Source organism: Macaca nemestrina, chromosome 2 (assembly GCF_043159975.1).
Source record: "Macaca nemestrina isolate mMacNem1 chromosome 2, mMacNem.hap1, whole genome shotgun sequence".
NCBI classification, from domain to species: domain Eukaryota; kingdom Metazoa; phylum Chordata; class Mammalia; order Primates; family Cercopithecidae; genus Macaca; species Macaca nemestrina.
The window spans coordinates 100,543,314-101,036,897 of NC_092126.1; the positions used below are offsets into that span (position 1 = coordinate 100,543,314).

General features: G+C 44.2%; 1 protein-coding gene, 1 non-coding gene and 1 pseudogene across 3 annotated transcripts; 1 reads left to right on the top strand and 2 right to left on the bottom strand.

The window, feature by feature from the left end:
• Nucleotides 1-78,888: 78,888 nt before the first annotated feature.
• On the top strand, nt 78,889-466,861 carry LOC105480186 (integrin subunit alpha 9). 2 transcript variants are annotated; one of them, XM_071091443.1, is made up of 28 exons: nt 78,889-79,088; nt 97,848-97,975; nt 100,253-100,359; nt 114,625-114,748; nt 127,614-127,681; nt 136,333-136,462; nt 139,171-139,256; nt 141,676-141,744; nt 146,752-146,889; nt 150,526-150,631; nt 152,596-152,690; nt 157,624-157,714; nt 160,147-160,192; nt 166,971-167,125; nt 176,794-176,954; nt 265,040-265,189; nt 287,045-287,121; nt 317,165-317,315; nt 373,499-373,585; nt 378,042-378,121; nt 382,859-382,948; nt 385,076-385,184; nt 391,598-391,705; nt 418,280-418,405; nt 420,759-420,878; nt 425,519-425,620; nt 444,066-444,185; nt 462,217-466,861. In XM_071091443.1, exons 1-28 carry the CDS (start codon nt 78,904-78,906, stop codon nt 462,313-462,315), a joined length of 3,108 nt encoding a protein of 1,035 aa, XP_070947544.1. In that variant the 5' UTR covers nt 78,889-78,903; the 3' UTR covers nt 462,316-466,861. The 2 variants fall into 2 exon arrangements, with proteins under 2 accessions (XP_070947544.1, XP_070947545.1); XM_071091444.1 differs by lacking the exons at nt 78,889-79,088; nt 97,848-97,975; nt 100,253-100,359; nt 127,614-127,681 and having other exon boundaries at nt 114,655-114,748.
• Nucleotides 207,900-207,962, bottom strand: LOC112426453 (U7 small nuclear RNA). The gene has a single exon (XR_003017784.1). It is a non-coding gene; the product is annotated as a U7 small nuclear RNA (small nuclear RNA).
• LOC105480591 (NADH dehydrogenase [ubiquinone] 1 alpha subcomplex assembly factor 4 pseudogene) lies at nt 428,720-431,258 on the bottom strand (annotated as a pseudogene).
• Nucleotides 466,862-493,584: the final 26,723 nt, after the last annotated feature.

A 493,584-nucleotide genomic window follows, 5' to 3' on the forward strand; every position in this document is an offset into this window, starting at 1 on the left:
TTCTCTCTGGAATAGACCATACTTGAATTATTTTTTAACTTACTGAAAGAGAAATTTCTGTACACTGAGAGATGGGTACTATTCACAGGGCTTCACACACCCTTCATATTCTGGGAAATACAATACTCAATATCTAGGTATTATCCAATCTCTGCCTCAAGGTAGAATCTCAGTTTTCCAGCCAATCTGGACCTTAGCTCTCCTGATATATCTTACATTGTGATAGAGTGGGGAGCTCTGGGGGACAGATAAGCAAGGGGTCGGCCCATAACCCATAGCTGACTCCTTTACTATTCCAGTAACAGAAGAGGGTCTTCTCAGCACGCAACCACCCCACTCTCCAAGCCTCGGTTTTAAAATCATGGTTTACTTAAATTGGCAACATTTTGTCCCACCAAAGGGTTTCTGACAACAGATATGACTTCTTATCTTTATCTTTTTCTAGGGTAGAAATGGTGGACTCTCAGTGAAATCCATATGCAACTTTCACTCTTTAACCCTTGTATAGAGACACACATGTCTAAAAGAGGAAGGATCAAACAGAGCAGCAAACTTTTTCTATAAAGGCCAGAAAGTACATATTATAGGCTATATAGTTCTGTTGCAACCTTTCAACTCTCAACTCTCATTGTAGTGCAAAAGCAGCCATAGATAATGCATGAAAGCATAGCTTTGTTCCAACAAAACTTTATAAAAGCAGGTCTCAGGCTGGATTTGACTTGCAGGCTGTAGTGTGCCAACCCCTTAGAAAGCAAACAAGCTGGACTTTAAATGTTTATTTAGGGGGCAGGGGTGGTAATCATTTAATATATAGGAGTTGCTCATTTTTCTTCAGTACAGCTATGCAGCCCTTGTTTCAGAAAGGGGTGCAGTAAACTCACTTCACCTTGATTAAGAATAATGGGGACATTCTTTCGATGTTACTTGTTCCAGTGAGCGCATAAATCCAGACACAGGTTCAGAAACTAAGGCTGTCTCCAGGACCTCATGACTGCAGCACACAAAAAGATTGATGCAGTAAATATATTGCCAAAAAATAAGCATTTCACTTTGAAAGGTTTTAGATGTTCAGATATTTAGCAAGAATTTTTGGCAAAAAATTCACTTGAAGTTACTAGAATTCATAGACACTTTGTTCAGGTCAGGTGCATGTACGACCTTAGTGTTGACAATTGTTGAAAATTGTTGAATTAGGTGTTCCTGATTAAAGGAGTGGAACATTATTTCTAATTTTCTGACATATAAGTGTTGACTTTTTTTCTTTCAAAAATCCATTGGCCACAAAACTCATTCTGTAGAGTAAGTAACACACATAGGCTATTAGAGTGCTCATTCATTTTACCTGCTGAATGCCCAGAAAATGGACGTGGCTCAGTTGGAGCTTCCTTATCCTCTGCAGCATACTGGGGCTACAAAGGAGTAAGCTAAAATACTGTACCCAGACTGAATCTTTTCCTCATGTCTGAAACAGCAAACAGGGAAGACTTACTGCCTTTTTTTTTTTTTTTTTCCTGATTCTGAAAGAAATTTAGTCTAATTTTAGACTAAATTTGGAGAGTTCACATGGAGCGTTTCGGCCACTTTACGTCCTAGTTCTTCCCATGAAGTCACCAGCAGTCGCCAGCTTGACCACCCAGTAGATAAGGCACCAAAGCAAGTGGCCCCCAAGATGCCCACTTCCCTGCATGCCATTCATGCCAAGCTCCCTTTCAAAAGTGCCCTCATTTCTGCTTCAAAAGTGAAGTGGTACCCTTAAGGGAGGAAGCCTATATTTTTTTCCCTAAGCTAACTTTGGAATAAAACGTCACTTTCTTACAGCAAGCGACTGAACCTGCATTTCGGTTCCAATTTTGGTGGCCCATGTGGGCTGCCCACCTGGGCTACTGAGGCTGTCTCTGAGGGAAGATAAACTAGAATGGCGGAGGTGGCTACTGTACCATGTGTAGTGGCTGGAAGGCTCCCACTTTATCTTTTTTTTTTTCTCCTTTCTTTCTCACACCCTACTTGTAAAATCTGGCTCCTAGGTGGAGGCCTACCAGGCTATATCTTCCTTTCTCTTCTTTTCTGCCTGCTTTACATCTGCTGTTACTAAGTTGCTGGTGCTGAGATAGGATTCCTTATTTGTGGTCTAACTAGAATGTAAACATTGGAAACTCATTTGAAACTGAAGAAAAAAGTATAAGAGTTTTTTTTTTTTTTTAAATTCATTCTGTGATTTAAAAAACCAAAACCATACCACCATAGAGACTGCTTTACCCAAATTTTAGTTCATAGCTTTTGTTGGATTATATATTGGAGCTAAGAAAGTTTAGCCATGTAAACAAGTTCCAGTTTCACCAAAGAATAGTGTGGATCCAGCCATCTTTTATAAAGTGGTGAGTGTATATATATAGAGAGAGAGCAAGACTCCATCTCAAAAAAAGAATATATATATGTATATGAATGAGACTGATGTTATTAGTTCAATGAAAACAGCTAAATCTTCTGAGCTATCAACAAAATGCCATGTGTTTTCTTAAACACTTCATAAGAACAGGCTTTAACAATGGTTAGTAGGGAAGTAACTTTAAGTTGCATAATATCTCCGTTTTCAGAAGTAATCTAAATTGCTAAAAATGGGAAAACTGGATACATATAAATGAGATAATGCTTATAAGTAAACTTTTTGTATAATTTAAAATGTTAAAATCATTTTGGTTCTTATTTGATGTGTGGATCATTTTCATGAAGAGAAAGGGTTATTATATGAGAAACATGTTCCAGAAATTGTAGAACAGTTCTCCTCTATAAAATGCTAATATCCGATAGGCAGTTCAGAATTTCTTGCTTCCTAGGTTTACATAAAATGTGCCAAAGAAGATGTGTTCTTATTGAGAAAAAGAATAATTTTATCTAATTCTAAAGTTATTTAAAAGTTAATTCAAATTATGAACTTGAAAAGGCTATTGCATCCACATAACTTTCTGCATTGCTTTTAAAGTCCTTGTGCTGTTAAGTTACATGGCTTTGGGCCGGGTGTGGTGGCTCACGCCTGTAATCCCAGCACTTTGGGAGGCCAAGGTGGGCAGATCACTTGCGGTCAGGAGTTCGAGACCAGCCTGGTGAAACCCTGTTTCTATAAAAATACAAAAATTATCTGGGCTTGGTGGCACATGCTTGTAATCCCAGCCACTTGGGAGGCTAAGGCGAGAGGATTGCATGAACCTGGGAGGCGGCGGTTACAGTGAGCCGAGATGGTGCCATTGTACTCCAGCCTAAGTGACAGAGTGAGACTCCATCTAAAAAAAAAAAAAAAAAATACACGGCTTTGACTCTTGGGTCTAAAAAGGGCACGTGATAATGCAGTGTCTACCCTTAATTCTTGTGAGTGGTTAAAATTCTTTGTAAGTTCAACAGTAACTGCTCTAGGACCTTCTGGGAAGAGCAGTGGCACCTGTCCCGTGTTGTAGCTCAGTAGCTGAGGCTTTGCTTTTTTTCTTAACCCCCCCCCCCCCTCAGACGGCGTCTCACTCTGTCTCCCAGGCTGGAGAGCAGTGGCGCAATCTCAGCTCACTGCAAGCTCCGCCTCCCTGGTTCATGCCATTCTCTTGTCTCAGCCTCCTGAGTAGCTGGGACTACAGGCGCCCGCCGCCACGCCCAGCTAATTTTTGTATTTTTAGTAGAGGCGGGGTTTCCCCGTGTTAGCCAGTATGGTCTTGATCGCCTGACCTCGTGATCCGCCTGCCTTGGCCTCCCAAAGTGCTGGGATTACAGGCGTGAGCCACCGTGCCCAGCCAAAGCTTTGCTCTTTTACAGTGGAGGCTTGGATTCAACTTCTGGCTTAGGGAATGAGTCTTTTCTGCTTTGTTATTTCTGTGACCGTTTGCCGTTTATTAATACTTTTTCCCTCCATGGACAGCTTCTGATTTCCTATCTTAAAATTTTCCATTCTCTGAGCTATATTTTGGGGCAATTCTAGGTAAAAACCATTTGCCATCCCTTTGAAACTACCTTGTGCACCTGTGGTTGCCATACCCTCAAGGCTTATTGATGTCACATAGGAGGTTACCTTTAATTTAAAAAAAATGCCAGTACATACATTTTCAAAAGCCAGAAATATCAGCTGTTTGTCCTGGCTAAAATCTGATAATAATAGATTTTTTTTTTTTTTTTTTTTTTTTTGATACAGGGTCTCACTCTGTCACCCAGGCTGGACTGCAGTGGCATAATCATGGCACACCACAGCCTCAACCTCCTGGGCTCACATGATCCTCCCACCTCAGCCTCCTGAGTAGCCAGGACTACAGATGCCCACCACCATGCCTGGCTAATTTTTGTATTTTTTGTAGAGACGGAGATTTGCCATGTTGGCCAGGCTGCTCTCGAACTCCTGACCTCAGGTGATCTGCCCACCTCAGCCTCCCAAAGTGCTGGGATTACAGGTGTGAGCCAACACGCCCTGCCGAGGTTTTAAAAATATTTTTCTTTTGAGAGTTCCACAGTTAGAAATGAATTTACACTGGTGTTTGCGTTTTATATGTATGGATAATGTCTTAAGGCCCCTGCTTTCCCTCTAAAAACTTCTTAGTCAACAGAATTCTGTCTGATTCTTCATTTACTCTTGTCTGGCCCTCATTCCTCTTGTATCTAACCTTTTATCACCCCCTACCAGATCTGCTTCTGTATGTCTGTGTATGTCTATTCATTATGTGTCATGTGCAATGTTTCACTACCAAAACTTATGAAAGGGTTCTAGTTAATGGGCTGAAAAATAATAAGTGCTTAACTCAAATATATTGTCAGAAAAATAGCAACTTTAATGCTCATGTGACTTTAATCTTTGGTAAATACAGTTTAAAGATTATCAATAAAGTCTTCAAAATGTAGACATTTGGTCTAAATTAGGCAGGTCAGATACTGTTTGCTAGATGCTTTACGGTCATAAATTGCTTCCATGACTTAATTATTTGACTTGTCTCTTATGGCCATGAGATTCTAAAAAAAGCCTAGGGACATACAGAGTTAGCCCCTCAGCCTAGGCTGGGAAGGTTCACACCTTGCCTGCAGCTCTGTCCTTGTCCTGGACTCTACAATCTGATGTATGGTTAAATTTGCTTACTTACCAGGTTTTTCACCAAAAATAAAAGTTGCTGAGAGTTGACATTGTAACATCTAATTGAGGCTACTGGAGAAACAGTTTTACATGCAAGGTGTATAAGGAAAGTCAAATGTGTTTTTGATAAAATGTTATAAGAAGGCATGGAAATATGGTTTTCGTTAAAGGGAATGTAGTTTTGTTTAGTTCAGAAGTTTTTAAGGATTGTCCTAACCTAGAAGAGTAATAGGACAAAACTGAAGGTTTAAACAAGTTTTAAAATATTTGTGAAAGATTGATCTTGTAAAAGAAGTTCTCTGAGTATGAGCCAGTTGGCTAAAATTTGAAGGGGATTATTCAGTTTTTCTGTAAATTAAACATTAAAATAAAAGCACAGTGATGTAGTGCCAGAATCTTGGCCCATCTGTCTGGATAGCAGGGTTTTCTTAGAGCATTGATCTGTTCTTTCACAGAAAATTGCAAAAGGGTTATAAAACATTTATGGAAATTTTACCTTATGGTCAAATTAAGTAAGATTGGATAGATTTATTTATGAGGTTTTATCAAGAATTGGATTTAACATTAGTAGTACACTAATGCAAAGGTGAACTTTGCTTTCTTTTTTCAACAAGATTTCTGTGAAAGATAATGAAAGATTTTTGTTTGCTTTTTAAATAAGTGACAGGGGAAAGAAAAGAGATTCAGTTGGTCTCACGCTGTATTTATTGGGTCTTGTTTAGAAGGCTGAATCTCTCCTTTATCAACAAGTAAAGATTTTTGCCTTTAAAAATTTTTCGAATTATCATTTTGGCTAAATAAATGACTTATAGTGGACCTGGGATTCTATTTTATAATATTAAATGTTTAAACCTCTGATATTTGGCAAGCATCTTAAAGTCAAATTCTAAATTAAACGCTTTAAAAAATCTAGTTAACTCTTTTAGATATTAGGTACCCTGTAGTCCAAAAGAGACATATTTGTCTTATTTGGTGTGTTAAAACCATACAGGAAAAAATGTCAAATGTAAAATGGTGTTTGACTTTCTTCATGTTATATTCATGTAAATATGTTATTAGCATGTATTCCAAAATTGTATAAGATTCCTATAATTCTGGTATGTCTCAGTATATGTTGTCAGTAAATATGATTATGTTAAATTATTTTTTAATACATAAAGAAAAGAAGTTTAATTGGCTGATGGTTTTGCAGGCTGTACAGGTATCAGCTTCTGGAGAGGCCTCAAGAAGCTTACAATCATGACAGAAAGTGAAGTGGGAGCAGGCACTTCACATGGCAAAAACAAAAGGAAGTGAGAGAGAGTGGAGGGGGAGGTGTCTCCCACTTTTAATCGACCAGATCTCACGAGAACTCACTCACTATCATGACAACAGCACCAAGGAGATGGTGTTAAACCATGCATGAGAAATCTGCCCACTCGACCCAGTCACCTCCCACCATGTCCCACCTCCAACACTGGAGATTACAATTCAACATAGGATTTGGGTGAGGACAAATATCCAAACTATATCATTCCACCCCTGGTCCCTCCCAAATCTCATGTCTTTTTCACATTTCAAAATAAAATTATTCCTTCTCAATAGTCCCCCCAAAGTCTTAACTCATTCTAGCAGTAACTCAAAAGTCCCAAGTCCAATGCAGAGTCTCATCTGAGACTCATCTCCTTCCCACTATGAGCCTGTAAAATCAAAACAAGTTATTTACTTCCAAGATACAAGGTGGGGTAGAGGCATTGGGTAAACATTCCCATTCCCAAAGGGAGAAATCAGCCAATAGAAAGGGGCTCCAGACCCCATGCAGGTTAAAAACCCAGCAGGGAAATCATTGAGTCTTAAGGTGCCAAGATAATCTCCTTTGACTCCATGTCCCATATCCAGGGCACATTGGTGCAAGGGGTGGGCTCCCAAGGCTTTGGGCAGCTCCACCCTTATGGCTTTGCAGGGTTCAGCCCTGTTGCTGCTCTCACAGGTTGTTGAGTGCTTGCAGCTTTTCCAGGTGCAGAGTGTAAGCTACCAATGGATCTACTACTTTGGGACCTGGAGGATGGTGGCCCCCTTTCCCACAGATCCACTAGGCAGTGCCCCAGTGAGAACTCTGTGTGGGGCTTCCAACCCCACATTTGCCCTCTGCACTACCCTAGGTAGAGGTTCTCTGTGGGGGCCCCCTGCAGCAGGCTTCTGCCTGGGCACCCAAGCTTTCTCTTGCATTCTTTGAAATCTAGGTGGAGGGTGCCAAGCCTCATTCACCTTGCACTGTGCACCTGCAGGCTTAATACACATGGAAGCCACCAAGGCTTACAGTGCGCTTGTGCTCTCTGAAGCAGTGGCATGAATAGTATCTGAAGCCCTTTAAGCCAAGGCTGGAACTGGAGCTTCCCAGATGCAAGGAGTAGTGTCCCAATGCTGCACAGGGTAATGGGGCTCTGGGCCTGACCCACAAGAAGCCATTCTTCCCTCCTAGGCTTCCAGGCCTCTGAAGAGAGGGGCTGCAGCAAAGTTTTCTGACGTGCCTTCAAGGCCGTTGACCCTTTGTCTTAGCTAGTGTCACTTGGCTCCCTTTTAGTTGTGCAAATTTCTCTAGCAAGTGGTTGCTTCATGGCCTGCTTGAATTATTCTCCCCCAAAAGGCTTTTTCTTTCTCTGCCACATGGCCAGGATACAAATTTTCCAAACTTTTACACTCTGCTTCCCTTTTAAATATAAATTCCAAGTTTAAGTCATACCTTTGCTCCTCTATCTGAGCATAGGCTGTTTGAAGCAGCCAGGCCATATCTTAAAGGCTTTGCTGCTTAGAAATTTCTCCTGCCAGATACCCTAGGTCTTCACTCTTTAGTTTAGACTTCCACAGATCCCTAGGCCATGAACAGAATGCAGCCAAGCTCTTCACTAAGGTTACAAGATGTATGACCTCTGCTCCAGTTCCCAATAAGTTCCTCATTTTCAGCTGAGACCTCAGTAGCCTGGATTTCACTGTCCATATCACTATCAGCATTTTGGTCACAGCCCTTTAACCAGTCTCTAAGAAGTTCCAAACTTTCCCTCATCTTTCTGTCTTCTGAGCACTCCAAACTCTTCCAACCTCTGCCCATTACCCAGTCCCAAAGCTGTTTCCCCATCTTTGGTATCTTTATAACAATGCCCCACCCCTCAGTACCAATTTTCTGTTTTAGGCCACCCTTGCACTGCTGTAAAGAGATACCTGAAGCTGGGTGATTTATAAAGAAAAAAGATTTAGTTGGCTCATAATTCTGTAGGTTTTACAGGAAGCATAAGTCCAGCATCAGCTTCTGAGGAGGAAACTTACAATCATGGCAGAAGGTGAAGTGGAAGAAGGCGCTTCACATGGCGAAAGCAGGATCGAGCAAGAGAGAGCTATTCTGTCAAATTATTGTGTCCCGCAGAGATGACCAGACTTTAACTGTGACTGTTTTGAGACTTGTCTTCCATAATTGTTATTTTACTTTAATGTTTTTCACAGGCAGTGTTATAATCAGCTCTAGCACTCTGACAGATGCTCTTGAATGCAGGTTTCTGGTAACTTTGGAGATTTTGACATTAGAATAGAGGGGAAAACTTTCAGCGTTCCCATAGAGAGCTAATGTGTTCATGAATATTGAGCAGAACATAAGTTAATTACATAGACTGAACTGATGGAAGACTGAAATAATATTTTTAAGACTTATTTAAAACATCGCTAATTCGTTTGTTTTTCAGAGTCTGGAAAATCTTTTTTCTTTCTGCAGTTTGGACTAGATGATCAATTCTTTCCAGGCTACAGATCCCCAAGCTAATGTTTTCAAATTTTTCTTCCATTTTTAAAATCTGGGCTCAATGAATTACTACTATGTTATTCCTTGTAACATAGGCAAGAAAAACATGTCAGACAGCTAACCACCTTCCTCCTCTGTAACTAAAGGTGCTTTGAGTCCAACATCTGGATAAAATGTGCCCAACGTTAACCTTTGTTTTTCTTCTGTTTTCATAGAAATGGCTCTTACTGAAAATCTGCCTTCATCACATACAGAGGCCTAGCCCATCTGCAGTGCCACCTCCTGGATGGGACACAGCTAATTAAACCGATCTATTCTCAAGAACTAGACAGGGCTTATGACCACTATCATGAGTAGTCATAGCTCTTCCTGTAACTTGGTAAATATATATTTAGCCAACCTGTCATCATATCCATTACAGTTGGCTTAGTTATTAAGACTAAATGCTGCATATTCATCCCAAATAATTCAGGAGATGTCTTGATAACCGTGTGTATTAGTCAGTTCTCACACTGCTATAAAAACATACCTGAGACTGGGTAATTTATAAAGAAAAGGGGTTTAATCAGCTCATGGTTCTGTGGGCTGTACAGGCTTCTGCTTTTGGGGAAGCCTCAGAAAACTTACAGTCATAGGAGAAGGCGAAGGGAAAGTAGGCACATCTTCATATGGGCTACAGGGGAGAGGGAGAGAGAGAAGGGAGAAGTTCTACACACTTTCAAAGAACCAGATCTCACGAAAACTCACTGTCATGAGAACAGCAAGGGGAGAAGTCCACCCTCATGATCCAGCCCCTCCTCCAACATTGAGGATTACAATTCAACATGAGATTTGGGTTGGGACACAGAGCCAAAGTATATCACCGTCCAAGACATGAACCAACAAATCAAAGCTATGTCTGATCCAACATTGTTGCTAGATCATCCTGATTCAGGTCAGGACTATTTTGGTGGCAGAAGCTACTTTGTGACTTTGGTCCTTGTGCAGAAATAAGCAGACTTCCACGTTGTGGATTTTACTGTTGTTGCACCCTCTCTGAAAGAATGCAAGGCGGGCTTTCCCAGATACTTTCTAGATCTTGCACCATAATGCTCCAACAAATATCATCATCATGAGTAAGTCCAGGTACTCATGAATATTTCCAACCCCAAGTAGATTAGTTCCATTCTGGTGCTCAGTGGCTGTGTCTCCATTTGCAGTAAGTACTTAGCCAGAATGAATACAGTGCCCGAATCCCATAGAAATGGAATGGAACTTGGCAGCGAGGAGTTGTAACAGAGTACATCCATTTTTCTAAGAGATAAAATGAATAATTAAAAAATTTTTTTCTATTCTCTTTCCCCCTTTTCCCCACTTTCTACTTAGCTCTTTGGAAATGCAATTATAACCTTTTACCTCCCTTTCACCAGACACTCCCTACAGGGCAAGTGCATCTAACTTTGTCCTAAGAAACTCTGCTATGAAGCTCTCTCCAGCCAGGAGGTTGTCTTAAGAGACAACAGTTAATTTACATCCCAAAATATGCCCACTACAAAACTCTGTCCCACCTGGAGCATTTTGGCCACCTTTACAATATAGTTCTGCCCACAAAGGCACCAGTGGTCACCAGCTCGGCTACCCACTAGATAAGGCACCAAAGCAAGTTATGTGGAACCCCAGCTGCTCACTTCCTCTCCTGTGTGCCATTCATGCAAAGCCCCCTTTTAAAAGCACACACTTTCTGCTCCAAAAGTGAAGTGGTACCCCTAAGGCAGGAAGTCTGCATGTGTTCTCCTAAGTTAGCATTGGAATAAAAGTCACTTTCTTTATACCAGACCTCACTCTTGTTAGTTGGACTCTGCAAGCAGCTGCATTTTGGTTACACTTTGGTACATTCAGTAATAGCGTTTTGTTTCTTTTCTTTTCTTTATTGACATGGTTTCACTGTCCTCCAGGCTAGAGTGCAGTGATGCAATCATGGCCCACGGTAGCCTCAATCTTCTGGATTCATGTGATCCTCCCACTTCAGCCTCCTGAGTAGCTGAAACTACAGGTATGTACCACCCACCTGGCTAACTTTTTAAATGTTTTTGAAGAAACAGGGTCTATGTTGCCCAGGCTGGTCTTGAACTCCTGAGCTCAAGCAATCCTCCCACCTCAGCCTCCCAAACTATTGGGATTACAGGCATGAGCCTGGCCCATAGAGTATTTTTCTAATATGTGAGTGGATGATGGAACAACAGGCTGTGTGCATGTACACAAATGTATATGTCTATTTATACTGGGTCATTAAAATTTCTTTGAAACCATCTTTAATTGCATAATATTTTATTCTATGAATATACCGTTGTTTAACTCATTTCTCTGCTGTTGAACATCTTGGTTACGTGCAGTCACTTTCATTCAGTACTCCATGATGTTCTTACTTTTCTGTAGTGTAGAAGCACTTGAAAAAACAATCAGGACCAACCTGTCTTTCCATAAGTAGCCTTTGGTGCCAAACGAGTGGATACATTACAGATTATCATGTGCCAGGTTTGGTGCCATATCCCCTAACATTCTAAATCACAATGCATGGGTCAACATTCTGAGTTGGTATGCTCTTAGAACATCACCTTTCAAAACTGGGCTCTGCTCAACTTGATGCGTCAAAGATGACTGGAAATAGCAATGACTAAAGCATACTTTCTGTGGCCAGAGTAGGTGGGTGATAGGTGAGGGTATGGGAAAGGCAGCAGCAGCATGCCTTCCATCCTTGAGCCGCTTGTTTCTGTTATAACAATCAATTTTCTCTCACCTTAATTTGGGATCCTCTTTGGTTAGGTGGTTGTTGTTGTTATGTTCTTTAGATATGTTCAAACTCCAAGCGTGTGAACATTGTCTTAATGACACTTTGCAAACAATGCCACCATTAAAAAATTTAAAGATTTTCCTCCAGATTAGCCTAAAATGCAGATATGGTTTTATTCCTTATAATTTTACAGTGGCTTACTCCCCTGCTTCTGGAAGACTTCTTGGTTGCCCCACAACCAGATCAGGCACTCTTTCCCCTTTAAACAGGAGTATTCAGTGTGTTTCCTATCTCTGTTCCTGTTTCTCTTCCACTACTGTTATGTTGGGAGTGGGTGGGACAGATAATTTGTCTTTCAAATTCACAGGTCTCCAAGAGAAGTTGAATCAAGATCTGGCATTGATCATGAGATCCTGGACATAATGTCAATTCAATCATTGGACAAGTCTTTTGGGGTGTCTTGGGGAAGAGGATGAGTATATTTTTCCCAGCAGCCAGGAAGGAAATGAATATTTATGATCCAGTGTGCAGATCATGGTAGACTGGATTCTTGTTTTCAATTCTTCACTCTCTTCCTGTGTTTGGATTTTGCAGCCACATACTTTGTTATATGACTTTGCAGTATCTCCTGTTAGAATAGATGGAGTCCATTTCTCTCCTGGCATTGGGTTTGGCTGTGTGAGTTTTGGGTGGATAGAACGTATGCCATATCTGAGTAGATGTTTTGAGAGTCCTTGCATAGTTCAGCCATTGCTTTTTTTTTTTTTTTTTTGAGATGGAGTCTTGCCCTGTCACCCAGGCTGGAGTGCAGTGGTGCGATCTCGGCTCACTGCAAGCTCCGCCTCGCAGTTTCACACCATTCTCCTGCCTCAGCCTCCCGAGTAGCTGGGACTACAGGCGCCTGCCACCCCGCCCGGCTAATTTTTTGTATTTTTAGTGGAGACGGGGTTTCATCATGTTAGCCACGATGGTCTCAATCTCCTGACCTCGTGATCCACCCTCCTCAGCCTCACAAAGTGCTGGGATTATGGGCTTGAGCCACAACGCCCGGCCTGCCTTTGCTCTTTTATCTCCGCCATGAGACTGAGGTATAGGTTGCTCCTTCAGCCTGTGCCCTGGAAGAATGAAGACACATGGAGCAGACATGTAACATGAGTGAGAAATGGACACTTACTATTGTAAGCCACTGAGATTTGGGTGTAATTCCTTACTGTAGAATAATAACACTGTAGAATAATAACCTTGTGAAGGATGGCTACTATGTTGTATAAATAAACACACAAACCAAAACAACAACAACAGCAAAAACAAATTTCAGGATAATGTCTTGAGTTTTTAAAAGTGTGACGATAATATGCCTTGCTATGAATTTCTTTAGGTTTATCCTGTTAAGAGTTTGCTCAGCCTTTTTAACCTGTAGGTTTTAATCTTTTGCCAGATTTGGGTTATTTTCAGTCATTATTTCTTTAGGTGTTTTTTCAGCCATACCCTGCTTCTGAGATTCCAATGACACAGTGTTAGAACCTTTTTTTTTTTTTGTAGTCCCACAAGTCTCTGAGGCACCGATCATTTATTTTTTCAGCCTATTTTCTCTGTGTTGTTCAGGTTGTGCAATTTATTGTTCTGTCTTCCAGTTCACTGATTCTTTCCTTTGGAACCCTCCATTCTGCTATTGAACCCATCAATTGAGGGTTTTGTTTTTTTTTTTTTTTTGGTCTGGTATTGTATATTTTAGTTCTAAAATTCCCACTTGGCTCTCTATATCTTCCATTTCTTTGATGAGAATTGTTTGTTTCAAGCATGTTTGTAAATGCTCATTGAAGTGTCGGTAGGATAGCTGTTTTTAAAATCTTTGCCAGATGTTTTTAACATCTCTGTCATCTTGGTGTTGGCATCTACTGATTGTCTGTTTCCACTCAAGTAGAGATTTTCCTGGTTCTTGGTGTGTCTAGTGACTTTCAACTGAAACATGAACCTTTTGGATATTATGAGACTCTGGATATTCTGTTTTAGCTGGCCCTTTTTGACACACTTTGGCTGGGGCAGGACACCTAGTTGGGGGCACACTATTACTGCCAGGTGAGGGCAGAAGTCTAGGTTCTCCACTTGGCCCTCATTAACATCCAGAGTCGGGGAGGGTCTCCTTATTACTGTTGGGTGGAGATGTAGAGTTAGGTTTCCCCAGCAGGCCTCCACTGATACCCAGTAGGCTTCCACTGATGCCCAGTAGGCCTCCACTGATTACATATATGTATACACACATACACACACACATGCATACACACACACACAGACACACACACCCCTCTTTTCTTAATCCCAAATATGGTAGTACAGGATAACATTAAGGTTGTTTGACCTAAGGGCAGGATTTAGTAAGTGTGTGAAAGAAATCTCAGAAGCATCCCCACAACTGGGGTTAGCATCCAGGATAAAGTTGTTTTACCCTTCACAGGGGTGGAAGTCCAGACTTTCCATGTGGTCTCCACTGATGTGGGGACATGATATGGTGGGAAGGTCTCACTGCCACCCACCAGGGATGCTCCCTAGTTGGCCTTCTCTGACATCACCCTGGACAGAGTGTGCTTCCTTTACAGCTTGGCAGATGTTAGAGGTCTAGGCTCCCCACTCTGTATTTGCTGGCACAAGTCAGGGTGAGCCTGCGGTATTTTCTGTGGTGTTTGGCTGGAGTAGACAGTTGTCTGAAAGCTTCCTGTCTTGCTAGGCTGCCTCTTTCCTGGTTTCTTGGCTAGAGAGAGGAGTCTTTTTTTGGAGATTTTTTTTTTTTTTTTTAGACTGAATTCAGCATTTCCAGGTAGCTGGCTTCTTCAGCTCCAAGTCTGGGATCTATGAAGCGAAGAGAAAACCCAGGGAACTCACTACTGTGGCATTCCTTAGGTCCCACGGTCTCTAGCCGGTCTGCCTTTGCTTCATCTTTTACAGTGTTATATTTGTTTTATATATAATGTCCAGTGTTTCTAGTTGCATTCTGTGGGAGGAACAGGGAGAAGTATGTCTATCTTCCCAGAAGCAGAAGTTTCCTCCAATACAATGTGATTTTATTTATGTAAATTTGAAAAGTTATATGTATTGTCACAGGTATACATACTTTTAATAAATGTATGCATATATAACCTGGAAGAATATATAGTTAATTCACCACAGGGTTTATAACTGATCTTCCCTGATCACTACCACCCAGTCTCTGTTTCTTCACACTTCTTTAGTTTTTCTTATGGCCTCTAGTATTGCCTGCCCTCGTGTTGTATGTTTATTTGTTTATTGTCTTTTTCCTCATACTAGAATGAAAACTCCAAGAGGCAGGAACATTATCCATCCTGCTCACTGTTCATCCTTAACACCTAGAATATGTAGTAAGCACTCAATAAGCGTGTACTGAGTGAATAAATTAATGAAAAAGTGAATAAGAAAGGGGATAAAATGTGTCAGTACTTTCTTTGTAATTAAAAACAAAACATTTTGAAAAGACTGAGACTATCACCTCTTTCTCCAATGAGAAGGCACATGGAAATGCGAGGGAGTATGAGAAACACAGTTCTGGGCAGAATATGGACTCTTATTTTATAAGCCAATTAATCACAAAGATTGCTATTTTAAAGAACCAATTACTTGTAACACAACTCACAACTGATCAAGACACACCAGTGGGAATGAGTAGAGCTGGAAAGAAGCTCTCTATTGTTTTCATTCCTACTTTATTATTATTGTTTTTATAAATTTTTTTGAAAACTTTTATCTTAGGTTCAGAGGTACAGCTTTGTTATATAGATAAACTCATGTCACAGGGGTTTGTTGTAGAGATTATTTTATCACCCAGGTACTAAGCCTAGTACTCGATAGTTATTTTTTCTGATCCTCTCCAGATGCTGGCAAGGTTGTGGAGCAAAGGGAACACTTATACACTGTTGACAGGAGTGTAAATGAGTTCTACCATTGTGGAAGGCAGTGTGGTGATTCCTCAAAGAGCTAAAAACAGAACTACTGTTTGACCCAGCAATCCCATTACTGGGTATATACCCAAAGGAATATAAATCATTCTACCATAAAGACATATGCACACGAATGTTTACTGAAGCACTATTCGCAATACCAAAGACATGGAATCAACCTAAATGCTCATCAATGACAGATTGCATAAAGAAAATGTGGTACAGATACACCATGGAACACTATGCAGCTGTAAAAAAGAATGAGATCATGTCTTTTGCAGAAAAATGGATGGAACTGGAGGCCATTTTCCTTAGCGAACAACTACAGGAACAGAAAACCAAATATCACACGTTCTCACATACAAGTGGCAGCTACATGATGAGAACTCATGAACACAAAAAGGGGAACAACAGACCCTGGGGCATTCCTTCTTTTCTAGATAAGTTTTTCTTTTGGGATTTGAGCCTCTTTGATTTGAAATTTAGCATAGGCCCAGAAGAAGACTCTGCCCTCTGAGTTTAATTTTTCCTAATCTCCTGGGGAGGCAGCATTGGCTACTAGTTAAGAGTGCAGCCCCTGGGGCCAGTGCTGTGGAGCGAATGTGTCTCCCAAAATTTATGTGTTGGAAACTTAATCCCCAGCGCAACAGTGGTGGGTAGTGAGGCCTTTGGGGAGGTGTTTAGATCCTAAGGGCTCCGCCCTCATAAATGGATTAATGCCACTATAAAAAGGGCTTGTGGGAATGGATTTTCTCTCTCTTGCCCTTCTGCCTTCCACCATGTGAGGACACAATAAGAAGTTCCACCCCAGATGCTGGCATCTTGATCTTGGACTCCCCAGGCTTCAGAACTGTGAGAAATAAATTTCTGTTCTTTATTTATTACTCAGTCTCTGATATTCTGTCATAGCAGCACAAAACAGACTAAGAAAGCCAGTCTGCCAGTGCTCCAGTTCTGGCTTGACTGTTTACTCACTAGGCAAGGGACCTAATCTGTAAGCCTCATTTTTCCCATCTATAAAATGGGAATAATAATAGCATCTACCTCTAAGGGTGGCTGTAGATTGAATTAGTACTTATAAGGTACTCAGATTGGTGTCTGAAACACAGTAAGAGCTCAGTTAAAATTGGCTATTGCCAGCCTGTTAATAGCTTGTAAGATTGAAATTGTTAATTATTAACTATTAACATGCAAGAGTGCCAGGTAAAATGCAAGTTGAACAAAACTAAAGCCAGGCACTTTTGTGGTTGGCCACAATAGGCAAGATGCTGATGACTGTGGTCACCAACTGCCCAGAACAAACCCCTGCCAATGCCAGGAAGACCTTACAGAGAAGAGCCTAAGCCAAAAGAGGTGCCCACATTCTGCCTGGACGTTGGCAAAGGGATGACTCATTAACAAAGACAAGCAAAGACCGCAGGGAGGGGCTTCACCAATCTGGCTGTCCTTTCCAGCCCTTGTTCTTTTCTCACACGCTGTCCTGCCTTGAGAGCAAGATTTCCTTCCTTTCCCTCTCTGATCTCGGAGGCACCCCACTCTAAGTGGTCTATTTCATCTCTCTGTGCCCTCACCCTGCAGGGATCCTTGAGGAGCTGTGTCAGGCTGAACTCTGGTGTTTGCAAAGCTAATGGTCACTTGGAGCAGCCAGGGCTTCTCTGGGGCAGGCCCGAAGGAAAGCTCAGGAGGGGGCCCCTGCTTTAACCTTGGCTCTCAGTCTGTTGGAGAAGACTCAGGATTTCCTGAACCTGAAGCCAGAATTGCCATCAGGTGCTCTATTAGTTCTATTTGTGCTCTATTAGTCTATTAGTGACCACCTTACTCCATTACCCTGGGATAATCCAGGCTTGTTTTTGCTCTACCCTAGGTCTGTGAGGTGAACAGCTGTCCAGCAATCCTACTGCCAGTATTCAATGAGAATACACATGCTCACTTTATTCCTACCTATGTCAACCGTAGCAAGCTTTGCAGTCTTAACCATTGGGTCTAACCTTCTTGGCCTTTTCCTTTGACCTCAACTCTGCTTAGTCTCGAACTTGCCCTTCATTCCTGACCTTTGATTATATTCTCTCAGAGTTAACCCTAATTCTGGCCTCCAGGCCTCCCTAACTATTACTCACAACCAACCCTTGGACAAAGCCTGATCCCAGCTGTCCCAAGGAATCATCCTGTTTGGTCCAGACCTGATCCCTGGATCCTGCCCCATCACAGGCTCTTGAGGCTGGTTGGGGAGGGAATGGAGCTGGTTCTTGGGGCCTGGTTATATGCTTGAGGCTGACACTGTCATATATAATGAACCTAAGCCCACATGGCACTGTCCACCCCAGCCATGGCTGAATCAGAGGTGAGGCCAAGAGTTTGTGAGTGGAGCACCAGATGAGTCTGCTAGAAACTTTCAGACCCCTGTAGGTGGGAAGTTAGACTTGAGCTTCTTATATAAACCCAGGAGGCACTGAAGACTGTCTGTCCATTAAACCAGAAGTAAAAAAACCAAAAACCAAAACCCCAAACCCTCTGTTATCCGGTCTGGGAAAGCAGAAGCTGCACTTTGCCCAGGTCAGTGGAAAGAAGAAGAGTTGCCTGTGAGCAGTTCGAGGCTGAGCCCGTACTATGTGAGTGTGTGAAGTCATGCAGGAACTCCAAGCAAGGAATGGAACGTAAACACTGCCCTGAAGCCCACAGGATCCCAGCAAAAGCCGATGGGAAGCTAAAAGATGCCTGCATATCCCAGGGTGCTGAAACTCCCATGGAGAATCACCCTGGTGAAGACCAGCTAGTGGGAAAGATTCCAAGCCATGAGAGGAAACGAATTCGTGAGAGGGAGCAGCCACGGACACACAAACGGGATTGCACCCCCAAGAAGGAGAGATGATAAAACAATCTGAAAGAAACCTTAACATAGGTGCACAGAAGAAAGTGCAGGTGTCATGAGAGCCAAGAGGAGGAGCACCTAACTGATCACCAAGAGAGTGACACCTGGTCTTAGGCTTAGAGGAGGAGTAGAAGAGAGCCAGTGAAGTCCGGAAAGGCTTCCAAGGCAAAAGGACCAGCAAAAGGCAAGAAATAGTCCAGTTTGTGTGAACATGAGTCCACAGCAAGTGACAGCCACTGACAAAGAAAGTGTGAGGCAAGTGCAGGAGATGAGGCTAGAGGCAGATAGGGGCCAGAAGTTGAAAGCCATGTACATCTTGCTAATTTCTTTCCTTCTTTCCTTCCTTCCTTCCTTCCTTCCTTCCTTCCTTCCTTCTTCCTCCTTTCCTTTCCTTTCTTTTTTGGTAAGACATGGAGTCTTGCTATGTTGCCCAGGCTGGCCTTGAACTCCTGAGCTCAAGTGATCCTCCTGCCTCAGCCTTGATCTTTCTGCCCCAGCCACCTGAGTAGCTGGGATCACAGGTGCAGACCCCTGTGTCTGGCTTAATTTCTTAGACCTCATCCTAAACTGTAACAAGAAACAACTCCAAAAGAGTCTTCGATGTTTTTCAGCTGAAAGCCGTTTATCTCCTTCCTTGAAAGTTTAGGGCCAGTTTTGCAACCAGACTCTTGCAACAGCAGCTTTTGCCAGTATGGACTCTGAAAAATGAAATGTATGTGGGGTGTTCCATTGCTTAAGGTGAATGCAATGCACAAAGTAATCTGGGTCTCTCAGAGGAAGGGAAAAGAAGCTGCTGTCTGAAGTCAAGTTTGTTTATTAGAGCTGTGTGCACCCTGCTGCTCGCTCTTTGGGCCCAGGAGAATGACGTTACAGCCAGCTGGCCTTTGCCACCAAGCCCGACAGTCTAAACAGCTTCACAGGCAAGGACTTGGACCAGCCCCCAGGCCCCTTGGCCCACTGCTCAGTTCTTACTTAGCAGATCCACACATGGATCCCAGGCACAAGTTGGGAAGTCTGTTCCACGTCCAGCTGAAGGTGTGAATGACTGCAGTCAAGCCAACTAAATGATTGGAGACTGATCTTAAGGGAGGGAGAGTATTATCTCTGCCTTTCAAGGATGTGTCGGCTCCCCCTTTCTCCCTCTGCCCGGTTTTGGATTGTGGAATGATGGCTAAGTAGCAGGTGCCAAACCCAGCCTCACTTCCGCCCGCTGACTTTCCAAGCATTTCTTAGGAGGTTCATGACTGGACCCACCCCTGGGCGCTACCACAGGGAGGGGGATCTTGGGCGAATCTCTGAAATGGGACTTTTGCCCGTGGTGTGTAATATGTGAAAAAACCAGAGATGGAAGGATATGGAGAATGCTTTGAAGCCCAGGCAGTCCGTCAGTTCTCCCAGAATGCCTGGCAGGGATGCAGCTGGCTGCCTTCCTGTGCCCGTGGCAGACATAACTATCAACACATGTCTCAGTGATCTATTGCCACAATCAACGCATAACAAGCCACCCAGAATTCAGTGGCTTATAACAAGTGTCTGTTTAGCCCAAGAGAGTCTTTGGATCAGTGATTCAGGCTGGATGACTGGTCTTGGCTAGGCTTCCTCATGTGACCTGCAGGGTGGCGCGGGCTGTCAGTTGGGGGTCACCTGTCTGGGGCTTAGCTGGGGAGCCTTGGCCGTGCAGGGAAAACTTTCTGGAAAACTCTGGATCCTTCCAGAGGCTGGCTGGGCATGTTCTCATGGCAAAGGTGGACGTGCAAGAGCAGAAGTGGCAACCTGCTGGCATTTTTGAAGCTTCTACCATGTCACAACATTGGCCAAACTCAGAATGAAGGGGGAGATTCACACCATCTCTCGATGGGAGGAGCCCAAAAGTCACATTATAAGGGTGTGAATACAGTGAGGGGTGAAGATTTGGGGCACTTAAAGCAATCAGTTTACCAAAACACTTTTCAACACAGTCCTCCATGGCTGCTGCCCATCGATTGAGTTCAGACACCACATAAAAGCTGTTCGCCATTACAACTCTAAATATGCAATTTTCAAGCTAGGTTTTGTGTAGCCCTTCAGTTCCAAAGGAGTGCTTCAGGGAACTCTGCAGGGACTGGGGTGATGGAAGGAGGGGGAGGATGAAAGGCACAGTGCTGGGTTCTCCTGCTCACTTAGAGCTAATCCACTCTTTCTTGTTTTATTTATTTACATATCTCAAAGCCTCAGTCTTTTAGACCCTGGAACCAGAAACTGGCTCACTGTCACTCTGCCACATTCTATTGGTCAAAGTAATCAATTACTCACCTAAATTCAAATGTGGCTGGCTAGTTTTTGTATTTTTTGTAGAGACAGGTTTTCACCTTGTTGGCCAGGCTGGTCTCAAACTCTACCTCCTTTTCCTGGAAGGTTCACTTTGAGAGGAGTTAACCATCGTATAAGCAGTCTGACTGCTCACAGACTGCCATACTTGTAAGAAAACTCAAGCTAGCCACGTGGAGAGAGATGTCTGGTCAGTCCTGAGAGGTTGTAGCTCTCTCAGCCTAGGAAGTATAAAGCCTTCCCAAGACCCAGTCCCAGCCATCATCTGACCAAACTATATGAGAAATCCCAAGTGACAATCACTCAGCTGAGCCCAGTCAATCCACAGGGGCATGACAGATATTAATAAGGTATTATAAAAATTTTTATTGAGATGTAATTCACATACCATACAGTTTCCCAATTTAAAGTATACAATTCAATTGTTTTTAGTATAATCATAGTTTTACAATCATCACTACAATCTAATTTTAGAAAACTGTCATCACCACCAAAGAAATCCTGCAACCTCTAGCAGTCACTTCTCATTTCCCTCCTTCCCTAACCCCTTCACCCTGGCGCAACCATTAATCTACTTTCTATCTATGTAGATTTGCCTATTCTGGACAATAGGGAGTGTTTTCCCCATTGCTTTCCTAGAAATGGAATCAATCATATGTGGCCTTTTGTGACTGACTTTTTAAAGTAACGCCATGTTTTCAAGGGTCATCCGTGTTGTAGCATGTATAAGAACTTCATTTCTTTTAACTGTCAGTAATATTCCTTTGTATGGACAGACCACATTTTATCCATCCATTCTTCAATTGATGGACATATGATTGCTTCCGCTTTTTGGCTATTTGTGAATAATGCTCCTGTGAACATTGCTATACAAGCTTTTATGTGAACATATGTTTTCAGTTCTCTTGGGCATATATCTAGGCTATCAACTTCTTTTTTAAACTTTTATTTTAGGTTCAGAGGTACATGTGCAGGTTTGTTACATAGGTGAACTCATGTCACAGGGGTTTGTTGTACAGATTATTTCATCACCCAGGTATTAAGCCCAGTACCCAATAGTCAACCATGTCTTTGTGATTGCGAATAGCATACAATAAACATTCGTGTGCATGTGTCTTTATGGTAGAATGATTTATATTCCTCTGGGTATATACCTAATAATGGGATTGCTGGGTTGGATGGAAGTTCTGCCTTTAGCTCTTGGAGGAATTGCCACACTGCTGTCCACAATGGTTGAGCTAATTTGCACTCCTACCAACAGTGTATAAGTGTTCCCTTTTCTCTGCAACCGCACCAGCATCTGTTATTTTTTAACTTTTTAATAATAGCCATTTTGATTGGTAAGTGATAGTACCTCATTGTGGTTTTGATTTGCATTTCTCTAATGATCAGTGATAGTGAGCTTTTTTTTTTATGCTTGTTTTGTTGGCCACATGTATGTCTTCTTTTGAAAAGTGTCTGTTTATGTCCTTTGCCCATCCTTTAATGGGGTTGTTTGTTTTTCTCTTGTATATTTGTTTAAGTTCCTTATAGATGCTGGATATTAGACCTTTGTCCAATGCATAGTTTGCAAATATTTTCTCCCATTCTGTAGGTTGTCTGTTTATTCTGTTGATAGTTTCTTTTGCTGTGCAGAAGTTCTTTACTTTAATTAGATCCCATTTGTCAATTTTTGTTTTTGTAGAGATTGCTTTTTGGTATCTTGTCATGAAATCTTTGCCTGTGCCTATGTCCAGGATGGTATTGACCAGGTTGTCTTCTGGGTTTTTATAGTTTTGAGTTTTACATTTAAGTCTTTAATCCATCTTGAGTTGGTTGTTGTATATGATGTAAGGAAGGAATCTAGCTTCAGTCTTCTGCATATGACCAGCCCGTTATCCAAGTACCATTGATTGAACAGGGAGTCTTTTCCCCATTGCTTGTTTTTGTTAGCTTTGTCAAAGATCAGAAGGTTATAGGTGTGCAGCCTTATTTCTGGGCTCTCTATTCTGTTCCATTGGTTTATGTGTCCATATTTCTACCAGTACTATGGTTTTTGTCGTTGTCGTTGTTGTTACTGTAGCCCTGTAGCATAGTTTGAAATCGGGTAACATGATGCTTCCAGCTTTGTTCTTTTTGCTTAGGATTGCCTGGCCTATTTGGACTCTTTTTGGGTTCCCTGTGAAATTTAAAATAGTTTTTTCTAGTTCTCATTGGTAGTTTGATAAAAATAGTAGCATTCAATCTGTAAATAAATTCTTTGGGCAGTGTGGTCATTTTAATGATATTGAATCTTTCTATCTATGAGCATGGGCTCTTTTTCCGTTTGTTTGTGTCTTCTCTGATTTCTTTGAGCAGTGTTTTGAAATTTTCACTGTAGAGATCTTTCATCTCCCTGGTTAGCTGTATTCATAGGTATTTTATTCTTTTTGTGGCAGTTGTGAATGGGATTGCCTTCCTGATTTGACTCTTGGCTTGGCTGTTGTTGATGTGTAGGAAAGCTAGTGATTTTTGTACATTGATTTTGTATCCTGAAACTTTGCTGAAGTTGTTTATCAGTTGAAGGAGCTTTGGGGCTGAGACTGTAGGGTTTTCTAGACATAGAATCATGTCCTCTGCAAACAGGGAGGGTTTGACTACTTCCTCTTTTCCTGTTTGGACGCCCTTCATTTCTTTCTCTTGCCTGATTACTCTGGCTAGGACTTCCAATACCATGTTGAATAGGAGTGGTGAGAGAGAAGATTTGCTCTACAAATTTCAGCTGGAAGTTAAACTCTTGAAGTGATGTCAAGGTCAAGACATAGATGGCGAGGTCACGAACGAGGTGTCAAGGCAGCCCTAGGCACTCCCTACAGAGCCAGTAATGGACAGACAGCCAGGGAGCAGGGACACAGGGAGGAGACATCAGATGCACTTTGAGGATGAAATAGCTATTGCCTTTTCCCAATTCACATTACAGGGGCAACCTGAAACATATCAGAGACACAGCCTCCTTGTGCACCCTGGGCATCTCTTTTAAGAAGAAAGGAGGAGGAGAAAGGAGCATTTATGGAGCATCTGCTCCTTTTGGGCTCAGCATAAATAACTCTTCTTATACAGGCTAATTTAAGCCCTCCCAGGATGGAGGTATTGTCATCGTCATTTTACTAATTAGGATTCACCTTTAACCACATTCAATAGCTGTTTTAAAAGTTGAGGCAGGGAGTCGTGGCTCACACCTGTAATGTCTGCACTTTGGGAGGCCAAGGTGGGAGGATGGCTTGAATCCAGGAGTTCAAGACCAGCCTGGGCAACATGATGAGACCCCATCTCCACCGCCACCAAAAACAAACAAACAAGCAAACAAAAAAAACCACCCAAAAAACAACAACAAAAAGAAAGAAAGAAAGAAATTAGCCAGGCATGGTGGCATGAGCCTGTAGTTCCTGCTACTCTGGAGGCTGAGGTGGGAGGATCACTTGAGCCTGAGAGGTCAAGGTTGCAGTGAGCCATGATCCCACCACTGCACTCCAGCCTGGGTAACAGAGCAAGACCCTGTCTCCAAAAAAAAAAAAAAAAAAAAAAAAGTTGAAACTGAGTTTTGTTGAGCCATAGTAAGTATAGATGCTTCAAAAAAATGCCTAAAGATCAGAAAACATCAGGTGCATTGTGATCTTGTGATAATATACAACTGGATTCTTTCCTTGGGAGAATGGGATATGTTAGAGTTGCTTAACTATGGTTGGGGTGTGGAGAAGAGGAGGAGGTAGTTGGGAGAGAGAGGGCAAAAGAGTGCAAGCATGAGCAGCCAGGAGGAAGAAAGAGCTTTTGCTTTGAAGACAACTGATAAGATGGTCATTGAAACATGTTTGAGCATCAGAAGTGTGGCCCTGGCTGACTGCCACTTTATACCAGGCACTCTGCATGCCTTATTTTCTTGATCTTTCACAAGAGCCATAGGCAAGGAACCTGGGTCATCCCAGAGGTCAATAAGTGTGCCAAAAGCTACATGGCCAATAACTGGAAAGGTAGGATTTGAGTCCTAGACTTAGTGATTCCAAAAGTTTCCACTGCGCCCTCTCAAATTCATGCCAAATCACAAGCAAAATCTCTCCAGTTCTCCACCCCTAAACTTTCTTTTTCTTTCTTGATTTAAGGGAAAATCTTATGCCTCTGAGACTCCAATTCCCCTGCAGCTCTTTCCAGGTGGTGTGTCAGGGAGAGGAAAAGGGGTTGCGTTTTTATTCCCATCCCTCTTGGATCAAAGCAACTCTTTCATGGCGCCAATGTCCACCTTGCAGTTTCCAGGCTGCTGTTTCCTCCTTTCCTAAAATCTCTGAGCTCTGCAACTCTTGGCATCTGCATTCCTACACAGTGTACAGACACCTCTTGGTTTATTGCATTTTGCTTTACTGCATTTTGCAGATACTGTGTTTTTTACAAATTGAAAGTTTGTGGGAACCTTGCATTGAGCAAGTCTATTGGTGTCATATTTCCAACATCATGTGCTCTGTCACATTTTGGTATGTCTCACAATATTTCAAACTTTTCATTATTACTATTATATCTTTTATCATCATCTATAATCAGTGATTCTTGATGTTACTATTGTAATTATTTTAGGCTTCCACGAACTGCACCCATATAAGAAAGCAAACTGAATTGATAAATGTTGTGTGTGTGCTAACAGCTCCACCGACCTGTGGTTCCCCAGTCTCTCTCCCTCTCCTCAGGCCTCCCTATTCCTTGACATGCAAGCAGTGTTGAAATTAGGCCAATTAATAACCCCACAGTGGCCTGCAAGTGAAAGGAAGAGTTGCATGCCTCTCACTTTGAATCAAAAGCTAGAAATGATTAAGCTTAGTGAGGAGGGCATGTAAAAAAACTGAGATAGGCTGAAAGCGAGGCCTCTTGTGCCAAATAGCCAAGTAGTAAATGCAAAGGAAAAGTTCTTGAAGGAAATTAAAAGTGCTACTCCAGTGAACACATGAATGATAAGAAAGTAAAACAGCTTTATTGCTGAAATGGAGGAAGTTTTAGTGGTCTGGATGAAAGATCAAACCAGCCACAACATTCCCTTAAACCAAAGCCTAATCCAGAGCAAGGCTCTAACTTGCCTCAATTCTATGAAGGCTGAGAGGAGTAAGGAAGCCGCAAGAGAAAAGCTGGAATCTAGCACTGGTTGGTTTATGAGGTTTAAGGACAGAATCCATCTCTACAACATAAAAGTGCAAGGTGAAGCAGAAAGTAGGAGCAGAATGTAGGAGCTGCAGCAAGTTATCCAGAAGAGCTAGCTAAGATCATTGATGAAGGTGGCTGCACTAAACAACAGATTTTCAATGTAGATGAAATAGCCTTCTATTTGAAGAAGATGCCATCTAGGACTTTCATAGCTAGAGAGGAGAAATCAACGCAGAGCTTCGAAGCTTTAAAACACAGGCTGACTCTCTCGTTAGGGGCTGGTGCAGCCTGTGACTCTCAGTTGAAACCAATGCTCATTTACCATTCCAAAAATCCTAGGGCCCTTCAGAATTACCCTAACTCTATTCTGTGCTCTAGAAATGAAACAAGGCCTGGATGGCAGCACATCTGTTTACAGCATGGTTTACTGAATATGTGAAACCCATTGTTGAGACCTACTGCTCAGAAAAAAAAGATTCCTTTCAAATACTGACAATGTACCTGGTCACTCAAGAGCTCTGATAGAGATGTACAAAGTCATTAAGTTGTTTTATGCCTGCTAACACAACATCCATTTTGCAACCCCTGAATCAAGGAGTAATGTTGACTTTCAAGTCTCAATAGTTAAGGAATATATTTCATAAGGCTATAGTGGCCATAGATAGTAATTCCCCTGAATGATCTGGGCAAAGTAAATTGAAAACCTTTTGGACAGTATTCACCATTCTAGATACCATTAAGAACATTTGTGGTTCATGGGAAGAGGTCAAAATATCAACATTAACAGGAGTTTGGAAGAAGTTGATTCTAGCCCTCACGAATTACTTGGAAGGGTTTAAGACTTCAGTGGAGGAAGTAGCTGCAGATGTAGTAGAAATAGCAAGAGAACTAGAATTAGAAGTGGGGCCTGAAGACATGACTGGATTGCTGGAATCTCATGACAAATTTTAAATGGATAGGGAGTTGCTTCTTATGGATGAACAAAGAAGTGGTTTCTTGAGCTAGAATTTCCTTCTGGTAAAGATGCTGTGAGCATTGTTGAAATAACAACAGTTTAGAATGTTACATAAACTTAGTTGGGAAAGCAGCAGCAGGGTTGGAGAAGATTGACTCCAATTTTGAAAGAAGTTCTATGGTGAGTAAAAGGCTGTCAGAGAGCATTACATGCTACGGAGAAATCTTTTGTGAAAGGAAGAGTTGATCGATGTGGCAAACTTCACTGGTGTCTTATTTTAAGAAATTGCCACAGCCACCCCAGCCTTCACAGCCACCACCATGATCAGTCAGCAGCCATCAACATCAAGGCAAGACCCCTCACCAGCAAAAACACTGACTAGCTGAAGGTGCAGATAACTGTTAGTGTTTCTTAGCAATAGAGTATTTTTAAATTAAGGTATGCACATTGCTGTTTTTAGACATAGTGCTACTGCACACTTAATAGTCTATAGTAAAGTATGAACACAACTTTTATATGCACTGGGAAACTAAAACATTTGTGTGACTCACTTTATTGTGATATTCACCTTAATGGAGTGGTCTGGAATAGAACCAGCAATGTCTCCAAGGTATGTCTGTAATTTTTGTGCCTCCTGTTCTCCAACTGACTACTTCCCTCTTTTGGCATGACTCAACATTTTTCAACACCGAAGGACAAATTTAAGATATATCGTTCCTACTCCTGTCCTTCCACCAGCCTCGTCCCTATTGCTTGTTTCCTCACACTTCTCCTTGGCCATCCCAGATTCCATAGCCCAGCATTACTGTCACACATCTTCAGCTGCCATGCCTGTCTCCCTCCATTGAACTCGTCTGGCAAAACCCTTACCCCGGTTCCATCCAACCTCCACTCACTCCTTGCCTGGCAGCTGGAGGAGACTGGAGAATCTGCTGGATTGTGCTCACTTGCCCACTTGAGATTCACAACCACTAACTTCAAATGGGGCCCTTCATGTGGCCCTGAAACTTCCCATGTTCCCTTGTCCCTGCACTCTCACAGCACATACATGATGCGTGTCTTTCCTCACACCTCCGGTACCTCCTCCTCATTCCTTACTCCTCTGAAGTCCAAGGTTCCTACTGCACTGAGAAGATAGAGGCAATTGGAGAAGAAGAAGGTTATTTCCCCACCACTTCTTCAAACTTATTTTTATTTTATTTATTTATTTTTTTTGAGATGGAGTCTTGCTCTGTCACCAGGCTGGAGTGCAGTGGCACCATCTTGGCTCACTGCAAGCTCCGCCTCCCGGGTTCACGTCATTCTCCTGCCTCAGCCTCCCGGGTAGCTGGGACTATAGGCGTGTGCCACCACACCCAGCTAATTTTTTATATTTTAGTAGAGACAGGGTTTCACCATGTTGGCCAGGATGGTCTCGATCTCCTAACCTTGTGATCCGCCCGCCTCGGCCTCCCAAAGTGCTGGGATTACGGCGTAAGCCACCGCGCCTGGCCTTCAAACTTATTTTCATTGGTCCCATAAACTGTACCATCCCTTCTCTTTCTGTAGTTGAATCCAATGCTCTTATCTGAAGCCAACGCCTCACTTTTCTAGGGAGCCTGCATCCTCTCACCTATAAACATGCTATAATTGCTCCCACTCAAACACGAAACAAAATGAACAATAACACATTTCTGTCTTGTCCCCACATACCTTTCAACACCCACTTCATCGATTTACTTTGTATTAGGCCTTTCTTGAAAGAGTTGCCTGCACTGTCTGTCCCCAGACTCTTTCTTGCCACCTTTTTTTCTGAACCACTTAGGTCAGGGATTCACTCCACAATTACACTAAGATGACTCTTTTCCAGGTCACCAGCGACCTCCGTCTTGCCATATCCAATGATTGGTTTTCAGTGTTCATCTTGCTCAAACTCTCATCAGCATGTGACAATTTGCCACTCCCTCCTCTTGGCTTCTGGGTGTTCTTTCTCACCTCTCCCCACTGGCCGCTACTTTCGCAGTCTCCTTTGCTGCCACCTCTCATTCCCCAGCCTGTGTAAAGTGCCCCGAGGATCACTGCTGAAGCCTCTCGCCGGACTCACTCCCTAGGTGAACTCATTCAGTCTCACGGCTTCAGAGACCATCGAAGGGCTGACAACTCCCAGCTATGCATCTCCAGCTCAGAGTTCGCCACCAAACTCCAGCCGTGTCTAGGTAACTGCTGACTTCACGTCTCCACTTGAATGTTTTATCAGTCAGCTCAAGTTGCCATAACAAAAAACCGTGATGAACAACAGAAACTTATTTTCTCACAGTTCTGGAGGCTAGAAGTCCATGATCAGGTTTTAGGCAGTCTTGCTTTCTTCCGAGGCCTCTTTTTCTGACTTGCTCATGGCCACTTCCATGTGTCTGTGAGGCCTTTTCTTTCATATTGGATTAGGACCCCACCCTCATGACCTTTTTTTTTTTTTTTTTTTTTTTTTTTTTTTTTTTTTTTGAGACAGGGTTTAGCTCTGTCACCCTGGCTGGACTGCAGTGGCATGATATAATCACAGCTTACTGCAACCTTGAACTCCTGGGTTCAAGTGATCCTCCTGCCTTAGTCTTCTGAGTAGTGAGGACTACAGGTGCATACCACCACACCCAGTTACATTTTAAATTTTTTTGTAGAAATGGAGTCTCTTTATGTTGCCCAGGCTGGTCTTAAACTCCTGGCATCAAGCAATCCTCCTGCCTTGGTCTCCCAAAGTGCTGAGATTATAGGCATGAGCCACTGTACTTGGCCCTAATTTAATCTTAATTACCTTGATAAGGCCCTGTCTCCAAATACAGTCACATTGGGAGCTAGGACCTCAACATAAAACTTTGGTGAGGGTACAATTCAGTCTGTAACAGATGTCCAGTGGGCACCTCGTCTTCTTGGTGAATGGCAGTTCCATCCTTCCAGGTGCTCAGGCTGAAATCCTATACTCCCCTCTTTCTCGCTCGCTGCACATTTCAGTCCACCAGCAAATCCTGCTGTCTCTGCTTTAAAAATGCACGTGGATTCTAACTGCTTCTTTCTGCTTTCACTGCCATCACCCTGATCCAAACCATCATCATTTTAAAACTATATTAAGAAAATGGCCTCTTGTGGTCGGGTGCGGTGGCTCACACCTGTAATCCCAGCACTTTGGGAGGCCAAGGCAGGCAGATCATGAGGTCAGGAGATCGAGACCATCCTGGCTAATGCGGCACGAGGTCAGGAGATCGAGACCATCCTGGCTAACGCGGTGAAACCCTGTCTCTACTAAAAATACAAAAAAATTAGCCAGGCGTGGTGGCAGGTGCCTGTAGTCCCAGCTACTCGGGAGGCTGAGGCAGGAGAATGGTGTGAACCCAGGAGGCAGAGCTTGCAGTGAGCTGAGATTGCTCCACTGCACTCCAGCCTGGGCAACAGAGCGAGACTCCATCTCAAATAATAATAATAATAATAATAATATAAAAAAAGGAAAATGGCCTATTGCACTGTCTCCTGTTTCTGCCTTTGGCCTTTAAAATCTTTTATCAATGTGCCGGTAAGAGTAATCTTTCTAAAACTGAAGTCAGGCCATGTCACTTTCTGTTCATACCCCTGCCACAGGAGACCCCGTCTCATTCTTTTAGTGGCCAGAAAAGCCCTGTGGGACACTTCTCTGATTGCTGGTATTCTGCTTCTTGCTCCCACTACTCAGCCACACTATTCTCCTTGCAGTACCTTGAGGCACGTTCTTACCTCAGGGCCTTTGCATTTGCTGTTCCCTCCAGCTGAAATGCTCTTGCACTGGATATTATGTGTTGTGCTTCTAACATCTTTGTCAGATGTCTGCTCAAATATGACATTTTCATCCGGGCATGGTGGCTCATGCCTGTAATCCCAGCACTTTGGGAGGCCAAGGTGGGTGGATCACCTGAGATCAGAAGTTTGAGACCAGCCTGGCAAACATCTCTACTAGCCCATCTCTACTAAAAATACAAAAATTAGCCAGGCATGGTGGCGGGTACCTGTGATCCAAGCTACTCGGGAGGCTAAGGCAGAAGAATCATTTGAACCTGGGAGGCAGAGGTTGCAGTGAGCTGAGATCATGCCACTGCACTCCAGCCTGGGCAACAGAGTGAGACTCCATCTCAAAAAAAAAAAAAAAAAAAAAAAAAAAAAAAAGACATTTTCAGAGAGGTCCTCTTTGACTATCTTACAAAAAATAGTGCTCTCACTCTTGCTGTGCAAACTCGATTTCCTGTACCCTACTCTATGTATTTTTGAAGCAGTCATCACCATGTGATATACTCTTTCTACATTATTTTCTTGGGCATTTGCCTATTGTCACCCTTTCTCCCTACTACCATGTGACTCCATGAGGACAAACACTTAATCTGTTATGTTCACTGGGGCATCTCCAGAACTTGCCTGAAACCCAGTAGGTATTCAATAAGTTCTAGAGGGATGAATGAATGACTCCTCTCACTGTAAGGGAGTTTGGGATATGTAGTCTTTATCTGGGCACATTTCTACCTGTTCTCTTTGTAGGGGAGAAAGGGATGAGGATGTTGGATAAGCAGCTCAGTATGTTCCCCAACATGTAAGGGAGTCATGTGGAGTTCTGCACTCTCCTTCTTGGTACGCATCCTCAGAAAGCATCCTTTGCAGAAGCAGGAAGTGCTTGCGCTTGCTGTGAGTCTTTGTGGACAGAGGCAGGATCATGCTGGCTAGAATCTAGTGGACAAGGTAAGGAAATGTAAGCATTGAGGAGGGGTACGCATTTGTTGTATGAGGTTCGAGGAGGTCCTGCCTCAACGAAGAGGGTCACACAGACTCCTAGGAAGACTGGACTCTGTGCACTGGAGCTAGTGGGTCTCTGGAGATATGAGGATCACAGGCCTGATTTCCAGAGTGTGGCATGGAACGGTGCTGGGTGTGTATCTTAGTCTATTTTGTGCTGCTATAACATAATAACTGAGATTAGGTAATTTATAATAAACAGAAATTTATTTTTTATGGTCCTGGAGTCTAAGTCCAGAATCAAGGGGTTGGCATCTCATGAGGGCTTCTTGCTGCATCATTACATGGCAGAAGGTGACAGGGCAAAGAGATAAAATGCACACAAGAGAGGGAAGAACAAATGTGTTCCTCTACAGTGAACTCATTCCCACGATAATTAACGTACTTCCACAATCATGGCATTAATTCATTCATGAAGTCAGAGTCATCATGGCCTAATTACGTCTCCACAGACCCATCTCTTAGTACTGTTACAATGGCAATTAAATTTCAACATGAGTTTTGGAGGGAACATTCAAATATAGCAGCATGCCATTCTTCATGTTCACCTCTGAGCATACTCCCACCCTTTCTGTTTCCATCCTTGAGGCTTTGCCTTTCGTCCCCAAGACTGGCCTCAGGCCATACTCTATTGTACCAATGCCAAAAATTGAGGTTTAAAGTCTCATTGAGTAATTCTTAACCAAAGATATATTGTAAACCAATAGTCACTGAATTCTACTTGCTCACCTGTGGATATTAGTTGGGTATGTAAGTTAGTGCTTGCTGCTTAAAATAGCAGCTGTTTATGAGCTCACAATTCTGTGGGTTTGCAATTTGGACTGGGATCAGTGGGGTGGTTCTTCTGCTCTCAGTTGGGCTCACACATTCAACTGCAGCCAACTTCTGTGTTGGCTGAGGCTGGCTGGTCTAGGTCCAGGATGGCTTATCTCTACTTTGTGTGGTTCCTCATAGTTGGCAGGCTAGCACAGGCTTGTTTTCATGGCAGCCCCACAGGGCTCTGAGGGAGCAAATAAGAGCATGCATGGCTTATTGAGGCCTAAGCTCAGATCCCAAACTCCATCACATCTATTACATTCTGTTGGTCAAAGCAAGTTGTCACGAGGGCTAGTGTATGAACCACACAACTATCAGTGAGAAAGGAGAGAGATATTTCTTCATCCAGGGGCCTGTTTTTTGTAGGCCCTCGGTCTGCTCCTCTCTTTCCCAGCAGTAGTGGGTTCTGTGGAGAACTCTGATTTCTGCCCTTGGACTAGACAGCTGTGTCTGTGAGTTCTGTGACCGTTTTTTCAGACAGGCTTCATAGAAGCTCTCAGAGACATGTTTTTGCTTAAAAGCCTTTTGATTTTCCTGGTCAGTTGTCATAGTTGGAGCTTTTTGGCAAGGCTTCAGCCATTCATATCTAATCCTGTACACTGATTAATGGAGGTGGTTTCACTTTTATTGTCCCTCTGTGGCAGCCTGTCTCCCCAGTGGCTGGGACAGAAGCTGCTCACAGGTTTGTGGCTATTGATGGGCAGGGCCAGAGACATGCTGTGCTCATTCTAGGACGTGGTGGGGATGGACGTCCTATTGGCCAACAGTTTTAACTTTTCCTAACTGCCTCCCAAAGTATCATTTCCCTCATATTTATAAATTATATGATAAGACTCACTTTTGCTATCATCAGTTTGTCCCGCTACTGGACCATCAGCATACAAACATGCTATCATTTCTCCTATCTTAAAATGTTGATCTTCTCTTGACTCCATGTCTCTTTTCCCACTACTCTTCAGCGATGAACTCTTAAAAAATATAACTATACTCACTATCCCAATATGTGGGCTTCCATTTCCCCTTAAAGCCTCTCTGATCAGGACTCCTCCTCGCCTCCTCTGAAACTGCTCTTGGCAAGGTCAGTTGCTAAGGCCAATGGTCATTCTCTGTCCCTATCTGATTCTGCACAGGTAGTCATTTTCTCCTTGAGAAACTTTCCACTCACTTGGCCCTCTCCTTTCTTCTTGCTGGCTGGTTCATCCTAATTTCCTGACCACTGAATATTGGAGGGCCCTAAGGTTCAGGCTCCAGGGCTTTCCTCTTTCTTATGTATGTCTCCTTAGTGATCTCATCCTGCCTCATGGGTTTAAACACCAGCTGTATGCCAGTGACTCTAATAATTATGTCTCCAATTCAGACCCTTTCTGGCCCTCAGACTCATAAATCCAACTGATTGTTCAACATCTCTGATTGGATGGATGCGTAACTGGCATCCTGAGTTTAGCATGTTCAAGTCTGAATCCTGGTGTGCCCCCAACCTCCTCCTCTCACTGTTGCCCCCATGTCAGTTAAAGGCAAGGTCATCTTGTAGGTTCTTGCCTGCAGTCCTCTCTCTCTCTCTCTCTCTCTCTGTGTGTGTGTGTGTGCGTGCACACACACACGTATATATATATAACTTTTTTCTTACACAAAAGTTGGCATACTATATGCATTGTTCTGCATCTTGCTTGTCTCACTTAACAATATATTCTGGCAGTCACTTCAGTTCAGAGAGATCTTCCTCATTCTTTTTACAGCTGCATCAGTATTTCATTGTATAAATGTACTATAATGTATTCAACCAACTAGAATAATACTTTAATACTTGATGAACATTTGAATTGTTTCCAGTCTTTTGATATTACAAATAAGGCTGCAATTAATGTCCTTGTATATATGTTGTTTTGTCCTTTGAAAGGATGCCTTCAAGGCAGGTTTCTGGAATTGTGGTTGGAGGAAGCTGTCAAAGGAATCTGAGCAGTTGCACAAGTTTTGTGTCCCAATGCAGCTGCAAGGGAGGGCATATTCACCAATGCTCAATTTAGATATGGTGAAAAGGAAAAGGAGAAGGAAGAATCTTCCAGAGCATAGGGCCAAGGGCCTAAAAACAATAATCAGGGAGCACCCCCCCGCCACTCCCCCACAGCCCACCACCCAGGGAGCAGACCTGGACCTAATCATGAAAAAGTTCCCATCTCTAGGGTGGGAAAGCCTTGCAATAGCTGCTCATCAGGATTTCCAAATTGCTAGAGTACTGCCTGTTCTGTTTTTATTATTCCCTTTTGGAACTGGCCTCTTGGCTCTGTTGAGTTCAACTATATCTTTATTGATTTTTCTATCTGCTGTGTGTAATAGAGGGGTATTGAAATCTCCAACTATAATAGTGGATTCATCTATTTTTCCTTGCAGTTCTATCAGTTTCTGCCGTATGTATTTTGATGCTCTGTTGTTAGTTGCATACACATTAAGAATTGTTATGGCTGCTTGGAGGATTGACCGTCTTATTATTATGTAACGGTCCTCTTTATTCTTGATAATTTTCATTGCTTTGAAGTCTGCTATGTCTGAAATTAATATAACTACTCCAGCTGTTTTTTAAAATTTTCCATTTTGTGGGTACATAGTAGGTGTATATATTTATAGGGTACATGAGATATTTTGATACAGGCATACCATGTATAATAATCACATAAGGGTAAATATATCCATCACCTCAAGCATTTATTCTGTCTTTGTGTTACAAACAATCCAATTATATTCTTTTAGTTATTTAAAATAAAAATATACAGTACATTATTGTTGACTGTAGTCACCCTGTTGTGCTATCAGATAGTAGCTTATTCTTTCTATCTAATTGTATTTTGTACCCATTAACCATCCCCTCTCCTCTCTCTCCCACTATCCTTCCCAGCCTCTGGTAACCGTCATTCTACTTTCTATCTCTATGAATTGGATTGTTTTAATTTTTAGCTCCTACAAATAAGTCAGAACATGTGAAGTTTGTCTTCTGTGCCTGGCCTACTTAACATAATGACCTCCAGTTCTATCCATGTTGCTACAAATGACAGGGTCCCCTTCTTTTATTATGGCCGAATAGTACTCCATTATGTATAAGTACCACATCTTCCTTATCCATTTGTCTGCTGATGAACACTTAGGTTGCTTCCAAATCTCAGCTATTGTGAATAGTGCTGCAATAAATGGGAATGCAAATATCTCTTTGATACACTGATTTCCTCATATTTTGGGTGTATACCTAGCAGGGGGATTGCTGGATTATATGATAGTTCTACTTTTAGTATTTTGGGGAACCTCCAAACAGTTCTCCATAGTGGTTGTACTAGTTTACATTCCCGTCATCAGTGTGTGGTGGTTCCCTTTTCTTTACATGCTCACCAGCATTCATGATTGCCTAGCTTTTGCATAAAAGCCATTTTAGCTGGAATGAGATGATATCTTGTCATAATTTTGATTTGCATTTCTCTGATGATCAGTGATACTGAGCACCTTTTCATATGTCTATTTGCCATTTGTATGTCTTCCTTTGAGAAATGCCTGTTCAGATCTTTTGGCCATTTTTAATTGGATTATTAGATTTTTTTTCTATAGAGTTGTTTGAGCTCCTCATATATTCTGGTTATTAATCCCTTGTCAAATGGATAGTTTGTATATATTTTGTCCTATTCTGTGGGTTGTCTTTTCACTTTGTGGACTGTTTGCTTCATTCTGCAGACGCTTTTTAACTTGATGTGATCCCATTTGTCCATGTTTTACTTTGCTTGCCTGTGCTTGTGGAGTATTACCTAAGAAATCTTTGTCCAGCCCAATGTCTTGGGGAGTTTCCTCAATGTTTCCTTTCTACACTTTCATAGTTTGAGGTTTTTTATATATACACATGCGTGCACGTATTGTATATATAATACACAATACACACACACACACACACACACACACACACATATACTGTTTTATTTTATTTTTGAGACGGACTCTCATTCTGTCACCCAGGCTGGAGTGCATGGCATGATCTTGGTTCATTGCAACCTCTGCCTCCCAGGTTCAAGCGATTCTGCTGCCTCAACTTTCCAAGTAGCTGGGATTACAGATGCGTGCCACCACGCCCAGCTAGTTTTTGTATTTTTAGTAGAGACAGCGTTTCACCATGTTTCCCAGGCTGCTCTCAAACTCCTGGCCTCAAATGATCTGCCTGCCTTGGCCTCCCAAAGTACTGGAATTACAGGCATGAGACATCATGCCCAGCCTGAGGTCTTAGATTTAAGTCTTCACTCTATTTTAATTTTATTTTTGTATACGGTGAGAGATAGGGGTCTAGTTTTCTTCTGCATATGGATATCCAGTTTTCCCAGCACCATTTATTGAAGAGACTGTGTTTTCCCCAATGTAAGTTCTTGGCACTTTTGTAAAAAATGAGTTCACTGCAGATGTAGATTTGTTGCTGGCTGGTTCATCCTCATTTCCCTGACCACTGAACATTGGAGGGCCCTAAGGTTCAGGCTCCAGGCCTTTCCTCTTTCTTATGTATGTCTCCTTGGTGATCTCATCCTGCCTGTTGGTTCCATTGGTCTATGTGTCTGTTTTTATGCCAGTACTATGCTGTGCTATATACTCTGTACTATAATTTGAAGTCAGGTAATGTGATTCCTCCAGTTTTGTTCTTTTTGCTCAATAAAGCTTGGCTATTCTGGATCTTTTGTGGTTCCATATAATTTTAGCATTTTTTTCTCCTAATTTTAATTTTTTAAAAAAATTTTGTATAGATGGGGTCTCACCATCTTGCCCAGGCTGGTCTCAAACTCTTGACCTCAGGCGATCCTCCTACGTTGGCTTCCTAAAGTACTGGGATTATAGGCGTGTCCAGCCTGTTTTTTCTATTTCTGTGAAAAATGTCATTGGCATTTTGATAGGGATTACATTGAATTTACAGACTGCTTTGGGCAATATGAACATTTTCACAATATTGATTCTTTTAGTTCATGAACATGAAATATCTTTCCATTTTTTGGTGTCTTCCTCAATCTCTTTCATCAGTGTTTCATAGTTTTCATTGTAGAGGTCATTCACTTCTTTGGTTAAGTTAATTCCTAGGTATTTAATTTTATTTGTAGCTATTATAAGTGGGATTACTTTCTTGATTTCTTTTTCAGATTATCTGCTGTTGGCATATAGAAATGCTACTGATTTTTGTATGTTGATTTTGTATCCTGCAACTTTACTGAATTTGTTTATCAGTTCTAATAGTTTTTTGGTGGATTCTTTATGTTTTTCCAAATATAAGATCATATCATCTATGAACAATGATAACTTGACTTCTTCCTTTCCTTTTTTTTTTTTTTTTTTTTTTGAGACAGAATCTTGCTCTGTCACCTAGGCTGGAGTGCAGTGGCATGATCTCGGCTCACTGCAATTTCTGCCTCTCTGCTTCAAGCGATTCTCCCGCCTCAGCCACCCGAGTAGCTGGTATTTCAGGCTTCCACCACCATGCCCAGCTAATTTTTGTATTTTCAGTAGAGACAGGTTTTCACCATGTTGGCCAGGCTGGTCTCAAACTCCTGACATCAAGTGATCTGCCTGCCTCAGCCTCCCAAAGTGCTGGGATTGCAGGTGTGAGCCACCATGCCTGGCCTTCCTTTCCAATTTGGATGCCCTTTCTTTCTCTTTTCTAATTGCCCTAGCTAGGATTTCCAGAACTATGTTGAACAGCAGTGGTGAAAGTGGGCATTCTTGTGTTGTGTTCCAGATCTTAGAAGAAAGGCTTTCCATTTTTCCCCATTCTGTGTGATACCAGCTGTGGATCTGTCATATATAGCTTTTATTGTGTTGAGGTACGTTCCTTCTGTGCCTAGTTTTTTGAGGGATTTTGTCATGAAGGAATATTGAATTTTATAAAGTGCTTTTTCAGCATCAGTTGAAACAATCATATGGGTTTTTTCCTTCTTTTTTTGATATAATGTATTTCATTAATTTATTTGCATATCTTGTACCATCCTTGCCCATTTGGTCATGATGAATGATCAATGATGAATTTAATATGTTGTTGAATTCAGTTTGTTGATATTTTGTTGAAGAGTTTTCCATCATTGTTCATTGGGGATATTAGCTTGTCATTTTCTTTTTTTGATGTGTCTTTGTCTGGTTTTGGTATCAGGGTAATACTGGCTTCATAGAATGAGTTCGTAAGTATTCCCTTCTCTATTTTTCAGAATAGTTTGAGTCGAATTGGTATTAGTTTTCTTTAAATATTTGATAAACTTCAGTAGGGAAGCCATTGGGTCCCTGGCTGGAAGACTTTTTAAATTTTCTTCTTAATTTCTTCATTGACCCACTGGTCATTCAAGAGCATATTGTTTAATTTTCATGTGTTTGTATAGTTTCCAAAATAACTCTTGTTATTATTTCTAGTTTTATTACATTGTGGTCTGGGAAGATTCTTTTTTTTTTAATTTTAAAGACGTGTTTTGTGGTCCAGTATATGGTCTATCCTTGAGAATAATTGATGTACTGAGGAGAAGAATGAGCATTCTGCACCCATTGGAGGAAATGTTTTGTAAATATGCATTAGGTCCATTTGGTCTATAGTGCAGATGAAGTCCGATATTTCCTTGGTGATTTTCTGTCTGATGATCTGTACAGTGCTGAAAGTGGGGTGTTGAAGTCTCCAGCTATTATTGTAGTGAGGTGTATTTCTCTCTTTAGCTTTAATATTTGCTGTATATACCTGGACGCTCCAGTGTTGGGTGCATACATGCTTGCAATTGTTATATCCTCTTGCTGAATTGACTCCTTTATTATTATATAATGACCTTCCCTGTCTCTTTTTATAGTTTTTGTGTTGACATCTTTTTTTTTTTTTTTTTTTAGATTAGGTCTCACTCTGTCACCTAGGGTGGAGTGCAGTGGTACTGTCTTGGCTCACTGCAACCTCTGCCTCCTGGGTTCAAGCAATTCTCCTGTCTCAGCCTCCCAAGTAGCTGGGACTACAGGAATGTGCCACCATGCCTGGCCAATTTTTGTATTTTTAATAGAGATGAGGTTTTGTCATGTTGGCCAGGCTGGTCTCAAACTCCTGACCTTGGGTGATCCACCCACTTTGGCTACCCAAAATGCTTGGGATCACAGTCATGATCCACTGTGCCTGGCCAGTGTTTGTCTTGAAATCTATGTTGTCTGATATAAGTGTAGCTACTCCTGCTGTCTTTTTGTTTCCATTGGTGTGGAGTATCTTTTTCCATCCTTTTATTTTCAGTCTATGTGAGTCTTTATAGGTGAAATGTGTTTCTTGTAAGCAATAGATTTTTTTTTTTTAATTCATTCAGTTACTCTCTCTTTTGATTGGAGAGTTTAGTCCATTTATATTCAATGTGATTATTGACAGGTGAGGGCTTACTCCTGCCATTTTGTTATTTGTTTTCTGGTTGTTTTGTGGTCTTCTCCTCCTTCTTTCCTTGATTTTGTCTTCCTTTAAGTGAAGGTGACTTTCTCTGGTGATATGTTTAATTTCTTGCTTTTGTATCTGTGGTATGTTTTTTGAGTTGATACCAAGAGGTTTGCAAATAATATCTTATAACCTATTATTTTAAACTGATGACAACTTAACACTGATTGCATAAACAAGGAAACAAACTAACAAACAAGCAAAGAGAAAACTAATGAAAACTCAGCAGTTTATCTTCATCCCTCTACTTCAACCCTCTACTTGTTGTTTCTATTTATATCTTATTGTGCTGTCTAGGTCTTGAAAAGTTATTGTAGTTATTACTTTTGATTGGCTCATTGTTTAGTCTTTCTACTCAGGATATAAGTAGTTTACCCATCACAATTACAGTGTTATAATATTCTTTTCTTTTCTTTTTTTTTTTTTTTTTTTGTTTTTTGAGATGGAGTCTTGCTCTGTTGCCCAGGCTGGAATGTAATGGATGATCTTGGTTCACTGCAACTTCCATCTCCCAGATTCAAGCAATTCTCCTGCCTCAGCCTCCCAAGTAGCTAAGACTACAGGCATGTGCCACCACATCTGGCCAATTTTTGGAATTTTAGTAGAGTCAGTATTTCACCATGTTGGCCAGGTTGGTCTCAAACTCCTGACCTCAAGTGATTCACCTGCCTTGGCCTCCCAAAGTGCTAGGATTACAGGTGTGAGCCACCACACCCGGCCTATTCTGTGCTTTTCTATGTAGTTACTATTCCCAGTGAGTTTTGTACCTTCAGATGATTTCTTATTGCTTATTAACATTCTTTTCTTTCAGATTGAAGAACTCCCTTTAGCATTTCTTATAGAACAGCTCTGGTGTTGATGAAATCCCTCAGTTTTTGTTTGTCTGGGATATTATTTCTCCTTTATGTTTGAGGGATACTTTCACTGGATACACTATTTTGGGAGAAAAGTTTTTTCCATCAGCACTTTAAATATGTCATGTCACTCTCTTCTGGCCTGTAAGATTTCCACTGAGAAGTCCGCTGCCAGACATATTGGAGCTCCATTGTATGTTTTTTTTTTTTTTTTTTTTTTTTTTTGAGACAGAGTCTTGCTCTGTCGCCCCGGCTGGAGTGCAGTGGCACAATCTTGGCTCACTGCAAGCTCCGCCTCCCAGGTTCATGCCATTCTCCTGCCTCAGCCTCCCGAGTAGCTGGGACTACAGGCGCCTGCCACCACGCCTGATTAATTTTTTGTATTTTTAGTAGAGACGGTTAGTGTTAGCCAGGATGATCTTGATCTCCTGACCTCGTGATCTGCCCACCTCAGCCTCCCAAAGTGCTGGGATTACAAGTGTGAGCCACCACACCCGGCCTTGTTTTTTTGAGATGGAGTTTCACTCTGTCACCCAGGCCAGAGTGAGGTGGCATCATCTCAGCTCATAGCAACCTCTGCCCCCAGGGTTCAAATGATTCTCCTGTCTCAGGCTCCTGAGTAGCTGGAATTACAGGCGCCCACCACCACTGCCAGCTAATTTTTGTGTTTTTAGTGGAGACAGGGTTTCACCATGTTGGCCAGGCTGGTCTAGAACTCCTGACCTCAAGTGATCCACCTGCCTCAGCCTCCCAAAATTCTGGGATTACAGGCATGAGCCACAGTGCCCAGCCTCCATTGTATGTTATTTCTTTTTTATTTATTGCTACTTTTAAGATCCTTTCTTTCTCCTTGACCTTTTGGAGTTTGATTATTAAATGTCTTGAGGTAGCCTTATTTGGATTAAATCTGCCTGGTGTTGTGTAACGTTCTCATACTTGAATATTGGTATCTTTCTCTAGGTTTGGGAAGTTCTCTGTTATTATCCCTTTGAATAAACTTTCTATTCTTATCTCTCCCTCTCTACTGCCTCTTTAAGGCCAATAAATCTTAGATTTGCCTTTTGGAGGCTCTTTTCTAGATCTTCTAAGCATGCTTCATTCTTTTTTATTATTTTTTACTTTGTCTCCTATGACCGTGCATTTTTAAATAGCCTGTCTTCAAGCTCATTAATTCTTTCTTCTGCTTGATCAATTCTGCTGTTAAGAGACTCTGATAGACTGGTTACTGTGGCTCATATCTGTAATCCTGGCATTTTGGGAAGCTGAGGCAGGTAGATCACTTGAGTTTACAAGTTCAAGATCAGCCTGGGCAACATGGTGAAACCCTGTCTCCACCAAAAATACAAAAAGTTAACCAAGCATAGTGGTGTGTGCCTCTGGTCCAACTACTCAGGAGGCTGAAGTGGGAGGGTCACTTGATCCCAGGAGGTAAAGGTTGCAGTGAGCCAAGATTGCACCACTGCACTCCAACCTGGGTGACAGAATGAGACCCCATCTCAAAACAAAACAAAACAAAAGAAGAGAGAGAGACTCTGCTATATTATTCTTCAGCATGTTCCTTGCACTTTTCAACTCTAGAATTTCTGCTTGATTCTTTTTAATTACTTCAATTTCTTTGTTAACTTTATCTGATAGGATTTTGAATTCCTTTCCTGTGTTATTTTGAATTTCATTGAGTTTCCTCAAAACAGCAATTTTGAATGCTCTGTCTGAAAGGTCACATATTTCTGTCTCTTCTTGATTGGTCACTGGTGACTTATTTAGCTCAATTGGTGAAGTAATGTTTTCTTGGATGGTCTTGATGCTATGGAGTTTGTTGGTATCTGGGCATTGAAGAGTTGGGTATTTATCGTAGTCTTCGAAGTCGAGGCTTGTTTGTACTAATCCTTCTTCAGAAGACTTTCCAGGCATTCAGAGGGACTTGGGTGTTGTGATCTAAATTTTTGATCACAGCAGCCATATCTGCATGAGGGGACACCCCAAGCCCAGTAATGCTGTGAATTTGCAGACTTGTGGAGGTACTGCCTTAGTGTTCTTAGACAGCATCTTGGAAAATTCACTGGATTACCAGGCAGAGACTCTTGTTCTCTTCCATTACTTTCTCCCAAACAAATGGAGTCTCTCTCTGCTGAGCTGCCTGGAGCTGGGGGTGGGGTGACATACGTACCCCTATGGTTACAAACACTGGGACTATGCTGGTCAGGCCTGAAGCCAGCATGGCAATGGGTCTCAACCAAGGCCCTCAGTAACCTCTGCCTGGCTACCACCTATGTTTGTGCAAGGCCCTAAGGGATCTACCATTAGCAGGTGGCAAAGCCAGCCAGGCTTGTGTTCTTCTCTGCAGGGTAGCACATTCCTCCTGTTCCCAGGTGGGTCCAGAGATGTCTCCTGGGAGCCGGGGCCTGGAGTTCTATTCTACTGTGACTGAGCTTGTACCCAGGCTACAAGATGATATCCCACTCTTCCCTCCCCTTTCTACAAGTAGAGGAGTCTCTTCTCATAGCCACCATTGTCCCAGGTGAGTACTGCCTGGCTACTGCTGTTCACTCAAGACCCAAAGGCTCTTCAGTCAGCTTGCAGTGAATGCTTCTGGACATAGCACTCTCCTTTCAGGGCAGTGGGCTCCCCTTTGGTCCAGAGCAGGTCTAGAAATATCGTCCAAGAGCCAAGGCCTGGAATCAGGAAACCTACAAGCCTACTTGGTGCTCTACCAAACTGTGGCCAAGCTGGTACCTAAGCCACAAACGAGGTCCCTTTTATTCTTTTTTTTTTTTTTTTTTTTTTTTTTTGAGACGGAGTCTTGCTCTGTCACCCAGGCTGGAGTGCAGTGGCCGGCTCTCAGGTCCCTTTTATTCTTACCTCTCCTTTTCTCAAGCAGAAGGAACCTCTCCCCATAGCCGCTATAGTTTCAAATGTGCTGGGTTACACCTGAAGCCAGCACATCTCTGAGTCTCACCTAAGTCCCATGGTGAGTACTGCCTGGCTACCACTGCTGATTTTTCAGAGCCCAAGGGCTTTTTATTCAGCGGGTGATGAGAGTTGCCAGGACTGGGTCCTTCCCTTCAAGGCAGTGGGTTTCCTTTTGGTCCAGGGAGTATCTAGGAATATCATCCAGGAGGTAGGGCCTGGAATGGGAGCCTCAGAACTCTGCCTGTTCCCTGTCCTACTGTGGCTACACTGGCATCCACACTGCAAGGCAAAGTCGTCTTTATTCTTCTCTCTTTGCTCCTAAAGTAGAAGGAAGGAGTCTTTTCCCGGGCTGCCAGCTATGCTACTTGTGGTTGAGGGAGGGTTGGCATAAGCACTCCCTTGGACACCCTTAGCTAGTGTTTCACTAGGTCATATGGCCCCCATGTGCTCTGGCTCCAAGCCCAAGACAGCACCAGGATGTGCCTAGAAATTGCAGTGCTTGTGGTGTAGACTGCCTCTCCAGTTTATTTAGAACCACAGAGCACTTTAGCCCATGGTGGCAAGACTTGCTAGAACCCAAGTTCTGAGTGCTGGGATGGGTGATTCCCCTCTGGCTGGGGCTGGTCTAAACGCTTCCTCTGTTGTCGCCGCCTGAGTTCTGCCTGCTGTTGTTTTCTGTTGTGACAGGCAAGCACTGATTTCCACTGCAAAGTCCCACAATCACTGTGCTGTTCCTGCCTCAAGTGCACAGATTATCTCTCCATGCCTCATGGCTGGAGCTGGAGAATGGGAGATGAATGGCATAGCCAACACAAGACTGTCTTTTCAACTGTCTTCAGTGTCTCTTTCAGTGATATGAAGTTAAAATCAGGTATTGTAATCACTCACCTGATTTTTGGTTCTTACGGAGGTGCATCGTATGTGGATAGTTGTTCAATTTGATATTCTTGTGTTGAGGATAATTGGTGGAGGCGTCTATTTGGCCATCTTGCCCCACCTCCTTGCTATTATTATTTTGAACAAACTGTTATCTGTCAGATCAATTCAGAATAAGAAAAACAGGTCGAGCGCAGTGGCTCAGGCCTGTAATCCCAGCACTTTGGGAGGCTGAGGTGGGTGGATCACGAGGTCAGGAGTTCGAGACCAGCCTGGCCAATATGGTGAAACCTTGTCTCTACTAAAAATACAAAAATTAGCCAGGCGTGGTGGCATGCACCTGTAGTCCCAGCTACCTGGGAGGCTGCGGCAGAAGAATTGCTTGAACCTGGGAGGCGGAGGTTGCAGTGAGCCGAGATTGCACCATTGCACTGCAGCCTGGGCAACAGAGCAAGACTCTGTCTCAAAAAAAAAAAAAAAAAAAAAGAGAAAAGAGAAAGAAAAAGAAAACTTTATATTTTACCTTCACTTGTTCCTTCTCTAATGCCCTTCCTTTCTTTATGTAGATCTGAATTTCTGACCTATATAATTTTCTTCTGTCAGAAGAGCTTCTTTTAAAATTTCTTGCAAGGTAAGTCTACTGGTAACAAATTCTCTCAATTTTTGTTTGGGAATGTCTTTGAGTCTGTATTTGTCTTTCTTTTTTCTTTTTTTGGACTTAAAATCCAAGTATAAATGTTCTTCAGTCATTTAGTAAATTTCAAAGCCAAGTCACTAAAGACAGAGGCTAGCAATTTTCTTTCATCATTCACCAATAACAGACTATGTGTGGGGACAGTGGCCTTCATCAGCAGGTACCCTTTTTTGGTGAATGAATCTGATCATTCAGATGTGGAGAGAATGAAGTGTCTTCTTCGGTTTCAGACCCGGAATGCTCTTGATCTCCCTTTTGGGGTTCTGTGTCTCCCATCAGTTCTTGCAGAAACTTGAATTTAGATTTTAAAAAGATGCCATACAAAATACAGTGGATGCCCCCCTCATCACACACCATCAGCAGCAGGACAATCAACAGTGTGGCCATGAACATAGCAGATTAGCCCAATATTGTGCTATCTTGAGGGGAGGAGGGTAGTTGACTTAGGGCACCTGGCATGTACTGTGGAGGGAATGGGTGAGTAGGCAGATGGTATGTCCCAGGCTTCAGTGGGGGTGCCTGGCATGGCAGGGCACCTCTTGTCCTTCACTTTTAAAAAAAAAGATTAAAAAATATATACATAGATGTACATATTTTGGGGATATATGTGATAATTTAATACATTCATACAATTTGTAATGATCAAATAAGTCTAATTAAGACATTTGTAATCCTAAATATTTGTATTTTCTTATGCTAGAAACATTTATTCTCTTCTAGCAATTTTTTAAAAACATTAAACATTTTTTTATAGATGGTGTCTCACTCTGTCACCCAGGTTAGAGTGCAATGGTGTAACACATCTCACTGCAGTCTCAAACTCCCAGGTTCAAGTGATCCTCCCATCTAGCCTCCTGAGTAGCTGAGACTACAGGTGCATACCACCATGCCGGGCTACTTTTTACAATTTTTTTTTTGTAGACACAGAGTTTCACTATGTTTCCCAGGCTGGTCTCAAACTCCCAGGCTCAAGCAATCCTTCTGCCTTGGCCTCCCGAAATGTTGGGATTACAGATGTGAGCCACCACACCTGGCCTTTTCTAGCTATTTTGAAATATACAATAGATTATTGTAAACTATAGTCACCATAATTATCTATTAAACATTGGGTCTTATTTCTCCTATCAAAGTGTGTATTTGTACCTATTGATCAATCTCTCTCTGTGCCCCCTCTCTCCTTCCCAGGCTCTGGTAACTACCAATCTATTCTCTATCTTCATGAAATACACTTTTTAAGCTCCCACATATGAGTGAGGGCATGCGATGTTTGTCTGGTTCTGATGCTTATTCTATTTCCACAAACTGTATTTTTGCCTTTTAGTATGGCTTGTCATGTTTGTTTGTTTGTTTGTTTGTTTTTTGAAACCCAGATCTCATGTCTTGCATGTTGGGTTCAGGCAACTTGTCTTTTTAGTTTGTAGGTCTCTGGATCAAGTAAATCATAACCAAACCTGATGTGGAGACAAATTATCCTTCATGGACTTTGAGTTGGATATGGTTGTTTTTCTCCACTTAGGAGATGGTGTGCATATTTTGTCAGAATATTTGGTGATCCAGAAGGGTGGACTGTGGTGTTAGTAGGTCTGTCCACAGATTATTTTTATCTCTCTGTCAACCAGACACTTGGTAAGTTGTACCTCCTTCATCACTTGTGATTGGTGGGGCCACATTACCAGTTTTATTTTATTTTTTACTTTTTTTTTTTTTTGACAGAGTCTCACTTTGTCGCCCAGGCTGGAGTGCAGTGACACGATCTCAGTTCACTGCAACATCTGCCTCCCAGGTTCAAGCAATTCTTGTGCCTCAGCCTCCCAAGTAGCTAGGATTACAGATGTACACCAGCACACCTGGCTAATTTTTGTATTTTTAATAGAGATCAGGTTTCACCATGTTGGCTGGGCTTGCCTCGAACTCCTTACCTTAGGTCATCTGCCCGCCTCGGCCTCCCAAAGTGCTGAAATTACAGCAGTGAGCCACTGTGCCTGGCCACGTGACCAGTTTTAGACAATGAGTTTTGAGAACTTACAATATGTATAACTTTAGGGCTGAACTTTTGCTTGATGAGATGAGACCTTCTAGAATTCTTTTTTTCTGTCTCCCATGATAACTAGCTATGTTTCTTCAGCTGATTGCTAAATGAATGCATGTGGAGCAATGTCCCAGCTGACCTGAAATGAACATGTGGTTTCAGTGAGAAATACACCTCTGTCATTTAAGCCATCATTGTCTGTGAGTTACTTGTTATCTTAGCATAATACAGCCTAACCTGACTGTTAACACAGCTTAACCTTACATCTTCTTTAGGTCTTAACTTACCTGTAGTGTTTTCCTCAAGGCCTTAAGATTGCACCCATACCCACCCCATCACTCTATCCCTTTCTCTACTTTATATTCCTCTACAACACCTATCTTAATATAACATCACGTAGTTTGCTCATTTATTTTATTATTCATCTCCTCCTGCCACCAGAATGTAAGCCCATGAAGGCAGCGATGGTCTGAGTTTGAGTTCCACTGAAAGTTGATCCTTGAGACAGGGGATATGGGGTTGGCTGTTCATTTGGGAGATGATCCTGAAGGGTATAAGAAAGGGAACTGGGGGAAAAAACCATAGAAAGTAAAATCAATAAAGGAGGCATTAGTAAACTTATTAGTGCTGTGGACAATTCTTTGGAGATCCTCTGAGAAGCCCTGTTGAGCTGAAATTCTCATACATTTCCTACCTAGAGATAGAAAAACTGGAGTATTGTCCCCAACTCCTGCCCATTGTTGAATGTAGGGAGGCTTAAATCTCTGGTACATTCAGACTGACTTGTGCATGGGCTGAGCAAGCTTGCCCCGTGCAGAGAAAGCCTTCTGGCCAAGAAGCAGAGGTAGACATAGTTCCTGTGCATAGGAACTGTCCAACACAGTTGCAGGTGTGTCAAGGGGACATGCAGTGGGGGCATCAACAGAATCTACCATAGAGATTTTCGCTTTTTATTTCCTGATGTGGCCCCAGCTCCTAAATACTGTTTGACAATTTCTAAATAGTGAACGAATGAATGAATGAGTACCCTATAGTGGGCGTTCACTGGATGTGTCCCCAGCATCCATTTCCCTTTTGGAATTAGCCCTTTCCCTTTTTTCCCTTGGGATGCCACCTCTCCCCATTTCTCAGCCTGCAGCTTTGGTTGGGATTGAACCGACATCTAGTTACTGGGTGTGGACTACCTCCCCATCCCCTACTCCTCTGATTTGACTGGCTTCCATATTTCAGGGAATTTTCAAGATTTCTTATTCTTAAGGAAACTCCTTCCAGCTTCCTAACATTGTCATGGATCAAAACCACATTTATCTCATTTCTAGAGACCTGTGTTGGGAGGGGCTTTGGGCTCAGGTCCTCCAATCTGAACAGAATCTGTAGGCAATATTTGCATCTGTAGAAGAATCTCTTGGTATTTGAAGGCCCCATGTGTGCAGACCATATATGCTATATGTTGCCACAAAAGTTTGGTTTGCCACTTTGATGCTTGCATTTTCTTTGGAAAAGCAGCAGGGAGTCCACCTGCTGAGGGGACATTATAACCATTTTTAGAAATGAAAATCTGAACATTCTCTCCCCTGTTAAAAACCTTTCAGGGGCTCCTGTTGCCCTTCAGATGAAGCTTCAACTTGCTTTACAGGCCCCCGCCAAGTTCCATTTCCCATCATTTGTTCACCTCCTCTCTTGCTGTCTCTATTGCAGCCTCAGGTAATTTTTTCCCCTAGTTCTACAAAAGGGCCCTGCTCTCCTACCCTTGAACTTCCTGTTTTTTCTGAACAGAATGTTCACCTTTCTCTCCCTGCTTCCTTTCCTCTGATTCTGATTCATCCTTCTGGTCTTGGATTAAAGGTTCCTTTCTCAGGAGGCTCAGACACCTCTGGGGTCCTGACTCACATCCACAGAACCTCACCTCTGATTCCAGTTGCAGCCATGGCTGCTGCACTTGAGTGGACCACTCTCAGTCATGCTATCCGCTCTGCAGAAGGTTCTGATGGAATCTGCCCCCACATCCGCACTTGTGACCTTGTCGATGGGTCCTTATTTGCCTGTTCCTCCTTCTCTCGCCCTCCTGAGTGTCTTGCTTCCTGGGATCAGATCCCAGATAAAGCATCTATACCTGATTCCTTGTCTTAGGCTCTACTTTCAGGGAGTGGGAGGAACTCAAGCTAAGCCATTTATAATCTCGATTAGAGCCCTATGATTTTCCAGGGGGCAAAATTCCTCATTTTAGATCTGGAAAGAAGATCTCAGTGAACCCTACCCCAGGTAGCAACTATCTGGTAGGAGGTGTGCAATTTCATTTGGATCCTAGGAAAAATCCAAGCTTTCATCCTCATTTCTGGACATCCTAGGGCCTCTTCTAATCTGTTATGTTGAGGCAGCTCAGAGTAGTGGGAAGATGATGGAATTTGGAATGGGTCTTCAGATTCTGGCTTAGTTATACTCCTGCTGTGTAGTCTAGCAGAAGTCATTTAAAATTTCTGAGGCCATTTCTTTGTTTGCCAAAAGGAGATAAGCCAACAGATGCTCTTGTGACTCAAAGGATCTCCACCAGGACAGGATGCTGCACAGAAGAGTGGTTACTTAGGCAGCCTGGGCATGCATTTCTTCATCATGTAAATGAAGGGCTTGCCTTAGGAGACTGCTAGGGTACCTCCTGCTGTAACATTCTAAAGAGACAGTTCTTTTCAAACTTGATGGTGGGATACAGGCAGTATCTGTCTTGCTTGCCATAGAATACTGGTACGTAACATGTCCAGGAGCCAGGCTGCTTGGGTTGAATCCAGTTCTCATAGCTGCATGAGCTTAGACAGGTTTCCAAAACTCACTGTATCTTAATTCCCTCATCTCTTAAGTGGAGGTGATAAGAGAGCTTACCATAGGACTGTTGAGAGGATTATGCAAGGTCACACATGCACAGCACTTATTTGATGTGGTGGATTCAAGATGGTGCAAATTCTTTGCTACTCCTCCCCTTGAGAGTTAGAGTCTAGCTGCCCTCTCCTTGAGTTGGACCAACCTGGGTGGCTTGACTGGTGAGTAGGGTAAAGCAGAAATGACATTCTGGGACTTCTGAAGCTGAGTCCTAAGAAACCTCACAGCTTTCACCCAGGTGTCTTGGCACATGGTCTCTGGGAGCCCTACCCCACCACATAAGAAGTCTGACTCACCTAAGAGCACCATGTGGGAAAGGCCCTGTGTAGGTGCCATGATCAGCAGTCCCAGCTGAACCCAGTCATTTAGCCATTCCCTCCAACGTACCGGACATGTGAATGAGGCTGGCTTAGGCCCTCCAAAAAAGCCCAGCCACCAGCTGGCTACCACTAAGTAACCTCAGCTGATGCCACATGAAACAGAACTGAATTGCCCAGCCAAGCCCTGTCCACATTACTGCCCACGGAAGTGTAAGATATCATAAAGTAGGACTGAGGTGGGAGGATTGCTTGAGCCCAGAAGTTCTAGTCTAGCCTGAGCAATGCAGCAAGAATTTCTCTCTAAAAATAAATAAATAATAATAAATAAAATTGAAGTAGTTGTAAACCACTAAGTTCTGGGGCAGTTTGTTATGCGGCAATAGATAACTGAAACACTTGGCATATAATAAATGCTTAATAGATACAGGTCAGAGAATTTTGATGTCAAATTTCGTTACCCAGGATCAATACGTAAAAGTATACAAGTTTGAGAGATTACTCTCCTGATCCCACCTTCTATGACCTCCTCTGTCTCTACCCCTGAGATTCTCCTAGCAATGCTGGGACTTATTTTTCCATCTGGTGCACAATATGCCTTCATCTGCTAAAAACTTCATAAGTCCTTATTAACCATCTGCCTTCTGCATAAAGGACACCACACCAAACAGCCCCTGGACTACTTTTTTTTTTTTTTTTTTTTTTTTTGAGACAGGGTCTTGCTTTGTCACCCAGGCTGGAGTGCAGTGGTGTGATCACAGCTCACTGCAGTCTTGACCTCCTGGGCTCAAGTAATCCTCCCACCTCAGCCTCCTGTGTAGCTGGAACCATAGGCATGTGCCACCATGCCTAGCTAATTGTTTAATTTTTTGTAGAGGTTAGTTCTCACTGTGTTGCCCAAGCTGGTCTTGAATTCATGGGCTCAAGCAATCTTCTTGCCTTGGCCTCCCAAAGTGCTGGAATTATAGGTGTGAGCCGCCACACCTGGCCCAAACATTTTTAATTCTACCTCTGTCATCATCTCCATGTATAACCTTGGACCTACCTTCTGGCCCCATTTCTCCATTTTTACTTTTATTTTATTTATTTAGTTTTTCAAAATGGGGTCTCAACCTGTTGCCCAGGCTGGAGGGCGGTGGCATGATCTCAGCTCACTGCAACCCCCGCCTCCCAGATTTAAGCGATTCTCCTGCCTTAGCCTCCTGAGTAGCTGGGATTACAGGCATGCACCACCACACCTGGCTAATTTTTGTATTTTTGGTAGAGATGGGGTTTCGCTATGTTGGCCAGGCTGGTCTTGAACTCCTGGCCTCAAGTGATCTGCCCGCCTTGGCCTCCCAAAGTGTTGGGATCACAGATGTGAGCCACCGTGCCCAGCCTCCATTTTAAAATAAAGGTAGAAGTGGACACTTTCCAGGGGCACATCCTGTTTCTGGTGTAGGTACATAGCATGTTTCCCCTACTTCACCCTCTGCTCCTTTGCAACCTTCAACTTTTTGATATTTCTTTTCTTTCTTCATACATTGTTTTTATCTCTTTTCCCCCATTGTGTAAACTTTCTCCCCATTGGTAAGCCCAATGTCACTTGCATGAAGAAAAACCCTTCCTTGACCTCATATAATCCTCCAATGACCGTCTGATTTATCCTCATTTCTTACTTCCACCATGCTGCTCTTTAACTGGCAAACTCTTTTTAATTTTTTTTGAATTATACTTTAAGTTCTAGGATACATGTGCACAATGTGCAGGTTTGTTACATACGTATACATGTGCCATGTTGGTTTACAGCACACATCAACTTGTCATTTACATTAGGTATTTCTCCTAATGCTATCCCTCCCCCAGCTCCTCACCCCTCACAGGCCCCAGTATGTAATGTTCCCCGCCCTGTGTCCATGTGTTGTTATTGTTCAATTCCCACTTATGAGTGAGAACAGGTAGTGTTTGGTTTTCTGTCCTTGTGATAGTTTGCTGAGAATGATAGTTTCCAGCTTCATCCATGTCCCTGCAAAAGACATGAACTCATCCTTTTTTATGGCTGCATAGTATTCCATGGTGTATATATGCCACATTTTCTTCATCTGGTCTATCATTGATGGGCATTTGGGTTGGTTCCAAGTCTTTGCTATTGTGAATAGTGCCACAATAAACATACCTGTCCTTGTGTCTTTATAGCAGCATGATTTATAATCCTTTGGGTATATACCCAGTAATGGGATTGCTGAGTCAAATGGTATTTCTACTTCTAGATCCTTGAGGAATCACCACACTGTCTTCCACAAGAATTGAACTAATTTACACTCCCACCAACAGTATAAAAGCATTCCCATTTCTCCAGATCCTCTCCAGCATCTGTTGTTTCCTGACTTTTTAATGATCGCCATTCTAACTGGCATGAGATGGTATCTCATTGTGGTTTTGATTTGCATTTCTCTGATGACCAGTGATGATGAGCATTTTTCATGTCTGTTGGCTGCATCAATGTCTTGTTTGAGAAGTGTCTGTTCATATCCTTTGCCCACTTTTGGATGGGGTTGTTTGTTTTTTTCTTGTACATTTGTTTAAGTTCTTAAGATTCTGGATATTAGCCCTTTGTCAGATGGGTAGATTGCAAAAATTTTCTCCCATTCTGTAGATTGTCTGTTCACTCTGATGATAGTTTCTTCTGCTGTGCAGAAGTTCTTTAGTTTAATTAGATCCCATTTGTCAGTTTTGGCTTTTGTTGCCATTGCTTTTGGTGTTTTAGTCATGAAGTCTTTGCCCATGGCTATCTCCTGAATGGTATTTCCTAGGTTTTCTTCTAGGGTTTTTATGGTTGTAGGTCTTACATTTAAGTCTTTAATCCCTCTTGAGTTAATTTTTGCATAAGGTGTAAGGAAAGGATCCAGTTTCAGCTTTCTACATATGACTAGCCAAGTTTCCCAACACCATTGGTTAAATAGGGAATCCTTTCCCCATTGCTTGTTTTTGTCAGGTTTGTCAAAGATCAGATGATTGTAGATGTGTGGTGTTATTTCTGAGGTCTCTGTTCTGTTCAGTTGGTCTATATATCTGTTTTGGTACCAGTACCATGCTGTTTTGGTTACTGTAGCCTTGTAGTGCAGTTTGAAGTCAGGTAGCATGATGCCTCCAGCTTTATTCTTTTTGCTTAGGATTGTCTTGGCTATGCGGGCTCTTTTTTGATTCCATATGAACTTTAAAGTAGTTTTTTCCAGTTCTGTGAAGAAAGTCAATGATAGCTTGATGGGGATGGCATTGAATCTATAAATTACCTTGGGAAGTATGGCCATTTTCACAATATTGATTCTTCCTATCCATGAGCATGGAATGTTCTTCCATTTGTTTGGGTCCTCTTTTATTTCACTGAGCAGTGATTTGTAGTACTCCTTGAAGAGACCCTCCACATCCCTTGTGAGTTGGATTCCTAGGTATTTTATTCTCTTTGTAGCAATTGTGAATGGAAGTTCACTCATGATTTGGCTCTCTGTTTGTCTGTTACTGGTATATAGGAATGCTTGTGATTTTTGAACACTGATTTTGTATCCTGAGACTTTGCTGAAGTTGCTTATCAGCTTAAGGAGATTTGGGGCTGAGACGAAGACGAAGGGGTTTTCTAAATATACAATCATTTCATCTGCAAACAGAGACAATTTAACTTCCTCTTTTTCTAATTGAATACCCTTTATTTCTTTCTCCTGCTTGATTGCCCTGGCCATGACTTCCAACACTACGTTGAATAGGAATGGTGAGAGAGGACATCCTTGTCTTGTGCCGGTTTTCACAGGGAATGCTTCCAGTTTTTGCCCACTCAGTATGATATTGGCTGTGGGTTTGTCATAAATAGCTCTTACTATTTTGAGATATGTTCCATCAATACCTAGTTTTTTGAGTTTTTAGCAGGAAGGGCTGCTGAATTTTATCAAAGGTCTTTTCTGCATCTATTGAGATAATCATGTGATTTTTGTCGTTGGTTTTGTTTATGTGATGGATTACGTTTACTGATTTGCATATGTTGAACCAGGCTTGCATCCAAGGGATGAAGCGGACTTGATTGTGGTGGATAAGCCTTTTGAGTGCGTCTGGATTCGGTTTGCCAGTATTTTATTGAGGATTTTCACATCAATGTTCATCAGGGATGTTAGCATAAAATTCTCTTTTTTTTTTGTTGTGTCTCTGCTAGGCTTTGGTATCAGGATGATGCTGGCCTTACAAAATGAGTTAGGGAGAATTCCCTCTTTTTCTATTTATTGGAATAGCTGCGGAAGGAATGTACCAGCTCCTTGTTGTACCTCTGGTAGAATTCGACTGTGAATCTGTCTGGTCCTGGATGTTTTTTGGTTGGTAGGCTGTTAATTATTGCCTCAATTTCAGAACCTGTTATTGGTCTATTCAGAGATTCAACTTCTTCCTGGTTTAGTCTTGGGAGGGTGTATGTGTCCAAGAATTTGTCCATGTCTTCTAGATTTTCTAGTTTATTTGCATAGAGGTGTTTGTAGTTTTCTCTGATGATAGTTTGTATTTCTGTGGGGTCAGTGGTGATATCCCCTTTATTATTTTTTATTGTGTCTATTTGATTTTTCTCTTTTTTCTTCTTCATTGGTCTTGCTAGTGGTCTATTTTGTTTATCTTTTCAAAGAACCAGCTCCTGGATTCATTGATTTTTTTGAAGGGTTTTTTGTGTCTCTATCTCCTTCAGTTCTGCTCTGATCTTAGTTATTTCTTGCCTTCTGCTAGCTTTTGAATTTGTTTGCTCTTGCTTCTCTAGTTCTTTTAATTGTGATGTTAGGGTGTCGATTTTAGATCTTTCCTGCTTTCTCTTGTGGGCATTTAGTGCTATAAATTTCCCTCTACACACTGCTTTAAATGTGTCCCAGAGATTCTGGTACACTTCGTTATTTACCCAGTAGTCATTCAAGAGCGGGTTGTTCAGTTTCCATGTAGTTGTGAGGTTTTGAGTGAGTTTCTTATTCCTGAGTTCTAATTTGATTGCACTGTGGTCTGAGAGACAGTTTGTTGCGATTTCTGTTTTTCTGCGTTTACTGAGGAGTGTTTTACTTCCAATTATGTGGTCAAATTTAGAATAAATGTGATGTGGTTCTGAGAAGAACGTTATTCTGTTGATTTGGGGTGGAGAGTTCTGTAGATGTCTATTAGGTTCACTTGGTGCGGGGTTGAGTTCAAGTCCTGGATATCCTTGTTAACCTTCTGTCTCATTGATCTGTCTAATATTGACAGCGGGGTGTTAAAATCTCCCATTATTATTGTGCGGGAATCTAAGTCTCTTTGTAGGTCCCTGAAGACTTGCTTTACGAATCCAGGTGCCCCTGTATTGGGTGCATTTTTATTTAGGATAGTCAGCTCTTCTTGTTGAATTGATCCTTTTACCATTATGTAATGGTCTTCTTTGTCTCTTTTGATCTTTGTTGGTTTAAAGTCTGTTTTATTAGAGACTAGGATTGCAACCCCTGCTTTTTTTTTTGTTTTGTTTTCCATTTGCGTGGTAGATCTTCCTCCATACGTTTATTGTGAGCCTATGTGTGTCTTTGCATGTGAAATGGGTCTTCTGAATACAGCACACTAATTGGTCTTGACTTTTTATTCAATTTGCCAGTCTTTGTCTTTTAATTGGGGCACTTAGCCCATTTACATTTAAGGTTAATATTGTTATGTGTGAATGTATGAACTTGATCCTGTCATTATGATGTTAGCTGGTTATTTTGCCCATTAATTGATGCAGTTTCCTCATAGCATCAATGGTCTTTATGATTTGGCATGTTTTTGCAGTGGCTAGTACCCGGTTGCCCCTTTCCATGTTTAGTTCTTCCTTCAGTAGCTCTTGTGAGGCAGGCCTGGTGGTGACAAAATCTCTCATCTTGTCTGTATAGGATTTTATTTCTCCTTCACTTATGAAGCTTAGTGTGGCTGGATATGAAATTCTGGGTTGAAAATTCTTTTCTTTAAGAATGTTGAATATTGGCCTCCACTCTTTTCTGGCTTGTAGGGTTTCTGCCGAGAGATCTGCTGTTAGTCTGATGGGCTTCCCTTTGTGGGTAACCCGACCTTTCTCTCTGGCTGCCCTTAACATTTTTTCCTTCATTTCAACCTTGGTGAATCTGACAATTATGTGTCTTCAGGTTGCTCTTCTTGAGGAGTATCTATGGGTGTTCTCTGTATTTCCTGAATTTGAATGTTGGCCTGCCTTGCTAGGCTGGGGAAGTTCTCCTGGATAATATCCTGAAGAGTGTTTTCCAATTTGGTTTCATTCTCCCTGTCACTTTCAGGAACACTGATTAAATGTAGATTTGGTATTTTCACATAGTCCTATATTTCTTGGAGGCTTTGTTCATTTCTTTTCACTCTTTTTTCTCTAATCTTGTCTTCTTGCTTTATTTCATCAGTTTGATCTTCAATCACTGATATCCTTTCTTCCACTTGATTGAATCAGCTGTTGAAGCTTGTGCATGCATCATGAAGTTCTCATGCTGTGATTTTCAGCTCCATCAAGTCATTTAAGGTCTTCTTTACACTGTTTCTTCTAGTTAGCCATTTGTCTAACCTTTTTTCAAGGTTCTTAGCTTCCTTGCAATGGGTTAGAACATGCTCCTTTAGCTTGGAGAAGTTTGTTACTACTGACTTTCTGAAGCCTACTTCTGTCAACCTGTCAAACTTGTTCTCTGTCCAGTTTTGTTCCGTTGCTGCTGAGGAGCTGTGATCCTTTGGAGGAGAAGAGGTGCTTTGGTTTTTGGAATTTTCAGCTTTTCTGTCTCGTTTCTCTCCATCTTTGTGGTTTTATCTACCTTTGGTCTTTGATGTTGGTGACCTACAGATGGGGTTTTGGTGTGGATGTGCTTTTTGTTGATGTTGATGCTATTTCTTTCCATTTGTTAGTTTTCCTTCTAAGAGTTGGGCCCCTTAGCTGCAGGTCTGTTGGAGTTTGCTGGAGGTCTACTCCACACCCTGTTTGCCTGGGTATCACCAACGGAGGCTGTAGAACAGCACATATTGCTGATCTTGCTGCCTGATCCTTCCTTTGGAAGCTTCATCCCAGAGGGGCCCCCTGCCTGTATGAGGTGTCTGTCAGCCCCTACTGGGAGATGTCTCCCAGTCAGGCTACACAGGGGTCAGGGACCCACTTGAGGAAGCAGTCTGTCTGTTCTTACAGCTCGAATGCCATGCTGGGAGAACTACTGCTCTCTTCAGAGCTGTCAGACAGGGATATCTAGGTCTGCCGAAGCTGTCTGCTGCCTTTTGTTCTGATATGCCCTGCCCACAGAGGTGGAATCTAGAGAGGCAGTAGGCCTTGCTGAGATGTGGTGGGCTGTGCCCAGTTCGAGCTTCCTGTCCTCTTTGATTACACTGTGAGCACAAAACCACCTACTTAAGCCTCGGCAATGGCGACACCCCTCCCCCTGCCGAGCTGCAGCATTGCAGGTGGATCTCATACTGCTGCACTAGCAGTGAGCAAGGCTCTGTGGGTGTGGGACCCGCCAAGCCAGGCATGGGAGGGAATTTCCTGGTTCTGCCAGTTGTGAAGACCATGGGAAAAGCGCAGTATTTGAGCAGAAGTGTACTGTTCCTCCAGGTACAGACTGTCACAACTTCCCTTGGCTAGGAAAGGGAAATCCCCCAACCCTTTGTGGTTCCCGGGTGAGGTGATGCCCCACCCTGCTTCGGCTTGCCCTCTGTAGGCTGCACCCACTGTCAAACCAGTCCCAATGAGATGAACCAGGTACCTCAGTTGGAAATGCAGAAATCACCCATCTTCTGCCTCAGTCTTGCTGGGAGCTGCAGACCAGACCTGTTCCTATTCTGCCATCTTGGAAGCCTCCCTAACTGTCAAACTCTTAACCCTTCAGGGCTCAGCTCAGATGTTGCCACTTCAAGGAAGTCTTTTTTTTTTTTTTTTTTTTTGGAGACAAGGTCTCACTCTGTCGCCCACACTTGAGTGCAGTGGCCCAATCTCAGCTCACTGAAACCTCCGCCTCCCTCCCAAGCTCAAGCGATTCTCCTGCCTCAGTCTCCCGAGTAGCTGGGATTACAGCCGTGCACCACCACGCCCTGCTAATTTTTGTATTTTTAGTAAAGACGGGGGTTCACCATGTCGGCCAGGGTGGTCTCAAACTCCTGACCTCAAATGATCCACCTGCCTCGGCTTCCCAAAATACTGGCATTACAGATGTGAGCCATCGCGCCCAGCCCAAGGAAGTCTTTAGAGACCTCCTCCCACCCTACACAGCACCCTTCCTCTGTAGTCTTACAGCACTCTTACTGACCCTCTCCCCCATTTCAACCCCTTTCATACTGTGATTAACTGGTTAATCATCAGCTTCCCTTGCTAGACTGCCCTCTGCAAGGGCATGCCACATTCATTACAATAGATCAAGCAGTTAGCCCTCTTGGGTACTGGCACATCGATCTCTGCAGCTCTCCTTCCTCATTGGCTGACAACAACAAAAACAACAACAACAACATCTTCTGATACTAACACCACACCATTGGTTAAAGCTTTCTATATGCTAGGAATTGTTCTATTCACATTACTTGAATCTTGCCAATAACTCTATGAGTAGGTATCCTTATCCCCATCCTATGGTTGAGGAAACAATCTTGGAGAGGTTAAGCAAGTTGTTTTGTTTTGTTTTGTTTTGTTTTACTACTGGTCAATATTGGAGCTGAGGTTCAAACCCAGGAAGCTGACTCCTGGGTCAATGAAGCCCTTTTGGGAAGCACTTCACCTCTGGTATTGGCTTTGGGCTTTGATATACATTGTGCTTTATTGTTTTTTTTAACAATCAATGAGCTTTGCATAGGCAATTTGCCCTGATTCCCTATGCTCTCCTTCCTAAATGTGATTGTTGGTTTCTTGGTGGCCTAGAAGTGCCTCCAGCTCCCCACATGGATGTCCTGGGTTCAAAATGCATCTTCTTTGTTATACCAAACACACTCTCTCTCCTTATCACCTTTGCTCATGAAAGACACCCACAGCACCCTACAGTGAAAAATCAGCACTGTAGGGGAGAGGTATGTTCCAAGCAGTCGTTATGACATCATAGCAGATCATGCATTCCTGAAGTTTCGGCTCTCATGGCTTCATAGATTGAGAGCTGAGGCTCCTGATGGGATTCACCCCATCTGAATTAGAGAGCTGTGATGGAATAGGGCAAAAGGAGACATTCCATTACAAAGTCAAACCATGGTAAACAACCACAGCCAAAGGAGATAGAAGAAAGAAAGAAAGGAAAGGAAAGACAAAAAACAATTATATACAGAAGGAGGATGGCAAGTTGCTGGAAGACAAACAGTTCTCCTACATCTTAAAATTCTAGAACGAAGATGTGACTAAGTTTCTTGAGTCTTTTATAGGAACTTTAGACTAGTATTTCCTGAGTTCAGCGTCCATAGGCAACTGAATGGCTGTTAGGCGGGCAAGCACACCGCCAACTTTAGGTACATGTTTCAAAAGACTCATCAAATTTTTAGAAATAAAGAAAGCATAATATCTTAAACTTATTAATCATTTTCATATCAGTAATGGGGAATATTATTTGAAGTTAATCCTTTACAGTTCTATAGCTGGGTCTATTGGATATATCTGTTTCACAACAAGTCATTCTGAAGTGGTTTGCATACTTTTAATTTGTGTAGATCCTAATTCATAATTACAGGTGGTTACAAATGACAGCAAGTGTTTGGTGGCTATCTAAAATTATTCTGAGTATTTAGATAGAAGAGGACCCTAACATTATGTTGTGATTTCATACAAAACACTTAGCTAGATGCTAAGTTGACAAACATACTTTATTCAGAGTATTGGATGTTTCAGCTCTGGAGATAGCAGCAAATGGATTCTGTTGTGGTTTGAACTACATCAACTTCCTTAGGCTGGAGTTACGTTTCCCAGAATCCCCTTCTCTGAGTGGTCTCAAGTTAGAATTGGTCCAGAGAATAATTTGCACAACATTTGCAAGGTAGAAGTGAAGCAGCCACCATTACTCTCTGAAGATTGTCAGGGTTGGATGTGACAGACAGATGCAGAGGGTGCTAGTGGGTTCCATTTATTCTTGCTGTCCTCCACTCTGTGGCCTGGTATTCCTCCCAGCTGATGACTTTGTTGACCTGCAGTGGTCTTGGCCCATCACAAGATGCATGGGGACTGTAATTAATTTATCATTGCATCTCCAGTGTATGGTGCAGATCCTGTCTTATCAGTATCTTAATTGTTCATTGAGTAAACACATGTACGTGGTTTTATATGCATTGATTTTTGGCTACTCAGCATTGGGAAATAATAATACAATTTTCTGGAGAATCATCCCTGTCCCACATTTAGTCAATGTATGTTGGGTAAGGTTTATTTCACGCCTAGCTCCACTGACCACATGAGTTCAGCCAGGCCAATCAAGTTATTACATTCCCTTGGCTACAGTGATTGGCTTGGGGATGGAACACTACTCAGCCTAAGCCAATAAGATGTGTTGAGTCTTTTGCTGTGACTGTCACAACAGAGGCACATGATCTTTTCTGCTGGACCTGAACCTGGGAGGATATAGGCCTGACTCTGTTGGCAGTCATTCTGGTGCCACACTGAGCCTGAGAATGAAGCCAACATTGTGAACAGCAAAGTAATGAGAAGAAACAAGACTGGGTTCTGATAATATTTGAGCCCCTGGATTGAGCAGTGCCTGAAGTCAATATCCCCTGGATTTCAATTATATGAACCAATAACCACCCTCCCCCTTATTTCTTCCCCTCAAACCACTATGGAGTGGGATTTCTGTGCTGTGGAGCATAAAATCTCCACTCACACTGCATAGTTTTCAATTTCCCTTTAGGAGCAAAACGCCTTTTTCAAATGAATGTTCACACAGCACCCCATTACACAGCAAGGTTAATAGCAGAGCTCATGAGGACCAGGCCCTGCTCTCCTGCCCTCATCCCCCAAGTTCTGAAGCCGTTCCTGATGCCTCTGTGGAACGCTGGTCTTGGCAGAACACAGTTAGAAAACCATTAATTTAACCCATGTCTCTTATTTTAAAGGTAAGAAAACTGGAGTTCAGAAAAGGGAGGGGACTGACTCAATCCCAGCTGCTGGCAGATCGGGGACTGCAAACCAGCCTTCCATTGCTCCACGCAGGTGTCTCTTCTCACGTGGAATCACAGCATCGGATGGACTGAAAAGAGGAAGAGGCTGCAATGGAGCAGCACACCTGGTGTGCGGGGATGCCTGGAAAACAGAATTAGGAGAGCCCTGGGTCAGCATTGCTCTGGCACTGGCTGGGCTGGGGGCTATCCTGATTCTAGAATTATCTTGGTTCTTGGGATAGAAATGTCCCTAAAGTGGAGAAGTTCAGTTCAATCCAACATCCTTATATTGCAATGAGGATAAAGACCACAGACCCTATGGCCTGTATGACCCAGCTGCCCGTTTCTAGGAACCTGTTCCTACAAAAATGACAACATGCGTGTGCAAACAGCAGCAATGACAAACATACCCTGGGATGCTTTCCCTGTGTGGTTTGTTGTAGTAAGATAGTGGCCACAGCTTATATATCATCAACACAGGACTGGCTAAATGATGGCACTTGATTCTGCAGAATCTTTTGCTGTAGTCAAAAAGAACAAGTTAGATCTGTACGTATGAACATGGAAAGGTATCCATGACTTATATTAAGTAGAAAAATTGCAGAATGATATTTATAGTATAACTTCATTCTTACAAAAACCGTTTTCCAAAACTGTGTGTGTAAAAGGGCTGGAAGGACACATCCACGGTCTTCATAGTGGTTACATCTGGGGAGGAGAGTTGGGGCTTGAGGCAGACTTTGGCCATTCAATTTGGATGGGGGCCAGAGACCCCCTCTCAGATCTGAGAATGCTGTACTTACTTTCCAGCCTCCTTTGTAGCACAGGCCATGACAAAGACTCTGTTAAATCACCTTGGGTGGGAGGGGACAGGGTGTTTCCTCTATCTGGCAGGGGGGCTGCAAGGTCAAATTCCTGACAGAAGCGGTGCTGTTTCCTGCTGTAGCGTGCAGTGGTTATGTACTGTAGTGCGTAACGGTGGCAGAGGCACCTTCAAACACACCAGCACACTGGTCAACTTTGGGGTCTTACTCTTAGAAGCCGGGCCTGGAGCTTCCCTCTCACATTCTGTGAACCACCCCATATCCTTCTAGTAAACTCTTCTGCTTCATGGTTTAGAGTCAGCTGAGTTAGAGGGACTTCTGATTATTTTATACATGTCATCTGATACACAAATATATGCACACATTTTTTAACCAAACATATTTAAGAGAATACAGATGATCTAGCCTAAAGGAGCATGTAGTGCATAGAGGTGTGTGCCCCTGCCCTGCTTGGTATTTTATTTTATATTTTGAGGTGGAGTCTTGCTTTGTTGCCCAGGCTGGAGTGCAGTGGTGGGCTCTCGGCTCACTGCAACTGCCTCCTGGGTTCAAGTGATTCTCCTGTCTCAGTCTCCCAAGTAGCTGGGATTATAGGTGCATGCCACCATGCCCGGCTAATTTTTGTATTTTTAGTAGAGACGGGATTTCGCCATGTTGGCTAGGCTGGTCTCGAACTCCTGACCTCAGGTGATCCACCCACCTCGGCCTCCCAAAGTGCTAGGATTACAAGTGTGAGCTGCCATGCCTGGCTCCCTGCCCTGTTTTGAACCAGGGTTTTATTAAAGAGGTGGAGGTGCTGATCATTAAACAGCAACTACAGTGAACTTGGTTTGCAGTGAGACGTTTGCTCAGAAATGTTCTTTTTAAATAAGCAACTTCCTGACCTGCAAGTTAGTCTTAGGCATGGCTCCCTCACCGGGAAAGTTGTGTCCTGTGCAGGCTGCTTTTCCCACTGTCCCTGTACATCCGCCTGGGCCTTCTTCCTCTTGGTTCTTGGGTAGACTGACTCTGTCCTCTGAAAGCCTGGTCCTCTGAGGAGACTGAAGTTTGCATGTCACACAGAGCCAAGAGATCTGGCCCTGGATGAAACTAGGGGACAGCTCCCAACAGCTGCTCAATTAGTGAGTTTCCTTTGTACTTCAACTTGGGTAAGCTGGGCTAATTAATAAATGGACTTGAGAATGACAAACCTTCATGGCCAAGGTCCAGAATGTCATGTTGGTGGAAGATGGCAAAAGTCTGGTGAGAGGGATGTCAGAAGTAAAAGGACTAGGTACCAGGAAATGAGGAATCAGAATAGCATTGTCCACAACTACTGGAGGTCCTTGTTGATTTATTTCTTTGCTTTTCCAATGACCTTTTGATATTTGAATTTCACACATCCCTGTCTTAGTTTGCATCCTCCAGAAGCAGTGGCTGAGACAAGGATTCAAGTGCAAGTGGCTTGATTGAGAAACAGTCATTCAGGGATCACCATTCAGGGACTGGAGAAGTAAGACAGGGAAGGAGGGAAGCCAATGGAGAGTGTATTATTGAACAAGTTACCACTGTGGGCAATTGGAGCTCAATGCCTCTGGGGAACTCTGGGAGCCAGTGTAGAATATACAGCTCAGAGTTTTTTCACTGGAGCAAAGGGAGTCACTGGTTGAGGGTTGCTGCAGGGAAGTGTTCATTCTCTAGCATTTCTGGCCTGCCATGTGTGTGGGCAGAGAGGGTCCAGTGATCAGGAAGCCTTCCGACAAAGAGTCATGGATGCTGGCTGTTGGAAGTCAGGTCACATGCACAGAAATATCACATGCTGGTGGCATCTGCGTGGGGCATCCGCAGCATCCGCTACAAGTTTCTTTCCTTCTTTGCACAGCTCATGAAATTTGCCTGCCTTCTAATCAGTGCACAGAGACTGCAAGGTAAGCAAAGAGTTTCACTTGATCTTAGGTGATCATAGATGACCGATCTCATTTACATTCTGTTTAAGTATCCATGTTTATAGTCAAAATATATCAAATTGCATAATATCCATACCACACACAGAATAAGATAACATACCTGGTTTTTTAAAAATAACTTCAGCGGCAAAATACATACTATTTTAACAGCATCCGAATTTGAGGGAGGTAAAAATATATTCCCTCTTATATAGTGAGATGGATGGAAACCAGAACAGAAAGCCCTGAACCCTTGGGGCTGCCCATGTAAACATTGTGAGGGCCTACGCTGCACTGAGGGAGTAGCTACTTGGTGTTGCCTATGGTCATTTGCCACCTTTTGTGATGAGCCTCCAATTGGGACACCTGGCCATGAGGTCCTAGTTATCAGGAAGCTAACCTGTTAGTCACTAAATTCATTTTCCTAGGGAAAAATGAGTGTTGATGCATGATGTATTGCAGTTATTTGAAAACATGCCTTAAGTTTTACATCATCTGTATCTTAATCCCCTTGGGCTCCCACAACAAATTGCTATAGACTAGGTAGCTTAGAAACAGCGGAAATTTATAACTCACAGTTCTGGAGGCTGGGAAGTCCAAGATCAAGGTGCTGACAGATTCAGTGTCTGGTGAAGGCTCACTTTCTTGTTCGTAAATGGTGCCTTCACGCTGTATCTTCATGTGGTGGAAGGGGCAAATAAACTCCCTTGAACTTCTTTCATCAGGGCACTAATCCCATTTACGAGTGGGTGGACTTAAGTGAGGAGTGATTCAGGCAGCCAACAAGACTATCAAATACCCACCACAATAGGTTGTTTTAAAGATGAGGAAACAGCTTTGAAGAGGTAGAGAAAAGCCCCATGTTCCATGACTGGTCAAGAGCAGAGCTAGGATTTGAACACAAATCTTCTGATGGCCCAGCTCCTGCTGTGTTCTTTCCTTCTGCTCTGTCACCTCTGGTATGGGTCATGTCTGCTTTTGCTCACATACTTTGTAGAGGACAGAGCTATTAGAGAATAGGAGGTTTGGAGGAAGAGGGGAAGGAAAGGAGAGCCAGTGGGGGCTGTTGGAACAGGGACCCAACCCAGGGAGCCAGACTTGGTGGAGGCTGCCTCAGGACAACCAAGGACACTGAATCCACTCACTCTCCACTCTCCCTCCTCTCTGTTTATTGGTTTGAGGAGAGGTCTACATTAAAGAGCTGGAGGTTGATGAATTGTTGTCATGATTGTGGGAAGGAATGGATGCTCACAGGCGCAGACGGAAAAACAAAATGAATTGGCCTATCTAGATACTTCCCACGAAATGCTTTCAGTTCTACATTAATTCTAAGTTTATCTCTTAAGCATATTTGGAATATGGAGATAATCTTAGAATGGCACAATCTAGAATGTAATTTAGATAAGCTAAGAACCAAAAGAGAGGACCACATTGCCTTGTCTCTCAGGCCTGTGTGGGTCCGATTTAATGACTCCTGATGATATGAAGTTGAATTGGGCAGCAGATTGGACACATAGCTATAGTGCCAGCTATTCATGTTTAAAATGTCTTTTTAGACCAGGTGCGGTGGCTCACGCCTGTAGTCCCAGCACTTTAAGATGCTGAAGTGGGTGGATTGCTTGAGCCTAGGACTTCGGGACCAGCCTGGGCAACATGGCGAAACCCTGTCTCTACAAACAAACAAACAAAAAACAACAACAACAAACAAACGAAAAGCAAAAAACAAAACAAAACAAAACAAAAACAAAAACACCAAACCAAAAACCAAAAAAACAAGCTGGGTGTGGTGGCACATATCTGTAGTCCCAATTACTCTGGAGACTGAGTTTGGAGGTTCTCTTGAGCCCTGGAAATGGAGGTTGCAGTGAGCCGAGATCATGTCACTGCAGTTCAGCCTGGGCAACAGAGTGATACCCTATCTCAAAAAACACAAGTAAAAATAAAATGTCTTTAAATACAGTCATGCACCACATAATAACATTTTGGTCAGTGATGGATCATAAGGTGCTGGTCCCATAGATCATAACGGAGCTGAAAATTCCTATTGCCTAGTGATGTAGCTGTCATAATGTTGTAGCATAACGTATTACTAAAGTGTTTGTGGTGATGCTGGTGTATGAGGCTGGGCAAGGTGGCTCTGTCTGTAATTCCAGCACTTTGGGAGGCTGAGGAGGGAAGGTTGCTTGAGGCCAGGAGTTGGAGACCAGCCTGGGCAACACAATGAGACCCTGTCTCTACAAAATAACAAAAAAATCCAACTTACTATGTTGCCACATATAAAAGCATAGTATATACAATTATGTGCTGAACATAATACTTGATAATGATAATAAATGACTATGTTATTGGCTTATGTGTTTACTATACTATGCTTTTTATTGATATTTTAGAGTGTACTTCTACTTATTAAAAAAAGTTAGCTGTAGAACAGCCTCGGGCAGGTCCTCCAGGAGGTGTTCCAGAAGAAGACACTGTTATCATCAGAGATGACAGCTCCATGTGTGTTACTGCTCTGAAGACTGTCCGTGGGACAAGATGGGGAGGTGGAAGACTGATATTGATGGCCCTGAGCCTATGTTGGCCTACGCTAATGTGTGTGTTTATGTCTTCATTTTTAACAAAAAGTTTAAAAAGTCAAAATAAATTTTAATAGAAAAAAACTTGCAGAATAAGTCTATAAAGAAAGAAAATATTTTTACAGCTATACAACATGTTTGTGTTTTAAGCTGTTATTATGAAAGAGCCAAAAAGTTAGAAAAATTTAAACATTTGAAAAATAAAAAAGTTATAGTAAGCTTAGTTTATTGCTGAAGAAAGAAAATTAAAAAAAAATAAATTTAGTGTAGCCTAAGTTTGCAGTGTTTATAAAGTCTACATTAGTGTACACAGACATCCTAGGCCTTCATGTTCACGTACTCACTCACTGAGTGAAGAGCAATCTTCCAGGCCCACAAGCTCCATTCATGGTAAGTGCCCCACACTGGTGTACCATTTTTAATCTTTTATAGTATATATTTTACTGTGCCTTTTCTTTGTTTAGATACACAAGTGCTTACCTTTGTGTTACAGTTGCCTACAGTATTGAGTACAGTAATGTGCTGTGCAGGTTTGTAGCTTAGGAGCAACAGGCTACACCATGTAGCCTGGGTGTGTAGTAGTCTACACCATTGAGGTTTGTGTAAGTATGTTCCATGAGGTTTGCACAACAATATTGCCTAATAACACATTTCTTTTTTTTTTTTTTTTTTTTTTCCTTTAGAGACGGAATCTTACTCTGTCACCCAGGCTGGAGTGCAGTGGCGTGATCTCAGCTCACTGCAACCTCTGCCTCCCAGGTTCAGGTGATTCTCCTGCCTCAGCCTCTCAAGCAGCTGGGATTACAGGTGCCTGCCACCATGCCTGGTGAATTTTTGTATTTTTAGTAGAGGTGGGGTTTTGCCATATTGGCCAGGCTGGTCTCAAACTCCTGACCTCAGGTGATCCACCTGCCTCAGCTTCCCAAAGTGCTGAGATTACAGGCCTGAGCCACTGCGCCTGGCCCTAACAATACATTTCTCAGAATGTATTCCCATCACTACATGACACGTGACTGTATAACTTCTATTGGATTCAACTGACCCCCCATCTGGCTGTTACTTTGGTGTACTTATTTCCATTTAATCTGTCCTCCTGACTATGAGGTGGGTACTATTATTAGATGAGATATGGAGCCCGTGTAAGGTGTAGCAACTAACCCTATGTCTGGCAGCTGTTAAGTGGCAGATCAAGGTTTGGAGTCAGGTCTTAAGTCTGAGACCATACCTAGGTCAATTTTTCCACACAGAGCCATCCCACAGTAGGCAGGGTTTCCTTGTGTCCTGACTTAGAAAGGCAGCTGTGGCAATGCAGATCTGTTATGTGGCTCTACCTACCATCCCCATCAGCTCACCACCAAGGCGAAGAGGTATGTATTTGTTATCTATTACTGGGTCATAAATTACCCCCAAATTTGTACTGGTTTTCTATTGCTATGTAACAAATTACCTCAAAGCATAATGGCTTAAAACAATATCAATTATACCACAGTCTTTGTTAGTCAGGAATTCAGAAGTGGCTCCTCTGGGTGCTTCTGGCTCAGGGTCTCTCATAAATGGCATTTAAGCTATTGGCTGAGGCTGAAGATTTGACTGGACCTGTAGGGTCTGCCTCTGAGGTGGCTCCTGACATGGCTCGCAAATTGGTGCTTGTGGTTAGCAGGAGGCTTTACTTCCTCTCCACATGGGCCTCTCCACAGGCTGCTTGAGTGTCCTCACGACATGGTGGCTGGTGTGGCTTTCCCGGGATTGAGCAACCTGAGACAGTAAAGTGGAAGGGGAAGGGGCAATGCCTTTCGTGGCCTATCACAGCAGTCCCACAATATCCTATTTGTTAGAAGGGAGACACTAAGATCAGCTCCTGTTTGAGGGAAGGGGAATTAGTCTCCGCCTCTTGGAGGAAGGAGTGTCAAGAGAACGTGTGGATATATTTTAAAACCACCACAGGGTGACATTTCCTGCCACTTGCGTACACATCCCAGCATAGTGGTGGGGCTCCCCTTACCCCTTTTTTCCCCACCAGGGCTGTGAGTATTCTGTGTGGTTTCCCTTGTGTGAGACCCTGTGTGTGGATCCCACAGGCAGATGAGGTCAGAAGAGGATTCTGGGAAAAGAAAAGTCAACCTATGATTAGAGATCATGGACAGTGGGCTGAGTCCGTCAGGGGACTCTGAGAGGGAGGCGGGGCAGGAAGGCAGTCCATTCTTAACATACTAATGTAGCCACTTTGCTGTTTTGAGGCACAAAATAAAATAAGGTCACAGCTTTTAATGTCTCAGTAAAAATTCAAGCCCTCCCCTTATCACCTTGAGAAATGCCTCAGGCTTTCCTCCAAGGAAAGACCCCAAGATGCTTAGTCATATCTGAAATGTCAGTCCCTGTCCTTTCCACCTTGCCTTTGAAGTCAGAACTTCCATCCAAGGCCAGAGGATGCCCCAATGTCATGTGCACTCTATCTACCCCACTGGCATCCCAGGCAGTGTGATCAGGGCTTAGTGTCCTGCTTCTGCCACCTCCACAACTGCTGGCACAGACCTTTTCACAGTTGCAGCAGACCCTGGGACATGTCAAGGAAGGACCCATCTTCGACTCCCCGTTGCCCTCAGGAGATGTGGCCAGCTTCCAGCATCACTACTCAGACACATGCACCCAGCCCTTGCCCAGGGTGCAAGCCTGCCTTCAGGGAGGATGGCTGCACCCAGCCTGGCTCTCTCAGCTCCTGTGCTCAGAATCACTCTTGCCTCCTCAACCCCAACTTCCTGTAGGAGCTAGTTCACCTGTTTTTTATGTCAGGGACCTTGGGGCCTTCCCTGTCACTGAATTTGATTCGGAGTCATCCCAATCTCACAACGTATTATTTATTCCCCCCGTCATTTCTTTGAATAAAATTGATGCACCCAGAAGGTATAACATGTGTATCTTGCAGCTTCAAGTACAAGAGGTCCTAGGCTTCAACTTAAAAACTTTCTAGGGGAAGGCATAAGAAGGCTCTTCTTGTGTGAGTGTGTTAAGCAGCAGAAAGGGTCCCAAAACGTGTTTAGCGTTTACCCTTCCCTAAAGACATTTGCTTAGAGTTTGGGGTACACTGAGGCTGCCTAAAAGAAGACAGGGAAGAAGCTAGAACTGCCCTTCCATTTCCTACAAAGCTTCATCTCCTGCTCCACTCCTCCACTCATAACTCTCCTTACATAGTTTTTAGTCACACTCCACTATGACAGACAACTTCTGATACATTCAGTTCCAGGTACTCATTTTTTTGTGAATGTTCCATTACATCTGAATGATATTGAAGTGAACCTCTCTTGCCTGCATGTGTGTGCATGCACACACACACATGCACACACGCACACGTGCACACACGCACACGTGCACATGCACACACACATGCACACAAGGTCAACACCTTAAAATCCCACTGCATTTAAACCATGAGTGGGTGGGACCTTGAGGAAATCACCAAAGAAGATGTTTCAGGGTCTCCATCTGATGGCCCACATCTGGGAAGCCCTGGAGAGACGTGGATTTGACTATTTACAAAAGCTAAGGTAGAGAGGGCGCTGAAAAAGGAGCTGGCCAGCCGGCCGCTGATGTGACAGTGAGGTCACTGGTGCTTGGGTCGTGACTCATCTCTCCAGCCCTTCACAGGGCACCTGAAGCACCTGAAGGTTTGAAGGCTTGAACACTTAGACAAAGGAAGGCTCTACAATGGCCCACTGAAACATGCAGTCGCCTTGAGAAAAGTGTTTTGAGTTTTTCTTTTACTCCAAATAAAAATAGCCATTTAAAAAGAGTGGAATAAATGACATAATAATAATGGCAGTAAATTGCTAACGTTTACCAGTTGCTTCCCTCATGCTGCGATGTGCAGAGTGGCTCATTACATTTAATCCTCATAACAAACCTTTGGGTATGATTCTCTGTAACAAATGGGGAAACAGAGGCTTAGAGAGCTTAAATAACTTCTCAGGGCCACATATCTGATGCTGTGGACTGAATGCATGTATCCTCCAAAATTCTTATGTTGAAGCCCTAACCCACAATTTTCCTGTATTTGGAATAAGAAAGTAATTGAGGTCATAAGGGTGGTGTTCTGATCTGATAAAATTAGCATCCTCTCTCTTGCTCTCGCTCTCCCCTACCTCCCCCTCTCTGCAAGCACAAAGAGGTCATGTGAGTCCATAGAAAGAAGGTGACCATCTGCAACCCAAAGGAAGAGCCCTCACCAGACACCAACCCTGCTGCACTTGATCTTGGACTTTCAGTCTCCAGAGCTGTGAGAAAATAAATTTATGTTATTTAAGCCACCCAGTCTGAGGTATTTTTTTATGGCAGCCCTAGTAGACTAATATATCCGACAAGCCACTACATTGGGATTACGAGCACCAGAGCCCTCACTGTTACTCATCACCCTAAACTGCCTCCAACAAATATCATCATTTTCATATTTTTATGTTTTGATAAGCAATAGGCTAGTTTTAATATTTCAATTGAAGTGAGAAGTATTTTTAAAACTTGGCATTATGTTGTACAGCTCTATTCTAACATTGATGGTTGTTGCTTCAAGCCGTTTCACTAAATTTAGATCTCTGGGAAAAGAGTGTGTTTGAGCATGGAAACAGGTTGGAAATATTGCACCCAATAATAACAGTTTAACTTTTGGCTTGTGAAATACTTCAGTGGGAAAGTATTTGCTCAAATCTCTGCCTGCTATTATAGTTGAAGGCTTGGCGATAGTATTTGCCCTTCCTCTGAACTTTCTGGATTTCAAAACCATGTGGAAGTATAGCTTGTCTTATGTATGAAAAACAAGGCAACTTTTGAAGAATTGCCATTAAGAGGTGCATTTAGCTGTGTCAATCATTTAGAGAACGATTATCTGGTATGTGAATGATCCAAACCCTTTTTATTTTTTTCTCCCTCCTTTGAAAATACTGTGAGGAGCCATCTGGCTATTGACCACTTCTTCCTTCCACATGGTGGCTGGTCTACCTACCTCAGTTGGCAAAGTCCCCTCAACAGAGGCCAGGGTCAGAGGGCAGGGCTTGTGGATAGATGGGAATGAGGGCTGCCCTTGGCTTCTCTTTCTTTCTCTGTTGTGTGAAGGTCAAGTTGTCTCCTCATTTGGAGATCAGATAGCTTTGTGTGCACAGCTCTTGATCCACTTCCCCATTTCTAACTTTGATTAGTGACTTTGGCTTTACGGAGGTAGCATCGTCTGCATCCACTGCTGGGTGTAGACATCCACTGTCTCTCTGTAGACAATTCAAGCAGTACTAAAGGAGCGATAGATAGATAATAGATAGATAGATAGGCAAGAATAGCCCATAATCTCAACCATAATCATTATTAACATTTAGGGTAAACTTCCAAATCTCTTTCTTTGTGCATATGTACATACAGATGCATAGAAATTTACATATACCAGATTATAGTAGGCATGTCCTTAAGGAACTTGAGTTATTACCCTTCATATGCTGCAGGGATTGTTCCTTGTCAGTGTATAAAGTTGCATGCCAACCTTTTGTAACAGGCTGTGTAAGGTGCTGATTCAACCAAATAGTGGATTGTATAGGCTGGATTGTGCATTGTTAAGAACCAAGCAGCTAAGTTCTTTAGGGCTAACTCCAAAGGAAACCTGACAGTTGGCATTAGATGCCACGTGCCCCAAGAGTGAGAGAGGATCAACTGACTTTATGGGCCTTGCTTTTTTGGAGGGATTAGAACTACAGAGATCACTTTTGGGGGGAATGCAGTGTTCATGGCCTGGTTATGTAATATATGGTATATTGTCTTCTAATATATGGTGTGTGATGCTGTCTTCTCTACTAAACTGAAAAAACGTGACTGCAGAAACACCTTTGGCCCTAAGAGTTTTGGACAAGGATTGTGAACCCATCATATGGTCCGTCCTCATTTCACATGGTTCTATGGTAACTGAGATAAAATCTCAGCCTGCATCCTCCCAACTGGATCACTGTGAGGTTTACATAAGATAAAGTGATCTAGAACATGCTCAGTGCAACGCAAGACGCATAGTGAGTGAGCCTTCCTTGCTGCTAGCAGTTCTGTCACCTTACAGCAGCATCTGCTCTGCTCGCGTGTCTGTACCCATCAGGTCTCTACAAACCAGGCTCTCATAATCACTGGGGAGTGTCTAAACCTCCATTTAGGGTCCTCCTAGGGTACACTCACACAGACCCCAGAAATGCAAGCAGTCCCTTGGGGGAGACAAGGAAGATGTTAGAGATTTATGGTTGGGAAGATTTGTCAGGGAGAAATTAGTATTTCTCATCGGAGACCATGGGAAGGGCACTCCAGAAAAAAGAGCACAGGAAAAAGTATGGCTCAAGACAGGGTCCGGAAATACTCACCTGGAGGAACTATGTGTATTTGTTATGAAAAATTATATTCTAAACCTAAAGATTGCTAAGCCAATTAGCTTGTATTAAGAGCCTTAGAAATCTACCTAGCTTTTGACCTAGTAGTTAAGCATTTGGGAAATAATGAGAGGCAGATAAAAATCTACAAATGTATAAGCAAAAAGAACAAAAAAGGTATTAGAGAAAGGAAGGATTAAAAAGATCAATTAATCTTAAGAGTTTTTCCTTTTTCTTTTCTTTCTAGAGACAAGGTCTCTCTCTGTCACCCAGGCTACAGCATAGTGGTGGAACCATAGCTCACTGCAGCCTCCATCTCCTGGGGTCAAGTGATCCTCCCATCTCAGCCTCCCAAGTAGTTAGGACTACAGGTGATACCACCATGTCTGGTCATTTTTTCCCCCCTAGAGATGAGGTCTCATTATGTTGCCCAGGATGGTCTCAAACTCTGGCCTCAAGCAATCTTCCCATCTTGGCTTCCCAAAGGTTGAGATTACAGGCATGAGCAACTGTGTCTGGCCTCCAAGACTTTTTTGAGGCTTCTGAAAAACTAGTGTTGTTTTCACCCTGACATTTAATCATTCCAATATTCCTCTCTGCAGTGGGGCAGGAGGGAGTAGAGCAGTATAACCATCACTTCTTTTGCATTGTTACAGTAGCTGTAACAATTTAACAAAGTATGTATGTAACTGTTTAACTGTTTAACAAAGTAACTGTGGAGAGCAATTTTGCACAGACTATAGAAAAGGCCAATGATAGGTGAGCTGATAGAGCATGCTGTTCAGTCTGCAGCCACTAAGGCTAGTGGAAAATCTTCAGATTTCTTCTTGAAGTGAGAGCATGAAGGAATGGAGGGCATTTGGTTGCCATTTCAGTTGGGAAAGTGGACAAGGGGTTCAGTTTTTCAAAAGGCTCCATCCCATAAAGCAAATCTGCATTTTGTATGTCCAGGTTTGAAATATTATGCCTCTCCCCTCCAGCTAGTGACCCTGGAGACACGCACTTCAGGTCAAGTCTCTGTAAAACAGCTTATTCTGGCAACTAGGAAATTGAGCTCACTCTTGAGGTCAGATTACACAAATAACTAATACATGTTTAGAGTTTTATGATTAGGAAATGCTGTCCTGAGAAGCTCATCAATAGGTTTATTAGTTATTAGTATCCTTGTTTTATTGATTTACTAAAGTTACACAGCTGTTGAGGCCTGGGAGTTAAATTCTCTTCACCAGATGCCAAATCCTACGTTTTCCTTACCACATCATGGCGCCACAGGCTAAGGAATATAGTGCAGGGCTCTGAATCTCTCTCCTGTAGAACGGTGCTTCCCAAATCTGGCTACTCGACAAATCTCCCAAGAGGCGTTTGAAATGCAGATTCCTGGGCCTTGCCCCTAGATTCTGACCCAAAGTGTTGTTGGTAAATCTGTATTTTTAAATAGTTGCCTGGGAATCTAATATACAGTCAAGATTGAGAGCTACTGTTTAATTAAATAAAAGACCAATGCCTAGGGTTTGGTTTATAAAGTTGGAAATCAGTGTGTTTTAGATCAGTGGTTTCCTACCTTCTAAAACCTACCTTACCTTTAAAGGATCTGTTGAAATCTAGAGATCCTTCCCTAAGAAACACACAAACACACACATACACACTTCTATATACAATTCTAGAGGGCTATATTAGTTTCCTGCTTCTGCTATAACAAATGGTCACAAGTATAGTGGCTTAAAACAACAACATTTATTATCTTACAGTTCTGGGTGTCAGAAATGGGACAGGGGTCTCACTGGATTAAACTCAAGGTGTTGCCTTTCTAGAGGCTCTAGGAGATAATCCATTTTTTCATCTCTTCCATCTTCTAGAAGCTGCCTGTATTACTTGGCTCATGGGTCCCTTCTTTCATCTCCAAAGTCAACAGTGTGGTATCTCTCTGACCCCACTTCCACTGCACATCTCTTTCTCTGGCTACAGCCAAAGAAGGATTCTCTGCTTCTAAGGATTGACATAATTAGAGTGGGCCCAGCCAGATAATCCTGGAAAATCTTTCCATCTCAAGACCCTAAACCTTAATCACATCGCAAAGTCCTTTTTTTGCCATACAAGGTGACGTATTCACAGGTTCCAGGGATTAGGAGGGGGAACATTAGTCTACCGACCACAGGGGATCTTAGGACCTCTGAAGCAACATGGAAAATGAATGAACTCTAGGTTAGGAGCATCTGTTCTAGATTCCATTCATTCTAGATGTTAAATCGGCAAGGAATTCTGTTTGCCTGCAAATAGCAGAATCCTTAAAAGCAGTGGCTGTTATAAATTAGGTGTTTACTTTTTCTCTGGTAGTAAGAAGTCCCCAGGAAGGCAGTCCACGTCAGGTGCAGCAGTTCTAGGATGTGACGGCTGAAGTCTCTGCAATTCTCCCGACCTTTCCTTTGAGGTGGCCCTCAAGACAGCTGCTGCATCTCCAGCCATGACCTCTGTGCTTCATGCAAGAGGGGCAAGGGCACAGGACGAAAGCTGTAAGTCAGCTCTGAGTTGGCTCTCCTTTAGGAAACCACCTGAGACGCCTACCACCCAAATCACATGCTCGTATCTCATTGGCCAGACACTGCACATGGCTACTCTGTCTGCAAAAGAGACTGGAAAACATAGTTTTATTTATTTTTAAAGCTAGGCATATTAACACTCCACTAACTGTGGGCTTTGTTAGTAAGGAAAATGGGAAGTATAAATATTGGGAAGATACTAGTGATCTCTACCGCAGATGAAAACTTCAGCGAGGCACAGTGGCTCATGGCTGTAATTCCCGCACTTTGGGAGGCCAAGGCAGGTGGATCACTTGAGCTCAGGAGTTTGACATCAGCCTGGGCAACATGGCAAAACCTCGTTTCTACCAAAAATACAAAAATTAACCGGGCATGGTGGTACGTGCCTGTGGTCCCAGCTACTTGGGAGGCTGAGGTGGGAGGATTGCTGGAGCCTGGAAGGTTGAGGCTGCAGTGAACTGTGATTGCACCACTGCACTCCAACCTGGGAGACAGGAGCGAGACACTGTCTCAAAAATCAACAACAAAACCAAACCAAAACAAAAACCAAAAGAAAACCTTGTGTTTTGTGTCCCGCAATGAGAATTGATCATTTTTCACTCTCACACAACCAAAATACAAAGGAAGTTAAAAGTCTCCTTCAAAATCTCCCCCATAGTGCCTTGTTCTCTTACTAAGCTTGCTTTTCTTTAAGCAGTTCATTCTTTTTTTTCATTTTTCTTGAGACGGATTCTCACTCTGTCGCCCAGGCTGGAGTGCAGTGGCACGATCTCGGCTCACTGTAACCTCTGCTTCACAGGTTCAAGCAGTTCTCCTGCCTCAGCCTCCCAAGTAGCTGGGATTACAGGCATGCGCCATCCTGCCCAGCTAATTTTTGTATTTTTAGTAGATATGGGGTTTCACCATGTTGGCCATGGTTGGCCAGGCTGGTCTCGAACTCCTGACCTCAGGTGATCTGCCCGCCTGGCCTTCCAAAGTGCTGGGATTAAAGGCATGAGCCACCACACCCGGCCATTCTTTTTTTTTTTTTTTTTTTTTTTTTTTAAATCAGATGGAATCTCGCTCAGTCACGCAGGTTGGAGTGCAGTGCAGTGGCACACTCCCGGCTCACTGCAAGCTCCACCTCTCAGGTTCAAGCTATTCTCCTGCCTCTAGCCTCCCAAGTAACTGGAATTACAGGCATGTGCCACCACGCTCGGCTAAATTTTTGCATTTTTAGTAGAAACAAGGTTTCATTATGTTGGCCAGGTGGTCTTGAACTCCTGACCTCAAGTAATTCACCCACCTCGGCCTCCCAAAGTGCTGTGATTACAGGAGTGAGCCAACACACCCGGCCAGTTCATTCTTTCAACAATGTTTAAGCATCTACCTAAGCCTGGCACTGACCTGGGCGTTGGGGGCTACAAAGATATCTAAGATTTTTTTTCTCCTTAGAGAGCTGTACCGTCTATAGAGAGGGAAAGAGAGCCCCCAAAATGATGAACATATTCTAAGTGTCGAGATAGAGGCATGTGGACACTCTTTGGCAGCTCAGAGAAGAAAGGAGCAGAGGAAATGGCACAGAAAGGGTGAGGCGAGAACTGGACTGGAAGTCTAGGATGGATAGGATTTTGCCAGTTGAAAATCCTAGGTAGACACATTTCAGGAAGAAAGAAGTGTTGGAGAAGGCACACGTGTGTGTGAAAACCCCTGCTGGACACATTCAGGGGACAGCTAGAAGTTGTGTGTGGATACATTGTAGGGTTTGTGGGAAGTGAGTCAGGAAAGGGGCATAAAATGGGGCTGGAAACAGATGGAGCCTCCATTTGAAGTTATGCTAAGGAGACCTGGCTCCATCCTATAGGCAGGAGTAGCTGGTGGGGGGCAACAGGAAGTTTTTAACCATTGTCCAAATTCTGTTGTAGAATTAAAAAGTGGAAAGAAGAGAACACAGGCAGGGAAACCACAAGAGTGTGGTCAGACTTCAACATGATAGCAGTCAATTCAGTAGGAATCTTGAATTTGAGCAGTCAGGTTCATAGAGACAGAAGGTAGAAAGGTGGTTGCCAGAGGCTGGTGGTGGGGATGGGGGTAGGGTTGGGGGAAAGAGGAGTTATTGTTTAGGGTATAAAGTTTGTTTTCCAAGATGAAGAGTTCTGAAGTTGGATGGTGGTGATGGTTGCATAACATGCATATACTTAATCCCCCAAACGGCACAGTTAAAAATGGTTAAGATGGTAGACTTTCTCTTATGCATATTTACAATTACACACACACACCCTTGAGTGCACGCAGACCCTGCTGGATTCCAACCCACAGAGCTTCTGATTTAGCAGAGCTGAGTGGGACCTGAGGATTTGCTTTTTCTGACAAGTTCCTAGATGACGTTGATGCTGCTGGTCCAGACACCACACTTAGGGAATCACTGGTGTATGAGACCAAGTGACTAGAATATGGAGGGGTGCTCTGCTCGCTTCCACGTGGCTACTATTGTTATGAACAACAGCGGGCGTTTACTGAGCACTGCTCCTACAGCTTATCTCACAACTGGGTGAAGGAGCAGAGGATGCGCAGGGCTAGAATCTGGAGTCTAAACTTGTCTTTCACCGGGGTTGCTTTGGATCTTACTGGTTGTGAGACAGGGAGGGAAAGAGAGACAAAAACAGGGAGACAGGCCCACTAGGGCCGGCAGAGCCTGTAGTGGCGGAGGGCAGCAGCTTTATCTCCGGGAACCCGAGCGCCCCGTGCGCGGCGGGGAGGGGGCAGCTCCGGGCGCCTCGGCGGGTCCCCGAGGCTGACTCCCGCCCGGGAAGTGCGCGCAGGGCTCGCAGCCCGCAGGGGGCGCTGCCGCGCCGTCCAGCCGCTGCCGCCCGGGCCGCCCACCCTGCGGGCGCGCCCCTCCGCAGTCCAGCGCCGCCCGGCCCGGGACCCGCTCGCGCAGACTTCTCGGGCGGACTGAGGACGCCCACCGCTCGGGGCCGTCCCTGTGCTCGCCTTCAGCGCCCGCTCAGCTCGCCGTCCGCGCCCCGGTGCCGGGCCCGACGCCCGCATCCCGCCCGTGTCCAGGCGCAGAGCTCCCGCCCCGGGGAGCTTCCCGGCCGTCGGCTGACCCCGCGGCCCGCGCGCTCGGCGCCCTGCTCGCCGGGCAGAGGGGAAGGCGGCGGCGGCCGGCTAGGGATGGGCGGCCCGGCTGCGCCGAGGGGCGCCGGGGGGCTCCGCGCGCTGCTGCTGGCGCTGGTGGTCGCGGGGATCCCCGCGGGCGCCTACAACCTCGACCCGCAGCGTCCGGTGCACTTCCAGGGCCCCGCCGACTCGTTCTTCGGCTACGCGGTTCTGGAGCATTTCCACGACAACACGCGCTGGTGAGTGCCCGCCCAGCTCCGCGACCCTGGCCCGCGCGGCCACCGCCCTGGTCCCCAGGCCAGCGCCGCCGCCGCCTTTCCGGCCTCCTCCATGCCGCCGTCCCGAGGGGGCGATTTAAATGTCTCTGTTGCGCGCGGCTCGGCCGCCGGGGGGAAGGCGGGAGAAGGGAGGACGCCGTCCAGGGCCCTCTGAGGTCGGGGTCGGCGCCTGGAGGCGGACGGGGGCGTCCGGGCCCCTCCCCGGGGTCCCAGCCCGGAGCGTGCGGGGAGAGCCGCTAGAGTTGTCTCTCCGCCGCCCAGCCAGACTCGGCTTCGCTCTCTGGATCGCAAAGTAACTTGGCTCCTCTGCCTCCGAGTGGCCGCCGCTGGCCCGGTGAGCTTCCTGAACCTCGCAGGGCCTGGAGGAGTCGGGGCACTGGAGCTGCACCTCTCCCCGATTTTGGGGAACCCCTGAGGAAGTAGTATAGCCTCTACAGCGCCGCTGCGCGGGGTGGGGCTCCCCAGGGACAGGGTGTCTGGGATCCCTTAGGGCGCACGGGAGCCCAGAGCCACCCCCTCCCACCCCGCCCCTACAAGACCCTGGGTGGAAGTGAAGCGGAGAAGCTCCTGGGATATAGGGAAGAGGAGGGTGAGGGAGCACCTACGAGTGACACCGCCAGTGGGTCAGGTAGGTGTTTCTTGCGGCAGCCTGAGTCTCATCTCATACGGGCCATTCGACCTGGAGACCTTCACCAGAAGCCTTAAGAGAGAGACGTGTTTCTATAGAGGCCAAGGGGTCCAGCTGTCTCCTGAGTACGAAGAGGTGGGCCTGAAGAAGGGGGCGGCCCTCCCCCATGAAGCACCATAAGCTGAGTGGTACAGAGCTTGTGCCCAACGCCAGCAGAGAAGCACTAAGGGGAGGTTGGTGCCCTCACTGGCCACTTCCTCTGGACCCGAGGGAATGAACAGCCACATAGTGGTCACTTCTTGATAGGAGAGAGAGTTAGGCTGCAGGAAGTTCTCCCGTTCAAGGTCATGCCTCAGTGGGGGCCCAGGTGACAGCCAGGCTGGGGTTGATTTTATTGTGTAGTCACCAGCCTGAGCGTCCTTAGGGGTGGCAGGCAGGGAGGTCGAGGTCACTGTTGCCGGTGCATGAAGTTATGCAGGAGAGTCACTGCTCTGTATTGGACAGAGGCTGATGGAAAAGGGTGATTTGTGGATCGCAATACTAAAGCATTCCCGGAAAAGGGGACTCCGAGACCATCCCACTAAGAATAATGTTGTTCAGGAGATCAGCCTCCAAGAGAACCAGATTTCAAAGCCCTCACATAGCTCTCGCCCAGCTCCACATCCCCCTCTCTCACTCCAGTTGCTGGGTTTAAGACCGCGTGTCTGTTCTTACACTTGTCCAATTCCCCTTTTAAAGCAGAGCAGGCTGAACATTTTTCTGTGTCTTGCAGACTCAGGGTCTGAGGTTGAAGAACACATCCCAGATCCCCACACTAGGCACCAAGCACATGGGAAGCGCTGTCAAAAATGGGAGGGCTACTGCTGACAGGGGGCTGCTGAGAAAGGGCCGGCAGCTGAGCAGGCAGCCAAGCCAGCCAGAGCATTGTATGTGATCTGCAGGCTGAGGTTGGCTCAAGTGCCTTAGAGCTCTTTGACAGCTAGAGGGAGAGAGGCCAGGCCTCTGTCACTGTGGATTTGCATGGGCCACAGGTCAAAGCCACCCTGCCTGGGAAAGGAATGGGTAGAGACGAGAGCAGATCTGACAGAGAAAAGGTGTTCAGCCTACTTTGATTTAAAAAGGGGATAAAGAAAAGCTGTTGTGAGCAGATTTGGCCAGTGTAGGAAAAGACATTGTGGCCTTCAACTTGTTACCCAGGGTAAATGGTAGGGAGGGGATGTGGAGCTGGGCAATAATGCTGTGCATATCCTTGTTGCCAGTTGAGATGTGGGACTGGTATTTCAGGGGTCCATGGGAACCCATGTAGCTGGGCTGCTGGGCTCAAAAGTGCCCTCTCTTGTTGTGATACAAGCTGGCTGCTTTTTTGTGTTGGAGTGCTTGTTCCTGTAGCTGTTCAGGCACCAACTTTACTGAAATCTTCTAAAAATAATGCTTCGTTTTACTCCCCCACCCACCACATTGACTTAATTTTTTCTTAGATTTTGTTGTCGCCTTGATTTCTGTTCTCATGCTGTTGTTTTCAAGTGTTTTCCTCCCCATCCTTTTTTTCTCTTTCCTTTTTTTCCCAATATTCTTTGTCTTAGACCTTGAATGTATTTTTTGCTGTATGTATGTTCGAATGTATTTTTTATCCAGGCTTGGTAAACTAAGGCCTTTGAAGTAAGTGACTTCCAGCATCTTCTTTCTCCTTCTTCTTTCCTCTACAGGCCAGACTTATTGTGCAAGGCTGCTGAAACTTAACCCAAAGGGTTCTTGCTTGCATAGACCCCTATTAATGCCCTGTTCCCAATTTGATAATTTTATGTCAATTTTCTTAAAGTTAGTCACCCTGAATTTATAAGATCAGGTCCTGTGAATTCTGAATCTGTCCTCAGTCTGTACCTTAACTTCAACTCTGGGGTGGGTTGATTGACTTGGTGACTGGTTATTGGTCGCTTACTACTAAGAAGTGCCTAAGCCCTGAATCTTCTAGCCCTGCTTGAGGGACATGTCAGTCATTTTCAATTATTTGTGATTGCAAACAGCAGCAGGGGTAAACAACCTTTAACAAAACCCTTGAGGACAATCTTAATTATTTCCTTTGAATAAATTCCTGGACTTAGAATTGGTGGGTCAGAGAGGATGGAAGCTTCAAGGCATTCTTTATGTATTACCAAAGTGCCAGTAAAGTGTGTGTACTTTAGAAAAATACATTAATTTATTAAGACACTGGAGGCTTGGAGTAGTTTTGCAAAGGGCTGCTCTAGTGCAGTGAAAGAGTATAGAACCTACATGGGGGTGACTTAAAAGGATCACAAATACTCGTCAAAATGAGTGAGGAAGGTAAAATATAGACATGAAAGGGAAAAGTAGTATAGCAGAACTTTGAAAGGAAAAGAAGATATGTTAATTAAGCCTTGTATCTTATGTCTCTCTTCTCAAATAAATTATTCTTTGTTACTTAATTCAATATTTTGCAGTCTAAGATGTTTGCTTCATGCTAATTAACCACCTGTTTTACAGGTGAAAAAATGTGTTGTCTCTAGGGAAAGGGAGGGAGAAGAATGTGCTGCAAGTGGTAGGGGGAGAGCCCAGACCCCAAAGTCAGCATGGACTCTGCAGGCAGCAGAGCAGAGTGTTCCCATGTTGAGGGACCCGCGGGTGTATATCTCAAAGCATGTGAATGTGCTCTATTGGTGGAACTAGCACTTCTCTAATCCCATAACTGAGCATTTCTCTCAATTATTTTGTAGACCAAAATTGTCACTAATGGAAGGATCCTAGATCCCTGTATAAGTGTGGGGGTGATCTTGCTTTTCCCAGCCCTGGTGATTGAACCCAGCTCTGTAGCCATATCACACTGAGCACAGAGCCCCAGACCCAGCTTCTCTCAGTATACCTGCTTGAGTGGTCCTGCTGTCACTGTGCTCTGGGCAGTAAGAACTGTCCCCATGGCTATATGGACTAGAATATCCTGGACAGTGTTCCAGATGACGTTTGTATCAGTTGGGATACAAACATGCAAGTTACTCAATTTTCTTTTTTTCTAATAACACCCAGAGTGTGTCTGCCGGTCCAGAGCCAGCTTCCTCTCCTATAGCTCCCACTGCCTGAGTCTTCTGGCATCCTTTGAACAACAACAGTAAGTGCCAGGGAACATGGACAAAGCCGATTTCTGTCCCCTTCCTTTAGACATGGACCAGTTCCTCAGCTGCAGGGCTGACAACTGTAACACCCTGTGATATAAATAAATGCGGCCTGGCTGGCGTGCAGCCTCCAGAGCGGACGTCTTTCACACTCCGCCCCGTCCCCTCCTCCTTCTCTGCCCCAGACGCCCCGGAGTCCAAAGTGGTTGGGTGCACTGGCTTCCTTTCTGGAGACGTGCTTCCTGCTCCCTCTCCTGGGACGCATCAAGACGGCTGCGCTTAGGCACAGAGCGAGTGCTCGGAAATAGATGTGCTGGGCTTTTTGCTTTGTTAAGGTTGTCAGAGTGTTGTTCAGTGAGGAATAGGAGGCAATTCTAAGCCAAGGAGAACCTGACATCCTCAATTTGCATGAAGGTTGAGAATTAAAAGAACAAGCTAGACAGTTCTGGTGAGCTGTCTGATGTAGTCAACCACTAGCCAGATATATTGCTATGTAAATTAACTAAAAATAAAATTTAAAATTCAGCTTCTCAGTTGCACTTGCCACATTTCAAGTACTCAGTAGCCACATGGGGCTAGTAGCTACTGTATTGGACACAACACAGAGAAAACATTTTCATCATCATGGAAAGTTCTACTGGGCAGTATGGGTTTAGAGCAATGATGTAAGTCTTAAAGGGCTAGACAAGGATCAAAAGGAGAGGTAAGAAAAAGAAAAAGAACAAAAGCAACCCATAGCATATGTGAGTACTAAAACTGAAACGGATGCTTACATCTAACTAAAAATTATTGTCTACTGAAGAGGTTGAATTGTCTTTCCACTCATAAAACACCGCAGGGCCTGATCTGTATTTAGGGCTGGGGGTTCAAGAATGAAAACTTTTTGCTCACAATCTGACAGGTAGGTGAGAAAATTGTGGGGTTCTAGTTGTGTGTCTCAAATGAAATTTAAGATATAGGCTCTGGTGGGGGAGAGGCTTGCCCTCAGGCAGGCGTGGGTTATTCAGAGGGGCAGAAGAGAAACTCCTGTGTAGGGAAAACATTTAGAAGGGGAGGCCTGGGATCATAGGCCCTGCTGCCCCCGACCCTGCCAGTCTTGCTGAGGAAACACCCAGAAATGGTGGTGGGAGCCCTGCCTTCTCATAACCTCAGTGGTGAGCATCTTTGCAGAGTTCCTCTGTCCTGTGCCAGACTCTAGGGGAAGGTGTAGGTCCGCTTCCTCGTTGGAATTTTTCTGGGGAAATGGCATTTTCAGACCTTGTTCCTGGTCCTCACTCACCCTGCAGAGCCTGCTTTCTCAAGCTCTCAAGAAGGGACAGCACATATATGAGGCCTGAGTTCCAAGGGGATGCAAAAAGCATCTTCTCGGGGTTTCTGGGAAATTTCTCTGAAGATCTGGAGAAGCTGGCAAGGGTGCTGTTTTCTGAGCTAGTGCTGAATGCTGGCTGGGGGCAGAGGCAGCTGTCTTACCCAGTGGAGAACCTTCCAGGGCAAGAAGACAGTCTTGTCTCAACCTGTCATTAATGGCCCTGAGTGTGAGAGTGTGAAGGGCCGGGCCCCAGCCAGCTCTGATTCCCTGGTGACATGCTGCTGTTCAGGAAATGGTCTCCTGATAACTTCTATTGTGATTTGTCCAGGGAAAATGTTGTTTTTGCATTTGTTAAAAGCAGCCATGGTATTCTCTGAAATTCCTTGCTTTCAAAGGGTTGCATGTAATTTTAAGAACCAAAATGAGTTTCATCAGATAGTATCTGCTGGGTATCTACAAGAGGTCAGATGCTTTCACAGGCGTAGTCTTTGTGACATCCTGGTGAGTGGTTTCCAGTTTGCTATTTGGGGAACTGAGGCTTACAGAGTTACACGCCTTGTTCAAGGCCCACCCCAGCCTGAGAGATCAATGCACATTCACTGGGGGCTTGTGTCAGTTTGCATCCCCTAGGAAGCAGATGCTAGGACAGAGATAGGAGTGTGAGAGAATTGTTGGGGCTGAGTATTGCCTGTGAAATAGAAATGGGGCAGTTGGATGGGGCAGAGAGAGCCTCTGACTCTATGCAGATCTGATTAAAGTCTCAGTCAACTCAACAGGGACCACTGGGAAGAAATGGCTGTCCTCTGCCAGGGTCAGGCATTGGCTGGAGCTGTCTGGAAAGAGCACAGCCTCAGCTGGAATCCTGCAGCAGATCCCAGGAAAGCTGCAGCTGGAGGCTGTCACTGACAGTCCCCCTTGCAGCTGAACAGCATGAAGTGACCCACGCCTCGATTGATGCCCTGGAGCCCGCCACGCATGAATCACTGTGTTGGGAGGGTGTGAGGTGTGCTCCTTGGCCTGTAGTGTGGCTGGGAGTCATCTGTCTTTGTTCATACCTCTGTAATCAGTGTGTGGAGTGTTAGGATTGACAGTAGGGCCATTGGAACTGGCCCAGAAACAGAATCCCGAGCAATCTTGCCACCAGCTGACTGATAAGGTGCTTCTTTCTGATGTCGGAGAAGTCACAGGTGATGGATTTCAGAAGAAAGGAGCTCTGCTTTACACTGAGCCACCGAGTTCTCTGAACTGCAAATCCTTTTAGCCAAGTGGATTTGGTGATCAACCAAAGCAGAATAAAATGTTTTATCCCAACCTTCCTTTTTGCCAGAGGGAGTCCTAGAAAGCCAATGTAAGTGCAAGATTGGGAAAAATCTACAGTCTTTGAAACCACAGGCTCACTTGGTCCATTAATGTCTGCTCTGAGCAAAAAGGACTTCTGTGTTGAGTTTAAATTAGCAACGGAAGCAACAATAACACCACCAGCAGCAACAGTGTATCTTTGAATATTTAGTAGATGTCAAGTGCTATCTACATAGGTACTCACATTAGCTTATTTAATACTCCCAACAGTCCTTTCAGCTGGTAGCCATTTGGGCTGCCATAACAAACTGTTATAGGTTGGGTTGCTCATAAATGACAGAATTTATTTCTCACAGATCTAGAGCCTTGGAAGTCCAAGATCAAGGCCCTAGCAGATTTGCTGTCTGGTGAGTGCCTGTTTCTTGGTTCATAGACAGTGGTGTCCTCACTCTAAGCTCACACGATGAAAGGGGTGAGGGAGCTCTCTGGGGCCACATTTATAAGGGCACTAATTCATTCATAGGTTATATCCTCATGACATAATCACCTCCCAAGGTCCCCACCTCCAAATAACATTACCTTGGGGTGAAGATTTCAACGTATACATTTTGAGGGAACACAAGCATTCAGTCTGTAGCAGCTGGCTATCATTTTATCCCCATTCATGGAGGGGAAGCTGAGGCACAGAGGCATCATTGCCCAAGTTACATGGCTAATGAGTTGTTGAGCACAGGCCTGTGCCTTTGTCCACCCAGGCTGACTGCCTCTCAGGAAGTCAAGAATCTGAGTTTGGGGGGAAGTCCCCAACCCAGGGAGCTCAGACATCTGTCTTGTGAATTTCTGTTCTGTCTGCTTTCCTGGACAAGTGATTGAATTGCAATAGTAGTAGCTTCTCTGCAGCTCCCTTTGGGGATGCTTATTCATGACCCACTGGCTACTCTTGGGGGGATGCAAGGGTTCTGTTTTCTGGAGGTGTTTGATCACTGAGCGAACAGGGACCCAATGATTCTGCCAGGGACATTTGAAGGGCCTCCTCTCACACCAAGTCTGTCTGACACTAAGACAGAAGTGTCCTAGGAAAGATGGAGTACTCTGCAGTATTCCATGTATCCCCCTAACCTCCTGGGGCTGCTTTGTTACTATCCCCCCATCCACTCTGAGTTCTACTGGCTCCCACCACTTATTTAGGAAGCTCTGAATTGGGGAAGGTAGCCATGGTGGCCAGTGTTTCAGAATCACTCCTGGGTTTGTAACTTTATTAAAGAGTCAAACTTGCTGCACCGGTGGCCAACAATATGTGAGAGGATGATTTGTATCCCCGAATATTTGAACATTTAATAAAAGGCATGAACGGGTACAAAAAATTAGAAAGAATGAGTAAGAATGAGTAAGAACTAGTATTTGATAGCACAACAAGATGACTATAGTCAACAATAATTTGACCGTACATTTAAAAATAACTAAAAGAGTACAATTGGATCACTTGTAACATAAAGGATAAACGCATCAGGTGATGGATACCCCATTTACCCTGCTGTGGTTATTACGTATTACATGCCTGTAACAAAATATCTCATGTACCTCATAAATATGTACCTACTATGGGCCCAAATCTTTTTATTTTTATTTTTTGACGGAGTCTTCACTCTGTCAACCAGGCTGGAGTGCAGTGGCACGAGCTTGGCTCACTGCAAGCTCCGCCTCCCGGGTTCACGCCATTCTCCTGCCTCAGCCTCCCGCGTAGCTGGGACTGCAGGCACCTGCCATCATGCCTGGCTAATTTTTTTTTTTGTATTTTTAGTAGAGATGGGGTTTTGCTGTGTTAACCAGGATGGTCTTGAGCTCCTGACCTTGTGATCCACACGCTTCGGCCTCCCAAAGTGCTAGGATTACAGGCATGAGCCACCACGCCCAACCTATGTGCCCAAATTTTCTTAAAAAATAAAAAAGTATGAAACAAATTTCCTCCATCTTAGCTGATCTCTTGGTGTGTTAAGGTCACCTGGGAGATGCCCTTTCCTGCCCCATCCTATCTAGTGTCAAAGTGCTGTGATATATGCGGACCCCAGAGTAAACTTGGTGTTGTGCAGTACACACCAGTAGGCAGCACTGCAGAGGGTCTTGGCACGTCTTTTGCACCAGGATGGGTCCTAGAGGGTGGATGTTCCAGATAAAACTGAGTGGTGGTCTTCCTGTCTCTACCTTCATTGAGTCCCTGGTTCCACAGCAACAACCAGATCCACGATTTTTATGCCATAAAAGGGGGCACCGCTGAGATACACAAGTGCCTGGTGGCCAAGAGAGTGGGCTCCAGCATTAGCCCTGCCCCCAGCCTGCCTTACTCAGCCCTCTGCTTAGGAGCTGTGTGATCTTGGCCAATTACTTCAGCTGTCTGAACCTACTTCAGCTGTCTGAACCTCAGTTTCCTTTTCTGCAAAGAGTAATAAGGGTACATCCCTCATTAGGTTGGTGGGGGCATTAAATGAGATAATATCTGCAAAGCCCAGAGCACAACACAGCATACAGTAAGCCCTTGATAGATGTCAGTAGTTATCTCTCTTGTTACTTGATCTGATTTATGAAACAAATGGTCTTTTTCATCCTGACTTGAGATGCTGAGTTTTCTTTCAGTGTTTTTGTTGATTCATTCATTTATTCACCAAACTTTGAGTGTTGACACTCAACACTGAAATGAATGAGATATTCTAACATAGACACACTCTTCATTATGTGTGGCCTCTAACATTTTCGTTATGCTCTACATAAATCTGCATTTTTGTGCATTCATTTACACCCCGTCTGCTTCCAAAAAGGATCTGAGATGGCTACTTTAAATGGAGATCTTTGGGATTGTAAATCCTAGAATTTTGCCTGCCTCTTTCTTCTCTGTGCTCTTGGAAAGCCAAGGAGCAGATGGGAGGCCACCCTTGTTATGGGGAGCTCCAGCTCCCACCCCAGGCTCCAGATAAGTCTAGGAGGTAGGTCTACAGTTCCAAGGTGGGGTACTTTTTAAAAAAATGTAAATGTATTGCCATATTTCTCTTGAAAAGAATTATCACAAGAAACCAACAAGAAGATATCAAGGCTTTTTCTTAGATCTGCCAGAAGTCTGTAATTCGCTCTACCCCTTGGACTTTAGTGTTCACTTGATGCTTTCAGATGTGGAAGGAAAACCTCAGTCCTTTTCCCTTACCTCCTTCTCCAGCTGCCTCCCCTCAGTGTGTCTGTCAAGACCTGAGCCCCAGGCCAGGGCAGCAGCCTCTGACCCTTCACTCCCTGAATCACAAGCTGGGGACCAATGTCACTCCAAGGTGGGACCCTGCCCCCGTGCCTCTGCTTTTCCCAGCCAGGCCTGGACTCCAACTATTTCATTCTCTAACTTAGCATTATGTGGTATGGATTGTGCCCCTCTCCCTCCATTTATTTACTCTAACCTAGGCTCTCCAGGATAAAAATTATTATTGCCAGGCTTTTATGAATACTTCCTATATGCCAGAAGCACTGTGTTCATAGTCCTCTTTATGCAGAGGGGGCTACCACTGCTGAAGCACAGAGAAGCCAAGTCACTTGTCCAAGGTTACCCAGCAAGTAAGTAAATTACAGAGTTGTGCTTTGAACCAAGGTGGGACTGATTTAATGCTAAACTGACTGTTCTCAGGGTTAGCCATGCTGCCCTCCCTACCTCTACCTCCATCAAGGCCCTGTCCAAGGTATCAGGTTTCTAAGGAAAAAAGAGAAGGGCCCTGAAAGGAAAAGGGCTTCTTTAGAGAGCATTTATATCTGCTCTTGGCCTTGCAGATAAAATACCATAATCTACTCTTGCAAGTCAGGCCATCCTGGGGTGCATGGTCCCCCAAACACTTTTATCTGCCTTTTCCTTTTGTGCCTCATCACTGCCTTGGGAGGGAGATCATGCATTTGTTATTATCCTTGTTTTAGAGAAAAGGAAAGGAAGGGTCAGAGTGGCCAGGGGACTTGTCCAAGGTCACATAGCTGTAGCTGGCACACTCCTGGGTGTGACTTCAGGTACACTCTTCAGGGCTTATTCTACCACTCCACCATGCCTGTCCCATCTCAGGGCCCCCAGTAAAAGTCTGTGGTCCTGGTTGGTGGTGAGATTCCTTTGAGGGAGGGAAAGGAGACCAGGTAGCTAGAGGAGCCATAGCAATATTTGTCAGCTGCATAGTTGGATAATTGGTTTGGACTTAGCAGAAATTAGTGGGTGATGCAGTTACCACGGTCCAGATTCCTTCAGAAGTGGCATGCCTTAGCTTGATGATGTATCTGTTTTCTATCACCACAATATTGCTGCATAACAAACCACCCCAAAACTTAGTGGTTTAAATCAACCACCACTTGAAGCTTATTCTGCGGTTGGCAACTTAGGTTGGATTCAGCTGGGTGGTTCTTCTGTTCTCTGCAGGACTCACCCATGCATCTGTGGTCAACTTCTGGGTTGGCTGACTGGCTGGCTGGCAAAGGATGGCTTCAGCTGGAAGGACTTATTTGTGCTCCATGTGTCTTTCATCCTCTTGCAGCTAGCCTGGGCTTGTACACATGGTGGTTGGGTAGGGTACCAATAGAACAATCAGAAGCTTGCATGATTTCTTGAAGCCTAAGCTCAGAAGTCGAACCATGCCCCTTCTGCCACATTCTGTTGGCCAATGTAAGCCACAGGGCCAGCCTACATCAAGAGGAGGCAGAAACACATTTCATATCTTGACAAGAGAAGCTGCAAAGTCACACTGAAAAGAGCAGGGATACAGGAAGGGTAGGGAATTGTGGCCACTTTTGTAATATATTATTGGTGGTGAAAGCATCTTGGCCATCCCTGAATTACTGTGACAGTCTGAATAAATTCCTGCCCAGCACACCAGAAAAGGGACCAAGGTTCTATTAACCTAAATAGCAAACACAGAGAGAAGCTCTCTAAAGGAAAATGTTTACTCAGGAATAGGGCATTGCAGTGGGAATGCATGTGTCGCAGTAATCTGTGTGCATATTCAGGGAGGTAAAGGAAAACAAAGGCTTTTAAAGGAAAAATGAGGATTACTTAATTGTTTTGAGATAATTATCCTTGGATACAGTGATCAGTAACAAGGGTGGCACCAGTTTGAGGTTGGACAGAGAGTTGGTAGGTAGATTTCCTCACAGAAGGTTTGTGTGTGTGTGTGTGTGTGTGTGTGTATGGTTGTGATGGCCTTTGTGCAAGATTGTGTTTTTGCAGATTTTTTTGTGCTAGTTCTTGTTATCAGTTATTTATGCATGAAAACCTTTCCTTCATGGCTTCCCACAGCTCTATTTATCAGGGTTTTTTTTTGAACACAAGTGACTCCATTTTGATTCTGACAACGTTTGCAATTCTAAGGATCTGTGAGCTCTTGGGTGCTGCCAGGAGTTGGAGCTGGGATGAGTTTGGTGTCAAGGTGTTTGGCCTACTACTGCCCAGCAGTCTAACATTTCTTTGAACACCTACTTTGTAGCAGGCACTTTGCTGAGTGCTTTATAAACAGTCTTTTGCTTAAACCTTACAAGAAACCTTCTTAGGTACACGTTTATTCCTCCTGTTTTACAGAAGAGGAAAACTGAGGCTCGGAGTAGTTAAGACACTTGTCTAAGAGACACGGCTTGTCAGCAGTAGAGGCAGGATTTAAACCCTGTGTTACTGCCTGTGCTTCTTACACTTTATCACCATGCATAACTTTCCCACAAAGCTTAGAAGCCAGGTAGAACTACTGACTTAAAACCCTAGAAAGCAGTCAGTATCCACTGCTTAAACACCAGGAGCCTCAGTTTCCCCAAATATAAGAAGAGCTTATGAGGCCTTTCAGGTCCCATGGCTCCATTGGGCAAGCATTGGTCCCTAGTGAGTCCCCTCTCTCTGGAAATGAAGAGTTTGGTGTGGTCAGAGGTGGCTATCCCGACACCAGCTCTTCCTTTACTCAAGCCTGGGCTGCTTTCTGCCCAGTAAGGGATGTGGATAATTCCTGGGGTTTCCCCGTGGTGGACACACAGTGAAGAATTTGACTCATGTAACCAAAACGTAGGCCCCTGGGGAAGCTTTGGCTTTGGGATCAAATGCCCAAAAGCAAACCTAATGGGTTTAAAGTTTTTAATCCCCAGTTGCTGTCCTCGATCTGGCTATAATTTCGCCTGTGGAATTGCTGCTGTGGCATTTGTGGGGAGGGAGGGAATCTTTGAGACACTGTCAGTTCTCAGTCCTGCCCAAGGAGGCAGCTGTGGTTCAGTCCTTCTCTGTCACCCGCTCTCCAGAGAATTTACCTGCAGATTACCCTCAAAACGTGAGACAGGTTCAGAGCGAGGTGGGCGACTGGAATGGAGCCTTCACAGACAGCTTGACCACACACAGGGAGCTCAGAAAGCGGCTTTGTTGGAAAAATGCAGGGCACTTAAACTGCCACACCAGGAGGGAGTTTGGAGAGGCTGGAAAGACCATGCCATTGGACACAGACACTCTGGGTTCAAATCCCAGCTCTGCCACTTACTGGCGGTGTGACCCAGCATCTCCAAGTGGAAAACACATGAGAGGCTGCCTGACAGGTTGGCCATGAGCAAGAAAGCACCCTTATGAACATAACCAGTGTTGGTGGATGAACCGATGCACCCACACTTCCAAAGCACTGCTTATTAAGAGAGGCAAACTTCTGGTTAACACCATGACAGCAGTGTCAGTGCTTTGGAAAAGCAAGGTGATTGAAATTCAGGTTTTGAGTCACCTGAGCCTGATGGGGAGGAGAAAGTCTTCTTTTCACTTCCAAACCGCAGCATGCCCTTTGACATGACGGAGCTTTCATATCACAGTTCTCACTTCAGAGCTGCCCTCAAAGGCTCACTGGGGCTTTCTCAGGTGGAGATTACATATGTGAGCAGCTGGCACCAGAGGGGGCACTGGGTACCTGTTGGTTCCCTTTTCCTTCTTTCAGGCTGATGTAGGGTGGGTAGAATAGGGCATGGGTGATGTATTTGACTACTGGGGTGCATGCTACAGCTTGGCATTTAACATGAATAACCATCTTAACCTCCTCTGGCCACTTGCTTCCCTATCTGTAAAATGGGGATAATATTAGTACCTCCCGTAGGGTTGCTGTGAAGACTAAATTTGATCCTGCCCATAATGAGCTTTACCCAGCAGCTGCACACTCTATGTGCCTGCTACATGCTGGTTGCCCTAATTAGAAATTTAGAGTCTTGCATTGATGAGAGGACTTTAAAAGGCCCATGAGGCCAGCACAGTGGCTCAGGCCTGTAATCCCAGCACTTTGGGAGGCTGAGGCAGGTGGATCACCTGAGGTCAGGAGTTCAAGACCAGCCTGACCAATAGAGTGAAACCCTGTCTTTACTGAAAATACAAAAATTAGCCGGACCTGTTGGTGTGTGCCTGTAGTACCCAGCTATTAGGGAGGCTGAGACGGGAGAATCACTTGAACCTTGGAGGTGGAGGTTGCAGTGAGCAGAGATTGCCCCACTGTACTCCAGACTGGGTAAGAGAGTGAGACACCGTCTCAAAAAAAAAAAAAAAAAAAAAAAAAAAAAAAAAAAAAAGGGCCTTTGAAGTTTGTGGCATCTTTAACTGGGGATGGGATAGAAGAAGAGCCTTGCTTCTGAAGGGCAGTCTCTTCTACTGGCTCCAAATGAACATAGTTATTTTTACTCAGTTTGGGTGGTTACATAGTACTTCTTAAACTGTTAATCACCTGAGAGCTTGTTAAAATGCACTGATTTAATGGGCTGGGGCCTAAGATTCTGCATTTCCGACAAGTGCCAGGTGTTCCCCATGCTGCTGGTCTGAGGACCACACTTGAAGTAGCAAGCAAAGCAGAGAAGTAGCTTGATGCTTTGTTGATGGCAGCCTGTTGGTGGGGACGCTCAGGCCCTTTTATGTGGTAACTGTAGTGGAAAGGAACATTGGCTTCTCGAGAGTACCAGGAGAGTTGGGGCGATGTTTGAAGTGGCTAGGATGCCTTTTTATAACTCTGCAGATGGCATCTTTTCAGTGGCTTGTTCTGAACTCTGGGCCACGGTAATCTCTTTATCCCTTGGGATCAGCCTGGTAAACAGCCAGCTGAATTAACTTCAGAAAAGACTCACTCATGGGCTGGCCTGCGGTGCAGTCTTGCTGGACGGTGGCCTAGGTACAGAGCAGTGCTGCCTGTGGAGGAAGCCACGATGTTCTGTACACACATAGATACAAACACATTCCCGTGTGCCACCCCGTGAGTGTCGTGCATGTGTGTGTGCATGCCCCCTTATCTCTAGCCTCATTTTCCATTGCACAGGATTTGGGAAAAACCTTTCGTCTGACCAGCTGATCAGAAGTTTTGAACTGAAAGGTTGTTATCAGGGTTTGAATCAGCCATTGTTGTTAGAACCATTGAGTACCTTGGGCTTGGAAAGAAATAATAATTCAGCAGGTTCCTTTCCACTTTAGATTTTGGTGTAAACTTTGTCCCTCTCAGTCTTGGCTCTAGGCTGGAGGAAGCACTGCCTGGGAATTAAGCTCTCCAGGGTCCCCTCCTGCTTAGATAGCCTATGAATCTGTGTCTATGAATTGGGAGCAATGGCATTATCTGAAATTTCCAGGGTTCCAATGCCAGTTTGGGGGACCCAGTGGAGGGAGGACCTGTTGTTTCTTGCAGCCATTTCCCTTCCCTTGGACATGATGAATTCTCACTCTTGTTAATTTTTTTGTGATTTTTGTAAAATAAATTACAAGTGGCGACTAGTCACTGTGCTGATGTAAATTTGGAGTTGGTGGTAATTTTTGAACGCAGCTTTGTGGCCCTGGGGTTTTTGAGTGGAAGAGGTATTTTATGCTCCCCAAGGCTTAGAACCTGACCTGTGGAAAGGCTGAGGATGTTTCAGCAGTTTAGACAGGGCAAACTGCTAATTCTTCTCACCTGTGAAAACAACTGGTCTTATAGAGTGCAATCCTTGACTTACCCCAGTTGCTCTAAAGCTCAGCCCCCAGAGCAAGGGGGAAAATTGATCCCTTAATGTGGCTTTCTTCTCACTGGAGTTTTGTTTTGTATGTCATTGTGCATTTGAGTTAGAGCAGACAGGCACCAGCCAAACTGCTCTTGTGTGGGTGAGGGAGGCGATGTGGTGTGTTTGGGAAAGTGCTTGCTTTGATTTCCAGAGGGCTGTAGGTTCCAGCCCTACTTCTGCTTGGGAATTCTGCAGTTGTGCCCAGCAAACACCTGGGGAGGAGCATCCCAGGGCATTATTGAGGGGCCACAGGACAGCCTGGGTTCCTGCACCATTGGGAGCCTTGCTTCTCTCACTCCCCGGTGGGGCATCTTCCTCATGGAATCAGATACAGACCCTCCAAGACTGACCTGGAAGGAGACACTCCAGTGAGGGTGGGTCTCCCTGGCTCTTTGTTCTCTCTGATTCTTCAGGTTCTAGGTGTTGAACTCAGGGCAGTGGGAATTAGGATGGGGCTCACACACAGCCCATGAACCTTGACACCATGTCTCTGAGCCAGGTTAGTGACGATGTCCCTTGTGATATCTGCCAGCCTTTGCTGGAGTCCCCTCTGAGGGCCTCAGACTTCTGTTGTATGATGTGGAGGCCTTGTTTGTCTGCCCCTTTGCCTAGCCGGAATGTTGCAGCAGGAGCAGCAGCATTCTAAGACCAGGGTGCAGTGAATGACTGAGATCCCAAGATGAAGGTGGCTTTCAGGGCAGAGGGAGGGGAGTCTGGGTCAGCTTTCCACATCCCCAGGGAAGCTGTGCAGGCTCATCCTAACTTCTGCTCAACACCTTTTCCACAAATACATAATATATAACGCACTCTATTTCAAGGCATGTGGGAGATGATTTATTTCATGATACGAAACCCTTGCGAGGTGAATTCCCTCTCCTTTCTAGGCTGCTGGAGATACAGAACAACGCCCGTTCTCACTGAGCAGTGGCTTGGCATTTTCTACTCTTTGAACATCAGTGTGGATTTTGTTTAAAGTCTCATTGTTCAAGACATTTTCCAAATGGCTTGTAGCTCAGCACAAATCGTGCCTCATTAGTATTGTTTGGTATTCTTTGCTATAGATCTTCTGCTGACTACTTTCCAGAAACAATGCACAAAACTGTAGGTCAGAATTATTTTTGTAACATCTGGAGGGGGTCTTACTGCCATTTCCCCCATGTTCTGCACTCACACAGGCCCACACCTGCCTCTTCTGTCTTCTGGGTAGGTCTTGCCCCTGCTCTCCTGTAGCCGGGGGATGCTCCTGCTGGGGATGGCCCAACCTCGGCAGCTTTTCAGTTCAAGATGGAGGATGCAGCGGTTCATTCTTGCTCCTGTTTTGCAGTGGGAGAGAGGATACAGTTTGTAATTCCATACTGCTGCTGTTTTTTTTCCTGTTTACCTCTAAATGCCCATGCTGTGTGTGTGGTGGGGAATAGGAGGAGGAGGGGAGACAGAAGAGAAATAGCATCTCTAAATTTTCTATTTGTTATTGAAATGTAACACATCCAGGAAAGTGTCCATATCATATACAGCTATCACAAATTTGTATAATGTCACTGAGGTTGAATGACAACATTATCAGCACCCCCAGCAATCCCCCTTCCTAATTATGACCTCGCTTTCTCCTCTCCAGAGGTAACCATTATCCTACCTTCTAACACTATAGTTAAATTTCATCTGCTTTTGAACTTTAGATAAATGGAATCAGATAGTGAGTATGCTATTGTATCTGGCATCTTTTGTTCAGTATTGTATTTGTGAAATTCATGTCTGTGGTTGCAGTTGAATGCTATTCATTTGTTTTCATTGCTGCATAGAATTCTTTTTTTTTTTTTTGAGACAGAGTCTCACTCTGTTGCCCAGGCTGGAGTTCAGTGGCATGGTCTCAGCTCACTGCAATCTCTGCCTCCTGGGTTCAAGTGATTCTCCTGCCTCAGCCTCTCAAGTAGGTGGTGTTACAGGCACCTGTCACCACGTCCAGCTAATTTTTTGTATTTTAGTACAGACAGGGTTTCACCATGTTGCCCAGACTGGTCTTGAACTCCTAAACTCAGGCAATCTGCCCACCTCGGCCTCCCAGTGCTGCATAGAATTCTGTTGTATTGCTGTACCATGATTTACCTACCTATCCACTCTAGCACTGATGGGCCTTTGGGTTTCTTCTTGTTTTGTTTTGTTTTGTTTTGATATTGTTTTTTTTTGTTTTTTTTTTTTTGAGACGGAGTCTCGCTCTGTCGCCCAGGCTGGAGTGCAGTGGCCGGATCTCAGCTCACTGCAAGCTCCGCCTCCCGGGTTCGGGCCATTCTCCTGTCTCAGCCTCCTGAGTAGCTGGGACTACCGGCGCCCGCCACCTCGCCCGACTAGTTTTTTTTTGTATTTTTTAGTAGAGACGGGGTTTCACCGTGTTAGCCAGGATGGTCTCGATCTCCTGACCTAGTGATCCGCCCGTCTCGGCCTCCCAAAGTGCTGGGATTACAGGCTTGAGCCACCGCGCCCGGCCTTTGTTTTGATATTGTGTATGCAGCTTCAAACATTTTGCATGTCTCCTGGTAGAAATGTATGCATCTCTATTAGGTATAGTCCTAGAAATGGGTCAAAGGGTAGGTGCATGTTCAGCTTTATTAGGAACTGTTGATTAGTTTTCCCAGTGGCTTTAACAGCTTATACTCCCACCAGCAGTTTATGAGTGTTCTAGTTACTCTATATCCTTGTCAGCACTTGGCATTTTCAGTCTCTTTGGTTTGAGCCTTCTGGTTGATATGAACTTGAATTTCTCTGATAACTAACATAGTTGAGCACCTTTTCATGCATTTATTGGCCATTTGGCTTCTTTTGTGAAGTATCTATGCTTGTCTTTGGCCTATTCTATTGACTTGTCTGTATTTTTCTTATTCATCAACGAGGAGTTTTTAAAATAGATTTTGGATAGGAACCTTTTGTTGGTTGTACGTGTTCCCACCCATCCATCACAGTCTCCTGGGTAGCTGGGACTAAAAGCGTGCACTGCCATGTCTGGCCGGTTTTTTTTTTTTTTTTTTTCTGTATTTTTCGTGAAGATGGGATTTGCCATGTCACCCAGGCTGGTCTGGAATTCCTGGGCTCAAGCGATCCACCCACCTCAACCTCTCAAAATGCTGGGATTACAGGCATGAGTCACCACACTCAGCCTCCTTAAGCTTTAATGTGCCTGGGGAAGATCTAACAGGTTTCACTTTAGGACCTCTCCCCCAAGCCTACACAGAAAAGTATAATAATATGATTTTCAAAGCGAGCGCTCAGAGAGCCCACCCGTGGTTGGGTGAATACTTAGCCATCTGCCTCCTATTTTCTTACTCTAGGTTGTGACAGAATGCCTTTTTCTCTTGCTGCAGGGTCCTTGTGGGTGCACCAAAGGCAGATTCCAAATACAGCCCTTCAGTGAAGTCTCCTGGGGCTGTGTTTAAGTGCCGTGTTCACACCAACCCTGACCGGAGATGCACCGAACTGGACATGGCTCGAGGTGGGTGACCATTACTGCTGTGATGGAAATAGGTTCTGTACCCTTACACCTTGCTCATCTTCTTCCCAGGATGGCCTGATCATTCACCCACCCATCCATCCTTCCCTCCTTCCCTCCCTCCCTCTCTCCAACAAACATGTATTGAGTACGTAATAGTTATTAAGCACTGGGATACACCAATGAACAAAACAAACAAGGATCCTGCCATCCCGAGCCCCATAAATTAGTGGGCAAAAGAGATATTAAGACAAGTAATTGAGAGAGAAAAGACCAGAGGGAAGGTGAGTATTTGATTTGATCTAGATTGGAGGTTCAAGAAAGGTCTGGGACCTTTCGACATGATTGGAAGGATGCATAGTCATTAGCTGGGCAAGTGCAGGAAGCACAACCTCCAAACAGAGGTGCCATTTGGAAGCACAGAGTGAGGTTGTGCAGCTGGAGAGGGAGGCAGGAGAGTGGAGCACAGGAGGGCAGCAAGGCAGCCTGGGGCCAGGCCATGTGGGAAGGTGCCGGAATTTTATTCTGTATTTGAGTGGTGAGGCCACTGAAATCAATTTTGGGTATTACATTTTAACCAGGGAAAGATATGATCAGATGGATGTTTTTAAAAGCTCACTTTGGGCTGGGCATGGTGGCTCACACCTGTAATCCCATCACTTTGGGAGGCTGAGGTGGGCAGATTGTTTGAGCCCAGAAGTTCAAGACAAGCCTGGGCAACATGGTGAAAGTCCATCCTTACTAAAAATATAAATATTAGCTGAATGTGGTGATGCATGCCTGTAGACCCAGCTACTCAGGAGGCTGAGGTAGGAGGATCACTTGAGCCCAGGAGGTCGAGGGTGCAGTTAGCTGAGATTGTGCCACTGCACTCCAGCTTGGGTGACAGAGCTGAGACTCTGTCTCCAAAAAGATAAAAAAATAAAAAGTGAAAGCTCACTTTGATCTAGCAGAAAATACAAGATCTTTGGAATCAGATGGTTCTGACTGGGTTCAAAGCCCAGCTGGGACTGATTGGGAATGTCCTATAGCTTCTTGGGCCTCAGTTCCCCCATCTTCAAAATCAGGACTGAGATACCTACCTCACGAGAATGGTCTTGAGAAGATTAAGTGAGACAACACGGGTGAGTACACAGAACTGTGCTTGGCACATCAGTACAAAGGAGCTATTTTGTTATAATCATCACTGCAAGCATTTCTTTCTCCGAAGTCTTTTTGCATCAAGATTTTCTAATTTTTTTTGTTTGTTTGTTTTTTGCTTTTTGTGTTTGTTTGTTTTGGAGACAGAGTCTTGCTCTGTCGCCCAGGCTAGAGTGCAGTGGCGCAAACTCGGCTCACTGCAACCTCTGCCTCCCAGGTTCAAGCAATTCTCCTGCCTCAGCCTCCCGAGTAGCTGGGATTACAGGTGTATGTTACCACCCTCGGCTAATTTTTGTGTTTTTAGTAGAGATGGGGTTTTGCCATGTTGGCCAGGCTGGTGTTGAACTTCTGGCCTCAAGTGAACCGCCCACCTCGGCCTCCCAAAGTGCTGGGATTACAGGCGTGAGCCACCGTGCCCGCCAAGATCTTCTAATTATTTTTTAAATAAAGAGTTATTGTGATTTTCTTTAGCAGAAAAAGAGGCTTGTGAACTGTTTGTTACTGGTGCATAACAAATTAAGGAGCTTGCTTCATAACATAAATCAAGGCCCTGCCTCTTTCCTTGAGAAAGCCTTGCCATGTGGTTGGGCACAGTGGCTCATGCCTATAACACCAGCACTTTGGGAGGTTGGGGTGGGCAGATCACTTGAGGTTAGGAGTTTGAGACCAGCCTGGGCAACATGGTGAAAACCCATCTCTACTAAAAATATGAACATTAGTGGGATGTGGTGGCGCACACCTAGTGGGATGTGGTGGCACACACCTGTAATCCCAGCTACTTGGGAGGCTGAGGCAGGACAGTCACCTCTGCCTGGGAGGCAGAGGTTGCAGTGAGCTGAGATTGTGCCACTGAACTCCAGCCTGGACGACAGAAAGAGACTGTCTCAAAAAAAAACAAAAACAAAAAAACTAAAAAAAAAAAAACAAAACGAAAAGTAAAAGAAAAAGAAAGCCTTGCTATGTGAAAAAACAGTTGTCTGGATCAAACTATAGTACATAGTGATGGAGTTGATTTACATTTTGTGGAAAGTTCCTTATTTCCTCATGGGTAATAAACATGGGGCTTGGATCACCCTTTGAAAAGCAGCCAGCAGAACATCACTCCTCAACCCAAGTCTGGCTCTTCTCCTTTTTCTCCAGGGAAGAATCGGGGCACGTCCTGCGGAAAGACCTGCCGGGAAGACCGCGATGATGAGTGGATGGGGGTGAGCCTGGCCCGGCAGCCGAAGGCTGATGGCCGCGTGTTGGTAAGTTCCTCCTGGGGGTGCCATGGGAAGGGGGTGGCACTCTGAGAATGAGTGATCTGTTAGGAAGGCTGGAGGGCATGGTGACAAGTGCATGGCTTTGAGGTTGCTTATTCTGGACTACTGCTTAGACAAATGGCTTATCTTCTTATTTTCTTTATCTGTCAAATGTGAATAATGTCTGTCTCAAGGTGTGGCTATTGAAAAATAAAACATATGTGAAAAGTGCTTTGTACATCTCATTCATTACATAGGTATTTGTGTGTGTGTGTGTGTCTTAAATTGAGGTATAATTTACAGTACACAAATCTTAAAATTACAGTCTTGATTTTCACAATTGTACACACCTGTGTAACCCTATGCCCACCGAAATACAGAATATTTCCATCATCCCAAAAGTCTCCTGTGTCTCTTTCCAGCCAACTCCTCCCACCCGAGACAACCACTGCTGTGATTTGTATTATATATTACTTTTGCTTTTTCTAGAATTTCATATAAATAGAATCCTACAGTGTGTGCTCTTTTATATAAGGCTTCTTTCACTCAAAATAATGTTTTCTGAAATTAACCCCTGTTGTATGTATCAGTAGTTCATTCCCATTTATCTCTACGTAATATTACATTTTATGAAATAAACGTTATTTTTAACTAGTCATTTATTGGACCTCCAAAGCACCTATGATGTATTCTGATCCGTGGGTGCTTTGAGGGAGATAAAAAGTGAAGTCTTTGCCTTTGAGACTCCTGAGATCCTGGAGTTATGCTGTGCAGTAAGGTAGCCACCAGCCCTGTGTACTTATTTAAACTCAAATGTATCCAAATTAAACTAGAAATTCAGTTTTCTAGTCATATTAGCCACATTTAAATGGCTCAATAATCACAAATGGTTACTGGCTACTCTATTGGAAAGCACAGAGAGAGAATATTTTCATCATCACAGCAAGTTTTATCAGACTCAACACAAAAGGAATTTCTAACTGCTGCAGAGATTTTGTTTTTGTCAGTTTTTCCTTTAAACTTTTCTATGCGGTATAATACTGAAGCACTTAACACACCCAGCTGTGAGTGTACAGCCTGGTGGGGTTTTTTTCACTCATGTACACTTATGCATCCCCATTGCCAGTACCCCAGAAAGACCCCTGCACCCTTTCCCAGTCAGTTCCTCTGCCCCTGGTGAGTGAGCCACTATTCTGACTTCATAGGCTTTCTCTTGCCCTTGACTTCTATCAGAAACTGTATGAAGATTTTTATTATAAAAGCGTAAGCCCAAGAAGGGAAAGTAATACTAGCTATCGCTTATGGAGGGCTTCCTTTGGGTCACATGCTGCAAAGCTGAGGGTTTCATGTGTATTTTATCCCAGGGGAAACAGGTTTTCCTTAAGGAACTAGGCAAAGTGTTTTTGTCGCCTCTCTAAGGAGCCCACTTTTGTGTTAAACTTCTTCATGGCATAAGCTGTTAATCCGAATTCCATCCTCAGCACAATTAAGCATCTCCCCCTTGTTGGGCCCCTCAGGAGAGGAGGAAGCAGCTGGATGCTGTCGCCAGCATCATGGGGGCCTCCCTCCTGGAAGCCATTGTAGGTCCTGCAGAGGCTCCCTGAGCCCGCTGTTTGCCTTGGTTTCCAGTCCTTTCATCACTGTGGTGGCCGGCCCTGGACCCTCTCCAAATTTCCACATTCCTCCAGGCATGGTGGCCTGACCCTGACTGGACAAATGGGCCCCAGAGGGGCTGAACCCTTGTCTACCATTCTGGGGAAAGAAAGGGAAGAAGCTGACTCATCTATAAATCAAAGGGTAGCCCAAGGTCCTGATTCAGAACAAAGAGGAGGTGGTGGCCCCATGACAGCACAACACAAAATGCTCTTAAGGGCATCGAGCCTAGAGTCAGAGTTTGCGCCTGTGAAAATATTTCCTCTCTGCAAGGAAGGATAACCTCTCTGTGGCTGAGGGCTTGTTTCCAGAGGGGCAAGACAGAATTCTGTATTACCACAGATCAGTATCACAACGGATTCGTTTCTGGGGACAGTGAACAGCAATGAGGATCACAAGGAAGATTTAGCAAAGGGAGCCAAGAAGGCAGCACTGGAGCATTTGTGGATAATGGTGCCATGGATAGTCCTGTCTAATTAATTGCATGCAGGGCTATTTTTTAAATGTTTTATGAAATAATTACATCATCCATTCAATAAGCCACTGTATATGTGTGCTAGGCAAAGAGGAGCATCAGACACCATCTGCTTTCCTGTGCCTTTTGTTTGTTTTTCTAATTGTGATCAAACACATAACATAAAACTTACCACCTTAACCATTTTGAGTGTATAGTAGTGGTAACTGTATGGCACATTGTTGTACAACAAGCCATTAAACTTTATCTTGCAAAACATACATCCATTGAACAACAACTCTCCTTTTTCTCCTTCCCCTGGTTCCTGGCAACAACTATTGTATTTCTTTTTTTTTTTTTTTTTTTTTTGAGACGGAGTCTCGCTCTGTCGCCCAGCCCAGGCTGGAGTGCAGTGGCGCGATCTCGGCTCACTGCAAGCTCCGCCTCCCGGGTTCACGCCATTCTCCTGTCTCAGCCTCCCGAGTAGCTGGGACTACAGGCGCCCACAACCGCGCCCGGCTAATTTTTTGTAATTTTTTTAGTAGAGACGGGGTTTCACCGTGGTCTCGATCTCCTGACCTTGTGATCCGCCTGCCTCGGCCTCCCAAAGTGCTGGGATTACAGGCGTGAGCCACCGCGCCCGGCCAACTATTGTATTTCTGTTAAGAGTTTGACTACTTTAGATTTCATGTAAGTGGAGTCATGTGGTGTTCGTTCTTTGGTGATGAGCTTATTTCATTTAGCATAATGTCCTCAAGATTCATCCATGTTGTAACGTGTGACTGGATCTCCTTCCTTTTTTTTTTTTTTTTTTTTGAGACAGAGTCTTGCTCTGTCGCCCAGGCTGGAGTGCAGCTGCTGGATCTCAGCTCACTGCAAGCTCCACCTCCCCGGTTTACGCCATTCTCCTGCCTCAGCCTCCTGACTAGCTGGGACTAGAGGCGCCCGCCACCTCGCCCGGCTAGTTTTTTGTATTTTTTTTAGTAGAGACGGAGTTTCACCGTGTTAGCCAGGATGGTCTTGATCTCCTGACCTTGTGATCCGCCCGTCTCGGCCTCCCAAAGTGCTGGGATTACAGGCTTGAGCCACTGCACCCGGCCGGATCTCCTTCCTTTTTAAAGGCAGAATAATATTTCATTGTGTGAATTCACCACGTTTTCTTTATTCATCTGTTGATGGACATTTAGGTTGGTTCTATCTCCTGGCTGCTATGATGAATGCTCCTATAAATGTGTACTAATATCTCTTTGAGATCTTGTTTTCAATTCTTTTGGGTATACACCCAGAAGTGGGGTTACTGGATCATATGGTACTTCTATTTTTAATTTTTGAGAAGCCTCCATACTATTTTCCCAAGTGGCTGCAGCATTTTAAATTCTCACCAGCAGTGCACAAGGGTTTCAATGGCTCCACATCCTTGCCAACATTTATTGTTTTCTGTTTTTTTTTTTTTTTTTTTTTTAAATAGTGGCCCTCCTAATGGGTGTGAGATAATATTTTATTGTGATTTTGGTTTGCATTTCCCTGGTGATTAGTAACACTGAGCATTGTTTCATCTGCTCGTTGGTCATTTTATATCTTTTTTGGAGAAATGTTTAGGTCTTTTGCCCAATTTTAAATTGGATTGTTTCGTTTTTATTGTTGTCGAGTTATCCTCATGGCTTTTTGCACATGGGCAGTCTTGCTAGGAAAGGCTTGTCCTAAGTCCCCTCTGCCCCTGTCCCACTCTGTCCTCGGCACTCCTCTTTTTTTCCCTGTATAGGCTCTGCCTCCTCCATGAAGCCTGTTAAGGGTTTTCTGGAACAAGCTGAGCATCTTTTGTGTCATTAGGATCTCAACATCATCTCGTTACTTATATTGTGTGTATAATTTATTTTGTGGCCATATGTCCCCTTTTGTGGAAGCCACTTGGGGATAGAGACCAGATCTACCAGTTTCATTCTCAGCATCTGGAGGACATCTCTCTAAGGAACGGGATCTGAAAGTGTGTTTGAATAATACAGGGACTGAGGGTCAATGTTAAAACAATTGGAAACCAAATTAGTTGCCTTCTTTTCTTGGTGGCTGATTCTAAGTGGCTGATGGAAACACCAGGAAAAATTCTATAAAATGTTCATTGGGAATGACAGGCCAAAACAAGATACAGCAAGCAAGTGGCTGCCTAGTCCATATTTACGTTTGGAGGCCTCAAAGCCTTTTGCTTTTTCTTTAATGTTTCAATCCTACCTGTCAGAGCTTTCTGGGAGGCAAGTATTTACTTTTAAATTAAAAATAGGAGGGATGTGTGTTGTTCAGATGCCTTTTGAGAACTTGAGAGGTGCCTGGGAGGCAAGAGACCAGTATCCCCAAGGAGCACAATATTGGATTCCAAGGTTGGATTTGAAGAGGGAGAGGTGGACTGGCTTTTTTGAAAGTGGTGTCTGGTGCTGATAGAAAAGCTAAGAACAAATGGAGAATTTGAAAGCTGCAATGGGGCTTGAAATGTCTCAGTGACCAATGGCATTATGTGGACCATGGACCCAGCAACCAGCTCTGGCAAGAACCAGATTGTCAGCCTGGCCTGGCAGGTTGACCTTAGCTTAGTGTCTGCCCATCTCAGGTCCATGGACACTGTTGCATCTTCCAGGTTTTCCCCAGAAACAAATGATACTGCATGCAAAGATAGCATCAGGATTAGAGGCAAGCCCCTTCCCTTCTCACTGTCTCAGCCTGAGCTCCCCATGTGCAGATGACATTTTAAAAAATGAGCGGGGAGGGGAATCACTTCTTGAAATAACCACTGAACAAGCTCTGTATAGGCATTGACTGCTGCTCTGAGACTTTGGAGGGCAATCAAAATGTTCAACTCTAATGTCGCCCCTTTTCATCAGACTTGCCAAGGCTCAGATAACGAATAATTTAAGCTTCTAGATTCTGTGCAGGAGCAGTATTCTCTGGTTCTCTTTGTCATTTCCTTTCTAAATATCAGGGCTGTCCTTATCTGTTTGGTGCTTCCCATCTCTCCATTTTTTTTTCAAAGTCACAGGGTACATTTTTGCATTTACTTCTGTTGCTCTGTTTCCTGATTTTTTTTTTTAAAGTGAACTTTTTATTGAGCTGTAATACACATGCAGAAAAAGGTATAAATCATCAATGTACACCTCAATTAATTTTCATTAGGTGAACATCCTCAGAATAACATTTTCACACTCAGCAGCTCCTTCCCAATGCCCCTCCTGGCCACTTCCTCTTTCTCCTCAGTTGGGGAGCTTCTTGGGGGAGTCTCATGGCATCACAGCCTCACTGTGATCTTGCTCCCCACCACACACCTTTCTCAGCAGCCAGGCCCAGTTGTGGCCATGCACTGTGGACCTGGATGCGTGACAAAGGCTTTGGCCATCTCTATGGCAGGTGGGAATGTAGGAGTGTTGGCAGGATGTACCTTTGTGGCCGAGGCACCCAGAAAGTGCCAGTACCCACCTCTAGGAGGGATGTGTTTTTTCCATACAACAAGAAAGGCCTTTGAAAAAAAGTGTTTATTTTCTTTCTTTTTTTCCTGTTTTGGGAGGAAAAAAAATCTTTATAACTAGAAATGTGTCAGATTCTAAGATTTGGAGTGGGACAAGGTCCTCCTCCCCCTTTCTTATGATTAATTGAAATCTGAGTTTGAGCAATTCTTGCTGTTTTCAGAGAATGCTCTCCTTCTTCTGTTCTTCTTCTCTGCTTGGTCCCCATTCCTCCCTCACAGCCGAACTCATTTGGAGAGATTGATGGAATTACTAATGCTTTGGAGACAGTCCCTAGGAATTTTTTTAAAATGCAGTGGTCAGATTGACATGTGTGTATATATAATGATAATCAAGGCTAAACACAGTCTTCCTTTTCTGTAATTTATATTCAGAGACACTTTGCATTGTTTTCCTACATGAATCCTTCCTTTGACAGTTTGATCTCTGACCTCCCAGAATGCTTTAATTTTAGTTTAGTATGAAATGCACTATTTGGATCTTCTAGGAATTCTCCAAGATCACCCCTTAAATAGTTTACGGCACTTAAAAAATGAGACAATACACCAGACATTAAATACAGCAAAGCCTTCCTATAAGTGTCAGTGTGCAGCTGGCTGTCAGACAGCACTGTGATAAACATCCACCTCTTTTCACAGCCCCTCCAACTCAGAAATACAATAAAACATGGTCAACCCTTGAAGCCAAGGGCTTTGCTAAGTCCAAAAACTTAGCAAAACCAAAACATAACTGATTTATCCACAAATTAGATAACAATAAGTGATTCAAGTTTGCGAGCCATAAGAATTAAGTCAGAATTTTAAAAATCAATTATTTAGCAGTATGGAGTGATTATTTACTTAGTGATATATTTTTTGTAATTCTTTGCCTCTTATCATTTCAGTCTATTTAGAAACCTGCTATTTCAGCACAAAACAGTATCAAGTAGAGGAATGAATGTGGTTTGCAGCAGAAAAAATAAAAATAGATTGTTTTCTATAGCTTAATGCCATATGACAAGAAGCAGAATGTGGGCAAGCTCAGGTTTTGAGAGTCGTTCTGAGTGTGTCCTCGTTAGCCATTGGGCAGAGAGTGGCCTTGTCAAGGGCCTTGGTGGCAGTGGCTTGAAGGATGAAGAGCAGAGAACTTAGAAGGCTGTGATCTTATCATAGAATGACGTCAGGGAGAACCAAGCCCCGAGAGCCCCCTCACTCACTCAGTGACCTGGGACATTCCATTCGACCCCTGAGTGGTTATTTCAGGTGTCCTGGGACCTGTGGCAGTGGGGCTGTAAAGAGGATAAAGTCACCAGGCCTGCCCCAGTGGGTGGGTTTTGATGGCCTCTCAGGTAGGAATGAGAAGTTTTAAGATGGAAAATCCTTCATAGTGAAACAAGGAAGACTCAGCATTCATGGATTCCAGTGCTGTTTGCAGCACTTACTAGCTCTGCCACTTGGGCAAAGCACTCTCTGATATGCAGTGCTCTTGTACAGCAAATGGGAATTCTAAAGACACCTCTGCTCACCTTCCAGGGTTGCAAAAGAGGTCAGAGGTAGGCCATAACAATACTCAATGTTATCAGTTACGAAAACTGCATTTGAGGGAGGCAAACCAAGATGTTAAAAACTGATTATTTTCAAAAGCAAAATATATATATATATAAAATACTTTAAGTTCTAGGGTACATGTGCACAATGTGCAGGTTTGTTACATATGTATACATGTGCCATGTTGGTGTGCTGCACCCATTAACTCGTCATTTACATTAGGTATATCTCCTAATGCTATCCCTCCCCCCTCCCTCCTCCCCACAATAGGCCCTGGTGTGTGACGTTCCCGTTCCTGTGTCCAAGTGATCTGATTGTTCAATTCCCACCTATGAGTGAGAACATGCAGTGTTTGGTTTTCTGTTCTTGCGATAGTTTGCTGAGAATGATGGTTTCCAGCTTCATCCATGTCCCTACAAAGGACATGAACTCATCCTTTTTTATGGCTGCATAGTATTTCATGGTGTATATGTGCCACATTTTCTTAATCCAGTCTGTCAGTGATGGACATTTGGGTGGATTCCAAGTCTTTGCTATTGTGAATAGTGCCACAATAAACATATGTGTGCATGGGTCTTTATAGCAGCATGATTTATAATCCTTTGGGTATATCCCCAGTAGTGGGATGGCTGGGTCAAATGGTATTTCTAGTTCTAGATCTTTGAGGAATCGCCACACTGTTTTCCATAATGGTTGAACTAGTTTACAGTCCCACCAACAGTGTAAAAGTGTTCCTATTTCTCCACATCCTCTCCAGCACCTGTTGTTTCCTGACTTTTTAATGATTGCCATTCTAACTGGTGTGAGATGGTATCTCATTGTGGTTTTGATTTGCATTTCTCTGATGGCAAGTGATGATGAGCATTTTTTCATGTGTCTGTTGGCTGTATAAATGTCTTCTTTTGAGAAGTTTCTGTTCATATCCTTTGCCCACTTTTTGATGGGGTTGTTTGTTTTTTTCTTGTGAATTGGTTTGAGTTCTTTGCAAGTTCTGGATATTGGCCCTTTGTCAGATGAATAGATTGCAAAAATTTTCTCCCATTCTGTAGGTTGCCTGTTCACTCTGATGATAGTTTGTTTTGCTGTACAGAAGCTCTTTAGTTTAATGAGATCCCATTTGTCAATTTTGGCTTTTGTTGCTGTTGCTTTTGGTGTTTTAGACATGAAGTCCTTTCCCATGCCTATGTCCTGAATGGTATTACCTAGGTTTTCTTCTAGGGTTTTTATGGTTTTAGGTCTAACATTTAAGTCTCTAATCCGTCTTGAATTAATTTTCGTATAAGGAGTAAGGAAAGGTTCCAGTTTCAGCTTTCTACTTCAGCCAATTTTCCCAGCACCATTTATTAAATAGGGAATCCTTTCCCCATTTCTTGTTTTTGTCAGGTTTGTCAAAGATCAGATGGCTGTAGATGTGTGGTATTATTTCTGAGGGCTCTGTTCTGTTCCATTGGTCTATATCTCTGTTTTGGTACCAGTACCATGCTGTTTTGGTTGCGGTAGCCTTGTAGTATGGTTTGAAGTCAGGTAGCATGATGCCTCCAGTTTTGTTCTTTTTGCTTAGGATTGTCTTGGCAATGGGGCTCTTTTTAGGTTCCATATGAACTTTAAAGCAGTTTTTTCCAATTCTGTGAAGAAAGTCATTGGTAGCTTGATGGGGATGGCATTGAATCTATAAATTACCTTGGGCAGGATGGCCATTTTCGTGATATTGATTCTTCCTATCCATGAGCATGGTATGTTCTTCCATTTGTTTGTGTCCTCTTTTATTTCACTGAGCAGTGATTTGTAGTTCTCCTTGAAGAGTTCCTTCACATCCCTTGTAAGTTGGATTCCTAGGTATTTTATTCTCTTTGAAGCAATTGTGAATGGAAGTTCATTCATGATTTGGCTCTCTGTTTGTTACTGGTGTATAAGAATGCTTGTGATTTTCGCACATTGATTTTGTATCCTGAGACTTTGCTGAAGTTGCTTATCAGCTTAAGGAGATTTTGGGCTGAGATGATGGGGTTTTCTAAATATACAATCATGTCATCTGCAAACAGGGACAATTTGACTTCTTCTTTTCCTAATTGAATACCCTTTATTTCTTTCTCTTGCCTGATTGCCCTAGCCAGAACTTTCAACACTATGTTGAATAGGAGTAGTGAGAGAGGACATCCCTGTCTTGTGCCAGTTTTCAAAGGAAATGCTTCCAGTTTTTGCCCATTCAGTATGATATTGGCTGTGGGTTTGTCATAAATAGCTCTTATTATTTTGAGATACATTCCATCAATGCTGAATTTATTGAGCGTTTTTAGCATGAAGGGCTGTTGAATTTTGTCAAAGGCCTTTTCTGCATCTATTGAGATAATCATTGGTTTTTGTCTTTGGTTCTGTTTATATGCTGGGTTACATTTATTGATTTGCATTTGTTGAACCAGCCTTGCATCCCAGGGATGAAGCCCACTTGATCATGGTGGATAAGCTTTTTGATGTGCTGCTGGATTCAGTTTGCCAGTGTTTTATTGAGGATTTTGCATCGATGTTCATCAGGGATATTGGTCTAAAATTCTCTTTTTTTGTTGTGTCTCTGCCAGGCTTTGGTATCGGGATGATGTTGGCCTCATAAAATGAGTTAGGGAGGATTCCCTCTTTTTCTATTGATTGGAATAGTTTCAGAAGGAATGGTGCCAGCTCCTCCTTGTACCAGAGGGTAGAATTCGGCTGTGAATCCGTGGTCCTGGACTTTTTTTGGTTGGTAGGCTATTAATAATTGCCTCAATTTCAGAGGCTGCTATTGGTCTATTCAGGGATTCAACTTCTTCCTGGTTTAGTCTTGGCAGAGTGTAAGTGTCCAGGAAATTATCCATTTCTTCTAGATTTTCTAGTTTATTTGCGTAGAGGTGTTTATAGCATTCTCTGATGGTAGTTTGTATTTCTGTGGGGTCAGTGGTGATATCCCCTTTATCATTTTTTATTGCGTCTATTTGATTCTTCTCTCTTTTCTTCTTTATTAGTCTTGCTAGCAGTCTATCAATTTTGTTGATGTTTTCCAAAAACCAGCTCTTGGATTCATTAATTTTTTGAAGGGTTTTTTGTGTCTCTGTCTTCTTCAGTTCTGCTCTGATCTTAGTTATTTCTTGTCTTCTGCTAGCTTTTGAATGTGTTTGCTCTTGCTTCTCTAGTTCTTTTAATTGTGATGTTAGGGTGTCAATTTTAGATCTTTCCTGCTTTCTCTTGTGGGCATTTAGTGCTATAAATTTCCCTCTACACACTGCTTTAAATGTGTGCCAGAGATTCTGGTATATTGTATCTTTGTTCTCATTGGTTTCAAAAAACATCTTTATTTCTACCTTGGTTTTGTTATGTACCCAGTAGTCATTCAGGAGCAGATTGTTCAGTTTCCATGTAGTTGAGCGGTTTTGATTGAGTTTCTTAGTCCTGAGTTCTAGTTTGATTGCACTGTGGTCTGAGAGACAGTTTGTTTTAATTTCTGTTCTTTTACGTTTGCTGAGCAGTGCTTTACTTCCCACTCTGTGGTCAATTTTGGAATAAGTGCGATGTGGTGCTGAGAAGAATGTATATTCTATTGATTTGGGGTGGAGAGTTCTGTAGATGTCTATTAGGTCTGCTTGGTGCAGAGTTGAGTTCAATCCCTGGATATCCTTGTTAACTTTCTGTCTCGTTGGTCTGTCTAATGTTGACAGTGGGGTGTTAAAGTCTCCCATTATTATTGTATGGGAGTCTAAGTCTTGTTGTAAGTCTCTAAGGATTTGCTTTATGAATCTGGGTGCTCCTGTATTGGGTGCATATATATTTAGGATAGTTAGCTCTTCTTGTTGAATTGATCCCTTTACCATTATGTAATGGCCTTCTTTATCTCTTGATCTTTGTTGGTTTAAAGACTGTTTTATCAGAGACTAGGATTGCAACCCCTGCCTTTTTTTGTTTTCCATTTGCTTGGTAGATCTTCCTCCATCCATTTATTTTGAGCCTGTGTGTGTCTCTGCATGTGAGATGGGTCTCCTGAATACAGCAAACTGATGGGTCTTGACTCTTTATCCAATTTGCCAGTCTGTGTCTTTTAATTGGACCATTTAGTCCATTTACATTTAAGGTTAATATTGTTATGTGTGAACTTGATCCTGTCATTATGATATTAACTGGTTATTTTGCTTGTTAGTTGATGCAGTTTCTTCCTAGCATCGATGGTCTTTACATTTTGGCATGTTTTTGCAATGTCTGGTACTGGTTGTTCCTTTCCATGTTTAGTGCTTCCTTCAGGATCTCTCGTAGGGCAGGCCTGGTGGTAACAAAATCTCTAAGCATTTGCTTGTCTGTAAAGGATTTTATTTCTCCTTCACTTATGAAACTTAGTTTGGCTGGATATGAAATTCTGGGTTTAAAATTCTTTTCTTTAAGAATGTTGAATATTGGCCCCACTCTCATCTGGCTTGCAGAGTTTCTGCCGAGAGATCTGCTTTTAGTCTGATGGGCTTCCCTTTGTGGGTAACCTGACCTTTCTCTCTGGCTGCCGTTAACATTTTTTCTTCATTTCAACTTTGGTGAATCTGACAATTATGTGTCTTGGAGTTGCTCTTCTCGAGGAGTATCTTTGTGGCGTTCTTTGCATTTCCTGAATTTGAATGTTGGCCTGCCTTGCTAGGTTGGGGAAGTTCTCCTGGATGATATCCTGCAGAGTGTTTTCCAGCTTGGTTCCATTCTCCCGTCACTTTCAGGCACACCAATCAGACGTAGATTTGGTCTTTTCACATAATCCCATACTTCTTGGAGGCTTTGTTCATTTCTTTTTACTCTTTTTTCTCTAAACTTCTCTTCTCGCTTCATTTCATTCATTTGATCTTCAATCGCTGATACTCTTTCTTCCACATGATTGAGTCAGTTACTGAAGCTTGTGCATTTGTCACGTAGTTCTTGTGTCATAGTTTTCGTCTCTATCATTTCGTTTATGGACTTCTCTGCATTGGTTATTCCAGTTATTCATTCATCCATTCTTTTTTCAAGGTTTTTAGTTTCTTTGCGCTGGGTACATAGTTCCTCCTTTAGCTGTGAGAAGTTTGATTGACTGAAGCCTTCTTAACTCGTCAAAGTCATTCTCCGTCCAGCTTTGTTCCGTTGCTGGTGATGAGCTGCGTTCCTTTGGAGGGGGAGATGCACTCTGATTTTTTGAATTTCCAGCTTTTCTGCACTGCTTTTCCCCCATCTTTGTGGTTTTATCTGCCTTTGGTCTTTAATGATGATGACTTACTGATGGGGTTTTGGTGTGGGTGTCCTTTCTGTTTGTTAGTTTTCCTTCTAACAGTCAGGACCCTCAGCTGCAGGTCTGTTGGAGTTTGCCAGAGGTCTACTCCAGACCCTGTTTGTCTGGGTATCAGCAGCGAAGGCCGCAGAAGATAGAATATTGCTGAACAGAAAGTGTTGCTGTCTGATTCTTGCTCTGGAAGCTTTGTCTCAGAGGTGTACCCAGCCATGCAAGGTGTGAGGTGTCAGTCTGCACCTAGTGGGGGATGTCTCCCAGTTAGGCTACTCAGGGGTCAGGGACCCACTTGAGCAGGCAGTCTGTCCGTTCTCAGATCTCAACCTCCGTGCTGGGTGAACCACTGCTCTCTTCAAAGCTGTCAGACAGGAACATTTACCTCAAAAGCAATATTTTAAGAAAATGCATTCACTGGCCAGGGTGAAGTGAACTGAGATTAGAAGTAAGTAGTGAATGTCCAGGAGAAGTGGACCGGGCTGGGCAGAGTAGAGTGTGTGCCTCTGAGTAAGCAGGTCGGCTCTTCATCAGTGCTGCGGTGACATCCGGATGTGCAGAGACATGCATGGGAACTGGGGCCACTGTCATGTCCAAGCAGCAGGTAGGGGCATGTTTGGTGTGGCAGAAGGACGATCCAGGCCTGCCTCCTGCCTCCTGGCACTGCTCCCGTGTCTGTTAGCAGAGCTGCCCTGCCTCATGGCATCTTGCATAGTTTTGACCCTAGTGCTCAGAGGCGCCTCTGGAAAGCTGGCCAATGCATCTGTCCATCCTCTTCCCTAACATACAGAGCTTGCACCCACCCCAAGACCCCTGGCCATGAATCTTTCTTCAGCTTTCTCCTCAGAGAGGCCTTCCTTGACCTGCCTGGCAAAACCAGCCATTCCCTGGCATGAGGGAACTTTCTGGTGAGATGGAAATGTTCTGTCTTGCTAGGGCCTTGGTGACATGAGTGTGCACATTTGTCAAAGCTCCTTTGTGCATTTTGCTGTATGTAGTTTCCATCAGAAAAACAGCTCTCCACACACATTTACTTCTAGTGAATGAGATGCATGCTGAAGTGTTTCTGTGGGTAGGAACATGCTTGAATATCAGCCATTCCTCCCTTCCCTGCTGTCTCCACATCGGCTCACTTCCTTGGGCCTGTCAGCTCTGAAGCCACCCTCTTCACCCATCTCCACTGCTCCAGACCTGCATCATCTCTCACTTGGTGTTCGTTTGCACTTTTGCCCTCCTGCAGTCTCCACCCGGCAGCCAAATGTTCTTTCCAAACTGTCACTTGGATCATGCTTCTCACCTGTGTAAGACTCTCCACCACTTCCCATTGCAGATCTGCTGAAGTCACAGCCATTCCCCTGACCCCCGTGGTCCCACCTTGGCCCCTTCTTTGACCTTATCTCCCTCCCACCACAGTCACTCCAGACCACCCTTTCTTTCTCTTGAGCCTCTGAGCATTTCTGATGATGTATCCTTTGCATTCTGCTGTCTTTTGAATCCTCCCAGAACCCTCTTCCCGTGTGCTCAGTGTGGTTAGCTCTTCCTCAGGCTTCAGGCCTTTCTGACCTCCGGTGGAAACTGTCCATCCCACTCCCAGATTCTCTATTCTATAACCCTGTTTCTTTCCTTCTCAATGCTCAGGACTAGCTACAATCCTCATTTGTTGATATATTTATTTCCTATCTTCTAGTAGACTCCCAGGGGCTCGTTCCTGTTCATGCAGTTTTCTGATACCCAGAGCAGTGCCTGTTATGAAGGTGTGGCTTTCTGGCCCCTCTGCTCCTCTCTTCTCCCACAGAAAGAAACACCTGGCGCTGACAAGAGTCTGCTTTGTGATCCTTTGGGGCCAACTTTCCTGCTCTCAAATGCTCTGTATCCCTTTAGGCCTGTGCTCATCGCTGGAAGAACATCTACTATGAAGCTGACCACATCCTACCCCATGGCTTCTGCTACATCATCCCTTCCAATCTCCAGGCCAAAGGCAGGACGCTGATCCCTTGCTATGAAGGTGAGCATGGACTGATTTTTCCTCATCCCCCTACCCACTTCATGCCCTAAGCCTACCTCCCACCTCTGCGTATCACCAACTGAACATTTCCCCAGCTTTCCACATGCTCATGATAGGGCAGCACTGTTTGCCCCAGATGGTCTCTTGGTCCCCAAGGCCCTGCCCAGAGAAGAGGCAGGTACGGAGGGGGCAGCAGTCCCAGGCCTTTCCAACCCTTACCTGACTCGGCCGCAGAGCCCACAGTGCTTACCAAGCTTTATGAAGTCTCAGGGACTGAAATGCACCAAGCCTCAGCCAAGTGACCTAACAGCTGCCTTGACTTTCTGGTAATGCCAGGTGCTGTGTTGCCTTGGGAAACTTACCTTCTCTCTCTGGACCTCAGTTTCCCTGTCCGAATATTCAGTGGTTGGCCCAGATGATCTCTACAGCCCCAGGCAGCTCCCAGGCAGTCATTAGGCTCCCACACAGTTCCTGGCTGCACTGTGGACAGATGTCCTAAGGCGGAGGGGAGAGGAGACCCAGGATTCATAAAGCAACAGCTGGACAGAAACTTGACACTCTCAGCATTTCATAACATTCAAGGTCTGACTTTCCTTCCCACGTGGTCCTGCAGCCCGGGCAGATGCTGGAGAATTGGGCGCATCCTGAAGGCGGTTTTAAGAGCTCCTTGCCAAGGTGCACTTGGAAGGAAAATGTATCCTTTCAGACTTAGAACCTTCAAATGCCTGGGCATCGAGGACAATCCCTAATAGTGATTGAGTCAGTCACTATTTAGCCCTGTCGAATCTGAGCTTTAAGCATTCAGAAAACACGATTATTTTCTTCAGTTTAATAGCTTGTAGTTTCCAGTTTTCTCAGCCTAATTTTGGGTAAGCTGGAACCTGCTCCTTCTCTAAGTTCTGGACTATTTATTTCTTAATTCCCCTCCTACTTTATTTGGACAGAAGTCTCACTGGCTTGTGTCCACATTGTCTTTGGGCCTCCCTGGGTTTTCCTAGGTTTCAAATTTTGTGGACACTAAAAAGGATTCATGAGAAACACTATATGGACACTGGGACCCTCCTGGGGACCCAGGTGACCCAGGTAGGGTGCTCTGGGAAACGTCCCCCACAGAAGAGCCAGCAAGATCTCTGCGGGAGGCACAAACCCTCTCCCCTATAGAGTGAGCCTGCCTTCGTTTTTTCTTTCTCCTCTGTATCAGCATTTGATCAGCTCTGACTGGGCCATGTAGGGGAATGAAACTCTGGCCCTGTTTATATCTGTATTGTCCCAAACAGAAGAAAAACAAACTTTGTTTTAAAAATAGATGATAATATAATCAATCAAGAGTGGAGGAATCGTTCGTTTCAGAAACACAAAGCATGTGTCAAGCCTGGGTTTCCACTGCCCCAGTTTACTCCTCCTTTTTCCCAAGGAAGGAAAAGGAAAAGCCTCTGGAGCAAGCAGTGGGGCAGCTCTTCAGGCTGGGAAGGAGCAAGGGGCTCAGCAGGGTGACGGCGGCAGGACCAGTACTTTGGTTTTCCCAGAAGATGACATGCTGTGACAGGGACACATGGCTGTCCCCAGTGATTCCTCTGTGTACACCACAAGCACAAGGACAGCCCTCCAAAGAGGGAGGTGGAGCTCAATGTCCGTGTGTACACAGGTCCATGTGGCTCACACTTCTGCATTACTTTCTATTAAGTAACTGTGGATCATCAGTAGGCCAGTGTTGATCTGAGGTCTTTACACATTCTCTCATCTAATCTTCCCAGAAGCTGTGAAAAATGTTTTTTTCTTTTTTTCTTGGGTCTGATGATGGGTATTTTATTTTGGAAATTGTTCTAGAAGACATCAGTGAGGCAGGGGGAAGTAAGAATGGGAAAGGAAGGCAGCCCATTGAAGATGTGCTCCTCAGCCGTTACCTGGGCGAGTGGGTGCAGTCTCTGGGGTGGGTGCTGCGGCCAGTGTGGAGTACACACCTAGAGTCCTCCTTCCTGAGGGCTGAGGGGAAGGGGCTTCCTCCACCTGGCATCCTGTCCTGTGTGTGGGCCGGGAAAGCCTCCAGGACAGAGGTGTGGGTGCTGGCAGGTGGCAGTCAGGCCACATCACAGGAACTGTGGTAGGAGCTGGGGGGAGACAGGTGGGATACCCAAAGGCCAGCTTCTGTGTTGCCGTTCTCCTGTGACAGAGGAGTAAGCGGAGACTCAGAGTGTATGTGAATTGCCCCAGGTCACTCAAACAGTAAATGGTGGAGCAGGATTTTGAAGCTGGCATCTGTCTGACTCAGCAAACCATTTTGTGTCCTGGTAATTAATGGTGATTTCTGTTAGTTTGTTTTTTAGGGTTTCTAATTTAAATGAGAAGTAAAAGCCAGTCGACAACCCTCACGAAACAAGAAAGGGTGACTGAACTATCCCAAAAATACAATGGACTTAATGATGGTTAAATGGAACTAGTGAAGAAATTAGCGAAACGATTATGCCCCTGCCCAGTCTTCCTTCCCATGGGCGCACGTGCACTTTTACATGCTAACCCATTCATTGGCCTACGGTGGGAAATAGGGGATGGATGGGTCTGGCATGTGGAGTATTGGGGTGTAAGAGCAGCCCCTTAGAAAAATGGGAGACTAAACTGAAAGTTTCTGTAGTTCTTAGCCCTGTAAGAGGAGAGAGGTAGAAGATGCTGAGTTTTTTTCTAGAAGACTGGACTGGACAGGTGGCTGGGAGGATGCAGGGTGTAGTGAGAGGGCTCTTGTATGTGCTCTGTTGGCTTTAGGCATCTCCGCCTCCCTGTTTTGTGGTTTAAACTAGACCTACTTTGGCTTTTAAGGCCACCCTTATTTCCTCAATGTGGAAAAACTCAGTGATGCAAGTTCTCTGTTCCAGGTTGGGGGTCACATTGTGGTTAAAGACAATGGGAGGGTTTTAAGAGTTTGACAGGACCTTTCAGATACCACCTAGAGCAGTCTTTCATGAGGTCCAGAGAGGTGATGGCCTGAGTTTTTCTTTCTTATCTGTCATTCACATGCCACACAATGGAGAGGCAAAGTAGCTTGGTGGCCAAGGCACAGATTCTGGACCCAGACTGCCAGAGTTCAAGTCCTGGCTCTGCCACTTCCTCTTAACAGTGTAATCTCAGATGGGTTATTTAAGTTCTCTGTGCCTAACCAACCTCAAGGGTCTATGAAGAGGACTGAGTTAATGCTTCTAAGTCTTTAGAACAGTGTCTGGCATATACTTGCTAATATATGCTAAGCATATATATACTAATATGCCACATACAACATACTATATTCTGAGCAAGTGTTTGCTAATCATCATAGGCTGACTGACTTGTGTAGCGGGAATAGAGTCCACTTAATCTTAAGTACTTGTTAGTTGCCAGATAGACAAAACCCAAGTGACACAGTTCCACCTCTCAAGAAGTTCCCCATCTGCAGGGGAAAACAGAGAGGGGACGTGGTGTTTTAAAAGTGGGAAGGCTGTGTGGAGAGAGAATTTCCCGCCAGTGTGTGTCCTGCTGGAGCCTGTCCCCAAGGCCTTGAGCTGCATCCAAATACAAGGTGGCATTATTTCATTTTACAATTGGAAAAACTGAAACCCACGTAAAGTTTGCAGGCTGTTGAGACTATGGAAGAGAGGGATGGTGGGAATTCGAGACTGGTCATGGTGGTGGGTGCACAGGGCAAGGGAGGAGGGGGACAGCTGCCTCTAAACCCACTTCTTGTGGGATGGTGGAAAGACCGTGGGAGGGGCTGTGGGTTGAGGTCGGCTCTGCCACACTTCTGCCTCTGTGGCCTCAGGCCTGTCAGTTGGCCTCTCGGTGGGAGTCGACGCTGTGATGCCTCCACTGCATTTATGTCTTTGGGTTATGGTGAGGAGCTCCCAATAAAACTCGGGTGAAAGTGCTCAGCAAGGCCACCCATTGTTCTATAACTGTGGCCTCAATTGTAAGTCTCCATATGGGCCAGCTGTGCTCCCTTTACAACACTGGAAGGTCGGTTTGGTTGCAGAGACTCTAAATATGTGGAGATCTTTCCAAAATGTCTCAAGCTTCTGAATTCTTAAAAAAATTGGTCTCTGGTTTGGCACTAGGACATGGCTTCTCAGGTGCTTCCTGTTTCTGGTTGGATGGGAGAAGCTACCAGAATATCCTGTTGGAACCAGGAAATACAGAGGAAATGGGAAATAAAAATGAATTTGGGACATAAACTCATGGAGCATATCCTCCAGTTGGTTTAGTTTGTGTTTGTCTGATGTGAGAACATCATTACTAGCATATGTTCTTTGGTTTTATCAGAATGTATGAGAAAATGAGAGCTTTGGTGGGACGATATATGGGGGAAACTACTTGTAAATTAAAGGGCAAGCACTATAAAACATTAGTTACTATTAACCAAGCTATGATATTTTAGGACTCCGAAATGTTAAGTCAATGCATGTGATAAAATCAAGTACAGAGATTTCTTTTATCCTTTGCCCTTGAGACCACTGAGGCAAGAAGTCAGAACTTAGCAGGAGTGAGGCTGCAAACAGGTTGTCTTTTTATTGTGACAGAAAAAGTGACTGTGGAGTAATTTGGTAGCAGCTTGGCACATTGACAAAGCGTGTTCAAGGCTAAACTCTGATAAAGAAATGCAAGAGGTTATTATGATGCCATCGTATATTAGACCTAATTGTGGAATCTGGCTTTACTACTCACTTATTGCTATGATTAAACCTATATGCTTCTACTTTCTGACTTGGTGACCTTAGGCAAGCTCCATGAGCTTGGTGCCCTCATTTATAAAATGGGGAGATTAAGATCTACTTAAGAGGTATATGAGGTATGAAGTGCCTAACACAGTGCTCAGTCGAGAGTGAATGCTGCTCATTGTCTTCAATTAGAAAATGTGAATTTTCTAATTAATTTTCAAGCAGCATAATAATATTCTTCAATATTCTCAGAAGGTGTCTAACATATCCTGTTTCAGTGACTAGATAATGAAGGGTAGAAAACTGGATATTCCTAAAATGATTTTAAGAGCCCTTGGCAAGATTATAATTTCTCAAATACTGTTGAAGATCATATTGGGACACTTTGGTTGGTAAGCGTTCCTTCCCTCTTTTTGTAGATGACCTCAAAGTTTAACTCATGCCATGTTTAAATGTTCTTAAATTTGGAATTGTTCGAGTCTGAATTTTACCGTGCTTTAAAATTGTAACAGAAAAACTTCTTATCGATTCCAAAGATTTCTGTACCACTCTATTATCAAGGAATGACTGGCTTTTATTCCTAGTGTGTGTTTGCATTTCTCAGGACAGTGATCATTTCCAGGGAAGGAAATAGATTACCCATTCAAAGGTGAAGATTTTTTTCCCCTTTAATGTTAAAAGTGGTCTCTACAGGGGATAAAAATCAATGAAGATCCATTTACAAATGAAAAGGAATTGGGGTTTTGTTGTGTTGTGTTTTTGTTTTGTTTTTGTTTTGGAGAGACTCATAAAAGGCTAAGCTGATCCATTTAAAAATTCAAGAACAAACCTCATAAATTTTTATTAAAGACCTCTACATTTACATACGATTTTATGGTTTCCAGTGAGCTTTAATAAACATTATCATATTTAAATAAATACAGCAAATTAAAGAAAAGAGGATACAGTTCTACATTATGGCCAGTTAAACAGAGAGGGACTCTGAGGGGGAGAAAGGGAGGGTGGCTCCCGAGGACAGCCCGGGCTGTAAGGAGGAGGCCAGAGGTCTCCAGCAGGGGCTCTCTGGGGCTTTCCAGCTTTTCTTGGAGCCAAGAATTTTAATCTTGGACAAACCCATCTCCTATACTTCAAACGTGTTTCCATGTATTACATGGAATTATTGACTACCTAAACTGCGTCTTTTGTTCCGCTCAGAAAAATTCACAGATTCAGATTCACTTATTATTTATTGAGCACCTACCTGGTGCCAGGGGTTGTGCTAGGTACTTAACATTTATGATCTTACTGAGTAATCACATCATTCTCGGATAAGTATTCTTACCCTTGTTATACAGATGAGAAAACTGAGGCCCAGGGAGCTTGATGAAGGTCACAGGCTTATTAGTCAGAGGAGGGGTTGACAGCTTTTAAGTGTGTAGTAGGTTTCTTTGTAGCTGCCTGTTCTGTTGGGATCCTGGTTTTCTTGGTGATTACTGGGTGCTGTGGCCTATCACAGAAAAAAAAATTCATATATTTTTTTCAATGGCATAATTTTATGAATTTTTTGGACACTATACTATAGACTTGTTAAGCTATGTTTCAGTTTTGCAATTATAGATACACTCTGTAGACAAGTCCCAGCAGGCACAGAGGGCAGACGTGGGCCCTTAGACTGATAAAATGTAGCCAGGAGACCAGTTTGCTGTAGTCTGGAGTGGCTGCTTACTAGAAACATTTGGTTTCGGTATCTGCACAGGAGTTGACTGACTGTGCTTTGGTGCCAATTATTTCATGAGTCTGTTTTTTTTTTTTTTTTGGTTATATAGATGAGAGGTTTCTGTGTTGCTCAGGCTCACCTCCAATGTCTAGCCTCGCCTCCTTATGCGCCAGGACAACAGGCCTGAGCCACCGCGGCTCCCTATTTCATGAGTCTTTTAGCTTAGGTCCCAAAATTGAATTCTGCTCAGTTCTGAGCTGGGTTTCTCACTGAAATGTGACTGTCCCATGTTCATGGTCACTTTTTTTTTTTTTTTTTCTGAGAGTAGAGCATGGCACAATGCATAGTAAGTTGAATGTCTATATATACATTATTATGTGCCTGTGTTGTTACTTGCTGCTGAAGTAGGGAGTTGGCAAAACAGGTTGCTAAGTTCTGGGTAAAGGGAATGCTTTAAAGATTACAAAACTCCTTTTTTGGTAATATTAAAAAATTATTGGCCAGGCGCGGTGGCTCACGCCTGTAATCCTAGCACTTTGGGAGGCTGAGGCTGGCAGATCACCTGACATCAGGAGTTCGAGACCAGCCTGGCCAACATGGTGAAACCCTGCCTCCACTAAAAAATACAAAAATTAGCTGGGCGTGGTGGTGTGCACCTGTAATCCCAACTACTTGGGAGGGTGAGGCACAAGATTAACTTGAATCTGAGAGGCGGTGGTTGTGGTGAGCCAGGATTGCACCACTGCACTCTAGCCTGGGCGACAGAATGAGACTCTGTCTCAAAAAAAAAAAAAAAAAAAAAAAATTATTGTAAAAAATAAATAACATAAAAATTACCATTTTAACCATTTTTAAGTGTACAGTTCTGTAGCATTACATACATTCACACTGCCATGCCACTATCACCACCATCCATCCCCAGAACTTTTGCGTCACCCCAAACTAAAACTCTGTACCCATTAAACATGAACTCCCCATTCCCTGCTTTCCCTGGCAACTGCCATTCTACTTTGTCTCTGAATTTGGCTACTCTAGACACCTCACGTAAGTCGAATCATACAATATGTGCCGTTTTGTGACTGACTTGTTTCACTTAGCATGATGTCCTCAAGGTGTATCCACATTGTAGCATCTGTCAGAATTTTCTTCCTTTTCAAAGGAAGGAATATTTAATAATATTCCATTGTATGTATGTGCCCCACATTTATCTTTTTATCTGTTTATAAAACATTTTGTTTGAATGCTAAGAAGGTTTTCACTGGAAATGTGCTTTGTGAAGCATAAGGGAGTGGCAGAAGCAGACTGGAAGTTGGGAGCCTGGCTCTTGGGTCCTGATGCTGAGGCTAATCAGCGGTATGGCTTTAAACAAACCACTTGCTCTTTCTGAGCAAAAATATTCCACTTGTAAATAAATGGATAGAGTTAGAGTTATTAGGCATTCCCTGAAGATCTTTTCCCCCTTTAAAATCTTTCTCTCATTTAATTCTGAGTTCCTGGCTTTATGCACTTTGTGTTTAATGCACACCATAGCTTAGTCATCAATTATTTTCATAAAATGTTCTCCCTTCCTCTTTAACCTAGCTGTTTGGTTTATTTATGTTTTTTTTCCCCCCATTTACATGGTGGTCCCTTGTAAACTGAGGGTAGTTTTATTCTCTCTTCATTTTTCTGTATAATTGCCCTTTTAATTACTAGAGCTCTGTCTGCCCAAATGCATTGTTTCCTGTATTATATAATTATCAGTTATTTAGATTTGCCACTTTGTTAGAAACAAAATGCTTGTTCCTCAGTGCCACAATGAAATAGCACTCGAACATAAATTTAATTTTCTCAGTAAGGCAATTTTTACTTCTATAGAAGGATGCGATTCGTGGATGAATAATGGTGAGAGCACACCTGGACAGGGGAGGGGCAGGGATTCTTATTCCTGATGCAGGTAACCCCTACTGCTGTGTCGTTCCCCTATTTCCTGGGGTTGGACCACACAGTCTAAGCTAATTCCAATTGGCTCTTTTAAAGAGAGTAGGAGTATGATCCTGAGTGGCGGGGTGAGTAGTTCAGTGGGAAGGGTGGTTACAGAACAGGTGACTCAGGATGATTCGGGTCAGAGCAGGTGACCAGGGGTGACTCAAAACAGAGCAGGTAACCAGGGTGACTCAGGTCAAAGCAGGTGACCAGGGGAACAGATGTGAACTACTGATGAGAACTGGCGGGAAAGTTGTTTACTGAAACTAGAGGTAAGGGAGCTGAAGAGAATCAGGAAGTTAAACTTTAAAATGGAGAATCAGAGAATAAGAGAGCTGAACATAGTGACATACTGATTCTTTGAAGAGAAACTTGGAGTTCATATATCTAACAACTGCTTGGTGAAAATCAGAATAAAGATTGGCAAGCTCTTTTCCCCCCAATATTTTATTTTATAGCTAAGCTAAAGAACTACAGAAAAATAATTATAAAATTGATGTGTTAAGCTTTGAAAGACGAAACTTTCTCAAATGGGTAATGCGCAGGGAGATTATTAGGAAAAATATATGTTATGCTGTATGTGAATCTTGATCTTTCTGTGGAATGGTTTTATCCTGGCCTTTTGGAAAGGGTGTGGGAAGTGATCCCACCCGATTGGTGGTCTACTTGAATTACATTCATTAATGTAGGCTCCATGCATTGAGTTGCGGATTGTGAACATTTGGAAACCAGTATTTTTTTCCTCTCTGAATTGCCTTCTGTTTAGACAGGGCTTAATAAAACCAGCAGCTAAACCAAGGAAAATACTCCCATTTTTAGAATGGAGGAGCCATACAACGTAATGAATTAAAGCCTGTAATGCAGGCCAAGTAATTCAAACCCACCCATGGCAGAAAGAGTTCTACAACCTGGTTCCAGCTTCTCTAAGTGACTTCTAAGTCCCCTTGTTCAACCCTATATTTTGGGTCTCGGATTTGGCTTCCCCCATTTTTTTTTTTTGAGACCAGGTCTGGCTCTGTTGCCCAGGCTGGAGGGCAGCAGTATGATCGTGGCTCACTGCAACCTCTGCCTCCCAGACTCAAGCCATCCTCCCACCTCAGCCTTCTGAGTAGCTGGGACTACAGGTGTGCACCACCACGTCCAGCTAATTTTTGTATTTCTGTAGAGATGGGGGTCTCACTTTGTTCCCCAGGCTGATTTTCAACTCCTGGACTCAAGTGATCTGCCTGCCTCAACCTCCCAAAGTGCTGGGATTACAGGTGTGAGCTGCCGTGCTGGCCAGCTTCCCCAAATTTAAGAGTTAGGTTTGTTACAGTGCCTGTGAGCTGCTGTCAGGCAAAGCCTGCTTTTCCCCTGCTTCTTTGAGGTGGATAAATGTTTTGTTCAGTAGTGGAGAGGGCACTAGCTGTTGTAGTTCTCTCTGCAGGGCCATGTCCCTGGGGGCATTTGGAGACCGAGTGGACATGCCCAGGAGCAGCCAGCTGCTGGGCCCCACAGCCTTTGTGTTTGTGCAGGAAAAGTTCTTCCTGGGAACACAGAAGACTGGAGGTCACCCCCACCCCCTCCCAGGTCCCTCCACCCTGCACTTCCTGCACTTGTCAATGGAGGGAGGGTGTGTGACCCGGGCTTGTTGGGGGTGTTGTTTGGGGGGCAGCCGCTTGCCTCTCTCTGCACCTACCTCCCTTCCCATAGCTTTGTGATATAGGCTGTCCTGCCATCTTAAGTCTAGACAAGCAAAATCAAGTTGTATTTTTAAGTTTTTTAGATATGAGTATGGCAGAATAACCCTATGTACATACTTTTTGGGGGAAGAAAGGTCCGTACATGAACATTTAGAACATAGATTAGGGAGAAACCTAAACCTGCCCTCATGACATATATATGAAGGAATCAGGTTAAAATAATAGTGGTGCCCTTAACTCACAGAAGTAGCATTCAAAGGAGTAAAAACAATGGAAAGCATGCCTGTGGCCAGGCTGTGGAAGGCGTGGAATGTGAAACTGTCCAATCCAATAACACGCACTAACTTTCCTACACTAGACTTGCCAGGCCCTACAACTACCCCCAAAGTGTGTGTGGCAGGGATTGGGTAGGTGGTAGAAGGATTAGAACTGAATCCTACTCTACCTTGAAGGGATTAATGACAGAGTCACAGAAGTTTCTGGGACGCTGAGACACGGCCTACCCTCTGATCTGGACTTGGTTATAGGAGCCAGTCAGGGGGCCCCATTGTTTGATTCCTTACCCTAGAGCATCCTGAGAAGGCAGGTTAGACTTGGGGTTTCAGAAATGTGAATGTCAGTGATGGTACCCACTTCCATGTGTGTCCCAGGCCCTCAGACCTCTGGTGGGGCAGTCCCAGCTTGGGGAGGCGGAGGCTGGCCTGAAAACAGTGCTTCATGCTGCCTGAAACAGGGGTGCCTTTAAGGGCTTCCCCTTGCTGGCCTTTAGCCTGGGCCAGAAGTGGGGTACTCTTAGCTTCTAGTGAGGCTGTTGCCACCTCAGAAACCCCAGGTCATGCTCTGAACATAGACCACATCAAGTACAGTTTGGGGAGGAGGTTGAGAAAGGCACCGAAGTTCTCAAATCTCCCGTGTTTTGGAGGCCTTGTCATAAAGAGACCTTGAGACTGCTTTAAAAGATGAAAGAGTCCCACACAATTCCTATTCATGTCAGAAATTTATGAGTCTGAACTGGTGGTGTATCTTGCACTATAGTTTCATTCAGCTCATGGGGTCTGAATTTCCTTTGTATGTTTCATTTTTTCAAGAGTTACAATTGGGTGTTTAGTCTCTAGAGTCAGTGGGATGGATATGCTTTTAGCCAGACTTTTCATGTTTATTATGTAACTGTTTGTTTAGGTTGAGACATTTTGATCCTTTTTGCCATTGTGCTATTTGATGCAGGATTTATTATTAATTTGTATTATTTCTTGCTATTATGCAATTTGATGCAGGATTTGTTCATTGCTTTGCACTAGTCTCACTCCCAGCCCTGGTGCAAGATTCTGCAGGGAACAAACAAGGTCCTTTTGTTACTGGGCTGCTTTCTGGCAGGTCTAGCAGTTGTCCTTATAATAACAGGACAAGGCAGGAGAACTGATTTTGCCCTGCGTGGAAGAGGAGTAACTCAATTGACATTCTTTGTCATTTAGCAGTCGGTTAATGGCCACTTACTGGAAAATGTTACTAGGCTCTGTGGTGAGTGTTGTTAGAAACTGAATTACTCTGTATATTTCCCCAGGGCCCTTTTTCCCCTTGCCTGGAGTAGACGCTCAGAACTGCAGGAAGTGGCACTGTGTTGCAATCATAGTTTCATTGTTCCTTTGTATTTTGCGTTTCAAAAATAATGATATTGCTTTTAATGGTACCAGAGACTTGCCAGGAGCCCAGGGGGTGGTACAGGGTCACTGGGTTATTTGTTGGGTAGCCCTGGCCTGAGGGTGCCCAGGGGTGGCCTGTGGAAGGTCTCCAGCAATGTCAGCCTCACATGTGATTAATTTGAGTCACTCTGAACATCTCTCCACCTCCTTGACTTTACCCATGAAATGATTTCCAACATCCAGTCACTTTCCTGGGTATTTTTAGTCACTCACTTTGCAGAACCTTTGATGGGCTCCAGAGGTGAAGGAATGGGTTTCTAAGTCCACGCTGAGGTAGAATCCTGGCATTGCCATTTACTAGAGCTGCGTGACCTTAGACAATTCACTTAGCCTCTCTGAGCCTCAATATTCTTACCTGTTAACCAATGGGGATATGGGTTCCTAGGGATGAGGGACCAGTGAAATGATATGCCTGGAGACAGCTAACACAATGCCTGGAACATGCTAAGCACTTGTCAAAAGTTTCCTCCCCCTCTTCCTTGCCAACTTAAAATTAAAACTGCAGCGGTGGCATACCCCCATTTGTTGGGTAGCAGTGTTGTGAGCTGAGGGGATGGAGGAGGAGAAGAGCTTATCTATTAGTTTTCTTTCCACCTGGAGAGATCTTCCCCCTTTCCTTCCACACAGCAATAGTGCAGCTGAATGCCAGAGGAGTCCCTTCTTGCAGTCCTCTGCCGACAGCTTGTTTCTTTTTGGATGGTAGGAGGCATCCAAAGCCTCTTTTAGGGAGGGCTGGTCTTCATCCAGGAGACTCCACACTGGGATGGCCACATCATTCCATTTCTGGGTCATGTTTTCAGCTCCTTGGGCCTGCGAGGGATCTCTGTCCCTTCTGAAGTAAATGAAATAATTGTTACCAGCCTCCCACTTAATGACTGTGGCTACTGCTCCTCTTTCTTGCACACGAGGGGAGGAAGTCTGCTGGGGTGCTGGGCAGCCTCCCTACCCGATGGCACCACAGCCTGGATTTTTGAGGTCTGGTGGATTCCTGAGACTTTCCTTCCTCACCCCAGTCTGGACGGCATCCCTGGGCCCAGCCTGCTGCGGTACTCGCGGGAAGTGGCTGGTTGGCTCTGCTGGCTCCACGCACAGCTGGCACACACTGACATGGCTGTGGTTTGCTTCTCTCTCCTTCCTTCCCCCTAGAGTATAAGAAGAAGTACGGAGAGGAACACGGCTCCTGCCAGGCTGGGATAGCGGGCTTCTTCACCGAGGTGGGTGTCTGCTGTCTGGGCATTTCTGTTCTCTTGTGGGTGTTCATTTCCCTGCTTATGTGATTTTGGCAGCTCTTAGAGGTGGGACTTCTGGAGTCCCAGATACGTGAGCCTCGAGGGTGCAGATTCTGGTCCTCACACCGGAGGAGGCTATTTCAACCTGCCAGGAGGGCACCAGCTGGCCAGAGACCACTGGGCAGAGGAGGTGGGCTGGCTCATCTGGAGGCTCCCCCCATTCGATGATTTTTGTAGGAGTCCACTTGACTCTGAGACCTGGGGAAGGAGTCGATTCAGGGATGTGTGAGTGAGATGACATTCAGTCAGGTTGTGCCCCATCGTTGGCGGCTGTGCAGATACATGAAGCGTGTAAGCATCCCCTCCTAGTGGCCCTCTCTCCTTAGTGAAGAGACTTGTTTGTTTTTTTGAGACAGAGTCTTGCTCTGTCGCTCAGGCTGGAGTGCACTGGCATGATCTCGGCTCACTGCAACCTCCGCCTCCTGGGTTCAAGCAATTCTCCTGCCTTAGCCTTCCGGTTACAGGTGCCCACCACCACACCCGGCTAATTTTTGTATTTTTAGTAGAGATGGGGTTTCGCCATGTTGGCCAGGCTGGTCTCGAACTCCTGACCTCAGGAGATCTGCCCGCCTTGGCCTCCCAAAGTGCTGGGATTACAGGCTGAGCCACCACACCTGGCCTGAGAGACTTGGTTTTACACACAACTCTAACCATTCCCTTTCCCAGATTCTGAAGGACAGGACACCTGCATGCTTATGTGCCCTTGCGGTAGTATCATGACTTTTGGCTGGTAGTACATTTTTAGGGACTGTTTTCTTGTGTCATTCTTATTTACTGTAAGTTTGCCCTTCATATCAATTCCTCCTCTCTCAAACACTTTCATGACTGCCTGCTGGCACTGTCCATCCATGTGATTGCTCAGGCCAAAACAAGAGTCCTTTTTACTTCTAATTCATCTGCAATCCTGTTGTTTTAGCCTCCAAAACACATCCCAAATATGACAGCTTTTATTACCAATACAGTCGCCTCCATTATCACCATCATGCTTCTAGAAAGGCCACCACCAGCACCTGGAGGTACACTGGCCCTGATTGGTCTTCTTATGTCTATTATGCTTTTTTAAAAATTGTGGTAAAATACACATATTATAAAAGTCACCACTTTAAAGTGTAGTTCAGTGGCATTAGTGCATTCAGTGTTGTGCACCTGTCACCACGGGCTAGGTTAGAACACCTTTATCACCCAGTCTGCATCCATTCTGACCTGTGCAGTGTGCTTTCTGCATACCAGCCCCAAGGGCCTTCAAATGAAACCCATCCTTCTGACTCCGAGGCTTCCCAGTCACTGGAGGATTAGAATCTAAAGCTCCTCATCCTGGTCCCTGGACTTGGCTCCCTGAGGCCACCTCTCTCTTTCCCTCACTCCAGGACAACAGAGAGCTGGGGGAGGGCATGGGACATGGGGGATGGAGGGAGGATGAAGGGTGCTCTCTGGCTTCCAAAATGAGGGCGCCTCCTGAGTCACGAGCAAGACTGTCCACCTGCATTTCAGAAACTGCTGTTTAAATCTAAAGAGAAGATAGACAGTTGGCAAATTCATAGTGTCTGATCCAGAAAGCAAGCAAGAAAAGGCAGAAAGTCAGAAGTTTTATTATTTTCACTCTCAAACCAATAAATAGGAGATGCTACCCTCCAATCCCCATTCCACACCCTCAGTGATTCTTACTTCACTGGAGAATCATTTTTATGACAGTCGACAGAGTTCTATGCCTTGGGAATGGCGCCATTCCTAGCCATTGAGGCCAAATTTAAAGATTCTTCTCTCACCTCACTCTCCTACTTCTAAGTTACCTTGCAAGTCCCACTACCTCCTATGCCTTCAAAACCTCTAACAATGACATCCATTGCTCTCCACATCCTCTGCCACCCCACAAATCTAAGCCACAGTTGTCTTGCTCCCAGCCCACTGCGGAACCCTTCTACCGTCCTGCCTACACCCTTGCCTCTGGACAGACTGATCCCCATATGGCAGCCAGAACCACCTTTTACAAACAAGAAAAACATCATGGTGCACCCTTGCTCAGAACTTTCTGGTGTCTTCTCATCCTGCTTAGAATGAAATGCACATGCCTTCCCTTGGCCTCCCAGCCTTCCTGCCTTTCCAGGCTCATCTCCTGCCTCACCCACTACATGGTATTTTCAGCTGCTGCCAGGACACGCCGGACTCCCACTGGTGGCATTGCACTGGAGATCCGTTCACGTGGCTCTGTACACAAGTGTTTCTTTAGAAGAGACACTAATGGAGGAACTGCTGGGTCAAAAGGCGCTCAGATTTGAATTTGATACATGTTGGCACATTGCACTTCAGACATGTTTACCAGTTGACACTCCCCTGCATTGTGTCTGTCTCTATCTTCTCTCCCTCAGACTTTTAATTTTTGTTATGAAAAAGCATATTGTTTTAATGTCACTTTCCCTGATTATTAATGTCGTTTAATATCCTTTTAAAATATTGACCATTTGTACTTGTTTTCCTGGAAGTTGCCTGTTTACGTTCTTAGTACGTTATTCTGTTTTGTTGTTGTTGTTTTCCTGGTTTTTAGGAACTTGTTGCGTATTTTCAACACTAATCTCTTACCTGATATATGTGTTTTTTACCTGATATACAATTTTTTTCATCAGCCTTTTTCTTATCTTTTAAGTTTGCCTATAGTGTCTTTATCATCCTGGCAATAAACATGCACATTTGGCCAAATCTATCAGTCTTTTTTTCCCCCCAGATTCTAAACTTCTCTCTTAGAAAGGTTATTCCTTATGTGCACCACAAGTTGGCATGAGCAGCTGGGCAGGAGAGTGCCCGGGATCTGCAACAGAAGTCTGGGCTGAACAAACTCCCATATTTTATACTTATATTTTCAATATACTTATATTTTTAATAGCACTTTCATAGGCTGTTTTTAAAAAAGATTTCTATCTTTAATCTTTCTGGAATTTGTGTTATATACATTGTGTGATAGAAACTACATTATTTTTCTAAATATATAGTTGGTTATTCTGATACTGGTTTGTTAAACAACTTTTCCTCTCCCCGTTGAAATGCCATCCTGCCATGTGGCAACTTCACTCTTCTTCCATCTCAGTAAACATTTAGATCGTGTAACAAGTATGGCTGTTGTTCCTCCAACAGGCCTGTCTAGTATCGTGTGACTTGAGCCAATAGGCAGTAGGGAACCACTGTAAGTTCACAAGCAGGTGACACACTGGCAGATGGCAGTGTTGAAAGAAAGGCTATTTGGGCTGGGTTTGCCCAGAACCTTGGGAGTGGAAGGGCCTGAAGGGAGGCCTGGTAGGAGGCCATGATGTGGTCCAGCCATGAAGCAATAGGACAGGCTAGGGGGAAGCTTAAGGAATAAAAATGATTGGGGGAGGCAGAGAATATGAAGGAGGTGTCAAGGGGCTGGGTGGCCAGGGAGCTGTGGGGTAGAGGAAGGAGGGTTTGAGCCAGGCTTCTGAAGAATCGTGGTGCCGCTGGTGGAAAGGGGTTGCCCAAGAAAGAACCCATTGGGAGATGTAAACTGCCGAGTCTGCTTTCAGATACATGGAGTGTGCGATGTTTTTAGAGGACATTTGGATTTAGGGACTGGAGTCCTGCCTGGGGTAGAAACTTAGATTTGGCTGTTGCTCATGACTCTCTTGGGGGATGAGTGTGCTTAGTGTGGGGCATGGGGGAGACCCCTCCCTTTAGATGGGAGTAGAAGCTAGATTGATGGGAGACATCAGAACTCAACAGAGATGTTGACAGCCGAGAGAGAAAGTGTTCCCAGTAAGGAAGTGTCATTATGTTAGCCGCAGCTGCTGGCACGTCAGGCATTGGGCTGGGTGGAGGCAGGGAGTGGTAGGAGGAGCCGGCGGGGCAGGGGTGTGGAGGGGAAGTCCAGGTGGCTGTGCAAGCTCAGCGTGACCAGAAGAACAGAAGACCTGCTGAAATCCAGGCTCTGGGATTTAGAGCCTGAGGGAACCATGGGGTGTCAGCCTATGCTGGCTGTGCTCTCATGGTACAGCAAAGTGGGGACATGGTGGGTGTACAGAGTGGCCGGGGAGGGTGGGCGGTGTGAGTGGGAAGGCAGCCCCTCTGGGCGCCACTGTGCCCTCTGACCCCGGCCTGCTGTCTCCTGGCCACTTTGGACTTTGGCCTCCGCTTCGGTTCCCAGGCTTTTGGCCTCCTTAAACAGGAGGTCTTTGAACTCACTGCCTGCCTTGTTTCTGGAAGTTCAGCTGTTTGTGGCTGAGCAGGAAATGTGGTTGAAGGGGCCAGGCCAGCATGGCTCCCCTCCTCTGCCCTCTTGCTGACCTCGTCACTTGGGCTTGTCTTTTCTGTGCGCTGATGTCCCCTCACAGGGCAGACAGCTGCTTCCCAAACTGGACATGGATCTGTGTCCTTCTGGACACAATAGCTATGTTGCCCCAAAATATTTTGGCCTAAGGTGCCTGCTTGACCTACAGGTCAGTGACCCTGAGCTTAACAAAGCCCTCTGAGCTGCAGATACCACCTGAGTTTTAGCCTGTCATTGAGGATTAGAGAGAATTTCCTGGGAAGTTTATTTATTTTTGTAGATGAGGCTAACAGAGGTAGTAGATGCTGCTTAGCAGCAAGAGAGAATTTGGACCAACGGGGCTGGCGTTCGTGCCTGCTGCAGAAGCCTGGAGACACTTGAGTGGCAGTTTGTTCAGCACGGACTTCTGTTGTAGATCCTGGGCACTCTCCTGCCCAGCTGCTCATGCCAACTTGCAGTACACAGAAGAAATATATGGCTTCTTCCAGGCACACCTAGATGCCCTGGTCCCTCTAGGGGTTCTGCTAATAAATGCGTCTTGGGAAAAAGCTGCATTGCTTATAGATGGGATTCCACAAATGTGATTTAGGTAGTGGTGGCCTTTGCTTGGGGAAGCTTTCATTTGTGTGTGTGACATTGACATTGGCTGTTCCTGGGTGGTGGGGACCTAAGTATTGGTCACTTTTTCCTAGCACTTGTGAACAGCACCAGAAAGGTCACAAGCATCATCCATAGTGAACAGAAAAAAACAACTATGAGGGATTTCCAGGAAGGCACTGTCCCTCCCTTCAGCCTCAGCTCTGAGGATCGCAGGCTTGGCCCTGTTTTATTTAGTATGGACTGAAGGGAGAGGGGTGTGAGCACTGGGGGTGGGATGGAGGGGAGCGGTAAAAACAAGAGCTGTTGGTTTTAAAGGTTTTTGAAGAGAGGAATGACTTTATCTTACCCTGTTTGTAATGTTTGGGAGGGCATTCAGTGGTATGGTAGGCATACATTTTTTAACTTTTATCCTGGGTTAGTCTAAGTCATCAGAAAGCAACATATCCCTTACCTGCCCCCAATGTCCCAAAGAGCCTTTGCAGGCCTGGGCTGTTTGGCCTGTGCAAAGCCGCAGGTGGAGAAAGTTCTGCACTGTGGATACATCTGGGGCTCAGGAGGTTGCTCATTAGGTTATTCGGTGCCCTTTGTATTATATTTGGACGCTTATTACAAATTCCTTTCCAAGCTCAAGGCCAGGAAAAAGAGTCTCTCTCCTCTGATGAACTTATCGCTTGTGTTTCTTATACTCTTTCTAGAACTAGCCCGGTCTCTTATGCAGGACAGATGAGTGTAAAAAGAATGAATGGATGGATGCTCTGCTATGTTTCCCAGTGGAGAGTCCTGACTGCAGAAAGCCATCTATTTTTATAAAACAGTGAGATACCCCTGGGAACATCTGGCTTATCATCAACAGCTTCCTTCAAGGGGGGTAGGATCTCAAAACCTTAAAATGAAGTGCTCCTCAACAGTCATTTCTTGTCTATACCCTCCTGAATTATCAAAAAGCAAACCATTCTGGCGAGAATCTAGTGGCTTTTCTTCCATCTGTGTTCCTGCCCTACCCTTTGTTAAGGCTCTTCCCCAAATTAACCATAAAACATATTGTTTAAAGCATTGTCCTCTTGCCTGCAGGCTCTATCCTCCTCTCTATTTTTTTCTCTAGATACTTCTGGCTTTTGCAGACACTTGCTCCCTGAGAATTCAGTGGTGACTTTATGAATTGTTGTCAGAAATTCTAAATCTCCGTGGCAGGATCTAGCCTCCAAGGACTTGTCAGAGGCCAGCAGCTTCTGCCAGTGCATGGGGTCGTCTCTGCAGAGGGAGATCAACCTGAAAAGATCTGTTTCTGAAATATATGTGGGTGACCGACGGGCAGGGTGCGGGGGAACTCTGAAGGCTCGGGGGAAGGCCAGGTGGGTTTCAGCAGTGAGAGACTTGACCTGCACAGCATCTGTTCTCCCCATGAGCCTTCATGACCTACTAGTATCTTTGGAGTTTTGTCTGTAGCTGAAGGGTTTCCTCTAGAAATTTTGTTGATTTTAACCTGTTTTCATCGATTTTTTTTCTGAAATACTTTGCATATTACCATGCTGTCTTGCCCCAAGAATGATTTACAAAGGGACTTTATTTATCTTTATATCTAGTGTGAACTCTGAGACATAATAGTAGGTGCTCAATAAATATTATTGAGTGAAAAATTACTGATTTCATTGGAAAAATAATTCTGATTATTTCTTAGAGCAGTGTCGAAACTTTAGAAAATGTAGGTAATCCAAAAGTAGGGATTCCTTGTTGGAGGAAGGAAGGACTGAAAGCCAGGGACCTCTGATGGATACAAGCACAGCCTGCCTTCTAGCTCCAGCACAGCCTCTGCACAATGGGAGCTTCATCTTAATGCTTGTCAAATGTCATCTCATGAGCACGTTTTGTGTTTTTATGTGATGACTTCCTTGTTAGTGTTTAATCACTGTTCTGGAATTTTAAAAAAAATGAAGATTATTAAAAATATTAATACATACAACAAAATACACTATTTTAAATGCAGAGTTCGATGAGTTTTGACAAATGTGTATACCATGTTGTCTCTGCCTAAATGAAGATGAGAACATTTCCATCACTTCGGAAAGTTCCTCATGCCCCTTTGCAGACAGTGCTCCTTCTCTTTACTCTGGGCACCCACCGATCTGACTTCCATCACTGTGGATTGGTTTTGCTGATTCTAGAACTTCCTATGAATTGAGTCATTTTTTTCTCATCAACATTTGGTCTAGGATTCACCCATATTTCAATTGAGTTTTGAATACTGCGAAAGGGTTACACAGGCAGAGGAAGTATGAGGGCATTGCACAGATGTAGATAGAAAGAGCAGAGGGAGCTCCGAAGACCAGAATTAGTTTAGAGTGTCCTAGGCATGCAGTCTGAAGAGGCAGTGGCAGGAGAGGACCCTAACGTGGTTGAAAGAGTGGACAGTGTTGAATTTTGTCTGAGTCCTGCACTCTTGGAAAACAGTCTGGTCTAGAATTTGGAAAAATACAAAGGAAATAAACTTTGGGAATGAGAGTGCAGGGGATGCGTTGATTGGTTCCCATTATCTTATCACCCAGGGGAAAACCCCAGCAGATACCTGTGCTGACTTCCTTGGGTAACCAAATCATTTCTGGGAACTTAGGGTTATCATCAGCATTGGTGATGGTTCTGCGGCACGAACATGCTCTCAGGCCTGTTGACCATTTCCGCCGATCTAAATGCTGAAGACAGCTGTATGTTGAACCTCTTATGTTCTTGAGCCTGGGTTGTTTTTTTTTTTTTTTTTTTTTGACAGAGTCTTGCTCTGTCGCCCAGGGTGGAGTGCAGTGGCATAGTCTTGGCTCACTGAGACCTCCACGTCCCGGGTTCAAGCAATTTTCCTGCCTCAGCCTCCTGAGTAGCTGGGATTACAGGCATGTGCCACTATGCCTGGCTACTTTTTGTATTTTTAGTAGAGATGGGGTTTCACCATGTTGGCCAGACTGGTTTCAAACTCCTGACCTCAAGTGATCTGCCTGCCTTGGCCTCCCAAAGTGCTGGGATTATAGGCGTGAGCCACTGCACCCGGCCTTGAGTCCATTTTTAACAGTGATACTGTCTTTTGCTGCCTACGGTCTTCTCTTCCAGTTTGTGTCCTTCCTTAGTTGACCTCTCTGGTCTCTTGGTTTTGTTCTTCCAAGTTTACAGTAGACCATAATGATCAGAAAACCATGTTCTAGAATGTCCCTGAGAGGGTCTTGAGTGTGGTTTGGAGGGGATTCCCTGGAGTACTAGTGCACAGTTTCCTCTTGCCACGCATCAGGGCGGGGGAGTTGTTGGATGGTGAGCCTGAAGTCCAGGCAGGGTGCGGTATTGCTTGCTGCTTTTCATGAGTGGTGCTCCCTGGAATCTGTGGTTGAGGTCAATGTCAGCTGTTTGTCATTTCTTTGTTAGAGCCTGATGTAAAGTTGAGGAAATGTGTGTGGTCTCATTGTGGATAGAATAGGGGCCTGGCGTGTCATGAATCTGTCACCTTACTCAGTCTCTTCACATCTTTAGTTCTGATAATCCCGTCTGTATAATAGATTCCATAATGCTGGCGAATCTGGTGAAATGTGTTTTTATTGCTTAGCGGGGGGAAAAAAAAGTTCTTGGTGTGAGGAATTTCTCCTTTGTTGTGACTGTGGTTCTCATTGCACTCCCCTCCTTTCCCCTCCTCACTTCCTTCTCTGCTTACCGTTGGATTTCTTTTTGGTAGGAGCTGGTGGTGATGGGTGCCCCAGGGTCATTTTACTGGGCTGGAACCGTCAAAGTGCTGAACCTTACTGACAACATGTACTTAAAACTGAATGATGAAGTGATCATGAACAGGCGGTACACCTACCTGGGTGAGTACTCGGGGAGAGAACAGGTAAGAAAGGGTAATGGGAGTGATTCCCGCCAGATTCACAAATTATTGCTTTATTATTGGAAAGAGGAGTTAGTTGGCTTTGACGCCTGTTGTTCTAATGACTTACATCTTTAGCCAGGGCATCTTCACATCTAGCTCCACACGCAGAAGGTAGAGAGGAAAACCAAGGAGGGAACTGAATTAAAACTGTATGCTTTAATTAAAGAGCTGACAGTTGAACCTCCAGGGAAATAAACATTTTATTTTCTCATTTTATCAATTGTCAAAGTTCAGATGGTCAGGTACAAATGAGTGTGACGGAGTCTTAATTTTCCATGGGCGTCCCTTTGGAAGGAGTCCTTGCATTCTGATCACAAAACTGGTTGCAAATAGAAAGATAAGAACTAGAAATTATCATGACAGATGGCAACCTAATGCTGAAGGTTAATTAAAGGCTCAGAAAAATATCTCTTATTTTCTTAAGTCTTTCAATCTTCGGGAAAGAAGATAGACACAATTTAATTTATTTATCAGGCAGAATGACACTGGGGCAAGGTCCATGCCAATTTAAGAAGAGACATAGGCTGTCTTTGCTTGTGTAGATGACAATTACAAGACTCTTTTCTTTAATTCATGCCCTAAATGCTATAATTCTGGATTGAAAATGAAGCTAAATTTAGGAGGGCCTAATGATGACACACAATGCTCTTTCACACTCATGACACGTAACTTACAGGGAAAGGGCCTGATTCCCTTTTTGCATAGCATCACTGGGAACTTCTTGTTAAATGGGATTAGGGAGTTGTTGACTTGCCTTTTCCCTTCTAACTACAAGTTTTTTGCTGGGTAGTATAGACCCAACAATCCTTCTACTCTGGGGTGTTTGCTCCTGTAGGCACTCAGCTGCCTAATACTGTTGTTTATTAAGCATTTACCCTATGCCAGGCTCTGCATATTGTTTCTTTTAATTTCTGAAACAACCTTATGAAGTAGGTATAATTATCTACATTTTATAGATAAAGAAACTGAGGAGCAAAGAAGTTATACATCTTACCAAGGTCACATGGCTCCTAAGTAGCAAAATTGGGGTATGAACCTGTGGTTTCTGAGTGCAGAGTCTAAATGCTGAGCTTCCTTCCCTGTGGGTGCATCTGAGAGAGCACCTAGCACTGGTACTGTACCTCTCACTGGGCTGGGAGCACAAAATGTGAGACTGTCTCACATTTCCCAGACTTGGTATAGTATAGTGCCTTGTGTATGGTAGGAACTCAACACATATTTATTGAATCAGGGAATGAAGAGAGGGCAGAAGAAAGTCCAGTTTGGATGATGGGTTTGGGGTCTAGCACAGCTCCTTTGAAGCTTAGGGCCTGTGGTTTCTCCTTGTATACACATTAGAGGCTCTTATCAGCTGCAGGGATTATCAAGGATCAGTTCAGGCTTTGATCTCACTCAGAATACTCTTAGGTACTATCAATGTCCAGTCTGAGAGAAATCAGGCACGTAGTGAGGAAGAATTGATCATGATATGATGTCATTGCAAAACTCAAACAACTTACAATCACATTAGGGTTAGAGGGTGATGACAAGTTTGGGGATTATATGGCAGCCTGTACAGGATTTATGCTGGCCAGAGGAGAGCTTTCAGCCTGCTAGCCAGGCTCTCAGAAAGCAGGAGACATTGAGGCTAAGCTTAGGCAATCTTTTCCTTTGTTTCTAGGTTCCTTTTGCATCCATATTTTTTCACTGACCACCCTCCCACCTATCCACCCATGCATCTACCCAACCATGCATCTACTCACCCACCCATTGACAGCTTCTTTTGCCTTCTTGTAGAAGGGAGTGTGGTTAACAGCAAGGGCTTTGCAGACACAGATTGGACTTGAGTCTCGCTGTGTGGTCTTTGGCATGTTGTTTAACAGGTTTTTCTAATTCTGTATGTGTAAAATGGAAGAAGCAGTCATGCCTTCTTCATAAAGTTGTTAGACTGAAAGAGATACCTAAAGACATGCATAAAAATGTTGGTAGCAACTTTGTTCATAATAACCCAAACCTGGAAACAACCTAAATGCCCAGCAACAGAATAAACATATGACATATTTATATAACGGGATATTACTCAACAATAAAAAGAAACAAACCACTACTGTACTCAACGATGTGGATGAATGTCACAGATGTTATGTTGTGTGAAGTTCAAGAAAAGGCAAACCTAATATATGGTGATAGAAGTCAGAATAGTGGCTACCTGTGTGGGGCGTACTGACTGGGAAGGGGCATGAGGGAACCCTCTGGGGTTATGGTTCTGTGGTTATAGTCACTTCCTTGATCTGGGTGGTGGTTGCATGGCTACGCTCATGTGTGCATTCATTGAGTTTTACACGTCAGATATGTGACCTTACTGTATGAAAACTATGCCTTGAAAGGAAGAAAACAGATATATAGTATTTAATACAGTACTTGTCCCAAAGAAGACACTCAGAAAGCCCTCTTTCCTGCCCTGATGTCCTTGTGAACATGACTTTTTGTGAGATGAGAGCCATTTCAGCGTGAGAAGGCTGACAGCTGCCATTTTTTTCCTGGTAGTTTATGTTCCAAGAGTAGGGGGCATGCTTGAGAAACATTTTCCTCTGATGGATGTTTTTTTTTTTTTTTCCCTTCCCTTCTTTTTCAACCCTGTGCTTGGTTTCCGCCCATCCTGTTCAGGCTACGCAGTGACCGCTGGCCACTTCTCTCACGCGTCCACCACTGATGTGGTAGGAGGTGCCCCACAGGACAAAGGCATCGGCAAGGTGAGGAGAAATGTCTGTGGAATAGCTGGGGTCAGACAGAAGAGGGGAGCATGCTGTCCCTGGTGCAGAGGTTTGTCAGCTGACATTGACCTGAACATTCTACTGGGTGGCTGGTGGGCAGGTGATGAGGAACCCCCTGACTGCCCCACTTCATTGGAAAGTTTCCCTTGAAAGCTCAATTGGAGTGTGAGTACTACTCACACTCTCCATTTCCTGCACACTCTCATCTGAGGTTTTTCACAGCTGACCGTGTGTGTGCGTGTAATTTATAAGACTGAGCTCTGGCCTTATGGTGTCCTTCAAAAGAATGGCATTTAGTGCTGTCCAACTTCAGATCCCAAACCCTTCCCAAGTTTGGCTTTGATTTAATGGAGCTAGGTCTAGTCCCAGATACCTTTGAGGCTTTACTCATGCCCCAAATTATTCTCATATTTTTTCCCCCAGTGTTTTAGAAGGAACATTGGGTTCCCAAGACTGGTTCAGCCCAAAGGCTGGACTGGAAATATGTGGGTCTGGCTTTCCCTAAACTACAGTATCTGCCAAAAGACCCACCCCCTGGATCTAGGGCTGTCTGAATTCCTTTGGGAAAAATGACCTCTGAGGGGCCTGAATTGTGAACTATACTCATTGGTTCTTTATCATGAAGATACAGGAAATCCAGATTGAGTGGGTACAGATGGATCAGGAACCTGCATTTTTAAGAAGCTCCGTAGGTTGCCTGATGGGAAAGACTGAGTGAACAGAGGACTGAACTTTGGATCTGAGCCTCTAGGGGTAGACCTGTGATAGAGTCTGGTCGTATCTCCCAGAGCTTGGAGAAGTGGGATCTGAATTCTGGATTGGCCCAGATGAGCTGAGACCGCTTGTAATTGGAGCCTTCAGCCAGGAGGTCAGGATGATCAGGGAGCTGACAAACTTTCCAGTTGACTAGGCTTGACTAAGGGTAATTTCTGTGGATCCTCCTGGGCAGAGGTTAGGAGCTGCTGCTCACTTTTCTGGAGCATGTGCCTCCCTCCTCCCTAACATTGTTGCTGTGGAGAGAGGTTCTCCGAAACTGAAACCAGATAAACCAGGGCCGAGCCGGCAGGGAGGAGGGATCAAGCAGGTGACCTTCGATCACCTGAAGAAGGAGGTGGTTCTTTCTGAGTTGCTTGAATTTCTCTAAATAGTAGAGAAAGAAGCACTGAGAGCTGTTTGCATTGATGTCGTCTTCTTGGGGAGGGGCTGCAGGCTACCGGGTAATGCGGGTGCCTCTATGCTAACGATAGCAGCTTTCTTTTCTCCCTAGTTGCGGAAAACACCTTCTGGTTTTGTAGTTTTCCCTTCAGATGACTGTGATGAACTTCATAGTCCCTGTCAAGTCTTAAGACGACACCCCTGCAAACCCCTCTCATTGGCTATCTGGGGGGTGCAGAGGATAAAGTTAAAAAGATGAGAATGGTACTTATAATTGATAGAGCGAGACAGCGACATAAAAATGCTTCTCTTTCAGTTAGACCACCTGAGAGGCATGGGGGAAACTGGTCGTAGTGACAAAGTTGCCGACAATTCCACATTCCCAGGAATCGGGGCTAGTGCAGGCTTGATTCCCAAGGACCCCAGAATAGACCTCTGGCCTTCAGGATTTTGCTGGATATTCTAGTGTCAGGGCACAAAAGCACTCACACTAAGATGGCAGTTCCTTATCTCATGGGAAGGTTACTTACACTGGTTCTCATGAGACACTCTTCCCACGAGTTGTAATCTGAAAAAAAGAACTTCCATAGTCAAGTACATTTAGGAAGTTAAATGTCAGTGATCATCTTTGCAGTGGAGATGCATAGTTCACGTGAACATGCTAAAGGCTCTAAAAAGTTCCACAGTCAAGGAATTCACTTGATATTTAACTCCACATTTCCCAAACGAAACTCATATTTACCTAGGCAGATCACATAACTCTAATATGATGTGAAATCACTTTGGGAAACTGCTTTGTGTACAGTATTCACCTCTACCCATCCCTTTGTCTTCTGTTGTAATGCCTGTTAAAGTCCTATTGGGAATAAAGTCCAATCCATACCACCAACTAATTTAAAAAAAAGGAATAAAGGAAATATTTCAAGAAACAAAATACTAGCTTTTTCTCAGAGTTGAATTGTTTACTTGTAATTTGGAAGCTCCTTGGGTCTTATTGTGTGTGGCTTCTATAAGGAATGTGGTTCAGGAGCAGTGGAGGTGATATCTGCCTCAGGGTTGAAGGACCCTTTTATTTGCAGTGTTGGTAAAATGACAGCTGACTTCTTCATGATCATCAGCTAGCATAAGCACATCTGCTGTGCACTTGGCCCTTAAGCCTTTAAATAGGACTCCTAGGAGGATGCTGATAAATATCTTTCATCATTGATTTCATCCTAACTAGATTTTTTTTTTCATTCCATAGGTTTATATTTTCAGAGCTGACCGAAGATCAGGCACCTTAATTAAGATCTTTCAAGCATCAGGTAAAAAGGTGAGGTTCTTGGTATAAGTGACTATTTTTTATTTGAGAGATGTGATCATGTGGGAGTCAGTACTTTTTAGAAAACTGGTTTGAAGGCCCTACCTGTGCCCTATGTTTATATGGCAGTGCTATCTGCTTGTTGGTGTCTTTACCTTCTCAGCGGTACATGTAACCTGTGCATTCATGGAATTCATACTCGCTTTAGGAGACATTCTGTAGCAAGATGAGTTATATGTGGCCAAGTTACAGCACAGAGTTTTAAGAGATTGTCCATAGTTCAGACTGTCATCAACTGCATGCCCTGTCTCTCTGCCTCTCTCCTTTCTCAACACATCTCCACTTCCAGAGAGAGCAGATCTTTCTGAGTATAGGTAGCAAGAAGTGCTTCTCACTGAGCCTGTCTCACCGGCCCAACATTACCACTTCCCGAATCCTCAGCCCTCAACTGTCATTGCCAAGATGACTGTTGCCACACAGAGAAAATCCAAACACAGGTTGCCTGATTCCTCTTAGAACCTTGAAGCAGAAATAGCTCAGGGTGCTGCCCTAAAGTTAGTCCTGGGTGAGATTACTCTGCCTGGGTCCTCCCCACCCTGTCCCTAATCCTCTCTCTGCTTTCTGAAAGTTTCCATTATACTGTCCTGTCATCTAAAATTAAGCCAATTAGGGAGTCCTGCTATTAATAAGCAACCGTTTTCATGAGCTTATCAGTCATGCACTCCTTGTGTGGCTTAGATCAGCAGGACTGTTTGGCTGAGCTTGACTACTCTAAGGGACACAAGTTTAGGCTGGGAGCTGTGGGGGTAATTTGGAGGCTGGTCTTGGTAGAGGTCTTAGTGGGATCTGGGAAGAAGCATAGGATGTCTGAGACATGGGAGGAGGCCATGTGCCTCCTCGATTCTGTTCCTGCTGAGTTAGAACTGCTGTATGCCAGCCTGGGATCCTTCCATGTTGTTCTGATGGTGAATCATATTCCGAGTCCCAAAAATCCCATTCAAGTAGACCTTTTTGCAATTTTAACAATCCAAATAGGTATGCTTAGTATATAATTGTCATTATCTTTTGAATGAAAAATGCATCACCAAACTTGATTTTGCATTTTTCCTCAGAATGGCTCTGCCTTCCCCTGAGAACTCTGCTGGCTTGTGTTATTTTAACATTTCCAAAACCCCAAAGCAACAGCACTGGAAAATGACTGTGAGCCATTCTGCAAAAAGGTTTTCCAAGCACCCCTAAAGTTAGAAAACAAATAACTCCGTGCTATTTGTGATTTATAGAAGAGAGTCCTAAAGAGCAAGTAGGGTGTGCGTGGAACTGAGGCTAACATTTTAGATCTTCTGCAGAAGATAAGAAATGGGTGAATGTATCTAGCATGGAAACAATCTCCCTCTTCCCTTCAAATGTACCTGGGTTTGAAAGCCTAAAGGTAAAGGATTCCATTTTTTTTTTTTTCTTTTGAGACCGAGTCTCACTATGGCGTGATCTTGGTTCACTGTAACCTCTGCCTCCCGGACTCAAGCCATTCTCCTACCTCAGCCTCCCAAGTAGCTCGGACCACAGACATGTGCCACCATGCCCAGCAAATTTTTTTTTTTTTTTTTTGTAGGGATGAGGTTTCACCATGTTGCCCAGGCTGGTCTCAGACTCCTGGGCTCAAGGGATCCACCCACCTTGGCCTCCCAGAGTGCTGGGATTATAGGCATGAGCCGCCGCACCTGGCCAAGGATTATTTAAAATGAACTGTGGAACTTAAACGTGCCCATCACCCTATTTTCTGAGTATCTTTATGTTCAACTGTAGCTGTGCCCCCCAAACTGCTCTTCCCTCCTTGCCCACTCCTTGTTGTCTGTGCCCTGGGGAGGCCCAGTTAATGCCTATTGCCCTCAAGTAATTAACAGTCTGTAATTGTGCCCTCTCTCCTCCTTGAAAACCTCTTGGTTTGGATGACAACCTATGCTCAAGTTGATCAGATTTTGGGGGGTAGATCTGAGAGTGGATGGTGCAAGGAGGATGAGATTAACCTCTGGGAACCCACTTGTCCAAACTTCCTGAAGACTTCTGCCATTGAGTTCCAGGACAGGTTCAAGCTTGAATGTCTGCTTGGGTGTCCTTATCATACCAAGATACATCAGGTTTCCTGAGAAGGGACAGAAGGGCCCAGGTATTCAACTTCCTGGCTTCGCAGCTGTTTGACTTTTTCTTTCTTTAGGGCTCTTTGGCCCTAACCTTTGCGCCATTCCACAGGCACCCCTTCTTTCTGCCACTCACTCACAGCCCTCTTGCCTTCACTTCCTTCTACTAGTGTCTCCAAGTAGCTTTATCCTGTCATCATCGTTCTGCTTTTGAAATAGGCCATGACCTTTCTTTATACAACATATTCTGCTTCTTGCCAGAAGAAATGAGACATTCATGTCTGTCTGACTTCTCTATTACCTCCTACAAAAGGGCATGACCCCAGGCTTTCAAAGGATGCCTTTAGCTTTATCCCTATGTTCAGAGCCACATAGACAGGAGAGTTCTAACTCAGCAAACCACCGGTTCACTTCTGCTTCCGTTTGGCTAGAATTTGGTCAGATAGTTCTGCATCCTGGCTTCCCATAAGAAAAAATAAAGAAAAAAAACCCACCAAAACAAAAAAAGCTGATTTTTGTCTTTATTGGTTGACTTTCTCCAAATAGTACATATAAGAAATCACCAACATGTATGCAGTTCAGATGTTAATACAGACACACATCTCCATATTTCCAGGCTGATGGGGACTCTTGATCATTGGACGCTAACGCCAAAGCATGTCATTGCCATATTGAAGTTTTATTGAATTGACGGAGTATGTGAAGCATTTGTATTTCAAAACTTAGGTAGGAAACTTCACATACAGAGATTTCTAATTTAACATTGATGAAGATGCCAAATTAAATAGCCCTTTGGAATGAAACAAACAGTTCCCCTGGGGCTCAGCCAGTGAGTGCAGCCAGCAGCTTGGCTCTTTGGGTCTTTGCCTGTGTCTTACTGATTTCTTTTACCAAAGCGCAGATGGGGAGATTGGCAAGGCCACTGAAATAGTGACTGGTAACTCGATTTCTTGCCTCCTCACCCTCTGTGATTTCAACCCTTTCCTGTTCCTTTCTCCTTTGAGATTGGGTAGTCGGAGGGGAGGGAGATGGCCTTGGCATATCACTGGGGAAGGATTTCTGAGCGGCCACTACAAAGCCCTCCTGTGATCCTGTTAGCTGCAGGAAATAGATTGGAGTGTCCTTTACCTCTTTCCCTCAAACTCCCTGGGTCAGCTGCCAACAAACTCCAGCAGTAAAAGAAAATACTTGTTCATGTCCATCAAGCCAGGGGCCTGTTATTAGAAAACATTTATTTTAAAAGAATAATGCTTTTTCTTTTCTTTCTTTTTTTTTTTTTTTTGAGACAGAGTCTTTGCTCTGTCACCCAGGCTAGAGTGCAGTGGCGTGATCTTGGCTCACTGCAACCTCCGCCTCCCAGGTTCAAGCGATTCTCCTGCCTCAGCCTCCCTTGTAGCTGGGATTACAGGTGCCTGCCACCATGCCCAGCTAATTTTTGTATTTTTAGTAGAGACGGGGTTTCACTATGTTGGCTGGGCTGGTCTCGAACTCCTGACCTTGTGATCCACGTGCCTCCCAAAGTGCTGGGAGTACAGGGGTGAGTCACCATGCCCGGCCTCCTTCTTCTTTTTTTTTTTTTTCTTTTTTTTTTTTAAGTAGAGGTTGCAAACTGACAGCCTTTGGAAACAATACAGCCTACATATATTTTGTTTGGCTTGCACAGCATTTGTTTATTGTTTTTACGCATGAAGAAGTTGTGAGCATTTAAAACACTGGCACTTTAAATAAAGTTTTAGGCCGGGCGCGGTTGCTCAAGCCTGTAATCCCAGCACTTTGGGAGGCCGAGACAGGCGGATCACAAGGTTAGGAGATCAAGACCATCCTGGCTAACACGGGGAAACCCCGTCTCTACTAAAAAAAATACAAAAAAACTAGCCAGGTAAGGTGGCGGGCGCCTGTAGTCCCAGCTACTCGGGAGGCTGAGGCAGGAGAATGGCGTAAACCCGGGAGGCGGAGGTTGCAGTGAGCTGAGATCCGGCCACTGCACTCCAGCCTGGGCAACACAGTGAGACTCCGTCTCAAAAAAATAAATTAAAAATAAATAAATAAAATAAAATAAATAAAGTTTTAAATTTTTGACTTCTTTTGGAAAATGCAAAGGTTACTCCTCTCTGGGTCAGCCTTCCTCTTGGTGGCAGTTAGCTGCACCTGGGTAGAAGCTGCTGCTTTAGCCAGGCTTGTGGGCTTCAGTTTGCCACAGTTTCCACCAGTCCCTATTGTTATGTAGACATGGAAGACAAGTGTTACTTGCCACATTAATTTTTTTTCCTATGCCTGCCACCTGCCTGGATCCTGTTGGTATATGTGTTTGAGACTCCTAATTAAGCTATAATTAAAAGTCAATATTGTCTTGCTCTGTTCTCTCATCAGTCAAACAGTCTTAAAAGTTGTACCTTTTTCTGTCACTTCAGCTCATGCCTTCCTAACCAACCTTTAGCTATGCATAGGACCGGGAGAAAATAACCTATTTCCCCATGTAACATTTATTTTCATGCCTTTCTTGTGTTGTGAGATTTCATATTCCTACTTGCTTGGCCTTGTCAAATGTTCGATATAAGGGGCATTTTTATTATGGTTGTAACTTAACTTTGAATCCTCGGCTTGCATTTTTAAAAACAGCACCTCATTCTCTGGGCGTCAATCTATTTATCTTCCCCTTGATAGGACTCCAGGAATGGGGGACTTTGGGTCACACTGACTGGGGCCCTGCCTTGCTGCTGGAAGTTGGGTATTCCACTCTTTGCTAGGCATTCTGGCTTAGGGGGCAGCATAGCCATCCAGCCTCTGAGGGATGTTTCTAAAGCCAATGGGGTGGAGGAAAGCAAGGGCATCCTTGTGTGAGAGCAGACACTGAATGCTTTGTTGCAACTCAACTTGGTTGCAGATGGGCTCTTACTTCGGCTCCTCCTTGTGCGCAGTTGACCTGAATGGGGACGGCCTCTCTGACCTGCTGGTGGGGGCCCCCATGTTTTCTGAGATCAGGGACGAGGGACAGGTCACTGTCTACATCAACAGAGGAAATGTGAGTACAATACTGGGCAACGTGTGGATGGGTGTGGGGTAGGGACATTTGTCCAGCTAGTAGTGGCTGAGCACCCCTCTAGGTGGGCACTGGGGGCCGTGTTACCCAGAGGAGATGAAAATATGTGATTTCTGTCTTGAATAAGCTCAGTGGTCCATTAATGGAAAGTTATATACAATGTTACAACTGCGTACACCCAGGGGCCAAGGAGGAATCTTAATAATTGTCTTTTGAGTGCTTACTATGTACCAGGGACTCTTCTTCCTGCTTTCTGTGAGAGATTTCAGTGCAATGTACACATGGTATCAAGGGTGCCCATTTTTCAGGTGAGAAAACTGAGGCCCAGAGAGGTTAGGTAATGTGTCCAAAACCACACAGCTAAGAAGTGGGGCTGGGATTTGAACCAAGGCAAGCTGGCTTCAGAGCTGGCATGCTTTGTGTCTCAAGGTTATGCCACCTCTCTGGGAGCATATGCACATCTTCCCAGGGAAGCAGAGGAGGACACAATGGCTGGGGAATCTTGGAGAAGGCGTAGGAGTTAGCAGACAGGCAGGGTGGGCTGGAGCTGAGCTCCCAGTGCGAAGCTGGGCAAGTGGGTTGGGGTGTGAGGTGGTGTCACCACTCACTTCAGCATGGGGGGTCGAGGGACTGCATGGGAGCCATAATCTTGTTTTCTTTTTTGGTTTTTTTTTGAGACAGAGTCTCACACCATCACCCAGGCTGGAGTGCAGTGACGCAGTCTCGGCTTACTGCAACCTCTGCCTCCTGGGTTCAAGCTCTTCTCCTGCCTCTCTGCCTCCCAAGTAACTGGGATTACAGGTGCTTGCCACCACACCTGGCTACTCTTCTGTGTGTTTTTAGAAGAGATGGGGTTTCACCATGTTGGCCCAGCTGGTCTCAAACTCCTGATCTCAAGTGATCTGCTCTCCTTGGCCTCCCTAGGATTACAAATGTGAGCCACCACGCCCGACCAATAATCTTGATGTCCCCTATTCTGCAGAACCACGAAAGGGATGTGACATGGACAGAAAGGTGCCTCTGGCCCTCTGTAGCTAATGGAGGGTGGGTGAGTGGGGGCTGGGTTGGGGGACAGCAGTGCATCGTGGAGGCAGGAGACCAGGGAGAAAGCAGTCTTTTCAGGATCTGGAAGTACAAGTATTCAAGTACAAGTATTCAACAAGAGTGAGGTGGTTCAGTGAAAACATTCTGGTGCCGCCTACCTTTTATCTAACATGAGAAAATGCTTATGAGATAATCAGTGGAAAATGGGATGAAAACTGCATTTATAACCAGTCCTCAGAAATACGCCAAATACATAGAGAATATGAGTAACAGCTCTCTGAGTAGATGTTTAGTTTTATCTTTATCCAAATAGTAAGAATATAATTTCATATTAAAAAAAAATAAGTCAAAGTATACTGTTAAGCAGTGGCTGGGATGCTAGGTATCCCAGTTGGGAGAGGGCAGAGGTTTAGCTATAACGAAGTGAGCAGATGCCACAAAGGAAGGAAACAGTGAAAGGAGAGCCAGGGACTGTTAGAGCCTTATGTTGCCTCTGAGGTTTTCAGGCTTTTCAGGAAGGCAGATCTAAAACCAGGGAGGCTTTGGGAGGCCAAGGCGGGAGGATCACTTGAGGCCAGGAGTTCAAGACCAGCCTGGTCAACATAGTGAAACCATGTCTCTACTAAAAACACACAAAAAATTAGCCAGGTGTGGTGGTGCTTGCCTGTGGTCCCAGCTGAGGCTGAGGTGGGAGGATTGTTTGAGCCCAGGAGGTGGAGGCTGCAGTGAGCCATGATCATGCCACTGTACTCCAGCCTGGGTGACAGAGTGAGACCTTGTCAATCAGTTAATCAGTCAATCAGTCAATAAGCCAACAAGCAAGGTACAGTGGTGGTTGCCTGTAATCCTAGCTATTCAGGAGGCTGAGGCGAGAGGATCCCTTGAGCACCGGAGTTTGAGGTGGTAGTGAGCTTTGATTGCACCACTGCACTCCAGCCTGGGCTAGAAGGCAAGACTCTGTCTCTAAAAAAAATAAAATACCTGAGAAGGAAGGTGCTTATTGGTACCTGTTGCAGGAGCCCTTGGCACTGCATCCCCACTGACATTCTAGGAGGTCAGGGCAGGGTGCAGGGAGAAATCAGGGGGACATTAAATAGATGAGTGCTGTGGGCATTCAGTGGTGTCTGCCATTATATTTGCAGGAGACTGAGACATTTGTGTAGGAGTCAGGTCCAACAGCCAGACTGTGTGTCTAAATCAGGAGGTGGACTCTTGAAGCATAAGAACTGCCCCAGGCCTCCACTGGGCATGATGCACCTACACCCTCTCCTGCCAACCAGTGTTTCTTGATGTTGTGTGGTTATTCTAAGTACCAGAGTATTCTCATTTCTGTTGACATAGCCATTTGAATAAAGATCAGAAGGCAGTGTGGAGGAGGGGAAAAAATGCTGACTTTGGAGCAGGGTGGACCTGAGTTTGAATCTTGGTTTTGCCATGTGCTAGCCTGTGTGATGTGGACAAATGGCTTGAAATTGGTGGCCCAATTTCCTCATCTGTGAAGTGAGAGGCATCATAAGATTTTCCTTATGGAGTCATTGTGTGATTTGAATGAGGAGCTGGCTGTACAGTGCCTGGTACATAGAAGGAATCAGTTGCTGGTGTTCCTCTCCTCTTCCCCACGACACTGAAAGAAAGAAATTAATGCATATTTGTGTTTTGGGGTGGAGGTTTCATTCACCCAAGAAATCATCTCACCTTGACTGTTTTTAAGTTGTAAATTGTGTTTATAGTGAGAAAGAAGACTTGGTCATGGTAAAAGCCAGACACTCGCAGGATGGCCTGTGGGATATAGTGGGCCCAGACTGCCTCTGCACTGGGGAATGCATAAATCTTCTCATGCCCCAAGACATCAGATTGCATTGTATCACTCTGGTATTCCTGTGTCAGTGATTTGGGGTGAGAGTGGGTATGACTTTTTCCCCCAAAGTCAGATGACTTTTCCTGCCTTTGTACATCATTGACCCCCGCCCCTGTTGGTTAGTATTTTCTCAGGAAATTCATACCTGAGCCACGCATGAAAAACAGGCACAGTGACGTCTGCCACCACAGCCACCCCCTGGCCAAGAACGACTGGGTGCTTGGATTTTCTGAACCATGACTCCCTCTATCAAGATAACTCATACATGCACTTTGCAAAACAGCTTTATAAACTTGTACCAAAAGACACAGGAAAGAAAAAATAGAAAAATGTATACCCTTTTAAAACAACATTGGGGAAAAATTGCTATACCTTAAGGATGCGGAGAGCACAGGGGGGACAGGTGGGTAGGGAGGTTTGCTTGTGTGTAGAGCATTAGGACAAGGGGGAGTGTAGTCATTGGCTACCGTGACATTCTCCTTCCCTCAAAAATGCATCTCAGGCTGTGGAAGACCATCCTGCTAAGCAGGTAAAAGGGACTCATTTTGCCAGCAGGAGAGAGAAATTTGGGTTCCTGTAATTCTGCCCAGGTGTTTCCTGTCGATGAGCGTGCTCTAGCAGGGCAGCATTCAAGCTCTGGTTTTTTATTGATTTTTATTGTTTGTTCTGTTTGTTTTTGTTTTGTTTTCCATTTTCTCCTCCATCCTGTTTCCCAGGGAGCCCTCGAGGAGCAGCTGGCTCTGACCGGGGATGGCGCCTACAATGCGCACTTTGGAGAAAGCATTGCCAGCCTGGACGATCTGGATGACGATGGGTTCCCAGGTGAGTGAGTGTTCCCAGTGCGCGGAGCCCCTCCAGGTGCAGCACGCTGCTCTGCTTCAGAGGGCCAGCCTGCCCGCTGACTGTCCATCTCTAGCGGCATGCTCCTGGGTCTACCGGCCCACTCCAAAGGCCCATCAATGTGCGGTAGGGAGAGACGACACATTTAGAGGTGCTCTCCGTGTAGACACGCAGGGCCGAGCTTCCAGCCCACTGGAGTTTTGTCTCTGCATAACCCCTTCTCACTAGCTCGGTGTTCTTTGTTGTTTGCAGTGGAAACAAACCTTGGGGCTGGTTCATTTGGGACTTCTTATGGCAGAGAAGTTTGAACAGCTTCATCCTGCCATCAACTCTCCTTGCTTCCGAGCCTTTGATGCTCCATGATGCTCTACCACGTTGATGTGGAAATGAGTGAGGAGAGAATTAGAAACCCAGACATCTTCTGCCTGATTATAGCAGCAGCTGGGTTGCCTTTTGAGAGTGCATGTGTGTGTGTGTGTCTGTGCGTGTGTGTGTGTCTTGGGAGGCGTGGAGGCATATGTACCTAATGTTTAGGTCTGTTTGGACAGCAGTATTCCTCACAGCCTCTTGGCCTCTCTCTCTGGCTTGTTTGAGCCTCTTCGCCTCCCTGCATACACAGCATAAGGACATTGGGAGGCGGAGCAGCCATGTCACCAGGGTATATGATGGTGGAGGTGGGGCCACCCTTGCCCAGGCCAGCCATCCAGACGTCTTTGATACCTCCTAACACTGGCTACAGAGGGCTTCATTTTCCTCCCCCTTGGCCTCACTTCTGCAGACACATGACTTTGTTAGAAGCAAGGAAATAAAGTTAGGAAGATCTAGGCTTTGTTCTAGGAGTTGCCAGTTTGTGAGAGTAATGTTGTTTTTTTGTGTGTGAAGTGAATGCCTTCTGTACATTTCCTTTATCCAGGAATGGATTTATTATCAAATAATAATAAGGAATAGTCCTTTATCCAGGACCTCAGATTTTCTCAGTTACGCAATAGCCATTGTCTATGGAATTCTCCCTGACGGAAATTAGGGCAGGTAGTTTAGATTTGCATTTCTTTTTTTTTTTTTTTTTTTTTTTTTTGAGACGGAGTCTCGCTCTGTCGCCCAGGCTGGAGTGCAGTGGCGCAATCTCGGCTCACTGCAAGCTCCGCCTCCTGGGTTTACGCCATTCTCCTGCCTCAGCCTCCCAAGTAGCTGGAACTACAGGCGTCCGCCACCTCACCCGGCTAGTTTTTTGTATTTTTTAGTAGAGACGGGGTTTCACCGTGTTAGCCAGGATGGTCTCGATCTCCTGACCTCGTAATCCACCCGTCTTGGCCTCCCAAAGTGCTGGGATTACAGGCTTGAGCCACCGCGCCTGGCCAGATTTGCATTTCTTTTATTGGATGGGTCAGTGGTTTTTCTTATGAGCGTAAGGTAGAAACTTTTTTGGAACTAAACTTTTCTCGGTCAGCTTCTATAGTTTTCACTGTAATTTTTTTTTTTTTTTTTTTTTGAGATGGAGTCTCACTCTGTTGCCCAGGCTAGAGTCCAGTGGCATAATCTCAGCTCACTGCAACCTCTGCCTCCCGGGTTCAAGTGATTGTCTTGCCTTAGCTGCCAGAGTAGCTGAGACTACAGGCGTGTGCCACCACGCCCAGCTAATTTTTATATTTTTAGTAGAGATGGAGTTTCACCATGTTGGCCAGGCTAGTCTTGAACTCTTGACCTCAGACGACCTGCCTGCCTCGGCCTCCCAAAGTGCTGGGATTATAGACATGAGCCACCACACCCGGCCTTTTTTTTTTTTTTTTTTTTCCTACTAAGGGATCATGTGCCTAAATTAATGCTTGACCATCAATAACTAATAATTTCTGGCATCCAGGGACTCAGACATGATAACCAGAATTAGGGAAGCTGCACTTATATTGTTAATGTGGCTTTTTAACCCATAGCTGTTTTTCTACCCTCAGATGTGGCCATTGGTGCACCCAAGGAGGACGACTTCGCAGGGGCGGTCTATATCTATCACGGTGATGCCAGTGGGATAGTCCCGCAGTACTCAATGGTAATTGGTGTGAGAGTGATATGGCAACTATTCATACATTCATTCAACAAACATGTTTGGAACCTTCGTTATGCACCATGCCCTGGAGGTACAAAGAAAAACGTTTTTCTTGCCTTGGCCTTCCTACCCTTTTGTGAAAGATACAATTAATATTGCTTATTAAATACTAAAAAAAAAAAAAAAAGAATTCTTAGAATCCCAAGTTTGCTCACACTCAGGGATGCATTTTTCCTAAAGAAGATAATTTTCAACTCTTACTCAGAGTTAGAGCCATTTATTTAAGAAAAAATGCTCATCATCACTCGCCATCAGAGAAATGCAAATCAAAACCATGATGAGATACCATCTCACACCAGTTAGAATGGCAATCATTACAAAGTCAGGAAACAACAGGTGCTGGAGAGGATGTGGAGAAATAGGAACACTTTTACACTGTTGATGGGATTGTAAACTAGTTCAACCATTGTGGAAAACAGTGTGGCGATTCCTCAAGGATCTAGAACTAGAAATACCATTTGACCCAGCCATCCCACTACTGGGGATATACCCAAAGGATTATAAGTCATGCTGCTATAAAGACACATGCACACATATGTTTATTGCGGCACTATTCACAATAGCAAAGACTTGGAATCAACCCAAATGTCCATCAGTGACAGACTGGATTAAGAAGATGTGGCACATATACACCATGGAATACTATGCAGCCATAAAAAAGGATGAGTTCGTGTCCTTTGCAGGGACATGGATGCAGCTGGAGACCATCATTCTCAGCAAACTATCGCAAGAACAGAAAACCAAATACTGCATGTTCTCACTCATAGGTGGGAATTGAACAATGAGATCACTTGGACACAGGAAGGGGAACATCACACACCGGGTCCTATTGTGGGGAGGGGGTAGGAGGGAGGGATAGCATTAGGAGATATACCTAATGTAAATGACGAGTTAATGGGTGCAGTACACCAACATGGCACATGTATACATATGTAACAAACCTGCACCCTAGAACTTAAAGTATAATAATAATAAAAAAAAAAATGAAAGAAAAAAAAAAGAAAGGAAAGGAAGCTTTCTCTTTTTGGTGACTACTTTGTCAACCGTCTATGCTAAGGCAAAGGGATATATTTTAATATATATCTAGAAGGACAATGGTCCATGGTGGAGGGGCCTGAAACTGATCACAGGCTGTCATCCCAGCTGGCCTCAAAACCAGGAGCCAGTTAGGACTCTGCCCTTGTGCCCTATACTTGGGAACATGGAAGTGGTGAGTTCTGTTTTTTGCCGTATCAGCTTGGTGTTCAATCTTGCTGATGGTGTCAAGCCCAGCCCATGGGAAAAAAGGAAGTCATGCTCTCAGCAGAAGCATTGTCAGGACATTTGTGGATGTCTGCATGTGGAGTGGCACCGGCTCTGGTCTTTTCCCAGTGGGTCAGAGACAGAAGGGAACACACACTGAGAAATTTCCAATCAACAAATATTTATTTATTGTACACTTATTACATGCTAACTACTTCCTACTCATATGTATATATTTGTATTTTAATTTTAAGAGGCAGCATGTAAATGCAAGTACAACTTCTACATGAATAATTGTCCTGTGGCAGATAGAGATAAACTAGTTAAGGGTGGAGGGTTGGTTGGTTGTCACTGGTGCCTCAGATCCCCTGTCTGCTGGCCTCCTGCTGAGCTCAGTGCCTCACTTGCAGGAGACAGGGCTTTGGGAGGCACTGGGAAGAGGAGGGACTGTTTTTTGGGTGCCTACTCTGCCCTTTCTTTACCCTTGATCCTCACAGCAGCCATATAAGATGGGTCCGTTTATTATCCACCATTTATCCATGAGGTGACTACGCCCCAAGGAGGTTATTTAACTTGCCCAAGGTCGTAAGTGGCAGTATGGCCACGGAATCTTTGCCAGTCTGATGCCTGAAACTTGTATCGTAACCACCATCCTCAACTCCACATTGTAGAAAGGAACACTCAGAAACTCAGTAGGAAAACTTACGAATATGGAAACTATTTTGCCATGAGGCGTACATTCTCTGAGGGGCATTTATCTAACCAGACCATCCTCTTTTCATTAGAAATACATAACAGGGGATTAATAAACTTTGGTGATTCAGCCTACAAGGCAGGAGGAAGAGAGCTTTAGGCACAGTTTGGGGGCCACATCTGAGTCACAAGAGCTGCCCTAGGCTGGGGCGTTGATGCTCTTCCCAGTGTGACAAGCTAAAAGTCACCCAAGGAGCCCCATGCTCGGGCAGCGGTCAGGGTCATTCTCCACGCATCCTCCGGGAAGCTTGTTTTCCTGGACCTCAGAAGCTAATCACACAGTGAGGCAACCTGTGAGAGACCCTGGCTTCCCCTCCTCTGGGGCCCTCCAGTGTTTTGTTTGGTTGCTGGGTGGAATCCCTGTAGAGAACCACAGTATAACTCTTGTGGTTAGCATGGAGTGTCTTTAGTAGGAAGCAGGGATAGCAGCTGGACCAGCCTGCCTTTGTCAGCATGCAGGCTGGCTCCTTTGCTTTGACAAAGAGAAGTGGTTTGGGACTTTTAAGAAAAAAAAAAGAAAGAAGCAACTATGATTATACTTTTCCAAACTGCTAATATGTGTATGATAAGGGCAGTGATTTAAAAGGAAAAAACAAAACCTTTTAATGGCAGATTCTTGCAGGCCCAGGTCCTGGACAGAGCAGGCATTGTGTGGGTGAACTAGAGGAAGGAATCAGAAACAACTCTGGGCAATGGAATCACTTTGCTTTGGCCCAGATTGGTATTATTTCTGCTGGGTAAATTGTGAGATCAGGGCCCACACTTCTTCCACATTGCTCTTTAACTCTCTCTCTTGAGTTTACCACGGAGAGTGTTGATTTTAAGATCCTTGTGTGCCTTTCCCAATGCAAGAGCCCTCTGGGCATATGGCGGCTCCTGTGATCCTTCTCTTGCTGGAAGGGACACTGCATAGAAACCTGGTCAAGCGGAGGTTTCCAGGGCTCCTGGTTTTCATTTAGGGTTATTAGCACTGGGCAGACTTATCTTCTTGGCTTTATAGCATAATGGCCTGCAGATGTCTGTGGGATAACTTAAGCCTGCATCACCACCCCCAGATGGACCACCCCTTCACTCTCCCCCTCGTCCCAGCCACAGCATACCTTAGAAATGTAGATCCAGGGGCAGGCTGCTGCTAGAGTTCTTGGACTTCAGAGCTGAGAGGGTCTGCTTCAAAATGTGGCTTTTAAGAAATGCACAGACACACATGCATATTTGTTTAGACAGAGCCATGTGGGATGTAGGGTTCTCTTCAGTGTTTCCTACAGTGTTCTGATTTGTACTTTGGTGCTTGCACATTTCCTGTTGGATGGCTTAACCGAGGATGGCAAGCAGCCTTCTCTGATCACTTCTAGGAGGGTAATTTGCAGTTATCAGCTGCTGGGGGTCAGGGGGCATCCTTCGTGCCTCCATCTGTAGATCCTGTGGAAAGTACCCCCTCCCTGCTTTCGTGACTTCTCTGCAGGATGACTCAGGAAAGAGAAGGATAAGGAAAGAAAGTCAAAGGGAGCCCCTAGATAGCTGGTAAACCTGGTTCTGTTGTACTTTGAAAACAAAGCATTTCTCTTGTCCTCCACAGTGAGGGCATCAGGAAGTAAGCCTCCCCTGGGAACCATGCAGATAAAGGCAGAAAGAGTAGGTCAGATCCCAGAAGATGGGACTTTTCTGATTCAAGAAGTTCAGTATCTTTGTGAGGAACTGCGCCACATGAATGTTGATGCACAGCTTCAGTGTGACAAAGGCAGTTTGTACAATAAATATTGCTGAATCAGTGCTGCCTGTGTGGATGTGTGATGAACTTAGTGATGAATAAAAAGTAGGCACAGCCAGGAGTAGTGGCTGTAATCCCAGTTCCTTGGGAAGCTGAGGCAAGAACATTGTTCGAGACTTGGGGTTTGAGACCAGCTTGGGCAACATGGCAAGACCCCGTCTGACAAAAAAGTAAAACAGCTGTGTATATTGGAGCATGCCTATAGTCTCAGCTACTTGGAAGGCTGAGGCGGGAGGAACACTTACACCCAGGGGTTTGAGGCCGCAGTGGGCTGTGATGTGCCATTGCATTCTAGCCTGGGCAACAGAGCAAGACTCTATCTCTTAAAAAAAAAGAGAGAAAGTTTCATTTTTAAAAAAACATATAAAGTAAGCATAGATGCTAGCGTGTCCCATGGTGAAGTTGCGAACTCCAGTTGGTTGAGGGAGCTGTTTTCTAGAGGGGAGGGCATCTTCTTCAGCCGAGTTGTTTTGATTTCCTACAGTTTAAGAAGGTTCAGGACCATGGAGTTCTAGATTTACTAGGTAAAACTGTTCACTCCTGTCTGTGAAGCTCCAGAATCTATAGATCTTCTGGTTGGCTGGACAGAGAGGTAGTTTCCACATGGCCATCTTTTCCAGCTAGACACGTTAATTACCTGTCTGTCTAGGGAAAGACTCTGTAATGTGTGCCTCTTAGGAGGAGAGTGTTAAATATTTAGTACGTATTTGGGAAGAAAGATAGAAGCTAAATATGTTCTTAGAATTTCAGCCAGCTACCCCTGTGTAAAAACAAACAGAACCTCCATTAGAAATGGAAGTTAAACTGTATCCATTTTGAACTTCAGCATGTCAAAACATTATCATGGTAGTCTAGGTGGATTTTTTTCATTAGCACAGAACTTAGAAAGAAAATTAAATGATGACATTTGGCCAAGGCAAGTAATAATAAAGGAGTGTGTGGTCTTCAACTGTCTGCTAAAGACTTGCTGATCACATTCGGATTACTCTTTTTTTTTTTTCTTTCAACAACTTTAAGACTGAGCGTCAAGGGAAGCTGGAATAAAGCAGTCACAGTTCTTATTTGTGACAGTGGTCTTTTCCTGTGACTCCATTTCCCTATTATCTGTTTCAGAAACTGTCTGGGCGGAAGATAAATCCAGTGCTCCGGATGTTTGGTCAGTCCATATCGGGAGGCATTGATATGGATGGAAATGGCTATCCTGGTAAGCTGTTTTTCTTTAAAGGCATGTGAGATAAATGAAGATAAATGCATGAAGTAGAATAATTTTCTGTCTGGTTAGCAATCATTACATCCATTTAGAATTACGACAATTCACACGATAGAATAGGGTGTTTTGCCTGGTGTTCAATTTTAAGATGAAAATAATGTTGACGTTTATTTTGGGGTTTTAAAATGATCTGCTCTGAAGAGCTTAGCACCAGGAGGGTGGATTTTTATAGTGGTTTCTGTGGCAGTGATTCTAATGACGAAAAATCGCACTGGCCACATCTAAAATGGTGAATAGTGAAACCTCATGTTTTCCTTTGTATTTAACCACATTCAAAGGCTTCTTACTCTGGGCAGGAAAAGGAGCAGCATCCCCCACCCCCCCATATGCCCCCACTCCCCGCCCCTACTCTTGAAAGAAAATGGTGGAGAAAGATTTGGAGTGAAAAGAAAACCACGTCCTCTTGTGTGTGGACAAAGGAGACCTTCACCATTCAAGGCTGGCTGGCTTGACTTTAGGGTTAATTAATGCCTGTGGTGGTTGTGGCTAACTGGATAAAAATACATGATTTCCAACCCAATCCCAAGTGATATCTGGCCTAGGTCAAATTGCCTGGGTGGTGGAGTAGTGGTTCTTCAGGTGTTTCAAGATGGAGTGGGGTCAGGTGAGGAAACAACAGTAAGAATTTGAAAAAAATCCAGAATGGTCATGGAATTCAGGAAACATTTCTCTAAATTTTGTAGTCATCTTGCTTTTGAGAAATCTTTCTTTCCACTAAAATTTAAGAAAACTAACGCAGTCTTGTATGAGGACACCACGTTGTGTACCTTTGTACAGATAGGAGTTTTGGAAATTCCTCAAGACTGCAGAGCCAGGAGGAAGTGTGGGAATAGAAAGAAGTCAGTGTTGAAGCTTTTGTCCCAAGAAAGACCCTCCTGGGCCTTTGTAAGTTTGAGAAAGCAGTTCTTGTTCTGGGCAATTTGTGGCCATCCGCAGATAATACCTTATATGGGTTTAGCATTTAATATGTACAAAATGCTTCCACATGCAATATGCGTCTCACAGTGACCCCAGTGGGTAAGGAGGATAGGGTGTTTTCCCCGCTTTATAGACAAGGATGCTGAGACTCAATGTCAGGGGCTGCCCAGAGCCTGCAGTGCACGGGGATTCAGCTGCTTCCCAGTGGTTCAGCTGCTTTTCTGCAAATGTCAGGTGAGCAAGGTGTTCACAGTTCACAATGGATCTGAATTTCTGATCTTGTGTTTTTCATAAGGGAAACTGACAAATTCGTCAGGTTCTTTTATTTTTAAACATATAGCTAATTTAAAAAGACTATTGAAGAACAAAATTGATAAATACACCCAAGTGGAGAAATTTTAGGAACACTATAATTTGTGGATTTGCTATTTGTTTTTCCTTAATGAGGCCATCGTACAGATGCTCAATGCATTTAGTGATGTGCAGATTCGGACCCTCTTGGACTCAGATACTTGGTTCTGTGAAGTAGTAGTGGGAACCCCACGGCCAGGGATTTATATTGCCGGGTTGGGGTGGTAGGGAGAAAGGCATACAACCACTGGAAGAGTAAGTACTTCCTAAATTAAAGTTATTTAGGAATAAACATTACTGGTTAAACCAGGGTCTTGTTTATAGCTTGCCAAGTATTTTCATGAATTTACTGACTTAAATATCTGATTTCATATATTTAGTAAATATTTACTATAAATCTAGTGAGTACTTAATGAATATTATATAATGACTAATAAATATTTTCTGATTTAAATGTAATGAAATATTATCAGCCTTTGAAGAAGGCCGTGGGGATAATTATCTTCATTTTACAGACAGGGATACCATGAGATACTCAGGTCACATAGAGTGAGGGGTGGAGGGTGACGATTCCGTGTTCTTCAGAACCTAGAGAATTTTCCAAGAGTCACTGAATTCTAGGTATGTCTTTCTCTAATTCACTGATGTCAAAAGAAGTATAAGCCATATGTGTAATCTAAAATATTCCCGTAATTACATAAAATGATAAAAAGGTGAAGTTAATTTTATTAATTGTTTTAGCCCAATATAGCCAACATATTATCAGTTCAACATATAATCAATATGAAAGTTATGAGTGAGGTAGTTAATGGTTTTCTGTACTAGGTCTTTGAAATGTGGTGTGTATTTTACACTCACAGCACCTCTCGACTGAGACCAGCCACATTTCAAGGCCCCAGTAGCCTGCGTAGGGATTGGCTGCCGCATGGGAGAGTGTGGCTTCCGTTCTTACAAGATCATTGTATAGCCCAGAAGGTGGCCGTCAGAGGGCTCTCTGGCCTCAAGGCTGGGCCTCCATCCTTGTGAGCTCATTCCCAGGGAGCTGTTGGGTGTGGGCTTCAGCAAGTTTCTGAACGCTGTAAACTTCTCATTTTCAGATGTCACTGTTGGAGCCTTCATGTCCGACAGCGTGGTTCTCCTCAGGTGAGAGGCCTCACTCTTGCTCCTTGAATTGTGCTGTTCAGGGTGAGGGATGGAGCCATTCGCCATTCACGGGCTCTTTCCTCTGTCCTGTTCCTTGTAGGCTGGAGGTGCTTAGTAAGTTGAAATGCTACCTTATTTTCTCATTCTAATTATTCTCTATCCCAGAGTTTCTATCTGTGGCCTTGAATGGCTTGCAGGTATGAGATGATAGCATCCTGGGAGCTTCTAGGTAGGGGTTGGGGTAGCCTAACTCTCTTAAGCCCTAAAGCTATTTGCCTTTGGCTAAGAACCTTCCATAATGTGCCATACAAATATTTTTTTATTTCCTGCGGGTGCTGGGAAGCACTGTTCGTTTTATCTCTTCATCTGTACACCCTGCATTCTTACCTCCAGTCAGTCCACAGCACCCTGGGGACCGGGAGCCTCCTACCCGTTAGACAGCACGTCATTCCCTGTTGGCAGCAGAGGTGAAGGACATGAGCTGAGGCCCAGAGCTTGCTGAGGCCCGTGCAGTCTGGATCTCTCCTACAAAGGCCAGTGGGCCGCCGCCACCACCCGTGAACCCTCTCCAAATATTTCTAGCTGTATGAGTCAGAGGAGGCAGAATTACACTTTGGAGTGAGAGCCAATTCTTAGGTTTTGTTAATAACCTGATGGCAGAACTTTCTAAAATAGACTAGTAGGATCTCAGAGCTGGAAGGGATCCCAGAGGCCATGTAGTTCCATACCCCAGATCCTTCTTATTCAGCAGTACCTTCTGCTGGTCTCCACTGCAGGGCCACATAGCCTCTTGTTCTGAGTGAGATGCCTCACGAGTGGGAGCCCAGTTACTTCTAAGGGAACCCGCTTGCCCCAGGAACATTAAATCTTGAATTATTAAAGAGGCAGAAGAGCCTTGAGGTTGAATGTGAACTCAGGGGCCAGGTGGCCAGGTTCCAGCCCTGACTCCGCCCTTACTAGGTGAGTTTCCTGGGCAAGTGCTCTGACCTTTCTGTTTCAGGATTCTCCTCTGTTGGCCAGGACAGCAATACAGATGCTCCTTGACTTAGGATGGGGTTATTTCCAGATAAACCCATTCAAAGTCAAAACACGGTATTTTCAACTTAGGACGGGTTTGTCCAGATGTAGCCTCATGGTAAGTCAAGGAGTGTGCTGCATTCCTTTGGCTTTCGCACCCTTGTGAAGTTGAAAAATCGTAAGTTGAACCATCATAAGTCAGGGACCACCTGCAGTATGTGTAAAATGTTCAGAACAGTGCCTGGTTTAACTGCTTAATAAATCTTAGCAAGTTTGATGTAAATTGGGTTAAATTTGCCTCCCTAAAATTCTGCTTCTCGGTCTTGTGTCTTTTACATAGCAGCCCTTTAGTATCTGAAGGGGGCAATTGTGTCCCCCAAGTGGTGACTTCACTAAGATAAGGCCTCCTTGGTTCCTGTAATTATTTCCCATGTGACTGGATTTTCACTTTCTTTATCAGCCCTTCCTCTGGATAAAACAGCTTTTGTGGCTCCAAATGATTGAGGTTAGATTTGTGAAGCTGGTTGCTCTAGTTAGTGCTTTCATGATGTCGTCTTTGCTCTCTTCACTATCCTGAGCGTCTTACTTTGGTTTGTCAGGATTCTTCTCAAATAAAACAAACACACTCCTCAACTTTTCACAGTTGAAAGCAGGCTTTTTTTTCTTCTTCTTCTTCTTCTTTTCTTTTTTTGAGACGGAGTCTTGCTCTATCACCCAGGCTGGAGTACAGTGGTGTGATCTCGGCTCACCGCAACCTCTGCCTCCTGGGTTCAAGTGATTCTCCTGCCTCAGCCTCCTGAGGAGCTGGGATCACAGGTGCACACCACCATGCCTGGCTATTTTTAAAATATTTTTAGTAGAGATGGGGTTTCACCATGTTGATCAGGCTGGTCTCGAACTCCTAACCTTGTGATCCACCTGCCTCAGTCTCCCAAAGTGCTTGGATTACAGACGTGAGCCACCACACCAGGACCAACAGGCCCTCTTAAAACCGGGGCCATCTGGCTGAAGGTCCATCATATAGACTCTGCTTTCTCATCATTCTTGTATTTTTAAATCTTCCTGCTGTGAGCTTCAATCCAAAGAGGATTTTCTTTTTCTCTTCTTCATGGTGAGGGACAGCCTTCTCCAGGAGTTTGCTCACATATGGAGGTAAAGTAAAGTGAGGCAGTTACACAATGGGTGGGAGACCCCAGACTCCAGCCTGGGATGGAGGGTTGAATCTGGTGAGTTGGAGCTCAACAGGGACAAATGTAAAGTTATTCAAGAAGAACTCCAGGGAGAGCACATATCAAGAGAAGAGACCTAGGAGCGGAGCCTGGGGAGCCCTACCCTGAACAAGAGGCCAAGAGAAGGCCCAAGAAGAGTGGTTGGGCCATGACAGCTGTAGAGGAGCATGCAAGGATGTTGTGGTCACAATCATCCATTCTCTTATTCATTCAGCTAAGGTACATTGACCTGCTGAGATGCTGCCATGCATCAGATCCCGGGGATTTGATGGGGAACCTGACCTAGGCTGTGACCTTAGATTATAGCCAGGGAGCCATAGGCAACCAATGTTTGGTAAGCTCCTACCGCCTGCCTGGCACGGTGTGAGCACTTCATGTGTGTTCATTCTTTGTTGTTGTTTTCTTTCTGTATTAAGGTAGAATTTGCATACAATAAAATGCACCAATTTGAGTGTATGACTCCATGAGTTTTGACCACTGCATACATTGTGTGACTACCACCCCACCACAATAAAGAATACTTCTATCACCCCAGAGAGTTTCCTTGTGCCTCTGTCTACTCAGACCCCTCTCCTGATAGACAACCACTGTTCTGACTTCTATCACCATCGATCCATCTTGCCCATTCTAGAATTTCACATTGGTGGGAATATACACTATGGACTCTTTTGTTTCTGGCCTCTTTCAATCAGTGTGATGCATTTGAAATTTGTTCATGTTGGCATGTTGCTTGTTTTTCCCCTTACTGAGTAGCATTCCATTGACTGAATATCCTTGAGTTTGTTCGTCCATCCTCTTGTTGACAGAACACATGATAACTCTTAGTCTTCTTAACAATCCATGACATGAGTGGGGGTGTTATCCCCATTTTATGGGGGAGGAGACCAAGGACATGCAGTTCTTATTAATATAAAACGGAAGGTGATTCCACATGGTGGTAGGTGCTATGAGGATTATAAGGCAGGGTTACTTGGTCGGGCAGTGGCATCAAAGTCAGCAGAAGGGCCAAGCAGAGTGAGGCCTGGGACTTGTCGGAGGTGGCAGGGGGAGGTCAGGGGTGCCATTGGCCGTGGTGGCTCTAGAGAAGTGATGGGGCAAAAGCCAGATGGCAGTAGGTGGGTGAGAGAAGAAGCAAGAAAAGAGAGTGACTCCTGACTGCCTCTCCAGAAGCTTGGCTGCAAAGGAGCAAATGGGACCAGCAGGTAGTTCAGGGAGGTGTTTAAAGGATGGGAGGCTCTGGATCGGTGATTAGGCCAAGAACATCTTTGAGCCATTTTCTGGTCTCCCAAGTCCCTTACCCTCTTGGAAGAGATCGGAGGGGCTTCACCCTTGGTTTCACCTTCATCTATGTGAACCCTGATGCCCTGACCCTATGCCTAACCCCAAGGGTCCTGGAGAGGTTGAAGAGACAAGAGGGAGGATAGGAGGCTGCTCCAGGGATGAGGGATGGGGGGATGAGGTTGGTAAGAGTGATAGAATTCAGTACACAGGCTGAGGGTGAGGGGCCCTCATCTTCTGAGCCAGGCCCCAAGATAGGAATAAGGTCAGGGCAAGGTTCAGTTTGGGATATGGATGAGGATGAAGCAGAGGGTGACCACCCTGGTCTATTCCAGGAGGACAAGGGAATCAGGGAGAGCAGGGAAGCCTTCAAAGACAAGCTAGAGCCCCTCAGAGAGGAAGCAAGGTGGGGCAGGTAAAGCGGTAGCTGAGCATGCTGCATGGGAGCATGGGAGACACCCAGCAGGTTGGGTGTCTGCAGGGGCAGCCATTGATAAAGTCCCAGGATTCAGCTGAGCAGCAGTGAACTAGAAGGCCTGGAGGCATCAGCTGACTGTGTTAAGTAGGGGCTTGGCTCGGTCTGGCCTAACTGACAGTTAGATTTTGAGTTACTTTAGGTTTTGGGTGGGACTAGAAAAGCAGGGAGGGCTAGGAGACCATGCATGTACATGGACACATAGATACGTACTGCCCATTGTTTCTAACCCTCCTAAGGGCAGGAGGCCAGAGGTGCGTGGGTTAGGAATGCTATGGGCTGCAGCTAAGAGAAAACTTGACTGAGGCTTTCAACTATATGACCCCAAATTAGCTCCCTGGAGGTAGGTGGCCCCAGGGCTGGCTTAGTAGCCTAACAATGTCACCAGGGGTGAAGGCTCTTTATCTGTCCTTGCCTTGCAGAAGGCCAAGGCACCTTGAGCAACGTATCAAAGGGCATCCCAACTGGTTGTATTATTTACCTGGAAGTGAAGTGTCAGGATTTGAACTGTCAGCCATCAGGGAGAAGTGTTCCAGCTACCAGCTTCTTAAAACAAATAAAAGCCCTGAAAGCACTTGTGGTGCTGTCCTTGGGTGTCCCTTTGCTTTTATCTCAGAGGCTGGCACATTTGTAGGCAGGACTGTGAGACGCAGTCTCCCCTGCCCCCAGGAGTGCAGCTGACCCACTCTGCCCTCAGGAAGTTTGCTTCCCCCAGATTAGCTCCGGGGCAGGTCCTGTGTCAGGGTGATAGGCACACGGTGCTCTCCCACTGGAGGTCACAGGAAGTGATCAGAGAGGTCCCTGAAAGATTTCTGGGCTTTTCTTCATCCAAAAACAATACTTGGAGTTGAAACAGAAAGGTTGAAGGGAACTGATCTGACAGCTGTGGGAAGGAGATGTACCTGTGAGGGTCCCTGTGGTCCATTTCAAAGGATACTGTTTTTCCAACTTCCACTGAGGTCACTGTGTCTGGGCTGCCCACGTCTGTTTCCTGCTTGCTGCCCTGTCTTCTGCAGAGCTCTTCTGTGAGAGGAGGACTTGGCCTCCTCCCTGATGAGTGGCCCCTGGGGATGATGGGGTAAGCTAGGCTTTTCTTCTGTACCATGACCAGGCAGGTCAGGGACCATGCAGGGTGGAGACTGGCTCTCCATGGTACCTCTGTCCATCTGTGAGGCTTTGGACACTTGTGGTTTTCAGTCTCCTGGGCTGGAGTAAAATTTGTACTTATTTAATTAACAAGGGTTTTTGCACATTTATTATGGGAATGAGAGGATGAATTCACTGGATCCCAGCCCTTGCAGGGTGCTGCAGGCTGGTGGGGCAGGTTTGGAAATAGACAATGACTCTTCACCTTAGTAAGTGGGGGCCAGGGGTGTGTGTATAGAGCTGGAAGCACAGAGAGGGAGGATGCCTAACTGTCAGGGGTACTAGGGAAGGCTTCCTCAGGGTGGGAACATTTGAGCTGGCTGTTGAAAGGTCAATGGGGTTTTATAGGGTGTCCACTGGCGTCTGCACAATCACACTGGCCAGGGGTAAGATATCCACTTTCTGATTTATTTCTAGTATCCTATAAGGATGAACCCAGAAGAAAATGGAAAGACTAAGGTGTTGGCCTTCTTTCAGGCACTGCTATTGTCTGACTTCCGTTTGTTCTGCAGCCAGATTTGCTCTGGGAGTCCTGCAGTTCCACTGCATCTGTCACCACTACTCTCTGTTGACCCGATCTCCCAGCATGGTGGCAGCAGTGGAGTCCCCTCACCCCATCTGTGCCTCGTGTCTCTTCACTTCCTTTGTGCACCCAGATTTTCCTTAACGCTTTCTTCCCTTGGAGTTGGTGTGGGTCATCATTCCCATCCGCCCTGTCACCCTGGGCTCTCTTTGAGGGATCGTTGTACACAGGGGGGTCATTGTTCTCAAGCCACAAATGCCCCTTAATCTTGTTATGTCACCCCAGTGGTGTGAAGGCTGGGGCTCCTTAGAGGTAAAAGGGTTCCTCTGTGAGGTCTGGAGGGAAAAGGTCGAGTGGTAGCTTAGGTGAATGCTGCCTGAGCAGATGTCTGCAGTGGGAGCAGAATGGTGTTATTTACTCTTAATTTTTGTGGGATGTCTCTGGGGAGCCCAGGGGTGCTGTCCATTCATCAAGCACTGGGGGATGGTCCACAGCAGGGAGGAGAGTGTGGCTATTTATTGAGTTTCATTTGGTTTTGAGACTGGGCAGGTTGATTTCTTACCAGCTGGGACTCTACTAATCAAGTTCTTTTAGAAAAATACCCAATGAATTGGTGGTGGTAAATGAAGGAGGAGGTTTGACCAACTGGATGGGGCTAGAACATTGCAGTTCATGCTCATAATGGCAGCAAATGCTTGAGGGAATCCTTGAGTATGCATCTCTTTCTCGAATCATGGCATCTGCTTTAGGAAATCCTCTTAAATGTATTCTTACCTCCCTAGTAAAATGGAAATCGGAACTTAATTGGTAAAATTTTAAATAATTATCCAGCATCTGGTGGTTCATTTATGGCTTCAACCAGATGTGTTTTATTAACAAACTTACTTTTATTATTGGGAAGCTAACTATTAATTTACTAGGCAATATGCCACTTCTAAAATCAGAAAAAAATGCTCACAGAACATACTAGCCCTTCTCTCTTGGGATATTTCATGCTTTAAGTAAATCCTGGGTTGAAGGCCTAGGATTTATCCTGTTGGTCTAGTTCTTGTTTGATTCTGAGAGCTGCTCCTTACTATGACTAAGTCACCTTCCTCTCTTGCCCTGCAGAGCAAGGCCTGTCATTACGATGGATGTCGCCATCTTCCTCCCGGGCTCCATCAACATCACGGCGCCTCAGTGTCACGACGGACAGCAGCCTGTGAACTGCCTGAACGTCACCACCTGCTTCAGCTTCCGTGGCAAACACGTTCCAGGAGAGATTGGTAATGAGCCACCAAGTCAGGGCTCAGGATACCCGTTTAGCTGGAGTGGGCTGGTGGGATATTTCCGATGTTTCCTGTCGCTGTTCCTCCCAGCTGGTTTTGCAGGCAGCAGGCACACAGGCTGGACATCCTTTCCTTCTGAGGTTCCTCCCCTTCCCTTTCCTGCTTATCAACATGTTTTTTTTTTTTTTTTTTTTTTTTTTGAGACGGAGTCTCGCTCTGTCGCCCAGGCTGGAGTGCAGTGGCCGGATCTCAGCTCATGGCAAGCTCTGCCTCCTGGGTTCACGCCATTCTCCTGCCTCAGCCTCCCGAGTAGCTGGGACTACAGGCGCCCACCACCTCGCCCGGCTAGTTTTTTGTATTTTTTAGTAGAGACGGGGTTTCACCGTGTTAGCCAGGATGGTCTCGATCTCCTGACCTAGTGATCTGCCCGTCTCGGCCTCCCAAAGTGCTGGGATTACAGGCGTGAGCCACCGCACCCGGCCTCAACATGTTTCTAATATCACACAACCTCCAGCTCTAGGACAAATAATGTTGGACCCCAAGCATTCTTTCTCCAAATATGAGGGCCAGACTGAAGCCTCATTGGACCACAGGTCCTATGGGACTGGTGGAGATATAATGCCCGGAGCCTGGCCCTTATGGAATGCTGGAGCAGTCAGAAAGCAGAAGTGACAGGACTTTTTAGGCTCCTCATTGAGCTTGTAGCATCAGCCAGATGTCAGGGGGCTTATAACATTTACTATGGAATTAGAGACCAAAGACGGTCTCTAATGACGGATGGTGGGATTGGGATTCTGGTGTTACAGAGGCTTAGGTTTCTAAAAGAGGGGTGCTGCTTTGGCAGCTCAGAATTGAAAAGAGGCCGGCATTGTCCTGACAGCTGGTAACTGTCCCTGCCATTTGTCTGGGGAAAATTGACTTGCTAGCCTAGCTCTAGAGGCTGGATTAAACCCCAGAACAAGATAGGGCCACTGTTGATTAGAATTCAGAGCACGTGGTCACCTGAAGGAACTGAATCTGGAGCTTTATGCATATTACTAGGTGCTTCATTTTTATTTAAAAGGCTGATTTAATAATAGAAAGAAAAACTTCAGGCAAACAAAAACATCAGCAGGGACCTGGACCTACTGACGTTCTTAGATATTTTTAATATCATGAGTGACTCCTTTTGCTACTCACAGTGTAGCCCCTGGCCTAGCAGTGTCAGCATCACTGGGAACTTGTTAGAAATGCAGGACTTTGGGCCCTACTTTGGACTTCTGAATCAGAATCTGCATTTTTGCAAGAGCCCCACAAGATTCCCATGCACATTTAAGTTTTAGAAGCACTGCTCTGGAGCAGACATGTGTGCACACACGCCCACTCATGCAAAAATGTTTACATGAGCTAGTTCATTCCTCAGCCACACCTCAAATGTTCTACCTTATTTAATATGTTCATCCTTCTTGGCTAACTGTCTCATTGGCAATTTCTCTTGATCTTTAGGTATATTGAATGAGCTCAACGATTAAACATATTTATTTATATCATTTTTTAAAAAGAGCTTAGAAATTTCAACATTGAATGAAACCATACAATAAAACTTGGGAATTGGTTAGTGAGGGAGGATTAACAACATTTTCTTGTGTAGCTCAGTGAGAAAGAGCAGCTCACTCAAGATCACACAGCTGTTGTTGAAGCCAGGAGTTGAATTTGTATCTTGTGATACTTAGTTTTGCTTTCTAACAACTGTTTCTCACCACCTCCCTAATTGTTTAAGATACTACAGTCTTAAGGAAAAAAGCTTTCTCATAGTTCTGGGACTCGTGTATCCTCCACATAATTAGGCGGTCTGTCTTCTGTCCAATGCCAGCTCATGATATAGTTGGACTCTGTTAAGAAACATTTTTAAAGAATGAAGGTGAATTTTGATACACATAAGAATGAGAACTATTCTAGAACTCTCAGAAAGGGCAAACGATTGATCGTTTCTGTGTGTGTTCATTTGACAAATACTTATTATGTATCCACATGTGCTGGGCACTGGAGATGACAGTCCTGTCCTCATGGAGCTTCTAAAGGGAGTTACAAAGAGTTTCTACTATTTTGGCCTTGAAGCAGTATTAGACAGCTTTCACTTCTCGCTGCTGTGAAAGTGAAGGTAAATTGGTGTAGCTGAAGCAGAGAAGAAGAAACCAAGATGCAAGTTAGAGCAAGAGTGATTCAGAGCATGAGGCAAGTGGTGGAGCAAACTCTGATTTGAAGATTCATGAGCTGAGTGCAGAGGAGGTGTGGGTGCCTCCTCATGCTGTTCCCGACCAGTGGCTCTTTCTGGGGCCCCATCTAGCGTGAGCCTTTCACAGACTGCTAAGCACAATTAGAATGAAGGTCTAGGCTTAGCCATAGCCTCTGAAATGTTGGGGCAAAGTGGCAGAGGCAGGCAGTTTGATGGCATCTTGTACTGTACCTTGTGGGCAATGCGGAGCAACCTGGCTGATATCCGACGTGAGGTGGGGCCCATTCAGCACCCGTGCACCCTCCCATTAATTTCCCTTCCCTATCCTCCATCTGCCATATGCGTTCATAGATAAAGTCAAACATTCCTTTACACTCTAAGGGTGTGTTTCCCCGACAATCAGACTTAAAGGGGATGGTAGCTGGAGACTTTTGGTATCTCAATATAACAAGGCAATGCAGAAAATTACTCATCCCCAACATGTTTCTGTCACTTTCTCTGGCATTCATATCTCAATCTTTGCAGTAGAAAGAGAAATGCAGAAATCTGCCAAAAAATATGCTGCCAGCGAAATGGAGAGTTTGGGGAGGGAAAAATGGGCAGGCCTTATGGAAATGTGATAGGAAATGAGGTGGAGGTGAAAGGTCAGGTAGCTGTGGGGATCCAGCCCTGGGTGAGGTGTCCTAGAGTTCAGCAAGGAAGGCGGCCTCTTGGCTCTGCACAGTTGGGAAGGTCAGTCTTCAGATGGCAGAAGGATGGGCACTTCGAGGACACAGATACCCTCCACCCCCCTCCAGGTTCAGCAGAGGGTGCTGGCCAACTCTGTGTCATCTCCAGGCCTCCGCATCAGGAACCTACGACTGGGACACCAGGTTACCAGCCTTCCTACTCTCTGTGCTGGCAGCTGCAGAGGAACCATGTGGATGATGACTTTGTCCATGGAATGCCTGGTGAATGAGTGCCAGCCCTGGGCAGGCCTTCCAGGCACCTCTCAATGGCTGCATATCCTGGGCCAAGTTTGTTAGCAGGATGGCTGCATTTGGGCAGAGCAATACACAGATACCTGTGGTGGGCTAGGTACCACTGTCAGAAGTGGTATCTTCTGTGGTATTTATCTGCTGCCATCTTCAGCCACATGATCTGCCCTCTGAGGATGGTTTTGAGAGCCATAAGCAGTTAATGTTAGTCTTGTGCCTTTAGTTTCTTCTTCTCTAACTGGCAGCATTCAAGCCCATGTACAGAGAAGGGACACCAACTGCCTCTTCATTTCCTGCTTTAGAAATGGGAGACCACAGTGCCTACTTGGTCATGGGAGTATTCAGGACCAGCTCATTAGCGGGACACAAGCTGCTGTGGCCTCTGGAAATACTGTAGGAAATACAGACTTTCTCTGTAGGAGGTGAATCTGCCTTGGCCTCTGAAACAGGCAGAGTCCAGTCAGGAAAACAGAAACCATACCAGTTATTTTAACAGAAGACATTTAGCACTGGGAATGGGTTAAACAGGTCATGGAGGACCTGGGAGTAACTACAGGAAGCAGCTGCCGCCTCCAGGTCTGCACCAGTGTATCTCAAAGTGTGGTCCCAGACCAGCTGCATCAGCATCACCTGGGATCTCGTTAGACATGCAAATTCTGACCAGAAACTCTGAAGGTGGGACGCAGCATCTGTGTTTTTACAAGCCTCCAGATGGGTTCCATTTGAGAACACTGCTCAAGGTTATACTTGGGGTTAAACACTTCCTTGGGGTTATCAGAACCTGTGAGCTCAGAGGAGGGGCCCTGTGGAGCTAGGACCTGACCCTCTGAGGAGGGGTTGGTGCTGCTGATCTCTCTGAGGGGGTGCAGTGAGGCTGGCTCTGGGAGAATGGGGGGAAGTCTGAAAACTAGAATTAACTGCTGTTGGGACCAGCTGCCATGAGAAACTGTTGCTGGGATAAGCTGCTAGGAATAGGAAGCAGGAAGGAAGGAGCGAGTCCCTTTGCCCTCCTCCAGCCTTGCAGGCTCCCTCCGATGCTTCATATTAGCTGAGCCTCACAGAGAGCCTCTGGCAAAACAAATGAGGTTTGCAGGGTTCCAGTCCCAGTGTCACAGTGCAGAGTAGGGAAGGGTAGGTTGGAGCTGAGGACAACAGCTTCATAAACCAGCACAGTGAGCATCCAGTTACACCGAGTTGCTGAATCCCTGTTGGGTCATTCAATAAAATAATAATAATCAAGGTCCTACAGAGTGCCAGACACCCTACTTAGCTTGGGGCACAGAGCAGTGAACAGGACAGGCAAAGTCCTTGCCCTCATGGAGCTGGCATCCTAGTGGGAGGGGGGCAGGCAGACCGGACAAAAACAACCAGCTGCTCCCTTGCTCACTCTTCTAGATGAGTTCCGGGCCCCTTGTGTGGCAGGCACTGTGCTTAGCACTGGGACCCAGACACAGACTTCTCCCTCTGACTGTGGGCTCCTCCAGGAATAGGTTTACAACATATTTCATAAAGTACTTTAAAATAGGAGTTCTGCCTGTCCCTAATAGTATTATTAATCTCTTCATTCTTGGCCTGGAAACAGCCTGTGGCCTCTTGGAGCCTCCTAGCTAGCACAGGTGAAGGTGGTAAATGCTTTGCCCAAGGGGACCCTGCCCCTTACCCATGGGCGGTGCTTGTACCTACTCACTGGCCAGGCTGAAGCCTAAACTTAACTTGTCAATCTCTGGAGGCTGGGAATCAAGCTGGCAGTTCTGGGCTCTCACCAGAGTGTGAAACGAAAACCAGGAAGGGACGCTCTCTGAGTGATTGCATTTTGCACTCTGACCCAGTGCTCCCGTGTTTCCATGGTTCTCAGCCTGAAAAAGCTGTGAGCAAGTGGAATACCTGCCCTGCCTCCAGACACACAACTGAGCCCAGGTCCTGAGAGATGGCACCAAGGTCATCCACACTAATAGAAATAGGATTGAAACCAGGTGACTTGTTTCCAAAGCCTTCCTCTGTCTTTAGGGGTGCATTTTTGCTTGGGAGAATGTTTGCACACAGCATTCTCTGAGCTCCTTCTGGTCTCTTGAGTAGCATCGAAATGGGATAATAAGGTAAATCCATTTGAGGTGAGGAATGGGTAGCCTAGTCTAATAATTACTACCTCATTCTTTTGCAGGACAGAATTTAGGAAAGCTAGTAAAGTTTCCCCCTCTCATGGGAAACTCTAAGGGAAGCTCAGAGTAACTTGGGAAGGAAAATTTGTTAGAATTTCACAGCTGAAATCTTGTTCTGATGGAGAGCGGGAATTAATCAAAACTTGCTGGGAGAGACCAGAGCCAGAGTTGATGAGAGACAGCTGGCTCCCTCCTGGCCCAGGCCCGTGCAGGGGGCCCCCTCGGGAAGCAGCTGGGGGCAGGGCAGGGAGGTGGCTGAAAGTATTACTCGGGGCTGATCAGCTTTTCCATCACCATGACATCATTCGACATGGCAGGGACACAAGCTGCCAGAAGGAAAAACCTAAAGATGTGAAATGTGCTATTGGAGCAGGCCCTAATCAGAACCAGCACCCTTCCAGGGACAGACGGGGGCTGGCCAGGCTGGCTTGCATCAGGGCCGGCTGTGGGCAACTCAGACAGCCTGATGCATCCACCTTCCCAGGGCCCTGACCGCGGAGCCCAGGCAGCTGATCGGCTGCTTCCTGGACATGTCCTCTGCTTCGCTTTCCACCAGACCCTTTACCAGTGGGTGCTGGTAAAACTACCTGTTGCCCTCAGGGCTTTGGAATGAGTGGTCGGCATTTCTTCTTGCCTCCTCAGGCAGGGTTTCTCATTGTGACTCTTGCTTTCTTCTAGAGGAGAGAGTCTGTTATAGAACTAACTTCCTTTGGGGTAATTTAAAATGTCAAAATTTAAATCAAGGAAAAGTACTAAGTAGGCAGTTCTAGAGATGAAATGCTTCCAGAATGATTGCACTTGGTGAATTGGATAATTCGTTGTGTCTGTGACTGTATGTTTTAACATTTTAGAGAAATCTGAAAGGTTAATGTGCTGGCATGCACACACCCTGCTTGAGTGGAGCAGCAGTTGCTTTGTCCTCAGCTCAGTTTCTGTGAACTGTGAGTTGTTTCTCTCTCCCTTGAGTTGCAAGAGATCAGTACTTCCGGATCAGTACTTCCGCAGTGAGATGAAACTTTGGAGGAGTAAAGTTGGTGTTTGTAAATTGCCTAGCACAGTGCTTGGCACACATTGCAGGTTGAATTTATTCGCTTTTCCTGACTTACCCTGTGTTAATATGGGTTCTCCCCAAAACAGAGCCTGGGTCAAGGATCCGAGTGCATGTGGTTGATGCACAAATGATCCCAAGAAGTACCAGTAAGGAAATGGGACAGTGAGACAGGAAAGGAAGGCAGCTACAGACCTCAGGCTTCTCCAGAGAAACAGAATGGAGAGAGAAAGAAATGGATTAGTTGGTTGATTTTCAGGAATCGGGTTATGAGATTATGAGGTCTGGGAAGTCTGAATTTTTCAGGGCAGGCCAGTAGGCTGGAGACTCAGGGAAGAGTTGACGTTGCAGCTCAGGTCTGAAAGCAGTCTAAAAGCAGTTTATTTTTTTGGGAACCTTAGTCTTTTAAAGTCTTCACCTGATTGGATAAGGCTTGCCCACATTTTGGAGGGTAATCTACTTTATTCAAAGTCTACTGATTTAAATGTTAATCTAATCTAAAAAAATACCTTCTCAGTAACATCTAGATTGCTGCTTGACCATCTAGATTGCTGGATACTGTGGCCCAGCCAAGTTGACACATAAAATTAACCATCAGAGCAGACAAACAGAGGGTGTATTACTGAGCAGGTTACCACTGTGGGCAGCTGGAGCTCAATCCTGCTGGAGAACCCTGGGAGTCAGTGTAGACCATGCCCCAGAGTTACCCCCCATCAAGGGGCAAGGGAGCTGGGGCCCTGCATTATGGAGGGCTGCTCTGGGGACTGGAGTTCCCTGGCACTCCTGGCTTGCCATGCACGTGGACAGAGCCACTAGAGAAAGCCCTCAGGAGAAGAGAGGCAGTCACTTGCTGTTGCAATTTGGGCCGGACAACAGAGAAATGGTAAAAGCCAAGAGGATATGGGTGGGGGAGCAATACCATCCGTTCCATCTTCCTGTGTTCCTTTCCACCCAGGTTTTCTCTGAGCTCAGCTAGTTCATCTCCGGCAAGATAGTCCAGTCTCGCTGTTCTCTCCATTGTCTCCCTTCCTGAGGGAAGGCAGCTGTGGTTCTTTCACCTGGAAAGGAGGCTGGTCAGGGGACCCCGAGGAGAGTCTGCTCAGCAGCTGCCTCCACCACATTGCTTCACTCAACTGTGGCCTCTGGCTTGTCTTCCAGCAATGTGCATCTCTAGCCATGACCTTGCTTAAACAAACTTGGAAATTCTCTTCATTTAAATTTAACCTTTCTTACTTCTGGGCAGTTGTTCAGGGAAGTTGTGATCAGTAGAAAGTAAATTGGCCAGATCTCTACACTTGTTTGGACCTGCTATCCATGCATTCAAAAAAAATGGGAGGTTTTGGTCAAGTAATGTACAACATGCACGAAGAACAAATGTGGCAAGAATAGCCTGGTACCAGAGATTAAGGGAGTTCTGGATTCAGCTCTTTGGTGGGTGGTTCTCTGGCCTGGAGCAAGTCTTGTTCCCTTTTGGAGCCTCAGTTCCCTCATCTTAAAAAATGAAGGTTTTTGAGCTTAGTGGTCTCCAGGATTGCCTCAAAGCTTTGCCAGTCTGAATCTATCACTTTTCTTGCTGTTGTCCCTGTTGAGGTTGGTGTGTGACACTTGCACAGGCACCAGTGTTTTCTGTGTGGGAGCACTTTCCTATATGCATTATTTTCTTCTTAATAATGGCACCTCCTGAGAGTATCCAGGTCTCAGGTCCCTTCTGGTGACACAGCCTTGCCTTGTAAGTCAGCTGTTTGCTGGTGTTAAACAAGTTGGGGCAGACGGCTCTGCTGACTAGGAATTTGCCAGCTCGGCATGGCAAGATCCCTGAGATGGCAGAGGCCCAGGGAGGCCATTAGAAGCATCAAAAATATGCCCTGCGGCAGGTGCAGAATGCCGTTCAGGTCACCTTCCTCTCTCTCTGTTCATACCTCCCCTGGTGGCTGATCCCTTTGATGTCATTAAAAGCCAGAGTCTTCCCTAATGCCTGACTTCACTTACTTAAATGCCAGTGGGCTCGGGGCTGCTTGTTACTGATGCAAAGCCCCCAGCTTCTAAGAGAGAGGTGTGTGGAGACAGGGCGGGGCTGGGTCATCCGCCTTCTGTTGCTCAGCCATCTCACCTGGTCATTCCGGGTACAGAGATTCCTGTTCTCTTACTTTAAAAATAACATATTTCCTTGAATCCCCAAAACAGTTAAAAAATAAAAAGGGTTACAGAGGGGATGACGTCTGGCACAGAAAAGCAGTAAAATAGGTGTATTGACACTAAAGTCGTATTTCTATAATGAAATACATACCTATCTATTTACTTATTGACTCTGAAATAACAGAGGTAGATCCTTTCAGGTTTATCTAGCATGCATTTGATACTGTGATCATCTTTTCTTTCTTTGTTTCTTTTTTTTTTTTTTTTTTTTTTTAATTCAAGACTGTGTTACAGAAGTTCTGCCATCTGGCATTACACATTCAGGTATAGTGGGTGAGTTATTCTTTGCAGGAGAGGACCTCAGTACAGGCCCTACCGTGGTCATAGTTTTGTTGAAAGGATAGGCACTACAAAATGTTTGATCACCATACTCGGCTACCTGGGAATGAAGGCAACTCCAGCCTTCATCTGGGTTCCTGTGCATGTAAACTACCTGAACACAGGAGTTTATGCCTGCGTTGTTCATTGGTGTATCCCCTCTACCTACAGCGGTGCCTTGCCTATAGTCAGTGCTCAGTAAACGATGGCGGGCACATGGTCCAGTCCATGTACTGGTTATAGAGCATGACTCAGCTTCGTTGAGATGAGTTAAAATTATCAGACGAGATGGTTCCCTTGTGTTGGGCATAAACCATGTGCTTTATAGAAGTCAGTGTTACACAAAGCCTTGATAATTTCACAGCTTCTGGTAATGTTCTGTACGTTTGTCATGATGTTTTTCTTGTCAGGACACTAACCTGTGTTGGATACATCTCATTGTTGATGTGCATATTGCTGGCTCAGTTGATACCTCATGATGGCATGAGGTTTAAATCAGGGAGAGTCGTGAAGTATGACACACAGAGAGTCATTAGAAAGGCAGAGGACATCTTGCTTCTCTCTCGATTCTTTGAGCACTCTGGCTGTGTGCTGCTCTCTGAGCAAGTCTCGGCTTGGGGCTGCAGTCTCCTGCCATGGAAGGGTCTAGGTATCGTATGAGATGTGCATGTGATCCCGTGATGAGGAAAAGAGGTGGCCTCATGACAGTGTGTCTGTCCTTGCTGACATTTTGACCTCTCATTTATTGGCAGGCCTGAATTATGTTCTGACGGCTGACGTGGCCAAAAAGGAGAAGGGCCAGCTGCCCAGGGTCTACTTTGTGCTTCTGGGAGAGACGGTGGGTCAGGTCACAGAGAAGCTGCAGCTGACTTACATGGAGGAGACGTGTCGTCACTACGTGGCCCATGTGAAGGTCAGTCCTCTCCTCCTTTTTATCCTCAAACTTTGATCTCTGCAGATGTTCATTTGGAGCTGGTAGAAACTACTTTTATTATGTATTATGTATGCTCTTCCAAAATTTTATTTCACAGGGAGGAGTGTATCCATTTCTTCTTTTCTTTTAAAGTTGGCCTCTGACAGCCCTTTTGTTTATCTTACTGTGTTGATTTCAGCCTTTAAGGGGGGTTGTGGTAGTCTAGGAGACCAGTGATGGTCCCTGACTTTGACTTGTTCTTTTCAGAGGTTTCTCATCCTCTCCCCTCTATAAGGCTCAGTAGTCTTTTCAGAGGAGAGCCTTGGAAGCACATGCCTCTGGGTCTGCAGTGATGCTGGATCACACTGCACCTGATGCCTTTCTCAGTGGTCTACTACAAATTAGCTCATGGTCACAGTTAAGACATGTAAAAACTGATTGGACTAGATTTTTCCCCTGTGACTACTTTCTATTTATTTTAGGAATGCATTTTTTGGCAACCTTTCCCCTCGCACTCTAAATAAACTTGCAAATGTTTTTCTCCTCTTGAAATTGTTTGTTAAATACACTTTGCTGCTAATTCAGGAGGCCAGGCTTTGATTAGCTACAGAGTGGCCCTTGCAGCAGGCGCTGGCAGGGTGGAAGTCCTGGCAGTGCCTGATGCTGCAGGAATGGCCAGACACTGACCCAGGGGCAGGGTCAGAGAGTGGAGGAGGTGGAAGAATGCACTTAATCCAGGCCACATGGTGGGTGGAACGAGCGTGGGTTTTTGAGACACATAGATCCAGTGTGTATCCAGCTGGACGCACGTAGTGACCTCTCCCCGTCTCAGTTTCTGCATCTCTGAAATGGACACAGTAATCCTTACCTTGAAAGGTGGTCCTCAGGATTAAACATTACACAATGAATTTACTTAAAGGACCTTGAATGGTGTCTGATAAATAGAAAGCAACCCAATTATTATTATTTGGTTGGGCTGTATATAATTGCTAATATTCTTTTTGACTTACAAAAATGGAAATTTCATATAGCTCAACCTAACATTATTTATTAGCCACTGGATTTCTGACTGATAGGTTGAAAAGTCTGCAGATTAGAGATGAAGTGTCCTCCTGTTAGTGCCAGAGCAGAAGAAAAACAGCTGCTTCTAGATGCTTCAGGGCTGTATATAGAGAAATGCCCCACACACCCATGGCACTTGGCCTGGCCTAGAGCCCGTGAGTCCATGCCTCTCAGATGCTTTTCAGTGGGGCTGGGCTGTGTCTTCTGCCAGGACTCCTGCAGGGGCCTGCCCAGACCAGCTGCCTGGGAGCTTGGGATGCTGGCCATTTATAAAGCTGCTCCTGAGCCTGTTAAGCCATACAACCCCACCCCCTCAGTCTTAGATTACATTGGCTTGTTGGTGCCTTTGGTGGGGTGTGAGGCTGCGCAGTACAGGCTCATATTGCAAACACTGTCAGGCCTTTGAATGCCTGTTCTTGGTGTTTTTATACCTGTTGTGGACAGGACATCTTCTCTCGGGCTGCTTCTTGCTAGGTCTATTCACAAAAGCTTTCCTTCAGGTTTCTTTGCAACTTCTTGCTTTGGCTGAGAAGTTATCGTTTGTTCTAGTTACCAAAGGTACTGGCTATGAGATGCCACATAGAGCCTGCAGGCCTTTGCAAAGTGCTCTCAGGGAGTGGCAATAGTGAAGTGCAGGCCAGAGACAGGGCTGTTTCTGTGGTGGCCCTGAGGGTTACTGGGGAGGATCAGGGCTGTGCAAGGGGTTGGTCCTGCTACTTTCTGATATCTAGGGTTGCCAGACTTAGCAAATAAAACTATAGAACTCCTAATTAAATCTGAATTTCAGATCAACAATGAGTAATTTTTTAGTATGAGTGTGTCCCAAATATTGCGTGGGTTATACTTATACTAAAAACATTTTGTTGTTTATCTGAAATTTAAATTTAACTTGGCATCCTGTTGGCAGATTCAACTCTGCTGATCTTCCTCTACCCAACCAGTGGCATTTCTTCACTCAAGCAAAACCTGGCTGCCAAGAAGAGAGATTGAGATGATGGTTAGAAGTTTGGAGGCTGAGATCAGGGCTCTGGAGTGCAGATCCAGCACAGACCTTGATGTGATTATTTTGGTCATTCTAGGGAAAGCAAAAGAGCAGGCCTGCTTTAGTGAATTGGGACCTAGAGTTATTTGGATATAGTGATTGCTTGGTCATTTTCTCATGCAAGGAGGTGGGAGCGGAGAAATACACCAGATAGACACATATCTCTGAGGCCTTTATGGTTCAAGAGGCAACATTGTTGCCAAGGAACACTCAAGGTGGCTGATACTTTATAGCCATACTCTATAGCGGTGAGAATGTTTATTTCTGCCAGTTACTGTCTGGGCTGTAGCAGAGGACTAGGCAAATGGCAGAGTGCACCCATAGGATGAGTGCTAATGGCCTGGCTAGCTGTCCACAGGGGAGGCAGCAGGCACCGCCCCTGGCTTACTGGCTGTGGGAACACAGCTATGGAAGATGAGGCAGGAAGCAAGGATGGGGGGAATGGGAGTGGCAGCCAGGCCGCCTCCTGGAGCAGGAACTGGGGCCTGGGGGGTGTTGGTCAGGGGTCAAGAGCAGGATGCAGTCTCTACTGCAAGTAGAAGTGGAGCCAGCTCTCAGCTTTATGGACAAATCAAAGAAGATAAATAAAAGCATTCTGGCTTATCACACACCATATGGCTAGCAGACAGTGGGGCCGGCATGAGGGGCTGGGCCTGCTTTGTTTAGGCTATCTTTACGTATTTTTTTCTTTTTTTCTTTAAGCCTATTCCAATTTTTTTTTCCTCCCTCTCCTTTTCCCTGGAAGTTTTCTTTCCATATAAGGTGATAAGTGACTTTATCATGGAAGACCGCGTGGGCTAACACCTGTTTTCCAGGCTGTCTTGTACTAGGCTTTGTTCCATTCACCGTCTTGAGGGGCGCCTCCGGAGGGTATAGGATTTTGTGATAAGGCAGCACATCCTCCTGGCGGGGGCGGGCAGGTACGTTCTCAGGGCCTCACTGTGGTCAGCAGAGCTGAGGTAGCTCCAGCCGCTTCCTTGGCTTCTCTGCCTCAGAGTTCACACACCCCAGCTTATCTTCCCTCTTCCCCCAGACCAGCCCAGTTTTGGGGATGGGGCCCTTCCCACTAGACAGTCAGGCTGGAGGCCTCTAGTGGATCTCACAGTCACAGGTGAAAGCCCAGCACCTCCCCTCAGCACCAGGCTCCCCATGCCCTGCCTGTGCTTACCTTTCTAGACCCATCTTCTGCCACCACATCCCCTGGGCCCCAGCTCTTGTCATGACCTGCCCCTTTCCTCCTGGAACCTTCTGCTTACTCTTCTTTGCCTTGGTTCTTATGCTCACAGAAGTCAGAGACCTGGTTTGTGTCATATTCATGTAGAACCATGCACTACCTGCATGATTTTTATGTTTTTTTTGGTCTTAAACTCATACTTCCTGTGGTATTTTCTTTCATATTTTCTCTTTAAATCAGCCAACTTTTGGTCTCAAATAAAATAATTTAAAACAGAAACTTTCACCTTTCTATAAGCGGAAAACCATGCAACATGTCCCCAAAACAGAAAGTAACTATAAAAATATATATTGAAGACATAACAGTGTCCTAGAAGTCTAGCTGGATTTCATTGTTTGTCAAAGTTGCTGATAAAGTGCCCACTCCATTCACGTGTTAGAATGGGAAATGATCAAGTTCTAGGGAAGGCTTAAAGACATACGGGCACCACACTGGAACTTCCTTCCCTATGCAACCAGGACTGCAGGGGAATTGACCGGGAACAACTTTTCAAATACGAGAGTTATTTTGCGGAGTCATGCCTATGTGCCATAGAAATCCACCTTGTGGGCCCAGTCTGGGAAACCCTGGCCATGCTCCGCTTTGATCAGATGTGCCTTGCCCCATCCTGCCTGCTGAAGGCTTTTGCTGTTGTTCAAAGCTCAGTCCACAGGTTTTGAACATCTTCAGCGGCAGCCACTGTCCTAGGCCCTGGGGTTGCCACTGTCATCTTCCTGACTTCTTGGAGCTTGTTCCATGCTGCCTGACTCCTACTTGTCAGGTGGAACCCTGTTGGAGTAACTAATTGGGTTAGCCAGAGTGTGGGCTCACAAAGGCTTCTGATATGGAGTGGGGCCTGCTCGCCTCTGTCTGGACCGACTGCTGGGAAGTGATGGCTTGAGATGATAGAGAAGAGAGTTTGGGATGCGTGGCCTATGCCAAAGAATAAATGCGGGTGTCCTGTTGTTACTCCATCGTTTTCTGGTTTATGCATTCTTACCTGGATGACAGCTGTGCTACATCCTCTAATCCTGCACAATACCTTGAGAGCACAGGCCTTTTGTGAGATCAAATGCCTATGCATGACAGGCAAATAAGCAGGCTCTTCAGGACCAGGGAAACGATGGCAACAGTTCTGAGTCTGATGCAGGGATGGCAGAGAAGCCCAGGCAGAGTAGGGGGGCAGTGACGTCATTCCCTACTGTGAGGATCAGTGACACCCTCTAGAGGCGTTCAGGGAACTGTTTTTGAACAGAACCATGTGTCAGACACTGTCAAGAAGGCCAATAACAGGATTATTATTAAAAACAAAACAGTCTACATGAGACAAGGGAATATGCACATCGGCTTTTCTGAGAAGCTGCAGATGTTCATGAGATTTTTCTTTTATGTTCCTGAAGGGTTTTTCAAGGAACTTTGAAACCTAAGTGACTGCAGCTCCTTCCTTGCTTTTGTGGGCAGATGCTCATCCAGGCCTGGCGAAGGGTGGGACATCACCCTGGCCACCAGGTCTCCTGAGAGATCACACCCTGTGATCTTCCCAGGTGTTTTGGCCTCTTTCCGTTTTCATATCCAACAAAATGCCTTGGGACCATGGCTTCAATCATATTACGTGCTGTGAGTTTATAGAGTGTTGGATGCTGGTTTTCAGAGATGATCAAGGCTTTTTTTTTTTTTTCTTGTTTAAGAAACAGATAGTTAAGAAAGGGAGATTAAATTGGAGTTAATAAGAACTCTGAGAAAGAGGTGAAAGAAAAACAGCAAAAGTTTCTTCTTTATCTGGAAAATAACATGCTAAATCTCTGGGTCATCTTGAGAAGTCAAAGAAATAGCTAAGAAAAAAAATGTTGCAGGGTTTGGCAGAAAGGGATGCCAACCTTAGATATGAGGTTTTTTGAAACTTTTAAAATTTGTTTATTTTTTGAATCAGTAGTGTGTATAGTTAAAATTTTTAAATGGTTATAAAAGGCTAACATGGTGAAACCCCGTCTCTACTAAAAAATACAAAAAACTAGCCGGGCGAGGTGGCGGACGCCTGTAGTCCCAGCTACTCAGGAGGCTGAGGCAGGAGAATGGCGTAAACCTGGGAGGCGGAGCTTGCAGTGAGCTGAGATCCGGCCACTGCACTCCAGCCTGGGCGACAGAGCGAGACTCCGTCTCAAAAAAAAAAAAAAAAAAAAAAAAAAAAAAAAAAAAAAAGCTGTCAAAGGAAGGATGTCTTTCACCTATTCCCTTTTTCTCCCAAAGACAACCGCGGTTCCATTTTCTTACGTGTCTTTCAAAAGCTTGTCAATAAATATAGAAATCTGTGTGTTTACCTCCTTTTATTTTATGCAAATAGTAGTATATTGTGTGCACAATGTGGTAAAGCTTACTTTTTCTTTTAAAGTATTCAAAAGCAGAATGGAGGAACAGATTTTGGTAAATCTGCACAAAATCCAGCTGTCCCGGATGGAATACAACTCAACAATAACAATATCATGTTATTATGATACACACAATAACATGAATGACTTTTGAAAGCATTATACTGAGTGAATGAAGCCAGACACAAAAGGCTACCTATTGGATGATTCCATTTACATGACATTCTGGAAAAGACCAACTAAAGAGAAAGCAGATTGGTGGTTTTCAGCGGCCAGGGATTGGAGGAAGGGCTGGTGATGATTGACTAGTGATGATTGACTTCAAAGAGGGATGAGGCAACTTTCTAGGGTGCTGAACATATTCTAAGATCATGATTATAGTGGTTGAATGGCCAAATGTATTAAAACTCATCAGAGTGCACACCTAAAATTAGTGAATGTTATATATGTAAATTATATCTCAATCAAACTTATTTTTTTTAAGTTTCGTGGAGATTGTTCCATATTGGTGCATGTAGAGCTTCCCTGTTCTTTTTCAATAGTTCTTTTTACTATTCCTTTATTTATTTAGCCTGTCCAGGTGGTCTTCTACATGTCATTTCCAAACTAACCTGGTCTGATGCTTGTAGACTAGTCATCTTAGTTTGCTTCTCTCTCCAGGAGAGGCTCCTCCTCTCTCCCCTAGATCCATAGTATCCTGGCTGAGGACCCCTGAGAGGGCAGCATGGAGGGGCCCTAGTGGTCTCTAAGGTGGCCTTGGACATGTGTCCTACAGAGGACAAGCCTCTCAGCTATAGGGTACCCAAGGAAAATGGGAGCTTTTTCTTGATTCCTGCAGTTGACTTTGTGCCTTTGGCAGGTTCTCCTGGTCTGTAGGTAGCATACATGGCCTGAATGTTTGGTAAGGGGTGCTGGAAACTAGGGCAAGACAAGAGGGAAGGCTGGGATGCACAGAACTGATGTGTGGGAAACCACCATCATCATCCAGCTCAGGTGTGAAGCTGCTGCTCATGCGATACGCTCTGCTCCCACTGATGGCGCTAAGGAACCGGGAAGCTGGGCTTCGGAGACCATGCTGGAAGTCAGCTCACTGAGTGTGGGTTGCCTTGACCACCTCCTCTGGGAGGCCATGTTGTGCATAGCTGGAGAGCAAACTGGGGATGAATCAAGAAGGGAAAGGGTGTGGCGAATGTTCAACATGGGAGCTTATATCTCCCATGAGCACTGTTTGGCCATTGATTTCTTTCTTGGGTGCAACGAAGGGCTTTTAGTCTTCTGCATTTGGACACTTGCCACAGAGGACATTGTGATTAGCAAAGGAAAGCACAAAAATTCTAATCCAAAGGCTTTGCCTGGCTTAAGTCCTTTTTTGAAATGGAGCTGATTTAAATATGGAAGTATAGACACAGCGTTGACACTTCAGTGGTTTTTATCATAAGCTTATTTGTACTGTATGTGAGATGCAGTTTGTAGCAATTGTTATGGGTAAAATTTTTATTTTAAGAGGTGACTTTCTGTTTACGGTTATTCATTTACACTAGGTTCATCTATTAATATATACTGTTGATGCCCTTTTAACACTGGTTTTCTTTGAAGTCGCACATGATAATGTGTTCTGTTTTATTCGTTTTGTCTTTATATTTGAGATGTGATTATAAAGATCCCTTCTGCCTCAAACCTTGAACTTAGATATTCATTATAAGCTGGATTTCCTTCAAAGTAACCACCTTCTAGTCATTCCTGTTTTGAAATCTCTTCCATGGTTTATTTATTCACTTTTATCATGGTCCATTTTTACTCTAGGAGTTAATTCGAATTTTGGAAGCAGCAAGATTTCTCTGCAGTCCTCTCTAGTAGATAATAGTGTGTTTAGGGAAAAGTGAGGTGTAATAATACAGGAATTAGTATTAAAGAATGTAGTAATTGAACTCCCTTTGAAAATGATTTTAAAAGAAGAATACCCATAATATTCAGGTAATAGCGATGAAAGCAGCTAACACTCATTGAGCATTTAGTATGTGCTGGTTACTGTGAGTCATTGCATGTGAGATAGTTACTGTTTTTAATCCTCATTTTACTTTTTTGAAGACAAAGCATAGAAGAGTTAAGGAACTTGCTCACGGCTTTATAGTTGACAATAGCAGAGATAGGATTTAAACCCGCAAGTCTGGCTCCTAAGACTTGGGTTTAAACCACTGCATTGTAACACCCCTCCAAAGTATAAGCTAGAACTATTAGTAACTAGTACTTGTTATATGCCAGATACTCTTCTACAGGCTTTACATGAAGAAAGAGAGGTTCAGTAACCTGACTCAGCCTCTAAGCTAGTGAGAGACTTCCCTGCCTCTTCCTAATAGAGTCCTGGGACCATCTCTGTGTTGAGCACATGGCATGACCCCTAGAGGTGACAGCTTTTGGGGGTTTATGTTCTAGAGCAGTGGTGTGCGGCTAATGCTTAACAACAAACTCTTTGAAAGAGGGGGCATGACTTTTGTAGCATTTTGCAAATTTCCTTGGTGTAAATATTCTCATCATGTCTGATTTCAAGCTACCAATGAGACATCACTGCATGTGGAGTTAGGAAGAGACGCACAATAGCACACAGTTGTTTAGTATTTCCAATAGCTCTAAATATCTTTAAGAGCATAGATGATAGTAAAGTATGGTAAAATAATTAGGAAGTTCTGAGTGTTGAGTATTTATTACCTTTATCTTAATATAATTTACTTATTTTTAAGTTTATTCAGTTTAACTTTTAATAATGGCCGTGTTTAACAACCCTGGCTCGTAAACTTTCTGAAAATTTAACAGTTGGCCTTTGGAAACCCACTGCAGCAAGCCCCAGCACACAACTGAATGTGTTGAGGGCTTTGTTGTTGTTATTGTTGTTTTTAATTTTAAATTCACAGGGTACAGGTGTTTGTTTGTTCCATGGGTGTATCACATACTGGTGAGTATTGGGCTTCTAGCATGTTCGTTACTAAGTTGGTCATATCACTGAAGTCTTGCCTGATACACAGATGTTTCATTATCAGAGTCTTTTTTCTTTCTTGTTTCCTGTGACTTTTTAAGTTGATGAATAATAGGAAAGTAAATTTGTGGGGTCAGTTAAACCACCAGACAACAGCTTTTATGTTTGTACATTGGGTTCAGAGGTACTCTGTATTTTGACTGGATTTACGGGATAGTGTAATTGTTTCCACTTAAAACAATGGAAAAGATTTCATTTAAATTTATTGAGATCTTATTCTTTACCTTCATTCCATGCATGTTTAGGATTCTGTTCGGCAGCCCTCTGCAGTCTGAAGATGCACAAATTGCTGACTGTTGGGCTTGCTTGGAGAGGACGGGGGGTTATTACCTCCCATAGGACTGTTTAAACTCTGGAAGTTTAAAGTAAACTCCTGCAACTGAACTTAGTCCTAATTAGTACAGAGTGAACTAGCTGTGAACAACCTTTGGTTTTCTTACTTGGTGCCTTGATCATGTGAGACCTAAGGGCTGACCTGCCCTTTTCTTATCAATTGCTTTAATCAGAAATAACATATCAAGGTGGCCCAAGTTGTGTCATTATTCTTTCCTTTGTCTTCTCCACCCGTTCCCAAGGCATCCATTCCTAAGGTCATTTGGAGAATTCTCTGTTTCAATAAGTGGGATCCACATGGCTCAAGGAGCAGCAGGCCTTGGAATCACTCTTTGAGTAGTAGCTGGTCCCTCAGTCTACACCAAAGAGCTGAGTCGCCAGACCTCCCCACCTTCCGGTCATACAGACTCCAGATTTGGAAGGAGCCCTTGCCATCTCTGTCCTCCGACATAGAGCTTGGGTGTCCGAGACACATCCAGCTCCAAGTGACAGGCCCAAGAGAGCCTCTGAATGAAGATGGATGAGCTGGGTGGACACAGCCACACTATGTTCTCGTGAAGGCAACAGCCCATGGGCCAACTTGCTGGGCATCCAGAGTTGGCTGCAGAGGCTGGAGTGAGTGGCTTTCAAGGCAAGACTGATAATGAAAGTCATGTGTTTGGGTGGCAATCACAAGCAGGGGAAGTGGGGGAGCCAGCTTCCCTTCGTGCTGTGCGTCACAGTAAGATAGGACACAGATGCAAAAGCAGATGGCTACAGCTGGATCTGGGTAAAGGTGGCAGTGATGCGTCGGTGCAGAGAATTCCTGTTTTGAGGAAAGATTCGGAGCCAGCTAAGATTTTCTGAGGGCTCGTCATGTCTCAGACTGTCACACTTATTCCTCTGTCACGTGTGCCTAAGTCCATTTTAGATGACCCCTTGTAAAGAAAGGAAGCCTGGCCCCTGAAGCCTCATTGCATGGGAAAAGGGGACCAACATATTCTGTGGTTGTACCAGCAAATTATTATTTATTTCTTATTTTATAAAAGTATAGATTTTATTCATGCCTATATTGTTAGAGAAAATATTATTTTTAGTCAATATATTAGTATTAAGATCACGGCCTCTTTTCTTCTCATTTTGGAAGGGGAATACTTTTAGACCTTTTAATGAGAGAGTCATTTTCTCAGTAAATATTTGATTGGCCTGAAGTTAAGTGGGTAGGTGTAAAAAAGTTATGGAAGTGTTGGACTTGAGGAAACTTTGACAAATAGCACTCTCTTTCTCTCTTGGGCATATGTGTGTGTGCATGCATGTACTCCAGCTCTCTGTGTATATTACACACACACACATTTTTCACATAAAACATTTTTATTTTGGGCCAGGTGTGGTGGCTCACACCTGTAATCCCACCACTTTGGGAGGCTGAGGCGGGCAGATCATCTGAGGTCGGGAGTTCAAGACCAGCCTGGCCAACATGGTGAAAACCTGTTTCCACTAAAAATACAAAAATTAGCTGGGCATAATGGTGGGTGCCTGTAATCCCAGCTACTGGGGAGGTTGAGGCAGGAGAATTGCTTGAACCTGGTAGGTGGAGGTTGCAGTGAGCCAAGATTGTGCCACTGCATTCCAGCCTGGGAGACCGAGCAAGGCTCCATCTCGAAAAAAAAAAAAAAAAATCTTTATTTTGAAATAATAGCAGTCTTACAAAAAAGCCATTAGGATAGCACAAAAAATACTGTAAATTCTTCACCAAGATTCCCTAAATGTCATTTGTTTTGTAATTTTCTATCTATTCATACTTCTTACCTGTTTGAGAGTAGGTTGGAGACATGATGCCCCCTTATCCCTAACATCAGGGATATTTCCTGAGAACAAGGACATTCTTTTATGTAACCATAGCACAATTATTGAAATAAGGAAATTAAATGATACATTACTGTTAGCTTATCTACAGAACTCACTCAAATATCACCAGTTATCTCCACGTCCTTGGTAGCAAAAGAAAATCCCGCAGTGTTGCATTTGGCTGTCACGTCTCTTTAGTCTGGAACAGTCACTCAGCCTTGCTCCTTCATGTCCTTGACATTTTTGAAGAGTACAGGTCCGTTATTTCATAGAAGGCCTCCCTGAGTTTGTCTGTTTCATCATAATTAGATTCAGGATGTATATTTTCTGCAGGAATACCACAGAATACTTGTGTCCTATATATTTAAAAACATATACATCCAACGTCACTGAAGGTATGTATTTTTAACTCCTTCTTTAAAGTGGTTTTCCAAAGTCTGTTGCCATCCCCAAAAGGGAGCTTTTAGTCACTGAGAGGTGATTATGAAAGTACGATAGCTTGCTCACTACCTGTCTCTCTGCTCCCGGGAGCACAGGTGAGTTTCAGCTCTGGGGAAGGTGATCATTTGGCTCATTAGTAGGGCTTTGAGTACCATGGTGTCTGCAGGGAGTTCCCAGTTCTTACTGCAGTCTGAGAATAAAACATAGTATCTTTGGTCTTCACAGAGGTATCAGACAGGAATTCCACTCAGCTTCCAGGAATCGAGACCTGATGACGGGGCTAAAGCACATCAAGATAATTTCTCTCTCTTCTAGAGGAAGAGAAGTTGCTGATGTTGGTTCAGTGGCTCAGAGATGCAGTTCTCTGACCTTTCACTTATTCAGGAAATGTGCATTGCATACCTACTATGCCGCAGGCTGGGGGGTCTGCTCTGCTGCGAACAGACAAGGATCCTTGTCCCCCTGGGAGTTTATATCCCAGTAGGGGGAGACAGCCAATAGATATAATAAAGAATAAAATCCAGCTGCATTAGAAGACGATGAGGCTATGGAAAAAAAACAAAGAAAATAGAGCCCAGTGAAGCGGGTTTGGGAGTGCAGGCGTGGGGTTACGGGAGTCAGGGTGACCTCACTGAGGAGGTGTTTGATTTGAGCAAAGCCTGGAAGGAGGCTGGGGAGTTAGCACACGGGTTCCTGGAGGAGTGTCTGGTGTCTGAGTGTCTGGTGTGTCTGAGGAGGAGCAGGGAGGCCAGTGTGGGCAAAGAGGTCAGAGTGGCAGTGATGGTTGTGAGAGGGTCATCTTGGGCTTCCTTGGCCTTGGGAAGGATTCGCCTTTGCTCATAGTGAGATGGGAGCGTGCAAGGGATCTGGGCAGGGCGGTGACCTGGCCTGCCTTCCATTTTTACAGGCCCCTGCTGGCGGCTGTGTTGGGAAGGCCTGTAGGAGGCGGGAGAGCAGCAGGAACAGGTTTAGGAGACAGTGAGAGTTATCCAGGGAAGAGGGTGGCTCCACTGAGGTCATAGTGGTGACATTGTGAGAAGTGGTCAAATTCTGCATACATTTTGAAGGGGGATCCTACAGCATTTCCTGAGGGTTTGATTGTCAGTTGTGAGGGAATAAGATATCAAGGGTGACTCCAAGCTTTTCAGCCTGAGTACCTTAAAGGATGGAGTTGTCACTGGTGTTTTCAATTGAAGGTGCAGGTGAGCAGGTTTAAAGGGGAAGAGCTGGAGTTTGTTTTTAGACACACTAGTAGATGTTTAAGTGTGGATGCATATGTATGCGTCTTCAGTTTGAGTCATAGTCTGAGTAAGAAGTATCAATTTCGGAGTCGCCAGCAGACGGATGGTATTTAATGCCAGGAGATTTGATGAGATCACCCAGGGTGTGAGGGGAGATAGAGAAGAGCTGGGGTACCAAGGGCTGAGCTGTGGGCACTCCAACACTAAGAGCATCTTTTCCTCCTACCCCTAAAATGGCTCTAGGGCTCCAGCCATTGTATGTGTTTTTCATGCAGGAAGTAGGGGGACGTGCAAAAGGGCTCTTTGTAATCTGGTCTGAGGCCCCTGTAAAGAGCCTCCAGTGACTTCTGCTTACAACTCATTGACCCTACATCTTTTAAAAGAGGTTGGAAGATGTCTAAGTACCAGCTAGACATCTTATAGATCCTATCACTATAGAGTTTTGTTCTCCAACAGAACTTTCTGTGATGAAGGAAATGTTCCGTGTATCAGCACTATCCAAAATGGTGGCCACTGACCACGTATGACTGTGAGCACTTAAAATGTGGCTAGTACCACTAAGGCATTGACTTTTTACTTTTCTATAATTTTAATTAATATAAATTCAAACTGAAATAACACATGTGGCTGGTGGCTACCATGTTGGACAGTGCAGATATTGAAGTTTGATTTTTAAGAAGAAGAGGGACGAACACTGGGCAGACAACTCACAGCTCCTGCCACAGTACAGCATGAGGCCTCCCAAGGCACTAGTCACACAGATCAAGCCCCACAGCCAAATGGAAATATAGATAATAGATGGAGGTCACATTGACTGTTTCACATTGTACTTAGACATGCTGATTAAAACCTGAGTTACAAGTGTGCCATGGAACGTAATCTCTCCCTCTGGTGTTTTGGAACAATCACACACAAGTGTTTATATCCACATACAGGCCCTGTATACAATGGGGGAAACAGAATGGAAGAAGGTTGGATGGCTCACCTTGAGTGGGTCCTTCACAGGATGTCACCGTCTTGGATGTGATGTTTTCTGTTTTCAGTGGCATAGAACTAGATAAAAGGTGGCAGTGCAGAGGATGGAAGTGGTATTGCTCGGTGGGAAAGGGAAGGCATTTTAGGTTTGAGACGTATTACAGTACTGCCTTGTAGTGTAGAAAAGCCCTCCCTCCTGATGCTCTTGCTGGTGCTGAGTGGAAAGATTCCCTTTCAACTCAACATGTGTGAAGCACATGAACTGAAGCGCCCTTCCTGCTTAGCATGGCAGGGGCTGGGCCGGACCAGGCCGGGGTGGACCAGGTCTTGCTCTGATCAACCACGTGGTCTCAGGCAAGTTGCTTCACCTTTATTGCTGAGCTTCAGTGTCCTCACCTGAAACGGGGAGCGGAATACTGACTTCTTAGTAGGGGTCTGGTAAACACCGGGCCCCTTTTTCCTTCTCCTCTACCCTGCACATCTTTTCCTCTTTCTAACTGCCTCTGCATTTGGAAGGGGTCAAGACTCGTTCCATAGCTTTTTGGGGGATTAAAAAAATGATTAGAAGCAGATGGTGAGAAGAAAATAGAAAGTACGGAGCAAATAAGAAATGTGAGAAGAGAAGAGGGCAATTGGTAAGGCAGCTCTTGGAGCTGGCATGTTCTTTCTCCCTGGACCAGAGCAAGCCAGAGCCTCAGTCATCTTCACGGGCTGATTGACAGGGACTCCTCACTTTAGTGTGCACATGAAGCACCTGGGACCTTGTTCAATGCAGATCCTGATACAGCAGGTCTGAGGTGAATTTCTAGCAAGCTCCCTGGTGACACTGGTGCTGCTGGTCCATAGACCACAAAGCAAGGAGCTGGAAGACATAGATACCAAAAGTGATAGGGGAAGAGGGACAAAGACCACCAGCTGGCAGTTGATGCAGGTATCAGAAGGGAGTGGGCCTCAGAGGGGCCAGATGCCTCTCTCCTCACACTGACCGTGAGAGCAGGTGCTCCTCATCCACAATGTGGGGCCAGGCTTGAGTCAGCAGCACTGACTTTATGTGACCTTGTGCAGCTCTCCAGCCCACGCTGATGTGTGTTAATGGAGGGGGTGCCCCTTATAGGAGGGTGGTATGGGCTACAATTTCTTCTGCATTCTCTGCCTCTTGCTTAAAGGACAGTGTTGTCAGCAGTCAACTGACTGAGCATGACTTTTCAGCAGTTTTTTAAAACTTCACTGCAGTGTTTTTGGACACAGCTATGTCAGAAATCTATTTCCCCTTCCCAGAGACCAGGAAGCTCTTGAAGTACAAGCTCTTATTAAGCAGAAAATTTTAAAGTGGTTTTCCTTCTTCTTTTCTTGGGTCTACTTTCTTGGGGCAAACAGAATACAAGAAGCCGGCTTAGAAATTGCATGGGTCCTTCCTGCATTTTGTGAGAAAATGGTGGCCTCCTATATTTCTTCTCCGACAGGTTACTGTGGGCCACCAGCTTCCTTGGTGACTTCTGTTTTGCAGATGGGAAATTTGTTGATTGTAGTGAGTATGCTGTGCGTGGCAGAAAGGATTCTGTCACCTACAGAGAGCTAGGGAAGCTCCCAGGCTGAGGAAACCCACCCCTTCGAAGCAGCCATCCATAGGTAGCCTGGGGGTCTTTTCACAAGACAGCCCTAGCCCCACTTCATGGGAGTTGGAACAATGGTGGGTCCAATGGTGGATGAATAGTTTATTCACATACATCCCAGGAGATTTGTGTGAAGAGGGTGACAGAGAGTTGCTTCTTTTCAAAAAATATATTAAGGGCTATATAAATAAGAAGAAGAAATTAAGTTGTAACAATAACAATGATAGCTATCTTTTATTGAGCATTTACTATGTGCTACATGTTTTACATGTACATGAAGTCCTTATAAAGAATACAATTACGTATGGTAATTAATATATGGGATTATATATAGAAAATTGTATCAGAATTATATCTACATATATAAAAATAAAATAAAATCTCATTTTATCATTGAGGGATCTGAGATTTAGAGCATTTATTTAAGATCTCACAGCTGGTAAGCAGCCAAGTCTTGGGTTTGAATCCCAACCAGCAACCAGCTAGTTCTATGACGTTGAACGCAAAAGATGATGGCTTTTCTCATTATTATTACCTAGGTAGTCTGAGAAAGAGAAAACTCCGTTCTGGATGGCCCGTTTCTGGGAGGATTGGTGCTAGGTTTCTCCTGTTCTTGGGAGAGGTTGCACTTTTCAGCCGCTCCTGTGCACGTGTCGGTGTTCTGTGGTGGGAGGAAAGCTCAGTGTGGGTCAGTGAGTCCAGGGCAGGCAGGAGTCCTGGGGACTGGAGGTTCTCTGTGCTTGTGTTTGATCTTCCCTGCCTGTCTGTGGCCTCTGCAGTTTAAACAATGACTGTCACTTAACCCTCTTCTGAAGAGCTTGAAGTCTGGTCTATGCGTACAGCCCACCAGCGTGTGTCGAGTACCTGTTGGGTACATAGCTCTGTGTCTTGTGGAGGGGAAACAAAGATGAAAAAGACCGGACCCTGTCCTCCAACAGCTCAGGTTATTTCACACCTGCACTTGGGGCACTGTCTTACTTGGCCTAGTCCCACACTTGCCCCTCCCACCCTTTGCTTCTCTATTTTCAATTTGCTTCTGTTTCTACACACATCAGTGATACAGTGTCCTATGTACAGGTGTGCCTGGGACAGTCCTGGTTTATACCTGTTGTCCCAGCATGATCATTAATAGTTCTCTACTTCACTCTCAAGTATTCCGATTTGGATGGCACCCTATTTATTGAGTGCTCATTGTATGCCAGACACTGTGCTGGGCCCCGGGTAGATGGAGACCAGTAAGCCATATCCGTTGCCTCCCAGGAGCTGGTCTGCTGGGAGCATCCATTCTGAATGCCATGACTTGGCAAGTCAAGCATTCCCATGCCTTCCAGACTCCTTGCTTTGGCTCTATCTGTGTGAAATGTACTGTTTCCAGAGCCAGCTGCCAGGCTTTTTCCCCGGGGCTGACTTTCCACCACCCTGATCTGCGAATCCTCTCTGCTAACACTCCTCTCACCCTTCTCCACAGGGTGGGCTGCGGGCCTTCTGGTCCTGAGCTCCCTCACGTCTGAGCTTAGTACCTTCTTTCCGCCTGTATTTGTGTTACTTGGATATTTGCGTTTATCTTCTATACTGGAGCATAGGTTATTTTAAAGCAGGGAGCTTACGGCTTTCAACACTGTCACCCTGGAAATAGGACCCCCAAAACACTTTATTTATCAAATAAATGATGGAGTAGGTTCCAGCGTTGTTTCTTCCTTGCTGTCCATTTTGAAGGATGAGGAAAGAGTTAACTGAAAGGAGAGATTTTTTTTCCCTCTTGTAATAAATCAAACTTTTCTGAATCTGGAAAAGTGATGGATGAGACTGTGTGAGCGCACGTACGCGCGCGCACGCACGCGCACACACACACACACACACACACACACACACACACACACACCCCATAACCATTTTGAGGTCATTTAATAAGGAATTGCTTTCTGGATAATCTCGCTCCTTGGGTATAAATCTAATGTGGTGAAAGGGCGGGGGTCAGATATTTACCCCACAGGGTTGGTGTGAGGATAAAATGAGGCATTGCTTGTAAAGTGCTAAGCTCAGCCCACTGAAAAATATGCAAATGCATTGGAAGAGTCCTCTGTAAATCCGTTGAGCTGGAATTTCCAGGCAGGTGTCCTTGTTGCCTCTTGTTAGCCTTTTGTGAGTTAATTCTTTGTTTAATAACAAAGACCTGCCAGATGGTAATTTTGGAGGCTCAGATACACTCTGTTGCACGTGCCTGACCAGGTTACTTAAAATATGTCAGAAAGAATGAGGGAATGACTCAAACAATTTCAGGAAATGGTTCAAGGCCATGTAACCTTTAAGGAAAACCACACGGAGCCATTACCTTGTGTTGTAGCCATTACCTTGTGCAGCTCCCTGGCTCCCTGGGAGGCCTGGTGGCGAGCAGTGAGACACTTGATTTGGGTGAAGGGGGGCCCCAAGGCAGTGGTGCCTCCCTTCCTTCTGCCCAGAATGGAGGTGTTGTCCCTACAGTGGAAACTCAAGAGCAGCACTGTCTGATAGAAATATAATGTGGCCATATCTGTAATTGTAAATTTCCTTTTTTAAAAATTATACTTTAAGGTCTAGGGTACATGTGCATAACATGCAGGTTTGTTACATAGGTATACATGTGCCATGTTGGTGTGCTGCAGCCATCAATTCATCATTTACATTAGGTATTTCTCCTAATGCTATCCCTCCCCCAGCCCCTACTCCCCGACAGGCCCTGGTGTGTGATGTTCCCTGCCCTGTGTCCAAGTGATCTCATTGTTCAAGTCCCACCTGTAAGTGAGAACATGTCGTGTTTGGTTTTCTGTCCTTGTGATAGTTTGCTAAGAATGATGGTTTCCAGCTTCATCCATGTCCCTCCAAAGGACATAAACTCATCCTTTTTTATGGCTGCGTAGTATTCCATGGTGTATATGTGCCACATTTTCTTAATCCAGTCTATCATTGATGGACATTTGGGTTGGTTCCAAGTCTTTGCTATTGTGAATAGTGCCACAATAAACATACGTGTGCATGAGTCTTTGTAGTAGCATGATTTATAGTCCTTTGGGTATATACCCAGTAATGGGATTACTGGGTCAAATGGTAATTCTAGTTCTAGATCCTTGAGGAATCACCACACTGTCTTCCACAATGGTTGAACTAGTTTACAGTCCCACCAACAGTGTAAAAGCATTCCTATTTCTCCATATCCTCTCCAGCATCTGTTGTTTCCTGACTTTTTAATGATTGTCATTCTAACTAGCATGAGATGGTATCTCATTGTGGTTTTGATTTGCATTTCTCTGATGACCAGTGATGATGAGCATTTTTTTTTTTCTAGTAGCCACGTTGAAAAAGTTAAACAGGTAAAACTAATTTCAGTAACATATATCGGTTTGCTAGAGCTGCCGTAATGAAGACTACAGACTTGTGGTTTATATGAACAGAAATGTATTTGCCCACAGTTCTGGAAGTTGGAAGTCCAGGATCAGGTGTCCATAGGTTTGGTTTCTTCTGAGGCCTCTCTTCTTGGCTTGTAGACGACCGCCTTTTCCCGTGTCCCCACGTGGTCTTTCCTCTGTAACCAAATCTCTGGGGTTTCTGTGTGTCCACATTTCCTCCTGTCCTAAGGGCTCCAGTCAGATTGGATTAGGGCACACCCTGAGAGCCTCATTTTAATTTAATCAACCCCTTTAAAAGGCACAGCCTCCAAATCATGGCCCCATTCTGAGGTACTGGGAATTAGGACTTTAACACAGGAATTTTGGGGGAACACAGTTCAGCCCATAAGAATGTATGTTGTTTAGTCTAATATAGCCAAAATGTTATTATTTCAACATAAAATCAATAAAAAAATGTTAATGAAATATTTGCCTTCTTTTCTGTACTAGGGCTTTGAAATCTGATGTGAATATTAGCCCCATTTTATGTTCTCATTAGGTGCATGTGGGTAGTGGTGACCATATCAGACAGTGCAGGTCTAGTGTCAAACCTCCTAATCTCTTGGGAGACCTTGGGATTGTCATAAGGAGGCCTGAGTGAATTCATAAAACATATGCAGTTCCTGAATCAACTAATAAGTAAAAGTATACCTTTTATCACCTGAGGTTCTGGTAAATATTTTTGTATTATAAAGGTTGCTTTCATACTTAGAAAAGTTAAGGAGCATGGTTCTGACTTTCCTAAACTGGGGTTTCTAGAGCCCAAGCTCCGTTAACATGGTGATGGCAGCCTGCAAAATCTTTCCAGCATTTCAGAAAGCCTGGTGGGATCACAGGGGTTGCCATCTAGCTGCTGACATAGTCAGCATCATTGCTTTCAGCTAGCGTTTTAGTACAGTTTTCTGGTGACCTTGTGCTGATCAAACTTTCCAGGTGGTTTTTTATGACACTGTAAGAATTACTGGGGTCATGCCTGGAGAGATGGCCCACAGTTCACCCAAAGGCTCGAGTACAAGCCTTCCAGGGACTCATCTGTCAGCCCTGTTATTATTCTCAGGGCTTTGGAGGGTACAGAGGTAGATGAAGTAAGCAAGCACTATTGTGCTTCCTGTGTTGAAGTCAGGGAATAAGAATTTCCTGTGTGCCACAAATAATGCTCCCCACCTGTACAGAATGCCTGGGAAATGCAACACTGGCCATCCTTCAGCTTCTCTGCCTACAGCTGTTCTGCTGGAGGGTCTCTTCCTATTCTCAGAGCAGAGAGCCACAAATGGGGCACTGGGGGCCATGACAGGCATCCTTTAGCTCTGGCCTTCTGGTTGTGGGTGGACTCTGCCGTGTCTGGCAGCCCATCCAGCGTTGGATGGCATCAGCAACCTGAAAACCCTTTCTTATGCTGTGCCAGAGTCTACCTCCATGTAATCACACGCTCCCCTCCTATTTCTGCCCCTGAGCACCTATAGACATCTGTCTGTCTGTCCTGCATCCCCACTGCCTACTTCCTCCAGACTCAGCACTTTGAGTTCCTTTGGGTTTCTATGTCATTTTGGAACTTATTCCATTATTGAATTATCCATATTCTTTGGTTTTATGCCTTTATTCCTCTTTAGTTGACCTTTTAGACACTTTTCTAACCATGCCCCCTCCCCCGCTGCCCCAAAACGTCAGGGAAAATAAAGAAGAAGAAATTCAAACCCTTATTTTGCTCCTCTTCAGCAACAGTGGTAGCATGGAAGTTCAGTGGTTGTTTTCATTCCTTCCTGGTAGCCAGTTTCCTCAAATTGGTCAGTATAATCCTGCCTCTTGGAGTGATAGCTGGCTAGATTCTTCTGCCACTTTGGCAGTTATATATTGGTCTGGATTTAAAAGTGATGTTTATTCCATAGCTCTCCTGAATCTGACATTTGTTCTTCTTTCATCCTATACTTCCCTGGGCATGATACCCTTCTTTCCATCAGCTGTGTTAGAGAAATGTTACCATGTGGCAGATGTATCCTTACTTGTTTAATTAATGAGCCAAACAGTCCAGAAACTTAGGTTACAACCAAGGTAGTCTGGCAAGAAATATACATGAATTCAAAGAGGTTTGGGATAATTTTATTAATGATAAAGCCATAAAGAACTCCAAAATATTTTAAGATGCTTGGCATCAGGAACTGTCTCATTTGTCTCCATATCCCCAGCACCACGCAGAGTAATTGACATTGACTAATTGCCCAATAAATGTTCACTGAATGTTGGAGAAGCTGGAGTATTTCCAAAATGAACATATGCTCAAGATATTCTACTAGAAGTTTACAATGTTATCTTTTTACATTTAGATTAGTGATCCATTTTGAGTTAGTTTTGTGTATTGTCCAGGATAGTTTCAAACAGTTGTGAAAAACAATTTGGTTTGATGGTTATCATGAGTAGACTAATATCTGTCAGATCATATAACCCGATAGTCAGCTGGAAACAGTTGGTCACATGAGATTGCCTATCTACATTTTAAATTTGGCTTCAGAGGGAGCAGCCAGCAACTCCCCTCAACCCCCTAAATTTGGGATTGTCCTAATGAAATCTTGGACTGAAGCAGTGCATTTTTAACCAGCCCTCCTCAGGAGATTTGGTTCGTCTGGCACTCAGCCCACACTTTGCTTAACTCTGAGCAAAGGCGTCCGTGGGTGGAGAATCCCACTTCCCCATTCTGGATGCACTAGCACTTTTTCTACTCATCCCCAGTTGTGGAATGTTTAAATTCTTTCTGATTTTCTCCTGTCACTACCATGCTACAGTGAGCATTTTGGGGTACCTAACTATCAATTCTGGAGGACAGATTCCAGCTGTGGCTTTGCTGGGTCAATGTTACAGCCATTTATGCCCCCTCAGATGTTGGGTTGGTCCTGGGTGCTGCCCTGTTACTCCATCACACTCATCTGAAGTCCGGGCTGGTAGGCAGCAGACACTGGGTGTGGCTCGGTTTCTCATATCTTTTTTTTTCAGTCCCTGGTGTTTTTGTCATCCTGCATGGCAGCGGCAATGCGCCAGCTGATCATTTTTATGGGACAGTCCTTCCTTGGTGAGACCCAGATCCCTGTTTAAATCACTTGACAACATAAAGAATATTGTTCTTCATACCACCATCTGCCAAAGCATTTTTTCAAAGGATAGTAACGACTTTTATGTCAAAAAAACAAAACAAAATTCTGAGTTCAAATTAATTTTGGAACATAATTGCGTTTAATGCAGGCTTTTTGTTGCAGGACTTCATGGAGCTTTAGAAGCCCAGGCACACAAGGAGGATGCACTGTTTGGCATTTCCCAAATGTACATGACCACAGAACACTTTTTTTCTCCTGATGTTTAGGAAATGGTGCTATGATATAGATTAGTTTTCTGTGAATAATTTGACTTTATGCCTTCATATGCCTTTTCTCTCTACTCATGTAGAAATTCTTCTTTAGCTTCACATTTTAATAATGGAAGAACTTAGTGATGTTTCATATCTAGAGATTTTTCTCTAGGTCCTTCTCATCGATAAGACATGTTTCAAGATATGGCAAGCCCTAGTTCTGATCTCTGGGGTCCTCACCATTTATAGACTTCCATTAATCCTGTGGTGACTTAATTGTTTTTGTTGTATTTTTAGTGGCCTCCTACACTGTGGAAGACTTTCTGAAAGCCCATATCTCATGCTAAATTTAGCTGGTTTTTTAACAGCCTTGATTGATTGCTGGTCTTAATGGAAGAAAATGTGATCCTTTCTCTTCCTCCCTTGTTATTAAATTATTACTAATCCGTGACCAGAGGAAGCAGCCACTGCATACGTGGGTGTATTTTTAAAAGTTGTGACACATCATCAAGATGGATATACTTGCCCCTTTAATTCAACAGGCACCTGTTGAATGCCTGTGCATGCAAACATCATGCTGGGCTGGGCCCTGGGGCTTACGCCTTGGAGCTCAGAGCAGAACTCCCAGCCAGGCTCGTCTACCACTGCAGCCACCACCATCCCTACCTGGAGAAAGGGGCTAAAAGAAGCCTATGGGAGTAACAGACATTCTGAAACACCAACCCTCAGGAGAGGAGTAGAAATGGGAGTTGGAATTCAAAGCATAGGTGAGGTTAAAGGGTTTAAACAAAGTCAGCCTGATCTCAGGCTTCTGAAGTCCTGTATAGTGTAACTGCCAAACTGAGGGCCTGTGGCTCTCTGATAGTGAGGGAGGACCCAACTGGAGTATGACTTCCACCTCTGCATGGCCAGCCTGGTGACGTGAAGCACATGTCTTACATCAGGTTCCCAGTTTCCTCTTCTGTAAAATGGAGGCAGCATGGGATTGTAATGAGGATTAATGGAGATCATTTACCTGAAATGCCCCAGCGGGTGCTTAGCACATACTTGATGCTTCTTGTGGGTCCATTACTTTCCCTTACCTATTTTTTTAGGGAATGTGGAGTGTTACCTCGGCTTCTGGTTAAAAGCTAGGTTGGCAAATGCAAGCACACATGCCTCCTATAGTGTTGTCCTGGGCTGGGGTAGTGTTAGGGGGCAGGCAAATAACTGATCACTCTGTGTTCTGAAGATAAGCAATGGGTAAGAAGACAAGGCTGCGGAGGTCAAAGATACAGAAAGATAATTGCCATATATGCTATGCAGCCAATGCCCCTACATCGTGTGATTGTAGAGTGGTTCTTACACTAGGGGGCATAAAATCACCTGAAGGGCTTGTTTAAACAGATCGCGGGGGCGGGGGCATAGAATCACCTGAAGGGCTTGTTTAAATAGATCATGGGTGGTGGGTATAGCATTTCAGGTGGGGAAGATGAGAAGTTCTGGAGGTGGATGGTGGTGATGGTTGCAGAATAACAAAAATGTACTTAATAGCATAGAACTGGACACTTGAAAATGGTGAAAGTGATACATCTTATATTGCTCTCCCCACCCCATCACAAACAGATTGTTAGGCTTACTCCTTGGAGATTCTGAGTGTGTACCTCTGAGGTGAACGTTAAGAATCTGCATTTGTAACATACCCAGGTGATGCTGCTGGTCTAGGGACCACAGTGTGGAACCCTTGCTGAGTGGGTTGGGAGTGACATTGGGAACTGTTTAGCCAGAAATACTGGGGACCCTTAAGTGGTAATGGAATTGGTTATATCTTTTAGTATGATAGTTCTTATAGATGATAAAGACCTCAGAAAAATGTCACGATGTCCATGCCCGAAGAGTTCCTCCATGAGCACATGCCCTGAGGGCAGTGACCCTGGCTCCTATTGTCTCTATCTCTCTGTATCTATTTTAATAACTTCTAATCTTGAAATAGTTTAAGACTCATAAGAAGTTATAACTCATAGGAAGTTCTAACTCATAAAAAGTCAAAAATAGTACAGTAGTCCCCCCTTATCCATTGGCAATATATTCTAAGACCCCTAGTAGGTGCCTGAAACTGTGGGTAGTCCTGAACCCTTTATCTGCTGTTTTTTCAATCTGATAACTGAGACAGCTACTAAGGGACTAATGGGTAGTAGTGTGAACAGCGTAAATATGCTGGACAAAGGTGTGATTCCCATCCTGGGCAGTATGGCATGAGATTTCATCACACTACTCAGAAAAGCGTGCAATTTAAAACTTGTGAGGATGAGGGGAACTACTCTATAGAAAGATTCAGGTACCCTTTACCCAGCTTTTCCCAATGATAACATCTTACATATATATAGTACATTATCAAAAGTAGGAAACTGTTATTGGTTTAATACTATACATTCGTTTAAAAGAGTGCTCAGCTCAAGACTAGGAATCTGTTTTTCAACTACCATTAGCCCCACTTTGGCAAAGCCAGGTGGGATAAGTACTGGGGCTCCTATGGTAGGTGTGCTGCAGTCTTCAGCAGAGCTTGGCTACAGAGGAGAAAGATCTAAACTGGACCGATTTCATATGGTCGTCGCCTGTGGCTTGTGGCTGATCATCTTGTTCTTTGGAATTGACTGTCTCATGAAATAGTGAGTTTCTTGTCACCAGAGAGATTTAAGCAAGAGCCATGGAATCCCAGTCCACAGCACTGAGAGGGAACTTGGACCGTGTGTTCCCTGAGTGTCTTATTCCTTAAAAATCCTGTGATTCTATCAATTGTTTTGTTAGAGTTTGTGGCTGACATTGATTACACTATGAGTCAAGTGACATTCCATGTTGATGTAGTTGCCAAAATGCTCGCCTTACTGGGCTCTGCTCTCATTAGTTTGAGAGAGGAGCTGGGCCACAGAAAAGGGGCTGGAGTCTGCTAGATTAATGAAGATTTGGGATGTATAGTCTGTTTTCACACTGCTGATAAAGACATACCCGAGACTGGGTGAATTATAAAGAATGAGGTTTAACGAACTCACAGTTCCACATGACTGGGGAAGCCTCGCAATCATAGCAGAAACCGAAAGGCATGTCTTACATGGATGGCGGCAGGCAAAGAGAGATAACTTGTGCAGGGAAACTCCTCTTTATAAAACCATCAGATCTCATGAGGCTTACTCACTATCATGAGAACAGCATGGGAAAGACCAATCCCCATGATTCAACTACCTCCCATTGGGTCCCTCCCATGACAGTGAGAATTGTGGTAGCTACAATTCAGGATGAGATTTGGGTGGGGACACAGCCAAACCATATCATTCCACCCCGGCCCCTTCCAAATATCATCTCCTCACATTCCAAAACCAATTATGCCTTCCCAACAGTCCCCCAAAGTCTTAACTCATTTCAGCATTAACTCAAAAGTCCACAGTCTAAAGTCTCATATGGGACAAGGTAAGTCCCTTCCACCTATGAGCCTTTAAAGTTAAAAGCAAGTTAGTTACTTCCCAGACACAATGGGGGTACAGGCATTAGGTAAATATATCCATTCCAAATGGGAAAAATTAGTCAAAACTGAGGGCTAAATGCCCCATGCAAGTCCAGAACCCAGCAAGGAAGTCAAATCTTACAGGTCCAAAATGATCTCCTTTTACTTCATGTCTCGCATCTGGGTCATGCTGATGCAAAAGATAGGCTCCCATGGATTTGGGCAGCTCTGCCCCTGTGGCTTTGCAGGGTATAGCACCCCACCTGGCTGCTTTCACTGGCTGGCATTGAGTGTCTGTGGCTTTTCCAGGTTCACAGTGCAAGCTGTTGCTGAATCTACCATTCTGGGGTCTGGAGGATGGGGGCCACCTTCTCACAGCTCCACTAAGCAGTGCCCCAGAAAGGATTCTGTATGGAGGTTCTGACCCCAGATTTCCCTTCCATACTGTCCTAGCAGAGGTTCTCCATTGGGGCCCCTGTGAGGGCCCCACCCCTGCAGCAAATTTCTGCCTGGGCATCCAGGCATTTCCATGCATCCTCTGAAATCTAGGCAGAGGTTCTCAAATCTTAATTATTGATTTTGTGCAAGCTGCCAAGGCTTGGGGCTTATACTGTCTGAAGCAACAGCCCAAGCTGTACCTTGGTCCCTTTTAGCCATGACTGGAGTGGCTGGGACACAGGGCATCAAGTCCCTAGGCTGCACAGAGCAGGGGGACCCTGGGCTTGGCCCATGAAACTTTTTTTCCTCCTGGGCCTTTGGGCCTGCGATGAAGAGGCCTGTCATGAAGACCTCTGACATTCCCTGGAGACATTTTCCCTATTGTTATGGCGATTAACATGTGGCTCCTCAGTACTTATGCAAATTTTTGCAGCCAGCTTGAATTTCTCCTCAGAAAATGGGTTTTTCTTTTCTATTGCATTGTCAGGCCACAACTTTTCCAAACTTTAATATTATGTTTTTCTTTTAAAACTGAATGAATTTAACAGCACCCAAGTCATCTCTTGAATGCTTTGCTGCTTAGAAATTTCTTCCACCAGATACCCTAAGTCATCTCCCTCAAGTTTAAAGTTCCACAAACCTCTAGAGCAGGGGTAAAATGCCTCCAGTCTCTTTGCTAAAACAACAAGAATCACATTTACTCAATTCCCAACAAATTCCTCATCTCCCTCTGAGACCACCTCAGCCTAGATTTCATTGTCCATATCATTATCAGCATTTTGGTCAAAGCTGTTCAACAAGTCTCTAGAAAGTTCCAAACTTTCTCACATTTTCCTGTCTTCTTCTGAGCCCTCCAAACTGTTCCAACCTCTGCCTGTTAGCCAATTTCAAAGTCATGTCCACATTTTCAGATATCTTTATAGTAATACCCCACTCCTGGTACCAGTTTACTGTATTAGTCAGTTTTCACACTGCTGATAAAGACAGCAATACCCCACTCCTGGTACCAATTCACTGTATTAGTCCATTTTTACACTGCTGATGAAGACACTGAGACTGGGTAAATTATAAAGAAAAAGAGATTTAATGGACTCACAGTTCCATGTGGCTGGGGAGGCCTCACAATCATGGTAGAAAACAAAAGGCACGTCTTACATGGATGGCAGCAGGCAAGAGAGAGAACTTGTGCAGGGGAACTCCTCATTATAAAACTATTAGATCTCAGGAGACTTACTCACTGTCATGAGGACAGGACAGGAAAGACCTGTCCCCATGATTCAGTTACCTTCCACTGGGTCCCTCCCATGATAGTGAGAATTGTGGAAGCTACAATTCAAGATGAGATTTGGGTGGGGACACAGCCAAACCATATCATGGGGTTAGAGTTGAGGGAAGGAGAGAACATTCCAGGGATAGGAAATAGCACATGCAAAGGTCCTGTGGCATGGCCTTTATATGTAAAGGAGATATTGATAAACCTTGGTATGAAAGACTATAGGTTTCTGGGTGCAAAGTAATGGTTGAACATGAAGCTGAATTAGACTTGGCCACCAGCTTACTTTGCTGCTGGCAGAATGTTGGTACAGATTGAGCATCCTTAATCTGAAAATCTGAAATCTGAAATGCCCCAAAATCTGAAACTTTTTGAGTGCTGACATGACACCACAAGTGGAAATTCTACACCTTACCTCATGTGATGAGTCACAGTCAAAACTTTATTTCATGCCCAAAATTATTTCAAATATTGTATAAAATTACCTTTATAGGCTATGTGTAGAAGGTGTGTGTAAACATAAATGAATATCAAGTTTAGCTTTGAGTCCCATCCTCAAAATATCTCTTTATTATATGGAGATATTTCAAAATCTGAAAAAATCTAAAATCTGAAAGACTTCTGGTCCCTCACATTTCAATTAAGGGATATGCAACGTGTACTTCTGCAGCTGCTTTGAGAATGCATATCATTGAATAATGTTAGTGGGAGGTTTTAAACTATTTGAAGATCACACAACTGTGAGAGCCCAGCTCCCCTGAAATAGGTAGGGTTGGTCAGTGATTTTTGCCACACACCAAAGCAGCTGCCTTGGTCCCTCAGAGCCCCGGCATTTCTGCCCTGGGTTTGGCCACCCCTGACCTTGGCTGACTTCTCATGGATGCAGCAAAGACCCAGTAGGATGCACCTCTCAAGTGGTTGGCAGCTTTTGCTGGACAGCTTTAGAGTCCTGTGGGTTATTCTGGTTGTTGCTATTCTTAAATGTTGAGTGTCCAAAAGATTCATGAACTGTATCTCAGCTGGGTGGGACCCTTTGGGAGAGAAGTGGGGGAATAATGCAGTCATTAATTGCAAAGAGGAGTTTGGGGACCAGGTTGTCTTATAGGTTTATTTTGAACAACAGGTAGGCTTGATATTGCTGGAAGTGGATAGATTTGGGTTGCCTCTGTCTAGCAGGTGGCTTCCTTTTCCAGTGTGTTGCCCACTGGTCTCATCTATCAGACTCACTTGAGAGTATTTCATTATTCATCTAATAAAGGAGTATGTGGGATTCCCAGAGGAGGAGGATCTACTTCTGTACTTGACCTGGGTGAGGACCACTGGGAACATTTGCACCTTTCACTATGGCAAGCTTTGACATGTGAGAGTTTCCAGAAATACAGAAATTCTTATTTTAATCCTTTTTCTTTTTAACTGCAGAAAGAAAATAATATTGGGATAGAATAACTGCAGGGAGTAGAGAGATGAGAAAACATTAGAAAAAATAGTACAGAAGTAGAGCTGGATGAGAATCCAAGTTATGAGAACCTACTGATGAGGGACATACAGAAATAAAAAGCCCAAATTCAGGGTTCTAAATCAGGGCTCACATGAGGCTGTTTGTATTGCATGGTAGAAATATATCCAGGAACAGTGGGCCTTTTATAAATTAAGCCTGCCATTCTCCAATTGCTTAAGACACTGAGGCCCATCAGGCCAGAAGCATATGATCCACTTTTTCTGAGAAGGAACTTTCACTTTAGGAGGGGTAATTTAGAAGAGAAGAACAGGCCCAGTGGATAGTCCCTTATGGGAGGCATCTCAGCAGAGGCCCTTTTGTGGGGCAGGAGGGATTGCATAGCAATACTGCATGCCCAGAGTTGTTGTTCCCAGGCTAGGGTCCAACTCAGGGCAGGGAGGTCTACTGGAGGCAGTGTATCACACACTGGTTGTTCAAGAGATGGAGAGAGAGAGTGCAAAATCTGAGCTGTGCTTATGGGAAACTCAGAGTCTCACAAAACTACACCTATGCTGCCCATGGTTTATGTTTAATAAATGAAATGATGATTAAGATAAGACAACTGGACAAAAAGGCTGGGCCTTCTTGGGTGGGTATTGAGTGGGAAGTGATTCAAGTGGCCAGACACGCCGTTTGGACATTAGCTGGAAGTGGGGCTGGACACGATGAACTAGAGCCCACTTGTGGTCCCATCATTCAGGCCTGTGGCTTTCATTTGAGACCAGTGGTTCTTAAACTTTTGCAGGTATCAGAATCACCTGGAGGACTTGCTGAAGCACAAATTGCTTGGCCTCACCCCAGCGTTTCTGATTCAGTGGGTCTGGGGCTGGGGCTAGGAGTGCATTTCTAAGCACTTCCTGGAGATACTGATGCTGCTGGTCCTGGGACCACACTCTGAGATACAGTAATCTAGACCACAAAGGAGGTCTGGATCCTGGGGAGGGAATCTGCTTTCTGCTTTCCTAGGCACTAGGAAGGCAAGGAGATACTTGGGGCTGGAAGGTGGCAGGGGAGCATGGAAGGGAGGAGTCCTTGTCCGTCATGTCTCACCATCTGAGGAGCTGTCATCCTTTATTCATCCTGCCCTTCTGCTTGCTCTCAGTCTCAGAAATTCCAAAAGACAGCTTATGACCCTGCATTTTTGGTTAAAGAAAGAAGGGAACTGAACTGTCTGCTCTATGAATTCTGGGCTACTGAGGATCATGGGGATTTTGTAAATTATTTTGGTAGCCTGTTGAGTTTTGTCTCGGTGTTTCAGCAGAATCCAAGACATGTGACATGGACCATTAACATTGAGCTGCCACCTCCTGGATCCTGCCCTGTAAACATGCCCGGGGGTCTCTGAGGATGGATGTGTGTCCTTCACACACCAAGTGTGTTAGAGACAACAGAAAGCATTGTTTTTTTCCTGTGTTCTGGTGAAAGTCTTTTCTTTCTTTCCCTTGTGTTTCTTCGAGGGAGCTTGAGTGGCAGGATTATTATTAAGAGTACTTTTTAAGTTCCCAACAATTAGATAAGAAATGAACAGAATGGGAGTTCACATTTTACCCTCAAGAAAATGACCTTAGGAAGGCCTTACTGTGGGGTGGTTAAGAGCATGGCCTGGATTTGGAATGCCTGGATTGGGAATCCTTGTTTTGTCACTTCATCACTGTGTGATCCTAAGCCAGTGATGTGACCTCCCTGCACTTCAGTTTCCTCACCTATAAAGTTGGGATAATACTAGAACATATTTAGTAGGATTGCTGTAAGGACCAAATAAGATAATACATCTCATGCAATTAGAAATGGACCTGTCACTTACAGAAAGAAGGCAGTACATTTTAGTTCTTACTGTAAGACTGAGACATCCAAAGACGTCTCATACTGTAAAGTGTGATATTTGTGTATATACTTTTTAAGGAATACAATCCTTAGTTTTCCTACCTACTCCAGGTTATGTTTTGTAGATGCTAACAGTAGTGTACATTCTAGAGAAAATCAGCTGGAGGGAGGAAAATGGTATAGTTCTAAAATTCTTTAAGCCTCATTTAATTTTTTACTTGTTACTGCTTTCATCATCACCTCTCGCTCTAATTTTCCAATAAGCCTGAAAAGCATAATGGAGTCATAAATCATGTCTGTAAAATGAAGATGTATACGACTTTGATAAGATCTCACATGTGATGTTAATAACAATACCTTACATACCTGGCCTCACACTTCACATAAACTGTCCCATTTAATCTCTGCAGTGGTCTCATTAGCTTCTGTTAGTCCCATTTTACAGTTTGTACAGTGGAGACTTCAGAGAAATAACTGGCCCAGGCTCCACAGGCGGTTAGTGACAGAGCTGGGATTTTTTTGTGGAGGGGCAGGGGAGACTTTTCTGGTAAAGACCAGAAAACCTGCTAGACAAATTCTAAAAGAACCATAATACTCAGAACTGGGATTTTAACTTCATCTGCTCCTTCAGGGACCACCTTCTTCCCAGTGTGTTTAAACACCTGGCTGGCTTTTCACTTTGGGCTCTCATTCAGATTTATGATTCTGTTTATTGAGAGTGGATGTCCCAGTTACTCTAGCTCGGTAATAAACAACTCCAAAAGTTGGGGCTGTGAAATAATCATTTTACTTTGCTCATGGATTCTGTGGGTTATTAATACTCAGTGTTCCATGACATCCGGGGCCTCAGCAGGGGAGATTCAACCACAGGAGCTAGAGTCACCTGGGGTGTCTTTGCCCACATGTCCCACAGGTGCATGGGTGGGACAGGGACCTCAGATGGGCTGTCAGCCAGAATACCTACATGTGGCCTCTCAGTGTGGTCTTTCTGCCTGGGCTGACTTGGGTTTCCTCAGAGCATGGCAACCCGATTCCTAGTGAGATTTCTGAGAATGCGGTGAAGGTGCCTGGCACTTCTGTGATCTAGCAATAGCTTCAAGGAAGGAAATATATTTTTACATTGAAAGAAGAGAATATGAGCCATGTGTGCCAGGTACGGGGAGCCACCTGTGAAGATTCTGAGTAGAGGCTTAGGTCAGTGTGGACACAGTGGCGGGAGTGGACAAGGACAAGGGATGCTGGGTCCTGCATTCACCCCACAAATATTCCATCTGTCTCTGAGCTAGGCAGAATGAGCAGGGCACCAATTTAGTGGCTCTCCTGGATAATCACTTCACATGGGAAGCCTAGGACTCCATATTATGTTCTCATCCCATTGAAAATTTGACCCTTTAAAGATTTATTTATTTTTAGCTCAGGCATTTAAAGTCCCATATACTATCTAAAAAGGGAAAAGTTCATCCCAGTCAATGTCCTGTCTTGCTTATGTTTAAGTCGGATGGGAAGAAAAACATCCACACCAGGAGAAGATTGGTTGTAAAAGTTTATTTTACATTTATGTGAAGTTTATTTTTGGTCCTGATATTCTTCATAGGGTAGATATTTCTTTTAAGACTGTTAATAGTGTATTTCCTTTTTATTTGCCACTCCCCACCAAAATAAACCCTCTTTTATTTTTGAATCAGCTTCATATCTTCAGAACGTCCAACTTTAAATAATGGTTGGAGACACTCCAGGTTAAGTAGAGAGTAAAATCCTATTGCTTTCTGACCTTTGGGTTAGGATCAAGTGTGGTGTAATAAAATATCAGTCCCAAGAGTCACCTTTGCTGATTTTTTCCCTATTATTCTTTCCTGTTATTCCATATTCATGCAGGTCTTGCAGCCAAGGATTGTTACATTAAGATCCAATCTGAAATTAAAACTTATGGTTTTAACCAATAAGCTATAAAGCTGTTGAACTCCCACTGGGATGTGGTTACCTTTTCCTAAACTTCCTGAGTTGTCTCCTTTTAGCCCCACAGTTGATTTCTTATTGAGCCTTTGGAAAGTTCCTTGCCGTTTCACAGCCATTTCCCGTCAGAGTGGGGATATTGACTATGCAAACCACTTAAGGTCACAGGCGCTGCAGCTGTGTTCCTTCTTTGCAGAAGGGGGGTTTCTTTGGGTGGGGCTGTGCTCAGCCTTTCCGGGTGGTGAAAGTCTGAGGTCACACTGAGAGAGCAGGTCCATATCGGGACTGGGGCTCCAGCAGGATCAGAACAACTTCACCCAGACTTCTGAAGCTGGAACTCATTCTCAGAACCTTCCAGAAGACCCTGCCCTGGAATTGCTTTCAAGGGTCTTTTTCATCTGTGTACAGAATATATTTCCTTGGAGGTAGCTTTGCTGAAGGACCCTTGAGCCAAGGATAATAGGGTGGGAGCAGCTATACACAGTTGCATTTCAGTGTTTGATGATAAAATGATGTCCGTTGGTGAGCATCTTGGTGGTGAGGAAGTTTACACGACCACAGATGCTTCTCACCCCAAGGTACCTCTGCCCTGTGCTGCTGGTGCCACTCACCCTAGGGCATTCCTGCTTGGCAGTAGCAGATTCTAGATTGTCCTGTTTGCTGGTTTGGGGGCTGCAGAGTGCTGCAAGGAGGAGGAGTCCTAGATCACCGGTTGACCTTCAGCGGGCGTTTAACAGCATATTCCACCAGGCGCTCACCTACTAGTGTTTTGTTCAGGCTGTAGTATAACTTTGCCTTTCTCTGCTGTCTCCTATTTAAGGGTAAATAAAGGTAGTGAGAGTCACAGAAATAACATCAATGATGGCAACTAGTGTTTACTGAGTGCTGACTATACTCAGGCACCATTCTAACCTCTTTACCCAAGTTGTCTCTGCTAGTCCTCACCACAGCCCTGTGAAGTGTATGCTGTTATACACCCACGAAGAAACTGAGGCTACGAAAGGAAAGCAGCTCTGCCCAAGGTTATAAGCAGAGAGCTCTGAGACAGGACCCATGCCCAGTTTGTGTTGACTGGGGACTCAATACTCAATGCTCTTACTCTTTGGCTGTTTTGTTGAGTGCCCAGGTCATCCTGGTCGAAGGGAGACAGTGACCCGGGTGAAAAAGGATGGCTACAGATGCATGGCTGCGTGGCTATGCATCATCCACCCTGGAGTATCTGCTTGCCAAAAATGGGGCTACCTGCAAAATGCTTTGAGCACTGTGGAAACAAGTCATTACAACTCAAAACATTTATTATCCTGATAATAGGTCAAGGTTTTCATAATTGAATTTTAGGGCGCTAATTTTAGACTTTCTGAAAATCAGTCTCAAGAAACAAAACCTGGAGTCAAGTAAAAGGATGCTTTTGGAACTGATGATTCTCAGAAGAAGCCATGAAGGGCTCGGCCGTACCCCCGGGAAAGCTCACTGGCCAGCAGCCTGGAGCCAGTGGAGCTTCAGGTGGCTTTAATTCTTCCCTGGATGCTGCTGGTCTCCAGGGACACAGGGGTAAACAGGTCACCATCCTTGTCCTCAAGGGCCTCATCCTCCAGGGAGGACATAGCTGGTAATGACAAGATGTGAGCCAGTGCCTTCTCGCAGCTGGTACACAGGCCTAGGGGAGCTGAGCGGAGAAAAGGATGAATTTGGCCTTGACCTGGAGCAGCCTTTTAATAGAAACACTCATAACTTTCCTGCAGATGCACTTCCTGTGAATGAGGAGTCTTGATATATTTTTTTCTTTAATAAGAGAAAACCAGGCTTTTGATGAATAATTTTTATGTCAATGTTGGGATCTTCATTTTGTTATGAAGGATTTCAGTTACAACAGTGTGAGGTGGGTGGTTGGGAAACATGCCCCCTGGGCTCACTTTTTGCTTAGAAGAGTCCTGATGGAGAGGTTGAGGTGGGAAGAGAGTGAGGGGGAAGACTCCATGGAGCATGACAGGCGTGCTATGCCTGCCTCAGCCAAGCATGGAGGTCCCGACCATAATTTGTTTTTGAGACAGGATCTGGCTTATCGCCCAGGCTGGAATGCAGTGGTGCAATCTCGGCTCACTGCAGCCTCCGCCTGCCAGGCTCAAGCCATCCTCCCTTAGCCTCCCGAGTACCTGGAACTACAGGCGCGCACCACCGTGTCTGCCTAATTTTTTGCATTTTTTGTAGAGACAGGGGTTTTGCCATGTTGCTCAGGCTGGTCTCGAACTCAAGTACTCCACCTAGCTCGGCCTCCCAAAGTGCTGGGGTTACAGGCATGAGCCACCACACTCCACCTCCAACCACAATTCTTGTTTTAAAAAATGAAAATAGAGGCCGGGTGCGGTGGCTCACGCTTGTAATCCCAGCATTTTGGGAGGCCGAGACAGGCGGATCACGAGGTCAAGAGATCGAGACCATCCTGGCAAACACGGTGAAACCCCGTCTCTACTAAAAATACAAAAAAAAAAATTAGCCGGGCGTGGTGGCGGACGCCTGTAGTCCCAGCTTCTGGGGAGGCTGAGGCAGGAGAATGGCGTGAACCCGGGAGGTGGAGCTTGCAGTGAGCTGAGATCGCGCCACTGCACTTCAGTCTGGGCGACAGAGCGAGACTCCGTCTCAAAAAAAAAAATGAAAATAGAGTGAAACAGAAATGGTAGAATCAAGTCATCTTGCTCATTCAGAGCCACGTGCAGCTAGGACACCATGACCCCTTCCCCTCAGGACCCATTCTAGGGGTCGTCCAGTCCTTGGGCTCTGTTCCTCTGATGTGGTGCAGGTGGTCAGCGGGGCTGGGAACAACAGAAAGATGAGGGCCACATCCACAAAAGTAATTTGCTTCCTGTGGTACAGCCGTGACACCACCCCGTGGATGAATGGGGATTCCCATGTTTGCTAGTTATATATGGCTGAACCCTTCAGCCTTTCTGCCCCACTTCCAGTTTCTTCCTTGGGTGGGAATGCCTTGAGCCTCAGTTAATTGTTTGAGTTTTCTTGAGTATAAAAGGAATCCTGGCTGGGCATTGAGTGAATACAATCATAAAACCCAAATGATGGTCTTGACGTCATCTGAGCCGAGAGTCGTGTTGGCACCTTCATAGCTAACATCAAATGGATCTCCAAGCCCAAACACTAACAGTGGAACCAGCTATTGCTGCTTCTGGTGTATCATCCAAACGGGTTTTCCCAGTCATCTTCTGATGCACTTCTAACATACCCTTAAAAGGCATAAAGAAGTGGCATAGATGATGGCTGGAGAGATTAAGTTCTTTCTGGTGGCTTCTTTAATTTTGGAATAACCAGCCTTCCTTCAGCCCCCCTACATGCATTAGAAACTTCTCCTGGACTGTTTTTGTTCTGTTTTTAATTAGGTTGTGGTACAAGAGGAGCAATTAATAAAACCTTCCATTTCCACATCTACTGTGAAACTCCGTGACTTCTTCCCATGTGATGATGGCTAAGTGCGCAGAACATGTGAAATTTAAGTAGATTTGTGGAAACAGAAACACGTTTTTATTTAGTTGTGAGCGTCACTTGGAGTATAAATAGAGCCCTTTATGATTCGTGTGTTGGTCTTTCTTCCTGGAGGGCTTCAGTATTATCTTGTGCTGTCATCTTTATGTTGTATTGGAAAAATCTGAGATTCTTTTTCCCTTGGTCATTATTTGCTTTTTAAAAAATAATGTAGTTTTAAAGAATTCTTGTTATTTAATCTCAAGCCCAAACATGGTTTCTAGTGAGGAAATGATACTTAAAAAAGTTTGATAATTTTAGTTCCAGAAAGAATTGTTTTCGGGGGTGGGAGGCTGCAGTTGAGAGGTACAAGAAATGTTCAGTGAGGGGAAGACCTCTACTGTGGTTCCTTTTGCTCGTTGAAAACTTGTGTTTCTGTTGAAAGAAAGGTTTGATGTTGGAAGTTTTAAGTGTACTGCGTGATGTTGCTAGAGTTTAGTTCATTGCTGGAAAGTTTTGGATGAGCTAATTTCATAAGGATTTATGTGCCTTATGGGCCAGTGTGGGGTAAGGGATAGAAAAACTTACCTCCTTTGGAAGGGTCTTCGTCCCTAGAGGGGTATGGAATGACCCCTGCTTTTTGGTGGGAAACGTAAAGGCCAGTCAGCTTTTGGATGAATTTTCAAGGAAGACAGCAGCTGTCCATCTTCAGTCTTGACTTGCCACTCTCTTAAGGAGTTCCTTCCTTTCACCCACCTTTTGCTCCCCATGGCTTGGCCATGCCACAGCGGTCCCTCGGCTTCAACAGTCTTGCTTACTTACATCTACTAACTGGGCAAGAGAGACCATTTTCCCATTGTGCCTGGATCACCACTCTGATTTGGATTAGATGGGATCAGGAATTTTTCTGGGAATCCTTTTGGCCTTAAACAACATAATGATGAGAGAAATCTGCCTCCCATAAGTCATAATCTCAGCAGGCTCCTGGCAAGTCCCTAACTATTTCTGTGTCCAGGTCCCCAAGAGGGCTACAGGGAAAACTTCATCATGGTGGGAGGGAAGAAAGAAGGTAAAGTCCTAAGATGTTTGCTTCCTATTCCTTGTAAGGTTTAGCCATGTATAGTCACGTGCCAGTCACCTAGGGCTGAGAAAGGGGAGCAAGCAGAGAGGGAGAGGAGGAAGAAGCCAAATGAGATGGTTTGTAATTGATTAGTGGAAGTTAAATCATGTTAAGGATAGGAGGCTTGTCCCCTCCATCATGATTTAGTATCTCATCCTTCCCAAGAGAAATTTTGAGAACCTGTCCTCTGGTATCTGGGAAATGGCCTCCCCAGCAGTGTGCATAGCCCCAGGGAAGCCCTCTCATCAGCCCATCCTTCTCTTGACTTCTCTCCTGATGGTCACATGGTGCCACCACTCTTTCAAGCCAAGTCAAATTGCATGTAGCAGAAAACTCAAATAAGTGTATACAGTAGAGGTTTATTGTTCTTACACAGAAGTAATTCAGCATTGGTATGGTGGCTCCATGGACATCAAGGATCAAGGATCCTTTTCTCTTTCTGTTTCACCATCCTCAGAACATGGTTTCCAGTTTCAAAGTTACCTCATGGCCTAGTGTGGCTGTTGGAGCTCCAGCCATCACATCCAAATTCCAGCTAGGAAAAAGAAGGAAGAGAGAAGATTACAAAAGAAAATTGTCTCCCAGCTAACTTGTCTTTATTTATGGAGTTTTCCTGGAAGCCTCACATTATGGTTTCTGCTTGTATCTTCTTGACCACCTCTTCTCCAGGGGAGACTAGAAAATGTCTTTTAGGTAGGCATATTGTAGAGTGGAATAAAATTGAGTTTGGTTAAAAGGGAACAGTAGAGAATAGATATTGGTTAGGCATATAGTCTCTGCCATGGTCTAGTATATATGAAGAACCTCATGTGTGAACCTTAATATATTCTGTCAAATATTCTGTTTATAATATCTAATCCTCCTCTCAGATTCTAGGCCATTTGGAAGCCAGGAGCTTATCCTCTCCTCTTTGTATCAACCCAGAGGCCCACATGTTGAGGTTATAGCCCATCTTTGTTCAATTGATTCAGATTCAGCCCTTGCCTCTCATATCCCTCACCATGGATATGCAGTTATAAATGATTTCTTGTTAAGCATTTTTAAAAGGTTAACTTCTTCCCAGAGAGATTTTACATAACTATCTGTTTAATGTGTTGTTAATGACAAAGAGTCTAAGAGTTATCAATAACATTGGAAAAGTAATTCTCAGCCTGAAAATTAGCAGTATGGTACATATGAAGTACATACCATGTACTTCCTGATTCCAGGTATTAGGAAAACAAGACAGAAGGGTTTCACCACTAGTCAGTGTCAGTAGATTGTTGGGGAGAAATCTGTATGAAAAATGCCACTTTTCACTCTTTTTTTCAAGTTTGAACTGACAATGTGGAAAGATGGGAGATGTCTGAGAAAACTTGTGTCAGTACTTCATGTTCGTAAAAGGACAGGGAATCCTTCTGAAAATCTAGTTATGTAAATTTATGTTCCACCACAAGAGAAAAATCAGTGGATGGCTGGAAGGAGGGACTTTCCCTTTTACTCTGGAAGGGAAGGAAACTCTGACAGCCGGACTTCTCAGTCAGAAAGTGTCTTTGGTGAGCCTTACCATGTGACTGGCTGATTCACTTTGTCCACTAAGTCTCGGGAGAGGTGATGTAACCAGGGACTGCAACTTCTAGGGAGAGGGGAAAAATCACTGTTGGCCCCACCCTCTGGCACTGGAAGCTTAACAGGGCTTTGGCCCACAGCAGATGGAAGTTTGAGCTGCGTTCTGTAATTCTTTTTTAAATGTTCGCTAGAGCATCCATTGTTCTTCCTCATTTTCTCTTCTCCTCTTCCCTCCTTTTCTTCTTTATTACCTTTTCTGTTTTTTTATCCTGGATGGTCATTCTAAATCAACTCAGGTCTGACCTTTGGAAATACATACGATATTAAGGAATCCTAGGGGCTCCCTGTCGTATTTCTGTTTTTGAATTTGATTAACATGAACTAAGAGGTTGAGTGGAAAGAACTTGGACTTTGGTGTCCAAAAGACACGGGTATGAATTCTGACTCTACCATTACTGGCTCTGTGACTCTGGACGAGTTGCTTTACTTCTTTTACTCTCTAGAATCTCACCTGGAACCCGAGGTTAATTCCTACTTCAAAGCATTGTTAGGAAGATTGAACAAAATAATGTATGACGGAAAACCCAGAGAGAGGGATGAAGAGCAGAGTGTGCTGGGCTACGTAGTCTAAGCCAAGAAGTTTGTATTTTATTTACAGTGCTCTGGGAAGCAGGGAAGTGACCTGATATTGTGGATATTTTCAAAAAATCACTCTGGACCTGTGGAGAGTGAATGGAGGACAGGAAGCAGCCCAGCTAAGAGGCAAGAACAGTGGACAAGATGGCTGGACTAGTGTGGTCACTAGAGGGAACAGAGAGAAGCAATGAGTCTTAAGAACTTTTGGAGGTAAAGACAGTAGAAATAGCTGAAGTCTTTTTTTTCTTTTTTTTTTTTTTTGATACGGAGTCTCACTCTGTCGCCCAGGCTGGAGTGCAGTGGCCGGATCTCAGCTCACTGCAAGCTCCGCCTCCCGGGTTTACGCCATTCTCCTGCCTCAGCCTCCCGAGTAGCTGGGACTACAGGCGCCCACCACCTCGCCGGGCTAGTTTTTTGTATTTTTTAGCAGAGACGGGATTTCACCAGGTTAGCCAGGATGGTCTCGATCTCCTGACCTCATGATCCGCCCGTATCGGCCTCCCAAAGTGCTGGGATTACAGGCTTGAGCCACCACGCCAGGCAGAAATAGCTGAAGTCTTAGATGTGAAAAAGGGAGGGAAAGAGAACACTCAAACATGGATCTTAGGTTGGGGTTTGAGTGTATAATTGGTGAGGCCTGTTTGACAGGGTAGCCCAGGACTGTGCATGGGGATGCACAAGATTTTAGCTGGCTGCTGGATTCATGACTATCTGGAGGAAAGAGGGAATGCGTGTTCTTGGGCCATGTTGGATGCTGAATGCAGTGGGACAGACCCAGTTCTATTTCTTGCTTTGAAGGGATTGTGTTCCAATTATCTGCCCTGTTTAGATGGCAGCTTCAAGAATCAAGCTGGTCAGTTTTGAGCAAGGTCTGGAAAGCAAGACAATGTCTCGAAAGTGTCAGGACCCTTGATATTTACCTTGTTAACACCATAGATGACTTTGGTGCCCTCCCTGTAGCCGTCTGCTTTAATTGTCAGAACAAAGTAAGAGCGAACTCAGAGTGGGGCTTGGGTTGTGCTTTGGAACTGAGCAGCATTCTCAAAGCTGGGTGCTATAGTGGCATGACTATTACAGGTGGGGCCAGGACCCCACTTCCACAAAATTAAATTGGATACATCTGGTGGGAGGTGTTCACCTGGAAATCTGGGTCTTAAACCACTTTGAGAAACACTGTCCTGGAGGCAAGTGGCCCCTGTTCTGGTTTTTTTTCTTCCACTTTTTAAAAAGGAAATCAGTTTGGTGGCAAAATCTCCTCTTCTTGTCCATAATTCAGACTATGATGGCAATTAGAGGCAGGCAGCCTCCCCTCCAAGGAGAAAGAAACCCTCCACGTGTTTTATGAGTATATTCCTAATAATGACAATAGCAGCAAACAAACGCCACAGTGGTGATTTCATACTCATGAAATTATTGTCATGGAGTTAGAGCCTAGATAAAAGTCTTTGGCAAGTCTCTAAAGCATATTTCAAGAGAAAAAGAGAGGCCAGAATTTATAGAATCTAAAAATAGCAGTTGAAGTGCAGCTGTGTTTAGCTTGTCAGAGAACCTGTTGAGTCAAGATGGGCAGGGGATTTTATTTCTCCGGCCCTGAGGTCATTTGTCTTGTTTAAGAAGGGACAGCAAACATTTCCAAATAGGGATTGATTTTTAAGGGAGGAAGATGGCTGAATGTATATGGTATTTCTTGTTTTCTACTCTTACTCTTCCTACCTCCAACCCCATTCCAAATTTCCTCTTAAGAAAAGGAAGGAGAGTTTGTTTTTCTCAGTAGAGTAAGTAGTGACTGCCTAGGTGGCAGGATTTTAGACGGTAGTGATGATGTTACTTATTGATGGCACATTTGATGACTCCTAGTCCAAGGAGTGGTGAGGGTAGACTAACTATTTGGTCTTAGTGGGTTATGTACAATCCCATTAAGTTGAAGGAATAAACCCGTAGTTGGAGAAATAACAGTGTGACTTCTCCAAGACCGATTGGCTGATTTTTGGACCCTCTTTGTCCCATTTCTAGTCAGGGATAGTGTCTTACTCCTGTTCCACAACCCACAAAAGAAGATATCTGTCCCACTTCTGGCCTAAGCAGTCCTCAAGCCTCTATACTTAACACTGGAATGTCACCATCTTAAAACTTGTCAACCAGTAGGCCTTCAAGCCTCCTGCCCTTTAATATTTATTGAAACCTTGGTGAAAATGAATTCTGTTTATGGTGATGCATGTGAAGTTATTGCCATCCATTAGTTTGTAGGCCAGAGTTTGAAAACTAGTGGCCCGCAGGCCGAGTCTTCCTCACCGTCATGCTTTGCTTGCCTGGCACAGTGTTAACCTATACAATTGCCAATATTGGAAAACTGGGATACTTTGTTTACAAATCTTTATTTCTGGATTCTCCCGGGTTGCTCTAAGATATATTCTTGGTTTAGATTTCTTTTTTGGAGAGGTGTCCCCAGACTGCTGTGCATAGGTCCTTGTCCTCCCAGGGTAGCTTACCTGTGGGTCATGATGAGAAATAGCCACTGTATTTTCTTTGAGGATAATAAGAAAGGGTTTAAATAAATTGTATGTTGAGCACCTAAAAAACATATGCATGTGCATGATGAGTGCCTTGTAAGCATTAGCTATTATTGTTATCATCATCATCATCATCATCATCATCATCATCATGTTCAATGTATTTTCTGTTGAGGGTTTTGTTGAGGACATTGTTCATGACATAACCCAATGTCTTACGAGGCCTCATGAAAGACATGTCTGTCAGATCTCAGTTCCAGAAAATAGCTGTCCTTCTTCTAAATTACTGGTTCATCTGTACCTTACTTATGCCCCCAGTCTTATTTCTATCTTTGCACTAGCTTTGCAGAAGCTCAGAGTCAACTATGTAGTTCATGTCTAGCAGGAGGACTTGGATTTGATTTGTTGATCCCTTGGTTTTACATGCCATCATTTCCTTGCTCCTCTGCTTTTCTCACTTATTTTGTTGTGAGCATTATTGTAAGCAGCCTTAAATCCTGTTGGAACAAGGCTGGGTGTAAATTAAAAAGCAAACCAAGCATCCATTCCTCTGAGAGGTTTTATAATCACTGAGAATAGGCTTCCATGTCAGGACAGGTTTCATGTCTTAGCCTTGGTACTTCACGTGTTCTCTTTCCCTTCTGGACACTACTGACTTTTCATTGTCACGTTGGACTTGATTCTATCAGTTGTGCTCATGCTTTTCCTTCAATCTAGATAACCTGTAACTTCTGTTACAGAATGGGATGGCTTATTTCCCTGGGTAGACTGATTGTATTAGTCAGCTATTGCCACGTAACAAACTGCCCCACAACTCCATGGCACACATCAAGAAGCATTTATGTTCTCATGGATCTGTGGGATGGCTGGACAGTTCTTCTGCAGGTCTGCACATTGACTGGGGAAGCTGTTCTCCATGTCTGTCATTTTTCTAGAAGCAGTTGGTTACTGGGGCAGGTTCTTCTCATGGTGATGGCAAAAATGCAAGAGGGGGATGCAGAAACATATGAGGCCTCTTAAGGGGTAGGCTCAGAACTGGCACTATCACTTCTTCCCTCATTCGATTGGCCAGAGCAAGTCATGAGGCCCAGTCCATCAGTAGAGTGGGGAAATAGAGTAGAAATAGATTAGCCTCTAGTGAGAGGAACCTTAGAGTCAATGACAAAGGGTAGGAATACCAGGTGGTGGGTAGGGGGCAGCTGATAAGTAATGCAGTCTAGCCTGTAATCCCTGCACTTTGGGAGCCTTAAGCAGGCGGATCATGAGGTCAAGAGATCGAGACCATCCTGGCCAATGCGGTGAAACCCCGTCTCTACTAAAAATACAAAAATTAGCTGGGCATGGTGGCATGCGCCTGTAGTCCCAGCTACTTGGGAGGCTGAGGTAGGAACATTGCTTGAACTCAGGAGATGGAGGTTGCAGTGAGCCAAGATTGCGTCACTGCACTCCAGCTTGGGTGACAGAGTGAAACTCCATCTCAAATAATATAATAATAATATTAATAATAATACAGTCAATCACAGGCAGTGTAATTGTTTGAAGACATTAAGGTTGGGCATACAGCATAGAGTATCTAGCTCTTAGTGGCTGTGTTGGCTATTCTCTGTGTCCCTTCTCCAGATCCATTCTCCACCTTTATCCCTCCTGCTTTGTGCCCTTGAGAGACTGACCTTCCCCTCTGCCTTTTAGTTGGATTCAGTCAGAGGGGAGCACTGGAAAAAGAGGGTGGAAGAGTGGCCAGCCATAGTGACCATGGCCCTCTACAGAAGGCCATAGCTTCTGCCAGGTAGTTAGTTCTAATAACTTAGGGGTTCCAGTGACCACTCCCTACCTTGCTCCTTCAGACCTAGGGCATTAATAGCTCCCTGCTTTGCCACGGGGGCCTCTTTTAAACTGACCCCCCTTACTGTTGTAAATAGTCCCTTCAGTGATTTTTTTTTCGTCTCCCTGTTTGCAGGAAACATCTGCTCCTGGCCAGCACCCTCATGGATACAGTAGGTGCTCAATAAGTGCATGGTTGATTATCAGGCCTCCTTGTTTTTCCTCTCCTCTGGCCTCTACATCACTAAGTGGTCACTTCTAGCCTGAAGAGCCCATAGGATGTCAGCTTGGGGATCCCTCCCTCTTTCCCCATAGCTTGTCCAACCACCATCACTCTCCCAAGAACCTGGCAGAGTAAATTCATCAGAGCGAATTCAAATAAGTAAGGTTTTACTTTTCTTCTTTGGGATTTCTTAGCGTGCCCGTTGGGACAATTATTGAGGGATTCTTTCAAGTACTACATTTTCTCTAGCACTTATGGGGGTTTTATCTCCCAGATGTGATTTATGCCATATTACATTCCAAGAAAGGAACATGGAGAATGTTTGTGGCTAAAGAAGTCTCAACACAAGGAAACTACAGGTGAAACATAACGGTGGTAATTGCCTCACTTTATTTGCAAAGGAGTGGTGAACACTAATGTGCCTGACTCCATAGAGCAGTGTATTTGGTTTTTCTAAGCAGGAAGAAGGGGGCCCCCAAATTTTAATTTCCTGAATGAGTTTGAAAACCATGGTGTATTTTCCAAGCTTCACTAGTGAAGATGGTATTTTGTTAAAAATTCAGATTCCCACTGATCCAGATCCAGTTGGGCCTGGGAATCTGTTTTCAACGTGTATCCTGAGTAATTGGTATAGTCGTATGTGGAAGTACTGGGCTCTGTTCATGATTCTCACGTTCTGGTCTGTGACTGAGGAGAAGTGTCATGATGAGCGTGATGATAGTGATGGTGGCAGACAAGAGCATGTCACATTTAGAAATACTGTAACTGGATGCTGAGGTTTTACATATATTCCTTCTGAGCTTGTTTTTGTCTAATATTGCCTGTGCCAACAGTATTTTACTAGAATTGAATGGAAAGAAAGGTACCAGCAGATTTTTTTAGATGTTCTAATTGATACCAGAAGCAAAGATGTAGAAACCGTCATGTTATAAACATGAAAGCTCCTAGCAGACAGCCTTTAGCCCACCCTTTGAGAACCACTATATGACTTCTTGATAAGATTCTTTCAACTTTGCCCTATGCCTGGATCATGAAGGAGGTGTTTCTAGAAAGCTCTGCAAAGGACTTTCTCTGACAGATGGCTCTAGGCAGGGGGAAGCCCCGACTAACTGCTCTCTGGAGAGGAACACAGATGTTGCCTCCTAAAGAAGGACATGCTGGCCTTGCTTTCTTACAGGTCACGAAGTCTCCCTTTAGGAATGCCATTTGCCATTTCAAGTTTCTGCAGCAGTTCTGCAGAAAGCCATGCCTAGAAAATTCATAATTAATCTGATACCAGATGACTTTGCAGCCTTCAGTATCAAATGTGTTGTGATTGTGCTCTGAGAATTTTGGGGGGAAAATTCTAAACTTTATTAGAAAGTTTAGAAAGTTTGGGGAAAACATCATGTTATTGAATTGTAATTAGAGTTGCGGGCAGCCTGGGCTGCATTTTAATTTACGGGTCACCTGGTTATTGCCTGTGAGGCTCACTGAGGAAATGTCTTGCTGGCAAAGCTGAGTTCACTCAGAATGTGGACTGTTCCATTTTTCTGTTGTCCAACACTCGCTGTTTGTGACATTTAGCTCCTTCTCTTCCTTTCCATCCCCACACCCTTTCTTTTGTCTTTTGCAAAATCTGTGAAACTGTTGAATGAATAATACAAGCCCAAGGACTTGGAGGGATGAGAGCTGTGATGCCCACATGTTTTAGTGTTGGCATGTTTCCCTCATTCGTGGGGATGCCTTGGGTTGAAGTTGATTTTTCAGTATCCCTGGTTTAGCATGTATTGCATTGTGTATCTGGGAAAGTAGCATGATATCTATTTTCTCATTCTGCATTAAAATAGCATCTAGTAACATTCGAGCCTCAAGGAATTGAACCAATAATTATTATATTAAAAATAGTCTGTATGTCCCAGGGCAGAGATTAGGCTATGGTGGGCATTTAAGATCTTAGGGCCATAGACCCTGAAACATGCATTCTCCAGAACTGAGCATGCAACTATTCGCTTTCGACCTTACAGCACAGGCTTTAGAAGAATACAGTTAAGTTCAGGTCCTAACTCCAGTAATGAATTTCAAACTTCTTGTTATTGTTTTTCTTCCTGAAAGACAAAGGACATTTTATGCCATGGTATTTTAAGGACAATGTTGAGTCAATTGTTGTTAGATGGGAAGATTTCTGAATGCTGAGTAGTTTGTAATATCTTCAAAAAACCAAACCAAGAACCCACCCACCCATTCACCATTTATCTCTCCATTTGTCCACCCACCCATTACCCACCCATCCATCCATTCACCCATCCATTTCAACATTTACCAATTCCTACAAGGTACTGAGTACTGCATTTATATGCTAGGTTGTAAAAATAAAGTCTAATAATAATAATAACCATCATTTATTGAGAACCTACTATGTGCTGAGCAGTTTCCAATCTTCAAAGCAGTTTTGTGAGGTAGGAATTATATTCTTCGTTTTATGAGAGAACAGAAGCTAATGTACTTGCCTGGGTCACCAGGCAGTCAAGGCGGAGCAGGCTTGAGGCATCCTTGCAACATTAGAACCAGAACATGTCATTCTTTTATGTTAAACGGACTCTTCTGCCTGGACCCAGGCCCACGTTAGCATGTAGAGTGAGTGGCACGCGGTGGCAGAGTCAGAGCTGGAACAGCCCTCATTTGTTGTCTTCTCGCCTTGGGATAGCTTCCTGCTATCAGTGAAAAAGGGAGAGGGATCAGCTCTTGTTTCTTGGCTTTGCTCTTTACAGCCTCTTAGAAACTCGAGTTCTATCTAGATTCACCCTGTCATTTGATGGTGCAGGAGCACAAATGGAGGTCCACTTAGCGAATATCTAAATATTTAAAGATTACAAATCAAGGTAACTGTTCAGTAAACTCCGTTCCATCCTACGTTGACAAATATACCTTTATAACAACTTGGAAGGCCTGGGTTGAATTTTGATTTCTCAGGCCCCTCAGAGTTTAGCGTAGAAATGCATGGCTTGGGGAGAGCCAGCCCCCAGCCCACCCCTAACTTCTCTTTCCATCTGGCTCCATCCTGCATGGCAATGGGCCTTCTGTGCATGCATGTGTGGACACCCATCCAAGCTTCATCCAGCCCCTGCCACCGAGGCTGCCTTGGGACCTCAGGTGGGGTACACTCACTCATGGTGCAGTTTACAGTGGAGGAGATGAACCCTGGAGCAGAGCCCAACACAGACCCTGAAGGAGGACTCAGGGCTTTTGGGGCAGGGAATTCTGTTGTCCTGGGCACACAGAGCATATCTGAAAGAGGGAGATGTGGGGACTGACCTCGGCCTCACAAACTCATTGCCCCTTGCAAAGAAATAGCCGGGAGGGTCTACTGAGCATGGGATTCAGAGTAAGGACCCCTCTCGCCTGGGTCTTACCGAGGGTGATACCATTTCTGCCAAGTTAGAGGATGAAAGGGACTGCAGAAGCCGTATGACCCACCTCTGTCATTTTAGGGAGAGTGAGCATGGCTGGTAAATCTCAGTGATGGCTGGAGCCCTGGGTCCTTGGTTCCCCAGCAAGTGTCCTGTCCTGCTTTTGCCTTTCTGAGCATCATCCTCGTGGCATTCTGGAGCATGAGGACTCAAGGCTGGGTCTGAGTGGATGACTATAGTTATGTACACAGGCTCTGCTGCGGGGACAGGATTACAGAACATGTTTATACAAAGCTGTAGCTTTGGAAACAGGCTGGGGTGCATATCTTAGCAGCCCCACTGACCAGCTTGGTGATTTTTGTTCAGCTGGAGCCTTGGCTTCCTCATCTAGAAACTGGAGATAAAATGGTATCTGTAGGTAGAGTTGTGTGTACAAATGGTATCTGTAGGTAGAGATGAGATGTTTGTAGAAATCTTCATACAGCACTTGGCTTTTCCAAAGGGTATATTAGTGAATTGCAGCCACTGTGACTGGAGCTGCTACTATTGTTCACCAGGTGTCCTGGACCCCACTGAGAAGTTGCTGCCATTCGTTCATTCACTCACTCACTCGCTCAAATATTCGTAGAGCACCTGTCATGTGCAAGTGCTATTCTGGTAGCATGGGACTCACCAGTGAACAAAAGAAGCAAAATTCCATGCCATAGTGGAGCTGACATCCTAAAAGGTAGAGGCAGAGATAAACCATAAACATAATTAACATGGAGATATAGAACATATGGAATATAGAGTATAGAAACACAAAAGCTGATAAGTGCTGTGGAAAAAAGTGGATAAGTGAAAGGGGTTTGATCAACCCAAGGTGGGCTGTAATTTTAAATAGGGTGGTCAGGGTAGGCCTCATGAAAGAGGTTTTTAATTACGAACTTGAAGGAGGTAAGGGGAGAGAACCATGTGGAGGGATCTGGGAGAAGAGCATTCCAGGCAGTGGAAACAGCCGGTGCAAAGGCCCTGAGGCAGGAGTGCTTGTTGTTCCAGGGACAGTCAGGAGGCCAGTGTGTCTAGAGCAGAATGAGGGTGTGGGTATTAAGAGATGAGGTCAGAGACATGACAGAGGCCTAGCAGACCATTGAAAGGGCTTGGCTTTTACTCATTGCAAAGTACCAAGGGGGAAAATGACATGACCTGCATCTCCTCCCATGCTTTGGGCCCGCAGACTGCGTCTGCACTTAGTCCTCCCTGCCTCCTGCCCCAGGCTTACTGCCCCCATCCATGTTGCACACCCCTCCCTACCTGCAGCTGCCATCCCCTAACAGGTAGAGGTGTGCCCTGGGTCCACTCCCTCAAGTCCTAGCTGCATTACCAGCCAAAGATGTGATTCTTAGTATTCTGGAGCCCCTTTTTAGAAAGGAGTTACATTGCTTGTGGGAATTCAGGACCCGGGAAGCCTGGGGGTGCTTGCTTCGTTTCTGAAAAAGCAGGTTGTGGCCACCCTTTTATGAGCCTTGACTCTACTGGGCTCTCCCTGCTCCCCATGGAGCCTCATGGTGTCCTCAAGCCACCCTAGCCCCCTGTTGTCCTGGCTGGCTTTATCCCGCTGAGCAGTGGGATAGAGGACAGGAAGATGGGAGGAAGATATTCCAGAGCTGGGTGGAGAGTCAGGGTGGAGTAGAGCTGTGTGAGGGTGTGCGTGAGGGAGCCAACAGGAAGGAGGGCTGGGTTCTTGTTCTCTGACCCATTCCCAGTCATGGCTCTCCCATGGGGTTTCACAGCTCAGTCCGAAGACACATTGTTCCTGTGCATGATGTAGCCAAGCCCAAATATTTAGCTACGGCCACACCAGCCCTTGTTCTGCTTATAACTGTGGTGTAGACATTGGTCCAGACACCCTCCGAGAGATACCCACCCTGCCCCTTGGCACTGGCTTGGGTGGCCTTGCCTGGAGCTGGAAGGCTCTCTTGGGTTCTTTGCCAAAGTTCAGACGTCCCCCTTTGCCACTCTGTGGGTGAGCCCTAGTGGGGGATGGAAGAGGGTTAAGGCATGCTTCACCCCTGGCTCCCAGGCGCAGAGATGAGGGTGGCCTCTAGGTCAGCGGGCTTCCTGTTGAGTCAGAGCTTCCAGCCGATATGCCCACTGTCCCACCCCTACTCTACGTAGGTGCAGGGCACCCTGCAGCTTTGTTTCAGGAGGAACTCTGCCAGTGGAAACCCCATGTCCTTAGCGCGGCCCCGGGGGTTATCAGGGTGGCTCAGATGCAGGAAGTCCTCGCCTCTGCTGTCCTGCTCTGCCCCGCCCTGTCCTGCAGAGGGGAGGCCCTGCCCATGGGAGAGTCTGCCTCCACCGGGCAGTGCTGGCCTGGAGGAAACTTCTGTGCTGCCCCTCCTGCCCCTGGGCTCCAGGGCTCTCGGCTTTTGGGGTAAACAGCCGTGCTGGGCTCTGCTAAGGATAAGCTTTGTGATCTGAGAAGGATCCCTTTCTCCTCATTTTTTTCCCCACCTCCTTTTCATCATGTCTGTGTGAAAATGAAAGCTATTGTTTATGTAAAAGGACCATTTGCCTAATGTCCCTGGAATTTATTTGCTGGAGCATTTTCCACTTTCATATTCAGTTTAGACCTTGGCTGCAGTAGGGAGGTTATGTAACCTGGGATGGAACAAATCCCATTGGCATCTGGGGACCCTAGTGTACCCCACCCTTAGCCATTCCTGCAATGGAGTGAGTGCCCCCCTGGCTGTATATTCAAGTTGCCTCTGTGGCTGCCAGAGTTGGGGAGCTGGGGAGTTGGAGTGATAGAGAAGGAGTTGGCAGCATTTAGAATGGAGTCAGGAGGAAGACTTCTTTGGGGGGTTGGATTCATAGCTCTGCTTTGGTGCTGTCTCCTCCTCCTCAGCTGTAGACCTCGGGGGTCCAGAGCTTCCTTGCACACAAAGCCTAGGCCTTTCCTATCAGCCTGTCTGTGGACCTTAGTCGAAAGCCTAAGCCTCACTGCTTGAGCCTTGGCCGGATTAGGGAAATGTCTCTGTCACTTTCCTTCTTGGCTGTCTGTGGAACCTGTCTCTACATTCCGACCCATCCCCAGCAGCACTGGCCTTGCCGGCCACATTTCTACCCCTGATTCCCAGCCTGAGCTCCTTTGGTTTCTACTCAGAAGCCTTGTCTGGGTCTGCATGGAGTTACTTTGACAAAGGATGGGATGTTTTTCTAAGTTATGAGGGCCTGGACATTTGTCTGCCTGGGGTTTTAAAAGAAGGCAAATATATAGAGTGGGTTTTGGAGCCCTGAACTTAGTCATGAGTGGTTAGGGGTGGGATGAGGAGGGGGTGCAACCTCTGCCGTCCCTCCCCACGCCCCCATATTCTGATATGGTAGAGAACCCTTTCATTCCTCCAACCTGTCTCTTTCATCCCTCTATGGACTGAGACATCTCCCTTTATACCAGTTTTTTACTTAAGCATGCTTGTTAGCCTCCGTTAAGAAAAAGGTAACCCTGTGTATACCCGGATTAACACAATGCTAACTGCTGCAACAAACCCTCCATTTTCAATGACTTGACCTACTAGATGTTTGTTCATTGCTCATGTGTCAGTCAAATAAGGCTGTTCCTCGTTGGAAGTAGCTTCCTCCATGTGGTGATTCTGGGACTCCAGTTGCTTTCCATTGCTGCTGCTGCAATCCATTAGGACCTCCAGGATTTCTGCCTCCTGGGGGCAGGAGGAGAAAGAGGCAGTGGAGAAGGCACACCCACCCCTTAAACACTCCAGCCTAGAAATGACCCACATCCCTTCCACTGACTTTCCATTGGTGGGAACTAGTCACATGGCCACAGCCAGCCTCAGAGGAGGCTGGGAAATGTGGGTCCAGGCTGGGCACCACCTTGATGATAACTCCACATATCGGTGGTAGGAGATGGAGAGGAGCAGGGGTACTTGGGAGATGGCGAGGTCAAGTCAGCAGACTGGATTGAGTATATGTAGGGGGACGAAGCCAGGAGTCCAAGGACCCCCTCGGGTTTCTGGTTTGGAGAACAGGGTGGTGGATGGTGCCACTGAAGGTAATGGAGTTGACAGGAAGACAGACGATGCTGAGAGGCAAGGCTTGTCTGTCAAGTGCCCAGCAGGGGTAGGTGCTGTAGGAACGTTTTGTGAATGCAGGAATGAGGAGAAACGGTAGTGAATGAACTTGAGTCCCTTCTGCCAACCCCTTGCAGCTATAGTGGAGAAAAACTGTTTGGTAGCTGTACTCCATAGTCTGAAACCATAGCACCTGATGAAATTGGACCAATCTGTTTTCAAGTACAAAGCTAGTAGTTTGAATAACCAGGGGGAAAAAAGCATAATCAGTAGTCCTGTGTCTTTGCACAGACTGCCATAAAAAAAAAAATACAGTTGTTTCTCAGTATGCATGGGAGATTGGTTCCAGGACTCCCAATGGATAACAAAATTCATAGATGCTCAAGTCCCTGATATAAGATGGCATCGTATTTGTATATAACCTACATATATCCTCCTGTATACTTTAAATTATCTCTAGATTACTTATAATACCTACTACAATGTCAGTGCTATGTAAATAGTTGTTATACTGTATTTTGGGTTTTTTGTTGTATTGTTATTTATTTATTCTTTTTTCCTGAATATTTTTGATCTGCAGTTGGTTGAATCCATGGATGTGGAATCCATGGATACAGAGGGCTGACTATCCCATAAATTGGGTGGGTTACACAACAGAAATTAATTTTCTCACAGTTTTGGAGGCTGAAAATCCATAATCAAGGTGCCAGCACAGTTGGTGTGTGGTGCGGGCTCTCTTCCAGGCTTAGAGACGGCCACCTTCCCTCTGTGTCGTCACATGGCAGGGAGAGAGAGGGAGAAAGCTCTCTAGTGTCTCTTCTTATATCCCATCACGAAGGCTATGACCTCCTCTAAACCCAATTATATCTGAAAGGCCCATCACCATGGGAGTTAGGGCTTCCAAATATGAATGTGGTGTTGGAGAACACAATTTCAGTCCATGGCGTCCAGTGGTGATGTCTCCCCAGGCGTCGAGCCCTCTTCCGTGTTGGGTATTGTCTCCCTGAGCTGCAGGGAGAGAGGGAAGGCAGCAGATTGGCGTCCCGGCCCATCCACCTCAGGTGAGAAAGATGCCTGCTGTCCTCATGTGGGCACAACTTCCTCTGCTTTCCTTGGCCTCGGCCTCTTTGCTTTAGGATATGATGCCCAGAAAGGCTGGAAACTGGCATGACTCAGGGGTCTGACCGGGGCAAGCAGGCTGCCTCTTACTCCTTCCCAGAAAGGGAGAACCAGCTGAGGGTGACACCTTGGGCTGCAGCCACAGGCCACTTTGCCACTGGGCTCACCCATGCTGCTGCTGCCACACGTGGGGCTGAGGGTGACAAGGCTGCCAGGAAGCCTGGGATCGGAGTCTCAGGGGCCATCTGAGCTCTGGGTCAGCAGCAGTCATTGGAGCAGGGATCTGGGGAGGCTTTTCAGGTGGGGGTTGTTGAGATAGGGGTCAGTCATTCCTGCCTGACTGGCAGTCTTCATTAATGTACGTTTATACCAGGAGCAAGTGGAGCTGGGGAGGGGACTCACATCTGTCTGTGGGGGAAGCAGGGCAGAGTGAGGGAGATATGGCCTGCCTTCTAGCTGACATATCCCCTTGCTCTCAGCAAGCTGCTCTGCCTCTTCCTTTCCTTCTGGTAAAGCATAAGGGGAAGACTCAACAATAAGGACTACTATTTGACAGTGAGGAGCAGATAGAGTTTTTTAGGCAGGGGTCAATGTTAAGGAAGTTTGTATTTTTTTTAACTTCTAAATAAAGCTTGAAGTGTCTGAGAGGCTGCATAACAGAGGTGAAGGGCACAGACTTGAGAGCCCCAGGGCCAGGATTTGAATCTGAACTCCTGGGCAGGTCCCTGAACCGCTCAGCCCTCAGTTTCCCATCTGTAAATGGTGATAACAGTACCTTCCTAAGGTCTTTATGAGGACTAAATGAGTTAACATTGATAGATGCTAACAAGACTTAATAAGAGCACTTACAAGACTTCACTTAATAAGTGCCGTATGGTGGGTGTTAAATATATATTTTGGGGAATGGGGTCTCACTGTGTTGCCCAGGCTAGAGGACGGTAACTATTCACAGGCACAATCACAGCCCACTACAGCCTGCAACTCCTGGGCTCGAGCAGTCCTCCTTCCTCAGCCTCCCAAGTAGCTGGGACTATAGGCATGTACCATTGCACCCAGCTAAATTTTTAAAAATTAAGTCTTGTTGAAGAGTGAGTAGAAACCAGAGTGGTGATAATTTTCCCTCAAGAATTTCCCAGTTACTTCTCCTGGAAGATCTGCTTCCTTGTTTTTTGTTTGTTTGTTTGTTTGTTTGTTTTTGAGACAGGATCTCACTCTGACACCCAGGCTGGAGTGCAGTGGTACAGTCTCTGCTCACTGCAGCCTCAACAGCCCAGCCTCAAGTGATCCTCCCACCTCAGCTTCCCAGGTAGCTGGGCAGTGTCAGCAGCTCTCCTATGGCCAGCTCTACCACCAGGTCAGACAGTACCCTTGGCAACCTGTGGACCAGGCTAGGGGAGAAGAAAACCCAGGAAGAAATGGCCACATGGGGAAGAAGTGCAGATGGCAGGGGATTCTGGTGGCTGGGGACCAGGTGGGAGTCCGAAAGCTACGCAGAGCAAACAACCAAAATTCAAAGCAAACAGACTCTGAGTTGAGAAACCTGTTCTCCCTATCCAGAGCATACAATTTAGAAAATGCCAGAACAGCATAAACACTGCAAAACAAATCCAGCTATTTAATCTCTTTATTTTAGTAATTAGAGGTGGCACTGGGAATGCTGGTAACAGTGGAGTTTGACTCAGATCCTCTTGACCTCACTTGGCTTTTCCTCCATGTTCCAACAACTTGTTAAGTCTGCTTTTCCATTCCATTCCTTTCCCGGCGTGGTGTTTGGGTTTGTAGGCAGGATGGCCATGTATGCACAAAGAAAGCTTTGGGGCAGTTTCCTGCTACCCAGTTTTTATGAACATTCTCTTTGCCCCATGTGTGGCAGCAGAAGGCAGTCCAGCCCTCAACCAGGACCTCCAGCCGTGTGTGTTTGTCTGCCTCTGTGCCTAGGCCCAAGAGCCCATTAGAAGCCCCATTCGTGTGTCCCAGCATGGTGGGAAGGGCAAACCGCTGCTCCCTGGTTGGAAATGGTTTCTTCATTGATTCATCAGGTCAGTCAAGCATTTACTGAGCACCCACTGGGACCAGCATTGTGCAAGGTGCTAGGAATACAGTGATGAGGAAAAGCAGACATGGTCCTTACCCTTCTGAAAGTTCTACTAAAAATCAAATAACTCTGTGAACAAATGTCCCCTTCCTGCTGTGATACCTGCCATAAAGAAACATGTTACTATTAAAGTATAACCAGATACTCACATGTGACATTCTCTTGTTGGTTTCCACTGAGTGCAAAAGAGGTGGTGAGTCTTTCTAAATCCTGAGTCAAGATGGTTGACCACCTATTAGGACTTGAAAAGAGAAAGGCTACAGCTCAGTTTTGGACCCTTAGTCCCTTACCAACATCAAAGGTACAGAGGGATTGCCATCAGAGAGGCCCAGGAAGTTTGACATTGTAGAGAGGCGTTTTTGGAGAAGGCTGATGGGCTGGGGAGGTGTTTTCCGACCTGAGCCCTTTGGAGGAGAGAAAAGGGTGTGCTTCCTCCAGTCCAGAGAAAGGAGGAGACCAGACAGGTCTAGCTCCTGAGAGCTAGCCTGGTTTCTCCCAGAGTCTTGGAGAGCACACAGATGTGTGTTGATGTACATAAAGGGGAGTTAATGGAGCTCTGAGAATGTCCTGCTCCCCTGGAGGAGGACATGTGAGTGCATCACAGGGAGAAAGCTGGCTGGGAACTATTTAAAAGGGGTTATACCTTAGGTGACCGTAGGGAGGGGTGATGGGACCATACCCAAAACAAAAGTGTTCTGGGGCCAGCGGAGGAGACCTTGTTCCCTCTTGGGAGTTGCAGGGGAGTGTCCCAATGCACAGGAAGCTCCAGGGAACCTTCAATGTGCCTGAAAAAAAGTCAACCTGGAATACCCACCAAGCTGAGAGAGGTCAGCGTGGAATGCCACAAAGCCACAGAAGTGTCTAGAGAGACTCAGCTTTAATCATCTGCCATGGCCAGAGAAAAGCTAACACCCAAAGACACCAGTTCCAACTAGGTGTGGCTTCTCCTCCTCTCCCCTCCTCCCCTCAAAAGGTGTCCTAAGTAGCTGCTGGGAAAGGGGATGAGAGGAAGTCACTGCAGCTTTATTCTCTCCCACTTCCCAACCTCTAGCAGCCTTCAAAGCCTGAAATAGGGCCAAGTTGGAAGAGGCAAGAAAGTTTAACTTTAAATGAAATTTGGAGTTTTTCACTAATACACAGGACTGGTCATTTTGATACTGAATGGGATTATTCTGGAGATTAAACCAATGGGAAGACTTTTCGTGGTCTAAGAGTGATCCGAGAGATAACGGGACCTGCTCAAGGTTTCATCCAGGAGGCCAGGGAGAAAGGGCCAACCTCAGTATCTAAGGGGTAAGGGCATGCAAGAGGGTGCGATCAGTGTTGCATTTCAGCAGATCATCCTAGCTGCAGGATAGGTGACAGGTATGAAAGGATTAATGTGGAGGCAGGGAGACCAGGTGAGAAGTCTGTAGTGGTCTAATGGTGGAGGTGAAGAGAAGAAGGCAGGCTGCAGAAAAGGCAGGATACAGCGAGGTAGAACTCCCACAATTTCTTCATCTCTATTGTACATAGTAATTGGTGGTCTAACTTAGCTTCCCTCTCCTACCTAGGACCTATGAGGTGCACCATCTGAAGTAAGTACTCAATAAACAACTGGCGAATGAATGTGTCTTAAATAAGTTATATAGTGAGAAAAGTGAGCATTGGAGTCTATTTCAGTTATGTTACAATAATAATGCTGCAGAACAAACTCAAAACCTCAGTGGCATATAATACAAAGCATATAGTTTGTGCCGCTGGGATTAGCAGTGGCTTGGCTAGCTGGTTCTGCTGATTTGGGCAGGGCTTGTTCATATAGCTAGGGGTCAGCTGGCTGTTGGTTATCTAGACTGGCCTTGGCTGGGGCAACTGGGGCGACTCAGCTCCACTCCATGCATATCTCACTGTCCAACAGGCCAGCCTGGGCATATTCACATGGAGACTGAGAAGCACGAGAAGGCAGAACCGGGGCCTTGATGATATCATCCTGACACAGAGGTGGATGTAGATTTGAATCCTATTTGCAACAGTCACTGATCATGTGATCTTCAGTGAGTTATTTTACACTTTGTGGCTTAATGTCTTTATCTGTAAAATGGGGCTAGGAAAATTTATCTCACTGGGTAGTCAGGATTACATAACAGTAATAACATCTTCCCACTGTACCATCCTGAGAGGGTAAATAATTCTGCCTATGATGCAGGTGTAGAAATAAAAAAGACTATTAAAACATGAAAAAGAGTTCAAAGGAAGGGAAGGGAATTCTGGGTGAAAGGAAGAGCATGTTCAAAGGCTGTGTGAGTGAAGAGGTGAGTGTGCTGAAAGGTGGGCAGAAGCCTCTCTGCCCTGGGGGAGGGGATGGTGCCAGGGAGCTCTAATTGTATTTTGCTGGCATTGGGGAGCCACGGAAAATTCTGTAGGAAGGGAGAGATTTATTTTATTCCACAAACGTTTCTTTGGCACCTGTGATGTGCAAGGTATTCTTTAAGATGCTAGGGATACAGTAGTGATTAATCAAAGTCCAGTGGGAGAGTCAGGTTGGTCAGGAAGATCTTGGCACAGAATGAGGTCAGAGACAGAGAGGTCAAGATTGGTTGGCCAGGGGTATTAGCCCTGAGATACACTGCTGCTCTATGGGGTTTTGCCCCTCATTCACAAGCAGAGGGCCTACCCTTAGGCCCCAAGTGTGTGAAGCCCCCTCTGCTTACAAAACTTTATTTTTCACAACCAAAGGTGATTCATAATGGTGGGCTGAGGAGGAAGCAACTGAGGTAGGGGAAGCTCAGAAGTCTCTGAGGGTCCTTCCCACCAGGAATCTCTCCACTTGAACCTAAGGCTTGGACACTTTGGCATGGGTGTTTTAAAGGGTCCCTGGGATTGTGGGGAGGGCTGCACCAGTGACCAGTGAAGCCCAGTGGGTGATGCCTTTCCTTTGTTACTTTTCATGCAGACATCTGGAAAGAATTTGTCAAGAATTATAATAAAGAATACCACGAAATGCAGGCAAATGTGGTAAGAAGCAGAGTTGCATTGAGACTGAGCAGTCAGCAGGAATGGCTGCTGCTAAGAACCTCATTCTTGTAGGAAGGATTCAGTTCTTTCCCTGAGCAGCAGAAGTACATAGGTGCACGGCATAGTGTATCAGTTAGCATTTGCTGAGTAACAAACCTCCCTCAAATTTAATAGCATAACACAACAGCCATTTATTATTGTGCATAAGTCTCTGGGTTAGCTGGATGGTTCTGCTGATCTGGGTGGGGTGTGGCTGATTTTGGCGGGGTCACTCATGTGTTAGAGTTCAGCTTGCAGGCTGGCTCAAGGCTGGCTCACTCAGATGTTTTAGAGTTGGCTGGGGTGACAGTGTGACTGGGCCACTGCCTCTCATCGTCCAGCAGGCTGGCCTGGGCTTGCTTACATGGTTAGGAAGGTTCTACAAGTGAGAGTGGAAGTAGGCAAGGCCTTTTGAGGCATGGGCTTCAGAAGTGGCATGATGTCATTTCTTACACATTCTCTTGGCCAAAGTAAGTTCAAGGGATGGGAAAATGGCCTCTTCCTGTTGATGGGAGGAGCTACTGTATCATCTTTTCATGACACATGTGTAGGGACAGGTAGAACATTGTGGCCATATGCTTTAGACTGAGCCCATGGGCTTTGGACTCACATGGGGCTCTCAAGCCATGATTCTTTACTTAACCTTCTTCTATAAGATGGAAACACTGATAGAATCTATCTCACAAGATCATTTTGAGGTAAATGAACATATCCCTAATGCATAGAAAATTCTCAGTAGAAAACAACATTTTATATATTTTGCATGTTTCTCATAAACTGATTATGTATTCTAATTTTTTAGTTTGGAAAATGTAGTCTCTGTGGGTTTACCCTTCCCTGAGGCAGTAGGGGAGATCATCACCTCTGTAATGGTGTATTATGAACTCAGGAGTTGAGATTTGTAAAGCAGTAAGGAATGCATAGTCATCTACACTGGAAATTTGGGAAAGGGAAACGGACTAGGTGGGAAAGTGGAACTCTTATCCTTGCAGGAGTCGCTATAAAATGAGACTTTCAGTAATCAGAAGATGGGCATTTCATCCTTTCTCATTACTGAGCCTTCCTCGAGACCTCCTTAACATCCTAACATTATAAATACAATAATTTTAGAAATTATTTAGTCAATAAAAAATAAGCACTTATTGTATACTAGCCTCTGTTCTAGGAGCCAGAGACTCAGAGGAATAAGGAATTAAGGTATTTCTCTCATATTCAAGGATTTCAGTTTCATTACCTGTCCAGAAAACTTTGAGAACCACCCATCGTCTCTGGTTATCGATTCTTAAGTGGGACGTCAAGGCCCTTCCCTAAGGATCTCAGTTTAACCTGCTGTCCTAGTCTCCCTCTGTGGCCTATTCCTGTGCTACACTCAAGCCAAGGTGGACTCTTCCCTAGCCCCACACATACTCTTTGCTTTTCCATTCTTCCAAGCAGGCCCAGAGAAGGAATGGACTCCACAATGCAGGACCCGTGGTAGAGAACAGCCAGGCAGAGCAGGGGGCCTGCCTGGATGTGGCCAGCATCTGCAGGGGTTCGGCATTGAAACATGACACTGTTAACTCCATCTCAAGAAGCCTTTACTGATGCCTCCCTTCCCTTCATGACTCACTGTGATCTACCACTGCTCAGAGCCAGCCTTAAAGTGGTCTGTGGATCAGTCTTATTTCCCCTCTGGAGCTCCATGGGCAGAAAGCACTCTTTCTCTTCTGCCTACAACATCCTCCTCCCATCAGTAGGCACCCCTTCCTAGGTGCCCCACAGGCAATGACAGGAACCCTCAACCCCGTGTATGCACATATACACTTTCCCACATGTGTGGGGAATGAGAGGCTACATAGTCTGCTCCATCCTCTTCTTTTAACCTACAATTACTGGGTGAGAAGAGTAGGATATAGTAAAATGCAAATGCTAGTTCAGTAAATGTCACAAAGACATTGAAGTGTCCCTGGACATCAGTCATGTGGCTGTGGGAGGGAGACTTGGAGTGTGGTTTTCCCCATGGGCCCATGGTGAGCCTTTGGGATCCCTCTCTTCCCCACCCCACTCCTTTTAAGACCCACCAGCGACTTTGTGAGATTCTAGACTCCTTTCCCTCATACCTCCTAGCCTTATTGGATTGAAAAGAGGGAATAATAGTTCCTTTCTTTCTGTCATGCCTCCACCTTCCATTGGAGACTCCTGCTTCTTCCTTCGTGACATCTTTGCTGAACAGAACAGCTCTTAAACCAGACCTTATCTGTTCCCTGGGTGCAGAGGGGTGCAACGTGAACAGAGACAGCAAGTCTCGGGAAAAGAGCTCCTTCAGGCGCAAAGAACACAGAGGTCAGGAGGAATAAAGCTAATGAGAGAGCAGAGAGTCCTTTGTCACTCCAGGTGTTATTCCCAGAGGGCAACAAGGGAAAATGGAGATGAGGTATAAACAATCTGAATTCACTGTTTAATACTCCATGAACTGTTGGTAATTCCCCAGAAGCAGCATATTCCTGAAGTAGCTTCATATGATCTCCAGAAGCAACTTACATTTAGACATTTTTCTGAGAATTCCAGAAAGAATATTGATAATTTTCAGACACCATGGCTTCTGCTCATCATCAACATAAGCAGTATTAGGCTTTATCTCTGACATCAATCAAACTTGAACACCATCAGCATGGGCTTTAATGAAATTCTCACATACATATCAGAACTTGTATTTTTTCCTTTAGTCAGTGTCTTGATCCATTTGTGTTGCTGTAAAGGAATGCCTGAGGCTGGGTAATTTATGAAGAAAAGATGTGTATTCGGCTCACAGTTCTGCAGGCTGTACAAGCAGTATGATGCCAGGCATCCGCTTTGGGTGAGGGCGTCAGGCTGCTTCCACTCATGGTGGAAGGCGAAGGGGAGCCGTCGTGTGTAGAGATCACATGGTGAGAGAGGAAGCCAAGTGGGGAGTGGAGGGGCCAGGCTCTTTTTAACAACCAGCTGTTGTAGGAGCACAGTGAGAACTGACTCACTACCTAGGGAATGGCACCAAGCCATTCACAATGGATCCGCCCCCATGCCCAGGCACCTCCCATCAGACCCACCTCCAACACTGGAGATCAGATTTCAAAGTGAGACTTGGTGGGGCCAAACAAATCGTATTCAAACCATAGTGATTAGAATCTTAAAATCAAAACTGATGGCTTTATTTTTCTAAAAATGGGAAAATATCTCCAAAACATTGTTCAAAAACAAAACAAAAATGTTTGTTCTTATATCCCATCAGTTTATTCAACTAACATTCATTGTGGACTTTTTATAATGCAGTAACTGTTTTCTGAATTGGAGATACAAAACTGAGTGAAACAGTGAGGTTCCTGGCCATTGTATTGTAATAACAGAGGCACATATACCAAAGAGCTAAAATACAGGCAGCAAACTTTAGGGTCTGAAGTAAATTTCCTTAATTTAATAAAGTGTATCAACCAGAAACCCACAATAAGCATCATACTTAAAGGATTCATTTGAATTTTTTATTTATTTTTATTAAATCAGATATACTTTTCTAGTTTTGTTTTGTTTTGTTTTGTTTTGTTTTGCATTTCTTGATCATTTCAAAGTGAGGTCAGTTACAGAGTAAATGGGTTCATCCTGTCATTATAAATAACAGTTTTTCTTTTAATAATGGCATTTTGTATTACCAAGACCTTGCTTAATATCAGGTGTTTTGTATACATTATCTCATTTAATCAAAACCAGCACTCTGTATCATGGGTGCCACCATTCCTGTGATTTTTGCCAAGGAGGAAACTGAGGTTCAAAAAGGGTAAATACGTTGTCCAAGACCACACAGCCATTGTTTGACAGAGCTGGGGCAAAGGTCTATACTGATGCAAAGCTTGTGATTTTGGCTACTATCCTCTAATGTTCTGTGAGGGTGGAACACCTAATCTAGAATTTCCCTGTGGATCACTCACCCCGCATGATGGCATGTCTTGCTCTGGACCCATGATATAATGATCTGGATACAGCCAAAGTCACTAAGCACGCTCCAACCTACCCTAGCCTTTCAATTCCTTTATTACTTCATGAAGAGTCATATATTTCAGCCACTCAAGTATCTTTAAGGTCTAGGCCTTACTGAGTGGGGTTTGGTCACTCAGTACAGTCCGCCCTTTGTATTCATGAGTTTGGCATTCATGGATTTGAACAACTGTGGCATGAAAATATTCCAAAAAAATGGATGGTTGCATCTGTACTGAACATACACAGATTTCTTTCATTATTTCCTAAACAGTAAAGTGTAGCAACTATTTACGTATTATTTACATTGTATTCAGTATTATAAGTAATCTAGAGATGAAAGTATATAGGAGGATATATGTATGTTATATGCAAATTCTCCACCATTTTATATCAAGGACTTGTGCATTCTTGGGGTTTGGTGTCAGGGTGGTCCTGGGACCGGTTCCCCATGGACATCGAGGAATGACTGTGCTTCCCCTACCCAACAGAAGTGGTTCTCCAGTCAGTTTATCATAAGAGGGAAGGGATATGTGATCTTTCCTGAGAACTGAGGCATGCTATTAAGAAATGGAGCATCTCTAAGTCTCCTTACCAAAAAGTAATCAGACAAAGGGCCATATGGCAAGAGCTCTTGCTTCACCAAACACGTAGTGATGGAGCCCCTACACGCAGTGTGCCAGACATCATCACGAGATCCACATCCTTTCACATATCTCTTCCCTTGCCAGATGAGGGAACTGAGGCTCAGAAAGGTTCAATTCCTCACCCAAAGGTTTCTGACTTGGAGCCCTGCTCTTTCCTCCATACCCTGCTGCCATTATTTTGTCTTGTTGGGCTGGGGAAGGGCAAAGAGGGTGCCCACTGCTGGATGAAAGAAGCAGCTACATTCCCACTCGAGGTGTGCTGAGCCCAGTCCTAACTGCTCAAGTCTTCCTTAGGTCTTATGATGGAACTGAAAAACAGGCTACCTATTTCAGCCAGGAAGCAGACAGAGGATACAGATGGGCAAGCACTTCTATCAGATGCTGATTCTATTGTAAGACATCATCAAGGTTCCTCCAGCCCCTGCTCCTCATCACAACCCACCGCCCTTCTGCAGAGACAGGGAGAAGCTTGTTGTTTGAGGCATCTGGAGTTAGAAAGTATCTGAGCTTTAAATGGAGAAGGAATGGGGAGAAACTGACAGTGGAGTGTAGATAAGAGGCTAAGAGAGATGCTAACTAAGTAGTGATGAGTTGAATCTCCCATTTAGTCAGACACATTTTTCTAGTTTTTCTAGTTTTCTACCCTTCAAAACACTTTGTGTCAAACTCAATTACAGAGATAGATCCTTCCATTCATCAAGTGAATTTTAGAAGCCACACCTTTGGGTGGGTTTTAAAAGCAGTTCATGGGAATCTGTAGGCTATTGTGTATAACTGGAGGGTAGCAGAAAACAAGTTCCTTGTGAGATCAGACACATGAGCTAAACATTTAGGAAAACCTTACAGAATCAAATCTTTAACTGAAGAGTTTCCACACTGAGGGCCTTGTGTCGCTTTTGGGAATGGTGTAGAAATCATGTGCTTAGTCTTGAATTATGATTCACCTTTACTGAATGTCCCTTCTCTTTTCTTTACTCACTGTCAAACAGGAACCCAAAGGATATAGTTTTTGGCAGCTGTCCTTTGTAGGGTTCAGTATTTCTCACTCAGCCCTTTAAGACCCTAAAAGGAGAGTTATTAATAGTTTCAGAAAGTTGAGGAAAATCATGCAGAGGTTCTCAGATGTTCAGAAAGGCTTCCTCTCCCCTTCCATGAAAGTTCTAAGGTTCATGGGTGAGGCCTAAGAAAGGCATGTCAGTTGTCTATCAAGTTCACTAGCTTATTCTGCTCATTTCTGAGGCTTTTGATGGGCCGGCTATTCAGCAGTCAATGAAATAGACATGAGTACTCTTCACACATCTAATAGGAATGATAGCAAGTGAATGTGTAATAATTACCATCTAATAGGAATGATAGCAAGTGAATGTGTAATAATTACCGTCTAATAGGAATGATAGCAAGTGAATGTGTAATAATTACCGTCTAGTAGGAATGATAGCAAGTGAATGTGTAATAGGTAAATAATTAGGGGTTGGTTGTTATGGGTACTATGAGGAAAATAGCCAGGGTGACATGTTTGAGAAGGGGTCAGTACTGGTAAGTGTTGGTCAGGGAAGCATTGAAGGCAGAGGGAACAGCAAATGCACATGGTTTGGAGGCAGGAATGTTCCAAGAGTAGTAGGGAGGCTCAGGACTACAGTTGGGAGGATGAGCGGGGAGAGTGGGAGGAGATAGTGGGAAGGTCTATAGAACCAGTTCCCTGAGGGGCCTGGTGGGCCATGCGCAGTGGGAGGTTTCATTAGACGAGCAACAGGAAGGCTTCCAGCAATGGGGGATGTGGTTTTACTTGTATCTAAAGAAGAGAACGCTGGCTCTTGTGTGGAGAATGGACAGGAACGGAGCAGGAGAGCAAGCAGAGACTCTGAGGCACAAGAAATGTCCTCTCCTCCTAACAGGCTGGAGCGAATTCTAATTCTGCCTCTGCTACTTCATTCCTGTGCAACTTTGGGCAGGTTTCCTAATCTCTCTGGCTCTCAACTGTTCACCCCTCATAAAATGAGGACAAGTATTTTCTCATGTGGTTTCTAGGAGAAATAAGTATTCATAAAGTCCTCTATAAACTTGGGCCATATGCTTATCTGAGCTATAATATGATTCATATTGAAAGGAGGGGGACTCCTGCAATGTTGGGAAAACGACTCAGCTGCCCCTATGTAAGGAACATATTATTATAGTACAAGGCTAAAAAGATGCTTTTGTTTCTTTATTGCCATCAATGTCTCTCTAAGGGAGGGCGGCTGGTTAAAAATCACATGGTGTGGGCATTTATAGGGGTAATAACTTGAAATGATTGAACCCTTTTTTTAAAGCTTCATGTCTCTGTTCTCCATCTGTAGGTGGTGCGTGAGTATGATATAGTGTGCATGTGTGACCTGCTGCGAGTGTGAGGAATGCCAGAGGGGGACCCACGAAACCACCCTGCAGGCAGAAGGCCACATGCTCTCAGCACCGGTCAGTGGTGCTCGCTGGTCCAGCAGATTGCTGTATTCTTGCACCCTGTACCACAACATTGTTAGGAGAAAGTTGCGTAAGTCTTATATGGCTTTGAACAAAGCAAATCTATTTTTCATCATAGTATGGGTTATTTGGAATTCATATGTTATGAGGAAATACACTGTTTCAAATGCAGTTTTCTTTGCGGCATCTCAGCAGATACTGAGTTTTGCTGCCCTGTCATCCAAGAGGGCCTCAAGGTGCCCAGAGAGACCAATTGAAAAATGTTCACTGGAACGGAGCTGCCATGGTGGAAACGTTCTGTGTGTGCCCTGCTCAATACAGCAGCCACTGCGTGGCTACTGAGCCCTTGAAATGTGGCTATCAGGGTAGAAGAACTGATTTTTAATATATTGAATTATGAGTCATTTAAATTTAAAGAGCACAGCTGTATTGGACAGCACAGCTGTAGAAGGATGTTTTTCTCTCATGGAAAACCCCAACTCTGGGCCCCAGGGGTCCTGTGGATCCATGAGCTCACAGACTCCCCTAACACCCATGAAAATCATCACCAGGATTTGAGGGAATGCTGTGGTGCATACTTTGTGTTGGACAGTTATGGGGGATGGCCTTTGCCGTCTCAGCATTTCATCGCTGTCCTCAGTATGAGATTACGGTGATGTTGAATGGGGGTCATTAGAAGGCTGTCCACAGAGGGGATCAGGCCCCCTCAATGACCACTGCTCCGAGCATGGGCTTTCTTCTGTTTGATCTTGTTGGGCCCTCAGCTGTGGCTGTGGAGAACAGCAAGTCCCCAGTGAGGGTATTTGTCACTTCCTACTCTTGGTGTTTAGTATCATCCCTCTGGCACAGGTGCTTGAAAGCCAATGGTTTCTTGACGCATGCCCATGTCTTGGCTTGTGTGAGGGGCCATAACAATAGCAGGGCTCATGGCTTTTTTTTTTTTTTTTTTTTTAAGAGATAGGGTCTTACTCTGTCACCCAAGCAGGAGTGCAATAGAGTGATCATAGTTCACTGTAACCTCGAACTCCAGGTCTCAAGGAATCCTCGTGCCTCAGTCTCCTGAGTAACTGGAACTATACACATGTGCCACCACACCTGGCTAATGTGGCTCCCTTTATGTTCAGCAAGGAACTCTCAGTGCTTGTCCATTTCCTTAGGAACATGAGTGTTTTCGGAAGGCCTTTGATGAGTGGCAGTTGGGTGATGGAGGAGCTAATAGTCATCCATCATCCTATCTCAGGAGGATGCTTGGATTTGTGGTCAGAAATTGGGTAACTCAGTTGTCCATGGAGGAAAAAGTTGAACATTACTCAAGTGCAGATAGGGAAACAGTGTAAGAACAAAAAACTGTTTTTCTATCTACAGATAAGGAAAAAAATATTGACAGTGTGCCTAAGCTTCCTGGTAGGATGTGTGTTAATTGTGAATGGCATGTAATTCTGTTCTTTTCTGGAATCCAGTGTCTGGGCAAATCTTGCCTCTCAGATTAAGGCACCAGCATTCAGCATAAGAGGGAGTAATTAACATTCTACACAGCAAAAGACACTTGAAAGATAACAGATGAATGTCTCATAGCCAGTAGCTTGGTTTTTTGCATGGTGTAGATTTAGAATATAACTTTTACAGGGAAGAAAGGGGTTAGAATGTCTGGTGGCATCTCTCACAGTAATGAGTTGTGCAAAGCCTATTGAACCTTGAGGAAACAACATCATGCCCAGAAACAGCCCAGACCTCAGAGTGACATCAGGGGGTAGGGACCTGATAGATGTGGTCCTGCAGAAGGACTGAAGGTTCTTCCTTAAAAATTCAAATTGAACAGGAACCATTTTTAATTTGAGGGTAGCTCTGTCTTCACCATTAGTGGCCGTTCTTCAAAGCTACTTTCATTCCTGCGGGGGATGGCCGGACATGGAAAGCCAAGCAGGGATTTCAGTTACAGGTGAGTATCCCATCTGCAGCCAGGGCTTTTTCTACAGGGCACGTCTTTGTTCGCAGCCTTGTCTGAGCTGGTCTGCACATAAACAGGTACTCTGGGTATGGATGGGGGCATCTGTGTGCTCTTTATGGCTGTATTTCCAGAGTATACTTCTGAAGACTGTGGTCACATTTACCTTGGTTAGGGAAGATAGTGACTTATAAAAACCTCAAACATTTATGTTTCCCTTTCCAATATAAAAAGTGTTAATAGTTTACCTACTTAAAACGTTAAGATCAAAGAGATCATAAACACACATGAATGCTATTTCAGGAACATAAAATTCAGCTATTTCTACTAACAGAAAGTGAGTGTATGGGATACCAACGCAAACAAACAGATTTAGTGGAAAATGACTCAACCGACTATGATTTACAGAACAAACAAACAAAACTGTTTTCATCATCTTTGGTTGTAGTTTATTATTATTATTATTACTAATATTATTATTATTATTTTGAGACAGAGTCTTGCTCTGTCGCCCAGGCTGGGGTGCAGTGGCGCAATCTTGGCTCACTGCAAGCTCCACCTCCCGGGTTCACACCATTCTCCTGCCTCAGCCTCCTGAGTAGCTGGGACTACAGGCGCCCGCCACCTTGCCCGGCTAATTTTTAGTAGAGACGGGGTTTCACCATGTCAGCCAGGATTGTCTCAATCTCCTGACCTCATGAGCCGCCTGCCTTGGCCTCCCAAAGTGCTGGGATTACAGGCATGAGCCACCATGCCCGCCCTGGTTGTAGTCTTATGAAGAATGCTGGTTCATGAACTCCAGACAGTTCGTTGAAACTGTGTGAATCATTTTAAACAGGTTTGTCCTTGGGCCCTAGACAGTACATGGGCATTTGTGAATCATTTTAGATGCGTTTGTCCTCAGTACAAATCGTGCTGTGTTTAAAGTTCTTGGAGACACTTCTCTCTTCCAATAAAAGGCTTTTACTAGACTTTTCAGTGACATAAAGTTGAAGACATAAATACTGTTTTATATAGTAAGCAGGACCAACTCTTTTATGGCGTGTTTTATATGTCTAGAGGATTTTTGTTGTTGTTTCTTTGAGGTTTTCTTTGAAACTTCAGATCAGGGTAGTTAAGTCCTAGTGTTATCTGTCTCAGGGAGGTGGGGGACTAGGTGGACTGATGGACCCCAGAACTCCAGATTCCTGGCACTGGAAGCTGGTGTTTGTGTTTGGAAGAGGCTCTGCCCTCTGTGTCATGCTGCACTAACATATGGGTCAACATCCCCGAAATGTGTGACTCCCCCAAAGTAAGTGGTATCATACTCTTGCATTTCTTCCACTGAACATCACATTCTTCACGAGAATCTCACCGTTGTCCTCTGTCTGCCCTGCCTATGAGACAGGCCACACTATGCTTGTCCGCCTCTTCCATCAGGAGTACTCACACAGTCATTCTCCTCATATACCCCGCTCTCATCTGCTGCCCCTCACACCTGCCCTCCTATAGAATGTTCTGCGCTTCAACAGGGAAGGGTTGCTTCTTCCTATGAATTTTTACCTCACTTTATGTCTCTTTAGGTTTGTATTGGAACTATTTGCAAACAGGCCTTGGCTTATCTAAAGAAAAATTGTAAGCTCCCCATGGGGCAAGACAGTATCTTCTTTACCTTTGAAAACCTTATCACACTCTGCCCTGCTCACAGTACAATCTAAATAAGAGTTTGTTGAATGACTGAAGTAGAGTTCTTTTTTAACACCTATCTGCACATTCTTGTGACAAGCACAGTGAAAGATTTATCAAGGAATGACACGGTCCCCACCCATGACACTCTTAAATCCATAATTTGTGATGCATTGTTTTTACTTATCTAGTGCTGCTGAACAAACCACTCCAAACTTAATGATGTAAAACAACAGCAATTTTATCATGCTCACAGACACTGTGGGCAAGCAGTTCGGAACAGGGCACATTGGGGATGGCGGGTTTCTGCTCCATGATGCCTAGGACCTCAGCTGGGAGAGACTTGAACAGTTGGGGACTGGTGAATCCATGTCTAAGCATCTTCATTCACATGCCTGGCACCTTGGCAGCATGGCCTAGAAGGCTGGGCTTAGCTGGGCCTGAGACCCCCAGCATTCTCTTCAAGGTTGGGGAATTGGACCCTACCTTTTCATGGGAGAATTAGCAAGGTCACATTGCAGAAGAGCATGTGGAGTTGGAGATACTTTACAAGCATCTTTGGAAAATACAGTCTGAAATGAATGCCCACATGAGTGGCACCGACACTGATTATTACTGAGTGACAGAGACGCATGTGGGGAAAATGTCATCAGGGAGGAAATGCTGGGATCTACCTTGACCTCTGGCTGGGGGACGGGGAGGGATGAGGGGTCCAAGGCAAGATGGGTAAGTGGGAATGAGCAGCCTTGTTTTGGGGAAAGAGAGGGAAAGACCTAGAATGGCTGACTGGGTGACATGGCTTGTTGTGTCTCCTAAATTAGATTTTACATTTTTGAGGGCAGAGCTGTTTAATATTGTATTTACCCCAGAGGAAGATGATTTTTTTTTCATTCTCTAAATTGTTTAATTAAAACTCATAGTTCATGTTAAATTTGTTCAAAGTTTCCATCGAATGGTGAGGTTGTAAAGGAAATAAAACTTACCAAATTAGAAGAGGGAGAAATTAAAAGGAAGTAAAATCAATGATTTCTGTTCTTTTTACTTCCTACTTGCAAAGACTCTGGAAATGTAATGATGGTTCAGAGTGTTCTGCTATGATGCCTAACAGCTTAAACAATCTCCTGGGATCGTATTGGCAAACTCTAAGATGATACAAGTGTAGACTTAGTCTGTCTGAGCCCGAGGTTGAGTGTTTGGAGAAAAATAATACCTATGTTGAGATTATACCAGATAACCTATAAAAGCATGTAGCCCAGTCATGCACATTGGTGATCAATCTATGTTAGCTGAATCCAAATATTACCAGTGCAGATGCTGAAAGGAACAAAATAAAACCTCATCCAGGTATCCATCTGCCAGTGTTTCTACGCTTTCCTGCAAAGAGGAGCTCAGTGTCTGTCTCTGTTACTGCATCAGAGTCTCACGTTATCCAGTAAACCCAAATGCTCTAGGTAAGAGATGTCATAAGTGGTATTTATTAAGTGGTTTTGATAAAGTTTTGTGGATAGGTATGACACCATTTCTTCTGAGCTTAAAGATGCTTAAAATAGCTAAGGTTAAAAATGAGGGAAGATTTTAAAAGAAAAACAGTTACTAGATGTGAGATGTAAACACTGAAAGGAAGTAAGGTAGAGCAAAAAAAAGTAAAGCATCAGGTAAATATTTAATAAAATGTTTATACATGTATATTGACTGTAGGTGTAGGGTTGGTCTATTGAATACAGCTGCCTTTCTTAGGAATGGTGATCTCAAAATGCACCAGTGCCTTCCTATTGGATGAATGTCCACTTCTGTTCCATGCACTGTGCTAAAGGCTGGACATGCTGAGATGAGTGTCAGTGGTCTCTGCACCAAAGAGTTCAGTCTAATTCTGGGGGTTGGAGATAAATATGTTAGCCAGTAAATGCCATTTATTGCTTTAGATGTTATCTCAGAAGGAAAAGGAACAGTGGGGACAGGAGGAGTGAGCCATCTCCTGGGGGAGTCAAGAAAGATGAGGTCAGAGAGAGAATGTCCCTTGGATCCAATATGGTGGCCAGTAGTGACCTTGTTAAAACCAGTAGGAATGGGGTGGCAAGAAGGAGAGTAGAACAGATTAAAGAAAGAACGAGTTTTGATGAAAGTATTGGAATTTTGATGACCTTTTTTATTACAAGTTTGGGAGCAGCTACTTTCTTCACTCTCTAAACTGCAAATCATTCAGGGCAGTTGTGCTGGTTTAGTTAGCCCCCAAGCTGAGAAGACAGGCCCACTGTGGTTTGAGTAACTTGGAAATCTTGTGGGGTCAGTGTTTTGACTCTCTTCATTTTGGTCATGGTTCAGGATTTTCACACACCACTAAGGTTAGGGGAAGCTTCTCAGCTTTCTGGATACCCTCTCAGGGCTCATGCCTGCCCTGGGAAGGTCAGGAGTCTTCTGTAAAAGCAGAGAACACTGCATGGAGCCCAGAGAGCCCACTCTCTGTGCTTTTACCTTCCTATGGGCTCACACGGGGAACAGATGCTTTCCTATAACTCTGAGCACTGAAGCAGCTTTGCTCTGCCCTGGCTGAAACATCTATCCAGGACCAAATTCTTAAAACCCCAGGGGCCCTGGGGTGATTTTGAGCCCAGGCCCTGAACCTGTCATAGAATGTAATGGATGGTATATTTTTAACTGCTGAGACCAGGGAGTTCACATAACCTATGAAGAGTGAAACAACATAATGTTTCTTTCTGCAGTTTTGAAGCATTTCAAAAACCAGAGGATGGTCTCTCTCATTAGGCATTACTAGTAAGACAAAAGTTTTTAACCTTTTCTGTGCATGGACCCCTTTGGCCATTGGGAAGCGCATGTGGATCCTTTCTCAGAACATGCTTTTATATACATAGAATAAAATACATAGAATTACAAATAAATTAAATAAATTCAATTATACTGAAATGGAGTTATCAAAATTTTTAAAGACCACTTTATGATATAATAATATACCAGCTTTTTCTTTCTTTCTTTTTTTTTTTTTGGTTTTGGTGTTTTAGTTTTTTTTTTAGCAATAAAGTTTTTATTTTATCTTATTTATTTATTTATTTATATTATTATACTTTAAGTTCCAGGGTACATGTGCACAACATGCAGGTTTGTTACATATGTATACTTCTGCCATGTTGATGTGCTGCACCCATCAACTCGTCAGCACCCATCAACTCGTCATTTACATCAGGTATAACTCCCAATGCCATCCCTCCCCCCTCCCCCCTCCCCATAATAGGCCCCAGTGTGTGATGTTCCCCTTCCCGAGTCCAAGTGATCTCATTGTTCAGTTCCCACCTATGAGTGAGAACATGTGGTGTTTGGTTTTCTGTTCTTGCGATAGTTTGCCGAGAATGATGGTTTCCAGCTGCATCCATGTCCCTACAAAGGACACAAACTCATCCCTTTTTATGGCTGCATAGTATTCCATGGTGTATATGTGCCACATTTTCTTAATCTAGTCTGTCACTGATGGACATTTGGGTTGATTTCAAGTCTTTGCTATTGTGAAAATGCCGCAATAAACATACGTGTGCATGTGTCTTTATAGCAGCATGATTTATAATCCTTTGGGTATATACCCAGTAATGGGATGACTGGGTCATATGTTATTTCTAGTTCTAGATCCTTGAGGAATCACCATACTGTTTTCCACAATGGTTGAACTAGTTTACAATCCGACCAACAGTGTAAAAGTGTTCCTATTTCTCCACATCCTCTCCAGCACCTGTTGTTTCCTGACTTTTTAATGATTGCCATTCTAACTGGTGTGAGATGGTATCTCATTGTGGTTTTGATTTGCATTTCTCTGATGGCCAGTGATGATAAGCATTTTTTCATGTGTCTGTTGGCTGTATGCATGTCTTCTTTTGAGAAATGTCTGTTCATATCCTTTGCCCACTTTTTGATGGGGTTGTTTGTTTTTTTCTTGTAAATTTGTTTGAGTTCTTTGCAGGTTCTGGATATTAGCCCTTTGTCAGATGAGTAGATTGCAAAAATTTTCTCCCATTCTGTAGATTGCCTGTTCACTCTGATGGCAGTTTCTTTTGCGGTGCAGAAGCTCTTTAGTTTAATGAGATCCCATTTGTCAATTTTGGCTTTTGTTGCCATTGCTTTTGGTGTTTTAGACATGAAGTCCTTGCCCATGCCTATGTCCTGAATGGTATTATCTAGGTTTTCTTCTAGGATTTTTATGGTATTAGGTCTAACATTTAAGTCTCTAATCCATCTTGAATTAATTTTCGTATAAGGAGTAAGGAAAGGATCCAGTTTCAGCTTTCTACTTATGGCTAGCCAATTTTCCCAGCACCATTTATTAAATAGGGAATCCTTTCCCCGTTTCTTGTTTTTCTCAGGTTTGTCAAAGGTCAGATGGCTGTAGATGTGTGGTATTATTTCTGAGGACTCTGTTCTGTTCCATTGGTCTGTATCTCTGTTTTGGTACCAGTATCATGCTGTTTTGGTTACTGTACCCTTGTAGTATAGTTTGAAGTCAGGTAGCGTGATGCCTCCAGCTTTGTTCTTTTGACTTAGGATTGTCTTGGCAATGCGGGCTCTTTTTTGGTTCCATATGAACTTTAAAGCAGTTTTTTCCAATTCTGTGAAGAAAGTCATTGGTAGCTTGATGGAGATGGCATTGAATCTATAAATTACCTTGGGCAGTATGGCCATTTTCACGATATTGATTCTTCCTATCCATGAGCATGGTATGTCCTTCCATTTGTTTGTGTCCTCTTTTATTTCACTGAGCAGTGGTTTGTAGTTCTCCTTGAAGAGGTCCTTTACATCCCTTGTAAGTTGGATTCCTAGGTATTTTATTCTCTTTGAAGCAATTGTGAATGGAAGTTCATTCCTGATTTGGCTCTCTGTTTGTCTGTTACTGGTGTATAAGAATGCTTGTGATTTTTGCACATTATTCTGAGACTTTGCTGAAGTTGCTTATCAGCTTAAGGAGATTTTGGGCTGAGATGATGGGGTTTTCTAAATATACAATCATGTCATCTGCAAACAGGGACAATTTGACTTCTTCTTTCCTAACTGAATACCCTTGATTTCTTTCTCTTGCCTGATTGCCCTAGCCAGAACTTCCAGCACTATGTTGAATAGGAGTGGTGAGAGAGGGCATCCCTGTCTTGTGCCAGTTTTCAAAGAGAATGCTTCCAGTTTTTGCCCATTCAGTATGATATTGGCTGTGGGTTTGTCATAAATAGCTCTTATTATTTTGAGATACATTCCATCAATACCGAATTTATTGAGAGTTTTTAGCATGAAGGGCTGTTGAATTTTGTCAAAGGCCTTTTCTTCATCTATTGAGATAATCATGTGGTTTTTGTCTTTGATTCTGTTTATATGCTGGATTACGTTTATTGATTTGCATATGTTGAACCAGCCTTGCATCCCAGGGATGAAGCCCACTTGATCATGGTGGATAAGCTTTTTGATGTGCTGCTGGATTCGGTTTGCCAGTATTTTATTGAGGATTTTTGCATCAATGTTCATCAGGGATATTGGTCTAAAATTCTCTTTTTTTTTTGTTGTGTCTCTGCCAGGCTTTGGTATCAGGATGATGTTGGCCTCATAAAATGAGTTAGGGATGATTCCCTCTTTTTCTATTGATTGGAATAGTTTCAGAAGAGATGGTACCAGCTCCTCCTTGTACCTCTCGTAGAATTCAGCTGTGAATCTGTTTGGTCCTGGACTTTTTTTGGTTGGTAGGCTATTAATTATTGCCTCAATTTCAGAGCCTGCTATTGGTCTATTCAGGGATTCAACTTCTTCCTGGTTTGGTCTTGGGAGAGTGTAAGTGTCCAGGAAATTATCCATTTCTTCTAGATTTTCTAGTTTATTTGCGTAGAGGTGTTTATAGTATTCTCTGATGGTAGTTTGTATTTCTGTGGGGTTGGTAGTGATGTCCCCTTTATCATTTTTTATTGCATCTATTTGATTCTTCTCTCTTTTCTTCTTTATTAGTCTTGCTAGCGGTCTATCAATTTTGTTTATCTTTTCAAAAAACCAGCTCCTGGATTCATTGATTTTTTTGGAGGGTTTTTTGTGTCTCTATCTCCTTCAGTTCTGTTCTGATCTTAGTTATTTCTTGCCCTCTGCTAGCTTTTGAATGTGTTTGCTCTTGCTTCTCTAGTTCTTTTAATTGTGATATTAGAGTGTCAATTTTAGATCTTTCCTGCTTTCTCTTGTGGGCATTTAGTGCTATAAATTTCCCTCTACGCACTGCTTTAAATGTGTCCCAGAGATTCTGGTATATTGTATCTTTGTTCTCATTGGTTTCAAAGAACATCTTTATTTCTGCCTTCATTTCGTTATGTACCCAGTAGTCATTCAGGAGCAGGTTGTTCAGTTTCCATGTAGTTGAGCGGTTTTGATTGAGTTTCTTAATCCTGAGTTCTATTTTGATTGCACTGTGGTCTGAGAGACAGTTTGTTATAATTTCTGTTCTTGTACATTTGCTGAGGAGTGTCTTACTTCCAATTATGTGGTCAATTTTGGAATAAGTGTGATGTGGTGCTGAGAAGAATGTATATTCTGTTGATTTGGGGTGGAGAGTTCCGTAGATGTCTATTAGGTCTGCTTGGTGCAGAGTTGAGTTCAATTCCTGGCTATCTTTGTTAACTTTCTGTCTCGTTGATCTGTCTAATGTTGACAGTGGGGTGTTGAAGTCTCCCATTATTATTGTATGGGAGTCTAAGTCTCTTTGTAAGTCTCTAAGGACTTGCTTTATGAATCTGGGTGCTCCTGTATTGGGTTCATATATATTTAGGATAGTTAGCTCTTCTTGTTGAATTGATCCCTTTACCATTATGTAATGGCCTTCTTTGTCTCTTTTGATCTTTGATAGTTTAAAGTCTGTTTTATCAGAGACTAGGACTGCCATCCCTGCTTTTTTTTGTTCTCCATTTGCTTGGTAGATCTTCCTCCATCCCTTTATTTTGATCCTATGTGTGTCTCTGCATGTGAGATGGGTCTCCTGAATACAGCAAACTGATGGGTCTTGACTCTTTATCCAGTTTGCCAGTCTGTGTCTTTTAATTGGACCATTTAGTCCATTTACATTTAAGGTTAATATTGTTATGTGTGAACTTGATCCTGTCATTGTGATATTAGCTGGTTATTTTGCTCTTTAGTTGATGCAGTTTCTTCCTAGCATCAATGGTCTTTACATTTTGGCATGTTTTTGCAATGGCTGGTACCGGTTGTTCCTTTCCATGTTTAGTGCTTCCTTCAGGATCTCTTGTAGGGCAGGCCTGGTGGTGACAAAATGTCTAAGCATTTGCTTGTCTGTAAAGGATTTTATTTCTCCTTCACTTATGAAACTTAGTTTGACTGGATATGAAATTCTGGGTTGAAAATTCTTTTCTTTAAGAATGTTGAATATTGGCCCCCACTCTTTTCTGGCTTGTAGAGTTTCTGCAGAGAGATCTGCTGTTAGTCTGATGGGCTTTCTTTTTTGGGTAACCCAACCTTTCTCTCTGGCTACCCTTAACATTTTTGCCTTCATTTCAACTTTGGTGAATCTGACAATTATGTGTCTTGGAGTTGCTCTTCTCGAGGCGTATCTTTGTGGCGTTCTCTGTATTTCCTGAATTTGAATGTTGGCCTGCCTTACTAGGTTGGGGAAGTTCTCCTGGAGGATATCCTGGAGAGTTTTCCAACTTGTTTCCATTTTCCCCCGCACTTTCAGGCACCCCAATCAGACGTAGATTTGGTCTTTTCACATAATCCCATACTTCTTGAAGGCTTTGTTCATTTCTTTTTCCTCTTTTTTCTTTAGACTTCTCTTCTCGCTTCATTTCATTCATTTGATCCTCAATTGCTGATACTCTTTCTTCCAGTTGATCAAGTCGGTTACTGAAGCTTATGCATTTGTCACGTATTTCTCATGTCATAGTTTTTATCTCTGTCAGTTCATTTATGGCCTTCTCTGCATTGATTATTCTAGTTATCCATTCTTCCATTCTTTTTTCAAGATTTTTAGTTTCTTTGCACTGGGTACGTTATTCCTCCTTTAGCTCTGAGAAGTCTGATGGACTGAAGCCTTCTTCTCTCAACTCGTCAAAGTCATTCTCTGTCCAACTTTGATCCATTGCTGGAGATGAGCTGCGTTCCTTTGGAGGGGGAGATGCACTCTGATTTTTTGAATTTCCAGCTTTTCTGCCCTGCTTTTTCCCCATCTTCGTGGTTTTATCTGCCTTTGGTCTTTGATGATGGTGATATACTGATGGGGTTTTGGTGTGGGTGTCCTTTCTGTTTGTTAGTTTTCCTTCTAACAGTCAGGACCCTCAGCTGTAGGTCTGTTGGAGATTGCTTGAGGTCCACTCCAGACCCTGTTTGCCGGGGTATCAGCAGCAGAGGCTGCAGAATATAGAATATTGCTGAACAGCGAGTGTTCCTGTATGATTCTTGCTCTGGAAGGTTCGTCTCAGGGGTGTACCCCACCGTGTGAGGTGTGGGATGTCGGTCTGCACCTAGTGGGGGATGTCTCCTAGGTAGGCTATTTAGGGGTCAGGGACCAACTTGAGCAGGCAGTCTGTCCGTTCTCAGATCTCAACCTCCATGTTGGGAGATCCACTGCTCTCTTCAAAGCTGTTAGACAGGGTCTTTTGCATCTGAAGAGGTTTCTGCTGCTTTTTGTTTAGCTATGCCCTGTCCCCAGAGGTGGAGTCTACAGAGACAGGCAGGCCTCCTTGAGCTGCTGTGGGCTCCACCCAGTTCGAGCTTCCCAGTGGCTTTGTTTACCTACTTAAGCCTCAGCAATGGTGGGCGCCCCTCCCCCAGCCTCGCTGCTGCCTTGCTGTTAGATAGCAGACTGCTGTGCTAGCAGTGAGGGAGGCTCCGCGGGCGTGGGACCCTCCTGGCCAGGTGTGGGATATAATCTCCTGGTGTGCCGTTTGCTAAGACCCTTGGTAAAGTGCAGTATTAGGGTGGGAGTTACCTGATTTTCCAGGTGTTGTGTGTCTCAGTTCCCCTGGCTAGGAAAAGGGATTCCCTTCCCCCTTGCACTTCCCAGGTGAGGCGATGGCTTGCCCTGCTTCAGCTCTCGCTGGTTGGGCTGCACCAGCTGACCAGCACTGATTGTCTGGCACTCCCCAGTGAGATGAACCCCGTACCTCAGTTGAAAATGCAGAAATCACCTGTCTTCTGTGTCGCTCCTGGTGGGAGCTGGAGACTGGAGCTGTTCCTATTCGGCCATCTTGCTCCGGGTCTCACCAGCTTTTTCTTAATGCATGGAATAAGATCTAGAGACATTTTGAGTACTGTTAAGCATAAACAATATTTCAAGGTATCTACAACTGTAATATGGTATGTAATATCTCAGATTTCTATTGATGGTAGAGTCACAGGTCTTTCTAATACTTTTGTGGTTTGATGCCTACATTTTATAATGGAAGGAAATGCTAAATTTCAGTTAGAGGTTAATAAAAATAAAGATGGAAAATTCTTTTCCTCCATCTAAATCCACATATGCCCTGAATTCTCTTCTAGGTTAAGAACTTCTGGTTTAAGATATACTTTTGGTTGACAGTAGTAAAACAAGCCAAAAGAAGTTGACCATTTATGTGATGTGCAGTAATAAATTAGCAATTCAGGGTTGAGGAGCTCATTACTAATCTGTGGATAGTCCAAATCCTAGCCCTTTTCTTTCTGAGCTTTGCCTTTTGTAAATCTCAGTCCCTCACACACATCAGACAAAGGTATTTTGTGAGTGGCTCTGAAAATGGGGGCAAAACATAACCCTGAGGAGGCCTGGGGGCTGATCTGAGCCTTAAGACTTATTTGTGGGGACCTGGTGCTGTTCTTTTTAAGAATAAATTTTAGAAGGACAAAGTAAAACTCCAAGTTGAACTTAATGATGAGTAAGGGTCAAAATGAGAGTCTACATGTAACTCCCCATGCCTCTCCACTACCGATGTGGATCTGCCTGGTCCACATCACCCTGGAGTGCTAGGGTGACCCTAGCACTATATCCAACTCTTCTCACCTCTTTAGGAATTTTAAGCCAACAAATTCAGTATGGAATTTATTACATGGTATCTTGCATTTCAGAAGCAGAATCTGAGATGGGGACTTTTGCCAGAGATTTATTGGGGGAGTGCTCTCAGAAGTGAGGAAAACAGAAAGGGACAGGAAAAAAATGTTGAGTAAGGATGTGGTCTCAGGAAAAGTCTAGCCTCAGCCTGATCCCATGAAGAAGCTCTGGAGCAGAGCTTATCCCACCCAGCAGCAAGGGGGTTGGGCCATTACCCTGCTGCATCTGCCAGCCGGGGGAATGGGGCAGGTATTGGTTTTCTAGGCCACTTCAAGAATTACAAATTTAGCAGCTTAAGACAGCATAAAGTTATTATCTCACAGTTTCTATGGGTTAGGAGTCTGAGCATGGCCTGCTTAGGGTTTCACAAGGCTGTACTCAAGGTGCCAGCCAGGTCTTTTATGTGGCTTGGGGTCTTGTTCCAGGCTCGCATGACTGTTGGTGTAATTCACTCCGGCAGCTGTGGAGCCCAGGGTGACTTGCTTCTTCAAGACTAGCAGAAGATTCTTTCTGCTGCTTCCAGTCTCTTAGCTCAACCTTCCAGTCTCTTAGCTCACCGCTCTCCAAGGATTCTTGACACTTGCACTCCAACCCACTCTAGGTCAGAAGCTATTCCTCCCTGTGAAAGGGGTCACTTGAGTAGGCCAATTCAGGCCATCTTTTCTGATTCCTTCAATTCAGCTGATTCAGAACTTTAATTATATCTGCAAACTCCCCTCACCTTTCCCATTTAATGTAACATCACAGGAGTGAGAACCATCATATGTCCAGTCCTTCCCACCCTCAAAGGGAGGGGATTATACAGGGGCATGGGTCACTGGCATCATTTTAGGATTCTTCCTGTCACAGGGCATGACTTGTAGGCTTCTCTGGAGGAGATGGCTCCTGTCACCCAAGGGCAGTTCTCCTGAGAAAGTTGTGGGCATAGGCAATGCCTGTAGCGGCTAGGGCACTGAGGCCCCGTGACCTGGTTCCAGCCTGCTCTCCTTCCCTGTCCATAGTCCCTCCCTGCCCCCCACCCTGTGATCTTGCCCCACAGACCCTTCTCAGGTGGTGGTGGTGGTGGTGTTGTAGGGGCAACTGGCTTTTTTTAAGAGTGCCAGGAGCTCTCCAAGGTGCCCAACATCCATTTCTCCAATCTTCACAACAAGCATGCAAGATTGATTCTGTCATCCCATTTTACATCCGAGTAAACAGACTCAGAGAGAGTAGGTAAAGTGGCCAAGGTTACACAGTTCGCAAGAAATGGAGCTGGGACCCCCTCTGACCTTGGACTGGCTGACATCAAAGTCATTGCTTTTTCTAGTCCTATACCTCTCTTCCTTAGATATCTAGTGTTTATTAGACCTCCATATTATCTTCACCAACTGAGAAGGTGCCCCGTCAGCCTGAGGAACTCCCAGGCCACCCCTCTCCCAGGATTCTTGACACTCTGGGTCAGAAGCTATTCTTCCCTCATTGGGTTGCCACCATTCTTCTAAGGGCACCTTCTTCTCTGTACCACAGGTTTTTGCTCACACTCCTCCTGTTTTTCTCTTCTCAGCTTCCCTGTGCCTCGTGGCGCCTGGCATAAGGCATACAGCAACCAAGTGTTGGCAGAAGGCAAATTATATGGTTTGGCTGTGTCCCCACCCAAGTCTCATCTTGAATTGTAGCTCTTATATTTCCCATGTGCTGTGGGAGGGACCCGGTGGGAAATAATTGAATCATGGGGGTGGTTTTCCCCATACTGTTCTTGTGGTAGTGAATAAGTCTCATGAGGTCTGATGGTTTTATAAGGGGAAACCCCTTTCACTTGGCTCTCATTCTCTCTTGTCTGCCGCCATGTAAGATGTGCCTTTCGCCTTCCACCATGATTGTGAGGCCTCCCCAGCCAGATGGAACTGTGAGTCCATTAAACCTCTTTTACTTTATAAATTACCCAGTCTCAGGTATGTCTTTATCAGCAGCATGAGAACAGACACACCAATTGAGGTTCCTCCAGAGAGCCAACAAAATGTCCATGCACTCTTTCATTGTTCCCCCACACCCACAGATCTGCCATCCCTGGCCCTGCCTGGATGCCAGTACCTGGCCACTGCTGCTATATTCCATGCTTTTGGACAAGAGCATGCTCAGTATTGTCCAGGAGACACAGGAAGCTCAAGACAGAGCTGAGATCCAGTTCCTACAGCCACACTTACCACCCCCACCCCCGACACACACACAGACTCTCCAATGCAAAAGCAAACCATTCCCAAATATCCAGCTACATATTGTTTTACCTTTGAAGAGAAAAAAGCATCAATGGAGTTATATGATTTTCATAGATGAATAATTTATGCAGATATGTTAATGGAAGAGTAATTGATGTTTCTTGACCTTCCTGAGCACTGATGCTTGCCAAAGGGTTATACATTTCAGATTAACGATGATATCCATTACTATATGTGAAATTGCTTATAAACTAATATGTACTCTCTAATCTCATTGAGAAATTTTCAGAAACAAGATACACTGATTTTCTCATCACTTACTTCCTGCTCGCATGACAGAATTTCTGGAGTTCTTTGAATTCAGCTGGTTTTTGTAGTTCTGTCTAGCCAATATTTATAACTGAACTAGTTCAAACAGTCAAAGCATTGTCTCTTCTCTTCCTGGTTGAAATTCTGTCTTGGAAGACTGTTGTAGTCAGCTGTGCTTGTCATAAAGTTTTGTTTAAAATTATTTTAGAATTTTCTCCTTTGGCTTTAATTTAAATTTTTGTTTGTTTCCTTTTTTGTTTGTTTGTTTGGAGACAGAGTCTCGCTGTGTTGCCCAGGCTGGAGTACAGTGGCACAATCTGGGCTCACTGCAAGCTCCGCCTCCCAGGTTCACGCCATTCTCCTGCCTCAGCCTCCCAAGCAGCTGGGACTACACGTGCCTGCCACCACGCCCGGCTAATATTTTTGTATTTTTGAGTAGAGATGGGGTTTCACCATGTTAGCCTGGATGGTGTCGATCTCCTGACCTCATGATCCGCCCGCCTCGGCCTCCCAAAGTGCTGGGATTACAGGCATGAGCCACCGCGCCTGGTCTTGTTTACTTTTTAATCTATAGGATTGTAAATGAAACCACACTTGACCTCAGTTTTTTCTCTGGGAAATAGGTTCTTGCTACAGGTATAGTTTATAAGAATTTATTTCATAATAGGGAGCTTTTTATAGATTTTCATATAATAGTTGCCATTTTAAAAATTGTGTTAAAGGCCGGGTGCAGTGGCTCATGTCTGTAATCCCAGCATTTTGGGAGGCCAAGGTGGTTAGATCACCAGAGGTTAGAAGTTCGAGATCAGCCTGGCCAACATGATGAAACCCCGTCTCTACTAAAAATACAAAAAATTAGCCGGGTGTGGTAGTGTGTGTCTGTAAGCTACTCAGGAGGCTGGGGCAGGAGAATCACTTGAACCTGGGAGACAGAGGTTGCAATGAGCTGAGATTGTGCCATTGCACTCCAGCCTGGGCAGCAAGAGTGAAACTCTGTCAAAAAAAAATTGTGTTAAAAATGGTAATGATCACCATTTATTACTTGCCTACAGTATGCCAGTCATTGTACAAGGTATATTTTATAATTATAAATATTATTTATTATCTGATTACACATATGTTATACCTTACACCGTGTCCTGTATGTCTCTTATGTTTATTTATGAATTTTCCTTCCTTTTTCCTCTCCATGCTTTGATCTGGATATTTCCTATTGAGAGAATACACTGAGGCCAAGTGTGATTTCATTCACAATCCTATAGATTAAAAAGCAAACAACTTCTGGGTCGCTGGTCATGTTTTCTGCTGTGTTCAGTCTCCAGTCAAATATATCTTGTCTTCTCAGCACCTTAACCACTGTCCTCAGCCTGGTTTCTTAGTCTCACAGCCCCATGCTGCTGTAGAATCAGCAGATGCCTTAAGGATAAATGTGGTGTACAGTAAACATACCTCAATATACTTCTTTCTGTTTGGGATTTTGGCCCCTCAGGTCCTGGTTGCCTTATTAGCCCTGAGCTCTTAAGTGTTGTCTTCACAGAGTCATAAGACTTCCAGAAATTCAGCTCAGAAACTCAAGAACTTAGCCTTTTAGCCACTGCTTCACTTTCAGTTTCATAGCCTCTCATCCCACACTGCTTACAAATCTGGAAACACGTCAAGGGAAAAGTGCCCATAAATGTTGGGGTTACCTCCACATTCTTTCCTTCTCTTCGGGACCCTAGACTCTGAAGTCCTGGCTGTCTTGATAGTTGGTTCCCTGATAATTTTATATATTTTTAATTTTTTAAATGAACTTGGCATTTCAAACATAAATTCCATGATAATTTTAAATGGGGCTGTGTGTGTGTGTGTGTGTGTGTGTGTGTGTGTGTGTGTGTGTGTCCAGCTTTTCAAGTTGTCCGTGGGAGGACAGTTTCAGTAAGTTACTCTATAATTACTGGAAATGCAAAATCCTCAGTTTGCTTTTAAAAGAATCTTCAAGCTGATGAGAATTTTAAAGTAGCTTATAAATAATATTTATAATTATAAAATATACCTTGTACAATGACTGGCATGCTGTAGGCAAGTAATGAATGGTGATCATTACCATTTTTAACATGATTTTTTTTAACTGTGATCCTATTTGTTATGAGTATAGAGATAAAGGAAAAGCCATCCCATTTTTGAAGATTTCTCATTTCTAGGTGTGTCTACAAGGTTATCATAGGTGAAAGTAGGGTTGGATGCAGAGAAATAGTAAGAGAGGATGGAGGATGGAAGGGACGAAAAGATCACATGTTTGGAAAAAGAAAAAAATACTGAATCCTCTTTTAAAAACACTTAGAAGATTTTCCCCAAACTAATTATCTAGCTTAATGCTAACTGCTTATTTGCTGACTTTCTGCATTATTTACAAATTTGAAGTGGGGCCAACCCTTCCTGTTTTCATTTAATTTACCCCGGCAGCTGCTGGTTAGCTAAGGAAGGAAAAAATCCTCTTTTTTTCTTGGAGACAAGCAGCAATTAGGTAGGCTTCTAGGTCAGGTGGCCAGTTAGGGGTGCCAAGTCACTCCGGTACTTCTCCCAAATTGAAATGTGTATCTTCTTTGGCTGGGCAGATGGGGTCCCCTCTTCTCCATCTCTGCTGCTGGGTCCTGGTGCAGGCCCTTACTCTCTTTCCACTAAACCCGTGTGGCAGCCCCTCCTTGGACTGCTTCTCCCCAGTCCTGCACCCATCAGTCCACTTCCACGTGGCAGCTACAGGGACCTTTCTAGAATACAGCCTCCTGCTGCCTCCGTGTTGGCCTCGCTGCCCCTGTCAGAGGGATTTTTCTTTTCTTTTCTTTTTTTCTTTTTTTTGAGACGGAGTCTTGCTCTGTCACCCAGGCTGGATTGCAGTAGCGCAATCCTGGCTCACTGCAACCTCCGCCTCCTGGGTTCAAGCAATTCTCCTGCCTCAGCCTCCTGAGTAGCTGGGATTACAGGCGTGCGCCACCATGCCTGGCTAATTTTTGTATTTTTAGTAGAGATGGGGTTTCACCATGTTGGCCAGGCTGGTCTCGAACTCCTGACACAGGTGATCCGCCTGCCTCAGCCTCTTAAGGTGCTGGGATTATAGATGTGAGCCACCATGGCCAGCGAAGAAGGACTTTTCTGTAACAGCCTCTAGTGTCATGCTACCCCCTTCCCAGCTCTCCCTAGCTTTTAAGATCACATAACCTGCAAAGTCCCCTCGATCTTGTTCTGCATGAGTCTTCTCTCCCCCATTGCTGCCTACCAACTTGACTTCTCCCCTTTGGGAGTCAGATGCACGCCGCTGGACAGCCCATGCCCTCTCCACGCAGCTACAACAGCCCTGCCTCGCACCTGCTGTCTGCCTTAATGTCCTACTGTCTTTCGACTGTGCCCAGGGGCATTTCCTCTGGGAAGCGTGCCAGCCCTCAGTCTGAATCTTTGGGTCCCCAAAGCGTCCCCTCCTGGTATGTGTTGAACTGCATTGTCATCCCTTGTCTGTTTCCCCTGAGACTCATTATTCCCTGAAGGTCTTTCATGTCTGTTTCCCTGGGGCCCAGCACATTGCCTGGCATAAAGTAAGCACCCAATAAATTTCAGATGGAGCATATGTTAAGTTCCCTATAAAATCTCAGCTGCTGCAAATTCTGCCACCAGCCTGGGTGTTCTCCTCTGTGGGGGCTCCGTCAGTTTTCAGAGACAAGAGACTCCCATACATTTTTAGCAGGAAAAGGTAGATTCTTGCCTTTTAGGCTGTCAGAATGACACTTTATTAGATGCTTTAGAACTCCAGAAGCTTCAACTTTAGAATTTTCAGTTTGTAGAGGTGGTTTTTTTTTTTTTTTTTTTTTTTTTAAAGCAGTAAAATTTCAGTGACCATGGTCTGTGCCAGAGCTGTAAGCCTCTTTCTCCATCTTAAGGAGTTCCTCTGCTTAATTGCAGTGCTGAGCTCAGGAAAGCTGCGCTTCCAAAAATGAAAAGGAAACCACTAAATGGTGCTGCTACTTTTCCTTTGCAGCTCAGATAAAACCGGCCCAGTGTGGGAAGGAGGGGCTGTCCTTTTGGGGGTGTTGGCCTGTTTCTAATTGCTACACTTTCCTCTGCCTCCACCCACGCCTCAGTGTGGTTTGGGTCCCTTCTGCCTGGAGCTACTGGGACATGTAATAAGAAGCTGCTTTTCAGACTTCTTAATTAAAATAGGTTCTGGCAGCTATTGCCAGGAAGCATCATTCGCACCCCTACATCTCCAAACGCATTACTTATCCAAAATGAGATATGGCACGACTCAGGTTTGCCCCCTCAGCCACCATGGCTTGAATGGCTGCATTTAGAAACAGCCCTTACTTCAAGCCCCTATTTCTTAATTATTTGTCACTTATTCACATTCATCCTTGTGTGCAAAACATTTTTCCCCTCACCCTATATGCTGTTATGTAAACAAATAATTTTTTAGGATGATGTCAGAACCTAAAGTAGTTGGGATGGTTTTAAAATAGTATTTTATGGACAGCAAGGAAAGTAGTTTTGCTTCTGGTTTCACTTGCTAGCTTTGGGATGGAGGGCAATTTATTTGAGCTCCTGCACCTCTGTCATCTTGTCTGTAAAACGGGGGCAATGGCTGGTGCTGTGGCTCACACTTTTAATCCCGGCACTTTTGGAGGCTGAGACAGAAGAATCACTTGAGGCCAGGAGTTCAAGACCACCTTGGGCAACATAGTGAGACCCCATCTCTACAAAATAAAAAAAGAAATAAAAGAAATAAAATAATGAAAGTTAGCCAGGCATGGTAGTATCCAACTGTAGTCCCAGCTGCTCAGGAGGCTGAGGCAGGAAGATTGCTTGAGCTTAAGAGTTCAAGGCTGTAGTGAGCTAAGATTGACCCACTTCTGGGAAACAGAGCAAGACTCTGTCTCAAAAAAAAAAAAAAAAAAAAAAAGGTAGAAGTGGAGGTCAATAATCTACCAGCTCAGGTATTGTAAGGATTAAGAAAGACAGTGTCTGTGAAGAGTTTGGCCCAGTCTCTGGAACACATTTGGTAGCCAGGAAATAGTAAATGACTTCTGTTTCCCTACCCCCATCTTCACCTCCTCCCCTAGAATAACAACATCATAACTGACTTATTTCATCATTAAGGATTTAAATGCAGAACCTTAAGATAGTCAGCCTTAGGGAAACATTGAAGAATTTATTTTTAAACACATAAAGATTGCATTCATTCATCCCTCTCGACACCACTGGCAGTCTTCAAGTTCTGGTTAGCACAGTCAGCAGGCAGGGAGGATCTGGATCCCAGGGTTGTGTGCTTTGCTCCCAGAAGGACATTAGTATCAAAGGTCTGCTCCTGACATCTGGAGTTCAAGAGGTGTTTCCTGGAAATAATTTGTCCAAAGGCTCCCCCATCTCTCTCTTGGAGAAGCCCTGTGTTTTATTTATGCTGAATGGTTGAATCTATTCCCAGCTGAATGCTTTCCTGAACACCGGTAAAAATCATCTGCCAGTCACTCAGGCCCCCACCCTGGGAGTCATCTGTCCCCTTTGCCTGGTCTCCCATGCCCCACAGCTCAGCAGCCACAGGCATGGCCATATCTGCCTCCCCGGCCCTTGCCACTCCGCTTCATCTCGGCCATCTCCTCTCCCGGGCTGCTGCGGGAGATTTCCAGTCTGCCCTCCAGTGTCTCTGCATGCATTCTGCTCACCTCCTCTCCCCTCCAGCCCCAAAGAACTCTGAAGAAACACAAGCTTCTGCGGCCCCATACACTTAGGACTACCACCACTTACTTCTTGGAGGCAATGGCAGTAAAAGTAGAAACAACAAACAAAACAGAATAAAATCCTCTTTAACTTTGTTTAACTTGGTGTTTCCCGCAATCTGTTTAATTTCAGACTCTTATTTACCCTGCTCCTAGGGAACCGAGGTTCATGGGACCAATCCGGGTGAATGCTGCTACAGTTTGTGGATGGGCTACTCCCTATTTGCTGGTTCAGGTAGCTTTGATCCCAAACATTAGTCAGCAAGGGCATCCATACAGTGACATGCTGTATGTCATCAAAAAGGAGATGTTCCTGACATGGACAGTTTCCAGAATATATGCTAAGTGAATAAAGCAAAGTGCAGCATGAGATGCCACGATGTGCTGCAGATGCTTGGACTGGATGGATACCTAAGTACCCCCACACTGGCAGGCACATCTGCCTCTGGGGAAGGGGGCTGGGTGTCAGGGAGGGGTGGGAGCAAAGTCCTCCCCGTGTGCCTCCCGGGGCCTTTAGAACCTCTACTCCTTTGAACACAGTGCTACTCTGCTCCAAACGCCCCCAAACTTCACAGAGAGTAGTATGAAGTCCTCAGCTCTGCACTTGTGGCCCTGAGGTTGGCCTCAGCCTGCCTGCCCAGCTTCTCTTCTCACTCTTCCCTGCTGCCACTCTCCTGTCTCTCCCCAGGGACTTGGCTGTTTGCGCCACTTTCCTTTGACATGTCTCAGACTTGCCCTGCTCCAGTTGGAAGTCCTTGGAGCAGTCCACACCCACCCCCGCCAAGCTCACTGTCTCAGAATGTGGGACCACCTACCAGCTTTACTCCTGCCTCTAACTCTAACTTGTGAGACTGTGGGGGCCAGAGTCCCCAGGAGACGGTGACTCTGTGTGCAGAAAAGCCAAGAGCTCCAGGGCTGAACAGATGTGACTGAAAATCTTTACCAGCCATGCGCCCTGGGGAACTGAGCCTTGCATTTCCCCTTTCCTTTTCTGTATAATGGAGGATAACAAGCCTTCACTCCCAGGGTATGGGCGTGTTTCTCATCTCCCTGCAACACCTAGCACAGTGCCTGGCATCTCATATGTTCAGGGCATGTTTGCTCGCCTCCCTTCCTTTCCCATCGTGACTGTCAATCTACTGTTCCCTTGGGGCTTGAGATTCTTGGATTCTAAAGGAAAGAACATAGGGCCAGGAGTCAGACTTTCATCCCTGGCTCCACTGATGTCTAACTCTGGGATGACGCTGGGCCACTCAGTCTTTGGATTCCCTGCCTTAACACAAAATCCATATTTATCTCAATGCAAAAGAGATTTGATCATCAAAACACTGAATGCAAAGGGTTAGCAGAGTGAGCACAGATGTTCTCCCATTTGCCAACTGGTTTCTAAGAATATTTGGAGGATGAGTAAAGTAATGTCTTCCATATGCTCAAGAGAAGATGATTTAGCACCAGGCAAGGTAGAGAAGGAGGGCCCCCACCCATCAGCAGAGTGACCTTGGACAAGACACTAGCTGCCCTAGGCCTCAATTACCTCATTTAAAATATGAAAGTCATAAAACCCTACCTCACAAGGGTGATGGTGAGGATCATATGAGGCAATTCATGTGGAAGGTCTTTGTAAACTGTGAAATGCTCTATGACTGTCAGCCAGGATTAGTAGTTAATGCACGCATTTGTTTATTGTTTCAGCGGAGGGTGCAGGACGTCATCAGCCCAATCGTGTTTGAAGCAGCCTACAGCCTCGGTGAGCACGTGACTGGAGAGGAGGAGAGGGAACTGCCGCCTCTGACACCAGTTCTCCGCTGGAAAAAGGGACAAAAGATTGCCCAAAAGAATCAGGTCAGAACCTTAAAGCTCATACCCAGCACCCAAGGTGGCAGCTGCACACAGCAGAAATAATGGCCCAAAAGTTGAGAGAGCTGTGGACCTGGCTGCTCGGGAGACCACAGCCAGGACACACCCCCTCTCTGGGTCTCCCTTTTCTGATCTGCAAAATGATAAAATAAATGATCTTAGGGGTTACTTGTGACTACTATGGGACTTAAACACTTTCAGACAGTTCTCAAGTTGTTAGAAGTTACAATCCCCTCGAGGTCATGAACTGGCGGGTCACTTGGTCCCTGAACTTGCCCCTGTTCTTAAACTGCTTTCAGAGCTTAGATTGGTGGATAGTAGGTGCTTATTGTGCTTAATGAATGTTTTAATGGTGGGAGAATGAGTGAGGTGAAGAGGCAAGAATGGTAGCTTGCTGAATTGGCAGTTGAGTTACAGAATGCTCAACCCAAGAGTCCCTGGAAACAGCACTGGGGCAAGTACAGGTGGGTGGTCCACACTCATCAGATTCTGGGATGTGCTGCTGTGTAGAGAAGCTTTAGTGCAATGTTGGGTGCATCACTCGTATGAGGTAGGAGTGAGCCTGTGCCTGATTCTGTGCAGCAGCGCTGGCCAGCTCTGAGGCGTGCAGCATTGAGTGCAGTGCAGGAAATATGCAAGGAATCTGCAATCCCAAGTCTGTTTCAAATCTTTTCTTGAAACCCAAGATCACCACAGATTCAGAACCCTGTGGAAGATCAGGAAAAACTGTGGGCTAACCCAGCCTCCTAGGCAGGATGGGGGCAAAGCTGTGGGACCACCTTTCACAGTGCTTCAGACCACTCTGAGTATAGGGGAAAACTAGCAGATTGTGACCCGTGCCTTATAGATTTGAGTTGTAAACTGAACCACAGAGTGTTTGGGATTTGAGATATCCATCCAAGTGTTCATGTAAGTGCTGAGATTTTTACCAAGGCATCCCATTATCTCCCAAAGCCTCTCCCATCATCCTAAGTGGGGTTCCCTAGAAGCAGAGCCTGAGAAAGGGAATTGGGAACACTTGGTTTAATGATGCTGTGCTCTTAGGGAAAACCTGTAAAGGAAAGGCAGGGGGCTCAACATGGTTGTGGTCTCAAATAAAGTCTGGCTGGGGGACTCTGGAACAAAAATTACACCAAAGAGTTGTCCTCGCCTTGAGGCAAGAGGGCTTCCCTTTTATGCCCCATATCATTCAGCCATTGACTGACTGTGGGGTGGAAGGGGAGTGTAACCCTCTTTGAAAGGGGATCCTTTCAGCTGAGGATGGTTCTCTAGAGGAGAATGCAGATGTGAGCCATAAGCAGCCTACACACACATCAGCCAGGGGATGGGCCACAGTTGACAGTGCCCACTACACATCAAAACACACCCTCTGGGGAATGCTGCCAAGAGGTTTTAATTTAAAACATGAACCTTCTTTCACAGCACAAGTGCCCCAAGAGAGTGGCCTGTAAGTCCCACTGGCCGTTGATACTTGGAATAGGCCCTGGGGGAGGACAAGTGGTGTCTAAGCAGGTGGGCAGAGTAGATGGGCTTGCCTTAGGCTGAAGTGTGGAGAAGGCTAAAGAAGAGTAGAAGTTAAGATGAAGAGGCAGAGTAGGAAGCTGATGGTTTCTCCCTTGACTGGGAAGTACAGACCTAGGTCCCCTCCTGACAGGGAAGTAGGGAGAAGAGGTCGGCCTGGGGACACAGTAAAGCATGGTATTATGGTAACTCCTAGGTAATTGGCCTCTAGTCCTAGAATTATTCTGCTTTCTAAAGTCAAATCTTACTGGACTGATAAACTTACCCATACTTGGGTTATGGAAGTTACCCAGACTTGGGGTCCTGGGAAGAATTTCAGGGTCCTCTGTGCTTGTTTGTTTCTGAATTGACCAGTGAAGTAGTCATCTACTCTGTCCAGCATCTTGCTAGCCTGGACGTACTTTCCACAGTGAACCTAACTCTCGTTCCTGCAAGTCTGTCAGTGGCACAGATGTGGACTTTCTTTAGTGAAAAGCATCTTGGAAACTTTACTGACATTTTTAGATTTAAGTAGCCCAATCAAAGCCAGGGATGGAGGGACAGATTAGTATCAAAATGATGTTCTTGGTCACTTCTGGTTCATGATGGCCAACCAAGCACAAATGTTGATGTCTGTGCCTTCTGGGACCCCATTGCAATGATTATAAATGAGTAGATCGGAACAGGGAGGACAACACTGTGAAAGAAAGGGCATCAGCTAATAAAAGAGTCCAGTAATTTTCTGCTATGAGTGAAGTAAATGGAAGAGTGTTAGTGGGTGAACTTGAACTGTACATAGAAGAGCTGGCTTCCTGCCTACCCAGGGAACAGAGAAGCTGTAGCCACAGCCAGGCCAACAGTTACAGAGGGGGCCAGAGTAAGAAGTGAGTAAGGGCTGAAAGTGGTGGTGGTATTGGGGGAGGTCAGTGAAATGTGAAGGTTGGTATGAAGAAGGGTTAGAGTTGACTTTTCATCCTTGTCCCCACCCCTACATGCTTCAGGCATGCAGAATAGCAAGCAGCCAGGCATCGTCTTCTCTAAAGTGTTGAATAAACTGCTTAAGATAGTGTGGGCGGCCTCGTTCTCAGAGAAAAGAAAGCCTTACTTCTGGCATTTAAAGTCAACAAAGTAAGAGCTAGCTTTCTCTTCTACGATCCACCCAAATACTTTCACAGATTTTCTACTCAGTCCTTTTGCCTTAGTTTGAAATATGAATGGACAACCAAGGAACCCAAGATTGAGGAAAATTTGGTGCATGAAAGGAAAGGCTAAAATAAACCAGTAGAATAACTAACTTAAAAGGAAACAAATGATTTAGGGAATATAAGAGATTATTAAAAACAAAAATTTAAAAACATAGCACCTTAAAGTCTATGTGGTAGACACAAGGAGAATTAGGAATATATTCCATTCTTTTCATTTTCTAATGGATGGGATTCTGTTCCTTTTTAAAGGGAGGAATGAAAGACAAGGGAAGGGTTCTTAAAAATTAAAAATATATTTACAGCACCAAAAAATCAGTGAAAGTATTAGAAGGTAATGGTACATAATTTCCCAATGGAAGTGCTAAAAGTCAAGTAGAAAAGAAAGCTAAAGATACAGGGTCCTATATCTCCAAGTAATAAGAATACTAGAAAGTAAGAATACTAGTAATAAGAAAAGAGAAACAAGGGAGAGAAAATTATGTGATAATAGAATAGCATGTTTCAGAGTTAAAGAGAGAGACTGTTTTTTAAAATTGGTGTAAACAACAATTTACAGTTAAGATAAACCAAAATTATCATAGATACATCATTTTGAAATGTCAGTGCTCCAAAGACAAAGGGAAAATTCTAAATGTTTCCAGGGCAAAGAATGCAGGAATGTTGATCACGGAGGATAAGTCAGCTTACAACAGAATGAGAGTCAGATTGAGTAGTCCATTAGATTCTTTATAAGCAAGATTGGAAACTAAACTATGGTGAAATAAAGGCTTCAATGTTCTGAGGGAAAATGATTTTGAAATTAGAATTTTGTTTTCAGCCACACAATCAAAGTATGTGGTAAAAATAAAGTCACTTTTCAGATAAGCAACGACTCAGAAAGTTTACCTCCCTAGTAACTCTTCCAAGAAAATTATCTTGTACTTCAACAAAACAAAAATGACAACCAGAAGGAGCAAGATGTGGGATACAAGAAACTCTGGAACTAGCTCTTAAAAGTCTAATGACAAGAAATCCCAGGATGATAAACTGCAGCAAGTCTAAAAAGCAGCCAAGTCAATTGAGAAGAGGAGATCAATTAACTTCCAGAAGAATGAAGCTAAGCAATAGAATGATGAGAAAGTGGCAGATATTCAGGATACAGTGCAGATTAAATATGTTTCTTTTATGGATAAGAAAAAAATAAAGGCAATCAAGACCTCTCAGAAAAATAGAAATAAGATAATTACCTGTACAGATGCTTCTTGACTCATGATGGGGTTATGTCCCAATAAGCCCATCATGAATTAAAAATATTGTGAGTTGAAAATGTATTTAATACACCTAACCTGCTGAATATCATTGCCTAGCCTACCTTAAATGTGCTCAGAACACTTACATTAGCCTACAGTTGGGCAAAAGTCATCTAACACAAAGCTTATTTTACAATAAAGTGTTGAATATCTCATGTAATGTGTTGAATACTATACTGAAAATGAAAAACAAAATGGTTGTATGGGTACTCACCATTAACACACACAGCTGAAAGCACACTGAACCTAAAGAATATTTGAACTAAAATTAACTGTTGGATTATGGGGCTACTACTCTAACAGGGTCATCCATTTCTCTCTCTTCTGATGAGTCTCAAGAATAGCTGGTAGAAGCCACTGGGGTATTGACACTTGTTGATGGCTTGGCAGGCATGGTGGTCTGTAGAAAGCTATCAGTTGTTTACCCTTGTAATCCTGTAACTGACTGGGACCTGCAGCTCACTCCCACTGCCCAGCATCACAAGAAGTATTGTACCACATATTGCTACCCTGGGAAAAGCTTTTGAAATAAAAAATTTGAAGTATGGTTTCTGCTGAATACATACTACCTTCACACCATTGTGAAGTCAAAAAATCGTAAGTTGAACCATTATAAGTTGAGGACCATCTCTATGTCATGGTTAAAATAGAAAACAAATTAAAATGTGATAAAATAACCAGTTATAGCTATCAGATGTTTTTTGTAAGCCTCATGGTAACCACAAGGCAAAAACCTATAGTATATACAAAAAATAAAAATAAAAAAGCAAAGAACCAAACCATACCACTAGAGAAAATCACTTGACCACAAAGGAAGATAGCAAGAAAGGAGGAAAGGAACAAAGGATCTACAAAACAACTAGAAAACAACAAAATTGCAGTAGTAAGTCCTTACCTATCAATAATTATCTTGAATGTAAATGGATTAAACTCTCCAGTCAGAAGACATGGAGTGGTTAACTGGATTAAAAAAAAAAAGACCTAACTATATGCTGCTTATGAGAGACTCACTTCACCTGTAAGGACACACATAAAATGAAAGCAAAGTGATGAAAAAAATTCTATGCAAATGGAAACCAACACAGAGCAGGAGTAGTTATATCAGGTAAAATAGACTATAAGTCAAAAACTGTAAAAACAGACAAAGAAGATCATTATTCAATGATAAAGGGGTCAGTTCAGCAAGAGGACATAACAATTGTAATATATATGCACCCAACACCAGAGAACCTAAATATATAAAGCAAATATTAATAGATCTTATGAGAGAGATAGATTGCAATACATTAATATTAGGGGATTTCAATATCCCACTTTCTGCAATGGACAGATCATTCAGACAGAAAATCAATAAGGAAACATCAGACTTAAACTACACTCTAGAACAAATAGATCTAACAGACATACACAACAGTCATCCAACAGCTGCAGAATACACATTCTTCTCAACTGCACATGGAGCACTCTCCAGGATAGATTACATAGTAGACCACAAAATAAAACTTAATAAATTTAACCTTGAAATATCAAGTATCTTTTCTGACCACAGTGGTATAAAACTTGAAATCATTAACAGGAGGAACTTCAGAAAATTCACAAATACATGGAAATTAAATAACATGTTCCTGAATGACCATTGGGTTAATGAAATAATTCAAAGGGAAATTTAAAAATTTCTTAAGGCAAATGAAAATGGAAACACAGCATACAAAAACTTAAAATGTGGTAGGATTTTGAGTAAGTAGAAGAGTATAAAGAAGATAAGAATGTTGATCCTAGAAATATTCTATCTGAAGTAGAAGTTGAGTATTCCTGGACTTTAACTTTGCAACTGTAGAGGAGGATATATAATCATGACACTTGTCTTGGCTCAACTGTGAGCAATAATCATGAAGCCATAATAAAATTAGCACTATTTATTGGTTTTCAATATTTATAATTAAGCCAATATCAGAGCTATGGTGATAGCATAAAATGCAAATGTCATTAAACTTGATTATATAAAGGTAAACGTAGAATAAGAGAAGTTTTCTTAATATCTTAATCTTTTAAATTGGTGAGTCAAGAGATTGCAAAACTTGATGAAACAAGATATCGCCGTTTACTTAAAATTGCAGAGGTTATCAGTAGAGCAACACTTCCTAAAGTGTGATTCCTGAGCCAGCAGCATCAACCTTTCTTGGGATTTTGTGAGAAATGAAAATTCTTGGGCCCACCCCAGACCCACTGAATCAGAAGCTCATGGGGTGAGCCCCAGGAAACTATGTTTTTGTTTTTGTTTTTTGAGATAGAGAATCGCTCTGTCACCCAGGCTGGAGTGCAGTGGCAGGAACTCGGCCCACTGTAAACTCCACCTCCCGGGTTCAAGTGATTCTCCTGCCTCAGCCTTGTGAGTAGCTAGGATTACAGGTATGCACTACTATGTTTGGCCAATTTTCATATTTTTAGTAGAGACAGGTTTTCACTATGTTGGCCAGGCTGGTCTCGAGCTCCTGACCTCAGGTGATCTGCCTGCCTCGGCCTCCCAAACTGTTGGGATTACAGGTGTGAGCCATGCACCCGGCCAGCAATCTGTGTTTTAACAAGATGGCTGGGTGATTCTCATGCAGCTAAAGTTTGAGAACTGGTACAGTAGAGGAGTTAAACTAATAATTTGCCCATCAAAATTATGGAGGTGAAGGAGTGGGGATCATTATGTGAGATAAATTCCTGTCTATCATGGAAGGAATTTAGTAAAATAATGTCTAGGTCTGATAAATCAAAGAGTAGTAGTAGCAGCATGTTTTCTGGAGATATGGAAATAATCATCAAAAGAAACATAAATGGACATGGGTAATAATGGTTGCCCCTGGAGAGGAGGACTCACTATGGCGAGGTGTGCGGCAGGGGGTTATTATTTTTCTAACCATGTGATTCTTTGGTTGAAATTAAAATAAAAGAAAAATATTGTTCTTAGATTGGAAAGATTGTCCAGGAGCCTGAGAAAAGTTTTGGGAGCGCAGTACTTGCTTATTGTCCTTTTCCTGATTATGGGAAAAAAAAAAAAAAAGATAATCTTCCAGATGTTGGCTCAGTTTGAGGGGGAAGAAAGATTCTGAGAGAGAGGCCCACTGCAGGAAGCAGAGCTGATCTTTGTACACAACAGTTTGACATAGAGCATCTCACCTCTTTCATAGGAAGGAATAAATTCATCAGAACTCTCTAGGTCATGTTGCCAGATAACATTAGGGTTTCACTACTTTAAATGCCTTAATCTCTTCATTGAGCCCATGTTGGTACACAGGACTGTACAGAAGGGTGGATCAAATCATGGTGACCTTTTAGAGTTGGGGTCTGCCCCCACTGATGGCCTAATTAAAGTGGAATCACTGCACAGACAGTGTGAGTAACATGGAGACAGTGACCGGTACATGTTAAGTACAGGCTTGCTGATTAATCTGACACTGTTTGCTATGAGTTAGAATGTGCGGGACAGGCAGGAGACCAAGCCTTCCCTCTGTAGGGTACATAGTCCTGGGAGAAGACGGGTTCCAGGATAGGGCTTTGGCACTAGGCTCTGAGTGAATAGTGGGATTGCCGCTCATGCTGAGATTGGATTGGGATTCTGGGCGCTCTGGGGACGGTGGAGCTTGAATACTACAGGCTTTCGTAGGACAGTCTGATGGGTACACATTTCACCTTCAAAATTTAAGGAAAGCAAAGACCTGCATCTGTCTCATCAGAAAGGCGGGGGATATTTGATACTAGGAAAAAGACAACCTTTTTTTCATTAACCGGAGGAGTATTTAAAAAGACCATAAAGCTGGAAGCAATTCAGTTGTGTGCCTACTTTATGTAAGACGTCGATGAAAAAATGAATCATTGCTGCCTTCAGTGGACTCACAGACAGTCCAGGAATAATTTACAAAGTGAGATTTAGATTACTGTGTAAGAATTTCATTGCAGAGGCCACTTCTGGCTGAGGAGAAGGAGGTGTTCTATGGGGAAAGGGAGAATTGGCCAGAGCCTTAAGGGAGAAGCCTTAAGGGAGAAGTAGGATTTGGGTCCTCAGGTAATAGAGGGGCTGATGGATGCGAAAGGTGTCTGACCTGGCTGAATATCTACTGAGGGAAAGGGGAGAGGCCAACTGGACTGGAGATTCAGTCATGTAGTCTGAAGCCACTTGTTCACTGGCTGAGGAGTTGGATGTGATTCTATGGTGGACAGACCATGGCATCTTTTGGAGTTTGGGGAGATCAGAGATGTGCCTCAGGGAGATTGGTCTGCCTGGGTATGGGGAGGCCAGTTAAGAAAGAGGTTGTTGTAGGGACCTTTGCAGGTGAGCCCCTGGAGATAGAGAGTTGACTCATAATTAATTGCTAATTGGTCTCAGCTGCTGAAACAGAGCATGGCACTAAATGAAACGATCACGGGAAGTCCTGGCTGGTCTGTGTGCTGGGAAAGGAGCAATGCTGTCCTTGGACAGGTCACCTGAGGGTCCCTTATCCCTCCTCTTCAGCTGAGCATAGCAATGGTGATGACAGAGGCCCTGTCTTCAATCCCTGTACACAGAATAGGGCTCTGAAAATTATTAACTCTTCTCGTGCTTTCTCAGGAGGCCCCCAAAGAGACCTGGCTACGGCTGGGCTTCCAAGTCTTTCGCTGCGGTAGGCAGAATGGCCCCCAAAGATGTCCGTGTCCTAATTTCTGGAGCCTGTGATTTGGATACATTACATGGCAAAAGGGACTTTGCAGTTGTAATTAAGGTGATGGACTTCCAAATGGGGAGAGGAGCCTGGATTTTCCAGGTGGGTCCAATCTAGTCACACGAGCCCTTAAAAGCAGCAAACTTCCTCGAGCTGGAGATGGGAGGAATGAGGCGGAGTAGGAGGTCAGAGAGACTTGAAGCATGCCTTTCCTGGTGTTGAAGATGGAGTGTGTGACGGGAGGGGAATGTGGACAACCTTAAGGGGCTGGGAGAGGCTTCCGGGTGACTGTCTGCAAGGAAACGAGGCCTCAGTCTTACAACAACACAGAACCAGGTGCTGCCAACAACCCGAACCAAGCTGGAAGTGGATTCTGCCCCAGGGCCTCTAGATACTCGCCCAGACCAGCTGACACCTCGATTTCGGCCCGTAGAACCTGGAGCAGACCCAGACAACCCACCGACCCTCTGACTTACAGAACTGTGAGATAATAGATTTGTGTTTTTTGGAGCAGCTGAACTCCAGTAACTTATTACTGCAGCGATAGAAAATAATACACACATACTACAGCCCACACCTCCAGAACCCCGGGGCTTCTTTCCTCCCTGGGCTCTCTGGGGAAAGAGCACAGGCTGTGCAGTGAGATCAGGGCCCCGGCCCAGAGAACACCCTTTAGAGCCTGTTTCCTCACCTGTCACTGGGGGTGCCTTGGGCTGCTCGGCCTGCCTCTGGGTGGTTGTGGGATTACATGAGAGAAATGTGAGAAGCCCGGAAATGATGAGGCAGCACTGGATCCTGCTCTTCCGTTCCTGGGAAGCCGGCTTCCTGGTGTTGTGAGGAGAGGATGAGGCCGCCATGGGAGTGGGTCTGACCTGGGGTCTGAGGAAGCAGGTGCTCTGCTGCCTTTCCACGTCCTTTCCTCTGAGGGGGTCCCGTCTCTGCGGGCCCAGGGGTGGGCTCCCCGGTGGGAGGCAGTGGCGCCATCTGAGGCAGGGGTCCCCAACCCCTGGACCAGTACCAGTGCGGTGGCCTCTTAGGAACTGGGCCGCACAGCAGGAGGTGGGCAGCGGGCCAGTGAGCATTACTGCCTGAGCATCCCTCCTGTCAGATGAGCAGTGGCATTAGATTCTCACGGGAACACGAACCCTACACATGTGAGGGGTCTAGATTGTGCCGAAACCATCCCGCCCCCTCCACCGCCCATTCATGGAAAAATTCTCTGCCATAAAACTGGTCCCGGGTGCCATAAAGCTTGGGGACCACTGGTCTGAGGGTTCTGGCAGGCTCTCAGGCGAGCCTCTCTAGATCTTTAGGGTATCTGACCCTCATGTGTCAGGTCCAGAGATGCCCCTTTGTCGCAGAGGGAGAAGATCTGGGGAGGACCCATATAACCAGAACTCGGGAGCCAGCCGCACCACCATGAGCCCAGACAGCATGAGTCCCTTCTCTTTGCTCCATCTCTGCTGCCACTTCCTAGGCCAGGCCACCATCATTTGTCACCTAGACCAGGTCACATCCCTGCATAACCTCCTCCCACTGAGGAGCTCCCTTCCCCCTCAGAAGAAAATCCAGACACTTGCTAAGGCCCATGAGAGCCTGTACGATGGGGCTCCCGTCTCTCCAGCGCTACCCACATACTGCATTCCCACAACCCTCAAACTTACCAGGCCTCTGCCTGTCTCAGGCCCTTTGCATATGCTGATACCTCATCTAGAAAGCACTTTGCCATGCTTTTCCCATGGCCAGCTCTTCATTTTTTAGGTCTCAGCCCAAATGTTGCCTCCTCAGAGAACCATTCTCCCACTACCCTGTATTCCCTGAGTCGCTGCCTTTCTTTGTTTTGAGTCAGGGTCTCACTCTGTCACCTAGGCTGGAGTGCAGTGGTGTGATCATGGCTCACTGCAGCCTCGACCTTCCAGGCTCAAGTGATCCTCCGCCTCAGCCTTCCAAGTAGCTGGGACCACAGGTGTGTGCCACCACGCCTGGCTATTTAAAAAAAAATTTTTTTTTTTTTTTTTTTTGTAGACGCAGGGTCTCTCCATGCTGCCTAGGCTGGTCTTGAACTCCTAGGCTCAAGGAATCCTCCCACCTCAGCCTCCCAAAGTGCTGGGATTACAGGCATGAGCCACCATGTGTGGCCTTAGCTGCCTGTTTGAGTCCTTCATGACTTGTAACAGAACACGCTATTTCGTCTATTTGTTTTTGTATTTCCCTCTCTAGAATGGAAGCCCAGTGAGGGAAGGGATCTATTTTATCTTTTTTGCTGTTGATCCCCAACACCTGGCAGAGTACCTGGCCTATAGTGGATGCTTAGTAGCTCTCAGTTGAAAGAGCCCTTCTGGAAGAACACAAGGCTAGTTCCTTTGGCAAAGATTGGGCATCATATCAGAGCTTCACTGGCAGATTCAGCAGAGCTGTAAAATGAAAAGAAATATGTCCTGTAATCCCTCTGGGAATTCCCCACAGGCAGGAGAGCGTGGTGTGTGATATGCAGTGACACATCTGCACCATAGTATGTTTGTGGTGACTACTTTTAAGAAGACAAGATGGAGGAAATACACCTGGTGAAAGAAAAGGTGTTGGCTTTGTTGAGAAGTATTACTTTGTTGTCTTTCAAGTGAAAAGTGAGCTATTTTAGTCTAATGGTAATTTTTAACTATGTTGAAGCCATACACTTTGGGTCTCCATTGTGCTGGAAATCGTTACCACGGCTCCTCCCACCTCACACCCCTCAATGCATGCGTATAGGAATATAGCTCATGCTATGGAAACCCACTGTTTGCACAGCCTGGACATTAGGTAATAGTTTCCCAGCTGAGATGCCCAGCTGGCTTAACATGACATTATTTACAGCTCCACGGTTTATTTTCATTATTTAAATGTCTCTGCAGAAGGAATGGAAGGCTAAGGGGTTCAGAGAGTAGAAGAGGAGAGGGAGAAGAGTCACTCCAGACATCAGAACCAGACAGGCTCCTGAGACAGTGCAAACTGGGGATTTCAGATTGCACTCTTGGAGTTAGGGCAGCAGTTTGGCTCAGCAGGAAGGGAAAGGGGTGTTAGAGGAAAAGGCTCCTGCCCTCCAACCTTGTTTCACCCAGATCAACCCTACGTTTATGGGTATCAGCTTCTGGGTAAATATTGTTTTCAAAGAGGGCACCATGGCAGAACACATGTGAAAACCATCTAGTTTGAAGTATGTGTGAGAAAAACAACTAATTCACCCTTCTCACTGACCAGTGGAGAGTCTGGCCTTATCTCGCTGTCTCAGGCTTCTTCAAGGTTAACCCCAACAGGAAAGGAGAGGGGACCCATCAAAGGTTAGGCCGTGTCCTGAAGCAACCTGTTGAATTTGCAAAGCTTCTTTTTCGGTGTTATGTTTTATTTTTGCAATTTGTGGGGGGAAATGCGTTCTAAGCTTCTGAAACTCTTTTTAGAAGAAAATCATGGTTTCCTCAAACTCTTCAAGCTCATTGAGTTTTCTTCTGTATTAGCCTGTCTTATTGAAAACCTTGTGCAAAAGCATGTGTGGAGTGAGGGGTGTTTAAACACATCCGGTGGACAGTGTCTGGCTGGGGAGGAAATGTTAACCTCTCTTTTCTTATCTTCTGAGATAATTTAGGAAATCACTCACAAGGCCCTTGCTGTGTGCACTTATACCTGGAGCCTTATTTAGGGGATGTTCTTGCAGTAGATAGGGAGAAGTCTTGCTGGGATCCTCTCTGGCTTTAAGGCATTTTTTTTTTTTTTTCTCACTCCCAGTTGCCTGCCCATGTCTGGTTTAGCAGCTTTTAGAAACGCATCTGGCATCCTTTTTTCTTTTCTCTGACATCACCAGCCCCTTTATTTGAACTTCCTGGCTGTTTTCTGCCTCTTCTGACTAATTAACAGCAACTAAAAAAAGAAAAATGAAACATAGAACAGAAATAATTCTAGGGTGAACTCATAGGTGGGAATTGAACAATGAGATCACTTGGACTTGGGAAGGGGAACATCACACACCAGGGCCTATTATGGGGGGAGGGGGGATGGCATTGGGAGTTATACCTGATGTAAATGACGAGTTGATGGGTGCTGACGTGTTAATGGGTGCAGCACACCAACATGGCACAAGTATACATATGTAACAAACCTACATGTTGTGCACATGTACCCTAGAACTTAAAAGTATAAAAAAAGAAAGAAAGAAAGAAAGAATTCCAGGGTGAAAAAGAGGAGAATTTCCAGTCCTGGGCTGCAAAAGTCCCTAGAAGAGAGTTTCGAGCTGAAATGAAAAGTTGTGATTATAGAGAGACATGAAATGTGTCCCATAAAAGGCCACCTAGTCCCAGGCAGATCCAGAAGAGCATTGGGCTGGGAGTCCCATGGGGCCAGGGCCTCACCAAGCAGTCAGCCCTGCTCAGTTACCACAGGGGTTGAACTGGATCACCTAAATGATGCCTTTAGATGGATGGAACTGGAGTCCATTGTCTTAAGTGAAACAACTCAGACACGGAAAGACAAATACCACATGTTCTCGTTTATAAGTGGGAGCCAAGTAATGTCTCCACATGGAAGCAGATTGTGGAGTGATGGACAATGGAGGGGTGGGGAGGTTGGAGCTAGGTGGATGATGGGAGGTTGCTTTTTGGGTACAGTGTGCATTGGCCCAGTGATGGATGCACCAAAGGCCCTGACTTTGCCATGACAGAATTTATCAGTGTGACAAAACTGCACTTGTATCCCATGAATATATACCATGTTTTAAAAAATGTTGCCTTTAGGCAGAGGGGATAATTCTGCAAACTGCAGAGCCATGAAGTAAAAGACACCCAAGACAGCAGAGCTTGTCATTTCTAGTTTTTCCACAGGATCATAAAGCAAAATTGGTGCTGAGTTTCTATTTAAAGGGAAACCAAGAGGGTTTTTTTTTTATCCTTCCATGGTTTCAAAATCTGGAAGGACAATTTGTACAGACCCTGAGATAGAAGGAATTCCTCAGCTTTAATTTCTTGAACGATTTGCCTTTCATTGATTCTTGATGAATTTTTTATAAAGCAACAGTGTATGCCTTGATTTTAAGACGCAATGAGCCTTTACCTTCCTTCGTTTAGGCACAGGGCTGAATGGAGCTGAAATTCCTGCACTCTTATAACGTGCCACAGGAAGGGCAGTTTTGGATTCTGGGAAAACAGCCCATTGAAACAGAATTGGGAGGGAGAAACCTCTTACACTCAGGTCATGGCATTTATATGAATACAAAAAAATTTAAATACTGTGCTAGATGCTGGGGGTTATAAGCATGAATTACGTGGCTCTGGAAACTTATGTGGGGCTATGGAAGGAACACCAGTTCAGAAATGTCACTCCTGTCATCCAGGCAGGATGCTTCACTGTAGGGGCAGAGACCTTCTGCTAAGTCACACTGCATATCAAGAAATATATTGCCAGGCTGGGCGCGGTGGCTCACACATGTAATCCCAGCACTTTGGGAGGCTGAGGCAGGCGGATCACTTGAGGTGAGGAATTTGAGACCAGCCTGGCCATCATGGGGAAACCCCATCTCTACTAAAAACACAAAAATTAGCTAGGCGTGGTGGTACGTGCCTGTAATCCTAGCTACTCAAGAGGCTGAGGCATGAGGCTTGAACCTGGGAGGTGGAGGTTGCAGTGAGCCAAGATCACGCCACTGCACTCCAGCTTGGGTGACAGAATGAGACTCATCTCAAAAAACAAACAAACAAAAAAATGCATTGATCAAGTCAGCTTAAAAATAGCCTTCTTGTTTCCTCTCCTTGGTGTGGGATTATTCAGTCCAATTGTTCTCCTTTTTTCAGGCTTCAGCATGGGATTTGGTTGCCATATCAACCCTATAAATAGTGTTGAATCCATGTCAATAATTGTATTGTTTTTAAAGCAAATATCACCAAGTCCAAGAAACTGATCCTCCTCTGAACAAGATAGCTGGACTAGGCTAAGAATCCTATTTCCTGTTAGATCAGAAGGGAAGATTTTCTGGTACAGATTTGGGTGGGAGAAATGAGCTACCCCTCCCAAGGCCTTAGCACCTAGGTGACATCCTCTGTGAAGTCACCTCAGCCAGGAGCAGACACTGAGCTACCATTTCTGAATCACATGTCACCAAAGCTGCCCTGGCCTTGGTGACCATGGCACTGTAAGAGAAGCACAGCCAGCCCCAGCCTCCTTACTCTGACTCAGAGGAAAATGCAACTTGATCTGGATTCATTGAATTTTTTTTTTTCTGGCTTGAAGGAAATGAAGAAACATAGCCAAATATTCTAGAACAGGATTCAACAAACAGTTCATAGGCCAAATCCACCACTGCCTGTTTTTGTAAATAAAGTTTTATTGGAGCACATCTATGCCCATTCCCTTACATATTATCTATGGCTGCTTTTGCTCTACAACAGCAAAGTTGAGTAGTGTGACTGAGACCGTATAGCCTACAAACCCAAAACATATACTGTCTCACCCTTTTCAGAAAAAGTTGCCAGTCTTGTTCTAAAAGAAGTAGAGTAAGGATTTAGTGAGAAGCTGGAGAAAATATTTTCAAAGACAACTGGGGGAAAATATTTTTTTCCCAGGGAAACCTGAGATGAAGACCAAGGTGAGGAAGGAGCCAGCAGAGAAATTGAGTCCATGAGGCTGAGGAGGCCACTGGATGTCCAGCCCTCAGCTCTCTGAAGCCTGAGACAGGAAACAATTGTCTCCCGAGAGAAAGGTTTGAACCTCCTTTAACCAGGGTGGAATGAGAGATGATGGCTTCTTACATCTGTTTACATTTGCTGGAAAGACTTCTGCCAGGGAAATAACTAGACAGGGCTTTGGCCAACTAGCAGGTGGAGTCTGGAGGGAGGGGGAGGAGACTGCTTCCAAGCTGGGTTCCGATTTGTCTGATTCAAGCAGCCAAACTTGTGTTTGCCAGAGGACTTAGGGGAATGTGGATAAAATCAGGCTGAGGACTTTTCTTAAAGGCCCAAGTTGGAGCTATTGGGATTGTTCCCTCAGAGGAAAATCAGGAGTTTGGGCCATTGGCTTCATGGAGAACCTGTACTTTTTGTACTGTGTACAAAGGAGAAGTCATTTCTGCTTGGTTTTTGAAACTGCGTTGTCATCTAGTATTCCAAGGCTTTAGTCTGTCCACCTTTCTGTTCCAGAGAGATGCCTTTCAGTTCCTTAGGAAACGATTTGGCCATTTGCCCAAAGAGACTAATCCAGGTCTAGAACACAGGAACTGAGTTTCAACATCAGGCTCCCCAGTGCATGACACAGGTCTCTTGATTCCATGGTTTATTGCTTTTTTACCTATTAAACAATTGCATTCCTGGCCTATGGAGGGTCTTACCTAAGCCAAGACTTTGCCAGGGATTGTGCAGACCATTTTTGTTCATAGCATTGCCCAACTTAGGGAAGGTCATTAGGTTGGCTGAGTATTCTGGTATTCTATTGCTGCATAACAAACTCTGAAATTTAGTAACTTAAAATAACATTTATTTTGTTCATGAATTTGATTTTATTGTTTTTTAATGTATATAAAGTATATAAAATGATGTTTTGATATACATTTACATAGTGAAATGGTTACTATGGTCAAGCAAATGAGCATATCCATTGCCTAACATAGTGTTTTTTTGTTTTTTGTTTTTTTGATAGTAAGAGCACTTGGAATCTACTTTATTGTCAAATTTCCAGTGTATAATACAATATTGTTAACATAGTCATCACGCTGTACATTCAATCTCTAAATTTTTTCATTCTACCTAACCACAACTTTGTACCTTTGACCAACATCTCCCCATTCCCCACTTCCTATCCCCTCCCCAACCACTGGTAACTACCAGAGTTTCACTTTCAGGTTCTGTGTATTTAACTTGTTTAGATTCCACAATAAGTGAGATTGTACAATATTTTTCTTTCTTTGTCTGGCTTATTTCACTTACCATAATGTCTTCCAGGTTAATCCATGTTATCAAAAATGGCAGGATATCCTTTTAAAGGCTGAATAATATTCCATTTGTGTGTGTGTGTGTGTGTGTAGTATATATACATATATACACACCACAATTTCTTTATCCATTCACCTGTTGACAAACACTTAGGTTGATTCCGTGTCTTAGCTATTGTGAATAATGCTGCAATGAACATGGGAAAGCAGATATTTCTATAAGGTACTGATTTCATTCTCTTCGAGTATATACCCAGAAGAGGAATTGCTAGGTCATATAGTAGTTTTATTTTTAATTTTTTTGAGGAACCTCCATACTTTTTTCATAATGGCTGTACTAATTTACATTCCTCCCAACAATGTATAAGGGTTCCCTTTTCTCCATACCCTCACTAACACTTTTTATCTCTTTTCTTTTTTATAATAGCCATCCTAACTGTTGTGAGGTGATATTTCATTGTGACTTCAATTTGAATTTCCCTGATGATTAGTGATGTGGATTTTTCAGCAGAAACCTTGCAGGTCAGAAGAGAGTGGGGTGACAGAAACAGTGCCTCATACCTGTAATCCCAACACTTTGGGAGGCTGAGGCAGGAGGATCACTTGAGCCTAGAAGTTTGAAACCAGCCTGGGCAACATAATGAGACCTTGTCTTTACAAAAAAATAAACAGAAAATTAGCCGGGCATGATGGCATGTGACTGTAGTCCCAGCTACTTGGAAGGCTGAGATGTTAGGATCGCTTGAGCCCAGGAGGTAGAGGCTGCAGTGAGCCAAGATGATGCCACTGCACTCCAGCCTGGGTGACCGAGTGAGACCCTGTCTCTAATAAATTAAAAAAATAAAATTTAAAAACCCTGCTAGCCAACAGTAATATACCCAGCAAACCTGTGCTTCTCAAGTTGAAATGAAAGGATACTAAATAACAACAAGAGAGCATAATAAAGAAGGAAACTCATTGGTAAAGGTAAGTATATGGACAAAATCAGAACGCTGTATTACTATAAAGGTGATGAGTAGATAGCTTTTATGTCTATGAAGAAAGTTAAGAGACGTAAGTATTTTAAAAACCATTATAAATATTAACTAAATTATGTTAATGGGTACATAATATAAATAGATATAAATTGAGGCATCAATAGCATATAACATGTGGGGAGCAGAGGGAAAACCAGAGTTCTTTTATGCCAGTAAAGTTACGTTGTGAACTTATAATGACAGTTACAAGTTATTTTATGTAAGCTCCTGGTAACCGCCAAGAAAATACGTATAGAAGTTATATTAAAAAAAGAAAGAAATCAAAACCTATCAATACAAGAAAAAGAAACGAAAACAGCAAGAGAGGAAAAGAGGGACAAAAGAACAAGACACATAGAAAAGAGTTACCAAAATGGCAATAGTAAATCTGTCTCTATATTTACTTTAAATGTAAATAGACTAACCTTCCCAATAAAAAGATACAGCATGACTGAATAGATTATTTAAAAAAAATAAATAAATAAAAACAGGATCAAACTATATGCTGTCTACAAGAAGCTCACTTTTAGATTCAAGGTCACACAGACAGATGGAAAAAGGTAGTCCATGCAAATACCAACCAAAAGAGAGCAGGAGTGGTTAATACTTCTATCAACAAAATAGACTTTAATTCAAAAACTGTCTCTAGAGACAAAGAAGGTCATTTCTTAATGATAGAAGGATCAATTCAACAGGAAGACATAACAATTATAAATGTACCCAGCATCAGAGCACCTAAGTATATACAACACTGACAGATCTGAAAGGAGAAATTGATAGCACTATAATAACAGGAGATTTCAGTACCCCCCTGTCAATAATGGTCAAACTCCTGACCCCAGGTGATCACTTGCCTCAGCCTCCAAAAGTGCTGGAATTACAGGTGTGAGCCATCACTCCTGGCCCTGCCATCCACACCCAGCCCCACCATCCACTAATTAAGCTTCATGGTGTTCACTCAGGCACAGTGTTGTTGCTCACATTTGCCAGTGTAAATAGTGATGTACAGTGCCTAAGACAAAATCACTATCACTGCAAGCTCCTACCCCTGGCTATATGCTAATCTGGATTTATAGGACAGTCACTAGTGCTATTATTTTCATTTTATAAATGAGGAAATTGAGTCATGGAGGGAAGAAAAGTCAATTTTCTTAATGTAATACAGTTAAAATAGGATTAAACTTTCAATTTCCTTATTTCTTAACTAGTATTTTGTCTTTCCATGATTGTGCTTAATTTTATCTGATCAGTACAAGCACTCATATAAGCTGTAGGGATATGTGTGTACATGTATATGTGTGCATATACACACACACTCTGTGTGTATATATGTCAAACTCAGGGCTTGCCTTTGTTGAATGGAAATTCAGCAGCATTGGAGGACTAGACAGCTAAAGAAGCCAGTTTCAGGGACGGGAAATAGCAGAGTTCAAGGGAAAGTTAGGACAAGGAAAAAGAGTCTTTACAAAGCAACCAATTCCTCATGAGAAGTCTCATGAGGCTAAGGGACAGTACTTTGGTTAGGGGGCTGGAGCTTTGGTCTTGATGAACAATGTGCTAGTATTGGCTCTTAGCTGGGGCATCCACCATTTGGCTCCCCATTTGAGTGGTCACTCTGTCTCTCAGGGCAATGTGTGGTCTTTTGGTGTTGATAAAGCAGCAATTACCTGCCAGGCCCTGAGGGCGGGCACAGAGGCAAGCAAGACTGATACGGTGCCCCCGCAATCCTCTTGGGACACCATTTTAGCAGGGGAGACTGCCACTGAACATGTAATGATAAAATTGGTTAGTTATGATTGAGATGAGTAGTAGAAGGTAAAAGTATATAGAACTGTGAGAGCTCACGATGGGCCTGAACTTGCGCAGGTACTCAGAGAAGTGGTCTAGATTTGCTCGTTGAAGGGTGAGAGGACATGTACTAGGTGAACTAGCTAGAGGAATCTGGGGATCTGCTTGTGGGGAGGCCCTGGGTGGAAAGTTGTAAGGCCAACCTGAGTGATAGCTGGCATGAGAAAGCCAGGGTGACAGAGGTGAGGAGGGCACATGCCAGATCTGGTAGCCTGCACGTCACCAGATGGATTTAGGTCACATCCTGTTCTTCCGTTCTCACCTCTTCCTCCTCCACCTCCACCCCTTCACCCCTCCATGCCTCACAAAGTTGGACTCTCTTGCCTGTGAGACAGGAAGGGCATGTGTGATGAGGGGACGGTACCCTAGGGGCTGATCCGGGTTTTGTGAGACCTGAGGCTTATACAGTAGAGGGTGGGTCTTGAAGGGAAAAAAAAAAGGTGAAATTATGAAAACAAAGTTTGTGCAAGGCTTCTGTAGGGGCCATGTCAGCTGGGGACCTCTAAGCTGAAGTTTCACTAGCTTGGTGGGGAAGCTTTCTTCGGCAGCTTCCCTCTGTCCTCAAAGCTCATAAAGCCCACCTTTCATCTTGCCTGAGTCGTTCATGCCATCCTTACACCCACTTCCTCCTGTTTTCTTCTTAGTTGAGATGGCAAAGAAAGCACAAATTGGCCGGGTGCGGTGGTTCACGCCTGTAATCCCAACACTTTGGGAGGCCGAGGCAGGCGGATTACAAGGTCAGGAGTTTGAGACCAGTCTGGTCAATATGGTGAAACTCCGTCTCTACTAAAAATACAAAAAAAAAATTAGCGAGGCATGGTGGCGTGTGCCTGTGGTCCCAGCTGCTTGGGAGGCTGAGGCAGAGGAGTCGATTGAACCTGGGAGGCGGAGGTTGCAGTGAGCCGAGATTGCGCCATTACACTCCAGCCTGGGCAACAGAGCGAGACTCCATGTTAAAAAAAAAAAAAAAAAGAAAAGGAAAGAAAGAAAAAAAAAGAAAGCACAAATATATTGAAATCTCCTGGAAATTTGGCTCTCTCCTTGACCCCAGTAGTGTCCAAAAGAACATGGGAATTTCCTCTTTTTGCCCAAGACTTCCATGATATTTTCCCTGATAATCAAGGAAGGGAGTGTTGGCTGGGACACTTTTTTCTTTTGGAAATGTGGCAGGGGAATATGAATTTCCATAGGCGAAATTACTCTTGTCTGGTTGAGTCTAGACTGTTGATTGGCCAGCATGTTTGCTGGAGCCCACACTGGCACTCCGAGGTGCTGCCTGGACTTATTCTGTGGGCAGGGAAGAAATAACTTGGAACTACATTTTGGGGAAAAAACTCACAAACATGAGCAGTGACAAGGAAGAAGTTTAATAATGAGTAACTTACAACTAAAAGTTGTCAACAGGCTCTTCTCTCCAAATTCCACTGAAATGAGCAAAGCCACTGAACAGTAGTGAAGAGTCTCTGTCATCTGGAACTTAGGGAAGCTACTGTCCATAGATCTGAAATATCAGAGAGGTTGAGACTGATTGAGGGGAAGACTAACAAGCCCTCCATGGACCATAGAAGAAAGCCCTCACCCCTCTCCAGACGCTGCTGCTGATCTCCTGGCAAGCCTCCACAGATAGGCCCAGGACCAGGCACAGCCAGCAAGCTCTCTGGAAATATTTGGGTTTTGGCACGCCAAGCCTTGGCCCCAGCACTGGGTGGGGCTTTGGCTGTTGAGGCCCAGTCTTGGTTACAGAAAAGGCACTGTGTCCCTGTTAACTGCTGGCTGCCCCACCAAGAAACTGGAAAGAATCTCCCCGACTCTGTTGTGATTCCCTCAGCCTGATGGCCTAATTGCCTTTGACTTCTCCTGTTAATACTGAAAATTCAAATTCAAAAAGTCCCATTGCTCAGGCAGAACCTCTTTCAAATGTAAATTTCCTGCCTCCCCAAGACAGAGCAAACAGGGGGAAATGACCAAACTATAATCTGAGAGTTCTTTACTCAACTGGATTATTATTCATCTAAGAACATCTGAAAGACAGTCTCACACGAGCAAAGACCAAAAGGACATCCACCACCAAGTACCTCTCTTGAAAAAACTGCTTGGCGAAGCACTTCAGTAGACTAGGGAATGAATCAAATAAGTAATGCACTCACAAAATCAAGACCACAGTTGACTTAGGCTTCCTTGGAGCTTGGAAGAACCCCTTCCCAAGCTGGAGAGCTGGCTTCTTGGAGGTGGGAGTAGAGGCCCTGAGGGGCTCAGGGGAAGAATTCCCACTGATTTGCAAGAAAGGAATTGGCCACTGTGTACTCATTTGCCACTCAATCCTGTCCTAACCTTCCTCTCCTGTCTCTCTCACAGACTGTTTTTGAAAGGAATTGCCATTCAGAGGACTGTGCCGCGGACCTGCAGCTTCGGGGTAAACTGCTGCTCTCTGGGTATGTCAGTGTTTCCTTCACAGCGTTGTTCTCAGAAGCTCCTTTTCCTTGACCCCAGGCCCGAAACCTGAATGTGCAGATTTCCCCACTGAAGAGGATAAAGAGAGTTGATGGGTTACAATAATATTTTGTGGTTTTAAAAAAATGTATATTACAAAATAATTATAACAAAAGCTTTGTTGGGAAGATTGTTTAGGTTTGGTTTTGTTTGCAGTTCTATATATCTCACAATTTAGCTTATATTTCTAATTTCTGTGAGTATTTGGGGGGTGGCTATTTTATGCTTGCTGATTGTATTAAGTTGAATCATATGAAATTGCCAATATTTGACCTTTTGGACAATTTCATGTGATTCAACCTATTATTATATAAAGATTTATCCCCACCCCCGTCTCTGTGCATGCGTGCGCGTGTGCGCACACACACACACACTTTAACAATAGTGTATGTTTTTAACAACAAGTAACTTTTCTGCGGCAGGAGAGGGCTGAAGAAGAGGGGCAGGCTGTCCTGATCCAAGTGAACAGACAGTCTCTTTATTGTTTCAGGGTTTCTTCCCGCACTACTTGAATCCCCCAAGGCTAAAGGTGAGCTGTACAGCAGCCTTCTGTTTCCTCTTCGCCAGCCTTTTATTTTAGACTTCATTTAGGATGAAGGTGTTGGTCCTAATCATTTAGCCTAATTTCACAGAATGGCTTCCTTTTGAAACAATTCCTTCTGAAAAACTGTTTTAGCCTTGGGGCCAGAAACCCCTCTATTAGATTTATTACCATTTCTGAAAAACAGTCACCAGTTTTGATAGTTATTTTTCAAAATGCATAGCATGTCCCTTACTTAAAACTATGAGAGTTAAGTTTGGATAAAATGAAATGAATATGCCATTATGAACCAGTGCCTACACTAGGACATTTTTTTTTATTGTTATACTTTAAGTTCCAGGATACACGTGCAAAACATGCAGGTTTGTTACATAGGTATACACATGCCATGGTGCCATAGTTGATGGCTGTACCCATCAACCCATCATCTACATTAGGTATTTCTCCTAATGCTATCCCTCCCCTAACCCCCCACCCCCGACAGGCCCCAGTGTGTGATGTTCCCCTCCCTGCGTGCATGTGTTGTCATTGTTCAACTCCCACTTATGGATAAGAACATGCGGTGTTTGGTTTTCTGTTCTTGTGTTAATTTGCTGAGAATGATGGTTTCCAGCTTCGTCCGTGTCCCTGAAAAGGACATGAACTCATCCTTTTTTATGGTTGCATAATGTTCCACAGTGTATATGTGCCACATTTTCTTTATCCAGTCTATCATCGATGGGCATTTGGGTTGGTTCCAAGTCTTCGCTGTTGTGAACAGTGCTGCAATAAACATATGTGTCATGTGTCTTTATAGTAGAATGATTTATAATTCTTTGGGTATATACCCAGTAATGGGATTGCTGGGTCAAATGGTATTTCTAGTTCTAGATCCTTGAGGAATCGCCACACTGTTTTCCACAATAGTTGAACTAATTTACACTCCCAGCAACAGTGTAAAAGCGTTCCTATTTCTCCACATCCTCTCCAGCATCAGTTGTTTTCCTGACTTTTTAGTGATCACCATTCTAACTGGCGTGACATGGTATCTGATTATGATGTTCATTTGCATTTATCTAATAACCAGTGATGGTGAGCATTTTTTCTTATATTTGTTGGCCACATAAATGTCTTCTTTTTAGAAGTGTCTGTTCATATCCTTTGCCTACATTTTGATGGGTTGTTTTTTTCTTGTAAATTTGTTTAAGTTCTTTGTAGATTATGGATATTAGGTCTTTTGCTGTGCAGAAGCTCTTTAGTTTAATTAGATCCCATTTGTCAATTCTGGCTTTTGTTGCCATTGCTTTCGGTGTTTTAGTCATGAAGCCTTTGGACATGCCTATGTCCTAAATGGTATTGCCTAGGTTTTCTTCTAAAGTTTTTATGGTTTTAGGTCTTAACCTTTAACTCTTTAATCCATCTTGAGTTAATTTTTGTATAAGGTGTAAGGAAGGGGTCCAGTTTCAGTTTTCTGCATATGGCTAGCCAGTTTTCCCAACACCATTTATTAAACAGGGAATCCTTACCCCATTGCTTGTTTTTATCAGGTTTGTCAAAGATCAGATGGTTGTAGATGTGTGGTGTTATTTCTGAGGCCTCTGTTTTGTTCCATTGGTCTATATCTCTGTTTTGGTACCAGTACCATGCTGTTTTACTGTAGCCTCGTAATATAGTTTAAAGTCAGGTAGCATGATGACTCCAGCTTTGTTCTTTTCGCTTAGGATTGCCTTGGCTATACGGGTTCTTTTTTGGTTCCATATGAAATTTAAAGTAGTTTTTTCTAATTCCATGAAGAAAGTCAATGATAGCTTGTTGGTGATAGCATCGAATCTATAAATTACTTTGAGCAGTATGGCCATTTTCACGATATTGATTCTTTGTATCCATGAGCACAAACTGTTTTTTCATTTGTTTGTGTCCTCTCTTATTTCCTTGAGCAGTGATTTATAGTTCTCCTTGAAGAGGTCCTTCACATCCCTTGTAAGTTGGATATATTGATATTTTATTCTGTTTATAGCAGTTTTGAATGGGAGTTCACTCTTGATTTGGCTCTTTGTCTCTTATTGGTGTATAGAATTCTTGTGATTTTCTCACATTGATTTTGTATCCTGAGACTGCTGAAGTTGCTTGTCAGCTTAAGGAGATTTTGGGCTGAGATGATGGGGTTTTCTAAATATACAATCATGTCATCTGTGAACAGAGACAATATGACTTCCTCTCTTCCTATTTGAATACCCTTTGTTTCCTTCTCTTGCCTGATTACCCTGGCCAGAACTTCCAATACTGTGTTGAATGGGAGTGGTGAGAGAGGGCATCCTTGTCTTCTGCCAGTTTTCAAAGGAATACTTCCAGCGTTTGCTCATTCAGTATGATATTGGCTGTGGATTTGTCATAAATAGCTCTTATTATTTTGAGATATGTTCCATCAATACCTAGTTTATTGAGAGTTTTTAGCATCAAGGGGTGTTGAATTTTATCAAAGGCCTTTTCTGCATCTATTGAGATAATCATGTGTTTTTTGTCATTGGTTCTGTTTATGTGATGGATTATGTTTATTGATTTGCATATGTTGAACCAGACTTGCATCCCAGGGATGAAGCTGATTTGATCGTGGTGGACAAGCTTTTTGATGTGCTGCTGGATTTGGTTTGCCAGTATTTTATTATGGATTTTCACATCGATATTCATCAGGGATATTGGCCTGAAATTTTCTTTTTTGGTTGTGTCTCTGCCAGGTTTTGGTATCAGGATGATACTGGCCTCATAAAATGAGTTAGGGAGGAGTCCCTCTTTTTCTATTGATTGGCATAGTTTCAGAAGAAACGATACCAGCTCCTGTTTCTACCTCTGGTGGAATTCGGTTGTGAATCCGCCTGGTCCTGGGCTTCTTTTGGTTGGTAGGCTATTAATTACTACCTCAATTTTGGAACTTGCTATTGGTCTACTCAGGGATTCGACTTCTTCCTGGTTTAGTCTTTGGAGGGTGTATGTGTCCAGGAATTTATCCATTTCTTCTAGATTTTCTAGTTTATTTGTGTAGAGGTATTTATAGTATTCTCTGATGGTAGCTTGTATTTCTCTGTGATAGGTGGTGGTATCTCCTTTATCATTTTTTATTGTGTCTATTTGATTCTTCTCTGTTTTCTTCTTTATTAATCTGGCTAGTGGTCTATTTTGTTCATCTTTTCAAAAAAAACCAGCTCCTGGATTCATTGATTTTTTTTGAAGGGTTTTCATGTCTCTATCTCCTTCAGTTCTGCTCTGATCTTTGTTATTTCTTGTCTTCTGCTAGCTTCTGAATTTGTTTGCTTTTGCTTCTCTAGTTCTTTTAATTGTGAGATTAGGGTGTCCATTTTAGATCTTTCCTGCTTTCTCCTGTGGGCATTTAGTGCTATAAATTTTCCTCTAAACTCTGCTTTAGGTGTGTCCCAGCAATTCTGGTATGTTGTGTCTTTGTTCTCATTAGTTTCAAAGAACTTATTTATTTCTGCCTTAATTTTGTTATTTACCTGGTAGTCATTCAGGAGCAGGTTGTTCACTTACCATGTAGTTGTGCAGTTTTGAGTGAATTTCTTAATGTTGAGTTCTAATTTGATTGTACTGCGGTCTGAGAGACTGTTATGATTTCTGTTCTTTTGCATTTGCTGAGGAGTATTTTACTTCCAATTACGTGGTCAATTTTAGAATAAGTGTGATGTGATGCTGAGAAGAATGTATATTCTGTTGATTTGGGGTGGAAAGTTCTGTAGATGTCTATTAGGTCTGCTTGGTCCAGAACTGAGTTCAAGTCCTGAATGTCCTTGTTAATTTTCTGTCTCATTGATCTAATATTTGACAGTGGGGTGTTAAAATCTCCCACTATTATTGTGTGGGAGTCTAAGTTTCTTTGTAGTCTCTAAGAACTTGCTTTATGAATCTGGGTGCTCCCGTATTGGGTGCATATATATTTATGATAGTTAGCTCTTCTTGTTGCATGATCCCTTTAACATTACGTAATGCCCTTCTTTGTCTTTTTTTCATCTTTGTTGATTTAAAGTCCATTTTGTCAGGACTAGGATTACAACCCCTGCTCTTTTTTGCTTTCCATTTGCTTGGTAAATATTCCACCATCCCTTTATTTTGAGCCTATGTGTGTCTTTGCACATGAGATGGGTCTCCTGAATACAGCACACTAATGGATCTTGACTCTTTATCCAGTTTGCCAGTCTATGTCTTTTAACTGGGGCATTTAGCCCGTTTACATTTAAGGTTAATACTGTTATATGTGAATTTGATCCTTTCATTATGATACTAGCTGATTATTTTGCTCATTAGTTGATGCAGTTTCTTCATAGTGTTGATGGCCTTTACAATTCGGCATGTTTTTGCAGTGGCTGGTACCGGTTTTTCCTTTCCATGTTTAGTGCTCTCTTCAGGAGCTCTTGTAAGGCAGGCCTGGTGGTGACAGAATCTCAGAGCATTTGCTTCTCTGTAAAAAAATTTCCTTCACTTATGAGGCTTAGTTTGGCTGGATATGAAATTCAGGGTTGAAAATTCTTTTCTTTAAGAATATTGAATATTGGCCCCCACTCTCTTCTGGCTTGTAGGGTTTCTGCAGAAAGATTCACTGTTAGTCTGATGGGCTTCCCTTTGTTGATAACCCAACCTTTCTCTCTGGCTGCCCTTAACATAATGCCCTTAACATTATGTGTCCTGGGGTTGGTCTTTTCGGGGAGTCTCTTTGTAGTGTTCTCTGTATTTCCTGAATTTGAATGTTGGCCTGTCTTACTAGGTTGAGGAAGTTCTCCTGGATAATATCCTGAAGAGTGTTTTCCAATTTGATTCCATTCTCCCCATCACTTTCAGGTACACCAATCAAACATAGGTTTGGTCTTTTCACTTAGTCACATTATTTCTTGGAGGCTTTGTTCATTTCTTTTCATTCTTTTTTCTCTAATCTTGTCCTCATGCTTTATTTCATTAAGTTGATCTTCAATCTTTGATATCCTTTCTTCTGCTTGATTGATTTGGCTGTTGTTCCTTGTGTATGCTTCATGAAGTTCTTGTGCTGTGTTTTTCAGCTCCATCAGGTCATTTATGTTCTTCTCTAAACTGGGTATCCTAGTTAGCAATTCTTCTAACCTTTTTTCAAGGTTCTTAGCATCCTTGAATTGGGTTAGAATATGCTCCTTTAGCTCAGAGGACTTTGTTATTACCCACCTTCTGAAGCCTACTTCTGTCAATTCATCAAACTCATTCCCTGTCCAGTTTTGTTCCCTTGCTGGCGAGGAGTTGTGATCCTTTGGAGGGGAAGACACATTCTGGTTTTCGGAATTTTCAACCTTTTTGCACTGGTTTTTCCTCATCTTCGTGGATTTATCTACCTTTCATCTTTGATGTTGGTGACTTTCAGATGGGGTTTCTGTATAGAAGTACACTAGGACATTTTAACTTATGATGGTACATGATCTTTCATTCACCAAAGGAAAGTAATACTAAGATTCCTTTTCTTCAGTTTGAGTTTACTGGAGGAAGTTGATGTACACACACACACACACACAGACACAAATACTTCTCCAAACCACTTAAATATTAATTAGCATTACTTTTATTTAGGGCAAATGTGGTAGATTAAAATAGCACATGTTTTGCCAACCTTACGAAATTACTTAAAACTCATGGAATGGATATTGGAATTGTTTCACATTAGTATGAAGGACCTCCTGGGATTATTAGAGAAACTGACTTTAAAGAAGGTTCATAAATTTGCAGCTCATTAATTTTAATTTTAAATAGGCCTTCCAAAAAGTGTTTTAGGGAAAAAATAACAAGAAACAAAAATATATGGATTTTTTTTGTCTTGAGGCAGACTGGGAATGCTGGAAATTTATTTTGGATCATAGAAAACCTTCATGTGGTGGGAAAATGTTCTCCTGCTCCAAGGTCAGATAATAAGTTAGGAAAGTCCTAACACTCTTGCTGCCCATTAGTGGATGATCAAATCCATCTCTATTGAATTGTGCTTTTTTAATATTAAGATGTAAAATTCAAGGCTCAGTAAAGCACCTTGTGGCTAAAGCTGCCTCCACTGCCCCAGTCTGGCCTTTCAAGTGTGGTCAGAACCAGTTATGCTCTGTAGGCACAGTAATCAATAATGCTTGAACAACTAGTGTGGTGGCCAGGACCCAGACCCCCATATGTATCAGCTACCAATTGCCACAAAAAATGCTCCATAACAAATCACCCCAAAGCTCGATGGTATGAACAGCAATCACTGATTCTCATGGATTTTCAGGTCAGCTGGCCCAGGCTGGATTCAGCTGGACCTTGGCTGATTTATCCATGCATCTAGGTTCAGCAGAGGGTAGGTTCTAGGCTTGGGTGACACCATTCAGCTCTACTCCCTGTGTCTTTCTTTTTCCTTTGGAACCAGTGGGCAAGCCTGGGCATATTCTCACAGCATAGCAGAGATATAAGAAGGCATGCAGAAACGTGCAAGGACTCTTAAGGCCTGGGCTTAGAACTGGTGCACTTTTCCTGCAGCCTTATTCTATTGGCCACAGGAAGTCGCATGGCCAAACCTAAAGTCAAGGGACATAAAGTTAGTGAGAGGAATTTCAAAGCCGCACAGCAAAGGGCCTGAGTATAAGGAGGAGGTGAAGACTTGGGACCCATAATGCAATCTACTACACTATATAAACAGTAAGGTAGCCCTGTCTCTTATCCTGATGCCTTGTTGTTATCAGGGCTATTTCAGTCTTTTTGCAATTCCATCTCCATGGAATTCAGACATGAGAGCTGGAGACTGGGTAAGAAGATTTTCTGAACCTCCAAAACAATGCCTTTGGACCGAAGCTCTCAGCCTCGTCTTAGATTGGGTTATTTCTCAGAGGACCCTTGGCCTCTCAAAATAGCCTTTTGGCTGAATCCTCCATTAAAGAAACCTTCGTTATACTTTTGGGCCCATAGCTGTTCTCACAGGAGCCATCGGAGAAATGTTCATTGATACTTGGATAACGAACCTTTGGTTCAATTACATGGGATTTATCCAGACCTTTGGTATTTACTCTTCAGAGCCAGGGACAATGTGAGGGAAGGTACAATCAGTTAAGTGCTAGTGGAAACCAGGGTCTGAATTTGGTTGGCAGAGGCGTAGTGGCTCCAAGCAGAGGTGAGCTGCTTTGGTTATCATTGAACTCTCTTGATTCATTCTTGTCTGGGATGGAATGTTCCCTCCTTCCTTGTTCAAGCCGGGCAGGTCCTAGGCACTGGGCTGCAGAAGTGAGCAGTATGTGGGCCCTGCTCTCCTGCTGTGAGCAGAGCAAGAGGCTGGGTGATAGTGGTACCACACGGTGAGTGCTAGGTGGGTTACTCCAGGGCTCTGCAGCAGCTTCCAAGAGGTGGTGTTGAGAGAAATGAGGACTCAGGCATTCTGGACAGAGGGAAAATGTGAGCAGAAGTATGGAGAACAGGACTCCCATGAAGATCTGCAGGTGTCTGGAATGAAGGAGGCAGTCAGGAGAACGCAGTGAGGAGAAAGGGAGAGAAACCAGATTGTGGAACACTTATGAGTCTGGACTTCATCTTGAAGCCAATGGGAGTACAGCCAAGTTGTAGTGTAAGTGCATTTAACCTAACAAGAATACAGCCAGGAGGCCAGGCGCAGTGGCTCTGCCTGTAATCCCAGCACTTTGGGCGGCTGAGGCAGATGGATTGCTTCAGCTCAGGAGTTTGAGACCAGCCTGGGCAACATGTCAAAACTCTGTCTCTACAAAAACATACAAAAATTAGCCAGGCATGGTGGCAGGCGCCTCTAGTCCCAGCTACTTGGGAGGCTGAGGTGGGAGGATCACTTGAGCCTGGGAAGCGGAGGTTGCGGTGAGCTGAGATGGCACCACTGCACTCCAGCCTGGGTGACCGGGGAAAAAAAATGCAGCCTGCACACTCCAGGAGCCGGGGTGGGGAAGGGAGAGGAGAATATTGAGATGGTATAGGTCATATGGCCTTCTATTCTGCTCAATGAAAGTATGTTCCAGCTTGAGTTTTGAGTTTGCTCCTGTCTCCATCTGTCTCAGTTCCTGCTTCCCTGCCTTGGGTAGGTCTGTGGGGCAGCTACCCTTCATCCCAGTGCAGGAGTAGCCTTGTCAGGGTTGGACTTACGAGAGATGTTGTGCTGATTTCCCCCATGGTGCCCCCGGAAGGGCTTCACAAGGCCAACTTGGACACAATTTTTGCTTTCTGTGATGTCTTTAGAACTTAGCTCTCCTGTTAGCTGTGACCTCACTCACTGTATGAAAAGTTGAAGCAAATGGGTCACAGAAAAAGATTTCTCTGATGACTTTGTAGACAGTTGGTCCACGGTGTTGTGGCCGGAGGCCTCTGAATACCCACCAGACTGAGGAGCCTTTGTGTTAAGACAGAGGGAAGGACATCTGGGAGTGATTGGGTCACCCAGAGTGGCCAGAGATCAAGCCATAGGAAATGCTGTCTGTGACCAGGATTCATGGATGTTTTTATTTTCCTCTCTGGAGAGCATGAATTCTGGCAGGCCTGTGATCTCTTAAAACAATCAACTCTTCAATTAGAAGTTCATGATCTTTAATGGGCTCGAGCCCAGTTCCAAAACAGGCCATTGTCAAAACGTCTAGGAACAGGGATGAAACTTGTTTAAAAGTTTCTACTAAACAGGACTGAAAATTCCATTTGTAAAAGGATGCAACTATGTTTTGTCTTTTCAAATACTCACAGTACCTAAGAAAGCATCACATATGATAAAGAAAAAGATATGGCAGGTGAGCTTTAAAAAAATTCTTTTTTTGATGCATTCTATCAGAAATCAGTGGAACATTTCAGTGCTGTCTGGTTAGCCAACTGCGATAAAATAAGGACTTTTAAGGGAGATGAAAAAACACAGCAGGATATCTGTAAAGCTAGAACCATCTGGTGGCAACATATAATTGTCCTATGGTTGTAGCCTTGATAATGCTGTTGCCATGGGGGTTGGGTGGTGGGGTGAAGTGCATTTCCCAAAACTGTTGGCTAGCTGAGGGATGGGAGCTCCATCCTGAAAACCAGTCTTCCAGAGGGGGATCCCCAAACCCAGAGAGCTATTCTGAGTTTGAAACAAGTTGTTCTTCTCAAAAGTGGCAGAGTGGTTAGAATCAACTGCACAGCCTAGGTCAAAAGTGAAGTTTGTCTTGTTTTATAAAGCGAAAGACACCCTTGTTTAGTGAGCACTGTCCAAGCACTAGATACCCCACTGAGTACTCCATATACATAAAAGCACTGAAGTATCTTACCGGCTGCATAACCTTGAGCAAGTTGCTTAACATCTCTGCCTGTTTTCTCCTCTGTGAAATGGGGAAAATAACAGCAGCACCTTATAAGGTTATTTTGCATATTAATTAATTAATAAATATTCAAGTGCTTCTAAAAGTGCTTAGCATATAAGCAAACACTCAGTAGTGAAAACTAGCATTATTATTTCATTTAATCCTCAACAACACTGATATTAAATATTCTTATACTTTTTTTACTGAGGGTAGTGCAGAGGCTCAGGAAGGCCAGGTTACTTGCTCAAGGCTCATGCTGTACGGGAAAATTAAAGCTTGGAATGTCTGATTCTACGTCCTGCTCATCTCCTGTACATTGTCTTCTGTTGTCTCTGGGTTCAGCTATCAGCTGACTCTGGACCAGAGGTACTAAGGCTGGAGACCTTGGGGAAAAAGTCCTCCTCTCTGTGAAAGCCCCACTGCAGAGAGGAGGTAGATGGGCAAAAACTCCACTAGCAAAGATAGCTGCCATCCCTCCCCTCCATTCTCCCATGTGCTGTCTGATCCAGAGGCCCTGTTCAATAGCTTTTCCCCCTGGAGACACAAGCGATCTGTCCTGCTGTGTCCAGTAGCCACAGTGGACACTTTTAAGGGAGGTGAAAAAACAGTGGCGTCACTGTGGCTGATGTCCAGTGGCATCATCAGTGGCAGTCCTTGCATTGAGTCAGCACGTTCTTTTTTTTTGAGACAGAGTTTCGCTCTTGTTGCCCAAGCTGGCAATGGTGCAATCTCAGCTCACCATAACCTCTGCCTCCCGGGTTCAAGCGATTCGCCTGCTCAGCCTCCCGAGTAGCTGGGATTACAGGCATGTGCCACCATGCCTGGCTAATTTTGTGTTTTTAGTAAAGACAGGGTTTCTCCATGTTGGTCAGGCTGGTCTCGAGCTTCTGACCTCAGGTGATCCGCCCACCTCAGCCTCCCAAAGTGTTGGGATTACAGACATAAGCCACCGCACCTGGACAAGTCAGCACATCCTTTATCTGTGTAGGTTGCATTTTCTTTCCTTGGAGAGCCTCAGATTCAATGGTGGGTTTGTGGCTGGCATACCAGCAGTTTCCTAAAATGTAATGTCATCACTGTTATTATTATGATATGAGGGAAGGTGAATAGGAACTCATCAGAAACCTGGAAAATGTTGCCAGAACATTAGCCATGTGATTTTTTTCCCCTTCATTGTCTGCACCAGCTCTGAAGAAAAAATGTATAAGTTTGTTGATTTGTAGTAGCTGGCTTTTTTTTTTTTTTTTTTTTTTTTTTTTTAATGGAGTTTTGCTCTTGTCGCCCAGGCTGGAGTAGAGTGGTGTGATCTCAGCTCACTGCAACCTTCGCCTCCTGGGTTCAAGCGATTCTCCTGCCTCAGCCTCCCGAGTAGCTGGGATTACAGGCACCCGCCACCATGCCCGGCTAATTTTTGTATTTTTTCAGTAGAGATGGGGTTTCACCATGTTGTCCAGGCTAGCCTCGAACTCTTGACTTCAGGTGATCCACCCACCTTGGTCTCCCAAGGTGCTGGGATTACAGGCATGAGCCACTGCGCTCGGCCTAGCTGGCTTTAATGGTTGCTGTTTCTGGAATCTCTGGCTATAGGAATGGATTTCTCAATGGTATATTCTTGAAAGAAAGGCAAAATGCTCAAGCAAATGGAACCTTTTGAATAAGAGTTGACAGATTGCTCATCCTTGCCCTCCTTTCTCAGAACGAGTGTTTGCCTTTGCTCTGATGTGGGCCTTCCTTTTTTTTTTTTTTTTTTTTTTTGACAAAGTCTCACTTTGTTGCCCAGGCTGGAGTGCAGTGGTACTATCTTGGCTCACTACACTTTCCGCCTCCCAGGTTCAAGCGATTCTCCTGCCTCACTCAGCCTCCCGAGCAGCTGGGATTACAGGCACTCACCACCATGCCCAGCTAATTTTTATATTTTTAGTAGAGATAGGGTTTTACCATATTGGCCAGGCTGGTCTCGAAATCCTGACCTCAAGCAATCCACCTACCTTGGCCTCCCAAAGTGCTGGGATTACAGGCATGAGCCACCACACCCAGCCTGATGTGGGCTTTCTAAGAGGCAGCAGCAGATGCCTCTCCTCACATCCCAGCCACGCATCAAGGATGAATAGGCATGTGGGTGCCTTCCATGGGAGTTACCTGGTGGAGGGTGGGATTTAGGCCCCAGGGAAGGTGATGAGCAGTGTAAGGGACGGTCACACACTGGAGAGACATCGAAGGGTGACATGCCCTTCCAGAGAGTCCAGCTTCTGTTCACCTGATGAGAGGTGACACAGTGCTACTGTGTTCATTCGTTTGACAAATGTGGATGGAGCACTTGCTATGGATATGCCAGGCCTGGTGGAAATAAACACACACTGCTGCATCACGATGCTCCTGGTCTAGAAGGGGAGACACACATGAAAACAGGTATCATTAACTGTAGTCATGATCACGATGGGAATATAGGGAGTTCCCTTGAAGCACAAGGGAGGCAGCACTCTACATGGTCTAAGGTTGAGTTCTCCTAGAAGCAGACCATGAGACAAGGATTTGAGTGCAAATAATTGAGCGAGCAGTGCAGCAAATGAAGGGAAGAAGTAAGGAAGTATACAGGGAAGTCTGCGGTGAGGATGCATCATAGCACTAATATATCAGTTACTTATTGCTATAACAAATCACCCCAGGACTCCGTGCCTTAAACCAGCCACCATTTGTTTAGCTCCTGATTCTGTGGTCAGCTGTTGAGGTTAGGCTTGGCTGTTCAGGTCTTCTGGTCTCATTTGGGCTCCCTCCTGCATCTATAGGCAACCTCAGGTTGGTTGGATGCCTGGCTGTTGGTTTGCGGTTCGCTGGCGTTCCTCCACATGGTCTCTCCTCCTCCAGCAGGCTAGCCCAGGATTACTCTTACAGTGTGGCCAGGGCCCAAAATGCAGAGCAGCAGTGCACAAGACCTCATGAGGCCTAGTTCCAGAACAGATATATTCTCACTTTTGCTACATTCTGTTGATCAAAGCAAAAGTCATAGGGGTTGCATGGAAGTACACTCTGCTTCCTGATGGGAGGACCTGCAAAGTCACATGGCAAAGGGTGTGATCCAGAGAGACTGTCAGTCAGTGCATCATCCCCCGCTCCCACAGTGGATGATTGGCACTTCGTCCTGCAGGGAAACGTACCTCTTGGAATGACTATATCTGAGAGGTGAAGGAGCTGGGGTGTTTGTATCCCAATTCCTGAGATTCACTGGGTGAGAGCTACTCTGGGTTAGGTGGGTGGGGACAGTTAGCTCCCTGGCACTTGCATCCTTGTCTAGCTATGGGAAAAGGTCCTCAGATACAAAAATGCAGACACTGGCAGCTGAAAGTCAGCAAAAGCATTGGGGTCAGAGGTGGGGAGTGTGGGAGGGGATGGCAGGGACATGGATGATGTCTCCTGTACCCACTTTCTCACAGACTCTCAGTTGATGAATTTATTCTGAAAAATTCCAACAGGAGTGTCATATCACCTTTTGACATGGAGGCTTCTTCCCATTAGCTTCCTCGGAATACTTTCATTTCAGGTCTTGCCAAACACCCAGCTTTCTCCATTACTATGATAACTATTCTCTATTGCATTTGTCTGCATCTTTTTTTCCCCTTCTCTAGCAAGCATAACAATATATTGCACACATGCAGAAGGGCGTTTGGCTTTACAGCAAACCTGTGAACCATCTATAGGGCTCCGAGTTTTGTTCCCATTTCGCTGAGGACAGCAGCAAAGGCAGATAAGGGATGTGTCCACAGCACGTCCCAGGCAGAGAGGATAAGCCCCCTGAGCCCTGCATGATCCTGGGAGTGACGTGGGCCAAGCCCAGCCAAGCAACAGAACTCTGTGTTTCTTAGGAGCCCTGGCTCCAGCCCAGCTCAGGCATAAGCACAACCCATGACTCTGGGATGCCCCTCAGTTGTCTTACGAAGTAACTCAGGCCTCGCTGTGGGGTAGAGACAAGCCCAGCACTCAAGTTCTTCCAGGTTGGTGGATTTTATGTGTGTACTTGGAGCCAGAGCATTTCTGGTGCAGAATAGATAGCTGACAGGCAGGGATTAGAGTCACTTATCTGAGGTTCAAAAAAGTAAATAGCAGAGGCAGGAGAAACACCTGGTGGGAGGCTCCGGAGCCTGATATTCTAGCAATTTGACCCATGGCCCCTGACTTTAAATAGCCATTGCGGCTTGGGGAACCTGGCCTGTCTAGGTGGAAACGACTTTTGGAAATTCCTCCTATTGCAGAAAGCATCTGATTTGCAGTTTCCTGAATGCGAGGCTCCAGGTGTAGGGACCGCCACCCAAGGAACTAACCTTTTTCTCTGTTGGGCAGACTGAGGGGAGCTTTTCAGGGTCCACCATACATGAGCAGCAGATAGCTGTCCCCACACATACCATATTTCAGAGACAGCCCCTTCCCTCCTGAGCAGACACTGGCTGACATTTTCCAGCATCACTTTCTAGATGGTGAGAGGATGGGGATGCTTAGAGGGGCAGTGAAGGCAAGACTGAGGCAGTAAACTGTGGCGACTGTAGAAGAGTCTGCCCATGTGCTCGTAGCGGCCTTCCTCCTGAGACACTTGGGAAGGCTGAGTCTACCTCACAGGTGTGCCTGATAAAATTTTTGGGGGCAGTGTTTTCCTTGGCTTCCAAACATAGACATCCATTGGAGGTTTTATGTGGAAGCATCTTTCCAGCAGGCACAATGACATGGCTATTTCCCTTGTGACTGGACTCAAGAAAAGGACCTATCAAGAGAATGTAGCCCTGAATCCCTCCCTTCTCTCAACTTGGAGCAGACCGGGAGCCATGTGTGGTTTCCTCGCTAAGATTTTTGCAGTTTATTCTGTGTGGCTGTGTGTGTTGGTCCCTTGCCACTAATCCTAGACTCACCCATCCCAGCACAGGCTTGTGACTGTGGGCCAAGCCAAATTCTGAAGCAGTGCAGTTATTTGTTGTCTGAACTCAGTCTTCCCCAACACATACTTTTCTTGTTGTCCTGCACACACCCTCTCATCAGCATCCCTCCAAAGTTTGTTCTGAGCCACCTGATGTAACTTCAGGTGAACAAGAAGGCTGCCCCGTGGCTTTCCACAGATGAAAGGCCAAAGGCAGCTGTGGCTTTGCCTTGTCCCCAGTGGTCACTGGCCACGGGTGAGACCTGGGTTTCACATGACCTGCCCATAAATCAGTTCGCTGCAATTGCAGTGAGAGAGAAGGTACCTTGTAGGAAACCTCTAGATTTTATGAGCTTGTTTCCCTGACTCCATTCCAAAGCCATGGGTGAGACTTGGGTTTAACATGACCTGCCCATAAATCAGTTTGCTGAAATTGCAGTGAGAGGGAAGGTACCATGTAGAGAACCTCTAGATTTTATGAGCTTGCTTCCCTGACTCCATTCCAGAGTGATCTTGATCCAAAAATGACAAGGCTGGGTGGATGCCACTGATGTCACACCCAGATCCCTTGCTGTGCAGGTGCACTGCTCCCAGCTGGTGTGCTGGCTGCTAGCTGCTCACAGCGGCCCCTCCTTTGGTCTGGAAAGTCACCCTTACGCTGCCAGGGAGGGTGACTTGTTAGCCAATGTCTGGCTGATGTGGGGTGTGGATTAACTCCTGGTGCAGTTTATGCTGCACAGCTCCCCTTGGCGTCTGGTTGAGGCTAGATTCCCCCTGCGCACACAGCCTTGGTCCACTCCTGCCCCGTCCCTGCCCCAGCCTGGTTCCCTGGCTTCCCAACCGATCCCTGGATCTCTGCCACAGGCTCTGGCTTCCAGGGAAGGGAGCCTGTCCTGAGATGCGGCAGAACCTCATGTTTTATTTATCTGCTCTTAGATCTCCTGTCCGGGAAGGCTGATTCCTTTTTAGGATTCCACGTTTCGAAAGGAAATCAAATCCAATGCATTTATCAGACATTAGTGGGAGAGGGAAAAAAAACAGTTGCTCATTGGCTTTTTATTTGCCCTCTTGGAATTGCAGAGAATTTTGTTATTTTTATTTTTAAAAACCAGACTTGTGGAATAAAGTGTGGGAGACCACTTCAGGCTGGTCCAGGGGACTTTGTGTCTTCCCCTGAGGCTTTGTTTTTAAAGAGGACTTTCCAGACCCAAGGGAAGGGAAGGGGGGCTCCCTTGAGAGAAATGGCTTTCAGGCAAAGTCGTTACTGGTGGGGAACTGAAGACAGGTACAGTCGTTACTGCATAAGGGGACAGGTGATGTTCAGTTGCAATCATAAGCCTTTCTCAGCAGGAGCACTGGACTCTCTTTTAAGAAAGTTTTCTGTGATAATGAGATTTGAACTGGAGGAAATGCTGTTCTTTCAGTTAACAGTTGTGTTTTTTTCAAGAAAAGAAAGACAAATGTTAAAACTGTTTTTTGTTTGTTTGTTTGTTTGTTTTTTCCTGGTGTAAAAGAACAATTTCACCTCCTAAGCCAAGAAGGAAAAAATTCTCATCTAAACCACCAGGCTTAAAGGTGGCTCCTTGTCAGTCCTGAGGTGGCAGGATTGAGGTGAATGAAATCAACCACAGTTTCTAATGTCTTCTTATATGCCTTCAGAAACGCCTTGCTCACCTTTCCTCCTGCTGTCCTAGGCTGAGCCTGCCACCCCTTCTTCCCTCTGTCCATCTCAGCCTCTCCTTAGGGTCATTAATTCAGTCCGTACCACTCACCTTCCCATAGGACAGGTGCTCTTAACCTAGAGTCTATGTCCTCTTGCTGATCTGTGAGCCCAGATAAGAAAACGATTGCATTTTGTTTTCACTAACTACACACTGAAATTTAACATCATATTCAATTATGAATGTAGGAAACAGATTACAGTAATATTACCAAGACCTGTGACTCTGTCCCAAATAGAAATCACAGGTATTGTCAAATCAAGTTAGAGTTATTGCAGGTATTTCAAACTACCATTTACATTCATCCCTCCTTCAGAGTTATACTATTAGATTTACTTCCAGATCTTTTTATTTAATAATTTTTTTAAAGCATATTGCTAAACTACACATTTGTGCCCTCCCCTTTCCCATAGGGCTACCTCACCTCCTGGGAGAAAAGATTCAAAATCTAGGAGATTCATAATTTCAATATATTCCATTGCTTGTGACTATTTATGGCCCCATTTGGTTCCTGAGCTAGAAACAGAAAAGTTATGACCATGACAGAATTACTTGTCAAGGGACCATGATGACGCTGCTAACCTGGGCTTTCTTGAGCTGTCTGCTCTGCCAGCTTTGATGAAATGCACATATACTGCTTGCATTTTCTATGCAATGGCCAAGTGTAACAGGCAGCGCATGTGTGGCAGATTGTGGCAGCAGGACCTTGCTGGGTCAAGTCATACATTGCGGCACACCAGTGCTGTCTTAGGACATTGGACCTCCGAGCAGCCTGCAGATCTTGGGAATTCCTCTGCCCCCTAAAGTATTCCTTGTCTTTTATCCAGTTGTTACAGTGAGTGAACCTGATTTGTTCCAGATGTCCTAAGATTTAGTGATTCCGGAAACTATTCCTAAAGTCAAGGCTGATGAGGATTTGAATTCCTCTGTTAGCTGGGAACCAGCAGTTCTTTACACAGTTAAACAGATGGGGCAGGAGGAGGGAGACTGAGCTGCCTGGAGGGATGGGGGGCCCTCTGACTGGCTTATTTGCCTTGTTAGAAAGAGGATGACCTTTGAAGCAAATATCGATTACACCACTGCATGAGTTATTAAAAGAGCCAGAGTTGGGGCCAGAGTCAGCTGGGCAGGGACATGGACATGCTATTTTTTTTTTAAGTAATACATATTTACCTTAATTATCTGAATGTTCTTGCTAGGGAAACCACTATTTTGGCTCGGATCACCTTAGTAAATGCTTTTTTCTTTCTCTCACTTTTTGAGCATAAAACTGGCCCAGGTGGGTACCTATGAGGGAGGTAGAGGTATTTCTGACTTCCTATAAGTGAGTTTTTCAAATCAGAAATTCAGTCCCAGGAATGATTTCCCTGACCCACTGTAAATTTTAATTGAGGTGCCTTACAGGGGTGCCCTATGATCTCTCTCTGGAGTTAATAACCATATGGATCTGTTTTGCCTGATTAGAAGGGATTTCTAAAGCATGATGAGATGGGGAAGCGCAACTCCAAGTACATGGCATAATAACTCATTCCCAGAGGAAGTTAAAACATGTACACATACATATGGAATGTTCTATTTAATGATATTATTGGTTTATGCAGTATTTGAATATATAAATATGAATATAAAGCTATGTACAGTTGTGGATTTAAAACAAAAGCAGAACTTAACTAATGTTGCTGTTTAGATTTTTTTCAAGTGTATTTGAATGCAGACAAGTGTCCAGATAGATGCTAGTGGAAGTCTGAGACAAGCTATGTAAGGGTATCAACCCAGGGTTCCACTGGAGCTGGGCCAGACTACTGGGTTGTGTATCTAGAGAGACCAGGGCAGGACTGCTGGAGGACAAGCTGAGTGGTGCCGAGGTAGGGCAGTGATATGGTTTGGCTGTGTCCCCACATAAATCTCATCTTGAATTGTAGCTCCCATAATTCCCACATGTTGTGCAAGGGACCTGGTGGGAGGTAAATAAATCATAGGGGCGGGTCTTTCCTGTGCTATTCTTGTGACAGTGAATAAGTCTCACGAGATCTCATGGTTTTATAAAGGGGAGTTCCCCTGCACACACTCTCTTGCCTGCCACCATAAGACGTGTCTTTGCTCATTCACCTTCCGCCATGATTGTGAGGCCTCCCCAGCCATGTGGAACTGTGAGTCAATTAAACCTCTTTCCTTTATAAATTACCCAGTCTCAGGTATATCTTTATTAGCAGCATGAGAACAGGCTAATGCAGGCAGGATAGGCACACCTGGGAAGGAGGCCGGGGTCAGATAAGATGGTAAGCTTTGAACAGAGGGAAGCTTGTCATAGGGGATGTTGAACTGGTTGGGATGAGGAGCATCCAATGGGCTAGAGGAGGTGATTTAGGGCTGAGGCTGTAAACCACAGGGGATTACCTATGTTTATTTGAGGCCAGTTGCAGGATAACCACAGGACAAGACTAGTAGTTGGACAGAAATAACAATTTTTATTATTCTAGAATAGATTAAAATACAAAAATAAAATTAGATTTTGTTTCTCTGATTTATTTAGAATTGAACCTTTTTTGGTACAATATTCTTCTTTAGTATTTCTTGGTGATTTTTTTTTTTACAACAAAAAGTAGAGCAATACCTTTCTTGGTGTTCTTGGTTAGTAAAATAAATCCCTAATATTTGCAACAATCTCTAGAGTCTTCTAAATCAGGAAATTTTAATGACTTTCACAGCAGTAAAAATTGATATTTATATTCTAAATAATTCGATGTTTCAATGAAATCTGCAGGAATCCAAAACAACAGGCAGTCACTAACTAAAATGGGACAGCAAGACAAAAATAGTTTCCTATCCCTGTAGGAAACAGAAATCTCGGAGCTTTCACTGCATGAAAACCAACTCCATTTTAGTACCCCGTTGCACTTCAGGCTTTCCCTGTCCAGAGTTCTCACACATGACAGTGAGCTCCAACTACAACTTATTCCAAGCTGAGAGTAATGGACTGAGAATCTGAAAACATGACACATCAATCCATTCCCCACCTTTCCCCTGCGGGACTCAAAAAAACAACATTTCCCAGGCTCCCTTGCAGATAGACTTCTTGTGAGGTTCAGCCAATGGGATCACTGGTGTGAGATTGGAGAAAGGGAGTAGGAGAAAAGTCAGGGTGTTTCTCCCCAACTCCAGTCACTTCAAGCAGCATCTCTGGCAGTAGCTACTTCTCCTCCATGGTCTTAGCTCCCTCTTGGCAGTCCCAGTCCCAGTCGTAATCACAACACCTCTCCCGGTCCCTCCAACTCTAAGAGTGTCAGCAGTTGCTTCTGATCTCAGCTTTTCCTCATCTTACCTTGTTTGCTCTTCTGGTTCTTCTCACACCTTTGTACCTGGTTCCCCATTCTAATCCCTTCTATGAACTGCTTGGCCTGGGTTCTGCTTTCCTGTCTGGCCTCTGACTAATACACAGTGGATTTGAATCCTGGTACTGCCACTAGTTACTAAATAAGTTATTAAGTGGCCTACCTTATTTAGTCCTCAATGTCTTTGCAAAACGGGAGGAGGTTGGTCTGTAATGGATTCTGAGATCCCTTGAAGCTTTGCAAATCCATGAGTCTCTAAACTTTGATTTCATAATACATATTCATGAAATGGCTACATTTTTCTAGCTCCATTACAGAGATAGTTTTTTATTATTTGCTTTCCAGGACATGGTCTTAGCCTTCATAATACTGTTTGTTTACAGATTTCATGATTTACCCCGGCATCATTCCACTAAAGGCTGATGTTGGCGGCATTATGCTTAGGAGACATAGAAATGTTGTGGTTTTGAGAATGGGCTTTTATATTGTTTGGCATAGATCACTAAAGAACAGTTACCTGTGTCATGAAGGAGAGGCCCCCAGACTGGCACTTTGAATGCAAATTCTTCTGTAACAAATCCAGGAGACTTTGGAATAACTCTCAGATGCAGCAGTAGACTTGACTGTAAAAGCTCCCAGCCCATAGAGGTGAGCAGAGGCTGAGGAGTAAACACCTTACCAACATTCTGGGACAAAATAGCATGAACGCTGTTGTACCTTGGAGGTACAATAGCAGCTGCCTTCCTAGGTGGGGAAGCTGAGAGCAGCATCTTACAGGAGTGCATGCCCTGTAGAGAGAGGCTCAGGAACTTGTGCTTGCTGACATGTATATCTTCTCGAATTGGTCCCTAGTGAGTCTATCCAAAGTGAATTGCACTGGGGAAACTCAGAAATATACACCCCTCAGATTCACCAAGGGTGGTATCTTGTGTGTTTCCTTTAAGTTGTACCAGTTTATGGCAGGGGCAGTGTTTAAAATAGTTAAGAACCTGCACAGCATGAGCACACCTATCTTTGAGAACAGTTGCCAGCCATAGAGAACTGGTACAGCTCCCCTGGTACAACCCACTGATGGTCAGTCTGGGGCCAGGGGTGCCTTTGGTCACCCACACCCACATTTGGCAGGACTATGAGGTCTGGGACTTGAACCACATCAGTAGAAATTGAGACTATGGCACCTGGGATGCCTCCTTGTGACAGGTGCGCAAGAAGGAAAGCGAGCAGAATGTGGATCCCAAGGGTTGGGTATGGTTTCTCCAGGCTCTTTCCAGAAGGAGCCTGGGCCCCTGTAATTCAGAGATACTCAGATTAACAGATCTGGTCTCCAGCCAGTGACAGGCCTCAGTCACTGGACCATTCTCCCATTCAGAAAGCTGACATAGGATCCTGTAGCAGGAATGATCAGTGCTGGCTGCATCCCTTTTATACTTATGTGCTATGCTGGTATGCAGCTACCAGTAACTATATCTCTTTGAATTTTCTGCCTACCAAGTATCTTGCCAGAGGTACTGGGAGTAGATGTGCAGCTCCCCGCCTCTGCAGTAGCCCTCAACAAATGACTGACGGGAGTGGGCACATAAATATTCCCTCATCCCACCAATGGGATAACTCTGTTCTGCTCATGTGTTGCACAGTTTCCCAGAGCTCCCCAGCAAGATTAAGTTCCAGGTGCTCAGGGAGCTGACTGGCTTGATGTTGCTGCCTTTGCTGGTTGCCTGTCCTTCTGTGTCTCACTCTATGCCTTCCCTACTGGTGTTTTATGGAACCACCTCTGGAATAAACAACTTACTTTCAAACCTGTCTCCAGCTCTGCATGTGCGGGAGCCTGCACTGACATTCTTTATTCCCTAGATCTGTGTGGCTTGCTACTTTTTTTCCCACCACATCACAGGTAATGAATGAGGTTCATTTGTACAGCATACAACTTTGGACATCAGATTTTGGTGAAACTCAAAATTACTTGGTGAAAAAGAAAAGCGCACATATGTTATGCTTTTTTTTTTTTTTTTTTTTTAGCATTTCATAATATTCACTAAAGCATTTTATAAGCAACTGAGTTGTAGGAACGAAATATGATCAATTTTTTAAAACTACCTTTTTTTTTTTTTTTTTTTTTTGAGACAGTCTCTCACTCTTTTGCCAGACTGGAGTGCAGTGGTGCGATCTCAGCTCACTGCAACCTCTGCCTCCCAGGTTCCAGCCATTCTCCTGCCTCAGCTTCCCAAGTAGCTGGGACTACAGGTGTGCACCACCATGCCCAGCTAATTTTTGTATTTTTAGTAGTGACGGGGTTTCACCATGTTGGCCAGGATGGCCTCAGTCTCTTGATCTCATGATCCACCTGCTTCAGCCTCCCAAAGTGCTGGGATTACAGGCATGAGCCACCACGCCCAGCCCAAAACTATTTACTTTTATTTTTACTCAAATTTATTTACCCTGGACCTCTTCTTCACAAGTAGTAACACAAGCAAGTGTGTATCATTAAAGATTTATCACAAATCAACCATATTATATTGTAAGTAGAGCGAAACTGGTGAAACAAATTTTATTCAATGCAGTGTATCCCAAAAGTGATTATTTGAGCATGTAATCAATATTAAAACAGCTGTGGAGATTTTTACATCTTTGTGTGTGTGCTGTCTTTGAAAACTCATGTGTATTTTAAACTTAATTCAGACCAGCCACATTTTAAGTGCTCAAATGCCACATGTGGCACTGGTCTAGAACATGAACTTTAGAGTTGTCCCACCCAATAGGCAAGGGAGCTGGGGTAATTACACACCAGTTCCCATCAGTCATTGAGGGTTGCTGCAGAGCATGTCAGAAACTTAATTCTTAGGCACTTTCCTGGCCTGCAGAGGAAAGCCCTCTGACAAAGAGATTGGGATACTGACTAGATAGAACTGCAGCCTGTGCAGGTTACAGTGATAAGACTCAGGTGGAACCACTAATAGCCGACTACATTTTTTAATATCTTCACTTTGGTGCCTTATTATTGTCAAATTACTTGCAATAATATATCTTAAGTTGGCCACTCAAGAAAACTTGGTTAAATTCACTGGCCTAGAAGATCAACATCAAATCTTTGTCTTCAAGATCTGAGAGAATCTGGATGTGCCCTACACATATCTACTTGCCTCTCGCTAATCTTTCTGCTAAGAATGTCCTTCTCCTGCCCCTTTCCATGTTATTTCTGCCCACCTTCATCCTCTGATCATGTTTATTTTTCTCTCTGGCTGGAATATACTCCCTGTTTTTCTGCCCATCCATAGGCAGAGCATTTTACAAGCAAGTGACTTTTAGGATCATTCTTTCAGATGTGGTTCAATTGCTACCTGTCTCTGGAAGCTTCATGTAATAACTTCAGTCAACAGTGATTTCTTTCCCCTGAGTTTCTCTTGCCCCTTGATCTTACCTGTTCCTTTGGTGGGTCTTACCAAATTCATGGTTTATTTCCTGGGTAATTCATTTACCAGCATGCATTCAGGAGGTGCCTGACAGTCCTCACTTATTCCCTGTAGCTTAATTAACACTGTCCCTTAATTATTGATGTTATAATCAATTTATTTGGTATTTTGTGCTTGTATCCCTCATAGAAAGACATCAGATAAGCAATTTTGGTTTTTTGGTTTACTCATGTTTGTAATTTTAAACTCTGAAAATTGAAAACCTTTGATAGCTGTCAACAAAGTACCCAGAAAGAAGGTTGCCCACAAGAGTGGCTAAAGACATCTAGAGTTATCTCAAATGCCTCCACAAATTTCAAAGAAAATTGTCAAGAGAAAAATTAAGCACCTCGGTAGCATTTGCAAAGAGATGATACCTTATATTCTAAATATTCTCCCAGTATTCTAAAATATTCTAAATGCTAAGAAAAATAAACACAATTTTATTTATAATATTATAGCCAAGTAAGTTTCATGTACATTGTATACTATTTAATTGCATTTTTATATGCTTTAAGAGCAATGGGAAAGGCAAAGGAGCACTGGACCAGGGGTTAGAGCTCTGCACTTGTCTGCTGAGTGACCTTGAGGAAGTCACTTAACTGTCTGCCTTTGTCTGCAAAATGGTGACCCAAATGAACCCCCTTCCAGCTGTCAAATTCCATGTCTGATTTTATGATGTCTGCCCTTTTTAAGAATGGGAAGCATTGTTTGTGATTTCACATTGCAAGGGCTATTTACATGTGTGCTTTGCATTATTGATTTTATGATACATTGTTGAGAGTATCTGATTTTTTGGAAGCTGAATCCTTGCTAAGGACATGCTGACCCCAGTTGTGATATTGCTCCTAGGAAGAATACAGTCTGCTTCACAATGTCCTTTTTGGTATGATTTCCATGACTGAGAAAACTGGGGATTGTATGTGTAGTACATCTGGTTTATCCACTTGTCTGTCCATGGACACTTTGGATTGTGTCTACCCTTGGCTACTGTGAATAGTGCTGCTATGAACATGGGGGAACAAATGTCTCTTTGAGTTCCTGCTTTCAGTTCATTGGGTAATATACCCAAAACTACAATTTTGGGGTTATATGACAATTCTACGTTTAATTATTTTGAGAAATATTCATATTGTTTTCCAAGCAACCGCTCGATTTCACATTCCTACCAACAGTGCACAAAGGTTTCAATTTCTCCACGTTCTTGACAATTCTTATCTTCTGTTTTTTTGGTAGTTGCCATCCTAATAGGCATGAGGTGGGAAAAAGTGGTTTTTAAAATGTAACAGATGGATAAACAACTGGGAGAAATAAGAGAAGGAGGGAAGGATGGATGGATGGACAGACTTGGCTGCTCTACACTATTATCCTAGTCATCATTGTCAAATATAGTTGTGGTTGATAGATACAATACCAATAATGATAATGATGGTGTAATGAGAAGTTTTTTAGTGCAAATAGTTGGATGCATTTGATTAACACTTGTGCTAGCCTTTACTCAGGCTAGATTTATGATGGCAGCAAAAGAAAAGGTCATGGTTTTTATGTCTGAGACTTAAGGAAAATCTAAATGATCCAATAGAAAATTATTAAGCATCATCCAAAAAATTATCTGGATAGAAGGGGAAAATTTTGCTTCAGTGGCCTTAGTGATTCAGCACATGTGGTTGATATGGAAATGTATTGCATTTACCTAACAAGGAACTTTGAATGGTAATCCTAATGTACAGTGATGAATGAGGGTAGAGAACAAGTTCTACAGAGATTTTCTGGCTTGATACAGCTGCCAGGATGTCATCAGTAACATCAGCCATTGAGTATAGTGAATGAATTGGTGCTAAACTTAAGTGCAAACCCAATAACACAGTCAAAAAAATCCGACTGCTATGAGATGTACTTGGGTAGGATTTTTAAAAACAAATGAGCAATATATTTCCAGCAGGCTATATACATGCTGTAAGATAAGCTTTATAGAAACAGTACACTTTGTATCTTATGTTGACTACTAATAAGGATTTTCATATAAAAGCACAGCAAAGCGGTCCGTGTACAAAGTAAAATAACCCACTTAAAAGACTGCACAAGCAAATTAAAATTAATGGGGAAATTTCTCAGGGAATAAAATTTCTTGAAGATTAGAAACACTGTTCCTCAATAAATAAGCACCCCTGCAGTGTTTAGCACAAAAACCCTATGCTTGATCGTTTTACTATTTCAGCAGGACTGTAAGAGAGGTTGGTCTTTGTGGAGTCCTGTTCCTTTCAGGTGTTAGTAAACTTTCTTGCCAAAGCCCTTCCTGACTGAGATGGAGATGATATTAGAGCCATAGCTGGGACAACCTTCATGCCAAAGGAGGTGTGCTGCTAGTTGCAGCTCAGACCCTACATGGCTGGGTGACCTCAGTTGGGTGGGTTGCCCTTTCTGGGGCTCAACTTCTTCATCTGTAAAATGTGAAGGGGGAGCTAATGATCTGTTGTGGGGATGTCATGGATATTCATTCATTCGAGTGTTCACTGAACACCTGCTAGGAGAGACCAGCCTCTCTGACAGTCCTGCTGAAAGGTGGAAACAATCAGGCACAGGGTTTGTATGCTGAACATTCCACGGTGCTTAGTTATTTATTGAAGAAGAATCTCTCTGATATTCAGGGAACTTTATTCCCTGAGAAATTTTGTGCCAGGCACAACTCTGTCACTAGGAGTTCAATGATAAGCAAAGTCAGAGAAGGGTCCTGCCCCCGGTGTTTAGATTCTAATGAGGGATAGACAGTCCTTAACCAAAATAGCCCCACAAACAAATGCGTAATCACAACTTCAATAAGTGCCATGAAGGGTTGATGGAGCACATGGGGATGGGGAGGGCTCATAATGGGAGGATTTATTTCACCCAGGCAGGGAGATCAGGAAGGACCCCCTGGGGACATGATAGTCAGGGGGCTGGAGAAATGTGGGTTTTGGTGGAGAGGAACGAGTTTTGAAGGGATAGGAGATGATGAGTTCTCATACCAGCACAGCATCTTCTCTCTCTGCATCTCAATTTCCTCATCTCTCAAATATGGGCCTAACATCGAGACCCTTTCACAGTGTTGTGAGGTTTCAGAAGGATGACATATTTGACAACACCCAATATCATGCTGGCATATCACATTTTCATTTCATTTCTAAAAATAACTTTGGAAGCAGAGATGTGCTGTTTTAGTCAAAGATTTTTTTTAGCTTTGGAGAAAGAATGAAACCCCAGCTTTGAGGCTCCTCTAAAAAAATCTGAGCTCACATTCTGCCCTGGAAGTTGCCTGGCTGCTTCCCTTAATCACAGAGCCATGTTTGAATCACTTGACATTGAAATCCCGGGAATGACTTTGCTGTGTGATTAAGTGACAGAGGCTCAAGGTTTGGGGATTGGCAGAAGTTTAGATGTCCCTGGCCTGATCCCTTGCCCTTTATATACAAGGAAAGGAGGCTGATCACATGAACAACTAAACTGGAATGAAAAGGCAGCCCCTCCTCTATGGTCCTGGGCTCGTCTATACTGTCTCCCTGCCAAACATTCCATGGAAACCTTGGACACTGTCTGATGTCAGGGATACTTGTGAATGCCTGTCCACTTCCTTCTTGAGATAAAGCTAGGTTAGCGCTCTCTCATAACTCAAGCCTGAGGTTTATTCTTTTAATCTTCCAAAAACAAACAGAAGGACAGAAATAACCTATCCACTGTTTAAGATTAAAATGGCCAACAATAATAAATAATTGCCACAATAGCTTGAGATCAGGGTCTTAATTTATTGGAGGCCATTCAAGAATTTGCAACTCTTAAGTTAATTTTTCACATCTTGTTTGGATCCTCAGAGCCCGTGCTTCCAAAGCAAGGCCATCATATTTCTCATTGCACATGTTATTCTTGTTGATGTGCCAGACATGCAGGAGAGTGAGGTCCTCCCTTCACAGATGGGTAATGAAGATTCTACCCCCCAGAAATTAGTATTTCAAAGTATTTTCACCTATGGAGATTTTGAATGGTTCTCTTCTTTTGCATGGTATATTAGCTGTATTAATGGTTGCAAACAACAAAAACATATGCTGGTTAATTCAAGCAGAAAAGGAATTTATTAAAAGGATGTGGGGTTGTTCAGAGCATAGGCAAGAAGGCTGGGGAACCAACACAGACACGAAACAGAAGAGGCAAGACTCAGCCCAGGGTTCCACCTCTGGGCTCTCTACTGCTCTGTAGCTACTTCAGGTGATCCCTGGTGTCTCTGTGCAACCCCCAAAATTTGTAGCCCTGGGTAGGAGCATCTGTTACCACATCGCTGCCACTTGATCACCTTTAAATCACATGATTTCACTTAGGCAAGTACCCACACCCTAGTCATCAAGAAGAGAGGAAAGAGGATCTGTCCCCTTTCTGCTAATGTGCCCCTCCCACTTATCTTGAGATTCTCCCAAAACGATAGGATGTCAGGATGCTGAGTGGCCAAAAATAACAACCGTTCATTATACAAACCCTTGTATCCTTAATTACATCTTCCATTAACTGGTTGTCCAATTCAAACTGGCCACTCACATGGATTTATTTTGTTCAAAGGTCACATCACATAATAACCATCAGTCTCTCATGCATCTTCATCCTTGTCACCTTCAGCCTCAGCCATATCAATGTTCTCATCCTCACCCCGTTCACTCACCCCTCTCCTGGGCCCCCATTTCCCTCCATGTCCTCACACCTCAAACATTCACCTCTTTCTCCTCCAACTCCCAGTCTTTGACCCTACTTCTATTTCACTGCAAAAGAGAAGCAATCACAGAGGGATTCCTGCATGTTCCTACCACCCATCTATTAATGCATCTTCAGCTCACCTCTAGCCAGGCAAGAACAGCCCTTCCAGTCGTTCATCAGACCCCAACAATTATCTCCTGTCATGTTTTCATTAATTGTTCCTTCTCTAATGTATCATTCCCATTAGCATGCACATATACTATGGTAATTCCCATCTTAATAAAAAAGAGCCAAAAAGCTCCCTGGAGCCCACTTCCCCGACCAGCTACCATCCAACTTCTCTGTTCCCCTTTAGAGAAAAACTCCTCCAAATAGTTGTCTGTCCTCATTGCATCCATTTGTTCTCCTCCTACATCTCTGAAACTCTCTCAAGTCAGGCTTTCCTCCCATCACACCACTTCAGCAGTTCTTATCAAGGTCACCAGTGACCTCCAGAAGGCTGATTCCAATGACCAGTTCTAATTATTCCCATTGTTGTGACCTGTCTGCCACATTGGACAAAATTGATCCTTCCTTTCTTGAGCTTGTCCTCTGTGACCATGTGGATGCCTTCTCTCTCAATTTTCCTCTTCCTGCCCTAGCCATGCTTTTCCAGTCTTGTTCGCTGATACCTCCTCATCTTCAACTTGTAAATGTGAGTCCTCATCTCTATCTATACTCATTTCCTAGTGATCGTATCTAGTCTGTCCCAAATGTATCTCTAGCCCAGAATCCTCCTTCAACTCCGGACTCATGCATCCACCTGCCTTAATATCTCCTTTAAAATCCAATAGGCATTTGGGTTTTCTCTGCTGAACCTTCTCGACCCAGTCTTTCCCATCTCAATAAATGACAACTTTTCTCTGCTAGTTATTGAATCCAAAATCCTTGGAGCAGTCCTTGACTCCTCTTTTCCTAACACCCTTCATCCAGTCCATGAGGAAAATCTGTTGGCATGACCTTTGAAATGTGTCCAGAATATGACCCCATCTTACCCCCTTGGCTGCCACCACCCTGGCCTCCACATTCATCTTCTCACACCTGGATTGTCACAAGAGCCTTCTACCCAGGCCCCCTGTTCCTTTCCTGGCCACTCCACAGACCGTTCACATCACAGCCAGTGCGAGCTTCCTTTAAACATGAACATCCAGTCACACTGCTGCTCTGCTCAGAGTCCTGAAGGGGCTTCCAGGGGTCAAACCAAGGTCCCCATGCTGGTCCACAAGGCCCTGTGGGATCTGCTGCCTCAACTCCCTTGGCCCCTGTGAGCTCATTCCTTCCTGCTCTCTTTATCACTCCTCTCCAGCTGCACTGACCTCCCTGCTGTTACCTGCACGTGCCAGGCACATGCCCACCTCAGGGACTTCTCCTTTGCTAGTCCCCATGTACCTGTGTTTCTTGCTCCCCTTTTTCTTTGGGTTTGTACTGAAAGGTCGCCTCATCAGTGAGGCTTCCCCGATCACCTTATTGTAAATTGCACCCCATCTCCCTTGCAAGTCTGGCACATTCTATCCTCCTTACCCTTTGTAAGTTTTCTCCACAGCTTTTATCACAATCTGACACACATATTTGCTTCTTTTTGTGTGTGTTTTCTCTCTCCCTGAAGCGACAAGGACTCTGTTTTCTTTGCTGCTTCTTCCCTAGCACAGAGTAGTGGCTGGCACGTGGTAGGCACTCAAAAATAACCGCATGAATTCATGTACAAATGAATCCCACGCTTAGGTTATTAAATGCCTTATAGTTTTTTAAGTTTGATATACAGGATTTCCTGTGAGCCTCTAAACAGTCTAGTGAGTTAGGCAAGGTAGAACCCTGGGCTTTACATGAGAAGCTGAGGCCCCAGAGCTAATTGATTGCCCGATGACCCATGGCTGGTTAATGGGGCTCCTGGAACTTGTAGTTCCAATCTCAGTTTCTGCCCGTCACCTTCAACTACCCCCTGTGTCTCATGTTATATTAGTGTAGGCCTCAGGGCATTCATTGCTGTCTATTTTTCATTACAGTATGGATGAGAAAACCCTGTATCTCGCTTTGGGGGCTGTGAAGAACATCTCCCTAAACATCTCTATCTCCAACCTCGGAGATGATGCCTATGACACCAACGTGTCCTTCAATGTTTCCCGGGAGCTCTTCTTCATCAACATGTGGCAGAAGGTAAGGAGGGCATCCCTGTAAAGAGCGGTTGTTCCATCTGGTACACTTGCCGGCTTTCATTATAGCCTGGAATAGGCAATGATTCTACAAACACTATTGCTTTCTGTGGACTATCATTTAGAATGATTAGAACTTTTTTCGTCCTGGACTTAGAAAATATGTTGGTATAGCCATAAATACCCTTAGAAATATGTTGGTATAGCTGTAAATACCCATAGAGTGCCAGAGAAGTGTCTGTAGTTACATAGTCTCCCATCCCTTCTCTCTTGTGGAATCCTCTCCCTATGGTTTTACATCTGGCCCCTTCTTGGAGATGGTACAGTTGCTGTCTCCAGCAAACACATGTTCTAGAGAATTCCAGTTTTAGGTCAGTAGTTGTGAAAGTAAGGGCAGATCACCGCTTGTTGTGCTAGGTATTATATATGATGTACTTGATGTTTCTACTAGAGGGTCACTGCTTTGGCCTGTGTTTTGGATTACTTATTTATTTTTTTTTTTTTTGGAGACAAGTCTCGCTTTGTCACCCAGGCTGGAGTGCAGTGCCACAATCTCGGCTCACTGCAACCTCCACCTCCTGAGTTCAAGTGATCCTCCCACCTCAGCCTCCCAATTAGCTGGGACTACAGGTGTGCGCCTGGCTAATTTTTGTATTTTTTGGTAGAGACAGGGTTTTGCCATGTTGTCCAGGCTGTTCTCGAAATCCTGACCTTAAGTGATCCGCCTGCCTCAGCCTCCTGAAGTGCTGGGATTACAGGTGTGACCCACTGCCCCGGCCTTCCTAACATATTTGAATGAATTGAGGTAGTTAAATTATTTCCACAAATTGAGTGAGTTTTTTTAGAGTGAATTAATTTGAAGTGAAGTTTATATAGTGTGACTCAAAGGTACAGTGCTGGTATTCTCCCCTACCCGTAATCACCCCGAGTGTACTACCTCTCAGAGGAAGTAGAACAGGCTTCCCCGTAGACAACAAGGGGGAACAAGTAGACAAAAGTCGACACCGTTCTACCCAGCGTTGCTCTAATGGTTGATAGCTGTTCAGCTGGGACTGCTTGCAGCTTTTTAATATTTACAGCCTTGAACAGGGGTGCCTTGTTCTTTATGTTAAAATGGAACCACAATCACTTTCTGTGGAAAACCTTCACTCTGCCCACTGATGAGCACTGGGCATACATTGAGCAGGTCAATGACATTTGTTCAGACACATATTCTGTGGGCTCAATAGTGTTGACAGGATTGTGCCAAGCCTGCCCAGCTTAGGGGACAGCTGAAATGCTCAGAGCTACCAACAGCGGAGGCACTCCAAAACTTCCCAAGAAGTCATCTCAGATTCCCTGCTGCTTTGTAGCTTTCAGGAGCTCAAGGGTTGAGGGAGGCCACAAAAGCAATCAAGGACTGCAGGAGGGGTGCGCTTTCCCTCCACTTTCTATACCCTAAAAATTACCCCTGGATTAAGCCCAGTCAGGAGAGAACCAAGTGTCTGTAAGGTTCAAGTATCGCTGGCCACACACAGAGTATCTTTTACAGAATCACATGTGCTGTGATGCCATCTCCCTGTGCAGGGTGGGATGGTAGGTGGGGGAGAGGGGCTTCCTTGGGGATTTGACCTGTGGAACTCGTCTCTATGGTAATTGAAAAGATGTAGTTGGCGACTGGGTCATTACATTACACAGATTTCTCTCACTCAGGACCCATGCAAGAAATTTCTTTCCAGCCTCAGACTTAGAAATAGCTGTGCTTTGCCTGAGCATTTTGGCTTGTTTTTACCTTGTGACTGACTAGGCTTCATTCTCTTTATTGGCTGCTAGAAAGTTCAGAGCTGACCCCACTCTGTCAGTATATAGGACTTAGTCTTACTATTTTATTAACTCAGTAGCCCTCTGTATCTTGCTTTGCTCACCCTTTACCATGTTTTTCTTTTTAACTTGGAGATTGCATAATATTCTACCATATGGTTATACTATGGATTTACCTGAAAAATTCCTCTTATTCTTTATTTGGATTATTCCCAGTTTTTATGTTAAGTAAAATTGTGATGAATGTCTTTTACAGAGATTCGTACCAGTAAATGGTCATATCCTTAGCTCTGTAACTTTTCAGAGAATGTGAAGTCACAATTTTGACCACCTACTATACACCAGGGACTTTTTGCACTCTTGTCCCATCCCTTCTTCACTGCATGAGGCCCAATGTGTGTGATTTATTGGAGGAGCACTCTCAGGAGAAGAGGGGCGAGGGATCAGGGGCGGGCAGGGGAAGGGCTGGGAGGGGTGTGCTGTCGGGTCAAAACTAGCCTTGGTCTGATTTATGAGCTGGGAAGAAGTGGGGAAGCCCTGGAGCATAAATCACTCTGCAGAATTGTCCCACCTTGAAGCTGCTGGGGATAGCATCATTTTCTACCCCTGTATCGTCACTGGCCACTGGGGGGATGCAGGGGTGGTGAGTAGCCTCCCAAGCATACTGGACAAGAAGGCTCTAGGAGGTCAAAGACAACGTGCCTGAGAAGGCCACAGGTACAAGCCATTGGCCACTGTAGCTGGCCATGGGAAATATGGGAGCACATCATTTTGATCTCTTTGCCGTTGAATTCCAGCAACCTTTGAAACCTTTGTCACAAGGAACCCTAGGTTTCAGTTCGACAGAAACTTGACAGGGTATTGGGCTCTTCGGGATGTGTTGAGTGTTAGCTCCAGAATGGTGATGGAGCACGGAGATGTCTTGTAGCTGCTGTGGAGGCAGGGCCAGCCAGAAAAGCAGATGGGCAAGATGACCCTCAGGGTGGCAGGAAAAGGAAGGGAAAAGAAACAGAAACCGCCCTTCCAGGAGTCCAGCCATGCTGCAGGGTTAATAGACAGGCGATGTAAATGGCATCACCCAGCCCCAAGCAGGATTCTGACAGTACCAGGTGGCTAGTTAGGGACACCAGGAGAGCCTACCAAACCTGCTTAACAACCCACAGGCCTAACGGGACCAACATGGGCCTGTGAAAAGATTCTAATGGGTAAACTAAGAAAAGCATGACTAAGATACAGAGGGAAAGCATAAGTTTTAAAAAGATTATTAATAGAAAACAAAAGTAAATTTTACAGAGCATCTACTTTTGTTCTTGATGAAAGTCAAAAAAAATGAACACAGTGAAAGATCAGATAGTAGAACAATAGACTGTAAGAAAATGGAATGAACTGGGAGGCAAGCAAAAATACATGTTATGGATGGGATAAAGAAATGTTACAATGAAACCAGGAAATCAGTGGCAGAATTAAAATATGTTATACTCAGGAAAGAGCAGAATCGGCAGAACAGAAAATTGATTTAATGATGTGGAGGTGTTTTTGAGAAGCTCTGAGAATTCGAAGAAAAAGAACGAAGCAATAAAAAAGGATGACAGTGAGGACTATATTGTGGAAGGTGGAAACTGGAAAACAGCAAAGAGAAAATGGTTCCAGAATAATTGGAACAGAAGCCAACAGAAGTCTAAGGAGACAGCAAAGGAGGATCTCCATTTCCTAAAATGGGTGCAGCAGACACCTGGCTAAAATATTTAAAACATTTTAATGCCTACAAATAGCTTCATGAAATTTTTAATTTTAAGGATATGAAAATGATACTATTAACAGCAGAAAACAAACCAGTTTCTACAGACTTTTCTGTAACATTAATGTCCAAAGTTAGAACAGTATATTCCATTGTGAATTTTAAATTCAACACATAGCCAACTTGCCCTCCATTGTGAAGTCAAAATAAAGATATACTCAGATATATGAGAATTCCTAGGTTTTTACCTCTTCTAGTTTGGATTTCCCCAAAAGCATACCCTGATACAATGATATAGGTACAGATAGTTTATTTGGGGGTGGGGGATCTCAGTGGTGAGTTTGGACAGGAAAGAGGAAAGACAGGAAGGTGTGCATTTATAAGCGGGTTACTGCTGTGGGCACCTTGGGCTTGTCTTCCTCAGACCCTCCGAGAGACTGTGTGTAACAAACCTCAGATCCATTCCCCTCCAGGATGAGGAAGCTGCTGGAGGACTGATCCCACTGCTCCTGTCATTAATCATGGAGAACCGCTCACTGTGTGTGAACTCTCCGGCACTTCCAGCCTTCTCTAAGTAGGCCCACACTCCCTGGGGCCGGGAAGCAACTCAACTCCGGCAGAAAGATGCGGGAAGCCTTTGACCTGGAGGGGCGTAGCTTCAGATGACCAGGACTCTGGCTGGTTCTGGGGAATATGAGCGAGGTGCTGGCCGCATCTGCTATAGTAACCATGAGAGCTTCCTGAAAAGTAGTTATTTACAGATAAACTACTCAAGAATACAAAAGTAGTTGAATAAAAAGTGTGCCACAGTCAAATAAGCATAGAATGAAGCAAAACAATTTTTTTTTTTTTTTTGAGACGGAGTCTTGCTCTGTCGCCCAGGCTGGAGTGCAGTGGCCGGATCTCAGCTCACTGCAAGCCCCGCCTCCCGGGTTCACGCCATTCTCCTGCCTCAGCCTCCCGAGTAGCTGGGACTACAGGCGCCCGCCACCTCGCCCGGCTAGTTTTTTGTATTTTTTAGTAGAGACGGGGTTTCACCGTGTTAGCCAGGATGGTCTCGATCTTCTGACCTGTGATCCACCCGTCTCGGCCTCCCAAAGTGCTGGGATTACAGGCTTGAGCCACCGCGCCCGGCCGCAAAACAATTTTTATAAATATTTATGATAGTAAGCAAATGTAAAAAAAAAAAGTATTGCCATGGTAAATGCATAATTTAAAAGAATAATAAAAATAAAAAATAATCCTATAATCTCAGTTATACCAATAACATTTTGAGAAGAAAGCTGACTTTGTGACTGCTCTGCTTCACTTTCTTCAGGAAGGAGTTCAGACTCCTCAGCCTGAGCCTGGTCCTGCCTGCCTTCCTTTCTCCTCAGACTCCTGGCTCACCATGCCCCCACATACTCACTTGAATCAGTCACCACTTAATACCAAACTGCCTTTACCCAGGAATCACCCCCACCCCATTTTTGTTTAACGAACTACTCTGTCCTTAAATCTCAGCTCAGGGACCCCGTGTGCAGGCTCCCCACTTGGCTGCACAGGATCTGTCCACAGAATAGATAGATGGATGGATGGATGGATGACTGGGTGGATGGCTGAGTGGATAGATAAGTAGGTAGGTAGGTAGATGACTGACTGGGTGACTGGGTGGGTGAGTGGGTGGATAGTTATGTGGATAGGTGACTGGGGATGGCTGGTTGGGTGGATGAGTGGGTATGTGGGTGGATGAACAGGTGAGTGGATGACTGGCTGGGTGGATGGGTGTGTGAGTGGATGGATGGCTGGGTGGATGAGTGGATGGGTGAGTGGATGGCTGGCTGGGTGGACGGGTGTGTGAGTGGATGCGTGGCTGGGTGGATGGGTGGGTGGGTAGGTAGATGGATGGTAATTCGTTTTGTCCAAAGTTACAGAGACTTAAGGCCCAGGCCTCCAAGGTTACCTGTCTTCTCTGTCATCACACAGTCAATTAGTTATATATTAGCTTCTAAGACTGAATACAAAATATCCCCTGCAATGGATTTTTCTGTCTTCTTCTAAGGCAAGGCTACTTTCATAGGTTTATTCTGGATTATTTTTTCCTTTGAGGGAACGCTGCTTATAAAAACAGGATACATGTGGATGACCATCTGCTGGCTTTTTTCTCTCCTAAATAAAGCTAACTTGAAAACACATTATAAAAGAGGGCTTAATTTGTTGGTGGCTACTCTGCTGGCTGGCTTGTGCTGTCCAGCCAGAACTCAGGGTATAATGATCAGCAACTGGGTTTCCTCAGGGCAGGCCCAGTGCACCGTGTTGCCTGCTGGGTAAGGAACCAGCAAAGCCTCACTACAGAGTGAGATTCCTGGGGTGCCCTGTGGGAGCAGTGAGAGGGAGCCCCGGGGCAGGGGAGGGGTGCATGGTTAAAAAGGAGCATAAGGAAGAATAGATCACCACTGCATCACACCAGGGTCACCATTCACACTGGGTTCCGTATAAACGATACCTCCACAGAATATAATGTGAGTGATGTCCCTGGAGATATATAGCTCTGTGGCCCTGGAGTCAAGGTAAAGCCTTGTTTTAATTTCTTGCTGTGGAGCCGTTTGGCACAAAGGGATTTGGCTGTTCTTGCCTTTGTCGAACAGCCATGGATTTGTTTGGACAGCAGTTATTGAATACCTGCTAAATGCCAGGGACTGTTCCAGCCACAAGGAGACACAAAGATCTAGTCCCTGCTCCCAGGGAGCTCACAGCCTAATGGGGCCAAAGGCATGTCAGTAAGCAATTAAAGCACAAGGTGCCAGCTGCTTTACAGAGGTACTGAAAAGTTGTTTGAAGCATAGACATGACAAGGTAAAGCAAGTCATTACCACAGTAGCTAGTGCCCTGTTGGACAGAATTCTTGGATGAGTGCTTAAGGTACATGGATGAGCCTCCAAAGGATCTGGTGTCAGCTGATTCCTACATTGCAGAGCCAGGGTGAGTGGAATGGGTCAGTTTATTTGGCTGGTGAAGGAGGGACCTAGGTTGGAGCAGGGATGAGAGGGCAGAACAGAGTAAAGGAGGAGGGGGAGGAGAGAACCCAGTAGGATGGAAAGAGGCTGCCCATGTTGAACAAAGGGCCAGTAACATTTTTGGTGGCAGGGAGATGTCAGGACATTTTTGCCTGCTCTTACAGGCCTGTCAGGATCTCACCACTCATTGGTTCTAAGAAATCTCCCCTCCCACCTCAATCTGTTTTGTTTTTAGCCCATTCTGGATTTCTGCACTCATGAATGCCTCATGTGACCAGGGGTAGGCAGGGAGAAAAACTCAAAGAAGGGGCTGGGGTTATGTGTACATCTTCATGATATTGACTGTATGGCATGCATGGAAACAGACATGGACATGAAAGGATAAGCTTCAAGCCAGGTGCATGAGGGCTCCCAGCTGACTTTTGGGTACAAAGAGGACGCAGCAGCTTGCCACAGAGTGACAGAGGAGGCCATGCTAGGAGAGAAGGGAGAACAAGTGGGGCAGGCACCCTGGCCTGACTCTTCTACACAATGTGATACGCTGTCTTGGTTGGGGTCTCCCAGATGCCAAGGAATTCAGGGAAATTTCTTTATTTGGGAGATGCAAGAAACAATGGTAGGGGGTTGAAGTGATATAGTAGGGAGGTGAAACAATGGTAGGGAGGTGAAACAATGGTAGGGAGGTGAAGTGATACAGGCAGGAGGCAGTGAATGAAAAGTGAGCTGTTAAACCAACTACTGCAGTGGGCAATGGAGCTTATTCCTGCAGGGCAACTCTAGGAAGAGTAAGGGAGCTGGGGGATTTATACTCCTTTCCCCAAGAGTCAAGAAATGAGGTCTCCCGGGGCTATTTATATTCTCCAGTACTCCTGCCCTCCCATAGGCATGGCAGGAGAGACCTACATGGTTTTGGAAAAATGCTCTTTGGTGCAGAGATACCGTAATATAGCCCCTGGCAGCTGGAAGTGGGCTGGAGCATCCTGAGTGTGCAAGTCATGTGATCAGGGCTCACCAGCCTCTGCCAGAGAGGCCCATAGGATTAGAAGTATCTCTAACCTTAGCACCTCACTTTCTAGGCTCTTAGAAGTTGTAGGTTGGTCTGATAGAGCCTCGCTGAGGTTCTCATACAAGATCTAGTATCATACACCTCACAGTGTGCAGGAGTGGGGTGAGGCAGGTGTGGTATGTGGATGAAGAGGACCAGGGTGGGGCAGGAGGAAGCAGTGAAGACAGTGGGAAGATGGAGGGTTCCAGCCTCACCCACAGGGCATCAGGCTCCCAGCAGCATTCAGTGGTTGCCAGGTGGGAGTGAGGCCTAGCACACTCTATTTTCTAATATAACCCAGAGATCTTATGACTTTGGCAGCTAATTAAAATGTTTTCTGAACATCATATGAACCAAACAAAACAGGTCCAGTGACTGCATCCAGCCTGTAGGCCACCAGCCTGTGACCTCCAGCCTGGCTGTTTTCCGTATGTTCTAGTCCGGATCTGCGTTTCTGGTGGAACTTAGTCTGTCTGCAGTCTTACTGTGTTTCATGTTCTCCCCTTGGCAACAGATAAACTAGTCAAAGAGATGAGAGTTTGGGGCTTCAAGTGTCCGGCTTCAAGGAGAGGAGTGGAGAGGGTCAACCAGAACGTAGTGTCCATGGAGTTTTTAGAACTCGTGATGCTTTGAAAACTATTTGCTGGCTGGAATATTTGTACTTCACGGTGATTGCAAGAAGCAACTAAGCTGGAGTTCGAATTTTAGAAGCTGCTAGAAGTAAAATGACAGGCAATTAGTGTGAAATAGAGGGAAAGTGTAGCTTTGGTGACCAGCAGATACAGAGTTGAGATTCCAACTCTGTTTCTGATGGCCAGTGTGGCCTTGGGTCAGGGGTCTTCTCTCTGTGCCTCAGTTTCTTTCTCTTTAAAGTGGGATTGTGCCAAGGATTAAATGAGTCCCACACCATCATGTACAGTCTCACTTGTACATGACGGGTACCTGCCATGGTAGCCCCAACTCTGCCACACATGAGCTTATACTTTATAGCTCATTCATTTACTCAGAAGGGATATACTGATCACCTACTTCAGACCAAGATTAAATAATGCTGAGGGGGAAGAGGAAAATAAGGCAAGAATATAGAACATAGAATGTATATCAGGGGGTGATAACTCTTCCTTTTAAGACAAAAATTATCAGTCATTGTCTTAATGAAGGACTGAGAGAGAAAGAGAGAGTGTGTGTGTGTCTGTCTGTCTGTCTACATACTGTAAAAATAGAGACAGTGTTAAACTGAACATTTTTTAATTTAATGAGTTGCTTGTACTTAAGAAAATAAAATTACATGAAATTTAATGTGAAGCAATAAATAGAGGTCAGTTCAATAAATGTCTGTGTTGGCTTTTGTGACTCCTGATTTTTAAAAAATAATGCTTGTTGACTTTTTTCCATTTACTTACCATTTGCTTAAGTATTGAAGTTTTTGGCTTAGGGATATTGACTTTTTAAAACGCAAGATATATAATTGTTCAAATATGTGATGCATGTCATACATAATAGCGAAGTTTAGATAATGAGAAGAATAATGCCCTCCAAAAACAAAGGCAGGGGACTAGATCCTGAGTCTTTCAGACTGGGCAGGGAGGCATCTGGCCCAAAGGGCTGGAGGAATGTGGTATGGGATTCAGACTTTTTATCAGGTAGGCAGTGATGAGTCATTAATGGGATTTGAGAGAAGTCTGGACTGAGAGAACAGAGAAGGAAGAACAGAGGCTGGAGACATCTTAGAGAAAGAACAAAGAAATAGCACTGCCAGGCCAGGAAGGTCAGAGACTCAGTGTTGGGACTGCTGGAAGAAAGAAAAGTGAGGAAGGGGGATGTTTGTGAACTCAGCGGGGAGAACCCAGATCCTCTACTCCTGATCATGCTCTAGTGCACAGAGTACTGTAAGTTCATGAGGAATGTGCTTCGTGCCTGGCATCGGTTGGCCATAAATCACTGAATTTGGCTAATAAAACGTTGCATCATCTTCTCATGTCCTTGAGAGACTGAGATAGATGGATAGGCCCTAGGTCCTTATTTCCTCCATGACAGCGTATTGTGGGAGGGGTGATGATGTTCTAAGGGAAGCTCATTTTTGCTGTTTCTAAGGAGTATAATTTGAGTTCCAAGTTAAACTGGTCTTCCAAGTTGGGCTTTGGAGCAGTAAAGCACCAAGTCAACTTTCAAGGCTTTCAGTGGCTTATTCTTTATGACAAGAGGCATCAAGGGCTTGTAAGTTTGTTTTTCTTATCAAGTGATTCTTCAGTTTGTGTCTACCTTTACCACAGAAAGGGCGGTCCCTTTCTTTCTGGAATGGTTCTCTCTTCACTTTCAAGGCAAACAGCTCAAGATGGCGCCAGGTGATAAAACAGATCCACTTACTAATCTGGATAGAGCAGGAAGGACTTAAACACTTATGTGTTTGTATACCTTTATTTGAGGGAGTGCTTTGGCCTGTTTTTAGACAGAAGGTTCCATGCAGAAACTGCATCTGTGCAGGCAAACAAAGCAAATTGTGTTAGCAGAGCCAGGAAACCAAGCATTAAGCAACAGAATGGTTCTTAGGCAGAAGTGAGCCTCATCCCTCTGTGCTGGGACAGATTACAAACAGCCTTCCTTCACTCTGAGGCTTTCATTCAGGGCAGGGACTGATTTTCATTGTGTTCTGCTTTCTCTGCTGTCTCTTGTCAAGTTAATAGTAGCCTCAAGTAAAATGCAACCCTTAGATGTTTATAGTCATCTTGGCCCGGCCATTAAGATGATGAATGAACTCACTGCTTGCCCTGGTAAGAGAGCCCTGAGGGTGGATGCCAATACTTAGAAAATAGTAAGTCTTTTCCGCCCCCTTCCTGTCTTTAATCCAGTGCCCCAGGCCCCCTGGTGACTTTACCTTGAACTTCCTGCATTAACACCAGGTAGAAAAGCCTCACCTGGCTCGAAGCCCACTTGAGGCTCCAACACAACAGCAAGCTCTTTACCTCGCTTTGTTGGTCTTCCCCATCCGCTTATCAGAAGAAAACTTGGCATTCCTCAGAGACCTTCCATTGTTTCTCAGTTGCTTCTGCAGGCCTTTCCCTTCCTCCTTGAGAGGACAAGAGAAGGTGGTGGGGAGCAGGCACCCCCAGCCTGTTTGTATTTTCTCACCTGGATTACCTGTGGCCCTTGCATCAGGGAGAGCCTAGCCTTGAGTGAAACTGCCTGGGAGAAAGGCTGGGCGCTTCCTGAGACAGTCAGCAGCGAGGAAGTGGTGGAGAAACACAGATGTCCATTTCAAATCACAAGGCGGCTTCAGTGTTCCACGGCGGGGCTCAGCTTTCACATATATGAAAAGCTTCATTTGTGTATTCACTGAGTTTGGAAGGAAGGCTATGTTTTGCTTTAGAAATGTCAACAGAGCTGTAGCTACGACAAGGATCAATTAAGAAGGACGTTTCCCAGAGCCGCAAGACTTGAGTGAATCTGTGGGGGGAATTTAGAAAACATGTGTTAAACCTCTGGATTTTTTTTTTTCTAACTAACTGCAAAACAGCAATTTAATAATTTCCTCTTTTAAGGGGAAAGGGGGGAGTCTTGGATTTTAAATCTTCTTCCTAAAGCAGCACAGCATCTCTTGAAAAGAAAGCCATGAAAGACTACTAAGCTAAGGCAAATAAAATAAAATTTTAAAACTTGAGAACTTCGGTGACCTAGTCTGGGTTTCCCTAAGCAGATCCTGAGAGAAGGGCTCACATGCAAGTGGTTCATAAAGGTTGTGTTTCCAGGGGGAAGACAGGTAGGGAGTGGAGAGACGCAGGACAGGGCAGGACAGAAACTCAGGCAGAGTCCCTCAGAGCATGGCCTCAGCCTGATCCTGCAAGAGGGATCAGAAGTGTGAGTTACACCAAGGTACTGTCCCATTTCCAGCTTAGGAAGCTGGGTTTTGTTCTCCCATAAACACCAGTCATTGGTGAAGGGCCACTTAGGGAGGAATAAGTGGTGGAAAGTGGTCCCAGGTACTTTCCACCCAGGGGTGAAGTGTAGACAGTGGGGCTCCAGTAGCTTAAGGGCAGAAGAAGACCCACGGTTCTGGCTCTTGGAGGCAAGTGAAGACTGAAGCCACAGTGTGCATATAAAGGGAGTCCAAGGAACATCGGGTGGGGCATTGAAATTGTTTGCTATGGTCGGTTTACCTTCAACTGGTTTCCTTCTTGTTCTGAAGGATATATTACAAGCATATTGACAAAAGTCTTTGAACTCTTGAGGTGTTTGTATGATATTCTGTGTCAGTTGCACATGTGATGTTTCTACCAGCATCTGAATTGGGGAATTGACATGTACAGATGCCTGTGGAATTTAACAGCATGTGAATGTACGGCTACAGTCCATCACCATCCAGCTTGCCAGGGCTGTCATTTCATCCTTTTGAGTCCAGGCTTACAGACAGTCTGGGCTTCCCTTGCCCCCATGCTCTGCCTGTGATGTGTGGTGGCCTCTGGCATTGTCCTAACTCAGGTACCTGAGCATAACTAGTGAGGCTGTGCTGCTCTCCCAAGCAAGTCTGTTAGGAATATGTCAGGCTGCATGTAACAGAAAAGCCACCTTTTTTAGCAGCTGATCCTCGTGAAACTTTTATTTTTCTTTGGTAATAATAAATTGAGAAATGGGCATTTCAGGGCTAGTATGCACCTGTGTGGTGCCCACAGGAACTCCATTCCTTCTGTCTTTCCTCTCAGCCTGTTTTCATAGGGGGTTTCATCTCCATACTCCAAGGCTGGGCTTTCCCTGATGCTGCTTTTCGGTTTCCGCTTCCAACACTACAGCTGCATTCCAAGCAAGAAGGAGGAGAAGGACAAAGGGCAAAAGGTCTGCCCCCTTTTAAAGAGCTTTCCTAAAGCTCCACTTGACATTTTCCACATACATCTCATTGGCCAGCACCATGCCACAAGGCGGGGTGGCAAATGAATTTTCTCAGCAGGACACATTGCCACTCTAGACAGAATCAGAGCTGTGTTTATTGGGAGGAAGGGAAGAGTGGCCATTGGAAAGCACCAGCAGAGTCAGCAGGGCAGAGACCTGAGAGAGGTAGTTTGTGAGTATGTATCCCTGAGATTCGTAGCGGAACTGGGGAAGGACTGCCCAGTGAGTCCACTCCCTTCAGTATGTGTCAGACCCTGATCAATTATAAGATGATCTTTATCTGTCCACCTTATCTATCTTCACTGACGTGTATTTCTTATTTTCACAAAAATGAAGCCATTTCAACGATGTTGTCAATGTATTTGGATTTCTGTCCTTCAACAGAGGTGCCACAGCTCCAAACTAGGTCAATCCATGCAATAAAGACCAAGTTTCAGAACCTCTGTCCTTCAGACCATTTGGTGTATATCATTTCCAGGCCCTTCTTCACTGTTCTGTTTATCACTCCCTGTGCTGTCTCTAGTTTGGCATCTTCCTTTTTAAAATAGAACCCAGGTCTGAACTGCAATTCAACCAGCCCAGCTTAGTTATTATTGTCCCAAGTCTAAACATGGTATTTCTGTTAATGTGGCAGCCACAGCACAATTCTGTTTATTCTTGAGGCATTCCCTGTTGTGTTTTCGTAGTCTTTTTGTGTTATTTGGAAGTGTAATCATGTCATTTATAGCCTTGCTACTCAAATGCGGTCCATGAACCAGCAGTGCGACATCACCTGGGAGTGTGTTAGAAATGCCGAATCTCAGGCCCCAGCCTTGCGGGATCAGGATACGCATTTTAAGAAGATAGTTGGGTATTTGTATGAAAATGAAAAATTGGAACCAGGGCAAGATATCCAGGGCCTCAGAGGAAAATCTCAGATTAAAACGATCAGGGAGGTCCCTTCCTAGAGATGAGAAAGTCACTCAGAGGCTGCCATGGCCTAAGACTGAAACAAAGAGAACATGTCTGTATACAACTAAAGAAAAGGAGAAAAGGTTCCCTGGGCCAGAGAGTGGCTAGAGAGTCGATTGTACTCAGACTTGCTGTGTTACCAACAGGTAATATACAGGACAGTCATGACCTACACATGGCTAAATCCAGTAGTCATTTTTCAGTCTTCTTTCTGGACCCGTCAGCATCTATTAGCACAAATAACGACTACTTTTATCATTATTATTATTATACTTTAAGTTCTAGGGTACATGTGCACAACGTGCAGGTTTGTTACATAGGTATATATGTGCCATGTTGGTTTGCTGCACCCATTAACTCCTCATTTACATTAGATATTTCTCCTAATGCTATCCTTCCCCCTGCCCCCCACCCCATGACAGGCCACCATGTGTGATGTTCCTCGCCCTGTGTCCAAGTGTTCTCATTGTTCAATTTCCACCTATGAGTGAGAACATGCAGTGTTTGGTTTTCTGTCCTTGTGATAGCTTGCTCAGAATGATGGTTTCCAGCTTCATCCATGTCCCTGCAAAGGACATGAACTCATCCTTTGTTATGACTGCATAGTATTCCATGGTGTATATGTGCCACATTTTCTTAATCCAGTTTATTATTGATGGACATTTGGGTTGGTTCCAAGTTTTTGCTATTGTGAATAGTGCCACAATAAATATATGTGTTCATGTATCTTTATAGTAGCATGATTTATAATCCTTTGGGTATATACCCAGTAATGGGATCGCTGGGTCAAATGGTATTTCTAATTCTAGATCCTTGAGGAATCGCCACACTGTCTTCCACAATGGTTGAACTAATTTACACTCCCACTAACAGTATAAAAGTGTTCGTATTTCTCCACATCCTCTCCAGCATCTGTTGTTTCCTGACTTTTTAATGATTGCCATTCTAACTGGTGTGAGATGGCATCTCATTGTGGTTTTGATTTGCATTTCCCTGATGGCGAGTGATGATGAGCATTTTTTCATGTGTCTGTTGGCTGCATACATGCCTTCTTTTGAGAAGTATCTGTTCCTATCCTTTGCCCACTTTTGGATGGTGGTGTTTTTTTCTTGTACATTTGTTTAAGTTCTTTGTAGATTCTGGATATTAGCCCTTTGTCAGATGGGTAGATTGCAAAATTTTCTCCCATTCTGTAGGTTGCCTGTTCACTCTGATGGTAGTTTCTTTTGCTGTGCAGGAGCTCTTTAGCTTAATTAGATGCCGTTTGTCTATTTTGGCTTTTGTTGCCATTGCTTTTGGTGTTTTACTCATGAAGTCCTTGCCCATGCCTATGTCCTGAATGATATTGCATAGGTTTTCTTCTGGGATTTTTATGGTTTTAGGTCTAACATTTAAGTCTTTAATCCATCTTGAATTAATTTTTGTATAAGGTGTAAGGAGGGGATCCAGTTTTAGCTTTCTACATATGGTAGCCAGTTTTCCCAGCACCATTTATTAAATAGAGAATCCTTTCCCCATTGCTTGTTTTTGTCAGGTTAGTCAGAGATCAGATGGTTGTAGATGTGTGGTGTTATTTCTGAGGCCTCTGTTCTGTTCCATTGGTCTGTCTCTGTGTTTGGTACCGGTACCATGCTGTTTTGGTTACTATAGCCTTGTAGTATAGTTTGAAGTCAGGAAGCGTAATGCCTCCAGTTTTGTTCTTTTTGCTTAGGATTGTCTTGGCAATGCATGCTCTTTTGTGGTTCCATATGAACTTTAAAGTAGATTTTTCCAATTCTGTGAAGAAAGTCATTGGTAGCTTGATGGGGATGGCATTGAATCTACAAATTACCTTGGGCAGGATGGCTGTTTTCACAATATTGGTTTTTCCTATCCATGAGCATAGAATGTTCTTCTATTTGTTTGTGTCCTCTTTTATTTTGTTGAACAGTGGTTTGTAGTTCTTCTTGAAGAGTTCCTTCACATCCCTTATAAGTTGGATTCCTAGGTATTTTATTCTCTCTGTAGCAATTGTGAATGGGAATTCACTCATGATTTGGCTCTCTATTTGTCTGTTATTGGTGTATAGGAATGCTTGTGATTTTTGCACATTGATTTTGTATCCTGAGACTTTACTGAAGTTGCTCATCAGCTTAAGGAAATTTTGGGCTGAGACGATGGGGTTTTCTAAATATACAATCATGTCATCTGCAAACAGGGACAATTTGACTTCTTCTTTTCCTAATTGAATACCCTTTATTTTTTTCTCTTGCCTGATTGCCCTAGCCAGAACTTCCAACACTATGTTGAATAGGAGTGGTGAGAGAGGGCATCCCTGTCTTGTGCCAGTTTCCAAAGGGAATGCTTCCAGTTTTTGTCCATTCAGTATGATATTGGCTGTGGGTTTGTCAAATAGGTCTTATTATTTTGAGATTTGTTCCGTCAGTACCTAGTTTATTGAGAGTTTTTAGCATGAAGGGCTGTTAAATTTTGTCGAAGGCCTTTTCTGCATCTATTGAGATAAGCATGTGGTTTTTGTCATTGGTTCTGTTTATGTGATGGATTATGTTTATTGATTTGCATATGTTGAACCATCCTTGCATCCCAGGAATGAAGCCCACTTGATCATAGTTGGTAAGATTTTTCATGTGCTGCTGGATTCAGTTTGCCAGTATTTTATTGAGGATTTTCGTATTGATGTTCATCAGGGATATTGGTCTAAAATTCTCTTTTATTGTTGTTGTGTCTCTTCTAGGCTTTGGTATCAGGATGATGCTAGCCTCATAAAATGAGTTAGGGAGGATTCCCTCTTTTTCTATTGATTGGAATAGTTTCAGAAGGAATGCTACCAGCTCCTCTTTGTACCTCTGGTAGAATTTGGCCGTGAATCCATCTGGTCCTGGACTTTTTTATTTGGTAGGCTATTAATTCTTGCCTCAACTTCAGCGCCTGTTATTGGTTTATTCAGAGATTCAACTTCTTCCTGGTTTAGTATTGGGAGGGTGTATGTGTCCAGGAATTTGTCCATTTCTTCTAGACCTTCTAGTTTATTTGCGTAGAGGTATTTATAGTATTCTTTGATGGTGGTTTGTATTTCTGTGGGATCGGTGGTGATATCCCCTTTATCATTTTTTATTGCATCTATTTGATTCTTTTCTCTATTCTTCGTTATTACTCTTGCTAGCGGTCTATCTATTTTGTTGATCTTTTCAAAAAACCAGCTCCTGGATTCATTGATTTTTTGAAGGGTTTTTTTGTGTCTCTATCTCCTTCAGTTCTGCTATGATCTTAGTTATTTCTTGTCTTCTGCTAGCTGTTGAATTTGTTTGCTCTTGCTTCTCTAGTTCTTTTAATTGTGGTGTTAGGGTGTCGATTTTAGATCTTTCCTGCTTTCTCTTGTGGGCATTTAGTGCAATAAATTTCCCTCTACACACTGCTTTAAATGTGTCCCAGAGATTCTGGTACGTTGTGTCTTTGTTCTCATTGGTTTCAAAGAACGTCTTTATTTCTGCCGTCATTTCGTTATTTACCCCATAGTCATTCAGGAGCAGATTGTTCAGTTTCCATGTAGTTGTACAGTTTTGAGTGAGCTTCTTAATCCTGAGTTCTAATTTGATTGCACTGTGGTCTGAGAGACAGTTTGTTGTGATTTCTGTTATTTTACATTTGCTGAGGAGTGTTTTACTTCCAACTATGTGGTCAGTTTTGGAATAAGTGTAGTGTGGTTCTGAGAAGACTGTATAATCTGTTGATTTGGGGTGGAGAGTTCTGTAGATGTCTATTAGGTCCACTTGGTGCAGAGTTGAGTTCAAGTCCTGGATAGCCTTGTTAACCTTCTGTCTCGTTGATCTGTCTAATACTGACAGTGGGGTGTTGAAGTCTCCCATTATTATTGTGTGGGAGTCTAAGTCTCTTTGTAGTTCTCTAAGGACTTGCTTTATGAATCTGGGTGCTCCTGTATTGGGTGCGTATATATTTAGGATAGTTAGTTCTTCTTGTTGAATTGATCCCTTTGTCTCTTTTGATCTTTGTTGGTTTAAAGTCTGTTTTATCAGAGACTAGGATTACAATCCCTGCTTTTTTTTGTTTTCCATTTGCTTGGTAGATCTTCCTCAATCCCTTTATTTTGAGCCTATGTGTGTCTCTGCACTTGAGATGGGTCTTTTGAATACAGCACACTGATGGGTCTTGACTCTTTATCCAATTTGCCAGTCTATGTCTTTTAATTGGGGCATTTAGCCCATTTACATTTAAGGTTAATGTTATTATGTATAAATTTGATCCTGTCATTATGATGTTAGCTGGTTATTTTTCCCATTAGTTGATGCAGTTTCTTCCTAGCATTAATGGTCTTTACAATTTGGCATGTTTTTGCAGTGGCTGGTACTGGTTTTTCCTTTCCATATTTAGCACTTCCTTCAGGAGCTCTTGTAAGGCAGGCCTGGTGGTGACAAAATCTCTCAGCATTTGCTTGTCTGTAAAGGATTTTATTTATCCTTCACTTTTGAAGCTTAATTTGTCTGGATATAAAATTCTGGGTTGAGAATTCTTTTCTTAAGAATGTTGAATATTGGCCCCCACTCTCTTCTGGCTTGTAGAGTTCCTGCCGAGAGATCCGCTGTTAGTCTGATGGGCTTCCCTTTGTGGGTAACCCGACCTTTCTCTCTGGCTGCCCTTAACATTTTTTCCTTCATTTCAACCTTGGTGAATCTGACAGTTATGTGTCTCAGGGTTGCTCTTCTCAAGGAGTATCTTTGTGGTGTTCTCTGTATTAACTGAATTTGAATGTTGGACTGCCTTGCTAGGTTGGGGAAGTTCTCCTGGATAATATCCTGAAGAGTGTTTTCCAGCTTGGTTCCATTCTCCCCATCACTTTCAGGTAAACCAGTCAAATGTAGGTTTGGTCTTTTCACATATTCCCATATTTCTTGCAGGCTTTGTTTGTTTCTTTTTGGTCTTTTTTCTCTAAACTTCTCCTCTTGCTTTATTTCATTAATTTGATCTTCAATCACTGATACCCTTTCTTCTACTTGATCAAATCAGCTATTGAAGCTTGTGTATGCATCATGAAGTTCTCGTGCCATGGTTTTCAGCTCCATCAGGTCATTTAAATCTTCTCTACATTATTTATTCTAGTTAGCCATTCGTCTAATCTTTTTTCAAGGTTTTTAGCTTCCTTGCGATGGGTTTGAACATCCTCCTTTAGCTCGGAGAATTTTTATTACCGACCTTCTGAGACCTACTTCTGTCAGCTCATCAAAGTCATTCTCCATCCAGCTTTGTTCTGTTGCTGGTGAGGAGCTGCGATCCTTTGGAGGAAAAGAGGAACTCTGGTTTTTAGAGTTTTCAGATTTTCTGCTCTGGTTTCTCCCCATCTTTGTGGTTTTATCTACCTTTGGTCTTTGATGCTGGTGACCTACAGGTGGGGTTTTGGTGTGGATGTCCCTTTTGTTGATGTTGATGCTATTCCTTGTTGTTTGTTAGTTTTCCTTCTAAGAGTCAGGTCCCTCAGCTGCAGGTCTGTTGGAGTTTGCTGGAGGTCCACTCCAGACCCCGTTCGCCTGGGTATCACCAGCAGAGGCTGCAGAACAGCAAATATTGCAGAACAGCAAATACTGCTGCCTGATCCTTCCTGTGAAAGCTTTGTCCCAGAGGGGCACTGGCCTGTATGAGGTGTCAGTTGGCCCCTACTGGGAGGTGTCTCCCCATTAGGCTACATAGGGTTCAGGGACCCACTTGAGGAGGCAGTCTGTCCGTTCTCAGAGCTCAAACACCGTGCTGGGAGAACCACTGCTCTTTTCAGAGCTATCAGACAGGGACATTTAAGTCTGCAGAAGTTTCTGCTGCCTTTTGTTCAGCTGTGCCCTGCCCCCAGAAGTGGGGTCTACAGAGGTAGCAGGCCTTACAGGGATGCAGTGGGCTCCGCCCAGTTCAAGCTTCCCTGGCAGCTTTGTTTACCTACTCAAGACTCAGCAATGGTGGATGCCTCTCCCCGCTGCCAGGCTGCTGCCTCACAGGTTGATCTCGGACCACTGCACTAGCATTGAGCAAGGCTCCGTGGGTGTGGGACCCGCCAAGTCAGGAATGGGATATAATCTCCTGGTGTGCCGTTTGCTAAGACCATTGGAAAAGCGCAGTATTTGGGCAGGAGTGTCCCAGTTTTCCAGGTGCAGGCTGTCACGGTTCCCCTTGGCTAGGAAAGGGAAATCCCCTGACCCCTTGTGCTTCCTGGGTGAGGTGATGGCCTGCCCTGCTTCGGCTCGCCTTCCGTGGGCTGCACCCACTGTCCAACCAGTCCCAGTGAGATGAACCAGGACCTCAGTTGGAAATGCAGAAATCGCCATCTTCTGCTTCGATCATGCTGGGAGCTGCAGACTGGAGCTTTTCCTATTTGGCCATCTTGGAACCGTGACTGCTTCTTTTTTTGGTGGGGGTTGGGGGAGGTCTTTAACAGCATGTTTAAAATTGAGGTGTAATTTACATACATTAAAATGCATACACATAAGTATACAGATCAGTAATTTTTACATATATCTAAACCCCTGTAGCCACCACCCACATCAAGAAACAGAACATTCCCGACAGTACAGAAGGTTCCCTCATGCCTTTTCCCAGGCAATATCTGCTCCCCCTCCCAGAGGGGTATTCGGACTGTATCAACATAGATTAGTTTTCCTGTTTTTAAATTTTATATGAAATAGAATCATCTAATATGTGCTTTGTTTTATCTAGCTTCTCTTAACCTACTCGTTTTGAGATTAATGCATAGTGTGTGTGTGTATATAATCAGTGTGTGTTCTTTTTTGTTGCTGTGTGGAATTCCATCATATGAATATGCCACAATATGTTTTCTCCATTATCCTGATGATGGACATTGAAGTTGTTTCTGATTTTATCTTTTATGAATAAGGATACTAAGAACATTTTTATACCAGTTTTCATGTACGTATTTTTTTTTTGTTTATTGAGTAAATGCTAGTGAGTGTAGGTGCTAGATCAAAGGGTCACTGTTTAGCTTTATTAGAAACTGCCAAATAGCTTTTCAAAGTGGTTCTTCCTTTTACACCCTCACCAGCAATGTGTAAGAGTTTGAGGCCGGGCGTGGTGGCTCAAGCCTGTAATCCCAGCACTTTGGGAGGTCGAGATGGGCGGATCACAAGGTCAGGAGATCGAGACCATCCTGGCTAACACGGTGAAACCCCATCTCTACTAAAAAATACAAAAAAACTAGCCGGGCGAGGTGGTGGGCGCCTATAGTCCCAGCTACTCGGGAGACTGAGGCAGGAGAATGGCATAAACCTGGGAGGCGGAGCTTGCAGTGAGCTGAGATCCGGCCACTGCACTCCAGCCTGGGCGACAGAGCGAGACTCCGTCTCAAAAAAAAAAAAAAAAAAAAAAAGAGTTTGAGTTGGTCCCCATCCTTGTCTACTCAGTATTGTCAGTCATTTTTATTTTAGCCATTCTGGTGTGTAATTGTATTTCTTTGTGGTTTAGAGCTGCATCTCCCATATGGCTAATAAATACCTTTTCATGTGCCCCTCAGCCATTGTGACACTTATTTTATAAAATCCCTGTTCAAGTCTTTTGCACTCCCTTCTTCTGGGGATACTTTTCTTCTCCTGTGCTGTGAGACACTCCCCACCCCAATTCTTCTCACTGGCCACTCCTTCTCTGCTTCCTTTGTTGGGGTCTCCCTATTTTGCCAACCTTTCAACATTGGAGAGCCCCAGGGTGCAGTCCTTAGAATCCTTTTCTTCTGTGTATACGTATTCCCTGGATGAACTGGTCAAGTCTCATAACTTTATATCACGGATATGCTGACAACTCTCAAATTTTCCCCTCCAGCCCAGAACTCACTCCTGAACTGCAGCCTTGGGTACCAAATTGCCTGTTAGGCCTCTCCACTTGCTGTCTAACAGGTTTCTCACACTTAAGATGTCTAAAATGAGTTCCTAATCCTCCTGACGCCTGTTCCATTTGTAGGAAACAGCAACTCCATCCTTCTTGGCTCTCCCTTTTCTCTCATACCCCCACATCTATTTCTCAAACACCCTGTTGGCTGATCCTACAAAGTATCTCATAATCCAGCCCCTTCTCACCATCACCATTGCTTCCATCCTGGTCCAAGTCACTGTCGTCTTTTGTCTCATTATTGATTCACAATAGCCTCTTTCGTAATTGGTTTTCGTGCTTCCACCTTTACCTCTTACACTCCTTTGCTTGGAAGTCTCCAGTGGCTTCTCATCTCATTGTAAAGCTTAGTTTTTTATAATATCTCTAAGGCCCTAGAAGATCTGATCCCATTGCTGCCTCTCTGAACATGCATCCTATCTCTTTCTCCCTTGTCCTCTCCACTGTAGCCACAGTGGCCTCTTTCTGTTCCTTGAAACACACTAAGCTTATCCCTGCCTCAGGGCCTTGACACTGGCTCTTCCCTTAAATAGGCACATAGCCCACTCCCCCATTTCCTTCTTGTCTCTGCTTAAATGTCACCTAATTAGAAATATCCTACTATTCCAAACACCCTATGTATCCTCTTTATCCTGCTTTTCTCTATAGAACCTGTGACCATCTGGCATACTGTTTGTGTGTGTGTGTGTGTGTGTGTGTATGTGTGTTTTTTTTTTTTTTTTTTTTAAACAGAGTCTCCCTCTGTCACCCAGACTGGAGTGCAGTGCTGTGATCTTGGCTCACTGCAACCTCTGCCTCCTGGGTTCAAGCAATTCTCCTGCCTTGGCCTCCCAAGTAGCTGGGATTACAGTCGCATGCTACCATGCTCAGCTAATTTTTTGTCTTTTTAGTAGAGATGGGCTTTCACCATGTTGGCTAGGCTGGTCTCGAATTCCTGGCCTCAAGTGATCCTCCCTCCTTGGCCTCCCAAAGTGCTGGGATGACAGGCGTGAGCCACTGCACCTAGCCGGGCATACTATTTGTTTGTTGCTGGTAGTCTTAGTCCTCCTACTGGAATTAGGTTAGGTTTCTCCATATAATATGCAATGACTTTTTTGGAGACAAGGTCTCACTCTGTTGCCCAGGCTAGAGTGCAGTGACATGATCTTGGCTTGCTACAACCTCCACCTCCCAGGCTCAAGTGATCCTCCCAGCCTCCGGAGTAGGTGGGACTACAGGCATGCACCACCATGCCTGGCTAATTTTTGTATTTTCTGTAGAGATGGGGTTTTACCATGTTGCCCAGGCTGGTCTTGAACTCTTGAGCTCAAGTGATCCACCCACCTCAGACTCCCAAAGTGCTGGAGATCACAGAGTGAGCCACTGCACCTGGCCTGGAATGACTTTTTATTCACTGATTCATACCTAGTAACTACAGCAGTGCCTGGATGTGGTAGGATCTCAGTATTTGTTGGATAAACTAATGGATGGTGGGCAGATAAATGCATAGAAGATGGGTATGTCTATCTTTCTCTGTACTTTATAAGCACTCTTTCAATTATTGTATTATATTACACCAGTAATTTTTAAGTAGTGTTTAAAAACTAGTAAACTATGTAGAGGTTTGGAGAAATATGCTAATTCCTTATCTGCCTGAAAAGGGTAACCATCAGGAATCAGAGAAATGGAGAAATGCTTCCCCCACCTGGTGATCACATCTTGCTGTATGGGATCAGGCCTGAAAAGTGAGTTAAGTCTGTTGACTGAGAAAGACTGAGCTTTTATAATGAAGATGCCCTGGCAAGGAGGCACCTTGAGATTACACATTTCCCAACTATGATTGTCAAGAGAGTGATATTCTTAAGAGGAGGGTTAGCAACTCCTTTCCTACAGCTAACTGTACCGTGAGGTCTCCTGGGCCACTCCCACCCTCTCAAATATAGCCCCAGACTCATCACTGAGGAGCAGCCTATGTCTGTGCCTTCAGGGGTGACAACAGTGGGCCAAGGCCATGCCTGCACATTCCTCCCTGGACCCCTCATTCGAAGCCAGTATCTACTGCCAGAGCAGTCCTTTGTCCACATGGGTTTCTGCAGTAGCCCAGGTCTGCAGGCCCTTGGCAGGGCTGGAGTGTGAGCTATAATCCTATAGGCTTGAAATCATCTATGCTGTGGGTTCTTTAAAATAACCCCAAGTAACACCCATGTCTTGGTTAGGTATCCCCAGAAGCAAACCGTGAGGTAAGAATTGAAGTGTAAGTACCTGTAGTTTGTTTGGGAGGTGAAGTTAGGGGGATATATTAGGAAGTGAGACAGAGAAAAGAAAGCAGCAGAAAAGGACAGGGTGTCAAGCCAGCCACAACCATGGGGAGCCGGGCTTACTCCCACTGGGGAACCCTGGGTCCACAGACCAAGCTCCTTGGGGTTCTTCTGCCTGAGTGGTGAGGAGTCTGGGGCCTTTATCCACCTGCTCCCAGTAGCTGTTGATTGAGGGCTGCTCCTGAAGCCATTAAGATCTTGACACTTCTCACCTGCTGTTTGCTGGGGCCAGAGCAGTTTTATGACTAGAAAAGTCCTCAGGTGAAAAAATGCAGGTGTCAGCAGCTGGAGACACAGGGCAGTGGATCTGGAGGAACACCAGTGGGGTCTGCGACAACTTGTGACCACCTCACAGACAAAATGACCTCTGGCTCCTCAGCGACTGCGCCACACATCTCTTTTTCACTCACTCTTCTTTCTGGTCCTCACTAAGACAAAATACAGAATACAGAGCAGCAGTTCATGGGCTATAGCATTTAAGGAGATTAAATACAGGCCTCCAACCATACAGGCCATCTGGAAGGTTTGGCCTCCAGATGGGGACACAGCGAGGTCATCTCTGCTTTCAGGGAGCTCTCAGAGTCTCAGGAACAGATGTACACGGTTCATCAGAGTGTGGCTCAGAGCCCAGGGTGGGTTGGGAAAAAGGTGAGTTATTTAGCATTGGAGGAGCTACAAACAGGCTGTAGCCACGGCTGCCAACATGCCTGAGCCACTTAGAAGGGCTTAGGGTGGTGAGGGTACAGGTCTACCTATGAAGCTGGGTGATAGTCGTGGTAATTACAGTCACCTACTATAGCCTCACAATGAGCCGTTATAAAAATGAGGAAACTGGAGCTCCAGAAATATTTCTCAGCCCCAGGACGATGCAGCCAGGAAATAGCATAGCTGGGATTTGAGCCCAGCTTGTCTGGACACTGAGCCTGTGTTTTGTCCACTATGCGTGCACTTCTCGCAGATGAAGATTTGCCTTCATCCAAGGGGAATGTCTGTGTGAGACAGTGGCAGCCTCTGATGGGTTCCTGCCTATTGGCAAGGTGGTTAGAGCTGTGCATTGAGAGGTCTTCTCCAAGGTATCAGTTTTCCTCTGGGAGGGTTAAAGAAGGACCTTGCAAAGCCCATGGCCTTTGAATAGAGAGCTCTGTTCTGTTTGCAGTGACTCCCCTCAAAAGACAAAATGCAATTCTCTAAAGCTTTACCAAAAACCTTTTCTCTAAAGGGGGAAAAAAAAATGAGGTGGCTGCTCAGGGGCTGAGCAGAGAAAACCATCAGGCAGGAGAGGTGGGGCTATATTTGAGAGGGTGGGAGTGGCCCAGGAGACCTCACGGTACAGTTAGCTGCAGGAAAGGAGTTGCTAACCCTCCTCTTAAGAATATCACTCTCTTGACAATCATAGTTGGGAAATGTGTAATCTCAGGGTGCCTCCTTGCCAAGGCATCTTCATTATAAAAGCTCAGTCTTTCTAAATGCAGCCCAGCTCTCCTCTGAAAAGAGATGTGAGAATTCCATTGACACTCACTGAGCACCTAGAAACCAGAGACCCAGAAACCCAAAGGTGGGTCACATGGTCACCCTGTCCCTGGGGAATGCACAGGAAAAGAGCTCTGCCTCCCAGAAAGTTCCAGGTGTTGGGGTAAATAGAGATCCCGCTGCTGCCTCTACTCCCTTACTGGTCTCCCTGGGGACATATTTGAACATACTTTACTCATGAATTCTCATCTCAGGGTCTGCTTCTAACCAGACCTAAAACAGATAGGTGCCCCCCTTTTTTAATCAGTAACTTTGGTTTATTACAGCAGAAACTTCCCAAATTACCGATCTGACCAATTAGATATGTTTTAATTTTTTTGTGGCCACAGTCTTTTCTTTCAAATGAACCTGTCTGGATTCTCATCTCTGCAATACAACCTAATATAAGTCTACTTCGTAAGGATTTGTTCTGAGAGATTATTTGTTCTGAAGGAGGCCCAATCCAGTTCAGTTAAATCTGAAGTTCTTGATCAATTGGGTTGCTGAGATTACAACTTTCTTTTTCATTAACTGTTAATACTTAAAATATCGACGTGCTAAGTTTTTAATCTTCTCTTTTTTGACCTATAAAAAGGTCAATTATATCCCAAAGTTTCACCTTCTATTTGGCTATTGTGTATCATTCTTTAAATATCTGGCTGAGTTCAACTTGCTAAGATTTTATTTAGTATATTTGTATCTATAGTCATAAACAAGATTTATCTGTAATTTTCTTTCTTGTGTGTTCTTTGTCAGGTTTTGGTGTCAGACTTCTGCTAGTATTTGCAAAAATAAGCAGAAAGCTTGCACTTTTCTCTGTTCTCTGAAAACATACAACCAGCATAGTTGCAACAGCAGGCAATGGGAGCTGACCCTTACTGAGAGCTTGTTTATGTGCCAGAGGCTGCTCAACACTTAACTTTTATTAACTTGTTTAATCCTCACAGCAACCCAGTGGGGTATGTGGAGTTACCATCTCAGTTTTCCTGATGAGGAAACCATGGCTTAGCAAGGTTAAGGAAGTGACTCAAATTCCTTAGTGAGTGGCAGGGCTGGGATTCAGGCACAGGCAGGCTGGTACTTAATCTCCCTCCTACAAATACCAGCTTCCTTGGTGAGTGTTGGGGCTGGAGTTCAGGCACAGGCAGGCTGACTCCAGTGTGCTCTAATGCATCTTCTTTGCATAAAGAGGCTTATTTACATGTCTGATGAGGTATGCTGGCTGCCCACGTGGCTTTGTAGATATTGCCCTCTGGAGTGCCAGGTGCTTTGTGAATTAGAACTTTCTCATTACATCATGGCCAGTTTTTCATGGAGGGGGCAATGGGCAAGGAAGCATTGATGAATTTTCTGAGACAGCTGCAATTTGTCTAAACAAGGCTTTTCCTTCAGTACCCAAGGATTCTGGCACACAGACCCAGCTCTCCACCAGCCTCCCCTGGAGTGAGCTTTCCTGAGGTGCCCACATATCTCCACTCTGGGTCCTGGAAAGCTGGCAGCAGCCTCACTGTTGGGTTTTCCTCTCTGGAATTAATTTGTCCCCAAGTGAACTCAAATAAAAGGAAGAGCACCTATGAGAGCTTTGCCTTTGAATGGGGCTGGGAAGGTAGAAATAGCATGGTTTATCCTGTTTTCTCATTAGCCTGTTGAGCATTGAACGATTGGAAGTGGAATACGATGTGAAGTCTTATCCTTTGTGAGTCAGGTGGCTTGGGCTATCTACACACACAGTCTCCAACTCCACCACCACCATCCAACTCAGGCCCAACATCATTGGGAAAAACCCAGATCCCCTGCAGAAATACAACACGAGTGACTTACTAGATGCTGGTGGCTTTGTGCTGTTGGCATGGTGGGTCTGAAACTCTTGCAGACACCAAATAAATTGGTAGGTTGTGGAATGATTGATTATATCCTGTATCAGCTGGAATCCTGTGACATATTCTAGTTTCCTAGCATGCAGAGTACCATGTGGGCAATGCTGGGTTATAGAACATCTGTGATTTTCATGGGATAAAAGCCCTTATTTTTGTTTTGTTTTAAGTCAAAAGCAATTTCTACCAATAAGAGACTGAATGAATAACAGGAAGCCCCTTGTTTGCATGGTTCAGAACTAGGCATTGCAAATATAACCATTTACTCTGATTTCAGAGGTCTGAAAAAGTTAGTTCCCCTCCTACAAGCACCAAACTTACAAATGGGAAAGTGGATGCTTAGAATGGCATGAATTTTAAATGGCTTGATCATGAGTGGGATCACGATGGCATTCACTCTCATTCAGCAAAGTTATGTGTTAACAGGTATTAAATATACCGTTACCATTTTTCCTTACTTTAGAAAACAAGCCAAAAAATTTGACCTTAATGAAAATAGAGGATTTTTAATTGAGATCAGAATTTTCATTATGAAAGTACCATTTACACATTTGGTCACTGCTGACGGTCATTAGCTAGTGGATAGATCCAAGCTTTAAATCTGAATCTTGTCATAGGAGGATGGAAGCTCAAGCTGTTAACAGCCTAAAAGGTTGCATGTTATATATGGAACAAGGCCCTGAGAAAGGAAACGGTCTGTTGAAAGTCACAAGGCCAAATGGCATACCAGGTTTTTGGTCCTTAGTTTAAGAAAACTAAATCTAGGTTCAGAATAGTTTCTTCTTTCTTCCACATCTCTGAAAGTGCAGCTTGGTGCCGGAGAGCTCTGAGCAGCTCCTCGTTTTTCAGCTCAGGGTTACCGTGTGTTCCGTGAAATGCTCTACCTGCTTTCTGTATCGGCTTTCTAGCCAGTTGCAGTGTGCAGTATTAGTTTTGGCTTTGGGAAATGAGGTTTCTTTGACTTGGCTGGAAGTACACAGCAACCATTTTATTTTTCTTGTGCCTCATGAATTAATAGGGCGGTGAGAGGAAAGAGCATGCATACTGAGCATTCGAGCTTTCTTAAAGCCACAATTCACCCAGCTTTCTAGTATAAAAAACTTCCTCTGGCCCAGACCGAGCAAACTCTCACTCACTGCTCAGTCCTCCCATTTGTTCATCTGGAAAGAAGGAATGTTCTGGTGGGGCCAGGCTCCATGTGGTATCTTCCTTTTCTGAAGTCATCCATTCATTCTCTTCCTGGTGGGGACTTAAGGTTGGAGGCAGCAAAAAATGGAAAGGCTAGTAGATAGTCTGTCAGCTCTGTGGGGTGGGTGTGCCATCTGGGGGGAAATGAAACCCGAGGAAGTTTGGCTTTGCAGAGTGAGGACCCAGGCAAGTTCGTTTTTTACACTTTGGTTCCCTCTCCTTCCGCCTGCACACGTGAGTCAGCTCCAGGAGGACCCCGTATCCTTGACTCTTCCTTACTAGTCCTTCAAGCTATCAATATGCCCTCTCTCCATCTTCTCCCTCTGGAATTCTCCCTTTTGGTCTCAGTTGGACTCTCTGGACTTTTTGATTCTGCTGCTTCCCAGAGTGCTGTTTTCAGACCATTGTTTTTCCTGAGATATAATGACTCAAGGGTAAATGGTACCCGTCTGTTGCAAAGCCTGAAACCATAGATACATAGGTGCAGGTGGTTTATTTGAGTAGTGGCCCCAGGAAGTAAGAAAGAAGGAAGAAAAGCCTGCAGGAGGGTATGTCTTTGAAGTAACTGCCATTGGTGCTAAGACTTTTTGAGAAGCATATAGAAAGTCACCCAGAAATGCTTACCTACAGGACAGGAGACTGGAGCACTCACCCCCCAGCTCCAATCCCAGGTGGTTAAGGGCTACCTCCAAAGAATGGATTGTCCTGCCCTGGCCAGGGGCGTCATTGAGTTTGGGTGCCCTCAGAACACTACTGAAGATGGTACAAAGCTGAAATCATCAGAGTTGGGCCAGAAGGAAGTGACACAGAACATCTAAGGCATATCATAAACCATTTCCAACCCTGATCCCAGAACAGTTCAACCTGTAATTGCTTTCTGACATTTGAGCAAAAGCATTAGTAGCTCTTCTCACAATCACAATCAGTTTACTAGGATTTTTCCATAGGCTTAAAGAAAAGACAGTCTATGTTCTAAGTACAGATGAACAAGTAAAAGTTTGTGTTCTGGAGGGGTTTGGGGTGGGGGCTTGAATCTAGACCTTGTCTCTTTCTGATCACTGTTCTTGACACTGGATATAAATTAAGAAAAATGTTAAATCTAAAAATGTCCAAAAAGTTAGGACATTTAACCTATACTGTACAAGAAGTTTATCAGCTAAGCAAATAAAATCCAGACTTTGAAAAGGTAAGTAAGGAACTGATTTACTTTAATCACAAGTCCCTTCTGCTTACAAAATGATTCATACTGAAATTTTTTAAAAATTTCTAAACAAAGTTTAGTGCAATTCACATAAAAAAAATGTACTTCAGTAATTTGCAAATATTTACTTAAGGATTTAGTAATTTAGTAGTGTTTAGTAATTTTTTCAACAAGCTCTTTTCTGTTTAAGTGGGTTCTCAGAAGTGGTTGTACCTTCAGCAGTCAAGGAAAAAATTTATTTGAAGACGTTTATGAAACACCTCCCTTGTTTTTATTATGTTTGTATTCTTCTTGTATTTCTTTCTATTTGCAGTACCCTCAAGTACTTTGAAGGTTTGCGGACAGTAAATAAAATTGATGGCCATTTTTTTGTCATGTGTCTTCTGAATTGGTATGTTTTTCTGTGTTTAGAATGTCATTCTTCAGCCCCCAGGGCACACAAGTACAAAGTGAAATGAGGCGATGTCAGGGTCACCTGTGCACATTCCACTTCTCTCCAGGCTCTGGCTTCTCTTCTTTCCGGTAGATGAGCTTGAGCACATGATCTCACCACTTGGAGCCTAGTAAAATCCGTGCTACTGTTCTGCAGTTGTTCTTTCATTCTTTCTCTCTACTAAGGTTTTCACCTATGGATATCAGTTCTACTTCTCCTTGGGGCTTTAACTAAAAAGGAAGAATTGGCTGCTGCTTCTTGGAAAGTGGTGTGTGGAGAGGCTGGGGCTGCCCTGCCCTTGACTGGCAGCACAGGCTCTGCAAAGAGGGTGGGTGAGTGACCACATCATTGTGGTTACCCCTTCCTGAGTGCTTCCTGTGGGCTAGGCAGGGCCTAGGTAGCTCAAAGGTGTTCCCATTTGTTCTTCACAACAGCTCTGGATTCATTAGCATAACAAACCACCCCCAAATCTAGTGGGCTTAATACAACAACCATTTCTATTTGCTCATAACTCTAGGGGTTAGCTAGGCAGTTTTTCAGTTCTGGGCCAGGCTCAGCTGTTCTTGGCCAACCTTGCTCATGTTTCTGTGGTTAGCTGTAGGTCAGCTGGAACCCAAATGTTGTCTGGGACAAGGGGAGTGATTTAGCTAGTGGCTCTCATCTCCAGCAGGCTGGCCAAGGCCCCTGTAGGGTTCCAAAAGAGTGAGTAGAAGTTCCAAGTCTTTTTGAAATCTAGGCCTGGAACAGACAGCATCATTTCTGCTGCATTCTGTTGGTGAGAGCAAGTCATGATTTCAGCTCAAATTCAAGGTGGGGGAATAAAATCCACCTTGTGATGGGAGTAGCTGCAAAGTCAAAACTGCAAGGGATGTAGTTAAAGGGAGGGGTGGAGAGTGGGCATTTTTGCAAACTGTCTACCCCAACCTCTGAGCGGTAGGTATAATTATCCCAGTGTTTCTCAACCAGGGGTGATTTTGTCTCCTAAGAGATAGTTCACAATTTTTGGAAGCATTTTCGGTTTCCACAACTAGTGCAGTGCTATTAGCATCGAGTGGGTATGCCAGGGATGCTGATAAATACCCAACAATGCACAGGACAGCCCCCAACACAACAAAGAATTATCCAACAAAGCATAGGACAGCTCCCCACACAACAAAGAATTATCCAACAACGCACAGGACAGCTCCCCACACAACCAAGAATTATCCAACAATGCACAGGACAGCCCCCTACACAACAAAGAATTATCCAACAATGCACAGGACAGCTCTCCACACAACAAAGAATTATCCAACAATGCACAGGACAGCTCTCCACACAACAAAGAATTATCCAACAAGGCATAGGACAGCTCCCCACGCAACAAAGAATTATCCAACAATGCACAGGACAGCTCCCCACGCAACAAAGAATTATCCAACAATGCATAGGAGACAGCCCCACACACAACAAGGAATTATCCAACTATGTACAGGACAGCCCCCTACACAACAAAGAATTATCCAACAATGCACAGGACAGCTCTCCACACAACAAAGAATTATCCAACAATGCACAGGACAGCTCCCCACGCAACAAAGAATTATCCAACAATGCATAGGAGACAGCCCCACACACAACAAGGAATTATCCAACAATGTACAGGACAGCCCCCCACACAGCAAAGAATTATCCAACAACGCACAGGACAGCTCTCCACACAACAAAGAATTATCCAACAATGCATAGGACAGCTCCTCACACAACAAGGGATTATCCAACAATGTACAGGACAGCCCCCCACACAGCAAAGAATTATCCAACAACGCACAGGACAGCTCTCCACACAACAAAGAATTATCCAACAATGCATAGGACAGCTCCTCACACAACAAGAGATTATCCAACAATGTACAGGACAGCCCCCCACACAACAAAGAATTATCCAACAACGCACAGGACAGCTCTCCACACAACAAAGAATTATCCAACAACACACAGGACAGCTCCCCACACAACAAAGAATTATCCAACAATGCACAGGATAGCTCCCCACACAACAAAGAATTATCCAACAATGCACAGGACAGCTCTCCACACAACAAAGAATTATCCAACAATGCACAGGACAGCCCCCACACAACAAAGAATTATTCAGCAATGCATAGGACAGCTCCTCACACAACAAGGGATTATCCACCAATGTACAGGACAGCCCCCCACCCCCCCACACACACAACAAAGAATTATCCAGCCCCAATGTCAACAGCATTGAGGCTGAGAAACCCTGGATTATCCCTTTTTACACATGAGAGGAGGGTCTTACAGGTCTCATAAGTGGTGGAGCCCAGGTTTAATCCCATTTCCATACTCTTCAGCACTCACTGCTCTAGCATCCCTCTCAGGCGTTTGGATATGTCAGGCCACTTTAGCATGATGCCATTTAAGTTTCAACTTGTCTACAAAGCAGCACAATACAGTGGTTAAGAGTAGGGTTTTGTCACCAGACTTTCTGGCTTAAATCTGCTCCCATCCCAGCACCACTTAATATGTGTTGGACCTTGGGCAAGTTCAGTGATGTCTCCGCCTTGGCCTTAGTTTTCTTCTTCTTTTTTTTTAATGCTGCCTCAATTACAGAACAGATGCCTAAGTTTTCTTATGTGTGAAACTGAGCTAAGAATAATGTTGACCTCATAAATTTGTTGCAAAGATTAAATTAGACATTCATGTAAAGTACTTAGGACCATACCTGAGACATAGTAACCATTAGATATTTTTGTCTAATTCTTCTTTCCCTGATACAGTGCCCACTGTAAACCCCCAGTCATGGTGCTGACCTGGCATGTGAAGCTGACTGGGAGGAAAGAGATTTTTCTCTCCCAGCACAGTAGTAAACAGGCTCTCTCGTGCATTCATCCATCTGGGGAGCTTGGCACACAGGACAGATCATTTCTCTTAAGTGTCCCAAGGCCAACCCTGAACCATGGAAGCCATCACTGAGCATCACTTTTTCTTTCAAAACCTCTGCAAGGGCATAAAGATGGGGGACCAAATAGGGACCAAATAAGTGAGTCCATGCTTTGGAAAGGATGACCTGAGGATGTGAGGAAGGGGAGAGCTGGGAGCTGAGTGGTAGCAGTGGGGGCCCTTGGTTGGCAGGTGGGTGGGTGTGACTGAGGCTCACCTTGACTAGACTGGGTGGATGCCTGCCCTCACACACAAACCCATGCTTTCAGAAGAAGGCGTCAGGCCTCCTTGTATGGAGACATCATCACCTGCATGCTTCATCTTTAATTTGAGAAGCTTATGTGGGAGGAAACAGCACATTCTAGTGAGAAGATAGATTTTGGAAAGTCTGGAGCAGACAGCATGAATCCAGGGTTTCTAAAGAATACCCTCTCCATGCTACTCAGGAGGCAGAGGCAGGGGAATCGCTTGAACCGGGAGGCGGAAGTTAGAGTGAGCTGAGATAGCGCTACTGCACTCCAGCCTGGGCGACGAGACCGAACCTCCGTGAAACTTTCATTCTGACAGTAGGAAGAAGAAAAGACTCTAACTGACTGCTTGTGATAGGGCAAACCAAGTTCAGTGTTGTATTTACTTTTCTGGATTTATTTTCACAAATATTCAGCTCAGAATGTGCCAGGGAGGGGAGGAACACAGGAGCTGTATTGGCCGCAGCCACATGCGTCATCCCAGGGGACACTCATGTGAGCCCTGTGGAGCAGGAATTGTTATTCCCATCTTACAGGGGTGACAGCTTAGCTCAGAAAGCTTGCAGTTTGCTCCAGATCACAAAGCTAGTAAGTAGCAGAGCTGAGATTGGAACCCCCATCTGTCTAATGGCAACGCTTACTCTTTGGCTATTCTGCCTCACAATTAAATGGGGTAGGACCTGATCCCTGACATCGAGAAACTGATGGTGTTGTCAAGAAATAAACATCCCCCCCCAGACACACACATAAATAGAGAAAAATAAAAAGGTAGGATGAACCCACGAGCATGGTTTGTGTGGGAGGGTGTCTTGATCCTGGGCTCGCAGGGCTGTCTGCTGAACATGACAATTATCTTGGCTTCACGGTAACCTTTCAGAGGAGCTGAGCCCCAGACATCGGAGATAGATTCTTTATTTGGGGAGTGACTACATAATTTAACCATTTGTTACTTTTTATTTTATCGGACTGGGATCCTTTAGGAGCTGAAAGGGACAGCATGAGTAATTAGCCCTAGGACAACAGGCATAAACCAGGACTGCCCCAGGCAGTTAAGATACATGGTGACTCTACTTATGGCCAAAATACAAGGAAGGCATAGTGTCTCCGCAGCTTCCTGAAGAGGGAATGAAGGGCAAGGCTCTGGCCTTACAGCCAGCTGAGGGGGCCCTTCTCTCCCCACTATCTGACTCTGGGTCTCTGCTTCCTCATCTGGATAGCAGCCCTAACACCCACTGTGTTAGTTATCTGTTGCTGTGTCACAAATCACATCTCAAAACCTGGTAGCTTAAAACAACGTTGATTAGCCCTCATAGCAGGTCGGGGACTCCCGGGTGGTTCTGGCTCAAGGTCTCTTATGAGACTGCAGTCAGGATGTTGGCTGGGGACGCAGTTGTCTGAAGGCTGTACTGGAGGATCTGCTTCCCTTGTGGCCCCTCGCTTGGCTGGCTGTTGGCCACAGGCCACAGAGCACTCAGGACCAAGGACTGGAGCGGTGGGACCCTCGTCCTTCATCAACACAAGCAGGGCAGGAGGATGCGGGTCTGCACCTGCTGTTGGCTGGCGGCCTCAGTTCTTCTCCACATGGGTCCCTCCAATAGGTAGCTGAAGTGTTCCACCACGTAGTGACTGACTTTCCCCAGTGAAACCATCCAGGAGTGCAAGAACTGGGCAGACACTCACCTTTTCATGACCTCTCAGAAGTCACACAGCATCACTTCTGCCACATTCTGTTTTTCAAAAGCGAGCCACTAAGTCTGGCCTACATTCAAGGGGAGGGGAATCATAGCTTACTGTAACCTTGAACTCTTGGGCTCAAGTAATCCTCCCACCTCAGCCTCCAGTGTAGCTGGGACTATAGGCATGTGCCACTATATCTTGCTCATTTTTTAATTTTTTGTAGAGATGGTGTCTTGCTGTGTTGCCCAGGCTGGCCTCAAACTCTTGGCCTCAAGTGACCCTCCCACCTCAGCCTCTCACAATGCTAGGATCATAGGTGTGAGCCAGTGCACCTTGCCTAGGCTTCACCTTTCAAAGGGAGAAGTGTCAAATAATTTGTGAACATAGTCTAAAACCACTGTACTTATGATCAGTGTTCTACACTTATAAGTTAAGTACCATATGTAAAGTGCAACAGTACCTGGCACCCATTAAAAACGGAATCTTGGCCCTCCAGGGTCCAGCAGCTGCACTCCTGAATGCTGGTGGGCACGGATGGGGTTTGACGTCCAGTAAGCCTGAGAAGCCCTGCAAATACAAATGAGCCCAAGTCACCTTTACAGTTGGGGCTTGAGGAAGTTAGGTCGGCTCTGAGGCTCCCCCAGATGTGGGACACTTTTCAGGGGGCTCCAAGTGACCACAGAGGGTCCCGCCTCAGTATGGACATTTCCGTGTGTCCTCCTGAAACCCTCTGGTGAGCATCCCCATCCACCCTTTGGTGCCTGGAACCATGGTGGCTCGTTGTCCATCCCACTTGGGGGAACCGGGCCTCAGAACTACAGCTCAGAGGCCTACTCTGTGAGCTGTCCTTTCTATGGCCTTGATTAAATTCGCTTCTCTGAACACTGTGAGGTATCTGTATCTGTTTCAACTTTTCTAGTGACAGCAATAGAAAACCTCAATTGGTATGGGTAAAAGAACGTAGGGTTTTGCAAAGTGAAAATACCTGGGGTTGGCTTCGACCACAGCTTCTGGTTGGACCTCCAAAAGTTGTCACAGTGTCTCTTTCTCTCTCTCCATCTGTCAGCTTGTCTTCCTTGTTTTGGCTTCATTCTCAGACAGGCTCTCTGTCCCTTCAGGGTGGCAAAATGGTTGCCAGGCCACAGTGAATAAATAATCTCATTTCCTAAAAGTTCTTGCAAAAATGTCATTGAGTCTCGTTGGTCCAATTGGGTTAAGCCTGGGTCGCGTGCCCACCTCTTAATGGGATGGGAGTGAGGTGGAGTGGGGAGGGGATGGCTCCCCAGAGGGAAGGGTAGATGGATGATGGATATGGGTGGCAAGAAACATATCTGCCATGGTATTGTGGTTTTCATTTACCAATGAAGTGTTGGCACTCAGAGCAGGCAAGTAGCTTGGCCAGAGTCTCATAGATAATAGCAGGTGCAGACCCTCATCCTCCCGTCCTGCTAGTGTTGACGAAGGACGAGGGTCTCACCACTCCAGTCCTTGGTCCTGAGTATTCTGTGGCCATCTTCCCTTAAAGCTCTAAGACAGACCAGCAGCTCTGGAAGTGACTGGGTTAAAACCCCAACGGCTGAAGACAGTGGCGTGGGATGATAACTCACTGATGGGAGACAGAATTTCTGTCTCTCCTCTCAGAAGCCCTTTGAAGAACTCAGCTGTCTGGACAAAAGTGGGAGCTTTTGTTGTCTAGAAGTCCATGTGACCTTTCCTTTCACCTTTTAGTGCTGTCTAAGTGTAAGATTTAAGCACAGCATTCTTTTCCCACGTGTCATTTTTCAGCAGTTAAAAATTCATCAGCTGAGGCCACACAACCTTGGTGCTCCCTCCTCTACCACCCCTCAGCTAGAAGGTTCAACTAAAGGGACTGACGCTGTCTCCAGATGCAGACTGGGGCCATGGATTGAGCCACAGAGGGAGGAGGGAGGAGGGTCTCAAATTAAGAAGACAAGAAACAAACGCTTTCCCCAAATAAGCAGGAAGTCTGAGCATGGAACCGGGCTGGTTGGAGCTGGGGAGGGGGTATGGGAGGTACTTTCAGCACTCCCTCGTGAGATCATGGAACAGGGCAGGAAATCTGAACCTGCTGCCAAAGAAAACTCGCTTTGCCTTTTATAAAAAACCTGTTGAGCTTTCTTCACAAGGGAGCTGCTGGTGGGGACTCACAAACGGGCATGCTGCCTGCCAGCAAGGGTCTTCTGGCCAGCCCTAAAGGCCTGGGGCTGCTCTGCTTGCAGCCACACGGCTGTTTCTGAGCTAAGGGTGACCCTCCAGGTGGATGAGATTCCCTCCAATCTTTTTATTTCTGGTTGGGAAACCCCACACAGACCAGAGTCTGTCTCATGGTTTAAAAGGCTGCATGCAAAACTTTTCCTACCCTGGCAGAAATGCTGCATGGAGCCACAGCCCTCCCTCTGTAACCTGTGCAGTGCCAAGGGAACAGGGGCTGCGTGATGATGTACCTAGCAGGGTGTCCCCCATCAGGACAGTCACAGGGGTGGAGCAAATGCAGGAGCCATGGAGCCAAACTGAACTGGGTTAGAATCCCAGTTTCAGCCACTTAATAGTTGCATGGATATTGGCAAGTTGCCTGAGTTCTCAGAGGTTTGATTTCCTCATCTGTAAGGTGGGAAGTGTGAGACCTACCTCACGGTTGTCAGTGTAACTAAGACAGGGCAGACATGATGAAGGTACTCTGTAAATGTGTGTCCATTCCCTCCTCCTCCTCTGGGTTCCTTTTCAGCATTTCCTCACCACATCACCATTGTAAAGTTTTCTAGCCCTATTTATTTTAGTAAGGGGAACTGGAGGCAGCTTAGAGGGAGGTAACATCTGGATGTCGCAGTGACAGCTGGTGGCTGGTGAGGAGTCCCCAGGCCAGGGGCAAGGGACCCTGCAGACTTCTCAGCGTCCCCTGCTCAGAAGGGGCTCTCAGAGTCCATGGGCTCAGCAGGCTGATTCTTCCCCTCTCCCTTGAGACCATCCTCCATGTGGGTCCCACCCAGGAAGCTGCTTCCCTCCCAAGGGAAGGAAGCCACCAGTGTTTCTAGAATCTACATCACTGCCACTCAAAGAATGGTCTCCTGACCACCAGCATCCATACCAGCTGGGGCCTGCTCAGAAAAACAACCGTGGGCTCCTCCCCAGACCTGTTGAGTCAAACTCTGCGGGGAGTCCCAGCGGTCTGTGTTTTAGCAAGCCTCCATGACTCGAATGTGTGCCACAGTTGAAGAGCCACTGTGCTACGGGCAGGTTATCCCAGAGCAAAGGAAAGAAAACTTCCTCTGCACCACGCACTCTGAAGGCCCCACTGCATGCGGGCATCTGTGAGGCAGCATGGGACCTGATCACTCTACCATATATAGCTGTTGTGTGACCTTGGAAAGTTCCTTCACCCTCTCTGGGTCTCTGTATCCTCATCTGTGAAATGGAACAATCATAATACTGGTAGGGTTTTTGAGAAGTATCAATCTGTTCATCCTAGCAAAATGCTTAGCAAAATGTCACGTGATCAGAGTTCAGGACAGTTAAGCTCTATCCTGTTAATGTTGAGGCAGCCCACCCAGGTTAAGGGTCTCATTCTGAGAGTGGCTTTGAACAGCCTGAGAACCTACCACAACTGTAGGTGGCAGAGCAAAGAAAACTCTTGAAAAGTTTCTCTTAGAGCCTAATAGCAATAACTATCACCATGGTGGCAGCCACCAGACTAACTCATTATATCGTTCCAGCAACACTGTGGGTTAGGAGTTACTATCTGTATTTTTACAGGGAGGTACTTAAGGTACTACTTGGTAAGTGGTAGAGCCAAGTCAGTTTGAAAAAAACGTAATCATTGTGCAATGACAATTTGAGACATCTTCAGGGTCCCAGTTCCATCCCCTAGGAAACTGTAAAGAGGAGAGTGGCTTCAACCTGCTGTTCAGGGCCTCTGCCCTCATTCCCTGGAGCCTGGTATGGACAGTGTGAGAGGCATCGTTCCCAAAGTAGACAAAGAGAAAACACATGGGAATGGTAATTAAACGAGTCCATGTTTAAGGGGCACTTAAGTAGATTAAAATCAATATATAGTCACGTAAGTCTGCTAAGCCATCCTTAATGTTTGGTGGGTGGATTTCTTTGTTTAAAAAATCCTGGTTTGCTTGAAACTGGCTGCCCCAATGAAACATGAGATAGGACAAGAGATTCCCAGGACCTGGAAGACCACTTGCTCCGAGTCTGAAATGTTTACACTGCCTCTGACTGGCATCTCGATACCAGAAAGGAGAAGAGGGGGACTAGATATTTTTGTGTGATAGTCTCTTTCCTGCTATCTTAGGCTGAGTTCCCTAAAACAAAATCCTGAGATAAGACATCATGTAAAAATAACTTGTTAGGAAGTGTTCTCAGGGGAATGGGAAGTAGAGCTTTAATGGGAGGGAGGTCAAACAAGGATGTGATATCAAGCAAAGTCCCCAGGAGGGAGAAAGAAGGTGGGTGACTTTGGCACCGTCTAAAGTATAGGTCACATCTCAGTGTCCCAGTCAGGGACAAAAGAGCATGGCTGAGGATTCCCCCAAGGGGATGTGAATTCCCAAGCACTTCCATCTCTCCATGTTCATGCAAAGAAGGTGCCAGCAGCCCCGTGGCCATCCTCCAACAAAAGACACAGAGGCGCTGGCATCTGGGGAGTCAGTGTGCTTGGCTGTGCCTGGTAGAGACCCCTGGATGGAGCTCCGTGATGTGGGATTTACATCCCGCCCATACTCTGCTATGAGAGAGATGGTGTGCAGCCAGTCCAGCCATCTGAAGCAGAATGAAAAATAGTATGGAAAGCAAGGCACCGTAAAACATTTTCAAAGGGAGAAAAAGAATGAGCAAAACTATCCTGTAGAGGAGAGAGACATTGAAAATGACATATACAGACGCCGAAAAGGTTGCTCAGTCAACTACTTCTGCAGGGTCAAAGCATGGGAAGTAATCAGTAAATGACCAATTTCTCTCTTCCTCACAGCCAAGCCAGCTCCTAACATAACTGGAAGTTTAATATATTCCAACAAGTTCAGAACAAGCATACTAGATCTTAAGGCAATCTCATGGCCCTGCAGCTCATCCTTTTTTTCAAAGAAATTAATTTTCAAAAAATGACTCTATTGAGATTGAATTTAGAACGTATCCATTGCCATAACCAAAAGCAACCCTTACTATTTGTATGTGCAAGTCATTTTAAACAACTGGCCCATTAACTGAAATATGTCAGAAACAAATATGGGAGAAAACTAAGGTAATCCTGGAAGGCAAAGCCTGTCTCCCTATATTGTTCTTAAAAATACAAAAGGAACCCATAACTTCATCATTTAATTATATTAGCAGGTCCTTCATTCAGTGCTCTTGTAAAACTGTCTTGCCCTTGTTCTAATTGCGTATTGAGCACCGAGGTTCTTGGCATCGGGCTTTTCCTTGATGTGTGCATGTTCAGAACACACTAAGAGACAGCCTGTGTGCCCCTTCCTGTCCTCATGGGCATTTCCTAAAGCTTCAGCCCTAAGCTGGTGTATGTTTCTCTGTTACATCAACTGCCAAGGCAATTACTTTATATCTGGTATTTAATGGAAAAGTTTCTGAGGACAGGGCTATACTCACATACCTCCACACCTGGCACAGTAGATGAGCTCACTATCTATTGAATAAGCTGGTGACAGAGCAGAAGTTCTATTGCAGCCACAAAGGCCTATTCAGTCTTTAAGCCTGATGAAGTTCTGAATAAGTAAACCCTCAGCTACATCAGGCAGTTTATGAATGATATTTTTTGTTATTGTCATTTGTAATAGCTTTTGACCTATGTGTTTGTATTAGTCCGTTTTCACACTGCTATAACGAACTATCTGAGACGGGTAATTTATGAAGAAAGAGGTTTAATTGATTCGCAGTTCCAGAGGCTTCACAGGAAGCATGACTAGGAGGCCTCAGGAAGCTTACAATCATGGCAGAAGGTGAAGGGAAGCAAGAACCTTCTTCACATGGTGGCAGGAGAGAAGGGGGGCTGGTGGAGAAGTGCCACACACTTTTAAACCATCAGATCTCATGAGAACTCACTCACTATCACGAGAACAATAGGGGGAAAATCCACCCCCATGATCCAGTCACCTCCCACCAGGTCCCTCCTTCAATCTGACATGAGATTTGGGTAGGGACACAAATCCAGACCATATCAGTGTTCAAATGATGAGCTAATTTTCCCACTAAAGTAAGCACTGGTATGGTACATAGTATGACTATGGTAGTCCAGTATCGGATTCCATAATTTAAAGCACTATTAGACCTTTTAGTTAGTTAAAAGGAAAGGTAAAACAACGGTAATAACAATGAGCTGCAAAGTAGGACGTGTGGTGTGGGAATGGGGACAGCCAAAGCTTCTCTGGTAAAGGGAGGCCAGATTTCAGCCCCTGGTGCAACCGCACCCGTATGCATTCATCATGTGAGATGATAAGCATCTTTCCTTGAACCAGTTGGTTCTTCTTCTTCCTCCCAGGCTGGGAACTTCTCCTTGGAGACAGCAGGAACTGTGTTACAAAGGCATATGGCCCAATGAAGGACACTGAGGCTACTCAATAATTATTAAATGAGAGCATGAACAAAGGAATGTGAGAAGTAACAGAAAACATACGTGTCTCACACATGAGAATTGTTCTGTAGAAGCTGTTTCCCATTTGAGACAAAATAAAAAACACTTGTTGAACGAGTAGATGGGCTTCCTCTGGGAGCACAGCAGGTGGGCACCCGTGTTGGAGCCAGCCATGGTCTGCAGAGTTCATTTCTCTGAGTCCCTGCCCCAGGGGCACATGACACAGGAGGCTCCAGACACCTGACTCAAAGGCAGAGAGGACCATAATACCAGGGTTCCTCAGTCCTCACCAGCATAAGAATCCCAGGGAAGGCATTTTTTTTTTTTTTTTTTGGTCACATACTCTAGGTCTCAATCTCTTAACTTCAAAAATGGCAATGGCTACATTAGCCCTTGGGACCAGTGTTTCAAAGGCTAGTGTAGAACACTTGCCTCAGGTGATTCAAAATCCAGGTTTCCTGACTGCTTCTGCTGTAAAGAATCCCACTCTGGAGGCTGGGGCCTGCAATCTGCATCTTTAACAAGCCCACCAGAGAATTTCAATGCAGTTTCACTTTTGAAGGTTTTTAACTTGGGTGTCCATCAGAACCACCTGGGAAGCTTTCAGCACATGCATGCCTATGTCGCATGCATTGATTCTGTGGCCACACAGAGGGGCCTGCATCTGGGTCTATTTTACAAAGCTTTTCATAGGATCATCATCATCACCTTTCCAGCACTGTTATGCAAATTGGAGAGACTCATGCCAAGGTGAAGCGCTTGGTGAGAGCAGCCAGGACTTCTATGCAGTGTTCAGCCTGTACAGCTGGGCATGGCATCCCTGGCTCCCAGGTGGTTCTAGTGCACACCCCCAGTTAAGAACCAATGAAGAATGTTGCTTGTTAACAACCTTTGAAGGCTCTTTAGCAAAAACAAAGTGTCATATTGGGATTCATCTGTGGCAGTTTGCAGAACACATCAGGGGAGAGAGCTGAGAGCAAGGCATCCACCAGGAGGCCGTTTTGTGCTGGTCTGGGTAAGAGGAGATTGGAGCTGACCTGTTGAATCAACAAAGAGAAATGGAGGAGGGCTCATCCTAAAAGTGGATACTAGTTCTTTAAGAAGAGTCCTGAGATGTACCCAGGAGTAGCAAAGTGGATGTTCCAACCCGAGGGAAGAGATTAGTAAGCTGCTGCCCCCTGAGACAGGGCTCCATGAGCTGACAGGTTGAGCTATGGAGATGCACTCCAAGGGTGCTAGACTAGGAAGAGGTCCTCTCAGGCCCCATCCCTTCATCTGCAGCCAAAGGAAGTTCAGCAGTAGCTGCCCCCGGCCTCTGTTCTCAGTCCACAGCTCCACCAACCCAGTTGCTTGTGCAGAGGGAGAGGATGTGGAGAGATGCTGTCAACACTCTCCATGTCCCCTCCACCCACCCTGGAGGCCGCCTGTGACAGTCCCTCTGCAGGCTGAGACCTGTCTGTGTCTCTTTGGTTAGCAACTTTCTCTGGCTACAGGAGTGTGCTGCACCCAAGAGTCAGGAGGGCTGGAAGTGCAGGATAGTCAACGTCCCCAGTACAGTTTTCTACCAAGGAGAGACCAGCGAGATGGATAGATGCCCCAGCTTTCTCACCTGTTGGTGACACACTTCACTACTCTCTCGTGGAGCTCCCTGAGATCACCACCCAAACAAACTAATTACACCCCAATGCTTGTCCTAAAGTCTGCTCCGATAAGGGGCATGTGAATAGACAGGTCTTCAGTTCCAGAAAAGTAAGTACTCACACAGACAATCTCTCTCAAATAACATGGAAAGTATACATATTATTTTTCTGGAGGGCAGAGGGTATCATGAGGAAGGTGGTCTTCATGCAGTGAATATCGTGTTTCCTCCAGGGAGGGCTCAGTGACATGGAGCAGTGCTTCTCAAATGTCCATGTTCACAGAGGTTAGCTTCTAACTCATCAGGTCTGGGGTGGGGCCTGAGAATCTGCATTTCTAACAGTGAGCGTGTCCAGGGACCACACTTTGAGTAGCAAGGCCTTCACAACTTCAAGTTGCAAACCAATTTTGAATGAGCAGAGTAGAAGGGGGTTTGTAGGGGAGAAGGAACTCTTCACCGTGAGTACATTTCTATGAAGATTTCTGGCCAGGATTTTAGTAAGTACCTAAGCCCCTTCAAACACTTGACTCCTACATAACCTTTTCATCCAAACACCATTCATGAATTGTTTTTATGCCATGAGGTTAAATTATTTCCTGTCATTTCAGGGGAGGTCCCCACTTGTTGAGTTTTCAGTCAGCCTGTAAGACAAAGGAAAAGAGTGATAGAAAATAAAAATAATTTAATTCATTAGATGGAATTCAACTTTGAATTCTTAGTTTGTTGACTAAGAATTTGCAGCCTCTGAGGAAATTTTTTTTAATTGAAGAAGAGAAACCAGTTTTTAAAAATCTGAGAATAATTCATTTGTGACTATTTAACAGAAGGAAAATCTTCCTGAGTGAACATCAAATGCTTTAATTACTTCTTAGGCTTTAGAAGGGATGGCTTGCTGGTCTTTGTACTTTGGGCTTTCTGTTAACAACTGGTTGACTTAGATTTATTTGTTTATTTAGCTTCTTAATTTCATATCCTGTGGTCCTGAAGAGGACAATCACCAGGATTTAGGGGAGTGTTTTTGTCTGTCTTCACTTTGGAAAAAATGTAGTGATTAGTCCTAAACAGGGTTGATTCACCACACTACAGAGGGATGTGTTAGGAACGAGACAGCTTGTTCAAGTGCTTTTGAATTTGTATTCAGTTTTTAAAATGTAAGATCATTTTTACTCATTTTAAATCTTTCAAGGCACTTTTTTCCTCAGGGCCAAGTGGACTGTTTGGGACGAGACCTCGCCGTCTCCATTTGATCACATAATTGCTTCTGATGCCCGCCAGTCTGCAACTGCCAGTGACTGGCACAGGATTATTTCCTTGCACTTCAAATTTCTTTTCTTTCTTTTCTTTTTTTTTTTTTTCTTTTGAGATAGACTCACTCTGGCACCCAGGCTGGAGTGCAGTGGTGCAATCATATCTCACTGCAACCCTCCTGTGCCTGTGATCTTCCCATCTCAACTCCCAAGTAGCTGGGACCACAGATGTGTGCCACCACATCTGGCTAATTTTTATTTTTGTTGAGACAGGGTCTTACTATGTTGTCCAGGCTGGCCTCAAACTCCTGGCCTCAAGTGAACCTCCTGCCTTAGCCTACCAAAATGCCAGGATTACAGGTGTGAGCCACCCATACCTGCCCTCCGAATTTCACTACCTAACTTGGGAGAGGAATTTTGCATTAGCAGTTACATGGTTCATCTGCCTCCAACATTTGTTTTGACTGTAGTTTTTGCTTGTTTCACTTTTTTAAGCTTGGAAAGAACAAATTTAGAATAGTGTAGGCCGTGGCTTCCAAATGGATGTTTTGACAAAATTTCAAGGAAGCAACTGGCTTTGTAGTGCTTTATTTGCCCTGATTCTCCAAATCCCCCATGTGCATGGGTAATCACCTCTGGTTCCCTCGGAGTGTCCGTGGCCAGCTCCTTCCCAGCCTTGCCAGCCCATCATCCGTATTTGGCATCTGTGCTGGAGTCACTGTGTGCTCCAGTTCCTTAAGGATACTTTTAGTTTATCTGGTCTGTGTTCCCCACCTGTTCAGACTCGATTTCCATGAATGTTTTGGGAGAGGTGAGGAAGAAACCTTTTCTGCTTATTGTTGCGTGTTCTTCACCCCAGGCCGCCTCTGGTCTATTCTTACATCACAACTAAAAATATTCTAAAAAATGTGAATCAGATGGTATGACTCCTCTGCTTATAGCCCTCCAGTCCCTTCCCTCTGTACTTGGATCCAAGTCCAAACTCCTGATGAGCAGCAGGGCTCTGCATGGCCTGGCCTTTCATCTGTCGCTTCCCAAACATGTGGCCTCTGGTTGGTTTCTGGAACTCACCATTCCCTTCCCCACACATGCTGGTTCTTCTGTCAGGGACACTCTTCACTCTCCCTTCATGTGCTTAGCCCCTTCTTAGCCTGCAGGTCTCAGCTAAATGGTACCTCCTCAAAAGGGCCTTCCCTCCACCTATACCAGGTGTAATGCTGTTTGCCTCCTTCAGAATGCGTCTCACAGACTGTGATTACTTTAAACAGGTTCATTGAGATATAGTTCAGATGCCATGCAATTAACCCTTTTCAAGTATACAATTCAGTGGGTTTGAGTATATTTTCAGAGTTGTACATCTGAAATGCCACAGTCAATTTTAGAACATTTCATTGCCTCAAAAAGAATCCCCATACTTCTTAGCTGCCATACCCTTTCCCCTATTTCCACCAGCCCAAGGCAAACACAAATCTACTTTCTGTCTCTCTAGATTTGGCTATTCTGGACATTGTGTATAAGTGGAATCATTTATATGAAATGGAGCCAGTCCTTTGTGACTGGCTTCTGTCACTTAGCATAATGTTTTCAGAGTTCATTTGTTTGTGGCATGTGTCATACTTCATTCCTTTACATGGCTGAATAATATTCCATTGTATGGATATACCACATTGTGTTTATTCATTCATCAGTTGCTGAACATTAGATTGTTTCCAATTTTTGTCTATTACAAATTATGCTGCTATCAATATTTGTGTACACGTTTTTGTGTGGGCTCTTGTTTTTATTTCTCTTGGGTGCATACCTAAGAGTGGGATTGCTGGGTTGCATGATAACTTATATTTCATGGTTAAAAAACTGCCAGGCTGCTTTTCAAAGCCACTATACTGTTTTACATTCCCACCAGTAGTATATAATGGTTCTAGTTTGTCCACATCCTGTCCAGCGTTTGTTATTGTCTTTTTTATTGTAGCCATTCTGATGAGTATGAAGTAGTATCTCATTGTGGTTTTCATTTAGATTTCCCTGAAGGTTAATGATGTTGAGCATCTTTTCATGTGATTATTGGCCATCTGTATGTATTTTTTGGAAAAACTATTCAGATCCTTTACCCATTTGTTAGTTGGGTTACTTATCTTTTTATTATTGAGCTGCAAGACTTTTAAAAAATATATCCTGAAGTTCCTATTAGACATATTATTCAAAATATTCTCATCCTGTAGATTTTTTCACTTTCTTGATGGTGTCCTTTGAAACACGTGAGTTTTAAATTTTGATGATATCCAGATTATCCAGTTTTTCTTTTGCTACTTTTGTCGTTGTTGTTGTTGTTGTTATTATTATTATTATTATTTGAGGCAGAGTCTCTATGTGTCGCCCAGGATGGAGTGCAGTGGTGCGATCTTGGCTCACTGCAACCTCCGCCTCCTGGGTTCATCCTCCGCCTCCTAGGTTCAATCTATCCTCCCACCTCAACCTCCCAAGTAGCTGGGGCTATGGGTGTGTGTTACCACAACCAGGCTAATTTTTGTGTTTTTAGTAGAGACAGGGTTTTGTTATGTTGGCCAGGCTGGTCATAAACTCCTGGCCTCAAGTGATCCCCTTGCCTCGGCCTCCCAAGGTGCTGGGATTACAGGCGTGAGACACCGTGCTCGGCCAGTTATTTTTCATTTCCTTTTGAGTTTTTTGTTTTTGCCATCTCCACCTATAGGCTACGTGTGCTGTTTCGGCAGGACCATGTTTGCCATTGTAGCCCCATCCCCTAGAATAGGGCTTGATATGGGGCAGCAGTCAGTGAATAGCTCTTCAACGAGTTAATGAATAAACAAAGGGGTACTCAAAATGTAAAATTCTTCCTTAACTCACTAAGCAACCTTCTGATTGCAACTGCTTTCCCTTTTTGACCTCCAAGACAGGAATTCTCTGGCCCTGCTGATAGAAGCCCCATGTTGCACAGGGGCAACTATATCACTTATTGGAAATTACACGTTTGCCCTCTGACTTCAGTATTTCTCATCTGCCCTCTGACTTCAGTATTTCTCCCAGGAGCAGAGGATGGAAGTTCTTCACAGCTAGATCTGCAGTGTCATTCAGAAGCTGGCTTCAGAGCCTGTGGAGCTGGAAGCCTCGGGCTCACATCAAGGGAAGGAATGCCACTCAGCCTCTGGGCACACAGCTGCCACTTGCCCTGGTGCCATCTCTCTTGGTGCTACCCTGTACTAGCCTTGTCCCGAAATGCCTACCCCATTCATTTCACCTTCTCTGCTACTATGTCACTGCCTCTCCCATCATAGTGCTCCACCCAAATGAGGCAAATTCTTATCCTTTCAAGGCCCACCCTAAAGTCACCTTTTTTGATATACTTGCTTTTTTATTTACTCCACCAGGCAAAGAGGGTGGCACCCTGCTGTGAGCTCTTGGAACAATTTATTTAGGTCCCTTGTAGCCTGGATCATATTAAACCAATACTCTTTCCTTCTCTATTAAAATGTGTTAATTTGGAGTCTTTGCTTACTAAATGCTGTCTCTTTTTTTTTTGAGACAGAGTTTCTCTCTTGTTGCCCCAGCCTAGAGTGCAATGGCGCAATCTCGGCTTACTGCAACCTCCGCCTCCTGGGTCCAAGTGATTCTCCTGCCTCAGCCTCCCAAGTAGCTGGGATTACAGGCGTCTGCCAACACGCCCAGCTAATTTTTTGTATTTTTAGTAGAGATGGAGTTTCACCATGTTGGCCAGGATGGTCTCAAACTCCTGACCTCAGGTGATCCACCCACCTAGGCCTCCCAAATTGGTGGGATTACAGTTGTGAGTCACCGAGCCCGGCCGAGATCCCTTCTTACCTGTCATTTGTATTCTGCCCATTCTGTGTCTCACATCTTGTAGGTGTTTATTAGATGATTGGTGAGTGAATGAATGAATGTACAGATGGATGATGTATAAGTCCTTTCAGAGGGAAACTTTGAGTATGTTAAGACCCCAGCAAGGCTTATACTTGGTCTTCATCAGATCCCATCTGCCTCTGATTTTTCATGACCCCTTATGGATTGGCTACATGAACCACTTTCAGAAGTTTGACTAGCGCATCAACAACAGTTCACCCTCTGCATCTCTGCTTAGGGATCAACAGGAGTGCTTGCTTGTGTGGCTTCATTCCAGTAGGAGGTTCATATTTTCATGGTTATGTATTGTGTACTCTTCCTTGATTCAAGAGTACCATGACTTGTGTTTGTTCTGACTCCAGGACTATCCCTGAGAAACCCTCAGCCAAGAGTGTATCATCAGGGCCTGAGCAAGTGGCAGGAGACAAGGTATTGTGTGAATCTAGTACATGGAAGAGTGTGTTTTGATGGCTGGGGTCTGTAATTCATAAGCTGTTCAAATGACAGGCCCTTTCCCCATACCCATGTGTATTCAAAGCACCATGTCATGTTCTGTAAGGAGATATGCAGGGGGGTTGGGTCAGGAAAGGAAGTTAAGATTGAAGGAGAACATGCAGAGGAGCTTTGGGAAGGAATGTGTCTGGCTCACATCCTGGCTTCATCATTTACCAACTGGGAAACCCTGGGCAAGTGATAAAACTTCGCATTCCAGTTTCCTCCTCATAAAACGGGAATAAAGAGAAGCTATCCATAGAGTTTTTAGATAATGGATTTAAAACACTACCTGGCACACAGTAAACCATGACTAAGTAGAGGCTACGTACTCCATCCTACATGCATCAGCAGTGGTAGTCCAGCAATACTCCTATAAGGCACCTGTTATGACTTCATTTTACTGGTAAGGGTCTCGAGGCTTATAGAAAGGATAGCTGATTTGCCTGACAGCACATTGCTGGTATATATCTGAGTCAGTAATCAAAATTGGGGCGCTAATGCCAAAGGTTGTACACTTTCTATGCTGCAAGCTCATGTGTTTTTCTTCATGGGTAGGAACTTTATGGCTCAATCCCAAAGGATTCCCCTCTGGGAATACGACTATTTGTTCTGGTAAGGTTCAAGCTAACTCATCATTGAGTGCCGCTAATAAAGTGTTTGCTGAGAATGTTTTGTGTTAACTCATTGAGCCAGGTTATTGAGAACCTCTGCTCACCTCTGACACCTCAGTTGATTACGGAATTTGGGGATAAAGTGCTTCCAAAATTTAGCCAAATTCTAAATTAAGTGAGTTAACGTGGGGCCCCTTTTACCAGCCCACAAGGGTCATGCTTGTTGTGTCTGGAAGGAGGAAAGGGTCTTAGAGGAACACTAAATTGCCAGACTGACAGTCAGATGTAGAGACACCAGGGTCGTCTTCAGTTTAACAAACACATGTGAGAACTAGAAAGTTAGAAGTCAGACTTCAAACTCTACCTAGCATTGAGCATAAACAGGTCACTGACCACAAAGATATTCTGTTCCCAAAGAGTGCTGCATTCATGGTCAAGTAAGGCCTGAGTCTTGACTGACATCAAATGCTTGTATGATTGGGAGGAAGGAGCCCGAAGGCCAAAGAGGCTCACTAATTTCATTATTCGATTCTTCCAACCTCTGCACGTTACAAACAGGGCTGGAGCCTGGCTCTGCTGGCCAAGCTTCCAGGGCTGGGACAGCCAAGGTATGTCTGGATGAGAGAAGGTCTTTGCCAAGGCAAGCATCTGTTGTGCCAGGCAGACCAGCAAATGAGCTGCTTCTTGCAGCCCCTTCTCTGGAATCTTCCACAAGTCAAGGCCTATTCATTTAATAAATGCAAACTCAGGAGCTACTAAGTTCTAGGCTAAGTGCCAGGCACTGAGAATACAGAAATGAGGATGCATAAATCAACTATGCTTTTCATCACTGTGTTTTTTAAAATGTTAACTGATGATTTCCTGATCCTGAGAGTAATGTGCAGATGCTCCTTGAATTATGTTGGGGTTATGTCCTGATAAACCCATAATTAGTTGAAAATATCATAAGTTGAAAATGTATTTAATACACCCAACCTACCAAACATCATAGCTTAGCCTAGCCTACTTAAACATGCTCAGAACAGTTCCATTAACCTACAATTGGGCAGAATCATCTGGCAACACAGCTCTCCTTAGAGTATCGGTTGTTTACCCTGGTGATGATGTGGCTGACAAGGTGCTACAGCTCGCTGCACTGCCCAGCATCTTGAGAGTATTGTACAGTTTTCTACCACTTTCTACTGAATACCTATTGCTTTTGCACCACCAGAAGGTTGAAAAATCTTAAGTAGAATCATAAGTCAGGGACCATCTGTATGTTAGTTGAAATTTTTAATTGAATCTTCCATAATCTTCAGCGAGAAGCCCTTGAGAGTATTGAACGTCCTTGCCAGACAAGGAAAAGTGGAACTGGGGAAGAGGCCAGTTATGTGAATCCTCTTAAAATAGGGTCTAAAATTTTATAATAAAAATCTTTTTTAAAGTTTTGATTGAGACCTTGCTTGAAATGTGCAGCTAAAAATTACGAAATTAGGTTTATTTTATCCTGCATTTATTCAATGACACTCAAAACATTGTAATTATAATTGTCAAAGAGTCTTTAAAATAACAGTGCCCTAACTTCTGAAACAAAAGAAGGAATTGAGTGCTGGATAGGCAGCTTTTGTATGTGAATTTTCCTGCTGTTGCATAAGATAACATCCTTTGTTTCATATTTTGTCTGGTTTTCGGTACAATCACGAAAGGATCATTTTTACAATGGCCAGTTTTTCCTAAGGGCTTCTCTTGATCTTTTTAAATTAAATCTTTGTCTTCTGAAGCATCTTAAAGTCGTATCCAAGAGAATTTTGACTCTTTCAACAGTTAACTGATCTAACTCTGCCAGATCCAGATTTATCAGTGGTTTTGCAGTGGTTTTATCCATTTTTCAACATCACTTTCATTGATTTCATGAAAGTCTGCATCTTTTAGAGCAAGATTTCTGTTTCACTCTGTATTTGATTTGCATTGTATTGTAATCAGATAATGAGATGTCTACACTGGCAATCAGGGACATTAGATATACAGTTCGTTCACTGGTCCGTGTTCCCAGTCAGCCGAGCATCTCATAACCATCAGCCTTGATAAATGCTAACGTTAAGTTCTCTAAGTTAAAGCCAGTGTAGGCAGTGATTGGAACGTGGAAGCAATCAGAGCACAGGAGAAGCCTGGTCCCTGGAATCTCTCCCTTTTGTATCCTGGTGGATACCAAGTGCCTGGCAGAGGTCATAGGCAACCCCCAACCAGAGCGCTCCCCACTGCCATGTTGCCTAGAACTGGGGACAGCTTAGATTAGCCATATCTCCCCAAAATTTGTATTTTTAATTGAATTGGTTTTAAAAATTCAATCCATTTTAAATATGAGATTTTATTTTTATTTAAAAGAATTACATTGTGGGTATGTCTGTGATTCTTGGGTACCTGCCTGGCTACCAAGAAGACATGTGACTCCATGATGACTCTGCTTTTTAAGGTTATGCCCTGGGCATGATCCAAAACCAGGAGAACAAAGTGGGTACTGGTGTTGCCTTGAATAAAGGGCTCCCCTAATGCAGAAGCCTTACAGCCTTTATAAACTGCAGTTAGGGATGTTTTCTCTTCCTTAGGATGGATTTAAACAAGAATCATAAACATGTGAGCTTTCTCCTCATCCTCCTTTCATTGCCTCTCCCCACCTGGGAGCAAATGTCTAGTACTTTCCAGTGGCTCTCAGTGCCAGCAGCCTCATAAGGGAAGAGTATTATCTGAGGTCAGGTTCACCAGAAGCAGCACCCGAGATGGATTCTTATGAAAGGGATTTATTGGGGCAAGAGGAGCGAATGGAGCAGAATGAAGGGAAGGAGCCAAACAGGCATGTGGGCTCAGCTGGAGTCTGCTTCACCCAGTCCCATGGGAGCTCTGGAACATTAATTGTACAACAGAGTTGGTCCTGTCTTGAGGCAAAGGGAACATCCTTGGGTATCCACGTCAATCAGAGGCTATGGAATGCTTTTGGGGAAGGTGTCATAACCTCCCAGGCAAAGCAATTCCTTTCAAGCTGTTGTACCTATCTAGTAAGGGGGTTCTGAGTGGAGCACTGCCAGCATCCACACAAGGAGTGGTAGTGTTTGCCAAAACACATGCTCTGATACACCTCTGGGCCTCCTTGGAAATCACAGTAGTAGAAGAGAGGGGTGTAGAATTAAAAACATTTGGTCGGGGCAGTTTACATGGCCAGTATAAACAGCTATGTTGGTGCTGACAGGCGGCAGAAGGGTAATCCATGACATTCCTTCCTGTAACACCATCCCGGAGCACATGAGTCATGAACCATAGGCTCAGCTCTCTTGTTCCTAGAGATGATGTCTTTGGTTTACTCTTTTGGCCTGTCCTCACCAAGATCCAAGCAGAATTTTGAAATTTTTATTCGACTGAGTAAAGTGGAAGAGAGACCAGGAATAGTTAAATAAATGCTGATATAAATGTTATTTTCTAGCATTTGGGAATTAACAAAAATAAGGTAGCTGAGCAGCTTTTGAATGATCAGAAGTACTGTTGTCTTAGGTCAAAGCTAATTAAACTGAGGTTTTCTTGTGTCCCAGAGTAAATTTTTGAAGACATTTATTTCACACATGTGAAAACTGAAGAAGTCTTTGGGGCAATAAATCTTTTTGTTTTATTTTTATTTTTATTTTTGAGACAGAGTCTTACTCTGTCGCCAGGCTGGAGTACAGTGATGTGATCTCGGCTCACTGCAGCCTCCACCTCCCTGGTTCAAGCAATTCTCCTGCCTCAGCCTCCTGAGGACTACTGGTACTAGAGGTACTGTAGCTGGGACTACAGGTATGCGCCACCACGCCCAACTAATTTTTGTATTTGTAGTAGAGACAGGATTTCACCATGTTGGCCAGGCTGGTCTCAGTCTCTTGACCTCGTGATCTGCCTGCCTTGGCCTCCCAAAGTGCTGGGATTACAGGCGTGAGCCACAGCGCCCGACCAATAAATGTTTACTTCAAGAACAGATAGGCCTTTGACTTAAAACTAAAGCTTCTCTGCTGGTTTGAAAGGAATTCCCAGTGAGGTATTGGGCATTACAAGAGAAATTGGTAACAGAGTTAGGTAAGCATGTAATATATATGTATATATAAAATAAATATATATTATATATTATACATACATATTTTATATATTATACATACATATTACATATATATTTGTTTATCCTGGGACACTCTTTAGAGTAATAATACCAGAATGACAAACATGAACCAGGACCGTCCCCAGGAAACCAAGAGAACTAAGGTCGTATAAGACTTTGGCTTGCTGCCTCTGATGTCAACAGGCCGATTAGCCAGGATTTAGGGTAGTGTCTACTTGGGACAATTGTGGGTGTTGCTTCTGGCAGGAGGAATATGGGGAAGAAGATGGTAGTGAAAGGCCACCTATGGTGAATCATTAATGCCATGCAGTTCTTGAAACAGCATTTGAGAAATTACTCTCTGGTTTTCCTTATTGAAATTGCCAATGCCTGTTCTCTAGGTTCTAAGAGCAGCCCTCACACTTGCCATCACACAGCCATGTAAATATCTGTGTCTCTGCTGGGAGCTCCCCATCCCTTCTGAACTCTGAGCTCTACAAGGACAGTGACTAACATCTCTCAGACCAGTTCCCTCAGTGCTGAAATGTGTGTGATACGACAGCTCAGCTACTCAGTGCATGCTCAGTGCGTGTTCTGAATCCTGTGCCATTCGCATGTTACATACATGAGCTTCCATCCCTGAGTGTTGGGGACAAGACGGAGGAAGAAAACCTCATTGGAAGGGCTGAGGAAAGGTGCTCCTTGACGGTGAGGACAACTTAAACGGAGCTGTGGACATAAGAGCAGGCAGGGTGTGTGTAGAATAGTAGCGTATATGTGCCATGGGGCAGGAGTGGAAGAACAACAACAGAAAAGGAAGGGCCAAAATGGAAGCTGGGATTAAGATTTCAGACTTTATTCTGTTTGCACTGGGGAGAGACGTATTTTAAGAAGCTTCCTCTGGCAGCCAGCCGAATGGACTGAAGGGGGAGGAAAGCTCATAGCAGCAGCTACCAAACATCATTACCCGGCAAAATCACTAACTTTATTGCTCACTATGTACGGAAAATGCTCATCCCAGACCCTGCAGTCTCTGTGTCTACTCAGAAAAGACTCCTGCAATGCAAATAGAGTGTTGCCCAGGAATCTGCATTTTTTAAAAATTTTATTTTTTATTTTATTTTATTTTTTTATTATTATACTTTAAGTTCTAGGGTACATGTGCATAACGTGCAGGTTTGTTACATATGTATACTTGTGCCATGTTGGCGTGCTGCACCCATCAACTCGTCAGCACCCATCAACTCGTCATTTACATCAGGTATAACTCCCAATGCAATCCCTCCCCCCCCCCCCGCCCCCAAGAGGCTCCCAAGGTGATACTAATGCAGGTGATCCCGGATCTCTGTGCAAATAACACTTGCTAAAAGCACAGAGAGCTATTAGAAAACTAATCATCATTGAGATCAGTTATATCCGAGACTGGATGCTAAAAAGATATATTAGAGTTTAGTTTTATATTTGTATATCTCTTATCTTTTGTTTAATTGTATTTGGGCTTTTGGGGGTTTTGTTTCATTGCTATTTTCTAAGTAAGGGTGTACTGATGTTTAACAAACAAACAAAAGTATACAAGTTATTAAGTTCCCAGCTCAATGAACTTTCACAAAAGGATCAAACCTGTGTAACCTGCACTCAGAACTTCCTTCCTTCCACTTATTCCACAATTACTGTCTTGATTTCTAGCCCCATAGATTATTTACCTTTTATCACCTTTATTTGTGGTGCTTTTGATAATGTTCATAATGTATTAGAATAAAAGATACATATAATTGGATAGTTTAAGTAGATATATTATGGTAAATGCTCATATGTTTTTACCAGTTGGACACACAATAAAAATATTTTTCATCCACCTGTCCAAATGCCTTGAAATGTTAGTCTGAGCTGAGATGGGAGTCTTGGAAATTGGAGGACCTCTGTACCTTCTCCTCCAAAATCTGTAAACATGCTGTTTCCGCTTGGAAGTCTTGATTTGCTTTCAGTGACTCTGAGAAGTCCTGTGGCTTGTGAAGAGCCTCTTGGCTTTCCTTTCACCTTGGTTGGAAGCCATGTGCCCAGGTGGAGAGACAGCAGTTCCCTACAGCCTTTCTCTTCTGGTTCTCTCAAGCCACTGTGTGCAGAGTCCGGCCTAAGCTGGCTACGCTTGGAAACCTCTCCTCACCCTTGTACCCTCCCCACACCCTGGGAAGACTTGCTTATGGACAGCCCAGCCCTCACTGCTTCAGGTTTTAGGAAGAAACCCTCTCTTTTCTAGGTGCGATTTTCTTAGAGTTTGTCTTTCCTAAACCACCAAGATCTGAAAAGGCAGGATTAGGGTGTGGGATTAGGAGAGAGGGGCCCGGAAGATGGCAGGGTTGTGTTTTCATCCAAACTTTAGGAGGTCTCCAGCTCACCCATGGCCCAGCCCCCCTCACCAGGACCACCCTAGGGTTTGAACCCAAAGCATTAGTTGGGAGTAAAGAGTGGTTTTGTCCTTTTTTTTTTTTTTTTTTTTTTTTGAGATGGAGTCTCGCTCTGTCGCCCAGGCTGGAGTGCAGTGGTGCAATCTCCACTCACTGCAAGCTCTGCCCCACCGGGTTCACGCCATTCTCCTGCCTCAGCCTCCCGTGTTGCTGGGACTACAGGCGCCCGCCACCATGCCAGGCTAATTTTTTGTATTTTTAGTAGAGGCAGGGTTTCTACTGACTTCGTGATCCACCCGTCTCGGCCTGCCAAAGTGCTGGAATTACAGGCGTGAGCCACCGCGCCCGGCCGGTCTTCCCAGGGAACCCGTGGGAAAGGTGGGCAGCTAGAAGGGGCCTGGAGACGGCCTGGTCAGGGCACCTTGTCCTACCAGTGCCTACCGTCTGAGCACTGCTTCGAAGGACTCGATTGCCCCGTGGAGCCTGCTCCTGCACACCTGCCTTTCATGCAGCTGACCCATCTGTTGGTACTTTTTCTTTCAGGAGGAGATGGGCATCTCCTGTGAGCTGCTGGAATCGGACTTCCTCAAATGCAGCGTGGGATTTCCTTTCATGAGGTCGAAGTCAAAGGTAAGGGACACAGATGGGACCGTTCCTCGGCAGCAGGCCCCAGCCCTTCCCACCAGCCACTGATTCCGCCACTGCCTCCCTGAGGTGAGGAGTTCTCCTACCCCCCTGCCTCCCATAGCAGCTGGGGCGGCCACTGAAGCCCTGCCACACTCCTGTCGCTGGCAGTGTACACCGGGGTATACTCCAGAGGGGCTGCGCCTCGTGGTCTTTCTCTTTGATGCACATGATGTGCCCCAAATGTGAAAGTGAAGGACACACCACGGCCTCTGCACTGTGGCAAGTGCCATTTAGTTGGGCTTCTGAAAATAATTTTTTCTGTGGGACTTTCTGTGCCTCTTTGAGTCCCCTAGGCAACACAGGAGAAGATGTGGTCTGTCACGTCTAGTCCTGACTCTGTCACTCCCTTGGGTGCTCACAGTTTTCTGAAGAGACCTCTCAAAATTCTCAAAACACAAATACCTGTATCCCACTTCATTTTAAAAAAGAGTAAAGAAATTAAGTCACTTTGGTATTGGTGTGGAGACAGATTTTCTAAGTTCAAATGGTATACTACCGAATCTTCAGACATTGTTGGGACATTCTAGTATGTGCCATCATTGTAAGGAGATACAAACATAGGTAAAAAGATTTGGTGGTTGGAGGCAAAACTAGAATCTAAAAGACCAAGTCTGCCTTTGGAAATGGAAGCTGTTTTCCCTGCCATGATTTGAAGGAAATCTCATATTCCTTTGTCTACCTTTTTTCCCTTAAAAACATGAAAGCTGGCCAGGCGTGGTGGCTCATGTCTGTAATCCCAGCACTTTTGGGAGGCTAAGGCAAGTGGATCACGAGGTCAGGAGATCAAGACCATCCTGGCTAACATAGTGAAACTCTATCTCTACTAAAAATACAAAAAATTTGCCGGGCATGGTGGCACATGCCTGTAGTCCTAGCTACTCAGGAGGCTGAGGCAGGAGAATCACTTGAACCTGGGAGGCAGAGGTTGCAGTGAGCCAAGATCGTGCCACTGCACTCCAGCCTGGGCGACGGAGCGAGACTCTGTTGTCTCCAAAAAAAAAGCGAAAGCTTCATCCTTTTGTCCTGCCTGGGTCATACAATCAGATCATTTTAATCTCTAAGACTCTTTGGTCCCAGTATCTAGTAGCTGTTTTGTAAACCAATGGTGAGAATGTTATGGTGAGGGAGAAGACTTGGTCATTTCTTAGCAAATCACTTGAACCCATAAAAGCCCCATTGATTGCACCTCGATTTTGGACTTTGCAGCCTTCAGAACTGTGAGAAATTAACGTTTAAACCACCCAGACTAGGGTAATTTGTGATGGAATCCCAAACTGACTAGGGCAAAAAGGTAATAACTCTCTCACTGTTAGGGTCAATGTTGTTCAGTGCTGTGCTCATGTATCCCCCAAGATAATCTCATGAACCACCTAAAATAATCTTAGTGTACCACTCCCAGTGTGAACATCCTGTGATTTGGGAAACAGTGGCCCAAACAAATGGTGTTCACCATATACATGTCAGGCACCTGTGGGAATGTGGGAGGAACCCCTGGGTAGGAGTTATACCAGGTTCTACCACAAACTGTGTGATCTTGGCAAAACCACAGTGACTCTTACGCCCATGACTCCTCGGATTTTTTTCTGCCTCTCTTCCTCATTCTGTCCACATTCACCCCAGGAGGAGGGAAGCCTCAATAAGTGGGTGCCCTTGGAAAATGGATTACATGTAGCTGGCAGAGTACAGACCAAGTCCCATTAGACTCCAGGTAGGGTGAGGGTGGAGATAAAGAAGGACGACCCCAATCCATGGACACTATTGCCTCTAGTAATGTATGTGGCACCTCCGCACACAAATTTAAATAAAATCTTTTGAGTAACAGATAATAGGCTTAATTGAAAAACTTGTAACAGTTTCCATTTCATTTTAAACTCCAGCCTGTATCACATATCAGACCTAAGATGTGTGTTTCTCTCTCTAGTGGAGAGTTAAATTTTGTCAAATTTTTGTTTGCTTGTTTGTTTTTGAAAGGGAGTCTCTCTCTGTTGCCCAGGCTGGAGTGCAGTGGTGCAATCTTGGCTCACTGCAGCCGCGGCCTCCCGGGTTCAAGTGATTCTCCTGCCTCAGCTTCCCTAGTAGCTGAGATTACAGGTGCCCACCACCATGCCCAGCTATTTTTTTGTTGTTGTTGTATTTTTAGTAGAGACCAAGTTTCACCATGTTGGCCAGGCTGGTCTTGAACTCCTTACCTTAAGTGATCCACCTGCCTCGGCCTCCCAAAGTGCTGGGATTACAGGCATGAGCCACCGCGCCCAGCCAACATTTGTTAAAACCCTCAAAATCGTGATAGAGCCCACAGAAGTGTGAACATTGGAATGTTGGTTGTTTTCCCAGCTGGTAATGCCACCACTTTCCTCCCACATACAGATGCTGGGACCTGTATCAAGACTGACTAAACCTGGGTATTGGGGGCATGGGAGCAGAGGGTGATTCCCTGGAGAAAGCGCAACAAGTCACCCAGCAGAGATGGGGCTCCCCGTGTCCGCAGCCCAGCGTGCATTCCCATGTCCTTCCAACCCTGAGGGTCCTCAGGCTCCAGGCCACCTGCTAAGCCTCATGACTATACTTGGCTTACCTTGGATGGCCATATGTTTCTATCTCTCATAGCCTGCCCAGTTTCTGACGTTCTGTTCTTCCAGGCCTCCATCCCTGATTTTAGCTTCTCACCCAATTCTTTTGCCTCTCATCTCACTTTGCTCTTTAGTGTGTTTAACTGAATTCAGGTCTCCTCCCGGTGCTAACTCAACACCAGGCAAGACCTTGCCTCCCCCTTCCTTCTTGTCCTCTTCCTGCCCTGTCTCTGTGCCTGCCCCCCACCCCACTGTAAGCTGACAAGTCCCACAGTAACAGAAAGTTCCGTCTAGAAAAAGATGTCCATGTTCACTGTAGATGATGGTCCATTGTAATGGACCAATGTCCGTTGCTTTCAGGAAGCATTCAGTAGAATCCAGAGTTGCAAATATTAGACCACTGCCTAGAATTCACCATAATGTAACCCAAAGGTTTAGACATTATATAAGTTATAGCCTGTCAGAGTTTAATGAAATTTAAGAACCATTTTGTCCAACCTCCTCTTTTTATTGAAATGCAAAGACAGTATTTTAGCCAAGATCACACAGTTTGTGGTAGAACCTGGTCTTATAACCCCTACCCAAGGGTTCCTCCCACATTCTCACACATGCCTGACATGTATATGATGAACACCATTTACTTAGGGCAGTGCCCCCCAAATCATAGGATGTTCACCACTAAGTGTTACACTTGATAATTTTAGATGGTTCATGAGGTTATTGTGGGCGATACGTGGACACAGCACTGAACAACATTGACCCTAACAGTGACCCTTTCTGCCTTAGTCAGTTTAGTCATCTATAACAAATTACCCTGGGCTGGGTGGTTTAAACAACAGACATGTATTTCTCATAGTTCTTAAGGTTGAGAAGTTCAAGGTCAAGGTCCCAGCAGATTCAGTTCCTGGCCAGAGCTCTCTTCCTGATTTATAAATAACACCTTCTCTATGTGTGCCCATCTGGCTTTTCCTTGGTGTATGTGCATGGACAGAGAGAGAGAGATCTTTGTGTTCTCTTCTGAGTGCACTAATTCCATCATGAAGGCCTCACCCTCATGACCTCATCTAAACCTGATTACCTTCCAACGACCCCACCTCCACATACCATCACATAGAGGGTTAGGCCTTCCACATATTAATTTGAGGAGTGGCAGGTGGGGGAGACACAAACATTCAGCTCATAAAACTTTTCAACTGTCTTCTAATCCTAGCCACACGGATCAGGAGAACATTTCCAATCCTGCTAACATATCTTTAACACTTCTCTATCACCAGCGAATCTCCCTTTTCAGCAAAGATGGGGTAGACCTTAGGCTCAAAGGCTTCCACAGGCAACAGAATTCAACATTGCTCTGTTTTCATTGTATTCATTTTTACAACTACCTTCTCTTTTTGGCAAGTGATCCTGGATTCCCATCTATGATAGTGATATAAATTGTTCTTTTAAAATAATCTTTAAACTAAAAGAGTAAGACAATAATAATATGAAGCAAATATCCCAGGTGATGTAATTTGCAGATGTGGCAGAAACTGAAAAGATGGGATGTGAGTGAAACTTAGTAAGTCCCAGTTTAAGAGTGTAAACGCATCACTTCCTAAAGAGAGCCTCAGTGACTGAACAGGAGCAGCAGGTCTCTGGCCAGAGTATGTATCAGGCTTGGTTTTACTGTTAAGACTGTGCCTTTGGCCTGATAGTCAGAAAGCTATGCATAAAACATAAAGCTTATCATGCAAATGAGCTTCCAGAGGTCATAAACTGCAGAAAATGGAAGAGAACAGTTTAAGTTTGGAATGCCTGCTGATGCCAGATACCACTTCCTTTTTCCCTAGTATGAATTCAGCGTGATCTTTGATACAAGCCACCTGTCTGGCGAAGAGGAAGTTCTCAGCTTCATTGTTACTGCTCAGAGGTAAGGGGGGTTTAAACACTTTTTTCAAAGATAAGAGATTTATGGGACCAGGAAAGGACGTGTCCTGGTTATGCTTTGATGAATCCCAGGATGCTGAGGAGGAAGAAATGGTTACTCGGTGATAAAGCCTCGAGCCACTAAGTGGAATTGGATCTCTTGGGGATGGTGGTTGCCTAGTGCTGCTCGCATAGCCACCACTGCAGACTGAGCTGAGAGGAACTGGGCATCAGCCACTCCGAGGTGATGATTCTACAGCTGAGGAGAGACAGGCCCAGGGTGGTGAGGCTTTAGTCCAAGGTCAGTTCCCACTCGGCTGTGTATTTCCCAGATCAGACAGATGTCCTCTGCAAATTGTCAGACTGGGCCCGCTGCTGCTTTTGGACATGGCGCTGTATCCCTTGATGGAGTGGGCAGGGCACCTGCAGCCTGAGGGCCTGGCCAGGCCTGTTGACAGAGGTCCCAAGAGATGCTACTCAAGAGCGGGCTTAACCTGGAAGCCAAGTGGACGGATAGGAAAGGGGATCGTGGGGTGTCAGCTTCTCCCCTCAGGAGCATGTGCCTGCCCCTCTCCAGGATAGCCACAGGTGCCTGTGAGGGCCTCTGGGGAGTTACCAGATGCCTTCTCCAGGGCAGATCCACCATGCCTTGAAGCAGCATCTAGGTAGCACTTGGCTGGCGGCTCCGGTGGAGGGAGGGGCGTTCAGGTGGGCGAACAGAGAGACACAAGCTTTGATTGGGGTGATGATTGGACACCCAAGGCAACCTTTTCATTTTCACTTGGAAATGATCTTAAACTTAACAGAAGTGTTACAAGAATAGTGCAAGGAATTCCTATATACCCTTTACTGAGATTCACCCAGTGTTAACATTTTGCCTCATCTGTTTTATCATCCTCTTTCTATATAATTTTTTTTCTTAGCCATGTGAAAGTTGCAGAAATCATGCCTCTTGATTCATAAATACTTCAGTGTGCATTCCCAAGAATGAGGCTATTCTCTTAAGAAACTAATATAGTTATCACATTCAGGAAATTGAATACTGACACTATGCTATTAGCTAATCTGCAGTTTATGTTCTGATTATGCCAATTATCCCAATAATGTCTTTTTAGCCCCTTCTTTTTACTGGTCCACAAGACTTAGTTATTTTCTATTCACACTATTTTCAAGATCACATAATTTACATTCACGTAAAACATGACTATGAGCTAATAGAAACTTATGCAAAGCATAGAGAGGGTAGATTTCATTCCCATTGCATAAAATCCAGAAGGGCTTCAGTCAGGAGGTAGCATTTAAACAGAGGAGTCTGCTTTCAGGCTGAAGCAACATGAACACGGCAGTGAGGCTGTCCATGGGGCAAGAAGCCCTGTTACACCTATGTAGGTGGTGGGTACGGGGTGTACTGGGGGTTTGTGCACCTTCTCAGAAGGATGGGGAACACACAAGCACAGTGGGAGGCAGGGCTGAAAGAGGAACCTGGGCTAGACCATGGGGGACAAAGGTCACCTAGAAAATCTGAACTATATCCTGATGGCACTGAGGAGCCACTGAAAGTTTTTGAAAAGGGGAGTGGCACAGTGCAACACCTTGACCCCAGAGCATGAGGCTGATGAATTTGATGAGGGGCAGCAGATGCCCATTCAAACCTGAAAATTCTCATTCTCTTGCCATTTCTTGGATCCACAGAACACTCGCCTTTGCTGGGCAGACCCATCAGCGTACTCTCTTGGTCCTTCCACACCTGAGGCAGCCCGTGTGCCTGGAAAGGAATGTGACATGGAAGAGATTTCCCTTGTCTTAAAAGAAGACACTTCCTGCCTCCACCTCATTCAGGGCTAATCATAACAGTCAGAGAGGGCAGGGAGCCAGTATTGCAATCGTGAAAGGTTCATTTGTTAGAATAACATGTCCACACAGCAGCAGTGCTTCGTTTTTGGATGCATATTAGAATCACCTGGGGAGCTTTCAAAAATATCGATGCCTGATCTACCCCCAGAGACCTTGACCCTTCCTCTGCCTGGGGTGAGACCTGGGCAATGGAGTGTTCAAAAGAGCTCACCAAATGATTCTAATGAGCAGCCAAGGCTAAGAACCACTGTTTATAATCCCTTACTCTGTGCCGGGCACATTTTCACTCAGCAAATATTTATTGTGTACCTTCTATTTACCAGGTTCAGTCCTAAATGCTGGGCACAGGAGAAAATGACAGTAACCTACTCAATTCAAGAACAACCCCATGTACATTAACAGTGCTACATAGCTTCAGGAAGCCCTAGGATCTGTAGCTTCGATAATATAAAAATTTCTAATTTCTTAAATCACAAATGTTAAGATAACGATATTATCTTTTAAACACACACCAGAATATTTCAGACACTCATTTCTTTTCAGGCATTGGTGAAGATATGGTCTGACTGCCCCAGAGGGCACCCACACACAGCACTTGACTCCCTGCTATGATGGAAAGACCCTTAAAGCCCCTTATCTTGAAAACTACAGTTAAAATCTCAGTCGTTCCTTTCTTCCGTCACCACCCTTTGAAGGGCTCTTTGCCTGCTTGTAGATTTAGGGGGACATACCGTTGAGACTGAGCAGTTTCTCGAGACCTATCCTCTCAGCAGCCACCAGCCTGGCTTTTGCAGACCACTGGAAAGTATCCCAGCTCATGAGCTTTTGGAATGACGGGAAGCCTTTTGATGTGTGGCGTCTTTATCTCAACTTTTCAACTTAGCTCTTTCTGGAGCAGTCACACGATGACAGATGAGACGGTTGGGCCTAAGCTGGCCAAACAAAGGGCAGGGCAAGACCTGGCAGGATGCTGGGGTGGGGGCGGGAGCAGGCCAGGATGGTGTCAACCCATCCACAGGGGAGTCGCCTTTGGCCTGCCCACAGCAGTGATCCCAAGGCTTTTGTCACCCCTTGGGAAAGGAAGGACAAGGAAGTCAGGCTGTGTGGGCACCTGATCCTGCTGCTTTTGCAAACTATGACTGCCCATGAGGGACTGATGTCACCCCATGTAGGAAGACAGATGAGGAGCCAGGGCAGAGACTGGCCCTGTGGGGTCAGCGTCACACAGCACCATTGTTTCAGAACAATAGGAGGGAGAAGGAGAGGGGATGTGAGAGCTATTTAAGTGCTGTTGCCATTCAGCACTTGCTGGGTGAGAGAGGAAGGCAGTGGGGCAGGGCTGGGAGGGGACAGAGAGAGGGCACAGAGCAGACAGGAACTCAGCAGATGTTCAGGGAACGGCATGGTGGGGAACTGTCAGGATGAGCTGAGCCCAGCCTCAGCAGGTCTGGGGGACTCTTTTGTTCTGCCCATACAGGGTAAACTTGGGAACCAACTGTGAATGTAGGTTCAAGAGCATGTACCAAGAGCCACGCATTTTCCCAAGGAATAATGATCACAATTCCTATTAGAAATTTAGTAAAGTAATAAAGGGAAACTAGATCTCTCTCCTCCTCCTGTTCCTTCTCATCCCTTCTTCTTTTGCTCCTCCTCCTTCTTGCCCCCAAATCTGGCATCAGGCGTGGGAGTCACAGCTGAGAGAGCCCGGGTTTCAAATCTGACTGGGCTGATTAGAATCTCAGCTCTGATTTGCAGGGGGCCTTGGGCAGTTACCCAACCTATCTGAGCTGCTCCTCACCCGTCAAAGGTGGGTGCTCCATCTCCCTCTGGGGTTGCTCTGAGGTCTCAGTGGGGCCATACTGAGAAATGCCTGGCATAGTGCCTGGCACATAGTAGCCACTTAACAGCATCAGTTCCCTCATGTTCACCTTTCCAGAATGATCTCACAAGAATCCCCCTTCTGTGCTTTCTCACCCAGAGTGGGAGGCCTTATGTGGATGCATATTAGAATCACCTGGGGAGCTTTAAAAACTATCAATGCCTGATCTACCCCCATAGACCTGCTATAGCCAAGGTCTATGGCAAGAGCTTCCGTGATGTTTACAGTGGTCAGTTTGGTCAGGGCCTCTTTCCTGGGCTTGGCTGTTCATGGATGATGGGTGGTCCCTTCAGGTGAGACATAGCTGCTGAAGTCTAGCAACCCCTTCCTGGCTGCAGTGGACCAACTTCATTGGTCCATTGTTCATGGAACAGGTACTTATAGAAGTAGCACACACAGTGGGTGCCATGCCTATAACCCCTCAACCCTCACCCTTTCCAAACTATCCGCAAACCGGGCAGATTCCGGCTCCCAGCACCAGCCACCCTTGCTGAGGCTTTCTCTGGCCAGAGCCCACTCACTTGCCTGACAGGCAGGTGCCAGGGGTTTCATTCCATCCCACCCCCACCCCCAGCACAGCAGCAGCTCCTCTCAGGAGTCAGTGGATAAAGGCCTGGCTCCCATGCCCTCAGCTAGGAAGACTGACTCTGCCTCACAGAGTCCCCAGGAGACTGGGCCCTGGCTCTGACAGCACGACCCTCCTGCATGGCTTGCCTTTATTGTCTTCTTTCCTTCGCTGTCGCCCTTCTCCACTCTCCACTCCTACTGGCGTTTCCTGGGGCCACCTCCCGAATAAACTACTTACGATCACGTCTTTGTGTGGAACGCAGCCAAGACAATAGAATGCCCTTGATAGATATGTACAGGGACGAGAAACAGACTGAGGACAATGAGGTGCCACCTGCCCCTGGCGAATGTAGAGATTCAGCTGTAAAGTAGAACAGAGAAAGCCCACTGCCAGATAGTTAGTGTTGGCCAGCGTTCATTCATTCTCCTCTCCCTGCACAGTGGCAACATGGAGCGCTCTGAATCCCTGCATGACAACACCCTCGTGCTGATGGTGCCGCTGATGCACGAGGTGGACACATCCATCACCGGGTGAGTAGCCTGGTCCTGGGTTGCCACAACACAGGGGTGCCCTCCAGTGGAACACTGTGCTTCTCATATTTGCATGTGTAGACAGCCAGGAGCCAGGGACTGTGCCACCTCCACTTCCTCCCAGCCTTGAAAAGCAGGATGAAGCTTTAACTGCAGTAACTCATACCCTCCTCCTTCCTTATTTTCTCCTCTGTCCCACTTACCCACCCACCTGTTAGATAACCTGAGAAGTCTGGTGACAAGTTTAAGCCCCATAATTTCTTTGAACATTCCATATACCTTTATATGCATATATTCCCATCCACCCCTAGTCCCTCCAGAATGCCGTATGGTAACAGGCAGCATGGATCCTGGGATGAAAATCTCAGCTGGAAGCTGCTGGGCCAGAGGCTACCACCAGATGTGTCTCCAGTCCTGGCTCACAGGAGGACCGCTTTCTGATTAGCTCCACAGTCAGCGCTGGCTTTGCTTGTTTCTGTTAACTCCCTCTGCAGAGCCAGAGGTGGCTCTTCAGGATGTCTATAATGGTCTGGAATGGGCAGGGAACCATCCCAATGGCCACACCATCTGTCTGGGTGAAGTCCACAGCCATTCAGTGCCGCTGGCATTGTTGGAAAGCAGGACCCTGGGCTGCAGTCTGTGGAGACCTGAAACAACCCAGGTCAGTTTTCAGCCAAAGCCCTGGCCTGGAAAAATGAGAACTCAGTTTCTTTCCAGCTTCAGAAAACAGAACGCATACCTCTTTGATAGTGGAAAAAAGATTTACACAATTAGTTTAGATCAGATGAGGACCTACTGAACCCTTGACCCAAATGCAAACTGAACTTTCTGGAGGTTCACAGTTTCTCGTTTTTCGGTTTTCAAGTGCTTGTGGGTCGCAGTCTTGACTAGCAGTGGAAATGCTGATCCCTTGCAGGGAGAGCCATCCCTGCACTAGCCCACACTGCTGGGAGCCAGTGGAATGAGTCTCCAAGCATTCCTGCTCCTGAGCTCTTGGCATTTTTGGTCATGTTTTTTAAACATGAGGCACTGGTGGAATATATTTGCAAATTAGCATATTTTTGCCTCTGTTCACAGCTCTATTTTTAACTGTATCATTTATTTACTTGTCTCATCAAAGGCACAGCAAGAATATACCCAGAACCAAGCCCTATCCTTGGGGACAAAGAGAAAACATTCTCCCCACCACCCCCAGACACTTGATCATGTAATCAGGCCTTAGAGGATCTTGCTGGGAGATGTTAACAGCTCCTGATGAAGCCATCCGTTAAACAAATGAGTCAACCTCTGATCTCTCCAGGAATCTAAAACAGTTCTTGTCATTTGGTAATGCTGGGAACTCACTACCTTACTAAAATAATGCACTAAATGTTGAAAATGGATGAGTTGTTGTCTATTTGGACTTAGTCTCAAAAATCTTCCGTTGTTGTGTTTAGGTAAGTGAGTGGCCTCCAGCATCTAGAACTCAATATTTGTCTGGGAGTGTCAGTCTGAGCTTTGTTTCTTCTCAGGGATGTGTTCATATAAGTAACATTGAAAGCATTGCTGCAAATTGAGCTTGAATTCTTCTCACCTCTTATGTAGCCTCTGAAATCCAAGGGAAAATGCTGTAAATGAATGGACTCAGCTTTCAAATGCCTAACTTCTAGTCATCTTGGCAGGCTGACAAATTTAAGTTTTTAAAGTGAATTTGTCATAGAGTGGGGTTTAGGATGCCAAATATATAATTCATTTACATTTATTTTTTAAAAGCTTATGATCATCTTCTTCAACCTATAAAACATTTTTTGAATGACAAAACAGAAAATGTATACTTTTATAATCCAGTTTTTAAAAAATCAAAGCCATGATAATCTTGTCATTTCAGAAAGGTAGTCCCAGTGCATATTTCTCCATGCAGTTTATTGACGTAACCTAGGATGAGAAGACACTACTATTCATGCCTTATCAGAAAGCATAGCCTGGCTATGTCTGTTCATGGGAGAGAGAAGTAACAGCCCCAGCAGGGAAGCACTGGGTACAAGACACTGGATTAAATGGAGACAAATGTTTGCTTCCCAGAATGGCAGTGATCACGGGTGCTTGACTGTGGGTGGGGATGACAGATTTCATGCTTTCCTCTTTCAGAATCATGTCTCCAACCTCCTTTGTGTATGGTGAGTCCGTGGATGCAGCCAACTTCATTCAGCTGGATGACCTGGAGTGTCACTTTCAGCCCATCAATATCACCCTTCAGGTACCCACTCCTGGAGACCTCCTCTGTCCCTGGGGCTAATGGAAGGGCACGTGGGATGTCTCTCCTACAGAGGGCTAGGCTCTTGTCGGGAGAAACCTTTCTGTGGTTGGCTCCTGTGGTGTATGTGTGATCTGTAACCACACACAGAATGAATCCCTTCCATGCCTGGTACTCTACTGTGCAGGCCCCTCTGCTTTTCAGGACTTGGAAGGAAAGGTCCACATTATGAACACCAGTTTTCCCCAAGAAGTCCTTTGCGTGGTGGAGGCCTCAGCCAATGTCCTAGCCCAGATGGCCCCATGAGGACCCCTTTCTGTTCTCCATCATTCCCCACCTTCTGGGCAGGGCTGCCTCAGAGGATTTGGATTTGCTTTGTCCCTTCCTTCTGAGATTTTCTTGCCAACTCATCCAGGAGTCTCCTCCTCCCACAGGGGAACAGACTTTTAGAAGGGCAGTTTTGTGAGAGCAGAGCAGTGTGAGCCCCTGTGAGCCCCCTCAGGAGGCACGCTGCTCCCTCACTGAGCCGTGGCTGGCTCACCCGGGCACACAGGCATCGTTTCCAGCAGGTCCACTTGGTGTAGACTGTGGACATCGTGAAGGACACTGTTTCTTCTTTTAGTTGGGGATCAGCAAACTTTTTCTGAAAAGAGCCATGGGGTAGTTTAGGCTTTGTGGGCCATTCGGCCTCTGCAGCATCTATTCAACCATACTTCTGTAGTGCAAAGGCAGCCATAGATACCACAGAAATGAAACTTTAGTTCCTTATAGACAATGAAATTTGAATTTCATATAATGTTCACGTCATGAAATGTAGGCCCAAACAAGAGGGGATGTGCTGAAGGTCCCAGAGCTGGGAGAAGCTGGGCTGGGGCCAAGACCTGGCGGCACTGGCTGAGCCCTGTGTGGGTGAAATGAAGGAGATGGGCCCAGCTCACCCATAGGACACTGCAGTCCATATCTCCTCACTCTCTGGTTCTACCTCCCAGAACTCTTCTCTGCCTCTTGGCATCCTTCCCCATGGAGAGATGGTTTCCCACTCTGGCATTCACTGCTGTGGCTAAATAACAATTATTTTCTTGCCTTGTGGCCTCTCCTAGGTGGACTTAGGGGATGACAAATAATGACAGGGTGAGGGTCTAGAGAATGTGGCAGTAAAACATTTGTGGGCTCTGACAAACAATGGTCTTCCTCTCTCCAGAGTATTCTCCCAGCAACAGACCCCAAAACCATGATGCATAACACATGTCCCCAACTCACAGAGGATGTGCCTTCTGACCAGCTAAGCCTCCGCTGTCACACCCCGCCCTTGATTTACAGGGGAGAAAGGGAAGGATGGGGTTAGAGCTTGCTTTTGAGACAGTAGAGTGATTGCTGTGAACAGGACCTCTGCATTTCTGAATTGCTTCTCAGTGATTTTATTTTTCTCCTTTGCTTTTCATAATTGGGTAGGAAATAGATAAAGACCAGATGGGTTTATTTCATTTTAGTTGTTTATACTCTTTCCTACTCTTATAGTTTTGGGGGTATCTTGCAATTAAAAATGTATTTAGAAGGGTTCAAGTAATACAGACCATGTAATGAAGAGGGTATGAGTGTTGAAAGAAGGAAAAGAAGAACAGGGGTTGCACAGAAGATACCAAATGTTCTTATCACCCTCTGGGGAAAAAAAGAAAGAAAGAAATCTGAGGGTATGCAGTTTATCCTTCCAGTTGTTTCTCTGAAGGTGATTTTTACAGGGAGCTTAAACTTTGGTATTCAGGCAAATAGTTTTCTTCACATCTGACCTGAAATAGGACTCAGGCTAGAGAATCCAGCCCTGGGGAATGAGTGATTGGCATGTCCCTTAGATAAACTCCTCCATGATCCATTGCCTGAGGAAGTGCACAGCATTCAATCCAGGGTTGAGAGACTTGGGTCTTGAAAGATTAATAGTGTGTGCCTTTGATTAGAAGGAGATCCTTCTGTGTTAGCAAAGCCCACATTTTCCTTGAGAATTGTCTGACTACTTATTTATTGGTATAATGGTTGTTATTGTGGTTGTCCTGCAGGAAGGTCACTAACCAGGTTGGCAGTGACCAGAAGGTGAAAATACTGTGGGAGGCAGCCAAGAATATGGAGAAAATGTTTCTATATTTCCTTATTCCAGTAATATTGTTCCTGAAGGAGAACATAAGACTTTCCATATGAACAGATTTTTCTGTGCTTTTAAAAATCGGTTATTCAACAGGGTACATAATTGTTTAAAGGCTCCACTGCCATTGCACACAGGAAAAAGGCAGAGATACTAGTCTTGGGCCTGCTTTCTACGTTTCATCACAGTTTTCAAACAGAGACATATTAATTCGTCGACAATTGAGAGGCTTTTTTTGGCATCAAAATTTAAAGCATTTCCCCAAACAATGGCCAAAAATAATGCAGATATTGCACATGAACATTTTCAGAGAATCCAATATAAAGACATTTGTTAAAAATAAAGATGGTGATGCAAGCTTTCCTATCCTCCTGGCTCTGATGAGTGAAATAGTGTAAATCAGCATCTTTTTCTTCATTGCTTACCCCCATTCATGCTTGAATTGGGATTTCCCAGACATGCCAGTAGGTTTCTTTTTAATTCTGTGCACTCATGTTTCATTTCAAATTAGTTATTTCAGCTATGGTCAGATATTCCTTCCTCTTCTATGTCTTCAGGTTGTTTTGGTGAATATTGTTCATTTTTGAATCAGGAGTTGGCAACAACCACTCATCTGCTCTATCAGTTTTTATCTATTTATTCTTTGAAGCGGAACCAACTATTGCAGAAAACCAAAGACACAGTTTTCTAGGGAAGAGCTGCCTGGAGCTAGATCTTCATACATCCTGTCATGTGTGAAGACCTGGTAAGATTTCTGGCTTTTTGTTGGCTCTGCCCTTCTGACCTCAACTTCAGAGTTGCAGATTCCCTGGATTCTCTCTCTAGTCCCCAGGCCACCAAGCAGCATGTCATTCCTTCCTCTCTCCTACTCATCCTTTTTAAACATTTAGTTTTAAATTGACAAATAAAACTTATATCTTTTATTCATCTTTTTAAAAATAATATCTTTATTGAGATATGATTATATACCTTAAAGTTCACCCATTTAAAACATACAATTCAATAATTTTAATATGTTTACACAATTGTGAAACCATCATCATCATCTAGTTGTAGAATATTTTAAAATTTTTTTTGTTTTAATTTTTGTGGGTATATGGTAGGTGTATATATTTATGGGGTACATGAGATGTTTTGATACAGGCATGCAGTACATAATCATCATGTAAAATGGGGGTATCCATCCCCTCAAGAAATCCTTTGTGTTTCAAACAATCCAATTATACTCTCTTAGTTACTTTAAAATGTACTATTAAATTATTATTGACTATAGTCACCGTATTGTGCTATCAAATATCAGGTCTTATTCTTTCAATTTTTTTAATCCATTAACCATCCCCACCTCCCCCCGCCACAGCCATCCCCCCATTACCCTTCTCAGCCTCTAGTTAGCATCCCTCTGCTCTCTATCTCCAGGAGTTCAATTGTTTTGGTTTTGAGTTCAATTGTTTGGGTTCAATTTTGTTTGATTTTCACAAATAAGAACATGTGATGTTTCTCTTTCTATTCCTGGCTTGCTTCTTTCCTTTTTTTTTTTTTTTTTTTTTTTGAGACAGTGTCTCGCTGTCACTCAGGCTACTGGGGTACAGTGGTGCAGTCTCGGCTCATTGCAGCCTCAACCTCCTGGGCTCAAGCAATCCTCCCACCTCAGCCCCCTGAGTAGCTGGGACTAAAAGGAGACACCACCACACCTGGCTAATGTTTTAGATATGGGGTTTCGTCATGTTGCCCAGCTGGTCTCGAACTCCTGGCCTCAAGCAATCTGCCTGCCTCAGCCTCCCAAGGCTTATTTCACTTAGCATAATGACCTCCAGTTCCATCCTTGTTGCAAAATTTTAGAACATTTTGATCCCCCCCCCAAAAGAAATTCCAGCCTTTTGAACAGAACCGCCATCTTCCAGTAATTCGCCGAAATGCCGCACCCAAAGGGAAAGAGGAGAGGCACCTGACATATGTTCTCTAGGCTTTTTAGAAAACATGGAGTTGTTTTCTTTGGCCGCATATATGCGAATCTATAAGGTGATATTGTAGACATCAAGGGAATGGGTACTGTTCCAAAAGGAATGCTCTGCAAGTATTACCATGGCGAAACTGAAAGAGTCTACAGTGTTACCCAGCATACTGTTGGCATTGTTGTAAACACAAGTTAAGGGCAAGATTCTTGTCAAGAGAATTAATGTGCATATTGAGCACATTAAGCACTCTAAGAGCCAAGATCGCTTCCTGAAACGTGTGAAGGAAAATGATCAGAAAAAGAAGGAAACTGGCCAGGCACAGTAGCTCACGTCTGTAATCCCAACACTTTGGGAGGCAGATGCAGGCGGATCACCTGAGGTCAGGAGTTCGAGACCAACCTGGCCAACATGGTGAAACCCCATCTCTACTAAAATACAAAAATTAGCCGGGCATGGTAGTAGGCACCTGTAATCCCAGCTACTCAGGAGGCTGAGGCATGGAGAATTGCTTGAACCCAGGAGGCAGAAGATGCAGTGAACCAAGATCAGGCCACTGCACTCCAGCCTGGGCAACAGAGCGAGACTCTATCTTGGGGAAAAAAAAAAAAAAAAAGAAGGAAGCCAAAGAGAAAGATACCTCAGTCCAACTGAAGCGCAAGCCTGCACCACCCAGAGAAGCACACTTTGTGAGAACCAGTGGGAAGGAGCCTGAACTGTATAAATTCATGGCATAATAGGTGTTAAAAAAATGAAAGACCTCTGGACTGTTAAAAAAAAAAAAAAAAAGAAGAAGAAGAAGAAGAAAAAGAAATTCCAAACCCATTGACATAGCTTCTTGTATTAATTTCCTGTTGCTGCTATAAAAAATTACTACAATATTTGTGGCTTAAAACAACACAAATTTATTATCTTACAGTTCTGAAGAAAAGAAGTCCAAAATGGGCCTTGCCAGGCCCAGTGTTGGGGCTGGTGTTCTTGCCAGAAGCACCAGGGGAAAATCCACTTCCTGCCTTTTCCAGCCTCTAAGGGCTGCCTGCATTCTTTGGCTCATGGCCCCCTTCCATCTTCAAAGCCAGCAATGGCTGGCCAAGTCTTAGGATCTCTTTCTGATCTGACTTTTGCCTCTTCCCTATATAAGCACCCTTATGAGTACAATGTGCTCACCTGGATAATCCAAGATAACCTCTTTATTTTAAGGTCACCTGATTAGCAACCTTAATTCCCCCTGGCCACATAACATTCACAGGTTCCACAGATGAGAACATGGACATCTTCGGGGGGGCCTGTCATTGCTGCCTTTCCTACTCCCTATTCTTCCTGCTCCCCAGTCCTGGGCAACCGCTAATCTACTTTCTGTCTCTAGAGATCTGCTCACCTTTTTTATTCCTCTGCATATTCTGTTTCTTCCTCAAGTTTCATGTTCAGCTTTTTCTCTCCCTCCTTGCTCTTATTGGTCTCTGTGACCTCCATCTTTTTCCTCATTTCTCAGGAAATGATTGACTTCTGAAGACAGAAAATGGAGAAATGCTAGGGAAGACAAGAGAGACAAAGCTTTATAGAACCAAATGCTGAGACAGAGGGAGACAGAAGAGGGGTGCAGTTGTGCAAGGGATGAGCTGCAGATTGCCTGGAAACCAAATCAGCTGGCTAGTGTAGTAAAAACAGCTCTCTCTGTATATTCAATCACTTGGTTTTGGGATGACGCACTTGGTCCTTAAGGGCCTCAGTTACCTCAAACTGGCAAAGGAAAGAGGTTGGACCAGATCAGTGGGTCTCAAGGGGTGGTTCCTGGACCAGCAACATCAGCATCTCCTGGGACCATGTTATAAATGTGAATCTGCCAGCCCCACCCTAGACCTACTGAGTCAGAAACTCTGGGCGTGACCCCTACTCCATACCCCCCACAACCAATGTGTGTTTTAACAAGTCCCTCAGATGATTCTGATGTTATGCTAACGTTTGAGAACCACTGGACTAGATTATGATGTCTGAGTTTTCACCAGGTGTGATAGTCTATGAGTAAATTCCTATGCGTGTAAAAAGAAAAATAATTTTTAGCAGGAAGAAGACAGTAAAATGTTGAAAGGGAATATGGTAATTTCAAAGTTTGGAATTTTTAGATACATGTTAGAAGTGTTTCTATTTTGTTGAAATTTCCTGTCTGAAATTTTCAGTAGTTCACTTTACTTCAAGTCGTGACCTTCTAGATCCGAACCTTAGAGTTTCTGTATGTGATTTCAAAGAACCTTAGAATGTATATTGCATGACAGGAAATGGAGGTCTGCTGTCTTCCACTGAGACTTGCTGTGTGTGTTCCACACCCACAGGTCTACAACACTGGCCCGAGCACCCTTCCAGGGTCATCTGTCAGCATCTCTTTCCCTAATCGACTCTCATCTGGTGGTGCAGAGATGTTTCATGTCCAGGAAATGGTGGTGAGTTCTCCATTTGTTTTCACTATTGCTTTCAACTTTGAGCCAGCCCATTCAAACTTTGTATTCCACCCTACCCTGACATCCACCCCAAGGGCTCAGAAAATTTAACTCATTCTATCCTTTGGAGACCTTATCTGGAGAGGCCAGGGGACCTATGATACCTGAATTTCTACATTGAGACTATTTGGTTAATGCCATAAGAAGACCTCTTTGGGGACAGGGAAGGGTTGATTACGAACCATCTCCTGGGATGGACTTCGCTGGCTCTGGGAACCCCCAGCAGCTGTCTGCAGTTGCATGTGTCTGAATGCACTTTGCTGAGTGCATTTTGCACAGGGAAAATGCCTTCAGTCCATGTGGAGAGGCTCGTAAAAGCATTGCTCTCTATAGGGGCACATGGAGGACATTCAGCCAAAGGGACAGTTTCTCCATAGATAGCTTGAAAATCGGGGCAGCAAGGCCCATAGCAGGTGACACATCTGAGCCCAGAGTTGAAGAGGACACAGCCCACAGGGTGGAGGTTCAGAAAATATTGTGTGATGGTGACAATAGTTTCTGGCATTGCTGCCCTCTAGGTCATGTGGGCTGAAAACCAGTTGCATGTGAATGTTGAATGTGGAACAGGTCAATCCTCCCGAAATGCTGACTCAGTTGTTAATATCCCTCATGATGTTCCATTCCAGTTCCACAGCATCCCCTTGTCTGTGGGCTCTGCTGACCCAGCAGAAGAAAGCCGCCAGTGTTGTGTACCTATGATGTACTGTGGTTGGAACTTAGCATGAGGTGAAAAAACCACACAGGCTCCTGGCTACCCTCTTAAATATTATTAGCCATACTGACCACGCCACCGTTTCCCCAGCAGCTAGGAGTGCTCTCTTCCTCAAGCATGCTTTCTGAGTTGTTCACATGAACATATACAGTGTTGCAGAGATACTTTTTTTTCCTATGGGCAAAATCATCTATTGACCAAAACAAGACATTTAAGTCACTCAGATTCTGAAGGTACCCCAAAACCAAGGATACCCCTTTTCCTCTTAACTGATCATTGAGCCAAGGAAAAGCCACTGGAAGGGATTTTGGCTCACACTAACAAATAGCTGACTTGCATGGAAGGCATTAGAAGTGGTTTCCTGAAGACCTGGAGAACTGCCTGGCTATCGGTCTGGCTGAGTGGACCCTCAGATACCCAAGTGGTGTGAGCTGGCTGCACTCTGTTCTTTGGGCCTGAGAAACAAATCCTTTGGATTTTCAAAACTATATTTAGAATTTTCATAAAGTCTGTAACAGAATTCCTAAGATGGCCAAGTCTCCATCTGGATAGCCCAGCCTGTGATCAAAGGCTGTGGGCATCTTCATGGTATGGAAAAGTAAATGCACTGGCACATCTCACTAAGCAAGTAGGAAAGCTCAAACGATCACCACTGAGTCCAGAATGACAACAAGAGTAGAAACATAAAAGCGAGTGCATGAGGTGCTGTAGTGAAGAGGCAAGAGTCCCCAGATACTTGTTTCAGTATCTGGGGCTGGCACACCCTCTGCCTTCAAGCCCCCAGCGAGGGCCTCCTGTGGCTCCTCCCCTCCCTTGCTCAGCAGGGCCTGAGAATGCTCACTGGGTCAGGTGTGACTCAGAGCTCGTGATGGTTTCCACTTTGGCCTTCTGGGACTTTGAATGGAGCAGGGCTTTCATTCTGGGGATTTGGGTGGCTTGGTGCAAGTGAAATTCAGTCCTATTAGGAGAAACCAGCACTCATTCTCTGTACTGCAGTAGGAGGTGACCCTTTGGCCTAGTGGCATTCCCTCCCCACCCCCACTCTCAGCCACCACCACTCCCCAGCCTCCAACAGGCTACCGAGCAGCTGGGCACCAGCTGGGCATGTTAAGCCGACTGAAGCAGAAACGGATTATAGGAATGGAGGGAAGGCTCATCTGTCATTCCTCTCCACACCCTTGGGACCCTCATATGGTTTCTCCCTCTTTAACAGTGCCCTTGGCATCTGTATTGCCTGTGATTATCATCCATAGAGCATACTGAGGGTGGGCTTACTGGCCCTGTGGGCTTTGGGCTGTCACCCTACCTGTGGACCCACGTGTGGCATAGTTTTCTGACTGTTGGTTCAGAATTCATTTAGAAGTCTCTGGGGCTGCTTCTTGGGTCCCTGGGCAGGACCAACCTGCCTCTAGCTTTCACCAAAGAGTCTTTTGTGTTTGCCCAAAGGATTTCTTGAGGTCCAGCTGTCTGTAAGTGGAGAGTGTCTGGCTTATATATGGGAGGTTTTTATGGGGAGCCTAATGAAGTGTAACCACTCCAAACTCCCAGCCTTGGCTCGTGATCTTCTTTCCTTGTAGCAAATGTCTCTGAGCCCCTCTGCTGTGCTTGTATTTAACTTAAAAACAGAGCCACAGTGGTGGCCTGAGGAAAGACTATCAATTTCCACTGCTTCCCACCCACTGGGGTTGTGTGGACCCTGCTCTGACTTCCCACAGCACAGAAAAAAAAGGAAACAGGTCACTGTGGACCTAGTGTCTGTCCATCAGGAAGCCAGATTGTAATGATCATGAAAATAATAGAGGGGAAGAGTGGCAGACCTTTCTAGTCTATCTAAAATAGCAAAATTACCAATAACAAATCATTCTTGATTTGTTCACAAACACTGACTCAGCAAGCACCTATTACATGCCAGGCTCCAAGAAGAGGAATAAGTCCCATGTCTGCCCCAGAATTCACTGTCTTGCAGGAAACAGATACATAAAATACCATTGTAATACCATATAACAAATACAATAATGGACGCATGCCCAGGCCCAAGGATGCTACAAAGGTTCAGTGCTTCACAAAGGAAGCTCTTCAAGTCAGGGCTTAGAGGATATGGAGTTCACCAAGAGAACAGGTGAAGAGGAAAACATTCCAGATAGAGGAACAGTCACCATGTGTGAGTGTATGATGAGTATCTGCTGTGTTGGGAGCTACACCTAGTTCTCCATTCTGTTTGCCTAGCTCTTATACAAATATGCAAGAGTAGGTGTTCTGTGTGCCTTCTGCAGATGTGCAGAGATAGATATTTTGGCAGAATGACAGAGAGTACTAAACCACAGTCATTTCCTCTGACAGTTTGTAAATTAATCACTCCTCTTGGGTACATCGTGTGTGTGCTGTAGACCTGAACCTTCCTATCTGCTGACTTAGGCATGGAGAAGGCCAAGCTCCCTGTTTGATACTAGAGTCTAACTATATGTCATGGACATTGTCAGCAAACCACCCTTGGCCTGCTGCAATGAGCAGTAGCTATTGACCTCCCTAGCTTACTTTTTTGCTTCTATTGGACAGTCATTCTAAACAACTCACCTGATTTCCAGGAATAAAATAGAGTGAGCCAGACAGCTTGTGGGAGGCAGGCTGTGGCCACTTGCTCCTTAGAGATTTCGTTTTGAAGTGAAGATATATCTTCTTCTCAGTTTTTCAGAACTGACTTGAAAAATTGAACCGCTTCACTTTATTGCCCTTCTTCTGCAGAGGCGAGCCATGTAGCATAGCCCCTGAGTGCAGGTCTAAGATTGCATCAAGATAACACATCTGTCACAAACTTCATGGCTCATGAAGGGAAGAGGGGAGTGGTCTTTCCAAAGTTAAGTTTGACTCACAATGCCTGAAGGTTCAAGGGAAGAGATGGGAGCTTTATCTCAGACTGCAAGCTTCACTTGATGGAGCTAAAAACCTGTATTTGTGAGCGGCTTTCTCACACTGGAGGAGACAGCTTTGGGATTTGGCTCTTGTTAATATGCAAAAAGGGAAAAAGTTAGAAATGATAGCTAACAGGGAGTGAAGGGCTAGAACTTTTATTCCAGGTGAAAGTACTGGGTTTTTCAAAGAACTCTAGTGTTAGTCTAGAAGAGATATAAAATAAATGTCATACCATTCTTTCCTCCTCCTGTAAAACCAATTGAAAATATTGGCCTCTCTGGCTTGTTCTGTTCGTGCCATGGGGCAGTGATTCTAAAGAACTGACGTGATTTCCAGGAGGACATAAAATTGTAGGGATGAATGATAATTTTCTAAGGGGTTACATCAATGTCTTTGCCATAGGGTACCATTAGGATATTGATTTCAATATGACATGAATACCAGCATCTGTTAGAATATTCCAGGTCGGTGCCAGGACTCATATTTTAGTAAATTGTAAAATTGTCCCTCCCCATGCACGTACACTAGACAGGGCTACCCAGGATGTACGATGGGTATCCCACAATGAGTCAGTTGATATGGGAACTTCAATTAATTTATAGTGGGGCTGTTCATATCCCTATGAAGAAAATATGCACCTGATATATCACTGACCATAACAGGAGCTTAAAATTAGACATAAATAGAGGAATGAATTGTTTTCCCCAAGGATGACCTGGAGGAACTTCCTAAGTTGGGGCCATCAAATCAGTCGATATAATCCAAGGCTAAAGAGGGAAGAAAGTACTCCTGAATAACTGACCCTCCCCCCAAAAAATGAATACCATTTATTGCTGTCCCAACACTTTAATAGCCTTTTTCATGTGCTGTCAAATTTAATCCTTATGGCACATCCATAAGGTAAGGTCATTATCCCAAGTTGAGGAACCAAGCCTCAAAGATTTGCCCAATCTGACACAGCTTCTAAAAAATAGAGCTGGGTTTGTAACCAGGTCTGTCTGACTCCAAGGTTCACGTGCTTCCCATTGTGCTGAATTGCACACTGCTCCTGAAAATGCTGCCCGCTACCTAATCACCAGAAGCAGGCTCAGTCAATAGGACAGCCAGATGATGAGTAGACCTCCAAGAATCACCCACCAGAGGAGGAGCATCAACCAGGGTAGAGAGGCAGCAACTGCAATCAAAATAACTAATACCAGAGGGTGCAGTAACAAGGCCAACAGAAGGCTTCTCAATAAGCAAGACTGATGTCTTCAGAGCAATGCAAAAAGACAGTGTTTCCATGAAACAGAATAAACTGGAGATTTGTAAATTCAAAATTGTGATCATTCAAATGAAACCTCAGTATGAGCCATACAGTAGAATAAATATAAAAGAATAAAGCAATGGAAGAAACTTGGATTTTCTGGGAATGTATTGCAAGAAGAACAAAAAAGCCAGTTAAACTTATTCCTTTTCTAAATAGCAATCTGGAATGAAAATATCAGATGATCATAATATAAGAGTTAGAAGTCAAGAGAGCTGGAAATGAAAGCAAGTCAAGATTCTTGTCTTGGTGGGACAAGTTTAAGTACCACTTAACTCAAGGCTTTTGTAAAATAAATATTTAAATATATAAAATTTTAAGGGCAACAAAAAACAATTGAAGACATCCAAACCACTAAAGAAGAAGAACTTAAAACATAATAAAATTCAAAACAATCCAAAAGGAAAGAATTTATGAAGAAAAAAAAGTATGTATAATAAGATGGAAGTAATAAACCTAATTATTTCAATAATCAAAATAATAATGAATGGATTAAATGCCCTAGTGAAAGACCCTCTCAGATTAGAATTTTAAAAATCCAAGCACCAAATAACTTCTAAGAAATACACCTTCGAAGTTACCCAGAATGTAAGGCATTCAAAAAAAAAAAAAAAAAAAAAGGGGGCAAATGTTAACCCAAAGAAATCAAGTATAGCAATATTAACAGCAAATGAAGTATAATTAAAGCCCAAAACCCACAAACATTAAACAGGGCAAAAGAAAATATATTTCAGAGTGTTAAAGATTTAGTCCACTAAGAATTTGTAACATAAATGAAATTTTATGTAACCAATGACATAGCTTTAAACATAGAAAGACATAGAAACACAAAAAGAAATTGACACATTCACAGTCATTGCAAGAAAATTTATGGCTTTCCCCTCAAAAATCATCACACAAGTAGGAGTAAAATAATGAGTATTTGAATAATGCAACTAGAGTTGTGATCACTTATATAGAGACCAAGACAGAATGAGTCAGAATGTCTGATTTTCATTACTGCTCCCTTGTTTACCAGCTATGGCAACCTTGAGGAAGTCACCTAAACTCCCCAATCTTATTTTCCTCGTCTGTAAAATGAGCTAATAGTAGTGCCTATCTCACATTGTAAGGACTGAAGAAACTGATTTATATAGAGTAATTAACAGAGATCCTAACAGAAAGGAATGCACATTCTTTTCAGATGTGAACATCTACAAATTATTCAATGTACAACAACACAAAAATAAGTATCAATAGAATTTTAAAAGTCAAAGCGGTAGAAGCCACAGTCTCTGACCACAATGCAATAAACTTGGAAGTCAAAAACAAAAGGTTAGGCAAGCAAACAACTGAAAACAAATCCACTTGGGAAGTTTTAAACACCATTTAAATGAACTTTTTAGATAAAAAAGAAATCAAAGTTGAAGGGACAAACAAATTAGAAGTGAACAACAGTGAGCAGTTGTCCATGTCAAAACCAATGGGATTTAGCCAAACCAGCACAGAGGAAAATGCCACTACTTACCTGTGGAAAACAGGGGAGACTGAAAACAAGTGAACTAAATTGACAACATAAAAACTAGACAAGGGACAATGAAATAAACCCAACTCGAAGAACGTAAAATGAAGGTATTATTAAATACAAAGCATATCCTGAAATAGAAAAAATAATAATAATAACAACAAAAGTATTCCACATTAGCAAAATCAAAAGCTATTTTTTGGTCCAAAAAAATAGACAAACCTACAGCAAGCTTCAACAAGAAATAAAGAAGAGTGATGATGCCAAAAAACAACACTAGAAATACTTTTTAAAGAAGTACCATACTTGTATGAAGATTTAAAAATTATAACATGTTCTGAGCTGGGCACGGTTGGCTCACACCTGTAATCCCAGCACTTTGGGAGGCTAAGGCAAGAAGATCCTTGAGCCTAGGAGTTCAAGACCAGCCTAGACAAGGAAGTAAGACCTTGTCTCCACAAAAAATAAAAAACAAATTAGTCAGGCATGGTGGCACAAGCCTGTGGTTCCAGCTACTTGGGAGGCTGAGGTGGGAGGATCCCTTCAGCCCAGGAGGTCAAGGCTGCTGTGAGCCATGTTCACGCCAGTGTATTCCAGCCAGGATGACAGACCCTGTCTCAAAACAAACAAACAAAAAACAACAAAATATCTTTTTATAATTTTATTCACACAAAGATAAAATCTTAAGAAAATATGCATGAGGTTAAAAAAAAAAAGTCCAACTAGACTGATTATCTTAGAAAAAAAATGTAAAAGTAGACAAAGACCTATACCTTAAAAAAATCACAGACCCAGATAGCTATATAGGCAGGTTCTAGTAAGCTTTCAAGGAATGGATAATTCCTATGTTACATAAGCTGTTCCAGAGAGTAGAAAAAGATAAAGCAACTCATTCTAGAAAACTAACATAACCCTGGTACAGAAACCAGAAATGGAGAGCGGGCACATTCACACAAAAATAGGAAGCAGTGAGCCAAACCCATTTTGAAGACAGATAGAAAAGTTCCAAATAAATTGCAAATTGATTCCTATTAGAAGAATAATATATTCTGGGTAAAATAGGATGAAATCCAGGAATGCTAAGTTGGTTCTCCATGAGGAAACTGTTTAATATAACTCATTATATATTATTATTAATATTAAAAGGATTAAATGAAAAATAACCAAATGATAATCTTGATAAGGGCTTCTAAAAAGTGAAAAATTAAATTCAACATTTATTTATGATATTTTATTACATTTCCAGTAAGGAGGGCATAGAAGGAGACTTCCTTAACTTGACAAAGACCCTTTGCCAGAAACCTATAGGAAACTTGAAGCTAAGTGAGGAACAAGCATGAGTCACTGCTCGTGTCTCTTCAGTTTAGTTGTGTTGGAGGCCTTAATAAAAAGAAATGATAGCCTTTATTCTAAAATATATATATATATATATCCCTATTGTAAAAATTGTTATTGTCTCCCTAAAAAAAAATCCAAGAGAATCAACTGATTGGCTGTGAGGACTTGTGAATACAGAAGGTAAAAGCTGAAGCTGACTGTAAACTGCCTGATCTTCAAATACTTTCCCCAGAAGACACACAGACACAATACAGCCTCTGATCAGTCATTGGCTGATCACTAAGCTGTGCTGATCCAGGACAACCCATACAAAAGCAGGCTTAAAAATAAAAACAAGTGATAAGTATGTGTATATATGTATATATGCAATATGTATTTTGCCAGCAGAAACATCAGAGGCTGCACACCCCAGGAAAAACAAGACTCCCAAGAGTTTGTCCAGGCAAGTCACTAAAGAAACAAAAAAAGTAACAACTACCCCGAAATGGGAGGGGTAAGAATCCAGAATTGCTACAATATATTATCTAAAATGTCCGATTTAAATACACACACAGACACTGTATATATCATATATATTTCTCATGTGCTGTACAGGAAGAAAAAAAAACAGTTAATAAAAACTGTCTCTGAGGAACCCAGATGTTGGATTTAACAGACTTCAAAGCAGCTATTAAAAATGTTTAAAGAACTAAAATCAGTTTAAATAAAGTATGACAGCAATGATTCATCAAATAGAGAATATCAGTAATAATATCGATGAATAAATTAAAATAAGTGGAAATTAAATAAATGAATAATAAAATAGATGGAAATTATAAGAAGAACCAAGAGGAAATTCTGGAATTGAAAGTAAAACATGGGCCAAGCATGGTGGCTCACACCTGTAATCCCAGCACTTTGAGAGGCTGAGTTGGGCATATCACCTGAGGTCAGGAGTTGGAGACCAGCCTGGCCAACATGGTGAAACCTTATCTGTACTAAAAATACACAAAAATTAGCCAGGCATGGTGGCAGGTGCCTGTAATCCCAGCTACCCAGGAGGCTGAGGCAGGAGAATCGCTTGAATCCGGGAAGCAGAGATTACAGTAAGCCAAGATGTGCCCGTGCACTCCAGCCTGAATGACAGAGCAGGACTCCATCTCAAAAAAATATATAAATAAAAGAAAGTTAAGCACCTGACTGGGTGCGGTGGCTTATGGCTGTAATCCCAGGACTGTGGGAGGCCGAGGCAGGTGTGAGGTCAGGAGTTCAAGACCAGCCTGGCCAACATGGTGAAACCCCGTCTCTACCAAAAATACAAAAAATTAGCTGGAAGTGGTGGCATGTGCCTGTAATCCCAGTTACTCAGGAAGCTGAGGCAGGAGAATTGCTTGAACCCAGGAGGCAGAGGTTGCAGTGAGCCGAGATCACACCACTGCACTCCAGCCTGGGCAAAAGAGTGAGACTCTGTCTCAATTAAAAAAAAAAAAAAAAAAGTAAAACACCTGGAATGAGCAATTCATTAGAGGGACTCAATAGCATATTTGAGCTGACACAGAATCAGTGAACTTGAAGCTGGATTACAGTACAGATTATCCAATCTGAAGAACAGAAGGAAAAAAGAATAAAACATGAGCAAAATGGTTGAAGCCCCAGAGGCCTTTGATGTGCCTCGTGGGACACCACAAAGTATTTCAAGATATACACAATTGGAGTTGCAGAGAAAGAGGATAGAGAAAAGGGGGCAGAAAAATAAATTTGATGAAATATCATTCCAAAACAGTGGCAGTGTATAGACTCTTCAATAAATGATTTGAAGACAATTGGCTATCCATTTGGGAAGAAATTAGAGAAAGCCTGTACCTCACAGAAAAACAAGCAAACAAACAAAAACAGGTGAATTAAAGTTTGATGTTAAAAAAAAAAAGTATTTGCAGAACTGAATATTTTCGTAATCTTTAGATGGGAAGCCCTTCTTCCTCAGCAAGTCATAAGATCCTGAAACTATAAAGAAAAGATTAACAAATTTAAATCTATAAAAAGTTAAACTTTTATGTGATCAAAATACATCATAAGGGAAAAGATATTTGGGAGAACATATTTGCAACATGGGTAACAGATAATATATAAATTACTTCTACAAAGTAATACAGAAAAGACCAAAAATTATAAAAATGGTTGAGGTTATATGAAGAGGAAATTCATAGAAGAAATTTTAGGGACTGGGTGTGGTGGCTCATGCCTGTAATACCAGCACTTTGGGAGGCTGAAGCAGGAACATTGCTTGAGGCCAGGAGTTCAAGAAGAAATTTTAATAGCAAATAAACATATAGAAAGATGCCTAGCCTCATTGGTAATCAGAGCAATGCAAACTTAAAATGAGGTTATTCTCCTCATGAAACTGGCAAAAATCTAAAAAATTGTCAAGATCCATTGTCAGTTAAGATGAAGAGAAATGAGCACTTTCAAATACTGCTGGTGTGAAAGGCAATTTGACAATAACTACCAACATTTAAAATACGAATGCCAACAATCCCACTTTTAGGAACCTGTCTCAAAACCTTTACGTAATATATTCAGAAGAAACTTCTAATTTTCTGATGGTAGGTTTATATTATCATGGTTCTTAGCGTAAATGTTGACTTCTCCTATTTTGGTGAAGTAGAACATAACTTTAATAATGTTCCGTTAGGATTCTGAGAGAAAGTTGTTAGATTCAGACCAAAAAGTAATGAATTCTGACTAACTTATTACAGATAGGCATAGTGCAGAGATACTGTATCAAGTACTTTACAAGAACAAATTAATCTAATCTTCATAATAATTTCGTGAGGAAATTGAGGCGAGGAAGAGTTAGAGGGAAGGCCAAGGTAAATTGGTAAGTGGCTAAGTTGATGTTCACTCTTAACAGTGGGGTTCACCATGAAATAGGAGTTCAGCAGGAATTGTTTCTCAAGACACAGGTCACAGAGACCCCGCTGATAAAGCAGGATGTGGTAAAGAAGCCAGCTGAAGCCAGCCAGAATCAAGATGGTGACACTAATGATAATTCACCAGCACCACGACAATTTACAGATGCCATGGCAACTCGAAGTTACTCTATATGGTCTAAAAACAGAAGGAACCCTGGGTTCTGAGAATTCCCAGCCCCTCTCCTGTAAAACTCATGAATAATCCACTCCTTTTTTAGCATTTAATCAAGAAATAACCATTAAAATAGCCAAGCAGCAGCCCTTGGGGCTGTGCTACCTATGGGGTAACCACCCTTTTATTTCTTTACTTTCTTAATAAACTTGCTTTCGCTTTACTCTCTGGGCTTCCTCTTGAATTCTTTCCCTTAGGAAGCCAAAACCCACTGGCCCTCCCAGGCCAAACCCCAATTTGGGGGTTCACCCTGCCACAACTGTACAGTGTGGAAACCTTGGTCCTTTTCACTGAAAAATCAACTCAGAAAAGGTAGATTAATAGGAGAAAAGGCACACAGATTTATTTAACTTGTATACAGGGGAGGCTTCAGAATGAAGACCCAGCCCCCTAGTAAGGTACGGAAGCTTATATACCATCTTGAGGTTATAGAAAGAATGCATGCTCAGAGCATGACCACAACCAGGTTTTAATGGCAAGACATGTTGTGGGGGAGAGAAAGAAGGAGGCTTGGCTAGCAACGGTGACATTGTTATGTAGATGAAACCTTCCAGGTCTTAATCCTTAGAGAGAGTAGATGGTGAATTTCTTTTCAGACTTGTAAAGGTGTCAGACTCAAATCTGTCCTAGATCTGGGAAAGGCCTAGAAAGAGAAGGCCTGGCTGCATTCAAGGAGATTCTCTACAGATGCAAAATTTCCCCACAAGTGATAGTTTTGCAAGGCCACTTCTGTCTGCTGGCCCTGCAGCAGCCATTTCAAACTATGTCAAAGAAATCTATTTTGGGATAAAACATTTTGATTTCCTTCAGCCACCTGCAGGGTCTTGCGCTGTCATTTTGTCTGGGTGTGTAGCTGTCCAGCAGCTCTAGCACCACCTGGAAGTTGAGGCACGGTCGTGCAGAACTGAGGCCCCACCCAGGCCTGCTGAGTCAGAGCCTTCACTTCAGCAAGATCCCCGGGGATTCCTTTGTCTGTTCATATTTAAGAAGCACTGGTCTAAAGCATGAGACTTAAATCTCTGCTCTCCCATTTTCTTATCTGTAAAATGGTGATGACAGTCCTCACCACGAGAGGCTGTTGTGGGGATATTTTTATCCACATGCTCGTTCTTTCAACAAATACTTTGCACCCAGCATATGCTAAGCACCTACTGCAGAGGGGAAAACAGACAAAAAGTAATTTCCAGCCCTCAGGTAGCTTACATTCTGGTGGGGAAAGACAATAATAAGTAAAGCATATAGTTTATTACATGATGGTAAATGCTATGGAGAAAAATTTAAAAAGCAAGAGAATAGGGATTGGGAAAGGTTGTAATTTTAAATGCAGTGGTCAGGGACAGTTTCACGGAGACCTTTATTCAGAAGTTGCAGGGACCAAAGCTATCTTACAGGAGTCTGCAATGGGATCTTCTTTGCCTATGAAGTCCTTGCCAAGTCTGTCTTTCCTGAGAATTCTCTCCCCCTTGTTTATAGCCTATTTGATTTCTGACCTTTGAAATGCCAGCCCCTATGCTGCCCTTGTGTGGGATTCCGACTGGACGTCCAGAAGTCGCCGTGTGTGTTCTCATTAGCTTTCAGTCTGGGGGAGTTTTCTGCCACAATGTGAATCACTTATTTTGCTGGCAACAGCAGTTGACAGTGATACTGATTTTTAAAGCCTGCACATTTCACATCAGAAAAGTCCTGGATTTTATGACTTAGCTATGCTTGCAGGATAATTGCAACAAGAAGTCTCCCCTGCAGCCAGCTTATTGGAGTTGACACTTGTATAAGAGCCAGGCCTGGCACTTTAAACAACCCAGCAAATCACCCAGAACAAAACTGAACAATGCACATTTTATCTCTGCTGCTCTTCCCCATCGTGAACACATGCCTCTTTTTTCCCTCCTTCACCCTCAATTTTTTTTTTTTTTTTTTAGAAAGTCAAGGGCTGACTGTACCAAGCCAGCTCTCTGGGTGAGAGGTTCCTTCTAACAAGGATTAGAAACCCCTCTCATGTAGGAACAGGTGGATTTGGGGGACTGTATGATCCAACCTTCTACCTTTGGACAAAATACAATCGAGACGTCTCCCCAGTACAACAGAACCACTTTTCCAGCAAGTTCTCTTTGTTAAGCCATTCTGGTATCCCTCAAATCCCTTGTTATGACTATCCACAATTCTCCGTGCCCCATGACCTTTCCTTAGCTAAAATGAAAAGCAGTTGCCTAGTTCCCTCTTACAGAGAAGTTGAGCTATTACCTTGACTTCCCCCTTCTCTTCCAAAAAAGATTACAATTCCTTTAATTTTCTTTCCCATCCTAGGGTGTCCTCTTTGCTCTCTCCATATTCTCCAAATAAAAATTCAAAACTGGCAGCACATCCCATGCCTCTTCATCCAACCCCTCCTCATCACGAATCATTATCACTCAGGCAGTAAGGACCTGGTTTACCGTCTGAGAACTTTAGTCCTAATAATTCTCTACGCCAACTTCTAGTTCTAATAATTTATCTGTATAATGCTCAGAAACACTCCTGAGATTCTCAGTAAAAAAAAAATTAAGGTAATCTTAATGGCCAAAGCCATGAGGTCCAAAACCCCACGTTCCCTCCCACCCACCTTTCCAGGCCATTTTCTCCAATGGCCCCTCGCCCCTGACCTTGTCTTCCAGCCTCCCTGGACTATGAAGGCTGCTGAAGGCTCTCACTATGCACTTCCCTGGGCCCCCTGCCCTTGCTAGTGGCTTCTCCTCCCCTCTGGCTGTGGAAAGCTCACTCATTCTTCAAGACCCAGTTCATATGTCCTCTCTGTCAAGCCTTCCCAGATGCCTTCACAGATGGTCCTGCCTCAAGGCCTTTGCACCTGCCTCTACTGAGAACACTGTTCCTTCCAATCTTTGCATAGCTGGCTCCTTCTCATTATGCAGATCTGAGCCCAGAGTTCACTTTCTCAATGAGTCTTCCCTGAACACTTTACCTAAAGTTGCAAACCCCCATTACGCTGTATCCCATTTGTATGTTGTTTTCTTCGTAGCACTCGTCACTATGTGAAATTACTCTTTTATCGTCAGTCTTCTTCCACAAGATTAAAAACACCATGAGAGTAAAGGGTAAGGTCCTTATTCCCTGTGTATCCCCAGCATTTGGTGCCAAGACCATAGTGAGTGCTCACGTAAATGAAAAGAATGAGTGATTCCACTCTGTTAGTGGCATCTTCAGACGCACAGTCACCCGTTGTATCTCCTGGGGATTGGCTCCAGGACATCCCCTCATCTCTACTTGAGATCCCCCAGTAGGAATATTTTGACGAATTCCTTTAGCCCGTGGCAGAGGTTGCCTTAATTTCAATGTGAGATTAAGAAGGCGAAATTTTGAAATAAGAGATTGAATTACTTATCAGAAACGAAGGCTTCTTAGAGCAAATTTCAACCCTACAAGCTGTGGTCAGGGATATGAATACATATTTCCTTCCCCCTCAGTTTCTCTCTCTCACACAGACACTGCTGATCTCAGTAATGGCCCTAAACTTTCTTTTGTTTTTCCTTTGCATTTTCTTCTTTCTGCACATGTATGAATGCAAGCTGAATAGTCAAGTTCCTGAAATGGGTCAGGATTAGGTTTGCCTTAAATCTTTTTCTCAACAGAAGCCAAACACTTCAAAGAAGGGAGATGGCTGATTGAATTCTGGAACAAGAGTTACGTTCCTAGGCTGTTGGTTAATTTGAGCTTGGCTAGAGGGAGAAAGCGTGTGTGTTTCTGTGCACAAGTTACACTCAACACACACCCTCTGGAAGGTGGGGGTAAGCTTCAGCCCTGGCTGTCCGTACACAGTGTGGTTCAGAGGCTGCCCTTTAACCTGTGTGGCCAGAGAGAATAAATCAAGCCGGCAGTGCTGTCTCCCTGCTGACTGAAGGCGCCCGGCCTTATCAAGGAGCCCAAATGTCTTGTGCTCACAGCTGCTGTGACATCTGGAAGCATTAACGCTTCGTTGCCAGCGTGTGGGCCGGTTGAATGCCGATGTGTAGGTGCCTGGTGTTCTCTGGTCTGCTACATGAATAGGCGTTAAAAGTTGGTGGTGAGGAGTTTGCTTGCGCTCATTCCTTAAAAGCAACATGACACAGAGCCCTGCCGTGGCAGGGGTGATGGGTTGTTACCAAAGTCGATAACAGGAAATCTCACTGAGGATAAACAGAGCTCATCGGTCATTGCTGAGAAACACATGGTTCTCATTTAACCTTCCAAGGACTAATTGTGTATGCTTCGGAAGCACAAAAACAGGAAAACACTTTTCTGACATACACCCCAAGTTTCTTCAGACCAAAAGGAACTGCCTCAACATTGTTAGATGCTAAGAAGTAATGATCTCCCCAGTTGTCAGGGAGCCAACCTCACTTACTTCTCTTTAATCTAAACTTATGACCTAAAGCGTATTTCAGGCCTCCCATGAAGTCCTTGAAACTTGAGACTTAATAAATGACACCGAGGTTTCACTTTTCACTGCTCTGGTGTATGTACTCTCAGAAACGTAGGGGAAGAGGTTAGACAGATGGTGATGCAGGAATCATGGCATCCAGAAAATGAGTGTGATTTACCCTTTGATAAAAGGGAACTAATAAAGCAATATATGCAGGAAATGCAGAAACAACCCAGTGAATCAATAGGTGTGCTGCTTTAGCCTTTAAGGGAAGATGGGTCTGAGCTTCATTCTTTACATTAAGATGGGTCCAAGAGCTAGAACCAGAATTTAAACAAGCAGATACAATTCCAAGGACCATGTTGTGTCTCATATGGGGGCTACTGACTCATTTATTACCCAAATCAACAGACCATTCTGCTTCCAAAATATTTCATTATCTGTGGAAGGAAAACATTTTTGGTATGCATGTCAAGTGCTCAGATAACATATTTATGTATCGCTTTTTCACTAAAGAGAATCTGACCGCATCTGGAAATTCTTTTGTGCCACTGCCTCTCTGAGACTACTTCCCATCTGTATCGCTTTAACGCCAATAAAAGGCCATCCCCATGCCTGGGAAATGGGCTTCGTCTGGGGAACTTGTCTTTCTCTGATTACATGTAAATTAATTAACGGCCATCCCATTTTACAGGGCAGCCTGGTGGTGGTGGCCTGCACTCTTGACTTTCCAGCATGTTGGCCTGTCAAACGCAAAGGAAGAGGGAGGAAGGGAGGATGCAGGGGCATTGTTTTAGTCAAACCATAAAGCTGTTAGAAATGAAATCCTCTGGCTTTTATCATGAGAAGCAAAATTGTTCAAGAAATAATAGCAGCCTCATACAGAAGTCAAAACTGTGTAATGGATTATACTCAACCTTTCCTCTGAAACATTGGTCTGGAGGCTTTGCCCCTTTATTTTCAGTTTCAGGTTTGATCTCAGTAACACCCTGACCTTTTCAGACCCCATACCACTTTTCACAGGGATGATTGCCTTAAGGGTTGGGGAAAGGGTTAGAGAAAGCAAGTATTTTATTTAGAAGACAGTTTTCAGTTAGAAAGAGAGAAGACATCTATAGTTACTCTCTTTTCCTTTCTGTGCTTAAGTGATACTAGGTCATTCTTTAACTTCTTGCTCCTCCTGCTCCATCCCCAGCTCTGCAGGTTTGGAGTGGGCTGTTGTGTGATTTTGTTTACCCGTTTCAGTTCAAAGATAGAACTCTTTATTTGAACACTGAAGCTAGCAGGGACTGTCCAAAGCCAGAGCCTTCTATAAGCCTACTTTATGTTGTTATGATCATCAGACTGTTTCTCTTTTTTTGGACTTTTGTCTATTTGTATAAACACCTTGGAACCACTAGCTACACAGAGGGGTAAATGTCAGAATATCCGAACTTGGTGCACTAATGAACACAGTCTCTTTTCACAAAGCAAAAGAACCCATCATTCTTCAGAAGGATCTCCCGAAGAATGCCATTGAAAACTCATTACTTTCAAATGGGATGATGCACGTGCAAGTAACATGAAGTTAGGCATGTTCATATTAAGGAGCAATCTAAGATCATTATCGCTGTTTCTCTGGTTTATATTAAACAGTGTCATTGCAATTGAAAAATCTGAGTAAATGAACAGAGCCTGTGAGCATTCACCATTTGTAGGTTATCCAGAGTCTGCGTTAGTACAGGGTCTTGAAATGAATGGTGATACATGAAAGTTTTTGTCTTAGGATTCATTAATATTATCATATTTTAGTCTTTGGTCAATATGAAGAAACAATAGTAAATCATACAACATGATTTAACATGAGATATAATTTGAAGAGCTCTTTAAGGCTGGTAAGCAACTATGAATCATGATTTGCATTTTTCTAGATGGATAATGTGAAGCTATCTTATTTATCTTTCTAGAACTAGACACCTTAGGTCAGGCTAATCAACCAGCTGGTATCATTTCTCAGTTATTATATGAGTACTATCTTTATTTCAAACCCTGAAATCCTAAAATTAATGTCACCACAGCCATTATGGTGTGTGTTCAGCCTCCTGTGCTGGAATAGAGGCTTACTGTCTTTCGATGCCTTGGTTCTCAGAGTAGGCAATGGGTAATTGAATTAGCAAAGTAGGCATTCAAAACATTCTCTGAGTTTTCAAACTCAAGGAGCGTGTGACTTCAGAGAAGCAAACGATAAGTCAGGGGGTGGGTCATGTTTACCCCGTTGCCATCAGCTGTGATTGGTGTAATACGATATGGAAAAGTGGCCCAGGGATGTAACAGAGAACATAAAGTCAATGAATAACACAGAAACGTGAGTTAACAGGAAACACATGTTATTCTAAAATGAACCTAGGTCCCCTTTAATCCAAGCCAATTCAACAAACATAGCTTTTAGATCATAGTTTTTAGGTTTTTTTTTTACCCAGAAACCACACTGGGGATGACTCCAGCCGTGGCTTATGGGGAGCACTACTGTCATTGGGTTTGTTCCTCTGCTAATGTAATCTTCTGTTTTCCTTTTATTGGTGATGCACGCATTCAAGGGGCATTAAGTCACGGACAGTTTGGTGACCCTCCCTATCCTTGGAACCCCAGCCAGCTGATGGGGTTGATACTGGTAGAATGGCAAACTGGTAGAGGCATCTATGCTTCTGCCTGTTAAAAATATACTAATAGGCCAGGCGCGGTGGCTCACACCTGTAATCCCAGCACTTTGGGAGGCCAAGGCAGACGGATCATCTGAGGTCAGGAGTTTGAGACCAGCCTGGCCGACATGGTGAAACCCCATCTCTACTAAAAATACAAAATTAACCAGGCATGGTGGCGCACACCCATAATCCCAGCTACTCAGGAGGCTGAGGCAGGAGAATCGCTTGAATCCGGAAGGCAGAGGTTGTAGTGAGCCGAGATTGCACCATTGCACTCCAGCCTGGGCAACCAGAGCAGAACTCTGTCTAAAACAAACAAACAAACAAAAAACTAATAATATCACATACCAAAGCTGCAATTATTTTTTTATTTCTGAGCGATGTTAATCCACATAATCTAAATCATACATTCTCATACATTCTCCTGCTTCAAAGCTTTCCCTGGTTCTTCTAACCTTCTAGGTAACTACCTCCACCCACGCCACATGTAAGACTTGTCACATGCCCTCCTCCATGTCCAGGCCCATCTCCCCTGCTCTGTTCTGGCCACTGCTACCCAGCATTCATTCAGTCCCTGACCTGTGTTGAACTCCTCGGCTCTCTAGACTCAGGTCTCAAGTTTGCCCCTCTATGCTTTTGCACATGCTGTTCTCTTCCTGGAATTCCTTTCTCCCTCCTCCCTTTACTCTTGAGAAGTTTTCTTTATCCTTTGAGATCCACCTGCAATGCCACCTCCTCTGAGTCAGATCATGAGAGGGGCTGACTTCCTGGTGGAGGGAGAAATTTGTAGACAAGATTTATAATCTCATTAGGAGCTGTGCTCTGAGAGGCTGTGAATGGATAAACAGTGAGGTGGTGGTCAGGGCGTGTTTGGGCTTCAGTATGTGGAATAGCAACTATGCAGCCTGGTACAAGGAAGATGGAGTGGGACAGAGCATCCTGGCGGGGACTTTGGAGATGTGCTTCTCAGACATGACAGGTTACTTAACCTCTCTCGGCCTCAGTTTTCTCATCTGTAAAAAGGGGTGGAAATTAAGGCGACCAGAAGTTAAAGCTTACGGGTCACATCCCTGATAAATGTCTCTGTGTTGCTGCTCTAGTTGGTTGAACCTCAAAAATGTCCCAATTGAGACAATAAATTATATGGTCACCCTCCTGAGAGTAGTACCCTCCACACATGGGTGCCGTAAGGATTCAGCATATGCCGTTCTCTTAGAGCAGCGCCTAATGTTAGTATTATTTCCATTGATACCTGAACTCAGTGTGGAGATGGGACCATAAGCAGTTTCCCAGGGTGATGTGCTTGGAGCATGACACTTAGAAAAAAGATCAGAGGACTTTTCTACCTCTTCAGTGTTCAGACCCAGGCACAGGGACTGTATTTGGCTGCTCTCTTCTGGGGCCCTGTGGGGGAAACCTGTGTCCTCTCTCTTGCTCTGAGTCAACAGACAACTCTTATAAGTGCCTGATTGAGTTCCCTCTCCCGAGCCTACAACATAGAAATGCCCTGTTTCCTCCAAGCCCTTTATCAGACCACCTCAGCCTGGGGAGTGAAAGCTGTTGACTTCCCTTCTCCACCTGGGATCAGATGACAACAACATTTGAAACAAAGAATCTGCTCTCTTTCTCAGCATCACACCTATGGAATCAGCCCTGATTCACACTTCAAACCCAGTACTTCATGAAGCGAGGTCTTGCCAGATCCCCTAGAGTGAACAGGGGACACTTTATCCTCTCAGAGGCCCAGCACCATGGTGGCTTCTGACATGACAGCTCCCTTGACTGAGGCTGACCCAGACTCTGCCACCAAGAGATGGTCACTCCTTGGGCTCCCGCAGCCAGGGTTCCTGACAGTTTCCCCAGTCACCACCATCTCATGGTTTCAGTTTGCACAATGTCCTCTTTGGGGTAAGGAGGAGGGCAGATGCCAACAGAAAACCCTCAGTACAGTGGTAGAATACAGTGTTTTCACTATGTCCTGCATCCTCCTCCTGTCCTTGTTTGGGTGCCTGGTGAAGTCCTTTTGTTCAAATTCTAATAGCCATGGACCTCTGCCAGCTCCCAGAGGCCCTGAGAGATAAGCAGCCATGTCATGAGAAGCATTTGGACTCCGATAGCCTGGGAAATAAATGAGGAGTGAGTGGGCAGAGAAGAGCAAGGGGGCGATGGCCACAGAGTCCTTGGCCAGCCAAGGAAATGACATTGTTGGTCATTGGCCGAAGATGCTTGAGTTGTCTGCAACACAAAAAAAAGCATCACATCCCCTTGACTTTGAGCAAAGAGGGCAGTTAAAACCAAGTTGTGGGGGTTGGATAGTCAGTAATTGTTTATCTGTGTGATGAGATAAGGTAGCCCCCTGCTGTAATGAAAATGCACAGACAGTTCATGAAGTGAGGAATTAGCAATTGAGGACAACCTGAGTGACTACATAGGCCAACATCCTCATGGGTACATAAGGAAACTGAGGCCCTGGAGACCCAAACTGGCACAGCTGTTAGCAGGCAGAGCTAGGGCTGAAGCCAAGACTGTTGAGTATTCATCAAGAGCGTCTGTACCACAGAACTCCTTCACTGGGGCCCGGACGTGACCTCGGACAAGTCACTGAACTCGGGGACCTCTGTTTCCTTATCTGTCAGCTGAGGCCACAAGGACTGCATGATCTCACAGCTGCCTTCCAGAAACAACATTCCAGAATGCTCTGTTCCCCCTTCTAGCCCAAGAGGCCGTACAGAATAGGCCTCTTCTCAGTCAGCAGGCACTTTTATCTCCCATGGTCTAAGCAGGAGTCATTTTTTTTTTTTGCCACAGTGGTGGAAATGGGTCGGGCTGGAGAATGCTGAGGTTTCCAGGCTAGTGGTTTCTTCCTCTGACCACAGTAAGAGGAGAGGAAGCTTTCCCTCCACCTCTACTCCTCTGTGACTCCTGCCCCAGCCCCATCCAGCTTCCACCTAAGAGGTAGTGCAGGAAAGCGGTGACAAGCAGATGTCTGCATCTGTGTGATGTGTGCCCCAGCCCAGTTATGTGGTCTGCTACCTGGGCGACCTCTGGTGGTCATTGGGCCTCCTGTTGCCTCTCAGTTTGCCTCCATCTGTAAAATGGGGACAGTAGGCCGGGTGCGGTGGCTCACACCTGTAATCTCAACACTTTGGGAGGCTCAGGCAGGTGAATCCCCTGAGGTCAGGAGTTCAAGACCAGCCTGACCAATATGGTGAAATCCCATCTCTACTAAAAATACAAAAAAACTTAGCCAGGCATGGTGGTATGCGCCTGTAATTCCAGCTACTTGGGAGGCTGAGACAGGAAAATTACTTGAACCCAGGAGGCAAAGGTTTCAGTGAGCTGAGATTGCAGCACTGCACTCCAGCCTGGGTAACAGAGCAAGACTCTATCTTAAGAAAAAAAAAAAAAAATGGGGACAGTAATAGCACCTGCCTCAGCGGACTGCTGTGAGGACTGAATGCTAATGTGTGGAAAGCACTGAGAGCCTGGCGTGCAGTAAGGGCCGTGCACGTGTTAGGTACTATTGTCATGGCTGTCACGTCGGTACCTGTTCAACACACTTAGAGGACCCCCACCCCCCAACCTTGATGACCCTGAGTAGGTACTGAGTTCCTGAGTTTTAGCTGAGGACTGAAGGTGCGACTGCAATAGGATTAGCTGGTCTGAATCAGACTTATGTAGCACCAGGCAACCTTCAGTCTCGTTTTGAAAGGGGACCACCCTGAACCATCCAGAAAAACGTTGCTTTCCCCAATTGAAGTGATTCCCATGTAACCACAGTCGGAGCGCAACTGGCCAAGATTTTCATTCACCGCAGACTCAGTCCTCATTCCCTCTTCCAGATCCCACCAGGGGCAGACTAGGTGTCACATTGCATCACATCACGCCATTGCCATTACCCTGTTCACAGGCCACCCCAGAAACTCCCAGCAGGAGATGGAAACTAACTTCTGAGCTGTGACTCTGCCCCTTGGGGTTGACACTGAGGCTTGGCTGTTTCTCACTCGTTTGCCCTGCCTTTCCCAGCTCCCCACCCCTCTCTGCTGGCATCTTGTGGCCGGATGACAGCACCAGCTCTTCACACCTGAAGCACATTAGCGACACTGGCTGGGCTGGAGCTCTGCTCCCAAGCTTCCTCTCCCTGCCTGGAAGCCTGAAGCACCGATGTGCAGAGCAAGGAGGAACTCTGCTCCCACGCCTGATTTTAATGAGGGACGGATGCATCCTGCAGGGCTCAGAGGTTCTGTTTCTCTAAACCCAGACCAAATGTGTTTGGGTGGCCAGGCCTCGTAATCTCAGCAGAGGAATGTGCGTGCCACAGGGCTGCAGAAAACAGTTTCCAGTGGTCTGTCAGCAGATGTCCACTCCAGAAGACAGACAGGGAATGTGGAGACCTGCAGGCTTCCGAATGAAAAAGTGATGGATATTAAGAGTATAACTACACACATTCAGATTCTCAAACGCCCAATAAGCATAAATATTTTCCATCCACAATGTACTATATATGCCTAAATATAGGACAAGCCTCAAATAGCGTATCCCCCGTTTCCCTAATTAGGTAAATTTAACCCTCTTTTTTTTTTTTTTTGCCAACTTAATAGGAATCAGAACTATGATTGCCTTTGAGGTGGGGGGAGTGGACAGTGGGAATTGACTGGCAAGGGACTGGTGGGAACTTTCTGGAGCAATAGACAAGTTCTGTACTTCCATGGGGGTAGTAGTTACTGGCTGACATCATCCATCAAACTGTACCCTTTAGATCTGTGGATTGTAATGCCTGTAAATTTACCTCAATAAAAAGAAGTTAGGGGAAATGAATGAAATAATCAACTATCTGCTTATAATGTTTAGCTTAATCATGTGGTTGAATGCTTAAAATTTTATAAGAATGATATATTAATCTATAATACTCTCCATTCTTATGTTTCACAAAATCATTTTATCCAAGTGTGCATCTTCTGAGATTGCTGGATATCATTTCTAAGCCACATTTTTAGTCAGCAGTTTACCAGAATATATCATCTACAATTTGCCTAATTTATTTGAAATGCAGAACTTCTTGAATCCATGTTGGTTCTGAAATTTGATTGGCACACGCCAACGCCCACTTGCGGAGCACTGCAGCAGTTGTTTTCCTCATTTGTCTTGCAAGTGAATATTCATGCTGCTCCCCACATCAACAGCTTACGTATTGCTTTCTAAAATGGGCTTTCCAATATTTATCGCAACTTTCAGCAATTGAACCCAAGGAATAATTACCAAATCTTCATTAAAGTTCATTGCCTGCTCCCCATTATTTCCCTCTAGTGACCTCTAAAATCATCCAATCCCGATGTTGATTGAGATCATTTCAGGCTAGTGTGTTTTCCCCAAAGTTGTGGTTCGAACCAAGTAATTGAGGCTGGGTGCAGTGGCTCATGCCTGTAATTCCAGTGCTTTGGAAGGCGAAGGCAGACAGATTGCTTGAGCTCAGGAGTTCGAGACCAGCCTGGGTAATGTGGCAAAACTCCATCTCTACTGAAAAAAAAGAAACCAACAAAAAACAAAACAAAACAAAAACTAGCCATGTGTGGTGGCATGTGCCTATAGTCCCAGCTACTCAGGAGGCGGAGGAAGGAGAATCACCTGAGCCCAGGAGGTTGAAGCTGCAGTGAGCTGGACTACTGTACTTCAGCCTGGGAGACAGAGACCCTGTCTCCAAAAAAAAAATAATAATAAAGTAATTTCCAAAGTATTAGACACTTTTAAAGGACAAGAAGTCCCAAACTGTGAGAAACGTTTATAGGCAACATCCTCTTTTCTAATAGTTTAACTTGAGGATATAAAACTTCACCTTATTTATTTTCAGATATATATGGTAAATCCTGGAATGTATTCAGATCAAAGGTAAAATAGAGATCAATTTAGCAAATTTTGGTGGTCTTGTCTTATAATTCATTATTAATAGATTAGCATTGTTAGTTTATTTGTGTAGCAAAAACTGACAAATAGAATTAATTAAACTTCAGAGCTTCTACACAGCAAAAGAAACTATCAACAGAGTAAACAGACAACCTACAGAATGGAAGACAATATTTGCAAACTATGCATCTGACAAAGGTCTAATATCTGTCATCTATAAGGAACTTAAATTTGCAAGAATGAAACAGCTCCATTAAAAGGAGGGCAAAGGACATGAACAGACACTTTTCTAAAGAAAACATACCTGCAGGGTGCCGCACACCAGCGTGGCACATGTATACATATGTAACAAACCTGCACATTGTGCACGTGTACCCTAGAACTTAAAGTAGAATAAAAAAAGAATAAAATAAAAATTAAAAAAAAGAAAACATACCTGCAGACAGCCAGCGTGTGAAAAACTCAATATCACTGGTCATTACAGAAATGCAAATCAAAACCACAGTGAGATACCATCTCATACCAGTCAGAATGGCTATTACTAAACAGTCAAAAATGGGCCCGGTGCGGTGGCTTACGCCTGTAATCCAAGCACTTTGGGAGGCTGAGGTGGGCGAATCACAAGGTCAGGAGATCGAGACCATCCTAACACAGTGAAACCCTATCTCTACTAAAAACACACAAAAAATTTTGCCGGGCATGGTGGCGGGCGCCTGTACTCCCAGCTACTCGGGAAGCCAAGGCAGGAGAATGGCTTGAACTCAGGAGGCAGACCTTGCAGTGGGCCGAGATCACGCCACTGCACTCCAGCCTGGCCAACAGTGCGAGACTCCATCTCAAAAAAAAAAAAAAAAAAACCAAAGCAAAAGTCAAAAATTAACAGATGCTGGAGAGGTTTTGGAGAAAAGAGAATGCTTATACACTGTTGGTGGGAGTATAAATTTGCTCAACCATTGTGGAAAGCAGTGTGGCTATTCCTCAAAGAGCTAAAAAGAGAACTGCCATTTGACCCAGCATCCCATTACTGGGTATATATACCCAAAGGAATATTAATCATTCTACCCTAAAGACACATGCACATGAATGTTCATTGCAGCACTATTCACAATAGCAAAGACATGGAATCAACCTAAATACCCATCAAAGACAGATTGGATAAAGAAAATGTTGTACAGATATACCATGGAATACTATGCAGCCATAAAAAAGAATGAGATCATGCCCTTTGCAGGAACATGGATGGAACTGGAAGCCATTATCCTTAGCAAACTAACACAGCAACCGAAAACCAAATATTGCATGATCTCAATGATAAGTGGGAGCTAAATGATGAGAACTCATGAACACAAAGAAGGGAACAGCACATACTGGGGTCTACTTGAGAGTGGAGGTTGGAAGGAAGGAGAAGAGTAACAAAAAACCACTATTGGGTACTAGACTTAGTACCTGGGTGATGAAATAATCTGTACAAAAAACCTCCATGACACAAGTTTACCTATATAACAAACCTGCACATATACTCCCAAACATAACATAAAAGTTAAAAACAGCAAAAAAAGTTTTTGTTCCCTACCATGAATAAAAAGTGAAACATTCTTGAACAACTGTATTTTACTCAAGGGCATTATAGATAGGGCAATTTAACAGATGCCTGTGGTTAGCCATGGGATTGTAAGCACAATCCTAAATTGTGAATTACTAATTATTAATTTTCTGGTTTGACCTCACATCCTGTCCAGTCTTCAGCTACAAGCAGTGTGATATGATGATGATATATAAAGAAGACTTCATTTTTTTCAACAGTTCCTCAATTTAAACATCAAAAAGAGTGCTGTTCTTAAGGAAATCATCACGAAAGACTAAACACCATTGTTTTGTTTCTAATGTTGCTGTCACTCAGCACCATTGCCATTGCTGTCAGAAGCAAAATCAAATCACTCACCAAGAGCTCAACGAGCATGCAGGTCCTCGTCTGGCTCAGGACAGAGGCTGCTCAGTCAAGCATGCAGGTCCCCATCTGGCTCAGGGCACAGGCTGCTCAGTTAGTGTTTTGGTAGCAAAACTCTGGCTTTAGAGTTGGACCAAGAGCAGTCCTGCTTGCTGCCCATTCCCTTTCTCTAGGAAGACCTCTAAGGAGTTTTACAGCACCCTGGGGGCTTTCTAGAATGGTTGAAAACCTCTGGCAGTAGATCATCCATCAGGCTTGGTCCCAAGTTCCAGACCTGGGTTCTTGACTTCATGACTGTTGGCCAGTGACCTAAGTTGAGTCTCATTTTCCTAAGTTGAGTCTCATTTTCCTCATTCAGACAAGAATTGCTTGGTAAGGATGTTCTTAAGTGTGCTTTCAAAACCATGGAGTATAAGGCTTATTTTACTCCTTAAGTCTTCCTATTTCCTAGTCAGATCTCATTTGCATGTTGTATGTCATCTCATCAGTTATTGGGGGACCTAACATCCACGTTTTCTATTATTTGGCCCCGTTGATGCTACAACTTCTGCCTTTCAGCTTTTCAGCCATTGTTCACTCCAAAATGGACAAGAAGGAAAGGTGAATTGGGGTTCTACCACTCCTGCCTCCATAAGAAGGGGCTCCAGCATCATGATTCATTCTTGAGACTGACCCTCTGACGGGCCTCTTTTCATTTGCAGGTGGGCCAAGAGAAAGGAAACTGCTCTTTCCAGAAAAACCCAACTCCCTGCATCATCCCTCAAGAACAAGAAAATATCTTCCACACAATATTTGCTTTTTTCACAAAGTCTGGAAGAAAAGTCTTGGTAAGGATTTGCTTAGTGGCTGGGGTAACATGGGTGGTCCTCACTCGGAAGACACCAGTTTTCTATTTGATATTTATTATTTCCTAAATCTGGTTTTAATCAATTGACTTATAAAGGCACAGACTGTGGTCAACTCCTAATTTGCAGTCTGAGGTTTCTGTCAAAATGTTAAATTTACATTCCAAATCCTATTACCTGGAAAAGGGATAAATCGTTGCAATCCACCAAGCACAAAGTAAGATGTTTCTTCAACTAGTATGAGTCTAAACAAGAGTGATTATTCGTGTGCAAATATTTTGGGAAACTGTTTGATAGTATCTACTAAAACAAAACATGTATGTATCCTATGACACAGCCATTCTAGTCTTGAGTAATATTCCCAAGAAAAATGAGTACTTATGCCCCCCAGAAAAGACATGAACAAGAATGCTCACAGAAATGTTAAAATAGGTGAAAGCTGAGAACAATGCAAATATCCATCAACAGGAGAGTAAGTAAGCAATTGTGGTATATCCATACACTGGAATACTACACAGTAATGAAAAATTGCTACTGCTACATTAATGAATCTCACAGACAGAATATATTGAGTGGAAGAAGCTAGAGACAAAAGCCACATATTGTAATATTTCACTTATAGAAAGTTCAGAAATAGCAAAAACTAATCATGATGATAGAGGTCAGGAAAGTGGTTACTTTCAGAGGAATATGGATGGGATGGGGCATGAGGGAGCCTGCTTAGATGCTGGAAATGTCCTACATCCTAATCAGGGTGGTGGTCCTCCAGGTATAAACACATGTACAAATTTATAAAGACAGGCCAGGCGCAGTGGCTCACGCCTATAATCCCAGCACTTTGGGAGGCTGAGGGGGTGGGAGTTTGAGACCAGCCTGGCCAACATGTTGAAATCCTGTCTCTACTAAAAATACAAAAATTTGCCAGGTGTGGTGGGTGCCTGTAATCCCAGCTACTCAGGAGGCTGAAGCAGGAGAATAGCTTGAATCAGGGAGGCAGAGGTTGCAGTGAGCCAAGATAGTGCCACTGTACTCCAGCCTGGGTGACAGAGCAAGACTCCGTCTCAAAAAAAAAAAAAAAAAAATTATAAAGATATACACTTCAGATTTGTTCTGTTTACTATATTTGTTATACCTCCATTTTTAAAACGTGAAGGTATTGAAGATGGAATGACAGTGCTTTTCCAAAGCCTCCTTTTTATTATCTTTGGTTACATTTCTCTAAGCTCCTTATTTCAGCCCTGGCACATCTCACCTTTATCTTCCTTTCTCATTCTTTTCTCCTGTTGAGAAGCATGACTGCCACTTAAAAGGTTGGGATTTTTTTTTTTTACTTACATAGTGAGGATGATACATTTATTGTTTAAAGCCCTTAGATTGTTAGATGTAGTGATACCTAGTGATTTTATAGTTATGACTCTGGCTGAAAATTTTGCCCTATAGATGAAATATCATCAAGGTATGTACATGCATTTTGGAACCTATCATATAAAAAAGAAAACTTTTGTACCTTAAATTTGGGATTTATGTTTTCGGTTTTTTGTTTGTTTGTTTGTTTGTTTTGAGATGGAGTCTTGCTTTGTCATCCAGACTGGAGTGCAGTGGCGTGATCTTGGCTCACTGCAGCCTCCACCTCTAGGGTTCATGCAATTTTCACATTTCAGCCTCCCCAGTAGCTGGGACTACAGGCGCCCGCCACCACTCCTGGCTAATTTTTGTATTTTTAGTAGAGACGGTTTCACCATTGGCCAAACTGGTCTTGAACTCCTGATCTCAGGTGACTTCCATACCTGAGCCTCCCAAAGTGCTGGGATTACAGGAATGAGCCACCGCGCCCAGCCAGGATTTACATCTCTATTGTAACTTTTGTGTTTCCTTGAGCAAGAATCACATGACTTCTTAGCCCTCTCATTTACCCTACCTAATAAATAGGCATGAAAGTATATTTGCCACTGCACAGGTGGAAATCACACAATGTAGGAAACGTGTCTGTGTTCAAAACTCATAAGAATGCTTTCAGAATGCAAAGTTTAAGTGTGTGGTTTTAAAATATATATATATATTTCTCTTTGTGAATTCATCCAATTCTTGGTAGGATTAACTAGTGAGCTGTTTTCTCCCAGTTGCTTTACTTAAAGGCATGCGCTGGTTCCCACCGGGTGGGAAATCCCTTGAATGCCCTCTGGTGGCAAGAAAAAATGATTGCATCTTCTTATGGATTTCCTCGGCCTGGAATTGCCTCAGTCACCAAGTTCATGGAGCCCACTACTCTATAAATTGTTGTGGATTTGTCTTTGTTCTTAATTCCATTGGGAAATTTTCTGACTTTTCTTCTCAGGACTGTGAAAAACCAGGAATTTCTTGCCTAACAGCACACTGTAACTTTAGTGCTCTTGCTAAAGAAGAAAGTCGTACTATAGACATTTACATGCTGCTGAACACAGAAATACTGAAAAAGGTAAGCCCTAAGGAACCGCACTTGAAGGTAAATTTAGAAGCATTTGAATTGTTGACATCCGATTTTGGGGAAAAAAAGGAAAACATTTGATTTGGTGTCCTCATGACGCTCCGGCTGCCCCCCCTTTTGGCTGTCTACAAGAGACTCTATTTATTTTTATGTACTTCGGGGGTACAAGTGCAGATTTCTTACATGAATATATTGTGTAGTGGTGAAATCTGGGCTTTAGTGTACCCATCACCTGAATAGTGAACATGGTACCCAATAGGTAACTTTTCAACCTTCACCCCCATCCCAAATTTTGGAGTCTCCAATGTCTATTAATTCTACTCTTTATGCCTATGGGTACCCATTACTTAGCTCCCACTTATAAGTGACAACATGCAGTATTTGACTATTTTTGAGTTATTTCACTTAGGGTAATGAACTCCATTTCCATCCATGTTGCTGCAAAAGACATAATTTAATTCTTTGTTATAGCTGAGTAGTATTCCATAGTGTGTGTGTATATATATACACATTTTCTATAACCAGTCATCCATTGATGGACACTTAAGTTGATTCCCTATCTTTGCTATTGTGAATAGTGCTGCAATAAACTTACCAGTGCAGGTATTTTTTTATACAATATTTCTTTCCCTTTGGGTATATACCCATTAGTGTGATTGCTGGATGTGGCAGTTCTATTTTTAGTTCTTTGAGAAATCTCCATACTGCTTTTTTGATTGTACTAATTTACCTTCCCATTAACAGTGTATAAGTGTTCCCTTTTCTTTGCATCCTCACCAACATCTGTTGTTGTAGTTGCTGTTGTTGTTGTTTAACTGTTTAGTAATAGTCTGGCTGCCCCTTTTGAAACTTTTCCAGCAAGTGCCATTGGTAATTCTGCTGGTAGACAATGCCAGGGTAAAATACCAGACCCTTGCTACTCAAAGTGTGGTCTGAGGACCAGCAGCATCAGCATCACCTGAGAGTTTGTTAGAAATGCAGAATCCTGGGCTCCACCGCATACTTAATAAATCAGCATCTTCATTTTAACACATTCCCCAGGGATTTCGTTTGCACATTTAAGTTTCTCATGCTTTAGCTTGCATCAGAATCACCTGGAGATCTTGTTCAAACACAGATTCCTTGGGGTGGAGTCTGAGGCTCTCCAGTTGCCACAAGCACCCGGGTGATGCCAGTCCTGCAGGTCTAGGGACCTCGCTTTGGATGAAGGTGGGCTAACCTTTTCTGTAAAGGGCCAGTAGTAAATATTTCAGGCTTTGCAGGCCCTACAGACTCTTGCAACTGTTCAACTCTGCCATTGTATTGTGAAAGCAGCCATAAACAAATGAATGGGCATGGCTGTGATCCAGTAAAACTTTATAAAAACAGGCAGAGGGCCAGATTTGACCCATGAGTCCTAGTTTAAATGACACTTTGTTTTAGTCCAACTTTTGAACCACAGGTCACTTTGCTATTGAGTATATCACAGGTGGTTCATTAAAAAACACCTCAACCAGTGCATTGGTGGCTCTTGAAGAATCATACAAATTTCCTATGATTTATTTTAAGATGAGAGCTGCTGAGAGGCCACTTCCAACAAGATGCTGTAAAAATAATTACATGTGAAGATAAAACTAAATATGCATGTTAGTCACAGAGATTCCAATTATTTTTCTTTAGAAAGACTAACTGTGTTAATCTGTACAAACCTATCCGCGTGTGAATGAATAGCCTTAGAAAAGTCATTCTGTGGAATAGGCACAGAGGTAACACACTGACCTGAGAGGATGCAGGCATCAGGGGATGTTTTTCCATTTTAATCTGTAGCTGTTACAGCCCTCACACACCCGAAGAGAGCTGTGCATAGTTCTGATTTCTCTGGTTTGCTCTGGAGGGAAACTGGTTTGGGGTAAGTTGGACTCATACCGCAGTGCTTTCTTCTCCCTTTGTACCTCTCCCTTTATAAAGGACAGTGTTGGAGGACCAGGCATGACTTAGAGCACCACTGGCCATCCTCTGATTCCAGAAGGGAGCCTGGAAACCCCACATCTACGGAAGTACCTTCCTGAAATGTGTCCCCAGGCCAGGCTGGAGGGCTATGCCTCTGCATACTTACCTATCCCATTTGTATTCTTCACAAATGGTGTTGCAGACAGTTTTATTGCCTGTGCAATACTTGCCACTGTCCACAGAGCCCTGGTGACAGCACTGGTGGCAGTAAGGCACTCTGATGTTTCCTTTATCCTCAACCCAGATGGCCGCTGCTCGCACTTCAGTTATTTGCGCTTAACCATGCACAGCTCTGCAGCCTGGTTCTTCTGCATTTCTGTCCCGGTAGCTGGTGGTGACCCTTTGCCAAGGAACATGTCCCAGTGACTATGGTCCCCATGGGCCAGCCAGGCCAGTAGAGCCCCAGGCAAGAGAACTGAAAGCTGTAGGGTGTCATATGAAGCCTTCAAGGCTCGTTCTCCATGTGCCCTTTCAGCAGAAACCAGGAGCATTTCCAGGTGCAAAGAAAAGCTTAGAACAAAGTTGACCTGGAAGCCAGATGGGGCCCCAGCTGCTGCTGGAGCTTCAGTCACCCCGAAGCCAGCTACAGCCTCCCTTAGGGAGTTGAGCCCGCATGGCTCCAGGCCTCCTGAAGGATGTGGAGCAGTGCCAGCCTTGTGGTTTGCCTGGGCCTACGGTCGTGTTTATTTTCCTTTTGACCTCAAGATCTGGCCCCAGACAAGGGAATTTGAGGTTTTACTGTTTTGACCTTAACAAGTTTTCATTTGAAATGTAGGATCTGACTTTTAAAATCACTGTAGGATTCGGATTTCTTTCAAAGTGTTCTTCCAGTCCGTAAGGCTTTTTTCACTGATTCTACAACCGTGGGGGCCCATCCTGTGCCAGACTCCTTGTCTGCTTGGCCTGTAACATTGGCAATTATCATCATCATCATCATCATCATCATTATCGTTATTAGCATCCAAGGTTATTTTTATTTATTTTAATTTTTTTATTAAAAAAATATTTTTAGAGACAGGATCTCGCTCTGTCACCCAGATGGGAGTACAGTGGTGCAATCATAGCTCACTGCAGCCTCAAACTCCTGGGCTCAAGTGATCTTCCTGCCTCAGCTAATCCTCAGCTAGGACTGCAGGCACGTGCTACCATACCAGATGAATTTTTTTTTTAATTTTTGGTAGAGATAGGATGTTTCCCAGGCTGATCTTGACCTCCTAGCGTCAAGTGATCCTCCCACTTCAGCCTCTCAAAGTGCTGGGGTTACAGGCCTTAACCATCGTGTCTGGCCCAAGATTATTATTATTATTCCAAATTGAAAATACAGCATATCCTGACACATAAAACCCCACCTTTATAAAACTGTTAAATTGGTAAAAGATTATTTGTTGCTTAAAATTATTGCTTGCTTAAAGTGAGTGAACTGGAGTAACTCTTTTGAATGACAAGCTTCCCAAAAGCATTTAAAATGTGTTTTATGGTTGTTTTAAGAAAAGAATGATAATTGATGTATAACTCCCAAGTCACATATACAGACTGGGGTACCTCTGTGCCCCAGGAAGGTCTTTGTGGTTTCATTGGCAGAGATGAGCAAAGGGTACCCTTGGAACTGTTTTCTGTGGAGTCCTCTACCTTCCTGTTCTTTGAGAGTTTAGCCAAAGGTGGCATCTGAGTGTGAGCTCCTTGCATGACAGGCAAGCTGGGTAGATGTAGGTGGGGACACCACAAGACACCTTGCCTGTGGAGTCCCTGCTGCCCCGCAGGTAGAATGTTGAATGCACTAGTTCTCTGCTATCTGTTTCCACAACAGAAGCCAGGCTTCCCTTCTGCTTCACGATCAACCTGTCCCACTGGCTCGAGGTTCTGGCTCCTCACCAGGCCACAGTTTTGCCAGTCCCTGTCTTCTTCCAAATTCATTCTCCATCCCTGCTTTGGCGCCATTTTCTGGTTATCTGGATCAGTGGCTTTGAATCTGAGCCCACAGGAAGGCCTCTGCCTGCCTCTGGCTGGGGGGTGATTCCTGAGTCTTAGATGTGCTCCCTTATACCCCTGCCCCTTTCTCCTTAATTTATAAGCCAGATATTTCCCCCTTCCCCATCTCTCCATCAGGCACCCTCTTTCAACGTTAAATGGTTTTGATTCCCAAACAACTTCATTTAAGAGCAAAGAAAGAGTTAAAAGCAACTCATATGAAGGGTTTGAGGGTTGTGGTCAAGGCAGGAAGATGCCTATAAAATGTAGATCAGATGCCTTTTGTGGAATGCCAAGCCTCGATTTGCTGTACACAATTAAGCAGTTTTATTTATCCTCAACTCTTTGTGAACATGTCAATAGCAATATCCAAATATCTGACTCTTACTGCTTGGAAACCACAGCACACAGCTTGCATGTGTTGATTACTCCATCATTTCCCAGCAAACGCCATCATTTCCCAGCATCCACCATGAGCTGCAAAGAATTCTCAAGAGAAACCCTGGAAGTCTGTGTTTATGTGGGTGCCTGGGATGGAGAGGTATCTAGTTCAATGATAAAATTTTTGTCTGGGCTACATGGAATCATGGAATTTCAGTTCTGCCCAGTCCCTCTCAAGGCCCAGCTATTCTCATAGAAAAATCTTTGAGTAAGTTGTGCTGTTTCTTCCACAGGACAGTTCATCTGTCATCCAGTTCATGTCCCGCGCCAAGGTGAAGGTGGATCCTGCCCTAAGGGTGGTGGAAATAGCTCATGGCAACCCAGAAGAGGTGACGGTGAGTCAGCCACCCCAGGACAGCCCTCGTCAGAGGGCAAGGGAAGCTGGGTGACTTGGAGACCTGGAGCTGGAATTTGAGGGTCAAGACAGTCTCTAAGCCAAGATGTTGGGTTTGTGGCAGACCCAAGACTATGCCTGCCTTGGCTTCCAGGCCCCCCTGGAGAACTTCTGTGGTTTTTTCTTGTGATAGCATTGTCCTTTAGGATGCCATCATTATGTGAACATTTCCTGCTATGATTGTCTGGAAATGGTCTGGAAGTACCCCCGCCTCAACAGGGTTGGATTTCCACTGTGGAGCCAGGACTATTTATATCTTTCTTAGACCTTTCCTAAGGCAGACCACATCTGCCTTACCCATCACATTACTCCATGGGTAAATACTGTGTGTTTGGTTTGGTTTGGTTTTTAAGAGACAGGGTCTCACTCTGTCACGCAGGCTGGAGTGCAGTGGCACAGTCGTAGCTCCCTGTAGCCTTGAATACCTGGCCTCAAGGGATTCTCTCATCTTAGCCTCCAGAGTAGCTAGGACTACAGGCGCACTACCATGCCTAATTTTTCATTTTTTTTGTTCATTTTTTTGTCAAGATAGGGTCCCACGATGTTGCTCAGGCTGGTCTCAAACTCCTGGCCTCAAGCAATCCTCCTGCCTCAGCCTCCCAAAACACTGGGTTTCCAGGCAAACATTGGGTGTTTTAAAAACAAGTTGTTTGAATGACTTAAAGAGATTACACCCAAATTGCCAAGACCTAGTAACTGCTCTTTAACCCTGTATTTACCACCCCCTTCTCCTCCATAAAGTGCAGTTGGCACCAAGGCCTCCGAGACACGGGAGGATGTGGCAAACCACGAGGCTTATTGTGGAGGTGTGGGAGAGGCTGGAGGAGAGCTGTGGCCTTGGAATTTTATTGCCTTTGATTGTTGTTCTTGCAGGAGCAGGGGGGTTGAGAGGGGGTTCATCCTGTATTTGACGCCCACACTCAGATCCCAGGGGAGTAGAGGAAGAGACAGCAGCCGATGCACTTCTTTTGCCAGTGAGCTATGCAATGATCCTACCTTTCTGCATCCCCTTCTGTGGAATTTACCTTCTCTCAAGGGCGACTTACCCTTTCTTACAAGAGTCAGTGTTGCTGTGACACATTTACAAAACTGACAAGTTTATAATGATTATGTGCTTAGAAACTGTTGTTAACTTACTCTCTGACAACAGTGGAGACACCACATGTCAAAATGTCAGAATGGGGATCAAACCAAAGACCACTCTTACGAGACCCTGGTTGCGAAGGGTTCATATGGAAAATAAATGCTGGGCCGAGGCAGGCAGATCACCTGAGATCAGGAGTTCAAGACCAGCCTGGCCAACATGGTGAAACACTGTCTCTACTAAAAAATATAAAAATTAGCTGGCCGTGGTGATGGGCTCCTGTAAACCTAGCTACTCAGGAACTGAGGCTGGAGAATCACTTGAAACCAGGAGGTGGAGGTTGCAGTGAGCCGAGATTGTGCCACTGCGCTCCAACCTGGGTGACAGAGTGAAACTCCGTCTCAAAACACAAAGAAACAAACAAACAAAAAAAACAATAATAATAATGATGCTTAGGGACCTCAGTAAAACTTCAGTCCTGCCCATTTTTAGTGAGTAAGAGGTGATAATATCAGTGAGCCTGGGATGAATATGAATTCCTAAATGAGTGAGGGGTGGGCATTCCCTACTCAGTGAGGGGAACGAGTGTTCCATGCAGACTTTTATGCTCTACCCACAAGAGAAGTTGTCCAAGCACTATTTTTGTTCGTTTGTTTGTTTGTTGGAGACAGGGTCTTGCTTTGTCACCTAGGATGGAGTGCAGTGGTGCAATCATGGCTTACTGCAGCCTCTACCTGTCGGCTCAGGCCAGGTACTAATTTTAATAATAGAAACCAAATGGATTGATGCTGGGTCACTTACTACTTACAGTCAGTTTTTCTGGAAGGTCCTATATTTGGAGTTGGCGTTTCCCTTTTCTTCCCTGCCTTCTGGCAATTTGACTGCTAATTCAGACCTCCACCTGGGAAGTGAAAGAGGAAAGTGGTTCCCTGCTCATTGTCATAGTTCTGGCTTAAAAGTTTTATAGCATTAAATACATGCCCAACATGAGAGGTTTAGAATGTTCTGGTAAACCACAGTGTTAATAAGTAGAAGCTAATGGAAATACCTAACAGGTTTTCTACATGTGGAATCCCTTGTGTAGATGAAAAAAAAAAAAAAAGTACTGGGCATATTGCCTTCCATTATAGGACTAGACTGTGGGATCCAGGAAAATGTTGCTTAACATCTCGTTGGATTCCGAGTCATCTGTACTTCCCCAAAATATCACTTCCATTAATTACTGTTCCAATTTTGAGCACTATGGTGATATTTTCATTATCAAGAGTTCTTGGGAAGAGGCTGAGGTTTTTTTTAGCACTCCCAAGAAAAAATTAACACACATGAGAATCCCACAATGCCCCTTTTCCCTCCTTTTCATGACTTTGCCTTTTCAGTCCATGAGCTACAGTGAAGTTCTACAATCTGTTGTTCTCAATTTTCCTGGCAGGAAAAAAAAAAAAAAATCTTTTCTGAGTAGGAAGGTTTGCCTTTTTAGAACAAACACATTCTTCCCTGCGTGATTCTTCTGAATGTCTGGCCCTCTGTCAACCATCAGTCTGAAGGGGAATTTCCATAAAGGCTCGCCACCAAATTTAAATCAGGCAAAGTTTCAAAGATTTTAGATTAGGCACCAAATTGTTATGGCCTTGGAAGGAACAGGAAATGTACTTATATTGGTATCCAGCAGCGTGTGAGTGGAGAGGAAAACAATCAGATTTTTAACCACATAACGTGTGCATGGTGGTAAATTTAACTGATTGAGAAATCAAGCAATTTTCCTGTGATTTTTTTTAAACAGGAGTTTTAAAGTGCATTTTGTATTGAGTAGTTATTTCACGTTTTCTTAAAACAATTATTGTATTGAACTAAAAATAAACAAGGTAGTTTGTTCACATAACAAATCTATATTCAAAGACGTGTGTACAGATTTTCCACTTAGTCCATTTTTCTGTTCTCAGCATTACTACAAATGCCTCATTCCATCATCACGTTGAATTCTTCAGTATCTTCTATATCATTCCGGGGCATCTCTGAGAAGTAGTGATGCCTGTCTTCCCTTAGAAGCACACTGATAACCCCAATATACCCACAATTCACACTTTTTTCTTTCTCTGAGGTGTGCTGTTTTTGGCACAACAGAAAAAACACACTACTAGGATTTGAAAAACTGCTTTCTGGGCCTGGTTAGGTCATAAACTATAGAACCTTAGGTCATATATTCTCACCAGGTGCTTGTTTCTCCACTGCAAAAAATAATTCATATTTGCTTGGTCCTTTGTAGTCTTTTACTGTTTCATTTATCTTCATGATGACCCTTAAATTTAAGTAAAGTAGTATTATGCTCATTTTATAGAAGAAATTCAATCTCAAAGAGGATACAGTCTCCCAAAGATCCCACAAGCAGTAATATATTAGGCAGAGCTAAACTCACACCCTCTCACTCAAGATCCTAGTATTGGTACATGCCACGCTAATAAGTGTGCTAAAATGGATGAAGAGGCAATTTCTCAGGTCCCTTCCAATGATCCTGTCCTCTGCTTCTACTTGATATTTTTTCTCTCTTCTCTCAACTAGCGTTAACATCTGAAACTATATATAATCACCAAATTTCATTTACAATGGTTTTTTTATTTAATATTTAAATTTTTCTATTTCCATGTTAAATCCAGAGAAATGTTACTTTTTTGAAAGTTTCTACTGCTGCCTGCCTCTCTGAAGGCCACAGGACTTACCTATTTGTTTGTCAAAGCAGAAATTCCCAACATTTTGTAAACATCACTAATTTTTTTTATAGCTGTAAAGATGATTATTCCATACTTAAAACCAATTCAAAATAAAATACTCAATTCTTATTATTCCCAGGGTAGTAATTTTAATTGGATTCTATTGATTTGTTATTTTCTCCTGTGTGCCTTTATTTGGGAAATACTGTTGGTATACCATGCTGTCGAGTCTCTTTCCCTAACAAGAAAACGTCAGTCTTACGAGTCAGGAAAGCTTTTACTTTCACTATCACATATGAAGAATGAAATAAACACCTAACTTGGAAAGTAAAACTTAAATAAGGGATTCAGGACACTTCCCAAGGGGTCATATGACCAATTTAAGAGTTGGTATGATGTGCCTAAAATAACAAATTAACTCTTTTACTTATAATAAAAGTACAGATGTGCTGATTAGACATGCTGACATGTACATATGAAATATGCCTAAAGCAAATTAAAAGAAAACAAAATACATTCTATGGCAATCTTGAAAAGTCTGGGAGCTCAATAAATATTAAGAGTATGCTCTCGACCTGGCGCGGTGGCTCACACCTGTAATCCTAGCACTTTGGGAGGCCAACGCGGGCAGATCACGAGGTCAGGAGATCGAGACCATTCTGGCTAACATGATGAAACCCCATCTCTACTAAAAAATACAAAAAAAAAAAAAAATTAGCCGAGCGTGATGGCAGGCGCCTGTAGTCCCCACTACTTGGGAGGCTGAGGCAGGAGAATGGCATGAACCCAGAAGGTGGAGCTTGCAGTGAGCCGAGTTCGCGCCACTGCACTCCAGCCTAGGCAACTGAGCAAGACTCTTGTCTCAAAAAAAAAAAAAAAACAAAAGAGTATGCTCTCACAATGAGAGCATTAAACACTTGGTAATTAACATAATTTAATATGCCAAAAATGAGAAAATATACAGGATGAGGGATGAGGAGTACACATAGGAAATTTTTGTGATTTTCTTCATTTGATTGTATTGCTTGCTTGTCTTCAGGAAGGAAGATTTTGACTTCAAAAGTAACAAAATATTTAAGAAGGAAATTCACATCTTTCTGTTCTAAATGGTATTCTTGTGCTATTTTCTCAGCAGTCCATGTTTCTGGAAAAAATTTATGATTATTGAGAAGGGTCAATGCTTCTACAATGGAAATTTTGCCTTTGGGAATGCTCTTAATATTTATCATACCAAAGTGATGGCCTTTCAGCAATCTGAATTCCTTTGGCTCTTGACGTGTTGTTTCAGAAGCTTTTACCTGCGCGGAAGACACGGGATCTTTGGAATCAACATACACGTCTTTTAGAAATGACAGCAGCTTGTCACCTTTATGAGCAGTCTCTCCCTTCTGGGTAGAGACTAATCTGCTGTCACAGGAGGCTGTTGGTAGAGGACTGCCTGGGAGCAGGAGAGGGCTTCATCTTGCTGATTTCCCATTCCGCTGGGTTCTCTAGGTTGAAATGCCTGATCCTGTGAGTCACCGCAGCCCCCATCTCCTCATAACATAAGGCCCTCAGGTTTACGCCACACATGGGAACACTGGCGCAGGAAACCTCTGGGGCGCCCAGAGCGTGCACACGTGTCCTATGATTCTTTATATCTTTTATTTTTATGCCATGGTTCAAGTTGTGCTTTACAGAGCATTTGGATGAATAACTAGAAATAGGGCATAGATTCTTGAGGCTTTGCCTGGTTCACTAATGACTGGCTCCAGGGCCTTTCTCGGGGAGCGTGTTAGCATATGTCTAGGATCAGCCACAGCCGGACCTGGCTCTGTACAGACCCAAACCTGAGAATGCCATGTGAGACCTGCGTGACTGCAGAATCAAAGTGCTGGTTGCGAGGTGCCAAGTACATGTTGAATTACATCTTCAACCTAACTCTATTTACCTTTCAGGGAGTGAGTAGGGGGTGAGAGGGGAAAATTCAGAAAGTGTTGTTTGAGGCCCACAGAAACTCTAAAGATGAAGAACAGGAGAAATGTAGTTAATCATGCCCTGGAAATCTGGCCTGCAGAAAGGAAAGGAATTTATCTCTGAGAAGGCCTTCAGAAAGAAAATGAGTAGGCTCTGGAGATGTTCATCTGTCTTCATGCAGCCATAAAAAGATATCAGATGATGTTGAGGGGTGAAGGCGCCTTCTCTGATCCCTGAATTGGTTACTGAGGTCCAAAGAAGAGGAAAGGACCCCATCATCTGAGGCCAGGAACTCCCCCAAGGCAAATCAAGACTTTATGGAATCAGCTCTGTTACTGCAAGACATCCCCTCAAACTCCCGTCTTCTCAAACTCCTGTATGAGAAGCGTGCAAGAATTCTTGCTATTTTCTTGATATTTTCAAATAGCAGAATACATGATAAACTTGTAAGTCCACAGATGAGTCCGTAAGCGGCTGCCATGTGGAGTGTGCACCAGACTGAGGTCTTCGGTGCCAGCCGGAAAGACTGGCTCTGTCGCATTTCAGCAGAATCAGAATGGATTCGAAGGCTATCCAGTGGAAGTGCTCAGAATTGCACTGGAAGACTGGAAAACCAGACCGAAAATCAGAGGGATCCGGAAACCTGAGGGCTATAGGCTATGTCCAGGCGCAGGAAGTCTGGCATGGTGTCCTGGACACGGGATACAGCTGTCCCTAGCTTCTCTTCACCTTGTGCTCTGGAGTCAGGCAGAAACCTTTCTACTTCCTGGAGTTGCTGAGAAGGTTCAGTGATACCAGCATGAAGCTCCTAGAAGAAGGGCTGGTGCACAGCTGCTGCTTAGGGTGGCACAGCACCTCTGCAGTCCTGCCCACATGTGACTTGCCCTTCCACACCACTCCCTAACACTCCCCACCAAAGATACAAGCCTGGTATCTCAACCAGAGAGGCATCAGTCGACATGGCCAGCAAGATTACTCCACAAAAATGCCACTTACCATTCCTTTGGTGGACTGCTTCTAGAGGCAAAGTTTACCGCTTTTACTGTCATGAAATAGACTATGACTTGTTATTTATCCTTTATGTGACCAATTATAGTTACAATCATGTTCCATATGACAATATAATCTTTCCCCCTTGAACCTCACATTATGCTGAGATGTAGGATGAAGAGGGGGGTTGTTGAAGGGTCAACACCACCCCAACGTATGCCATCAGTAGTGGGTGGTGGGCAGTTCTTTCTCCTCACCCACCTCCCCACATGTGAGAATTAAGCTCTGACCATCAGGAATTGAGAAAACTCTCGGTATAGTTTGCCAAACATATGAGTCATATTTTCTAATGGTCATCATTTGCTTATTTGTATGATGAATGTTTATTGAGGGCTTGCTAAGAGCCAGGCACTGTGCTAGGCACTGGAGACTCGATGGGTAACAAAAGAGACATGATCCCTGGCCTGCCCTCCCGGAGTTGGCCGAGGAGGCAGCAGTCATCAAGGACGCAAACAAGGATTCTATTTCTAGTTGAGGTTAGTCCCCAGGGAGTAGCCTGCTTTAGATTGGGGGTAGAGGAATGTTTCTCCAAGGAAGCTGAGACTGGCAGATGAGAAGGAATTCACTTGCCAAGCGTGAGGAAGAGTGTCCCAGTTGGGGAGGAGAGTTGTATGGAGCCCCAAAAGGCTTGGCCTCTTCAAGGCACAGAAAAACCAGGTAGCAGGAAGCTGGTGAGCAGTGAAGAGAACCACGGTGGACCTAGGCAGGGTCCACCCCAGGTAACACCACTGGGCCGTTACAAAGGAAAGCCATTGAAAGCTTCTGTTTGGAGCAGGGAATGGCATGATCCAATGTATGTTCTTTAAAAATGATAGGCCATTGTGTGGATGGTGGGTTGTAGGGGCAAGGGTGGAAATAAGGAGCTGGTTAGAAGGCTGTGACTATCACCTGGCAAGAGGTCAGGGTGGCAGAGGAGACAGAGCAAGTGGACAGTATGTCTATTTCATTGAAGGTGCAGTGACCGGTGCCAGTCACATGTAAGGAATGCTTATCCTGGAGGACTGGGAGGGATCCAGTGTCATCTCGATGCAAAGCCTCTTGCACGGCACATCCACAGGGGCACTCTGTTGATAGTGGCTGTCATTGCATAAAGAGATGGCCAAGGAGATGAACCACATGAAAAATGAGCCTTTTTCTCCCCAAATCCTCAAGTCCTGGTCAGTTTACTCTAAATCAGAGTTTCCAGTCATCATCATGATTATCATCATCATCATTATTTTTAGGCGACAGAACCCATTTCTAAATTGAAATGTGCTTTGGTTGACTCAGGGGTTAGGTTCCTGGAACTCCCTCCTGGTGGCTTCCATACCTGCTCACTGGACCCCTGGGCTCTAAAGAAGCCACTGCTATGGAAAGTTGTATTTTCAGAAGGTTACCCAGTTCATCAGAGGCTTTCACTAGAGACTAGTTATACCCCCAATAACTATGAACAAAATGAAATTTTTACCCTCAAGACTTCCACAGCCCCAAACAGGTCAACACACATATACACACACGTGCACACACACACACACCCCTGCAGCACTGTATGCATATGTGCCCAGAGTATCTGTACTAAAGAGGTCAAGACAGGCTTCACAGAAGGAGTGACCCCTGAACAAGTATTGAAGGAATTTCCCACGTGGACAAGGAGGATCAGGCATTCAAGATGAAGTCAGATGGTATCTTGGGCTGGATTCTCAAGAAGCAGACCCTGAAATGAGGGCATCATGTAACTAGTTTAGTTAGAGAGGTGCTCCTAATGAGACTGGAAATAAATGGGACAGGATAGGAAAGAGGAGAAGGGAAGCAAGAGTGAGATTTCAGGGAGCATCTTAGCCTCATCCTGATCCTGACCTCGGAGTTGGTCCTACCTGGAAGCAGGGGAGCTGGACTCTCACACTCCTGTATCTGCCAGTCATTGGTTGGGGCTGCTCCAGAGGTAGTAACCCCAAGGCACTTTACCCTCTAAAAGTAAGGCAGCCTCTAGAAGTGAAGGCATGAAAAACCTGGGGGCTGTGCAGGCCGAAGCAAGAGAGGGGACCTGAGAGGATCTGGGCAGAGAACCGAGTCTTGGCCACAGATGGAAATGTTCTCCACTTGAAGCCTGGGTGCTCTGCTCAGTGTGTGTGTCTGTGTCCCCTTAAGATGAAAGACCTCATTGTGTGAGGTGTGCTCGAATCTGCCCAGTTCCTGTGAAGTGCTGGGCATGTGCTATAATTACCTCCTGTGACTCTGACATTGCCCCTGTGAACTAGTCACTACAACTTCCATTTTCTGTTGACGAAATGGAGGCTCTGGGAGTGAAGAAGCCTGCCGGATGTCCCACAGCTGGTCAGTGAAAGAGCCAGTTCTGGCCACAGCTCTGCCTGTTGGCGAGCCCTGAGTCTCCCTTGACCCCTTGCCTCTCTGGCTTGTGCTGTCCCGTAGCCCAGAGCCCACACACAGAGCAGGTGGGAGAAATCGCATTCCTGGGTGGTAGACAGCTGATCTTCTGTTTTAGGAGTGACCCTTGGCTCTAAGGGCCTCAGGAGCACATCATGCTCAGACTATTTGGTGGTCAGTTGGCTTTGGAACTCTTCCCATTGTGTTCTGATCCTTAACCAGATGCACAGATGTGCTGTCAAGGGGAGAATTCTCCATCGCTTCAGGTAAATGAGCTCCATCTCCTCTCTCTCTAAAGAGCAATGTGAGGATTATGGGGAGTAGTAGATCGGAAACCTCTCAGCATGGTGCCTGGCGCATCGTAAGTACTCTACAAATGTGATCTGTTACCAATAACAGAAATTAGCAGAGCCCAGCTCATTCCTCTGCAAATTCTGACAGAGCAAGGGATTTCGGAAACGTGACACCTGGCAGGCACAGGGCATGTTTAATATCTGTGTTCATCACAGCACAGACTTACAGTGCCAATCTTGCCAAATGCACAGTTTATTTTTTGTTCATTTATGTCACCTCTGTAAGTCTCCCTGTGCCTCTGAACTGGCTTGCTTTCTAGGCTGAGTTCTGAGAGCCATCTGAGGCATGGTTCTGCTGAAAACATTTCTTCCAGCCCCAACCACCCTGTCTCCCTCCTCTCTCCCCCATACCTCCACTGGCTATTAGATGGAATCAGAAGCAGGTGGAAATGTCATCTCACTGCCACAGATGTTCTTCTCTTTCCACTTCTTATTTTACATAAATTCCTTCCTTCTGTTGAGACAAGTGTGTGATGTTGACAGCAGAGAGCATCTTGCCCTTGTCTTTGATCTTTAGCTGGTCTAGGTCTGGAGTTGAACCTCCTCTTAGATGATATTGACTAAGCTGTCCCCCATCTCTGGAAGCTCTCCATCCAGCAGAAGCCTGGGCGAGATGTACAGCCATTGTGGTCATATTCTCAGGCCTTGTGGAGACATGGGCATTGCCAGCTGTTACAGTAGGCATATTTGCATTGATCAGAACATGAAAGTTTCCAGAAACACAGAAGTGAATCAAATAGTGTGATTTAGGTTCACCCACTGCCTCAAACTGGAAGCTGGCTTCTGGCCACTCCCTGACACCAGCTTGCCAACCTCAGGTGCATTAAACTGTACAGCAGGCAGGGTGCCAGTGTCTGGACCTGCCTCGAAGGCCTGTTTGCCCTCCTCAGAGGCCTCCTTGAGACAGATCCTCATACTCCTCATTTTCGTCTGTTTTGTTGGTCAACATCCAGTGTGTGAGCCCTCCAGCCAGGGTCCATCAGCCATCCCTTCACTGGCCAGAGCTCCTGCCTTCCCCAGCTCAGCGTGCTACAACCCTCACAGCCACTCCCCCAAAACCAGCAGACTTCTCCTCAGTCAGTCTTCTCCTTTCACACCACCTTCTCTCTTATTGAAACCATGGATCTAACCTGGTGAAACCATTTCCCCTGCAGCCCTCTCACGGGGGCTGCTTTTTCCTTGTACTCCCACATGCAGTTATCCCTTCTGATCTAGATTCATTTTGCAGTGTACTTTGCAAAATGCAAATCACATCACTTCCCTGCTCAAACCCTCCAGTGGCTTCCCATTCCTCTTAAGGTAAAGCATGGAGATCTTACTGCGGCCTCCAGCTCCTGTCTGTCCAAGCACATCATGAACATCTTCCTGTGGCTTCTTGTTCATCCTGTTGGCTTCAGTCCACTGGCCGATGGCAGTGTCTCACCCTTGCCAAGTTCACTCATGCCAAAGGGGGGTTGCACATCATGTTCCCTCTCCTTGGAATGATCTTCCCTCCCTTGTTTAGCTGGTTAACTTCTGCTTGTCCTTTCACCTTCAGCTCAAATGGCTCCTCAGGGAACTCTGTTCAGTCCCATGCCTCTATCATGAGGATCTTTTATCATCATGAACTCCTCCTTTGTAGCACTTCGACAGTTATAATGGTGCATTTATTTGTCTAATTGGTTAGTAGTCTCTAGAAGCTGGAAGTACTGTGAGGGCAAAGACTGCCTGTTTTATTCATCAATGAATTTCCACAATGTCTAGCACATAGAAGATACTACAGACACATTTGTTGCATGCATGGATGGATGGATGGATGGATGGATGGATGGATGGATGGATGGACGGACGGACGGACGGACAAACAGAGTAGATGGACAGATTGACAGATAGGTGGTGGATGGGCAGATGGATGGATGGATGGATGGATGGATGGCCAGGACTCCCCCAAAGGATATAACATGTAACATTTGCAAGTATATTTTTGAAGGAGAGGGAAAATAATCACACTCAGAGACTCCAGCTTCAAATCCTACCATCTCTTTTGTTGCAGACTAAGTCGTGTTCACACTTCATCTGATTTTATAGCAGAAATGATGTTGAATGTATTAATTGATATATTCATGAATCATATAATGAATCAATGCCTTGGTTCAGGTAACAGGAATGCATGCATTCACGTCTTTATTGTATACAAATTCACAGTTTACTGGAGTCCATAGACAGGAAGATTCATCATTACCTTAGAGAGTGAGAAGGACCTAGAACTGGGACTATGAAGTATCCAGCTGTGGTTTTAAAACTCTGTTTTGTTGGAGCCATGGGTTTCCTTGAGTTGGTTTAGGGGCTGCTGAGACCAGGTTAGGGAGGAACAGGGCTTAGAAAGAGGGGCTGGGCCAGGTGCAGTGGCTCACACCTATAATCTCAGAACTTTGGGAGGCTGAGGCACACAGATAACTTCAGCCCAGAAGTTCAAGACCAACCTGGGCAACATGGCAAAATCCTATCTCTACAAAAAAATAATAATAAAAATTAGTTGGGTGTGGTGGTGTGTGCCTGTAGTCCCAGCTACTTGGGAGGCTGAGGGGAGAGAATCACTTGAGCCCAGAAGGTTGAGGCTATAGTAAGCCAAGATTGTGCCACTTCACTCCAGTCTAAGCAACAGAGTGAGACCCTGTCTCCAAAAAATAAAAACAAACGGGGGCTGAGTAAGCTGGGTTCTAGCTGCCTACCTAAGAAACTCCACTTATATACATTGGGATGCTACAGTAAGTTGAAAATGACTATGTTTCCAAGAGCTCAGAGAATGATTAATTCCGCTGAAGATGGGGAGCAAGGCAGACTTCTTGGGAAAGGAGATATTGGAGCAGAGTCTGTCCTTTAAAAAAATAAAATGGTTTTACTTGCCTTTAAAATGCTCAGTTTAAAAAATAGTAAAAAGTAGAAAAGAGAAATGATATTCATAATATCAAAACACATCCATTTACTTTAAAGAATTCCTACTATATTTCTGCAAAACTGAAGTCTTCTGTGTTTTAGATAATCTTCTCATTTTTTATTTTTTAATTTTTTTTTGAAACAGTCTCGCTGTGTCACTCAGGCTGGAGTGCAGTGGCACAATCTCAGCTCACTGCAGCCTTCACCTCCTAGATTCAAGTGATTCTCTGCCTCAGCCTCCCAAGAAGCTGGGATTACAGGCATGCGCCACCACACATGGCTAATTTTTGTATATTTTGTAGAGATGGGGGGTTTCACCATGTTGGCCAGGCTGGCTTGAACTCCTGGCCTCAAGTGATCCACCCTCCTTGGCCTCCCAAAGTGCTGGAATTACAGGTGTGATCCACCACACCCAACCTATTTATTTTATTTTATTTGTTTAGTTTAGTTTGGTTTAGACCAGGTCTTGCTCTGTCACCCAGGCTGGAGTGCAGTGGCACAGTTACGACTCACTGCAGCCTCGATATCCCATGCTCAAATGATCCTCCTGCCTCAGCCTCCCAAGTAGCTGGGATGACAGGTGCACGCCACCATGGTCAGCTAATTTCTGTGTTTTTGTAGAGACAAGGTCTCACTATGTTACCCAGGCTCATCTTGAACTCCTAGGCTCAAGCAACCATCCCACCCTGGCCTCCCAGAGTGCTGGGATTATAGGCGTGAGCCAGCATCTTCTGATTTTTTAACTTAGCATAATAAACATCATTTTCCTACATTATTACTGTTTTCAAAAGTCTCTAAAATTTGGCAATCAGGTAAAAAAATGATTACATATCCTTTCAGTGTCATACTGGAGCATCCCCTCGCCCCTTTCTACTCAAAGTGTGGTCCACGGACCAGCAGCATCAGCATCATAGGGGAGATTATTTGAAATCTAGGCTCTCAAGCCCCACTCTAGACTCTAATTCAGAATCTACATTTTAACAGAGTTCCTCCTGTGATTCTTACACACAATAAAATTTGAGAAGCACTGGTCTGCAGGCCTGCCTAACCCTCCAGGGCCCAAATTCTGTGAAGTTACATATTAACTTATAGAAGGCTGATAATTTATAAATGACTCTTGCCAGTAAAGACAAAAATGATTTCTGTTTGACTGAAAATATCCCAAAGGTTAGAGTTTACTGCCTTGTAGGGTATTAGCCAGTTTTGTACTTGATTTAGTAATCTGATTTCAGTAATTTTTTTCCTATGACTACACATTTTTTTCTGGTCTTTTTAAAACTAGCTTTGCCACCCTGCTGACTTCCTCAATAACAAATTAAATAAATCTTTGCCATGTATTCACTATATATTTGTATGAGAATCATGTTTTTAACTTTTTGAAAATTATGCTTTGACAGTCAGCTTTACTGTCATCATTTTTAATAGTTCTGTGATATTCTATTTTGTGATCGACCATAGTTTATTTATTTATTGCCCTGATGTTAGACACTTAGGATATTGCTAATTCAGCACCAATATAAATAATTCTTCAATGAACATCTTTGAGCATAAAACTTTTTCCATATTTTATATTTCTTTCCTTTGAGTAAAGTTTTCAAGTACAGAATTAATGGATCAAAGGGTATGAACATTTTTTTTTAATTTTTTATTTTTTTAAGACAGAGTCTTGCTCTTTCACTCAGGCTGGAGTGCAGTGGCGCCATCTTGACTCACTGCAACCTCCACCTCCTGGATTCAAGCGATTCTCCTGCCTCAGCCTCCCGAGTAGCTAGGACTACAGACATATGCCGTCACTCCTGGCTGATTTTTGTAGTTTTAGTAGAGACGAGGTTTCACCATGTTGGCCAGGCTGGTCAAGTATGAACATTTTTAGATGAGCAATAATGAGCTTGTCAGATGGGCAAGGATGGAAGGGCATTCCAGGAGGCAAGAGGAGCCTGCAGAGAGGCTGGGGACCACCAGTCTCACAGAGGAGAGATCTCTACCTGGCTAGAATGTAAATATGTGTCCTGGGAGCAGCTGGAAAGGCAGAAAGGAGACCAGAGTATGAAGGCCCTGGTGTCCTGAATTAGATGCTCAGCCTGAAGGAAAATCATGGACACTGTAAACCAGAAAGTGATGTGATGAGACCTGTGCCTTAGAAAAACAACTCTAACAGCAAGGAGGCCTTTCCAAGCCTCCTGTAATAGTGCTGGTGAGAGAAGACGAGATGTGAGCCAGGAAGTACCTGGGATGGAAACAAGAGGATGGAGAGAAAAGTTGTTTAGAAAGGTGTAGGGGCTTAACCAGGATCAGCCGGCTCATTGGTGGTGACGACGGGACCTGATCATCAGTGCTTCTTGCCTCTCCATGTCGTCCATGCTGCTGTTCCTTCCTTGGAGTTTTGTTTTTTAATCTAAGATATGACTTCCTAGAGCTGCAGGACACTCAACTCATCACTCACAGATGAGTTTGAGAGTTGTGATGTGAGAGAACAGGCTCTGCCAAAGCATGGAGCATGCATCCGAGGGGATGGACAGCATCCCTAAAAATAATAAGAGATGAAGCCCACATTCCGGGGAAGTGACAGGGCATTCTTGTGGAACTTGCCAGACTAAACTGTAGCTGCTACTTTAACCTCTGTGTCCACAAAGCCAGACCTCCAACGTGGCTTTGCTGCTATGCAGATGTCAGTGTCCCTAAGAAGTCATCTGGGTTAGCACAGGGTGCTGGGCTTTACAGCTAACCCCACTGAGCTCAGTGTTTCAGTCTGATTCATAGTCAACAATAAGGTTTAGCAAACTTTTCTCACACCCAGGCACTTTCACAGAACTGCCACATTTCCCTATCAGACCCCCATTTCAGGGAGAAAGAGAAAGTTGGTTGCCTACGGTTGCACCAGGACCAGATTAAAGCCAGCACTCTTCCCTCTGCATCTTTCCTAACAGTTCCTCACAGTTCATCTGTACAAGACACCATGAGAGATTCTGAATGCAGGAGGTGATTTGATCCACAGCTTTTTAGGGGCAGGAACCCAAAGACATGAATCTGTCTGCCTTTAAAGATAAGAGCTGCTCATTTGAACTACATAGAAAATAGTGGATTTAGGATGACAGACGTCAGAGCTCACTCTGTCCCACACTTCCTACCCATAAATATTCTTTCCTGAGAATTGCCTACTGTCTGAAAATTGCTCTTTTTAAAAGCCCCAAGATGGAAACAACCTCCATGTGCTCATCAATAATAGCATGAATAAATAGTGGCATGTCCACACAGAGGAATACTATACAGCAGTGAGAGTGGACATGCCACAGCCTGGAGCAATTTCCCAAACATAACAGTGAGAGAAAGAAATCAGATACATGCCTGTAATCCCAGCACTTTGGGAGGCTGAAGCAGGTGGATCACCTGAGGCCAGGAGTTCGAGACCAGCCAGGCCAACATGGTGAAACCCTGTCTCTATGAAAAATACAAAAATCAGCCAAGTGTGGTGGCAGGCACCTGTAATCCCAGCTATTTGGGAGTCTGAGACAGGAGAATTGCTTGAACCCAGGAGGCAGAGGTTGCAGTAAGTCAAGATTGTGCCACAGCACTCCAGCCTGAGCAATGGAGCAAGACTCCGTCTCAAAAAAAAAAAAAAAAAAAGAGAGAAAAGAAAAGAAACCAAGTACTGTAGTTCGTACAGTGTCATTCCATTTATAGCAAGGTCCCAAAAAAGCAGGTGATGCTAATCCAAGCTGTTAGACATCCTTGGTGGGGGTGGGGACTGGAAGGAAGGGGGAAGGTAGCTTCTAGGGAGGTGATCACCTTCTGTTTCTTGATCTGGGTGCTGGTTACACACATGCATTTAGCATTTGGTATGTGAAAATTCAGCGAGCTGTACACTTAGGATACCTATACTTTTCTCTATGTATATTCGACTTCAGTAAGTAATTTTTAAAAAGTAAAAAGCGCTGGGAGTGGTGGCTCATGCCAGCACTTTGGGAGGCTGAGGCACAAGAATCGCTTGAACCCAGGATGCAGAGGTTGCAGTGAGCTGAGATTGCGCCACTGCACTCCAACCTGGGTGACAGAGAGAAACTCTGTCTCAAAAAATAAAATAAAAACTAAAAAGTAGCCAGCCATGTACAACCTCAAAAAACTCCCTACAAGCAATGACAATGATGCTAACAGGAACACTCCATTTGTCAAGGGCAGGCTCTGTGACAGATGCTATGCTGGGGACTCTGTGTGCATTACCCCTTTTCAATCTCTGGCAAGGCACTGTTCTGCTCCTGTCTTGCAGATGAGAAAACAGACTCAAAAACTGTGGCAGCCTGTGTGTCCATTTGCCCCATCCCCCTGGCGCACGCACACTCTCTCCTACCCCAGCTGTGGGAATGGAGGCAGTGAGGTAGAGGTGGTCTCATTTTCTTTCCTTACCACCAGGGAAGAGCCAGTAAGTAATTCATTCAGTTGACAGGTAGCCTATAAAGAAGGCCACTGTCAATCAGGCACTCTGGTGTGGTGATGACAAGCTCAGATTTGGGGGTTTGGGGTTGGCTAAGACCTGGGTTCAAATCGTGACTGTGCATTTGAACTACACAGTCTAGAGCAAATATCCTTTTTGGACCTCCATGTCCCCCTCTATAAAATGGGTGTTGAAGATCTCATAGGGCTGTTGTATGACTTAGATAAGAGATTGCAAAAAAAGCACAGAACTGACACAGACGATATTCAATAAATTTAGAGAGGGATGGGAGCCAGGCCCTAAAATGGTTAAATAAGCATTGTTAGGCATTATCACGTCAGTATTGTGCCCAGTCATTCTGCAAAACTAAACTCCACTGTGACCAGTGGGGCTAAAGCAGAGCCAAAGGGGACAATCAGAGGTGAGCACTAATACATGTTTAACAATCAGTTCTCTGGCAGGAGGGTAGGGGTGCCCTGATTTGTTTGCCAAATACTCCCACCATAGCCCATTTCAAACTGCCATTGCAATGTCACTAGGTACAGAGTTAGGAAGAGATGCACAGTTGCCTCTCATGAGCTAATATGAGCCAGCTCCAGCACACCACTGAGTTTCAGGAAAAGTTGGGAAAACTTGGCTCATTGGGACATGGGCTCCGATTGCTATGGCTCCCATGGGAAACCACGGTACAGCCTCTTGAATAAGTTTCTTCAATGTGCTAGGCCCTACCATGAGACCCAAGACAGACTGTGTCCTACCCCTTGTGGGGTCCACAGTCTACTGGGGAAACTAGCATTAATCAAGTAATTCCTCTAAGTGACACATTGAGCTGAACACTTGGAAAGAAGAGCTGCCTTACATGCAGAGCACTCGCGTGTCAAAGCTGAAACAAAAGGTACATTGTTGTTATCTGTTCTGAATCAAGAACATAGTGTGTCCTCTAAGTTTTTCAGTACACTTTTGTTCACTTCATGATATTTAAATCAGGGTGGTTGTCATTACAACCCTTTCAAGACCTAGGGCTTGGATTTCAAGTGCCTTTTCAGATGCCAGTGAAAAATCCATCAGTTTGCAACCAGAAAAACGTTCAGCAGAGCTTATGTATTTATTTATTAGTAACAGTGGTCTGGATACTTCTCTGTAGTTCTCTCCAAATGTCAAGCCCAGGCTGGGCTCCATCATGCTCTGTGCACTTCTGTTTAGGAAATGTTTTCAGCCGGTGCAGTGGCTCACGCCTGTAATCCCAAAACTTTGGGAGGCTGAGGTGGGTGGCTCACCTGAGGTCAAGAGTTCGAGACCAGCCTAGCCAACATGGTGAAACCCTGTCTCTACTAAAAATACAAAACATTAGCGAGGCACCTGTAATCCCAGCTACTTGGGAGGCTGAGGCAGGAGAATCGCTTGAACCCGGGAGGCAGAGGTTGCAGTGAGCCGAGATTGCATCATTGCACTCCAGCCTGGGTGACAGAGCAAGACTCTGCCTCAAAAAAAAAAAAAGGAAATGTTTTCACTGTTGCGTTGCCTCCTAGGTGGTCTTCGAGGCCCTGCACAATCTGGAGCCCCGTGGCTACGTCGTGGGCTGGATCATCGCCATCAGTTTGTTGGTGGGAATCCTCATCTTCCTGCTGCTGGCTGTGTTGCTCTGGAAGGTGAGTCTGGCGATTGTCCCCACCCATGGATGCCCAGCTCTCCTGCCTTTCCAGGGAGGAAGGAGTATCCTGTTAGAGCTTCCTTCATGGCACTGGTACAGCGAAGGACATTGACGCTTCAGGCAGGGAGTAGAATCTTGGCTCCCCTTGAGGCCATCCACAACTAAGGATTTGGAGCACTTCAGAGGGAGGGCAAAAGTCTCAGTACTATCTTCTCTTACCTTCCCTTAGAGTCCTAACATAGGATGGTGAGAACCTAACTCCAAAACAGAAGCCTGGGGAGCAACTGGCAGGAGAGGGAGATTTACCATTTGCTTGAAGAAAGATCAGAAGGCAATTCTTCCTTCTTTTCCTCTAAGGAATAAGAGGAAGATTTCTGACCAGAAAACTTGAGTAACTGAGATGGGTTACAATCCAGAGTAGCTTCATCAGAACTTCTCCCAACCTCATGGTGGTTCATCTGGAGGTGGCCCAGGGTGCAGACCTGTCCTGCCTCAAGCATCACTCTCTCAAGGAGAAAGGGGTGTCCTCATCCTCATGTCTAGGATGATTTGTTTGCCTCACACTCTGCTTTCAGAGACCCGGAGTCCTTTTCCTTCAGAGCCTCTCTATTCATCAGTAATGGTATCACAGGCTTTAGCTGATGAAGGTCTATCTCTTCCTTGTTTCCACTGTGTCCTCAGCTCCAAAACAGCACCAGGGACCATAGCTGCAACTTCCTGACACCAAAGTCCATACTTCTCTAGAATTCCAAGTCTCAGATGTAAGTGAAAACAGCCTCTTAGAGGATTATAGATGGATATTTTAAAATAAAACAGTGTAAAAGTGTTCTGTTTCTCCACATCCTCTCCAGCACCTGTTGTTTCCTGACTTTTTAATGATCGCCATTCTAACTGGTGTGAGATGGTATCTCATTGTGGTTTTGATTTGCATTTCTCTGATGGCCAGTGATGATGAGCATTTTTTCATGTGTCTGTTGGCTGTATGCATGTCTTCTTTTGAGAAGTGTCTGTTCATACCCTTTGCCCACTTTTTGATGGGGTGGTTTGTTTTTTTCTTGTAAATTTGTTTGAGTTCTTTGTAGGTTCTGGATATTAGCCCTTTGTCAGATGAGTAGATTGCAAAAATTGTCTCCCATTCCGTAGGTTGCCTGTTCACTCTGATGGTAGTTTCTTTTGCTGTGCAGAAGCTCTTTAGTTTAATTAGATCCCAGTTGTCAATTTTGGCTTTTGCTGCCGTTGCTTTTGGTGTTTTAGACATGAAGTCTTTGCCCATGCCTATGTCCTGAATGGTACTACCTAGGTTTTCTTCTAGGATTTTTATGGTATTAGGTCTAACATTTAAGTCTCTAATCCATCTTGAATTAATTTTCATATAAGGAGTAAGGAAAGGATCCAGTTTCAGCTTTCTACTTATGGCTAGCCAATTTTCCCAGCATCATTTATTAAATAGGGAATCCTTTCCCCATTTCTTGTTTCTCTCAGGTTTGTCAAAGATCAGATGGCTGTAGATGTGTGGTATTATTTCTGAGGACTCGGTTCTGTTCCATTGGTCTATATCTCTGTTTTGGTACCAGTACCATGCTGTTTTGGTTACTGTAGCCTTGTAGTATAGTTTGAAGTCAGGTAGCGTGATGCCTCCAGCTTTGTTCTTTTGACTTAGGATTGTCTTGGAGATGTGGGCTCTTTTTTTGGTTCCATATGAACTTTAAAGCAGTTTTTTCCAATTCTGTGAAGAAACTCATTGGTAGCTTGATGGGGATGGCATTGAATCTATAAATAACCTTGGGCAGTATGGCCATTTTCATGATATTGATTCTTCCTATCCATGAGCATGGTATGTTCTTCCATTTGTTTGTGTCCTCTTTTATTTCACTGAGCAGTGGTTTGTAGTTCTCCTTGAAGAGGTCCTTTACATCCCTTGTAAGTTGGATTCCTAGATATTTTATTCTCTTTGAAGTGATTGTGAATGGAAGTTCATTCATGATTTGGCTCTCTGTTTGTCTGTTACTGGTGTATAAGAATGCTTGTGATTTTTGCACATTAATTTTGTATCCTGAGACTTTGCTGAAGTTGCTTATCAGCTTAAGGAGATTTTGGGCTGAGACAGTGGGGTTTTCTGGCGGGATTGTAAACTAGTTCAACCATTATGGAAAACAGTATGGCGATTCCTCAAAGATCTAGAACTAGATGTACCATATGACCCAGCCATCCCATTACTGGGTATATATCCAAAGGATTATAAATCATGCTGCTATAAAGACACATGCACACGTATGTTTATTGCGGCACTATTCACAATAGCAAAGACTTGGAATCAACCCAAATGTCCATCAGTGACAGACTGGATTAAGAAAATGTGGCACATATACACCATGGAATACTATGCAGCCATAAAAAAGGATGAGTTTGTGTCCTTTGTAGGGACATGGATGCAGCTGGAAACCATCATTCTTAGCAAACTATCACAAGAACAGAAAACCAAACACCACATGTTCTCACTCATAGGTGGGAACTGAACAATGAGATCACTTGGACTCGGGAAGGGGAACATCACACACTGGGACCTATCATGGGGAGGGGGGAGGGGGGGAGGGATTGCACTGGGAGTTATACCTGATGTAAATGACGAGTTGATGGGTGCTGACGAGTTGATGGGTGCAGCACACCAACATGGCACAAGTATACATATGTAACAAACCTGCACGTTACGCACATGTACCCTAGAACTTAAAGTATAATAATTAAAAATAAATAAATAAATAAATAAGTCACTTGGAAAAGAAAAGAAAAGAAAACAACTAATTTATTTGGGATTACAAAAAAAATGTATTTATTGACCAAACATGATAACATATCAATTACCAAAAAATGCTGTAAAACACCAGAAGTTCACATCCCAGAAATAACCATGATGAGCATAGCGTTGTCTCATTTTGACCTTTTTCTCTGCATATATAGATATAGGCCAGGCATTCTCATAGCATCAACTTATTTTTGAATAGTGTGTTAGTTAAATTTCACAGTAACATACTCAACATATTTTCAGGTGAAGTACTTCTAAATTTAAAAGCAATGGGTTCCATTTTTTTAAAGTGTGGGGTCTTGTTCTGTCACCCAGGCTGGAAGGCAGTGGCACAGTCATAGCTCACTACAGCCTCTAACTCCTGGGCTCAAGCCATTTTCCTGCTCAGCCTCCCAAGTAGCTGGGACTACAGGCATGCACCAAGCCTGGCTCCCTTTTTTATTTTTTGTAAACATAGGGTCTCACTATGTTTCTCATACTGGTCCTGAACTCCTGGCCTCCAGCTATCCTCCCACCTCAGCCTCCCAAAGCTGGGATTACAGGCGTGAACCAACACACTTGGCCTGGATTTGATTTATTAATCTGGGAAGAACATGTTCCTATTTTTCCCTGAAGACAGTACTGTGAACATCTTTCCATATTGTTCAAAGCACGTTTCCAGCACATCTTAAAGCTGTAGAGTGTCTGCAGTCTACTCATCCAGTCCCCTGATACTGGAATTTAGGTTGCTCCTGGTTTCACACTTCTTTTAACAGCACCACATTAAATATCCTTGGAGCCAAATATTTGCACAAATCTTTCATTATGTCATTAGGATGAAAGCCTAGAAATAGAATCACCATCAAAAGGAATGCGTATTTTAAGCCTTTTTAAAATTTTATTTATTTATTTATTTTGAGATGGAGTTTTGCTCTTGTTGCCCACGCTGGAGTGCAGTGGAATGATCTCAGCTCACTGCAACCTCCGCCCCCCAGGTTCAAGCGAGTCTCCTGCCTCAGCCTCCTGAATAGCTGGGATTACAGGTGCCTGTCACCACGCCCAGCTTTTTTTTTTTTTTTTTTTTTTTTGTATTTTCAGCAGAGATGGGGTTTTGCCATGTTGGCCAGGCTGGTCTTGAACTCATGACCTCAGGTGATCCTCCCGCCTCAGCCTCCCAAAGTGCTGAGATTACAGGTGTGAGCCACTGCGCCCGGCCTAAGCCTTTTATTACTATTGCAAATTGCCCTCTAGAAAGGTCATGCTGATTCACCCTCCCACAAGCAATGTATCAGAAATGTCTGTTTGCCAATAGTGGATGTTGCCTTTTAAAAACAATCTGCCAATTTGTTGTTTATTTAATCCACATTGCCAGATAGATTCTTAATTCTCCCTTTTCTCCAACTTCAGCTCCTTCCTGCTGAGACAGCCTCTGGTCTGTGGGTGGAGAACAAAGCCTGCTCAGTGTTTGGGATCTGAAAAGACAAGGTTTCTTGCTGATTGAGGGCTTTGGTGCGTGAGTGTGTGTGGGTGTGGGTGTGCGTGTGTGTGTGTGTGTGTGTGTGAGACTTCCTTCTGCCTTTATATGGGCTCTTAAAATGAGAGGAGCTGTGTCCTGTATGGCTGGGTGTGTGGAACCAGACAGGGCACAGAGCAGGGAGTGTTGTGGCCGAGCCCCACTTCCCCTTGTGGCCTGCATGCCCTCCTTCTGGCCACCCCACCTGGCTCTGCCCCTCAGGGGTGCCCGTCTTCTCTGCACAACCCCTGCCTCCTCCAGCCCGCCACCTGCTTTGCCTTGCTTTTGCTGTGTTTGTTTAAAGAAAGCATGGTTGCAGGAGATGCTGTCATGGGTGGGCAGAACCCTGAGGTCACCCAGCTGTGTGGGATCCACAGAGCCAGGACCTGAGAAGGCACACTCTGCCCTCTGCCACAGACTGGGAGGGAGAGGGCAGTCACGGCCACCAGGGACACACCGTGTGCCCAGACCAGGGCTTGCTGTAACTACCGGGTGGCAAGAAAGCTTTGAGGAGGCTGTTGAATGAGGTCACCTGGGTCAAAACGGCTTTGCTAGTCAACCCAGAGCAGTATCTCATTTCAGCTCACGTTTCTCGAACATTTGCTTTGCCCCAGTCCTTGCTTTGCATGGACTAGGCACTGGGATGTGGCAATAACTGTGCCCTTCCCTGCCCTTGACCACCTCACCACCTAGCATAGACCTGCAGGTGACTGCTGCACAGTGACTGCTCTGGAAACTGAGAAGATGGCACCATGAGTCCCCCTCCCTTGCCCCCAAGGAGGAGAGAGGATTAAAAGGTCACAGAGAGGCCAGGCGCGGTGGCTCACACCTGTAATCCCAGCACTTTGGGAGGCCGAGGCGGGCGAATCACGAGGTCAGGAGATCGAGACCATCCTGGCTAACACGGTGAAACCCCGTGTCTACTAAAAAATACAAAAAACTAGCCAGGCGAGGTGGCGGGGGCCTGTAGTCCCAGTTACTCGGGAGGCTGAGGCAGGAGAATGGCGGGAACCCGGGAGGCGGAGCTTGCAGTGAGCCGAGATCGCGTCACTGCACTCCAGCCTGGGCGACAGAGCGAGACTCCGTCTCGAAAAAAAATTTAAAAAATAATAAAATTAAATTAAAAAAAGGTCACAGAGAACAGTGTGGTAGATGAGAGCGGCTTTCAGGCTGACAGCTGTGGGCAGCAATCCTGACTCTCACACTTGCCTGACATGAGGCCTTAAGGGGGTTGCTTACCTTCTGTGACCCTCAGTTTCTTCTTCTGTAAAAAGGAGACCATCACCTCCAGTTTGGTATGTAGAGGTTATGCAGGGAAAATGTTTAGCACTGTGCTTAGCACACAGAAGCCAGAGGACAGTTCATAAATGAGGTGTCATTCGAGTCTGACCTTGAGTGTGGGTTGAGTTTTCCAGGCAGAGAAGGGTAGATGAAGGTTCCATCCAGAGGGAAGGAAGAGGTGGGAAAATAAACAGGGTTTGTGGGGAGCAGCTTGTAAAGCTTGTCACTGGAGGGCAGTCACTGACCTGCAGCAAGACCGTCTGCCACAGTTGTGAAGGCCACCGCTAACCAGGGCAAAGAGAGAGCATGGGAGGTCTGTGAGCAGAGTGGTAGCATGACCAGATCGTGTGGAGAGAGAGATCTGGGGCTGGGTGCAGTGGCTCATGCCTGTAATCCCAGAGCTCTGGGAGGCCAAGGCCGGAGGATTGCTTGAACCTAAGAATTTGAGGTTAGAGTGAGCTATGATCATACCACTGCACCAGGTGGTAGAGCAAGATCCTGTCTCTAAAAGGAAAGAGAGATCTGGGGACCGTGCGGGGACGAGAGCAGGGCCATTGCCATGGGCCAAGGTAGGACAGGCAGGGTTTGCTGACCAGTTGGACTTGAGAGGTCAGGGAGAAAAAAAGAATAGCTGTATCTCCTTGAGATAAGTTCAGACAAAGGATGGATGCTCTTAATCAGGGTAGGGAAGGCAAGATTCAGATTAGTTTGGGAAGAGGAGGAGCTTGGTGTTGGGCTTTCTGAGTGAGTGCTGCTTAGAGGAGGCTAGGAGACAAGGCTGGGCTTGCCTCACTCCCTGTCGCCCCCGCCCAGCAGAAGGAAGGACAACAGAAGGGAGCCCCTTCTCTCTACTTGGCTACACATCCACATCGTTCTCCTCCTACCGCAGACCAGCTTTCTGTATGTTTCCCTACACACTGTAGGAAGATGGTTGCCTCCAGCCCCTCCAGACTTACATCTCAAGGACTGCTATCCACAGATGCAAAATGATCAGCCACCTCTGATTCCTGGTCCCACATGTCTGGGGGAGAGGATCTACCCAGCTCGAGTCAAATGTCCACTCCCATCAACTTTGGAAGGGAGGAAGGGAGTTGGCAGGGAGATAATCCACCCGGCCCAGTGTGGGTCACATGTCTCCCATGGAGTCAGGCGGGGAGAAAGATGCAGGATGGTGGTTTAGGGGATACCTGGGAAGAGACTCTCAGAAAAGAAAACAATTAGGCAGGCACCCCAAAGGAGTTCGCTCCTGCAGGATGTCATGGTTGTTAGTGCTGCTGCTGCCTGAATTGCAGGCTGTTGTATCATACCAGCGAGCTATGCTGCATAACAAACTGCCCCCAAATTGAGTGGCTTTAAACAACCATTACATCTGACACATTTCTGGGTCAGGGATCCAGGAAGGGTTTGGCTGGGTGATTCTTCCGCCCCATATGACATTGAGTGAGGTCACTTAGTGGCATTTACCTGCTGGCTGAGCTGGTCTTCAGAGTCCAAGACAGCATCACTCTCATGCCTGGCACCTTGGTAGGGACAGCTGGAAGGCTGAATTCGGTCAAGTCCTTCTCCCTCTCCATGTGGACTCAGGGCCTCTCCATGTGGTTCTTCCAGCAGATAGTCTGACTTTTTATGTGGTGGCTTAGGCTGCAAGAGAGCACAGTGACAGCTGCCAGTTCTCTTAAATGCTAGCCCACAGCTGGCATAGCATCATTTACTTTGTTGGTGAAAGCAGTCATATGCCAGCTCAGGTTCACGGGAGGGGAAATAGACACTGCTTCTCAATGGGAGGAGTGGCAAAGGCTTGGTGGCTATCTTTTATCTGTCGTGTACATAGTGTTCGAAATATGGGCAAAATCTTTATCTTTTTTTTTTTTTTTTAACAAGGCAGGGTTTCACTCTGTCACTCAGGCTGGAGTGCAGTAGCGTGATCTCGACTCACTGCAACCTCCACCTCTTGGGTTCAAGAGATTCTCCTACCTCAGTCTCCTGCATAGCTGGGACTACAGGTGCCTGCCACCACGTCTGGCTAAGTTTTGTATTTTTTGTAGAGATGGGGTTTCGCCATGTTGGCCATGCTGGTCTCGAACTCCAGGCCTCAAGCAATCCGCCTGCCTCAGCCTCTGAGAGTGCTTGGATTCCAGGTGTGAGCCACCGTGTCTTTTCCTTAAAAGTCACTATGACAAATGAAAATTTGCCTAACTAGAAGTTTTGTTCTATTTAAAGTAGATGAAACCTCGTCTCTGTCCCATAGTGGCATAGATAAAATCACAATGGAACCCCTTTGGGGAAGAGGAGGCAAATAGAAAATCTTGGTGCAGCATTTATGTCAGAGTGTGCAGTCTGTTCAGGCAATGTTGTAATGTGATAAGGGGCTTGGTGGAGGGGATTTCTTTAGGGAAAAATTGTTTCTTTCCTTAAAAGGCTAACTAAGTGATGACTTTATAAGAGGTTAAAAGGGCAATTGAAATGTAGGATTATTTTAAAGACCTACGTATTTCTAGAACTTCAATGACAGACCTCTTGTCAACTCTGATTCCCCTGTCTACAACCTAAGAATGATACGTTATGTATAGTGAATAGTGATTTGGTATTACGTTGACAGTATGGTGCAGTAACCCAAAGACCTGTTGATCGATGGCCTAAACTCCAGCCTCATATTTGACTTATATGGGAGGTCTTAATGTTTCTGGCTTATTGCCATATTCCATATGTAACTTCCTCCATTCCTTTCAAGGGGAAAGCCACTGAGTGTTACCCAGCTGCCACTGCTGACAGGTTGCCCACTTCACTAAGGGCCTTTGAAGACAGTGGTTGGTGGGGACAGTGTTGAAGTCCTCTTCCCTTTACAGAACTGTGGCTCTTGAATGTCCTTCTAGAGTAGCTCTTGGCATTGCCACCTATGGTCACTTGCTGCTGCCTTGAGCTCCTGAGCCAAAAGTGGTTGTTCCCAAAAGTGTTGCATAAACGTGAATCATGACATGGTACTGAAAGCTGAGCGGAGCAGCTGGCCATGCCGCCGCATGCACAGCACCACACAGGCCTGTGGGTCTGCATGCTTTATGCTCGCAAGATGGCCAGTACCTTCACTAGGCTAAGAGTAGTAGGTCCCTACTAGGTGGCAGGCCCTAGGTAAAGGGACAAAGATAGATAAGCAACAGCCCTCACTTAGTCTTTTTCTTTTCTTTTTTCTTTTCTTTTTTTTTTTTGAGACAGAGTCTCACTCTGTCACCCAGGCTGGAGTGCGGTGATGCGATCTTGGCTCACTGCAACCTCCGCCTCCCAGGTTCAAACAATTCTCCTGCCTCAGCCTCTTGTGTAGCTCGGATTATAGGTGTGCGCCACCATGCCTGGCTAATTTTTGTATTTTTAGTAGAGATGGGGTTTCACCATATCGACCAGGCTAGTCTTGAGCTCCTGGCCTCAAGGGATCCACCCACCTTGACCTCCCAAAGTACTGAGATTACAGGCGTGAGCCACCGTGCCTGACCTCAGCAACAGAGTCCTCACCTAGTCTTGAAGACTTGTAGGAAAATCAGCTTCAGCAAAGCCCTGAAGGTGAGCAGGACTTAGCCTGTGCTACCAACCCCTGGCCCCACCTACACATGCACTGTGATGCTACTGTTTACCTAAAACAGAAAGCCCTTACAGGATCAGCAAGTGCCTTTTTCAGAGCTAAGCTCCAGGCTCCCTGCTGATGCACTCAGCCAGCCCAGCCCCTCATCTGCCTCTGACCCTGCGCAGCTCCCCGGCGGCCTTCGAGAAAGCCCATCCGCTGGCATCTCAGGCATCCTCTCATGCTTGGCGGCAGCAGGCCCTGGCTCTGACACAAAATCCACAATGAGGGCCCCAAGCTAACCAGACAGCTCTTCAAATTCTGAAATGGATCCTAATCAGCTTTCCCAAAGCTGAGATGTTAGCAGACACTGGGAGCCATAATTTAAACTTTATGTGCGAGGATTACAGTAGCCAGCCAAACCACCATGCAGGAAGAAAACTTTGAAATATGAAACGCTTTTAAAGGAAGAAAAGTCCAAATGAGTCCCCTCTCCTTTCCTTCAGCTCCTGACTGGGTTGGAAGATGCCTGGGCCTGGCACCTCTTCAAGACAATCATAAAGGCCTGTTTAGGAGGAGAAAGTTACATTGTTCAGAGGTGCAGGAGGGATAACAACTTTATGTGTGACTTGCACCTTTAAGAAATACCTTCAGCTTATATAAGCCAGCCTGGTTTCTGTGGAAAGAATGAAGATGATGGGGTGTTTCAAAGAAAGACACCCCCTTCCCTTATTTAGGACTCCAAGCTCTTCCCTCCCTGTCTTTCTCTCTGCCTCCCTCACACCCTCCTCCCCTCCCCAGCTCTGTCCTTGTTTGTTTGCAGTTTGCCAAAACATACAGGCCACCACTCAGTGAAAGAGAGAGACCCACATCCTCCCTCACTGCTGTCTGCCAAAGACCCTCTCTCTCCCATTTGACCCTTTTGCAAACCGAGATGACTTGGAGCAAAGGGAAGTGAGACTGCTTTGCCAGCCCTATGGCCCTCTCTTCCCAGGAGGCCCAGGACCTACTTGCTCAAGTGGCGAAGAGGCAGGCTGCAGAATGTGTTTGCCAGCCCTCTGAAAAGGGCTGCTTCGAACCCTGTGTCAGCTGGGGCTGTTCCAAGAGCCTGCTGCTTTAGGACTGGCTTTGGGCTCATGGTTTTTATTTGAGAGCATTACTTCTGACCTAAGGCAGAAACACTTAGAAAACCAATCTGTGAAATGTCTCAGAGAATGCGTCAGGTCTGGCAACCCCTCCAGAGGCCACTGGGTTATCACCTTCCCTGCAAACTGGGCTGGGAGGGCGTCCTCGCTTCTCCTCCAAAGAAAAAGAAAATGCACAGACACATGCCTATGTGCTTGCACCACACCCCCTTCACACTGCCTCAATTAGAACCATGTGCCAATGACATTCAGTGGGGGCTTGTTTATGCTTGGGAGTAAATATTGGGCTGATGTTGCACTGTCGACATCTCAAGACAGAGACATGCTATGTAAATAGTCAAGTAACTGAAGAGAACTATAAACATGAAGTCTTGAGTTAGTCCAAAAAAGGAATTTGTCCCAGGTCCTCAGAATCACTGTCTAGGAAGCAGCCCAAAGGCTGGGGAGCGGGTAGGATCCCCCAAGAGACCAGATGCCATGGCACCGTCCAACTGGCCCCTCTCACCCTGGAGGGGACTGGGGACGAAGAGGCTGCTGCTGCAGGGTGGACACCCCAGAACTCGGTCAGGCCTCATGCCTCACGCAGCGCCCATCTAAGTAGGGCTGTTCGGGGCAATCTGTTGTTTCCCTAGGAGTTTTCCGGCTGCTTTTGAATACATGGTTATATCAGAAAATTGTGTATGTCTGTTAGGAGGGTTCAGGGAGCTGCTCTTTGGAGCTGCAGGACCAGCAGACACAAAAACCAGAAAGCACACTGCTCCTTCGACCTCCAGCCAAGCAAAGCTTGGCTTGAGTCACCTCCTCTAGGGTTTCTATGTTTCTTCTGCTACAAACAGAACAGTTAACAGAGCCCCTTGCCCCTCAAATGGTGAAGCAAGTGCTGGAAGTTTCCAGAAAAAAATGCAGAAAAACATTGACTCCGTTGGCTTGGAAGTGAGTGTGGGGCTGCTGGGCGTCCAGCTTAGCCCATCATTAATCATTTCCCAGCACCCTCCGGGTGGGCTCAGCTGGCAACAAAAACAGAGATCTGCCCAGTGCTTCTCAAAGCTTTCCCCAAGGCACCCATGCATGCTCACATGAGCAGGTGTGTATGTCTGAAGGAGGCCCACTTAACCTTGGGACGTGCTAATTTCCCGAGTATAGGGGGACTTTGGGTCCTGGCAGTAATGGAATAGGTAGGACTGGCTATGAAGTACTATAGCAGGCTGAAGGGCTCGTGCATTTCCTGGCACGTGTATGAAGAGTTACAGATTTAGACCATGTATCTCTTAAGCAAAGGAACTACAGGTGCTCCTTGACTTATAATATTTTAAGTCAGAAATGCATTTAACATCCCAATAAACCCATCATAAAGTCAAAAAACTGTTAAGTCGAGGTGTGGTAATTTGGGGATCATTTGTACTTGTTAGATCATCAAATTCAGAGTCACTATCTTTAGTTTAGTGTTATCTTTATCTTTAGTCTTTAGTTTTTATATTTTATCTTTAGCCATTATCTTTAGTTGAAGTCATTATCTTTTTTTTTTTTTTTTTTTTTTTTTTTTGAGACGGAGTCTCGCTCTGTCACCCAGGCTGGAGTGCAGTGGCCGGATCTCAGCTCACTGCAAGCTCCGCCTCCCGGGTTCACGCCATTCTCCTGCCTCAGCCTCCTGAGTAGCTGGGACTATAGGCGCCCGCCACCTCGCCCGGCTAGTTTTTTGTATTTTTTTAGTAGAGACGGGGTTTCACCGTGTTAGCCAGGATGGTCTCGATCTCCTGACCTCGTGATCCGCCCGTCTCAGCCTCCCAAAGTGCTGGGATTACAGGCGTGAGCCACCGCGCCCGGCGAAGTCATTATCTTTACTCAAGGGGATGACAAAAACCTTGCTAAATTTCGTTTTTCACTTCCTCATTCCTAATTGACATTCTATTAGAAAATGTAAGCTGGGAAGACCTGTTCTTTATTTACTGACTTGCATTTATTGAGGACTGCTGGGAATAATACTGTGCCTCTAGGGCATTTAGAAGATGACATACTTTTTTCTGGTTCTTGCAAATTACTTTCGGTGACTACTTCTTATGGGTTGCTTATTTTGAGTTTTTATTTTTAGAGAACGAATATTTTTTCCGTTCTTGATGAGCTAATCAGGCAGTCGCTATGTTACATGAGTTAAGAGTCCTCGACTTACTTCCCAAGTCCCTAGTCCTGACACTTACAAGACATCTGATCGAGAGCTACGTGTTCAACTTCATCAAGCCTTTGCCTACTTTCCTCATCGGTAAAATTGACCTTAAAATCCGATAGTTCGAAAGACTATAAAAGTTAGATAAGTGAACATAACTGCATGTGTTTTATGAATTCCAAGACCTCATAATCATTTAAAATATTATTAAATTCTGTTTTATTTGTTTCTTTCAAAAATTAACAAAGTTTTAAAAATTGAAAATTGAATTTTCAAAAAATTTCTCAAAAATCTTTGAGAAAAATTGAGACGGGACAAAGCCTTGTTCCCCCTTAGTGTAAGTCCTGAGTACCAAGCTATGTGGCCCACAGGCTAGAGCCCTGAATTCACTTGGGGGAAAATAGAAAAAAGCTGTCATGATGTTTCAGGGTTGGAAGAGGTCTGAGAATCCCATTGATCTCTTAGGCAGAGACGAAGACACTATGGCTCAAAGCCAGAAAATGACCTTCCCAGGCCGGGCGTGGTGGCTCACACCTGTAATCCCAGCACTTTGGGAGGCTGAGGCAGGTGGATCACCTGAGGTCAGGAGCTCGAGACCAGCCTGGCCAACGTGGTGAAACCCGTCTCTACTAAAATACAAAAATTAGCTGAGTGTGGTGGTGCAGGCCTGTAATTCCAGCTACTTGGGAGGCTGATGCAGGAGAATTACTTGAACCTCAGAGGTGGAGATAGCAGTGAGCCAAGATCGCACCACTGCACTCCAGCCTGGGGACAGAGGGAGATTCTGTCCCCCCCCCCCCGAAAAAAAGAAACAATATTAGTTTGGCAGAGCCATCACTAGACTATAGGGCACATTTGTACAAACTGTAATAGTAAATAGCACCCCTTTCTAAAGACTCTTTACTTCCATCTGTCAGAAAAAATTCAGAAAACCCTGATTTTATGAGAACAAGACACTCTACTGCCATCTGTTGGAAAACAGTTATAGTAAACTTATACGTCTGATATCTGTGATGTGAGTGGTATCCATCTCCCAGCCCCTTAAATGCAGTGTAGCACCTGCACTACTGTACCCACAGCTCCCTAGCCATGAGTGTGCATTATGTTTTAAGAAATGGTCTTCGGACTCTTAAAAAAAGGAAGGCATACATCAATGGTAACTCTGACCTCCCATCCAAGAAATTATGCATGGGCTGTGTTGGGAACAGGACTGGAGGCCCTGCAGTGTTAGAGTGGGGCATAGAGCTTGCAAGGCTGTTTCAGTCATGGGTGGGTGGGGGTGATTTTCAGGCCTGATGCTGACACCACTCCACTGAGAGAAAGAAGCTTGCTTCTGGGTGCCTGCAAGAGATGCCTTCACCTTGTTGTTAGCAAGAACGGCATACATAAAAACTTGAGCACATGAAAGCCACATGTAAGAGTGAGTTCAGGTGCTCTAAATCCTTTCCAGATTGTTTACACACTGTCTATATCAAATCCTTACACTAGCATAGTTATGAGAAAGTGAGCCAGCTTTTGCTCTTAGAGATGAACAAGAAAAGTCTGGTTCAGGCCGGGCACGGTGGCTCATGCCTGTAATCCCAGCGCTTTGGGAGGCCGAGGTGGGCGAATCACTTGATGGCAGGAGTTTGAGACCAGCCTGGCCAACAAGATGAAACCCTGTCTCTACTAAAAATACAAAAATTAGCTGGGCAGGGTGGTACCCACCTGCAGTCCCAGCTACTCGACAGGCTGAGGCAGGAGAATCACTTGAACCTGGGAGGCAGAGGTTGCAGTGAGCTGAGATGGCACCATTGCACTCCAGCCTGGGCGACAGAGTGAGACTCTGTCTCAAAAAAAAAAAAAAAAAAAAAGTGAAAAGTCCAGTTCAGCAAGACACCCTGACTGATGCTAAATCTAGAGCCCTATCAGCTGTCTGTCTGATTCATTAAGTCAGCAAAAAAAAAAATAATGAGTCTTTACCAGTTAACTTATGCTTCATGAAAAACCACCCCAGTATTCAGCGGCTTAAAAGCAATATCTGGCCAGGCGCAGTGGCTCAAGCCTGTAATCCCAGCACTTTGGGAGGCCGAGACGGGCGGATCACGAGGTCAGGAGATTGAGACCATCCTGGCGAACATGGTGAAACCCCATCTCTACTAAAAATACAAAAAACTAGCCGGGCAAGGTGGCGGGCGCCTATAGTCCCAGCTACTCAGGAGGCTGAGGCAGGAGAATGGCGTAAACCCGGGAGGCGGAGCTTGCAGTGAGCTGAGATCCAGCCACTGCACTCCAGCCTGGGCGACAGAGCGAGACTCCGTCTCAAAAAAAAAAAAAAAAAAAAAAGCAATATCCATCTATGCGGGTCACAATTCTGTGGGTTGGCAATTTGGACTGAGCTCAATGGGGCAGTTGGAGCTCAGCAGGACTTACATGTGCCTCTGCAGGCAGCTGGGAGTTGGCTAGTCTGGGAGGGCTTCAAAAAAAACTGGTCTCTTAGCAGGCTAGACATAGGCATTTGTATGGAAGCAGGGCAGGGTTCTAAGAAAGTAATTGGAAGTGTGCAAGGCCCCTTAGGGACTAAGTGTGTAACAGATACAGCATCTCCTCCATATCATCAATTGTCAAAGCTAGTCTCAGCAGAGAATCAAGGCTGGAATAATAGACTCCACCTCATGATGGGAAGAGCTGGAGAGTCACATGGTAAAGGGTGTGGAGGCATCCTTTGCAATTTAGCACTGGTACCAAGGACAGGTGAGATGCTGAGTGCTGGGGATTGAAAGCACAAAGCCTGCCTTCAAGGAGCCCTAAGACAAATGCAGGATATAATAAGGGGACAGAATTTTTCTGCTTGATATACAAAAAACTAGCCAGGCAAGGTGGCGGGCGCCTGTAGTCCCAGCTACTCAGGAGGCTGAGGCAGGAGAATGGTGTAAACCCAGGAGGCGGAGTTTGCAGTGAGCTGATATCTGGCCACTGCACTCCAGCCTGGGTGACAGAGCGAGACTCCGTCTCAAAACAAAAAAAAAGAAAAAAAGATTCTGCTTAATAGTGCCATGGTAGGGAAATGGGACTTCTCTGGAATTACAACTGAGTGACCTGGTACTATTGACACACTGCAACATCAGCAGCCAAAGGTATGTACTAGAGAATCTTATTTCCCTGTTACGTCCAGCCACAGTTTCATGATTACATTCTCCTTCACGGCATGTGACCAGCCACATCTGGTCATGTTTTCTTGGCCAACCACATCTTTATCACAAAAGAATGACATTTCAGGCAGTAGCTTCTTAGATTTCCATTCCATCTTGGTCCGTTTTTCTGACCTTCTGTGGGTGTGCTGTGGGGATGACGACTATGACTTTTTCTTAATTATCCAGAAAATTCTAGCCAAGCAACTTTTCCACATCTCTTGCAGAGAGAAGGTGGAAGAGGTTTTAGGAGAGAAAAGTATATGTGTGGGGGCGTCAGAACGTGGCATTCTGATGAATGTGGTCTTATGCTGGGAAGAAACCTCCAGGGCTGAAATCACCGGGAACTCAATGTCTGTTTACAAAACTGGCCTCAGAGCACAAGACTCTTGCCAGTTGTTCTAAGAAAGCTTCTGTTCTTTCCCAGTCATTCAAACTGCACCACCTTATTAGCTCTACTCACAGTGAATGCTTAGGATCTCCTTGACAACGTGGGTGAAGATACCCGGTGGCTCCCTTGACGGTTCTCGTCTTTGGCTTAGACAGTAAGCCCCCTTTAGGGAGGTAGAAAGATGGTGGCAACAGACAGTTCCTGAGCTCCACCTGCCTTCCCTTCCTGGGGGAGCTTGTGACCATCAGGGTGGCTGTGATGCTTCCCTAGATGTTTGGCTCATAGTGAAGAAGCCTGAGGACAAGTACACAGACAACAAAGACATTTGATGTGCCCGTGACAGCTGGGTTTGCTTCATGATTTGTGTAGGACACATCTTGTGTGTGTGTGCCCTGTTGGCAGCAGACTGCAGAGAGAGTCTTGAGGGTTTTCAAATATGACTTGGGAATTGCAGGCTGTTGATACCATGGTACCACAAACCTGCAGTGTGGCAGGCCCACCAGCACCAGGTCAAGTGTGTGTGTTTGTTTCATTTCTTCTATTCAAGGGGATTGAAACAATGATTTGAGGGCAAGTCATTTATTTGGAAGGTGATCTCAGGAAAAACTGTTGGAGAAGGAAGCCAATAAAAGATGTGTCATCAAGCTGGTTACCTCTGCAGGCAAGCTCCATGGGGAAACTGGTAGAACATGCACCTCAGGGTTATTCCACCCAAGGAGAGAGGGAGCTGGGGTATTTATACACCCAATACAGTCAGCCATGTTTAAGGCGAGATGCAGAGAAGAATGTCTGACCTCATAAACAGAGCCCACTAATGTTAGTGAGCCGAGGACGAGAGATGCCGAGTCTCTGAGAGCATGGGAGGAAAGGTAAGCTTTGGGCTACAAACATTGCTTAACTGTTCGGTGGTGATGACTATGAGAAAAATTAGAAACTTGTCTTACCATATGTGAAGAGTTGTAAGACCTAATGCAACATCAAAGGGCAGAGTCTTTTCAGAACTAAGCTAGAGGAAATTGCCATCCTGGGTCAGGATGAAACGCCTGTTCTAGGTGAGAATGTGCTGCTGACTGTGGTGCATAGACAGCACAGATTCCACCGGTTTGAGAGAAAGATGTAAATGACAGCAAGGTAGAATGCAGACCTGCAGATGCTTTAAACAGCCTCTCATGTGAGAGCAGTATTTATTAAATTATTCCACAGATGGCTAAGATCTCTCAAGATACTAGGTTTATCAAAAGCCAAATAAGCTTGGGAAATGTCAGGTCCCTGGTTTTTTCCCCACCGGAATTAATGGTAATGGATCCTTTACTTTCCACTGTACATTAAGACTCTCTCTAAAAGAAAAAAAAAAAAAAGCCACATTTCTCAAACTTATTTGACCATGAAATCTTTTTTTTTTTTTTTTTTTTTTTTTTTTGAGATGGAGTCTCACTCTGTCGTCCAGGCTGGAGTGCAGTGGTGGCACGATCTCGGCTCACTGCAACCTCCACCTCCCAGGCTCAAGCAATTCTCATGCCTCAGCCTCCTAAGTAGCTGGGATTACAGGCACACACCACCATGCCCAGCTAATTTTTGTATTTTTAGTAGAGATGGAGTTTCACCATGTTGGCCAGGCTGCTCTCAAACTCCTGACCTCAAGTGATCTGCCTGTCGCAGCCTCCCAAAGTGCTGGGATTACAGGTGTGAGCCACTGCGCCCAGCCACGAAACCTTTTTTTACTCCCAAACACTTTTGAACAGCTCTCAGTAACTAGTATTCCCCAGCACACAGTCTGGAAAACACTACACCAGATGCATTTTACAAGGAACAAACAGCTTACCTAATGTCACCTGCAGGAAGTCCGTGCATTTTGAAAAATGTCTCCACAGGATGTTTTTCTTGCCAGTGTTTTCTCGAATCTGAGGGGTCCTCCAGGCCTCCCCAGCCCTGTGAGTACAGGTCACACCTACCCAGGGACAGGCTGCCTTGGGGTCACAGTGGCTGATTCTTCAGTACTTCTAACTCAGCTTCTCCTCTTTCTTTCTGCCTTTCAGATGGGCTTCTTTCGCCGAAGGTACAAAGAAATTATCGAAGCTGAGAAGAACCGGAAAGAGAATGAAGACAGTTGGGACTGGGTCCAGAAAAACCAGTGAGCTGCCACACCAGTCACATGACCTGATCACTAGCCTGTCATCCTTGATCTTTGTATCTTCCATATTTGGAAGAAAAAAATCTTCTCCAGATTTTTCGGAGGCCCCACTGATGCTGTTCTCTTCTTCATTCTATCAAGCCCAGGTGCCAGCCTGAGGCAGCCACTTCGGCCAGGTCACACGACCGGGGCCAGCACCACTTCCTTTAAAGATGAACTCTGAACTTTGGAGAGTGAGCTTCAGAGCCGAGCAATATTTATGGATGCAACATGCATGGTCAACCCTCAGGGGAAAACTGTTACCTAAAGTATTTTTTATAAATATAAGCCTTTTATACTGATTATGTCTTTATATTTGTATCGATGTTTTATTATTTCTATTAAATAGTTATATAATTCACTCAAGCACTGATATCTGGCCTAAAATCTTGGAAGTACGTATCCATGAATACAAATTTTAAAGGATGAAAATCTTACTGTACTTTGGAACTTGCTGTTTAAAAAGACTTACAGATGAAATAAGTTGAAGAAACCTCACATAATGAATCCACCAGGCTGGCAGTGGTGCATATAAACTGTGGATGTGGCAAGACCCCTAAGAACATTTCACATCTTTATTGCCTCGATGAAGTGTGGAGTCACGTGCTAACGTGTGCTAAAGAACTGTAAGTGTCTTTTCATATGTACTTTTCATTGGAAGATTCCCAACAAGAATTTGGATGGAAAACCTGATCCCTAGCAAGAAATCTGCTCTGTATCACCTTTATATAGCAGACGTGTCACCCTCCTTCTACACAGATGATGGATGAAAGCTTGGAGCAATGCCATGTGGTCATCTGGTAAACCTCAGAATGGTGTCTCATCCTGGACGTCCTACATCAGAGTTCACACACCACAAGGACTAAATCATTGTCCCCTAAGCAAAGAATTGGGTCTGAACGCTGTGAGGGATTGCCTTTTTTTGGTCATTTTCGTTGAGAGATCTTCATTTCCCCTACCACCCTGGCTGTCCCAGCTAGTGGTGATTGCAGATTCCATCCCAGAGAGGACCATTTAACCATTTTTTTAAAAATGTCTTAGGTTGGGTTTCCAAGAAGCAGTCCCTGAAACAAGGATTTGTGTGCAAGTAAGTTATTAAGGAAGTATTCCCAGGGGATACCAGTAAGGGAGTGGGGGAAGCAGGACAAGGAAGGAGAGAAAGCCAGGCAAAGGTTTATCATTTCAGGAAGAGCTCCATGGACTTTAGCCTCAGCCTGATCAGGGGAACTCCGGAGGGAAAGTTAGGCCTCAGAGGTGTCCCAACCTGAATCAAGGGGCTGGCTGTACCCAGAGGAGGTGTAAACGTTCTGTTCTCGATTCCTACTGGCATAATGGCTCCAGTAGCTCAGGGCAGTCCGCTAAAGGAAGACCGCAGGTGCATCCTCAGCCTAGGGAAACACAGGTAAATGCTGCAAAAGAAATGACGCAAAGGGATCTGAGCAGAGCACGGCCCCTCCCCACCCCCTGCATGTGTGAGAGCTGAGTTATGGCCTTCAGTATCCAAGCTCTCTGTTTGACAGTAGATATATCGTCAGATACACTGTGCTGCCTAGTTTTGAGTGCAGTGTGATTTTCTGAAAGGGCAGTAAGGTGATGGATGTAGCATGCTCAGCACTGACCTGGCCCAGAGTGATCACACAGTAACCGTTAGCAACTATGGCTGCTGTTCCTGCTGATGGATAACCATCTAATAAGACAGGAAACATGGGGCTAAGAGCAGGGTCTAACAGAGTCTTAATGGCTTATGACAGCCTGCCAAAGTGCCAGCTACATACACATGGCATCCAGTGGGGATGAAACAATCTATAAAACCAAGGATCTCTCTTATAGCACCTTTTTTAACTGGAAGCTAACATGTTGGGAGTCTGTGAACATTGTCAAAAGGACACCAAACTCAACTTCTGGGAAGACAGATTTTTAATACACATACTTGGCTAATACTCACAAACATATCTAAAGTTTTGGCAAAATTATGAGGGTGATGGGTGGGTACTAACCTGGCATGGAGCAGGTGTGTCTTTCGGTCTCTTCTTATTATGCAGTTGACTCTGCTGCAGGGAGGTTACAAATGTAACCTCATGCTTCTCTTCCTGGTGAACATGGGAATAGACCAAAAAAACCAAGGGTCAATGGCATGAACCAAGATGATCCTAGAAATCAGGGATGTTGCATCCAACTGTGGGATGAAGGCACAGAGGTAGCTACAGGCAGCAGGATGAGGCAAAGAAACCAACTCTCGCTCAGAGTTCACTTATGAGTTTTATCAAAAGCAATAAGAAAAGCAGTCTTGCGTGGGTTTTAGTCACTGATTAACAGCCATTTCTGAGGCCCCTGCTGTGTGTCAGGCACTGCGCAAGGTGCTGGAGGTTCCCCAGAGAACACTTCAGGGACATTTTGCCTCAGGGTGGCAAAATGCAATGGTGTATGAGACGTGGACTTTTTGGATGGGATGCCATTTGCAGCTTTCCTTTGATGGACTCTTGTTCATAATGCCATGTTTTCTTTAATGAAGCATTTAGGATTCTTAGGTGATATTCCTGGAACAGCACCATCAACAGCTTTGGCCACATGCACTTAGAGCACCTAAGTTGTCTCCTGCCAGGGGTGTAGGTGTGTTGGTGACAGTGTAGAAGGGTGACTCACAGGCCCATGTTCTGCCCGCCAGCAAAGCCCCGCTTGAGAAGGGCAGACTCCTGTGGGCAGTCTCAGAGCCAGGACCTATTTGCTTCTGCTTGATTCTGCATGGGTGGACCCACATGAGGAGCTGTATACCCAGGAGGTCACTAAGACTTTATAAAGGCAGGTTTTAAGAAAACCAGCCTTGGCGTCACCTTGAGCAGATACTGAAAGCCTCCCCAGGAAACTGGGGAAGGATGATGCCTCTGCTGGTCTGATCATGCTTAGTAGCAGGTGGGGCTACAGGGACTGGGGAGTTAACCATTTTGCGCAGTGATAGAGAAGTTAAGCATATCATTATCATTAGCGCTCTCTCAATTTGGGCAGTTCACAAGCTCCTTCCCAGCTCAGAAGCCCTCTCTATGCTCTCAGGGGAAGCAGATGGGGTGGATTGCTGTGTCTGTTACCCCTCCAGAATATTATTTGAAAATTCTACAGTATGTTCTACTTTCACCCCTTCCTGCTTCCATGGGTTCACTGTGGAATCCTATAAGATATTCTCCTGAGCAGTATTATTTCAGTTTCCTTCAGCTTTTAGTTGAGTCTTCAATGTGGTTTTAACCAACTGTTCAGAGAACTGAAATGCTTTTTAAATATGACAAAGGACCTTTGTAAAAATTGAGTAAAACGGTGCCCCTTTTTTAAAACAAGTTTTGCTTATGCTCAATGTACATAGGACCCAGGAGAGTTTGGAACATCCCCCACGTGAGCTGTAGAGCTGTCACAAAGAAGAGGCCGTGAAGTTTAAAAACAAGGGGACACTAGCAGGAGGGGCAGGGTCCACTGGCTTAGTGGCAACTGACAGGCATCCACTCCAAATCACTCGACCCTGAGGTTTCCTCAGGCAGTTCTTCAGGAAACCTCTGTCAGCATCGTGGGTACTCAGAGGTATGGGAGACTTTGTAGAAGATCCAATAGGAAGTCCTCCTTCACCAAATCATGTCGCTACTGCCCTTGAGCCAAACGCAATGAGGTTTAAAACAAAAACCCAACAGCACTCCTGGGAATGTCCTGTTTTCCATGCGGAAGCAGAGCAGATCCCCAAACGATCCGCGTGCTGTATGCTACCTGTGGAACCCTAGCATGGTGGCTTTTTGAAAGGTTATGACTTATTTTGGGGTAAGGCATTATGGCCAGGTGCTTGCAGTTGTGTCTGGGTTACGTGTGAAACGTACATCTGGTGAACTGTATACTTGGCTCAAACGTCTCAAAATTTAGAGGTGCTGGAAAGGATTGTCACTTGGAGCCTTTAGTAGACAAAAGGCAGAAAGTGAGCATCATTTCAGAAATGCTTTAGTATGCACACTTTTAGTTGATATTTTGATATGTATAGAGTAACCATACACACAGTGGAGAATATTTTCTGAAACACAGAATGGCGGAAGGGAGAACACAGAGCCAATAGGGCCAAAATGAAACTTCTGGGATGTCTTCTGAATTTTCAGCACATGGGGGGAATAAGTGAACAAATTGCCCAACATGGTGCAATGCTTTATAGCACAATGATCTAGGTTTCAGACTGTGTTAAGGTTTTTTATGTTGATGTTGTTGTTTTAATTCTAATGTGCACGGTGTGACTGGCAGAGTGAGTTTAAAAGCTTTACGAGTGATTAATTGCATGGCAGGCACCCACGCTATCTGCACTTCCAGAACTTTACTGATGCATCCATGTACATTTCCACTGAGGAATTTTGGTGGGTGGGGGGAGGGTGTACTGCCTCACAATGTCACGTGTATTAAAGTCTAAGCAATCACTTCTGATTCACTTGCACTGTTTGGGAAATGTCAGGTTTACAAAAACATACATGTTTGGAATAAAAAATGGCTGCAAATGATTCAGGAGTTCAGTCTGTAATTTATTTGCTAATAAGAACTTTTTAAAGTGTTGAAGCTAGGGTTTCAATGTATTACAACATGAGCGTTAAAAAGAACATCGAGGTCATCTAATTCACACGAAGAGCCCACCTGATGTGGCTGAACTGTCCGAAGTCCTTGGCCTCCACACCAGAGGTACCACCTTCTCTCTGTATCACCCTGACTCCCCTGGCCCAGGGCTACACCTACGTTCTTGATCTTGAGATAAATGTGCCCAAATTAAATGGCATGAATTCCTTATTATCAGTACACTTGGGGGTAGTTTGGAGCCATTGGTCTGGCTGCTCTGGCCACACAATTGTGTGAGAAGGAAGTAGGGGAGAATCACTTTTTAGAGAGGTTAGATTTGAGTGGATGGCCAGGCACCCACGTGGGCATATCCAGGAGGCACTTCCAAAGTTAGAAATATGGACCCCTGGTACAGGTGAGCGTGAGAGACTTACTAAGCATTTTTCCAGAAGCATTTTGATAACATTCTTACACATTTACAAATATTGTATTCTCTTAGGTTTTCACTCTCCATCTGTCTATTAATAGTTATGTTCTTGTTCATATTCCACATGCTGTTCATTTATGTTTTTTTTTTTCCCTAGACAAGACTGTTAACAGACAGGGGTCCCGATCCAGACACCAAGAGCAAGTTCTTGGATTTTGGGCAATCAAGAATTCTAGGCTAGTCCGTAAACTGAAAGCAAGTTTATTAAGAAAGTAAAGGAATAAAAGAATGGCTATTCCATAGACAAAACAGGACCAGGGTTGCTGGTTGCCCATTTTTATTGTTACTTCTTGATTATATGCCAAATGAGGGGTGGATTATGAATGAGTTTTCAGGGAAAGGAGTGGACAGTTCCCGGAACTGAGGGTTCCTCCCCTTTCTAGACCATATAGAGTAACTTCCTGACATTACCATGGCATCTGCAGACTGTCACGATACTGGTGGGAGTGTCTTTTAACATGATAATGCATTCTAATTAGCATATAATGAGCAGTGAGGGGAACCAGAAGTTACTCTTTTAGCCATGTTGGTTTTGGTGGGTTTTGGCTGGCTGCTTTTTTTTTTTATTATTATTATACTTTAAGTTCTAGGGTAGGTACATGTGCACAACGTGCAGGTTTGTTACATGTGTATACATGTGCCATGTTGGTGTGCTGCACCCATTAACTCATCATTTACATTAGGTATATCTGCTAATGCTATCCCTCCCCTTTTCCCCCCTCCCCACAATAGGCCCCGGTGTGTGACGTTCCCGTTCCTGTGTCCAAGTGATCTCATTGTTCAATTCCCACCTATGAGTGAGAACATGAGGTGTTTGGTTTTCTGTTCTTGCAATAGTTTGCTGAGAATGATGGTTTCCAGCTGCATCCATGTCCCTACAAAGGACGTGAACTCATCCTTTTTTATGGCTGCATAGTATTCCATGGTGTATATTTGCCGCATTTTCTTAATCCAGTCTATCACTGATGGACATTTGGGTTGATTCCAAGTCTTTACTATTGTGAATAGTGCCACAATAAACATACGGGTGCATGTGTCTTTATAGCAGCGTGATTTATAATCCTTTGGGTATACACCCACTAATGGAATGGCTGGGTCAAATGGTATTTCTAGTTCTAGATCCTTGAGAAATCGCCATACTGTTTTCCATAATGGTTGAACTAGTTTACAGTCCCACCAACGGTGTAAAAGTGTTCCTGTTTCTCCACATCCTCTCCAGCACCTGTTGTTTCCTGATTTTTTAAGGATTTTGGCTGACTTCTTTATAACAGCCTGTTTTATCAACAAGGTCTTTATGACCTGTATCTTGTGCAGACCTCCTATCTCATCCTGTGACTTAGAATGCCTAACCTCCTGGGAATGCAGCCCAGTGGCTCTCAGCCTTATTTTACCTAGCCCCTATTCATGATGGAGTTGCTCTGGTTCAAACGCCTCTGGCAAGACCAATAAAGATCTATGTATTTTCTTGGTCTTTTTCAAGAGTAAGCCTTTGGCTGTACCAATCAAATCTACTGGTTTTTGCTTTCTATTTCATTACTGCTTTTAGATTTATTAAAATTCCTTCTACTGCCTTGATGGTTAAAATTCATACACATAGACACCACACAGTATAAAAGAGTTATGAAAAAATACACACCAATGGGTTAAGAATGATTGTCTTTAGGTGAGATTGGCAGGCTTTTACTTTGTTTTATTTTGTTTTTATTTGTCTGAATATTCATTCTCTACAGTGAGCATCTCTTTCGCAACAATGAAACATACGCAAATTACTTGAAAATAAAATTATATCTGGGAGACTATAAATTGGTTAGCCAAAAGAGATGCCAAATTGTAGGTCTGCAAAGAGATTTGTTGGAGCAAAGAGCACTGATGAACCTGACACTTATGACAATGGTCCAGTGAGTAATTTCAAGCATTTAATTCCAGTGCTTCCTGGCTTAACAAACCTGCCACCATTACTAATGCTAATTAAATAGGTTTCTCTGAGGTTGCCCAACCTGTTTTCCTAAGCCAGGAAATGGACTCGACAAACTCAAAAGAATCAAAAGATACAAACTTAAGAGGAAGAAAAATCACTAATTAGTAAAGTCTGCTTCCTATTCAATCAGGAGTTTAACAGCTCACCAGATTACCTCTCATCCTTAAAGTCTGTCTGGTCATAAGGTTACTGTTTAGTAACAGAATTAATGTAAGTGCTTACGTAGAGTTCAGGCTGCACAGTCAGACCGATTGGCAGCTATCCATCGGCCAAACCACCAGTCCCTAAGATCATGTCCCTTCACTCTATGTATATATGCAACTAAAGTGTGTATTATGAGATATTGCTATCCCTGAGCTGAACTCTTAAGGCTGCCTGCTGCCAAATCTCTGCTTTGCTTCAAAGTCCAAATTATTTTATATTTTATTTTAAATCAATTTTTAATTCTAAACATTAAACCTCCATGAAGGTATAACTACTATCCTTTGAAGGCAACAAATTGGTATTTTAAAAAGTTGGCATTTGAAAAAGAATCTCCAGGAAATATTTCTTCTAGAAGGTGACTGATTAGGAAAAAATGAAATTATCTCCAATTCCACATCTACTCTAACCGCACCTTATCAGGAGAATATTTGGCTCCATACAATAGAAAACTCCAAAATAAGGCCTTAAACACGATACAAGTGTGCTTCTCTCTCCCAAAAAAAGCAGCTCTGGTACAGCAGCTCCATGGGCATCAGGAATCCAGCTCCTGTCTTTCTCTGCACCCTCAAGGTTGCATCATGGTCCCAGATGACTACCAGGGAACCAGCTATCATGTCCACATTCCAAGTCAAAAATAGAAGAGGACAGAATGACATATGCCCCCTCCCTTTTAACTATCCTTCCTAGAAGTTCCACCTAACGCTGGCCAGAAATTAATTATGTAGATATACCCACCCACTAAGGAGGCTGGGGAATGCATTATAAAGGAGTAAGAGGAGAGTAAATGTTGGAGAACTACCAGTTGCCACACCCTCCATTGAGAATATACTCAGACTCTATAGCCACCTTGAGCTCTAAACTTGTACGCTTCAAATCTTAAGTCTGGCTGGATTTAAGCAAGAGGCAAACTTTTATTTGGGCTGGAGTCAGGGATGGGGTGGATGCATGGAGTTGGTTAATCATATTCATGTCCGTACAAAGCCCTTTCTTCTTTTATGTGACGTTTCTCCTTTGTGTCCCCCACCCTCACTCACCTTCCCCTCTCTCCCAGAGGAACCAAGTCTAATAAATACACGTCCTTAAACATGGATGTACATCATATTATTTTTTGTGTTTCACTTAAATGGTATTGAGCACACACTGTTTTATTTTTCCAAGTTGTATTGATGTTGCTGTGTTTACATTTGGTTCATTGTTTCTGGCTACAGCATTAAATTGTACATTATGTTTTCAGCACATTTCACTTCTCCAGCCCCTCTGAAGGAAGCCTTTGCTGCTTTCACTGCCTGCTGTAGTGAACACTCGCATGGCCCTTTATGGGCAGAGCCAGAATCTCATGGTATCTATCATATCTATTATATCTGAAGGTGTTTGATTACGTTCTTATTTTGCTGCTAAATTCTCTCTAAAATGACCACAGACTGGACACTCCCAGCAACAGTGTATATTCCCACATCCTTGCCCAAAATGGAATTATCTGACCTAAAATGTTAGAATTACTTATCTTTTCCTGATGAAACGGAACATTCTATCATTATGCACTGATCCTTTTTTATCTCTAGTAATACTTTCTTGTCTTAAAGTCTATTTTGATTAGTATTTGCACAACATATCTTTTTCCGTCCTTTTATTATAATCTTTCTATATCCATGTGCTTTGCATGTGTCATTTGTAAACATCATACAGCTGAATGTTAAAAATCCATTCTAACACAATCTTTATCATTTTACTGGAACATTTATTTACATTTATTGTTATTAAAGAAATAATTGGATTTATGTCTATCATCTTTTGTGTTTTCTTTTGTCCACCTTTTTATGTTTTTCTCTCCTTTCTTTTCTTCGTTTTCACATTCCATTCTTCCCCTCCATTATTCACTTTTCTTTTATTCTTTATGCAGATAACAGATACTTTAAAACTTTAAGCCTTACAATAGCCAGGCACAGTGGCTCATGCCTGTAATCCCAGCACTTTGGGAGGCGGAGGTGGGAGGATTGCTTGAGCCCAGGGGTTCAAGACCAGCCTGAGCAACACAGAGAGACCCCCATATCTACACAAATATTTTAGCTGGGTGTGGTGGTGCACACCCGTAGTTCCAGCTAGTTGGGAGGCTGAAGTGGGAGGATTGCTTGAGCCCAGGAGGTCGAGGCTGCAGTGAGCTGTGGTTGTACCACTGTACTCTATCTAGCCTAAGCAAGAGTGAGACCCTGTCTCAAAAAAAAAAAAAAAAAAAAAGACTTACAATATCTTACTTATTTAACATATCACAATCTAGAGTTAGTCACTAGTCACTATCTTTTAATGTATTTTAATTTTATATTTTAACCACATAAGTCATTGTTTTTACTGTTTTCTTTAATGAATGCTAGTCTAGATTTGCCCCTATATTTGCCACCTTCTTGGTTCTTAATTGCTTCTTGCATCTCAGATATTTTCTCCTGGGATCATTTTCCTTGTGCCTAGTACATCCTTTAGAATTTCCTTTAGTAAGAATCTGCTGATGGCAAATGTTTCCATTTTGTTTTCCCTGAAGCTGTCTTTAATTGCCCATATTCTTGACTCTTCGCTGGTACAGAATTCTAGATCAGCAGTTACTTTCTCTCCGTGGATGAATATAACATTTCATTTTCCTCTGGTTCCTGTTGTTATTATAAAGAAGTCAGCAGTCAGCCCATTTGTCACTCCTTTAAAGGAGTCCTGTCTTTTCTCTTAGGTTGCTGTGAAGATTTTCTCTTTGTTTTTGTGTGCTGCAGTTTTCCTCTGAAGAGTTATATGGCATTTATTCTTACTTTTTCTGCTTGCAATTTGCTGTACATCTGTGGTTTGATGTCTTTCATCAGTTCTCTTCGTATGTTTAAATATTATCTCTGCTCCATTCTCTTTCCTCTCGTTTTATCCTTGCCTCTGTCTACCACTCCTATTTCCATCCCATCATCCCTCTGTGCAGCATTCTGGACTATCTCTTCTAGCCTATTTCTGTATTCACTATCTTTTCAACTGTGTCAAATCTGCTTTGAGACTTGTTTATTAAGATTTGGGTTTCAATTATTATATTCTTATATCCAAAGGCTTTTAGTTCTCCCTCAAATATGATGGGCACTTCTCTGTATTTTCTTATTTATTGCATATAATTTCAAGTTTATTTCTTTAAACATAAAAATCATAGTTTCCATTTTGTTTCTGATAACTGCAGTGAAGCTTTTATGACTGTTTCTGCTTTCTAGGCTTTTTTCCCCTGACGAGCGTCACTGTTGGTGCTTGGTTTCCTTGTGCAACTAGTGGTTTGTTGGTTTGTTTATTGTTAGCTCCTTATTTTCCTTGGAAAATTACTTGTGGTGATTCTTTGAGGCCCAGGATGAAATATGTTCCTATAGAGAGCCTTTGCTTTCACCTCTGCCAGGCACCAGTCTGGGGCCATACCTGGAGGTTTTATGGACCACCCAAATAACACAAATTTGAACAACACAGCCATGTGAAGGCCAGCTTGTGGTTGCCACTTCTCAGCAATAGTATTTCCATCACCATCCCTGTCGACTCCTGTGATCTGCTCTGCACCATGGCAACTTTCTTCAAAGCTTTCCTTGGTCCTCCAGGAGTACTAGTAGGAATAGTGTTTTTCCATGTGGTTGAATCGTATGTTGAGGTTGTAGCCCTTGGATATCCTGCTTTATGGGTCCAGAACCCTTTGAGGCCATGAAAACCAAACTTCACTTTTTGTAAGGCTTGCCACATGCTCAGGACTGAAATGACTGCAGCCCTCCACTTATCTCTCTGCCTTGCAAACTTCATTCCGACTTTGGCTTGATAATTTCATACTTTTACTTGTCAGGCCTCTGAGCCCAAGCTAAGCCATCATATCCCCAGTAACCTGCATATATACATCCAGATGGCCTGAAGCAACTGAAGATCCACAGAAGTGAAAATAGCCTTCACTGATGACATTCCACCATTGTGATTTGTTTCTACCCCACCCTAACTGATCAATGTTCTTTATCATCTCCCCAACCCTTAAGAAGTTTGTTTGTAATTCTCCCCGTCCTTGAGAATGTACTTTGTGAGATCCACCCCCTGCCCCCAAAATATTGCTCTTAACTCCACCGCCTATCCCAAAACCTATAAGAATTCATGATAATCCCATCACCTTTGCTGACTCCTTTTTAGGACTCAGCCCACCTGCAACCAGGTGAAATAAACAACCATGTTGCTCACACAAAGCCTGTTTGGTGATCTCTTCACATGGACACGTGAAACATTACTAACTTTTTGATGCATTTAAGAATATGTCATTTACAGTATTTTATTCTCCATTTTTAGTGTTTTGTTAGGGTGGTTGTTGGGAGAATTAGTGTACTTTTCTTCCTGGATCAGAAGTCTAGATATCTGCTTTCCATGTAGCTAGTCTCCTCATCTCTCTTTCTCTCTCTCTCTCTCTGTCCCTCTCTCTCTCTCTCTCTGTGTATAACATTTTTATTATAAAACTTTTCAAGTGTACAGAAAAGTTGAAAGAATTCTACAATGAACCACCTATATATTCACCATCTAGATTCTACCATTAAATTTTTTCTATATTGGGTTTATCACATATCTACCTATTCAGGCCAGGTGCAGTGACTCACACCTGTAATCCCAGAGTTTGAGACTAGCCTGGCCAACATGGAGAAACCCCACCTCTACTAAAAATACAAAAATTAGCCGGGTATGGTGGCGGGCACCTGTAATCCCAGCTACTTGGGAGGCTGAGGCAGGAGAATTGCTTGAACCGGGAGGTGGAGGCTGCAGTGAGCTGAGATCATGTCATTGCACTCCAGCCTGGGTGACAGAGCAAGACTCCGTCTAAGATTTAAAAAAATATATATGTATATATGTATGTCTTTTTTTATGTGTATACACATATATATACACATATACACACACACACATATATATGTATGTATGTATGTATGTATGTATGTCTTTTTTTAATCTCTGGATAAAGAAATCTCTAGTTCCTGAAATTATTCTTCATGACAGTTTCCATATCCTGCAAAGAGAAGACATAAGTTGACATAAAAGAAGAAAATAGCTATCACCCTGTAATGAAAGCTCAACTTTCCCTCCTTGCCTTGAGCTGACAGTATAGAGCTAAATTCAGTAACTAATATCTTTATCCGTGTTTTATTGGCAGCCTTGATATCCCGTTGATTCATATCAAGGGTGTGGGCAACTCCTAGGTATTTTTTTAATCTGCTGCTATTTTTAAAAATCTTGAAATATATATATATAAAAAATATATACACATATCTATCCATTCATATCTCATTCTTATGGATTTTGAAGTAGGTTACAGATATGAGTACATTTTCACTTGAATGTCAGCTTTTGTATGTTTGAGTTGTTAGTTCAGTTATATTTTTCATTTCTGTAAGTTCTATTTGATCCCTTTATAATATCAACTTGAGCATTTTTTAAATAGTTTTGAGGTAGGAGGTGGGACTCAATTCTGCAGGCAGGGCTCAGACACAAGACCAAATTGAGGAGTAGCTAAAACAAGTCCAGGGTGGATGCAGTTTTCCATAAGACAAACCCACCAGTGTGCCATGTCCGTTTACCATTGCCATGACAAAACCCAGGAGTTACCATCCCTTTCCATGGCAATGACCTGATGACCCAGAAGTTACCACCCTCATCCTAGAAATTTCTGCATAAATCACCCCTTAATTTGCATATCATGAAAAGAGAGTATTAATATGAGTGCAGACCTGACTCTGAGCTGCTGCTCTGGGCACACTGCCTATGGGGTAGCCCTGCTCTGCAAAGAGCAGTACCTCTGCTGCTGCTATACACTGCTGTGAGATAATCCTTATGACCACCGCCACCCCTGCATGTCCCAGAACTTCACTTAAGGGACTCTAGGACACAGGGAATAGTGCAGTTGCATATAATCATGATCAGGGCCAAGTAGGAGAGTTCAGGAATGTTTTCTTGGGTGATTCCAGCTAGAATATAGATGCTTGGGTATTGTGTGATTATGGCTGTCTGTGCTTTCATAACAGCAAGCGCTGGCCCATATCTAGAATCTGAACCTTGGAATTGTCACCTATTCTAGAGCTCACTCACTATGGAAATTTTTCTTCAGCATCCCTGAAATCGCCTTCTTCCAGCCTCTGCTCTAACGTTCCCTTAGGTGGAGCATTCACCATACTTCCCCACCTCACTGGTCAGCACTACCTGAACCTCGGTGCCCCCTCCATCTCCCTAACCCTCTCAACCAACCACCTGTCCCAAGTCTACCCCTGCCTTTTTTTTTTTTTTCAAATCAATGTCTGTTTCATCTCGATGACAGCATTCAAAGTATATAAAGTGAGCTGCTATATAACCTACAAGATTTATCTTCTCTGGATAAAGAAATCTCCAGTTCCTGAAATTATTCTTCACGACAGTTTCCACATCCTGCAAAGAAAAGACGTAAGTCGACATAAAAGAAGAAAATAGCTATCACCCTGTAATGAAAGCTCAACTTCCTTCTTGCCTTGAGTTGCCAGTATAGAGCTAAATTCAGTAAGTAATATCTGTATCCATGTTTTTTTGGCAGCCTCGATATCCCGTTGATTCATATCAAGCATGTGGGCAACTCCTAGGTATTTTTTTAATCTGCTGCTGTTTAAAAAAATCTTCCCATGCCACTTGTTTTAATTCTCAGCAATGTTTCAGGAAAGAACAGACAATATTATAACAAATGCTTGGGAATCTATCACCACCTTTTTATATTTGCTTCAAGTATTTTGTTGGGCTTTTTAAAACTTTTTTTGAAAATAATTATAGACTCATAGGCAGCTGAAAAATAATACAAAGAAGTCCCATGTACCCTTCACCCAGCTTCCCCCAATGGTAATGGCTAGTGTAACTGTAATATAATATAAAAAAAGTGAAATTGATACACTCTACAGACTTCATTCAGATTTAACCAGTTTTTAAATACATGCACTCTCCTGTGTGTGTGCATACATACATGCATGTGGTCTATAGTTTTATGCAATTTGATCACATGTGTAGATTCCCAGAACCACTACCAGAATCAAGATTAATCATCACAAAGGTACTCCCTCATACTAACCCCTCCCCTACCATCCCTACTCTTTGACAGCCTATAATTTTGGATATAGAGAATATTACATAAATAGGACTATACAGTATATAGTCTTTTTTCTTTTCATATGTAGATTCTGGTCACATGTATTTTTTTTCTTTTTTCTTTTTCTTTTTTTAATTTTTATTTTATTTATTTATTTATTTATTTATTTGAGAGTGCTCTGTTGCCCAGGTTGGAGTGCAGTGGCACGATCTGGGCTCACTGCAACCTCTGCCTCCTGGGTTCAAGTGATTCTCCTGCCTCAGCTTCCCAGGTCGTTGGGACTACAGACATGTGCCACCATACCCAGATAAGTTTTGTATTTTTTAGTAGAGATGTGGTTTCACTATATGTTGGCCAGGCTGGTCTCAAACTCCTGACCTCAGGTGATCCACCCACCTCAGCCTCCCAAAGTGCTGGGATTATAGGCATGAGCCACCGCACCCAGCCAGATGTATTTTCTATTCACAGAAATTGTCCCATTTTTCTCTCTGCAGGCAGTTCCTAACTTATATTAATATATTTGCCTCTTGTACATGTATAGAAAACCCTCTTCAGCCATGTGGGAAGAGTGGGAGGAGGGGGATTCCTAATGTCTGCCTCTGCTATTGGGAAAGCAATTGTTGGCATCTCAAGTTGAAACTTTGAATTTATTTTCTCAGAGAAAATACATTTGGTAGGTAGTTTCCACAGTGGTAGCACTGGTGTTCTAGTACTATACTATAGACACATTATGGGTTCAATAAGCTTCTTAACTGGACCACTGCTATTCATTTCATTGTTCTATGAGGCAATATATTCCAAAGCCCAGATTGGAAAACATCCTGTTAGTTGGTATTTGTGAATACTGTGTTAAAACTGTGTGGCCAAATTTTGCTTTACCAAACATCATATGGACTTGGGGTAACTTTTCTCTGACCAGGGTCAGAGAAACAAAAATACTAGAATGTTTTAAATTGTGATAAAAATAGTATAACCCTCCTCACTTTTATTGAGATAGGGTCTTGCTCTGTAGTCCAGGTTGGAGTACAGTAGTATGATCACAGCTTACTGAAGGCTTAACCTCCCAGGCTCAGACAGTCCCCAATCCTCAGCCTCCCAAATAGCTGGGACTACAGGAGTGTGCCACCACACCCAGCTAATTTTTTTGATTTTTTCTAGAGACAAGGTCTCACTATATTGCCCAGGTTGGTCTTGAACTCCTGGGCTCAAGCAGTCCTCCTGCCTTGGCCTCCCAATGTGCTGGGATTACAGGCCTGAGCCACCATACCTGGCCATAAAACCTTTTGCTTTTTTCAGCCAGTGTAATTCCCTTGTGATTCATCCAAGTTCCAGATTGTTGCATGTATTAAGAGTTTGCTCCTTTTTATTTCTATAGTATTCCATCATATGGAGGTACCACAGTTTATTTGATCACTCATCCACTGAAGGCCATTTGGGTTGTTTCCAGTTTGGGGCTACTTCACATAATGATATTATATATAATTAGCCTTTGATTCAGGTTTTGTGGTACACAAGTTTTCATTTCTCTATGATAAATGCCAAAAAATGTGATTGCTGAGTTGTATGGTAAGTATATACTTCATTTAATAAGAAACAGCCATATTATTTTCCAGTGACTATAACATATTACATTCCTACCAGCAATGTATAAAAAGATCCAGTTTCTCAACGGTATAGATAACATGGTGAAACCCCATCTCCACAAAAAATACAAACATTAGCTGGACATGGTGGCACACACCTGTAGTCCCAGCTACTTGGGAGGCTAAGGTAGGAGGATCACTTGAGCCCAGAAGTCAAGAGTGCAGTGAGCTGAGATTGCGCCACTGCACTCCAGCCTGGGTGGCAAAGTGAGACCCTGTCTAAAAACAAACGAACAAACAAACAACAGCAAAAAAAAAAAAAAAAAATTCCATTTCTCTACATTCCATCAGTTTTTGTTATTGTTACTACCATTTATTTTACCTAATAGGTGTGATATCTTGTTGTTGGCTTTAATTTGCCTTTCCCTGATGGCTAATTATGCCAAATATCTTCTCATGTCCTTATTTGCCATTCATATAACCTCTTAGAGAAATGTCTCTCCATGTCATTTGTTCATTTTCTAATTAGACTGTTTGATGTTTTACTGTAGAGTTTTGAGAGCTCTTTATATATTCTAGGTACTAGTCTTTGGTTGGATATGTGGTTTGGAAATATTTTCTCTTGGTCTATAACTTGTGTTTTCATTTATCAATTTATCAATGATTTATGGATCATGTTTTTTGGGTCAGGTCTGAAAACTCTACTAATCAAAGATCATGAAGATTTTCTCCTACTTTTTTTTCTGAAAGTTTTATAGTTTTACATTTTATATTTACATCTGTGACCCATTTTAAGTTATTTTTTATAAAGTGTTAGGCTTATGGCAAGGTTTTTGTTTGCTTTCTTTTTAAATAAATTTCATTTCTGGAGCAATTTTAGGTTCACTGTAAAATTGAGCAGAAAGTAAAATTCTTAAATACCCCCTACCTGCAACACACACACACTTAGCCTCCCCCACTATCAACATCCCCCACCAGAATAGTTGATTTGTTATAACTGATGAACCTACATTGACTTGTCATCATCACCCAAAACCGCAGCTTACATAAGAGTTTGCTCCCGGTGTTACACGTTCTATGGTTTGGACAAATGTATGACATGTATCCATTATCACATTATTACACAGAATAGTTTCACAGCCCTAAAAATCCTGCCCATTCATTCCTCCCTCCTCCCAAGCCCTTGGAAACCACTGATCTTTTTACTGTCTCTATAATTTTGCCTTTTCCAGAATGTCATATAGTCGGAATCATACAATATGTAGCCTTTTCTGATTGGCATCTTTCACTTAGTAATATGCATTTATGTTTCTTCCATGTCTTTTCATGGCTTGATAGCCATTTCTTTTCAGTGCTAAATAATATTTCATTGTGTGGATGTACCACAGTTCATTTGTTAATTTACCTATTGAAGGACATCTTGGCTGCTTCAAAGATTTAGCAATTATGAATAAAGCTGCTATAAATATCTATGAGTAGGCTTTTGTGTAGACATAAATTTTCAATTCATTTGGGTAAATACTAATGAGTGAAATCACTGGATCGTAGGTTAAGAGTAGGTTTAGTTTTGTAAGAAATCTCCAGCTGTCTTCCAAAGGGGCTGTGCCATTTTGCATGCCTACTAGCAATGAATGAGCGTTCCTGTTGCTCCACATCCTGTTATGGATTTTGGCCATTCTAACAGAAGTTTAGTGGTATCTCATTTTTTCACCTGAGGTTCATCTTTTCTTGCCTGTGAAAGTCTAACTGCTCTAGCACTCCAACTATTTTAACATAAAAATAAAACATTCTTGATGAAGTTGGAGGCCCTTTGTCCCTAATCTCTAGTCCCCTTCTCCTGTGAGGGAACCACTACCGTGAATTTAGAGTGCATCTTTCCAGTCCTTTTTTTACACTTTAACAGACATATAAATATGTATCTATGCACAATATAGACTGCTGTTTTATATGTTTTAAATTTACATAAATGCTATCATCTTGCATGCATCATTTCTGCCGGTTTTGCTAAACATTTTGTTTGCAAGACTTTTTCATTAAGTACTCTACAGTAGTCAGAAGCAACCATATTTCTCCACTGGTATATATATCTCTCTCATATATATGATCTATATAAATATATATAATTATATATGATACATATATAATTGAAAATATATATAATTATATATATTGTTCATTCATTTTAGAAACAATTATGTAGTATTTCAGTATATGATTTTGCCAGGTTTTACTTATTCATTCCATTTTTAGTGCACATTTAGCTTCTAATCTCCATGTTACAGTCACACAATTGATTTTTTGGAATCTACATCATGACTAAACATTTATACTTTGTAGGGGAGATTTGTTATTATTTTCAGCCACTCTGGAACTTGTAATATCTCTTGATGTAGTTTGGGAATTTCTCATCTCATAATGTTGCCTAAAACATAGAAACCAGAAACTCACTTTTTTCAGTCTCCTTGGCAGCTGTAGGACCTAGGCACTGACAGTGAAATATAGCTGCACGACGCTTTGATTCAGAAATGAGTGACAGAGAAAGGGAGGCCACAGTGGGGAAACACCAAGTCTTCAGAGTCAGCAGTGGCAGAGGCCCTGGAGGTGGCACCACATACCCAGCATTGGCAAAAAGAGCCACAGGCTCCGTGCCCTATGGCAAAAACAAAAACCCCCTAGAGCCCTTCAGCAGCATAATCAGGGTCTTGTTTCTGGCTGTGGAACCATCCAGCCTCATTCTCTAGGCGTCTACATTCATGTTGTGCTTAAACTAGCCAAGGTGTGTTCTGATTTGTTGCAACTAAGATTCCTGCATGATCTAGATATAAGCACCAGCAGTGATTGGAAATGACGGGCCTCAGAGAGATGAGGATCTGGACTGTTTTCCCATCTGGTGGAACCTGAGAGCAGTGACTATCCCGGAGGTGTTAAACGGTGATACTCCAGCCCAAGGCAGGTTGTCAAAACAGGGGGCCCTTAGAATGAAGACAAGTCTTGCAGGAGATGGAATAGCCATTGCCCTGAACCCTAGGGAGAGTATGAAGAACTAAAGGACTGGGAAGAAAGCTGGCCATTTCTAACTGACACGGGACAGCTTAATGAAAAAGAACAAGCAGCTCAAATTCTACATTTTTGGTTCAAGGTAAGTTTGTGCAACAAGATACTGTGTATGATGGGGCTAAAAGAATCTTTATCGGCCAGGCACGGTGGCTCACACCTGTAATCCCAGCACATTGGGAGGCTGAGGCGGGCAGATTGCCTGAGATCAAGGGTTCAAGACCAGTCTGGCCAATATGGTGAAACCCCGTATCTACTAAAAACACAAAAAAATTAGCCGGGAGTGGTGGCATGTGCCTGTAATCCCAGCTACTTGGGAGGCTGAGGCAGGGGAATTCCTTGAACTAGGGAGGTGAAGGTTGCAGTGAGCCGAGATCATGCCACTTGTACTCCAGCCTGGGTGACAGAGTGAGACTCAAAAAAAACAAAAACAAAACAAAACAAAACCTTTATCTTGTGCAGCCACAGGACTAAGGTTGCCAAAAGTCAGACTGAATCCTGTGGGTTGTCAAATTATAAAATCCATTAAATCCACAGATCATCAGATCCCTTATGTGAAATGTAGGGCATTGATAAGTAAATGAGTGGGAGCCAGGAATTGGAATGGGGAGATAAGGGAGGATTTCATAAGCCTCTCCTTTGCCCCCATCTAATGAGGCTGCTCTTGCCTTACTTGAAGACCCTGAAATAACACGGTAATCACCTTAAGGGAGATGCCTATTCTCTGTATGCCCCATTTCCCTCACCTCATCAATGCTTTCAGATCTATCGGAAAAGTAAGACCCACCAAGAGGCTGATCACGTCATCAAATCACAGAGGATGGTTTAGGGAAGGCCAGCCCAGCATGGTGAGGAAGGACCAGCACCTCACTCAGCAGTGTGCTGGCACTGAGGTGAGCCCAGTAGCACTGAGCAGGTAGGAAGGTTCTGGGAGACGCTGCATTATCAAGAAATCAATGCTGAAGAGCACCTAACATGTTCAGATGTAAGGGAAGGAGATGTGTATTAATACATCTTGAGCTAGGTTTAGAGATAAATTAGTGAGAAAAACAGAGAAAACCAAATATCTTAATTCATTCAGGCCACAAACTGGGTGGCTTATAAAACAAGAAAACAAAAACCAGAAAGGCCAGGCACAGTGGCTCACACCTGTGATCCCAGCACTTTGGGAGGCCAAGGCAGGAGAATCACTTGAGCCCAGGAGTTCAAGACCAGCCTGGGCAACATAATGAGACTTTGTCTCTACAAAAGATAAAAAAAATTAGCCAGGCTGGTGGCATGTGCCTATAGTCCCAGCTACTGGGTGGTGGTTGTGGGGGCAGCTGAGGCAGGAGGGTTGCTTGAGCGCAGGAGGTCAAGGCTGCAGTGAGCCATGATCGTGCCACTACACTCCCAGTCTGGGTGACATAGCCAGACCCTGTCCAAAAACAAAAACACAAAAACTCAGAAATTTATTTCTCACAGTTCTGGAGGCTAGGAAGTCCAAGACCAAGCCTCCAACAGGTTTAGTATCTGGCGAGGGCCTGCTTTCTGGTTTATAGATGGCACCTTCTTTTTCTTTTTTTTTTTTTTTTTTTGAGATGGAGTCTCACTCTGTTGCCCAGGCTGGAGTGCAATGGTGCGATCTCGGCTCACTGCAACCTCCACCTCCTGGGTTCAAGCGATTCTCCTGCCTCAGCTTCCCGAGCAGCTGGGATTACAGGCGCCCACCACCACACCCAGCTAATTTTTGTAGTTTTAGTAGAGACGGGGTTTCACCATGTTGGTCAAGCTGGTCTTGAATTCTCGACCTCAAATGATCCGCCTGCCTTGGCCTCCCAAAGTGCTAGGATTACAAGCGTGAGTCACCGCACCCAGCCCATACACGGCACCTTCATGCTGTGTCCTACATGTGGAAAAGAAAGGGCAAACAGTTTCCTTCAAACCTCTTATGAGACTGACGTGCTGCTGACTGCACCAAGAAGGCAACTCAAACCTCTTTCATAAGAGCATTGATCCAATTAGTGAAGTCTCCACCCTCATGACCTAATCACCTCCCAAAGGCTCCACCTCCTAATACCATCACCCTGGGGCTTTGGATTTCAACGTATGAATGATGGGGGCCACGGCGGGTGCACAAACATTCAGACCATAGTACTAAGTAAAGGGAAAAAAGACAAATACTAATTTCAGAGAAAACACAAGTTGAACAGAAAATAGAAAATAATCATGGTTTACCACATGGCTCAACTACGAACAGCCTTATATATTTATAATAAAGTAAACACTGAGTTTTAAACTAAATTATGCTACAACAACATTAGGAGAGGGGACAGGAAGTATGCATTTGAAGTAGAGGTGAATATTAGGTTTGTTAAAATGAGCTAAATATTCATCTTTCATTGAGAAAAATCAATAGGTCATGTCTAAAATGAAAGGATAAAGATACAGCAACATTTGTTGTTTGGAGAAATGAACATAAATATGCAAGTAATCAGTTAAAAGTGGTTGCCCCCCAAGAATGGGTAATACAAGTGGATGTCGGGGGGGGGGGTGTAGACTTCTGTGCCAAGCCTTACAGAATTACTTACTCTTTAAACTTTGTAATTTCAATAAAAGTAAAAAGTAAATTTAAAAATCATTTGTAAAGGCTAATATCACATAATGAAGAAAGGTTCGATCTAATGGACTGCTCTGCGCTCTGTGTAAAGAAAGAATGCCTGGCTGGTGGGGGTGCAGTGCAGTGGTGAAGCCTGGACAACAGTCACGAGAATTCTAGGAGGGAACATCTGCAGTGTGTGTCCAGGACTGGCAGGAGGGAAGGGCCCGGCCCAGCCTGGGCTTCCCAGGAAACAGAGCTCGAGGCAAAGGTTTATGTATGAACACTTTATTGGGAATGCAATCCCAGGGAAGCAAAAGTGAGGGAGAAAAGTGAGGTGTGGAGCAAAGAAAGAGGGAAAGCAAGCAGGAGGTGCACTGCTGAGCTGGCCTCTGCTGAGCTATTTAATCATGGACTTCGTAGGGCTGAACTTCTGCATCTAAGCAAAGGACAAAAATGTCATTTATCTGCTAGTTCCCCTTCATTTCCTGGATCCCAGTGGTCAAAATTTGCCTCCATGGAAGTTAACTCTCCTGCACTTCCAGAGTGTAAAGGATGATATGTGCTCCCTCACCAGCTGCTAGAAAGCCAGATCCCGAGCCCTGCATCAGGGGCTTTGTCTGAGTCCAAAAGTGGTGGGAAGCACCAGTAGCAGCAGGGCAAGGCCCTCGCGGTCACGGCAGGATGCAGCAGAGCTCACAGAGGTGTGGGCCACAAGAACGAGCCAAGGCCCCAAGATGAGTCTGAAAGGACCACGCAGAGGAGGTAGCTGATACAGGACCTGGCTCATTACCACAGCATCTGAACCCCGGATGTGCAGCCCTGCAGTGACAACAGATTCATCCGGCCTCAAGCCCCACCCCTAACGTTCATGGTCACCGAAGAAGCTACTGGTAGTCACACCTCTCGCTGTAAAATATCCTATATCAGCCCATACATTTCTTGAGAGTTTGGCTGTAGGAGAATGTCTGCCCAGGGAGGGATCAGGGCCTCCCAAGGGAACGCTCCACCCGCTCAGCAAACTGCAACAAGACTGGGTATATAGGATTTGCATTTTACTGACCTCTGGCAATGAATAAATTATTAAAATAATACATTCATTCATACAGCAATAATTACAAAAAATCCACTAAGAACCAGAATGTCGTGATGAGCAAAAACAAAAAAGGGTTCTACCTTAAAGAGCATACAGTTTGAAAAGGAAGACAGTCACTAACAATGACCATGTAAATAAAGGGTGTTGTAAGGGCATGAAATGAAAGGGCCTGCCTCTTCTGGATTATCAGGGCAGGCTTCCCTAAGGAAGAGATGACCAAAAAGCAGGACTAACTAGGTGAAGAAAGCATTCCAGGCAAGGGAACAGTATTTGCAAAGACCTAATGGCAGGTGGGAGCCTGGACTGTTCAAGAACTTGAGAAGGGCCCAGTGGCCAGAGAGCAGGAACCAAGAAGCACAGTCATGAGGTAAGGCAGGAGGGCGCCCTGCTGGCAGGTGGCTGCCAGGACAGTGGCCCTCTGTGCCTTCAAAAGCTAAAAGGAAGGCCCAAGGTGAAGGCAGCACTGTGCCCATAAGAGTCTGAATTAATTGGAAGAATATCAAATAATTGGGCTGCCAGCTGTTCCCAGGTACTCAGGACACATCAGTGTAGCTTTTCTAACAATTGCTTTAAAAGTGTGACACTCTTGGTCTTTTATTTATTTATTTATTTATTTGAAATGGAGTCTCGCTCTGTTGCCTAGGCTGGAGTGCAGTGGCTCAATCTCGGCTCACTGCAATCTCCGCCTCCCGGGTGCAAGCCATTCTCCTGCCTCAGCCTCCCGAGTAGCTGGGACTACAGTTGCCCGCCACCACACCCGGCTAATTTTTTGTATTTTTAGTGGAGACGGGTTTCACCGTGTTAGCCAGGATGGTCTTGATCTGCTGACCTCGTGATCTGCCCGCCTCAGCCTCCGAAAGTGCTGGGATTACAGGCGTGAACCACCGCGCCTGGCGACGCTTTTGATCTTTACAGGAACATAACATTTAACTTCCTAAAACTTCAGTGACGTAGCGCTGAGGGGCAACAATGTATGAGAAATTAAGTTATGCAATTAGTAAGAACAATGAGAAAAGAAAAAAAGCAAGCATATTTTCAAGGAACAAAATACTTCAAACATAAACTTATAGAAGCAATTTTAAATGGGATGCCATCGTTCCCCCCCTTATCCACGGTTTCGCTTTCTGAGCTTTCAGTATCTGCTGTCAACTGCAGTCTGAAAATGTTAAATGGAAAATTCCAGAAATAAATATTTTATAAGTCTTAAGTTACATGCCGTTGTGAGTAGCGTGATGAAATCTTACACGTCCTGCTCCGTCCCACCTGGGATGTGAATCATCCATGCTGCCTGCCCGTTAGTCACTTCGTCTTGGTTACCAGCTCGACTGCAGTGATATTATGGTGCTTGGGTTCAAGTCACCCTTACTTTAATGAATAATGGCCCCAAAGCAGAAGAGAAGCGACACTGGCATATTGTTATAATTGTTCTATTTTATTTTGTGTTACTCTATTACTGTGCCTAGTTTATAAATTAAACTTTATCATAGATATGTATGTATAGGGAAAATCATGGTATATACAGAGTTCGGTACTATGGCAGTTTCAGGTATCCACTGGGGGTGGGGGATCTCAGAAAGTATCCCCCATGGACAAGAGGGGACTACTGTATTCACCTCAGGTTGCAGAACTCTTGAGAAATTGAGAATTATGATGAAGCATAGAAGATGATCCTTACTGAAATGGAACCATTCTCCATGCACTGTTTTGTAACCTATTTTCCCTACTCTCCCTCCAAAATGATATCGTTGCCAAGGAGATTCACTCCTCACATCCTTGTAACAATGAGTGAAATGCCCTCAAATCAATGGGTACTTCTGGGCAACATTTTCTCTACAATTTCAGCTGCTAAAAAATGTTAATTTTAAACACATAAAGGCAACAGAGGCATATTTTGATTCTAAGCTGTTATATTCCTCTTGTACTGTTTAATATAGATTCCTTTCATGTCTATGTTCATGTAAGTCTGTATGAATGCTTAACTGTATGCTCTTAGCTTAACAGTTTAGAACATTTTCCACTGGATATAAATATCTTTAGTCTGAGGTATTTATGCTAAAGATTTTTGAAAATGAATATTCTACTTTGACAATGTGACTCTGAGCTGTGTCATACAGAATTAAAACAACAATATTTAGCCTACCAAAAATGTTGAAATTTGCTTTTATCAGATACCTGCAAAGGCGTAAATAGAATGGCTTACCATTTGAGAATTTTTTAAAAAAACAGAAACTAATAACTCCAAAGACACAGTGGCAATCCCAGAAAAAAATTAAACTATAGATCAAAAAAGCACAAAGTTATTGAAATACACATATATACAAAAATATCATCTACCACAGTATTTTTTCTTTTTTAGACAGATTCTCACTCTGTTGTCCAGGCTGGAGTACAGTCGCATGATCTTGGTTCACTGTAACCTCCTTCTCCTGGGTTCAAGTGATTCTCCTGCCTCAGCCTCCCTAGTAGCTGGGATTACAGGCACCCGCCACCACGACTGGCTAAATTATTGTATTTTTAGTAGAAACAGGGTTTCACCATGTTGACCAGGCTGGTCTCAAACTCCTGATCTCAGGTGATCCATCCGCCTCGGCCTCCCAAAGTGCTGGGATTATAGGCGTGAGCCACTGCACCTGGCCAGTTTTAATTATTCTCTGGGCTCCCTAGTTTAAAATACTTTTATATACGCTATGACAGAAACAGCTTCATCCATTTAATTTATTGGAGTAACAGCACTCTGTTTAATAAATTTTCTATTTTAAAATTCATTTTACATTGATCATATGCCATGTGCCAGACTCTATATATAAGATCTGAGTTATTCTTGGAAGGCTTCCTGAATTTGTATTTCAATAGTTTAGAAGATTTTGCTTTCTAACATTCTAGAACAATAGTAACAGATAAATTTTTTCTTTGCTAAATTCTCAGTGCAGATTTCACTAGCTGGGCTATTTCACTTATTTATCATGAAGCATTTGGTGGGCCATCCCCTATGGCATGGATGTCACCAATTCCATCTTGGAATTTGCTCTATTTCTCCACAGGGTGAAGTGGTTTATTGGCTGTCAATTTGTAAAGTGCTCTCTAGGATTATCTGAGTGCAAGACAGTAGGAGTGGAAACATATTTCACTGTCTTTTCTGTCAAGCTGAAAGGAGCACGCCAAATAAATCATCTTCTAGCAAAAGTGGATGAAAATTCCATTGAGTGACCTAGAGCTTCCATCAGATGGTAGCCATAGAGTGTCCTGTGGATAGTTATGGTCTCCAGGGTCTGATGGCTTCTTCTACTGTCACTTTAGTTTAATATTTGTTATTACTATATGTGTATGTGTGTATGCATACATTATATATAAATATTTGCTTTAAAACCTACTCTTCAAAGTCATGGAAAGAGAGAGAATTAGCATTTTCCTTCGACCCTGTCCTCATCTGTCCAGGTTCCTCGCCATACCTACTCCACTCTCCCACTAACCATTGTTACTATTTTCTTATGAGTTCATACAGATTTTCTTTACATACTTGCTTTGGGATATTTTCCTTTTATACATAAAAGGTAGCCCACTACATACATTATTCTGCACCTTGTGTTTTCCCTCTCATTTCATAAGTAGCACCCTTATTCTTTGTTTTGTTTTGAGGCAGAGTTTCGCTCTGTCACCAAGGCTGGAGTACAGTGGTGCAATCTCGGTTTATTGCAACCTCCACCTTCTGGGTTCAAGCGATTCTCCTGCCTCAGCCTCCCAAGTAGCTGGGATGACCAGCAACTGTCACAACACCTGGATAATTTTTGTATTTTTAGTAGCGATGGGATTTCACCAAGTTGGCCAGGCTGGTCTCAAACTCCTGAGCTCAAGTGATCCACCTGTCTTGACCTCCCAAAGTGCTAGGACTACAGGCGTGAGCCACTGTGCCCAGCCCCTTATTCTTTTTATAGTTGTATAACATTCCATACTTCCAATGTATGGATAAACCATAATTTATATAATCAGTCCCCTTTTGAGGGAAATTTAGGTTTTTTCAATCTATTATTACTGCAATAATTAACTCTGTACACCGTCACCTTTCCTGTGTGCAAATATGCTTTAGGAAAATTTCTAGAAATGGAACTGCAGGAACAACTGATCTATGTGTTTGTAATTTTGACAAATATTGCCAAATTGTTCTCTGTAACGGCTGTACCAAGTCACTCCCACCCACAGTGTGTGGTTCCATTTGATGTATTTTCAATGGTTTTCTGAAGATAGAACATGTTCTGATCATTTCTTGTTTCCTATCCATGACATGCATTCATTGAACAAAGACTTACCTAGTGCCAACCACGCCCCACACCCTCTTCTTAGGTCCTGGAAATACAGCAGTGAACAAATCAACACAAATCCATTTCTTAACATTTGTATTGTGAGACAGAGAAATAGAGGGTGGAGGATGGGCCTGGAACATACTTTCCTGATCATTTGAAGCCACAGTCACCAACTCAGATGTCACACAGGGAACTTGCGTGTGTGCAGAAGGGCAGCAGTGAGCTGTCAGAGGGAGTGGTGAGGCCTGCATGGTCTTGAAGAGCACAGGCCTGCATGCAGGCTGACCTACAGCAATAGGTCATGTGGGGAAAAAAAAGGCCCATGTGACAGTGCTTCCCAATTTTCAAGAGAAACCGGAAATACAGATTTTCATGTGATATCTCCCCACCTTTAATGCTGAGAAGCCATTCTAAATTTTAAGAACACTTTGAGGACAGTTTTTGTTACTGGGACTAGGCAAGTTGATACTACAGTTTATATGGAAAAAGAAACATGCAGGAATATCTAGGAAAATACTGAGGGGGAAAAAACTATAGTGGGTGTTGAAGACTAGCACTAATATACATTAAAATGTACTATAAAGCCTCCATAATTAAAACCGTGTGGTACTGTTGCATGAATAGATGGACCAGCAGAACAGAATAAAAAGGACAGAAATCAACCTAAGTGCATATGGAAAAGTGGTATACATTCGAGATGGCATTTCAAAACATTGGGACAAAGATTGACTTTTTGTTAAGTGGTGCTGCAACAGTGGTTAGCCATGGAACAAAGATAAAACCGGATCCTGGGAGTCACTTCCAAGATGGCCGAATAGGAACAGCCCTGGTCTATAGCTCCCAGTGAGACTGATGCAAAAGATGTGTGATTTCTGCATTTCCAGCTGGGGTACATGGTTCATCTCACTGGGAATGGTTGGACAGCGGGTGCAGCCCATGGAGGGTGAGCCGAAGCAGGGCAGGGCATTGCTCCATCTGGGAAGCACAAGGGATTGGAGGATTTCCCTTTCCTAGCCAAGGGAAGCCATGAGTGACTATACCTGGAGGAATAGTACACTTCTGCCCAAATACTGCATTTTCCCATGGTCTTCGCAACCAGCAGACCAGGAGATTCCCTCCCATGCTTGGCTTGGTGGGTCCCATGCCCATGGAGCCTTGGTTGCTGCTAGCACAGCAGTCTGAGATCGACCAGGAATGCTGGAGCTTGGTGGGGGAGGGGTGTCTGCCATTACTGAGACTTAAGTAGTCGGTTCTATGCTCACAGTGTAAATGAAGCAGCAGGGAAGCTCAAACTGGGCGGAGTCCACCACAGCTCAGCAAGGTCTACTGCTTCTCTAGATTCCACCTCTGGGGACAGGGCATATCTGAAGGAAAGACAGCAGAAATTCTGCAGACTTAAACATCCCTGTCTGACCGCTCTGAAGAGAGCAGTGGTTCTCCTAGCACAGCATTCGAGCTCTGATAATGGACAGACTGCCTCCTTAAGTGGGTCCCTGACCCCCGTGTAGGTGTCTCCCAGTAGGGGCTGACAGATTTCTCATACAGGTGGGTGCCCATCTGGGACAAACCTTCCAGAGGAAAGATCAGGCAGCAATATTTGCTGTTCTGCAGCCTCCACTGGTCATACCCAGGCAAACAGTGTCTGGAGTGGACCTCCAGCAAACCACAGAACTGCAGCTGAGGGGCCTGTCTGTTAGAAGGAAAACTAACAAACAGAAAGGAATAGCATCAACATCAACAAAAAGGACATCCACACCAAAACACCATCTGTAGGTCACCAACATCAAAGACCAAAGGTAGATAAAACCACAAAGATGGGGAGAAACTAGAGCAGGGAGGTTGAAAATTCCAAAAACCAGAACGCCCTTCCTTCTCCAAAGGAACATGACTCCTGTTGTGTTCTCCTGGACGGAGAATGAGTCTGACGAGTTGACAGAAGTAGCCTTCAGAAGGTCAGTAATAACAAACTTCTCTGAGCTAAAGGAGCATGTTCTAACCCATTGCAAGGAAGCTAAAAACCTTGAGAAAAGGTTAGATGAATGGCTAACTAGAATAACCAGTGTAGAGAAGAGCTTAAATGACCTGATGGAGCTGAAAACCACAGTATGAGAACTTCATGAAGCATACACAAGTATCAATAGCTGATTCATTCAAGCAGAAGAAAGGATATCAGTGATTGAAGATCAAATTAACGAAATAAAGTAAGAAGACATGATTAGAGAAAAAACAGTGAAAGGAAATGAACAAAGCCTCCAAGAAATATGGGACTATGTGAAAAGACCAAATCTATGTTTGATTGGCGTACCTGAAAGTGACAGGAAGAATGGAACCAAGTTAGAAAACATTCTTCAGAATATTATCCAGGAGAACTTCCCCAACCCAGCAAGGCAGGTCAACATTCAAATTCAAGAAATACAGAGAACAACACAAAGATACTCCTCGAGAAGAGCAACCCCAAGACACATAACTGTCAGATTCACGAAGGTTGAAATGAAGGAAAAAATGTTAAGGGTAGCCAGAGAAAAAGGTAGGGTTACCCACAAAGGGAAGCCCATCAGACTAATAACAGATCTCTCAGCAGAAACCCTACAAGCCAGAAGAGAATGGGGGCCAATATTCAACATTCTTAAAGAAAAGAATTTTCAACCCAGAATATCATATCCAGCCAAACTAAGCTTCATAAGTGAAAGAGAAATAAAATTCTTTACTGACAAGCAAATGCTAAGAGATTTTGTCAGCACCAGGCCTGCCTTACAAGAGCTCCTGAAGGAAGCACTAAACATGGAAAGGAACAGCCAGTACCAGCCACTGCAAAAACATGCCAAATTGTAAAGACCATCGATGCTATGAAGAAACTGCATCAATTAACGGGCTAAATAACCAGCTAGCATCATAATGAAAGGATCAAATTCACACATAACAATATTAACCTTAAATATACATGGGCTAAATGCCCCAATTAAATGACAAGGACTGGCAAATTGGATAAAGAGTCAAGACCCATCAGTGTGCTGTATTCACAAGACCCATCTCACATTCAAAGACACACATGGGCTCAAAATAAAGGGATGGAGGAAGATCTACCAAGCAAATGAAGAGCAAAAAAAAAAAAAAAAAAAAAAAAGCAGGGGTTGCAATCCTGGTCTCTGATAAAATGGACTTTAAACCAACAAAGATCAAAAGAGTCAAAGAAGGCCATTACATAACGGTAGAGGGATCAATTCAACAAGAAGAGCTAACTATCCTAAATATATATGCACCCAATACAGGAGCACCCAGATTCTTAAAGCAAGTCCTTGGAGACCTACAGAGACTTAGACTCCCACACAATAATAATGGGGGACTTTAACACTCCACTGTCAGTATTAGACAGACCAACAAGACAGAAGGTTAACAAGGATATCCAGGACTTGAACTCAGCTCTGGACCAAGTAAGCCCAACAGACATCTACAGAACTCTCCACCCCAAATCAACAGAATATACATTCTTCTCAGCACCACATCATACTTATTCTAAAATTGACCACATAATTGGAAGTAAAACACTCCTCAGCAAATGTAGAAGAACAGAAATCACTACAAACTGTCTCTCAGACCACAGTGCAATCAAATCAGAACTTGGGATTAAGAAGCTCACTCAAAACTACACAACTATATGGAAACTGAACAACCTGCTCCTGAATGACTACTGGGTAAATAACGAAACGAAGGCAGAAATAAAGATGTTCCTTGAAACCAATGAGAACAAAGACACAACGTGTCAGAATCTCTGGGACACATTTAAAACAGTGTGTAGAGGGAAATTTATAGCACTAAATGCCCACAAGAGAAAGCAGGAAAGATTTAAAATTAACACCCTAACATCACAATTAAAAGAACTAGAGAGGCAAGAGCAAACAAATTCAAAAGCTAGCAGAAGACAAGAAATAACTAAGATCAGAGCAGAACTGAAGGAGATAGGGACACAAAAAGCCCTTCAAAAAAAATCAATGAATCCAGGAGCTGGTTTTTTGAAAAGATCAACAAAATAGATAGACCGCTAGCAAGACTAATAATGAAGAAAAGAGAGAAGAATCAAATAGACACAATAAAAAGTGATGAAGGGGATATTATCACCAATCCCACAGAAATACAAACTACCATCAGAGAATACTATAACCACCTCTATGCAAATAAACTGGAAAATCTAGAAGAAATGGATAAATTCTTGGACACATGCACCCTCCCAAGACTAAACCAGGAAGAAGTTGAATCTCTGAATAGAACAATAACAGGTTCTGAAATT

Bases quoted from the DNA above. Each gene is read 5' to 3' on its own strand.
- LOC105480186 (XM_071091443.1), top strand. From the start codon at position 78,904: ATGGGCGGCCCGGCTGCGCCGAGGGGCGCCGGGGGGCTCCGCGCGCTG. The intron at 79,089-97,847 runs GTGAGTGCCCGC...CTCTTGCTGCAG, and splicing joins TTCCACGACAACACGCGCTG to GGTCCTTGTGGGTGCACCAA. The intron at 287,122-317,164 runs GTATGTCAGTGT...TTTTCATTACAG, and splicing joins GGTAAACTGCTGCTCTCTGG to TATGGATGAGAAAACCCTGT.